Source organism: Crocodylus siamensis, chromosome 4, assembly GCF_052110815.1.
Source record: "Crocodylus siamensis isolate JL-2025a chromosome 4, ASM5211081v1, whole genome shotgun sequence".
Classification (NCBI taxonomy): Eukaryota; Metazoa; Chordata; order Crocodylia; family Crocodylidae; genus Crocodylus; species Crocodylus siamensis.
This window is the reverse complement of record NC_143398.1, coordinates 164,218,652-164,730,848: the sequence shown is the minus strand read 5'-3', so window position 1 is coordinate 164,730,848 and position 512,197 is coordinate 164,218,652. Positions and strand designations below refer to the sequence as shown.

Here is a 512,197-nt window from a genome sequence, read left to right as displayed (position 1 = left end):
ACCCTATCCACAAACAGTTTTGCAGATGTGTAACTGTTTATGGACAAGCTTGATCTTTGTCCAGTTTGCCCAATGTGTCTACATGAGGGAGCAGAGTGTTGCCTTACCAGCCTACACAGCTTACCTAGATCTCACAGCACAGGGGGTAAAACATTTACAGTTGCTGATCCCCCAGTTTCTGTGACTGGGGAGTGGGTAGACAAGTCCAAGGGCCAGCATAGAGTGAGCCTTGTTTCTGCCACATGGACATGCTGACCAGTAGAAAGGGACCAGCTGTTCTGTTGGCAGCTCTCTCTCCAGGGGGGAAGGACAGGGAGGAAGACGACCAGGGTCCACATAGAAATTCTCAGAATCATAGTTCTTTGTCTGCTATGTTTCTTGAGCAGCATAGCTTTGCAACTTCCCTTATTTTAATTAGATTTGAGGTTACAAACTTGCCTGAAGTTTTTACTGCATATTCTTTATAAAAAATATTTTCCATTCTATGCCCTAGTGATAATTAATGAATGCACCCACTCTACTTCCTACATCAGCTGCAGCCCATGTTCATACACAAGCAGATGGCAGGAGCGACTCAAAGGTTGACCAGGGGAAGGGTATAGAGGTGAGGAGGCACAGTAGACTAGAGATTCATTGTTGTAAGATCCCTCTGACCTCAAGCCAGAAATGTGAATTAGGGGTACCCTTGTGCCCTTTAATTTGTCCTTGGGTTGGGCAGCTTTGGGTCAGGACCATAGCTGTGGGTGCCCTCTGCACTACATGCATGCACAGATTGGACACTACAAAAATCAAGGTTGGTGTAGATCCCTAAATCTACTGTCATCAAGTGATGCTGATGCATGCACACACAAATGCCTTGATATTAGAATAAGACAAGACCATAGATAAATTCAATTGGCTAAAGATACCCTTAGTAGTACCAGCTACACCAAACAGGGAGATTTTTTTAAAAAAGGAAGATTACCAGACATATGAGGGAAACATGATGCTCAAGTTTCCAAGACAGTATTATAAGCAATGGAATGCAAAAAGCAACGCAACATACATATAAAAATAAAAATGGAATATTTAAACATACAGTTTATTAAGAACACAATTTCCATTAATTTTCAAAAGGTTTCCAGATCAGTATATTGTTTTTGAACATTTCCTTAGTGCTGAAACCATATTATAGTTGCCCTTGTTAAGAGTCTGAAGAACTCCCTTTATAAAAGGGCTTTCGTGATATTGACAAATCACTTTTAGCTATGCAGCCACCCATCTGCTCCGTCAAAGTGTTCTTACAGTGTTGTCATAGATACTGTTGAAACAGGGAACAGCAAGGCCCAATGTTTACTGTATTGTTTTCTAATTTAAAAAACGTACCTTTAAAATTGGCTTGAATGCATAAACATATATTAAGCCAATAATAACCCAGATAAAAATCATCTTAAGACAAAGACTAAAATATAAGCAAGCTCCATCTTCCTTTTCACACTGGCAAAAGCTTTAGTAAATGACTGGCCTTCAATCATACCCTGAAGTCTCAATTTAGGCTGTATATGATTATTTTGGGCAGTGATTCTCAACCAGGGTGCCCTGAGATCCTTTCAAGGGTACCACTGGATGCTGTACAATAATATACTGTTAGGTATACAAAGATGATTCACAAGATAAAGCCAGAGATTTTAAACAATGTTTAAACCATTTCCCTGTTGTGGTCTTTCTGAGCTCTTTGCAACAAAATAATTACTTTTTTTTTCCTGGAGTCAAAAAGATTTAAAATGATGAGCCAGTATTTCTGAGGGGTGCCGTGAATCTAATGATGTGTGCCCTTGCATCTAAAAAGGTTGAGAACTACTGCTTTAGGGGAAGTAATTTGTAGAGTTGAGCCCTCTACTGAAAATGTCCTAGGGTGTAAGACCTGTTGGCAAGATCAGCTCAGCAGATCATAACTACTGTAATTGTGCACTGAGAGAGAGGTGGCAAAGATTCAAATCTCATAGAGGTTTTATAGATCATTAGCATCTTGAATGGCAGCCAGAATGAGCTGAAAGGCACTAGGGTCTACAGTGTAAAGTACTCCTTACAGCCAACTGCTGAGCTAGCAGATGGAAGCTTCAGCTGAAGCAAAGTGCAGTGAAGCCAGTAGTTTCATGTAGAGGTCATTTCGATTTTATTTATTTCATTTGATTATGCAGGCTTTCTTATGGGACCCATCAGTATAATATCTAAGGCATTACACACATTAATAAAATGATCCTCACAGAATCCCTGTGAGATAGTTGATGGTCACAAAGGCTGGGACAGTCCATGTTTAAGAGAAATGGTCACAAGCATCATATTAAATACAAAGGGGGAAAAAGAAGAATTATCTTGGACTTGAAGAACCAGAAGTAACTCTCAACTATGAATCTCGAAGAGCAGTAGGCACATTTCCACAATAATAAGGACAGGCATCTCAGATCACCATACTCTTTAGAGGCCTTCCTCAAATCAAGAAGCACAACACCCACTTTATCTGAATATAGCATCTGCCTGTTCTTATTTTTCCTTATCTCCCAAAAACCCAACATCAGGAAGTTAACACTGCACAAACCTGATCCAATGAGAGAAACACAAAGCAGTCATGTCATGGTCAGAACGATGGCGCCACAACCCAAACTGCTATAGCATTTCTCGAAGGACTCTGTAAACTGATTGAACAGACTGTAAACTGATTCCTTCAGACTAGAACTCCGAAGGAAACCTATAACATGGATAGGCAAATACTCTGCAGTCTTTTTGACAGGAAGGAGCCAAACCATTCAAAGCAAACCTCTCTTCTCTGATGTCAACAAAATCTCATGGTACAGGCATACTTGAGCAGGCTCTCTCTTTCAGAAATCTACCACCAAGTTTAAGGAAGTGATAGATTGATTGCATCTGAAGGAGTTAACTTCTCTGTTATTACAGTTAAATTATCTGTGCCAAAGGTTACTTTTGGCCCTTGGACTCAGAAATACTTCAGAAGAGTTGTTTTGTACTGTTTTGATTTGGTTTGGCTTTGGGGGGAGATTATTTTTTTTGCCTTTGAAATGCACCAAGGTGCAAAAATTCATTAAAAAATACATTTTGGAATACACCAGAATGCAGAGTGCATTTTCAAAAAGAGATCTCTTGTGAGTATGAATTAATAAGTCTTTTTAAACGTGGACTCTTGCAATCTGTACCACATGGTACATACAATAAAAGCCTTGTGCAATTTTCAGCAAGCTGAACCTTAACTCTGCAAAACGTTCCTAAATTTTGTGGCATTCTACTATAGCAAAGTTTGTGACAGCTTTGCTCTAATTTAAACAGTAGGCTTGAGTACATTCAGCATAAAGCTGCATTGTACTTTCTTGGGTTTGTTTTTTTTTAATATTAAATACAACTTTGTGCTAACACCATATTTTCAGTTTCCAATATGTCAAAGGTTTTTGCATTGACAGCAAGCAACTGTTTTAGAGAAATTATCAGAATTAACTGGCGGTATTAGTAGCTGCATAGGAGAAAAGAGAACTAGGACCCTTCAGTATCTAAGGAGGCAGAAGGGAAAGAAGGAACTATCCCAGGGGTCAGCAATATTTTTGGGCAGAGTGCCAAAAACACCTACAACTTTGATTTGTAAGATGTTGGCGTGCCAGGGGCCGATGGCAAGGAAGCCAATCCTTGTTGTGGCAGCACAGCTACAGCCCCTTTCCTGCCATCCACCCCAAGGTGTGGATGCCAAACAAAATGCCTTCACTTACCACACAGTGGCACCTATGCCAGGGGTTACCTACCCTTGCGTTATCCGGTCTGAGGGAGTACACAGTTTAAGCCTCAGAAACATTAGCCCTGCTTATTTATTTCATTGTTGTTCTTTCATAAAAAAGAACCATCGCAAGGCAGACAAATCGGAGAGCGGGCTTGAAGTTTTGGACTTAAAAAATGCAAACTTCAACAACCTTAGGTCGTTAGGAGGGAATGTGCTGAGGAGCCAGGGACAAAATGTGAAAGGTGTGCATGAAGAGTGGTCCTTCCTAAAGGACATGATCCTTGAAGCACAAAGGAAGTCCATTCCCATGTGGAGAAAATGTAGCAAAAGGGCTGGGAATATACTCAGTGGAAGCTAGGGACAGCCCCCAAAGAGGACTATATAACTATGGCCCACACTTGTAGGGATCAGATTAGAAAAGCTAAGGCAGTGACTGAATTAAAATGAGCAACAGGAATCAAGGACAAGAAGTCTTTCTTTAGGTATGTAGGGAATTGGAGGAAAGTGAATGGGAGTGGGACCATTGCTCAACAACTCAGGACAGCTAGTCACTGCCACTCAGGAGAAAACTTAAATCCTGAACGACTGCTTTGCCTTGGTTTTCCGCTGGGCCAAGGACCTTGCTGGGGTCACCTAACCCCAGTTGTCTTTCCTGCTTGGTGCAGGGGGCTGGACCTGATGATCTTCCAAGGTCCCTTCCAGCCTTACAATCTATGAATCTATAATACCTCTGAGAAATATCTCCCATCATGTACTGAGTCTGGTAGGAAAGGCCTCTAAATTTTTCCATGGATCTCTTTGCTTCGGCATCATAATATTAAGTGGGAAATTTACTCTTGGGTATCTGTTGAAATATCACTTACCTGTTCATACAGTTCAGAGATGACCTAGTCAGAAGTAGAGCTACAGTAGTATATCATTGGTTAACCTGAGCCTCAGTTAACCAAATGACATGGTATTTTTCTTACTAGCTTGTAATTGCTGATGCTACGTAACAAGCTGTTTTCCTTGAGTTATATTTAATACAGTACCACATTTAACTTCTTAAGACTGATAGATTACTGTACCTTGTAACAGTTTCCTAGTTTCATAGTTTGTAGGGTCGGAAGGGACCTGAGCAGATCATCAAGCCCGACCCCCTGCCATGGCAGGAAAGAGTACTGGAGTCAATGACCCCAGCAAAGTGATTGTCAAGCCTTGTCTTGAAGACCCCCAGGGTAGGAGCCAGCACCACTTCTCTTGGAAGTTGGTTCCAGATCCTAGCCACCCTGACAGTGAAGTAGCGCCTCCTGATGTCTAATCTGAATTTACCCTCTGCCAGCTTGTGACTGTTATTCCTAGTCACTCCTGGTAGTGCTCGGGGGAACAGGGACTTCCCCAATGCTTGCTGGTCCCCTCTGCCTAGTTAGTAACAGGCCACTAGATCCCCCCTCAGCCTTTTCTTGTGGAGGCTGAACAGGTTCAGGTCCTGTAGCCTCTCCTCATAGGGCCTGCCCTGCTGACCCCTGATCATGTGGGTGGCCCTCCTCGGGACCCTCTCCATGTTGTCCACATCCCTCCTGAAGTGCGGCACCCAGAACTGGACACAGTACTCCAGCTGCGGCCTGACCGGTGCCGCATAGAGGGGGAGGATTACCTCTTTGGACCTGCTTAAGATGCATCTGTGGATGCATGACAAGGTACGGTTGACCTTCCTGACCGCATCCCCACACTGCTGGCCCATGTTCATCTTGGCACCAGTGGTAATTCCAAGATCCTTTTCTGCCTCTGCACTGACGAGAAGGGAGTTCCCCAACCTGTAGGTATGCTGCTGGTTCTTCCTCCCCAGGTGCATCACCTTGCACTTCTCAGTGTTGAATCCAGTCCTATTCTCATCTGTCCACTCCTGTAACCTGTCTAGGTCTGATTACAGCCTATTCCTCCCTTCTAGCGTGCCCACATCCCCCCACATCTTAATGTCATAAGCAAATATGAACAGGGTGCTATTTACCCCCTCGTCCAAGTCACTGATGATGTTGAACAGTGCAGGCCCAAGAACTGAGCCCTGAGGAACCCCACAGCCCACATCCCTCCAGGTTGAAAATGACCCATCCACCACCACTCTCTGGGTGCGACCCTCCAGCCAGTTGGTGACCCATTTGACTATGTAGTTGTTGACACCACAGTCCCCCAGTTTCTTGATGAGAACAGGGTGAGAGTGTTGAAGGCCTTTCAAAAGTCCAGAAAGACTATGTCCACTGCTACCCCTGCATCTAAGGATTTGGTGACCTGGTCGTAGAAGGCCACCAGGTTGGTCTGACAGGACCTGCCACTAATGAACCCATGTTCGTTGCCTCTAAGCATAATCTCCCCTACTGGCCCCTCATGGACGTGCCAGAATAATTCTCTCAAAAAGCTTACCCAGGATCGAGGTAAGACTAATTGGCCAATAGATCCCCGGGTCCTCCTTCCTCCCCTTTTTGAAGATGGGAACCACATTGGCCCTCTTCCAGTCTTCTGGCACCACACCAGAGCACCACAAGTGCTCGTACAACCGTACCAGGGGCCCCGTAAGGCCTCAGCTAATTCCCTCAGCACTCTAGGGTGGAGATTGTCTGGACCAGCTGATTTAAATACATCCAGTCCCTCCAGAAGTTCCTTGACTAGATCCTCCCTGACCCTTGGCCTAGATGCGCCTCCCCTGGGGCCTGAGGGGGGCCGAGTGGGGGGCTGATCTGGTCCCTGCTTAGGAAAATTGAGGCAAAGAAGTCGTTAAATATGTTGGCATTGTCATCTGGTGTGACAATCAAATTTCCTAGCGTGTGCTGCAGGGGCTCCACATTACCCAGTACCTTCTTTTTGCCCCTATGTATTTAAAAAAGGACTTCTTTTTGTCCTTGATCTGGGAAGCTAGTCCCAGTTCCATCTCCGCCTTGGCCTTCCTGACTGCCCCCCTGCAGCCCCGAGCAACCGCAGTATAGTCCTCCCTGGTGATGGCGCCTCCCTGCCATTGGGTGTGCGCCTCCCTTTTAGCTAGGAGACATTCCTGCATGCTTCTGGTGAGCCATGGGGGCTTTTGCGCCCTCCTGCCCCCTTTGATCCGTGTTGGGATTGCCTCCCTTTGGGCTTGGAGGATCGTCTCCTTATGGAGCGATCACTCTTCCTGGACACCTGGCTCCCCTCCCCTCTGGGACCTCAGTGCTTCCCCGACTATTCTCCTTAGCTCATTGAAGTCCTCCCTCCTGAAATCTAGGGCTGCTGCCTTGCTGCAGGCCTTTGCCACCTTGCGCTGGATAGTGAATTCCAGCAGGCGATGATCACTGTCACCCAGGTGGTCGAGCACCCTCAGCCCCTCACCAGGTCCAACAAGGCATCTCCCGTGGTGGGGTTGTGCACCTCCTGGGTTAGATGGAGGTCCTGCATTTGGGCTAAGAACCTACGTGAGCAGTCAGACCTGGCTGACTGCTCTTCCCAGCAGATGTCTGGAAAGTTCAGGTCACCCATGATGACCGCATCCTTTGACCTAACTACCTCCATGAGCTGACCTAAGAATTCCCGGTCTAGCTCTTCCCCTTGGTTGGCTGGTCGGTAGTAGACCCCCACCATTAAGTCTCTTTCCTCTTGACTGCCTTGTATTCTAACCCAGAGCACTTCAGAGTGCCCCTCCTCTGCCTCTGCGCTACTTGATGAGGATGTGTATTCCTCCCTAAGGTAAAGCGTCACACCCCCGCCTTTCCTCCCTGTCCCTCCTGTACAGCCTATAGCCCTTGATATTCACTGTCCAGTCATGCGTTGGGTCCCACCACGTTTTAGTGAGTCCCACTATGTCTGGGTTGGTGTCGGCTAGCAGGAGGGTAAGTTCCTCCTGCTTGTTTCCCATACTACGAGCATTTGTGTAGAGGCATTTGAGGCCTCTTGTGGATGTGTGCACTGGCCCCCTAATCTCAGCATTGCCCTGGTCCCTGTTGCTTACCTGTGTACATGTTCCGCTTGTCAGTCTAGGCTGGGATGTACTTGCGAGTGCTGCTTGGTTTAGCGGTCCAAGGCTTCCTCCTCCCTTGTCTTCCCCTTCCCCCGATGAGCCTAGTTTAAAGCCCGCTGGAGGAGATCCGCCAACCTAGAAGAGAGCACAGGCTTACCTTTAGTTGAAAAGTGAAGCCCATCCCATCTGAGCACGTCTCTCGTCATGATGTGTGGGTCATTGTCAAGGAAGCCAAAGCCCGCCTCAGGACACCATTCCCGAAGCTGCCAGTTGGTCTCTGTGATGCACATCTCATGCCACCTTCCACGTCTGCTCACTGGTAGGACAGAAGAGAAAACCACCTGTGCGCCTACCTCCTTCAGCACATCCCCCAGAGCGCGGTAGTCTGCCATCAGGCGATCAGGGCTTCTACTGGCCGCATCTTTAGTACCCACATGGATTAGGACCATGGGGTAGTAATCGGTGGGCTGGATCATGGCCTGGATCATCCCCATCACGTCTTGAATCTTTGCTCTGGGTAGGTAGTAGATCTCGTGTGTCGAGCGGCCCTGGCAACAGATGGGGCCCTCTGTACCTTGCAGGATGGAGTCGCCTATGATGATCACTCAATACTTTCTGCTCCGGGACTGCTTAGCTCCTTCGGCCTGTTCAGAGTGTGGAGAGTGCAGAGTTGCCTCCTCTCCGGTTGCCTCCTCTCCTTCCTTCTCCTCCAGTGTTGCCAGGGCCTCGTACCTGTTCTCTAGCCAGACTGGAGAAACTAGTGCTGCTGTGTTGCGAGCAGCCCTGGCTCTGGAGGTGACTGTCTGCCACTCTGCAGTGGAGGGCACCTCCCGAGGTGCTTCTTCCTTGGGTGTGTGGCCCTGCAGGGAAAGGAAATAGCCATCAATTTCAGCCTGCCTCCCTGATTCCCCTCAGCCTGCTAACCTCCTCCTGGAGCTCCCTCACCTCCGCCTCCAGGGCCCTAAGCCGGGCGCCTGCAGGACAGGTGTGGGGGTCCCCACTCCCTGTCCCCCCAGAGCCTTGCTGGGCAACCCCCGCAGGCCAGGGGGTGGGGAGACACCAGCTCCCCCATGGGCTCTGTCTGGGTGGAGGCCTCAGACAAGCCCTGGGTAGGCTGCACCCCCCAGGCAGGGGACCTGGCAACACACCGCGTCGACACCATAGTAGGAGTTGCTGTTTGTTTATACCTTAGTGCAGTGCCTTCGCCCTGCCCTAGCAGGAGTCTCCCTCCTGGCCCTTCCTGCTCACCTGCTGGCATGCAAACACCAACGCTGTCTTGTAGAGCGCGCCTGTTTGCGCAGCACAGCTTGGGAGTGTGGCTCCCTACCAGCTCAGCTAAGAGGGATCCGGGGGGCTTCCCCTCTGGATCCAGCTCAGCTGTGTCTGGTCCCTCTGCCCACTTACCTTAGGGGGATCAGCTGATGCTGCCCCCACTGCTGGCTCCGCTGCTGCTGCATCCGCCTCGGGTAGGGTAAGGGGGCACACGTGCGTGCAGGACACATGTGTGCCTGGATCCCTCTTCTCCTCGCTGCTCCTGGCTCTTGAGTTGGTATAGAGTTCTCTTTCAAGCTTATTCAATGCAATATTGTACCTCTACTCTTAAGTAATTTGTAATCATTTCACTTATCCCAACAAATTCAGCTAATCAAACAGCTTTTCAACAGGTAGTTTACAGAGCAGTTTAGATAACTAATTATGCAGTATACCCTTATGTCAGAATTCACTCTCTCATTCTTAACAAAAGGGGTTTGCACTATCACAGGCACCTTTCAGATTTTCATTCTTGCCAACTATTATAATATTTTCACATTTGCTGTGGACTGTTGGGAACTAAAGCTATGGTTATCATCAACAGGATCTCCTGTAATTGTTACTTTACTTTTTTAATCTCTCTTCATACAAACTAGTTCACAGTGAAAGGGCATGTTTATTTTCCAGTGCTACCCTTTCTTTTTGTTCTTTAATTCCTCTTGGACAATTAGACATAAAACTACTGATATAATCAAAATGAGCTGTAGAAGAAAGCTAATAAAATAGCTAAGGAAAAAATTACCCTTAGAGAACAAAACCAAACTGCATGATTTAACCTTCACAGAAATTCTCTCAACTTGAGACTGAGAAAGAAGTAGGTCAGTAAGAAGAAACATGCATACATGTTCAATCGTCCTGCGCTATCAGCTTGACAAGGAGTTTGGGGATTGCCATTCGTATGTCTACTGGAGCTATTTTCCCTTGAGAGGAATGAGGCTTACGCCTGTCACAGCACAAAACGCAATGGTTGCTTATTATTTTAAATAACATATTTTCAAGCTAAACAAGAATTTCCTTCAAAAATGTCCCCAAATATCTGAGGTGTCACTAGTCCCCATGTGCCCCAGATGCTAACTTTATTTCAGTGTCACTCAAAGAATACTGTATTTTTCAAGGAGTAGCTTCAGGCTCTGTACTGGGGAACACATTTCTCAGCCCTTCCCAGAAACATCCCATATATGACAGCTGATGCTGATAGTTCCTGCCTTCTGATGTAACATAAAATGTAAACAGATATTTATCCATATTTGCTTTAATGAAAAAGTCCCAAGGGGCTTCATTGCTAGGTGCATTAAAAGTACCACATTTCACCACTGGAATGTCTCCAATTACTAGGGCTCTAAAATGATCAAAGACATTGGGGCTCAACAAGGACGACCTCTGCAACTCCAAGTAGGCTCAGCCCTGAGAAGGGTGGGGTGAAGCTGCTCTGACTCAGAGGGAGTACCAGGTGATGATATTCTGCCTCAGCTTCCCCATCACACTAGTGGCGAAGTCAATTTGCTGCATTTCACTAAAGTGTGTAGTATAGTCCCAACTGTGCGGCCAGGAGGAGAGCTGTAGGAGTAGAGCTCTGCCCTTGTTTACTCCCTGCTTCTTTCCACTGCTGTGTTGGGAAGCTGTTCACAAGGAAAGAAAAATCAGCAGCTGCTGCTACTATCTTCCACAAAGTGACAGCCTGTTAATGTAGGCAGCTCTCACCTGGACCAAACAAGAATGGGGTTATCCTTATCTTGTCTGTATGCATGTATAAAGAGCAGCCACAATTTAGCCCTTATATTTTGGGGTTTCCCTAACATCACTGGTATTTGTACCATCACATTCAAAAAAGGGTGGGGGGAATCTAAACGTAATAGAAAAAAAAATCTGAACATAACATGTTGACATGTTTCAGGTAGGTCATCTTTTAACTAGGAAAGGATATATAATCCTTTAGCTGAAAAGGACATTTTTCAAGAAGACAAAAACAAATATAAAAAAGGAGAGGCTAGAATAACTCTCTGACCCCACAAACACTACAGTAAAGGGTTGTCCTTGGCTGCAGAACATTCCTTTCAAAGACACAGCTTTGAAACTAGTCTGTTTTTTGTTTCTAGCTTGAATATAGTAAGAGAGGCTCCTAACTCCCATCGAGATAAAAAGTGAAATATTTTGTTTTGTACTGTACCAGGCAAATTAGATTATCCATTCCCGATAACATAAGACCCTCAAGGTCTTCTGATTAGAAAGAAGAGGCTATATGAGTCCCTTAAATGTCTCTCTCACCCATCTCTCAGCTCTTCCAAGGGTCTTATCTCACTTGAATGTTTCCTCCTTCTGAGTTCACACTGGGGGTTCTGTTTAGTGATAATATAAAATGGACTATTCATGCCCAAAAGGATGTGTGTATGGTCCCATATTTGCCCTCTCTAAGCCAGGCTGTGGTGGATTTTAAAGGTCTAAAGTGGAATGTAGAAGCTTGTTGTAGAAAGAAATTATGTAATTCCTGAATCTTTGCTCTGAAAACTGCAAAGAATCCAACAAAAAATAACCCTCTCAAGCAAGGTCATTTTGACGACCTGCAAGTGCTTTCTGAGGTGTAGCTGCAGGAAGGATGGTATTGTGTAGACTTGGTCCTATGGCTTTCTACTTGACTCATGAAATCTGTTGTGTAACATTTTCAGACTTTCCTTTTTTATATGGACAAGAGCCTCCTAGCCTATAAAAAAAAACCTCTATTGGCAAATACAAATTCATCATCACAGCCTTATCTAGCCTCTACAGAAATATGAATTATAATTGTAACATGAATCCCAAGCAAACACTGTCTTCAACCAAACACCCCTAAATGCATCTTTTATCATACTTAGCACAGAAAAGTTATTTTACCAGCAAAGATGGCTGTTGGTTGGAAAGGTACACAATCAGCTTAACTGAAACAATCACTCCCACATTTTCTAATGGCATTCTGCATTTCAGAGGTCTAAAAGCTCTAATTCACCAAAAAGAAACATTGAACAGCAAAGGCCACTTTCAGATCAAAGCAAATTGACCTAAGTCTAAGATACATAATTCATAAAATATCATCCTTTGAATTCCTGAAGCCACCTTCCTTCTCTTCTTGTTATTCAAAGTAAATGTTTATGTTAAACTGGACATTTTTTTGTTTAAAGACTAAGCTGAGCTCATCTATGGTTTCTAGGTCAACAGCAGACTCTTTACTTGCCCACTCACTAGTTATTTGCCCTTACCCATTTTTGCAGTGGGAAACAACTTGAGAGTGTCTGAAAATACATGCAGGAAAAATTCAATGCTTAGTTTTCTTAGTATAATCTCTCCAAATGTAAAAATTATCTTTGTAACTACAGAACAGGTTAGAGCTGGTAAAAAATAAATAAATAAAATTTATAAAAGCTTTGCAGTCCTAACAAAATTACAGAATGACAAAAGCAAATATGAAAAAGGAAATTAAAAAAACCCTGTCATCCATCATTCTCTTACAGAACATGGCAAAGGAAAGTAAAACAAACAAACCCAACAATTTAAAAAAATTTTTTTCTCTCTAAAATTATTTTGAAGAAAAGATTTTGATCAGCTCAATAACAGGCATCACATATTAAGACAAGGTTGCTTCTTCTATTGTGAGACAATTAGAAGTTCTGATTATGATCCTTGCAAACCTTCACAAAAACTATCAGAACTCTAGGGCTAACATGTAATAAATACTGAGTCTTTCTTTGGCTTAATTCTTTGTTTTAAGGTAGTTATATCTGTGGTAGGAAGATCACAAGTGACAAAAATATAAACACAGTAGTGTTTATATTTTTCATATATATTTACTATCATTGCAGCTAATATATCTGAAGGAAAAGGAAAGCTTGTAAGTTACATTCTTAAGTCCCTCTGATATTTTGACATGTATCCCATTCTGGTCTGTCCAAAACATAGATTACTAGAGTCCAGAACAGCTGGTGGGAGATTTTGTCTTGCTTTTGAGAGTACCTCATTCCAAGATTTTTCTTCCCTAGTTTCTGCAAAAATAATCTTATGGTACCCTATTCCCTACTCCCTTGCACCTACTACTACATCTGATGGTAACATTTGGACAAGAAAAAAACTTTTAATGCAGAACTAAAAGGACCCTATGGTTCCCTTCTAGAGTATTGGGTTAAGTGACACTCAAAGCTCTAAAAACCAGGAAATGAAGAGTTAAGGAACATGCATACACAACCTTAACTCTGCCCTCCCGCCAGAGCTGGCAATAGCCACTAGGAATTATCTGCATACACTCCAGCTGTCCTAGGTGTAGCTGTATTGAACCATCTGAAGCAGTAGCAAAGCTGGAACAGTAGCAAAGCTTGGAGAAGTTTGTTCAAAGCTGGAATTGTGTTATGAAAAGATTTGGGGATTAGTTTGAGGAGTGTGGCAGAGATCTAAATGTGATGCGTGGAAATCTGGAGGTCCTGCCCCTTTGGCTGGGTCTCAGACCTCCTACTCTGCCCCCTGCCCCCAGCTGGGTCTCAGACCTTTCTCCCCCATGCCGGTGATCAATACAAAGAGGCGGGTATGTACCTTGAAGGATCCTGTGTGTCTCATTTCAGCAGGGGGTTCTATAAAACTGTATCAGTAATAGGAAAATGAAATGGGATATGAGAGTGGTCAGGATTTTAATGATGGGTAAATTAAAGTATGATGTTAGATGGCAGTCCGTTGGTGAATGTGAATGAGTTTTAAAAGGAGATAAGGAGTTTGTAAAATGTAAGAAGTCTAGGGCTGTTTCTGTGGAGTGGGCTCTTCCGTGAGTATAGGGCAGGTATAAGTACCTTCTCTTCAGTACAGTTCAGCTAAATATTAATTTTGCTGTAGCAAAGTGAAGGTATTAGACTCTGTCCCATGGCTATTATGTGCCCTGTTCCCTGACTCTTCTTTATTACCTGCAAAGCAGAGTGTGATTGTATGTTATGGTTGTATTGAGGTAATATTCAGAGGGCAGTTACAGCTTCATTAGCATATATGTTAGCTCTCCCTTTCCTGATTTTCAGGTTTTTGAATGTCACCGAAAATGAAGTTCTAGAAAGAGACAAGACATCCCAAGCAACCTTAATTGTGTATTAGTGAAGATTTTTCTCAGTAAATATCCAAGTATTTTTAGCAAAAGGAGAAATATTTTTTGCAGGACTCTTCTGGTCATTTACATACTTACAGTTATCACATAATTTGTAACTGACATACTACTATGGCTAGATAACACTTTGCACCTGTAGACTTCAAAGCACTTTCAAGGGAGAGCTCTATTACAGCCATTTTGCAGATGGAAAAAGACAGGCACATAAAGATAAAGTGATTTGCCCATAGCCAGTGGCAGAGTTAGGAACAAGAAGTGGTATCTTTTATCCTAGAATGTATTCTCTCCACCAAAACACACAGTTAATATCTGATGTCTATAGACTTCTTCCTCACTTCCCCTGCCAGTTGGTAGTAATGGAATACAGAGAATGGCCATACTCTGAAATGTTCGGATGGTGTAGTTGCTGATAGGGCAGATGAGACAAATCATGGATGTGGTCTACATCTCAAAATCCTGGCAACATTATTTTGTGGCAATTATAACAACTTTGGGCACATCTACATCATGGTGGCAGAGTGCTTCTGATGGGGTAGTACCCCCTCCCTTAAAGCCATGGGTGACTGGTGCCTCTTGAGTCAGGGAGGCACATGCCCCCCACCCCCAACACCAGTCAGTGACCAGGGTGGGGTCTCCCATGGGCGATCTCACTGACTGGGGGAGGGGTCCCCAGTGGCCGATGATACTGACCAGGGATCCCCCCCCATGGCCTATCGTGCTGACCTGGGGTGGAGGGGGTCCCCCTGCAGCCAATCTCACTCACCAAAAAGCGGTTATGCCGCTTGTGGAAATCCTGCAGCCACTTCCAGAAGAGGCACGGCCATTTTTGCTGGTGGCCCTGCTCCGTGGCCAGCACTCGCAGTGGGAGCACTGGTGCTCCTGCCTGCCCCCCTGCCCATCACCTACACAGGGAGTGCAGCAGCAGTCTCAGGGGGTGCATGTGCACCCCCTGTGCATCACCACTGCTTGGAGCTACACATCCCCATACCCACTGCTCTGCAGCCCCACTCTCCTCTAGGAATTGTGCACCACTCCCGCTCTCCCACAGGGTTTGCCTCAGGTGCCAGCTCTGCTTGTTGTGCTACTGGTAATATTCATGCCCTCAGTCTTAGGCCAGAGGCTTTCTGCTTTCACAGATTAGTAGAATGAACTCCCCCTTATAGCCTTGCACTGAGTAATTCAAGGGTGGAGCACACTTCCTGCTCCTCTATTTCCTCTCAACTGCAGAGATTTCAAATGATGTTAAGCCCAGATACACCTGGGGGAGGTGCCCTGTCCTCCGATGACAGTGGTGGTGGTCAGGCAGGGTGCTGAGGAAGGGGTCAGCTACTAGAGCAGCTTCTTCCCCTCTCTATAGGAGCTAGGCCAAAATCAAATACTTAACTATGGACAGTTTATTACAAGAATAAATACAGATGCTTAATATAAAACATAGAATATTTACAAGGCCTAACACATAATACTAAATATAATATTCCACAATTCATATATAATAAGAAATATGAATCAAAAACTTACAACCTATACAACACAATTAACACATAGGGATATTAACTTATATATCCCAAGTAACTTAACCATAATATTTCTTTAAACCTTCACAAATAATACCAATATACACACTGAGACATTAAAACACATAAACCATATAAGGTGCCTTAAAGAATACCTCTAGCCATATAGCTCTTAACACGACAACCTCAAAATAGGGAGTGCACTCAGCACCTCCCCAAGGGGTTTCCCTGAAGTCCCTTCCCTTTAGGGCCCTGGGATGTGGACACACCCCTCCTGCAATGGAGGGGCGAGGCAGCAGACCCTTCTTACCCATGTCAGCCTCCCCTGCAGGGCCTGCTTTCCCAGTAACTCATGTTTCCTCTCTAGAAAAGTCAAGGCTTGTCTGCTAGTGACTGATCCCGCAAGAGCCTCTCCCCAGGGGTGCCTTCAACTCTCCTCGATGGCCTGGCACCCTGCTCTCTCTCTTGCAGGAGCCAAGCCCTTGCAGATTCTGACTCCCCAGTCTCACACTGGGAATTCTCCCCTTTCCCAGGCCCTGTTCTGGGCATTGCGGCTCTTTTAGTTGAAAGTGAAGCCCCACTGTGTGGCTCTGGTCACTCAGCCTAGGGCCAGGGCTAATGTGAGCAGCCACGAGCTGCTTCCAAGGTGGTTCTCCATGTGCCGACCTGCGAACTGGGCGAGGCCCAAGCAGCTGTGAGCTGCTCCCAGAGGCAGCTCTCAGTGTGCTAATCTACACACCAACTGCCCAGCTTCTTGCTGGGTTCACAGGCTCAAGTTCCCTTAAGCGGCTCCTAGAGCCTGAACCTGATTTGCACTCTGCTGAAGCTCAAGCTGGGTCCCAAGGATGACCATCTCTGGAGGCCATCCCTCCTCATCTCTCCCCACCCTGCTGAGCACACTCCCCTTTTATACTCTTCAGGGGCTCCACCCCCAAAGTTCTCTGGACCTGGCTGGTGCAGTTCTGATTCAGGTCCAGATGCTCCTTGCCCCCTCCCTTTGGAAAAGGGCAGGGCATTGCTTCCCTTGTGCTGCCTCTGGATTGGTGGGCAGGTTCCACCAATCAAACAGGAGACTCGCGATCCTGGGACTTGACCCAAGCTCCTAAAAGGTAAGCTTGCTACAGTAACTTACTTTTCTCCTTCAAATAGTTGTCCACATGCAAATTCTGATTAATGGGTGACCCCCAAACAGTGTCCACACAGAGTTGGGTTCCATAAGTGAATAGCAACTGGAGAACCATCCTGTCAAATGAACCATGTGTCTGGGAGACTTCCAAAATCACTTCGGGCTTAAGGACTAAACTCCAAAGGGGCTGTTTAACAATGGGTGGCAATAGGGTGGCCTGAACTGTGGTGAAGTTGGCACATATCACAGAGGATGAGTCCACTTTGGTAGCCTCAACCAGGGATCCTGGTTTTCTTCATTTAAAAAAAAAAAATTAAAAAAAATTCACACATTTCCCTGATTAAAAACCTCAAAATCCACAATTAAAATGAAATGCCACTATATATATATAGGTACCAATTGAACACAATGTTTTATTGATATATTTGGAATTTTAAACCAATTTGGAAGCTTACCAGTGCCTCAATCACTATAATAAAATAAATTCTAAGTACCTGTAAATGTTGGTATTTGATTTTGGGCTTTTTATCACTTCTCTCCCCCATGGGCAGCAGTTAGAGCAGAGCCCATTAGGGGGGCAAGTGTGGGCTGGTCGCTGCAGGCTCAGGCTCCCTGCCTGCCCTGCTGCCAGACTTACCTGCAGGAGCTGCTCTCCAGGCTGCCTGGTGGCCATGGCCACATGCATGTGTAAGCATGCACATGCACATGGTGCCTCCTGCCTGACTGCCCTTCTCCCACTCCCCCCACACCCTTGCAGGATGAAATTCTACCAGGCTGCAGAGAGCTCCTTGCAAAAGTGGAAAATCCGCATGTCTCTCTGCCAAAATTAAAAATCTGCATTTTCTTCGTTAAAAGGGGAAATCAGTGTTTTTTCTGTTTTCCCATGGGAAGCGGAAAACCCAGATCCCTGCTCATAACATAGTCTGACACAGCCTGAAACCTAGCTGTACAGTTTCTGAGATTAAATTGGTGTGCCTTTTGATCACTCAGCTATGGAAATATATAGCTGAGTTATGTACTTTGAAAAGGCTTGGCCCATATAATTAGTGAGCCAGTGCCCCATTAACATCGAATAATTGCAGGGATTCTCTTAATTTAAGAAGGATGGCACTTTGGAAAAACAGCAGAGAGACTTGCTGACTTAAAACTGGAAATCAATTTGGGAAGAAACTTAGGGTATGTTTGTAAAGTCACTTTTACTGAGTAGAAAGTAGTGCAAGAGGAATCTGCCATCAAGGGTTTGGACTTCATCCACTCACCTTGCTAAAATGATGTGATAGCAACCAGAATGACTTTTCATGAACAGTTGAAGCAAGGAGTACAAGGCCATATCAATGAAATACGGATAAAATTGAGGTCCCACTGAGAAATAAGTGTCTTTTACATAGAAAAATACCTTGGCTAGATCATTAAGGAAGCTACATGGGATCAGAATTGAATAAACAGCAGTGTTAACTAAGGCAGGGTGACTGGGGCAGTCACCTTGGGTGCCAGTTTGGAGGGGAGGGCCACAAAAATAGGCTGTTGCTGCAGCCATACAAATCACACCAGCAGCAGTGGCACCAATCAGAAGTCCCTGCTTCCACTCTGTATGGCAGCTGCTCCCGGCACCTGGACCTATTACACCACTGGAAGAAATACTGGTTTGACTGTCAATTTGAAGATAATGTGCCAAGATAGCTGCAAGGTGCTCTTTGCCTGAGTTCATGGATCAGTTGGACTGCTCAAGCTCTAACAAGCAGTTGAAGATATGAGGAATGTTAGGATTATGAGAATAAATCATGATTTATACCACTTAGAAAATATTTTCTCCTTAAAAAATAGGCACACTTAATGGAATCTTTTCTGCTGTAGATAAGGATATTTTGTAACTGGACAGAACCTGTATCTGTAAAATTACTTGAAATAAAAAAAGACAATATCTACATTCCTTTAAAGGTAGGCTGAAAGCTGCAATTGAACTGATACCTTTTGCCTTCTTCTAGAACTGAGACTTCCACTGTGCTCTTTCTTTCTTATCCTAATAATAAAAAAAAATAAACACGCACTTTCTGCTAAACATACATTGCCTTTCTACCAGGAAAACCTATGACCTTGTCCTCTCCTTTTTGGAATTTGGTGAATCCTTATCAGCTCTCAGAATGACCTCCAACCAGCTGCACTGCAATCTCTGAAGCCAAACATGTGTACAAATAATTTCAGGGGCAGCTGTTGCTACTGTATTATCTCCTCTAGCAATTTCCACAAATATAAGCAATTAATATATGTGGTTACTGTCTCAACCCTTAACCTCCTCATGCACTAATACATGTCTTCCTTTCTAAATTGCATTTGTTAGGATCAAATATATCTCAACAAAGTTTCCAATTCAGCATTAGTCCTTGCTGTCAAATCTATTTGATAAACTCTTGTTTGCAAATTTGGAATGAATTGGGAGTCTAAACCAATTTCTTTCAAAAGCAAAGAAAGAAATACAAAAACATAGATTCAAGGGTTTTCTTCAGTTTAGAAAGTCAAAACTTGATCATAATGCCAGACAGTTGAATCCAAATCAAATCAAGTACAAAAAGGTCTTAAACTTGTTCAATAGCCTTGCCTCTTCTTCCAGCCTGGTGTAATACTATGAGTGGCTGAGTTTGTTACTTGCAAAACAAGCAATTAAAAATGCAAGCCTATCCAGAGCTCATTCAATCCAAAGAGCTGCAATAACTTGCTTTCAGAAATAGGGAAAGTATTAAAAATGCTGTAGTAAAACTAAACCCAGACTGTACAGCTCTCTCCAACTGGTACTTAGTGCCAATCCCCTGTTTAGAAAAACAAAGGATTTGCAGGATTTAGGTCTTATCTATATAGGAAAGCTTTTTTTTTCTTTCCCCCACCAACACAATTCACAGGTAAAACTACACTGAAAAAGTACATTCACCTACTTGGTTTCAACTGTTTTTTTTATGAGCAACCACGTCTCACAAAGCTGTGCTTACATGCTCTCATGCTTTAAGCAAAATGGTGGTTGACCTTTGGCAAAGAAATGCCTTCTTCAAAAAACACAGTTCATAACTGAAGTTGAATGAGGAAAATAAAATGTTTTAACTAGCCTGAGTAAAAATTACATTTCACTCTTCCTTTTGCTCTTTTTAATCAGTTCTCAAATCATCAGATCTTTCAGCCTACAGAGAACCTTGATTTCTAAAGCAGAAAAAATCCTTAAAAGTAATTCCCTACACACTTACGATAATTGTATACATCATGAAGAAGCAAAAACAGCACAACTCCAATTTTGTTACTCTGTGCAGGTTATTTTTTAATCAGCCAACTGTAAAAGAATTAGTAACCTGGAGCACACCAGATGGGGAGAGAATGGAACCAAATCTTCTTCTGACATTATTGGTATTACAAAGGTGGCTTGAAAACAAACACAGTTCACCACTTGCAACGTTACAATGCTATATTTAAACATCCTTACCTCCTGCTTCAGATAACACACTAAGCAAAATTTGTTGTCAGGTTTTCTGAGAGTTACATACTAATAGCAGCCATTTTAGCACTGAAATAAAGATGGCTAAAAAGCTAAGACATCAATTAAAGCCTGGCATTAATTTTTATTGAGGAAGCACCTGCATTCCTTGATGAGACAATATATTCAGTGCCAGGCTTATTTGAATCTTTTTAAAAAGATGTCCTCTAAAGCTATCATTCAAATCTATACCACAATTAGAGCAGCCAGCAATGATTAAATTGATAGCTAACTACATGGTCCCACTGACACTGAGCCAAGACATGTGCTGGTGATTACAGAAGCTCTCAGTGCTGCCTTTCTAGGAACAGACTGTTGATCAAAATACAGGAGACGCTGAGAGAGACAATACTAGTGAATGTGGTCACTGTCTCATGAAGTTCTGCTCTAAGAATCATCCTGTTCTTGGAAACACTTTTTGTAAGTATCTCAGTAGGAAACTGCAAATGCAGCTTTCCAGACCAGCTCCTCAAGAATCAAGTTGATTGCATTACTACACTAGAACCTTGCAGTAATATACATACAGCTTTCCAACCAAAAAGTGATTTAGAAATAATACCACCCTCAAACTCACACCAACCTCAGGAGGTGAGCAAGAGATGGAGTTCATCACCTAAAAACACTAAGCAACAGTATAAATACTTTAAGAAAAGAAAATAGGAAGAATATTTATCCACTTGAAATTGAAAAGTGCATTTGTAATTAGGCAGTAACGGGCAGTTGGAAAGCAGCCAGAGTACTGAAATTAACTGCACAGGATGACATGGTAATTCTAGTGACACAGTCAAAAACTCATTTAAAGATCACCTCTGACAAGTGGTGCTTCCTCTCCTAAAAATCAAGCTGGAGCATTTCTTCTGGACTGACTCAGAAATGAGTATCACCTGTAATTAACACTTCCTGCAGCAAAACAGTAATGTGTGTAGGTTTGTCTCCATTTACTGATCTTCTTTGTTTCCTGAAGTCTGGTGGGATTACAGCAGAAAATGATCTGGATTAAGACTAGTCTATAATATAATATAATATAATATAATATAATATAGATATTGGACAAATGGAAATGGTGGATCTAAGATAATGTTTTAAGTGCTGGAAAAGTGTAGTAAGATTATGTGAACAAACACCGCAGTGAGGACCCTAGAAGGAAATGTCCTAACAAGCATGCACTTGCAAAATCTGGAGTCTTATGATAAAGAGGTATGAGACATTGAACAATAATTGAAACTCATACTGATGTAACCACTGGAAGACCTATGTTTTTTTCCATTATAGTGAAAAGTCAAGAAAGGATTGCATTAAATTGAGCAACAATAAAGGACTGAAAGAAGCAAAGAAAATCCAAAGCAAGTACTAGTAACTATTAATCTTCATTACTGTAAACTCTAACATGGAGCTTGATGGGATACTTGTCTACACAATCCAGTAAAAAGTTCTAGTTTCCATCAAACCAAAACTGAAAGGGTCAAGGAAGACACTGATTTTATAACAGGATTCAAATTTGCAGGAATGTCCAGGTATGTCTATGGGACTACAGCGGCTCCAGTTAAGTTAACCCGGTGGAAGACCACTGGTTCTTGCCTAGACCAACATATCATCTGTTGATGTCCTTCCTTCTTTTCTTTTACTCCCATCAATCAGCTCAGCAGTGAAAATGTGATTTATTTGATTTCTCTTTTAGTATTTGCCAAGTGTTCACACATGACTCTGAAACTCTGTGGGCACATCCACACACGCAAGCACATGCGCTTGCAGCAGCTCAAATAGAATCGGTGCAAATTTGAGCTGGGACTTTTTGCCTCAGTGCACATGCTGGATCATGCACTTTGTTGTGGAGCAAATTGTGCCACCAGGGGCAAAATAATCCTGCCAGGCTCCTTCCGGATCTGCAGCCAAGGGGAGCTAAAGCAGGGAACATTTTTTCATTCCTGCACGTGCCTCTTGCCCCTCCTCAAAGGAGTTTGAGATGGGACAAGAGGCACATGCATGCTCATCTGAACATGCCCTATGGCATTAGTGCAGTCTCCATCCCCAAGTACTAAGCAGGCCTTGGATTGCTTCGCAACCAAGATACAGTCTGGCTGCACATCCGCTGATATGTTCAGCAGGAGGAAGTGTGTCGGTGGAGAAACCCTTTTTTTTTTTTTAAATGGTAGTAAAGGTAAGATCAGGCAGTTCTTACCACAGATATATAGGAAGAGAGATATCCCACAATTCCCTCCTCCTAGTCACTGGACTGGGGTTGAGGAGTTGGAGAACTATTGTGTGTAGGGAAAGGAGATCTGAAATCATTTAGTGGAAGCTGGAGTGGAATTCTTTGGAGTGGTAAAAAACTAAGGAACGATAAGTGGAAAATTGTTATGCCCTACCCTGAAGAGGCTGTGTCTAGGAATGAGCAATGGCTGCATAGCTAGTAAAAAATAGCACTCAATCCACTACTGTAAGCAACAGAGCTGAAGGAGTGTGAAAATAATAGAATGATATCAGCCATTTCTCATGCATTGCCGCTGGTCACCATGAGACAAGTGGAGATGAGAAACTTTAAAGTGGTGCCAGAAAAAACAGGCTACAGCCTGGGTTGAGGAACATGGGATCAGACTCCTTGTTGTCAGCAGTCTTAGTATATACATTGCTAAAAACAGATGCAGTGCCAGGAAAATCCAACTCCCAGCATGAAAAAAATAACTCAAGAATGATAATGAGGGAAGTAACAGAGTACAACCAGCAACTGCAAACGTGAATGTGAGTTACATAAAAGCTTTATTTTAAAGTTAAATGAAGCAAATTCTGAAGTCCTTATTCAGCCAAACTTTTTTGTTAAGGCTGCCTGGTCTAGCCTGGGACTTTCTAACTTCTTAGTGGCCAGGGGCCAAATACCCCATGGACTGCATCAGTGTGAGCCACAGGCTCCCCCAGGCCACATGCCATCCTGACACTACCACCCATAGCTGCATCACACACTGGACTACCCCTGTACAGGCCCTCCTGCCAATGGCTACATTTCACATATGTATTCCCCATCCATGTTACACAATGTACCTGTGTCTCTGCTCAGAACTGTACCATGCATCCACATTCCTTTCCCTCCAATACTGCACCATATGCTTACTTGGCCCCAGACTTACCTTCAGCTCACTTGGCCATCCTGTGCTGCACTGCTCTCCCAGGGCAGGGTAAGCTGTGAAAGCTGTAGGAAGAAGGGGGAACCTGGAGACTCCAGCTACTATTGCAGCTGGAGCAATGGGGGAGCACAATGGCTGGGCAGGAGCCTGGAGCCCATAATTTAGCTTCTCATAGGCCACATATGGCCCACTGCTGCTTGTTGGACAGCTCTAATCTAGGCCAAAAAAACCAAACAAAAAACAATAAAAGGTTTTCTTGTGCAGCAGCTAAACCACTAGATGATGGCCAGTAACCCGGATTCTCATCAGGCTTCTCCTGGGTAGCAAAGATCCTTAATGTTTGAACTCTATCCTCTATACTCTGTGTAACCTAAATACTGCATATTGCCATTGAGATTTGATCAATGGTATGGTTAATCTACAATTAAGGCTTAGTCTATACTACACAGTTTTGCTGGAATAGTTTTGAGGGTTAGAATGTGAAACGATTGCAACCCCTAGCAAACAGCCATGCCAGCAAAACCTCTAATGTTGACATAGCTATGTCAACAGAAGAATACTTTTGTCAGCTTTGCTTGGGTTGTTCTGTAAGCAGGTATTGTTAGACTGGCAGAAAGCCTCCTTTTGATGTTTTTTTCACCTACACTAGAAGACTCTGCCATCATAGCTATGCTAGCAAAGGCTCTGTAGTGTACATTAGTCCCAATGATAAACAGGAGATTGAACTGATATGCAACTGGACTATATGAATAATCTTAAAGCAAGTAAGGCACTATAGCTATTGCAGTAGCTTCTACCTGGACACAGCTAGTTGTATTACTATCCTATACCTGTATAATAGAAGCCATAAGGATTTGGGGTGTCACTATAAATAAGTAATTAAACACTTACATATAATACATTACATGCTCCAAGGACTCTAGACATATCAGTCAATCCTCCCAGAACCCTTGGGAGGTATGTATTAGCAACTGAGGCCCTGATACAGCATACAGTAGAACCCCATTTTATGCGTATTCTACTTACCCGAGTCTCACATTTATGCAAATTAATATTAGCATCCAAGCAGAAAAATACACCCTGAGATACGTGTCATTTGTGTATATATGCGAGACATGTAGATCAAGTCAAGTGGAGTCATGTGCAGGTTGGTTTCCCAAGCAGGATTTGGGATTTGGGATTCAGCCTCAGTGTCACCATTGTGTTCAAGATAAGTGCTTCTGATACTGATTCTACAAGTGCTTCTGCCTCTACAAGGAAAAGGAAAGTTATAACTTTGGAAAAAAAACTTGAAGTTGTCGAGAGATACGAAAGAGGTGAAAAGACAAAGGAAATTAGATGTGTTACAGGGTTCAGTGAGTCAACTCTCCATACAATTAGGGACAATAAGGAGAAAAATTAAGGAGTCCTGCAAGGACTCTTATCTACTGCTTGTGTTTCATTAACAAGGTCGGCCATCATGGAGAAAATGGAACACATGTTGACAACGTGGATTGAGCACCAGAAGCAAGAACACATGCCACTTTCGACCCAGGTGATTCAAGCAAAAGCACTCAGCATTTATGAAGTGTTAAAGTGTGATGATCCTGAAGCCAAGCCATTTAATGCAAGTGCTGGATGGTTTGATAGATTTAAAGCACGCCACGGATTTCATCATCTGAAACTGATGGGTGAAGCAGCATCTTCTGATTAAAGTGCTGCAGATAAATTTCCTTCGATCCTGCAGGCTGCCATTGAGGAGGGAAGCTATGAACTGAGGCAAGTTTTCAACTTGGACGAAACCGGATTCTTCTGGAAATGGATACCAAGTTGCATGTTTATCTTAGTTGAGGAGAGAACCGCTCCAGGGTTCAGGGCCGTGAAGAATCACTGCACACTGCTGCTCAGAGCGAATACAGCTGGTGACTTCAAGCTCAAACCATTGATGGTTTACCATGCCAAAAACCCTCAGGCACTTAAGGCTTATGCAAAGGGGCACCTGCCTGTTTATTGGAGAGCCAACTGGAAAGGATGGGTTACTGGATCATTGTTTGAAGATTATTTTTCCAGTCTGCTGCATTTGGAATTGAGGGCTTATTGTGATGGGCAAAATCTGCCTTTCAAAGTTCTACTGCTTCTTGATAATGCTCCAGGAAACCCCACAAGCCTTGGCAACCTCAGTGAGAATATTAAAGTGCTGTTCTTGCCACCAAACACAACATCGCTTATCCTGCCCATGGATCAGGGTGTTATTTGAGCTTTCGAGACCTATTATCTATGAAGGACCTTCAAGAAGCTTATCAATGAGACAGAGTCAAAAGAAAAGGCAAACATCAAAGAATTTTGGAAGGCATTTAACATCAAGATGGCCATAGACATCTTTGGAGATGCCTGGAATGATGTTACACAGCAGTGCCTTAACGGTGCCTGGAAAAACATCTGGCCTGATGTTGTGAATGATTTCCAAGGCTTGCTGCTGATGAATTTATCGGTGATGCAAGGCGTGAGATAATTGAGATGGCTAAGAGTGTGGGCTTTGAGCAGGTCGACAAGGAAAACGTGGCTGAGCTGCTTAATTACCATATGGAGGAACTCTCAAACAAGGATCTTCTTGAGCTGGATAGGAAGGTCCATGAAGAGGAAGAGCCCATGGAAGAAAATGGGCTCCCCCCATGTTCTCATGATGAAAGGCATGGCCAATGTGTTCAAACTTTTGGATGGTTACCTAGCCTTCTTTGATGAAAACAACCACGATTGTGAAAGACGTGCTAAGGTTGCCAGCCTGATGGAGAAAGCCAATGCCTGCTACACGGAGCTTTACAGGGAGAAGCAGCACTGCTCAATGCAGTCTTCCTTGGACACGTTCTTCAGGAAGCAGGACAGCACTGTCTCGACTCAGTCAACTGACTCTCAGCCCTCCACTTGTGGGGGGGGGAGGTAGCCACTTCTGTGGGAGAGATATCACTGCCATCTTTTGATGTGTTCAACCTGGATGAAGACTCGATTCCCCCTTGATGGATGGATTGAAGATTGTTGCATGTCTATTTCATATTTTTTTATTATTTTACTTATAAAGTAAATGAATAAATGTGTTTACAATATATTTTTGTAACATAATAAATAAAGTATTGTTTGAAAAAGGTTGCATTTGGTGGCTTTGGTGTCATAAATGTGAGGTCCAAGGAACGCAGCCCCTAACTTTTCCATTATTTCCTATGGGAAAAGTCACCTCGAGTTGCGCGAATTCACGATATGTGAAGTTTCTCAGGAATGCAATATACATGTAAGTCGGGGTTCTAGTGTACATTTATATGTTGTCAACGAAATACTCAAGACCCATCCCCCTGAATTTAACATCTCTATTTCTTGTAAAATTATATGTTTAAATCTCTGAAGAATTAGAATTTTATATTATGTTATGTTTTAGCTTAGCAGACACAAGAGCACATTTTAAAGTTATTTTATCTAATTTAGAACCAGTATATTGATAATGGGCATGTTAAAATAGCCTAAAACAATGATGGTCCAATGAAATTTCTTCTTTTTATCTTGTCTTCTGTTAAAATGCACCACCTGTAAATGGCAGAATTTCAGTGCTCTGTGCACTTTCAAATTAAGCATCTGCCAATTACAAGATCCACTTAGTCTAAGTCAAATTTAGCATTTGTGTGCAAATGAATTCCATGCAAAAGTGCTTTGGAATTTGTTACTTTTCAAGGACAACTCTCTTCTTTCTTGTTTGAAGGATATTAAGCACATTAAAATTCCCATCCAGCCTGTTTGCTCATGGTACCATTAGTATTGCACTGCCAAGCCTATAGTTTTTAAAGGGGTATCAAAAGTAACTTGACAAAATAATTAATGTTTTGACCATAAAATATTCATTGTTAAGAAAAGATGAAGCCCTCTAATAGCCCAGCTCAAACCAAGAGAATGTATCCAAATGCCTGTTATAAAATAGAAACCTAGAATGTTTTCTAGCCAAAAACACTGGACATAGCTCTTTAAGGATATGTAAATACTTAGATTCATAGATTGTAGGGCCCAAAGGGACCTCAGACGATCATCGGGTCCAGCCCCCTGCACCAAGCAGGAAAGATAACTGGGGGTCAGGTGACCACAGCAAGGTGCCTGTCTAGTCTTCTTTTGAAGATTTCCAGGGTAGGTGATTGCTAGGGCTGTGCAAGGCTTTGGACAGAGCTTTGGATCTGGAGAAGCTTTGGACATTTTGGGGTCCGAAGCAGCACATCCGGGTCAACGCACTGCCTCGTTTGGCTTCCTGAAGTGCTTTGGAGCCACCTCAAAGATCTGGCCATAGGGTATAATGGGGAAACAATAAAATATCTATAACTTGTTTTTTGTCCGATTTGGATTAAATTTTCAGGAGTGATAGACTCTGCAGAGAGAATGAATCCTGCCAACTTTCAAGAAGATTGGTGCAGGGGTTTGGGGGGAGTGGTTGTCACGTCTAGGTGTTACAACATAGTGGGATGAAAACTGCAGAGGTGGTAGCTCTTACTGAGGCCACAAAGCCTGCCAAGTTTCAAGAAGATTGGTGCAGGAGTTTTGGGGCAACTGTACCCCAAATTCTTGAAAGCAAAACTCTTGTCACAGCTGTGTGTTACACCGTGGGGTGTTAAAACTGCAGGGGTGGTAGCTCTCACTGAGAGGGGGTTCTGCAATGACTTCGGCCAGCTCCTTCAGCACTCTCGGATGAAGATCATTTAGTCCTACTGACTTGTATACATCTAATTTTATTAATTGGTCATACACCATTTCTATAGCAATAGTAGGAAGGTGATTATTCCTACTGTGTTCATCCTCTACTCTACCTGGCATGGTTTTCCCCTTGGTCTGGTGAAAGACCAAGGCGAAGTAAACATTCAGGAGTTCAGCTTTCTCCTGGATACTGGTAACCAGCTCTCCTGAGTTGTTGAGCAATGGCCCCACACTCCTATTTGTTTTCCTCCTGTTCCCTGTGTACCTAAAGAAGGACTTCTTGTTGTCTTCGATTCCCATTCCTAACCTAAGTTTGGTTGCCGCTTTAGCCTTTCTTATCTGTTCCCTGCAAATATGGGCCATCATGGAATAGTTCTGCTTGGGGCCTGCCCCGAGCTTCCATTGTTTATAAGCCTCTTTCTCTATTCTTAAAAAAGAAGGTTTCTGAATGGAGAAATAAGTGGAGATGGCTTCAGATAAAATAATATTTTACACCAGCTGGCAGAGATAAAATAGATTGCTTAGGTAGAAGGACAGACAGGGTTTAAGGCCAATTCTGTCTCCCCCCCTCACTATGCCTCCAAGTGGCACATGACAACATCACCCTCAGTATGTTAGTTATGTGGAATATCTCATCAGATTAAACCACAGCATTCAAAAGGCACTTACATGAACCTTGCAGAAATGGTCTTTAGTTCTCAGTGAACTATTATAAATGCAGAGTAAAACTACTGAAGTTTCTCTGCATTTACTAGGGTAGAGCAAAGAAAATTTTGTCCTTAAATTGTGGGCTTAAGCCAGTTTAATTGAAGACTAAGTGGAGAAAAACTATCTACTGACACATCAAGGTTCAAGTGGTGCCAGTTTCGCAAATCTGACAACAAACATTCTCTTTGTGGAATTAATAAAACACTTCAATGACAAGCTAATTTATAAGAAAGCACTAGTATCACATCTACAAAGACTATGTTAAATGGGAAATTTGCATAACAATTTCTATTACCAAATTTTATTCTGTGGCTTTTGATTTAGATCTACTAAAACAATTGATGCAAACAAAACTATAATTAAAAAGTGTTGCCAGATTTTCAGAAAAACTTGAAGACTACATATAGGAATGTGTTTTTTCCCCTTAACTGTCACCTTGGATATGGCTGTCCCGGGGAGACAATTAGTAAGCTGAGCTTACCTGCAGAACCCGATGAGGAGCACACAATGCTGCAGAGAGGACCCGCGCAGCACGTCAGCTGCCTTTTTGTACAGGTGTGTCCAGCCGGTGACGTCACGGAAGGACGCCAGCTGGTGAAGTTAAAAGCGGCAGCTGCGGCTGCAGAAGGGGCGGACAGCCCCAGGGCAGAGCAATTACCGGCTCTGCCGGCAAGAGGGGCAGATAGCCCCAGGGAGGGGCAGCTAGCAGCTCTGCCAGTGAGAAAGGTGGCGGCTGCATCGGCCGGCGGCGTGGCTCCAAAGGAGCGAAGGCGGACAGCGTGGCTGGAGGCTGCTCATAACGGAGAAGGAGCAGAAAGCGTGGCCACGGGGGGCACGAATGGAGCACAAGCCCGAAGACAGCGTGACCCACAGGTGGAGTGCTGGGGTGACAGTGCACAGACTCTGCCACAGAAGGAGGGAGAAGATCTGGGAGAGCCCTGAGATGGTGCAGCCGGGGTGGGAATCGCTGCCGAGCCACAGTGCTGTGAATCGGTAGAGGCACTAGGGAGACTAGGGGCCAAGATGGCCCAGAAGGACCGGGGAGGTCCGGATAGGATGCTCAACATGTTGAGGGGCTGAGTAGCGGGCCTTTAGGTTTGTTTTGTTATGTTGGATGCCCCGGCTGGGGAGGGATAGCTAAGGTAGCATCTCTGTAGAAAGGGGGTTGATGGTGCCTTGGTGAGGCCAAACCTGTGCTGAGACCCCGTCCAGGGTCAAACAGGGAGAAGGCAAGGGGGACCATGGGCCAAGCTCATCGTCGAGCACCACGACAGAGGCAGGTCAGGTGGGGAAGGGAATATTACTCTACCACCAAGGAACCAGACCCGCAGAAGAATGCACTAGAGGTGGCATGAGGCCAGGGTGCAGGGGTGTTGGAGCCCCGTGATGTGACCGCTGAGGGATCCTGGGCCACGGAGTGTACCACGAACTGGCCTTGACACTGAAGAACATCAAGTCGTGGCAGGAGAGAACGAGGTTGGGGACTTGGGCGAGAAAGAACTGCTTCGATACCAAAGCGGTCCCAAGAGCGGAGTGTCATCTACCTACAGAACTAAAACCACCCGAGAACAGGGAATCGAAACCCGGTGGTCACAATGGCAAATTAATATTAGTACAAAAAATATTCAGAATCATAGAAAAGTAGGGCTGAAAGGAGCCTCAGGAGGTCATCTAGTCCAACTTTTGCCTAAGGCAGGATAAATTCACTCATGATTTATTCACCCTGGGTTAATTCTACCAACTTTTGTTGATGATAATGGATTTATACCAGGAGTTAATTTGGCCCATATGTCTTCACGATTTTTTAAGCTAATGTGGAGGCAGGCACAAATTAGGAAACCCATTTTTTAACTTATTAACTCAACAGATCTACCAAAATTCTGTTTGAATGTTTTATAGCTGTTAATGCTAACAAACTTTTGCTATAGTCTGTATGGACTCCCTCTGGTGGCTAATTCAAACAAGATTTATCTTGTCATTGCAGGCCCCAAAATTAAATTATTCTAAACATGGAAGGGTACATATTTTTCACACCATGTATGTCTTTGATTATAGGTACTTTTATTTTAATCGAATCTTTGGACCACGGACTACACAAACATACAGAGAGCAATGACCCAACTTCTTGTTATATCTTTTATTTACAATATTTTTTAGTGTTTCTTGACTGGATTTTAAACATGGTCCTCTCCTGAATGTATAATCACAGTCATTAAAGGCTTATCTCTAATTTCACTGAAATTCAATGGCAATTTAAAAAAAAATTAAGTCAATGGAAGCAGAAGCCTTTTCTTGCTCTGTAATACAGCTAGGATAAACAGAAATTGCTACAGCTGAGGGTTTGGCTTGTTAATCTATACCATGGGCAGGCAATTATTTCAGGCGGAGGGCCACTTACTGAGGTTTAGCAAGCCATCAAGGGCTTCATGACAGCCAGCCAGGGGCAGATAAACATTAATTTTCTAAATTTTTTAGGGGCCCCGCTTGCTAGACAGAATGGTTTGGCAGACTGCATCCAGCACGCGGAACACATTTTGCCCACTCCTGATCTATACTGTCTTAAATGAATGAGAGAGAGAAAGAGAAGGACAAAAATACAAGCAATTTAATTTTTGTTTAGACATGCCAGCTACTTTGTTAGGACTATGAATCATCTGAGGTTTCATGCCGAAATTTCATTGTTTACATGAATATTTATTCTAATGTTTTAATTTAACAGCAAAAAAAAAAAAGATTTTCTACCTTTTTTCTTTAAAACATAAAAGTTAATCTTGAAAAATATTTATATTTTTGATAACATTCCTGCTTCATTTTAATCAACATAAATGGAAACATTTTTTACTCTGGTTTGCGAGAGTCCTTGGATGACCAGAGTAGTAGTGGGAATATGCAGTAGAGTAATGAGGGGTGGACAACTGGGCACCAGCCCCCAGTGCACTTAGAAGGGACACAAGAACAGCCAGCCTGCCCTGTGGGAGCCTGCTGATGCCTTGGTAGGCATGCCTCTGGGATTATGACATCACAAATGCAAAGACAGCAAAACATGAACAACTGAGAGGGGTAGAAATTATTAGTCTGAACTGTTTAAAACTCTTTGGGCAGGTCTACACATGCATTTACATTTCTTAAATTTACTGCACAGTAAATTACTGAGCAGTAAGTGGGAATAGGCCAGCATCTACAAGTGCAGGTGTTAAAGCATCTTAATGCTGTTTGTGGTCTGATTTGGGACTAAGGTTAGTCCCAAATCAGTCCACACATACAGTGTTACTGCACAGTAAGGCGTCTACACGTGCATTACTGCATGGTAGCTAATCAGGCATAAATTTGATACCTGCATAATGCAGGTATCAAATTTATATGCAAGTCCATGTAAGTTGTTATATTTACTGCACAGTACAGGCATGCACTACTGTACAGTAATTTTGGTTACTGCACAGTAAATACACGTGTGTAGACGTGCCCACCCTTTGAGTCTGGGTGTCTTGTCTCAGGTACCGGTTTTGTCTTGATACAATGCAATTAATATTAATTGAATTACTTTTGATTTACATTAGTGGATGTAACAGAAGAAGTGAACTTTTTGTTTCTTAATGTTTGTTAACATATTTGACTCATTTATCTGAAAATATGAGAAAAAACCTCCTTGTCACAATTACAATACCCATTTCAATTAAATGCAGAAAAAAGTCATATAACAGTTCCCTGGAGTCTTCTAAGCTTGGGGAAAAAAAATCGGACTAAGTAGTCTTTTGAAAATGATTTGAAGACTCATTTTACCATATTGAAGTTGGGAGGGAGGGGCACTTCCTTTGCACATCATCACTTCTTCCAAGCTAGTGCATTTTGAAATGCTCACATCCCATTGAGCAATGGCCCAGTATCAAATCATACACGGAAGTTATAGTTTCCAAGGTACATTTTTGTTATGCAGCTTACTTCATGGAAATATGTATTGAGGATCAAATCCCTGAGCATACACAACCAGTAGCTGGTCCACACTATGTTCTAGCCATTTCCATAATGACTGGGATGGGAAAGAATCACCCTTCCAGACTGCTCTGCAGCTGCACTATGCCCAGAGTGGCCAATGAATCTATATCTGTATCTATATCTATATCCCATGGTTCTTCCTAGCCTAGCTGTCATACACACAGTGGCAGTGGGACTTGTAAGTGGTATCCTACCCCGAGTCTAGGGTTCAGAAACACCAGTGGTTCACGACATTTTACAGTTACCCATTTTCCAAATGGTTGCAATTCACTTCTGCAGACCAGAATAATCCATCTGGGGGATTCTCACAGAAGTCTGCTCCCATAGAGAACCTTCCACAAGAGGGAACAATATGGGCCACACTGCATGGGTACTATCATGGGAAATATTTCATGTGCACTCAGTTTACTGTGAGTGCAGCAGCAAAATCCATACACTCATAAAAAGCCATACTTAAAAAGAGCTCAATGCTTTTTGGAATCCTAAATATACACATTTTTAATTATGATTATACCAACAACATTAACTGCACTTATTTTTTAAGACTGCATCAACATGGGATCATTGTCAAGGCCTGGCAGAAAAAAGAAAAGTCCAAATGTTATTACAGTACTTGCAAACTGAGCAAATGGGATTGAGAAATCACTGACTCATAATAAACATTAATATGCCATTTTCAGTCCATTTTCAACAGAAAACAATGTTTCTAGCTTTTTTTTTGTTTTGTTATTACTATGTTCTTTCTTCACCACATAGTGGTTGCAGCCTACTCATTACTTATTCTGACTTTCATTGTATTCTGTTTTCCTCAGACTCTACTTCCATTTAAACAGTTCCCAATCCCCATGGTTAAAGAGAAAAGCCTGAAAAATAAACACTACAGTCATACATGTAGAAAACCAATTCAAAAGAATCTCACTTTTTAAATTCTTGTGATTTATATTTTAATCTAATCTTAATCTTTTGGGGTATGATGTCTGATTTTTCAACTCCTGGCTAGGACAGTACAGCAGTATACATTTCATATTGAATTTTTATATTGTTAAAATGTCCAGAGATTTAACTCCCACACCAGTTTTATGCCTACAACTTTGTATTCTAAATATCCAAACATCATAATGCAAAAAGGTCCAAAGATCCACTGTTTAGTTTTGCTGTTTTATACCTACAATTATGGATTTTATACATCCAACCTGCTGTCTTGTGCAATCCCTAGAAATTGTAAGGCTAGCCCTGATCAAGGGAAAGATAAAATATTTTTTAACATTTCTGGTATGGAAATAGGTGAACAGCTCCCTGCTGTTACCTTTTATGCCATTCTATTTAAAATAGCATAAAAGGCAACATGAACATAAAAAACAAATTAATTCTTAGAGTGCCTTCACTCATATTTAGCCAAAAAGCACATTTATGGACCTATTGTATATTTTAAACCAGGCTCTAAAGGGCTTAGTTTGGGTAATGTCATATAAGCAGTTCCTTGGCCCCTTTCACCGGTAAAACAACATGTATAAATTGGACTAAGGAAACAAAAGCAAACAATGTACTACCATGGGTTGATTTTTATTCAGTAACTAGAAAGCAAGAAAACACACGCTGTTGCAAAACAAGCTATCTATCACTCTTAATTATTTCTCAAGTGCCTATTGCCATAGTATCTAGAATGTTGATCCAGCTAGCATTAAATACAACTGAATGATTACTATTGATTTTTATAGTAGGTGGATAAGGTCCAAAATGCTGAAATTAGTCATTTTTAATTTCCCAAAGCAGGTATTCAAAAGCATTAACATTGTTGTTAGGTGCATGGGCCACTATAGTTTCCATAGAAGCTTTGCTAAACTCATTGCATTGAAACAGCAGCATTTATATAACATTAAACATACCCTTGACTAAAAATCCTAGCCAGTTCAGGATATTGCCACTATCTCTTTCTGATCATTGCACCATATGGAGTGTTTCTTGTCTTGCAAGATGGAATCAACTATGGGGAAGAGCTGTTTAAAAAAATTATAATAGTGTTATCCTCTTCTATCTGTACTTTAATAGTTTTAAGTTAATTAATATTTATTTAAATGTACATGAAAAAAGCTCTCCGTCTACCTTCCCTTGTGGGCTTTGAAATTTGGCTCTTCTTTTGAAACATATGCAAGGCCTTTTCCCACAGAAACTAGAAAAAAAGAGCCTTTTTTTTTTTTTATTGTTGTAATACTCAAAACTGAAGCCTTAGAAAGAAAGCACTAAAAAGAAAAATGTTCATATTGTCTTCCCCTCCTCCTACATAGTAGCACCAGTACAAAGGCCAACAGGCTTTAAATTTAAATGAATAAGCCAAAGCAAACAAGACTCATGCAATTAATCATATTAGCTTCCAAATATGACTGACAGTGAAAACCACCTGGTGTACTTTTGAAAAAGCACAGTTGTGTTTCTCAGACATCTTTTATTCCTGCATTAAATGCTGGTTTGTTACATTAGTAAATGTATTCATGAAGACACAACTGCTCAAGTTACTGAAGAAAGTGCCTCATATGCTCGTTCTTAATTGGAATATTCTTAGGGATAACAGAAAAGACGCACCAAACACAGGTTCCTATCCATCCAGATATGTAACTACAAGAGGTCCCATTGAACTGAATGAACAGCTCATCCTTGAAGAGAGGTAGTTAGCCATGTAGTCTTAAGTCAGGCAGACGGGAGGGTAGAGGCACTTTATACACCAAGTAGCCAACTGCCCATCAAGAATGACAGGGAGGACAGAGGGCGGGGATGGAGCACCGCCACCCACTGTACCGCGCTGCCGCTGCTCTGCCTCCAGCCCTGTGCACCCGCCCCCGCTGCTCCAACTCCCGGTGCCATCACCTCCCAGGCACAGGGGAGGGGGAGAAGCTTGCGTGCGGCGGCCACAGCCGCCACGCAGCACTCCAGCCACCACTGCGCGTCTGGCTGCACACAACCCCTCCCCGCGGCTTCCCTCCTTCACGGCTGTTCTCAGGGCCTGGCAGCGATGGCAGGGCACCACAACTGTGCCCCTCCTCCCCTTACCACCTCACTCCCCACCTCCCCCTCTCTGCTGGCTTTTGTCAAGGCCTGGCAGTGGTGAGGCTGGGGGGGGGAGGGGGGCAAGGCCATCATCTCCCTGCTCTGTCCCCTCCATCCCACCCATCATGGTGGCACTCTGCTAGCCCAATCTGTCCCCGCTGTTGCCCATTGTGACTAAAAGTGGGGGGTAGGCAGGGATGGAGTGCCACCATGCAGGGTCCCACAGTGCTGCTGCTCCATCTCTGGCTGCATGCATCGTCCCCATGCCCCACATCTGGCCCTGTGCGCCAGTGCGTGTGTGTGCGTGTGTGATGGGGGGGCGAGGTCAGCACTGCGCCGCCAGCACCCCACGCTGGTGCTGCCTCCAAGGAGCAGGGCTGTGGGGGGCGGGGGGGGAAGAAGGCCTCACCCCCCCCCGTCCAGCCCCTCAGTTCCTGCTGTCATGGTGGCGCTCCGCTTTGTGTGTCTGTCTGTGCAGAGCACTCTGATGAGTTGTTTCAGTTAGCATTGTGATTGGTTGCCGAGACAACCAATCAGAGTGTGATTAATGCATTACGGGCAGATGGACAGACAACGGCTTTCATTGTATTAGACCTAGCCAATTGCCCATCAAGAATGATGGGGAGGGGAGGGCTGGGATGGAGTGCTGTCACCTAATGCCCCATGTCTCATTGTTCTGCCTCTTACAGGGAGCAGGGTGGAGGATCCACGGCCTCAGCTCCACCACCCACTGTCCAGTCCTTGGCGCGGCTTCGGAATCATGGCGGTGCTCCCCCATGCTTGGAGCGCTCTGATTGGCCGTTTCTGTCAGCCAGTCAGAGTGCAAATAAAGCATTATGGACAGACAGACAGACTTAGCCTTTTATAATATTAGGATTCAGAGGCATACACTTTCATAAGCAGCAGCTTACTTTGTCAGATGCTATGCTCATGCTTGAAGTTAGGCAGATATATAAATTCATAATTCAATTTATATATACACATGTGTTAGATGGGGGCTCCACACAGATAAAAAAACAACAGAATGTAAGGATGGTGGTAAAAGGAAGATATTACAGGTTTCTCTCACTTTATGCTGTATATAAGTTCCTGAAAAATGGCGTATAACTCAAATTTGCATAAAGGGAACCCATTTTCAATGGAACATATAGGGATACATCCCAAGAACTCACCTGTACTGACCCCCAGACCCATTTCTACTGCTTTTACAAGACAATTTTGATACTGACCAACAGCAGACAGTACATACAAGCACAGGCACTAACATAATGGGGTTGGCAACTACAGAAGTGCGTGTCACAGACAATGAGTGAGGAGCACAGATCCACACAGACTACATTTTTCTGCACATCACTCCCACAATGCACCACACAAAGCAGCTGACTGTGGGCTTCCACCACACTGATCACATAAGAGTGAATTTACCTTGCATATAACAAATTTTTGGTATAAAAAGGGTCATTGCATAAGAGCAAATTTGCACATACAGAACCTGCATAAAGCAAGGGAAACCTGTATCTTGATATCAGAAAAGCTGGAGATCTCCTTGTTAGAGCTTAAGGAACATTAAGGCAGCCACAAAGGCTTATAAAAAAGACACTCTACCAGGCTTCTTTTTTGCAGTCTACAGTGTTCAATAAAGTCTGAGCAAGAATCACATTGCACTTAGTAACAAATTATCATCATATCAGGTGGCCTAATTGCTCACTTTCAGGAAGTACTGAGAAAACAACTTGGTGAGAGATACCATTTAGTGAGAGATGCTAAAGCTCCTGGAGAAGAGAAGGATGGGGAGTGAGGGAATCTGGGGAACAGGCTGGGAAGATAGGTGGGCACCTCTCCTGGGTCCCTCATCTTGTGCTGCTGCTTCCACCAGCATTACCAGCTCCTGGAAATGGAAATTTGCCTGAAAAACCTCACACTATTACTGGATGTTGACAGACAGACCTCTAAAATTGTCAAAAACACCCTCAAATAGTTTTCCAAGTATTATGTCAGAATATAGCTGGTACCTTTACTAAGGGCCACTTCCCTTTTGCATGCTGATAGGCAGTAGGCCCTATAGGGCACAGTGACCCGCTGAGTGGCTTAAGCTAACATTTTCTTAGTCAGGAGGTAGGTAACCTCCCCCATTCTCAAATGGTTGTACCCACACCCAAAAAATGAATGTGACCCAAGGAAGTTGTCAACTTGTTTTAAAAAAAAAAAGATATTCTAAATTAATCCACTTGTGCTTCTCCTCCCCTCCTCCTGCCCCTCCCCTGACTGCCATTTTCCCTTCAGGTATTTGAAGCTTTAGGGGAGTGAGTGCTTCTAGGTCCCTTGCTGGTCCTCATTCTCCCAATGCCCATTTCACAGGGGCTAAGCTGTTCCTTGAGATCCCCATGGTCATGAAATGGCAACTGCATTTGTTGAGGGAAAACTTGGAGCTATGTGCAGCTAGATTGGAGGGGAAATAGAATGCATCTCACATGCTTTAGTCCTATCAATAAAAATGCGGGATTGCAGCCATTTTAAATAAAGGTAAAATGAACCCCACAATTCAGCGAAGTATCTCTGAAAGTTGCTGTGATCTCCTATGAAAATCATTGGATTTTTTGCTAGTCATTTTGTCACTGGGGATCCTGAACAAAAGGCCAGACAGAGCAACAAAATCAACAGGTTGGCAGCACTGACTTCAAATCTGTAAACATCTGGGATGTAGGAGAAGGGTGCAAAGGGTGAGGGCAGTAGTGCTCGACTGCCTGCTTATCAACAGGCTATTGGCTCTACAGGTCAAAAGACAAAATTGCAGCAGCCTTCCCGTAGCCCAGCCAAAATCAGAAGTGCTGCCAGCACTTCTAAGGGGGGGCATCAGCTGGTGCTCCATACTCCCTGGCCACCAAGGGCCAATCTCAGGGGGGTACATGCCCCCCATAGCTTCCCTACCCATTGCCTATGCGAGACTCTTTAAAGAAACAGTTAGATGCTTATCTTGCTGGGATCCTTTGACCCTAGCTGACTTCCTGTCCCTTGTGAAGGGGGCTGAACCTGAAGATCTTACGAGGTCCCTTCCAGCCCTAATGCCTATGAAATCTGTGAAAGCATTCTGGTTAAAACTGAGGTTTCAGTATAGGACATTGATTGCCCAAGACAAAGCATGAATCTATGGTGATTATAAAATGAGTCATTAGAAGGGACCATGACAGCAGAAAACACAAATCATTCCCACTGACTATTTTATAAGAATGAAAAGAAACCAGATGTCTAGGAATGCTGGAGCACCAGTAACGACACAATAATAGGAAGAACCGCAGAGAGGGAAGGTAACACTATTTTCTCTTTCATGGAAGATTTCTTACAAAACTTCTTTTCTATAGATTTGATTGCAGCTTATGTAATTATAGCACGGGGAATACCCAGCTGATGCCCACCCTAGACACTGAGGCTAGAGATATGACATGACTTTCCTCCCTGACTCACAGTATTGAAACAGTTTGGATAAAAATCAGACTGTTTGGGAAGGTGCCAGACTATTATATTGTCTAAATTAAAGCCTTGAACTGCTGGAAGTTAAAAAGGATTTCCTCTGGGAAGAGAATGTAAGCACAAGAATACTCCAGCCAGCTAGTCTCCAGGTTTCGTATGGTGGGAAGACAACTTCTGGCAGTGGGTCATTAATGTCTAGACTAGACCAAAGGTGGTGGTATGGAGGAAGAAGGGAGAGATGCTAGAGAACAAGTACACGAACACATTTTCTTTTCTTTTCAGCCAGCAAAATCATTTATCTTAAACTTGTGACATATTGTTTTTTCACCCTATTATACCCTCACTGATATTACATCTTCTAAGGTTAAAATAGGTGGACATTAATTACTTGCAGAGTCATTGCTGCTGTAAAGTTATAGAAGCAGATAGGAAACAAAGACTACAATTCTTCCTGGTTTCCACTGACTTCCTATAAGGGAAAGCTACCTCTGTAGAAAGGGCAGCCCAAGACGTGTGTGTTCTCTATAGTCTATGTAAATCCTATTTTCAAAGCATATGTAGAACTTAAACAGTGCACAGGCTTTGACCTGGCTTTCTGCACAGAAATCACCACCCTGAGACCTGGGACACAGCTTGTGGTATCTTCAACTAAATTGGCCTAATAATCAAGGTGCTGTGAGACTTGTGAAGCATGTTGATGTTCTTGGATAAAACTGTGCATGGATAAGAGATGGTTATTATGTGCTCCATTTGGTGAGGTGTGCTTTCCTCTTCCTTGCTTTAGCTGCCTGCTGAGTTTAATAACAAATGCAGAAAATGGTCACAAAGGCCAGATATTGTTTCTACATTCTCCAGTTCTTCCCCTCTCTCCAGAAATGACGCAGATGTAATGCTAGAGGAAACATGTTCAGTTGCCACATTGTGGTCCATTATTGCCTCAGCCTGTTGCAAAATATTTATTGGGTAACAAGTAACTATTTTTTTTTCTCATCTTCCATGTTGTGATGTCGCATTCATAACTGTATGAATAATAGCTTGCCTTAGTGCTTACAATTTGTTATGAGCTCTCTCATAACTGAGTGAGAACACTGATAGAATGGGAGTTATATTTCACTAAACATCTGCCCCACTAGCCAAATGCAGAAATATGTTAAATAAATGACACTTTAAAAAGTAAATTCCAGCCCATGATTGGAACAAGCCTCCTTTTCTTAATACTCTACCACTTATTCCGGACAAAAAGAAACATTACAAATTCCAAAACAGCTGTTTGAATTCCCTTTTCTGTGAGAAGGAACCCGAGACGACTAGCCTGACAGACTCTGGCAGGAAATTTGTAATAGAAACAGCTTTATCACACATTGTGAATTCTCAGACTTCCTCTTCCCCCCCATAACACTTCTACAGCATGTGCTGTTTAAGGGTCTTAAAGTGTCTTACAAATACTAATGAAGTAAACCTTGTACCCTTCTATAAGCTGGGAAGCATTATCTCAGTTTTAAAGGTGGGTAAGTAGACATGAAGTGGTTTGCACACAAGATCGTCAATGAATTAAAGCAAAACCAGATGGGCCTGATCAGTAGTATAACAATGGGTGGGCAAGCAAGGCATGAGTCCTGGAAGTGAGGGAGGGTACCTCACATGTTCATCTCCTGCCTATCCTCCATCCCCATCTCCCCTGCAATGGCTCTAGCCCAAACAGCACGGAGGGCAGAACAGCAATGGTGTCTGGTGTAGGAACAGTGGTCAGAGGTTCACTGGGGGAAGAGGGAAGGAGTGAGATGTCACCTCCTTTTTTGCTGCCAAAATCAGTGTTGAAATGACTGCTTAATACACATCAGTAGCAAAAGGATGTGACATCCTCCCACTGTAGCAACCACCCTTTGGCTGCAGCCCCTCCACCATGTGCTGCATCTATCCTAGGTATAGTACTAGCCAGATACCCCTCTGTACTCAGTCCAAATAACAGGATCTGAACAGCTCATAACCTTTTGTATCCAACTGGCCCAACTTTACTCCTTTGAACCCCTCTCCACCCCTTAATTCTCCCAAATCCCAGGGCTATACTTAATGATTCCTAACCAGGGTGCTGGAGGGTGCTACATAATGTTAGCACTGTTGGATTTGGGTCAGAGGAAAAAGTTGGAAACCATACAGCACTCATTCCAACATTATGGTAGCTATGGAATTGATTCATTTACTATGGGAAGGGAAAATGAACAATGGAGCAGCCTTTGAGATAAGGGAAGTATAGGACAGTTACCTACTCATTTCAAAGTTTATAGCCACCAGGATTATGGAGCAAGAGATGCCTATACAGAACAAGTTGTGCTTTCCAACTATGGCTAATTTAAGTGAAAGAAAATGTAAACATGGATAGGATTTTTGAAAGTGCTCAGCACTGACCCCCATGGAAGTCAATTTACTATCAATTTAAATGGGAGTAGAATTAGGCCAACACCGCATGCTGCTAAAAAATCCTAGAAGCAAATAGTTTGACAGAAAGATGCCCTTTTAATATATATATAAGGTGCATATGAAACAAAATGCATGAGAATAAAATTGCTATTTGAATGTTAAAATCATCTAAGAATGGATACGTTACATTTTCCAAGGAAGCTTCTGAGGCTGCTACCAAATAGTCTATTGGTTGTATGAAGACAACTCTAATAAAAATTCAAGAGCCTCTCTTCATGTTCAAGTTTCACTTAAAGATAATCAAATGCAGCAGAGTCAGAAGCAGAGTCCTGATTTTTTTTCACTTTATGAACAACACATCTATTATGCAGTTGTATATTCTTGTATCTACATATTTTTAAGAATTCTAAGATCTACAGTTTCTTTTTCACATAAGTATATTTTTTGTGACTGAAGGCACCACTGGTATTTGAAGCAATATCCATTAATGTATCACAGAGCAAGTCTAGACCGGGGTGGGCAATTATTTGGGCTGGAGGGCTACTTAGAGGGAGTTTAGATGAGCTGTTGTGGACCGGGTCAGGATCCCCCCTCCCCCCCCAAAACAGTGCACCCAAAATCCCTAAGTGGCCCTCCAGCCCAAATAATTGCCCACCCCTGATCTAAGGGCAGAGAGAACAAAGGTTAGGGGAACCTAACCTTTGTTCCACACTTCCCCCTGCACCCTCTTCCCTACCACAAGTCCCTGGCACGCAGCTGGGCCAGTGCTATGTTGTATTCCTGCATACTGCCTTAGGTTACATGGGCGCAACTGGCACAGCTTCTGCCTAACCCAGGGACTTGGGATGGGGGAGAAGGGGTGCAGGAAAAGTAGGGAAACAGAGCATGCCACTTGCAGCTGTTGCGGCCCCTTCCTCCACCTTGAGTCCCTGGTATGCGGCTGGGTCAGACAGGAGCCATGCCAGCTGTGCCCACATGGCACAAATGGTGCACAGGGACAGTGTGGCACCAGCTCATCTGTGCGCCAGGGACTCAGGGCAGGGGAGGGGGTGCAGGGAGAAGGGGGCTGGGAGCTGCAGGTTACCTGGGCCTGACCAGGCTGGTGCCATGCTGTGTTCCTCCCCACTCCTCAATCTCCTTGCACCTGCTCCCCAACCCCAAGTCCCCCCCACTCAGTCTCACATGGTTGAGTGAGAGGGGCAGAGATGGCTCCTATGTGGCCTGAGGCAAAGTGCAGGAACATGGCATGGCAGCATGTTAGCAGCACCCACAAGCCTATCATGTCCCAGACTGGCACAGCTGGGATAACCCGTGGCTCCTGGCATTCTTCCCCCTGCACCCTCTCCCTTACTAGTAGGGGGAACCTTACCTGAGCTCTGACTTGCCAGGGGCCTGCTGTCTGGTCTGCGAATGGCCACAGGATTGGAGCAGTGCAGACAGTCTTGCCAGGCAGACACCTGGCCAACAGCTCAGCCCCCCGCCACCCTAGAGGTACAATGGGGGCAGGACAAGGCTGGTTGGCTCGGGAAGGGAGCGAGTGGCTGCTGCTACTGCAGCTGCTTGGCATGAGGAAGGGAGAAGGGTGAGAGGCATCAAAAGCAAGGGCAGCTGTGGGCCAGATACAACTTTTCCTTCTGAGGAGCAGCCGCAGGCTGGGTAGAATCATTTGGCAGGCCAGATTTGGCTCACGGGCTGTATTTTGCCCACCCCCGGTCTACAGTACTGTAAGGCATGGTGAAAATGGTTATGCAGTACCTAGCACGCCAGCTTGCTAGCACCATTTCCCTTGCTTTTCACTTCCACCAAAGACAACACTAATAGAAAAAGTCCCAAAAGATACTACACTGTACAAAGTGAAGATGCATTGGGATAAAAAATTGCTCTAGATAAGATGAAGCAAGGACCTGAACACAAGTGGACCTCTTTCTAGGCCAGCCCACACAGTATGAGTGACACATGCACCCAGACACGCATTTCCCAGAACGATTTGAAAGGTTGTTTTCATTCCATTTTGTGATAGAACAAAGACTTCTACAAGTCATCACAAAATGGAACTAATGCTCTTCGGTCAGCTCAGATTGGTCTTCTCCAGAGCTTCCAGATTAGTTTAACTGAAAACTAAGTTGTCTTTCTTCTATCAGTTTAACTTTATATGACGCTTGATAAAGTTACACAGCTAAACTTCATAGACAATAGCCCCATCAGCAAAATCAAGTTGACACTTCCTTAAGCTATAATGGATCTACAGTGCTAACAGGGTATGGGGGTAGAGGGGAGAACCTTGTTTACAACCTTATGGGCCAATTATCTCAAGGAAAGGGGGGTGGGAATAAAAGGACCAAGCAAATGTTTAGTAAAATCAGTTCTATTTTTCTGGAGTTGTAATTGTATCTTAACTCTTTCCTTATGCCTGATACTAAAGACCAAGTAATGATGTTATTCTCAGGATACTGAAAGAGGAGGACAGAGCCACATAATCCCAAGTTTCTTTTCTGTGTTTTCCCCTCTCTCAACTTTTACAAACTAAATTTGAAAAAAACTTCCTGTAAACTGAGTCATTCTAATTTAAAGCAAAACATCTTGGATTAATTTTGGACGAGTTCTAGTGCTCATGAAATTTGCCATAACAATTCTCTATTAGAGAGGAACAATGTATTAATTTTCAAGAGATATGACATGACAGAGGCATCAGCAGTGCAAGCAGGAAAGAGGATCATTGGTTCATGTCAATGTAGCCCATTGGCATCAGAAAATGATGAGAATTTGCTGCAAGCCCCATGTGATTGCTTATGCTTTCATATAAAATATAAAGGGGGATATTACAGTTCTCCAGACTTTAGGAAAGACAAAGCAGGAAATCCAACAGAACATACTGTGGATATTGCCATGAAGTTGTACATGTACATACCACAATACTGGTGCTGTACTTTTTTTTTTTTAAATGTCCTCTTGAGCTAAGAGGAAAAGAGGGCTATTGCTAGCCTATACATAGCATATATCAGGCCCCTGCCACACATTACACTTAAGGCATGATTAACCAGTTAATCACATCTTAAGTTACAAACTAGACACAGGACAAAATATGGCCTGTAGGCAGATCTAGTCCACCAACTAATTGGATTTAGCTTGTGGATGGTGCATGCCAGTTGATTGGATGTGGCCTGTGGCTGCCCCAAGGGCAGCCTGCGCTGTACTGCCACCCATGCAGATGGCCCCAGCCTATGTGGACAGTTTCCCTGCAGGGCTGCTCCTGGTGCAGGTGCAGCCACCCAGCTGCTGATCAGCTCTCCCTGCTTCCAGCAACTCCTCTTCCTCCTGCCCCTGCTGCACTACTCCAGGGAGGGGGGAAACTGCAGCTGAGTGGCTCCTGCCCCCGTGCATGGTGCTCCAGCTCCAGGCTGCCTGTCACCTGCTAAACTGCCTGCAGGGGGCTGCTCATCATGCTGGGCAGGCAGAATGGGTAGAAGGCAGCCAGGAGCTGGAGCTGGAACCAGAACCCTGTGTGCTAGGACAGGAGCTGCCAGGCTACAACTTCCCACTGTCTGGAGCGGCGCAGCACGGGTAGGAGGAGGAGGATCCATTGGAGGTGGTGGGGAGCAAAGCAGTACCCAGGTGGCTGGAGTCCTACCAGGAGCAGCCCCACTAGGAAGCTGTGTGTACTGAACAGGGCTAGGACCAACTGGCAGAAGCACAGCACGGGCTGTCGCAGGTGGGATCAGCCCCATGCAGAGCACCATGAACCACTTGGAGGAGGAGGACGCAGAACACACCTGCACTGCACTGCCGCAGCAAGCTCTGTTGCACCTGCCCTCCCTCCACAGCCAGGTCCTGAGATCCTAGCATGCAGGCAGCACCCCCACATAACACAACATACAAGAGTTAGACATTATTTTGAGTACTGAAATTGACTCTATATATATTACTCAAAAAAAAAAAAAAAAAAAGAATCAATCAAGATGAAAGATTTTTTGAAATCAAATTAAAATGTTAGAGTAGATGTTTGATTTTTAGTATGATTTTATCTATAATTTGTTAAAATGGTATCTTCTAAAAATTGTGCATGTATGGTCCTTGATAGTTCACTAAAACTCATTAAGTGGCCCTCCAGCTGAAATAACTTCCCATCCCTGCATTAAAGCATAAATAGCATCACAAAATAAGGAATAAAAGTCACAAAGTTATTCCACAAAAAATGTGTAATAACTTTGTGGCTGATTCCTAGGATGCCATTAACTGAATGTGTAGCCACATGTACCCTCATGACTGGGAGCCCAGCTCAGCTGACAGGGCTTCCAGCTACAGGAGCTTAGTACTTGCCAGTGCAGGGGGAGCCCAGGATCCTGATTCCAGGCTCCCCCTGCACCAACAGTAAGACATGCTAGAATCTGATGCATGATTCCACAATCATGCCTCCTGTGATTGACTGCGTCACACATCAGATCCCATCATGCCTCAATGGGGGGGAGGGGGGGCTCATTCTGACACCTAAATAGGCAATTACCCATACCTAAAATATATATATATTGCCTATTTATTTCCTGTTTCATTTCCCATGTCAATGCTAGAGTAACAAATCCATCAGGAAGGAGCAGGCCTTACATTTGTCAGATTTGTGGTGCTGATTCTAAACCAGTGATTTTCAACCAGGGTGCTGCAGCACCCAGAGGTGCCTTGAGATCTTAGCAAGGGTGATAAAGGATGCTATGCAACATTAGCACTGTTACATGTGCAGACATGGGTCACAAGATAAACCCAGGATTTCAAATGGGAATTCATAGAGTTAAAAACATCCTGACCTGTTGCGGTCTTCCCAAGTTCTTTATAGCAAAATAATTGCTCTATTATTCTTCCATAGACAAAAAAACAAGTGAAAATTAAGAGCTGGAATTTTCCAAAGGATATCTAAAGTCTTTTGAACAACTGAAGAAAGATGCAAGTCATTTTGGGTGCTTTAGTTATTTGAGGAAATTAATAGCAGATATGCAAAAAAAAGGCATTTCCAGCAGGTAGAGACAATATATTTTCCATGTTGGCTAGATAGATAAAGGATTGTCATGTGAAGAAGTTGGCCACCAAAATTTGAATAAATTGAGTTTTAAAGGGTTTGCCTCAACTTATTTTAAATCCTAGGACAGGGCCATATATGGACAAGAGAAGCTAGCAAATCTCCCCTAAGTCATAAGATTTCATTTGGTTGCAAGGCAACAGCATGTTCGGGTACAGAAATCAGCTGGTCTAACCTAAATCAGAGTTAACTTTCAAGGTTGCTTGCAATCGCATTGAAAACTGCTCTCCTCTCTGGGGTGGCTGATGCTTTTGGGTCAGTAACTTTTACTCATACAATTTCTTGTTGCGATGATACCCTTAGATGAGAAGCAGCAGGTCACTCACAACACTTTCAAAAGTAAATAATTTAACGTGGTCCTTCATCCAACATAGAATAGTCTGCATAGCAATTATGATTGAATAGGCTAGTGGGATCCATGCAAATTGTTATCAATTTAGACAGGTAGAGATGCAGATTCTGTACTGAGGTGTACCTAATCCATGTTGTTAGTTTAGTTTCTTTTTACTTTATACACATAGACAAGCTGAGTGGCCCATTTTCCTACAAGAGAAGTGGCTCAAATCCCTTCCCAGAGACTATATAATTTTGTTTAATTATCTATAATATGGGCCCTCTATATAATGTGATTACCCTGCTGCATAATTCCTCTTAAAATTCCTGCAGAATTAAAGCTTGAGGATTTGATCTTTCACTGTAAAAAAACTGTACGGTTCAGTTCTTCACTGCCTTGCACCTTGAATAGTTACCAACACCCCTATGAATGCTATACACACAGTATTACCAAACTACAGAAATAAACCATTCTACCAGGTGCTAGACTGTGTCAATTCAAGTCTTCAGTCCCCCACACTTCTGCAATTATAAATACAATCTTAAAAAACAAACCTTCAGGAAACAGGTCAGTTATCTGTCTGTACTGATGAACACTATTCAGGTATGCCAACTCTGGAATATAATGATTATAGGTTTGGCATCACTATTAGTTTTCACTGACCATTACAGAAGACCTATCAAGCTAATGTACTTATCCAAATATAAAAAAAAATTAAACAGAATCCTGTTTTATATGGTTACATAAAAACCTGCAGCATTTTAAGATTTAGGGCACTGGTTCTCAACCTTTTTAGATGCAAGGCATCCCCTGCATACCTTTTGTGAAGTGAATGACACATCATTTAAAAAACTGATTTACTAGTGTTTATCCTTGCAAAGGAGCCTGGGTGATGCAGGCAGGGGAAAGGCCAGAAAGGGAAGCTTGTATCTGTGCTTCTTCCCTAAAACCTGCTCATTTCTTGTGGTTATATCCTCACATCTCAGGGCACCCTTCAAAGAATCTGGAGGCACCCTGGTTGAAACATGGCTTCAGGGACAGATTAAGGTAAATTCTATTTAATTTGATTTACTGTCCTAGCAGGAAGGCAGAGCCAAACAATTCCAAGATTTTCTGCATGACTTGGCAGTAATGTGTTGTCTTGGATGGTGAAGCCTGGCTTGGAACGGTTCACTGAAATATATTAAATAAAAGAGAACAGATAAATCACATTTTTTCTTATTATAAAAGTAATAAGATTTAAGGAAAACAAAACAAAACAAAAATGTAGCAGCGTAGGATAATCTTTGTAAAAATCCTGATCTTTAGACTTTTATTTAGCCACTGAGATGTTCATAGCATTTTTCTGATTCAGATGAATTATCTAAGACAGTTCCTGAGCAGCACATACATAATTTATCTCAGACTTTTGGGGAAGTGATTACATTAATAGTGAAGAGGATATTGAAATCTCATGCCTGTAACGATTTGTATTTGAAAAGACATTTTAAATAAAAAGAGACTAAGGGCATCATAACCAAGATTTTTATCTTGTCATGGATAATTGTACCTGTCTGCTGATTCAGGTTTACTATACAATTTTACTAGGCCAGCAAGAGAACAAATGGCCTGTAAATTCTCAGTATTTGTATTGGCCTAGAGTTCCATTTGCATTGAGGTCTTGACAGTGAAAAAACAGTATGGGCTACTGCAGCTTTACAACACACCCACCAATCCTGATCTACAAAGGAAAAGCAGCAAGTGTCACACAGGAATATGGCCAAAAATAGGAATGTGATATACTGAATCAGAGCATGTCTTGAGCAGCTCTGTCTAGTAGGGACTCCATAGCTCTTCCCCTAGTGGAACCTTAAAAGGTGACTATGGCATTCTCCAGACTGTGAGGGGGAAGGGAAAGGAATACATTTTACCTCTTCTATACCAACATGGTGAACTACAGCAATTGTTTAAGATTTTCATTATAGAGAGTCAACATATCTGTTTACATTGAACCAATTAAAATACATGAATGTAGTTAAATGGGAGAAGCTGGACAGTAAGTTATCCAACACAGAAAATCATCATTATAAAAACCTACAGCTATCATAAGTTAAAGATAACAAATGTTTTCCAAGCCAGACAGAGCACCTGTCATTTTGGTTAAGAAGAATATAAAATGGCTGATAGAAATAAGAAAAAAGAATGCATCAGGTTATAAGCAAAGGTAATCTGTACTACATGGTAGGAAAAAAGATTACGTCTACTTATCCATTGTAAACTCTGTATTTCAAGGTCTACTGTTAGTTTTCTGAAATCTCATGCAAATATATCTACTACCCAGGAACAATTACATTTAATAGTAGAAATAACTCAAGTAATAATTCTATAATAGGAAAAAGCTTTCCTTTTTAGCTTATTCATTAGGCTGTTGATGAAATGATCCTTTGTATTTAAGTGGCAAAAAACTGAGTTACTCTAAGGCTTGGTCATGACAACAGTGACAATCTGGAAGATAACTCCTGTTACTTCAAAACACATGCATCTCAATCTTGTCAGTCATTCTGTAATCATCACTTCCAAATGCCAAAGGTTTATCATGACCATTGCACTGTACATTCATTCTATACATGCATTTTCCCAAAATTATTATACACAACTATTTACAATGTTAGAGCAGGAGGAGCAGTATGACAGGTTTTGAACCCATCTTTATAGACAATCACTATAAGAACATTTAAGCTTAAAAAAGGTTAAGAATACCAGATTTTTTTTTCTTTTACTGGTTATAAACCGAACACATTCAATTAATGTAGAAATGTTACAGAAATGAGTTATGTGCCAACAAACTGGAACAAGGTAAAACAAAACTTGGCTCAAAAGTCTATACAAAAGGCAAGTTTTTTTATTATCACAAAAAATGACTATGTGTAAAGGATATATTGTGACCTCATCAATTAGAGGAATTATAAAAGGTTAGTGGCCTTCCTAGGAGCAGAGACAACTGACATACTCTGTTCTAGGAAGACACAGGAGATGGTTGTCAAATTCATCTTCCACTCGCCCTCCCTCAGTATAGGAGGGTTTTGAAGAAGAATGCAAGGGAAACTGTTCCAGAGAATAGTATGAGAAGCAGAGACCAAAAGGGTTCAATTTCCCTCTTAGTCGTCTTGCTCTTTGATTTTCTTCTTCTTCTTCTTCTTCTTCTCTGAACTCTGAAAATTAAAACAGAAATATTGATATGAGCAAACAATAATACAACAGATAACACAGCACAGCAGTGTGCACAAGCAGGAAGAAGGCTCATGTTTGAAAGGGGCTTGGTAGGCATTAACAGTCATTAGGGACACACGCCACATTCATTTCCTTCCTTAAGACTCCAAAAAGAGTGCTCACAAAACAGGGTTCCTGTAAATGCAAGATGAAGCCTGGAAGTATAGAACCAACTCAGGGCATTTAACACTTGCAAAACAAGACACTCTCCTCTTAAATCCACATGGAAATAAATTGCCAGCTGTAACATCAATCTGCCATTTAGGTTTTGCCACATATTTCAGCATCTGACAGAACCAGAACTGGTTTGTAACTCAGGCTACACCCACAGCAACATTCTGACAGGTACCATTTACAATTCTAGCCTACACTGTGCATTACATGTATTTACATTTAGGTGGCTGTATCATCAACATTCTCAAGCTTTCTGATCCACAAAACACACAATTATTTAAAAAAAGTCATCTTTTCTCCAGCTGCTGTTCCTCCATTCACTGAAGTACTAGAGAGCCGTGGGATTTAGGCCACGGAAAGAAAGGTAAAGAACGCTGGGATTCAGGGTTCCATTGGGGGCTGCAGTGGAGCTGGAGTTGCAGCCCCAGTGATGTTTCTCTTGGCTCTGCCCCTGCTTGACACTGGGATTCAAGAGAGTGCTGCGAAAATGGTTATGGATGCTCAGCCAGGACTGCAAAATGGAGGCAACCTCCATGATTTAGGTAGGTCCCTATTTATAGTTCTCAAAAATGTCTTATCCCCCATGGTGGGAGAAACTGCTAGCACAGAGGTAGGCAACCACCAGCATGCATGCCATAGCACGGCACACAAAGGCATTTTGCTTAGCATGTGTGCATCAGGGTGAACAGTGGAGGGACCTGCAAGGGGCCTGATCCTTGTTGTGGCAGTGCAACCCCAGCCCCACTGGTGATGCATAGGGGTGCACCCAGGTGCATGTGCACCCCCCTGAGCATGGTGACACTGCCAACAGTGCCTGCGGGCTGTCGCTGCTTGCCACCCCCTGCTCCCTCACTACTGACACCACCTGTTGGGGGTGGGGGGGTGTCCGTGATTGCCACTGGCTGACTCTGCTGACAGCATCAGTAGGTGGTCGCCAACGCTAGTCAGTGCTCGCCACCCCCAACAGTGCTGTGGCCACCTGAGGGAGCTTACTGTGCCCCCCCAGCCTCCAGGGGCACTCGGCACTCATGCCTAGCCCCTTCCATGACACGAGGTACGTGCGCACTCACCACCAGCAACAAGTGCACCTCAGGGCAGACAGTGGGCAAGCGGTCAGAGCTGTGCTGCCACAACAAGGATTTGGCCCCTCCCAGCTCCCCCCACTGTCCGCTCCTGGCATGCCAACATCTTACAAGTTGAAGATGTGGATGTTTTTGGCACTCTGCCCAAAAATGCTGCCGACCCCTGTACTAGCAGTTCACAACTGTAGCTAGCATGGCTGCCCGAAACAGATGGAAGGAAAATCCCCTTTTAAAGAACATCATCCACTTAGTATTTCAAAATTCTGCAGCTAAATCCCTTCAGTGGCTTTACACATCTACCATTTAGGAGACTAAAGGATTCACAGCACCATGTACTTGCACTCCAGCTTGAGGGGTGCAGGAATCCCGACTAATTTAGAGATGCCTCATTTGTTCTGGAGGATGCCCTGCCCAGTCATCTCAAAGAAAGGTGACCATTACACCAGGCTTAGAAGGTGGAGTTATAAATCTGGGAATGGGATTTCATTGTATGGAAGAAGAGGAAGAGATGTACTTGGAGACAATCTTGAATTTCCTAGATTCTATTTTCTAACTTGAGCCTTCTAGTATGCTACAACACCGAACATTACAAAATTTAACTAACAAAGGAACAAACAAACAGTCCTCTCCACAGAGCTATGGGTATTCCCCCTCTTCCCCATGTTTTTGGAAGAATATCTTCCTGAAGTGTACCACAGTAAGCATTTAGAGTAATTCCCATCTCACCTCAACTTCTGTACTAGTACATGGCTCCTCAGCCAAAGTGGCCTCTTCCTCAGCTCTATGTTTTTTCTCTTTTTTCTTTTTCTTCTTTTTCACAACTTCGCCTTCTTCTGCATTTGCCTGTTCTGTACCTGGGAAAAAAGGAAAAGGAGATGCTATCAGTGCTCATGAAAATTTACAGCAGAAGGACAGCTTGCATTCTCTGCTTAAGGCTCAAACATCCCAAACAGATCCACATGCCTTTACCACTTATCAAAGTACTTTAACTTGTTTTTGCATTATCCTAGGGGCACAGTCCTTAACAGGAGAGGTCTTCCCCAGCATTAGGAGTTTAAGAATATTTTGACCACAGCTATAATCAGCTGAAGGACACCAGAATCCAAACACAAATTCACTGAGTCAGTAGCAGATTTCAACTGAGTCCAGCATCAAGATATAAGAAATATACCAATGCCTACACATTAAAGACAAACAGGAATACTTTAATAACAGGTGGACTTACACAGACTGAAGTATTTGCAACTAACATTTCAACATTTTGCTAATGTGCAAGACTGAGCAAACCTAGAGATACTTCCCCTGTTCAGACAGAATAAAGACAGGGACATATATTGGATATATGGTGAAAATTCTATTTACTAAAAATGACTTATAGTATGCTGGTTAGGTCAGGTACACTCTTACCTCTCTAATATAACCTTTCACAGTTCATGACACCAGACTCTGGAATAGACTCCGTGTGTGTGTGTGTGTGCGTGCGTGTGCAAGCACCTACCCTGAAGATCTTCAAAAGGAGACTGCTGGGTTATTTGATCCCAGCAGTCTTTCCTGCCCAGAGCAGGGGGCTGGACCTGATGATCTCACAAGGTCCATTCCAGCCCTAAACTTCTGTGAACCTTATTTTTCAGACCCATCTTCCAACAGTTATCTTATCAGAATACATGGGCAAGTACAGTATAAGTTACTACTAGTGACAACAGAACTTCAGGAACCTGCAGATAAGCAGAAATTATTGCTGATCTGACACCTTATGTGGCATTTGTGCTCCAATTGGCACCTTACCAAATCACATCTGCTTAACTAAATCAGACTTGAATACTGGGTTCCATAGTGTTACGCCTTGCTATGCATAAGTTCAGGATGCATCAATCAATTCTTCATCATCCACAGAACTGGCATGCTGACACCAGCAGCATCTGTGATGCTGTACAGATGCTACCAGATATGCAACTTGAGGAAGCAACACTTCTTACAACACTCCCCAAAAAGCAAAAAGAGAATCTATTTTGAAAGCATAGGAGAGCTAACACATTAACACCAGCAAAAGATAAAAGAAAAGCTTCACACACAAAAAACCAAAGTGATACTACATGACCTTCCTATTAGCTCTGCTGCAATTTCACACATTTAGATCCTCAAAGTAACAAACAAGACACAGAACTCAAAAGACTGCATCAATATCTACTTCAAGTCCAATCTTAAGACAAAAATAGCATGGGTAAATAAAATTTCTGCCTTTGTCTACAACAGAATACAGCTAATATCTGCACTTTTCCAACATAAAAAATGTTTAAAGCCACATTAGTTTTAGAGGGTTCCAGGTTAAGGAATTAGTATGTACAATATATTATTATATTGCGTGTCAGTCATGTAAGTTCAGCATGCAAATACACTGCTTCTAATACATGCAAAGACATAATTATAGGATCACTTGTGACGGTTCATAACATGTACAAAGAAAAACCTGAAACAAATGGCATGTGTACAATTATTCAGGTATACATTGGGGGCATAAATTATTTTCTGAGTCACCATTGCTGTACTGCAAGTTTTCATTCATCTGGACTACTAAGTGAAAGAGCATATTTTCAGACAGTGCTGGGTGTTACCTTGGAAAATGAGCCTGTACTATTACTGTGTGCATCATCAGCCTGACATACTAGGCAAAGGGAACCTGTCTCGCAGATTACTATGGGAGCTAATGTATTCAGCACTCGTGAGCCGTGTCAAGTTGCTGGCAGAAGGCTGCCTTCATAAAGGTTTAAACTGCTTGTTTCCCGCAGAGCTCATCACAGGATTTCAAATGTTTGTACCAGGACAGAGTAAAGATAAAGGCTCCTGGGACTCTGTTCTTTCCCCCCAGTCCAGCACTTAAGTCATTCAGCTCAGTGGGGTTTCTTTGCAATACACAGTAGTTGACAAGAACGCCAAGCACCTTTCCCATCAGGCACTGAAACTCAACAGCACTGTGATAACTGAGCTTGACTAATGTCCTTACACTGTGCTGGGACTGTACCCCAAATTCTATTCATGCACGTCCACTGTTCAGTCTTTTAATAATATCCATTTACATACCAAGCTTTTGTATATAGATCATTTCATTTCTTCCAGCATGCATATGACAGGTTGAATGGTATATGGCTAAGTACACAACACCATGATATACAACCCTGTCATTTAAAGCTGCATACCCTGCAGGGTTCACCCCATTAATTTCTTTAGGATGACAGTTCTGTCTTAAAAGTCCTGTCTTGCAAGGAGAAGTCATACCAGTGTACTATATGAGCTTTAATGAAAGCAAAATGCTTTACTGGAAGTGCTGGCTAGCGCTAGTGCTAGCAACAGCTTCAATTATTCTGTCTAACCGTGTAAGCTTCTATGGATTCATACCATTTCCCCCCCCACTGGTTTAAAACAGGCTGGTGTTAAAGGGACAATTAACAACTAAAAACTATTAGAATTTAGTTCAGGTATTGCCCCTGCCTCTGAATATCCCTGCCATCCTTGGGGAATTTAAGAGCCTTTTAAAAAAGGCTCTTCCCAGTGTGGGTTATTAAGAGACAAGGATTCAAGTTGGTATCTGTATAATGCTGGAAGACAAGAGAAAAAGAATTAGACTATTGCATTTAAAAAAATAAAAAGACTTGAAAGCTTAGATAAACCTAAATGAGCTTCCTGAATGTGCTCCAGTTTTGTATACTTTACAACACACAACTATTTGCCAAAATTGTGAAACTGTTCTCTACTGGAAGACAGTGATGTCAAAGTCTGTCTAGCACATGCCAGAGAACACCAAAATTACATTTTAGTGGATGGTCAGACTGTAAAGTGGAGAGAATTTACAGTGGATATCTAGTTGAACAGACTGTTGAAAGGAGTAGGATGTACACTGAGAAAGCAAGTATACACGTACTTTTCAAAGTAAAAATCTATTCTGTAATTCCACACACAGAGAAGACAGTGGTTCTTAGTTCCTAATAGTTCAACAGTGACTTGGAAGTGTACATTGTAAGAAACATCTGCAAGGCAATACATTTTTGGAGGAAGTCTTGGGGAAGAGATATAAGGATGTATAAGACAGGTTTTTATATTATAGCATTATTTCCATAATCTGCCTTTATATGGAAATAAGACTATAAATCAGGAGAGTTGATTTGACACTGGCAATACATTCAGAAGGGTCTTAGAAACAGCAGTGAGCAGCAGAAGACTCATGTACTTCAAAAGCAAAATCAGAGTTAAAATAAAGAACATTCTTGTGAATCCTTATTCTATCACAGGGGTCAGCATCAGCATCTGTGCCTCAGTGCGGGTGGAGGGGGAGGGCCTGAGGTAGCACAGCCCTGGTCTCTCCCCTGCTCCTGGCACCGAGGTGATGGCAGGGTTCCAGAGCCTGACAGCTGTTTGTAGCCAGCCCAGGCTCTGGGCAGCTGCAGCAAGCAGGGGGCAGGCTGTAAACAGCTGGTACAGAGCTGATGCCAGAGCCCTGCACAGCCGTTTGGAGACTCCTGGCTGCAGCCAGCCCCAGCTCTGGGTAGCTGCTGCTAGCTGGGGCCTGGGCTGGGGGACAGGGGTTTTGGCTGGAGGGGCAAGGGGCAGCAGGACATCCTGCCGTGTACCCCTTGCCCTCATTTTGTTTTTCTCGCACGCTGGCACTTTGGCACCTTCCAAAGTAGGCACTGTGGTGTTTTTTGACACTCTGGCCAAAAAACGTTGCCTACCCCTGTTCTATCATCTTGTTGTCCAGTATCAGAACAGAAGTTGTAACCCAGACCAGGACCTACCAGGACCTTAAAGTTTATCTGTCCAGAGTGGCAAGACGGTGGCTCCAGTCCTTGCCACTGCACCAGAACAAAAAGGGCCATAAAATCAGAAAGCCCAAAACAGAGAGAAAGACCGCCTCAGCATAAAACTATCTTGAAGTGGTGCAGAACCAGTATAATTGCTCTGATATTACACCTCTGCCACTGCTGGAGTTGGGAGTATGAGGGATACAGAGAAGCAACTCTGTGCTCTGGTAACACTTACCTGGGGCGAGCACTGCAGTTGCTAACTTAACTTGAAGCAGCTCACAGCTAACCCTACCTCAAACGCATGCAAAAGTAAGTGGGGTTAAAGAGATCTCTTTCCCCTTTTGAGTTACTGTGTTCTCCTTTGCCACAGAGAGGATTAAAACATTTATTTTGAGGCTTTATATGCACATGTGCACAGCTGCATGCATGCACACCTGGGGAAAATGAGACAACTTTTTAGTGGCACCCTGTGACAGGGAGCCTGGGGCTCTTGTCACTTTAAGAGGAGAGAAAGCTGTAGTTAGGACCCACGGCAGCTGAACAGAGTCTAGCTGCAAGAGGGTAGGCAGCCAGGAATGCCAGGAGCTGCATTAAGGGGAGGGAAACACCTGCAGCCAGTCAAGAGACCATTGCCTAGAACAGGCTGACTGCAGCTGGGAGACCACCCAACTGTTAAATGAACTGGCCACCAGCAAACACATAGGTGGCAAGCTGCAGGCAGACCTGCCTTGAGAGGGTAACTTCCTTGGGTAGAGGAAGCAGAGTAACAAATTGTACCCAGACAGACAGGTAGCGCCCAGAAGCAAGGGACTGCTGGCTATTGAGCTAAGCCCTCGCTGAGAAAGCAGGCAGGTCAGACACAAGAAAGGAATGCACCTTTTGGGAGCTGCAGAGTCGCATGACTGGTCAGGGCAGGGCTCAGCAGCAGGTGCATAAAGCCAGTGCTTGAGAACAGGCAAACAGTCTGGCCCTCCAAGCTACTATGTATGGAAGAAGCTGTGGACCAGGAAGTCTGCAAGGGAGTGCATGGCTGGCCACTTTCTTGCTTTGGAACCATCAGTAATGCTCTGAGGACTTGCAGGGAGGGGAAGCTGCCCAGAGTAAGGGAAGCTTTGTTCATATAGCCAGCAAGCTAGGGGTTATGCTAAGAGTCAGTGAGGGGGGCTGTTCTGGGTTACAGCCAGAGGGCTTTTAGTTTAGTTACAGCTGGAAGGCTTGCCTTTTGAATATAGTTTAGATGTTGGTTTGGGTTTGAAACTATTGGGGAGGTAGAGATCCCCCAGCTGTGCCTGAGGGGCACATCACTACTTTTGCTGGCTGGGCTCACAACAGTCAAGAAAGGGACAAGGGCCCAGTGGCCATATAGGGTGAGAACTACGGTCAGGGACCTGTAGCCCAAAAGGCATGAAAACCAGGGATCAGGGACCTGCAGCTCAAGAAGAGCAAAACAAGTGCCCAACAGGGGTGAGAACTACGGTCAGGGACCTGTAGCCCAAGAGGGGCAAACTCATAGCCCAGGAAGGAAGAGATTAGTTCAGAGGGGCAGAGACCAGGCACCCAACTGCTCAGGAGGGCAAATTCTGGGGCCAGGGGCTCAGAGCTAGAGAAAAGAGGTAGATGCCCAAAGATCCCACCAACTGACAGGGCTGAAACCAAGAAGGCTGGACCTGAATCACTGGGCCAGGGCTGAAGGGTTGCAGCCAGAAAAAAGGTGGAGGCCTCTAGAAGGGACAGAATGGTATTGAGTAAAACCTACAAGGCTTGGGCACAGCTGTAGGGGAGGCTGGAGGCCCCAAATAGCCATTAAGGCAACAGGTACTCTGAGGCATGTATGGGCCAGGACAGCTGATCTAGTGAAGGGTTGAATTTGGGCTAGCAGGGTCCAGGAGAGGAGTTGCTAACTAAGGTAGGACAAGGGCATACAGTATGGTCACATCTTATATGGGGGTTAGGTTCTAGAATCAGCATGCAAGGCAAAAATCACATATGGTCAAAATTACCCTTGAAAATCAGCTGGCCTGCACCAAACTCCTGCCCGGCCAGCATGTACAGCTTCCCAGCAGGGCTGCTCCCAATGTAGCTGCTTGGCCCTGTGTACAGCCCCGCGGGGGGCAGCTGCATGCTAGGTCCCAGGAGCTGGCTGGGGGTAGAGGAGAGTCAGGGGGCTTGCCCAGTGGTACAGTCCACTCCCTCCCCCAAGGCAGCCTCCCACAGTGCCCAGGGCAGCCTGCACCAAACTCCCACCCAGCCAGCGTGCATAGCTTCCTAGTAGGGCTGCTGGCCCCATGGACAGCACTGCAGGGGGCAGCTGCAGGCTGAATCCAAACAACTAGCACTCCAGGGCATACACGTATGATGAAGTCGCATAAGTTAAATGAACGTATGACACGACTCCATTGTACTCTAGGACTCTGTGGGAGCTTCTCTTTGAAAGAAATCAATGTTACATCAAGGTGTGGCAAGAAAGTGTAATGGGAGAGTATCTAGAGCTAGAACAGAGCAGTAGCCTTTGGGACACCAGGGGCATTATGGCTTTGGGACACTGGGGGCACCTTTATTATAGAAACTAATGGTTCTACAAAAATTAGAATCCAAGGTCTTTTACCTGTTAACTCACGACAGAATGAACTGGTAACTGTGTTTAGATTTATCACTGTACAGTAGAACGTTTGTATTTGTTCATTTTAAAACACATGTCCAAGTGCAAAATCTCCTTATAACACTTCTGTAGGTCCTCTATTTTATTTGAAATGCTAATTTTCCTAATTTGGTCACAATTCCCTGGCCATTGGATAATATTTTTATCCATATTTGTAAAAAAAAAAACAAACAAACAACAACAAACAAACACACCAAAAACAAACCTCCCACATTAAAATCTATAAAAAGTTGGCACACTGATGTAATTCTGTAACTTACAGTGAAGGCCAGAGTTTTAAATCCTCCACACAACAACACCTCAATGTTACAAAGACAGTACAGTTTTGTATGAGCACACAAACTACAGTCCAATTTTAGACCATATTTTGGTTTTTCTTTTTCTTAAATGTAATGTCTATAGACTTTGGAAAACAAATGCAAATACTGACAGGCCAAACGTCACCCTAAATCCCATCATAAAATGCATACAGCAAAGTGCGGAAGAGAGATGCAGACACCAACCTTTGAGTTCCAATTTGATTTTTTTTGCTTTTATTTTAACCTCTGTCTCCTCTTCTACCACCTCCTCAATTTTCCGCTTCTTTGCAACAGTAGGAAGCGTAGAGTCACCAGATGGGTCAAATGTTTTCACTTCACTGGAATGGAGAGAACAAAGCCAGTTGTTAAATTAAAAAGGAAGGAAGAAAGTGACAGCGTGACAGATGAGATCAAAGAGGTGATATGCTCACTTTCTACTGTCTATCAACATTATCTCACTGGAAAAGTCTCAATGAAAATGGCATAACTAAAAGAGTAAGAAGGACTAGTGGTAGCCAGATCTGTTTGCAGACAGGACAGCTACTGGGATTATATTCTACAGAAAACGACTTTCATTTACAAGGAAAGGCCCAGTTCAAATGAAAGTCATTTTTCCTTGCATTAGAAGGGTTAAAGCTTTTCAATTCTACTCTGATCAAAGAGTTCAAATGACCCATTCAGTTGATTTCTTAGTAGTTAAGGCCTCTCCCCTCTCATAGATTTCTATAGACAGAAGGGACCTGGAAGATCAGGTCCACTGCTTGGTAGTATGCACAAGCATTCCCAGAAATACAGAAAGGATGTCCTGTTGTTTAGACAAGGGAGAGATTTGCAAAGTACAATTAGATAAGCCATTCCAATCAGAGCCCAAAACTATCCTTCCAAATACTGCAGGTCCCCCTCTGACAGCCTTTGCTTAGTTCCAGCTTCTTTTAGAACTGTTCAAAATACAGCAATCCTCATTAGCATATGTCCACAACTCTCTACCCATCCCACTCCTGTTGTCAGACATCTTCTATCTTGCAACACCTTTTCCAACCCTCGGAACAGTCAAAGGGTTATCTTAACTAATGGCAGGTACTTGCTAAGGTGCCTTGTCTGCAGACAAATCAGTTAGCAGTAATTTCTACCGACTGACCTGTGGTTTAAACACAGAATCCCAAGTTACATAAAAGGAGCTATGTTAAGAAAGCATAATGCTTACAAAAGTAAAACATTTCAAAGTAAGGAAACACTGGAATTAAGATACAGTCATAATTCAGGCTCCTCAGGCATACACATTACACATGCTGCAGAAGTAAAAGACTATTTTTTCAACCTGTTCTGGAGACCAATAAAAGCTGCATACTGAGGAAGCTGTGGCCTCAATAACTGCAGAACACAGAATGCATGCAGCAAATATTACATGGGTTGCAGGTACTGAAAGGCAGTCTCATGATTAAGGCAGATGGGGTAGAATCCATTTCTCTAGTGCACCTTCATCACAGAGCACATGCTACTTAACTGAAACTTTTCCAAGGCAGTTATGAATTGCACAGCAATTACTGTCTGGCTGTCCATGCTGAAACCCTAAGGAAACATTTGCAGAAGTGCTGAGCACTCACAGCTGCAAATGAAGTCAATGGAAGCTGTGCTCTGGCAATCAAAGTGCTACAAAACAGCTTCATATCTGGAAAAAACTATGGCCCCAGGTATTTCAAACTAAACACCCAAAATTAATACTTCATGCCTTAATCTCTGTATCTCAATTTCATCACTGTAAAGTGGGAATAAACACTTTTCTCAAAAAGGAGTTGTGTAAGAGATTAAGTGCTTCACATATATCGATTAAGACACTGGTATAAATTAAGGCAGTTCATGAGGAAAACTAACAACCATTTTCAGAGTGTGGTTTTAACACAACGAGCAGCAGAGTACACGTTTTTTCCTCCTCTGTTCAATTTGCTTATTAACTGATGACTCAATGCGTCTTGGGTCCTGCTGACATAACAGCATGGTCCTGTGATTAAGGACTACATGTAATGAACACACAAAGGGGACCAAATACAAGTGGCATAGGAAACCTTGATTCTGGCATTTCCCAACCTCTGAATGCTTGACTTGACAACCATAATTCCCTTGTAGCACTTCTACATCTACATTATCCTAGACTTTTAAAAATGAGAAAAGAAGTGTTATCAAAAAGCATGATACTGACAAACCAGCAGGTCAGAGGGCTGGGTTCCCCAGTTGGATCTTCTAACCTTAGTGCCATTCCTTATCTCACCTCCATCCATCTTTTCAGAGTTCTCTCTCAATGACTCAAATACTTGGCATCTTCATCTCTCATGGGAAAGGGAAGACCTCCCTCATCTGTCACCACCCCCAGCCCTCCTCTGTGATGGTCTCAATTTGGCAAGATAAATGTTTCCTTTAGCTTTATCCCACCAGTTAAAATACTTTGGCTGAAATTCCACCCCCCCGCCCAAAAAAAAAAAAAAAATCCCACAGCAGACACCCCAGCATGCAGAATTTCAGCCAAAAAAGCAGAAGTGTGACAAAACAGTAAGCAACTGAAATCAGTGTCTTATGCTGGGAAGTGTCTGGCAATCTTGTTGTGGAGCATGTAGTGCTGCCTATTATGTATATCCAGTATATATTTTTTAAATATGTACACCACTTCTGCCTAATACAACCTATGCTTCACTTTGTGATAACAGGAAGAAAACGTATTAAAGTAACCCACTTGGTCATCAGTGCTATTTACAAATCAATGAGCTTTAACCTGCTATTACAGATGGTCAAATTTAACCCCTTGTAAGACTCCCTCTCTCCTTTAGAAGGGCATGTTTGGATGCTTCATCTGAAACCCATTTCAACTAAGTACATTAGGACTGATTTTAAGATTCACTGTATGCACATGGGTGCCACAAGAAACAATTATTGATCCACTCTCAAAAGAAACTGTACTCCTGCTGCTTATAGATAGCTTTGTGTAGTGGCAGTATTGTAGACCACGAGGCTTGACCGAGGCACGATTATTGCTAGTTGAACTTTCATATAGCAGAAATTCCTGTCATCCTAAATGAAGTATGAAAAGGGTATTTCTGAGCAGACTAGCAGTAGCCACCTTGCTCAGGAATTAGCTGAGCACAACTGGCAAGACAGGGACTCTGTCAGATTATAACAGATGCTCACATCCTGCTTCAACATCAGCTCAGTTGTGATAAGAACTATCACTTAACACTCCCAACACCCAGTATCAAAGATTCTTTCTGCCAAACCCAGATTACTGCAGGGCAGAAGCTGATTTGCAGTTTATGGGCCTTGAGTTCCTGCCATGAGAAATGCTGTTACTTTTCAGGAACATGGCCACCTCTGAAGAAAAAATTAAGGAACACTGTATTTCACAGTTTATTCACTCACGAGATATGCTTCTTACAAGTTTGAGATGGAGAGACTGAAGCACAGCTGGAAATTATTTTGAGCTCCTCCATCCTGTCTTGCAGTCCCTTGCCTAGTGTAGACAAGTTCTGCAAACATATCATGACAGAACTTTGAGAGACGCTTTTTCAGTAGGCTCTGGATATACCAGGATCATATGATAGGTATCTTCCCCCTTTAAAATCCACCGATGTTTCACCAGCTGCTACGGCTGCATTTTCAAAGGCTTCTCTATACTTCGAGTCCTACCATAAATCACAATATGAAAGCCATCACCGTCATTAGATATGCTACTGGTGGGGTTTTGGAGGGCAATGGGAGCCTTTTGCCTTGAGTTTTGTTTTTCTGAAGATCTGTAGCTTTAGCAGACAGGATTAGGGCAGCTGCTTGGTGACTGCACATGGATGTAGCATCATTAGTTAATTCCTAATGGAACTACTCATGCATTCATGCTTCTGCTACACATATGGCTAATGGCCACCTGCAACAGATGATCCAACAGAATAAAAAGGTAAAGTTTCACATTAGTTCTATTACTTTTCCTTAGCCCACATGCAAAAATCTATCTAATGTAAACCCTCTTTTTCAATATCATTTCCTATATTTAGATGTTCAGCCTCCTGAGCTACAATTTGCCAACATCACCACAGATACCAGAAACTGAATGTTTAAACAGTATCATGTCCAGCTTCCCACCATTTACTGCCAAGGATACAGTAATGTTAATTGCAGAGTAACTCAAAAGAGAAGACAATGATAAGGGTTCTTTGGAAGTGGTGCCCTGAAAGTAGGTTTCATACAGTACTTTCAAAAGTGGCATGAAGTACAAAACCAAGCATTTTTAAAAGTTTAACTCATTCCAACTTCCATTAAATAAAAGAATAATGCATTACTTCCCAGAGCTACATGACTTTCAGAGCAAAGGCTGATAAACCTTAAGCGTGCTGTTTGTTCTCTGAGAATGTGAGCAACCTGCACATGAGAATATAAAGCAGTTACCATAACCCAGCTGTTTTATGATAATTACATTATATATACACACAAAAATGTACATGCACATGCACACACACTAGATGTCACTTAACAATGGGAACAAAGTCAGTATTTGGAGGATGGAAAATGTTTCCTGCAACTGAAGTCTACTCAGCGAAAAACCTTAGTCTGTGTAATAAAAATAAAGATTTATACTAAGCCAAGCTGAGCAGAAAACTACTCACCTCTTGTGCTGATATCTGTCTGCCCTGGCCAAGGCCTTTCCTGTGCCACTTATTCTTCTTATCTGAGACAAAAATTTAGAAAAGAAAAACAAATTACTCATAATGAAAACAACTGAGAACACAAACTCCACAGCCCTTGAAAGGAATTAAAACTGGGAAGATAGGCATGCAATGCCTGGCAAGAAACTAGATGCTGTCAGCTACAAATAAAGCTTAACACCACTTACTTTTGGGACAAAGGTAAGAAAAAGCATATAATCTGGGTTTCAAAAAGCAGATACCAAGTGCACTTTGTTTCCACAGGGACTAGCAATAATCCAGGACATACTCCTGGAGTGCAGAGGCCTATTTTGCACTTTACTGGTGCCTTTACAGTAGAACTTCTGACCTCTAGTTGCTGTACCAATAAAGTTTAACATGGCCACCACCTTGGGGCAGCATGCAACGTTCCACCCAGAAGACAGTGATCTCTGCATGAGTACAATGCTTTGTACAGATATTTCATAGATTTCACAGACATTAGGGCTGGAAGGGACCTCAGAAGATCACTGAGTCCAGCCCCCCACCCAAAGGGCAGGAAGTCAGCTGGGGTCATAGGATCCCAGCAAGATAAGCATCCAATTTACTCCTGAAGGTGTTCAATGTAGATGCTTGAACCACCTCCGATGGCAGGCTGTTCCAGACCTTGGGGGCTCGGACAGTAAAGAAATTCTTCCTTATGTCCAGCCTGAAACTGTCTTGTAATAGTTTATGACTGTTTGACCTCATCATCCCTTGGGGCGCTCTGGTGAACAAACGTTCCCCCCAGATCCTGGTGGTCACCCCTGATAAACTTATAGGTGGCCATCAGGTCACCCCTGAGCCTTGCACTTTTCCAGGCTAAACAGCCCCGTGGCTCTCAGCCTGTTGTCATAAGGTCTGTTTTCCTGACCTCTGATCATGCACGTGGCTCTCCTCTGGACTCTCTCAAGCTTCTCCACATCCTTTTTGAATTGTGGAGTACTCCAGCTGCAGCCTCACCAAGGCCGAGTACAAGGGGAGAATGGCGTCTCAGGATTTGCTTGAGAAGCATCTATGGATGCAAGCCAGCGTTTTGGTTGCTTTAGTAGCTGCAGCATCACATTGCAAGCTCATGTTCATCTTGTGGTCAATGATGATCCCCAAGTCTCTTTCTTCCATAGTGCTAGCCAGCATAGCACTGCCAAGCCTATAAGGATGCTGCAGGTTTTTCTTCCCAAGGTGCAATAATAATGTGAAGCAAGGTGATTAGTGCTCAGTGGTGGAAGATTACTGCTCAGAAGAAAGGTGATTAGTACTCAGTAGAGGACTGCATGTCTTCTTTGGGCAAGAGCTGCACTGTTTATTGGCTCCAGAGGTATGAAGACTAAGTATGGCTGAGCACAATGGAAGATGCTTAGAGATAGGAGAAGCCAAGTGGGAAACACTTGATGAAAATGTCCTCAAGCTCCAACGAGCTTCCTTGCTTGCAATAAAAGATGCCACAGACCATCAAGCTGCCCTTTGCAGTTTCTTAATAGAGGAGTGATGCAGTGTAATGTAAGGGCGTGTCACTTCCTCTCTTGCTAAGAAATAAAGCCTTCTAATGCATCTAAGTATAGATAAAGAAAAGCTAAAACAAAGACAAGAATGGGGCCAATTTGAAATTCCCCACCTGCTCCAGCCAGTACTTCAGGGTAAAACTTTACAAAGCAATATACTAGTCTTACACAGGGAACACATTTGGAGTTTATCTGAAGAACCACACTCTGCACACAGGCAGCTTTAATGTAGTTTTCCTTACAATCCTGGCATCCCAGACTCACCCCCTTCTCTTCTAGCTGTCTCATTCTGGTCTCTACTTTTAATCTGTTCTCAGCTCCCAGTTCAGCACTGCTGTCCTCTCCAAGGGCATCATACCGAATAGACAAGGCTGTTTTGGCTGCTAGCATTCGAGAGATCTGGGGGGGAAAAAAGAGAATGTTAAATGCTGAGACTGAACACTAGGTGATAATTCACTCTGAACACAGATCTGGAAATCTTGCCAGCAAATAGAAGACTAGACTGCCCCTTAAGCAGCAGTGCTTTGTCCAAGAAAACACATGATACATCCCATGTGACCTTTACTTGTGTGCTGAGATCCCCGATAAGGTAATTGTGCATTTAAATGCTAAGTTAGGACATACTGAATGCGGTAAACTGTTTCTAGTCAGGTTGCCTTGATCTGAATGAGGTGGATGATGACCAATCTGCCTTTCAAATATGATACTGAATAACTTTTTCCACTATGTGAACACATCCTTCTCACTACTGTATTATTAAAAACACCTTCAAATTCCTTGTGTCCTATAAATATAAGCAGCGAGCTCCAGTAAGAGTAGGGGTCTGATTTCAAGGATTTCCTCTGAAATCAAGGAAGCCAAATGCTTTCATCAGCTTATTTTATATTAAATTTCTTCGGTATTGTTTGTTACTCAGTTCTGATTATGACAGTGGGCGTATCTACATATGCCCCTGCACAGCTGTTGTTACTGCACTGTCATTTAGTACTAAATGATGGTGCAGCAACATCCCATACTGACCTGTGTGTATGGTGTGTGGTTATTTTTAGCTGTTACATCAGCCTAGTGAGGCACTATACTGAGGGACGGCATCATTATGGTAATGTAGCTCCAGCATCATGGTTTTTCCCCATGGATGCTACGTCACATAGACGCACCTACTGAGGGTAGGATCAAGGAGGGGGTACAGTGGTGTAGCTGCACCCTCCTTTGATTCTTGCTTCACCCAAACTTTAAACCAATTGCCTGGGAGGGGTAGTGGCATTTTTATTCAGGCAGCAATGAAGTCAACTGAATTATTGGCTCATTATACTCTCTCCAATTCCTGCCCTTGGCTCTTCATTCCAGAGCTGTTGTTAATGACCCTCTATTCTTTTTAATGGTCTTAATGTTCCACTAATCAAACTATCCTTTCATCTGCAATTTTGCTGCTTGTAATGTCACTATTCTATTTCACAGCCCTGTAGACCGTTTTGAGTACTAGCTAAAAACCTTAATTCATGTGTAGAAATCACAGTCAGTGAAGTATTGGAAGTGCAGTCAAGATGTTCAAGAAGACTAGATTTTGTTTTACAAATTTGAATATGAGATGTACATTTGAATCATGACTACAGGACTAATTAACTCTTGACTTTTGACCATTTTTGCCTAGTTTCCTGTATTTTTAAACTTAATACATAATCTAAGAACTTAGTGAACATTCCAATAAAAAAAGTTGTATTTATTTTTGCTTTGATCCTAAAAAAAAAAAATACAGAGCTACGCCCACAGCTCTCATTAGTAAAGCTTCTAGTTTCTCTAACTGGAGAAAAATGTGTGCTGTTCATATATGATGATGCACCATATCATTTATACCCTTTTCAAAATCCTAGATTCACCCATGGACATCCCTACCAGTAATATATCCATCACCATCATTACTCAGTCTTCCACATTGACAACCTAATTCCCTTTATTCCCACAAAAGAGGAGTGAATGGCAGCTGACTGAACAACCTGATCTGCAGGGAATGGTCTACTCATGAAAGAAGCTATAGCTAACCATGGAAAAATCCTCCTTAGAATTCTTAAAAAGTTGATCCTTAATCTTCAGAGATATTCATCTGTTCAGGGAAAAAAAAAGCCAATTAACAAGATGGAACATCCCAGCAACTCACCTTTCCTTTGTTCTTGGGTGTTGTTTGACCCACAAGGGAAGCATGATAGATGAGGCCAAACTTGGGTGTGTCTCGTTTAGACTTCAAGGCTCGGAAGAGTGCTTTCTCAGCACCCAGAATCTGAACAGTGGAAGCTGGGTGTTTCGCCAGATTCAAAAGGGAACCTAGGGCAGAAAAAGTTACAGCATATACTGGAATACAACCAGTCTAAAGAGGGGGACACACATAACAGATACTAAAATATAACTGAAAAGGAGACAAATTTCAAGCTTTGATGGCCATGGTTTTCTGGGCTGATTTACAAGTCTCCTGAGAGGAGAAAATTCCACTGATCCTCTGTTCCTTAAACAAATTCTGTATTTCTTAGCTTGATGGGGGAGGAAAGATTGTCTCAACACAAACCAGTCCACAGGATTAATGTTTTGTACTGACAACACTCTGCAGTAAGAATGCTCACACTAGCACTTTAGAAACATGGGAGAAGGATAACTCAAGTCAATCTGTCTGACCACACAAACTTATACCCAACCTTCTAATATAATATTTTAACTCTGACATGACTGAAATGTTGGCAACAGGCTCAGAAAGCGTCTCAGAAGAGGTAGTGACTGAAGTTGCCCCTCATGTTTTCAAAAAAGATTCAGGCCAACTGAAACAGATATCATCACTGACACCTTCTGTGCTCATGCCAACATCTTCTGCCTTTTCTTAAGAGACTTAACAGCCAAGTCCTACAGTGCTTTCCACTGACCAGATCCTTAGCAAGAGCGGTTGCTGGACTCCTTTCTTGAAGCTAATTCATACCTAACTTACAAATTTACCTAAATCAACATGTACCAACCTACCTGCATGTGCAATAAGCCTTGCTCCAACCAATTCCCCAACCATGACAGTGAGGTTAGGTGCGATGGCCATCATTCTGTTCTTCAGATAGTCATACAGCTGTGTACGGTACTCTGAGATTTCAATCACCTGGCACAGACACACGGGAAAATCAGCAACAGGAAATAATAACAAGGAACTCCAAGAGCATTAGGACAGCAGTGTCAAACCTACCTGATCCCGTGGGCTGGTTGAATTGTGTAGGGCCGGACTGGGCCCATAGACCCCTCCCTGTCCTCTTCCCCAGAAATAGCTAATCTAGGGGCTTTCCCAGCCAGTCTGGAACCTGCACTGCAAACCCTGGAGCAGCTGGAAAGGGTGCTGCATGCAGCAGTTTGGCCAGAGCAGCAGCAACATTACATGCAGTAGCAACCCCAGCCAGATTGCTCTGCAACTGGTGCCTGCTCTGGCAGCTGCAGGACTGTGCTGCATGTAGCGCCTGCTCCAGTCAGTCTGGGACTCACATGTGCTTGCAAGTGCTGTGCTCAGCACAGGTTCTAGACTGGCTGGGGCAGGCACCACATGCAGAATGCATCCCAAAGCAGGCACCATGTGCAGTACAGTCTGACCACTCCACAATCCATACTGCACGCAGCATGGCTCCCAGACCAGCTGGAACAGTCACTGGATCAAGTATGCTGGGGGAGAGGGAGGGAGCCCATGGACCACATTTGGCCTGTGGACTAGTCCTGTGCCATGAGCATATGCTGTGCCCTGGATGGGTCTGATAAGAACCAGGGGGAGCATCAGGGGCCAGATGGTAGGGCTCCGCAAGCTATGTATGTTTGACACCCCTGCATTACGAACTCTGTCAAAAGCAAAAGAATGGAGGATTCTGATAAAAGAGGCTCTAGATAACTAAATAACAGGTTGGGCCACACAACAGGGTATGAAATGCCCAGCAATTCAGGAAGAAGAGTTAGTGGAAAGATTTATAGAAGCAACTTTGCAAAAAGATAGACATGAATGACAGGCTGAAATCCTACACACAAGGTTCTTTACGACTCATTTTCTCATTAAAACTCCTGCTAAAGGACTGACAGAGGGCCAAGGACAGTAATGAAAGCTTAATGAAGAGAATTTTCTGTAGTACAAAACCCAAATTATTCAGTTTTAAAGGGAAATGTCTCTTGATGCTAGATAAATGCTCTTCACTCCAAATATGGTCCACTCACACACACCTACTCACACCCCCAAAAAGAGCGTAAGGAACATGACCACGAGGAATTTAGAAAGAAGAAAAGAGAAAGCATGTTTCTATATGAATGTTCCTGAATCTTGTCTTTTCACATTCCCTCTCTTCTTTCTCACTTACTTGCTCATCTATTCTCCCTAATATCAAATCTCACCCTGAAGAATGATTTGATTAAAAAAATTAAAACAGCAGGTAGTATTGTCCAGAGAACCACAAACACGACTACGAGCAAAGAACTTACTATTAGTCTTCTCAACCTTTTGATTCCTTGAATTGACTTTGATAAAGTAGTAAAAACACATATTAAACTTATTCCAGCGTATACTCAAATAATTCTGGAGGAATGTGGAACAGAACATAAAACACAACAATTTCTCCAGGGGAAATGCTGTTTCACCTTTCACCCTAGTTATGCTAAAGTAGAGGATAAATTACTCCAGAATAATTCCGTCATGCAACAGCACCCTAGACTATGAAGGGGGACTTAGCAATACTCAACTGAATTTTACATCTGACCTGAATTTGAGCAAGACTGGGCCGTTGGCCTCTATTTTCATCCTACAAAAATGGAACTACCATTACACTTTTGCAATACATGATACTGTCAGTTGAAAAGCTATGTATAACTAAAAATGTGGTAGTTTTTTCTATGGATCTTAAAGCACTTTAAGAATAAATGTTTTCGATCCCAATACTTCTGACCAAAAATCATACCCAACGGACTCCAATTCATTTAGAAACATCAGCAATCTAAGATGGCATCAGATGAGGTAGTGACTGTGCACCCTCATATCTGTACATCAGGATAGCAACAGTATAGGTATCATCACTGCCATCAAAAAAGTGTACTGAAATTGTTATACAAAAATCTACAGAAGAGGGGCCCCCAGTATCACACACTTTAGATTCAAACTACAAATACGATGCTAAATACTGTCCATGCCTATGTACCTGCTCACAGAGATGCAGTATATTGCTTATGTCTTCTTCTGATACTTCTGTCCCCATGGAGATCTCTGCAGCGGCCTTCACATCCACCTCAATCTCCTCAGGCAAGATGTCAGAGAGGTCAGAGGAAGAAAAGTTTTTTCTGTCTCCTGCAGGGTGAGATTGATACCAGGCAAAGAAGACGAACAAGTAAATAACAAAAGAGAGGGAGTGTAAAAAGCCAAGATTCAAGAGCACCAATATGGAACCAAGCCTACCATATTTTTTCTAAATTCATTGTGTTTAAATCAGCAGGTAGAGCAATGAAACTAGTTCAAATTGAAATGCCTATCTGTAACGATTTAATATACCCATTAACTTTGTAACTACCTTAAAAAGCTAGCAGATAGTGAAAGGCTAAATTATCTTTCTGCCACAGAATTATTTTCATAGATTTCATAGACATCAGGGCTGGAAGGGACCTTGGGAGATCATCGAGTCCAGCCCCCCGCCCAAAGGGCAGGAAGTCAGCTGGGGTCATAGGATCCCAGCAAGATAAGCATCCAATTTACTCTTGAAGGTGTTCAATGTAAGTGCTTGAACCACCTCCGCTGGCAGACTGTTCCAGACCTTGGGGGCTCGGACAGTAAAGAAATTCTTCCTTATGTCCAGCTTGAAATGGTCTTGCATGAGTTTATGACCGTTCGACCTTGTCATCCCTTGGGGCGCTCTGGTGAACAAACGTTCCCCCAGATCCTGGTGGTCACCTCTGATAAACTTATAGGTGGCCATCAGATCACCCCTGAGCCTACGCTTTTCCAGGCTAAAGAGTCCCATGGCTCTCAGCCTGTCTTCGTAAGATCTGTTTTCCTGACCTCTGAAGGTATCCAGCTTCTCAAGATGTTCCTTCATGAGGTCAGCATTTATGGAGGGTAGGGGATCCCCATCACCCGGATCTCCCTGTCCCGTAGCAGGCATGGGCGTCCCATGGGACTGATGAAAGACTGACGCAAAGTACCTATTTAATAGGTTGGCTTTTTCCTGGGCGTCAGTTGTCAGTTGCCCCATCTGGTTTAGCAGGGGTCCAACATTGCCCTTGCTTTTCCTCCGGCTCCCCACATATCTGAAAAAGGACTTTTTGTTGTCCTTGATGCTTGAAGCTACTTGGAGTTCAGTTGCAGCCTTGGCTTTCCTGGTTTGCTCCCTGCAGGACCGGACCAGGGCAGAATAATCCTCCTTGGAGGTGAATCCCGTCCTCCATCCTTTGTAGGCTTTCCTTTTTAGCCGCAGGAGGTCCGCTAGGTCCCTAGAGAGCCAGGGGGGCTGCTGTGCCTTCTTGCTGCCTTTCCTCCGTGTTAGAATAGATTTAGCTTGTGCATTGAGGATCGCTTCCTTGAGAAGCAACCACTCTTCTTGAACTCCCCTCTCCCTGGGGTCACGGTCCCTGAGGGCCTGACCGACAAGCCTCTTGAGCTTGTCAAAGTCGGCTTTTCTGAAGTCAAGGACTTCTGTGTTGCTGACTGACTTGCCAGCTTTACGGCGGATGGTGAAGGTGATCAGCTCGTGGTCGCTGTCACCCAGCTTCCCATCGATCACTAGGTCGCCGATTAGGTCGTCCCCCATAGCCAGTACCAGGTCGAGCAGTGCTTTGCCTCTTGTTGGCCCATAGACTTCTTGAGTCAGGTAGAGGTCATCCACGCATGAGAGAAAGCTTTGCGACCGCTCGGATTTTGCTGAGTGATCTTCCCATGAGATGTCCGGGTAATTGAAGTCACCCATGACAACCAAGGTCCTGGAGCAAGCGGCTTCAGTCAGTTCCCGGGCGAACTCCTGGTCAAGCTCAGGACTTTGAGTGGGAGGTCTGTAGTAGACTCCCACCGTTGTGTCCCCTGTGCCGTTTTCCCCAAGAAATTTTACCCAGAGGGTCTCTAGCTGTCCATGCCGGTCGCCAACATCAGCTTGCAGGGACATGTAGCTTTCCTTCACATAGAGAGCTACACCCCCGCCCCTTTTGTCAACACGATCCCTCCTGTACAGGGTATAGCCCTCTATACCCGTGGTCCAGTCATGGGTGGAGTCCCACCAGGTCTCTGTTATCCCAATGACGTCATAGTTCTTTGCACTGAGCAGGAGGACAAGCTCCTCCTGCTTGTTACTCAGGCTCCTAGCATTAGTGTACAGGGCTGGGGCAGGGGTGGGCTCTCTTAAGTGCCTTGGTCTGCTGGCTTTGCAAGGGTCGCTCAGTGGGCCAGCAGTGGCAGTAGTCTCCCCATCCCCCAGCGGGCTTAGTTTAAAGCCTGGTGGAGCAGGTCAGCCAGCCTGGCTGAGAAGAGCCTCCTCCCCAGGGGGGAGAGGTGGAGGCCATCTCTTCCCAGCAGCTCGCTGCCTCTCTCACCAAAGAGCGGGCTGTGGTCATGGAAGCCAAAGCCTTCCCAATGACACCAGCTCCGCAGTCTTTGGTTCACCGCATGGATCCTCCTCTCCCTCCTCAGCCCATAGCCCGAGACTGGGAGGATCGACGAAAACACCACCTGAGCTCCCAGACCCCTAAGCCCCGCTCCCAACTCCCTGTAGCACCTCATGACCTGGCTGGGGGTGCTCCGAGCTGTGTCATTGGTGCCCACGTGAATAAGGAGCATGGGGTAGCGGTCTGTGGGCCGGAGGAGCTGCGGGATCCTCTCTGCAATGTCTTGGATGCGGGCCCCCAGGAAGCAGCAGACTTCCCGGGCTAAGGGGTTGGGGCGGCAGATTGCCCCCTCAGTGCCCCGCAGGATGGAGTCTCCCACAACAAACACCTTTCGCTTTGACTTGGGGAGAGTGGGGCCAGTAGCTGTGGTTGAGCCTGGGTTGCCTGCGGGAGCCAGCAACTGAGCAGGCTCTGCTGGGGCTGCAAGAGGTGCGAACCTGTTGCTAAGCTCTGGCGAGGGAGGGGCCTTGGTGCGGCAGGCCTTGGGGCCCTTGACCACCTTGGTCCATGCCCCTGACTGGGCAGAGCGGGAGGTCCCAGAGTCCTCCTTAGTCCTGGAGGGAGACGGTGCTCTACCCTGCGGCTCCTGGGGGAGAAGGGCCTGGCAGTAGGAGTCTATCTCCTGCTCGCAGTCCCTGATGGCACGCAGTCTCTGGAGCTCCTCCAGCCGGCGCGCCAGAGACCCCAGTAGGGAGCAGACGCCGCAAGGGGAGGTGGCCATGCTCCCGGGCCCCAGTGCCTGAAAAAGGGACAGGTAGCCCCCGCAGCCAAGAGCCAGGGGCTCCATCTGCGTGGAGCCCAGAACCATGGGCTCCATCTGGGTGGCCGTCTCTGAGGTGCCCGATGGGGGGGCCGCAGAGCCCGAGGGGACTCTCAAGGTGCAGCGCGTGCCCATCCGTGTCATGCCTCTGGTAGGCTGGCTACGGCTGGGGCTGACTACTCTGGGGGGTTCGCAGGCAGGGTCTCGTGCCCTCCCACGCCCTCTCCTGCGCGAACTACGCGCTAACTCAAGCGCCTGTTTATGCAGCCTGTTCGCGCGGCTCTGGTCGCGGGGGTCCCTAGGGGGCTGGGCCAAGTAGGGGCCTGGGCGGGGGCTTGACCCGGCCGGCACCAGGCAGCGGCCTCCCCCCAGGGAGCGAGGAGTTAACCCCTTCCCACCATGAGCCCGCTTACCTCTGGCTGTGCTGGGGGTCGGCAGGGGGCTCTGCAGCTGCTGAGGGGGTGTCTGGGGGGCTTCGGGGGAGCGGGGGCGCAGCGGGCTTCACCCGTGTCTCACCGCTCCAGAGCCTAACTGAGCCTTCCCCCCCCCCCCCCCCCGTTTGGTGGGCCCTTTTAAACTGCATGCATGCGCAGTGGGCCTGCCGTCGGGGAACACTGGTTTCTCAGGCCAGGGGGGCCCTGCCTGGGATTTGGGGGGCCCTGCCCTACAGGAGGGGGACTGGTGAGTACCCCACTCTTTCTCTTGTCACTCCCTGGGGGGCTGGGCCAAGTAGGGGCCTGGGCAGGGGCTTGACCCGGCCGGCACCAGGCAGCGGCCTCCCCCCAGGGAGCAAGGAGTTAACCCCTTCCCACCACGAGCCCGCTTACCTCTGGCTGTGCTGGGGGTCGGCAGGGGGCTCTGCAGCTGCTGAGGGGGTGTCTGGGGGGCTTCGGGGGAGCGGGGGCGCAGCAGGCTTCACCCGTGCGTCTCTCACCGCTCCGGAGCCTAACTGAACCCTTTTTTTTTTTTTTTTTTTTTTTAATTAAATGATTAGGAAGTATAATCAAGTGAACAAATTGGCACCAGGATTAAAGATCACCCAAAATGACATACTTCAGCATTTTAAGATATGGGCTCAAGCTCAAAACAAGGGGCAAGCAAAACATCACTCATGGACGACATCTGGCCCCCCAGGAGATTTCACCCAGCCTGTGGGCAGGTGCCCACCAATTAATTGTATCCTGCCTGGCTGGCAGCTGCCCCTGCTGCACTCACATGGGGCCCAAGCCCCACCCACTCCCGCTGGGGAAGAGCACTGCGCTCCCACCCTTGTGCAGGGGAGAGCCCCGGCCAGCACACAGCTTTCTGATGGGGCCACTACTGCGAGTGGGGGCAGGGGATGGACTACTTCAGCTTCCCTGTTTCCTCATCACAGCCCTGCTGCAGCACTCTGGGCAGCAAGTAGGGAATCACTGGCAGCGGGCACCGGGGGGGGGAAGCCCCATGCGATGAAGCTGGTGGCCTTTGCTGCTCCCTGCTTCCATGTACAGGTTCTGGGACTCTGCTGGAAGTTGTGCGGAGCCCCATGCAACCGAGCTAGGCCAGGCCACTAGCTCCACTACACGGGGCTCCCCCCGTGTGGCACCTCTGGCCAGGTCCTGGGAGCTGCATGTGAGATACAGGGAGCCTTGTGCAATGGAGGCGGGGTAGCCTGGCCCCACTCCCTGCCACCACGTGCAGTTCCTGCAAGAGGCCAGAGCTGTGTGCTGCCACCTGCGTGGCCCATGAGCGCACCGACGGCCTGGTGATTCCTCCTGCCGCTGGCAGCAGGGGCTGCGCACCATGCAGGGGGGGATGTGTATGTGTGCACACCCTTCACAACCACACCTGTCCACACACCACATTTGCTCATGCCCCCCTCCACCCTCCCATATATGCAGCCACACACATACATACCCCACCACACACAATAAAATCTTACTCTTGTATATTTTTGAGCTAGTAGGCAATCAAAATTCCTCTATCTACACTATGCAAATACATGTTAATTGGGACAAAAATATTTTCTGAAATTAAATTAAAACGTTATAGTAGAAATTTGATTTTTTGCATATGATTTGTTGTTTTTTCCAGTTCCAAGATGGGAACCCTTCCCCACTTCCCAAAAGGGGTACTTCTGGGTAAGGCGAGGGACTTCTGGTGGCAGGGGTCAGGGGGTGGGACTTCTGGTCCCAAGATAGGAACCAGGAGCAGGGCATGTCAAGTGGTGAGGCTACCTTTGCGGCCCCTGTCAACTCACCAAAACTTAGTAAGCAGCCCTTCAGCTGAAATAATTGCCCACCCCTGCTCTAGACCCACCAGACAAAAGGAAAATTCCAGGGAGAGTGAAGTCAGTTTACCACTAACCCATTCTACTTTATTTTACTCAAATACACTACATAAAAGTCTCCTGAAGCCACAAGTTTTTCTCTGTACTACAAACCTGCCATACTGCCGTAAAAAAATCAATAAAAAATTATTACAAGTTGCAAAGCAAGTGCCCACAAGAGTAAAGCAACCATTACTTCTGCTCCAAGGAATAAATATAACTAGCTGTGGTCTCAGTGAACACTCACAAAGAGCCAGCTCAGCTTTTATCTTGACATCAGTTTTAGCCAGTTCATTCCCAAAGTGTGGTCTGTCAACTTATGGTGATCTAAAGGGGACTTGCTGGTAGTCTGTGGAAAGCTGGCAAGTCATGCGGTATTCTCTGCAAAAGACGGTTGAAAGGCGACCTTGTGGCTGCCTATAAATTCATCATTGGGGCGCAGAAGGGAATTGGTGAGGCTGTACTCACCAAGGCACCCCTGAGGGGTCACAAGAAATAATGGCCATAAGCTAGCAGAGAGCAGATTTAGACTGGACATTAGGAGGAACTTCACAGCTAAGGTGGCCAAGGTATGGAACGGGCTCCCATGGGAGGTGGTGCTCTTCCCTACCCTGGGTGTCTTCAAGAGGAGGTTGGATGGGCATCTGGCTAGGGTAGTCTGAACCCAGCATTCTTTCCTGTCTATGCAGGGGGTCAGACACAATGATCTATTGAGGTCCCTTCCAACCCTAACATCTATGAATCTATTAGTCCTTTCTTGTTTCTGTACCACTAAATTGCATCAAAATGGGAGGGGGGGAGGAGGAAGGGAAGGAAAACCATATAAAAACCATTGCTTAAGTTGTCACTGGAGCAGATGTGATCAAGAACAGTAGGACTGGTGTACATAAGCAGTGAATAACAGGTTAGCTGATCCACATGGCACTATTACGTTGTGGTCTGTACTAATGCTCAGCGTTCAACCACACAAGGTCATCATTACTCACCGACTTTCTGCACACATTTACAGTATGTTAAGTTATCTGTAATGATCTTGCCCAGTTCAGGGAAGTGCCAGCCATACCATTCCCTACACCGCATAATATAGTTATTCAGCTCTTTATCCAGATCATCAAGAAGGGCTGCAGAAGACAAAAGAACAGACATGGTTTAAAAAAAACAAAACAAAACAAAAAAAAACAGTTAAAGGAACATGGCAATTCAAGTCAATAGCTCTGAAGCTGCAAAGGAAATAAAGGAGTTTCACAGCACTTCTCTGATATGAAAAACTGCAATTTTAAGATTGGTCAACACTACTTAACAATTTTTAAATCAGTTCAGAATCTTCCAGTAGAAACGTATTTTAACCAGTCAAACTGCATGCAAAGAGCTATGCTAAAAGAACATTACTCAGGTTGCACTCAAATGTTTGGAAATGATGGATTTGAAGCTGGACAGGCATATGCATGATAAAACTCTCCTTCGTGACATGATCTCACACTATTTCCACAGGACCCTTGCCTTATTCTGCACAGAAGATGGGTGGTACTCCCTTCAACAAACCAATAGTCAGTATTTTGTTTTCTTCTCATTCTTTGGTGTTTCCCCATATCTTAGCAGTATTCAATTCAAACCCTGCTCTGAAAACAGCGTATTTTCTATCTTTAAATGGCAGCGTGCCACAGAACAGCTGAGTGCTTCACAAGTAGTGCCTTAATTTCCAAGCAAATCTATGACATGAGAGCAGACTACTACCCATTTTACAGATAGGTAAATTTAATTTATGGTCAATTAATTTATGGCCAAAAACCAAGATCTGCCAATTTTGGGATCCAATTTTGGAAGTATATAGCGCCTGATCTTTCTAAGCATATACAGCACTATACAGTATTTTACACAGTCCAAATAAAGCTTTAGTTGCAGTCAAGAGCACACCAGTGTTCTGCCAATGAGAAGTTAAGGTCTCGAACCAGAGGACAGAAAATAAGAAAGACCCAACCCTGATAGATAAAGAGTTTGGTTAAGGATCTTGACTAGCAACACAAAGCTTAAGCTGGTTGCAGTAAAATCCAGTTTTCGAAGGAAGCATTTCACTGCTTTAACCATGACACCATTTTTTTTTCTGCTTCATTCACTGCATACCTTCCATCTTCTGCAACCAATGAGACAGTATGGGTTCTTTGGCCTCCTTACTACACAGCTCTAGGTCAAAGCTGGGCACTGTGCATCACAAAACACATGGATCCCATGGAATGAAACAGTGGTGGCTGTTAAGACTGCACTGACAGCTGTAAATCTGTCCTGTCCTAACTCCTTACCGCTTGTTTCTCCAACTTGAATAACGTTGATTTAATGTAATTTTTGTATTTAATTTACTAGATTTTCAAATAGCACACTGAAAGTACAGGAATCATGTGACAAATATTCCAACCTGCTGGCCATCCAGTACAAATATCTTAGCCAATTGAGAGAGCAGAGCAACCAAATTTGCATGCTGCCAACAGCAAAGGGAAGTGGGGCACGCTTAACCAGAGTTTCAATTAGATCGTTCCTTTGATGTCAACAAGGATTTGAAACATAGGATCTATTCTGTGCGCTAGAGACGAAAGAGAGCTCTACTGAATCAAGTGTTTATTGCCTGCAACAGCTCTACCAAGTACATGGAAAATGCATTTTCCAAAGTCTTAAAACTGGCAACATTTGGTGATTTTCTTTGGTATAGCAGAAGTTATCAGTGACATAAAGAATCATCTTCCTGCCAAATTCTGCATGCCAAGTCCAACCCAAAAAGCAGTAAACTACTCAAACAGAAACAAAAAAAAGACTACCAGAACCTTCTCAAGTGAGGGAAGGGAAAAAAACCACAATATTTTTCACTGGCCTCATCTCAGGAAGGACCAATGTTTCATCCTAAGTAGCATGTTTGGCAAAATTTTAAGCAACTGAAAACAACCAAGCACATTTAAAGGTAGGGCTGCCATGCCAGCCAAGGTAAGATGTCAGTTTGTGAAAACGAAGCTGCAATGGTAGGAACAAGGAAAAATTCCCAAGAATTACTTCATTTGCCTTTCATCTTCAGATAAATTATACTGCTGGAACCAGGTATTTTTTTCTAAGATTAATTTTATTGGGCAATGTGCACTACACTGTTACACACAAAGCTACTCTGAAAGACATTTTGAAAAGTTTAACTAGTGTTAATGGGCTTGGCACACCTCACCTAGAAAGAGTTCTATTTAAATGTGCAAATGGGAATTCAGAATTATGAACTGCATTCTATTCTCAGCCTGTCCTGCTGTGCTTTGGTTTTATACTTCTGAGGACAAATGATCACGAAGATAATTTTTATTACTTTTTAATCACAAGGACTTGGTGGTGGTAGAGTAATGTTGTAGTTGTGATAATCAAAAGAATTATGTAAGAGGCAAGGATTTTTGTGGAAAGACAAACTTTTGAATAGAAGGCAGGTAGGTGACCCAATGAAGAATGCCTTGCATTTGAAAGCTTGTCTAATTATCCCAACTGTGCAGTTGGTCCAATATCACTCACAAAAATCCTTGCCTATCGCAGGGACATGTCATGCAAATGATACGTTTTTTCTATGTAGCCTACGATGCATCTCCCCAATGGTGGCGGCAGCAGCAGCCACACTGAAAATTTTGCTCCTCCTTTCCTTATCTGGAAACATTAAGTCAGGCATTCAGGAGGATAGACTAAAACGGCCTCAGGTGTAAACCGTAATGATCTGCTTTGGAAAAAAAAAAAGGATACAACTGCCAACAGCTATCCTCTTCCACTACTTGATATATAAATTATAGTGGCACCTTGAGGCTCAGAGGAGGACTTGGGCCCCTCTTATGTAATATACTGTACTGTATCTGTAGAGATAGATACAAAACAGTGGAGGGGTAACATACAATGTTCAAGTCACTATAAATCAGGGGAGGGAAAAGTTTGGCCTGCCAGCCAGATCTAGCCAGTAGCAGACTCTATTTCCCAGCAGCCCCTGCCCACATCACTGGGGCAGGCTTCCATGAAGACCCCAGCAGTAGCCACTCTGCTATAGTGCAGGGCCAGGGTTTCCACGGAGACCAACCCCAGCAGTACTAGCAGGCAGCAGCAGGGCCAGCTGTGCTGTGAGCAGAAGCAGGGTGGGCAGTAGTGGCGCCACTGGGAGAGGTGGCTACGGGGAATTTTGGGGCAACTATAGCCCCCCTAAACTCCTCCTCCAATGCTGACCCTACCGGAAGAGTGCAAAGCTATTCTGCAGCCGGGCTGGGATCTTGGAGTGGTGACAGTGTGGTCCAGAGCTGGGGCAGAGTTGTGATCTGCAGCCTGTATGCCCCAGGCAGAAGTGCACAGGCTGAAAAATCACAGCTCTGTCCCAGGTTTGGACCACGCTGTCACCGCTGCAAGATCACAGTCCAGCTGCAGAGGAGCTCCACACCCTGGCCAGCACGGCTGGGGCCAGTCTCCATGGAAACCTTGGCCCCACACTATCACAGCGCAGCTGCTGGTGAGGCTTTCATGGAAACTAGCCCCAGCCATGTAGGCAAGGGCTGCTGGGAAACGGAATCTGGCCACCAGCCAGATTTACCATTTTGCCTACCCCTTCTATAAATGAACAGTAAACTATTTCCAGGCATTTGCTTCGCTTCGATGTGAGCTGTGTTCCAGATTAAATTCAAGTCTCAATTTGTGTCCAAGGTCAGCAAGAAAAGATCACAAAAGTTTCAAAAATGTAATTATGAAAGTGAGAGCCAATAAAATTCTGAGCTGTCAAGATGCCAGGTTTAAGTCCATAGGGGGAAAACAAGTTTTTAGCTGTGATGACTGAGTCATGTGAACTGATTTAAAACGGTAAACAAGAACGGAAGCAAGAGGCTCTCTTCTTCATGTAGTGTCTCTTCAGTTAGCAGATGAGCTATATTCTTATTTACATTACAACAAGGTAAAACACCTACTATATATAGTCCACTTAACCCCCAAGGCTACAGCATTTTCTTTTAATTCAACACCAGCATTCCCATGTGTTGTCTCAGTGGTAGTGACGAAAGGCTGAATAACATCATTACTTTCAGTTGAACAAGATTCCATCATTGACAACAGTATGGGTTTGAAAGTGCCAAACAGTTTCATTCAACACTGCTTGACAATGGATACTTGTTTTGTGGATAAAGGACCATGGCTCCCAATGCTACCCAACTTGCACCTTTGCAAGCAAAAACCTTAGCTTAGTTGAGGCAAATTGCCCAGATGTACTATAATGTTAGTAGAAATTTTAAGACGTTAACATATGTAGCTGTCCTCCACAGAATCCAGAAACATTTAAAACCCAAATGTACTCACAGATTGCCTGGACAATCATTGTATCCACTTTGTCTGGACTGAACTTCAACTTGTATCGGGAGAGGCTGAGAACAAAACAACATTTATTAATTGTATCCTTTACTGCCCTGGCATTCCACTAAGAAGACCATGTATTTTCCACCTGTTTCATTTTGAATGAATCAGTTTACAGCTAGACTCATTCACACTTGCTTAATTTTATACCTTGGATTGACCTCTGCTGTGCAGTGCAAGAAGCTTGGAGAAGAACTGCTGCTATCTGCTCCCACAACAGCTGCTGCATACACACAACAGCCACTGTGAATGGCAGAACCAAGCCATGCTCTGCCATGCTCTGGGAGGCGTGCTGAGGGAGATGGGCGCACAGGCGGTCTTCTCTTCCATCCTGCCAGTGAGCGGACGCGGCAGACGTCACGAGATGTGCATTGCGGAGACCAACTGGAGGCTACAGGAATGGTGCTTCGAGGCGGGCTTTGGCTTCCTCAGCCATGACCGGCACATCGTGATGAGAGACATGCTGGGATGGGATGGGCTCCACCTTTCCCCTAAAGGTAAGCGTGTGTTCTCTTCCAGGTTGGTGAACCTCCTTCGGCGGGCTTTAAACTAGGCTCGTCGGGGGAGGGGGAAGATGAGGGCGGAGGAGACGATGAGATACCAGGCCCAGCAACAGCCAGCGTGCCCAGACCAATGGTCAAAAGGGAGAAACAGGTAAGCGATGGGGGACGGGGCATTGCTGAGACTAGGGGGTCAGTGGGCACAACCGCTGAAGGCCTCAAATGCCTCTACACGAATGCTCGAAGTATGGGGAAGAAGCAGGAGGAACTCGCCCTCCTCCTAGCTGTCACCAGCCCTGACATAGTAGGGATCACAGAAACGTGGTGGGACTCATCGCATGACTGGGCGGTGAGTGTCAAGGGCTATAGGCTATACAGGAAGGACAGGATAGGAAGGAAAGGTGGAGGAGTAGCACTCTACATCAAGGAGGAATATACTTCCTCGTTAATTAGCATGGGGGTAGAGGGGGGGCACTCTGAGGTGCTCTGGGTTAGAGTAAAAGGCAGTCCAGGGGAGAGAGACTTAACGGTGGGAGTCTACTATAGACCTCCCAACCAGGGAGAAGAGCTCGACCTGGAATTCTTAGGTCAGCTTACAGAGGCAGTGAGGGCTAAGGATGTGGTCATCATGGGGGACCTGAACTTCCCAGACATCTGCTGGGAGGAGCAGTCAGCCAAGTCTGATCGCTCACGTCGGTTCTTAGCCAGAGTGCAGGACCTCCATCTAACCCAGGAGGTGCACAGTCCCACCAGGGGAGACGCCTTGTTGGACCTAGTGCTGGCCACGGGTGATGACCTGGTGAGGGGGCTGCGGGTGATGGGCCACCTGGGAGACAGTGATCATCGCTTGCTGGAATTCACCATCCAGCGTAAGGTGGCAAAGGGCTGCAGCAAGGCAACAGCCCTAGACTTTAGGAGGGCTGACTTCAACAAGCTAAGGAGGATAGTTGGGGAAGCGCTGAGGACCCAGAGGGGAAGGGAATCGGATGTCGAAGGTGAGTGGTTGCTCCTTAAGGAGACGATCCTCCATGCCCAAAGGGAGGTAATCCCAACAAGGGTCAAAGGGAGCAGGAGGGCACATAAACCCCCATGGCTCACTAAGAGCATCCGGGAATGTCTCCTTGCTAAAAGGGAGGCATATACCCAATGGAGAGATGGGGTCATCGCCAAGAAGGACTATGTTATAGTCGCCCGAGGATGTAGGGGGGCAGTCAGGAGGGCCAAGGCAGAGTTGGAGATAGGACTAGCTTCCCGGATTAAGGACAATAAGAAGTCCTTCTTCAAATACATAGGGGGTAAAAAGAGGGTCCCGGGTAATGTGGGGCCCCTGCAGGACACGATGGGCAACTTAGTCATCACGCCAGATGACAAAGCTAACATATTTAACGATTTCTTTGCCTCTGTCTTCCTAAGTAGGGACCAGTTCAGCCACCTCCCTGCTGGGCCCCCCTCGGGCCCCGAGAGAGACACGCCTGGGCCAAGGGTTAGCGAGGAGTTAGTTAGGGTACTTCTGGAGAGGCTGGACGTGTTCAAGTCCGCTGGTCCGGACGATCTTCACCCTAGGGTTCTACAGGAACTGGCTGAGGTCATTGCGGGACCCCTGGCACGGCTCTATGAGCACTCGTGGTGCTCTGGCGAGGTGCCGGAGGACTGGAAGAGGGCCAATGTGGTCCCTATCTTCAAAAAGGGAAAAAAAGAGGACCCGGGAAATTACAGGCCAGTTAGTCTGACCTCAATCCCGGGTAAGCTCTTTGAAAAAATTATCCTGGCACACATCCAGGAGGGCCTTGCGGGGGAATGCATGCTCAGGGGCAACCAACATGGGTTTATCAGTGGCAGGTCTTGTCAGACCAACCTGGTGGCCTTTTACGATCAGGTCACCAAATCATTAGACGCAGGGGTTGCTGTGGATGTAGTCTTTTTGGACTTCCGGAAGGCTTTCGACACTGTCTCTCACCCTGTCCTCATCAAAAAGCTGGGAGACTGTGGTGTCGATGCCCACACGGTCAAATGGGTCGCCAACTGGTTGGAGGGCCGCACCCAGAGGGTGGTAGTGGATGGGTTCTTCTCGACCTGGAAGGATGTGGGCAGTGGGGTTCCGCAGGGCTCGGTCCTCGGGCCTGCACTGTTCAACATCTTCATCAGTGACTTGGATGAGGGGGTAGAAAGCACCCTGTTCAAGTTTGCTGATGACACTAAGATGTGGGGGGATGTGGGTGCACTAGAAGGGTGCAATAGGCTACAAGCTGACCTTGACAGGTTGCAACGGTGGGCGGATGAGAATAGGATGGGGTTTAACACTGATAAGTGCAAGGTGTTGCACATGGGGAGGAAGAACCGGCACCACACTTACAGGTTGGGGAACTCCCCTCTTGCCAGCACGGAGACGGAAAAGGATCTTGGAGTCGTCATTGACTCCACGATGAACGTGGGCCGGCAGTGTGGGGAGGCAGTCAAGAAGGCCAATCGTACCCTGTCATGCATCCACAGATGCATCTCGAGCAGGTCCAGGGAGGTGATCCTCCCCCTCTATGCGGCACTGGTCAGGCCGCAGCTGGAGTACTGCGTCCAGTTCTGGGCGCCACACTTCAAGAGGGACGTGGACGATATGGAAAGAGTTCAGAGGAGGGCCACTCGTATGATCAGGGGTCAGCAGGGCAGGCCTTATGAGGATAGGCTACGGGACCTGAACCTGTTTAGCCTCCACAAGAGAAGGTTAAGGGGGGACCTTGTGGCCTGCTACAAACTGGTCAGGGGGGATCAGCAGGTATTGGGGGAGTCCCTGTTCCCCCGTGCGCTGCCAGGAGTGACCAGGAATAACGGTCACAAACTGGCGGAGGGTAAGTTTAGATTAGATATTAGGAGGCGCTACTTCACAGTCAGGGTGGCTAGGGCCTGGAACCAGCTTCCAGGGGAAGTGGTGCAGGCTCCTAGCCTGGGGATTTTTAAAAGGAAGTTAGATGAGCACCTTGCCGGGGTCATCTGACCCCGGTGCTCTTTCCTGCTAAGGCAGGGGGTCGGACTAGATGATCTGCCTAGGTCCCTTCCGACTCTAGCTACTATGAAACTATGAAGCCTGCCTGTACTATGCATGACAGTGGCAACAAATTTGTTGGCTATTTGTTCCTGAAAGTTTTGTCACAAAAATTAACTGACAGCACTATATCCTACTCTGCAACAGGTTGACTCTATCCTGAGGCATTTTAAAACAAAATCAACTTGTGAGTTACTCTGTAAAAGCCCTCTCCCACCACTAATCGTGGTTTTCTCTGTTAAAAATCCAAAATTCTGATAAACACCCCCAAATCTGTGTTTTTCTGTGATTAAAATGAAACGCCACTATATAGAGAGGTATCAGTTGAACACAATGGTTTTACTGATATATTCACAATTTTAAAGGGATTTGGAAGTCTACCAGTGCCTCCTCAATCATTATGATACAATAAATTCTAAATACCTATATTTTGGCACTTGATTTTCCATTTTTTAATCATGAAAAAAAAATAATCAAGCTCTGCCTCCCCCCTTCATTCACTGGGACATGGGCCTAGCTGCGACTGTCTCCCTCACTGTTTTGTGGTGCTGAGCAGCCCTGGTATGATGTTGCCCCTCACTCCAGACTCAGAGTCCTCCACCCTCTCCAGCCTAACCTGCTGTCCCCAGCATGGGAGGGTGGAATGGGATGGGGAAGCTCAAAGCTGCCACTGCCACTGAGAGCACCTTGCCTGACAGGGTGAGGTGCCCCTGCCCCACACACCAACAGCAGAGTGGGGTAGCGCACAACTTTAAAAGAGGATTAAGGCATTAAAGGCAGAATTCTTGCAGAGCTGTAGTTTTGTAGAGAATTATACGTGACACAGGGTATCTGCTTCAGTTTAAATTCTTAAATGAAGCTAATTACCCCTTTCACTGAACCATGGATTTCCCCTCAAAAGAAGAAAACCCACATTTTTCTCCCCTAAAGGAGAAAACTCATATTTTTCCAGAGGTAATGTGCAATAGGCTGGCTTTTTAGGGTTGGGTCTCAGTGCTGGCTGCCTGCCTGTTCAGGTCTAAACCTCCGCCTCACTCGCCTGCCATGCCTTGATGAAAAATAGGATTACTGTTTCTAAGGCAGGAGGCTGCCCATTGCTCACCCTTGATGCCAAGGGCCCTGTACATGCTCTGACCTCCCCTTACACATCCCATGCCCTGCTGATATTGATTCTCACATCCAGTCTTTCCCTATTATTAGTGATCACATCCAGTATTTCCCTATTTCACAATTCAGTAATTCTGCCCCTCACTAAGGCCATTCACATCTTTACTGCCCTCAACTGGGCCACTTCACTATCACTTGGCCCCACTTTGGACCTTCTGCCCCTTCTTAGGGCCACACAGCCTCACTCCAGGCCGCTTCTGTCGCTTAGCCCCTCTGGGCTGCTTCATTGTTACCCTCCTCACTGGGGCCACTTGGGTCTTGCACCCTGTGAGGATCAGGTGGCCTGCGCTGTGCCTGACCCCTAACACTGGGGTCTTCCACCCTGTGGGCTCAGGTGGCTTCTGCTGTGCCTGGCCTCACTACTCTGGGCTCAGGTGTACCCCTCTGGGTTTACCTGGTCCAGGTCTCTTCCCTTGTCAGTAACCCGCCTATAGGCAGGAGCTGGGGTTTTCAGGGGCCCCCCCTTGCCTTTCACCAGGGAGGTAACTGGCCTGGCATTTCCTGGGGACTCTCCCACCACAGGGAGTCCCACCAGGCCACCCTTCCCCAGCAGGGTGCAGTTTCAGGTCATGCCCAGGACCAGGAGCCTCCAAACAATCCCCAGAGCTCCTGCCTTTATCTCCAAGGTCTTCCAGGAGTAGCTCAGCCTGATGTTGCCTCCTTGCCTGCTCAGCTCAGACTGCTGCTTCTCTCTCTGAGGGCCTGGGTTAAAATGGAGACTGCTCCACGCCCCCCCCAGCCAATCTCAGGGTCATGTGCTAACCTTGATGAGGCTAGCACCCACTTGCCAGCTGCTTCACTGCCAACTACAAACCTTCAAGTGGCAGGGACTGCAGGTGCCCTGCCACAAAATGGAAAACCCAGATCTCTACTTATCACACATTTGGGTTATGTGAAAAAAAACCCCAAACAACTAAAGCAGATTAGATACCCTGTGCCACCTGTAATACTCTGTGTAAAACTACAGCTCTGCAAGAACTCTGGAGAAAATCATACAAATTAAAACAAAACACTCTGGGTTAAGCCTAAACAAATATGTATGGGCCATATATACACCCATGGGCACCAATCACCATTAATGGCACAAGCACTTGCTTCCAGTGCACGACCTTACATATCAATGGGCTTATATTTAGGACCAAATCCCATGCTCATCCCATACCCAAGATTCACTAATATTTAAAGGAAGCTTTGGGTGCACAAAAATGTAAAAATGGGGCAAAGATGGTGGAAGGAAACAAAAATTGCCATCACTGGTAACTCACCTGTGCGCCAATCCTAGGCACATTGCTGCCATTTCCCGTGAAGGAAGGCCTGTGATAAGCCCCTCAACTTGTGAACGTATGCCCCTCATCAGCTCTGTAACCATTGGACTATGGATACAACTTAAGTTCAGTTTGTCCTAAAGAATGAAGATTATTAGGAATTAACCAAATTAAATCCTCTTAAAATATTTTCCCTTTGAGTAACATTAGACTCTTACAGTTGTTCCCCTACTGGAGTCCACTGGTTAACCAACTACACAAAAATTTCTCTGACATCAGAGACAACGAATAAAAAACAAACATTAACATTCCCAGCCCTGTATGTGCCCATGCCCCAGTAGTTCCCAAATTTTCTGGACAAATGATGGCCCCTTAAATTATCTGGGGATCATCAGGTGCCCTTCTCAAACTTCACTGAAAACACTAGAAAGGGAAACAGGGCCCATTGCAATCACAGACTAATTACCATGGCCTTGGAGACCATCAGCAGTTGTGGAGCAGTTTAAAATTAATTTCCCTTCCTCACCTCAAGATCAGATTCCAGGAACAAGATTTATGACTGAGGTCTTTGGTATTCTGCAGATACCCAGAATACTATAGCCAATTAGAAATTATCTGGCAAGTTACAAAAGAAATCAAAGGGATTTAATTTGTAATGGATTATGAACACTTTATTTCAGTATTCCTTGTGTCAGTTGATTCACTGCCTACAATGCAAGCTAATTTTCAGTTTCTACAGATTTCTGTTTTGACAATTTGTGAAACTGCTGCAGACCAGAATAGATCAGATAGCAAGCACAAGGCTTGGGCATCAGGGTTTGCTGCTCAGTAAAGCATGAGATAGTCTGAGGATCCAACACCAAGGATTTTAGAACCAGGAAACTAGTGCATCTCCCTTTTCTTCCATTTTGTGGCCAAGAATTGGAGAACATATGATACATTTAGCAGCTTGGTAAGGATGTGAACTCCCAGTAGACCTTGCCATAGCGATCAACAATGAACGGTGTAAATATCCAGGCTAATGTTCTTAAAGGATAAACACAAAAATAGTTCATACTGACATTTGCTAGATTAATGAGCTGAAACCATAATACAACAATGGCAAGTTCACTCACATCTGTCCATTTCCAGGCTACTCATTCATGCACAAGAAAACAATGTTTTATCTGTCTACACTCAGTTCATACCTGGAAGTTTCTTTCTCCAAACAGGCTAGAATTTTCTTTAAACCAAAACCTAGCATCTGTAGCACATTACATGGCTACATTATTGCCAAACACAAGGGTCCTGTTCATAAGATCTCAGCAGCACAAAAAAAGGAATAGTACAGTAAAGCCAATTTTCACCTTTATGACACCTCCAAGTTTGGCATCTGCTATAGCCAGTTGCTCATGGGCATCTTTTGCTACTATCTTCTTCAGAATTTTCTTCAAGTTCTTGCTGAGTTTTCCCTCTACCAGAGCTGTAGATGCTGTAGAAGGGGAAAAGAGTATAAAGATACAACAACAACAACAAAAGCTTTCTAAAATCTGTTCAGAATAAGTAATGAAAAAAAATTCTCAGATACAACTTGACACATTCCCATTCACCCTACTGCAAAACACAGCAATCAAAATCTCAGCTGTAACTATTTTTCCCCTGTGGTGGCTTAAATGGAATAAAGAAAAATAAAGTAAGATACTTGCACAGCTGTACTTGAATTCAAGAATAGTTCTCTCCCACGTCCTTATACTATCTATATAAAGAATCATGCTTACATTCCAATTCTGCTGAAAGTTTGTTAAAGGGATTCTACAAACACTCCCATATAATTTAGATAGATTACGAATATTCAGCGAAACCCGTCTGGGGCATCAGCACGTAATTTAATTGTCCAAATCCTTTCCTGCTCTTTAAAGTCATGGTCATAAACTCCCATTACATAACATCTCAGTTAAAAATTTTGCTGCTTAATGTTACATCCTCCATGAGAGTTTACTGAAGCATGAATTTTAATTGTGGTGGGGCAGGAAACAATCAGATATAGACCTTCTTAATGTATGTTGTGTGGATTTGAAAATGAAAGGCTTTTTTTAAACTCCACAAATATTAATAAAACCGTAAAAGCTTGACAATCCCACACTCTATACTTTAAGAAGGCACTTACACAACTCCCTTGACAGGTGACCTCCATGCTCCAGTGAAGTTATTTGGTTGATGTCACAGCTCCAACATAACTCATAGAAAAGTTAATGATCTGATTTCAAAAAATGTTAAAGGAACAGAATAAAATCAAAATGCTTTGATCAATATTCCTCTGACCAGTGCTACCTGAGATGCTTACAATGAAGCTTTTAAGCTGACAAGCAATTCTTAATGCACTTAATAATATTTAAGCAGTGCTTAAATGCATATATAATATACCTAAAAAGCAATTTACAAACTGAATGCTAAGAATATTTCTGTGAGATAGGCAAAACAAGTATCCTTTATTTCACAAAAGTAAAGAACTGGAAAAGAAGAAGTGGATAAATTGTCCAAGTCAGTCTGTAACAGACTAAATGATCTGAACCCTAGGACTGCTGGTACCATTCTGGATTAGGTACGTCCAGCTTACCCCATCCCATGGGGGGCTGGATCCAGATGCAATGGTGACTGTGGAGGTTAATGCAGCTATCATCCAACACACTCCCCAGGTCCCCACCCCACAGCACAGCCTCCTGACTGGCTTCTATGCCTTGTCCCAAATTCCAGACCTGCCTGAGCTACATGCATGGCAAGTTCAACACCTCTGCTCTAGATAGTCTGCAGAAGGATACGCAGGAAAAAAGAGCAATTTGAGCTTCTTATTTCCTTGCATCCCAAGTGTAAAGGCTTTTTAACATACTTTCCTTGGTGGGTTTTTTTTAAACTTACCCCAACTACTCCAGGGCAGTGAGACTCACTGTCAGATATGCCATTTATCACCAAAACGTTTATCAACCGAGTTTACATAGCACCACATACTATTCAAACAGAAGTCAGGCCACAACTAAATGATCGTTTAGCCTGTGTTCTTTTAGGATTTGATTATTCAGTGTCTGTAATATTAAATTTCCCAATTACTAGGAAACAATGAAGTGCCAGAATTTGCACATGGCTACAAATAATTTCAGAATGCGACTACCTAAAGAGAATTAAGCATTTTATACACTAGCCTAAACCATACAAAATGTACTTCCCTAACACAATGACAATAGCAGTCCCATTATATTTAGGACAGTATTTATCTGTTGTCTCAGTGGTAGTGACGAAATGTTGGACCAAATCATTTAGAATCAGTTGCAACAATAATGCATCATTAACAACAGAGTATAGAGCACATAAGAATATAAAGTTATCAAAATGTTCTTTCTGTCTGTATGCTGCCTGGGCAATTGACATTGGAGCAAAAACTAGACTTCAGTATTGTTTAGCTAGCTCCCAGAGGCTTGAGATTGGCCTCATACGACACAAAAAGAAGAAACAGTCTATTTTCTGAAAAGCTGTAACTTAAAATTAAACCTACACAACATAAGGGGATAAGAGGAAGAATACCGGATGAGCATTTATTTAAAAAGTACCCATTGAAAAGATCACAGTCAATTCTCTTATCTGTACTTACCAGCAAGTGCTTCTGTTGTATCCTGAAACTTTTCAAAATGTTTCAGCTTCACTCTAGATAAAAAAAAGAAGATATTTTAATATTATGGTTGACAGACTAATCTCTATTTAAACAAGCTGCATCATCTTTCTTATCCTACGCATCATAAAAGAAATGGATGAGGTATTAGCTTCCCTGATTCCCATCAAATATGTGGGATCCTACATCCTTCTAAAAGCACAGGAGGTAGAGTCTGAGTTTTGCCATCTCCTAACCACCAATTAAGGTGGAAGGGGTGTTCAGTCTTGAACTTCCTGATCAAGCTTCAGACTTGTATGTTTTCATCACCCAGGTCTCTCCAAACAACATCCTCAGATCTCCAAATAATAAGAGACCTGTGATCAAATATTTTTACTGGAAAAAAATCACAAGGAAGCAAGGGGGGAGGGGGAAACAAACACCTGAATCTGTGCTTTCTATATGACAGTTCACATCAAAAGACAGGCACCAACCATTCAATTGCAACACTGGTCCTTTGATTAACTTGCACCCTCAATGTTGACTGACAAGTGACATTTCCTATCTCCCTAACTTTGAAACCGAATACTCTGCCTCTAGAACAATTTAAGTATCAGGTGGCAAAGACACAATGTAAATTCTGACTGCGTTTATTTTCACCAAAAGATTTTAAGTATGAACTACATTTTCACACACAGATGTCCCAACTCTTCCCAGCAAAATAGATGTTTGAATGCATTTTTAGCTAAAAACTGGGGAAACACTTTGAGCTCATGTATGGAAAAGATTTCCTATCTTCTCATCAGTTTACTCAACCCAAGCAATATATGAACAACAGTTCTTGGCTAAATTACCTCTTGTTAACTCCCCAGATTCAACCTCCTCCCCCTGCTCCTATAATCATCTTCCTCTTCAGTATCTAGAGAATTGCAGTTAAGAAGCCATCTCGACCCAGAACAATTTTATCAGGGCTCTAAGCCACTTGTGATTAAATACTGTTCTTTCTGAGGCAGATATCCACAACAGAAGCAAGGTCATATCCTCTAGAGTTACACTTGCATCAGCTCAAGGCTTATGCTAATGCTCTCTCAGGAACATAAGACAGACTGAAATCCTTAGTGGATCAGACCTAAGGGCCAGCTAAGGCAGCAAGGGATGTGGTGATAGCTCAGTGGATAAAACTGCTCTCTGACTTCAGAGTATCTCCTAGCTGGAAATATGGCAGATCTGACTAATGAATGGGCACCTGGAGACCTGGTAGGTCTGTTCTGGGCTGAAAACCCCGGAACTCCCAGCACCTGCTCTGTTAAATTGATATTCACTATTGGTATTAGCAATGACGCTTTGGGGAGCTTTCAGTTCACTGCAAGTGTGATAGGATCTAAAACCAAACAACTAAAGAAAATTTATTGAGAAGCAGAAACCTGGCTTTTTGTTCAGCTCCAATTATAATGTTGGATATTTTTATCTGTATAAATATCTGCTCCCTTTTGGAACACTGTTAAGTCCTAGGCCTCAGCTCCTCCAAGTGGCAGCAAGTTCCACAGTTTATTATGTGTTGTTGGGAAAAGTATTTCTTTTTACGGGTTTTTAATTTTTTACACTTATTTTCTCTGTACACCCACATGGTCTTATTTCAGATCATTTCTCTCACACTGAAGAACTTCAAACAGTACTGGAGAATATAATATCTGCCCCACAAATCTCAGATGTGCAGACTTGTTTTTCCAAAGCCAGGACACTACTACTGCCTCATGGAAGTGCTTACATCTTGTTTGCTTTTTCAGGAGTTTCAAATTCTTTCCATAAGCTGTCAACTTCTTGGAGCTTCTTCTCATCTAGGACCTGCAAATAAAACAATTCTATTATTAAACTGATTTTTTTTTCAGAGTTTGGGATCAGCATTCATTATAGAAGCCCTTTTCTAGTGCCTAATGGAGTAAATAATAATTTTCATTGCTGATAAAGGTTAGGCCCCCCTCTCAACTTGAATGTTACAGTAATCTGATTTTCTTTTAAAAAAAACTAGACTCATTTCAGTCTCTTCTTGGCAAAGCCTTCTACCCAATGTCCTGGAAACAAACTGTCTACACATTCATGAATACTGGAACTCAAAACAAGCTGTCTTATAAAAAGAGAGGCCATTTTTAATAACACAAATCTTTCTCTTAACAGCATAATACAGATGGTAACACAACACCCAATCTGAATTCTGAAAACACTCAATTTAGGTAACCAATACCTTAGTTTAGTTTTGAACAAAAAAAGAATTCCTCTCCCCTTTTACTACAAAAAAACTGCATTAAATATCTGTAAGCATGCTTAATTTGTAGCATGCTGTCAATTCCTACACCACTACTACAGATAACAGCACTAAGTTTATTTTTTCAAAATTTATCAGAATACAACTCCTTAACATACTGTTTAAAGCCCCCTGAGGTTTGACCCCACAGCTAAAATACAGAATAACTACAACTCTGTCAACTACAACTTGATTAATCAAGTCTACCTGAGCGTGTCAATTAGCACGCTTCAGCAGTCTTGCCGTCATGTGTATTCAGTGTCCCCGTGCTTCAAAGTGGCGGCAGGGGTGCTTTAAACTAAAACTCATTGAACGAACTTGTTTAAGTGCCCCCACCACCATTTTGAAATACAGGATGCTGAATACACAGGATGCTGCAGGAGTTTTAGAGTGCTCCCAAGAGTCACTTCAATTAAAGTACCCACTCCTCCCACCCTGAGCATGTGTGAAGATGCCCAGGGTCCATGATCTTTCTTACAGACATATAAAGAAGTAGCAATAACAAAATTTGACAACCTGAAAAAGGAAGCAGCAGCCACCAGGGGAAAATTCAATAAAATCCAAATTAGATGCAACTCAGGGATTAGTTGGAGTAGCTACAATTGCGATGCAGGGTGAACTGGATGCTTCTCTACCTGACCCCTGTGAGATCCCATAGGAAAGCAATGAATAACCCTGAGCCCAGCTTCACTTCACAGCTGCACTCTCTGGAGTGACTCATTGGATACCAAGGGGTTTTCTTGCCACAGGAGGTGTCAGCAGTCAGGTGGAAAATGAATGTGATCTGTTGATTTAATGGAAGCTAGGTAAAAGTACAGGAGTAGGTGGTGTCATGTGTGTAAGTCACCAATCCTACATTGCCTTACTTTCAGAAGTTTCAGTTTTGCCAAACACTTGAGCTATCACAAGGGACCATACTTCTGCATTAACAGCTGTTTTAGTAACTAATTTTTCTACAGTTATTTTTAATGATATATATTTATTAAAGGAACTGTCATTTATTGAGATGCAAGTATCACACAAGTTTGCAGTTAATGCACTAACACAACCAGGTAAAGGATACTTCGCAGTTAAAGTCCTCCTGCCCATCCTAACGCTTTGTTCTGACAATGTGGGCATTGTAGTCATGCACTGGGATGCCTGAACTGTGCCACTAACTAACAGAGTCAAGAAGAGAAACTATTCTGTCATATAAAACAAATTTTGACCAGTACCACTATGCCATACGTCTCAAGCCATAAGTCTTCAACTTATTGCTCGCAGTTCTTTGTAGAACATGTAGGCATTTTTTTCTAAACTACATTCATTGTATTCCGTAAAGTACATGAATAAGAACATACATCAGGGCTCCTCTGTTATAACTTTGTCCAACAACCTTGTAGGGTTGCATTTCAGGACGTGAAGGGGATGATCCAGGCCGTGATCCAGCCCATCGATTACTACCCCATGGTCCTAATCCATGTGGGTACTAAAGATGCGGCCAGGAGAAGCCCTGATCACCTGATGGCAGACTACCACGCTCTGGGGGGCGTGCTGAAGGAGGTAGGTGCACAGGTGGTTTTCTCTTCTGTCCTACCAGTGAGCGGATGTGGAAGACGCTATGCGACGTGCACCGCAGAGACCAACTGGCGGCTTTGGGAACGGTGTCTTGAGGCAGGCTTTGGCTTCCTCAACAACAACCCGCAAATCACGACAAGAGACATGCTCAGATGGGATGGGCTCCACCTTTCCCCTAAAGGTGGGCACGTGTTCTCTTCTAGGTTGTCGGATCTCCTCCGGCGGGCTTTAAACTAGGCTCATCAGGAGAAAGGGGAAGACGAGAATGGAGGAAGCACTGGACTGCCAAACCAAGCAACACCCACAAGTACAGCCCAGCCTAGACCGATGAGTGGAACATATACACAGGTAAGCAACAGGGGCCAGGGTAATGCTGAAAGTAGGGGGCCAGTGCACACATCCACAGGAGGCCTCAAATGCCTCTACACAAACACTCGTAGTATGGGAAACAAGCAAGAGGAACTTACCATCCTGCCAGCTGACACCAACCCAGACATAGTGGGACTCGCTGAAACGTGGTGGGACCCAACGCATGACTGGACGGTGAATATCAAGGGCTATAGGCTGTAGAGGAGGGACAGGACAGGGAGGAAAGGTAGGGGTGTGACGCTTTACATTAGGGAGGAATACACATCTTCATCAAGTAGCGCAGAATCAGAGGAGGGGCAATCTGAAGTGCTCTGGGTTAGAATACAAGGCACTCAAGAGGAAAGACACTTAATGGTGGGGGTCTACTATAGACCACCCAACCAAGGGGAAGAGCGAGACTGGGAATTCTTAAGTCAGCTCATGGAGTAGTTAGGTCAAAGGATGTGGTCATCATGGGTGACATGAACTTTCCAGACTTATGCTGGAAAGAGCAATCAGCCAGGTCTGACCCCTCACATAGGTTCCTAGCCCAACTGCAAGACCTCCATCTAACCCAGGAGGTACACAGCCCCACCATGGGAGACGCCTTGTTGCACCTGGTGCTGGCCACGGGTGATGACTTGGTGAGGGGGCTGCGGGTGCTCGACTACCTGGGCGACAGTGATCATCGCCTGCTGGAATTCACCATCCAGCACAAGGTGGCAAAGCCCTGCAGCAAGGCAGCAGCCCTAGATTTCATCAGGAGGGCAAATTTCAATGAGCTAAGGAGAATAGTCAGGGAAGCACTGAGGTCCCGGAGGGGAGGGGAGCCAGGTGTCCAAGAAGAGTGGTCGCTCCATAAGGAGACAATCCTCCAAGCCCAAAGGGAGGCAATCCCAACACGGATCAAAGGGGGCAGGAGGGCGCAAAAGCCCCCATGGGTCACCAAAAGCATCCTGGAATGTCTCCTAGCTAAAAGGGAGGTGCACACCCAATGGCAGGGAGGGGCTATCACCAGGGAGGACAATATTGCGGTTGCTCAGGGCTGCAGGGGGGCAGTCAGGGAGGCCAAGGCAGAGATGGAACTGGGACTAGCTTCCCGGATCAAGGACAACAAGAAGTCCTTTTTTAAATACATAGGGGGCAAAAAGAAGGTTCCAGGTAATGTGGGGCCCCTGCAAGACACGCTAGGAAATTTGGTCGTTACACCAGACGACAAAGCCAACATATTAAACGATTTCTTTGCCTCCACTTTCCTGAGGAGGGACCAAAACAGTCACTCCTCCTCTGGGCCCCCCTCAGGCCCCAGGGGAGGTGCACCTAGGCCAAGGGTTAGTGAGGATCTAGTCAGGGAACTTCTGGAGGAACTGGATGTATTCATATCAGCTGCTCCGGACGATCTCCAACCTAGAGTACTGAGGGAATTGGCTGAGGTCATTGCGGGACCCCTGGCACGGCTTTACGAGCACTTATAGTGCTCTGGTGTGGTGCCAGAGGACTGCAGGAGGGCCAATGTGGTTCCCATCTTCAAAAATGGGAGGAAGGAGGACCTGGGGAACTATTGGCCAATCAGTCTTACCTCGATTCTGGGAAAGCTTTTTGAGAGAATTTTTTTGGCACATGTCCACGAGGGGCCAGCAAGGGAGATTATGCTTAGGGGCAACCAACATGGGTTCATTAGCAGCAGGTCCTGTCAGACCAACCTGGTGGCCTTCTATGACCAGGTCACCAAATCCTTAGATGCAGGGGTAGCAGTGGACAGTCTTCCTGGACTTTCGAAAGGCCTTTGACACTGTCCCTCACCCCGTTCTCATTAAAACCTGAGGGACTGCGGTGTCGACACCCACACAGTCAAATGGGTCACCAACTGGCTGGAGGGCTGCCCCCAGAGAGTGGTAGCGGATGGGTCATTTTCAACCTGGAGGGATGTGGGCAGCGGGGTCCCCCAGGGCTCGGTCCTCGGGCCCGCACTGTTCAACATCTTCATCAGTGACTTGGACGAGGGGGTAAAAAGCACCCTGTTCAAATTTGCTGACGACACTAAGATGTGGGGTGATATGGACACACTAGATGGGAGGAATAGGCTAGAATCAGACCTAGAAAGGTTACAAGGTGGGCGGATGAGAATAGGATGGTATTCAACACTGACAAGTGCAAGGTGATGCACCTGGGGAGGAACAACCGGCACCATACCTACAGGTTGGGGAACTCCTTTCTCATCAGTGCAGAGGCAGAAAAGGATCTTGGAGTCATCATTGATGCGAAGATGAACATGGGCCGGCAGTGTGAGGATGCAGTCAGGAAGGCCAACCGCACCTTGGCATGCATCCACAGATGCATCTGTAGCAGGTCCAGGGAGGTGATACTCCCCCTCTATGAAGCACCTGTCAGGCTACAGTTGAAGTGCGGCGCCCAGAACTGGTGCAGTACTCCAAGAGGGATGTGGACAACATGGAGAGAGGGTCCAGAGAAGGGCCACTCACATGATCGGGGGCAGCAGGGCAGGCCTTTTGAGGAGAGGCTACGGGACCTGATCCTGTTCAGCCTCCACAAGAGAAGGCTGAGGGGGGGATCTAGTGGCCTGTTACAAACTAGGCAGAGGGGACCAGCAAGTATTGGGGGAGTCCCTGTTCCCTTGGGCTCTACCAGGAGTGACTAGGAATAACGGTCACAAGTTGGCAGAAGGTAGATTTATGCTAGATATCAGGAGGCGCTACTCTGCTGTCAGGGCGGCTAGGGTCTGGAACCAACTTCCAAGAGAAGCTGGTGCTGGCTCCTACCCTGGGGGTCTTTAAGACGAGGCTAGATGTATACCTTGCTGAGGTTGCTTGACCCCAGTAATCTTTCCTGCCATGGCCAGGAGATTGGACTCGATGATCTCCTCAGGTCCCTTCCAACCCTAGAAACTATGAAAGTAAAAAATCTGGCGCCCTCTGCTGCCTCCTATCAAAGGCAACATCTTACTGGAAGGGCACACATACATACACTTCCTTGGTTACACGGTTCTAGCATAAAACCAAGCCTTGAATCTCCACCAGGCATCTTAAGATGAACTCTATTGCTGGTTCCAGTTTCAAAAAGCCTTTTCACCCTCTCCTGAGAATTTGCCCCGCTATATGCCAGCATGACAGTACAGTTAAATGGTTTGTGTCTCGTAAACAGAAATTTATTTCTGAGCCAAGACACCGTGGATACTGGCACTCATGAGGGAGGATGGAGTAGGGGTGGAAAAAGAGAGGCTACCTCTTAAACATCAGGCTTGCAACAATTTGTTGAACTCAACTCTTTGCTGAAAACAGTCAAATATGTCGTAGCAGGTGCTATGAACTGGCTAGGCTAAGTGTTGAATAATCAAGACTCCCAAGGTCCCAATCACAGCCACTGTCCAGTTTCCTAGGTGCGCGCACAACTCCCCATAACAGGACAAAACAAAACACGCCCCTCCCCAAAAATGTCAACTTGAAAAAAGTGTGCTTTTTCTAGGGGTGCACCAATAGAGATTTTTGGGGCTAATACTGATGGCCAATATTTAAGTAGGCATATTGACCAATACCAATCCAACTTCCAATACAGCTGCCTTCAGCTGGTCAGCCCAGTGAGGTGGAAGAGGGGGAGGGAGGGGGCAGGGGCACACTAGAACTTCAGCCTGGGGGGCAAGGGGGTGCAGCTCCTGCTTGCATCCTGGGAGTGCGCGGCATGGGCCCCCCGGATCTAGGTGGGACGGGGTAGGCTGCAGCCGGGGCCGCACAGGGGCTGGGCTCTGAGTAGGCATTGGCAGTTCTGGGAGGATGCTGCATCTATTCCAAATTTTGCTGCTGCTCCACTTTCAGTGCCACTGCCACCAGCTGTAGCCCCGGCTCTTCCCTGCACATGGGTGGAGGCAAGGCATTGGGATGGGGCTGTGCTAGGCAGCTGGCACAATTTGGGGTGGATGTAGCATCCTCCCAGTGCTGCCCGCACCTGCTCTGAGCCCAGCCCCCACTGAGAAGAGCCCTGCACAGCTCCAGCTGCAGCCTGCCCCACCCTGCCCCAATCCAGGGTGGGTGCAAGTAGCAGTGGAAGCTGCCTTTCCCTGACAAGCCGTGGTCCTGGCCCCACCCCACCTGGGCAGCACCTGCCCTCTCCCTTACCATGGGGGGTGTTGATCTGCCTCTCCTTCCACCACATTGGACTTTCCAGCTGGAGGCAGCTCACTACCCTCATTGCCTAAGTGCTGTTCTGCAGCTGTGACCAGCACGGGCATTTATCGGCCAAGTTACTGTCCCCATCAGGCCGATATCAGATAAAGCCAGTTTTATTTCTGTTGGTATGAATCCGATATCAGACCGACGTATCAGTGCACCTCTAGTTTTTTCCTCTGAGAACACTTCATCTTATTCAAATGGCCTATAGTTTGGACCAGCATGGGCATATATCTACACTACCTCTGAGACAAACCTGGGAGTCCTGCTAAAAAGGATTACCTTATCCACTTGCTCTCACTCACCATGCACCAAAGACCAGAAATTATGACAAGCATAGCTGGCTTAACAGAGCCCTGAGAATAAGCCCAGAGCTGCTTTCAGGTTCTGTCTTGGAGGAGCTTCTTGGCTTGTGCTCATGCAAAAGGCAGAGCAGAGCTGCACCTTGTAGGTTAGCTAAACCAGAGATGCATAAGCTTTCTTAAACAAAGAATTTCCTTCATCAGCTAATATGAACAGACTGCAACTTCTAAATAGAAAGCAATGATTTGAATACAACAGATATGAAAAAGAGGAAAAGGGAGGGAGCGCTGCTGATAAAAAGTCTCAGAATAAAGAATAACACAAAGCAGTTAACTCATTATAGGACACAGGGTTTTAAAAGCTAATCCAGGTAATAGGACCATAGTCCCCATTTATGCTACCCAATCTCTGGGCACTGGTGCTTTCTGAGCAGGTTGTAGTGGGAAGGATTTGATGGACCAAAAAAAGGTGGTTGAAGAAAAATTGAGTTTTCTTTCTCTTTCAAGGAAGAGGAGAAAAAACCTGTTCTTTAAACAGAAATAAGTTTCTCATTTCAACTCTAGCAGAAAACCAGCCCTGCTCTGGAGGGGTGAAGTCAGTTACCAAGTTCCACATGAGATTAGCTCAGGAAGACCCCAATGCAGGTCTGAATGCCTACCCATGATCACAACACAAATAAAGATCCAGCCACCCAGGAACCTTGGTTATCCACTTAAGAGCAAGTCTCCCATCTTCACTGACCCTTCTACAAAGGACATCATTTGTCTCATCATCTCCTCAACCTGTTTTTGCTTTTTTACTTTTTGTACCTGTCAGCAATGTCAGAGAGCCTTGCAGGCTCCCACGAGGTACGGGTTAGGGCCCACTGCTCTTATACACCCAGATACAGAGGAGGCCACATGCCAAATAAAATATAAAAGGGAAATACAATCTTTCCTTGCGGTGACAAAGTCTGCTGTCACACTCTACCCCAGTTTGTGTGTACCATTTTAACAGGTACAGATACTTCTCTGGAGCCAAAAGCCTTTTATAGACCATTCATATTCAATCCACTCTAAAAGTCAATGTGTCTTGTAAACTTGTGTTTTGATACCACACGTGCCTTCCACTTAAAATACACCTCCAGGCTAAAAACACTGCAGAAACGTGCACTGCACAGACTTGGGGGACCCTGCAACCAGGAGAAAGAAAGGGAGAGGAAAGAGAGGGACGACAATGACCCGCACTGGTTTTGTAAGCACTGCGAGTTGGGGTGGCGGGCCCGGCCGAGGAAGAGAGCGGCTGCGTGGAGCGGCGCTGCCCAGCGGGAGGCAAAGACACCCCCAAACGGCGCCGCCTGCTGGCCAGCACCCTGCCGGCAGAGCCCAGGCCTGGCACAGAAGCCGCGGCCACGTGCGCCCGGGCCTGGGCCCGCGCCAGGCCGATAGGAGTGGGGCCGACGCGGCAGACGGAGAGCGGGAAGGGGACACCGGCGCCCCGGCCTCCGCCCACACGCGGCGCAGGAAGAACTTGCCACGCCGGGACACCAGTCAGTGCGGAGCCGCCCGCACCCCACGGCAGAGGCCCCGGCCCGCCCGCCACTGACCTTGAAGATAGCGTAGCCGGCCGCGGTCTCGAACAGCACCAGCATGGTGCGGCCACGTGCCGACCTACCGCGAGCTCGGCTACACGCACGCACCACAGGCCGGAAGAGCGACGGCCGGAAGTGAGCAGCGCGCGAAGCTGGGGGGGGCGGGGCTGGGTGTAAAGTGGGCAGGGGGAGGGGCGGGAAAAGTGCATTTCCGCTTCTTCCGCCAGGGCCTAGGCTTTTCCCAGCTTACGTGGCGGGAGGCGGAAGATAGTGCTGACGTCACGGCGCTCTGAGCGTCGTTAGCCTACTTCCTGTGAGAGCGGGTCGTCTGTTGGGTGGTGGAGGCAGGGCGGGGTTTCGGCGCCGCCTCTGCAGCCGGAGGGCAAGGCGTTGTCTTTGCTTATCCTCGTGGCCCTGCTGCTGTGCGTGCGTCCCGAGGGCCCCGCGCAGCTCTCGCCCTTGTCCTGTCGGTGGGAGTTGGGTTTGGGTCTCCCCTCAGGGCTGTCCTAGCCCACGCGCCCGCTGTTTGTAGCTGAGACCAGGGCAGCCCAACTCGCCCGCCCCCTGCTCCCCGCGGGTGGTTTGCTTTAACGGGTTCAGATAAAAGTGGTTCATTTTGGCTAGGATCAAGTGTACTCTTGGCTTTTTATAGGCTAAGAGCACACGTAGTCCATGAAGGCTCAGGACAAATCTAGCGGCTTCTTAACCTGACAGGGGAAATACCATGTATCTCTGTTCAAGAAGGCAGCTTTCCTAAACTACTCCCCGGGAGAACTGCTCTTCTGGCGTAGTCCAGTCCCTGCCGAGCTGCAGCGGCTTTATGGAAATAAGAGCCTCCTCCCTTGTTTGCTCTGAGGGGCTGAGAGCAAGTGAAACTTGGGGGCATCTGAACCCCAAGCCTCCAGGCTTGGCCTGCAAATAGGATGCCCACCACAGGGTTTGGAAATGTCTGAAGCCCCAGATGGGGATGGAGGATATTTGCTAGTAGTAGGGCCACTTACGGTTTTGGACTCTTGGATTTCAAATTAGTTTTGACTGATTTGGCCTTGGATGCAAATGAAATAAAAAAATAATTAAAAAAAAAAAATTCTCACCTAACAGCAGAAATATCACAATCACCAGGCCTCTTGTGGGCTAGCAAGTGGTTTTCTGAGGCCTGTCCCTTGTTGTGCTGCAGGGAAACACCCCTGCAAGTTTCCCTAAATGCAGGAGACTTGACTGCACAATCTTGTGGTAAAGGGGAACTGCTTTTTTGCTTCCTCTGGCTTGGTCCTTGACCTTTTGGCTAAGAGCAAGCAAAACTAGGATGCATCTGAACCCCAGGGTCCCTGGTTTGGCACATACCATGTTGGCTACAGATTTGGGTAGTATATGAAGCCCAAGGTGGGTGATGTGAGGCTGGGAAGGAGGATACTTGCCCAGTGGTAGAGCCACATGGATTTAAATAATTGAGCTTTGCTCAGTTGAAACTTGGAACTTGACTCTTGGGTTTTGTCCAATAGAATTTGGAACTGCTTCGGCCCTTCTTTCATATGGCTTTAGGAGCAAGAGTTATCATCACCATTTTAATTCCACGTTCCCCAACCAGACAAGTGCCCTGCTGGAAAGTAAGTGCAACTCCAAGGTGTCTTCCTCAAACTTGTATCTGGGGCAGGATGTTATTATGTGCTCCATGGTTTGGTCAGGGTTTCCAGGTGCAGCTAGGAGAGGTTTTTAGGTGCCGCTTGTACTTCAGGTGGCCACACTGGCCAAGTTTAGTGCATATCCTATTAAGGGTTGTCCGCGTGCTCTATGGAAGGTTGAAGGCTGGTTGTCGCATTGTTGGGTTGGAAACGAGTTGTTTGTTTGGAAAATGTTTTCTGCCCAAGCTTTCCTCCAAGATTCTTCAGTGTTGTGGTATAGGAGGTGCTTGGTTAGCGTCCAAAAGGGTTTTCGTGAAATCATGTGACAAGCTGGGGGATCTTGAAGGTCTCTGTGGATGGGAAGCTCCAGATTACTATTGATGCACATTATTTCCCTGTATAGTGATGCATCCCATTGATAGAGGGAGGAGTAATGTTTGAAAGTACTGGTAGCCACTGCACTGGAGTTGATATCAAAATTCCAGAGATGGTCCTCATTACTGAGTAGAGTTGTGTGTCGATGAGTTTGGTATGTCCACTTGAGGCCCAAATGGGTGCACAGTACTCAGCTGTTTAGAAGACCAGGGCTTTGGCAGAAGTGCAGAGGATAGTGGCTTTTGCTTTTTTTTTTTTTTTTCCTGTTTTTTTGCACCCCAGCTTGTGCCTTTGTTTTCATGGCAGTCATTCAGAGGTGATATTGGTAGGTTAGAGAGCAGTCAAGGGCCACTCCAACGTAGGTAGGAGTTAGGTTGTGATACACTTTTTCTCTACAAAAGATGATGTTGAGGGTGTTATGTGCCTTGTGATTGTCAAGAAGGAATGTGGAGACAATGGACTTGGTTGGATTTGGTTGTAATATGCACTTATGGAAGTATTCGGCCATTATTGATAAATCAGAGTTCAGTGTGGCTTCAGTATCCTGAAAAGATTTTGCTTGTGTCGTCAAAGCGATATAGTCGGTGTAGATACATTTCTGCAATGATGTGTAGGGCATATCACTTATATAGATGTTACAAACTATCGGTGCCAGAACATTTTCCTGTGGGAGGCTGTTGTTGAATATTCTTGGAGTGCTGACCTTATAGGTAGATCTTCATCCTTCTGTTGCTTATCAAAGCCCACAGCAGCTTAAGTAATTTGGCACATGGTAGTAGCAGGGACAGTTGAGCATCATTCCGTGTTCCCACACAGTATCGTAAGCCGAGGAAAGATTTGTGAAGGTGGCCCTGGTCTTCAGCTTGTGGCGAAAACCAGCCTCAATGTTTGTAATGATAGCAAGGACTTGTTCGCAGCAGCTACAGTGGGGTCTAAAGTCAGACTGCCTGTTCTTGGAGATGATGGGGCTGATTCTTAGAAGGATGAGATGCTCCAGGAGCTTATAGGTTGTGCAGACCAAAGAGATGGGCCTGTAGCTCCCAGGGTTACATACCGGCTTTTCTAGTTTTGGCAGGGCTATCATCATTGCCTCATGCCGGATTTGTGAAGTATGGCCGTTCTCCATCACAGTTGAAAAGAGAGCCAGAAGCCATTGTTTTGCCAGTGGGTTAAGATGGTGGAGGAATTTTGGTGGAATACCATTTTTCCTAGCAGCTTTGCCCTTCTTTGTGGATGCTAGGCCAGCACCCAGTTCCGCAGCAGTGAAACAGGGTGGATAGTGACAGCCTTGTCATGGCCCACCCTATTAAGCGATTTCTTGACTTCTTTAATTTCTTGAATCCTTGAATTCCTGAGTCTACAACTAATGTCACTGAAACCTCAACTGAATGCTTTTAACTGGCCTCCTGGTCAATGAAGCAAAACTAAAAAATAGAAGTGATTACAACAATGCCTTTCAAGACTAAGCACCCTCAAGATCTGGCCCTTGATCAAAAAAAAAAAAAGTGGCCCATTTTCTTTTTTAATTGAATGCTTCTGTCATGCAGCTGTTTAGTTTCTTAATTATGTCTCCTTTTAAAATGTTCGAATCGGCCTTCAGTGTTGATACATTGCTCTTAGGCCCCTGCACGATGTTATATTTGTTGCACAATAAGCTGGTGAGTTGTGCCATAAATTTATACCAGACACATGGGCAATATAATTCTCACACCAGAAAAACGACTGTCCCATTATAAAAATAGCTGACCAGCTGCAAAGCTAGTGCTTGAAAATGTCTAGCAAGTCGATAGCTGGTTTCTATCCAGAAATAATTTGAAGGTGTAGCAGGGCCCTCAGTGCCCGTGTGTGTGTGTATTAGACTGCAGCAGTCTTGTTCAGCTTCATTGGATGACCAGATTGGCATGTCCTGAGTTGACCTTTTGGCTTAGCAGGTTACTGATATGGAGTTGCATTTCTCTTGTTAACAGGCAATCCAGGTGGACTAGAAATACTTTTCCTAGTTTTTTTTTTCTTTGGACATTGTTATATTTATCCATATTCAGATCTTGAGTGTTTATAAAAGCTTAAGTTATATATGCATGTATGGTTGCTCTTCCTGCATAACCTATAAAATCGACATGCTTTCTCAGTACAGGGGAATGTGGCCAAATTGGATTGCTTTCAAAGGTTCATTTGTTCCACCTAATGGTTCACTGTGAAAGTGCATCCTCACTATGTATGATAGTACTTGACCTACTTTCCTATATGTGCTGAATAATTTAAAGGCTGAGTATTAAACGATAAAATAGAAGGGGCCTAAGTTAGTCCTTGCTTTAGATTACCTCCCTTGACTTCATCTTCAGTATTACCTGAATAAAGGAAACTATTGGGTTCCCAATACAAGGGGAAAATGAAGGAAAATCCTAGGTAAGCTGTTTGAGAAAATTATGCTGGCATACATCCATGAGGGGCCAGGAGGGGATTTCATGCTTAGGGGCAACCAACATGGGTTCATCAGTGGCAGCTCCTGTCAGACCAACCTGGTGGCCTTCTATGATCAGATCATCAAATCATTAGATGCAGGGGTAGCAGTGGACATAGTCTTCCTGGACTTTCGGAAGGCCTTCGACACTGTCTCTTACCCCGTTCTCATTAAGAAACTGCGGGACTGTGATGTCGACATGCACACAGTCAATTGGGTCACCAACTGGCTGGAGGGCCACACCCAGAGAGTGGTAGTGGATGGGTCATTTTCGACCTGGAGGGATGTGGGCAGTGCGGTTCCACAGGGCTTGGTCCTCGGGCCCGCACTGTTCAACATCTGCACCAGCGACTTGGACAAGGGGGTAAAAAGCACCCTGTTCAAATTTGCTGATGACAGTAAGATGAGGGATGTGGGCACGCTAGAAGGGAGGAATAGGCTGTAATTGGACCTAGACAGGTTACAAGGGTGGGCGGATGAGAATAGGATGGGATTCAACACTGACAAGTGGAAAGTGATGCACCTGGGGAGGAACAACTGGCACTATACCTACAGGTTGGGGAACTCCCTTCTTGTCAGTACAGAGGCAGAAAAGGATCTTGGAGTCATCATTGACTCCAAGATGAACATGGGCCAGCAGTGTGGGGATGCGGTCAGGAAGGCCAACCACACCTTGTCCTGCATCCACAGATGCATCTCGTGCAGGTCCAAGGAGGTGATCCTCCCCCTCTATGCGGCACTGGTCAGGCTGCAGCTGGAGTACTGCGTCCAGTTCTGGGTGCCGCACTTCAAGAGGGATGTGGACAACATGGAGAGGGTCCAGCGGAGGGCCACTTGTATGATCAGGGGGTAGCAGGGCAGGCCTTATGAGGAGAGGCTACGGAACCTGAACCTGTTCAGCCACCACAACAGAAGGCTGAGGGGGGATCTAGTAGCCTGTTACAAACTAGTCAGGGGGGATCAGTAGGCACTGGGGAAGTCCCTGTTCCCCTGAGCACTGCCAGGAGTGACCAGGAATAACGGTCACAAGCTGGTAGAGGGAAGATTTAGGCTTGATATCAGGAGGCGCTACTTTGCTGTCAGGGCGGCTAGGATCTGGAACCAACTTCCAAGAGAAGTGGTGCTGGCTCCTACCCTGGGGGTCTTTAAGAGGAGGTTAGATGAACACCTTGCTGGGGTTGTTTGACCCCAGTAATCTTTCCTGCCATGGCAGGGGGTTGGACTAGATGATCTACTCAGGTACCTTCCGACCCTAGTAAGTATGAAAGTATGAAAATGGGTTGGGGAGGGGGAAGAAGTTAAGGATCTTAAGAATTGGGTCATACTAAAGGTTGTGTAGCTCAGTGGTCTGACTATGGTGAATACTGGATACATTAGAGGAAGAGTATAATAAGCAGCATAGAGCAATCCCTCCACTTTCATACCTTCCAGCCACCTTAAATAGGTTGTGTCCTTGACTGTTGTATTTAATAGACTCCAATGAAGCTATCATCCCTAAACTTACCTGTTCCTTTTTTTGTTGCACTATTGCCCCCCCCCCATTGTGTGGGAATGAGTTTCACATGTTAATTATGCAGTGTTTTTTAAAACCTGTTGCCTGATTTCATATGCAGCGAGGCATAGTAAATAACAATTCCCTCTTTACTTCTTCCATACTGTTCATATTTTTATATACCTCTTTCATTTCTCTCCTTGGTCATCTTTTTTCCAAGCTGAAGAATTGCAGCTTTTCAGCCTCTCTTCATATCCTGTTAATCTTTGTTCTCATTCTTTTTTACTTTTTCCTGTTCTAGGATGACCTGTCTGAGATGAATACTTCATGCAGTTCTTGTCACATCAAGAGATGGGTGCACCATGGATTTAGACAATGGCATAATGGTTTTCTGTTTTGTCTACAATTCCTTTCTTAATGATTCCTAACACTTTATTTGCCTTTTGGTTCAACACTGCACACTGAGTCAATATTTTTAGAGCACTCTCCACAATGATGAAGAGTTCTCTCTGATTCTGTGATAACTTAGTTTCTTTGCCTTTAGTTAGTGGTCCTTGTCAAAAAAATATGAAAATCCAGTACATTATATAAACTAAGTGATAGTGCTCACAATTCCGACTGTCTCTGCTGTGAAGGTAAGTTAATGGAAGTTTGCACTTCTTTAGCAGCTTCCATATCTGAATTTCAAAGTGCCTTAATAAACTACTGCTGTTTTTGTATGCATATGTGATAAGGATAAGAAATTTCTGGCGGTGTTAATGTTTTAACCATGACCTGTCCATTTTACTCATACAGGTAATGTTGCTGGAGGTAGAGCTCTCTAATTATTCAAGCGGCCACAATTTGTCTCCTCATCAAAGGGGTTTTAATCACTCCAGGTACGTTAATTACTCATAATCCAGAAGTATGAATCTGAGTGAAAGAAAAATAGCTAAGTATGTGAAAATAGTCTGAAACAGTGCATCTAGAAAAGATTAATCCCGAGGTTTTAAAGCCAAATATCTGATAGTTCTCTAGGTCTAGGAAGAGAGAGGTAGTTAGCCATGTTAATTTCTTATGTGCCACCCTGCCGTGCCTTCTTAGGTCTAGGAATAGGGTTTCATTCAGTTGCAAAGAGGATTCACCATCCTCCACAGGTATAAAAGGTGTTTATATCCCTGATGATTCAGAAACTTATTAGTGTAGCCCTGCCAATAGGTTAGATTTGAATACTCCTCATCTCTGTCACCTAGTTTTGTGCTGCTACCCATCACTGTAGTGTTTAAGCTCCTCATTGGTTAATAGGGTGATATGGTAGCTACCACTTGCATAAATGATGCTGAATCATATGGCATCAGACAGTTTATTTGAATTGAAGGTGAGGAAGGAAAGGTGATATGAAATGCCTTAGAATGAAATGGAAGAAGGGTCATAGGTCATTGGAGAAAAGATGCTGTCTTCTTTGGAGGGTTATTTTGCTCTTGCCTGAAAGAAACCCTCAATAGGTATACTTGGGTCTTGAAAAACAGACTATTTCTGTTGTATTTTAGTTGTATTTTATATTACTGAAGGTACTTGAGCTCTAGCTGAAGTTTGTACTGATTTATCTGCTCTGTTTTATTTGTATCATTGTAGTTCCCAGGGACCCAACTGATATCCAGACCCCATTGTATTAGGAATGATAAATATATGGAAAAGGGCAATTTCTGCTCTAAAATACTTACTTTGTGCAAGCAAGATGAACAAACATGAAGCAAAAGAGAGGTGGTATTATCACTAATTAAAGGAGAGCAATTTGAGATACAGAAAGACTGAGCAACTCACTCAAGGTTATATGGATGGTAAATCTGAAATTAATTTAGATAATCTCAGTCCCGATCTGGTCCCAAAATAATAATAATCACCCCATAATAATAACCATGATAACCTTGCCTCCACAAGGAAGAAAAACTGAGTATACAGGGCCACACTGAACTTTTCTTCAGACTTTCCGTTGCAACGGTCAGGGCCACAATTAAATAGTCTTTCCTTCCCTTTTAAGTTTTCATCATATAAGCAATTTTTGGGAACTGACATACTGCACCCTCTGCTTGACTGATGGATGTCTGTCCCTTGGTGCAGTTATTTATAGCAGACATGATTAGTGAAACCTAGCACTGCAGATGTAGAAACAGTTTCTCTGTTGCCCTTCAATTTTTGTGTTGCACCAAGGTAAAGAAAGGATTATACAAAGGTATGCTGCATTGAACTTCTTGTCCATGGTATTTGCCTGTTCAGTAGATAGTTGTATCAATACAGTTAAAAGTCTAGCCAAATAGATATCAAATCTTTTCTTATTAAAAAGATAAGAATAGATCTCTATTTTATTCTAAAATGTTTTCAGGGTCCCTTCCCAATCAGTTCTTCCTACATGTAGGCAGGACACAGTAGCATCTTAGAGACAAACTGCTTCAGAGATGCACAGATTTTTGTAGGCGGTAGCCTACTTTTATCAGATGCATCTGACAGTGTAGGCCAGTGGTGCTCAGTCTCTGGCGTGCAGGCCAGATCTGGCCCATGGTGTTGTCATCTAGCTCATGTCCTCACCATGGTTCTGGAAATTTGGTGGCAGGGGAGCAGTAGCAACATTAAGTACTGTGGTTCTGGAATGAGGGACTAGCTTATGTTGCTCTGCCACTGCTCCCATGCTGCTAAATTTCAGACACGTGGAGAGCCCTGCAGGCTAGATGATACAGCCCCTTGCACTGATGTGTGGAGTTGTTTCATGTCTCATGGACACACCCTGCCTGTGGGATCAAGCCTGCAGACTGGCCCATGCCACTCATTTGGCCTACACGGCCAAAAGTTGAGCATTGCTGATATAGGCTTTTGTTCACCAAAGCTTGTGTCCACCTACCTTGTTTTCTGCCTGACTTTGGACTAACAGGGCTAACTACCTCTCTCACAGATGTGTCTTTTTAATATGCAAGGACTATTTGAAAGAGAGAATATTTGACAACATGGTCACCCTTGCAGTGAGTGCAGGTTAGTATTTTCATAAGGCAAAATAGGACAGAACTTCTGTGCAAGCCAGATTTTTTCTGTAAGGAAAAGTGGTTGAATCTGATTTCCTCCACCCCCATAAAGCTCGTGTGCCTTTAAACAAATGCACCAGATGCCAAGGCACATACCTAACTTATAGCTGCACTGCACAAATGCAGAGCCAGACTTCCATGGCACTAGGTATCCTGGTACCAGTACAGGGTTCTCTAGTAGTGGAGACATCCTAGTGTCTGAGTCCTAGAGAAGCAGTGCTGCAAAGAGACCCCCAGAGGCATAGACGACTAGTGCAACCTTAGTTGGGAGTGTGTGTGTGGGGGGCGACCAGTCAGTGACCCTGTGGCAAAACTCACTGACCAGGAAGCAGCCATGGCACTTCTTGAAGTTGGCACGGTGCTACAGGGGGGTACCAGTGCTCCTGCCTGCCCATTGGCTAAGCGGGGAGCACAGCCAGTCAGGCATGGCATCTTGTGGCAGTCCAGCGCTCTCAGGGGATGCACATGTACCCCCTGGGCATTGCCACTGCCCAAAGATCATCTAATCTGGTGGCTCTCAAGCTTTTTTTGGTCAGGACCAATTTGTAAACATGAATGGCCAGTCCTGACCCAGTGCCCCTCACTCCTGACTTGCTGCCCCTCCCCTCCCCCCCCCAGTGTGGGGTGGTGGGGCCCTAAGCAGCCCCTGGCAGGCTGGACTGCTGTGGTTTTATACATTTTTCTCCTTTATAGGTGATTCAATTTTTAAAGTTGATTTGCAACCCTTTCATATATTCTTGTGACCCACAGGTTGAGAAACGCTGATCTAATCTAACCCTGTGCCTGAGGCAGGACCTTCCCTATCCAAACCACCCCAGACAGCCCTCATCTGCACTGTAGGGAGGGCTGCCGTCGGCCCTGGGAGGTTTCCAAGGCATGGCGTCTTGTGGCAGTCCAGGGCACTGTTAAGCCTCCTCTGGGAAGCCCGGTGCCAGGCCCAGCTCTGCGCTCGCTCTGGCGGGCTGCCGGCTTTGCAATGCATTTCACCATCACCACTACTGTTGTTGTTTATTATGGCAGCCGCGTGGCCCTTGGGACAAAGTATTCGCAGTTCTGGCAGGCGTTGCGCGTGGGCCAGGCCCCCCCCACTCTGCCGGCGGCGCGGGCAGGGCTCTCCCCGGCCCCAGGCGGGCTTCCTGGGCCCCCCTGCAGCCGCGAGGGCGGTGACTGCAGGGCGTGGGGCGGCAGGAAGGCCCCACTCGGCGTGCGAAGTCGCGCAGGGAGGAGGGGGTTAACCCGCGCGGGGGGGATGCTGCAGGGGCCGGCGGACGTGACGTCAGCCGCGCCGGAAGTCCCGGTCCTGGCCTGTGTTGTGCTGTGGGGGAGAGAAAAGAGCCGCGATTCCCGGGGCCGCCCGAGCTGCCGCGACCAGGGGCGAAGCCATGTCTGACCAGGTGCGCGGGGGGCCGGCGGGGTGGAGGAGCTGAGCGAGGAGGCCTGGGCCAGGCCCGCGCCCCAGCCTCGGCGGCAACCGGAGCCTCGGTTGTTCCGGGCCGGCCGGGGAGGCGCGGGCTGCGACTCGAGCCGGCCTCCGGGCCGCCTTCCCGGTCTGCGGCTGGGCGCGGCGCTGCGGACTGGCCGCGGGGGCGCAAGGCCCCCCAGCGCGGGGGGCAAAGCCCGGCGGCGTTGGGGACGCGTCGGCGCCTTCCTCCTAAGCGGATCAGGGAGACGGGGGCGGTGGGTCTTGACCTTTTTACACTGTGGGTTCCCCATATGAAGCCCTTGTCAGTGGACTTATTCCCTCACAACTTCCCCCCCATCCCTCCCTGCGCGACGTCCTTTTCCCTCTTCAGTCTTTTTCTTGCAGCCAAAAAATAAAATGACACAAAAGTCGTTTTCTTGCAAAGAACTGAGAGAGCCCACAGCAAGGCAGGGTGGTATTAATGCTGTAGATTCCTATTTGAAATCTGTGGGTTCATCTCGGCCATCCTGTTAGTGCAGCATGCCAGGCCAACATGGCATGGTCCCCCACCCTCTGAGAGGGTCTCAAGGCATCCTAGGATGCTGCAGTCCCTGGTTGGGAACCACTGCCTTGGAGCCTAACTTGTGTGGAGAGGCCTGAGCCTTCACCCACAAAAAACCTATAAAAACTCAGGCCTCTGAACAAGCTAGTCTATATGGTGCCATCCTATCCTGCCTGTCTTCCAAAAATTTGAGAAAAGTAGGGAAGGAAAGGACCTCAGGACATCACCTAGTTCCCTGCTCTAGGCATAGTCATCTCTGTCTAAACCAGAGATGTCAAGATGCAGCCCATGGTGAGCCCACCACTGAACTATGGCATGTGGAGCTCCTTTCAGGATGAGTGACAGCTGTGTTAATCCCTGTGTCTCTCTGGGTGACACAGCAGCTGAGGAACATGTGCCAGTTAACACTGCTGTTGCTCACTGGACTGCCAGAGTTGGGTCTGAATCCGGTTTGCAAGGCTCTTCACAGCCCAGATCAGACCAGAGGACCAAGAGAGTTTGACACCCCTGGTCTAAACCATCCCAGATAAATGTGCAGCTAATCTGTGCTTAAAAACTTGTAGTAAAAGAAATTCCACAACCTGCCTAGGTAATCCGTTCTGGGGTTTTGCCACTCTCATAGGTACAGCCCTTCCTAATATCTAACCTACATCTTCCTTCTTTAAATTTGAGTTTGTTATTTTTCTGTCCTGTTTTTTGTGGCTGAAGATTTGATCATCATAATAGCTTTTAAATAATAATAATAAAAAAGGATGTTATAATGAAATACAAAGAAGTGTTATAAAGAGGATGGTGAGTGAAATGAAAAAGCTTAGAAATTCTGTTAGCTCGACTGCCAGAAAATTAAAAATAGTCAGAAATTAAAAGTGAATTTACCAGGCACCATTTTCTGGATTGAGAACTTGTCCCACTTACTGACACTGCTACCGATAGTGTAATGTTCCTGTTGTGGATAGGGAAAATGACTATTTATATAAGTTGACTTTTTCTTCAGCTTGAAAGTAAGGTAACTCATCTAGTACAAATAATGGCATTCCTTGTCTTTGTTAAATGTTTGTGCTGGTACAGCTGTGTTAGGTGGCTGTCTATCAGTGGTGGTGGTGAGAACAAGTTCCCTATCCAGATCAGGCTCAAAGAAAATGCAGGAATTATAAGATAGCGTTATAAAGGAGCAAGAGGGGGAAAGGGCCAAATTTTGTAAACTTGTTTTCTCATTTTCTTTACCTCTGTAAATCGTTCCACTGATGCTGATGCCACTGCTTTCATGAATGAGAGCTATTCAGGTTGTTAATAGTTCCAGGATTCAGCCTTATTTTAAAGATCTGTTTTTTCATTTTTAATTTGAGGCTAATAAAAACATGGATAACTTGCCGGTGGTCTTAGCATCTCAGAAAATCACTATGCTTCATTCATTAGATTCCAGCTGTATCTGCTCTGAATAAAGCTTTTGTTGTCTTACAAACAGCAGCCTTCAGTAGGTATTCATTTCTAAGGCACAGGTCTTGCAAAGACTCACGTGTGTGCTTAATGAGTAGAAGTACTTACAGTGCATAACATTTTAGATTGCATGTAATATTCTACAATTTAGGGTATGTATGCCTTTTCTACATGGTAAACTTGCTGTATTTGGGATCAGTGTTCTCAAGCACGCTGTTTTGCTCCTGTTGGGGTGTCTCCAAATAAAAGTAGTGAGCTGTGCCCACATGGTACATAAAGTTTACTCTTTAGAAGAGCCAGTTAATCTTCTCTCACACTAAGTAACTTGTAACTGGTACCTCAGAGATGTGGCAGCCCTACTTCTGGTCCGGAACAGAATAGTGTGCTTGAAGAACCTGCTGCTGGGCACAGTAAGTTTACTATGCAGGCATGGTTTAGGGCCTAAAGCCTACAGACATTTAAGCCTATGCTTAATTTTACTGTTTTTTGGTTACTGTCATTTAAACCAGTGACCATGTGGCCAGAGTAAAGTCTGTTCTTGATGACAGCAGAAATATGGTTAAGTTGTATTACATTTTCTTGGAATTAGCTATGTTGCTTGAAAACCTACAGTTATTCCCCTCATTTTGGGAGTGTGTGCACGTTAGAAATATTAAAATGAAAACTGACCCCTCCCCCCCAAAATGCTGACTTGTATTTTTGAATATGCAATAAAAATATGAAGTACAAAAGTTTAGCATGTTGGGAACTAAGTTACAGTTTGATTCTGCATGTAAGTTGAGTTCATTTTTTACAGTTCATTTTGAGGGGAAAAATGTAGGCTTAGAATAATAGTAGTTAGTGTTTTATGGCCTGCCTTAGTGTAAACAATAGGATATAGTTGGCTTAAAGTTATTTTTGTTTTGCTTTTATTTTTGGTTGGGGAGAGGTATTGTGTGTGGATTGTTTTTTGTACTGGGGAAAGAAAATGCCTCTTTCCTAAGAAAAAAGGTCAAGAGCAGACAAAAAGTAATAAATATATGAATCTTAGTTGTGATCCCAGAATAGTGAAAATAAAGTTCTAGGGGATAGGTATGGAGACCAGTGGTTCCTAGCCTTTCCAGGCCCATGAGCAACAATACTGAGCAAGGTCTAGTTTACTCAGCAAAGTTTTGTCACTATAGTTATGTTGGCTATGGGGTACAGAAAGATCAAATCTTCCTGTGAGGTATGCTGTACTTCTTTCTGTGGGATGGGGGTGGGAGCTTTGTAAAACGGGGAAAGAAACCCTTCTGGGCCTCCACTAGGGGGCTCTGCTGACATAGCTATGCCAGCATTGTTATAGTGGCAGTAGCTCCATAATGTAGACTAGGGGTGGTTAACTTGTGGCATGTGTGCCATAAGTGGCACAAGCAGCCTCTGTGTGGCACCTGGTTCAAATCAGGGAGGGGATAGGCAGCAGCAGGTATGACAGGGAGGAGAAAGCAGAGCAAGAAATTGGGCAGGGATCACAGGAGAAGGGAACAGAAAGCAGAGCAACAGTTTGGGCAGGGGAAGGGGACTGGAGTGGCATTTGGGGAGGGTGTGGGGCAAAAAAAGATTGACCTTCTGTGATGTAGACGGGCATCAGGTAACACTACATCCCTGTCAACCTTAGTTTTAACTTCGCTCACAATCACAGGAATCTGTTCTCAAGGGCTCTACAGGTTTTACTGTCTGAGTTGTGGATTGGGGATTACTTGGGCACAGGTAATTAACAAAGGGAAAATAAGGATTTCAGAGGATCAACAAAAGCAGCTTTATTTCTAAGGTGGAAATGGATGAATCGGCAAAACGCTAGCTTCAGGGAGCATCTTCTTACCTGTAATATAGCAGACTGCTAGGAGTACAAGTAAAATGCATAAATTAAAACACGTGAGCTAGTTTAAGTGTCAGCAGTTACAGTGTGGCAGTCTATTATAGTTAAAGAAGACAGTCTTTGTTGCATATGTTAATTTTTAAAAATAGAAATTGAACCTCAAATATCTTTAAAAATAAACCAACAAACCCAACATCCCCTTACCAGTTGAATACTTATTGTTACTGGCAAATTTAAATTACAGCATCTGATAATGTGTTTGTGGTTTTATTAGGTGCAATAATAAATAATTGGCACTTTAAAGCCTTTCATCCAATGACCTTAAAGTGATTTGCAAGCACTAATTAATTAAGCTTCAAGGTCTAAGTCTAAGGTAGGTACTGGACTACTTGTTCTTGTAGCCATTATTTTACAGCAGCATAAAACTTTATGACCTTATTAAGAGGTAGGAGTTTGATTCAGAGGGTTGTATTTTTGGGGTCTCTGTTGCCACTTTAAAGTCTAATATTTAAACATAAACTTTTTTTTCAATAATACAGTGGAGAACACTGGTTTTCTAACCTTTCAATTTGAAGTGATGTGGACTTGGATATATGCCATTGATTGTATGTACAGCGGAGTCGCGTCTTACACGGGGGTTAGGTTCTAAAGTTAGCACATAAGGCGAAAATCACGTATAGTCAAAATTACCCTTGGGCTTGCCCAGTGGTACAGTCCCCCTTCCCCCATCCAGTGGTACAGTCCCTCCTTCCCGCCCAGGGCAGCCTGCACCAAACTCCCGCCCGGCCAGCATGCACAGCTTCCCAGCAGAGCTGCTCCCAATGTAGCTGCTTGGCCCTGTGCACAACGCTGTGGTGGGGAGCTGCAGGCTGAATCCAAACAATTGGCACTCTGGGGCATATGCATATGATGAATTCACGTAAGTTAAATGCATGTATGATGTGACTCCACTATATGAACAAAGATTTAACTGGGTGGGGATAACATGGAACAGTTGAAGCACTTGTAACTATTCATGCACCTGGAAGGATCTGTGACAAGTAAAAGTAAACTGGGTTGGCTTCATCCTAAGTGAAACACTGGTAAGTTTCCCAAGTTCAGCAGTTACCATATTGTGATTGCAGGGGACACGAAGAGTTATCCCACTTCATTCATTTGGCAGTAAGTCATGGTCCATATTAACTCACTTGTTTATATTAATTGTATGCATCTTGTGAGATGTTAATATGCAAATGAAGCATATTATAATATTTTGGTTACCCTCAGTTCTAAATGACATCATGTCCTCTACCCTCAGCTTTTCTACCCTTATAATTCATGACAGGTAAATGTCGTCCAGATTTTCCTGCTCTTGTTTGAAGTATTTAATGCCATTATTGACTACCCAAAATTTTCATCTATGCTAAGGCTCTAATTTGATGGATTGTGTGGTTGCCTAAGACTTGAATCTTCCATTCTTTGTGTCAAGCTGGTTTAACACTCAGTTTCCAATTCTTACCGATTCAAAGATGCGAATTTTCTGGAAAATTTTTCAGTGTCCTAAATAGTGTATGATCTGATTTAGCATATTTATTTGACTTGTATTTGGTTAAAAAAAAAAAAAAAAACCCTAAAAAAATACCCCCATGTTAGTTTTGTCCTAATAGCCACAAGTATTTGAACTGAAATATTTGATTGGGAAAAAATTAAATATAGCACACTTAATGTGGTTTAAATGTTATATTCAAACTAATTCAAAGATTTATGTGGAAAGAATTATTTTTATTGGAATACTTGTAAAAATGTAAGGACAATATACTATAGCATGTACTTTTCTTATATTGTTTGCTTAAATCTAAGGAAAAAAACCCCAAAAGCACTGAAAACTGTTGACACACTAATTTTAGCACACCCAAAGAACTGTGCATGATATGCCATGGTTGCCCACTCATCTACTACTCCACTGAGGTCATTGCAGCACCTCCAGTTTCACTGTCCCTATCTAGAGAATCACTTGCACTACTTATTAGTTCCATTTCAGAATCAGGTTGAGGCAAATCTGATTCAGAACTACTTGAACCGCATTGTCTTTTGCTAAAGGATGTTTTTACCAATGAGTCTATGAGCAAGGGCAACATATCTTCACACTGCATCTTTTTCACTAATTGTGCTTCTGACTGATTCTTCGGAAGCGAGACATTTTGAGACTTAGAAACAAGTTTAGCCGTATGTTCATTTGTTAGTCTATCCCTCTTTTTTGTCTTGATTGAGCTGAAAGCCCTCCAGTTCTGTTCACAAGAAGCTGCTGTTGGTGGAATGCTTAAAGATCCTTAAAGCAACCCTGGACAACAGTTGGATGTTACAGTTTCCCTTCTGCCATGTGAGAGGAGACATATTCTCTGCTGCAAATGTCTTTGCTCCAAAGTTTTTCTTTTGTGCAGTACTCGGCAATGTCTGTCATCACAGCTACTGGTATCCATTCATTGTTACTAATGAATTTTATGAAACAGTGAATTTTTAGAAATGGAAAATTTCCCACAGAAAAATAAAGCACTGGAAAATTTTCTGGAAATCTCTGCTCTGCTTGCATTTTGATTTACGTCACTTTACTTTACTGTAGCTGTGGCCAGGTATTGAGTCTCTAAAGATCATTGCTTTCCACTTGTATCATCCAGAGATGGCTGTCATGGTGACAACAATGCTCTATGATACTTCATGCAAGAGCTCAGACACTCTGAGGAGAGCTAAATCAGTAGGCTTGTTATAAGAGTTAACATATTTTGATCCTCTGATCAAGTCCTATGTTACTAGGACAGAAATCTGATTTGTCATTAAGTTTTCCTCGGTAGTAAACAGAGGTGGTATTATACGCAGCCTGTTAAATGTGATGAGCAGTTAGATATAAATACATTTCTTATGTTTTTGTTAGAGTAAATGACAAATAGGCATGAAGACCTGGGCTTTAAACATTACTTAGAACAGAACAAGGGAGGGTGCAGGAGTCAAACTATCTTGTATCTCCTATAAGTAGTTCCTTGAAATGAGAGTTGATGCACATTTCCAGTGTGCACAGAGGTGGGGGACATGTTAAAGAGGACAAAGGAGGCTTTATTTTTGAAGAGGAAAAATCTGGGATGGATCTTATAGATGTTTTACTTGTTTTTCCTACACTGCTGAGTAGCACCAGACTGAAGGAAAGGGTTTGAAATATGATCTACAGTCTGAGATTTTCTTCTCAGGACACTTTTTGAGGCATTTCTCCATTTGGCATCTGATTGAACTTATTAGGCATTGAGTAAGGGTGTAATTGTTTTCAGTACCATGTTAAATTGCAGTGACCAGAATGTGCAGAATTACAAGCATCATTCAGTGTATGCAGCGATGTACAGGATGGGACTAGATGTAAGGAATTTTTTCACTTGTATCTACCCTGTCAGTAATTAATGTGAAAACTTCTGCTTAACACACTTGGTAGTGTTATTTACCGTTTCCCTTTTGTTGAAGAGCTTATTGCTTGAGTTAATTCATCAGACTTGTCTGTAAAATGTCACACTTTAAGCCAAAGAAATTAAAAATATTTCATGGTTAAGAATGATGAGTCTGTTTTTAAAATATATAAAAATTACTTAGAACAAAAAGTCCTAGGCAAGGTTACATGATTAGCTTATAATGAGCATGCTATGACATGAGTTAGTTGGGGAGAAGGCAAGTATTCTTAGTGCCACAAGTTTTAAACAGAATTGGTGTTGGTCTTACACTGCTGTTACTGCATTCAACATTTTTTTGTTTGTTTGTTTTACTGCTTGCTTAGTTCCCTTTTTTTGTCGAACAACAGAGGTCTTCTAATACTTTCTCCACACTTCTGTTTTCAGAGTCTTTCTTCTATGGGAGTTATACTTAGCTAAAATCACACTTTTTTTTCTCTCTTGGATTTCTCCTTTCCCCCCCAACCTTTTTCCTTTTCTCTTGTTCATTCAAAGTTGATATTGCTGTTGTCACTGTGGTGTTTCCCCACTCTCTGAGTTAATATATCAGAGTGAAGACAAGCGTATTTTCATGATATTTTTGCTGCCAATTTCATGCATAGAAGGAAATTTTTTTGTGTCTTTTTGTAATTTTGATTTATTGTAGTAAGAGAGGTGGTTGGGCTTCTGTCCAATGAATATAATGAAGACCTAGAATTTATCACTATCTTTGGGGAATGTTTTGTTTGTTTGTTTGTTTGTTTGTTTGTTTTACAGGAAGCAAAACCTTCCGCTGAGGACTTGGGGGATAAGAAAGAAGGAGAATATATTAAACTCAAAGTCATTGGACAGGTGAGTTTTTACATAGTTACTGCTGGTATTTGGTAGTTTGAGAATGTGTAGTTAAATGATTTCCTTGTTTTACACATGAACACACATTCTGACACCTACAGTATTTTAATTTGCATTTTTTCCCCAAAATTACCTTCCTTAATTTACCAGTGATAGCTGTCATCTGAGGGCATCTCAGACTAATGAATTTATCCTTGCAACTTCCTGGTTGGTTTAGTATTAGCCTTGTCATACAGATAGGGGCACTAATGCACATGGCCGTTTGAGTGGTTGACTCAAATAGGCCTTGTGCATTAGGACAGGAATAAGATGCAAAAATGGTCTTGACAAATTGGAAAAAATAAACTTATGTGCAAAATATAGCATAAAGGAGGAATGTAGAAATGGAAAACGGAGAACGGTTGACTAGGCTGTAATACTACGAAGAAGATTATAGTGCACAGCATGAGTCAGTGGCAGTATAGCTTAAAAACACTACTATCATACTGGGATATGTTAACAGGAGTCTTTTAGGCAAGACATTTGAAAGTGTTTGTGTTCTTCTGTTGAGCATTGGTGAAGCACCTAGTACTGTGTCCAGTTTGGGGCTATTGCACTTCAAGGAAAATGTGTAAAAACGTGGAGAGTCTCTTGAGCGTAAGTGAGCAAGGTCAGAAGCCCAACAAACTTACAAGGACAGGTTGAAGAAATTAGTATTATTCTAGAGAGCAGTAGTTATGTCTAGAGGACATGACCTTCAAATAAAAATGGGGATGTTACAAAAATGAAGTTGATCAATTGTTATTAGTACCCACAGGAGAAAGGAGGAAGCAAAACTTGGAGATATGTGTTAAATACTAGCAAGTATTTTTCTAACTGTGAGGGTGGTTAAGCATTGGAATTAGACTTCCTAGAGAGGTTGTGAAATCTCCATCACTGGAACTCTTTAAATACAAGTTAGGTAAACATTTTGTCTGGATGTTTTAGACAGCTATTCCTGCCTGGGGTAGGGGGTTAGAATAGATGACCTTCTGCAGTTTCTTTGCTTTTTATGATGTGCCCAGTCACTTCCTCTTTTTGTCCTTGTGACAAAATATATAGTAGAATTTGCAAACTTGTTGGTATCTGACAGGGCTGCACTCTGAGCATTTCTGCTATGGCCTCGAGTTTTCAGCCTCTGGGTTGTCAACCATGTGCCTTAGCACCTGTGTCACCCCTCCACCCCCCCCCCCAGTCATTTAGGAAGACCAAAGACAGTAACTCAGTTTCAGATTTCTTCACTCTGTGTGGGATGTTTAACCAGAACATCTTCCTGTATGTGGATAGAGAGAAGCAGCTGTTTGTTGATTACCAGTTTTGGGGAGAAGAGTCTGTAGGTGACTATTCTTTCCTCTTGAAGTAAAGCCTATAACTTTAAGTAGTTCGGGTAACGAGAGTCTTGGGATCCTTGAACTGAAGTAATTCTGCACAAAGCCACAAAGTGCTGCTTCATCTGCTAATTCATTTAAGATCTCTTAATATCGTCTGTGTTAAGACTTGTTAGCTGGATAGCTTTGTGGGCTGGAATCTGGGAACCAAATTTAGTTCTGGCATAAGCTGTCTTAACTCCTATTAATATAGTTGGAAATTACAATTGCATATCCAGCAGCTGAATGTGGCCTGTTGACCATAAGAGCAAAAGGTTTTTTAGATGTTTGCCTTTATAGGCATTTTTTTTTTTCAATCCTTCAACTTTTCAGTGAGGGTTTCTAGATTTGTGGAATAACAAATCCTTTCAAGCTTCCCTTTAAATTACTGTTGTATTACTGAGTCGGCTGGTATCTTGACTTACTCTAAATAAGCAGGGCTTTATTTACATATTTTGGAGTGCGAGCTTTAATTTCTCTCTTGGAACCTGAGACCAGAGATCATTTGTGCCTCTTTCTTCTTTAGTAGGTGCATTGGCTGATAAATCTGGAAATAAAGACTAATGAACTCAAGTATGGTGATATTTAATATTTTAAATTCAGAATGTCTGCTGAACCCCAGGCCATATGACACTATCTGTTTTTAAAATAGGACTCCAGGTGAATGGAGAGTTTCATTTACATGTGTCATAATATAATCCTGTAATAGGACAACTTGCTGTGGGTTAAGATAAATGCATCAAACTGTCAAGCTGTGTAATAAAGTTAGTGTTTGGCAGATTTTGTAATAGTAGGTAAGTGTAAAAATTAACACTGATTTCAAGCAAATAAGTTATTAAAAAGGGGGATAACTTCTTTCTGCTCTGTTCTTAGGACAGCAGTGAAATTCACTTCAAGGTGAAAATGACGACGCATCTCAAGAAACTCAAAGAATCATACTGTCAAAGACAGGTTTGTGGAAGAAATGGCTAAATGTCATTAAAAAAATAATTTGCTTCCCATGCCTTTTTCCTAAAGTAAAAGCATTTTGGCAGACTAGGAAGACTCTTAGGAGCATGCATGCATACAATAGCCCAAGTGTGGTGGTTTGCCTAAGTAAATTAACTTACTGGTATTTACACTGGACAGCAAGATATGATCTTGTCCAAACTAACATTTATTAGTTAAAATGATTTGGCAGCTTTTAGAAAAAAACAAATATTACCTTTTTAATATACTGTTAAGGTAAAATTTTCTTACAGTTGTGAAATACTTAAATGGCCATGTAGGGGTAGAGTTGGATATGTACCTACTATCATTAATAACTTGGTAATAAACTAATACTATGTAATTTGATGTGCGACTCCTCTAAGTCTGTTGCATTAAATGCTTACTTTTGTTAAATAGGAACTGCTGCATAGTACATGATCAGATTTTGTTGAAATTACTATTGGACCACTGGAAAAGTATCTTGTCTCATTTGTGGTTAGCTTTTGGATTAGCTGCTCTTCCACTGATAGTGTTCTTCAGGCTTACTTTACCAGCTTTGACCTTAATGAAAACTTAATTTGTTTCAACAGTGAATAGAAAAAGGTAAGCGTGGAATAGCTTTTCTTCACCTCAGTTATGTAATGTTTTCATTTCTTTGTACATTTGGGGTCAGTATGATGTACTGTACATCTATGATGTACTGCTACACAAGCTAAAAAGAGTATTCTTAGTTTGCTGCATATCTCGTATCAAAAGTATTCTAAGTAATTTACAGGCTAATGTGAAAATCCTGCCAGGAGGAGCTTAACTGCAAGGCACGCTTGGGTAAATCCTTTCCGTGAAATAATCCCACTGAATCTGTAGTACACATACACAAATAATGTAAAGTCGTAAAGCAACTTTTTGTTTTTCGTACCACCTGAGCTAAAACTTGGCCCCATAACTGGGGTCATTTTCAAGTTTCTTTATTCAGCTGCAGTTGCAGGCCCATGTCACCATTCCATTTCTATGGCAAGAAGATTTTAAATATGGCTTCAGCTAGGCCAGAGGTGCTTTGGCCCTTGGAGCTATGTTATCCAGCCCAAGGGGCTTCCCACAGGTCCTGAAATTTGGCAGCAAGTGAGCAGTGCTGGGGGTCTGACGCCCGATCCTGTCACATGGCTCTGGGACTCAATCTCAGTGTGCTGGGTTGAAACATTGAACACCACTGCTCAAAGCAGTTTAGAAGGAATTTTACTGTACAATGACTGTAACCTCTTTTGAAGATAACATTTCAAATTTTATAATCAGAAACTACTTAATATTTTGTTGATGGCCTAAAACAGAATATTGGAATGTGTGTTTGGTTATTCGGTAGCTGTACTGGCATAGTTACAGACGAGTAATAATACAGGGAAGGTTGGGTTCAATTTTGTCGTTACTGTTTGGCCCACATGGAAAAGCACAGTGCATCTGCCCTCAGTTTTCAGCATACGTTCTCCATAGAAAGCTGGGATTTTTGAAGATTTTGAGTTAATTCTGCTAATTTGATATGTCCCAGTAGTTAAAATTTACCTTAAAAAATTTATAATCTAGTCTATGATGTTTGGTTTTTTTGTCCTTTTCCAGCTTAAAGACGACAAACTAGAGTAAAACTGAAAAAATATAGATAGTATAGGTTTTTTTGTCTGGACCTATGTTGTTTTTTCTCTTAATTTAGTGGTATGCACTGTAACCAGTCCATTATGCTTCAGGTAGCAGATTAAAGCACACCATTTGTCGGCTCTTGTTCTTTAGTATGATGTGACAAAGCCTTTTTTGAACAATTGAGGAAATGCATATATAGTTGCATCCATAACTAGTACAAATAAGTGAACAAAACTAGATTTTAGTACTTTTAGGGCAGTGGTTGGCAGCATTTTTGAGTGGTGGGCTGGAACAACCCAGCTTGGGTCCAGGGCAAGCCAGCACTTCTGACCCTGTAGTTGCTGCTGTTGCTGCTTTTATGCCATGGCCAGGCAGCAGATAGAGAGAGCCCCCAGCTGCTAAAGCCTCCCAGTTCTGTGGGCTGGATCCACTGGGTTTGAGATCTGGACCCAGCCTACAGGTAGAAGTTTGGTGCCCCACCCTCCTTCTAGAGCATTTCATTACTGAACTTTCTCGCTTTGAGAAGGCGGTGGCTTCTCTGAATAATGGGGTGTCACAGTGGGTGTGTCTACATGAGGCACTTTTCTGTGCATTAATTTAGTGTGCACAATAAAAGTGTCACTGTCTACTTATGTGCAGCAATTACTGTGCAGTAAATTAGCCTAACGCACCATTTGCTAGTACCTGTAGATACAGGTACTAGATTAACTGTGTGTAAACAGCTGACTGGCAGCAAATTGCTCCTGGTTAACCCAGGCAGCATGGGATGGGGGGCTGTCTGGGCTCCTGGGGAGCTGCTTCCCAGCCCCATGTCCTGATCTGCAGAGGGACTGTACCAACAAGAAAAGTTCCCTGCCCCATGCAGATTGGGTTGTGGGTCTGGCAGGCAGCTCACTGGGAGCCTGGGTAGCTCCCTATCCCCTGCCTCATGCAGGTGGGGGTGTGGGGCTGGCAGGCAGCTGCCTGGGAGACTGGACAGCTCCTTCCTCCCCTGGGAGCCCAGGCCTGATCCCTGTGTCCCCTGATCCCTCTGGCTGCTGTAGGGGGCAGAGCAGAGCAGGGCATAAGCAGACCTGCACAGAACTGCCACTCGCATGATCAGGGGGCAGCAGGGCAGGCCCTACGAGGAGAGGCTAAGGGATCTAGTGGCCTGTTACAAACTAGTCAGAGGGGGCCAGCATGCATTGGGGGAGTCCCTGTTCCCCCGAGCACTACCAGGAGTGACTAGAAATAAGTCACAAGATGGCAGAGGGTAGATCTAGGCTGGATATCAGGAGGCGCTACTTCACTTTCAGGGTGGCTAGGATCTGGAACCAACTTCCGAGCAAGGTGGTGCTGGCTCCTACCCTGGGGTCTTTAAGAGGAGGCTGGACAAACACCTTGCTGGGGTCGTTTGACCCCAATACTTTTTTCTGCCATGGCAGGGTTTCGGACTTGATGATCTGCTCAGGTCGCTTCCAACCCTACTAAGTATGAAACTGCTCCCACAAAAGCTCAAAATTTCATAGATTTCATAGACATTTGGGCTGGAAGGGACCCCGGAGGATCATTGAGTCCAGCCCCCTTCCCCAGAGGCAGGAAGTCAGCAGGGATCATAGGATCCCAGCAAGATAAGCATCCAAATGTGTCTTGAAGGCGTTCAAAGTAGGAGTTTGAACCGCCTCCAGTGGCAGTCTGTTCCAAACCTTGGGAGCTTGGACAGTGAAGAAGTTCTTTCTTATGTCCAGCCTGAATCGGTCACAGTGGAGTTTGTGACCATTCGATCTTGTCATCCCTTGGTGGGCTCTGGTGAACAGACGTTCCCCCAGATCCTGATGAGCACCCCAGATAAACTTATAGGTGGCCACCAGATCACCCCTGAGCCTGCGCTTTTCCGGGCTAAAGAGCCCCATTGTTCTCAGCCTCTCATCATAATGTCTGTTTTCCTGACCTCTGATCATGCGTGTGGCTCTCCTCTGCACCCTCTCAAGCTTCTCCACATCCCTTTTGAATTGTGGAGCCCAAAACTGGACACAGTACTCCAGCTGTGGCCTCACCAAGGCCAACTGTAGTGGGAGAATGACGCCCCAGGATCTGCTTGAGAAGCATCTATGGATGCAAGCCAGTGTTTTGGTCACTTTATTAGCTGCAGCATCACGCTGAAGGCTCATGTTCATCTTATGGTCAATGATGATCCTCAAGTCCCTTTTATCTGTAGTGCTAACCAGCATAGCACTAACTAGCCTATAAGCATGGTGCAGGTTTTTCCTCCCAAGGTGAAGAACCTCGCATTTTTCGGTGTTGAACATCATCAGGTTCTCGTCCGCCCATAAGTCTGTTCAGATCCGCCTCCTATCATCAGGTGTGGATACTTTACCCCAGAGTTTGGTGTCGTTGGCAGACTTGGCCAGTCTGCTTCTGACACCAATGTCCACATCATTGATGAAGGTGTTAAACAGTATAGGCCCTAGGAAGGAGCCTTGTGGGACCCCACTGGTCACAGCGCACCAAGACGATTGGCTCCCATCAACCACCACCCTCTGGGTCCTACCACAGAGCCAGTTCCCCAGCCAGCAGTGATGTCAAGGCCACAGTTAACCAGTTTAGCCAAGAGGTGATTGTGGGATACTAGATCAAAGGCTTTTTTTAAAGTCGAGGTATACAAAATCGATCTCTTCCCCTTTGTCCAGGTGATAAGTCACCTGATCATAAAAGGAAATGAGATTGGTCAAGCAAGACCTACCTGCAACAAACCCATGCTTGGTATCCCTCAGGATATTGCCTTCAGCTAGTCTGTTAAGGATGTCCTCCTTGATAGTCTTTTCAGATAGAAGTCAGGCTGATGGGGCTGTAGTTTGCTGGATCTACTTTCCTTCATTTCTTGAAGATAGGTACGACATTGGCCTTCTTCCAATCATTGGGCACTTCACCAGAGCACCCAGAACTCTCAAAGATCCATGCCAGGGGCTGACCTCTAAATAAGTGACCTCTAAATAGAACAAGCCCAAAAAAGCGCAAGCCGTAACACTCAAAAAATTAAAGTGACTTTTTAAAAAAACAAGCCCACTTCCACTTATAATAAGCAGACTTGGCAACCTTGGTTGTGCTGTTTCTAGCTGATGTCAAAAACTTGACTTAGCTTTCCAGAGCAAACAGATGTCAATTTTTGAACCCTTTAGGAAAGATGCTGCCTATGCTTTTTTTTAATGCCCCACTGATGCCATGAATCATTCTAATAGAAGTGTGTCAGGTTTTCCAGTGCAGGGAGTATTTATATTTTGTTTTAGGTGAAGACTTCTGACCAAGACATGAAGACCTCTTTCTGATACAGGGTCTCTTGGGGTGCTTGGAGAGTTCTTCTGTGAAAGTGCATAGCTTGCTGCAGAACAGAGGTCCTGAACTAATTAGACACTTACACAAAGATCAGGCTTTATGAAGCTGCCAGCTGCTTTGTTGGAGGTTTTGATTTAATCCTGGGGGTGATTAGGAAACTCATGCAGACAACTGTTTTGTATTTCATCTAAGGTTGGTCTGTGCATAACGTATCAAAATCACAAAAGGAAAAGAAAAAATAACATCTTTAACCATTCATACCTTCTGCTCCTACACTCATGCACTTAACCACTACCACAACCACATTGATTGGATGACTTAACTCGAATGGCCTCCAGCGCTGTTTTCTACCAAAACTGTGTGCAACTTCCCCCTCTAGGGGAAGGCAGAGGGATATGTCTAGTCTACTTGTGCTGATATCGAGCTGGGAATGGGAGGAGTGCAGGAAAGCACATCATTCACATAAAAATCCTGCTCTCATTTCTTATGGGTGATATGCAGGTCAGAAGGAACCCAATCTGACCGTCAAATCCTAGGCTGAATTTGGTGGGGGAGGGTGGAAGGCTTTAAAAAAGCCAACTTGTAAACTGAAAAAAACATCATCTGGTAATGGAGATGAATTCAGAGGTCTAGTTTGATTTCAGAGTAAAGCTGTAATTTTAAAGGTAACATTCAGCTTAACTTAACCAGTGTAGTTGGTGTGCAGTTAAATACAAATATTTGAGACCCTTACACATCCAGGGGTTGAGGTCTCATCTTCAACTTTCGTTAGAAGCAAGGACTTGGAAAACTTATTTATGTACCAGATGGGTTTTACTAAGGCTTATTTGTTTGTGTTTTGTGCGTGTGTTGTTTTTTAGGGAGTTCCAATGAATTCACTCAGGTTCCTCTTTGAGGGTCAGAGAATTACCGATAATCATACCCCCAAAGAGGTGAGTTCCTTTTCTTTCTGGAAAATGACAGGGGACACTTCAAAAAAAAAAAAAAAAAAAAAAAAATGCTCCCCGGGCATAACTAGAAATAAAAAAGGGTAGTACTTATCTCTAGGGGTTTTGCTTTAGCCAGTGCCTTCATTCTTTTGTTTGTTTTTTATTTTTAAAACAAACAGATGAGTCATTTTTATCATAAAGAAATGTATACAAACTCCAGCTCTATTCCTTATTCATATGATTTGTATCTTAATTGTTGCAAATGTTGTTTCTGTTTCAGTGTTTATACCATAACAGTGACCTTTGGGGATCAGAAATAGGATTATATATTGTCAATATAGTCATTTTAAACTTTGTTTGCTTGGGGGAAGAATTGGAAGCAAGCTATTAATTGAAAACTTTAGATTTCAGCTGAGGCCCTAGAGGTGAAAATGCTTTGTTACACAAGTTAGCCAAATGGCTCCGAAACTTAATGGTTTATGTATACAGTTACGCAAGAAGAATAAAATTAAAAAAGTAAATACCTATATATTGCATTAATAGGTAGCAAATGTATGCATATAGCAAATGTGCTCTTGGATAATGCTGTTTACTGCTCCGGAAATAGACTTGATCTCCCTAGACAATGTTGCTGACTTTGACCTAGATGTACCGCAAAGATGAAACATGGGACTTAGGGAAGAGGACTAAATAAACTCATTAGTTTTGGCTAATGAGATACTGATTCAGGATTATATATTTTTTCACCCTTTTGTCCTTTGAGGAAATGTTTTCTTCCCCCATCCAATCATTTAACACTCTTACCTTGGTTCAGATTGTCTGTAGCTCCTTGACATATATGACTGGTAACCATTTTTGTGTTGTTTTTTTTCCCCCCCCCCACCCTCCTTATTCTTACAGCTGGGGATGGAGGAGGAAGATGTGATTGAAGTCTATCAGGAACAGACAGGAGGTCATTCAGCAGTTTAGATCCTTCTGTTTGTTTTTTCTTTCCCCTTAATCCTTTTTTATTTTTAAATAATAGTTCTTTTGTAATGTGGCGTTCAACACTGAATTGAAACTGGCATCCCATCTCTGGGAGTTTATTTGCAAAGTCTGGTATTTTGAATTCTCGTGCTCCATTATACACTATCATTTCTGTTTCTCATTGTGTTGAACTCTTGTGATCCGACTGCAGCCCTGCCTCCCCCCGCCCCCAATCTGCCCACCCTTTTAAAAATATGCATACACACATGCATTTGTATATTCACTGGGAGCGTGCGTTTCGGGCACGATGGTTGTAACATCTACCAGATGTGCAAGTGTTCTTAATGACTTCTGTATCGGCTCTGAAGTTTTGATATGTGACTGTTTCACTCCTGGACTATAACTTTCAGTGGGAGATGAAGTTTTTCAGAAAATCAAATGGCGAAGAAATTGTTTCCATAATTCAGCACTGTTTTCCTTAAATTGTGCTGATGGCCCAGGAAAGAAGACTGTTCAGTTGGAAATGGATAAGTAAGAACTGGTGTCATCTACCTTATTCCAGAGATGGCTTCACTGAAGACAAAATTGAAAATCCTTAACGTTGACAGAGGAGCCCAAGAAAGTTCTAACTTCCATATAGCAACTAATACACAGGCATTCTGCAAGAATGTACACAGCAGACAACTGGTATTATTTTAGATGCTCGTGTTTGTACTTTTGGCCTGGGACATGGGTTTTGAATGGACATTGTCTGTACCAGCTTCATTAAAATAAACAAGAAAAAACAATTTTATAAACAGCAACAATTTGCATTTTCTTTTCAAATATTTGGAGATAAGAGAGCAAGAAACTAAGTGGAAAACAATAAAAAGTGGAACATGGCTGTCTAGTAAATGAGACCAGAACCAGAAAATATTACAACCAGAAAAATTTACCCTGTAAACTAATAGTCTTTTGTTCCCTGCTCTCTCCAAGTATTAACTTTTCACTAATTGTTTTAAACAGTAATCAGCATTCCTTTTTCTTGAAACTAACTGTTTCTATACTGCTCTGATGATGTTAAAAACATATGTAAATATACACACTGCAGCTTCATGTTAAATTTTAAATTCTAAAGTTTAGAGGTTAGCTTGTATCCTGTAACTTGGGAAGGGACTATTAAACACGTCATTAATATCTTATCTCTAGGTAATTGCATCTCATGGCACAAGTCAGTAGTGTCCTAAATTAATTACTGTCAGATGAGTGAACGTCTCATCTAAAATGAGATGTGAGCTTACAGCAATTTCTAACCAGGTATCCATATTTGAAGAGGTACCACCATAGTGGTTACTCCTATTGGTACTCAACAGCTAGACAAAATCATGACAAGGCATAGCCTGAATTGACTCATACCAGAATGGGTCCTAAAATTCAGGAACGTGGGTTGGCTTGGCAGTACAGGAAAAAGTGCACTGCTGTCCTTCTGCTTAATATATCCCACAAATAAATGGGATTTATTTCGTTTAAAAAACAAACAAACTTATTAATAGAATTCTAAACACACTTTAAAACATGTATTTTAGCATATATTACTCATATATTAGAAGTGGGTTTTGAATCAAGTTTCTTACAGTGCTCATTGTAAAATTATAAATGGACTTCCTTTCATGCTTGTGGTTTCAGTGTCCCATTTCTTATCTAGTATTACACTTCTTTTGTACACATAGTCGCACTAAATCATTTTTTTTAAAGATTAAAATTTTTGTTTACAAAACTTCAGAGAATATGGGATTTTTTAAGTGTTATGTTTTAACCAAAGCATTCTTACAAAGGAAAAAGTATGTATTGGCAACAATTGACCACCAATATTACACATGATGGGGCAAAATACCATTTCCTTGGAGCATTCAGTGTTTTACAGAACACCTAAAATAGATACATTTGTCACATACACAGTCATCGTTGCCTTGGTATCTGAACACCTCTGTTTGCTTAGTGAATGTATCCTCACAACAGTCCTCTGAAATGGGGTGGTGTTGAGATCCCTGTGTAGATGGGCAACTGAAGCACTGAGAGGATAACTTAGTCTGTTACAGGACTGGGGATTAGACTTGTGTCTCAAGTCCCCGGCTGGCTCCATCATTACTAGACCATCATACTTGGTTTCTCCAGCTCCTCCCTTCTCTTTTGTTTTACATGGTGATTTATATTTTCCACTTGAAAAAGGATGGCATAGAAAACTCTCAGTATGGTGGCTGGTGGGCTTACTGTTGAGGTGTTTATGGAATTGCAACTTCAGTGGGATGCTTGTGAGAATGCCAAGGTCCTTTCTTTACTAGAATTTTTTCCTAAAAACTTGACTGTTCCAGACATGCTGGTGACTAACCATAATTTATCCACTCAACTTGCTCTGAACTGTTAGATAGCCTACTGCTTAGATCTCTGCTTGCTCTGTAGTAGTGCATCTATGAGGATTAGTCAAAGTAACTCATCCTTTTTTTTCCCCCCCCCCCACCCCTCTTAGCCAGGTATTACTGAAAACATTTAAGCTTGCATGGAATGTTTTTTACATCATCAGCCAGGGGCCTATTGAATTCGCAGCAGAAGTGGGGTGCTCTGTGGCTCCTTTAATCTTGCTGGTTCCATTATGCTCCCCCAAGGCTAAAACTGTGGTTTTAAATATGACACCGTTTTTGCTTCGTGCCACTGATAGGCACCATATGGCACTGCTGTTTGTTGTTAACTGGCAGGGAGGCAGAAACAATGCCATGTTTAAAGCCACAGTTTTAGCTTCCCTGATGAACAGGAGGGAGTGGTGGGGCCCTCCATTAATCAGCAAGAGGGGAAAGGACGAAATGCATGTGGGGGAACATACAAGATTAAAGGAGCTGCCATGCACTCTACTTCTGCTGTGAATTTAGTAGGTCACTGGATTCATCACTGACCATACTGCTGTTTTTCAATGCAGTCTTCTTAAATTACCATTTTTCCACAAGTGAACAAGGGCTTATAAAGACCTTGTCCTTATTGTGTAGCCACCATCCCATTGCTCAGTCACCTCCAAAATATTGCCTCTCAGTCTGTCCTTTGTTCTCCAGGTTGTACAAAAGATGGGGTAGTACAGTCTATCCAGACAAGGGTATTACCTCTGTTGTATGCAAACTGCTGTGGGCAAGTGGGCAGAAGCAACACCTCACTGTTGGAGCAGGTTCTTTGAATATGATATTTTAGCTCCTTCAGAAACTGATGGAACTTCATAGATCCCTGGGTTTACTGTGGCCTCAGGCAAGAAATGAAGAAAAACTCACTCCCTGTTTATGCCTGGCTCTGGAGATAAAAATTAGTAGGCATTACTTTCTTACTGTCAGACAATGTCAGATACATGCCCTGGTTTGCTGGGGAGGGGGGGCAGAAAAAGGCCACTGAGGGAGGAGACTAAGTTGAAAAACAGATGTGGGCTTGGTAATGATGTACAAAGAAGGCTCAGATAAGTGTTTTCTCAGTAATATTGGTTGAGGCATTACTTTCTGACTGACGGTGTAACAGCGGGAAACTTTAGGTAGAAGACATACCTGGAAACTGAACTCATGTTTCTTGTAGAATAATAGGTTGCACAGACCAATGACTAACTTTAATGGAGATTACCCTTCGAATTTTAAATATAGTGACAAAATCTGCATTTCCAACAGACCTATTACATACGGTATGCAGACATTTGAAATCTCTCTGGAAGGAGTTAGTGTCTGGATAGGAGCATTTTTCATCTGAAAATGTGATTCGGGCAGTCCTATTAGCTGAAAAGAGGGGTTGGCCTTTGCAAATGCATTCTGTGGGCAGGAATAGAGGATGGGGGGGAGGAACAATTGTAATCTGACTTTTCAAAAAGGTATGCATTTTTCTTGTAAGTCTGTAACATTGCATCCATAGTAGAATATGTGAATGGTGCCTGTGTATTAGCAGAACTGCCAGTGAATCTGATGGAATAGCTTGCAGTTGTAGATGTTCTTTTTCATTATAATTTAGTTGAATTGAAAATGAGACCAGAGAGCTATCCCTACTGAGTTTACTCCACAAAGGAAGGAAGCTAATTTTTCTTCACTGCCATCTGTTAAGTTCTATTAATAATTACTATAGTAGCACCTAAATGCCACATCTTTCAGATTGAATTGCATTGTTAGGTTCTGTACAAAAATAATATATCAGCTGGTGCTCAAAAGAACTTATGGTGTTAAAGGATCTGTAAGTTTTTATCATTTTGTGCTTAAAGTTTGACCTTAAATGCGTCTCCTCAAAGTAGTGAAGTTAAGCACATGTGAAAATTTGCAAGGTCTGAACCACTGTTAGAACAACATCCAACACCAACTCTTGGATGCTTGAAGTAAGATCTCTACCAGTTGTTTATCTTTTGGAAATGCTCTGTGTAGTTGCTGCACTTCTCAACTTTGCCTCAAACATTTTAAAAAAGAGGGTTTTTGTGTATGTCTATCTGTGCCAACCTTTGTGTCCACTGCCCCTGTACTCTGAGTTACCTGTATACCATCAAGCACATGTTAATGAGAAGAGGTTCAGCTGCAGGCACTCCATGCACAGAGTTGAAGGAATTATGTAAATTAGGACAAGTCCTATAAATCCATTTATTTTGCTTGTAGCACCACTAATTAGTGCATATTTAATTTGAATTAAAATGAAGTCTGTCTCTAGTTCGATAACAGCATAAAAGACTCAATGATTATATATGTAGGTTTTTTCTAAATTTGTTGAAATTGTGCAATATGGTTTGCATTTAATGTAATACTCTCTGACAGCATGTAACAAGAAAAATAGTACAGAAGAAGACATGACAAATGTGATTGTGGGAGCAAGAACTTGTCTCTTGCCACCTTTCCAATCTTTATTTGGAGTCTTTGTTGGCTTCTTAAGCATTGCGTGGTGCTGATGGGGATAAATATTTAAACTTTTGAATCAGTAACAGCACAGGTAAATCTGCAGGCTGGGGATCCTTCAGAAAGTAAATCCTGAGGTTCTTGTGCTTCCACAATTCCTATGTGGAAAGTTTCCACACCTTCCTTCCACTGATCGTGGGAAAGATGAAATAGCACAGGGTAAAAGAGGCCCACATGTGGGCCTCACATAATTGTATGGCAAGTTTCGACTGCCAGAGATTTTCTACTGGCTGATGGAACATCTTGTTTAAGGTTGAATGTTTGTTTATTTTTCTGTTTGTAGTAAAGTGGCTTTATGAGAGAAAAGAGCATCTCCCACGTAAAGGAATAGGGATCCACTAGGTTCTGTTTTGGACTTCTTAGGTTACATTAACTAAAGAGAATTTCTAACTGGATTGAGGAATTGCAGCGGACTCTTCCTAGTACTCTCCTTCCCCCATGTATCCAAGTATTATTTGTTCTCTTCTGCTGTCTCCAAGCCTAGTATTTGGAGCAGCTGAAAATAAGAATAAACCCATGGCCGTGATATATCCTGTGTATGTTCTAGTCCAGTGGCTTCCATTAGCAGTTTCCGCTGGAACTGTAGGTGCTTCTCCAGAGCTGTTCTTTGCCTACAAATCAACAGTGATAATTCAGATATTTAAAAATGAAAAGCCATTACAAAGGCAGATAGTATTCCTTGTCAAGGCGTAGATAAGGAACACTATCTGCCAAGAAGTTTGACAAGCAGTAGGTGAATACACTGCAGTCTAAAACCACTATGAAGTAAATAGGATGAAGTCATCTAAGCTGCAATTTCTTTGATATCTTATTATGGAAACCTGTAGTTTCTAGGGTCAGAAGGGACCTGAGCAGATCATCGAGTCCAACCCCCTGCCATTGCAGGAAAGAGTACAGGGGTCAAACGACCCCAGCAAGGTGTATATCTAGCCTCCTCTTAAAGACCCCCAGGGTAGGAGCCAGCACCACTTCTCTTGGAAGTTGGTTCCAGATCCTAGCCGCCCTGACAGCGAAGTAGCGCCTCCTGATATCTAGCCTAAATCTACCTTCTGCCAGCTTGTGACTGTTATTCCTGGTCACTCCTGGCAGTGCTCGGGGGAACAGGGACTCCCCCAATGCCTGCTGGTCACCTCTGACTAGTTTGTAGCAGGCCACTAGATCCCCCCTCAGCCTTCTCCTGTGGAGGCTGAACAGGTTCAGGTCCTGTAGCCTCTCCTTGTAGGGCCTGCCCTGCTGCCCCCTGATCATGCGAGTGGCCTTCCTCTGGACCCTCTCCACATTGTCCACATCCCTCCTGAAGTGCGGCGCCCAGAACTGGACGCAGTACTCCAACTGCGGCCTGACCAGTGCTGCACAGAGGGGGAAGATCACCTTCTTGAACCTGCTTGAGATGCATCTGCGGATGCATGACAAGGTGCAGTTGGTCTTCCTGACTGCATCCCCACACTGCCGGCCCATGTTCATCTTGGCATCAATGATGACTCCAAGATGCTTTTCTGCCTCTGCGCTAATGAGAAGGGAGTTCCCCAGCCTGTAGGTATGGTGCTGGTTCTTCCTCCCCAGGTGCATCACCTTGCACTTCTCAGTGTTGAATCCCATCCTGTTCTCATCCGCCCTCCCCTGTAACCTGTCTAGGTCCAATTGCAGCCTATTCCTCCCTTCTAGCATGCCCACATCCCCCCACATCTTACTGTCATCAGCAAATTTGAACAGGGTGCTATTTACCCCCTCGTCCAAGTCACTGATGAAGATGTTGAACAGTGTGGATCCAAGGACCGAGCCCTGGCGAACCCCACTGCCCGCATCCCCGCAGCTCGAAAATGACCCATCCACCACCACTCTCTGGGTGCGACCCTCCAGCCAGTTGGTGACCCATTTCACTGTGTAGGTGTCAACACCACAGTCCCCCAGTTTCTTAAGGAGAACAGGGTGAGAGACGGTGTCGAAGTCCTTCCGAAAGTCCAGGAAGACTATGTCCACTGCTACCCCTGCATCTAAGAATTTGGTGATCTGGTCATAGAAGGCCACCAGGTTGGTCTGACAGGACCTGCTGCTAATGAACCCGTGTTGGTTGCCCCTAAGCATAATCTCCCCTGCTGGCCCCTCGTGGACATGTGCCAGAATAATTCTCTCAAAAAGCTTTCCCAGGATCGAGGTAAGACTAACCAGCCTATAGTTCCCTGGGTCCTTCTTCCTCCCGTTTTTGAAGATGGGAACCACATTGGGCCTCTTCCAGTCCTCTGGCATCACACCAGAGCACCACGAGTGCTCATAAAGCTGTGCCAGGGGTCCCGCAATGACTTCAGCCAACTCCCTCAGTACTCTAGGGTGGAGATCATCCGGACCAGCTGATATAAATACATCCAGTCCCTCCAGAAGTTCCCTGACTAGATCCTCACTGACCCTTGGCCTAGGTGCGCCTCCCCTGGGGCCTGAGGGGAGCCCAGAAGTGGGGTGGCTGTTCTGGTCCCTGCTCAGAAAAATGGAGGCAAAGAAATCGTTAAATATGTTAGCTTTGTCATCTGGTGTAATGACCAAATTTCCTAGCGTGTCCTGCAGGGGCCCACATTACCCGGAACCTTCTTTTTGCCCCCTATATATTTAAAAAAGGACTTCTTGTCCTTGATCTGGGAAGCTAGTCCCAGTTCCCTCTCTGCCTTGGCCTCCCTGATTGGCCCCCTGCAGCCCTGAGCAACCACAGTATTGTCCTCCCTGGTGATGGGCCCTGCCTGCCATTGGATGTGCGCCTCCCTTTTAGATAGGAGACATTCCCATATGCTTTTGGTGAGCCATGAGGGCTTTTGCGCCCTCCTGCCCCCTTTGATCCATGTTGGGATTACCTCCCTTTGGGCTTGGAGGATTGTCTCCTTAAGGAGCAACCACTCTTCTTGGACACCTGGCTCCCCTCTCCTCTGGGACCTCAGTGCTTCCCTAACTATTCTCCTTAGTTCATTGAAGTTTGCCCTCCTGAAATCTAGGGCTGCTGCCTTGCTGCAGCCCTTTGCCACCTTGCGCTGGATGGTGAATTCCAGCAGGTGATGATCACTGTTGCCCAGGTGGTCAAGCACCCGCAGCCCCCTCACCAGGTTGTCACCCATGGCCAGCACCAGGTCCAACATGGCGTCTCCCGTGGTGGGGCTGTGCACCTCCTGGGTTAGATGGAGGTCCTGCATTTGGGCTAGGAACCTACGTGAGCAGTCAGACCTGGTTATGACGTTCTACTCTGTAGTCGGTGGGATGTTAATTGTGTTCTTGAGGTGTTGTAAAGTCTTGGATATAAAGCTTGTGGAGCTTTAGTATAAGTTGGAGATGCAAGAAAAGATGGTTGAATCTTGTTTATACCACGAAGAACTGTGTTATAACTTGGAGTTGTTAGGAAGATCTTCCAATCAGTAGTGTGAATCACTGAAGGCAACTCATGCAGAATAAAATGGATAGGAAATGAGTTGCAGCCTTAGAAATATTTTTTGTTTGCATTGGCACCATGTGACTAGTATTAACTATTAACCTGTTGTGTTCAACAAGAATAGTTTCCTTTTCTGAATAAGTCTGTGTACCTGGCTAGAAGTTGTGCTTGCTTCTTGGCCTCCTCCAAAGCTAATTTAGCTTCTTCCTCTGCTTTCCTCCTCTTCTCCTCAGCATCATGCCTTGCCTGCTCTTCCTCCTCACGTTTTCTTCTTTCATACTCCAGGCGTTCCTCTTCTGCCATCTCTGCCAGTCGTTGGCGTTCTCCTTCAAGCCACATTTCTATTTCTTTCTGTCTACGTTTTTCTGCCTCTAGGGAACAAGTAACCAGACAATTATTATCTACTAACATTTCCTAATTGAGAAATGAATTGCTAATGTGCTAAAACTTGAGATATCACTATCGTAGTAATGTTGCTCTAAATGTTTTAATGTCCTAAAAAAACAACCAACCTCACCATGCATACCAATTTAAAAAATGTTTTGGTGTCTTTAGCTGTCTCAGTGTTTGGGTTTTATGTTTTACAAATTTTTTCTGCAAACACTGGGGCTAGAAAGTCCCTGCTGCAGCCCCCTCTCCTTTTCCCAAAACAGATTCTTGAATAGTTATCACGGAGTAGAGAGAGCTTGTTAGCTATGTTAGTGTGAAGTAAGGTAAGAGTCAGAGCAGGGTGACAAATTATAGACAAGTTCAGGGAAGTGAACTGCAGTGAAATCACAAGACTTAAGACTGCTATTATCATTGGCATATTAAATGACTGCCACTATGCAATTTTGAAAGTTACACCTCCTGCAGCAACTTCTGTGGAGACAAATAACAGAATAGAGCAGGGGTGGGCAAAATGTGGCCTGGGGGCCAGATGCAGCCCACCAGGCCTTCTGTCTGGCCCATAGGGCCCCTAAAAAATTTAGAAAATTAATATTAACCTACCCTGGGCTGCCTGTCATGCGGCCCTCAATGGCTTGCTGAAACTCAGTAAGCGGTCCTCTGCCCAAAATAATTGCCCGCCCCTGGGATATAGCCTTTATTCTTTTTGGCTGTTTCCTTGTTGTTTAGCTTGTAATGGTGGTTCTAGGTTTTTCTGATGCTTTATAAAATCTGGGATCAAACCCAAATTCTCTGTATTTCTACATTGTCTTTCTTCCAAGCATCTTAATATTTTACACACTTTAATTAACATATTACTCTTTATAAAATTTTGTGTAGCAAAATATTAATTTTCTTCTATTTGTCTAATAGGGATGAGGAGACATGGCTTAAGTGACTTGTCTAAGATTGTAGCAAGTGAGTGGCAAACCCAGGAATAGAATCCACACATTTTGATTAAGCTCTAGAATAATTTCTTCTCATTGTAGTGATAAGACCAGAGCAATGGGCTCAAGGGCATAATCAATAGAACTGAACATATGTCCAGTTCTTAGTATGTTTCTACAAGAAACTTCACCGTAAAAAGGGAAGGCCTATGTGGCAAAGTTTCTTTCTTTACCATTTGTGATCCAGGAGTCACTATTAGCTACATATAGTCCTCTCAAAAGTCATCACTTCCCTTTTTGTAGGAAAAGCTGAAGTACAAACAGAAGGCAGGGCTTTTTTTGTGTCTCACCTTTATGCTGTTGGCAATTTCTCCCACCATCAGAACAGAGACAAGGGAGCATTTCCTTGGAATGCAATATTCCTAGAGGGAGTTTGTACCATGTTGTCAGGTAACACTCCACAGTCTTTATTTTTCTGGGGCAAACTTGCCCCATGGGAATCAACATAAAGTATGAAACAACAACTATGTAAGCAATAAATGGCTAAACCAAACTTTGCAGTCTTTCCCCAGACCCTGAGTAGTTGGCTTAGTGCTACAGCCTCTGCTTTCCCTCTCTTCCCTGGGAGCTTTTAGCTTCCTCTGGGCCAGCCAATTATCCTCATCAGCTGGCCCAGTTCTAGACAGGGTTGGCGCCTTATTGTTGGCAGTTGGGCTGCAACCCCTGAGGTGTACAGCCTGCTATGAAGTTAAACTTCGGATCCTAACTGGTGGCTGAAATAATTGTATTGAACCAATGTGGGATTTTACGTCTCAGCAGTCTTTACTTTATACTTACTAAGTGGGACTGCATAAGAAAGCTCCCTGCAATGAGACTAAGCTATCCCTGCTGTGGTTCATTCATTACAATAACTACAAAGATATTTAAAGAAGCTTCTAAGTATTTGCCTTCCATGGTTCCTAATACCATAGGATCTCAAGGTCTGAGAGGAATTAATTTATTCACTCTCACTATGTCTGTGTGAAGAAGGGGATTATTATCATCATCATCATCCCCATTTTACAGATTGGGATGTGAGGCACAGATATATTAAGAACTTTGTCTGAGGTGTCAAGAATTCTATGACAGAACAAGGAACTTTGGAGTCTGAATTGAGTGTCTTATTCTGGGTAAGTTATCTGTAAATACAGTAAGCACCTGCCCGCTCTTTCTCCTCTTGCTGCTTTTTCTTCTGTAGTTCCAGGAGTTTTCTACGATATTCCTCTTGCTGCTGCCGAACATGTTCCTGGGCTGCCTTCTCCTCCTGTAACTTCCTTGCTGCTGCCTCCTGCTGGCGCTGGTGCTCTTCTTCTAGCTGTTGTTTCAGTAAACTAAGAAAAAAATAATTAACCACAATAGCATTGAAAGCAACTCTGTTGAGTGCTTTATAGACCAGATGAAGAGTTGGTTCCCAGCCCAAAGATCTAAATAGCCTGCACAAATGAAGATGGGATGGAATTAAGAAATAGCAGATTGGGTGTTTAGTGATGCTTAATTTGTATCTAGTGTGGTTTGAAAATTTTATTTTATTTTGAAAATATATTTTATTGTGCAATTTTATCCTTCCTTGAGAGGTTGCAGGACAAGGGTTTTAAGTCTTCTGGACATAAGTGTTTTTAAGGGAGGGATAGGAAGCAGAGAGGGCTAAGGAGGTAGTTGCAGATGCATGGGCAGTGTGGAATGCAAGGCACAGAGGTATGTGTGAGGAAGACACTTGGGGCAGGTCCCCACGTTCAGAGGTGTGTGCTTGTAGGGGCACAGATTTGTGCCACTTTGTGTCCTATCCCACACCCCTGCACATGCCCTTTGGAATGCAACAAATTGTCCCAGATAGAAATAGGGCAGGCTGGGCCCAGCACCTGTGCTGGTCCCAGCAGTACTACCTGGTGTCCTGGTACAGCAGGCGTGTAGATATGGTAGCATGGAGCCTGGCCAGCAGCCAGAGCATTACAGCCAGCCCTCCATTTGTTCCGGTGCATGCTACTGATGTGTGTTCTGCCACTTTTTTCCCTGAGTTGTTTGCTCCTGGGATTTCCTGGTAGCAAATTTTGCCACCACACTGCAAATTTGAATGTCATTTGTGGTATCATAAACTGCACACCCTTGTATGTGGGGACCTGCCCTAGGAATCAGTTAGGTATATATCACAGAAATCTCAGTGGAGGCAACAATTATGGAAATAGATGGAGCAAACAGAGACACAAACAGATTGAGGTGTGTAGGTGCCTGAAGGAAACTAAATTAGGGCTTTAAATGTGGTGCAGAAGGCAAAAGGATGACAGTGAAAGGATTTGAAGAAGATTTGGGTCCAGTTAAAGCAACAGACAAGATAAGCATTTTCTGCAGCAGGATTTGGATGAATGTGGGAGGAGTTAGATAGAAGTCCAGAAGTAAGCTTCACAAGTCAAGGTAAAAGGTAGAGCTTGGACAAGGGCTTGGACTGTGCAGAAGGAGAAATGGCTAATGGACAAAAAAAGCAAACAAAAAAAAAATCACTGTTAGGGAAGAGACCAGTGGGGTTTGTTCAATATTTTCATCAGTGATCTGGAAGTTCGGATGGAGTGTGCCCTCAGCAAGCTTGCAGATGACACTAAACTGGGGGGAGTAGTAGATGCGCTGGAAAGTAGGACTAGGATTCAGAGATGCATAGACAAATTGGAGGATTAGACCAAAATAAATCTCATGAAGTTCAACAAGACAAGTGCAAAGTTGTGCACTTAGGACACAACAATCCCATGCACTGGTACAGGCTGGGGACCAACTAGCTGAGCAACAGTTCTGCAGAAAGGGACCTGGGGTTTATAGTGGACAATACACTGAATATGAACCAACAGTGTGCCCTTGTTATGAAGAAGGCTAACAACATACTGAGCTTCATCAGCAGGACTTGCCAGAAGACTGAGGGAAATGATTATTCCTCTATTTGGCATTGATGAGGCCACATCTAGAGTACTGTGTCCAGTTTTGGGCCCCCACTACAGAAAGGGTTTGGTCAGATTGGAGAGTCCAGTGGACAGCAACAAAAATGGTTAAGGGACTGGGGCACATGACCTCGGAGGAGTGGCAGAGGGAACTGGGCTTACTTTGTCTGGAGAAGAGAAGATTAAGAGAGGATTTAATAGCGGCCCCCAACTATCCAAAGAGGATGGAGCTGAACTGTTCTCAGTGGTGGCAGATGACAGAATAAGGATCAATGGTCTCAAGTTGCAGCAAGGGAAGTTTAGGTTAGATATAAGGAAAAACTCTCATGAGCAGGGTAGTAAAGCACCAGAGCAGGTTACCCAGGGAGGCTGTGGAATCACCATCTGTTTAAGACCCAAGTACACAAAGCCTTGGCTGAGATAATATAGTTAGGGGTAGTCCTGCTTTGAGCAGGGAGTTGGACTAGATGAACTCCTAAGTTCTCTTCCAACCCTAGTTTTCTATGATTCTATGATATTGTACCTATTTATTTCTGATAGAGGTCAGTTCTACCTAACTGAAGAAAATATAAAACCTATATGAAACCCCCTAGCTAGCTATGCAGTACCATGATGGTTGCTTGGGAAGAGGAAAGAAAAAACAGTTGGTAATATGTACTGATGTTTAGACATTCATAGACTTAATCTGCATTTTGAGTTCTTATAATTGCAGATGATATTCAGATTCAAGTTTCTAATAATTTTTTGAAGCATATTACACTATTTGTCTCAACTTCCTACCACAGTGAGTTCCACAGGTAATCATATATTGAATTTAAACATGTTCCCTTTCCCTTTTTTTTAAGGTACCTGTGTTCTCTTGTTTTTGCATTATAACGATTTGCATTATAACAATAACCATTTGTGGGGAGAGGGGAATGAGTAATAAGAACAAAGCCAAGGGTAAAGATCTTTCTTGCTCCCATATGGTGATACTTTCATTGCCCCATTATTTGGCAATCTGGAGTAAAAATCAGTTTGTTGGTTCCCTAGCAGTGGGCTAACTAATTATTTTCCTGATGTCATCAGGAAGACACTGGTTTATCCCCAACCTACCTCTGTTTCAACATGAGAAAACATACAAGTGCTGGATGTAATGTTTCTTACACAGTAAATAAGCAAAGCAAAAAACAGGGCATTCTGTGTTTTCGTTTCAGCCAAACATTCCCCTGTCTAGCTGGACTCTTGTTTCCTACCGCATCTCCTCAATTCTTCTCTGTTGTTCCTGTTCCAGTTCTTCCTTCATTTTTTCCATTCGCTCCTGCTGCTCTTGCTGTTTCCGTTTCTGTTCCTCTTGTTCCCTTCTTTTCCGCTCTACCTCTAGCCGTCTTCTTTCTGCCTTCTCTGCTCGCATTCTTTCCCGTGATGATTTCTCATGGTGGTTTCCAGGCAGATTCTGACCATATATAAAGAAAAGATGGTTACTTAATGAAGTCTGGAGTCTTCTAATAATTTATGGCTTGATCTGGTCCATTGTTGTCAATGAGATTCACAATCCTTGAAATGGAGGCACTCACAGAGGTGTAAAATGGATGCATCACTGTCAAAAGTGATGGACTTTACCTATGCTCTTTTTACCGTAAATATAGTTGTCATTCTCTTTTGAGCAGATGCTTGCCCTTGGGACATTGGAGCATTGCAATGTTCTCTCTGGATGCATTCAGGCAAGTACGGTCCTGCCGTATGTGGCACTGCAAACATATTTGCAGTGCCACATACCATGTTCTCTGTGTTGGATATCCAGGGATTAGAAAAACCCGTGGAAAAAAAAAACAGCACAGTGCATGCTTGGGCAGCAAGCACTGCTGAAAAGCAGAGCCAGGCTGCCCAGAGCCACGCTCTGCTGCCAGCCAGGCTCTGTGCAGCAGAATCGCCGTGACTGCAGACCCAGGAGCCCCCCCGGGACTCCAGGTAAGGCTGCTGGGGCCAGCCCAGTGCTGCTGAAGCCCCACCCAGGGCAACTTATCCTGATTTTTTTTTTTTCTGCACTGTTGTATACTGAATCCTATGATGTTTTTCTCAAGTTCAGATATGATGGCTGCCCCCTCTTTAGTACCTTCTGAATGCTTTACCTGTTTAATATGTTGAGAAGGAGCAAAAGAGATAGTAAAAGTTTACTCTGAGACTGACATTGTCTTGCAATGTGGAGAAACTGGTAGGAATGGTGTTTCATTTGCAAGGCAAAAAATGTTAATAAAAGAGAGCAAATGTAGCAGCTAAATACAGTCATTGTAATAAAAGTAGAAGGACATAAATCTTTTCTGTATAGAAACTCTTCCTGCTTATGCTTCTAAATTACAGGATCTAGATGGATTAAGCACTCAGCAACAACATGGAATTCGAGGAGTCACAGTAGTAGATGGGACCATTGTCTTAATCTGCTAGCCTATTTCTGGCAGGAGCCAACATCTAATGCTCCCTCTTTTTACATAACACACTTCCCTTTGTGCATTTCTGTACATGCTCAGGGAGAAAGAAGGATTTCCTGAGCCTGTGATGATGTGATGTGAGCATGGTATCTATTAGCCTGAGATGGAGCGGTACTGTTGTGGGCTTGAGGTTCAGAGTTGGCTTGTCTAGGGGCCGTGTGCAAGTGCTTCAGAGGAGATGGAGAGGCCATCCGAATCTTGAAAGGAGAACCACTGAGCCTGCTTGACTCTGCAGGAGGGGATTAAGGGATTTGGCTTGAGGGCCAATTTACCTTTCTAGCCTTAGGAAAGTACTCTTGAAGCAGCAACTGCAGCAGCAGACCCTGCTGTGGCTAAAGTGTGACTGATAATTTACTGCTTTGCTAACAGACCTATGCGTGTTGCAGCTGGCCACAAGCACCCAGACATTTTAAGATCTCATCTTACACAATTGAACACCCTGGCCCCACGTGACCGTAAGGGCCACAGGCTGACTATACTGCTGCAATCTTCTCTACTTGTTTATATCAACCATATAACTGCTTGTGCTATTAGACTGGGATTGCTACCAGGCAAATGACCTGCTGAATTCACGGTAAATTAAACATTCTTGTCAGAGGATTTGGGATCAGCTGCACCAGTGCCAAGCAGTGTGAGGAGCGGGGATGAGAACTGTGGGTTTGGAGGGAATGAGTAAATTCACGTGAGAGGGGTCAGTGGCTGTGAGGAGGCCCACGGAGGCAGAGCAGGGCAACTGGCACTTCGGTCAGAGGGGGGACTATTTAGAAAGAGGCCCTGGGAGGGAAAGTCAAGGTTGCTGAGTCTACAGCAGGGCAGCAACCCAGTTGTCCCATGTGCAGGACTCCACTGACAGCTGAGCCCTTCCTGGGAGGGCTGGGAAACTGCTTATGCTGCCGCCTAGTGAGGTGCTGCAATGAGCACAGCTGAGGAGGGAAACATGGAGCCCGTGGTTAGGACCCAAAAGAGCTGAAGCTGAGCTGAGAGCTGGGTGACGGGGGCGCACAGACAGCCCAGGTCCTCAGGAAGGAAGGGCTGGGACTGTTTGACCAAAGAGCACTCATTCTGATCCCTTGCTCTGGGCTTTGCCACCTCAGAAGAAGCCAACTTGTGGCATGGCTGGAGGGCTAAGTCAGCTGACCTGCGAGAGCTGAGGCAAGGGCCGGACACACAGCCAGACCAGTTATGTCTCTTCGTTAGTCCTACAACATAAAAGGCAGTTCAGTATGTGTCCCTCTCTCTGGCCATAAAGGAGGACTCCAGTTCTTACCTCGAAGACCTCCCTGCTTTGGCCCCCCGTAGATTCAGTGTCACACACTTTGGTGATCAGAGGCGGGGTTGGAGTAAATCTCTTGTCAGCAGGAGTTGAACCAAAGGCAGGAGGATAGCTGCAATCCTCAGAAAGCTGGTGGCCATCAGGAGGGTGTTCCTGGTCTTTAACAGAAGAGTTGGAAGGAGAAAGGCTGCTGTCATCTCCAGCAGTAGCAGCACTGCTGTCATCTGTTTGCCCTCCCGCTTCCTGATGCGACTCTTGGGTGGTTTTTGGTCTTTTGATTCTTGTAGCCTTTTTCTTGAGAGAGACTTTTCTTTTCTCATCAGCTTTTTTCTCTTTTGGTTTTCCTGTAAAAACACAGTCCTTTACAACTCTAGATGTGTTTTTGCTGACATAGCCAAACCACTGCCACCTGATTATCACTAGTCATAGGGTGTGCCTACACAGGAAGCTTGACTGTGAAGCAGTGTTGTTTATGGCACAGTAACCATGCAGTAAGCAGGTGTGTCTACACATGCACATGCTTACTGTGCAGTAAACCTCGCTAACCATGAGTAAATTTGCTACCTGCAAATGCAAGTAGCAAATTTACTTGTGATTAGTTCCTGTGCAGTAGAGCTCATATAGATGCCTGACCAGGAGTGAATCTGCTCCTGGTCAGACAACCGTCAGTGGGTGAGAGATTGCTCTCTGCCCCCAGGAGCTGTCTGCTGCTGGGGCGGGCTCTGCCACTGGAGCCCAGGCAGGGACTATGTCCCCCTGCCCCAGCAGCAGGGAGCACCAAGTCCCCTCTCTGAGATCGTGATCAGGGAGTGGGGGCTGGGAGATCCTTATCTCCCAGTCCCCACTTTGTGACACTGGGGCTGGCACTGGGAAATCCTTATCTCCTAGCCTGAGCCCTGTGACCATGATCTCAGAGCCAGGGACTTGGTGCTCCCTGCTGTCAGGTTAGGGGGACATTATATCTGCCCAGGCTCCAGTGGTGGCAGCAGGCAGCTCCCTAGGGGCACAGAGAAATGTCCCAGCCCTGGTCAGGAGGCAGCTATCTCCTGACCCAGTGCTCCCTGCCAGTCCCTGGGCCAGCACCTGGGGGAAGCCTAAAGCTCCCCCTGGTGGTGGCAGAGGCCCATTGCAGGGCCCCAGGAAGCAGGAGCAGTTTGCTGCCACTATTAGCAGCAAATCTGTTTCCACTTCTTGACATGTGTAGGTGCCTGCCCAGGAGTGTTTTTCATGAATAGTTTACTCATGAGTAAACTGCTCCCAGATCTAACATAGAGAAGCAGAGCTGGAAGAGACCTCTAGAGGTAATTTAGTTCAACTCCCTGCCTGAGCCAGCATCATTCCTATCAAAAATGTCCCATACAACCATTATCTAAACTCTACATGAGACTACCATCAACCCTGACACAACATAGACTTAACACCCTAACCTGCCACAGGTAAAGCTGGGGAACCATGGCAGCCACGGTCCTGCTTTTATAAAACGTTGTCAATATATGCTCAAGAGGTCCCTGGTAGAGGGCCATGTCCCACATTACAGGGGAAAGCAAAACCTTCCACAGTCCACATGAACCTGACTATGGGGTAAAATTCCTTCCTGACCTCAAATATTGTGATCAGTTTAACCCTGAGTGGAAGGGAAAGGCCCTCTAGCCTGAAACCTCTTTGTTTCTAACAGAAGAATCTGCACATCCCAGTTGAAGTCCCTGGCTTGCTGTAACCAACACCTAATGCCTCTGGGAAGGCTCAAAAACACCTGACACATTGGCAGTGGTACATCGCTAACACCGTAGGTAGCTGTATAGACTTATACAACAACATCTATCACCCACTGTCTGAGTACCTAAATACAGAGGTAAATCTGTTCCTTCTATTGATACCCTAATTGTGGTAGTTACAGCATATTTGTGATTGGTAATAAACATTGAAGTTGGAGAACATAGTAGAAATATTAGGTATAATAATTTTATCAAATAATGCTTATTCTAAACATGAAAATAAAATTGCTTATCCAGAGAATTTGGTGAATCCAAAAATAAGAGTTTGGTGCTTTTGCCCTTTTTTTGGGTCTGTCTTGGTTCCTGCTTAGCTTAAGTTAAACACTAGGGCTGTGAAACGCTTCAGTCGCTGATTTAATTTGGCAGTGATTTGGCCTAATTTGGTGGCCAAATCTCTGAATCCAAATCAAATCAGGAGACCCTTTAATCTCTCCGAATCGAATCGAAAACCTCCGAATTGATTCGGAGAGATTCGGCGATTTGGCCATAGACACAGATTTAAATGTTTTTTCTACATACCTCAAAGTAGCAGATGGCTCGTGATTGCTGTGATGCTGGGGTGCATAGAGCATCCCACAGGAGTGCAGGGGTTTCTCCAGTGTGGTTAGTAGCAGACCCGGAAGTGGAACAGAAGGACTTCTGGGTCTGCTGGAAAGCGCTCTGGGGGGCCCCACCACACCCACTTGTCTTGGTGACTAGTGTCTCTTGGGTCTGGGGGACACCCGGTGTCCCCCCCCATGGCTGATTGACAAGCCGGGGGGCATGCAAGCAAGGGGCCCTGCGTGCTCCCCAGTGGACCTGGAAGTGGACTGGAAGCACTTTCAGTCCACTTGTGGGTTCATCACTGAGCATGCAGGCCCCCCCCTTGCTCCTGTGGGGTATGCTCCAACCCCCCCACCATTTTAGCATTCATGAGCTGTGCCTGGTACCTTGAGGTATGTAGAAAAAACATTTAAAGCTGTGTCTATGGCCAAATTGCTGCTTCCCCGAATAAGCATCAAATCTCCAGATTCAGCCAAATATAATTAAGGACAGTGATCTGAATCAATGAATTGAATCACTGCCCCTGATTTGGGCTAAATTTGAATCGAATAGGGCCCATTTTGCACACCCCTATTAAACACCCCAAACATGATACCTTTCTTTAACCAATACAATTCCTTTAAAAATTAAGCTAGCTCTGGCAATGATTAGGTGAATGTCCACAAAGTCTTCTAGATTTTGAGACCGCCAGCTGTAACTTAATACTTAATGACAATCTTCATACAAAACACAGAGATGGATTTAGGTTTCTCCCTCCTCGCCTCTCCCTCTTCTTCTCAGGATAAATTTGTGGCCCTGCTTCTCTAGGTAAAGTCTTACAGGAGGTGTTGTTTTTCAGGTGTGTTCTCTTTTGATGTGGATAGATGTCAGAAAGCAGTGTGATCTGGTGGATAGGGACATTGGACAGAAACTCTGGGATCCTGAGTTCTATGTCCAGCTCTGCCAATGACCTGCCGGGGTGCGCGCACACATACTAAGTCAACTTAAAATAAGGTGACTTTAAGTCAACTTAACTAAATTGACTTAAGTTAAGCTTCTCGGAACATACACACATACAGCTCCTTGACATGATGGCAGCCGTCTTGTGAGTTATGTCAACTTAACTAATATGACTCAATATACCTCAGAGGTGCATTATCTTGCATCACATTTAAGTGCTTCACATGTGTGTGTATGCTCTGACAGTTAAGTTGTCTTAAACAAGTTGGCTTAGCTGTCAGAAAGTTAGCATGCATGTACGCACCCCTGGTTAGCTTTAGACAAATCAGTTCATCAAATTGACTTGAATTGTGCTGTGTTACGTCTGTTAAGGTGCAAGGTCAATTTCTAAATGAGTTCAAATGGTCCCAGGAAAAATAGGGCCCTTGGCTTTTAAGTGGTACTGGAAAACAAGCAAGCAATAAAACAAAATCAAAACAAAATGCCTGTTGCTATATGTGTTTTCTGCTTCACCCAAATTATTTTTAGAGGAAAAAACTTAGTTACAAACCCTGCCTATTCATATAACTACATATAATTTTTACTTACTGGCAAAAGGACAGATTTTCCTTCTAGGCAAGCATAAGTACAATGTATCCATGTACTACTACACTAACTACTGCCCATATTTGATTGCAGGCTAAATAACAAAGTAAATTAATACAAGCCAATCATACATATAAAACTAAAAACTGAATGCCAGAATTTCTCTTGGACTTTTGATCTTCTGATACTCTCCTGGTAATACTTCTATTACATCTCCCATTGATATAACTGTTAATCTGTGGGTGTGAGGAAAGCAAATTAAAGAAGAGTGTTGTGTATCAATGTTAGTGTGTTCATACATACTTACCTACAACAAATTCTTCTCTGATGTAGTGTTTACTTTTGTTACTACTCTCTTTCTGTGTAGTGGATTCTGGATTCACCTTCAGGAACTTATTTCTCTCTGTTTTCATGAGTTTGTTCTGTGAAACTTCTGTATCCTGGAAACAATTTAAGGTAAGAATTTACTGTTTATGAACTAAATAAAACATGAAAGTTCTTATACCTAGGAGCTTATATTAGTTACCTGGGAAATCCTGTTTAAAAAGCAACTTCATAGAAAAATGCCCTTTCCTTAATTTTGGTGGGGATACTGGTACTTCACTACATCTGCAACAATAACATATGTTGTTCTTGGAGCATCCCAAATAAAGGGATTTCCTATATCACTATTTTAAAAAAAAAATCACACTTTAACCAATTTAGAAATGGCTTTACCCTGTAAGTTTTACCTGTGTGCTGCTGACAGTCACCCAGTAGGATCTAGGGGAAAATCAGTTCCACCACAAGTTGTTTCTTGCTAGTGCTATAAGCAAAGCCATATACTTATTATTTGGGTGAAAACTCTGTCAGAAAAAATGAATTTACTCTCTCAATAGTCTCATCCAGAGGTGACACTGGCTAGAACTGTGCCCTAGGTGGCAGCAGCACATGCTGCAGTAGCCAAAGTTACGCTGCTGCTGGGGGAGATGTCACCTCCTTTTTTGCTCCTGAGATGCATGTTGAGACACTGTTTTTGGGTGTCAAAAAAGGAGGTGCCATCATCACCAGCAGCAAAAAATCTCCATCTGGGTGCCATTGTCGCTTCTCTGCTTTCCTTGCTGTTGGAGCTGCTGCAGGAAGGTGCAGGGCATTGGGAAGGAGAAGAGGGGAGAGGGTGAGTGAGGTGCACCACTAACTTCATTCTGGTTCTGCGCCCCCCCCCCGCCAAAACGCTTAAGTAGTGCTGAGGGCTTGTGCCCTGCTTGCCCACCCATCATTACACTAGTAGCCTCCTCATGGGTGATTTCCACTAGTATCAGTAACTTTCATCATTCCTGGTACTCTGTCCCTGATGTTTTACATCTTCATACAAAACACAGAGCTGGATTTAGGTTTTTCCCTCCTCTCCTCTCCCTCTTCTTCTCAGGATAAATTTGTGGCCCTGCTTCTCTAGGTAAAGTCTTACAGGAGGTGTTGTTTTTCAGGTGTATTCTCTTTTGATGTGGATAGATGTCAGAAAGCAGTGTGATCTGGTGGATAGGGACATTGGACAGAAACTCTGGGATCCTGAGTTCTATGTCCAGCTCTGCCAATGACCTGCCGGGGTGCGCGCACACATACTAAGTCAACTTAACTAAATTGACTTAAGTTAGGCTTCTCGGAACATACACACATACAGCTCCTTACATCACTCTGCCCTCTTTCAACAGCTTCCTAAATCAACTGGAGACAGCATGGGAAAAATGGAATTTTTTTTTTGAAATGTTGGTTCATAGCACTCACTTGTTTCTCTTTGTAGTATTTTAACCAGGCTGCTTGGCCTCACGCAGTGCACCTAGACATAAGCGTTGGGTTATAGGGCTGGAAGAGGGATTCCATGATGTCCTCTAGTCCAGTGGTTCTCAACTTTTTGTACCAGGACCCATTTGTAAACATCAATGGCCAGTCCTGACCCAGTGCCTCTCACTCTTGACCCATACCCTCCACTCCCAGCCCCCTCAGTATGTGGGGCAGAGGGTGGGTGTGTAGGGCAGGGAATGTGTGTGTGGAGTATGGGGGAACCCAAGCAGCCCCTGCCCATTTTTAAAGTTTGTTCACGACCCTTTCATATATTCTTGCAATCCACTTTTTCGTCACAACCCACAGGTTGAGAAATGCTGCTCTAGTCCACCCCCTGCTCAAGGCAGGATCATCCCTGACTGGAAGCCAGCCCAACCAAGAGTGCGTCTAACATTCTCTTGAAAATTTCCAGAAACAGGAAATGCCACATCCTATCTAGGTAGCCTATTCCAATGCTCAATCACCCTCACAGTGAGAAAATTCTTCCTAATCTCTAGTCTAAATTTCCTTTGCCGCAGTTTAACGCCTTTGCTCCTAGTCCTGTCCCCTATGGCCACAGAGAATAGTTTACCTCCATCCTCTTTCATAATCACCCTTCAGGTATTTGAAGATTGTTATCAAATCCCCCCTCAGTCTAGGTCTGAGTTCTTCTTGTGTGTCCTTTGTTTACAGTGGAGATAATCTGGAAGTGGGCTAGGTTGGCTTTCCTGATTCCATTCTGCAGGGTGTAAATCAGGGTCTTACTTGGTGACACCAGTCAGAGACCACTTCTTATCATACTACAGTCTGTTTCTCAGCTATGTTGAGAGCGGTGAAATCAGCATGTCTAATTTAGTTCTCATATAATTAACTACAGTTAACCACATTAACTCTCTTAAACCCATTCCAGGAGGATGGTGCGATGAGTTCTGCTACTGGAACAGTGGCCTGTGATACTTACAGCACTGAAGCTGGCAGCGGTTTGCTCACCAGGCTCCTCTGGCAGGGTTGTCTCTTCTATCTCTGTTAGAAGTTGCTTTTCAGAATGACTCTCACTTGCTCCAGCCTTCTCTTCTAGCATCAACCCATGGCTGGGAGGTCCCACAATTTGGTTTCCATATTCAGAGGCTCTACCCCTCTTAGAGGTGCTGGTGGGGAAGCATTAAAATAAACTGGACCAAAAGGCTTCAGAATCTCAGTGATAAGATCTCTCTTTAGACCGGAGTAGGAAAAGCTGGAGGTTTTTCTCTTTTGTTCCTCTGTAAGCCCTGAAATCCTTTATAGCAATTTGTCAGTGCCATATAATGAAGAACAGCTCATGTAATTGTAATGGCCCCAGCAGGTAGCTGCTTTTCTCCTTGGAGGTCTCATCTCCTCATTACTGAGGAAAGCAAGTACTATTTTCTCTCATGCTGCAACAAAGATCCCAGAACTCACTGGCAGGTGTCTTGCATATTTAATAATAAAATCATAATTATTAAATTATTCTGTGTTTCTGTAACACTTATCATCAAAGGTTCTCAGAGCATTTTACAATCATTAATGGCCTGACATTTTTAGAAGTGCCATGCACCCATAACTTCCACTGAAGTCAGTGGTAGTTGTAAGTATTCAGCCCCTCTGATAAATAGGACACACAAAACCTCACAGTATTTGTGTGACAGAGGTTTTTGTATATATTTTCTGAATACTTAATTTTGTTTGTAAAACCTTATTGTATTTGATGCATTTGGCTACCCTGCAGATAGGTAATGCTGCACGTATCTGAATTAACAAATTAAGGGAGAGTTAAAACTTTGCCTAGAGTCTCATAGATAAGATTCTCCGCGCTTACACTGGTTCACCCAAGACACGTGAATCCAGTCCATTTTCTGAGCAAGACTTACCTAATTCCACATTTCAGTCACAGAAATTACTAATGACCATTTCTAACAGATGTAACAGTTACAGCTCAGCATAGATGTTCCATGTTTAAAAAATATTTTTTTACAAAGGTGAGGGGGCAGGGCGGGGATGAAAATACATAGCAGAAAAATGACAAGCCATAATGTTGCATTGACATACATGCAGTGCAATTTTCTTGAGGTTTTTTTCTCTGAGCAGTGAAATACTGCCCCTTCTCTGCACTTTTATGTATCTAGATTCTTGGCAAAAGGCTAAGTAAGTATCTCTAGCCTTTTCTTTTTACACCAGATTTATTGTTGGCTTCATGTGCTTTTCACTACTTAAGTGATGCAAAACAGCCCTAAACCTGGTTTAACTGATCTGCTAAGACTGCTAATATAGCCACTTTGTGTTACCAGAGCTGTATGATTCAGACAGAATGTACTGAAGAATTTAGCTTTTAAACTAAGCTTTTTATAGCACTACTCAAAGTTTTTGGTTAGGTTCCAGTGACATATTTTCTGCACAATCCCTCATTGTTCTTATGTGCTCCCTCTTACTTGTGAGGTTTGTCTAGAATCTGTGGTTCTGTCTTAAGTCAATCAAGTGACTGCATCTAGACAAAGACTCTGACTTTAGCTGCAGCATATTGTGTGGACTGGAGAGAGGAAACTGGATACCAAAGAAGGGGAGGCAGCAGCAGTCTACCTCAATGCTTGTAATTTACACTACAGTAGGGGAACAGTCATTTAGCCAGGGAGTCTCAAAATTCTCAGACAGCTCCTCTTAAGATAGTTCACTGCAAAAGCTTTAGAAACACATTTCCAAAGCATATTCATTATGCAAAGATCTGCTTGTACCTTGCTTACTTGGTAAGAGTGAACCAAAGCTCCAAAAATCTATGAGGAACCCTTTTTTTCAGTCTGAGAGCAAGAGTAACTTTGGATGATATATTAGTGTCACAGAGGCAAAGGGTTAAGAGCAAGAGAAGAGTAAGGGATGTTGGTGTCTTAGGCAACTCTATAATCAGGTAGGGAGGGGACAGACAGGGGCAGCAGCCCTGGGCACTGCCTTTGTGGCGGGGTGGGGGCACTAAAAAAATAGTTACCACTGGCTGGTGCTTCCTGGTGTATCGCAACTGCCCTGCCATGCCTCTGGCTCTAATATAGTTGGTCAGGAACCTATCAGCACAATGTGTTGCACTTGAAAATGTTCATCTGTTAAAACTGAAATTTTTGTGGAAATCAACAGATTTTCACAAAGCTTTAATTGGAAAGGTTTCTAAGGTATAGGATGGAATTTCTGGTCAAAACAGAAAAGGGACCTACCTAAGAACAGCCAAAAACCTAGTAGCTAGCTGGGCCATTTCTCTGAGATGTAGGAGATGCAGGTTTATGTCCCTGCTCTGAGTCAAAGGCACAATAGCCTGGAAGAGCCATTAAACATTACCATCTACTCCAGGTAGAGTAGAGGCTATTTCTGTATTTCCCATATTCAGGTAAGCACATGAACTATTTTGGGACAAATGTCTCTCCTCTATCCTCTTCTCCTTTTCATGAAAAAAGTTTCAAAGGTCTGGCATTTTTTCCATCGCAGCTTGAAAGCCAATGTTGAAAAGTTTGTTTTTTTTCACAGTTAAATTTTTGTTTTCTGGAAGCACTAATTTCTAAGACTCCTATTACTTTAGTATCGAACTGCCTGAACTTTAATATTATCTGTCTATATGGGGCTGACAGGTGCCTAGAATACCCAGTAACTGTTATCTAAACTGTTATCTGAGTTAAATTAAATCTGCATATGAGGTAAACTTAATGGAGTCTCCTACTTTTCTCCCAGTACTAGTTATGGGACAGTCATAGAGCATGCCCTAAAACTTGTCAAACCCTGCAGCAATCTAATAGTCTCTGAGTGTGTCTACACACGCATTAGATCTGAAAGTAGTTTACTTGCGAGTAAACACTCCCAAGCAGTTGTCAACACATGCAGGGAAGCAAGGGCAGATTTGCTGCCAACGGCAGCAAACTGCTCCCACTTCTTGGGGTCCTTCAGTGGGCCCCTGCCACCACCAGAGGAAGCTCTACCCTCCCCCCGAGTGCTAGTCCATGGGCTGGTAGGGAGCAGTGGGTCAGGAGACCGCAGTCTCCTGCCCAGGGCTGGGACATTGCACCCTGTCCCTGTGGGGGGGGCTGCCGGCTGCTCGAGCATGGACAATGTCCCTCTGCCATGGAAGCTCCTGGTCCTGGCTCCCCAGTCAGAAGCAGGGAACTTGGAAAGAGTTGTTGGGGAGGGTCAGGTCTTAGCCCCCTGCCCTGATCTGCTGGTGGGGCAACTAGCTTGCTGCTAGCTGCCCCACCAGCAGATCAGGGCAGAGGACTGGGATCTACCCCGTCCCTGCAGGACTTTCCAAGCCCCATTCCTTGAACCTGCCCCGACCAAGATAGTTTCCAGACCCTGCTCTGTGATTGTGAGGTGGCAGCTGGAAAATAGGCCTGTGCAAAGCGGCAAGTATTTGCTTCAGATTCAGATTTGGCCAACTCAGAGGGACAGTGATTTGATTCAGAGATTTGAATCACTGTCCTGATTCAATTCAGCCAAACTGGATCCAAAGATTCAGTGCCACTTTGGAGATTTGGCTATAAACTAAACAGGCAGCAGTTCTCACCACACACAGCTCCCTCCAGCTGGTAAGTCTGTTGTGGTGGGCAGAGGGGGAACGAAGGGGTGGGGAGGGAGGGATTGGGCCTGGGGCTGGGACAAGCTGCCCAGCCAGGGGTGGGGGGGTGTGGGATGCAGGCATGGCAGTGCTGGGAGCGGAGGCTATGCCCTGCTGCCACTTGCCCCCTTCTGCCTGGAGTGAGCCATGCCTGCATCACACCCCCCTACCTTGTCTGGGCAAGCGACAGCAGGGCAGAGCCCCCACACCCAGCCCTGCCATGCACACATCCCGTGCCCCCCTGCCCCAGCTGGGCAAGTGAAAGTAGGGCATAGCCTGCTGCTTGCCCAGTTGAGGAAGGGGTGTGTGTGGGATGCAGGTGCTGCCATTTGTTGCCCAGCGAGGGTGTAGGATGCAGACACGACAGTGGTCAGAGTGGGGGCTATACCCCGCTGCTGCTTGCCTCCTTCCGCCTGGAGCAAGCCGTACCTTCATCGTGCCCCCCACCCCATCTGGGCAAGTGGCAGCAGGATATAGCCACCGCTCCCAGCACTGCCACGCCTGCATCCCACACTCTGCCCCACCCTGGCTGGGCAAGTGGCAGCATGGCATAGCCCCCACTCCCAGTGCTGCCGTGCCTGCATCCTGTGACCCCCACTCCCTGAGTCCCACGCCCCCCTGCCCCAGCTGGACAGTTTATCCCAGCCCCAATCCCTCCCTCCCCCACACCTCTTCCTTCCTCACTCTGCCCACCACAAAACGCTTACCAGCTGGAGGTAGCTGTGTGGTGAGGACTGCTGCCTGTTTAGTCTATAGCCAAATCTCTAAAGCAGCACTGAATCTTTTCTGAATTGATTCAGAGGCTTCCAATTTGATTCGGACCTTTTAAAGGTCTCCCAATTCAATTCAGATTCTGAGATTTGGTCACCAAATTGGGCCAAATCTCCTCCAAATTGAAATGGCTTTGCTCAGCCCTACTGGAAAGCCTGTTTCCCCACTCAGCTCTGTGATCACAGAGCAGAGTAGGCCAGGGAACAGGTTCCCCAGCCCTTACCAACAGGAATCTCCTAGCACCAGCTACATGGTCATGGGGCTGGTGCTGGGAGATAAGGATCTCCCAGCCCCCACTTCTCAAATGTGATGGTGAAGTGGGGGTTGGGAGATAGGAATCTCCTAACCCCCAGTCCTTGGTTGTGATCTCAGAGCAGAGGGATTGAAGCTCTCTGCTGCCAGGGCAGGCAGACATAGTCCCCGGCCGGGCTCCAGTGGCAGAGCCCACCCCAGCAGCAGGCAGCTCCAAGGGCAGGAAGCAATCTCCTGCTACCTGGTGGCCAGCTGACAAGAAGCAGATTTGCTCTCAGTCATGTGTCTACACAAGCACTACTGCACAGTAAGTAGTCGCAAGTAAATTTGCTATTTGTATTTGCAGGTAGCAATTTTAGTTGCAATTAGTGAGATTTACTGCGCATTAAGAGTGTGCATGTGTATATGCACATACTTACTGTGTAGTAAATTATGCTACTGCACAGTAAAGCATCTTGTGTAGACATACCCTCTGAGTTCTGCAATCATATCTCATCTCAGGAGAGCTTGCTATACCAGGGATAGGGTGTGTCCCTTATTGCTTTCAGCACAGGTTTCACTAACTAATATGTTAAAGTCACAACTGTAGAAAAATTCTACCTTCACATTACATTGCTGAAAAGTAACGTAATCATAAATGTCCAACTATAGATAGTTTTTAGCTTCTTGCATTTCTTTTCTCAGAATAATGGAAAGGAAACTTCGATGAAATCAAATTTAAGATGCAGAAAGAGGAAACTTAAAAAAAAAATCTCTTATCTTATGAACTTACATCTCTTCCACAGAGTTCACTGCATAGGCAAAATCTGACCCCAAGTGTAAAGCACTGTTGGATGCAAGTTCTCCATCCATCTGCTTATCTGGATCTGTGAAAATAAAGAGCATTTCTTTTGTGCATGCTGGGCTGGAATCAGGCTTACACTGGCTAGTTTCCTCATCACCATTATCCCTGCCTCTTGTTTTCAAACTAAGCATTAGCATGGCTTAAAGTACCAGTCATAGTATCAGATGAGTTCCCAGTGGACAAGTGTCCTAAAAGCACTGTGGAGAACTAACTTTGCCAGACTTAGAACCTGCTTTAAAATAAGGGAACACACATTTAGAAGAGGACTATGAAATGTCTCTCCCTGCTCCCTCCCCCCATCCTCACCATCCCCCCTACCCTTACCTCCCATTTTCAGAACAGAGTGGGATCTTGATCTCAAAGAGTTCTGGTCTGTTTCCTCCCTTCTCAAATGTTGTTCCCTTTGCAATTCTAGAAACAGAAAAAAATTCTTTCAAATGACAGTTATTACTGTTTAATAGTAAATAACTGAACACATCCTATTTAGTTAAAAATGGGAAGATCAAGCCTGCTTTCACACAGCAGCGTAAAATTTTAGAGTAATTGCACTAACTGTGGTTTGGATCAGAGGTTTTAGACTTGACCAGATGAAAAAGTCATACCAATACTCTGAATTCCCCCAGAGCTTGGAATTGTTTGTGTGCAGTAGTTGGAGGAGAGCTTAGATCCAAAGGCCTAAATTCAGACAACTCTCCAGGTTTGAGTCTTGAAAGTCTTAATACTTTGGTGAAATCTAGAAGCCAACACCAAACCTGGCATCTGCCCTTTAGCTACATATTGTTTTAAAACATACAGAAGTGTAAGAGCGATGTAGTCATAACCGTCCAAAAATTATGAAGTATGAAAACATCAGAATCCATGGTTCCTGCACATGCCCTTTCCAAAACGTGATATACCTGATCCAATGTACCAATTGCTTTCATGACAACTGTGTGAGTGAAACTAAACTGCAACTATGCACTAGAATGACCTCTCACAGAAAAAATACAAAGGACAGAGACATACACCCACCATTAGGAGCATGTTTCTCACAGAACAACCACTCCCTCTCTATCCTTGCTACTCTCATGCTCAAGGGAATCTACCTAACCTTTAGAAGGTGACTGGGAAACAAAAGTTCATAAACTGGCTGGACCTAAGAACAAAGGTCTAAACATTGATATTGGGTATATGGCACATCATAATTTATCCAACTCCTGAATTCTTTTCACACAAGGAAGGTGAGATTGATCTTCCTTCCTTCTGATAGGTCTTGATCTCCCAGGAATCAGCTTCTTTTCTTCTGCTGGTTGTGTCTGCTTTCCTGAGAATTTCTCAGTCCCTTCTCTCTGCTGTGTTTCAGTATCCTGTGCCTTGCTTCCTGTGATCAGAGTTACCTGAGGAACAATGCTTTGCATTCAAAATCTTGCCCAGCTTTATCCCAAATACATAGTTGGTTCAGTACAAGATATCACATTACAAGATTCTTGCCTCACAAAAAATACAGAAGCATTTTGCAGCTGACCGATTTCTCTCGGTCTCTTTCCTTCCCCCTTCCCCTCCTCTCAGGAGCGGAAACTAAATTATTGTATCCACATTTTGAATTCTGTCCCTAAACCTAATGAAATCCAAAATCTTATATATGTAAACACTGCTGGCAGTTTTGTTGGTAGTATCAGCAGGCAGCCTAAGGACAGAATGGCTAACCAAACCTTCCTTTCCACTGTGACAGCTAGTCTCTCAACTCAGGGTTAAGGCAGCTGAACAGGGTAGTCTTGGGAACCATATGGTTCTGCCTGTACTACAAGAGGACTCTCATGTCTGCAGAGGAAGGGACAGGATTTTTTCTGAAAAGAATAAGCTGGTGTCGCAAAGATCCACAGCACATTTCTCTGTAGAGCTGGCCCTCGCTACAGGCTGCTAAGGCACCAGTAGAGAGAGCCCTTGTTTCAAACATGCATGAAAAGTCAGACACTTGCACTTGCAGTGACTTACAGCATTCTAGGAGGCTGCAAAAGGTTATTTGTTTGAAAAAGAAATAAAAGTTATTCTAGAAAAGAACCTTCCTTCCCTCAGGTATCGTTCACAGAAATATCTGTGCAAATTTGATCCAGGAGCTCAGGAAGCAGATATGGATGCCTGTGATACAGTAAATCCATTCCCTTGTTTTTCTGTGCACACTGCTGCAATTGTAGCCTGTAGTGACTTACTGCTTCATATAAACAGAAGGGAGACCAGACAGTGCCCAGTTAGTCTGAAAACAGTCCAGTGGGCCAATCTCTCATCTCAAACAATTCACAGTGTGTCAAAAGTGGTATGTTCATCAGGAAAAGCTTGTAAGCAGTCTAATGTTTTAGTCTTTTACTAATTTATGTTCAATGGATGTGTAGCTTACATAACTTATGAGTGCTGAAGGAAGCACATTCAGCCCCAGCACTGAAGGTTGCAGTTTCAGATTAAGTCAACACACACAGACCAAACAGATGCTGGGAGGACCCCTGGATAAGGTACAGCCTTCAAGGAAGGGTGTTGGCCTGATTTCATTTTCAGCTTTCTGTTTCTGTTTCAGTTAAACCTTCCTTTTACAGCATCTGAGTTGGGCTCATTTTGCACATCCACTAAATACCAATTACTTCTCTCTGCCAGTGGATCTTGTGACCAATTTATATTTGAAATCTAACTGGTTCCATCCTGCCACTGCTGCATGTGGGCCAGTGATTTCCTTGAGTTGCACCATTTACCTCAAGCTACACTGGGCTGACATTATCTTCAAGTCTGCTAAAGATTAAAGTCTCCAGTCCCAGTTCTCATGTTCCTTGTGACCTTTTTCAAGACTGAGAAATGTAGTGTTCTGGATGAATGCATTTTTTTGGCTTTGTATAATAGGGAATGATCAAAACTTCGAGGCTTTCAGAGCTTGAAGAAATTTAAAAAATTCAAATGAAATCTCAAAGCTGAAAAGTCTTTCCTTACTTCATGAAGAAAACACACTTAAAGTTTAATTTAATGCAACTGATACAAATCCATAAACTGGGACAAGTTGTCTTTCACCTTAGGAAACCTCTTGATGAGTTTGTTGTTAATGAAATCTGAAACCGAGTGAGTTTACACAGTTCTGAATTTCACCAGAAAAAGTTCACTCAGTTCTCATTCAGTGCCTTGGGGAACTGAGCTCTGATGGCTTTGTCTGTAAAGAAATGCAGTGTCTGCTAAACTCCCTTATGCTGGCTAATCTGCTATTGGCTGATATTTTGACTTAATCATATATGATTAAATCTCTACAGCATGTGAGTGGTATGTAGAGTACATGGCAATCCCAGTGGTAGTACTTGAAGGGTATGAGGGCTGCTTGTTTGTAAAACTAGTGCTAGATTGCGGTCAGTGGGGGATATACAATGGTTACATCTACACTCAAGTTTTTGGGAGAAGTCTCCCACCATTGTAGCTCTGCTGTAGTGATAAAACAATAGGAGCCCCAGTAGAGATTAGCAACCTTCTTAATAGTGTCTTCTAAACCTGGATATAGCATAGTGGATATAACAATGGTAGCCCCTGTTAGCTGCTACTCCTGCTGTTGCTAAGAATGGTGAAGCAGCTGCAATGATGGAAAGCTTCTTCCAAGTTGTGCAATCTGGTTAAGACCACTGGATCATAAAACATCTTGTAAAAACACCACTCTTTTACTTAAAAAAAAAAAAAAAGAAAAGAAAGAAAGAAAAAAGAAAAAAAGATGCTCTAATTTCATTACAAAGATTCTGTAACATATTGGGGATTGCTAGCCCTGAGATATAACCCATCTTCCTCTGTCTCTTCTTGGTAGCCTCTGAGACTTTTCACCCCTTATGCAACCTTATTGATTTATGAGTTAAAACCTTGAGGAAATTCAGCTCCTTCCACAGCATCTGCACTGCTGGAAGCAGCACTGTGCATTGAAAGATCTAGGGATTTTTGGTGGGTGGTTGTAAGGAAACGAAAAGAAAAAGAAACTAACATAAAAATGAGCTCTATGGATTCATCTCTAGGGGGAGTTTTCACAACTGGGATCGTATAGTCGTTATAGGCTTACTAACAAGAAATTCCATGTGTGTGGAGTTCAGAAGGAGAAATCAACGAAGAGATAAAACCCATGCTGAGTGAAAAGGTGTGCTTTAGGAACTTCCCTGGTGTGAGCAATGGGTAGCTGGGGGAGTTAAGAGGTTTAGCTAACAGATGCTGGAGAATCACAGATAAGAGAGTGGAACTCCCCTACTAATGCACTGCTCTGTTTTCTTTAGTGTTACAAACAGCAGGAGAGAGCTGGTATTGCTCAGTTGTAGCAGTTATAGTTTGGTATGCACATGGAGGTCCTGTACTTGTAAAATGCAGAAGAGAAAGAAATCAATGCCTCCTATCATTTCCCTTTCTTAAACTTAATCTATTTTTTTCAGAGAACTTCCATCTACTTGATGCCAGGTCTACATTACAACATTGCCAACTTCTAGGAGTGCCTGTATAGGAGAAAGGTTTGGTCATAGTGTGTTCTCCTGAGTGTGGGGGACTGTGCCTGTAAGGCTTGGGCATAAGCCAGATAGAACTGACTGGCATATTATGTAGAGGGTCATGTTAAGCAATGCCAGTCAGAAAAATTCAGACACTGAATAAAGTTACCTTGTCAAATTCCTTGGCTCTGAATAACCTAGCAAAATCCATCCCATAGACCTAGCTTGTGCCAGGAAAAGACATAGTTTTGTTAGTATAATGTTTGTGTTTAGAGAAAAAACAGTTTACTTATACTAGCAACAAAATTGTTTTTGCTGGCATAAACTGTGTTTCCATTGGGTGTTTTTTTGCAGGTATAGTGATACCAGCAAAGCTAGTCTAGGGCAGTTTCTGCAGTCAGTAATCCTGATCGTGGCTGGCCTCTTCCAATTGGGAATGCTCGTTGTGCTCTTTGCTCTCTTGTGCACCCATATGCACCCTGTCATAATCTGGTACTTTATTTTAACTGAATTAAATTGATTAAGGTCATTACTTTTCTACCTGATTTTTCCCTGACCTCTAAGGCCCTGGTAACTTATGTTATCAGCCCTGATTCTTCATTGACATACAGTTCTGTAATCCTTTAAACCTGTGCAAATTTATAAAGCCTGACCAGATCCAAATGGTAGTTCTTTATACCCAACTGTCATAAGATTAAAGGGCTGCACAAACTGGAGGGCAGTGAAAAATCAGAGCCAGATTTTCTTGCCATAAATTGCACTGAGGAACTGTGAACACATGAGAAGTCACTGAGTGTCTTTGCCATCCGTGTTCTGTGAGCATCCACGCTGGAATGTTGACCTGACCTTGCAAGAAGTAACGGTGACTGATCATTACTTGAAGTTCCGGACTGGGAGATAGTGAGAGGAAAGTTAGGAAGATGTTTCCCACTTTTCAGGTCATTGATGCACATGCTCAACTGAAAGCAGCTGGCAGTCTAACAGTCCCTATTTGTGCACTTGAATGACATCTAGTGAAAGCATAGCTCCAGGAAGAGAAGCCAATGTAACGTTAGCTCCATCTACTAACTGTTTACCCCAGCCAACCATTCTTATCCAGACTAAGCTTTCAAAAGCTTGTTATCACCTGATCTCTAGCACAGACACTCAAAGCATACTCGGAGTTGGATAAAATGGAGATATAAAGCTGTCACAGTCAGTTCATTTAGTAAGGATCAAGATAGGACATAACCTAATGTTTGTTATTGAAGCATTTGATGGGGTTTATTCAGACAGGTGGTGTTAACTGCAATGGCTGCATTCATTCTTACTACTGATAATACAGTAATAATGCACAATACTTCTTGTGCTTGCTTTTCAATCTGTTCTGCTGGCTGCCTTTTGGAGAGGAGGGATTCTTAATGCTCTGTTGCTCTAGGCTCAGTCGGCTAGCAAGGATGTTAAAGAGCTCCTCACTGTATCAATCAAAACATGTTGCCTGATGAGGCTGCTCCCAACCTTGAGAAGATGAAGTAGGAATAGTGGGTCAGTGTTCTCACTCTTGCATTATACCTACTGCTTTTACATGATGGTTTTTCCCTGTTGTTATACTGTTGTTATACTGCCTGCTGCCTCATTTTCACAGCTAGCTAGAACTGCTCCCTGGGGTTTGGATGCTATCTACTCTTCCTACCTCAGGGGATGCTACCCCCAGGGCCTCTTCTGGCACTTTCACCACCCACTCACTGCACGTGGGGAAATTCCAGGGCTATGTGGCCCGGTTTTGGATGCTATTGGATGCTACTATCTTTTCTTCTTTCTTCTCAGTGGGCACGTCTACATGTGCACACTAGTAATGCACTAAATATGGTGACTTACGCTGACTTGAGCATAAATTTGATACCTGCATCATGCAGGTATCAAATTTATGCCTCATTAGTTACTATGCAGTAATGCACATGTAGATGCCTTACAATGCGGTAACACTGTGTGTGTGGACTGACTTGGAACTAACTTGAATCCCAAGTCACTCCACACACAGCATTAATGCACTATAATGCCTGCATGTATAGAGAGCGGCTTATTCCTGCTTACTGTGCAGTACATTTAAGCCAGCATAAATGCATGTGTAGACATGCCCAGTATGACTGTGTACTGCTCACACTGGTAATGGAATTTTGGTCTCATATGAATAGGTCTAAAAGGCTTGAACCAATATTCACTGATTTTTGTTCTGTTACTTCTGTGGTGCCGTGAATCCGACTTTGCCAAGTTAATCCATTTTGGACAGTGAACACCTCAGAAAACTATGTGTACTGAAAATTGTGGAATACTTGTAACTTTGATCCTGTCTCTGAGGATATGTAGCAGGAGGATGGACAGACATAAGTGAGCAGAATTCTAGGCAGAAGCACTAGAAATAAAGGAGTTAGAGAAAATAGTAGCTTACAGTTTAATAATGTATTCCTTATTTCTACTAAAGCTCTTTCTTAGAAGAAAGTGACTCTTTCTGGTGTTCTTTATCACTATCACCTGCCAGAGCTTTTATTCAGTCAGGTTGTATAGTCATGACACTCAGGTTTGTGGCAGTGAACAGTTAATAATATAGCACTGCATGGCATCTTAGGCAAGTGGAGCTCCCTCCCCCCTTCAAGTGAATAAGACTTAAATTTCTCTGCAACAAGAAAGAAGTCTGCCTGAAGAGTTTTCAGTCTTATCCAGAACAGCACTGAAATAGTCATATTGTAGCAACTTTCTTTGGCTTTTCTATAAAACTTCTATAAAAGGACTCTGGGGGCCAAAAACAGCTTTGGGGTAAGAGACTGCTAATCTATTGATGAAAGAAGAACTGCACCTATTTCCTCCTGGTCTAAATTTTGCTCTCAGCAGGGCCTTAGAAATTCAAGGAATCTGGGAAGAGGGATGAGAAAGAATTGTATATATGAAAAGGGGATAATGTACACTCTATTATGATCCAAGAATCTGGGAAATGAATTGAGTGTTAAAATAGACCTGTAATGTCAGGCTCTCCAGACATACATGAGTGCTACGAGGTTTGACAAGAAAAAGCACAGGAGCAGAATGACAGTTTCTCACTGATTCAACAAGAGCTATAAAGCTATTTCTACGCTGCTTTCACTTGCTCATTAATGACCTCTTGCACTATAAAAAGAACTTCCCAAACATTCTAAGCCCTTGAGAGAATATTTTATATGGTCTTTTAGAGATTAAATACTCTGTTTGCAGAAAAGCAACAATTTTTTGAAATACTAATCAGCAGTTCTGCCTCACCCACATGCCTAGACAAGAAGATATGCATGGTTAAATTGTCCACTTCCAGATAAACAACTGCAGGTGATACACTGAGCCCCAATCATTCACATCTGCACTTGATGCCAGACTGAATCCAAATCAGTTTCAAAGTAATGAAGTCACAGCTGTAAGTAGCTCAGAAAGAAGATAAAGCTGTCAAGTTCTCTACAAACGCCACCATAAGTAAGTGAACTGTCTGGGAGGAAAATGTGTTTGTCGTTGGCCCGTGGTTTTGAATAAGAAACTAAAACTCTGCTGGAAGAAAGTTAAACAAAGTAAAACGGATCAAGCAATTCTTTTCTTTATTTCCAGGCTAGAAACCCTGAGGGGGGAAATGGATACCCCGAGTTAGAATCTGAATTATTTTGTACATACACAACCAGTTTGCTAACTTGGTGCTTAGTTCTGCAAATATCACAATGACCAGTACTTACTCTAACAGTAAGCCCAAGTAGTAACCATAGGGTTACTCACATTACCGCTGCTCAACATGAGTAGGGGGACTGCAGAACTGGAGCCTAAACTTTTTACAATAGGTTACAGGTATCTCTACTGTAACTTTTCTGAGTTCAATGCAGTAATGTGAGCCTCACTACCATTCAGGAGAAATGAATTCAAAAGTGACTTTAGCACTGGAGTTGTGTGCAATGACTGTAATCAAATCCCAAATCACGTGTCTTTTTCTTTTTAATTTTTTTGATTTGGTGTGTCATTACAAATTTAAACCTTGACAAACTGTCAATAAATGGTACATCAAGACTCTCGAACTTCTTGGTGGTTCTCAGCTCTGCCCCTAATGATCCAGAGTAGGGTTGCCAACCCTCCAGGATTGTCCTGGAGTCTCCAGGAATTAGATATTATCTCCCAGGAGACTGCTGAGAGTCATGTGGGAGATAAATGATAGATCATTCATTAAAATAAATATTAAATATTGAATCTAATTTATACAGTAGTCCAGTGGGTTTTTAAAATGTAATAGTAATGTACATTTGCCTGCCTGAGTGCAATACCGTAGATCAGTCATTAATGTCATTACATCACGTGATGAAACCTCCTGGAATAGATTCAAACAGAGTTGGCAACCCTAACTGAGAGCCAGTTTATGATTTTGTATCAAAACAGTAGAAGTTTTGAATTTTAATTGCACTTTGCTTTGAGCATTTGGTTTGTCTGAATTGGGAACTCAGGGAGCCAAATGTTGCTCTTATACCTGTACATATCCGTTGGACCAAATGGTGTAAACACACGCAGAATGAAACCAAAATAAATGTCCATACAACACCCCCATTGAACAGAAGCAAATGGTTTGGCCTAACTCAGATCTCTTATCTTCTAAAATGGAAAGTTTGCAGGTACAAAAGAAACAGAACGTCATAATAGACCAAAACCTGATTTTGATGGGAGAGCTCAGTAAGGGCTGAGTTAGGACATCAGGGCTTGGTTCCAGAGCAGCAATAAAAGAAATCAAACTTTTTATTTATTGGGCACTCAGACTTGAAGACTCCCAGGTGCCTATGAGTCTAAGGGCTTGTCTGCACAGGAAAGTTACAGCACAGTAAGCAAGGGTGTGATTATCAGCACACTAACTACACTGAACTAACTCCCTGTGTGGATGCTGTCCATGCCCACTAAAAAGTCCCTTTGTGTGTGGTAGCTTACTCTTCTTTTAGAGTTAGCTGCCTTGCACTGTGTGTGCAGTAAAAGTCTCCACATGGGCAATAATGGCTCTGTAAATTCACACACTTGTTTCTTGTGCATTAATATTCCTGTGTAGCTGAGGCCTGAGGATTGATAATGATTGGTAATGTGCCAAATTACTGTCAGTAAAGGGGAAGATTAAGTTCTTTCTTATTTTAAAATGGAAAAAGACAGAGGGCAATCTTTTCAAAAGCTCCTATGTCTCATTTTCAAAACTCTCACAGTCTTAGGCAGTTTGGAGCATGTCTAATGCACTTGGGCTCTTTTAAGAATTTTACCCAAAATTCCTATCATGTACCATCTTCTCACAGAGACCTGCCAGTCTGAGGAGCTTTAACCTATGGATTCTTTTACATTTGTAACCCTGGAAGAAAGTAACTCTGCAATGATCTTTAAGCTAGCACATATGCTACATAAACTTTTAGTATTTCGTCTAACTCTTACTCAAGCTGCCAACTGTAAAAAAAATCCTGACAACATACTGCTCTAAACAAGAGCCAGTTGTGGACCTCAGACCTTTCACAAACTCACCGTCATCCTGTTGCTTTGCTCCAGATGTCTGTGTTATGATACTGGAATACAGCAGTGAGCTAGTAGGTTTATCCTGTGTTACCCTGGGATGCCCAGAGAGAATTTCTTGTCTTTGTTCCTCCTGGAATTCAGGCACCAGAGTCCTGCGTCCTAAAAGAAAAATGGAGGAGGGATTACCAACAGTTTTTACTAACACAGCAAATGGCAAATCAAAAATTCAAGTGAGTCAAAAACTAACTTTACCTTGATCATTTCGTATGCAGAGTCTGTCTTCTTGCTCTGCTCTAATTTCCTGTTTTTTAAAATGAGAAACATCTTTTAATACAAATACTAATGACTATAGCCTTTGTATACATATTATAGTTAGTATAATACAGCTAATTATATTGACAGGTGTGTAACTTTCTTCTTAGTATCTTCATGGGAAAATCAAGGCAGAGAGTCTTGTAGATATATACTGCTTCCATTTGTGGCAATCATACTAAAATTCTCCTGCTTAGTGGGGAAGGCAGGTTTTCTGGAGACATGTATGAGATCCATACATCATTCTTATTCTAGAAAGCAGTTCTCCAGGAGCTCCCTCTTTGTCTCAGTGGAATGAGGCTGTGGGGTAGAGAACAGGAGACTGCGAGAGAAGCATGGTTCACTGTGACCCTGCCTTCATTAGATAATTTCATCAGGTCATTCTGCATTATTTCTTAAGGCTGTGTTATAACATATAGGGTGTGTCTACACAAGACAGGGTCTACACATGTGCACCTTTAATGTGCACTAAAAATGGTGAAATTAGGCTAATCATGCCTACATTTCATACCTGCAAATAAAGGTGCAATTATTTAAAGTGCATTAATGCATGCGTAGATGTGACCCAGCAATAACTTTAGTTCCTGGTCTGCCCAGCCACTAGGGGCACATAGCAGGGTTGCACGGACTTGTCACTAAAATTAGTGCCAAGTTCACTAACTTTAGTGCCAAGTACCTGCATGTGTAGACACTTGCCAAACATTGTTTAACATGTATTAGTTTAATGCATATTATATTTAGTCATGCTTAAATGCACGTGTAGATGTGCCCATCGTGAACTCTGATTAATTCACCCTTTCAAGGGGAATATAAATAATGGCAAATTATTCAGCAGTGAGCAATTATTAGGCATTGATCGCTGGGAAGAAGTTCTGTCAGAACATCAGAACAATGGTGAAATAAACAATAGTAGTGAATTTTTCCACAGGCAAATTAACCAGAGTTTGCTGTGGTGTTGACAGCCACTTTGCAATCAGTGCAGAGACACACAAGTCAAGTCCAGCACTGACAACTGGCTATAGGTAAACCTTAGTCCATTAAGATTTACCCAAAACTAGCTGACAGTGAATGTGGCTTGTCTTGTCTATGGGGACAGCAAGATGGTACTTTTTACTGTGTTGATTAACAAATGCTCAGGCTTGTGTTTTAACTTACTGTAACTGGTTTGTGAAGATCAGCCCAAACTGACCTTTGTTCTCTGCACAAATGTGGCATAGCTGAAGAACAGGATGCTATGCAGTGTTCGTAGAGCAGTATGGGAAATTTCCTTCTACCCTCATGGAACGTTCCCTATGCTAAGCCTAACTACTTGGGATTTGGGATGGAGAAAGAGAAGAAGAATTTGACCTTAAGTGATTTGTGCAAAGGCAGAGAAAGACAGATTGTCAGGTTATGTCTTGAGTTTCTGGCTCCCAATTCTGTGTTAAATCAGCAGACATTAAGTCTCTCCATTTCATGTTGAATGAATTCTCAGATAGTACCAAATTTCCTTCCTTGAATAATAACCTTTAATGAAAAGGAAAAATGAGCAAACAAGGTAGTGATAGACATTGCAGAGAGACATTGGAAGGTGAAGAAAGAAATGTCTGGGAGCAACATCAGTACTGGTATTCCTACCTAATGATTCAAGAGCTTTCTGACATCTACAAATGCACATAAGGGTGGTGCTTGCAGCCAACAGAGATTGAAGCAATGCATAAAACCAAAAACTAAACAATAATGGGAGGTTTATTGTTCAATATGGCACACAGAGCTCCTTCCTGCAAGGTGCGGGTAGTCTGTGGGGTGCCAGCTGCTCTCAATTTCCACCTTGCAGGTTTGAGCCTCTGGGTAATTAATCTGAAATTGATGGTTAAAGGGGTCTTAACAATAGCCAAAGCCCCTGATCCTGCAAACAACAGAAAGGCAAAATGTCTATTAATTTCAGCAAGTTTGAAATTAAGTGCCAGGACTTCAGGATCAGGTCCTAGGCTTTAATGCACCTCAGATTCTGCTGCTGTTTACACACAGGCAAGTGAGATAAAATCTATTGCATTAACTACCCCCATATTCTTTGGCTGTGTGCTAGCTATTTTCACCTTGGCTGCTCTTCCTCACTCATGAGATCAGCAGGAATCTATTGCCCACACTGTGTTCTACCTGGGATGAGCCACTGAGGGCTGCTGATTGGTACACAGGGTTAATTGGCTTGCTTCCTTCCCTCCAGTTGCTGAAGGAATCTAGCCTCAGGTAGAATTACATAGTCATCACACCACTGCTGATATTTATTGTGTAAGGCAGAGTTCTAGTTTTGTCATGGTAAATTGGAGAGAAAAAATTGCTATTTATTGTGGCAAAATTCATGGGAATGTGGTTACAACTAGTAAAAAGTCACATGGACAAGTACTTTTTACACATGTGCAATATACAGGCATATCCTAAAAAAGAGAAGTTGGGAGTCTTTTCTAGGTTTCTCTGAGTTAATTAAATTATTTCAGCTTTTTGTGACAGGGTGTCATCTCATTTTACCTCCCTTCTGATTTGCTTAGGAATTCACACATACGCTATCATCCCAAGTTTCCCATAAGATCCTTTATATTTTTGTTTTTTCTTGTATCAATTTATGTACATTTAAACAGGGATGTGACAAAGCAGGCAGTTGTGAAGGGAAAGAAGTGGTACAATGGGGAGATGCTGTTTAAGACTGTTAAGAGCCCAAGGCTGGAGAAGGGAAAATTGGACTTTCCTTTTCCCACTATTAGCTATCATGATTTTTATTTGATTTGATTAAACAAAAAATTAAAAGCTAGAACCATGAAACAGTAGAGAGGAAGCCAATCTGCTCATTTCCCTTTAGTGGTGCATACTAGGAAGCACAGAAGCTTGGGGTCCTTTATAACATAGGCACTTTGATGTATCACTCGGTGCTAGAGAAAGCAGTATTGTAAAAGGAGTTGTCCCAAAAGCTTGGGTAGCTGCAACCTACTGGAGATGTACATACAATTGCAGTCTTATTACTAGGCATTTTTGGGGGGGTGGCTTATATGTAAATTTGTGGCTAGGGACAGAAATTACACATAAACCAGTATATGTGATTGGAAACTAATTCATATCTGTAATACAATACAAGTTCAGTTCACTTTCTGAAACTGGTTTAAGATAAACCTGGATGGATGTAGTATCTGACTTAACTGATTTAGGTTAAATCGGTTTATTGAACTTCTGTCCCAGATCTCCTCCAGACTCCAGATTCAAGTTAACTCACAGCCACCCAGCATCCCAGGATGTTTTGCACCTCCCCTGCAACCCTTCTTGCCCCCCCCCCCCCGCCTTGTAGGCTGGGCAGGCTAGCCTTGGCTCAAGCTGGCTGCTCCAGCTGAGCAGGGAGGTGTGCTTTAGTGCTCCCCAGCTTCTGGCCTGGGCCAGTGCAGGCATGTGGCTGCATTTCCAGAATCAAAAATGAATGTCTGTTTACTTGCTTATCAGTTCAGTCTAAGCAGCTTAGACTAACCTGCGAAGATTGAAGTGGTTCAGCCTCAGGCTTGTTGACTGTACTTAGCCACATGTCTGCTGATTCTATTCAATGCTGTCTGCAGTGGTCTATGCTGTACCCTGCTCTCATGCTGTGACCAGTTCAGCACAGTCTTTTTACAATGTAGTGGACACTCTAACCATGTTTGTATAGTATAACTGGTTTGACTAGTCCTCCTCCTCCTCCTTCTGCCCTGGAGGAGAATTCATTGTGTAAGTTTGTGAGTAGCCAATGAATTAATTCACAGCTAAATCCATTGCTGAGTGGAGCAGGGCACAGCAAGTCATAACCTTATTCCTCTCCAAAATTCTTATGTCAATCTGTGGAGCCATCTCTCACATATTTTTGCGTGCTGAGGTTGAAGACCATGTTCCTTATTTCCACATGTATTTTCCTAAGCGCACAGCCCATTTACTTGGTTTGTGTGACTTGCTCAAGGCCTTGTTCCAAAGCCTTTAAATACATTGTGGCAAAAAATCATTCCAGTTTAAATTTACCAGCCTTCTATCTGTACGTGCTCCAGAATCTCCTTTTTTGGGGGTTGCTGCTTCCTGCAACTGGCTGGCCTCCTGTGGAAATAAATCTCATCAAGCACTGCATTTATACTTAGCGCTACAATAAGTATTTAAGCTATTTGACTCCATATCTCATGATATCAGCCACTGAAATAAGAACTACACTAAAGAAAGGAAAAGCTGTCAGACGCTGTGTGAGATTAGGGATATCATAGTTTATGAAACAATGTAAATGTACCTGTTATCTTAGGAGCAAGTTCTATTCCAAAGAAGTTAAGAGAAAAAAATCATAATGCTACAAATCTCGTTTGGGAAGTTCTTGTCACCCAGATAGTGCACCAGGGAAAAAATGGGGATATGGTTACTTGACAATTTGCTGTTATAAATGCTGAGGGCTTGCAAGGAAAGTAGACTGAGGGTAACAGTAATAAAACTGTGAGACTGTTTTGTCTGGAAATACAAGTCATAGAGGTTTTGAAAACTCTTTAAATTGTATGCATGTGCAACACTTCTTTTTTGGGAGAACATTAGGGCTTGTAGATTTCATGGAACAGGGATTATTTTTATTAGAGGAGAGGGTAGAGCCATGGGGTTGGACTAGATGACCTCCTGAGGTCCCTTCCAATCCTAATTTTCTATAATTCTATGATAGATCAATTTAGGAAGGTAGGCTCAGAGTCTATTATCAGGGCTAGCTAAACTACAAAAAGAAAACAATATTATTAGTTATGGTCTAACTCAAAGGGTAATAATGTGTGTAACGTCTTGTAGAAAAGTACAGTAACTTTTATGTCCGTGGCTCCATGAACTTTATGTTTGAAGAATTCACCCCATGCCATGGAATTCTGGCTCAGAATCACAGACTTTGCTTTTCAAAACTGTTTTTAAATGTAATTATTTTTACAAAAATATTAAAAATGTGAACTATTATAAAATAGTCCAGAGATACCTACTTGAGCCTACAAACAGCCTGAAACCATAAGCTGCCCCACTCATGAAATGGTGAGTTAGCTCAAATTTATTTATTGACCAATTCAAATCTCAATTTTCATCACTTTAGCAGAAGCATCCAATAGTCTGGGACTCCCAGGTGGTACAAAGAAGACATGGATTCCCTTCTGCTTGATGCTGTTTCCCCCCTTGTAAAACAGGGATACTAATAAAATGGTCAGACAAGCTGATCTACTCGTCCCCTGTAGCTCTGAAATCTAATACCCTTTGCAAAACACTTTTTTGAAATTAAAAACAAAGCAGCACTTAGACAAGTGCTAAATATCATTATCTCTTGGGAGTTTCTATACTGTTTAGGCTATCATATTCAGTCTCAATTTTGCAATGAGCTCTGTGCTCACACAAGGTTCACTGCAGAGTTGAACTCCCTTAAGCCATAAAATCTGCTTAGGTCAGGATGTCATTCCTCTGGTTTTCAGTGTTGAAGACATGCTGGGTGTTTAACAGATAATAATCTAGCTACAGTAGGTCACCAAGTTGCCTCAAATTAGCAAAAAATTAGTTTGGAAATGAAACAATGGGATCGTTGCCTGTCCCACTTCACCCATTTTTGTCAGTCAGCATTCTATATCTTTATAGAAAGATTTTTTTGTTTCATGACTTACATAAAGGGTTTGGTCACTATGAGGATGCATCAATGGTGGCATATCATCAGGAACCTGGTTGCAACACAAATATGCAGTCAGATTGGTTAAATGCATAGTGAGCTTTTGATATCTTTTGAATATGTCAATCATGGATGTTTATGAGTACAAAGTTTCATAAGCATCCAGGTTTCCTTTCCTTTATGCTGTACGTGTGTTCCTGGAAAACAGCACATAACTTGAATTCACATAAAACCCACTTTATAATGTAACAAATACGGATACATTCCAAGACCTTGACTGTACTGACCCCCAGATCTATTTCTACCACTTTTACAAGACAGTTTTGGTACTCAGTAACAGCAGACAGTACACACAAGGAAAGAGTGATGATGAATGTTTAGTTGGTGTGAAGAGAGGGTGGTGAAGTGTCAGACTCCACATCACTGGAGGTACAGGCAGGGTAACATCCATAGGATAATCAACAGGCACAGGACCCTTATCACCCTCCAACATCAGTGGGGTGGGGCTGGGAGTAGCTGAGTGAGGCTTCAAGAATTGGAACCTGATGCACTGCCTTGCCAGTCATTGGGTCCGGGCATACATCTCCTTGTAGAGACCAAAGAGAGAGTTCAAATCATGCTTGAACTACAGGCTCCTGTCCAGGCTAGGGTGTATATCCAGAGCAAACTGAGCAAGTCTCTCAGCCTGTGCAAAAAACTCTGCCAGTATCTTCATAGTCATGTCCTTGACCTTGATGACCATCTCTTGCTCCTGTTCCTCCTCTTCCTCATCAGTAGCTGCAATCTCTATCAGTTAATCAACACTTAATTCCTCATTGTGGGAATTGATGAGCCCCATGACATCTGCCTCCTCAAGGTCTGAAAAGCCATCTCCCTCCACCTTCCGTCCAAGATCAATAACCTCTTGGACAGCTGAGCACAGTTTGCGGGGAGCCCATGGTGTCCATACCACATTCCTTCCAGAGAGGCTTCCAAGCACTATTTGTGGTGCTGGGTTTCACTTCATCCCATGAAGACTTAATGTTGTCAATGACATCCCTCACATTGTATGCCTTCCACCACTCATGGATTGTTGGGTCTGTCAGTATCGTCCAGCAGCTGGGAGATGCTCCTTAGGTAGTACGCCTTGAATGTTGATATCATGCCCTGATCAAGAGGCTGGATTAGTGAGGTCATGTTAGGGGGGAGGAACATGATTCTTACATTGGGGTTGATAGTTTCCATGTGTTTAGGGTGTCTAGGGGCATTGTCAAGGATAAGCAATACCTTAAACGCAAGGTTAGCCTCCCTGCAATAGTGCTCTGCCTCCACGATAAAATGTTGAGCAAACCAGTCCTCAAAAACTTGGCCTGTCAACCATGCCTTCTTGTTTGCAGGCCAGTGTACAGGCAACATGTTCCTACTCAGTCCTTTTAATGCACGTGGGTTTAGAGAGTGGTAGACTATCAGTGGCTTGCACTTAAAATCTTCAGCAGCACTGCCACACAGTAGGACAGTCAGCCCGTCCTTCGCTGCCTTGAACCCACTTGCAACCTTCTCTTCCTTGAGAAGGCCCCTACTTGGCCCAGCTCCCCAGGGAGCCATGCGACTGGAGCCGCGCGACCAGGCTGCGTAAACAGGCGCTCAAATTAGCGCCGAGTTCACGCAGGAGAGGGTGTGGGAGGGCACGAGACCCTGCCTGCGAACCCCCCAGAGTAGTCAGTCCCAGCCGTAGCCAGCCTATCAGAGGCATGACAAGGATGGGCACGCGCCGCACTCCGAGGGTCCCCTCGGGCTCTGCGGCCCCCCCATCGGGCACCTCAGAGACGGCCACGCAGACGGAGCCCATGGTTCCAGGCTCCACGCAGACGGAGCCCCTGGCTCTTGACTGCGGGGGCTGCCTGTCCCTTTTTCAGGCACTGGGGCCCGGGAGCATGGCCACCTCCCCTTGTGGGGTCTGCTCCCTACTGGGGTCTCTGGCGCGCCAGCTGGAGGAGCTCCAGAGACTGCGTGCCATCAGGGACTGCAAGCAGGAGATAGACTCCTACTGCCAGGCCCTTCTCCCCCGGGAGCCGCAGGGTAGAGCACCGTCTCCCTCCAGGACTAAGGAGGACTCTGGGACCTCCCGCTCTGCCCAGTCAGGGGCATGGACCAAGGTGGTCAAGGGCCCTAAGGCCCGCCGCACCAAAGCCCCTCCCTCGCCGGAGCTTAGCAACAGGTTCGCACCTCTTGCAGCCCCAGCAGAGCCTGCTCAGTTGCCGGCTCCCGCAGGCAACCCAGGCTCAACCACAGCTACTGCCCCTGCTCTCCCCAAGACGAAATGAAAGGTGTTTGTTGTGGGAGACTCCATCCTGCGGGGCACTGAGGGGGCAATCTGCCGCCCCGACCCCTTAGCCCGGGAAGTCTGCTGCTTCCCGGGGGCCCGCATCCAAGACATTGCGGAGAGGATCCCAGAGCTCCTCCGGCCCACAGACCACTATCCCATGCTCCTTATTCATGTGGGCACCAATGACATGGCTTGGAGCACCCCCAGCCAGGTCATGAGGCACTACAGGCATTTGGGAGCAGGGCTTAGGGGTCTGGGAGCTCAGGTGGTGTTTTTGTCGATCCTCCCAGTCTCGGGCTATGGGCTGAGGAGGGAGAGGAGGATCCACGTAGTGAACCAAAGACTGTAGAGCTGGTGTCATCGGGAAGGCTTTGGCTTCCATGACCACAGCCCGCTCTTTGGCGTGCGAGGCAGCGAGCTGCTGGGAAGAGATGGCCTCCACCTCTCCCCCCCTGGGGAGGAGGCTCTTCTCAGCCAGGCTGGCTGACCTGCTCTACCGGGCTTTAAACTAAGCCCGCTGGGGGATGGGGGGACTACTGCCACTGCTGGCCCTTCAAGTCAGCCGGCCCTGACAATCTGCACCCCAGGGTACTCAAGGAGCTGGCGAGCGTCATAGCCCAGCCTCTGGCACGGATCTTTGAAAACTCCTGGCGCTCTGGTGTAGTGCCCGAAGACTGGAAGAAGGCCAATGTGGTGCCGATCTTCAAGAAAGGGAGGAGAGTGGATCCGGCTAACTACAGGCCCATTAGCCTGACTTCTATCCTGGGGAAGATCTTAGAAAAGTTTATTAAGGAGGCCATCCTTGATGGATTGGCCCAGGCTAACATCCTAAGGGATAGCCAGCACGGGTTTGTTGCGGGTAGGTCTTATTTGACCAATCTCATTTCCTTCTGTGACCAGGTGACCTATCACCTGGACGAGGGAGAAGAGATTGATGTCATATATCTTGACTTCAGAAAAGCTTTTGATCTGGTATCCCATGATCACCTCTTGGCAAAACTACCCAGTTGTGGCCTTGGCTCCACCACAATCCACTGACTGGGAAATTGGCTCCGTGGTCAGACCCAGAGGGTTGTAATTGATGGTAGTCACTCATCGTGGTGCCCTGTGACCAGTGGGGTCCCTCAAGGCTCTGTCCTTGGACCCATACTGTTCAACATCTTCATTAACGATGTGGACATTGGAGTCAGGACTGGACTGGCCAAGTTCACCGATGACACCAAACTTTGGGGCAAAGCATCCACGCCAGAAGATAGGCAGGTGATCCAGGCTGACCTGGACAAGCTCAGCAAATGGGCAGACGAGAACCTCATGGTGTTTAACACCGAAAAATGCAAGGTTCTCCACCTGGGGAGGAAAAACCTGCAGCATCCTTATAGGCTCGGCAGTGCTACATTGGATAGCACTACAGAAGAAAGAGACTTGGGGGTCATCATTGACCACAAGATGAACATGAGCCTTCAGTGCGATGCTGCGGCTAATAAAGCGACCAAAACGCTGGCTTGCATCCGTAGATGCTTCTTGAGCAAATCCCGGGACGTCATTCTCCCTTTGTACTCGGCCTTGGTGAGGCCGCAGCTGGAGTACTGCGTCCAGTTTTGGGCTCCACAATTCAAAAAGGATGTGGAGAAGCTTGAGAGAGTCCAGAGGAGAGCCATGCGCATGATCAGAGGTCAGGAAAACAGATCTTACAATGATAGGCTGAGAGACATGGGACTCTTTAGCCTGGAAAAGCGTAGGCTCAGGGGTGATCTGATGGCCACCTATAAGTTTATCAGGGGTGACCACCAGGATTTGGGGGAACGTTTGTTCACCAGAGCGCCCCAAGGGATGACTAGGTCGAACGGTCACAAACTCCTGCAAGACCGTTTCAGGCTGGACATAAGGAAGAATTTCTTTACTGTCCGAGCCCCCAACGTCTGGAACAGTCTGCCAGCGGAGGTGGTTCAAGCGACTACATTGAACACCTTCAAGAGTAAACTGGATGCTTATCTTGCTGGGATCCTATGACCCCAGCTGACTTCCTGCCCTTTGGGCAGGGGGCTGGACTCGATGATCTCCTGAGGTCCCTTCCAGCCCTGATGTCTATGAAATCTATGAAATCTATGAGATAGTATCTGTGCTCCATCTCATCTGCAATGAAAACTTGCTTAGGACTGTGACCCACAGCAGCTATGATTGCTTGAAGCACCTCAGGAAGCTTTGCAACAGCTTCATGATCAGCACTTGCAATTTCCCCAATCATCTTAACATTGTGCATGGTCTTATGCTGAAGGGACTTGTCAAACCAGCCCTTACTAGCCATGAAGGGCTCTTCAGGGCCACCATCCTCTTGAAGCAGACAGCTGTAAATTTGGAAGACCTTACACCTTATTGCAGCAGAGGAAAGATTCATCTTCCTCTGGGTCTGATCTTCCACCCACACCCCCAACATCTTCTCCAGCAGTGGGTTTCTTATTTTCATTGCTATCTTGGCAGCAAGTGGTGTAGAATGCATCACAGAACTCCTTATGTTGTCAGCATTCTCCTTGATGGCACGTATGGTTGACTCACCCAGGTTGAATGCATGACCCAGTGCAGAGGGCTGCTCACCATCTTCTGCATGGTTCAAAATCTCCACTTTTGTGTCAAAGTTCTCTTGTGCTTCATTAATGGACCAGGGAGAGGGGTAGGAGATAAGCTAGTGGGATGGAAACTACAGAAACACATGTTATAGACAATGAGCAAGGAGCACAGGTCTGCACAGGAGATTATATTTTGGTGTGCATCACTCCTACAGTGCACTGCACAAAGCAACTGACTGCGGGCTTCCACCACACCGATCACATAAAAGTAAATTTACCTCACATATAATGAATTTTTGGTATAAAAGGGTCATTGCATAAGAGCAAATTTGCACATACAGAACCCAAATAAAGCGAGGGGAACCTGTACTATCCCTTTACAAATGGTAACTGTTAGAATCATCCCCTCCCTTCTTCCATAAGCATGTACATATTAAAATGTAGATGGCTCTAAAGTTTTCTATTAAAACTGAGGGACTGTCCTGTCTTGTCAATTAGACATCACAGCAAACTATTACTATTGGGTGTTCTACTTAAAATATAAAACAATGGGCCAAATTAACCCTGGTGTAAAAGCTTGCAATTCTGACTACTATTAGCTGTGACTAGTAACTTAGGATGCCCAACAGGAAGTGTTTTTAGATGTCAGTCTTCTGAGGAAAACAAAGCTTATAGGGAACCTAATTTGTGTTGCTGAGTGACCGAACCATTAGATCATCCACAGTACAGCACAGACTTGGTCACACTCCTTTCAGTTGGAGAGCTGGTTCATGTAAAGCAACATGGTGTATTTGAGGGTGCCACTTCTGGGCATGGGAAGTTTGCAGTCTGGACATGGCCCAAGAGTTCTGTGACCTAAAATCTCTGAGTAGTTTTGTCCAACAAAAGGCAATGGTTGGCAACATTTTGAGGTTATTTGACAGAGCTTATCTTGGAGCATAGGCCACTTCCAACCTGGCTCATGCTGCCACTGATGCAGCTATAATCACTGCTCCCCCCTCCAGTGCTATTGCCACTGCTCCTCACGGCTTCCTGGCCACTCCTGTGGGTGAAGCCCTCCACTACTGAAATGCCATGCAAGCCCTCAACTGCCAAAATGTAGCAGAGGACCCCTTGCTCTGCAGGCCAGATAAAATGGCTCCAGGACTGAGTTTGGCCCATGGACCGTAGGTTGCTGAACCCTGGGTGTTGTAACTTGGTTAATCAGTTGATCTACTCCAGTGGTGCCCAACCTTTTTGCCCAAACAAGATAGCTCCGTGGACCACATTTCACCTTCAGACCAGTGGTTGAGTGCCCCTGATTTACACTAATTCTCATCAACTAAGCCTCTTACTTTCTGGATTACAAAGCTCAGGCATGATTTACAATTAGGGTTTCTGGTAACCACCCCACAAACTCCCTTAAATATGTAAATATTTTCAGTAAGGTCTGAAAAATTATTTTGAAAAGTCAAATTTGTTTGTATTCCTCTGTTGGATTCTGCCCTTGAACTTTTTACCAAGAAGTTAAATAGCCTAGAAGATTTTTTTGCACAACTGTACAACTAAAATATTATTTTTTTTAATACCATGTTAAGTAATATCAGTAATAGCATATCAGACATTAGACATGGAAACCTTTTTCCTGTTTTAACATACCAGCTTTTTGTTTATAAAACTCTGAGGCTCTCTGTTCTTCAGGATAGCTGCCTCCAAGGACTGTGCAGTTTTCTACGTAGATAAAATGAAGAATTTCAGAGGTATGCCCTACAACAAATATGATCTGATATTGCAAATATTCCAAAAATAGTTTTCATAAGTGAAAATATTAAATGTAAACTCCTGAGTGTAGTTTTAAAATAGCTAAAACTGCTTTTTGCTGCGTTTTGGAGCAGAGGTAGCTATGTTTCAGTCATGGGTAAGGGAATCCCCATATGTTCTTATCACTGGTGATGTCATAAGCAATCTTTGTAAATCACTTTTAGACTTTTGAATGATAATTCCCAGGACTGCAAATTATACTCTACATGTTAACCTCTGAAGGGGATGCATAGCTTGTTTATGCTGGAGAATTGGATGGGCAGAGTTGCATAATTGTAAACCAGAGGTGCAATGTGTCTACTTTAAACAATGCATGAATAGAAAAACCCAGTTACTATTTTGTCTTACCTTCATGTCACAGACCCAACCATGGGGTATCCCCTGGACCCCAAGTTTTTCCCTGCTGTCCTGCTGCTTGTCCCAAGGGACAGACCAATATTTGCCCTTACACCAGGCCCCACAGCTGCAGCAAGGAAATCTTTGCCAGCTCCTGGGTGAGATAAGAATTCCCTTGGGTTGTGAAAAAAATGTACTTCCCCCACTTCTGTAGAAGGGACTAGCCTTCACTTCCCCCAAGATCACACTTTACCATAGGTAATCATTAAGGTAACAGAATAAGAAAAGGAATCATTGCATAGAAAATAATTGTATATGAAAAGTTGACCACATTGCTTGAAGACAGAGCAAAAAGACAATTACTTGCCCTTTCATTTGATTACAACCTAATTCTTCTGGGAGTCCTGCCAGTATTTCTAGAGATCAGACTTTCTGTTGATCCTGCCAGCCCTGATTGCTGAGGATCTGGAATCATTCTAAGGCCTGGAATCATCCAAAGACAACCACTAGCTCACTGAAAGCTCCTAAACACCTCCCAGATAGCTTCCTTTCTCCCCTATCCCCCAGCAAACCTTGTTCACTTTTTTGGAAAGTCTCAGAATTCTCTAAAAAGCCCTTTCCTTCCTGGAGCACCTGGAGTTTCCCTAGCAAATGGCCTGTTTTCCTGACATGCCTTTGTTACTGTGAGACTGTTTTCCCATTATAGGCAGACAATACCTTGGGCACCCATACCAATAAAAGCCCTTCCATCCAGTGATAAGAATTATATGAATGAATATAACTTATTACCAGCTTTTAAATGGGACCAACATGAAATCAATCAAATCAAACTTGGGACAGATGTCTTTATGGAAGACACTTTAAGCTCCCAATTCATTCCTACTTTTGGGGTGTGTTTGGGACAGTCCACTCAAGCTCTACATTGCAAAACTGTTCTGAAGTTAATAGGTATCCAGGTTGTAGCTGTATTGGTCTCCAAAGTGGGGTACGCGCACCCCAGGGGGTGTGCAAGATGATCCATTGGGGTGCGGGAAGAAAATGTTACAACGTCTATTTATATTTATATAAATATACATATATTGGGGGTGCATGCTCAAAAATTTTTTACTGATAGGGGTGTAGGATCAAAAAAAGTTTGGAGACCACTGGTCTAAAGGATAGGATGTTTATCCCACGGATCCTGGCATAGCTTCCAGAAGTAGTAGATTCTGGGAATTTTGAAAGCCTTTGTGTGATACTTCAGGCAGTCTGTTATAACTGGGCTGAAGGACACACTCAGTGTGCTGAATTTCTCTAATGTAGAAAAAGACAGAAAAAGGTTCAGGCCTCTTCATAGCCACACTTTTTGTTATGGACATACTTTTGTTTATCCATACTTTTGTTACTCTTCACCATTGTTATATGCACACTTTTTCAATCCTGAATTGATGTTTTTTATTTTGTGTTTTATGAAGTGCTGTGAATGTAGCATGGGTACTAACTTGCAGAAAAGTAATTTCTTTGCCAAGTGATGCTTCACATAACAATCAACACTATTTATCACAGTGTTTTTAAAAGCATTTAAATATAAAACTACCACACAATCTGGATGCACTGTTTATTCAAGCTGACTGGCAGCCTTTAGTCAAAACAGGGCCAGAACTGTTGCACATTAGAATTGAGTTGGATTGGCATAGACTTATGAGAACTTGTTTAATACAAGTTCTAGCTGGTGGTACCAGCAACTCATTTTCAGGAGCACACAGCTTAATTTCTCTGTTATCATGGAAACTTTCCATTGTGTTACTTGAATAAAGTAGATCTGTGAGATTGCTTTAGATTTAGCCATGCAATTGTTCTTTCCCATACCTTTTATTAGTTTATCTCTTGTATTTACCTGTCCAGTCAATGAACTTTTTAACACTGCCTTTGTCTTTAAGAGACAGTAAGGGCTTGGCCTTTGATAGAATTTATGGAGTCAATACCTTCCCGTGGAAAAAAATGTTTTCCAGCTGTAGAATTAACTGCTTATTTGAGACTTTCAAGAATTGATTTTTGGTTTTATATATCACATCCAGATGCCTCTGAATCAATGAGACTAAATAATAGTTGTCTAATCTTAGCTGACTACTAAAAAGATAGATTCAAAATTTTCAGAAATGACTAACTGTTTGGGAAGTCCAGCATAATTTCCCTTCTGGTTGCCAAACTATCCTAAAACATCTTGATCACCTGGCCTCTGAAAACAAAGTTTCTTCGAGGTGCATTAAAAGGGCATGCAGCCTTTAAAAAAAAATTGTGGCGATCAGAACTGAAGGACTAGATTGTCCTGTTTCTGAAGAACAAGGTATAACCTCTGGACCTCAGTTTCACCTAGTCAGTTGTTTTGTTTTTTTTTTAGATGGCATACTTTCCAACAAAGGCCCTGGACAGCTTACTATGAGAGACAAACTAATTTATATAAACAAGCAGATAAGGTATGAAACAAAAACTCTTTAAATGATATTACAGCTTAGCTTGCTAAATGCTGCCCAAATTGAAAGGTCTTGCAGCATTTCCAGAAGATGGGGGGTCTCAAGAAGAAGGGAGTTCCAAAGCTGAGGACTGACTGCTGAAAACAGTCTCTCACATGTTTTCACCAATGATTTCCCAAGTTTTGGTGGACTCTTGGTACTTACAGGAAGTTGTTCTTGGCTGACCTTAGGGATTTGGATGGGGCACAATAAGACAACAGGATTGACAGGATTGGCTACACAACAATTTCTTCAATGAACTAAAACTCAAAAAAGGTATCCTACAAAAAAGTGGAAACTTAATCATAGTACTAAGGAAGAGTATAAGAGCATCACAAGGGTGTACAAAGAGAAAATTAGAAAGGCCAAGGCATGATTTGAAAGGCTACTAGCAAGGGACACAACAGGCAATAAAAAGGAATTCTACAAGTATGCCAGAAGGAAGAGGAAGGCCAAAGAAACCATAGGTCCCTTATGGAATGCAGAAGGTAATCTAATTATGCATAATGCAGAGAAAGCTGAAGTGTTTAAAGTCTTTCTTACTTCAGACTTCATGAATAAAGTCAGCTACCATATGACAAGTGCCATTTGCAGCAAAGAAAGGGAAGGAGATAAATAGTCTAGAGTAATGGAAGAACACATTAGAGATAACTTAGATGCTTTCAAGTCAACAGATCCTGAGTTACTGAAAGAATTGACTGAGGTCATTTCTGAGCCATTGGCTATCCTGGCTATCCTCTTTGAGAACTCATGGAAGTTGGGTGAGGTCTCAGATTATTGGAAAAGGGCAGATATAGTGCCCATCATTAAGAAAGGGAAGAAGAAAGATCCAGGGAATAAAAGCGCAGTCAGCCTGAACTCAATATCTGGAAAGATTATGTAGCAGATCCTCAAAGAATCTATTGTGAAGCACCTAGAGGACAATAAGGTGATTAGGAACAGCCAGCATGGATTCATCAAGGGCAAGTCAGGCCTGACCAACATGATTTTCTTCTATGATAAGGGTCTGTGAATGGTGTAAGAGCAGTAAATGTGATATACCTTGATTTTTGCAAGGCTTTAACACTGTCTGCCACAATATTCTCATTAACAAGCCAAGGAAATACAGACAAGATGAAAGTATTGTGAGGTGGATAAACAACTGGTTATTTTATTATGCTCAATGAGTAATCATCAGTGGCACTATGTCCAGCTGGGAGGAGGTATCAAGTGAGGTTCCCCAGGGGTTTGTCTTAGGTCTGGTATTGTTTAATAATATCTTCATTAATGATTTGGACAAAAGAATTGAATGCATGCTTAACAACTTTACAGATGACACCACATTGGGTGGAGTTGCAGATGCTCTGGAAGGTAGGGCTAGGATCCAGAATGACCTGAACAGATAGGACAAACGGTTCACAATCAACCAGATTAGATTCAACAAGGACAAGTCCAAAGTCCTGAATTTGGGATGGAATAACTGCATGCACAAATACAGAGTAGGGAATGATTGGCTAGGCTGCAATACTACAAAGACCTAGGAGTTACAGTGGACCATAAACTGAATAAGAGCCAACCATGTGCTCTTGTGGCAAAAAAGGCCAACAGCATACTGGGTTATATTAATAGGATTGTCACTTGCAAATCAAGGGAAATGATCCTTCTCTATTCAGAACTGATTAGGCTTCACCTGGAGTACTCTGTCAAATTTTGGGCCCCACATTTCAAGACAGATGTGGATAGACTGGAAAGAGTCCAGTGGGGAGTAACAAAAATAATTAAAGGTCTTGGGAACAAGCTTTGTGAGGAGAGTTTGGAAGAACTAGGGTTATTTAGTTTGGAGAAGAGAAGACTGAGAGGGGATTTGATAACAGTCTTCAAAAACCAGAAGGGCAATTATTAAGAGGATGGAGATACCCTTTTCTCTATGGCCATAGGGACCAGACTGGTAACCATGGGCTCAAACTGCAGGAGAAGAAATTTAGATTGGAAGAACTTTGTGATCGTGAGGGTGCTCAAGCATTAGAACAGGCTACCTAGAGAAGATGTGGAATATGCATCTTTGGAAGTTTTCAAAAGCAGGTTAAACAGACACTTGACTGGGCTGGTTTAGCCAGGGATGATCCTGCCTTGAGCAGGAGGCTGGTTTAGATAACTTTGTGAGGTCCCTTCCAACCCTACTTTCCTATGATCCTATTAGGGAGAAGGCAGTCCCTTAGGTATTTAGGGCCTTATATATCAAAACCAACTTTGTGAATTGCATCTGAAAAACTACTGGAACCTAGTGCAGACTTTGGAGCATGAGAGTTAGGTGCTCCTGGTGACCTATCCCTGTCAGAAGGTAGGTTTCTGCATTCTGCATGACCTACAGATTCCAGAAGGACATCAGGAGCAGCCCCACATCAAACGCATTGCAGGAGCTAGACTTGAGGTTATGAAAGCACGGATGATGGTAACCAGATCCAAATCTAAAGGTTAAGGTAATAGCTGTCTCACCACATAATACTGGTGAAAGGTACTCCACTACCACCTGAAGATCCAGATGCATCAGAGGATTCAGGAACACTGCAAAGCTGTGAACCTGAGTGCCAAGTGGAGGCTAAACTATGTCACCAATAGGTATCTCAATCCCCTTCTCTAGGTCAAGTGATCTGCTCACCACCATCACCTTTGTCTTGTCTGGATTTAGCTTCAGTCGGTTCACCCACATCCAATCCTTAACTGCAGCAGGCACTGAGAAAGGACTGGGATTGTGTGGCCCAGGTCAGAGCAGAAAGAAGGACAGAGACGAGTGTCATTAGCCTACTGATAACATCTCAATCCAATCTCTGCATGACCTTACCTAGTGGCCTCACATAAATGTTGAACATTAGTGGTGACAAGATGGAGCCCTTGGGGATTCCACAGGAGAAGACCTAAGGGGGAGACAAGCACTCAGTCATCAATACCTTCTAGCATCTCCCTGATAGGAAAGAGTAGAAACAATTTAGAGCAGTTCCACAAATCCTTACCAGGTCAGGTAAATACTTTTATCGACATCTCATGATCAACTGTAAACAAAGATGCTGAAACATCTAGTAAAATCAACAGGGCAAACTTTCTTCTGTTTATCTCCAAGTGAAGATTGTTGATCAAAGCCAAAAGTGCTGTCTCCATGCTATGCCTATGATGAAAGCCAGATGGACAGGGGTCCAGGTATCCAATAGCATCCAGGTGTCCAGGAGCTGTTGGATGACCACTCATTCAGTGATCTTGCCCAAGAAAGGGAAGAGGTTGGAAATAGAGTGATAGTTGGTTGGGGATTCAGCATCAAGAGGAGGATCCAGACAGTTCCTAATTTAACATCTGCTCCCCTGACAACCTCCACCATCAGGGACCCATCTCCCCTGGCTGGCCTTTGCAAATGAGGATGAGCATGGATCCAGTTCACAACTGGTTGTTTGCATACCCCAAACATCCCATACCCCAAACATCCTCTGCATCAGAGGATGTGTTTAGGGGAATCTGGTAGCTCAATTATGAACTGGATCTGTGTCAATTGGTTGTATAACCAGTTGTTATACTTCTAGTATTATAAGAACCTAAGTCTGTCTGTCTGTAGCACTTCAGTTGTACTCTGACTGGCTGACGGAAACAGCCAATCAGAGTGCTCCAAGCTTGGGGGAGCACCGCCATGATTTTGAAGCTACGCCAAGGGCTGGACAGAGGGTGGGGGAGACGAGATCAGCAGTGCTGGCCTTGACTCCCCCACCCCGCTCCCTGAAAGAGGCAAAACAGCAGCAGCATGGGGTGTTAGGTGGCGGCACTCCATTCCAGTCCCCTCCCCCCTTTGCCCTCCCGTCATTCTTGATGGGCAATTGGCTAGTGGAATATAAAAGCAGTGCTGTAATTATTGTGTTGGTTAAGGTAGAATATGACCTATTTGTACCTTGTGAATGATACTTTAAAGAAAAAAGGGCTCAATTTCTTCTTTCCCCACCCAGCTCCATATGCTTCTATGATTCTATCTGATTTCTTTTATTCATCTTCCTTTCCATTCTACTTTCTCTAGGTTCCCCAGCTTTCTCTGACTTTAACTCATGGCAATACATTTAACGTACCACAGATCATAAAGGTTGATATAATTGAAGAATGTAACAGTGACTCATATATTATGCTGTAGTTGTTGGTTTGCGGTCAAATATTTTCTCTGGCTTTTGTAATTTTCCTTTTCCTTCTTAATCTAACCCTTTTCTAGAGAACAAACATTTCACATATCCTAAAAAAACCTCCAGATAAATAATTACTTCTTACTCACAAGGTTTTTGTTGGATGGAAGTGATGATTTGGTTTGTGTCCCAGGACCTTTCTTTAATAAGAATCCTATATTCCTGTTGTCAACCAATTATTTGCTTTCTCATGGCAAGTTCTGAAAACCTGTAATCCCTGCCAGGGATATAACTTATTTTGGACAAAGAAGCCTGTTCTGCTAAAACATTTTGCACAAAACGCTGCTTTTAAATGTACCAGAGGTGAGGGGTTTATTGTTGTTGTGTGTTTGTTTTGGTTTAAGTTTTTAGTATCTCTTGTGGGACCAACTGTATAGTTGTGAGAGAGGTCTGACAAGCTTTTGGATGCACAATGCCCTTTTTCTGTCAAGACCTGTTTTGGTTTTCTGTACAGTAAAGATAGTTGAACCCAGGCTCTAGATTCTAATATGTTCACCCTTTGGACCCAAATTCTGTACCTCTCAACCAGTTCTGTATTATTCAAGGCTTGAACTGATAGGAATGCACTTTCCTGTGTGAAGCAACATCCTTCGGTTTAATAAGTAGTTAAGAGGAGGAAAAGTGAATTCCTACAAGGGAGTGGTATTAATACTAAGAATGAAAAGCTTCCCTTTTTTAAAATGTGTATTACTGATAACCTCCATGTTTCAGGGGTATAGGTTGTAGCTGTGTTGGTATAAGGACATAGACAAACAAGGTTCTTTGGGCAAGTCTGATATCTTCTAATCATATCAACTCAAATAGTTGGAAAAAATCTTCTTTGCGAGCTTTTGGGTACAAATACTCTTTGTCAGGCTACGGAAGCATCTGCAGTTGCTCTATGCTCTTCCTGGATAGCAAGAATAGTAAAGAAGCCAGAGGCTGGTGTGCATGCAAGATCTTCCCAGAACTACCCATCCTACTAGCCTTCAAACAACTACCAAATCTCGCTAACTTCATCACCATAAGCAAACTTCCCATGGCCCAAAACAGACTGGATGGATCCAGTCCCTGCCCTGACAAGAAATGTTAAACTTGCCAACATATCTCCTCCCCCAAACCCCACCAATTACTACACCCCATAACAGAACCACCCCATTCCTGGATCTTACAGCTGCACCTCCAGAAATGTTATATATCTCATCCAGTGCACTAAATGCCCTGATGGAAAATATGTAAGAGACCAAACAACAACTGCGTATCAGAATGAATACACACCAGAAATCCATCAAAGACAAGAATATCTAATTACCAGTGGGGGCACATTTCTTACAAGAAAACCACTCTCTCTCCAATCTCTCGGTTCCAATCCTCAAAGGGAATTTACAAAACACCTTTCACAGATGAGCCTACAAACGTCACTTCATCAACCTACTGGATACAAAAAATAATGGACTAAATAAAGACATTGGATTTATGACACATTACAACCTGCCTAACATCTGACTCTCCAGGTACCTCTTCACTATTTACCAGCTACATTCATTCTCCTTCCACACCCCACACCCCAACCAGTCTTTTACCCACTGACTCCTCAATTTACATCTTCACTGACTGGCTTTCTTGCATGCTTATCAGCCTCTGGCTTCTTTACTATTCATTCCATCCAGGAAGAGCACACACCAACTGCAGATGCTTCATCAGCCTGATGAAGAGTATTTTGTACCTGAAAGCTTGCAAAGAAGAATTTTTCCAACTTTTTGAATAGTTCTAATAAAAGATATCAGATTTACCCAGAGAACCTTGTCAGCCCTACTAGTGATAGCCTACCTTTACATGATAATTCAGATGACTGATGGATCAGAAAAAGCCTACAGTAACAATGAGGTACATCTGATGATTGTTTAAAACTTAATATATAAAAATGTTTTTTTTTTTCTGTTGAAATGGAAAGGGAAACTAATGCAAAGTGAGCAAGTACTCTTACTGGAATGATCTAGAGTTCCCTATCATCCCCTATGGTCTCTATAGTTTTTTTAACTTGCCTAAGGCAATGGGAATTTCATTACCTTTAAATACCTACTTAAAACACCAAGCGAATCTTACTGTGTTTCCATTTTTTCTTATGACATTTACAGCTTTTCTAATTAATATATTTTTCCCAAATAATTGATCTTAAATATAATTCCTCAAATTTATTAAGAAAAAAATGTTTCATTAGATAAGACAATTGGTTCAGCATAGTCCTGGTCCCAGTGGTGGCCGGTGTAGGGTATGTCAAAAGAAGGTGAACCGTTTGATAAATTGTACAGTACCTTCAATAGGAAAGCTGTACAAATCATAAAGAAAAATCACTAAGAGATTCTAGGAAAATATAATCTAATACTCTACTCTCTGAATGAGCTTATGTTTAGCCAAAACAAATATTTTGTGTACTTCATCCTGCCTTGGTATAAATTTGTATAACAGTATCATGGATCGCACCTTATCACTCCTCTCTTGAGTCAAGGAGGTTTCATGGGGATTTGTGTAAAGATTGGTTCCTGCTTCAAGGGATAATCCACAGTCCCCTGCAATGAAAATGACAGAATCTTGGTCAGGATATATTTGTCTTTCAGTTTTTAGAGTGTATTTATTGTCCTAGATTGACAGCTCTGAAGTCCAGTTTCCTCACTATGAAAACGGTACAACATGAGCAGCCCACATCTCATCATATGCTGCAACTGTATATCAGCCTGAACCATTTAGTGATGTAAAGATGATGTGGGGCCCATACATATTCAGTCCTGTAGTCCTTTTTTAAAAACTATTTCTAATAGAGTCAATTGTAAAGGTGATCCAATGGCACAAATATCTAGATACTGGAAAGCTAATCCAGCACCGGTAGATTAAAAGCTACATATCAGAAGTCCGTGGAGTCTGTAATTTTGATCTCTTGCTCTCCTTTGTGTATTTGTTTGAGCAACATAATGCGGTGGCATTTTTATCCTTTGTTGGGTCAGTGTCATTTGGGAGGCAGATTCAAAGCATCTGATTATCAGGTAAGAGAAAGCAGCTGTCTCCTGTTCTGACTCCTGTCAGTTCCTGGGTACAGGTACTTAGATAGGTAGAGTCTACTGTTAAAAGACTGCTGCACAAATGGTAGCATCACAATCATAGTATCTTGCAGAAATGTCCTAGAAATGTAGAGGACTAAATTTGCATGTGGCATTCCATTGTCAGGAGCTGACCCTCTTTCCTTTTCTGCTGAGAACTCCTCACTTCTCATCTTCTTGTTTAACCTCATCTATGGCATCTGGTGTGGTGATCTTGAAGGGCCATTTTGAAATTCCAGAAATAACGTGTAAAACACATATAAAGTTACCTACAGTGTTTGCTGTTTTACTAGTAAATAGTTTGCATAGACATGTAGCTCTTCAAGTAACATACTGAAACTGTCTGTCTTTTTTCTACCTGAATTCTAAACAAGAAGGTGGAGGGTTTTTTAATAGTAATAAATGCAAATAACTTCATGTATAGTTTTGTTCCTTTTCAAGTGTTTATACTTTCCACAATGTCCCAACATAAATGATCATCATACAAAAAGTACCCTCTGTTCTCATTATAAACATTTTACCAGTTCGAAGGACTATTCTAGTAACCTTGACATCTCCCTCCAGAGGATAAATGCTAAAAATACTGCACACAGTTTTGCTGTAATACCCAATATGACTATATACGTGCTTGTCCTGTAACAGTAAATATCAAGAGTTTCTATTTTATGGGAGGGAAATCCTTGATATTCTTATAGATCAATAATGTGTATATTTTTGTGTCATGGGAGCCAACTGGTTCTTCCACGACTTCAGGTATTCTGCTTGTTTTTAAAACTTCTCATCCTAAATCTGTGGGCGTGAATGGAAGAAAGCTGCAGCAAGATGCAATGAAGTCTTCTTGAAATTCAAAAAATTATTGCGTAAAGATTTTTCTATCCCAACTTGGAATAAGAAGACTTGTACCTGGATTATGACTAGTCTGCAGCCCAGCTAATCTTAAACCATCCGATCATGACAATCTGTCACAAAACTTGTGTTATATATATAAACAAATCCCTATTTTTCCTGACTAAATACTGACACATTTAATGTATCAGGCTCCTGATCTCCACATGGGCAGAAAGGGTATAATAATGCCTGGCAGCCACGTGGAGATTCATTCATAGATTGTAGTTGGAAGGGACCACAAAGGATCATCATGTCTGACACCCTGCCCCTGGCAGGAAAGAGGACCGAGGTCAGATGACCCCAGCTAGGTATCTATCAAGCCTCCTCTTGAAGACCTCCAAGTTAGATGATAGTACCACCTCTCTTGGAAGCCCATTCCAGATTCTGGCCACCCTTACTGTAAAAAATGTCTTCCTAATGTCTAACCTGAATTTAATCTCCACTAGTTTGCACCCATTATTCCTAGTTACTCCTAGGGGTGCTCTGGTAAATAGCATATCTCCAATTCCCTGTTGTCCTCATTGATAAACTTATAGGCAGCTACAAGGTCTCCCCTCAGCCATCTCTTGTGAAGGCTGAAGAGATCCAGATCCCTCAACCTCCCCTTGCAGGGTCTTTCACGGAAGCCACTAATCATGTGAGTGGCCCTCCTCTGAACCCTCTCCAGGTTCTCTGAGTCCCTCTTGAAGTGCGGCGCCCAAAACTGGACGCAGTATTCCAACTGTGGCCTGACCAACGCTGCATAAAGCGGGAGCATCACCTCCCTCAATCTGTTGGTCATGCATCTGCTAATGCACGACAAGGTGCAATTGGCCTTGTTGATAGCTTTGTTACACTGCCGGTTTATGTTCATTTTGGAGTCAACTATGACTCCAAGATCCCCCTCAGCCGCTGAGTTGCTAAGGAGATCGTGCCGAACCAGTAAGGTCCTGATCCCCATATGGTGTGGAGAGGCATCCCCACCTGTCGGGAATAGCTACATGGGGACTGGGAGGGATACCCACATGGCTGACAGGCAGTGACCCCACCAGGCAGGGATGCCTGTCCCAGCCACGTGGGGATGAGACACTCCCAGTCCCCATATGGCTGTCCCCATCAGGTGGGAATGTCTCTCCACACCATATGGGGATTGGGTCTGATCCCCACATGGTTGGGATGCAGCAGTTCCAGCTGCTGGGACAGGTCTTTCCCCACGTGGGGACTGGGACAAACCTCCTCTCCCCTGCCAGCCCTGGGTTGGCACCTGGGGGAGCCTGGAGATCCCCCTGGTTGCTGCAATTGGACAGAGCAGGGCAGCAGAGCAGAAACATCCCTGGTGTCAATTGCTCCAGTTGGGAGCAAATTTGCTTTCAAGCATATGCCTTTTGCCCAGAAATCAGCCCTCCAAAATTGGGTTTGTGTCTTAATCTGGAAAGCTGAAAGGGATAACACTGGACTCTGCCCCTGCTTGCTTGCTGTCCAGAGAAAGGGCAGCCATACAGCATAGCCTCTTCATGAAAGAGTCATATTTAGGCCATAACTTTAGAAAAATCTTTCCCCCCTATATTCTGCCTTCCACAAACAAAGTGTGTGTCCTATAGGGCACGTAGTATGCAAGAAAATATGGTACAAATCTGTATGAGTCCTCTGTAGTGGTAGGGCAAGCAGTCTTTATAGAGAAATGCATGTGGGCAGGAATGTGACTTAAGACGTGAGGTTTCATAGTTTCATAGTTGGTAGGGTCAGAAGGGACCCGAGCAGATCATCAAGTCCGATCCCCTTCCATGGCAGGAAAAAGTACTGGGGTCAAACGACCCCAGCAAGGTGTACATCGAGACTCCTCTTCAAGACCCCTAGGATAGGAGCCAGCACCATTTTGCTTGGAAGTTGGTTCCGGATCCTAGCTGCCCTGACAGAGAAGTAGCACCTCCTGATGTCTAATCTGAATTTACCCTCTGCCAGCTTGTGACCGTTATTCCTGGTCACTCCTGGTAGTACTTGGGGAAACAGGGACTTCCCCAATGCCTGCTGGTCCCCTCTGACTAGTTTGTAACAGGCCACTAGATCCTCCCTCAGCCTTCTCTTGTGGAGGCTCAACAGGTTCAGGTCCCTTAGCCTCTCCTCGTAGGGTCTGCCCTGCTGCCCCCAATCATGCGAGTGGCCCTCTTCTGGACTGTCTCCATGTTGTCCACATCCCTCCTGGAGTGCAGTGCCCAGAACTGGACACCATACATCAGCTACAGCCTGACCAGTGCCACAGAGAGGGGGAGGGTCACCTCCTTGGACCTGCTTGAGATGCATCTGTGGATGCATGACAAGGTGCGGTTGGCCTTCCTAACCGTGTCCCCACACTGCCGGCCCATGTTCATTTTGTCATGAATAGTGATTCCAAGATCCTTTTCTGCCTCTGCACTGATGAGAAGGGAATGCCCCAGCCTGTAGGTATGGTGCTGGTTCTTCCTCCCCCCGGAGCATCACCTTGTACTAGTCAGTGTTGAAACCCATCCTGTTCTCATCCGCCCACCCCTGTAACCTGTCTAGGTCCGATTGCAGCCTATTCCTCCTGTCTAGCATGCCCACATCCCCCCACATCTTAGCGTCGTCAGCAAATTTGAACAGGGTGCTTTTTACCTCCTTGTCCAAGTCACTGGTGAAGATGTTGAACAGTGTAGGCCCAAGGACCGAGCCCTGGGGGACACCACTGCCCACATCCCTCCAAGTCAAAAATGACCCATCCACCACCACTCTCTGGGTGTGGACCTCCAGCCTGTTGGCGACCCATTTGACTATGTAGATGTTGACACCACATTCCCCCAGTTTCTTAATGAGAATGGGATGAGAGACAGTGTCGAAGGTCTTCCTAAAGTCCAGAAAGACTACGTCCACTGCTACCCCTGCATCTAAGCATTTTGTGACCTGGTCATAGAAGGCTTTTTAATAGTTTCTAGTGACAGTGACTATGACATCTTGGAATGGGAGTGGTGCCCCTCAGGCTTGGGATAAATAGTTGCAGAGTAAGAAACAAATCTTATCATGACTAAGAGAGACACATGTGCGTGCGCACACACACAGACTCTCCTCCCTTAAAGTCACTGCAATTATCACACAAAGTTAAACACTAAGTAATCTGATGAGAAAACAAATATTTACACATTAACTTTGTCTATTTTATCTGATTTTGGCTTTATATTGTTTAACTAACTTGTGTGAGTTTGAATGGCAATATTTGTCATTCTTGGAATATGAACAAAGATAATCATGCTTAAATAGCAAGGGACACAAGAAAGAAAGAGAATCTGAATAAACATGTTAATTTAGGATTCTGAGAACAAACACCATGGAATGAAAACTTCATTAATGTTAATTGTTGCTTGTAGAGTTCAAGGGTGAAAGCTTTAGAGAATGAAAAAAATGAGAACGGACATTAATTATTAAATATGGTGCTTGAAGACATTTTCTAGACCAAAAAGTGAGATAAATTGCATAATAAGTGTTAATTTTCTCTCTCAGAATGAAGATAATCCTTTAAGAAAAACTATGATAATGAAGAGGTAAATACATATATCTATTTTATATATATATATATACACCCCCCCCCAATAATCCCTGTAAAGAGTATTACAGTTGTACATATGCCTAGCGCAGTATTGTCAACTTAAGTCTTGCCATTTTATATGTTTCTGTTAAAACTCCAGCTCATGGTTTCCAGTGAACATCAGAATTTTGGCTTTTATATTACAAGAAAAAAAACCTAGCTTTCATGACTCTGCAGAAAACTTTAAAACACACAACCTGTGATAATTCCAAACACAACCAGGCAAATAAAAAGAGGCCAAATGTATTTTTATTTATAATGCTTCATAATCTAAACTAGGGCTGTATAGCTGAGAGGCCATGGGTCACATGTAGCCTGTGAGTGGTTTAAGTGCAGGGGGCTGGTCAGTGCAGTTGTCAGAGCCACTGTGTTGGTGCAGCTCTGGAGCCCATGAAATAAATGCCGCTGCCACTCAAACTATACCCTTTTGCCTGCCACTGAATTTGGGGTCTTTGGTCGCTGTTGGTGACTACAATTGGCAGTAAGGGAAAAGGGAGGGCAAGTGGCAGTAGCGTTCACCCCTGGGATTCTGGAGGCACAACAACAGCACACAGCACCGTACCTAGACTCCTGGTGGTACTGGGTGAACTTTTAGTGTTAAGCCCCCCTTTGCCATAGATAATGATAATAATAATTCTTATTTTCAACATTTTAGGCTCCTTTCCAGCTGGGCCCCGGGTGGCCACCTGGTTCGCCCATATCTATGTCTGGCCCCAACAGCACAGTAGCTCCAGCAGCCATACCAATAAGCTGCCCCACTCTAGCCTGCGAGAAGACCCATGGTCTACATCTAATGTGCAGAGTCAAATGAGTTGGACACCCCTCATCTAAACTCTGGAGGTTTTCTGGAGGTCTCATGTTTTTTTGGTTGCTTATAGGTATTGCATTTTTTTAGGAATTACTTCTCCAAAGTTACTTTCCTTAATTGTCCCCCACCCTGCTATGTACATGTAAGGTGATTGTTTTAAATTAAATGAAGCAATAAGCCACTGCAGTGTATCTGCAAACAAGCAGTGAGGATATTCTGCTTCTTCCTCTGTGCCTGACAATACACCTAGTATTTGGTCGTATATCCAGTGAAGTCCATAGCAGTCCTATCCTGAGGGACCATATCACTGTAGTTTCACATTTGCACACCCTCTTGTGGCTTATGGCTCTGATTTTAAAAAAATGAGCTTGAACCTTTAATTTTATAGGCTCTAGTAAAGCTAAGTTGGTTTGAGACAGGACCTCTGGCAAAGATTCAACAATAGCCTTATTTAGTATCTTCAAGCAACACCACATTCACTGGCTATAAAATGAAATTAGTAAACAAATGAATACAATGGGACCAAGCTTTTTGGCAAGTGCCACTAATTAGCCCTGTATCCTCCTCAAGTGCCATTCCAACCCCCTTCCCCTGTCCAGTCTGCTCCTCTGCTTTCTGCTCCACGTCCTGTGCTCCTTCTCTGATCTGCTGTTCTGCTTTCTGCTTCCTGCCCTATCTCCAACTGTGCTGCCTGTCCCCTACCTGATCTACCATGTGCCATGCACAGAGGATGCCTGGCCACCCCTGAACTAACAGGCTGGACACTCAATCATACACCATTCTTAAGCATGGTTTAAAGTCAGGATAGATGGGGCCTTGGGAAAGTAACTATCCTTGAAACAATTTTCAAATCTTTTTTTTCCTCTCTTTTTTAAGTAGTCTGGTTTATATAGTTCACATACATGTGATATGATTACACAATGCATTACGTCAACTATGTGCCTTTTAAAGGGGATACTCTCTAGTTCTAGCACACACTAGCATTTTAAGCTATCATTTATGAGGCTTTTTCTTCATAACAAAAGAGACCAAATGAATCTTGATCTAGGCTAAAACCCTTTCCTCTAATATAATCATAGAACTTCATTAACTTACCCTATGCCCAAAGGAATGCTTGCTGGTCTATAACATGATAGAACAGCACTCCAAGCTTCTTTCCCAGTTATGTGTTAGGCTTCTTCTACATAAGAGAAATGACTCTCTGGTGTGATACCCTCAGCATAACAAGGTATAGATAAGAACAGCATCTCATCCTTTGTTCTTTGCTATACCAGGCTTGCAAATTCAGGGCTGAACACTAAAGGCAAGTTGTGCACATCCTTCCTTCTACCACAAAGATTCTAGAATCAAACCTAAAACTGCAACTCTGACCTCAAAAGAGGTTAAGTAAAAATGGCAGCTTTGGAATCAGCAATTCTGGTTTCTATCCATATTCACAGCCACATTTGCTTTGTTAAGTGACGTATTTGTGCTGCCGCTTGAAGCCCTAAAGAGCTAATATAGCTAAGAGAGTATGACCTGCATTCCATTCCTTCTTGTATAGCAACTTGACTGTTTAACTGCAACCTGTTACACCTGTGCAGACGTACTGGTGACTAGAGCTAGATGCATGTAACTGAAGGCCTAACTTGCCCTTCAGGTTTCTATATTATTTATGATGATGTAAACCCAGCTTGACTTTCGGATGACAGTGAATTTGCAGGATGGGCAATCAAAGGAAGCATCCTTTTACTTAGAAGAGTGGTTCTCAACTTTTTTAGACTCGAGGCACCCCTTGGAAAATGCTAGCTCATAGCTTTTGTTTGTTTTTTGATTACAGAAAAGTAATAGACCAGTTCTTCTGTTGCAAGGAATTCAGAAAAAACACAACAGGGTGGAATGGTTAACACTATGAATTTCTATTTGAAATTTCTGGTTTTATCTTGTGAATTATGTTTACACACCTAACAGTGCTGACACTGCATGGCACCCTGTGGCACCCTTGAAAAGGTTTTAAGGGACCCCAGGTTGCTGCAGCATCAGGGTTGAGAATCACTGACTTAGAAATATGCAGCTGGCTTTTGCTGTATTGTGGACTTGACTGCAATACTGTTAGGGAAAAAAAATCATTTCTTCCAGTAAATGAAGTAGATGACACAATGAAAGCACACTGATGCATTAACAAGCAAGTACCAAGGGGAAGAGGAGAAAGAAACAGGAAGTTCAGCACCACCTTTGATGTTGCCTTCATTTAAGATAACTAAAAATGACTTTGGCACTCTGTAAGCTAAGAGCATCCTGCCAAGTCCCCAACTGCCTGTGGCTCCTGGGGAGAATAGCTGAAGCACAGCAGAAGAAGGTGTCCTATGGCAGGGAGATTTTCAGTATATGGACCCTCTACGCCAAAGAAGGGAGCACAAATAAGTCAGCAGTGAATCAGGCCACTGAGGTAAGAAGCTGTAGTACTTTCATTGTGAGAAATAAGAGATAATGTCTTAACTGGGCAAGGTATGGAGCCCTTCCCCTAGGACAGGATCTGGGTTTTAAGATAAAGATTAAGCAGGGGACCAAAGGCTAATGTATGGTATTTACTGGTCAAATGACTTGGGTCCTTTCTTTACTGATATGGGCCAGCTGCTTCTGTAGTAACCTTCAATTTAACACCCCCTCAACTCTCCCTTCAACAGATTGTATCACTTTTTTTTCATTAAATACTTCTTTGTTGCTGTACATTTTGCAGTGGTTGTTGGTTTGGCAATACCATCTTTGGACATTTTCTTTTCCTTCCTTTTTTTCTTTTCTGTGAGATGGCCCTTTCCCAAAACAAGCCATTCTCCTTTTCCACAAGCTAGCATGCCAGGCAGTTTTTCAAGATTGCATAACATGTCTGTCAGAAGATGATTCACTTCGGCTGTCTGAAGCACATAGCACAAATACCTGAGCAGATTATAAATTAGCTGCCTCCTCCTTTTGAGACTCACTGTAAAGGACAGAAATATATTGTTTACATTGGGCAAATTCCAAAGCAGCTTTGAAAACCTTTAAAAAATGCATTTGCACCACACAGTACCCCCCACTCATAATACACATTTCATGATCTCTTCTATTGTACAGCACAAGTAAACTTGCTGTGCAAATATTAGCTATCCTGTCTGAATGAAGAAAAATGATACTGTGTCAATAAGAAGAGAGAGGCAGTGATCTGGGTCTATTTTTTTTATTTGGGTTGTCTGAACCTTTGAAAGTTATAGATGCAATTCCTCTGTCTTAGAAAGAAAACTACATCAGATAATGTATTCTTACCTTCACCTGGACTGAAGTTCAACTGGTTAGGAACATCAGCATTTTGGACAGATTCCAAGAGAGACAGACAAATGATTTCTCCATCCGGACCCATTATGAGGCTGTCTAGTGAAGTGCCATTATGACACTCTGGAAAGCATAAAAATGAGCAACATTACTGACACACTAATTCACCTTGAAATCCACTGAAATAGAGACAATAAGAGTTATGATATTTCTATGAAAATATATGTACAAAGCTACCGAAAACTGTGACCACATTGTCATAGTATGATTCAGGGTAGGCTGATGGTAATGAATCATATTCCATTATAGGGGATGGGACAGAGCATAAAATTAGATCTAGATTTTGAAAGTTATCCCCACAGTTCATATGTGTTATTTCAGGATTTTGGTTGTGCTCTACATAAAGACAGTCCTCAGCTGTGAAATTCAGATTGATGTCAGGAGTTGGGTTCTGAACTCCATTCCCACAAAGCCTGGGGGTGATCTGATCAAGGGTTATTATTACACAGTATTCATATTTTCTGGACATGACTATTTATACTGAAGTGAAAAATAATCTTCAAATAAAAATCGCTAAGAGTATTTTCCTTTTCCCCTTGCTGCTCTATTCTATACTCTGTAAATGGAATTGTACTTTGGTGACAACCCATTATCTTTACTCTTTCTGATATAGTGGTAACTTTAGAACCTTCTGCTAGTTGGTCATTGCTTTTGGATGCTATCATTAGCTGGCATATAGACAAAACAGTGGATTAGTAAAAGTACATGTTTAATTGGCATGGGATCAACTACCTCTGGTATACATGAGTATTTTTTCATTGGCTTCAACTGAATTGCTCTTTCTTACAATAGGTCTTTGGAGATTAGTGACTTCTCTCTGTGAATTATTAACTTCATATTTAGCCAGCATGCCTGTGAACAAGCAGATGGTCTATGCTGGCTTTTTGTCATGTATATTTGTTGCTGAGGGTAGCTAACTCCTTCCCACTGGATACATCATCTATATGATTTGTTGTCTCTTCCTTTTTTGTGTCTTAATAATCCATGTTATCGTGCATGCTTTTCTAACGGCATTTTATAATGGAACCTTTCTTTTCTCAGAAACATGCCCATCAAATATTAAACAACTCCTGAAATGCACAGTGCTGCTGCTAAAAGCAGCATGTTTATTTCTGGCTTTAAAAAAGGAGAAAAGATCCATTGTGCCTCTCCAGCATGTGCCGTGTGAACAGAAGAACATATCTGCAGATTCCATGCATAGTACAAACATATACAGTTGTAACTGTTACCTCTCAGCTCTTCTGGTAGAGCACCGTGAGTGGTTCCCATGGGGAGAGCCTGAGAAGTGCTGTTTGTGAATATGCTGCTGCTAGAAGTTTTCAAATTCTCTCTGCCACTCTGGGTCACTGGAATCTTCTTCCTATGTATGCAGGACAGCAGACCTAATGTTGGGGCTGCATTTTGGATAACTGAATCATCATCTAGGAAGAAGCATGTAAAAAGTACAATAATAAAGGCCTGCATAAAATAAAATAATATATTCTGCAGAGAAACAGACACACACACACACACACACACACACACACACACACACACAAATAGAAGGGGTGGATCCAGATGAGCATGCATATGTGGTATGCGCCGCAGACCTGTCCGTGATGCCGCACACTGCATGCGTTGCACATGCAAGTGTTCCCCATGCTGCTAATTTGCAGTGCAGTGGTGGTGGTGGTGGTGGTGGGGGTCTGACACCAGGAGACCCCAGTGTCAAAAAAGCCTGGGCAGTGCATGTGGCAGCAGCATGCACTGCCTGAAACCAGAGCGTGGCTGGCCGGAGCCATGCTCCAGCTGCTGGCCAGGCTCCCTGCTGCTGGATTGCATGGCTGCAGCCCTCAGAGGCTCTCAGGACTCCAGGTAAGGTTGCTAGTGGGGATGTGCCCAAGCAGGGCAGATAAGTACAGAGCGGTCCAAGATTAAATCGTGACATTTCTTTTGCCTATACTGTCAAGTTATTCTTTCTAATCTTTATCTTCACTGTCAGGATTTATAAAATGCTACATATGCTGCAACATGTTGATTGAAACAGATAAGCATTTGTATCAATGTAAATAAAGCTTCATTAAATGTTTCTCAGCCCATTGGTGCTGAACCAGAGAGTCTGCTACAGAACTTAAGTGAAGGGTCCGATACTGGAGGGCACGTCTACTTGTGTGCTTCAATGTATATTAGCCTATTTTAATACACATTAAAGCTTCACAAAGAAGCGTGCTCTTTAGTTAATGTGCATTAACATAGGCTATAATGCACATTTTCTAGTACCTCACAACGGAGGTACTAGATTTAATGTCCACTACCTGAAGCGCATTAATGAACATGTAGACATGCTCAGAATTACAGTGATTATGACTAAAAAGGTCCCATATGGCATTATAATTGGGAAACCCTGTCTGAGAGATGTTTTCCTTTCTGCACCTAGCATAGGAAATAACTCTTGTATTTAAGATTCCACTGGACATCACTGCATAGTGTACAAATGTTGAGTTGTTGATGAAGAGCACTGTAAACTGTAGTATATATTTTTAGCCCAAATGGTTTTAATAATATTAAGATATAAAGTTCATAACTATGTTTTCTATTGCTACTTGATTATTTCCAGTTAGCATTTGGGTTTGATGAGTTCCAAAAAAAGGCCCCAAAAAACACAGCTGCTGCAGAAAGGCAGCACTGATTATTCATTAAGGAGCACTCTTTCCACTTAGGTTATGCGTACTCTGGACTCCCAGGAGTGGCTGCAGCTTAGGGTAGACATAGCCAAGCTCTCTCAGGTAACTGGGAGCAATTTAGCTGTAGCAGTACTAAGCTCAACCTGAGCCAATTTACCTATCCTCAGTGTCACAAATCATGTTGTATCATGATGCTAAAGGAATGATGCATTTTTGAAGGTGCCATCTTTCACATATATAAGGTATAGTTGATGAAGATCCCACTTTGCTCAATTTTCTTTCCCGGAGGAGTGAAACTGGTGGAGTTCCAGTTATATAAGTGCATTGTGTATACCCAAAAGTGCCCCTGAAGTTTCTGTAGGTACAGATATACTTTTGTCTCACTCCTAAATTGTGTAGCAGTACTATACACTGTTTAAAAGCTGTGATGTTTTCCATCTCACAGAGGCCAGGCTTCAGTCAAAGATTAAATGAATTCTGTTAGAAAAAATTTAAAATCTTTCAAAACTCTTGGGATCCTTGAGTGAAAAGTGTTGAAAAATGTTAGTGGTTGTGAATTAACAAAATTCCACTATAGCAGGTCTCTTACAGTGTCTTCCAATGCTATCAAACCAATGACAATCAGATAGGTTTATGATCATATTTTGTTTCCAGAAAGACCTTCAGTAGGCAAATAGCTAGGAATAGAATTAGGGTTATAGCAGAGATTATGTTAAGGCAGTTAAAGTATATGTAAAAACTATACGCGTTTGATTTGTATTAACTGACCTCTCTTACAGTGGCCTTCCTTTCCAGCATTAACCCTGCTTATTCCTGCCTTTCTCCCTTCCAGGATGAATTTCTGGTTGCTTATTGGAGGCTGGGAACAGCTACCTTGATGTGTCTGTGCTTTTCCTTCAATGATCACCTGGTCCCGCTCAGTTGCATCTTCTGTCCCAGAAACAAGGTTATTCAGTGAAGTGGCCAACAAAGTCTCGCAGCTAGCTTCTGATTTGGGTGTATAACAAGAAGCTCCTGAAATGAGAGCGGTAAATGAAATGGAGATATCAGTCAGTTTTTGCATGACTTTTTTTTTTACCAGTTTCTTTGAAAAAGTTTCCAAATGGCTTTATGTCTACCTGTTCCTCTTTTGTATTTTCAGACCAGGCGTGGCAAAGGCTGGACACACAACTGCCGTGAACAGCATTTTTAAACTCTTTTATTAATGTCAAGAAAGTGATAAACTGACAAAGGTAACCTGTTGCCTTAGCCAAGAGTCTGGTACAATCCCAGAAGGGGAGAAAGTACACTACTGGGATGGGTAAAAAAATAGGGGCATGCTGTATTGTGGAGACGAATAATTTCTTCCACTGCTGTCTGATCTACATTTGCCCATAAAGTAATGTAAGGTACCTACAGATGTGCTCCAACACTTTTTAATTAGAACACATTAGAGCAGACTCAATTAATCAGATCTGTTTCTCATTCTAATTAGAACGTTCCAGTATCGCTTCACCTTTCATATGTATTAAGCCCCTGTGCATTTCACAATGGCCATGGGGGTCCTTTATCTAAACCTTGTCAAATGAACTTTAGGTAAAGTGTCCTGTGGCCATTTTGAAATGTGTGCAGGGCCAGATTAACCCTTTAATGGGCCTTAGGCAAACAAACTTGTGGGCTCCATGCTGGCCGAGACCCCCCTTCCCACCATAGCGCTGCTGCCTGCAGGGAGCAGGGCTCAGAGCTGCTGCTAGGGGGTGGCCACCACCAGTGGTGGCATTAGGGTTGTTGGGCCCTTGGGCAAGAGAGTCATTTGGGACCCCTTAGAGGCTTCATTTTGATGACCTATAAGCAAGTAGGCCATTTTTAATTTCACTTTCACTTTACCTTATCTATGAAACGGCAATGAAAGTATCTTAATACAATATTGATGATACAAAGAAAGAGTTTTTTTAATATTGAGCTATATTCTAGATTCATTCTAGGTTCATAATTTCACCCCCTTTAAAGTGTGGGGCCCTGGGCGGTCACATGGTTTGCCCTCCCCTAAGGCTGCTACTGTCACGATGGCAGCAAGGCCAGCAGAGGGAAGGGAAGGGAAGTGAAGGGAAGGAGATAGAGCCATTTGCACCACTGCAGGAGGGAAGGACCAGGCCCCTCACATCCCACAGCTCAGGACCCTAGGCATGTGCCTAGTTTGCCTACACATTAATCCAGCCCTAAATACACGGGAGCTTAATACACGTGATGGTGATCTGTTTTAATTCGAGTGGCTATCTAGGAACTGCTCTAATTAAAACAACCCTGTCCCCCCACAAGCCTTGAGCACATGTATAGACAGGCATAGAGTCTATCTGCATGATATGAATGTTTTAATTTAATTTAACTTCTAGACTCTCTACATAAATTATTTTCACATCCCTCAGGTATCTCCAACTAGCGCACAGTAAAAGAGTATCTCACTTAAACTAAGATTCTAGGCCAAGGTTGGGCAATTATTTGGGCTGGAGAGCCACTTAGGGAGTTTTGGTAAACTGTCATGGGCTAGGTCAGCAGTCCTTCTCCCCACAACAGCTCACCAAAACTCTCTAAGTGCTCTGCCCTGTGCTTAGCCGGGTGGATGGGATGGAGCTATGGGCGGGTGGGGAGTGGCATCCTGAGTAAGGTGGGTGGCCGGAATTGAGATTATGGGGCTGTGACAGCATGAGGTTGGGACTCGGGGCAGAGCTGTGATCCACTCCCCACATGCCCACTCACAGTGATGCGAGGGGAACAGATCGTGGCTCTGACCCAGGTCCTGGCCCTGCGATCCTGATCCCAGCCCAGGCCCCAGCTCCACTCCCACCCCCGCCCACCCATTCAAGCTGGTCCCTGCCCGGCCATGGCCCTGTCCATCCACCCAGCTGAACGCACCTTGCCCGTGGGGGTCCTAGGCCCTGCTCGCCTGCTCCATCCAGTGTCCCTGGTGGTGGGTGCAGAGCAGACGGGCCAGAGGGCCCAGACAGTAGGGCTGGGGCTGGTAGTGGCAACAGAGACTGCCAGCAGTAGCTGGAAAGAGCTACCACTGAGGGGCACATTAGGAAGTGAGTCTGGTTACTGTGCCACCCCAGACCTGCTGTGTGCTTGGGGGTGGCAGGAACGGCTGCACGCACCATGGCCCAGGCTGTCCCCCACACCTGGGCTGGGGTGGGACTGAGGGACCCACCATGGGCATCCTGCTAAAATCCTTTAGCAGGTTAGATTTGGCCTACAGGCCATATTTTGCCCTGGCTAGAATCTAGGTTTACGGGACTGACATTTATCCTCAGATACTGGTATGTAACTCCAAGAAACTTAATTGGGATTAATGGGCATGTATACAATGCCCCAGGAGAGGGGGAAGGGAGGGAGTGTTTTAATTAGTGCAGCTCCAAGAGCCACTTTAATAAAAAGTGCCCAGAGTGTCTTATGTATCAGCATCCCTGTGCTGAAAAATGGTGGTGGGTGTGCTTTAACTAAAGCTCATCAAATGTGCCCCTGCCACCATTTTTCAGCATGGGGACGCTGAACATGAGATGCTGCAGTCTAATTATTAGTGTTGATTGCACTTCAGCAGACTTGATTAATCAATAACTCAATTAAGCCTTGCTGCTTGTGTATAGGTGCCCTATACATTTGCAAAATTTGGCCTTAAATAGCTAATAATAATACTTATTTTTTAATGAGAAAAAATAACGTACCTCTGCTGTCCTGAAATGCAGTTTAGTTTTTGTCTCCTAGGTTTTCCAATTTGCACAGGAAAATTATTTGACTGCAGTAGCAATGATATTTTTATATGCACTACTACAATGATTTTTTTAACCATGATTCATATGAGGGTGTTAAAATCAATAGACAGATAGAAAGCAGTTACTGCTTTTTGCAGTGCTGAGTCAGTCTGAGCAGACCTCCTGGTGACAGAAGAAACCTTGTGAAAGGCACAAGAAAGGAGGATGACCAAAATACTATGGATTGTGTTACACAGGTCAGATTGGGACTAGGTTCTGAAATCTATTAAAGCAAACTCATGGAAAAGAAGAATTGAAAAGGAGGTAGAAAAAGGGTGAAGTGTGGTACCAGGAAGGGAAGTTGAGAGCTAATATAAATGGAGTGGTAGAAATATATGGAAATATCATCCTTCTGCTTAAGTTTTGCAGAGTCTTTAGATTTTGCCAAGGTTTGACATCTATGCCTCAAGAGTCACTGTGGTGAAAGATGAGCAGTGCTGAAAGCTGCTGCCTTTTCAAATTCTTGATAAATGGAAACGTTTCTGAACGTTCTTCCTTCCCGTTTAAAATGTATTTAAACATTGAAATGGATTCAGACAAATCTTTTAACATATTTCTATTATTCTCTGACTTTTAAAATACTTTCCATATGGGATAATAATTTCCAAAGCCTGTTTCATACTAACCACTTGAAATTCAGGTTAAGGGACTAGCTGTTACTGTTGAAGTCAGTGGGACCAGAGGAAGTAAGAACTGCAGGAGTTGCTGATGTTAACCAGGATACTTGTGCTATCTACATCTACAGACCATATCTTATTTAGTTAGTCTGTAATATAAATGTGCATATATACCCTGACTTCTAACCAGCATGCTGCCAGCTGACAGTATTTTCGGATGCTGTGATAAGTCGTGCTGAAGATTGTTGTGGATCACAGTGACAAAGGATGGTCACATGCTCATGTTTTTCTAAGGGGCAGAGGAGAAATTCTGGGAACACTTTCATCCCACATTTCCCATTTCTCTCCCCAACATTGTGATAATCCTCTTTTCAGACAAACATGGTGACTATTTCTGTATCTCACTGTATGCATCTGCCATTGGGCCTTATTCCATACATCTGCCAGAGAGCCTAGGTATTTATATTGGGTATTTCTTTCTCTGTTGCCTCTATACCGTTGAATCATAGAAAGTTAGGGTTGGAAGGGACCTAAGGAAGTCATCTAGTCCAACCCCCTGCTCAAAGCAGGACCAGCCCCAACTAGATCATCCAGCCAAAGCTTTGTCTAGCCAGGTTTTGAAAACTGTCTAGGATGGAGCTTCCACCACCTGTCTGGGTAACCTATTCCAGTGTTTTACTAGCTTCCTAGTGAGAAAATTCTTTCTAATATCTAACCTAAACTTCCCTTACTGCAAATTGAGACCATCGCTCTTTGTTCTGTCATCTGCCACCGCTGAGAATACCTTGACACCATCCTCTTTCGAACCCTCCTTCAGGTAGTTGAAGACTGCTATTAAGTCTCTTCTTGGTCTCCTCTTCTTTTGACTAAATAAGCCCAGTTCTCACCAAGTCTTTTCTTGTAAGTCATGTCCCCCAACCCCCTCACCATTTTTGTTGCCCTCCACTGGGCTCGCTCCAATTTGTCCACATTCTTTTTGTAGTGGGGGGCCCAAAATTGAACACAGTACTCTAGATATGGCCTCACCAGTGCTGAATAGAGGGGAATAATCACTTCCTTTGACCTACTGGCAACATACCTACCAGTGCAGCCCAGTACGCCATTAGTCTTCTTGGCAACAGGGGCACACTGCTGGCTCATATTCAGCTTATTGTCCACTGTAACCCCCAGATCCTTTTTTGCAGAGGTGCTGTCCAGCCAGTCAGCTCCCAGCCTGTACTTGTGCATGGGATTGTTCTATCCTAAGTGCAGGACTTTGCACTTGTCCTTGTTGTGCCTCATGAGATTTCTTTTGGACCAATCCTCCAATTTGTCTAGGTCACTCTGAATCCTAGCCCTACCCTCCAGCGTATATACTGTTCCCCCCAGCTTGGTGTCATCTGCAAACTTGCTGAGGGTGCACTCTATGCCATGTTCCAGGTCGTTGATGAAGACATTGAACAAAACCAGCCCCAGGACCAACCCTGGGGGCTCTTCACTTGGTACCGGCTACCAACTAGACATTGAGCCATTGATTACTACTCTTGGAGCTCGATGTTCCAACCAGTTTTCTATCCACCTTACAGTCCATTCATTCAGCCCATACTTCCTTAGTTTGCTTCTGAAAGTGCTGTGGGAGACTGTATCAAAAGCTAAAAACAAGGTATACCACATCCACCAATCTCCCACATCCACATCTAGTCAGTCACCTCATCATAGAAGGCAATTATGTCGGTCAGTCATGACTTGCCCTTGGTGAATCCATGCTGACTCTACCTAATGAACTTTTTCTCCTCCAAGTATTTAGAACTGAATTCCTTGAGGATCTGTTCCATTATTTTTCCAGGAACTGAGGTGAGGCTGACTGGTCTGTAGTTCCCTGGATCCTCTTTTTTTCCCTTTCTTATATATGTACACTATATTTGCCCTTTTACAATCATTTGGGACCTCTCCTCACCTTAACATTCATTTTGAAAATGAAGCTTTGTATTGTTTTCTGGGTGCCCTCAAACATGCTTTATTTACATTTACTAAGTTAGCCACTCTAACAGGCTGAGCAGGAATGAACCTTGTAGAACTGGCAAAATATTGTAAAGTCTGCTTTTGTGAGATGCCCAGCCTTGTTTTCCCATATCAAAGTGGCTGGCTAATTCATATGACTTTGGGTAAGCAGTTTGAATACTGGGGTGTTTATCTGATCCAAATCTGTTGACATTTAGAATCATAGAAAATTAGGGTTGGAAGGGACCGCAGGAAGTCATCTAGTCCAACCCAAGTAGATCACTCTAGTCAGGACTTTGTCAAGCTGGAACTTAAAACCTCCAAGGATGCAAAGTACTACTTCTCTTTGTTAGGTACTACTAGACATTCTGGCTAGCTCTGATGTTGTACTGAAATACAGGGCTCTGACTCATCACTGGGGCATGAACGTTGTGGAATCCAAAAGGAACCTGTCCCAAATTCCTTCAGTGAGAATACAAGAATCCAGGAATGGAAAATTCCTTTTCTCTGCAATCCTCATTTAGTTCTTGTATAGTTCTTAGTTATTGTACAAGTACCTTGAATTACACAGATCAAAGTATCTTCCAGCTACAGCTAATAATACCTCTTTGTTTCTTTGTTTTGCTCTTGGAGTGGTTTTGCAACTGAACAAGCAAAGGAAGGATTAAAAGTTCTTCTGGAGGTTTTCCATGGGTCCTCTGGGTTCTGGGTGTTTCTTCTGAAATTGAAGGTAACTTCAGCATCTCTGACACAAGCTGTAAAATATAAATCTAAGATAAAAAATAATGGAAAATACTTGGGTACTTCCATTTTTATTCCATTCCAGAAGACTACCTTCAGGTGGCTTGGTGGTACAGTAATGTATTATAATCTCCAAATCCAAATCGAATCAAGGGACCAATTAAAAGGTCTGAATCGAGTCGAAGCTCTCCGAATCAATTCAGAAAAGATTTGGACAGCTTCAGTGATTTGGGCAGTCCCCGCCCACTGCAGCAGGGAGCTGGACCCAGACTCTATGCTGATAAGTAGGTGGCAGGGGAAAGGGGGGCTGGAGGAGCAGGGAGGTGACCATGGAGGGACCCCTGCCAGGCCCCATCCCCTGCCTGCTCCCCCAGCCCCACCAAGTGCCTCTTGACCCCCACCTGCTCTCCCAGGCCCACCATGGCTCCCCCCTCCCCCAGCTGTTGTTTAAAAAAAAAGCCCCTACTCACTGAGTGCTGCCCAGCTGCCCCCGCCCACTGCCACAGATCCCTGCTGCCCCCCCACTGCCCCATGATGCATGGGGGGTTCTGCCACAAACCTCTCAACTCACCCCCCGCTCCCCTAGCCCCCCCCCCCCATGGCTGCCCCACTTGCCCCAGCTCTGGCCTTTTAAGAAAACAAAACAAAACAAAAAAAACTTCTGGACTCACTGGCTGCTGCAGTGGCCTCAGGGCTTCTAGGGGCTTATGCAGAGCCCCTGAAGCAATGCAGGGAAGTGGAGGGCAGCAAGGATCGTTCCCTGCTGGGAGGAGCCAGTGAGTTTGGGTTTTGTTTTGTTTTTTAAAGGGCTGAAGCTGGGGCAGGCTGGGCAGCTGGGTGAGCATGCAGGGGGGTCATGGCAGAGCCCTCCATGTAGTGTAGGGCAACAGGGGACAGTGGCGATTGCACCCTCCCCCCCCCGGGCAGCACCGGGTGAGTGTGGGCTTTCTTTTCCCCAAAGAGCCCGAAAATGGGGCAGGCAGGGCACCCATTGAGAGCGATGAGGGATGGGGCTTGTGTGATTTGGAGAGTCGACTGATTTGGCAGCAGACAAATCTCTGAATCAGATTCGGCCAAATCGATTCGGAACAGTGATTCAAATCACCGAATCGAATCACTGTCCCCCGAATCACCTGAATCCAAAACGAATACTAGCCGCTTCGCACAGGCCTACCATCCAAACCCAGCAGGATGTAGTTTTAGATCATTCCTTAGGACTGGGAACCTTCTCCATCCCCATAGTTCCTACCCTTGACCTCCAGGTGTTCTGAGAACAGCAGTACTCTGGCTGGGAGATGTTCACTCTTCAGCTCCCCAGTTGCAACTGGCTGGCCCTGCTCCCTGGGCCTGATCCTATACCCAGGGTTCCCAGCCCTCCACTAATCAGGTGGCCTCTGGACTATCATTTGACTTCCTGATTGGACCTGCTCCCACCTGCAGGCTCCTCTACAGCCTGCTTCAGCCCTTAAAGTGGCAAGCACCCAAAGGTGATCCACTACAGCCACCCACCAGGCAATATTTCCTGTTGTGGAGAAGCCTAGTGTTTTGATAGCAAGGGTTTTTCTGGCCAGGATTGAGGCAGTAAAGAGAAAGTCAAAACATCTCTTGCTTTATGTTAAGCCTGGCTCTAAATGGTGGTGTAAGTTTGTTATTTTTACAAATCATGCTTTAGTGGTACATTCTGTTTTCCACTGAAGTCAAGACCAGAAGCAGAAACTGTTTTTACTGTATCTCTTCACATACAATGTAAACTTCAATTTCCAGCAGCTGTTTTTTTAAAAGGTGGCTGCATCTCCACTAGACACTTACTGCACAGCAGCTCATTACTACTGTGTAGTGGCATCGTGTGACACGAACCGTGACAGCGCAGTCAGCATTACTAGGAAGCTGTGATGCATTAATTTCTATGTATCAATCACTGACTAAATTCATATTATGACCCAAGAAGTGAGACCACTTTATATACTATCTCAGCAACTGCTGTATTTTTCTAAAAAACTGACCTTTTTATGCTCTTCCCTGGCTGTATCTTGTCCTGAGTCCATGGCATGTGGGAGAGGAGGAAAAATGCTAGTTTGAAGAAGGGATTCTTGTTCTTGGCCATCCTGATTCTTCAGATGTCCTCCTTTTACTATGAAAAATGAGAGACAATAGAAAAAGAATATGAAATAACACATATATTAGTAGCATCTGATAAGGAACAGCACTTACTCTGTCACTGAATCTGCAATGGGGGAGAAAGGGATTATATTCAATGACTGAAGCACCCATGTTTCATAGGAGAAAAAATATTTCCTCATGCATTTTGTAAGTGCTGCATTGCTTTATGGTTTTCTTTCCAATTAAATTAAAATGTGGCTTAAGTGATAATTTTTTGTTCCATTTGTCCAGAGGTGACCATGTTAACCATGGTCATCAGTGTAACATTAGCTTATAGCAGCTCCAGCACTCAGGCCAGATCCAGCTGCTGCTACCACTACCCTGCTGCCAAATTTCTAAGCCCCATGGCCAGATGACATAGCCCTGTGCACTGGATCAGACCAGATCTGGGCAGTGGGCCTGACCCAGCAAATGTAGGGCTGGGGTGGCAGCCCTGATCTGGCACATGCAGGGCCAGGGCTGGGGCCTGATCCAGCGTGTATAGGGCCAAGACTGGTGCTGGGGTGGCAGGCCTGATCTAGCCTGCAGAGTTGGGGCCCCATCTGGCAGGGCTGGGGCCATGCACAGGACTGCAGCCATGCTGGATCGGGCCTATGGACTCACCCTGTCCCACTCATCTGACCCACAGCCCAGAAAGGTTGGGCAATAGTGATTCATACAATAAACTTCCTAGGTACCCTGTCATTGCTGAAGCATTTAAGAAACTCAGTAAAATCATTCCTATGACTTGTCAGCATTTAAAGTTAATGTCAATTCTTACCATTGTAGGACTTCTTTCTTCTAGGGAAATAGCCTCCATAGAAAGTCATGTGGGATTTCTCACTTAGAAGCTGAGAAGAATCAATAGCAGCTTTCCTAGAAGAGTTATCTGCAGTGTGGTTTATCTTTATACTGTCCCCATGACGGCATGTATGGTTTGCCTTTTCCCTGTGCCACTGGCCCTCCACTGTGGAGATGCTACTTTGCTGACCTTCTGCCCCTGTGCTCTAGGAGACAGCAAATTAAAACATTTATGGCAGAACGGGACTGAGAACTTATTTTCCCCATCCTGTTGCTCATGTCAACAAAATGGTGGGAAATTAATGGAAAAATTAATGATTTTGTCCAAAAAAACCTAAAAGCAGGATTATTTGTTTGTTTTGGGGTATTTGTTTTTGACAAAACTTTCACTTTGACTGAAAACTGGAATTTTGTCTAAACTGTTTTTCAGCAAGAAGTTTTTCAACCATCTGTTCTTCACAGGTGCATACTTATGAAGAGCTTTTTCAATCTATCTTCTAAAATGAAACACCGAAGTCCAGATTCGTAAAGGCAAGTAGGAAACTAACTCTTACTTTGAAATCAAGGCATGTAGGGCACCCTTGTGGATTTGGTCCTCAGTCCTGCTCTTTGTACTTATATTTCAATGTAGTATCTAAATGCTTAAATATATGCTCTTTTCTTTTCTTCTTTTTTTCATTTATATTTTATTTTTTCCTGTAGTCCAAGGACCTGCCCTTGCTCCCATTGGCCGCATCCAGACTAGTGTGGCCATGAGGTATGTGGTGCTGCAAACATGTTTGCGGCACCACACCGCACATCTAGATTTGTGCTCCAAGGGCGCCCTGCCGATGTGTGTGCTGCTCTGCTTTTTGTCCCCCCAGGTTTTTTTCACCCCGGATATCCTGTGGGGAAAAAATCGCAGAGCAACACACGCAGAGGCAGCATGCGTGCTGCTCAAAGGTGGAGCTGGGCTGCCCAGAGCCAGGCTGTGGCTGCTGGCCAGGCTCCGTGTGGCAGAATCACCATTGCTGCAGCCCCAGGAGGCCCCCAGGACCCCAGATAAGGCTGCTGGGGCCAGCCCAGTGTTGACTCCAGCCTCCCATACCAAGCAGGGGTAACTTGCCACATGCCAAAGTTCATGTAGCATGGGTGTTTCCTGGGGGCAAGTAGCTGCGTTGGAAAGGTGCCACTGCTACTTGTCCCTGGGAAATCAAATGTCCACACTCATCTGGACATGACTGTTGAGATCAGTGGTAAAACTTTCACTGATCTTGGTGATGCAAAATGAAACCTTAAAGAGACTGAGACCCTTTAACATGCACAACTCTTTTGGCTACTTCTCTTCAATTGTGTCTTTGTATCTGCATTTTTACATAGTTTTCATGATACTCAACAATTTTTATGTAACATAAATGGGTATACTTTTTATTATTATTAATTTTATTCCACAAAACTATCTTACGCTTGTTCATAAATTTTAAGAAAAAGACATATTGCCAAAAGGGTCATGCCTTCACTTGCATTCTTGCATCAGTTCAGTACAATACACATTTTGTTCTGTTTTGTAGAGGCTTGTATAGCAGGCTTATCGCAATAGAGCCTGAGCATCTTCCAAAAGTATGTTAAGCAATATAAATTGTAAGGCTGGAAGGGACCTCAGAAGATCACTGGGTCCAGCCCCCTGCACCAAGCAGAAAAGTCAGCTGGGGCCAGGTGACCCAGACAAGGTGACCTCCTAGTCTCCTCTTGAAGATTTCCAGGGTAGGCGATTGCACTACCTCTGGAGGCAGCTTATTCCACAGTCTGAACACCCTAGTTGCAAAGTAGTTTTTCTTAATGTTGAGCCTGAAATGATCTTCCTGGAGTTTGTTACCATTACTCCTAGTTTTCCCCAAGTGTGCTCTGGGGAACAGCTGTTCACTGAACCCTTGATGTATGCCTCTGATGTAGCAGTAAGCTGCTACCAAGTCCCCTCTCAGCCTTCTTTTTTCTAGGCTGAAGAGTCCCAGATCCCTCAGCCTTTCTTTGTATGGCTTGCATAGACTGGTTTAAAAATGGCAGAACTCAGTCTAAGATGCCCCCACCCCCACTCCCCACCACAAGGGCAAATGTGTATTCTGTTCAGTACCAATTTAAACTACACCACTTACAGAAAACTGTGCAACTCAGATTGGTTCTGCCTCATGCTTGTTCAATGTCTGTACCTGCTGGGGGAAAACTGTTCTGAAGATAAAGTGAAATGTGGCAATAAAGAGTTGGTACCTGTGGGACCCATGTGCATGCTGCATGCTGGCTCCAGGTGGTGTCCTTTGCAGGCTGAGGTCTCAGTTTCACACCTAGCTTTCTTACTGAAACCTGAATGGGTGCTTGAGCTCTCCTCCTGCCATGTATTTCTACTTCATAGTCTTCTGCCAGCTTTCTTCCCTTCTCAGGATCCTTTTGAAACAGGTAATTCGACCCTACAAAACAGGCTAGTGTGTCAGAACTGGAGCATTCTGTTAAATGACTTTCACTTCGGGGGGGTTCTACCTTATTTAGTGCCAAATTGTGACGATGAACCACTAAGCCATGTTGGGAGCTGTTCCACCCCAGCAGAAGTATGTTTTTTTTGACAGGCTCCCATGCTCTCACTGAATGGTCTCATGACATTTGAATAACACAGACCGAACCATCCTTTGGGAGCAGACTGATGTGGAGGAGAGCAGTGGAGGATTAAGATTTCTCAAGGCCTTGGGCAAACAGAAAATAGGAGGCCCTCCCCCCGTGCCCCATTATAAACGTGAATGTGTCAAGCCATTCCTCCCCTGCAGCTGGGCCCCATGTCCTGGGAGCTGGACTCCAGCTGGGGAAGGGTCCCCTTCACCTACTGGTGCTGCCACTGTGAAGGCCTAGGTGGGCCTCCATGCCCTGCCGGGGGTGCTGAATGGACCAGTTGGGCTGGGAGTGGAGTGGCACATGCCTTTCTCTCCTCCCTGCTCTCCACTGTCCTCCTCCCCACCACAGTTGGAGCAGAGCCAAGTGTGGTGAGGTGGACATAGCCTGCTGGCCATGGGCTTGGGGCTCTCTGCTCTGCTGCCTTTGCCCTGGTAGCCCCATGCTAGCCATGCTCTCCCTGCCTGCCTGGCAGGAGGGGGCACAACTCACTACCCCCAAGGCTGCTGGGTGGGCAGGGAGCATGCAGCCAGCATGGGGCTCCTGAAGGAAAGGAAACAGAGTGGAGAGCCCCAACCCACAGTGGGCAGCTCACATTCACTAAACATACAAATATGGGCGGAGAGACACATCGTCTCCCCATGCCTCCCTTGGCAGGTGTGCGCAGCAGTAGGGAGCCACCTTCCCCCCCACATATCCCCTGGATAAGCTGCCTGTGGCTCCGTCCCACTCCCTGCCCCAGCCTCAGGACTCATGCACTGCCCTGGTTGGGCAGTGTCCCCAGCCCCTGCCTCACTCCCTCCCTCATTGTGGGGGCCTCAATCTGTGCCCCCATGCCCCTTCTGCCCCATCAACTTCCCTGTAGGGAGCTGCTTTCCATGCTGCCTGGTTGTTTTCCTGACCACATACAAGTGTGCACATATATGTGGTGCCCCCTGCATTTCACTCCCGGCAGTGCCAAGCAGGACCCTTTGCAGGCTATAATGCTGCCTGCCTGCAAGGGGAAACCTGTCATTTTCTGAGGGAACCCAGGCATTGGGGGGGCCCCTGATTGGCAGAGACCCATGGGCCCATACATTAATCTGCTTCTGGAGGAGAGTGAGGCCTTGACCACCTGCATGCTGGGATAGTGATTGTGAAAGGTCTTTGTGCACTGCACAGAAAGGGGAAAACTGCCTTGTATGCTCTTTATGTGTCTGGGCCTGTGCCTGTGATTCAAAATTACCATATGTACTAGCATACTATAAGCAACTTTTCCCAAAAATCAGCCCTCCAAAATTGGGGTTTCTTTCTCAAGGGGAGAAGCTGATTTTCTTTGCCAGAACTTCACTATACGGAGGCACAGAAGGACAGACACTGTGCAACCAGATGGCTGCTGGCTTCTCTGTCCATTCCCAGAAGCAGAATGGGGTACAGTCAAGTGTTAACCCTTTCATAGCCACTCTCAAATTGCCACCAGTTTTTGGCAAATTTTATTCCATAACAAAGGTATGGGGAATATCTAGTACTAAGGTGGCAATTAAGCCCCAGTAGTCCTAGAATAGTCTTGACAGAATAGCAATCACTGTCAGGGCAAAGGAGAGACAGCTATGGATTGCTTCAGTATGTTAAAAGAGTATTCAGAAGGTCAATAATGGGATATAGAACTTTTTTTCTCTAAACCACTGATCTGAATCCAGACTGGGAAGTAATGTGTAAAAAGTCCCTATCATATGAGGGCTTTTGTGTGAAATGGCTTGTTAGGACATTTATTCAAAACTACCGAGCATGCCTGACAACAAATATTGACCTTGCTGATATGAATACAGAGGCCAATAACAATAAGGAAACAAGCATGAACCATGACTGCTAAACCAAGCAGCACTCACAAGTACAGCCCAGCCTAGACCGACGAGTGGAACATATACACAGGTAAGCAACAGGGGCCAGGGCAATGCTGTGATTAGGGGGCCAGTGCACACATCCACATGAGGCCTCAAATGCCTCTACACAAACGCTCGTAGTATGGGAAACAAGCAAGAGGAACTTACCGTCCTGCTAGCTGACACCAACCCAGACATAGTGGGGCTTACTGAAACATGGTGGGACCCAACGCATGACTGGGCGGTGACTATCAAGGGCTATAGGTTGTACAGGAGGGACAGGACAGGGAGGAAAGGTGGGGGTGTGACGCTCTACATTAGGGAGGCAGTCGAGGGGAAAGAGACTTAACGATGGGGGTCTACTACAGACCACCCAACCAAGGGGAAGAGCTAGACCAGGAATTCTTAAGTCAGTTCATGGAGTAGTTAGGTCAGAGGACGTGGTCATTATGGGTGACCTGAACTTTCCAGACATCTGCTGGGAAGAGCAGTCAGCCAGGTCTGACCACTCACATAGGTTCCTAGCCCAAATGCAGGACTTCCATCTAACCCAGGAGGTGCACAGCCCCACCAAGGGAGATGCCTTGTGGCCAGCACCAGGTCCAACGGGCGACGACCTGGTGAGGGGGCTGCGGGTGCTCGACCACCTGGGTGACTGATCATCGCCTGCTGGAATTCACCATCCAGCACAAGCTGGCAAAGGCCTGCAGCAAGGCAGCAGCCCTAGATTTCAGGAGGGCAGACTTCAATGAGCTAAGGAGAATAGTCAGGGAAGCACTGAGGTCCCGGAGGGGAGGGGAGCCAGGTGTCCAAGAAGAGTGGTCGTTCCTTAAGGAGACGATCCTCCAAGCCCAAAGGGAGGTAATCCCAACACAGATCAAAGGGGGCAGGAGGGTGCAAAAGCCCTCATGGCTCACCAAAAGCATCTGGGAATGTCTTCTAGCTAAAAGGGAGGTGTACACCCAATGGCAGGGAGGGGCCATCACCAGGGAGGACTATACTGCGGTTGCTCAGGGCAGTCAGGGAGGCCAAGGCGGAGGTGGAACTGGGACTAGCTTCCCGGATCAAGGACAACAAGAAGTCCTTTTTCAAATACATAGGGGACAAAAAGAAGGTTCCAGGTAACGTGGGGCCCCTGCAAGACATACTAGGAAATTTGGTCGTCACACCAGATGGCAAAGCTAATCTATTTAATGACTTCTTTACCTCCATTTTCCTGAGCAGGGACCAGATCAGCCCCCACACCAGGCCCCCCTCAGGCCCCAGGGGAGGTGCACCTACGTCATGGGTCAGGGAGGATCTAGTCAGGGAACTTCTGGAGGGACTGGATGTATTCAAATCAGCGGGTCTGGACGATCTCCACCTCATAGTGCTGAGGGAATTAGCTGACCTCATTGCGGGACCCCTGGGACGGCTGTACGAGCACTCGTGCTCTGGTGTGGTGCCAGAGGACTGGAAGAGGGCCAATGTGGTTCCCATCTTCAAAAAAGGGAGGAAGGAGAACCCAGGGAACTATAGGCCAATTAGTTTTACCTTGATCCTGGGTAAGCTTTTTAAGAGAATTATTCTGGCACGTGTCCCCGAGGGGCCAGCAGCTGAGATTATGCTGAGGGGCAACCAACATGGGTTCATTAGAGGTAGGTCCTGTCAGACTAACCTGGTGGCCTTCTATGACTAGGTCACCAAATCCTTAGATGCAGGGTTAGCAGTGGACCTAGTCTTTCTGGACTTTCGGAAGGCTTTCGACACTTTCTCTCACCCTATTCTCATTAAAAAACTGGGGGACTGTGGTATCGACACCTACAGTCAAATGGGTCACCAACTGGCTGGAGGGCCGCTCCCAGAGAGTGGTGGTGGATGGGTCATTTTCAACCTGGAGGGATGTGGGCAGTGGGGTCCCCCAGGGCTCGGTCCTTGGGCCTGCACTGTTCAACATCTTCATCAGTGACTTGGACGAGGGGGTAAAAAGCACCCTGTTCAAATTTGCTGACGACACTAAGATGTGGGGGGGATGTGGGCACACTAGATGGGAGGAATAGGCTGCAATCAGACCTAGACAGGTTCAGGGGTGGGCGGATGAGAACAGGATGGGTTTCAACACTGACTAGTACAAGGTGATGCACCTTGGGAGGAACAACCGGCACCATACCTGCAGGCTGGGGAACTCCCTTCTCATCAGTGCAGAGGCAGAAAAGGATCTTGGAGCTATTATTGATGACAAAATGAACATGGGCCGGCAGTGTGGGGATGCAGTCAGGAAGGCCAACCGCACCTTGTCATGCATCCACAGATGCATCTCAAGCAGGTCCAAGGAGGTGATCCTCCCCCTCTATGCAGCACTGGTCAGGCCGCAGTTGGAGTACTGCATCCAGTTCTGGGCACTGCACTTCAAGAGGGAGGTGGACAACATGGAGAGGGTCCAGAGGAGGGCCACTTGCATGATCGGGGGCAGCAGGGCAGGCCTTTTGAGGAGAGGCTACGGGACCTGATCCTGTTCAGCCTCCACAAGAGAAGGCTGAGGGGGGGATCTAGTGGCCTGTTACAAACTAGGCAGAGGGGACCAGCAAGTATTGGGGGAGTCCCTGTTCCCTTGGGCTCTACTAGGAGTGACTAGGAATAACAGTCACAAGCTGGCAGAAGGTAGATTTAGGCTAGATATCAGGAGGCGCTACTTTGCTGTCAGGGCAGCTAGGATCTGGAACCAACTTCCAAGAGAAGTGGTGGTGGCTCCTACCCTGGGGGTCTTTAAGGCAAGGCTTGACAATCACCTTGCTGGGGTCGTTTGATCCCAGTACTTTTTCCTGCCATGGCAGGCAGTTGGACTTGATGATCTGCTCAGGTTCCTTCCGACCCTACCAACCATGAAACTATGAAGAATGCCCTACTCTCTCATTCCTACATCTGGCTCCTCATGGGCAGGGTTGAGCCATGTTTTTGCAGTTGCTTGTGCTGTAGCTGCTCATGCTTTGGATAAAGGCAGCTCCCTTCTCTTGAGACTCCCAGTCCATGCCTCTCTCAAGAAGCACTAACTTTAATTAAAAAAGTGAACATTTTAAAGAAGAGCTTCACATTTTCTGGGCTATATCCAGTTGTGGCTCCACAATTAAAATTGACCATTGAACAAAAATCAGTTCAGGGGCTGACAGAACAAGGGTACTGACCCTGACATATTACAGTCTTTACTAATTTCAGTGAGACTTCAAGGTATTTAGTACCTATTTGGATCAGGCTTTAAATGAGTTTTGGAACCATTAGGGCAGGATTCAGAAACGGGTCACCAGAACCACAGAATATCATGGAAGCAATGTTACATATGTCACAGTAATAACATGGTGCTTCTTCCTTCTTTTTATGTAGTGAAATAAACATTAGAGACATGGGTTCTTGTAGTTGCAAAAGTGTTATGACTGTCTTGGCACAAAAAAGAAGACTAAAGAAGTGAACTTTCAATGTATAGTCCCTTAATTGTAAGCAAAGGGTGTGCATTTAAGTCCTTCTTTCTCACTTCTGGTAGTACTGCTTAATCATTCCTTTATTTTATCTATGGATCTCACTGAAGGATTCAGCAGGTTTTGGTTCTAATCTCAAACTTCCCATTATTAATCTTTGAAGTATATTTTTTCTATGAAAGTTCCTAGAAAAGAAGTCTATCTCAAAGATGATCATTTTAAGAAAAACATATTTCTTAAAAAAAGACTTAAATATTTACCTGATCTGCCTGGAGGCATACATTGGTGCATAGAACCTAATATCTTACACAAAGTAGTTAAAAAAATAAATTACCTTCTACTATATCTGGATGGGTATTTTGGTCCAGTTCTGCCCAGAAAGATGGAAACACAGGCAGCAGGTGATATTCTTCAGGTATAGCTGACAAGTTCTGCCGTCTTTTTCGGCAATCTGGGAAATTCTCCTGAAGAAACAAAGGGTCCCTGATGTAGCCTGAAATGTAAAAATTACAGAGAAAAGATATCACCTGGCAGAGGACAAGAAATTATTTTAACTATAGTGGGTAGAACTAATTAAAAAAATTTGAATGTAAGTTTTGTTTAATAGATTTTGAAAATGAGTTTTTCATCAATTTTTTTCACAAAAGGTGTTGGGTTTTTAATGTTTCTATTTCAGTTTGACTTGTTTTCTCTTTTTTCCTCTCCTGCTTTTCCTTTTCTCTTCTGCTTGTGAGAAAGGGGAAGAGGACAATAGAAGGGAGAGAAATCCTAATGAAGCAAAAACTGAAAAAAGTAAATTTTTCCATGTATTGTAAAATAGAATTTCATAGTTTTCATAGACATTAGGGCTGGAAGGGACCTCAGAAGATCATCGAGTCCAGCCCCCCGCCCAAAGGGCAGGAAGTCAGCTGGGGTCATAGGATCCCAGCAAGATAAGCATCCAATTTACTCTTGAAGGTGTTCAGTGTAGGTGCTTGAACCACCTCCGGCGGCAGGCTGTTCCAGACCTTGGGGGCTTGGACAGTAAAGAAATTCTTCCTTATGTCCAGCCTGAAACGGTCTTGCAGGAGTTTGTGACCGTTCGACCTCGTCATCCCTTGGGGCGCTCTGGTGAACAAACGTTCCCCCAGATCCTGGTGGTCACCCCTGATAAACTTATAGGTGGCCATCAGATCACCCCTGAGCCTGCGCTTTTCCAGGCTAAAGAGCCCCATGGCTCTCAGCCTGTCATCGTAAGGTCTGCTTTCCTGACCTCTGATCATGTGCGTGGGTCTTCTCTGCACTCTCTCAAGCTTCTCCACATCCTTTTTGAATTGTGGAGCCCAAAACTGGTCACAGTACTCCAGCTGCAGCCTCACCAAGGCCGAGTACAAGGGGAGAATGACGTCCTGGGATTTGCTTGAGAAGCATCTATGGATGCAAGCCAGCGTTTTGGTCACTTTACTAGCCGCAGCATCACATTGCAGGCTCACGATCATCTTGTGGTCAATGATGACCCCCAAGTCTCTTTCTTCTGTAGCGCTAGCCAGCGTAGCACTGCCGAGCCTATAAGGATGCTGCAGGTTTTTCCTCCCAAGGTGGAGAACCTTGTATTTTTTGGTATTAAACACCATCAGGTTTTCATCTTCCCATTTGCTGAGCCTGTCCAGGTCAGCCTGGATCACCCTGGTCTTCAGTACTCCAGCCTGTCTTATGCTTTGCCCCATAGTTTGGTGTCATCGGCAAACTTGGCCAGTCAGCTTCTGACTCCAATATCCACATCATTAATGAAGATGTTGAACAATATGGGCCCAAGGACAGAGCCTTGGGGGACCCCACTGGACACAGGACACCATGATGAGTGACTGCCATTAATTACTACCCTCTGGGTCTGACCACGGAGCCAATTTCCCAGCCAGCGGATTGTGATGGACCCAAGGCCACAATTGGCCAGTTTTGCCAAGAGGTGATCATGGGATACCAGATCGAAGGCTTTTTTGATGTCAAGATATATGACATCAATCTCTTCTCCCTTGTCCAGGTTATAGGTCACCTGGTCGTAAAAGAAAATGAGATTGGTCAAGCACGACCTACCCGCAACCAACCTGTGCTGATTATCCCTTAGGATGTTGGCATTGGCCTCTTTAATAAACTTTTTTTAAGATCTTCCCCAGGATAGAAGTCAGGCTGATGGGCCTATAGTTTGCCGGATCCACGTTCCTCCCTTTCTTGAAGATAGGCACCACATTGGCCTTCTTCCAGTCTCCTGGCACTACACCAGAGCACCAGAAGTTCTCAAAGAGCCGTGCCAGGGGCTGGGCTATGATGCTCGCCAGCTCCTTGAGTACCTTGGGGTGTAGATTGTCAGGGCTGGCTGACTTGAAGGTATCCAGCCTCTCAAGTTGTTCCTTCACAAGATCAGCATTGATGGAGAGCAGGGGATCTCCCTCACCCAGACCTCCCTGTCCCATAGTAGGCATGGGCGTCCCATGGGACTGATGAAAGACCGAAGCAAAGTACCCATTTAATAGGTTGGCTTTTTCCTGGGCATCAGTTGTCAGTTGCCCCATCTGGTTCAGCAGGGGTCTAATGTTGCCCTTGCTTTTCCTCCAGCTCCCCACGTATCTCCCCACTTTTTATTGTCCTTGATGCTCAAAGCTAGTTAGAGTTCAGTTGCAGCCTTGGCTTTCCTGTTTTGCTCTCTGCAGGACCGGACCAGTGCAGAATAATCCTCCTTGGAGGTGAATCCCATCCTCCATCCAGGCCTTTCTTTTTAGCCTCAGGAGGTCTGCTAGATCCCTGGAGAGCCAGGGGGACTGCTGTGCCCTCTTGCTGCCTTTCCTGTGAGATGGAATAGAATTAGCTTGTGCATTGAGGGTCGCTCCCTTGAGGAGCAACCTCTCATCCTGAACTCCCCTGCCCCTGGGGTCATGGTCCCTTAGGGCCTCACTGATGAGCCTCCTGAGCTTGTCAAAGTTGGCTTTCCTGAAGTCAAGGACTTCAGTGTTGCTGACTGACTTGCCAGCTTTACGGTGTATGGTGAAGGTGATCAGCTCATTGTCACTGTCACCCAGCTTCCCATCGATCACTAGGTCACTGATTAGGTCATCCCCAGTAGCCAGTACCAATTCGATAAAATGAAAACTGCTAATAAAAATGTTCTTTTAAACAAAACCCCATTCTACTATAAATACTTTCATTTACACTCTCCTAGAGCACATGGGCATAAGATCACTTTTTTTTTTTAGAAAAAAGTATCTGAAACAGTTTGATTTACAGGAATATTTAGCATCATATACAGTCTAGTTCACCTTCCAAGTTGATATATCGTATATCAGCTATATATTAGATTATTCAAATATGTTTGGACTGAAGTGTTAAAAATACATATGGGGCTTGGATCTCTATCTATGGAAGGTAACATAAAATAAAGTCTAGATTAGAGTTTAGCCTAGACCAAGCTTGCAGATCTGTATCACCCAGCAGTGGTAACATTTAATCTGGAAACTTCTGGATCCTGATCCAAACCTGTAGGTGTACTTTTTAGGACCAAACCGACAGCCCCTAATTTGGCGGAAGCTGAGACTTGAATCAAGATATAAATGTTGTAGTTTGGGTCTGGCTCAATTTTGACAGGTTTGTCAAGCAAGGGGGAAGAGCAGTGAATTTTACAAGTCAGAACAAGAACATATGTTATTTTCTCATGTTACATATTATGTGTTTTGAAGTTATAAGCACATCAGACCTTATTATTTAGTGCACAGCACAGGAGTTTGGACCTGATCCAACTCCTGTTGTCAATGTATTTCCTTCCATCATTTTCCAAGGAAGTTGAATTTGGCACTTAAAAGTGAAGTCCTTGATTTTAAAATAAGGTATATTCAAGACCTTATTTTATATGTTTATGCTATTTTTCTTTTGTTTATCATTTAGGAAGATATTTTCCTCTTCCTTCCAGGAGTAACACAATGAACTGAATCTGTTCAATCTCTGAATGGTTACTTTAGAAATATTATAGTATTCTTGCTTAACTTTAGGCACTACTGACCTGCACACTGGAGCCTGTATATTATGCTAGGATCCCAGGTTTCAGAGAGTTTGAAGAGGTACCTCTTGGCCGAATAGCCTGGGCGAATCTGTCGCTCAATCTGGTTATCTGGTTTGTTCAGGAAATGGAGGTATGGCTGGCAAGCTGTCCCTCTGCGATCCTTCTGCAGTGATAACATGCAGGGCAAGACATGAGTTGCTTTAATTTTTATATCTTCCTGAGGCTGATGAGTTGGAGTCAACAGATTCTAATCAAAACTTGAAAACTCCCCTGAAGATGCCTGAAGGCACAGTAGAACAGGCATCTCAAGTCAGTAGATTACATGGGGAAATCTTATTGTGGTGAATTTAAAGCAGTCAGGAGGCAGGGAGTGGGAGAAAATCTGGAAATCACTGCCTCCCTACCCCCCAAATCTTGAAACAAAATTATTCAGAACAGTTTTTGCTAGTTAAAATTGAATAGGCTAAAAAGAATCTGTTCAACAAATAAGTGTTGCTCACTGGGCACATCTACATGGGATGCTAACTGCGTTGTAGCCTAATAACACTGTGCAATAGTGTCTCACAGCATGAACGTTGCTAATACGCAGTTGCACAGTATTATTAGGCTACTGTGCAGTAGTGTCACAAAATGTTTGCCAAGATTACTGTGCAGTAAATCTGGTTACTGTGCATTTATTTAGTACTTGATTATACAAGTACTAAATTAAATGTGCAGTAACCACTGCATATTATTGACTGAGTAGACGCACCCCTTGGAAATGGGTAAACTAATCCTGATTTTTTATATTCATAGATAGATTCCTGTTGATTTCATAGATAGCAGGACCAGGCTTTGGATTTTTTTTCAAATCTCTCACTAGCTACTGGATGAAAAAAGATTGCATCAAATACAAGAGAAACAAAAAGGACCTGAACCTTAACCCAGGTGCTCAACCAAACTCAAGCTTTGATGGTATTTTGGAACTTGAAAAAATGTAACTAACTTTTTAGTCCTTTCTAATTTTAGCACTCCTTTCTACTGCTTGATTTTCTCTGAGGCTATGTCAGTATGCATAATGTAGCATAGTATAGAGCTACCTGAGCTGGCTCTAAATGAACCAGCTGAGCTACTGAAAGAGCCCAGCCACTCTGGAGCTCTGCCTGGACTTATTTATCCTGCTGAGAAGAATAATTTACCCTGAAAGCCTTAGGCTAATACAGTTAGAGCCTTTTCAGTACCCAAACATGCTCATTTAGAGTTAGCTTGGGTATCTCTGTACTGAGCTGTGTATACATACCCTCATGATGGAAGCATAACTGCCACAGTGTAATATACTGTAAGAAATGCAGTTATTCACATATTTCCAATTTACACAAACTTACAAACTACCTGAAACTTCAGGAGAAAAGTGTGTTTTCATGGGACTTCCAACCCAACTTATATTTGTTAGTGTTTGTTGGGACATCTAATGCTATAGGGAGCCATGCATGGGTCTGAATGAATGAGAAATTTGGTCTTATGGTATTTCAGTTATTAGAAAGTGGAAATACTAAGAGGAGATTCTAACTTAGATTATTTTAGCCCAATAAATGGCTTTCCGAGCAGATAAAAGACCACTAAAACCTTAAATGCAAGTACAAAGCTATTTCGGCTTGTTGAGTTCACTTAAAGACCCCAACATTTTGTTTTATTCGGCTTCCTGTAGAAACAGTCACAGCTGCATTCCCTTTTAAAGGTGATTAATCAAGTAGCTTGTCCTTTCTCCCTTCTACCATAATGCAAAGCTTACAGAGAAACTTCAGTGACTCTAACCTAAAAAATATGTAAGAAAAAGCACATTTTGCAATAATCAATCTGGTTAAGTCAAAATGAAAGGGTATTTAAAAATACTCTTGTTAATTAAAGTCCCTATGTGGCATTTAGATTAAATATAATGAAACTATTGTTTACTATCAGATAGATACTGATTGTTTAAAACATCTCAATATATGCAGGCCAGCCATAATACTGAGCTGTCCTGTCATTTGCAAAATCCATGTTTAATCTTTAACTCCATTTCTGTTTTTCTAGAAAAAATGCCATAATCCCAAAGTTGCTAAACTTATGTTCTTACTGACATCCTGTCACACTTTTAGCTTCTCTCATTCTTGTTTTCCTGGTCTCCTACTACTGTATTTCCTTTTTCACAGACCGCCTCTTTTTTTACCTTGTATTCTACCACTGTGAATTGTAGAATACACCTTTGGCCTTTTTTCCCCCTGCTTTCTTTCCCCTCCCTTCCCTACTTTACCTTTTGTCTTTCTAACTTCTACCTATTTACATTTTCACTGACATCCTGCCACATTTTTTAGCTTCTTTCATTTCTCGGAGTCTCAGAACAGCATTTATTTCTTGGAGTCTCCCTATGCCGGAAGAAGGGTGACTGCACCCAAAAGCTTGCTAAGAACTGTTTTTCCAACTACTCAGTTGGTCTAACAAAAGATATCACATCTACCTAAAGAACCTTGCCCGTCTATACTCCCTAAATCTATTTTAAGACAGAGGGATTTGGCTTCAGTGTGTTATAGTTTGGTGTCGTGAGGTTGTCAAATATCATGGTATCAAAATACCACAGTCCAATATCACTTTATTTTAGGATGCTGCAGCAACCCTGAAAACAATTTTGTGATCTCTTTATGCCATGCTTAGTCTCTGATTAGTGATTAGGCAGGGAAGATGCTCTTCCTTTGTCTACCTTAATCACTCTGACAAGCTAAGAAGCACCACCATGAGCCCTATCGTTCTTCCTGAGGTGGAAAGATCTGGTTACTCCACATCACATCAGGAAGGAGTGCAAAGTGGAAGAACTGAAAATGGGAGCAGCTCTGCAATAGCAGCTCTGTAGCAGATAGTCATCTCGTAATATAAACACTAAGGATAACATTCTGGTCCTTTGAAGTCAATGGCAAAAATTGAATAATTAAGAAGGAATTGTAAACAAAACAAAAAGTAGCATTATGACCCTTTATAAATCTATGGATACCTTGACTACTGTGCCAGTTTTGGTCCCTATACCTCAAAAAGAATATAGAAGAATTAGAAAATGTACAAAGTAGGGCAACAAAGATGATCAGGGCACCCACATGAAGACAGCCTAAGGAGGTTAGGACTTTTTGCTTAGAAAAGAGAACCTTGAGGGAGGACATCATAGAGGTTTACAAAATATTAAATAGTTCAGAAAAAGTAAATAAGGATTCATTATTTATTCTCTCTTGCGATACTAGAACTAAGGGACATATAATGAAACTATTACTTATAGGTTTAAAATGACAAAAGGAAGTTTTTTTCACACAGCATGTAATTAAACTGTAAAACTCGTTGCCACAAAATGTTGTGGAGACTGGTAGCTTCACCCGTCTCAAAAGCAGATGAGACCAATTCTTGGAGGGAAAGTCTATCTATATATATTGAATATGGTAGATAGAGGTGCAACCTTTGGATCAGAATTGCCCCAACTTCTGAATTCTGGACATGCACTTTTCACTCTCTCCCTCAGCATCCATTCCCTACCTCCGTGTGAGACAGGATACCAGCTGGATGTAGCAGTGATCTTTTCTAATATGCTTATGTTCTATTCTTTTGGCTTCAGAAAAGCTGAGATTCTATTTACGTTGATATTTTAGGATAAATAATTTAATTGATTTATCATTCATTTTAAGGTAAATTAAATGGAAGTTAGGGATCTTAATTTAAGGTATAAACATGGATACCATAACAATTAGCACATTAAAATGCCTATGTACATAGCTATCAATTTAGCAGTCAGAGGGCGCATCTACAGATGCTATTAATGCACTATGAACCTACTGCACAGTAAAATAAGGCACGGTAAGCTTTCCCCTGCAGCTTGTCTACACATGGGCCTGTTGGGAGCAAATCTGCTCCCAACCAGAGATGTTCAGTGCAGGGCTACTCCTGCTTTGTTCTGCCCCCCTACAGCAGCCAGGGGGAGCTCCAGGCTCCCTCAGGTGCCAGACCTGAGCCAGTGGGGGGCACCAGGGTCAGGCATAGGCTCCAGAGGGTGGGGGGAGATGTCCCACTTCCAGGGCAATTTCCTCCTAACCCAGTACCCTGATTAACTGATTGAGGGACAGGGCTGGGAAACTGTCCTCTCCCCCAGCAGCTGTTCCAAGCCCTGTGCTCTGATCGTAGGATGGTTACAAAGAGGATGGAGCTAGACTGTTCTCAGTAGTGGCAGATGACAAAACAAGGAGCAATGGTCTCAAGTTGCAGGAAGGGAGGTTTAGTTTGGATATTAAGAAAACCTCTCACTAGGAGGGTGGAATGCGCTACCTAGAGAGACTGTGGAATCTCTGTTCTTGAAGGTTTTTAAGGCCCAGATCAACAAAGCCCTGGCTGGAATGATCTAGCTGGAGACGGTCCTGCTTTGAGAAGGGGGGTTGGAACAGATTACCTCCTGAAGTCCCTTCCAACCCCAATTGTCTATGATTCTATGAAAATAATAAGCAAGTAAATATAGTTCTTTGTAATATGCTCAGAGGAAAAGTGAAAATATGGAGGAGAAAAGGGGGAATATGTTAATAAATGAATGAAAACACAGATATTTGGTGAGATGAGAACACAACATACTATTGCTTTCCTAGGTATAGTCATTGCAATTTAACTAGAGTATATCAGAAACTCCATTTTCCTTCAAAGCCCTGCTTTAGGCTGAAAGGCTTTTTTTTTTTGGAAAGCTAGGATGGCATTAACTTTGTCCATGAACTCAGCAGAGCCTTGGGTCCCCAGGTACTCCTGAACTGCAAAGAACCAATCCGTCAGATTTGAGACACTATAAACACTGTGATAGAAGCTGAAAAAGGAGATATCCACAACTAAGACCTCTGTCCTTCTCTCTTTTGAAGGCAATGGTTAAACTCCCATTGACTTCAGAGGGCAAGATTGGCTTTTAATTCAGAAGAACTGGCAAATCTAATAGTGTGATAGTAAAACATGCTAGTTAGTCAAAGTTGATAGTTGACTTCATTTTTTCATTTTCACCTTACCAAGTTATTGGCACATAGAGTGGTCTGTTAAGAAAGCTGCCAAATGCTTCATATAATTGTAGGCAGGTTGAGACCTGTCTGTTCTTTGGCACCATAGTTAGTTCCAATATGTAATCACTCTGTTCCTAGGTCCATGCGCACACACTTCTCCTAAAGACTGCTTGTGCAGGCATTTCTGCTACCAATAGTAATGAAGCCAGGAAAAGGAACAGCATCACTTTTTTTTCTTCTTCTTCTGTAGGTTACTTCCACTTAGTGCCATAGCAATGAAGTTTGGCACCCAGGGCAAAGCCTGCAGTGGCAGCCCGCCCCTGCCCTGTGCACAGATCTGAGGGGCAGATGCCCCCGCCCCCCATGCTTGCCTGGGAGCGCACACAGTGGTGGGAGCCACCCCCCGCTGTCCCCACAGCTCCCCAGTGAGCCACTCATGGCTCTGTCCCATGTCCTACCCCAACTGGACAGTGCCTGTTGGCACCCCTTCACTTTGACGCCCAGGGCGGTCACCTTGCTCACCACCTCTTGCTACGGCACTGCTTCCACTCCTACTTAAACTTGAGGTTTTACTATTATTATGAAGTTGTCACAAGAATTCTTCATGTGCTTCTGGCCCTTTAGAGGTCCTCCTCATATTCCTTCCTGTATTATGTATCAGCTACTAATGCTGCTTTCCAACTGTATTTTTGTAGTGGCATGGTTTCTGAACAAAGAGAATAACAGGCATTCCTTTGAGGCCCCTCAGTGCTGTGTCCTTCAATGCCACCCCTAAATTGCACAGAAGGATCGATGTAATGTTACACGAGGAACTCCTTTCCTCAGAGAAACTGAGCATAGGACCTCCGTGCTATCAGTGTCCTTTGCTGGCCTGGTGAGCAAAAGCTCTCATGTAGGTCTCCTAGGTTGAGCATTAAACACAAGTTGCTGGCTATCTGTACCTTTCATATTCCTCTTCAACTCAGAGCAGAAAAAACTTTATATTGTTGGAGGGTCACAACTGAACATTTTTCACTAATAGAATGTTGCTATAGCTGAGGATGGCACAAAGAGTTAATCACAGCCCAATTTCCTGGACTCTCCTGCAGCCACATGATTTGTGAGTGCCTGAGCATACCCCTGCTCAATTCTAATTTTTTGTGGCAGTCAGTACACGATTTTGTGTTCTTGGTCACAGCAGTGTTCATTTTCTGCTCTTTTAATCTTTGATGGATGTTGCACCTGGTTTCACTGATGTGGTTCATGTCACAGTAGGCAGTGATTTCCTATAAGATGTTTTGTCTTGACTCTAGAGGTGTGGAGTCATTATGGGGTGGCCAGTATTTATTAGTGGCATCCCAGGGCTTTGTAAAGAGAAAGCTGTATCATAGACTATTAGATTCAATTTAATCTATTCCAAAATGCCAGATGCATTAGGTAACAGCAACCTAGAGTGTACCGATGTTTTCCTCATTAGTTCAGACTTGTTTAGAAGCTTTACTGAGGGTTATTTCACTTTTTTATCCCTAAAAGATATCTTCACTCAGTATACACAAGGGATCTGGATTATGGCTCATCTTCTCACATTAATGCTACTACTGAAGTAGTGTTTATACACAGGGCCATAATCGGAAGTGAGCAAAATGTTCATTTCTTAATATGAATGGATTAAATTTCCTGGGAATTTTCTAAATATCTAATGGGGCTTATCAATATCTTGTATCTAAGGCTATGCTTTCATACTACATGCAAAGCAGCAGGATTAATGTTTTAACTGTAATTTTGGGGCTAGGGATCACAAGGGCTTTGAAAGTTCTTTGTAGAGAATACTTTATATCTGAAATAATTTTAAGCAGACAAATTGTTTCAGATTCTTTAAATCATCACTCTTACTATGTATTCTGTGCTCTGTTAAGTATAGCAGAGTTGCAACATTTGAGGTTTCTCCTCAGCTTTTATCTACTAAAGTTATTAAGCAATGGCATGTGTCTTCTGGTTTTTTGTGTTGTGTATACAATTCACATGGCAGTTTTATAAATAATTGTGCAATAAGACTATAGGCTTTGGGGTGTATTTTCATTGTGTTTGTACAGCTCCCAATAGTTTGAAGATGATGCCTCTAGATGCTAATGTAATCCAAATAGTTAATAAGCAGGATTTATTAAAAATAAACTGTAGACATCCATGAAACAGCTACTGGAGCTTCTAACATTTTTTCAAAATATAATTAATAATGATTTGACACTTTTTTCCTCACCAGCGTACTTGTAGTTAAGTAAGTATGAATGGCTGTATACATTTGTTGTATAACTATAGTAGTTATCAACTAAAACAGCATGTAATAGAGGACTGGATGGCAATCAAGACACTAGCAAATGGGATCTAAAATGTTTTACCTGTAGGTTGCTGTTTCAAATTATGATTAGATTAATAATTACTGGGAGTTTCCATACGTTGATGGTTGTTCAGATATGTGTGTGTGAAATAAACTGGTGATCTTGGTCCAGTCCCTCCTAGGAGCTGACTTGCACGATTAGTAACAGACACAGAGTGGCCACGCCTTGAATGGGAGTAAGCTCTACACTACTTTTTCCAAAGTTGTCCTTCATGTCCCATGGGTTTCTTGGATCTTTTGATATGCTGAGAATAATTTCAGGTTTATTTTTTAAACAACAACAACAGAAGTTTTAGGTTTATTACAAACTTAGCCATGCAGATCTGAGCTGGTTGCATGGCTGAAAGGTTGGTGATAGTGACTTTTTCTGGCCATGGCTGTTCCCACCACAACTACCTTGAATTGCCCTTTGCAGTCCACAGAGTGAGTGGCCAAGGGTTCTCCAGGGGGAGCTCCTGGGCTCGTGCAGAGTTGGAGACTGGGCCAGCTGGGTTGTCATGAAGGATACTAAAACTTCTGTGAGCTCCCTTTTGCTTCCTTCACTTAGCTGCATGTGAGCTCCAATCATAAGGAAGGGGGAAGATTGCTTTTTTTCTGGTTAAGACACTGAATCAGGAATCAGGAAGTCTAGCTGTAATACTCAACTCTGCCAGTGACTCCTCATGTGTCCTTGAGCTAGTCACTTCCTCTTTCCATGCCTCAATTCCTCATCTCTGGAAATGGAATAATCCTGGAATCATAGGGCTGTGGGGAATATCAAGGGACATCAAGCTCAACCCCCTGCACAGATTCAGGATTGGCTGTTCTTCAACTTTTTTAGGTAGGTGGCCATCTGGCCTCTTCTCGACAAGCTTCAGTGAAGGAGATTCTACAACTTCCCTAAGCAATTATATTTCCTGCCTGGCACCCATTACTGGGTTTTTTTTTCTACTTATCCTGTACTAAGCTCTTTGGAAGAAGAACAGTATGTGTGTATAGTGACTAGCACAAAGAAGCCCTGATCTTTTTCAGGCTTCTACATGCCATTTAAATAATAATAAACTCTAAAGGCAGGTAGGCAGAATATGAAGGATGACATAAAGATCCTGGCCCTTCATGCATATGCCCTCAGTATCCCTATATATACAAACAGTGTCAGTTTGTAAGATGCCCAAGGACTCTTGTCATTCTTCTTTTCCAAAGCTCAAAGCCTATCCTCACACTTAGAGTTGATTGTTTGACAACAGTGTTGAGGCATACTAATAGTAAGGGAAGGGAGTTTCAACTACTGGGGTGCATCCAGATGAGCACTCATGTGTTTCCCCATGTGCCACTACTACTTGTTCCTGGGGAATGCCTGTGCATGCATACTCTGGCATGTGGCAAGTTACCCCAAATGGAGTAAAGGAGGCAGTACCTGGGCTGGCCCCAACAGCTTTATCTGGAGTCCTGGGGGCCTCCCAGGGCTCTGGCAGTGGTGATCTATAGGGCTGTGCAAAATGGCATTCTTCTGTTTTGACTTGCGTTTCGACGGAACAGCGTTTCATTTTGAATTTTGTTTCGATTCAAAACTGCTGTTCTGTTTTGTTTCATCGAAATGGTTTCATTGTTTTGATGCTGTTTTGACATTTTGCCCATAGGCTATAATGGGGAAGCTCAAAACAGCCTAAAATGTTGTCACTTCTGGCCTGATTTGGATGAAACTTGCAAAAAATGGTAACTCCTTCTGAGGGCCTGAAGCCTGCCAAGTTTCAAGGAGATAGGTGCAGGGGTTTCAGGGAAATGGCACCTCAAAGTCTTGAAAGCAAAAAATTCATGTCACGTGTATGTGTTAAGCCACAGTGGGGTCAAAACTGCAGGTCTGCTAGCCCCTGCTGAGGCCATGAAGCCTGTCAGCTTTCAAGGAGACAGATGCGGGGCTTCTGGGTTCTGGGGCCCTGCACCTCTGGCTGCTGACAGGCAAAACCCGTGACATGGGTGCTTGTGGGACTGTTTCTGTCTTGAGGCACAGGGGGGTGAAAACTGCAGGCCTGCTAGGCCCTGCTGTGGCCATGAATCCTGCCAGGTATCAAGGAGATCTGTGCAGGGGGAGTCTGGGTTCTGGGGCCCTGAACCTCTAGCTGCTGACAGGCAAAAGTCATGACATGGGTGGGTGACACTCTGTGTATGTTAAGGTGCACCCTCACTCAACTGACACCAAGGCAGAAAGCAGGGCAGTTCAAAAAATGTTGCCTTTTATACAGTTTTTCCATCTTACCCCCAGAGCACTGGGATTGGAAGGGACCTCAGGAAAGGATGACAGTCACTTATCCTGTCAATTATGAGAGCACTCCTTCCCCCACCCCCTCCTTACTTTAGTTTCTGTTTCCCTGCAGGCAACTTCAAGCTTCCCTGCTTGAGCTTCAAAACTCGAAACGTTTTGAAATTTTTGAAATGTTTTGACTTGCTTCATTTCGTTTCAAGGCTATTTCAAAGCTCTCTGTTTCACTTCAATTTCACTGGTTCAAGCTTGAAACAAGTTGAAACAGCATCAAAATGAAACTGCTGGCGAAATTTCACACAGCCTTAGTGATCCAGTGATGCACAGCCTGGCCGGCAGCTGGAATGTAGTTCTGGATGGCCAGGCTTTGGTTTTGGGTGGTGCATGTTGCCACCATGTGTGCCATCCCACTTTTTTCTGCTGCAAGTTTTTCTGACACTGGGATCTCCTGATCAAAAATCTTGCAGTACTGCAAATTAGCAGTGTGGTGAATGCCTGCATGTGCGGCACATACAGTTTGCAGTGCCACAGATGGGTCTGCAGTGCCACAAACCGCAGGTGTGCACTTGTCTGGATGTGCCCCGGATGGCTAAGATATACTTGTATGGTGGATAAGCAGAAGGTTTAAAAGTTTCCAGTGCTGTGTATTTGCTACTTCTCTGTGGGCAAGAAATTTGTATTGTTAGAAACACAATTTATTGTAAAATGAAAAAAAACAAAATAAGTCTGTGAAAAAGTAGAGGTTGGGGCAAAAAGGGCTCATGTGAAGGACTTGTGAATATGGGATCCAAACCACATATTGTGACAACGCCTTAGGCTCTATGAAGTGGGTTTATCTGAAGTGTTTTATTTCTCAGTTAAGTGTCATATTCTGCCTTCTGAGACAAATTTTCAAGAATTAATTGTTTTTCAAAGCTTGATTTTCAAAAGTACTGGAAACCAGCATGTGCCGTTGACTTTAGCTGGAAATGTGACTGTTCAGCACTTCTGAACATCAGGCCTGAACGGGACCTGAATAGTAACAGATGTGACAGCTGGATCTTTTGTGGTTGTCACTGCACTCCTGGCATGGAGAGACATAGACTATTAATCTATTATATGGATGCTGAATTTGTAACATATTGGGCTTGATCTTCAACTGTACCAAAGCAGCATCCAGTGCAGCAGAAATGAAGTATTTGGTAGCAGATAGAAAGTGTGCAGGAGGCTGTACAAAGTGGTGTCTCTACTCATTCCTTCACACCATCCCTGACTCTATTCAGCAAGTTTTCATCCACACGTTATGTACTTGTCTCTACAGATGTACTCCTATAGCATTACCTGCAGAAAATAAACATGTTTGCCACTTAGTGAACTGAAAACTTTGGTGTATCAAGACACTGAATCAAACCTTTGGCTCCACTTTGCCCTTTTTTGCATTGCTCCAGAGCCACAGGGAGTTGGCCTCCTGATGATTTCCTCCTGATGTTCTCTCTGGTGCACAGGAGTTGCCAGGAGCTATAGAGCCTGGATAGAAGTTCTATGTCCATGCAGGCCTTCTCCTCCAAGTTTAAAGAGGATTAGCCTAGTAAAGAGGACATGACTAGGAAGTCCCTTCACTACAGTAGTCCTCAGGTGATAGAATAGCTTCCTGAGGTGACAGATAACCACATGAAACCTACAGTGACCTCAGACAGTTCTAAGTCATGTCAGGGGCTGAACCAGCCTCTGACTAGCCTAGGATCAGGGAACCACAAAGGTGGAATAGTCAGACTTAAACACAGTTCTCTCTGCTGTCCTGGATACTGCTCTGGTATAGCTGACAATCAAATTCACTATGGATCAACTCAGCATCCACAGAATAGATCCATGATCCACAACTCCCCATGCTAGGAGAGCAATGACTGGATTGTGACTAATCCAGGAGCCGAAGGGCAGAGCCGAGGAGGAAAAGCTTCCCCCCTTAACTACATATACCTTGGAAACCTGCCTATACACAACCATGGAGGCTGCTCCAATGAGCTGTAATTACATTGGAGCAGACTCGATTAATCGAATTATGTTGGAGTATGCTTGAACGAGCTGGTCAAATAACATTAGTTCAAGTGCCCCTGCAGCCATTTTGAAGTGCAGGGACGCTGATACATGAGACATTGTGTCACTTTAATTAAAGTGGATGTTGGAGCAGCTCTGATTAAAGCACTTCCCCCCAGAGCATGTGTAAAAGTGGTGCTAGCTGCATAATTGAGGCCTCTGTATAAATCATTCAGTTTCCAATATTTAGCATTATAGCAGAGTACATGGAAAGCACATACTCAACCACTTGGTTTGGCTTTTAAAATGTTTGGTCAGGTCTGACTTCTTTTCCAAGGAAAATATAAGTGGTATTTATATCTTCATCAGAGAGCATGAAAATATACATTGGATGATGATCTCTGCTATTTGATCTTCATCTTCACTTATTAATAAGCTGCGTCATGAACAAAGTATGGTAATACAGCAGGCGGGTGTTAAATTTGAAAACCTTGTCCATACATACAGCAATACATATTGCTGTATACTTAGAATTTGTGCTATGAAAAATTTTATTTCCACAAGTTTGGGATGAGCTCACTACTTCATGAGCAGTGGAGTCTAGAGTGAGTTACATAGGTTTTCCCAGACAAGTGGTAGTAGCAACTACCTGGTACATTATAGCACTCTGGCACTCTGTGTTTTTTTTACTGCCAGCTACTTGAAGTGTTTGTTCTGTTAAAAACATCTGTCTGTTTTTAACTCTTGAAGTAGCCTGTGTCAGTTACTGCAACATAGAAATGTGTCATTGGCATGGGTATACCTTAGTGGTGTTTATAAACAAGATTATAAAAAGTTGAACTATACCATATCTTGGGAAATACGAGTTTATATAATGTGGGATGAGAATGGCTAAGCTGATGCTTTCTTTTCCAGTTCAAAGATGAAAAATGCCATCACTTTAGCATGGCACTGGAGTATTTTTTCCACATAATATTAATAGTGAACGTTTGCTCCTTGCTGAGGCTCTTAGACACCAACTTCCTGGATGAAATCCTGATTTCACTGAAATCAGTGACAAAAACCTATTGATTTAATGGAACCAGGATTTCACTCTAGGCTGGCTTTAGGGAAAAGCCTGCCTCCTGTCCTGAGTTACAGATGTACCCAGTAGTTGACCCTCTATGATTTGCCCAGACAGAACTTAGGAACACTTCAGCCCCATTTAATCCTCAAACCATGCACAAGTAAAATTATAAACCAATAGTTACATACATCAGTGATAGTTTAAGGGGAAGTGCAAGAGAATAAGATAGGAATGTTGCTTGTAATATTGCCTGAATACAGAACCTGGTTTAATTCTACTGGCAGCTTTGTTTACTTCAGCCAAAAAACAGAAGTTACAAATTCATTACCAGGACTCCTGGAGTCTAGAAGAACAGAATTAACTTTTTAAGGGACCTCATATAACTGAAACTCTGGGAGTGAAAGCATCATCTTTTATTCTCTTACCTGGTTGCCTCCATATGCCAAGATGGCTCTTGTCAGATCTTGGAGAGTGTGCAATTCTATCTGTAGTTTCTTTCTTCTCTGCCTGTGGCCTTGTGGGCCCTTCCTCCCTCCTCTCTGTTTCCATGAGGGTTCAGCCAGGTCTTCAGAATAGAGCACCAGTGCACCTGTTCTCGTGCTATAGGTTTTTGGAAGATACAGACTCCAACCATCCTTCATGACACTCCTCTCAGTCAGTGATTTGCTAACATGGTGATAACTTTCACAAGCCTTCCAGTTCAAATAATCCTAGCAAAAATAAAAAAAAATAAAAATGTAGTATGGACTCTGGAAGCGGGGGAAAAAATCACATATCTGGAGTTTAGAGTTTGTGGTATACCAAATACGCAGGAAATTATTCTTTGCTTACTGGCTTTCACTGCTGTGGCTGTATCTGATGTCATCAGAAAATGTATCAAATGTAGCTTTGTCTTCTGTACCTAAGAATTACTGCACTGCACAGCTAGGTTCTGAACTAATTACATTCTCAAATAATCCACTGATGTCAGGAAATTCTCCTGAAAACTTAGTGTTCACGCTGAGCCAAACCTTGAATGGCTTACAAAGGTTTTACTGAATTCTTACTCAGACAGAACTTTCTTTGATTTCATTGAGAATGCTCACTGGCTTCTCATTTCCTTTATGGGGATTTAAGAATGAGGCTCAGAGTCTTTCTTGATTCAGGTTAAAGGAGGTTCTCCTTCAGAAAAGTGTGGGGACATTTTAGGATATTTTTCTTTAGGCTAGCAGATCTATTGGGCTGTAGATTATGCTCAAATGATGGAAAACCTCACTTAGGACTGCTCAGATAGGAATTGACAAACACACTGCCAAATGTCCTGGATGAACTGTTAAGACCTTTCCATCTCTAACTTTTTGATTCACCACAAGACATTTTTCTTAGTATTTATACAATGTAAATAATGAAAGTGACAGTACAGTACAGGTTTCCCTCACTTTATGCGGGTTCTGTATGTGTGAATTCGTTCTTATGCAATGACTCTTTTTATACCAAAAATTCATTATATGCGAGGTAAATTCACTCTTGGGCGATCAGTGTGGTGGAAGCCTGCAGTCAGCTGTTTTGTGCGGTGCATTGTGGGAGTGATGCGCACCAAAAATATAGTCTCCTGTGTGGATCTGTGCTCCTTGCTCATTGTCTGTGACATGTGTTTCTGTAGTTGCCATCCCCATTATGACAGTGCCCTGTGCTTGTGTGTACTATGAGCTGTTGGTGAGTACCAAAATTATCTTGTAAAAGTGGTAGAAATGGGTCTGGGGGTCAGTACAGTCGAGGTCTTGGAACATATTCCTATTTGTTACATTCTAAAGTGGGTTCCCTTTATGTGAATTTGCGTTATGTGTTGTTTTCCAGGAATGTATGTACAGCATAAAGAGAGGGAAACTTGTATGTAGTGTACTGAGAAAAGTAACAGGTGTCTGATGATAAATTATGAAGCCTAAATTTTATTTATAAACTAATGGTGTTGCAATGTGAAAGGTACTTGTTTGTTTCTTTCCTTCTTTCCTTTCTTCTTGGCATATCTGCACATATATTAATGAGATTTTCCTAATGCACATTAAATTTAGTACCTCCAATATGAGGGCATCTATACATGAGTATGGAGACTGATCTGACACAATGGAATTCCAGTGTGTCTGAGCATGTCACGGCGCGGGGCCCTAGGAGCGGCCGTGATCTCTCCTGGCACCCCTACCGTGCCAAGTTGGCGATCAAGCACCCTCGTCTCTCCCGCCACGTCTTTGATGTTATCTAATTTTATAATGAAGGCTGCCTTTTGTCCCCTTGGACATGGTGTTCTGTTTATCCTGGCCCCTATTCTGTATGGAGTGACTTGGTGCACCCCAGCCTTATGGGCTATGCGTGGCTCTAACCTCCCCTGTACCACACCCCAAGCTTTGCAGCTGTCCCAGATGTTATTTGGTTGGTTTTCCTTTCTGCGCCCACACTGGCGCCCCCTCCCCTGGGCTTGTCATGCAGCTGGCGCCCACTCGCTGGCGCCCCCCCCGGGCTTGTCACGCAGCCAGCGCCCACTTGCTGGCGCCCCCGGGCTTGTCACACAGCTGGTGCCCACTCGCTGGTGCCCCCCGGGCTTGTCATGCAGCTGGCGCCCACTCGCTGGTGCCCCCCCGGGCTGGGGTCAATGCCCCCTAAATGTCGTGCCCTCTCTGGGCTTCTTGCCTGTGTGCCCCTCCCTGAGGCTCCTCGCCTCTGAGTGTACACTCTCCCTGGGCTCCTCACCTATGCGCCCCCTCTGGGTTTCCACCCACACTGGGGCTTCTCCCACACGCGCCCTCCCTGGGGCTTCACCTCGCAATTGGGCTTCTCTTCCTGTGTGCCCTCCCTGGGGCTTCTATTCCTATATGCCCTCTGGGCTTCTTGCCGGTGCCCACTCTGGTGCTCCTCACAACTGGGGCTCAGGTGGCCTTGGCCGTACCTGGCCCCCAGATCCCTCCTTAGGTCTATGATCCTTATCCGGCTCAGGCAGCCTCAGCCTTACCTGGCCCTTAATCCAACTGTTGTGCCCTCTCTGGCACCTGACTGCTGTGCCCTCTCTGGCACCAGGAAACCCCACGCTACTGGGGCGCTCCTATGAGACCTCCTCCAACCCCTTATAGCCTCACCCAGTCCTCTGGCGTAATAACAAACAAAACCATCGGCCGTTCAGCCCCAGCTCAAACTCAGGCCTCCTGGCCAAAACATAAACCCTAAACCATCATGTTCTTTATCTTTCCCAAATCCCTACCAGGGGCTCCTCTGCCTGGTATCCTTGCTCATAATGTGCTCAGGCCATCAGGCTCCTAAACTCAGCCTGCTCCCACAGAGCTCCATCTTCCACAACTGCCAGAGGGGAACTGCCTGCTAGGCTTCAGCCTGGGCTCTTTATACTCCAGACCCTGCCCCCTCCTGGTCAGCTGACCCCTGTGGTTGCCCCGGCAACCAACACCTGTCCTTCTGTAGGAGCAGGCACTTCAGTGCCCCTGCGACAGAGCACACTTGATTAATTAAGTCTGCTGGAGCATGGTACTTACCATGGTAGTGGGGGGCACTTTAACTAAAGGTCCCCCCAGAAATGTCTTCCTCTCTGTTACTGCAAGTAAGTCTTTACTGGTGGAATAGTAAAGCAAGAGTTAGTTCCCTATACATACTGTAGTAACTAGGCTAGGGACAGAAATTACACATAAACTGGCATAATCTGTAATACAACAGAAGTTCAGTGCATGTAAACCACTTTCAAAATGGCTGAAACCGGTTTAAGATAAACCTGGATGGATATAGTATCAGACTTAACCGATTTAGGTTAAATCAGTTTATTGAACTGCTGTCCCAGATCCCCTCCAGATTCAAGTTAACTCACAGTCCCCCAGCATGCTTTGCATGTCCCCGCTGCCCCCATAGGGTGGGTGGACTAGCCTTGGCCCATACTGTCTGCTCCAGCTGAGCAGGGAGGCATGCTCTGGCCTGAGCCATTACAGGCATGTGGCTGGATTTTCAGAATCAAAAGTGAATGTCTGTTCACTTGATTCCTGGTTCAATCTACACAGTTTAGATTAATCTGTGAAGACTGAATTGATTCAGCCTCAGGCTTTTTGACTACCTGTACTTAGCCTAGACAATGGTCTAATTTGGGGATTTTTTCAAGAATGGGTATCTCTCTTAAAAACATCCGTTGGCTGCATGGCAATGCAGACCAGCATTACAGAACAAAAATTATGACCATCTTCTCTGGAGGAATGTGTGAACGTTGTGAACACTGGATGTGTTTCAGTCAGCAGGCCCAGATGATCTTCATCCAAGAGTACTGAAGGAATTGGCCAGTGTCATAGCAGAGCCACTGTCATGGCTGTTTGAGCACTCTTGGTGCTTAGGTCAGGTCCCAGAGGACTGAAAAAGGATCAATGTGGTCACTATTTTCAAGAAGGGGAGGAAGGAGGATCTGGGTAACTATAGACTGATTAGTCTCACCTCTATCCTTGGGAAAACCTTTGAAAAATTATTAAGGATCACATTTGTGGGAGTCCAGCAGGAAAAACAATGCTGAAGGGCAACCAGCACAGATTCATAGCAGGTACATTCTGCCTTACTAACCTTGTTTCTTTTTATGACCAGGTCACAAAATGCTTAGATGCAGGAATCAAGGTAGTTGTCATCTACTTGGATTTTAAGAAGGCCTTTGATATGATATCTAATCCTATTCTCACAGATTAACTGAGCAGCTGTGACGTAGATGATTACACAGTTAGGTGCATGGCAAATTGGCTTAGGGGTTGCACCCAGAGAGTTGTGGTGGATGGGTTGGTATTGACCTAGAAAGATGTGGGCAGTGGAGTCCCACAAGGCTCAGTCCTTGGACCTGTGCTGTTCAATGTCTTCATCAGTGACTTGGATGAGGGTGTGGAAAGCACTCTGTCCAAATTCACAGATGATACCAAATTATGGCATAAAGTTAACATACTAGAGGGTAGGAAACAAATCTAGGTGCATCTGGACTGGTTGGAAAAGTGGGTGAAACAGAATAGGATGCAGTTCAACAAGGACAAGTGCAAGGTGCTGCACCTAGGAAGAAGGAATCACCAGCATGCTTACAGGCTGGGGGAGGACCTGCTCAGCAGCATGGCAGTGGAAAGGGATCTTGGAGTCATTGTTGACACCAAGATGAACACGAGTCGTCAGTGTGATGAAGCAATTGGTAAAGCTAACCACACTTCATCACGCATTAGCAGGTGCATGACAAACAGGTCCAGGGAGGTGATACTTCCCCTTTATGCGGTTGCAGCTGGAGTCAGGTGGCAGCTGGAGCGCCTCCCTGAGCTCCCTACCCTGCACGAGCTGCCCCTGCCCTTGCCCTCCTGGCTCCCACACTAAGTGCAGCCCCGGGGCAGCCCATGCCTCGCTGTGTCTCAGGCCAGAGTTGGAGTACTGCATCCAGTCTTGGGCACCACACTTAAGGAGGAATATGGACAACGTCAAGATGGTTCAGAGGAAGGCCACTCATATGGTTAGGGGCCTGCAGGCAAAGCCTTATGAGGAGAGATTCAGGGCCCTGGATCTCTTCAGCCTTTGCAAGAGAAAGCTGAGAGGTAATCTTGTGGCCACCTGCAAATTCATAAGGAAGGTAGGGAATAGGAGATGCTCTGTTTACCAGGGCATCCCTTGGAGTAACTAGAAACAGTGGCCACAAACTGACAGAGAGCAGATTTAGGTTAGACATCAGGAAGAACTTCTTTACAGTAAGAGTTGCCAGAATCTGAAATGGGCTTCCAAGGGAGGTGGTGCTCTCCCCCACTTTGGGGGTCTTTAAGAGGAGGCTGGACATGCACCTGGTTGGGATCTTATGACCCCAGTGCTCTTTCCTGCCCAGGGCAGGGGGTTATATTTGAAGATCTGTAAGGTCCCTTGTGGCCCAAACATCTTTAAATATCCAGGAAGTCTATGCTTTTTATTCTGAGATACTTCCCCAAGCATTCCGATCCTGCTGTGATGGATGCCCTTGAAAGCACAGGTAAGTTAGATAACAGGCTCAAGACTTCTATCCCTTAGCCTGCCACATATGGAAAACACTGATTTATCAGCAGTCACAGGTCATTCAAGGAGACCTGGAACACAACCATGTAGCCATTTATCCAGGAAAAACTCTGACTGGGGTAAAGCAAGGGTTTCCAAATTCTTCTCATAAGAACAGCATTCACATGATATTGTTGATGTAAAGCTACAGCTCCTTGCTTTGGCTCCAACTACAAACATTTTCATCAGTCAGTAACTACACTGAACACCTTACTGAAAAAATAGGAGTTTTTGATTTCCCTGGATTGTACAATAGCAATTTGAAATAGCAAGATCAAGTTATTTTATGCAAATAGTCTTATATAAATCACAGATAAGGTAATTTAACCAGACTCTATTCTGAGTGTCTCTGGTCCCAACTCTGCTGACAAAAAAAAATGAACTGGTATAACTTAGAGGGGAGTTTGGGACAAATGTTGAGCCCCATCATACAGGTAGAAATCTAGAGTAACTCCACTCTACCGTGTGATATCAGAATATAGCCCCCACTCTTTAAAAATAATTATCCAGTTGCAGTTGGTCATGCCCAATTAATTCTGAAGTCCTGGAGCCATTTTGTTCACTACTACTGAAATATACAGGCTTCCCGTTACAAAAAGAGTGGTGCTCCTTATTAGCCTGTCTAAGTGCTCCTCATTGCTCTGGAATTGGTTTGGAATGTGCTATTTGTATATGCTACATAAAATATTATCTCAAATCAGTGTAGAAAAATTCAGCAATTATGATTTAAGCTCATAACTGTTCCATGCAGATGCCAGAACTGTGTATAGCCAGGAAACAACTCTTCTAAGAACTAAGAAACAAAGAAAATGAACAATAAGTATTTCCCATCCAGAATCTATTTCCCTGTTGGATTCTTTACAGAATCAAGAATCCTGGTTCAAGATTCTCCACTTTTAATTACAGCACACATGTGCTTCTTATATTACTAAGGCAAATTTAATTTTAACTACTAATGAGCTCCTGAAAACAAAGGTGACTGAACAGTTACTTTTATAACAGTTAAAAAGACAGAACAAAAAACAACTGTGCTGTAGAATCCTTAATAGTTTGTTTGCCACATATCTGTAAATGTGACTCACCTCTGGTTCAAAATGCACCTCCAGTTTCTCCTGGGTTTTTTTGACCACCTGCCCAATACCACGGCTTAACAGCGAGAGATTAGGCATTTTTTGTTTGTGACTGAGCAACTTCAGTGACCTATCATCTTGCCTCTGAAACTGTAAATTTGTTTTCAGAGCAGTCAACCAGACAGTTTTGTAGACATGATCTTTGTTATGAAATATATTAAATCATAAATCAGCTCCTTATCAATGCACAACTCCAAATAGCAGAAGAGCCAGGTTAGGGTCCTGGAGTCCTGAATCTCCTTCACAGTTTGTGGAAACAGTTACTTTTTCTCCTGCTTGTCCTGCGCACTTGTTCTTTCTACTGATATGTGAAACACCACCATCCTTTTTACTGTGATCAGAGGTTGTTTCTCTGTTACTATGGCAGCAAAGGAAAGTTGCTTAAACCAGCAAGAGGGAGATAGTGTGTGAGAGAGCAGAGATTCAAAGGGCCAGGCTCAGGTTTCATTATTTGTTAACCCAGTCTGACAGAGACAGACTGGTTAGTGCTGGAAGGGACCATTACCTGGGCCATTTTATATAATACTCATCATTCACATATTTGTATATGTGTCCATGTACAACTCCGCTAACTTCATTTTTGTGGTTCTCAGCTTTTTATTTATATAATGATGTAATGTTAGAATAGGAAAAAATTCACCTCTACATTAAGCCATAAAAGAGGGAGGGACCCGCAATGTGAAAATTTGTTCTCTAGACTAGAGCCTATACTTGTGATCTGCCTGCTTCTTCTGTGTGTACACACACAAATTCATAAATTCTTTGTCCTTCATTCTGGTGCAGGTTTCTGTTTCTTTGACTTCTTTGTTAAGGTACTCAACTTACATTAGGAATTTAACAGGAACCAGAGGGCAGGGAACAATCACTGGGTAAAACTAAATTCTACTTGTAAGAGTTGGACAGTGTACATATTGAACCCTCCAACAAGGGACTAGGGCATAGGAAAGGGAAATGAAATAGGTACCTGGAGCCAGTAAGTGAGGTAAAGATCAAGATCAGAGGAGGGGCCTGAGGGGCGATTTGGACTGGCTGGAGTGACAAAGAAACACAGGGTAAAGGGAAAGGACTGAGGGTTGAGGAGCGATCTAAAGAGGATCTGATGAGGTTCTGGGGGAGAACTGGGAGTGACTTGTTAAAGAAAAGAATCAGATAGAGATACTGGTATGGAATAAGGAGTCTGAGGAGGAAGATTGGAACTGGGAGCTCTGGAGCAGAGGCAATGATAAAATTCAATTCCTCAGGTCATCTGTCTCAACCATGAGATCATCCTTTCAATTCTGCACACCCCTGCCTTATTCACATCACTACTTCTATTCTCTTCTATTATCAGCAACAGTGGGTGCATCTACACATGCATTAATGTGCTTTTTCTAATGTGCATTAAATTTTGTACCTCCAGTGTGAGGTACCAAATAAATTCGCATTAGGTTGCCCTAATGCACACTACCAAAAGCGCACTTTTTAAAGTGATGCTTCAGGAACAGTAGCCTATTTTACTGTGCAGTAGCCTATTTGCACAGTTTTTATGTGACACTTTAATGTACAGTAAAATAGGCTACTGTGCATTAACGTGCACATACAGATGCACGCAGTCTCTTTCACTATACCATCCTGTTTCATTTCCAGAGAACGTTTGCTCTGTGTCCTGAATGAGGTCTATGGAAAAAGCAACATGTGCTTATATAATTAAAGATGGTATCATAATGCTGCCATACAAAGGGAATCAAAATAATATTAGAGAGATTACTATAATTCTGACATTGTCTATCACTTGATTTTGCAACTTTAACAGTGTTCTTTTAATTTGGTTTTTATGCAAAATAATTTATACACTATTAGGTATGTGCTTGAAGTCTTTGACCAAGGGCAAAATAGAATATTCTGGGAAGCTGATAGGGCCAACTCTTACCTCACTCTTCAGTCAGACAAGTATAGCATAATTTGTGGCACTGAGGCTAGATAATTGGTGTGTAGGATAATCTAACCCACTGAACAGGATCGTGTCTGTTCAATACCCTAAACACAAAATCATTCTGAGGTCACCTGAAGTGTTATTCATTCAATAAGTGGCACTTTCCCACTGAGATCCCCCTAAACTGAGATCTTGTGGTCATTAAGGGTTGTGTGGGATCTATGACAAGGCTGGGCTGTAGTTCTGATATGCTGCCAAATTCTGCTGATTGAAATTCCTTCTGTAGATGCAAGTTAGGGTAGTCCTCACTGCTTAATCTTAGCTGTTTTGCAGCATTTAGTGTCCACTGTTTTTTTGGAATCACATAATGACATTCAGCTGTGGAAAACAGTTCTTACGCTCCACTTTTGAGATGATCATGCAATAGGGCTAGGTGCAGCAATCTGCACATGTGCATATGTGTATTCACCTGAAGGAACTAATCCTGTGGTTAGACCTTAATCAGGCCACTCCAATTGACTGCAATAAAAGTTTTCTTAAATTGGAACTGAGTAACAACTCAGTATAAACCATAAGAGTTTGGTCAAGCAGTGGGAACTATACAGGACAGAAGGTGCTCAATTTTAAAGGGTGTGTTGTTTAGTACTAAAGTATGCTGTATGTATTTTGTTAACTAAAAGGTTGTTCTAGAGATGCACAATATGGCCATGAATAATTATTAACAGGAATTCAAGAGGAGTCTGACAAATGACAATGAATATTATAGGCCTCACTAAATTCAGAAGCACTCCACTTAGAATGTTGAATGGAAACACTGGGCTTGATTTTCTGTTCTGTTTTTGTGCAGGAATGACACAGGGCTTTAAATTCTTACTGTTCTGTTCCTCTTTTGAGGTCAATGCAAGCCATGCTGAATCCCCAGAGTTGGTTAAGATGGCCCAAAGGGTGCTATAGGTCCAGATTGCTATAGTCACATGGGGATTTCTGACAGCTGGACCACAGCTGTGATCTACATGTGCCCTATAGTCTTTTGACCACAACCTCCACATTTACCGACTGTAAGTACAGCTGTTTTTCTGGCTTCTTGTATTGAAGACTCCCTGCAGTGTTAGATATCTCTAGTGGCCAGATACCCTGGAGCAGAACAAAGGAGCAGTAATGGAATAAGGAACCTCGTGTTGGTCCTTTGGGAATTCTGCTGTTTTCACCTAGGCTACCAAATGGGAGCAGCTAACAACCTGTACTGGCTTTGAACTGGCAAGCTGGGGGTGAAAGTGTCTATGTTCCATCCTTGCCCCTCCCAGAACTCACCAGACTGCCAAACTTTACTACTTCAAAAGAGGACAGGCTCCTGGATCTGAAAAAGGTTTGATTGTAGACCCATGATGCTTATTTAATATTAATCCTTATGAACTGACATATGGTAGACATGATTTTTAATCAAGACATTTAGCTGTTTTACTGCAGAGCACTATGGAATTTACATTAAGAAAAAAATGTGCTGTCAGTATAGTACACGGCTGCCTAGAAATCAGAGTGGAAAGTCAAGTTTGAAACAAATTGGCATCTGATCAGATAAAAATTCAAATTGGTAACATTTGTGCTGGAAAACAAGTCAGATCTGGGATAAATGGGATCCAAGTTATTCTATTTTATTCCTTTTGCAAAGGAATTAAATTTGAACAGAGTATTGGACTTAATCTAGGCCACCTTTGCATGAAGGTTTATCTGCACACTTATCTGATCGATCATCCTCATAGCTGTATCGGTTTAAAATAAAGAGTTACTTGGAAGAGAGGTTGCATAATGTACATTTTTAAAAAAATTGCTTTGCAAATCAAATACTGGAGGTTAAAATGTTTTCTGTTGTTGTTCTCCTGGCTCAGTATGGTTTAATATTAGTAGGTGCTTTGATCCTCAGATGTTTTTGTAATAGATTACCCCCTTTCTGACTCATTGTGTGAGCTCTATCAGGTACTGAAAGAGTTAACAATATGTTTCAGGCCTCAGCCACCACATGCACTTAATGCTCCGTCCAGCTCTCACATGGTTTGTATTCTTGCGCTGCTGGAGCAGTGTGTTCATGGCATCTGGTTCCCTGGCAACAGCTTTCATTGGCTCAATCAAAGCCTTTTCTTCTTAAGAAAGCTCCCACTGTGACACCCTACTACCACCACTAATCACCATCTTAACCAAGTGTTTAAGGTGCAGCTGGTACAAAAAGTAGTGCTTGTACATGTGAGATGATTAAGAAGCTACCTTAGAATACATCTGCCCCAAACAGCGCACACACTGGTTTGTCTGTACGCACTGGAAGATATTTGCCTTTCTGCTGGAAGTGATGTGGGGCAGGACACAGAGTCTCTTTAGACATGATCTGAGGCACAAATCCATAAGCCTTTGTGTTTAGTGAATGGCTGTTTCCTGTTTTAGTTGGGTGGGGTTTGGGCTTCTGCGGACTGGTTTGGACCAGTTCTGATCAGTTTGAACTGATTTTGACTGGGTGTGAACCAGTTTCGACCTGGTTCCAACCCGATCTGAACCAGTTCTGACCTGACTTGAACCAGTTCCGACGGGTTCTGAATGCTTTGAACCAGTTCTGAATGGTTCCGGCTGGAACCCGTCTTTACTGGTCGGAACTGGTTCGAAGTGGTCGGAACCGGTTCAATTAGGTTGGAACCAGGAAGAAATCTCCTAATGTGTGAACCAGAGGACAATGATAGTAAAGATTTCTTGAGCCTTTCACTTTTTAAAGAGGTTGGAAAAGCTTTTATTGGAGGCACAAACAAATACCCCATCCCCTTTGTATAGAACTTGGGGTTTGGATTGGAGGCCCAATTAATAAACAAAGAAATTAACAGTCCCTTTAGCATGCTTCCCTCAGAAAAGTTTTCTCTGTCTAATGGGATAGATGCTTAAAAGTGATAATTCCACTTTTTTTTTCCAGCCGTTGACTGGCAGTCTTGGAAAGTGACTCATCTTCTGTGACCCCAAACAGAGTTGCACTTTACAGGACTGACCTGCTGGAGAGACCTGGCCTCACACTGAAGAGGCGGGCAGGGAGCATTTCCAGCAGGATGGCTCCAGGTCTGAGACTCTCTGCCAGAAGCAATTAGACCGTGCCTATATGTGCTTTGACTGTTTCTAAACATAAACCATGCCTTCTTGAGAACCCTTCTGCCTAGGACCATCCACCACTTCAAAAAGTAAAATGAATCCACGCGCTCCTTTAAACCTAGGGAAAGAAAGGAAGAAAACTAATTTTAGAGTGTTGTATGCTTTGTTTCCCCTAGTTCTGCTTGGCCTTGGGGTGTTAAAATGATCGGTCCCCGAGAGAAGAGAGGAAGACCAGTTTTGAGGTTACATTACTAGATTGAGGCTTAGGAATTTTGGGTTAATTTCTCATACCTGCCACAGGCATTCTGTATGACCCCGGAGAACTCCCTTAATTTGTCAGTTCCCCATTTATCCAGAATACCTTTGGTTAAAGAAGATCTGTTTTTTTCCCTCTTTGCTCTACCAGCACCTAGAACAGCAAGACCCTACTCCGTAACTGGGGGTCTCTAGATATAATAATATTACCAAACTAATTTCTCAGTGAATAGATTTTTGAGAAGTTTGAAGAGACATAATTTACAAAGTTATAAATGATTGAAAAAATATATTTATCATATGCAGTATTTAATTTATTACTGCTGTCATTCCCAATTTATAACTTTTTACTTTCTTCTCCTGAAATATCTGTTTGGCAGCCATTGATCCTTCTGGATCATAGTATATATGAGAGGTCACCCAGACCTTTGATGTATATGCTTAGGAAGGAGATTTTTTTGGATGAACAGAGGCTGCCCAGACTTTCCACCCCTGCTTTAGGCCACTGAGACAGTATCCAAAGGCCAGACTGAGTCCAGATGTTTGGTGCTTCCATGGCTGTATTTGTATATATATTAACCTAATAGGATATTTCAGGGAAGCGCCCTGTGATTCAGTGGTAGAATCCTTGCCTGTCACAAAGGAGACACTGGTTCACAGTCCCAGATGCTAATACAAATACATACACACATACATATATTATGGAGAAGAGATTAACAAGTTATACATTGGGAAGAACAGCAGTAATGAATGAAACACTGCATATGACAAATGTATTATTTCCAGTCATTTATAACTTTGTAAATTATGTTTCTTCAAACTTATACATTACAATGTTGAATTTGATATACCTGCTTTTGAGGCTTGGAACAATTTTTTTCTGAAGGTGTAACTGCTATACTTTTTTTCATCACTTCCCAAAGCTTCTGCCCTGTGGGAACCCTGTGAACATTTTGCTGAATATATCCTTAATACATCAGGTACTCAACAAATTAACAAACTTCCTAGGAAGGAGGCAATTACCATCCCTACTTCTAAAAGTGCTAGCAAGTATCTTTATATGATTAGTGAAATTTATGCACAGCAGCACTGATGGAGAAGCAAAATCAATTTTCTCTCCTGTCCTTAGGCAAGGCAAGAATTTGTAAATTAAATTTAGTTTTATAAAAAAAGTTGTATTTCTTTTTTGAAAGATTTTTGGAGTACATAAAACTCCTATTTCCAGAGACTTTAGTTGTCTAATTTTCTTTTCAAACCATTTCCTGTTCAAAACATCCAATCTGTTCTTTTTGCTGCAGAAAAAAATGCATTTCAAACCTACCAACGTTATTTATGAGTATATCTTCAGTTCTCCATTGGAATACTTAATAAGCCCACTAGCACTCTGAACTGGCTAAGCCTCGGCATGACACTATGCTGCCTGCAGCCAAACCGTGAGAACTGCTAGGACTGAAATCAAGCCTACATCACAGATGGAGGCTGCATAGGGAAATGGCCTCCATGAGTTGCCTCCAGTATCTGAGTTCCTATTGGAACTTTTCCACCCGTCATTTTATAAAACAGCAGGAATTGAGTCTTTCACACTAGGAGTCAATTAAAGAAACCCAAATTATTGCCATTTGAATAAACAATTATTTCTTTTTCACTCTCACAGAAGCTCGGTACAATAAACTAAAAACCAGAACTAATTAAATGATCAGATAGTATAAATCCTATTAGAAGTGTTTCATCTGGCTTAATTAATTCTTGCCTGAAATCATAGCTACTTTTAGTAAATGCTAGATGATTTTTTTAAAAATGGATCCAATTTATATCTGTTTCCAAGACCATTAATTTACTCACTCTTGGCAGATAATATGGAACTATTTACAGAATTGTTTACTCCTAGAGAGAATTTCTACCCTACAGAGGGCCCAAATCCCAATGCATGAAAAATATCTCACAGGTCAGAAAAGTAGATTAAAAAAAAAAAAAAGAGTTCAGCAGTAAGATAAACCAAAGCCAGAAAATGCATTGCAGCCAATTAATTCATGGTAGAGTCACGGTAGGCTGACCCTTCTCGTTAACAGTTACACTGCTGGTCATGAATGCATTTATGTGCCTCATGTCAACTGGAACAGAAAATTGGTCCGGGGGGGGCGGGTTGGCCAAAACTTCATCCAAAACTGCAAGTGTATCTGGATTAAGAGATTTGAAAGTGAACCTATAAAATTGGAAGAGATTTAGAAACAAGATCCTATCTTTTAGTCCATCCCTTAACATCACATTATAGTAGAAGTGGTACTTAATCACTTCTGTATATTCAGAGACTAGAATAACAGTAAATCCTGGACTGAGGCTTATGACCTTTTTGTAATTAGGTCACTGAAAGAACATAAATCATTTAGGACCTATTTTTTATTTCTTGCTTACCAAAGATTCCCACTCAAGTTGAGAGGAGCTGTAAGTGCTCCAGGAATTAAGATATAATACACGATTATACATGTACTGTAATGGTAAAGCTAAAAGTAGCTGTGTGCAGCTGAACAAAGACAGTGAATTCCTACCAAGAGACCTTGGGTTTGCTTGAGGGCTTGCTGCTGCTTTGGGAGTTAAAACTGAAATAAAAAGATTGTTATTTTCAATCTTACAACAAGAAACTGGTTTCAAAGTCTGTAGCATTATTAAAGTAGTATAAAATATACCATTAAAATAATAGAGGGTTGTTGAAAAGAATCTCAGGAGTCCTCTAGTGTGACCTCCTGCACTGACATAGGATGTACTGTTCATAGATGTTAGGGGGTAGAAGGGACCTCTTGAGATCATCAGGTCCAGTCCCCCTGTGCTTGGGCAGGAAAGACTGCTGGAGTTAGATGACCCCAGCAAAGTGAGCATCCAGGTATTTTCTGAAGATCTTAAAATGTACACATATTATTTATGTCAGCAAGATGACACTGCCACAGAATAATGGTTGACAGCTACTCATTATTGAAAGCTGAGGGAAAAAATATGGAGATATCAATATAGTCCTCAATTTCTCAGGCAGTAGAAAATGGGTGGGCATATACTAAGAGGGGCATGTGATTTACAAGAGAACATCTCTGGGTACACTGTTACATTACCTTTTTGCTCAAGTGAGCCTTGTTTTTTGTACACAGTGCTGTCCTGCTTGGGCTGAAACTAACTCATTATTCATTAGTTTACAAAGGTTTGAGTTTTTCTGAAATCATTGTACTGGACAGACAACAATAACTGCATTAATGAAGTTCTTTGTCAGTGAATTTACTAGTTTTGAATTTTGATCAGAAAGATTTATTGTAGCAGTTAGTGTGCACTTAGGCAGTTCTTGTTACCAAGTAACTTTGCAGTTGAAATGCTACTGTGACCAGGTACAGGCAAAGTATTCCTCCTGCACACTTCGTTTTTGTGAAATGGGATAATTGTTGTACTTTGAAATGTTTGGAGGGTGGATTTTCTGACAGGGCAGGGAGAGAAATCACAGATATGGTCTATGTCACCAAATATTGGCAACTTATTAAATAGTATATACAATAGTAATTTTCAGCATATGAAAAAAGATTGGTATCTCTCTCCTTCTCAGCTCTTCTTCCCCATCCATCCAGCTGCAATTTAGTTTTACCAGTATTTCCACCTAACCTTTCACTTCCAGTGCTATTGAGCTATTGGCACATTGAAAATGTTGCCTTGCTATGGAACACACTGACACTCTGCACATGTACCATAGGTAGCATGTTACTGGATGGCTGCACACACTTTCCCTGCCTGACACCTGTCAATCCCTCTGCTCAGCTAAGCCCAATATCCCTGTTCCCTCTCCATCCATGTCCTTGGCCAATCCAGTCTGTTCTTCCTCCAAGCTGGACCTCTGTACTACACCCCACAAAAATCATTTTCCATTTTCAGGTTTTTATGGGTTTTTTTTAACTTTTTAAAATTAATTTTAGGTACATTTCAAAAAATATTTACAAATATCAAAACAAAATTCTCTCATACTTTCCATTCCCCACCCCCCTGTATTTTTTCAGCTGAAACAATTGAATATGAACTTTTCAATTTTGCAGTTGCCATGAATAGGCATTTTATTAATAAAAGGAAAAAACTGCCCAAAAACTTTTCCCAGCTCTACTGTTTAACCTTACCTCAGGTAGAATTGGTGCTCTCCCACAGTTATAAATAACAATTTAAATGTCACTGTTGATCACTTAGAAATATCCAGTGAACTGTTTTCTCCTTGTTGAGAAACATATTCCTGTCATGAGCAAGCTTTCTAATTGCCTGTTTCTTTTGCTGAATGGTAGGCCAGCCAACAGTCTGTCCCACCTCTCTGCACTGCAGGTATTTTTCAATACCTAGGATCACTCAGCCCATGTACATTTTTTTTACAGCCAAAAGAAACAGTTACAGGAGGTCATGCGATTCCAACACTCATCATGTGAAGAGGCGCACAGAGTGCATTGCAGTGCAGTCCTTAGAAATGGTACACAAAAGCCTAGGTGGAGAGAAGAAACACCTCTGCCCAGAGGCATAACACTGCAGCTGGGCACTTAGGCAAGAAGCAACTGCCATTTGCAACTTTGCCACTGGCATAATCATATAGCTGTGAGAGGAGATTTTTTTCTGCCCCTCACCCTACTCCCCAACCCTGTAAGCACCTGAGGCAGGTGCTGAGTTGTGGTCACTCCGTCCTAGTTCCATCTCTGTCTTTGCCATAGGTGGCAGGAGAAATTATTGTTTGGGAGGGGCTGAGGAGCATGCAGTGGTGGTGAGGCATGGCAGTGGCACTGGAGCAGTGGAACCATGCTGGGCACTGTGGTGCTGCTGCTGTCACCAACTGCTCTGAAATTAGCTGGAGGGGGGGCTAAGCCCCATTAGCCCCAGCCTTCTACCACCTTTGACCTTTGCCCCTTCCTTTGCCCCTGCCCCTGCCCTGGGAGGAGGATGACGGGAAACACTCCATAACCATGTCTCCATTTAGCCATTAGCATTTAGTAAGTTCTACAAACAAATTAAATTATTTGTCACCCAGGCCTGTCCTTTGTCTCAAAACTGAGACACTATTGAGCTGGGAACTGCAAATGTATACACAGAAGAGACAGTAGAGGCAGTCTCTGTCCCAAAAGGTATGCATCCTAAATAGACAGGCAGGAAGGGACAGAGAAGCACAGATAACTGGAGTAATGTACAGATCAAGAGAAGAGATGGCAATAAAATCTAGGTCTCTAGACTCCCAGTTCAGTGTTCCATCTACAGGACCATACTTCATCTCAGCTACTAATATTATTATTTATGCAAAGCTAAATTTAAGGACAAACTAAATTGACTAGTTACTGTTCAGTGAGTTTATGGGGGTAAGACTTAACATAGCCTGGGATAAGAGTGAGGGAAGGCATGGGACAGGTCTTCAATTTCAAGGGTTCTAACAAAACCATCATCCCCTATACTTGGTTTTATATGTTCATCTTGTTAGCTCCTCTTAATAGTTTTAACAGATTAAAAATATTAAAACTTGAGGATAGTTGGCCAAATGCAGGACAGATCAGTTTTGTTAAGGCAGTTATGAATTTGATATAAATTGGAAGATGCTAGACAGAAGCAGGAAAATGGAACTTAAGTATCCTGAGATTGTTCTGTAAGAATATGTTGAATTTTTTTATCATTTGTTTAACTCCATACCTAAGATCTTTAAATGAAACAAATTAATAGAAATAATGTTAAAATAAATACAATGGCAAAAACTTCAAGGTGCACTGAAGACAGAAAAAAAAAACGTTTCTTAGCACAGATATAAACCTTTGCATCTTCAAAGCATAGCACAAATATTCACCCATTAATCCACCTGTACAAAGGGGTGACTTCTTACTGAAAAAAGGAAAAGTTTTCTTAGAAAGAATAAATGCAAAATATAGATCTAGATTAGGGCTTCAAATTTTCTAAAGTTCGGATCCAGGATTTTGGTTTAGCCCACCATAGAAGTAGAAATGACCTGTGGAATTTGGATCTGGATTATGAAAATCCTGCCTACTTTCCTTTTCCACCACCACCTCCCAATTAGAAGAAGACCATTTAGATCAGGGCACTGCTTAATGTCTTCTATTAGTAGCCAGATTATGAACCAAATTTTGCCTTCAGCTACTTTGTACACAAGCTTAATTAAAGTTGTTTCTTCATATCCAATGGTTCTGTTATTATCTTTAGGTAAGAGAGTATGTAAGGAAAAACAATATGAGTAAATTCACTTTCTAGAATGGCTTTCTATCCACTCACATAATACCACTCAGTTTCTGACTGGTATGTGTAATTGTGTAATGGTATCAAATGACATCTATTTTACTGGCTGTTGGGTCCAGTGGAATGTTGTTTTGTACATCTCATACAGTAAGTACAGGAAATGCAGCCTGAAATTTTACAATTTGCTGTTAATTAAAATGAATTGAGAGAAAGGGGGAGAGAGACAAAAGACCATTACAAGAAAGAAATGCTCTTTTCATCACGGTTAAAATAAAAAAGATTCTATCTTTACATTTAGTTTTCACCGTTTCTAAAGTCTGACTCTTGCTTTAGATAATCAAAGCTGGCTTTGAACTAGCACACACAAAAAATCTTTTTTTCTTTAAAAATAGCCCTATAGATGTATATACATATCACAGCCTTTCATTCCTTTTATAGATCACTTCATTTTCTGCAAGAATGTGGAAGTTCTGAGCAAACCAAAGCTCACACAGGCGCCACAACAAACACAGGGAATGGGATCCAGACACATTACTGCAATTAACACCAATGTTTAATTAGCAGCCAGCTGCACTGGGTAAGAGCCTTTTGATTTTCATCTCTTTGCTGTGTTTTTGAAGTTAGATTTACCTACTACTGTAGCTCTCTTAGTTGTTATACTAATGCACATACAAAAAAAAAACCTCTCTTGGAAATTTTTGGAAGGGGGCCATAACAGACACTTGATCTGGTTCATAGCTTAGGTAAATATTTAGGAAGCAGTTTGCTCTGACTATTCATTGGAAAAAAAATAAAGGCTTTATGGCCAGGAAAATTCTTTGATATATTTGAAAAGAAAAGAAAAGAAAAGAAAAGAAAAGAAAAGAAAGCTATTCAAGGATAATTAAAGAAAGTGAGTGCTATAGGTGTCTCAGTGCAAAGAGCCATCAAGGTAACATGCAAAACCTTTACCTAAAACAGCTTTGATTTCTCTGTTTAATGTCACAAGCAAAAGGAATTCTGCATGGTTTTGCTTGTTGCCAAGGCAGGAAAATGCGCGAACACACACCTAATTCTCCTGCTTAGCCATTTCTGCAAAGGAGAAACCAAGAGGGGACATTAACAGTGTTGCTGTAAGTCATGGTGATATCTGTATTACAAAATAAAGTGTTCTGTGAGACCCTGGTAAAACAGCAGTAGCACAGAAGTGTAAACAACATGTATAAGAATTGTGCTAAAACCCTGGACACCCCTAGGGCTTCCTGACAGAATATAATCACACAAACCATAGCTAGGCTCCTTCTAAACTACAAGTTAGAAGTCTTAAGACATTTTATAGGACAAGAGAAGTGTAATCAGATCCTTTGGTAGTAGTTCATTCTGTAACAGAACGGACCTAAGACTGAGGCATACAGGAAGTACTGTGTACCTCCAAATTAACACTGGCCCACACAAGTCTGAATCCTTATCTCAGTTGCACATATACAAAAGTGTAATTGAAGACAGAAATTAGCATATTATGCTTGACTGTAACCAAGTGATATATGCCTCTCATAATGCATGCTTCAGTTCAGCTGACTTTTGAAATTACCTAGCTCAATTTCTCATTTTTATTTTTTACCTTCTAGCACCTTTTATTTGAGTCCTGACTTCCCTGTGCTCAACTTGCCTAATTTAGATAACTTAATGGAAAAGGAAAAGCTGGAAGTCTTAATTTGACTGTCTCTAGAATGGGACCTATTCACAAAATGTGTAGCCTTTGAGCAGACAGCTACCTGAGGTGCTTATGGGTCCACTACTCTTTTCTCTAGATGTCTTTCTAGCCCTGTAATCCATCTTTCATAATAATTACTCTCCTAGATAGTGTACACTGATTTTCCAGCTATAAGAATAACATGCTTACACAAAGCTAAAGCTTCACTGCAACCCAACCAAGTTCTGACATGGCTTGGCCAGCCAGCATGAACGTGTTGTTGCTAGTAGAATTTCCTGACTAATATATAAAGGGATTTTAAAAAAACCTATTGTTATTAAAAACATGCTGCAGGCCCTGCATATATATAAACAGGCAAGCTCTGTTGTTTCTTGGCTTAGTTTGGCTGGTGTCAGATAGAGGACCAATCTATGTTCAAATAGTATGGACTCACAACATAGTTTGCCTGTCTGATTGGGCCAGCCATAATTAATTAGAATCCTGTGAAATTGTGCATAAGCAGTCTTTCAACAGAGTTGAAAAACTAGTATAGAATGTACCCATACAGCAGACTGACTCTAAAACATATGCGATCTTTCCATCCTAGACAAGGAATCCCTACTTCTACTAATCATGTTTAAAAAGGGTTGGAGTCCTCTCAGTTCTGTCCCATTATGAAGCAGTAAATATCTGAGGATACCTAAAAACTGACAAACATGGTTTACTTTCAGAGCTTTTACATTTTGTGTACAACTTTAGTTGAAGTGTATCAGTTTTGAGTGGGACATTTGGGATCTTCTCCCATTCTATATGTTTTCCCGATCCTATATTATCTTATACAGCATCAGAGCTAGCAAAACCACATACACATATAAGCAAGAAACATTATCCTCATTTATCCAGAGCACGATCTTGGCAATAATTTCTGTCAGTGAAGAGTCATAATACTGCAAGATTGCCTTAAAACCTTCCCTTCAGATTCTTACCTCTTCAAGCAACAGACTGAATTTTCATCAGTGCGGTTGACAGCCCAGAGGTCGCAATCTCAAGGCCCTGCCAGATTCCGACAAATCTGTGAATTCTGCTAAATATCTTCTCTCAAGGACATGGAAAAAGGAAAGGAAAGCTAGATGCCTGGTTTTCAATAACAGGAATAGGTAGCAAGTGTGAAAAGTATGCTGTATACAAGGTCCATACAGGGGACTGAAATGGAAAGAAAATGAGATGCAGAAAGGAGAGACTTCCAGGGTACAACCAAGTGACTTTGTTTCTAAGCCCATGAGAAATTCAAAGAACGTTTACTGTTGCCAGTTGTGTGGGTTTTACTTGCATGCATAGCTCTTGGTTGCGGATGGAACACTTTGAGAACCCCCGCTTCTTCCCGGCCCCCCCCAACAAAACAAAACAAAAAAGAAGCAATCACTGGTATGGTAATTTACTAACAAAGCTGGCACATTATAAAAGCACATTTTTACATGTAAACAGAGATACTCTGTTGCTCCTGCTGTGTTTAGGATTAAAAAATGTGGAAGGTCTTCCACTTTACTAGTGCTTCAGGCATATTCTTATTTTTAGTAGAGCAATTCTGAGAAGTCAGGGGAAAAAAAGAAAATATTTTGCATGTCATAAAAAAGCAGTATTTTGTACTTCGGGATCTTTATCAATGATAATCATTACTTGCTAAGGTCTTAAAGGAGGCATGAAATCCAACCTACGTGAAAACTGAAGAGGATGAAATAACTAAAATTTCTACTGAAAGAGAAACTAGGAGATGAAAAGTGAAATTGCAGGTCAAACACATTGACAATGACTAGCAAAGGACTCCCCCACTGCTCCCCTCCCCTGCTGCTTTCCAGGTCACTTCACAAAATATCCAAGTTATTTTTAAAACCCCTTTGTTTCCATTACAGAAGCTACTGATGCTTCACTATCCCAAAGCTGAGAATGTGTTACTGTTTAACAACATCCTCACTGCAAGATTACAAGGTAACGTTGTAACACTTTTTCCCCCTCCAGCATTCAAGGTACCTTTTATTGCCTGATGTGTTCATGGTTATTTCCATTATGAACCAAATTCAGTCTTGATGCAAGTCGCATCTATTTAAAAGTTAACGGGAGCTGTCATACAATAGTGTTAAATTTCAGTTTAAAAAATCTCTAAATTTAGGGATCAAATTAAAACCAAGGGAATGATTGATTAGAGGGTTATATGGCTTGCTGTAAGTGGATTCAAAGCGGAAAAGTGCTTAATAAGAAATAAACAACTGCTTTATTTGTAATGGTTTCTAGAGATTCTCTTCTGACAAAGAGCTAAAAAAAACCCAACCTGTTACCTGATGCTTGTGTCTGTTTATTAAATTTTCCATCCAGTTTCTGGACAAAGAAAATGTTTGCTTCTGACTGCAGTTTCACATGTCTGAGTAACAACTTAAAGGTTGGTCAGTCCTCTTGAGATCTTAGTTGGAAGAGAGGAGTCTAGGTATTGGGCCTGTTGAAAGTGAGTCGTTAGCTGTTTGATATATTAAGAATTAATTGCATATTTTGCACCAGAACTATGAAAAAGCATGCCATAGGTGTCAGTTCTAACACAACTAAAACATTCCCAGTTTTTCAAAGTCCTGACTGCTGCAACCATTACATCAGACAGTAAGTAATGATGGATTAATGGGAGGAAAAATGTTTATAGAAAGCTTCAGGTTTCCCTTAGTGAGCAGAGTGAAACCACCTTCAGCAATTATCAGTGAGTTCCTGTCATAGGAAGAGTTTGAAGAGGCCTGACTGAGCTATGAAGCAAAGGTCTTTTAAAAGTAAATCTGACAGAAGTGAATGATTTTGGTGAGCAGTTAGTGATGTCTAAAAATGATAAAGGTGGCCATTGTAGAAAAAAACAGCATAAATGAAGGCTGCTCTGAAAATGATTTGAAATCAATATTCTGTGCAGAAGACTTTAAAACTGTCTGAGAGTACAGTGTTCGCTTAAAAAAAAGTTTTTAAAAAAACCCCACACCTGATTCTATCATGGGACAGTCAGTAAATAAAAGATCTATCCTGTAGGGCTATGGGGCCTACAGTATGAAGTTAGAAGATGAACTCCCATGATGGGATGCATTCAGCCATGAACAAATTGGCTTGTATTAAGAAAAATCAAAAGTCTAATTTAAGAATAACTGGCACTGCTAAAATTTCATCTTTGATCATGGACAGAATGAATCAAAAGGCAGAATAATCCAGGTTGGCTGAAATTCTCTACTTTGTTTAGGAAAAAAAATTTGATTTAATAATTAGTGACAAAGTTGTGGCTGCAAAATCAGTGTCAAATCAACTTGCTTTATCAATTTCCAGACAAAGGCCATACAGCTAGGGTTCTGAAGTGTTCAATTTAGTTTAAAAAAAAGTTTAGATAGCACATGCTTAATCTTATAAATTTTCATATCACTGTGAAAAAAGAAAGCAGAACAGAAGCCTGATCAGAGTATTAAATAATTAATTAAACTCCTGCCCCAAGAGTTTTGAAAAACTCAGAACTGAATACAGGGAAAGATGTGGGGAGAAAAGGCAATTCAAAACATTTCCTTTATGAAAGGTATTAAAAAGAAATCTCTTTTCAGCCATAGGTTTCAGAGTGCTACATGGCTGGCAAAGTATCCTCCTCATCATCCCTATTTTACATATAGGGAAACTGGTTAATCAGCTTGCCCATAGACAGGAGCAGAGCCAGGAATAAGATCTGGTTGGGATACAAGGAAGCACTTCAAGGAGTTCAGGGACAGCAAAGATGCTTTTAATCAGCTGAACAGGTGATATAAGATGCTAATGCTTCAGAAATACTACTTTCTGAGCCATGTTCAGTTTCTGATTAATTTTGTATATATTTGCCCAGCTAAACTCCCTTCTATTTGTAAAACCAAAGCCTAATTTGAGTCATGAGAGAAAAAGTAGAAGATAAAAAGAGCTGTATTCCTCTACACATAACATTAAGAATATACAAAACAGAATCTATAAATAAATATATATACATGCAGAATATACAAATAAATCATTTTTGGAATAAATACTTTTGAATAAAAAATCATTTATTTACGATCTGTACATGGGATAAAGTGGGGTCTCATACAGACCTTCAAAACAAACAAAAAAGTAAAAACATAAATATGTATTTTCTTACAAAATGAGACATTTACAATATATACATACTGCATTGCCTTACTTTTCCATGTGCACATTGTGAAAGACAAGACACAAACCCTGTGTACATTTGAGATCAGGAGAACTGAAAGATTTGACTCATGGGATGTTCTTTCCCCTGCTCTCTTCCCCCCCCACCCCATTGCTGCATACTCTTTAGACAGCAAGCTGGCTATCCTCACTCTGAACACTGTTTTTTAAAGTTTCCTTCTAGTTTACTGTTCTTCATTCAGGGAGGCAAGAGGTGAGAGGGGAAGAACAATTTATGGCAGGGGGTGGGAAATCTTATAAAAAATCCAGAACATTATTTATCTTTAGGGAAGAAACAGAATCAAACCCTTTAGATCATATCAAGCTAAAAAGTAGTAATTTCAGAAATAAAAATATGTAAAAAGTCACGTTATAAAATTTAACATGATTTAAGAACAAAAAAAATCAATCACAATTCAGAAGAAATATGGCACTTAGAAGTTTAGTTTTTTAATCAGTTAAATCAGTCTGAAAATGTGTCACTTGTGATCGCTGGGAACTTCAGTGTTTGCACTTTTATTTAGAAAGTACAAAACTCTTCACACCCACAATAAATTGACCAGATCAATTTAAAAAAGGGCGGGGGGACGTGGAGGGGGGTGGTGGAAATCACTGTACCATGATTCACTAATGTGCCCTCTAGGGAAATAAGAGGATAAGGCAAAGGAGCAGTTCCCGATCTGAACTCCTGTCCTCCAAATCCAGCTGCTCTTTTACTGGACCCAGAGCATCTCAAGAAAGTGGGCTTGTAGGGAGACCAAGTGGTATGAGACTATCTCAGCACAGCCTGGCCTGTCAGGTGTTTTGAATTACGATTTCTTTTTAAGTCTGGCATTTCCCTCCGCTAGAAAAAAGCAACCCGGACTGAGGAGCGTGGAAACACCCCGCCACCTCCCTCTCTCATGAAAGGAGCCTTCATCTGCAGGAGCTAGTCCCCACCCCCCTCTCCAGGCTGCACCCCAACGACTTCTTTTTGTTAGCTTGCCTATAAAAACCGATCTCCTGCCCAGGCCTTTCCACGGAGAAAACACTTTTGTTTCCCCCTTTGTCTCCTGTAACAAAGGCAGGGGGTGGAGGGCGGGCTGAAAAGCAACAAGTCATTTCTTTTCAGGGTGTTAAACAGCAGCCCGCTCCCCCCTCCCCCCCAGCAGCACGGACACCCCACGCGAGTGTGATCTCCGAAGCAAAGGCACCCCCGTCCCGAGCGGGCCCCCAGCTGCCCGGGGATCGCTCGGCCGGGCTGGGGATCGGCCGGGAGAGGGAAGCCGGCCCGGCCGCCGCCCCCTCGGGAGATCCGGCTTCATCTCCCGCCCCGGCAGGGTTGCCCGGGAATAAAACAATGCCGGGAGCCTGGAAGGGCACTTACTCCGCGAGGCCGGGCCTGAGGCCCCGCGCCGGGCGCCACCAGGGCTCCCCGGGACGCCCGCAGGGCAGGGGGCAAGGGAGGGAGGCAGGCTCGCCCTCATACCGCCGTCTCCCCTTGACTGCCGCTGCTGAGCCGGTGGTAGAAGCGCCGCCAGGACTGCAGGGTTTTGCCGGACCAGATCCAGAAGCCGGTGGTGATGCCCACGATCATGGTCATGAGGTACTTGATCATGAAGACGGTGAAGTCGGGGCTGGCGGGCGCCACGTGGCTGGGGCAGGGCACGGCGTAGGTCTTGCAGGTCTGCAGCAGCCAGGTGCGCTCCCAGGCGGGGCGGAAAGCCTGCTCGTAGAAGTAGCAGGCCAGCACGATGGTGGCGGGCACGGTGTAGAGCACGCTGAAGACGCCGATGCGCACCATGAGCTTCTCCAGCTTCTCGGTCTTGGTGCCGCCGTGCTTCATGATGGTGCGGATGCGGAAGAGCGACACGAAGCCCGCCAGCAGGAAGGACGTGCCGATGAAGAGGTAGACGAAGAGCGGCGCCAGCACGAAGCCGCGCAGCGAGTCCACGCTGTAGAGCCCCACGTAGCACACGCCGCTCAGCAGGTCGCCGTCCACCTGCCCCATGGCCAGGATGGTGATGGTCTTGACGGCCGGCACGGCCCAGGCCGCCAGGTGGAAGTACTGCGAGTTGGCCTCGATGGCCTCGTGGCCCCACTTCATGCCGGCCGCCAGGAACCAGGTGAGCGACAGCACGACCCACCAGATGGAGCTGGCCATGCCGAAGAAGTAGAGGATCATGAAGAGGATGGTGCAGCCCTCCTTCTTGGTGCCCTGCGCCACGGTGCGGTAGGCGTCCTCGGCGAAGCGCTCCGCGCAGGCCGCGCGCTCCTGCAGCACGAAGCCGGCCACGTGCGCCACGGCCACCATGAAGTAGCAGCCGGCCAGGAAGATGATGGGCCGCTCGGGGTAGCTGAAGCGCCGCATGTCCACCAGGTAGGTGAGCACGGTGAAGAGCGTGGAGGCGCAGCACAGCACGGACCACACGCCTACCCAGAGGCGGGCGAAGCGCACCTCGGCCTCCTTGAAGTACATCAGCCCGTCGGGCCGGCCCGGCTCGCACGGCGCCCCGCAGTCGCGCTCGCCCAGGAAGCGGTAGCCCAGGTAGGGCGGCACCTTGAGCTGCCGCGGGCACGAGAAGGCGAAGCCGGCGGCCGGCGGCGGCGTGGCGGGGGCCGGCGGGGAGCCGGCGGCGGCGGGCGGGAGCCCCGTGGCGCCCGCCCGGCCGCCGCCGGCCTCCGACGTGTTCTGGCCCACGCAGATCTCGCCCGCGCCGTGCACCGGGAAGTGCTCGCAGCGCAGCCGCTCGGGCCACTGGAAGCCGAACTTGTTCATGAGCGCCTCGCAGCCCTGGCGCGCCCGCTCGCACAGGCTGCGGCACGGCGGGATGGCCTGCTCCAGCACCGTGCACACGGGCGCGTACATGGAGCACAGGAAGAACTTGAGCTCGGGCGAGCACTGCACCTTGACCAGCGGGTAGAACTGGTGCACCTCCAGCCCCGCGTCCTCCTGGCTCGTGTGGCCCAGCAGGTTGGGCAGGATGGTCTGGTTGTAGGCGATGTCCGTGCACAGCGGGATGGAGATGGGCTGGCAGAACCCGTGGTCCGGCACCGAGATGCCCTTCTCGCCGTGGTACTGCTGCGCCGCCGGCACGGCCAGCAGGGCGCCCAGCAGGGCGGCCAGGCCCCGCCACATCCTCAGCGTCGCGGCGGGGCCGGGGTCGGGGCCGGGGCGGGCGCGGCCTCGGCTCCTTCCGCCGCCAGCGCGGGGCGCGGGGCCGGGGCGCTGCGGGGCAGCGCTCACGCCCTCCCGCCCCGGGCAGGGGGGGGCAGCAAAAGTTCCCGGGGACGTCGCCGCCGCGGGGAGGAAAGGCACGAACCCGGGCAGAGTCTCCGCGCCCCCGAGCCCGGCCTGCGGGCGGCCGCCTCTTCCACCGGCGGCTCCAGTAACTTTTACAATCCGGCGGCGGCGCGGCGAGGAGCGGGCGGCCGCCGCGTGTCTGCCTCTCTCCCGGCGATAGCGACAGCTCCGGCCCGAGCGGGGCGCACAAAAGATACACAGGGCTCCGTCTGCCGCCCCGCCCCGCCCCGGCCCCATTCACAAACCGCGCGGCGGGCGGGGCCCCGCGGCCCTGCCGCCGCCAATCGCGCCCCGTGTTGTCCCAGCAGTGCGGCCGCGGATTGGTGGTCGCAGGGGTGAGGGGAGGGAGGGCAGGGCTAGAGGACGGGGTGGGTTGCGATCAGAGGAAAAGTTGAGGAAAAGTTTTCCCCGGGTCTGAGAAGCTGCGGCGCGGAACTGCGCACCGGCTGCCGGGGGGCTTGCGCGGAAAGATTTCCCTCTCCGCTCCCCGGAAACACCCTTCCTGTGAACGCCGGGGGTGTGGGGCTTGCCGCTGTGGAGCTGCGGAATGAAATGGGAAGTGAAATCCTGGGAGCAGGATTCCCAGAGGGCGTCTCTGGCGTCTCCGGGAATCCTGCTCTCAGCGACGTCCTCTGGGAGCAGGATTCCGAGGCTGCCCTCAGAGTAAAGTACCATTCATTGGACAATTTATTATATATATAAATGCTGCTGGATAAATTATCCTGCCACAGAAGAACTGAACTTCAGGCTGTAACAGCAACTCCAATCCACACTCACAAAACACAAGGTGCCTTTTTAAATTGTAGCAAAGATTACTCCGTAAATGAGCAGGAAGTGTTGATTTCTATTTTAATGATCCTGGGTGAATCTATCTATCTATCTATCTATCTATCTATCTATCTATCTATCAAGGGATAGCTAGCTAGCTAGATATAAACACCCAGGATCATTAAAATAGAAATCAACCCCCTGCTCATTTGCAGAGTAATCTTTGCTGGGATTTTAAAAGCCACCTTGTGTTTCATAGGTGTGGGATTGAAGTTGCTGTTCCAGCATGAAGTTCAGTTCTTCTGTGGTGTGGCAGAAGAACTGAATTTATCCAGCAGCTTCAATTTTAAGACAGATGAAGTTGGTTTCTAAATGCTTTGCTCTTGTTATGTATCACTCAAAAATGGAAAAGCCCACTCAGTCCTGACAAAGTCTTCCCCACGCCTGCCTTGTATGGTGAGAACAGCATATAAAGCCCCAGGATCTTTAAGGAAAGTAAATGTTACTCTATGGAGAAGTATAGCTTGTCCTTCAGAAAAAGGGTCCAGTGGCTTAGAGCAGTGGTCTCCAAACTTTTTTGATTGTGCACCCCTACCAGTAAAATTTTTTTGAGCATGCACCCCCAATATATGTATATTTTATAAATAGAAATAGAAAAAGAAGTTCTAATATTTTCTTCCCACACCCCAATGGATCGTCTTGCGCGCACTGGGGTGCGTGCACCCCACTTTGGAGACCACTGACTTAGAGCATGGGTATTATTAGAGCGCCGGGGAAGCTGAATACTTGCAAAATTAGTCTCAATGTGTGGACATCAAGGGATAGCTTATCACTTCTGCATCCATACTTGTGTTTTGGGGTGTGCTGCCTTAGTAACAGTTGCTGGAGATACCTTGCCCCTAATGGGCCCAAGAACAGTCTTGTCTTTGCACTTTGAGCATCATTGTAGGAATAAAGGGGAGGAAGAGTGCTGAAAATGATCTAGCCATACTCTGGTAGGATTTGAATGTTCCTCAGACCCTGCTGTTCAACCTATCACTTATTTTCCTAAAGGGAATGTGTCTGGTGTAAATCCATTGACCTTGATTATTTTATTCTGGATTTATATATGATTACGGTAGCAGAATTTGTCTCAAGTAGCTCAGATAATAACAATATTTTGACTGCCACTGGGTGGACAGGATGCACTTTTTTGGGAGCAGTGGTACTTTGCCTTTTCCCTCACCTTCTAGGCACACTTAAGAGAAGTTACAATATAGCCCAGCATTGGTGAGGTAATAAGGAGTCTACCTTTGTTACATTATATAAGAAGATTAGATACTGTAATAGATGGACATTCAAATAGGGATTTGTTTCTCAAAAAATGTGGATTTTTTTAAATATGGTGCTGTCAAAAACACATATGTGGCAAAATTCAATTTGTTTCATTATTGTAAGAACTATTTCTGGAAAAGAAAACTTTTTCCTGTGTTATAGAACTTTGGGATCATCCCAAATAACTTGAATTCTTTAATTTGGTATAGTTACTTTCCTGGATTACTTATTTTCATACAATCAGTGACCAAGCATGGTATTTCAGTATCCTTAATTTAAATTTATTCCCATAACAAAACTTTTCTACAGACTTTCCTATGGCATCATTTGCTCCTTGACTATAACTATTTTTTTTCTTCTGTCCCATCTTTATCTAGCAATCCATGAGCTACTCAATCACTTTAAAAAAAAACTTTCCCTAAAACCTTCTTTTTCTCTGGCTTATTTGACTGACTTCCCTTGCAAAGCATTTGATGACAGTCACTGTGAAGAATGCTGTGTAAAAAGAAATGTTTCACTACTAATCAATGACAATGCACAGAAAGAAGCTAACTGCAGACTTCCTGCCCCCTGCTTTGCCCACTCTGATTTTTGGACATGAGAAATCGGGGATTCACAGCTGGTGAAATCATTTTGCAAAAGATCCTCTTTTTGTAAAGAAAATGGTTTCAGGCTTTATGGAAAATGTGACAGAAACCAACGATAGTGAGCAGCTTCAGAACAGAAATGGACACTTGGTGCTTGAGTGTTAGCATTCTGCGTAGATATGCAAGTCATATGGCAGGTGATATCATGGACTAATGTGAAGGTCCTGCTGCACCTTCAAACACTGGGACAATTTGAAGATCTGGGGTCCATGAATCACTTAGGGCAGGAAGCTGTAGAATCCACTGAATTCAATGAAACACCATGCATTGACACCAGAGCTGAATTTCATCCGAAGTATTTCTTTTCACATTGAATTCTTGTCAGTTTGCTTGTGACATAAATTTACAGTTTAAAAAAGAAATATTTTAACACTTTTATCAACTTAAAGGTGGTTTTGGAGGGGTGAGAGAAATGGAAAAGGAAAACAGGAGGCTTAAACCATGACTTGCTGATTGGACTCTTAGATCCTCTTTGCTTAACAGATGTACTTATTAGGCCACTGCTCCTCACCATCATGAACTTTGAGAGTTGATGAGGCAACTGATGTTTTGCATAGGAGTCATACAACATTACTGTTTTACATGTAGGTGCAGACATACCATATTGAAAACCACTTCAGAATTCAGTACTAAAGTGCCAGAGATAAGAGAGAAGGAAGGAAAAACTGGGGTATAAGTCAGGAAGACAAGATATCTAAATGATTCCATGAGAAGATATGAAAAAAGAGCAAGCTTATCATGTGGAAAGATACTGAAAGGCTGTTCAAGAATGTGTGACAGGATATCCTGTGTCCTTAAGACTGAGGAGGGAAGTCTTGAAGGCATGCTACCCCTTTCAAAGCCCCCCCGCCCCCGCAAACACAGATCTTCAGAATGAAGGAAACTACTATTGAGGGAGAAGAATTGGTCTCAGGATGGCAATTTTATTTAAGGAGAAGCCAGGCTGACAGCTGTGTCTGAGGCTCAGTACCAGAGTTTGGAAGTATGGGCAGTTTGAGGCTAGCTGGCCTCACAACCCCACCGCTCAGCTAGAGAGAATCTTATATAGCATAGTCCTAGAGGTAACTGTGATCTGTCCTACAAGAATCCTCAGGACAGAAATTAATTACCCAACACTACCTTCTGAGAGGTCTCTGGAGAAACAGAACAAAGCTACCAAAGGAAAGAGCCTTCTCCACCCCCACCATCGACATATATCAACAGCACTCATGATTCATAGCATCAAAGGCAGATGATTGATCCAGCTCCTTTAACCAGGGCATCTAATCATTTTCCAGAACCAGGAGGACTGGTCAATCAATGTGACAAATACCATTTTGCTTCATTCTCAACAAGTCAGATTTCAAGGAACCCATTATACAATTCCTTCCCCATCCTGTTAGCTTTCGCCATCCATGAAAAACGGAGATCTAGAACAGATGGTGGTATGTGGTTATCCCAGCACATTTAGAACCTTATTAAGTGATGTTGGCTAAAATTCAAGTGAGGAAGAGTTAGTATTTGCCCTGCCAGACAGTCTACTTTCAGTGATACAGATAGCTCAATCCAAATTCACTAGTTTTAATTTGCAAAATAGCTAACATTGCTTCACAAATGGAGATATTCTCATTAGCAGCTGAGCACAGGCAGCTAGTATTAGCCAAATAACCAACTGCTGAGAACATGTTGCTGAAAAAACTTTACAGATGCTGAGAAACTGGCCCTTGCTTGACACAAAAATACAGAAAATCTTTTGGTACAATCATTCGCTCAGTGCTCTGTCTTCCCTCTCTGATTTTATGTGCTGTTGTTCAGCCATAAAACCTCAAATCAAAGAAAGTATTGATTGGCCCACAACACAAGAATAATTTTCAGTCATCTAATTTCTAACATTAGTGCAGATACAAAATGCGGCCAGTACTGCAATGTGCTGTCTTTTTATTGTGTGCTAAGGCCTCTGTAAACACTGTAGTTTCCCTTTTGTTGTCTCCTATCTCCTCTGATGCAAAACTCTTCATGCAGGAAAAAACCCCCAACTTGTCTCTCAGAATTTACTTTGGATGCCTCAGGGTGAATGTTCTTAGATTATCTGCTTCAGGATTTTCAGTCATCATTGCCATTTAAGATAACAAAGACCTCTATTTCCTCACTCTCCATTCACAGTTTGGCAGAAACTTGCTACTATTCAGTGGCTCCCATTGTTCTTATTGCTATTTGTCTTTCCAAAACCTCAGATTTATCTAACTGAATTAAATACTGATTTGGTAAAATAAAATAAATTCCACAACATTTTAACCGTAACATTTCTGAAGCATTTTTGTGCATTTATGCATGGTCTTTCATACTATAGAGCAGGGACAACTTGCAATACCCAAATGTAAAACCTGCCAACACATCTCCACCACCCCCACAATTACTACACCTCACAACAGAACCATAAACATTTCTGGATCTTACAGCTGCACCTCCAGAAATGTAATATATCTCATCCAATGCACCAAATTCCCAGATGGAAAATATGTAGGAGAGACCAAACCACAACTTTGCACCAGAATGAATGCACACTGGAAGTCTATCAAAGACAAAAATATCCAGTTACCTATGTGATCACATTTCTCACAAGAAAACCACTCTCTCTCCAATATCTCAGTTCTAATCCTGGAAGGGAATTTACAAAACACTTTTCACAGATGAGCCTATGAACTTCACTTCATCAACCTACTGGATTCAAAAAATAATGGACTAAATATAGACATTGAATTTATGAGACATTACAACCTGCCTAACATCTGACTCCCCAGGTATCTTTTCACTATTTACCAGCTACATTTCTTCTCCCCCCTACCCCAACCCATCTCTCACTCACTGACTCCTCAATTTACATCTTCACTGACTGGCTTTTTTGCATGCATATCAACCTCTGGCTTCTTTATTATTCATTCCATCCAGGAAGAGTACACACCAAAGGACCTCATCCGCCAAAGCTTTTTTTTGATAAGATGCCTTGAGCATGTGGTGATGGTAGGTATGCCTACTTTGTATAACACTTTACATAAATAAAGTATGCATGACTATAATATTTATTTCCATGTTTATTAGTCTTGATATATTAATCCAAGTCAGTTACTGTTTGTGGTCCCAGTGAGGCCTAGCTTTCACATAGTGATCCAGGATAGCATGCTGCTTCATAGAGGGGAAAAAAAGATGAAGAAAAGGCCATATCCCTACTCCTGCCTGCCTCCCAAGGAGCTTGATTTTAAATTAGATTAAGGACATGACAAACTGATTGATAAAGAACATATGGGGAAGACACAGGTGACAAAAGGATGGGGATGCTTGTAGAGTGGATGTGATTTCTTGTAGTGAAATAGTTCAGTGCTGCCTGCATCATGGATTAATAAAATAAGTTTTAGTCCATGGAATAATACCTTGAAGGATGCAGGGAAAGCTCCATTGCCTCAAAGTTCACAATGAAAGTGGACAAAAACATAGCAGGGGAACAGCTCTGTGCTAGGGAAGAGATGGATTAGCTGGCTTCATATTTCATTCATCCTTGCAATCTGGGCATAAAAATCCCTGAATTTGTTACACCTATTCTCATTCAGTAGTTCAGTGAAAAAGTAAACACAAACTGCATTTAACACTAGAGCAACATTTTGGGTGCCTCTAGTTTTAACATACATTTAATCTGTTTAATCATTTTTTAAGCTACAATGCCTTTGATATCAAATAACATATAGAAGGTGTGGTCTGTTTCCTTATCTGTGTGCCTTATTGACCACAATATGTAGGTTCTCTATTGTCTATGGCCTCAGTGAGCATGCTGTTTAGGTCTAGCTAGGCCATGACGTGATGCAGGAATGGCATCCAGAGCCTGTGTAAAAAATGGTGTTCATGACTGCAATTTCCTTTTCATCCAAAAGGAACCTTTCTGTCTGAAAATCCTAATGCTACTTGGTCACGCACAGCTTTCCATCTGCCTCTTTCAGTCACAGGAGGTGTCACAGGCATGGTAATGCTTCCTTGTGGTAATGCTTCCTTGGCTGGACAGGCACCAGCCTCTCTCGTACACTCCCTTGGTGCAGACACAGATGCTCTCCCTTCCCAGAATTGGAACCTCATGATCTGGCTTCTGCAGGCTCCAAGGCCAGTGCCCCCCAACCCCCGACCCTGATCCACTGAAATTGCTTATGCAGATGTTTTACTGGAGCTCTAGCTGGACTTGTGGCTCCTCTGATCTCCCAATCACTTTTTCAGCAACACTTAATAACATGTATTTTACAAAGATTTCTAGTACAATTACTTTTTACTTCAGATTACCCAAAAATGCACAGTTCCAGATAAAAACAACAAAGCACTTAGGTATCATTTCCCTGCCTCCCTTCCCTCAATTCTCAGAATGTTTTTCAGAAATCAAGTCAGTGTGTTTTTGGGGTTCAAGTGTCTGTTTCTAGGACTCCACTCTTCTGTTGTATTTTTGGGGTTCCAGGTCCCCTTTCTAAGACATCACTCCTCCAAGTTTCCTTTCTAAATTATGAACTCTCAATTTTTCTCTTCCATTCAATTTTCTTTGACCTTGGTTGGTCCTGCTGTCATATATGTCCCTCTGCCTTCAAAAGCTGAGCCTTTGTTCCACCTGTGGCTCCTTCCTCCACATTTCTCAGGCTTTGTGGCTGAAGACTTAGTGCCAACACCTGATTTCTTCATTCTTCTTTGGAATAAATTCTGTTCCTTCAAACCCCCGTTTCCTGCAGTGAATTTGGAAACAGCTAGGTCATGATGCTTACAGACTTGAAAAAAAATTAAGCGCTTTACTTTCAGCTCAGTGTGCCCTGTCACCAAGTGCAGCGTATGCCCAATAGAGGAATTGCATCAGTTTGACCCAATTTGCCAGCGTATGTATAGCTCACGCACTTCAGCAGGGCTTTTTGGTGCTTTTATCTAAGAGCTGATTCAGTTATTAGATAAAAGTGCCAGAAAGCCCCACTGTAGCACATAAGCTATACAGACACTGGGGAGCCAAGTCAAACAGATGCAGTTCCTCCTCCAGTGAAGTGTTTTGTTTTTTCCCCCGGTCTATCAGTGCCCATGATGTGATTGTCCTAAGGTATTTCCATTGAATGGGCAGATCATCAATGCTTAATTACCCTCCAGCATTCCTCATGTAGGAGGTAGGCGACATGTCACTAACAATATTGTGAATTCTTCATGTAGTGGTATTGTAATTTCATAAATCAATCAGGATTTATAAGTGTAAATAGATTCCCCAAACCATCACAGCAGTTCAAAGATGTTAAAGTATCTCTTGCTTTGCATGGCAAGCTAATGAAAACTTGAGTGATTGACTGATTTATATCATTCATCACATACCTGTTGGACTTTCATCTTATTCCTTGTTACTGTCAGTGACAGAAAAGAAGGTGTATTTTCTTTCTCATTTGCTGAGATAAGTAGACTATGTAAGTACTAGATTGCAAAGGCTTTAGCAAGAGGATAGATGAAATGATATGATGTTGGTATTGGGGGGGTGGTGGAAATAGCACCAACTTTATTGTGCACTAGTATTGGCAGATGCTACAGTGACCAGTGCACTAGAAATCTCTAGATACATATGTCAGGAAGTAGAAAGTAGTTTAGATTTTATTAATAAAGGGCACTAGACATTTTTTTGTTCATCGTTTATATATACTTCCAGTCTCAGTGAACATTATTTTTCAGCTTTTATTGTTCTCATTTGTTTGGTAGTCTATTTTAAATCCTAGGAATAAGGTCCTTTTTAATGTGCAGAATAAAGGCATCAACCTGTTCCTTTTTAGTCAGACACTTATTACAATGGGAGCAGGACTGGACTTGTCATGAATCCTAGAATCCCTCTTCCCTTAAGAGTAGAATTGCATTTGAGTTCAGTGCTCCTATCTGCAAGGGCAAAATAAGCAGGATTTGATCCTAATAAAAAGATAGGAAAGATCATCTAGTCCCCCACTTTACTTTTTCCACTGCTTTATCTTGTCCAGTTTTAGAAGCCCTCAGCAGTGGGGCTGCTACCATTTCCACCAAGATGTTATTCTACAGTCTAAATAAAGATCACCCTGTTAGAGGGCTCTGCCTGATAGTCAAACAAACGATTTCCCTTCGCTTGATTAAAATTTACCAGAAACGCTTGGTTTCCAAAGCCTAGAAAAGTAGCATATATTGTTATTTGATACACAATTGGCCAGATGTTTTTTAAGGAACTAAGACATTCTTAAGCTTTTGTTTACTAAATAATCTCTTTCCTCTCCTCAATGCTTAAATTACGAATTGTTGCTACCCTTCCCTGGTTGAGATTAAAACATCCTTAAACAACTATAGTTCCAAAAATTGCAGTAGAAAGAAAACAAATATTTTAATTGCTTTTATTTTCCCTCTTCCTGATCAGCTTATCTTTATTTTGGGAAATTAACCTTTGAACTTCACAATCAAGAATAATTAAAATATTTACTAAATAAACAGATGTCTCACCCTTACATTGATGTATGTTATGCCCCAAAGATCTAACTGAAAAGAGGATCTTCTGTGTTATGGATCTCCCTTCTTCTGTGCAAATGGGGAAGAGGATTGTCTACCACTTCAGGTGCAGTTTTTTTATTTATGTTTTTTGTATCTTTCTATCCTGGGATTTTTCTTCTTTAATAGAAGTTTAAGAACAATTGTGATAAGGGGTCCTTTGCAATAGGGTTTCAAGGGAATCATTTTGCCATGGACATGAAGGCTGTTGGAGCACAGTACTGACCCAAGAAATATGTAGGTTCCATGCAGAAGCTCACCGCTTCTTTGTGGATTCTCCTGGGACTGTGTCTATAGGATCTGTGGCTAGCAGGGGAGGATCCTGTTTCCTAGAATGATTGAGGAAAAACTCCACAAAAGCTTGCATTTTCATGGGGATTCCATCCTTTAGACCCTTTCCATGGGATTTGCTGCAGGCCAAAGATCCTGGTCCTTTGTGATCAATTTTCAAGAGTCCTTATCTGCAATGTAGAATACTGGGATTATGTTAAGGAGACACCTGTCTAATCAAAAAATGGAATTTGACACAGATGATGAATCATTGGGATGAGTTAAAGACAGAAGGAGAAAATTATTATTTTCTCCTGGTAGAACAATGGAACTGGCGGAACAATGGAAAATGTCTTTTCTTTAATAAGTCATTGCTTAGACATCACTCATCTCAAGAGTCAGCCTATGTTGACTTCACTCCTTTAGAACTGCCAATGATGAGACTTGAAGTCATTAAACTGAATTCCCTGGGAGGGACCAAAAGCAACATCTTAAGTAATCTTTTTCCTCTACATTGACTCTGGTGGGAATGAGGGCCCATTTTCTTAATTACATGTTCACTAATATATTTAGTGCTCTCCTCCCTCTCTTTCCCCAGCTTAGTCACCAGAGAGTTTCTAATATGTTACTGGAAAGCTGCAGAGGATTATTTAAATGCCACATACTCTGCTTGGAATGGAGAGCCATGCAGCTTTTCCTGTTTAATACTTTTTGAAATTATTTATGGGCTACATTTCTTGCCTATATAGAAGGTACCTTTCAAGGCTCCTGTGAGTGGTTACAGAAATAGATTTTTGAACTGAGCAATAATTAGAAGCATATGGAGCAATGGAGTGCATCAGAGAACAAGAAAGAAATCCCATTTTGGTATGGAAACACTGCTATCTGAAATAGATTTCAGCTGCATGTAAAATTCACTCACGCAGACTAAAATGAAATAACATGTCTGTTTTGCACCTATTAAAGCCAGAACATTTGGAGTCATAGCAGAAATTCTGTTCTTGACTCAACCTAATAGGGCTTGGCATTTACAATCTGTAATCTTTGAGATACCCTGGCTCTACTGTACCTTGAAGTAGAGCCACAATCCTTACTATACTTGAAAACAATGGGTTGAGAAATTACAAAGGAATTCAGACTTGGCAGTAATGTGTGCATATGTGTATGTGTGAGAGAGAGGGCGCATGTGAGAGTGAGTGTGTGTGTTTAATCAGTTTCTCTCTATCTATCTATCTATATATCTATATATATATTAGAATTAGTATACAAAGTCTGCAAGAAGAAGTATATGATTTAGGACTTTTCAGGTCCTTATGATCTACTGTCCAAGGGCTCAATCCAGTAAAGTGCCACCTACATGCCCTCAGTTTCCTGTTATTCATGGAGGTGTTAAATGTGATAAACTGTTATGTTATTGACTTTTAAAAGTTCTTGCACCATCTCCCGGTCATTGTATTCACCACAGTAGTCCCTTTGAATTCAAAGACAACTGAGAATTCTTAGCATCTCAAAGGAGCTTCTCAAGATCTTATAAAATCAAATCTTAAATCTGCATTTCTGGCTTCTTTTATTCACACAAGTAGAGCAGTATCATTGTAATGGGTTTGCTGTGGAAATTCTATACAAATGTCTTGGACCATGTCTGCGGGTAAATAACAGAGATATGGCCTCTGGACTTTTAAATATAATTCACTGACTTGACATTTACTTCAGTTCATCATAGGAAGCTGTACTTGGCAATTTTTCAAGCCACAGTTTGTTTAGCTGCTGTATAGTTAGTGTGGTAAAGCTATGGATTTAATAAATTCATTGATTTTTCCTTTTCTAAGCATACAAATCTATGTTATCAAATAGTGGGGCTTCAATTTTCAGTTCACATGAAGAGAACATGTTTTAAAATTATAGGTGTATATTGTATAACATATATTTGAAAACACTAACCTTTCAACAGTGTCTAAAATGTTCAAAACTTGCACTTCTCAGTATTTTTTACAAAATTACTTGATTTTTTGTCCACAGCAAAGGTAATATGTGCCAGAAAAAACAGATTATGATGATTCAATGCAGGGAATATTAGTGGCTTTATACTGATGTGCAACTGCAAACCCTTATAAAATGTGCAGCTGTTTTGCTTTCAAAACATACTGCTTGCAACCACGCTGTCTCTGGCTGTTATCTCATAGGAATATTGCAAGCTAAGATGAGATTGGTCTAGTCAGTGCTTTTGAGTAGAGGGCTCCCAGGAAAGTCCAGGGTGGCATAGGAATTAGTGTGATAAACCGGTAGGTAGCACACTTCTTTCTGACCACGTAACCCAGCATATTTTTATGGGTACAGGATCTTTCAATAGTCGGGCTTACAGCAGATCACGCTTTGCGATGTTATAGGTGGTCAGGCTCAACTTTATTAATGAGGTGCAAAACAAAACAATATCAATGGTGCTGTGTCCACCAGTGAGCACACACTCACCACATCTCACGCGCCCTAGCGACACGTGAGACTGCTGCTGTTTTCTGGCGAGGTGTTTCCGGGGTTGGTCGCCGGGATCAGGCGGGTCTGGTGTCCTCCCCTCCGGCTGGCCAGTCCGAAGGTCGCTCCGTGTTCGAACTGCTCCGTGGGTACGTTCCGTCGGGTGCGCAAAGACCCCAAAGTTCATAGTGCAATGTCTTTTATACGCTCAGTGATGCAGGGCGGTCTAATCGCGTGTGGCACTTCTTCATTGGCTCGGAGCGGTGACTGTCACATTACTGACAGACCCTGGACTTCCCCTTGAGAAACCCTGTGTGGAAAATCCCAACCTCATGTTTTTCCTATACTGCCGCCCTAGAGTCTCTTATTCACTTAGCAAACCTCTAGCTGACGTATGCAAACATGGCCACCTATTACAAAAGGTTATAACGCATAACAAGTGCAAAATAATTACAACATGCCCCCCTGGCCATGTGAGCCAAGTGGCTTACAACAAATAAGTAAATGAGCTGCTACAATAATGAGAGTTAACACACTCTAAACCCTAGAGGAAAAATGGGGCTAAAGCCCAAACACTCAAAGTACAGTTAAACAGGAATCTTAACATGTCTAGTTCATTTCAAGGTAAGTATTACCATTAAATTTAACTAGTCAAACAAAAACGGAACTTGGCTTTTGAACTAGCTTTATAATGCGCTTCGCCTCATTTCTTGGGAGTTAGTATTCGTCTGGGGAATGGTGCTTGTGATGTGTAATGAGCATAATAGATGTAACCTGACGTCGGATACAATGGACAACTAGGCCAATACAGCAAGACCCAACTAAAATAACAATCAAGATTGTAAACAGGGGGGTTAACAGATTTTCAATAGGATGAACCTGAAGCAGGGGGGTTGGGACAAAGTTGGGCGCTGACGGAGGAGGCGCTGGAGGAGGAGGATGAGTCTTGCCCCGCCCTTCAAGGAGTGGCAGATACAGTGGCGTCACTGGTGGAGGCGGTGCCTTGTCTCCCAAATATGGTGGTGGGACAGTCGGCGGAGCAGGGGGCGGGGGCTCCAGTTTGTCTCCGCTGCTCGGCTGTTGTTGAAAGGCACCATCTTTGCTAGCGTGGCTCATGGTAACAACCGCCACTTCATAATCATTCAAGCGGTTAAGGGTGGGCACGAGGGTTTCGAGACAAGCATGCAAGCATGCGACTTTCTTTCCCTTCTTTTTCCCTTCTTTCAATACCCCGAGGTCTTCAGCTATGGTGTGCAGCTGCCGGTGACTAACGCTGCCGGGGATCGTGGACGGAGAGGGGGGGGCGATTCCTTGCAAGCACCCCTTGTCACCTGCAAGCGCCGCGATTGCCTCCACACAACCGTCCCACTCTTGGGAGGGGGTGGCATCCCATTCGGGAGGGGGGAACTTGCTGGCTGCGGCAACCTGCTCCCCTCCGGCTGACAGGATAGAGAAAGCAACTGCGGGATCTCTTAATATGCAGCCGAGAGCACGGCCCATAAGACGGGCTTCCCAAGGTCTCCTGGGGTCTTCCCCAAGCCACACACAGAATACTTGGGTCCTGTCATTACCGGTGTGGCCGGGAGCCTGATGAAATTGCAGATGGCGCCAAAGTTCATCAGCGTCCACAAGCTGCCTGCAGCTGGACACCCAAGGACATGCCTGACAGCGGGACTGATCATCCCTGTCATGATCTGCAGCCGACCATCCTGTTCGTGACGCCATGTTACAGGATCTTTCAATAGTCGGGCTTACAGCAGGTCACGCTTTGCGATGTTATAGGTGGTCAGGCTCAACTTTATTAATGAGGTGCAAAACAAAACAATATCAATGGTGCTGTGTCCACCAGTGAGCACACACTCACCACGTCTTACGTGCCCTAGCGACACGTGAGACTGCTGCTGTTTTCTGGCGAGGTGTTTCCGGGGTTGGTCGCCGGGATCAGGCGGGTCTGGTGTCCTCCCCTCCGGCTGGCCAGGCTGAAGGTCGCTCCGTGTTTGAACTGCTCCATGGGTACGTTCTATTGGGTGCGCAAAGACCCCAAAGTTCATAGTGCAATGTCTTTTATACCCTCAGTGATGCAGGGCGGTCTAATCGTGTGTGGCACTTCTTCATTGGCTCGGAGCGGTGACTGTCACATTACTGACAGACCCTGGACTTCCCCTTGAGAAACCCTGTGTGGAAAATCCCAACCTGCATGTTTCTCCTATACTGCCGCCCTAGAGTCTCTTATTCACTTAGCAAACCTCTAGCTGACGTATGCGAACATAGCCACCTATTACAAAAGGTTATAACGCATAACAAGTGCAAAATGATTACAACAGGTACGTGAGGTGAAATGTCTTTTAGAGATGTAAAATGGACATCACAACAGCTGGTGGCAGTTTTTGCAAAAGCAGGAACATTAACCATAGTGTCTTGGCAAAATTTTACTTATTTTTTTGTGAAAGGTAAGGCAGAGTTGTATCTTAAAGACTAATTTTTTCTATGGTGCCTGTTTCAGGGGCAGGCAGATGTTGCAGTGGTAAAGATAAAGATTGTAATTAGATATAAGGAAACTAGAAAAAGCAAGAATAAAGAATAAACAGTAGCATTATATACAAGGTAAATGTTTCTTAGATTGCATCTATATCTACAGCTAGAAGGGGTAAATCCAGAGGGGATACAGTGGTGTGGTCCAACCTTCCTGTTGGATCACACCACTGGAGCAGCAGCCAGGGACTTTTTAAAGTCCCCAGAGCAGGTAAGATTCCTCCCCTACTCTTCCCTGCATGCCCAGTGGCACATCCCTTCCTTTCTCATTACCCCACTCACTGTTGCTTCTGTCCCCAGTGTCCCTGGTTGACCTAGGGACAGGGGATGCTCCAGAGCTGCTCCTGTCCTGTTCTAGCCATGTTTGTGGAAGGGCTGGGCTTAACTAGGGACAGTGGCAGCAGCAAGCAGGTTCCCCCTCCCTGCCTGATCCCCCAGGGGGTTTTCTACCAGCCCAGGAGCAGGCACTGGGAGGGGGAATCCTCCCACTCCCATTGCTACAGTCCCCAACTAAGCCTGCTTCCCTACTCAGCCCTGCTAGCCTGAAGCAGGATCAGCTCTGAAGTCACCCCCCCTTCCCTCCCCCAAACAGCTGGAAGTAGCAGGGACAGTAGAAGCAGTGGGTGGGGGAAGGGTGGAATGCAGGGGGAATGGAGGAGGTAAGGGGGGGGTAGGCAGGGTTCTTACCTGCCTCAGGGGGACTTAAAAAAGTCCCCAGCTGACACTCCTGTGGCACAGTCTGTCTGCCCCTGGGAGCAGGGGTACAGCCACCCCACAGAATTGTTTGGTGATCCTACAGCCCCCTTTACAAAATCCTGGGTCCACCCATGATGGCAAGTGCTAATTCTATATATCTTCTTGTTTCTGTCAGATATGGACTTTCCTCAGTCACTGACTTCATTGCCACATCAGGTTGTTGACAGTAGTCCATTATGTATTTCAATCTGGTTTTAGTTTAAAATGAACCAGAAAGCCTGACCTTATGTTGTATATCAATATAGCACTATTCGCTCCAGCACACAGAGTCAATAAGCATCTTATGGATGCATTATAGATTCATAGATTGTAAGGCTGGAAGGGACCTTGGAAGATCATCGGGTCCAGCCCCCTGCATCAAGCAGCAAAGACAACTGGGGTCAGGTGACCCCAGCAAGATCCAGTCTCCTCTTGAAGATTTCCAGGGTAGGCAATTTTACCACCTCTGGAGGGAGCTTATTCCACAGTCTGGACACCCTAGTTGTGAAGTAGTTTTTCCTAATGTTGAGCCTGAAATGGTCTTCCAGGAGTTTGTGACCATTACTCCTAGTTTTCCCCAAGGATGCCCTGGTGAACAGTTGTTCACTGAGCCCTTGATGTATGTCTCTGATGTAGCAGTAAGTTGCTACCAAGTCCCCTCTCAGCCTCATTTTTTTCAGGCTGAAAAGTCCCAGATCCCTCAGCCTTTCTTCGTGTGGCTTGCCGCACAAGTCTCTGATCAGGTGGCCCTTCTCTGGACTCTCTCAAGCTTTACCATGTCCTTGTTGAAGTGCAGCACCCAGAACTGGATGCAGTAGTCCAGCTGCAGTCTCACCAATGCCGAGTAGAGTGAGAGAATCACTTCTTTGGTTTTGCTGGAGATGCATTGATTGATGCATGCCAGGGTATTGTTAGCTCTGCTGGCTATAGTGTTGCACTGCCGGCTTATGTTCATACTGTGGTCTGTTATTACCCACACATCCCTTTCATTCATGGTGCTCGTCAGGTTGACGTTGCCAAGCCTGTAGGTGTTCAGGGGATTGTTTGTCCCCACGTGGAGCACTTTACATTTCTCAACGTTGAACTTCATCTGGTTCCAGTCTGCCCAACTTGCAAGCCTCTCTAGATCTGCCTGTATCTGCAGCCTATCTTCAAGCATCATCACGCTTCCCCATAACTTGGTGTTGTCCGTGAACTTGGTCAGTGACCTCTTCCCCCTCACATCCAAATCATTGATGAAGATGTTGAATAGCACTAGACCAAGCACCAACCCCTGTGGGACACCACTGGGCACTTCCCACCGAGATGACACAGATCTGTTCATTAGAACTCTCTGGGTCCTGCCCTGCAGCCAGTTTCCTACCCACCTGACTGTCCCACAATTAAGCCTACAGTCTTCCAATTTTCTCGCGAGAACATCATGGGATAGCAGATAGAAAGCTTTTTGGAAGTCAAGGTATATAATGTCAACCTCTCCTCTCTCTTATCCAGGTGGCGAGCCACCTGATCATAAAAGGAGATGAGGTTGGTAAGACAAGACCTGCCCACAACAAAGCCGTGCTGGGTATCATTCAGAATCCTGCCTTCCACAAGCCTATCACACATAGACTCCTTAATGATTTTTTCCAGGATTTTCCCTGGGATAGAAATTAGGCTAATTGGCCTTTAGTTACCCAGGTCCTCCCTCCTCCTCTTCTTGAAGATGGGCACAGCATTGGCCCTCTTCCAGTCCTCAGGGATTTCCCCAGAGCACCACCAGTTTTGGAAAAGCTTTGCTTGGGGTTCCACAATGACTTTGGCCAGCTCCTTCAGCACTCTCAGATGAAGTTCATCCAGTCCTGCTGACTTATATACGTCCAATTTCTTTAACTGATCACACACCAGTTCTATGGCAATTGTAGGAAGGTGGTCATTTGAACCTTGCTCATTCTCTACTCTACCTGGTGTGATTTTCCCCTTGGCCTGGTGAAAGACCAAAGCAAAGTAGTCATTCAGGAGTTAAGTTTTCTCCTGAGTGCCAATAACTAGCTGTCCTGAGTGGTTGAGCAATGGCCCCACCCTCCCATTCATTTTCCTCCCATTCGCTACATACCTAAAGAAGGACTTGGTGTTGTCCTTGATTCCCATTGCTAATTTTAGTTCAGTTACCACCTTAGCTTTTCTAATCTGATCCCTACAAGTACAGGCCATTGCTATATAGCCCTCCTTGGGGGCTGTCCTTAGCTTCCACTGAGTATACAACTTTTTCTTCCTTCTTAAGAGGACCTTGATTTCCCTGTTTAGCCAAGAGGGCTCCCCAGCCCTTTTGCTACATTTCCTCCATATGGGAACGAACCTCCTTTGTGTTTCAAGGATTGTGTCCTTTAGGAATGACCACTCTTCATACATTCCTTTTACCTTGGGTCCCTGGTCCCTCAGCACATTCCCTACTAGTGACCTGAGCTTGTTGAAATTTTAATTTTTGAAATCCAAAACTTCAAGCCTGCTGTCCGATTTGTCTTGTTATGGACCATGAACATAATGGTTTCATGGTTGCTATCGCCCAGGCTGCCCTCTATGTTTAAGTTGCTCACCAGGTCATCTCCTTTGGCAAAAGACCAAGTCTGGAAGAGCATTACCTCTGGTTGGACCATGCACCTCCTGAGTCAGAACAGGCTCTTTAATGCAGGTCAGGAAGGAATGCGACTGATCCGACTTGGCCGAGCGTTCCTCCCAAGAGATCTCTGGATAATTGAAGTTGTCCATGATGACCGTGTTCCAAGCCTGCACAGCCTCTGTTAGTTCTCAGGTGAACTGCAGATCAAGTTCCTTGCCCTGGTTTGGTGGTCTGTAGTATAGGCCTACAGTTAGATCTCTCTTGCTGCATGCCCCCCGCTCCCCCTTAGCAGCTTGACCCAGAGGGTTTCAAGCCATTCATCTTTGGAGCCAATGTTGGCCTCCAAGGAGGTGTACCACTCCTTCACATAGAGAACTAACTCTCCACCTTTTTTCCCTGCTTGGTCCCTTCTCTGCATGGCGTAGCTCTTTATGGCTATGCTCCAATTGTGTAAGGAGTCCCACCAGGTCTCTGTAATCCTTATTAAATTGTAATTAATTTTACTTAGGTGCCAGTATGGTACTTGCCTGCTTGGTGCTTTCCTAGACATAGCAATAAAGACATTTACTGCCCAGCAGATCTTGTTCATGCACGAGGCCTTATTCATTCATTCATGGCCTATTGAGGTCAGTAAGTTTTGCATGAGTAATGTCTTGAGGATTCAGTCCTAAGGTATTACACAGGCACCAAGAGTTATTGCTTTATAACTAATCCAAGCAACTGAGTAATAATTTATTACTAATAACTAGTCATTAGCCTTCACATTTATTCAACAAACTTTCAGAGTAAGGATCTTTTAAGTATTTTCCAAAGCCATTATTGTTATAGCATCTAAATGCCAAAGATGCAAAGAGGAAAATATATGTTCAGAAGAGACAGGGCCTGATTCTTTAAGCAGTTCTCAGATACCAGGTACATGAAGAGCAGGGTGATGGGAATGGTGGAGACACTGAGCCGTATTCTGAATGTAGACTGGTTTTACTAAGTGAAATTCAACTGACTTCAATGGAGTTATTCCAGATTTTGCACCAGTGCAAGTCAACTGAGCATCAAGACAGATGATATAAAATATAATGCTAATGTTACTCTTTTGTTATCAGTGGTGTTCCTTTTCACATGGGGAAATATCTATGTAAAATATCCAAGGGATTTCATTTTTACCACATTTGACATGGACCCAGTTATTCCCTCTTCAGTCTGTTTTTATCATAATCAGTTCTAAAACATGTTGTTTATTGAAAACCCATTGGGGGAATTCCATTTTCAACAAATAACATTTTTCAAATATTACATCAAAGGCCATTTTGATAATTTCTGTAAAGTTTTTTGTAAAATGTCATAGAAAAAGCTAACACTGAAAATGCAGGTAGCATCTACAATGTTTAATGCAAAATATTTTTTGGAAAACTTTTTCATGAAAAATGCAGGCCAATTCTGTTCCAATTTGTGCTAGTGTGATTAAGAGGAGAATCAGATTTATTTTTAAAACAAAATAAACAAATGAAACAAGTGCCTTTCTTCACAAGTCAGAAACTGGACCAAAGCAGGGTGAATCTAAATTGAACAATCATGGCACATATCAAGCTTTGCTTGCCTTTAGTATGAGTTAGTTGCCTGCAGTAATATCACAGCTGCACAATCAGGCCTATGGAGATCATTTTGTCAGAGCGGCAGTGGTGCAGCAGTGGGGGGATTCTGTAAGCCCCAACAATGAATTCCCTTCACTTTTCCAGTGGAGGGCCTGAGTAGAGGAAATGCAAAGCCTTTTTTTCCTCCCCTCTCTATTGAGGTTTTTAAGGAGGAGATGAAAAGCAATCCGCAGCAAAGGAGCCAGGTTGACACCTGTATCTGTGACAGCTCGGGCAAGGGAAATAGTGGGAAAGACTCTCCTGGCAGCAATTTGAAACTATACCCCTTCCTGACTTGGAAGCTTTGACTGATGGTTTAGCTTTGCGCAGCCATATGGTCGAACATCTTGAAGGGGCAACAAAGAGGTGCTGGTGCCAAAGCTGGGAACGGAAATCAAGTCATTATCAGAAACCAGATCTGTGACAGGGAGAAGCTATTAATTCATGGTTTTCCTTTGTGTTTTAATGTCCTACCTTTCTATGATCAGAACCCAGAGGGACACTGGAGAGAAGGTTAAATTCTTCCTTGCAGTTAGAAAGAGTCCTCGTTGAACAGTGGTTAAAAGGAATAATTTCCTTGGTACTTACTGGACTGCAAGGTGTGTTCTATTCAGATGGGCCACTAAATAATGCAAAAAGGGAATGAAGGGCTCCAGCATTCACAGGGGCTTTTTACCATCCTGTTTTCATTCACTAAGAGGCAACATTTGGCTTTGTCACAAACCTGGACATTGTTCTTGCCTAATGAGAGAGACCATGTAATACCAAACAATGTCTATAACATCTGCTTTTCCTGGAATTCAAAGCCAGAGAGAGCAGAGAATTGTCTTCTTTAGGCCTCTGTCAGCGTCGCTGAATGATTAACATAATACAACATCAGGCCCATCAAGATAAGAATTCTAACTGCCACAATGGATTCTCTCTTACCCTTTCATTACTTGGTATGTTACAATTGTTTCCAGCAGAGAAGAGTTTGTATGTGAGTGGATATTCTAGTAGTGTTGGATTCAGCTCCCTGCATGGTTACGTGGATGGGCTCCAGGGACAGAGATACACTTGCCTTTAATAAGCTCCTCATACCACATTAAAGATAAAAGGAGAAGGAAAATATTTATATTCTGACAAAGCAGCTCTTCCCTTCAGGCTCTTGTTTTATTTATTAGCTTGCTCTGTCCCTCTTTTGTGGTTTTTCTCTCAGTTACAGTGTCTGTAACTTCCCTGTCTTTCTCTTTAATTCACCAATTTTGTCCCTGAGTGACAATGGCAGTGAAACTTAACAATTGTTGTCAAAGGGATATCATTCAGATTGTGTGTATAATTCCCAGTTGATAAAAACAAACCTTTCTCCCATCTGTGTTTTTAACATATAACACTGATTTATAGCATTTAAATAACTGAATATATCACAACTGGCTTATCCTGATCACTTCAAATGAAGCTGTAGGAATATAGTAAGCTATTTTTTAAAGAGTACACTGCAAGTCAGATGCCTGGATATCCTCCCACATCTGTAAACGCAACAGTAACCACCATCATTCTTCTCTGAGGAAGCCCTTACTGAGGCATGACACAGCTACACTGAGACCTTTCTAACCCCATTCATCAAACACTTCCTTTCCTCTGAGAAACTATCTCAGGGGATCATTCATTTCTTCCAACTGGTATGCCCAAGTGAAAGGAATCGTGAGCACATTTTTGTGTCTGAAACCAACTCCTTGTAATTGACACAAAGATTAAATAAGATATAAGAAATATAGAAATATATGCTATTTTATTTCTATTCTGTTTGTTTTATACACTTGTATATTCATAATTTGTATATTATGTAGAAGTGTGTACATGCAGTCTAGCTGGTCAGAATTCCCACAGTAGAATGCTGATTGGTTTCAATATCCATGTTATCAACATTATATTCAAAATTAAGAGCAATACTAATATGTCTTCCAGCACCTATGCTTGAAATAACTGCCTTTTTGACCATATTAAAAACGCTGCATAAAAATTCAAAAGGATTGCCCAGAAATGTAGTTCACAAATATTACTATTGCTACTGAATTGCAAAATGTCTGTAGAAAAATAATGTTTGTATTGCCATTTAAGTGCATGTAGTACAAAGGGACGAACGAATTCAGTTTGGCTCTCACACAGAGGATCCCATTTTGTCATTCATCTTCCCAAATAAAAAAGCCATTGCTCTGTTTCTGCCCTTTGATCAGGAAGCCAAGCAAATATTTTAATTGATTATTCTCCCTCCCACCAGTAGCATAACTAAGTGGGGTGACCAGGACAGCAGCTCCAGGTGCTGCCTTTGTAAGGGGTGGGGGGCACAGAAATATCCATGACCGCAGCAATGGCTAACCATGCCACTATGATCAGCACCGTGCCAGCATGGCTGCCCAGGCACACCTCTGCCTCCCAGATCATTTAATGAAGCCAATTTAGAGAAATGCATATCTTCTTTTTTAGTTCATTATTCCTTTTGCTTTATCTTCACAAATCATGGCTTCATTTACAGATTTGCAGAGGTATGGAACAGCCACAAATTCCATTGCCTTACCTGGAGCTTAAACAGTCAGTCCTTACTTAAACAGAATGGGGTCCTCCTTCCTTTGTGACACAGGTGATAAAAGCCCTTCCCCTTCAGAATACTAAATACACAGATCTCTTCCCCAAAGCACAATTTATGAGTTAACATGACTTTTGCTGCTGCTTGCCATGATTCAGTGGAGCCTCACTGGAGAAAAAATAAAGTTCCAGGATGGGAGAGGTGCGAATTCTATTGTGACAAGTGCTGGCCTCCAGTGCAAGCCTGCTGCTCTCCCAGCAGGTGACTATGGCACCTTTGGCAGAAAACTAAGAGCTCATCTACATTATGGGTTGTTGCCTGGCATGGCAACAGTGCTGCAAACTCCCTATTGAGATTAACTGCAGCTGTGTGAAGTGCGACTTAATCCTAGTGTGAGGATGCAGCACATCTGCATGAGACATTTAGGCCAGGACAGTAGAGACATTACATTTTACCAATATAATGGAACCAGTTTATACCTGTTAACAGAACAGATGTTTGGCACATACAGCCTGATTTAAAAATGCCAGAACCTGGTCTAAGATTTACCATCCCTCCCCCACCAAAGGGTGGGTGTGTGCTGTATTCAGTACCAATCTAAACTACACCAGAAAACAATGTAACTTAGATTGATTCCAACTAGGGCTTTTTGAATTCCTGTATCTAGTCTTATAAGTAGCACAGCTACACAGGCAGAGGGGCCCACTACAGATAAGCCATACTGGCAGTGTGCAATCTGTCATTGTTATCAGTGGCTCCATGCCAGCTTGACCCCAACAGTATTTCACTGCCTTTCAGGGTTGTAGTTGCACAATCATTTCCTGTACTTCATGCATATGAGCATCCCATCAGTTTTCCCACTACCGTTTAGTTTTGCTGTAACTTCAGAACTACTGGCAGAAGTACAGTAAAGACTAAGGGTACTCAATCCCTAGCCCCCAGACAGAGTCACTTGTCCTGCAAGCATCCCCAAGGGTCCAAAAATTTGGCAGCAAGGGAATGGTAGCTATTCCCTGCATGCTAGATAGAGGGTCCAGGGGCCAGCTGAAGTGGTATTGTGCCCAACTGAGGTGTGCACAAGCCAGCCAAGGTGGCATGGGCAGGATCTGGCCTGCAGACCAGCTCTGCACCACTCATCCTGCCCAGATTTGAGCTTAAAGTAAGCAGTAGGAAAACACTTACAGTAACAACTGATTTATATTAATATTCTTTTCTAATAGAACTGAGTCAAAGTGAACAGGGAGTTTTCTCCAGCCCTCTGTATGTCTACCCACTTTGGTTGCTCTCAGCTCTATGCAAGGGTATCCTTGGAAAAAAAATATCCTTCTGATCCAAAACAGAAATAGCAGAAGCTCTTCTGCTCTACTCCTGGTAAGTGCCCTGTAGCAAGGCTTGGAGGCCCAAGAAAATGCATGTGAACTCTGCCTTGGAGCAATGCCTGAGAATGAGACACCTGGCCATTGATAAAACTAGGAAACTGCCTGTGCACAAAACAAGTCTGGTAGATAAAAGGCTTCAAATAGAAGTATGTCCAGTGTCCCTTTAACTGTTTCATTTTATTATAATGAAGGTGTGTGACTGTACCTTGCACATATTCAGGTTACTTCTAGCCTCCTGCTACAGATCAAAGGTTGCTTGGGTTAGGGTCCACACAAAAACCTCAGCACTCAAAGGTCCAGATTCTACTCTATCTATGAAGTGCCTAAATGTGATCCTATTTCACCTGGCTCAAATCCTGGAAAAACTGTTAATGCAGAAGGTTGGTGAGTCCTCCTCCTCATTGTTTTTTTGTGACTTAGTGTTAAAGTTAAGTTGACAGCCTGTTATAAAAATAGATTCATTGGCAGTTTTTCAGACTTGAGGTGGGTAGAATAGGATCATATTCAGGCACCTAGTAGAAGGTGTTTTGAAAGGGATGGTTTTCCAAGTCAGCAAGGCGAAAGGGAGCTACAAGACCCAGTGTATTCTGGTAAATTTTTGCTCTCATATAGTGCTATATAAACACTTGTGGCAATGCTGACTTCTCAACAGGCTTTGGATAGCTGGCTTATGAGTGCTTATGTTAACAGCCTGGGTAACACTGGGCATGTCTACACATGCATTAATGTGCTGTAATTATGGCATTTTAATTTTAGTACCTGTAATAATAAGTACTAACTTAATGCACTGGAATTGGTGCTACTGAGCAGTAGCACTGGCACACATCTTTTACTAATTCTACTGTGCATTAGCGCATTAGCACAGCTTTCACCGTGACATGTTAATGCGCAGTAGATTAATTCTGCGCTTTTAGTGTCTCATGTAGATGTACCCACTGACTATTACATGTGTGAGCTGTCTGGGCCTTTCTCAAAAACATTTTTTAAAAATGGGTATATCATATAGTTACATACTCAACAGGTGACAGGTCTCATTGGGTGCATCTACACGTGTTGCTATGGCAACATTGTTACTTTGCTGTGATTTAGTACTTCCTTTTGGAACTACTAAATCATGGTGCAGTAACAGTCTGTGCTGTGCCATACACACAGCACATTGTTATTTTTAACAGCTACTTTACTATTGCAGTGCACTATGCCAGGGGAGCGTGTTGCTACAACGAAGTAGCTGCTGGTCATGTGCAGATGCCTGCCGGTGTGATGTTGCCATAGCACTTTGCTACATCACTGTAGCATCACATGTAGATGTGCCTATTGTACAGTATAAGAATCTTTATGTAATATTTGGAATGAAAAGCATCAAAATACACTTGAAATGTTAATGGTGATAGGAAGTGTCCAGAAATCTGAAGCTCAGCATGGAGTATGTGAATGGAGATCATATTGCTAAGTGTTACCAATGGATAATCATACATATTTTCCTCCAAAAAATATTCTGAGATGCTTTTCAGATTTTTCCTGATAGAGCTGCCAAAGTGCTGATTGATACATTTTCTTGCACAGGTCAGCAAGATTGGAAAATATGTCTGAAGTGTTGTGGGACTCATCACTTCATCAGATCATCTTCTCCAGTACTAATAAGGTATATCCTTTTGATACACTGAACATAATAATTTTAACTACACAGCTGCTGAATATGTCTGACTTGGGTCAGTCCTTGTTTAGAACTGCGTTTTCCCCTCTGTTCTTCCTTTTATTTTTGCCTAATTACTTGTTCTTCTCCTATTATGCTTAGGGGCAACCACCACGAGTTCATTAGAGGCAGGTCCTGTCAGATGAACCTGGTTGCCTTCTACAACCAAGTTACAAAATCATTGGATGCAGGTGATGCGGTGGATGTAGTCTTTCTGGACTTTAGGAAGGCCTTCGACACTATCTCTTACCTTATTCTCATTGAAAATTTAGGCGACTATGGTGTCAGTGCCTGCACAAGAGAAGGCTCAGAGGGGATCTGGTGGCCGTCTATAAACTTACCAAGGGGGACCAGCAGGGAAAGGGAGAGACCTTGTTCCCTTGAGCACTACCAGGAGTAACTAGGAATAATGGCCACAAGTTGACTGAGAGTAGGTTCAGGCTAGACATCAGGAAACACTACTTCACAGTCAGGGCGGCTAGGATCTGGAACCAACTTCCAAGGGAAGTGGTGTTCACGCCTACCCTGGGGGTCTTCAAAAGGAGGCTAGATGAACACCTTGCTGGGGTCATTTGACCCCAGCATTCTTTCCAGCCCATGGCAGGGGGTTGGTCTTGATGACCTGCTCAGGTCCCGTCCAACCCTACCAACTATGAACTATTGCTGCCCCATTTTTGTTTAAAATATAAGCGTGATGTGCCTTTATGAAGTGACAATGAGGGAATATGTATGTTCAGCGTGACAGCATGTATGTAGTAGATGCATATATGTGCATATTCTTGAGGAAGGAGCCATCCTGAGACCAAAGATGATGACCTTTAGTCTGCCTCAAATTTTTAAAACCCTTGCCTTCTTCTGAGGTTAAACCACTAATGGTGATGAATAAAAGTCTGCCATTTCTTCCTTAATAAATAAATTCTGAGTTAGCTTTTAAAGGATGGGAAGGCTCAGGTTTGTCTTCAGGTTCCTTTCACTTGGGTGATCATGTGGTGTCTACAAAAAACAAACAACACCCCCAAGCCCCCAGCCTAGATGCTGCAGCATTTTACTTTATAGCAAAAGATGAACATTTAAAAAAACATTATTTCTGTTCCTGTCCAGTTAATAATAATTTAAAAAACAAAAAACAGAACAGGGTTTAGAAGAGTGAATTTTTGCCCACTTTGTAATGATATTTCATTAAAAAAATGCCGTGAGTGAAATTATATTTAGTGCTGGTGAAAAACACTAAATTTGCAACACTACGAAGTAAAGCCCCAAGACAAGAGTATGGCAGCAGTGTCAACTATGGTACTGCCTGCCGCATGACATCTCACTCCTGACTTCAAGGGACCATCTCAGAGGCCAAGAAGATGTTCATTTAGCAGAGGTATGGGAAGTGGCTGGAGGAAATCTGATCAAGACATCAGGGTCCTATTGAAAGTACTATTGAAAATATGGAGACCTTGGACGGAATTAAAAATCAGTGGGTCTAATTCACCCTATTGGCAGAATTCAGCCAGAAGGTTCCCGGCAATGACCGGATTGCCTAGAGCTGGGTTGTATGAACAGCAATGAAGCCATATGGAACAGTAACTTTTCCTTCAGTGGGGTTGAGTACCTTCACTGTGTTAGTTGCTCTGCTGACAAATTACACCCTATAGACTGTGTGTCCCCTGGATTTAGAACTCAATAACAGGAAATATACCAAAGGTTTTCCTGTTACTGTAAATGACTGTGTAACGAATAGGCTATAGAATTTATTATTGCAAGAACTTAGAGGCTCTTACCAGTATTTGGGAAGACCAGGGAATTCTGCAGTCACTAATTCATGTGTGGCTGCTGTGTGAGACAAGGGGAAGCATGGTCTTACATCTAAAGCACAGAATAGCAAGTAAAGTGATATGGGTTCTGCTCCCAGCTCCATACCTGTGAAACTACTACTGCTGCCTCAGTGTGCAATGTGGTTGCAAATTCTTATGCACTTGGAGTCCTTTGAGATCCTTGTATGGCTGAAACTGGTTTGAGATAAACCCGGTTGAATGTATATCAGACTTAACTGATTTGGATGAAACTGGTTTATGCAATGTTTGTCCCAGACCCCTTCCTGGTTTAACTTAAACCAGAGTCCCCCAGCATCCCAGATGCTTTGCAGCCCTGGGCTGCACTCTCTGCTCCAGAGCAGGGCTGGCCCCTACCCTCTGCTTCCTAGCTGGAGCTCCTGCAGAGACTGCAGGCACAGCAGCATCTGCTTCGCTTCCTCCAGCCCCCACCCGCCATGCTTACTACTCCCTACTCAAGCAGGGATTCCCCACTTCCTTCTCCCACAGCATGGACCACAGTCAGCATGTGGTATGAAAGCTAATGCTGAGAGGTGTCTGTGTAAGGCAGATAGGACAAAGGCAGACAGGCCAGTGTCCACTTAGGGCTTTTTGGAGCTAATTAACAGGTAGCTGGTAACATCCCTCTGTTCCTTCCTTGGAAAAAGATGTTTAAGAAGAGTTTGAACTGATGAGAGAGGCTTTTGTTTTCTTGATGGGTTGCTAAATGCTGTGTTATCAACTCCCTGTGGCTCCCTCACTGATCAGGAGCAGTGAGGGAGGAGAACCCCTCCCGAATCCTGCTGGGGCCTGGCCATGCCTCCCCTCAGCTCAGTACTGTAGAAAGGAAGAGAGGGCTGCTGTAGCACCCCTTGGCTTCTAGCTTGAGCCACTGCAGGCATGTGCCTGCATTTTCTCAGCCCAGAGGGATTGTCTTTATGCTTGCAAACTAGTATAGCCTAGCCAGGTTAGACTAACCTACCAAGATTGAATCAATAAGGCTCAGGCTTTTTGAATGTCTGTCCCTAGCCTGAAGGGACCAGAACTACGGTAGTCAACTTGGGGAAGAGGCAGGAATAGGAGGCAGGAATTAAGACTGGCATCACTAGCCAATGAAGTACAGAGGAGACCAGCTATAACTGTCCAGGACAAGGATATGGGCAATTTCCAAGCCAAACTACAAGGCAGAAGCTGGCCATCAGAGGACAGGAGTCTGGAATAGATTCTGGAAGTAGAAGTAGTCAAGGAGTCAGCAAGGCAGTCTGAAAGTGCCAGGGGTCAAGGTTTGCATCTGGAACTAGGAACAGACAGGCAGGAACCAGTATAAAGCTAGGAAGCCAACAAGCAGGATCTAAGGGATAGGAAACTAGCAGACATGCAGGACTAGCCCAGAGGCATCTGTTCTATTGGGTAGCCAACTAGCTACCGAAAGGGCTGCTGTGTAAAGCTGGCAACGGGAGTCAGCTGTGGGTAGTTAAGCCACTGGCAACCAAGCCCACTCAGGTAACCAGGGCCAGCTGGTGGTACTTTAGTTAGCCTGCTGACCTGGTTCCTGCCAGTGGTAGAGAAGTGCAACATATTAGCATCATAAAATACATTTGAAGGCATAAATAAGTCAATAGTTTGGGAGAAAAGAATTCTGCCTTCATGTAACAAAGGTCCCCAACCAGAATACAGTGCTCAGTTTCACACATGCATTATTGTTTAGTCTCTCTCTCTTTCCATAATATTTCTTTTTCTTGCAACTGATCCCTCTCAGCTCTTGAATCTGCCTAATAATTGCCTTTAGGTGCAATGGCTATGGAAATAGGGCCTTTGGTTATCAGATTTTCCTCTGTGCAAACTGGAGAAAGAAGTAATTGTGGACCCACATAACAGAATAATATGGAATGGTGGTGATGAAATCATTTATTGAAAAATCCTCTCCAGTCAAAAAATCAAAGTAGGTAGTTTGATCCCCATGTTCCTGTTAAACTATTATTTTTATAATGCATTGGGAGAAGGCAAGATACTATTCTTTTCTCTAAACTTTGGGTAAAAAAGGTATTAATAATTTACCTCCCATATTGAATCATAAGTTTTAGAGTTCTATTTTCAAAGTCCTCATTTGTTACTCATTTGTTGATCCTAATAGGTGTTAAGTCTTCACAGCATAGATAAAAGTCAGTTGGATTTGTGAACGTCCAGTGCCAGTTGGAATCAGACTGTATGGTATAAGGACATATTTATGCATTTCACCTCTTTTAAGTGATTGTATGTAGCTTAATACAATGGTGTCACCAATTCTCTAACACGAATGCGAAAGGGAAGATTTTCCCTGTGATGCCCCCAGATAGTGGTGCGAGTATCTCCTGCTTCCTGGGCCAGGCACCCTGAATCGCCTGCCATGACTTGATGGAAATATACTTGAAGGAGGGGTTCAGTGGTGTTCCTGCACTGTCTTGGGGCGGTAATACTTATGGGGGTCGGTGCTGCTGGTTCTGGGGCTCTGCCTCCCCTACACCCTAGTCCACTCGCCAACTGTGCGGGCTATCGGACCTCCATTCTTAATTATGGGTTCTGGCTCCTTATGGCCTCTCATCGGGCCTCACCCTGTCAGTCTCAGGGGAGAGTGCAGGCTTGTGGTCTCAGCCTGGCACTCGTCCGTTTCTTGCCCCTGTTCTGTCCCTTCATCAGGTCTGGCACAGCCATTCCCTCTGCTGGGTTGAGGATGGCTGCAGTGACTCCAAGCTCCCCATGCTGGAATAGCCCAGAGCCCCCCCAGGTGCTCTGTTGGGGGAAGTGCAGTCTATCTTCCCCACACCGGTTCTGCTCTACTCTGGCAGGTCAGTGTCGAGGGGAGCCTGCGCTGGCCGGGGTCCACCCCAATGAGCTGGGCATCTCCCAAGATGGTTTGCCCCCTACCTGGCTTCTAACGGGGTTTTTAAATCTCCCATGGTTGTGGGCATGGCCACCACCCAGCCTGATTGCCAGCTGCTTGAAAAGCTGGTGCAGCGCCAGCTCGCACAGCTCCAGCCATGGTTCCAGTTCCCTCCTGGGTAGGTTCCCTGCAGTGTCAGGGTCCCCAGGGCTGCCTTTGGGAGCACTGGGGTCTATATCCGGCACCTCTGACCCCTGTGAGCAGCTCCAGCCACCACTTCCCCCCCCACCAAGTAAATCACTTCAATAGGAGTGTCATGGTGCTGTGACTCTAATGACCTCTGTCATGGAAATGAAGCTACTGAAATGTGTGATAGAAACCAAGAGTAAAACAGACAGTCATATATAACAGTGGTACCTGACCTTTTTGGCTAGTGGGCCAGATGAATGGTGCCAAGTCCATCTGTGGGTCTGTGGGCCTGGTCCAGCATGTGATGTTGTTCCAGCTGTGGCCTGATCCAGCTGCATGGAAATGGTCTGGCAGGGGGTTATGTAGCCACGTGATAATGGCTGCATTGGGCTCTGACTAGGCTGCTCTCACATGGCTGTATCAGGCCCTGACTTGATTCATCTCCATGGGAATGAGACCCAAACCCTCTGTGCAGGCCTGGCCCAGTCAGGGCTGATCCAGTTGCATGGGTCTTGAAAATTTGGTGGTAGGGGAATATTAACTACAATCACTCCCCCACTGCAAGATTTCTAGACCCATGGGGAGGCTTGTGGGCTGGATTACATGGCTCTGCAGGCCAGATCTGGCCCAGAGGCCAGGAGTTGAGCACCCTGATATACAGTGTTCTTGTTCCCAGAGAACAACCTGCCAAAGAAGTTACATTACAATAATGTGGTAAATACAGGGCACCCTGAGAAGGGTTTAGCTCTTAGCAATGTTTCTATAATGAGACCAGGAAAGACAACCCCTAGGGAACAGTTTTATTCTTGTGGTGGGCATGGGTGCTTGTATTATATAAACATATCATACATGCCCATGGAAGATGTATCATATGCAAAAAATATTTGTGGGCATGCTTTAGTGCTTTTTTATTTAAAGGAGGTTATTTATTTATTTTATTTACATAATTATCCCATATCTTTCAAAACCCCTTTAATATGAGATATATATATAATAGAAATTACATGGGGGTGGAGGAAGGGGAATGATGATCCTTTCTGCCAGTCAGCAAACCATACCACATATCACAGCTCTGATGTGGAGTTACATTTTTGGGGATCATAATCCCAAAATGGGATTTTTTTAAAATGCGCGGGGCACAGAAGAGAGGTAAGTTAGTCACATTCACAGCATTTTAAGTTACAGGAGTACAGAATGCCCACAGGAGTAGAGAATGTAAATTAACTGAAGATAGCCATTATGATGATTGGCTAAATTACTTTTGATGGCCCTGCATTCAGCAATGAGCTGTTCATACATGCTTTAAAAAATCAAGTTTTTAAAGGTTAAAAAAAAATCCCTGTGCATCTCTCTAAGGCAAGGTGATAATCATCAACTACATAAAAAGCCTAAAATATATAAAAACAACATTCTAGAACACAGGAAAATCCATGAAACAATAAAATTATTCTAACCTAACTGGGTGTTGAAGGAAACACAGGCTGCACTGATTGTGATTATTGTACAGTGATCAGACCCCCTTGGGTGCATGTGAGGCATTGACTGTATAAGTGACAATCATCTGCATCTAATCTAGTTGTTTTTCATTTTGTTCCATAGTCCAAACATGAAAACTTCCATATAATAGCTTATCTTCACTACTTTTACCCACATCATGATATAAAATTGATTTATCTATTATAACTTGGCTGTCAACATTTATTTTGGACTGAAACAACAGTGCCTTAGCTCTGAGCCAGGGAGCAGTATTTGCCTGGCTGCTTTTGAGTCAAAAGGGAACAAAACTAAAATAAAGAGGGTCAGTTTTTCAGACACTTCTCTTTACTTCTATTACTTAACAGTTGACTTGCCAGCATTGGAAGTGATTTGCTTGTCACAGTTTTGATTTTTGAACACAGCTGCTTTTTTAATATATAAGGATCTGTTTTTTCAGTAAATTGTACACATGCAAACACTCACTCACTTAGGGCCAGATTTTTAAATTAGCTCAAGGCCATATTTTTAAGCCCTCAACATTTCCAAATGGGATCAGATATTCAAGAGCTCAATTCCCATTTAGGTATCCAACATGCTGAGATTTTTTGAAACACTGGCACAGAGTGCATGTCCACGGGGTTTTTGTCCAGATAAGAACCTGTCAGGCCATGTGCTTGCACAAATCTCGCTGCTGTATCTGCATGCATAATAAAGGACCAATCAAACCTTGACTGCAGGGGGAGCTGAATCAGACCCTAAGCACCTGCCCCACTGGAGTGGCCATATTAACCACACAGTCTTGTCCAGGTGCCTACTCAGTAGTCATCTGTGTTGTGAGGGGAACAAAAAAGCCTGTCTGTAGCATAAGTACGACAGTTCTCTGCACTTCATCCTATATTCAGGGACTTGCCCAGGGCCCATGAGCTCTCAAACTAGAGCTTGAGGGGAGCATGGGAATAGAAATCTATTCTAAGAACTGTCAGTCCCAAAACACGATTTGCCCTCTTCTCCATCTGTCTCTTCGTAAAGTCTGTGTAATTCTTGGTGTGTAATATGCACCCCAAAACTTTAAAAAAATCCCTTAACTGCCAGAAGCCCAGCCCCTATGAGCAATCAAGCAGTCTGCATGCATGATGGAAGAAAGAGTATTTTGTTGAAGAGGCAGATTTCAGTTTCAGGTCCTCAAGGGGTTATTCTAAAGCAGCATGAAAATCTTGTACTATCAGAGGGGATAGTACTATCATGTACTATCAGGGGGGATTTCTTACCAACAGGCATGGAAGTAGCCCATTCAGCCTCTGTGATCTAAAAACAAAACCATCCTCTTCCATCAATGGATGTATTTCTTTCTTTATAAAGAGCACATGATAGAACTTATGGGCCAAATCCCACAGCCTTTCTTCAGTATTTTTTCAGGCAAAGCTCCTATCAGTTTCAGATTTTGCAGGAGCAGACACAAGAAGATTGGTTTGAGCTCATCTCTTTCTTTTCTTAAAAATATACCTATTTCCCCACCACCTACTACGCTCAGTTTGTGTGTTAAATCTTTTCAGACATGTACCTCATTATATGGACATTTGGTTTTGGAAATCCAGAATTTTTATACAAGTGAGATTTTCATTGTGATTTTTGTACAAGAGTAAAGTTAATTAGGTTGAATCCTTACTCCTCCAGGAAAAAGAGAAAGACCTTTCTATTCATCCCCTTAAAAACAAAGTAATGTTCTTTAGGATTCTAAAGGCATTTGTGACAAATGCCAATACCAGGCTCTAGTAAGCAGCTTCTTTTGTTCATCTCAACATCTGGCTTGCTGTTACACCTGAAGAGGTAATTAGAAAAATAAGTCAGAACACTAATTTGCAACATACAGGGCTTCCATGGGAAGGTATTGCCATTACAAAGAGAAATAATGGAACACATAGTCCAAGCACAGGGGCAGTAGCCACCATTTTTCACTCTTCCTGGCAGCTCACTGTGACCTTTAACCTCTTCCCACCAGCCTCCTCAAAGAAGCTACAAGATTTAGAAGAGGAAAGGAAAAGCGTTTGCTCTTAGTGTGCAAAATGCCCGGTGCATTTATACTTAGAATAAGTATCTTTTAGTCTGATTCCCACGTCCTACATTTTACCCAGATGTTCCAACAATAAAACTGCCCCACAGAAACAAACCAACCACACACACACACACGTGGGGTGGGTTCCTCTATAATAATCAAATAATCAAACATGCTTCTTTGCAGCAAGAAGTCTCAAACATCCTTGACTGGTTTTTTATTATTCTGGTATAATAATTTCTGGCATATCTAGAGCTAGTCTCTCAGTCCACTCAATAACCATCAATTAATTTAATTTTGCTACACTTGGTGATGTATTTAAGTGACACTATCTGTGAGTGCCAATACATTTTGGATGCAGAGCATCCAAGCTACTTACACCTGGATAAAAACAGATGTGACAAATTTTGGATGTAATTATAGAAGCTGTTGTTCAAATGTTGCCTTGTTATAAAATGGGGTTCTTCTGTCAATCATTTAATGTCAGTGATCAAAAAAAGTTTGGCTGTGAACTCTTTTAGGCCTAGTATTGGTTGCACTGAAGTCAGTTATTTTGGAGGAAGCAAAACCAGGACTATAGAAAGGGTAACTTTGTCAATAAGCTGGTATTAGTTGGTACAAAATTCCTTCTTATCTGGAGCTCGGTTCTTGAGCAAAACATTTTTAGTCGTCATGTGTTAATTGGCAGGAAATTGTTTGCCCTGAGCTCCTTTAACAGAGGGCCTTTTGCCTTCCTTTCAGAGAACTCCACATTTTCGTAGTGTGCAACCCTCAACTTTCGTTGGTGGTGAAAGGATAGATTAATTCCATGAACAGTAAAAACATAACTTTCCACAGAAGCACAAGGAGCCAGAACATGGATATTATTTTCAAAGAGCTCTTTGTCTATAAGAGCATTTGAATTAGAAACTTGTTCAGCCAGAATCTCTTGTTACAATTTACTGATTTGTCGGGTGGAGATTTGGGGGGAAGGGGAGAGAGTATAGAGACAGACAGTTTCAATTATTATTTAGTATTTTAATTCAGATTCAGGAACAAATGCATTTTGACTCAAAATATCTCCAGAGACAGAGAGGAGGCAAGTCCTACCATTTTTAACCTATTTGTTATAGGGGAATAAGCTTTTTTTAAAATTAATATTCTCTCCATGGGAAGTTACACAGCTCTCAGAAATGAAATCTGTTGAAGTCAGTGCTGGAATTGGTAATGTTTGTGTGGGAAGGATATATGTGATCCTGCTACATACCTATTTCTTGCTGCTGGCTGAGAAATCAGAGAAAAAGATGTCAAAAACTGGCCTGACATTCCAGTTAGAGCATAGCACATCTAAACTAGCTAGATACAAGAGAATAATTTGTTACAATCTTAGAAAAACCGAGTGTCCAATTCTGTTTTCACTTCTGTTTTTCACAGATGTGAAATCTTTGAATCAGAATCAGTTACTTCTGATTTAAATCAAAGTACATGTGATCAGCATCAGGCCTCCCCCCAATAAATAAAACAATAAATAGACAAACAAATAAACAGGGTATTCTTTTTGTTTTCTTCAGCCTCTGGCCCTAATTATACCAGGAGAATGACCTTTGGCTGAAAGTGGCTTTCAACCCAGATTTCCCCAGTGTCTCTTCCACTAGTGCAAAACAGTTTGTATGCTGAATTTATAAGGTCCTGAACACACTTTTTTAGATGCTGAACACCATTGTTTCTCACAATTTCCATTTTCATGTATTGTTTCCCAGAAATCTGTTTTGCTCCAAAGATGTCAAATCATTGGAACTGAGAGGGAAAAAGGTCTTGACTGGTCATTGCGTGACCTCAGGCATTTAATTTGTCTGTCATTACTTTGTGGGTGTAGGTTACAAAGAACATAATTCCCAACTCTTGCTGACAAAATGAGGCCTACGGTATTATTTTCTTTCCCTTTTTGCTTTACAAAAGAAGAGTCCCTTGGTAGCCTCATTTTTATTCTTTTCATGTTTTAATACATATAGATGTGTGTCCGCATTGTCATTAGAAATATAACACACACAAAAATCCAATTTTTCCAGAATTTAAGTTGCTGGAAATATTGCATCCCAAAAGAATATATTAGTGATATAAATAATATATACTTTTATGAAGTCCATTTTCATATCACAGGTTTCTTTAGATAAATTTTTCAACTTTCAAGTTTCCTTTTTTCCCCCCCATCTCAAGGCAGCTTTCAAAATAGCTATTTCAGTGTGGAAAGGGAAGCTTCTGAGTGAACTTTAGTCAATTTAATAAAACTATAACAAATCAATAAGCCACCCAGGCATCTAATGCTCTCAATACTTCCACTGATGGTTCCATAACATCAAAAAGTATGGAAAATGTGTTCAAGGTAAGTCCTCTGTATTCTGAAACAGGTCCCTAAAGGCAGAAAGATGCAGGTTTCTTGGCCTACCTGTTTAATACAGGTCATGCTGTGCATTCAGAATAGAATCAGAATTAGGTATGATTCTTCAAAGCAGGAGTGCTACAGAAGTAGTCCGTTCTGTCTTGGAGCAGGAGTTGAGAGAGCTCTCTGCTGTTCCACAGTAGGTGTTAAGTGGGGTGAAGGAGTTCACTATGGCTCCCCCTTCTCTTCTCCCTCTTCTCCTTGGGGGAGTGCAGTCACCCCCACAGCTCCAAATCCACTTTGACTCATACAGTTAGAACCCCCGCTCTGGTTTAAATGCATTTGAATTGTGGTGCACACTTGACCTAGTCTAGAAGAGAAAATCCTGACCCCACTATTCCAAATGTACTGCAGTAACATGTCTGTGGGCCAGTTGGGGTCCATACCCAGGGAATGATGAGCAAATTCTGGAAGACAGGGCCCACCTGGACAGCAGCTGCAGCAGTGATTCTTAACCAGTGCCTTGTGATCCTTTCAAGGACATTGCAAGGTGTCAAGCACTGTTAGGTGTGCAAACATGATTCACATGATAACCCAGAAATGTCAAATAAGAATCCATAGCATTAAAAACACTCTGACCTGTTGTGGTCTTTCTGAGTTATTTGCTACAGAAAAACTGCTCTATTGTTTTTCTGTTGCAAGAGCTGGCATTTGCCAAGGGGTGCTTCGAATCTGAAAAGGTTGAGACCCACTGGTCTTCAGAGATGCTTTGTGACCACCTAGACTGCCGAGGAGACGTTATGACAGCTGAACAGTCGTCCTGTGCGTTTTCTCATCTCAGAACCAAAGCTGGCTCTGTAAGCAGGTACAGGTATCTGCAAGCCTGCAGATCCTTTTCCTGCCCCACATGCCAAACCGGAGGAAAGGAAATGTTTTGGGCAATACAAGTCACCAGTAATCCTTCCAATTTTTCCTATTGTGCCCCTGTTTTTGGAGTACTGTGTTGAAGTGCCAAATATCTGGACACTGCCACTGTTTCTCAGATAAGCTGCTCCACTCCTCTCAGCAGCTCCTGCATTTTTTGATGTGGGGCAGAGCAGGAGCAGGAACTTCAGAGTTCTTTCTTCCTTGGCTACGAAGTTTCAGAGAAGAACCTCCCTCATAAGTCAGGTTGACTGGATGTCTGGATTGGCCAAATTACTACACAGTTCTCTTCTGTATGAGAAAGGGCTCCTTGGGATTTGGCCTCAGGTGTTTGATAAGGAGCATTTCTACATTCTGGAGAAACTTCTGAATGAGGGAAGCTTGGGGTTCTGGCAGGAACTCTATGGCCCAGAATGCAGAAAATAAACTGTTTACCCTACACTTCTTCCATGTGCAGTGAAATCCCCCTAAGGCCTAATATACCTTTAAAAGCTTGACTGACATAGCTAGGGTGTTTAGAGGTCTGGTTCTTTCCCCATCATAGCTGTACCAGTGAAAACACTAATGTAGCCACAGGTAGCATTGATTCAACCATGCTTACACCAGTATAGTTTGTCAGGTCTCTGAACAGGCAGTCATATTTACACTACAAAGTTTTGCTGCCATAATTTGGTTTGCTGGTATAACTCTTTTGGTCTGAAGAATCGCCTTCTTAACCACTTAACCACAGGAAACTAATAAACTCCACAGCAGGTTAGTACTTGTAAATACAAGTACTGTCCTGCTGTGGAGTTTTTTTCATGTGCAGCAATGCACGTGTAGATACTGACCCCGCTGGCCAGGGCACAAGGGTGCTTCAGTGTGGGGGCTGCCTGCCAGCTAGCCCTGCACTGTAGCTCCCTTGTGCCCCAGCCAGACCATCTGCAGCAAGTTGAGCCAGATCAGAGCAGCCCTGGGCTGATAGGCTGACACCAGGGACCCTCTGCCAGCCAGGGCTGCTCTGACCTGGCTCAGTATGCTGCAGTCTCAGGTGCATGTGTAAATGCAGCACCCGGGAGCAATAAACTCTGGTGTGGTATGTGATGGAGTTTACTGCTGCACATTTATATGCACACGTAGATGCTCCTACTGTAGAAGCTCAGAATCAAGACACCCTTTGCTTTTCTCTAGTCTGGAAGACTTTCTATCATGTGTATAGCTTTCAAAAGTGATCACTGATTTTGAAGTGCCCAGGTTGAGGTCCTGGCCTATTTTTTTTAAGGACATAGGTCATGAAGTTAAAGGAAGATTCAGGTGCTTAATACCTCTGCCAGTCAAACCCAAGGTTTCTCAAACTGGGTTTTTTAAATGCTGAAAATCCAAGCTGCTTTTGAAAAATGTTGTAGGATGATGCTTCTCTGAGACACCATCTTTACACTGTTATAAATTCATCCATTTCAGTGATTTCCCTGGTGCAAGTGAGAAGACAATTGGTGCCTATGCTCACTCTGTCTCAGCAAATGGAAGTAAGAGATTTCCCAGCTACAAAAAGAATGCTTGCAGTGACTTTAAAAACCAAGCAAACAAAGCAAAACATTGAATTGTGTTTGCGGTGGGAGGGATTTATAGGCATGTGTGTGAACTATCCACTTAGGCCCAGAACGTCAATGGGGATGGTGATCTTGGGGAAACACAGTTCCCCTTGTTAAAATGAAATAATGAGTTTAATATATACAGGGAAAGAGAGGACAGAATAGGAGGTAAGTTCTCTCCCTGTTAAATATTTACCATTTGAGCTCTGCTTAGTCTCCTGCCTTTCTATATCTCTAAAGGTGGTGGTAGTTGTGATAGTCCGATATGTTTCTTAATGTATTCCTCCCTCTAAACCTACCTTGCATGGGAAACGGCAATGGTAACAAAAAGCAGACTGTTCCCTCCTCATGAATATTAATCAGTAAACTCCCCCTGCTATTTTAAATCTGAGGCTGGCGCTAAAACCCTTTTTTTCCCCCCACTCAAACAGCCCCTGAGGAAAACCCTGAAAGTCCTGGGAAAGCCTTGCACAGAGGCTGCCGTGACTAGAGGCCTTCTAGGCAGTGACATATAAAACTCTGGGGTCAGGGGTCATGCCAAGAGGAGGAATCAGCTTTGTTTCCGCTATGTGTTGCTGAAAGCTAAACCTTTATGGAACTTTTCTAGCTGCATTTTCGCTATTTAGCTTTGAAAACAAAAGATTTATTTATTTTTTCCCATTCATCTCAGTTTTTGTCCTAAATTGACAGCGGTGACATATGAAGGATCCTACTTGTTCAGTCCCAGAGCTGTGTATGCTATGTCAGCTGTTATTGCTTTGGAACAAATATTATATTATTTTTAAGGGGGTGGGATTAACTATTCCAGAGAGGCAATGTAAAGATGCTTAAAATCAACCCACAGCATTTCCTCCTTTTTTAAATAAGAAAATTAAACCTGTCTGTGCTAAGAAAAACACATTGATAGGAGTATGTAAAGTGTCATGTGATGTCCAAGAATCCAGCTGTGTATCTTGGTGATACAAACAGTTTCAGACCAACCCACAGGAATATTCCCAAGGACACTGGGTGATGCATTCTAATGTTAGATTGCCTGCCAAATAACCCTGACCAATGCTGAATAATTCTTTGAACTAAATATACTTTCTGATTGTATTCAGAACTAACATGAAGGCTTGTCAAACATCCAGTAGTGTATCCAAAACAGAAGTGTATTTTTCTAGTACATGATAAAGTTAATGCATATTATTATTGTTTTTCTCTCCAGATCATGTTAGCACTTGCAGTGTGCAAAATGATTTTCAAACCTCAAAGACACAATCAATGACCTGAAAAGCGTGCAATCTAAAAACAAATCTTATCTTTTATTCCACAATCTCACTAGGTTTACAAACTGGTCTTGTTCTTATTATATACATTAGGAAAAACTAAAGGTGATGAGATTTAGTTCAGGTCACACAGCAAATCAGTGGCAGAGCCAAGAATTGGAACCCAACTCTCCTGGCATCCCTGCTGGTGCTGAGAAGGTTAGTGTTAGGTGCTTTATGAACAGATTTGATTCACTGGTTAAAATAAAATGTGTGAGAGAAGGTGGATAGCAGAGGGGATTGTTAATGGAATATGAATCTGCCTCAGTTTGGTAACAGCAGTATTCTAATGGCTACAGGAAACCTGAAGCAGTTGAAATGAGGTGGTGGTGTCAGTTCGATTCATTTAATAGATTTCATAGATTCATAGACATTAGGGCTGGAAGGGACCTCGGGAGATCATCGAGTCCAGCCCCCTGCCCAAAGGGCAGGAAGTCAGCTGGGGTCATAGGATCCCAGCAAGATAAGCATCCAATTTACTCTTGAAGGTGTTCAATGTAGGTGCTTGAACCACCTCCGCTGGCAGACTGTTCCAGACGTTGGGGGCTCGGACAGTAAAGAAATTCTTCCTTATGTCCAGCCTGAAATGGTCTTGCAGGAGTTTGTGACCGTTCGACCTCGTCATCCCTTGGGGCGCTCTGGTGAACAGACGTTCCCCCAGATCCTGGTGGTCACCCCTGATAAACTTATAGGTGGCCATCAGATCACCCCTGAGCCTGTGCTTTTCCAGGCTAAAGAGTCCCATGGCTCTCAGCCTGTCATCGTAAGATCTGTTTTCCTGACATAGCAGAAAGATACTCATATCAAAGTGACAGCAGCATGCAATCTTTGCCGAGAGGGTAAAAACTCCTCTCCTCTGTCAGCCCTCAATAATTGCTTGAGGGGGTAGTGTGAGGAAGCTTGTATCACTGCTGTTATACCCACTCTTGGCTTTAGCAACAGAGGCCATTCTTCAAGTCTGCCAAGCCAGTGACTTTCACCCACACTAATTTGCTTCTTTCTTACTGATCTGGAATTTCCTTCTCCATGCACCCAAAACAAGGAGCTTTTTAACCAAATTTGTATCTGTATTGCCTGGATAACAGCATGAATGTAGTTACAAGATGGAGAGCTTACTATACAGTTAAGAAGAGATTGGGCAGAATCCTGACTTTACACTCACTATCTCCATGCAACTAAAAAAGTATAGAAATTCTCTCCCTATGCCTAAAGAAGGGTATTTGTGCCCAAAAGCCTGCAAAGAACAATTTTTCCAACTATTTAGTTGGTCTAATAAAAGATATCACATTTACCCAAAGAACCTTGTCTGCCTAGAAATTCTAAGACCAGGAAGAGCACGTACCAGCTGCAGATGCTTCCTCAGCCTGATGAAGGATATTACTCAAAAGCTTGCAAAGAAGAGTTTTTCCAACTATTTGAGTTGGTCTAATAAAAGATATCAGATTTAACCAAAGAACCTTGTCTGCCTGTGTCCTTAGACCAACATGGCTACAACCTATACCCCTAGAAATTCTAAGGGGGTTACAGAACTAGAGCAATACTTAATCATAGAAGAAACTTCCCTAGTGACAAAATAGCTTTTGAAAAACATACCAGACTACTGCACATCAAATAGGAGCCTGAAAGCAAACTTTGGATCAGATTCTGACAGGTGCTGAACTTAGCAGGTGCTGAATTTAGCTGAGGTCTCACAAGAGCTGTAAGAGCTCAACAGCAAGTCTTGGGTCTGTGTATCCCCTTTCCAGTTGAGCAGTGGCAGCACATTTCATTAATCCTATTAACTTCAGGCCAAGAGGCCGAACCTAATCCATTAACAAATGCAGACACTCTCGTATGTTGCCAGCTGTGCACTGGGGGGACAATGGGAGATCTACAGCGGAGATGATCAGGACTGAAAATGAGACAACCTCAAGTATTTCTGTTCCTAACTTTTGATATTTGCTGAATAATCTTACTCATCCCATCCAACCCAACCTGTACTTTGTGTAAAGTGTCTGCTTACTACACTTTACTTCACCAATACTTTTGAAGAAATAATGAGGAGACACTGGTATACCAGCAGTTAAGGACTGGTATGGGCCATGGATGCAACTCTCTTTCTCCTTCAACTGAGGATGTTTCTTCTTCAATCTGGATGTTGATTTGGGTGCCAAGGCCAGGATTTGGCTGTGTTTGAGAAAGGTAGGGTCCACAGAAGGTCCAGTTGTGACAACTGCAAGGCCAGGCTTAACCCTGTACCTCTGCTGACAGCAGTGGGGTTCTACCAACTTGTAGCAGGACTTGCTTTGGAGAGCATCCTTATTTCTGTCTGATTTCTTTCTCTTTCCATCTGCCCTTATGGCCTCTCCACTGCAAGGACTAATCAGGTTGACATCTTGTCTGTGACATTCTCTCTTTCCTTATCTTTGGTTTTGAATAACTTCCAATTAGTGATGTGTTGTAGAACAATACTTGCCATTCATAGCTGGTGGGCAGTATGTACCCATATCTAGTTTGTCTTTCACTTTCCTGATTGACCTTTTTAACTTTGTTATTTCACACATATTCAGTTTTGAAATTTTACATGTTTAAGGTACCTCCACAAGTACAGTAGTCTAAACAAACTAGCCAAGCCTTGAAATGACTTAATTTCCCTTGAAAGGACAGACATCTTTCAGAACATGTGATTTCTTTTTTGGATGCTTACATTGAATTAAGTTTGTACCATAAATATGTATGATTCTCAGTGATTCTTTTACCATTAGAATAAGGCCTTCCATTGCTCCTTAAATTAATATCCACATGCTATATGACTGTCAAATTCTAACAGAATACTTGCAATTTGCCTAGACCTGCCTGATAATAATGAATGTTATCCAAGAGATAAATAGTTTATTGACATTGATATAATTCCATTTCTAAAATCCTTGATTCCATGATTTACATAAGAGTCCTGGGATGATGTGAAATACTTGTTTTATTATTTAAGTTCTTTGTAAAAAAATATATGCATACAGTGTGGATTTAAAGTAGTTCTGCACATAACTTGAATTTACATGTATATTGCAATTAATTTTTGCATTTATTTAGCATCATTCACTATGAAGATTTCCAAAATGGTTAACTTGGTGTTTATATAATCACTTTCACTGAAAGGTAGTCTCCTTTGGGACAGCATTAAACCATTGTTTGCTACTGCACACAATCATACAGAACATTTTAGGGTAGGTCCTGATGAAGAACAAGGCATCCAAACAGGAATTTCAGGTAGGCAGAATGCAATTACTGACACTAGAATAGCACTTTGTGATTTGCATTTCTATTTGTGAAAGAGCCCTGGGATGATATCTTTTGATTGTAAGTGTGCATTTTCTAATCTCATACTTTATAGCAGCATGACACCCATAAACAGCTAAACAGCTGCTAGCATTGGTCAAATATTTATATATAGAGAAAAGTACTACTCACTGAATTACAAACACCACTCAATACAGTAGAATTATAGAATCATAGAAAATTAAGGTTGGTTAGTCCAACCTTTGCTTAAAGCAGGACCAACTATATCATCCCAGCCAAGCCTTTGTCTAGCCATAGCCAGGTCTTAAAATTGTCCAAGTGTGGAGATTCCACAGCATCTCTGGGCAGCCTGCTCCAGTGCTTTACTACCCTCCTTATGAGAAAGTTTTCCTAATACCTATTCTAAACTTCCCTTGCTGCAATGTGAGACCATTGCTCCTTGTTCTGTTATCTGACACCACTGAGAATAGTCTAGCTCAGGGGTAGGCAACATTTTTTGGCTACAGTGCCAAAAAACACCACAATGCCTACCTCAGAAGGTGCCGGAGTGCCGGCATGGCAGAAAAACAAAATGAGGGCCCTGCTTGTACCCTTTGCCCCCCAACCCAAAGCCCCTGCCCCCCAGCCCTACTGCCCCTTGCCCCCCACCCAAAGCCCCTGCCCAGGCTCTGTGGCAGCCAGCAGCTACCCCGGCTCTGGGTAGCTGCTGGAGCCTGGGCTGCTCCCAGCAGGGATTGCAGTATCCCAGCTGCCTGCTGGGAGCATCCTGGGATCCCGGCAGGCAGCAGCTCCCCAGACCCAGGGCCGGCTGCAGCCAGGAGGCTCCAAGCAGCTGTGCCAGGCTCTGGCATTAGTTCCACACCAGTGCATGCAGGTGCACCTTGGAGAGGGCAGTGAGGGAGGGATCTGAGGCAGTGCAGCCCAGGTCCCTCCTCTGCTCCCGGCATGGAGGTGATGAGCCTGATGCAGCTGTTTGTAGCCAGCCTGGACTCTGGGCAGCTGCAGCAAGCAGGCTGCAAACAGCTGCGCGGGACTGCACAGCTCCACCATCATCTCTGTGCTGGCAGCGATTGCACAAGCACCTCAAGGCAGGCTGTGCTGCCCTGCTGTCTGTCTCAAGGTGCACATGCACTCACCACTAGCATGGAGCTGATGCCGGAGCTGTGCAGCCCGGCACAGCTGTTTGCATTCTGCCCGCTACTTGCTGCAGCTACCCAGAGCCCAGGATGGCTACAAACAGCTGTGCCAGGCTTATCACCTCTGTGCCAGGAGCAGGGGAGAGACCGGGGCTGCGCTGCCTCAGGTCCCTCCCTCGCTGCCCACTCCAAGGCGCACCTGTATGCGCCGGTGCGGAGATGATGCTGGAGCCTGGAGCCTGACCCAGCTGTTTGGAGCCTCCTGGCTGGAGCCAGCCTCGGCTCTGGGGAGCTGCCATCAGCTGGGATCCCAGGCTGCTCCCAGCAGAAGCTGTGATGCTGCAAGCCCTGCTGGGAGCAGCCCGGGATCCATTGCTGGCAGCAGCTACTCAGAGCCGAGGCTGGCCGCCGGGTGCCAAGCAAAATGGCCTCGCATGCCACGCTCAGCACACGTGCCAGGGGTTGCCGACCCCTAGTCTAGCTCCATCCTCTTTATAACTACCCTTCAGATAGTTGAAGGCTGCTATTAAATCCCCTCTCACTCTTCTCTTCTCCAGACAAAGTAAGCCCAATTCCCTCAGCCTCTCCTTATAAGTCATTTGCCCCAATCCCCTAACCATTTTTGGTGCCCTCCACTGGATTCTCTCCAGTTTTTCCACATGCTTTCTGTATTGGGGGGCCCAAAACTGAACACAGTACTCCAGATACAGCCTCACCAGTGCTGAATAGAGGGGAAGAATCACTTCCCTCAATCTGCTGGCAACACTTCTACTAATGCAGGAGTACCTTTCATTAACATTTATTTTCTAATACAACATATTTTAGGATCCTAATAGGGAGCAGCTTGGAAGCTTAGCAATTACATATTAGGTCTGTTCAAAGCAGCTAGTATTCGCTTGGGATTCAGCCAATTCAATGGACAGTGATTTGATTCGGTGATTTGAATCACTGTCATGAATTGATTTGGCCAAATCTGATTCAAGGATTCGGCTACCACTGAATTGGCCGAACCTCTGAATCTGCTGTACCCCCTGCCTGCTCTCAATGGCTTTCTTGCCCACTCTCCCAGCACACGGCTCTTTAAAAAAAAAAAAAAGCCCCCGCTCACTGGCTGCTGTCAGGCAGGGGGGCGAGCTCTGCTGCTCCCAGTGCATCACGCTACATGGGGGGCTCTGCTACGAGCTTTCCCAACCCCCGCCTGCTGTCCCAGCGCCCCCATGGCTTCCCCACTCTCCCCAGCTCCTGGCCCTTCAAAAAAAAAAAAAAGCACCCCCACTTACCAGCTGCTGCCAGGTGGGGGCAGCAGGGGTGATCCCCACTGACCTGCACTGTGTGGGGGGCTCTTCCATGAGCCCCCAGAAGCCCTGAGGCCACTGCAGCAGCTGATGAGTGTGGGGCTTTTTTTTTTAAAGGACCAGGAGCTGGGGTAGGCAGGGCAGCCATCTGGGGGAGGGGTGCTGGGGAGCAGGCCGGGGTTGGGTGGCACTCAGGGGGCTGGGGGAGCAGGCAGGAGATGGGGCCTGGCAGGGGTCCCCCCCATAGTCCCTTTCTCTCTCTTCTAGCCTCCCCTCCCTGACCCCCTACTTACCAGCGTGGAGTCCGGGTTCAGTTCCCTGCTTCAGCTAGCAAGGACTACCCAAATTGCCAAAGCTCTCTGAATCTTTTCCAAATCAATTTGGAGAGCTTCAGATCAATTTGGACCTTTTAATTGGTCTCCTGATTCAATCTGGGCCAAATCTCCTCTGAATCGAATCAGCACCCAGAGCTTAGCACAGCCCTATTACTATTTCATTTTCCAGAGCATGCTTGGTGCTGGGGTGGACTGGAAAAGGGGACCGCAGTTCTGAAAACATAATTCTTCAGCCCTCCTAACTAGGCAAGTGTAGAAGTATTGGAGGACTTGTTTTCCATCTTCACAAAGTCATGTATAACCATAATTTTTATATTAATATTTTCTAATAATATTTTAAACCTTTGGACAACCATTACTGTGAGTATTAAGACTATGCAGCCTTCCCACTGTTCTTCCTTCTTGCATGTTAGCATCTGGCAGTATGGACTGCAAGGGGAAGTGTGTGACTTGGACAAAATGATCAGAATTAAGTCTCCAGTAATCAAACTAAATTATAGTTTGTTAAAACACAACAATTTAAGTAAATACAATTATACTGATTCTCTTACATTCTGTCAGGACTGGCATTAATATTTAATTCAGAGATACATTTCTGTGCATAAAGTTTGTATCCTCTCTCAGCCAAAATCTTCAAATCCACCGTTACAAACACACATACAGGAAACTGGCCAACCATTTTAAGGGAAAATTAGGCATAGCTGATAAGACCAATCCATGTCAAGCCCTTCCAGTAACTTCTTTGTACTATTACCCTATCTTCCCTGCCCTGTTTTATTTATTCTGCTCTTTTCTTTCATCTTGCTTAGGCTATAAGCACATTGGGGCAGGGACCATGTCTTTCCTGCATTTTGTGTAGCACTAGCTGAAATAGGCTCTGATCCTGCTTCAGCCTTGGGGGACAACATCAGTGTTAATCATCGTGATCCCAGTACCTGCCTGTGAAACTGAGTAGTTTGTTCCTTAAAAGAAAGCATCATGGTCTGGACAGTAGTGGCTCTTGGAGAGGTATGTTGGGTATGGAAGGACAGGGGCCTTTCCTTTTGTACTTTTCCAGAGGGAGCAGATAGACTGCTGGTGCTTCTACTTTGTGAGCTTCACTCACAGGAGTCATAGCAACATTTGTGCTCAGCATGCTAAAAAGAGCAGGCAGTCCCTGTTATAGCCACCCCCTTAAATTTGGTCCTGGGGAGGAGCATGTACTGTGCCTTTATAAGGAGTATGGCTCTTATGGCTCCTTTGTGTGCCTTTTTGGACTGAGACTCCACAAAAGACAAATATGAGAAAGTCAAAAGATGAAAGGATGTTTAGAATCAAATTCTTAGCTAAGATGCAAGGCAGGATTACTTTGTTACTGAACTGGATTGGACTTTCAAAGGCTCAAAATTTGGAAATATCTGGAAGTACAATAATGCAGCAACCATAGAGCCATATCACATGAGGGAGCTGCACCACAGAGGGAGAGAAAGTGTAGAGGCTTGTTTGCCCAGCAGCTGGTACCTGCAGGCTAATGTACAATTTACTCTGTGTCTGCTGGTGACCAGCTTCTTATCTGGAGGGGGCATTTGGCATTTTGCTAAATCTAATCCTCTCCATTCTTTGCCAGTTGTAATGCTTCATAATCCACTATAAGCCCCAAGAAAGCAGTGAGCAAGCAAGCAACCATTTTTTTATGCAAAAGCCAGGATTTTTAGTCTTGCCTAGACTAACAAATTGCTAAACTAGTGCAAAAAATGGTACTAAGCCATATTAGCAAAATGGCTTTTACAACAGATTTTACATTACACTAAACTCCCAAGAAACATATTGGATATTTGGCCCTAATTTAATGCTTTGTCTTGGGGCCTTGCCCAGTTCATACTGAATTCAAAAAGGGCCTTTCTGCTGAGTTTAGGAAGCATTATGGTCAATTCCTGAGTGAAGTGTGTAACTCATAAGCATGTTTGAGACTAGCAACATTCTGAAATTCAAATGTCTGTGTAGTACGTGGAATATGACTGTAAATAGATGTGAAACTTTATTTTAAAAACGTTGTGTACACAAACCTTTACAAGGCTGACTGCCTAGTTCTCTTGTTGGCTGAAATATTTCAGGGACGTTTATGTAAGCCTTTGCTAAATACTTTTTTATCATTTTATATATTTGTTCTGTATATATATACAGAACTTTGCATTAGTAACTAAATTGTCTGTATAACTTGAATTTTTCAGTGATTTGTTCATGATATATAGATTATGGCTGAGGTTTTTCAAAGCACTCTAGGGGATTAAGAGACATGGAGCTACCAGTTTTAATGGAGGCGGTATCTAAATCCTAAAGCTGCTTTGAAAATCACAACCTAAATTGTTATTTTGCATTCACAGTGTCTTTGGTGTAGGAACTCAGTACTGTTCTAACTAGAGACTGAATAGATGTCACAGACAACATTTCTTGTGGTATTTTTCTGTACTCTTAAGGCCTGATTCTTTGGTGTAACTTCATAGCCTCAGGGTTGCTCTAAGTCAGGGCTGTCCAACTGGTGTCCCACAAGCCACAGGCAGCCTCTCAGTGACACCATTAGAGTTCTCCATTAGGCATAATAACCAAGATACCCATTAGGACACAGCCCACATAATACACTCCCTGCAACTTCTGTGTGTATAGGCATGGTAGTGCAGAAAGGGTGTTCAAGAGGCATCCACCTTCACTTCCACTGCTTCTATATTTCTATTTTTGGGAAAGCCGATGGTATTATCATTTATGAGCCATATATTTCAGGGAGGATTTTCTGCATTAATTGCCCTGCTGTTTCCTGCCAAACAGATGACAGGTTTATTATTGTGTGCATTCTAAAAGGGGTGGTGGGCGCTACTGTTTATGTTTTAATCTTTAACAAGTGACTCTCTCAATGTGGGGGAGGGGAAGTGAAATGTTGCTGTTGTCTGTTCAAAGGTGGAATGATGCTTTTGTACTAGAACCTAACTAACTGCATCTCAGAAACTGCTGATACAATCACACACACAAACTGGATGAGATGCGACGCATTTCTCCCAGTTTCTGCTGCTCACAGTGGAAGCTGCTGGTATTTGATGAACAGTAACAAGCTGCCCTACTGTGAAACCCTGCCAGTGCCAATTGTTTATGCCAAGTATGCTAAATAACGCACAAGCTGAAGAGGCAGAGTCATATTTGGCACAATGAAATCAATGAAATCCAGAAACTCAGATACGTTGTAATGGTAATTCATGATCTCTGTGGGTGATGAGAACTCCTCTGTAACTTTATGCAAGGAGACTTACTTCTAAAACTAAGGAACTGCAGAGAGAGAAAAGGAAGTTAAATGCATGTGGGTATATTTATGTGTATGTGAGTGGGTAAGCTGATGGTAGAAATGATATCTGAAATCTGCACTTTTTCTCCTTATCTAAAATAACTCTGCAGTTCAGTCCAAAACGTACATCAGTAGGAAAAATCTTTTTTGGGGTGTGTAAAATAAAGGGGACTTTGGAAGTATATTATCTAACATTAACTAACTTCACATGTTACCAGGTAGCAAAGGTAAGAAGTTGATGTTGCATAAAATTAATTTTAAACTAACTCCAAACCCCCAAGGTGTGAAGATTCAGGATGTTGGTTAAGCCCACTTCAGTTTTAAACTTAACTCTATATTTCGTGTCTCTCCTAACCCCCAAGTCATGAGTTAGCTCTTGCTCACTAAAGTATACCTGTACACACTGCCCTAATTAATCTTTGCCAAGACTCTCTCTGTATGTTTGGAAAACTCACTTGTTCTGTACTATGCACAACCCTGGACAATTCATGTTCTGTATTACATTGCATTGCCATGCACCTTAATCTCTTGAACATAATTACAGAAATTTAGGAATGCTCACTTCAGTGCTATTTTGGTGCTCTATGAATCATCCTGGCTCTGAACATACATACTGCTTGTTGCATGTCCTTTCACAGCATCTGATGAAGTGAGCTTCAGCTCATGGAAGCTTGTGCTAACTCTACCCCCTACCACCCCATACACACACTCTCTTAGTTAGGTGAAAATCTACCCTGCCTTGTTTCTGAACATACACTTCTGCCTTGAACTCTCTCATAACGGAAAATGGAGCCTTTTTTTCTGTTTCAGTTTGAACCTTTTCTTACCTACAGATCTCCTTTTCCTGGAGATCTGTAGGTATGTATAAAGGGGAGAGTCTATATTTATATAGTCCATGCCCCCACCCCTTGTAATTACCAGTTTGTGCTAGTTGTAGTGCAGTTTTTTTTCTAATGCAGATGTTTGTCTACTGGGAACTGGAATAAGACCATCACTTAGCGTGCATACAGACATTCAGAGAGGTTGGGGGAGGGGTGTTAGATCAATCTAAGGTAAGTTGGGATGGGAGAGGCTAGCAAGGGAGGCTTGGAAGGTTCAGGAGGGCAAACAGGCTCACAGGAGGGATCAGGGAGGCAGGTGGGGTCCACGGGAGATGGAGATCGGGGGGCATGTAGAGTCCATGGAGAGGTTTGGGGGTACAGGTGGGGTCTGCAGGGGGTTTGATGGGGCCTAAGAGGCTCACAGGGTCCACAAGGGGCATGGGTAAGTTATTTCCTCCACCATTCAGAACCAGGGGGTATTTTTAGCACCCCACTGCAGTGAACCAACCCTCCCCATCCCACCCACCCTGACTTACTTGCCTAGCAACTAGCACTAGCAAATGCTGGTAAAACCAGCACCAGCAGTGGCTTGCAGGATGCAGGGTTTGATGGACTTGTGGGGGGAGGGGACTGGCTGGTCCATGGTGAGGGGGAGGGGTGTTGTCTGTCTGGGGGTGGGCAAGGGCCTGCAGGGCTAAAAATAGCCTGGTACCAGAGATGGGAAAGCTCAGATCCAGAGCTGGGGCCAGCATCTGAGTTTCCGTAGTCCTGGGACTGTGCTGGGAACTGTACAGAAGTTCAGGACATATAGATCAGTCTAAAAATGGCCCACCTGAGCTAGGTTAACTTTACCTCCAAGGTACACTTAACTTTTATGTTGGAGCAATTTGATTCACTAACTTGCTTTCCTGCCCCCCTTAAAATAGAAACAATCCAAAACAAATAAATACATTATTTTATTCAGTATTTTAGCACATATGATAATCTAGGCACGGTGCTTCATTGGAAAAAGTCATGTGCTCTTTTCATGTATCCACCCAGTTGGTTAATATTATACCCAAACTGTAGTGACAAGGTACTTGTTAATGAGCTGTGTGAGCACCATGCACAAAAAAGACAGCAACAGAAATTGATCCTATAAGACCTAAGTACCACTTGTGACATGCAAGGAGGAGGCAGTTTTATCTTCAATCTAGAAAACAACAAATGCCCAATGATAGCATCATAGTATTCATCCTATCTTCCGCAAATGAAGATTATTTACTTAATAGAATCATAGAAAATTAGGGTTGGAAGGAACCTTAGGAGCAGGACCAGCCCCAAGTATATCATCCCAGCTAAGGCTTTGTCTAACCAGATCTTAATAACCTCCAATAATCAAGATTCCACAACCTTTCTGGGTTAACTGTTCCAGTGTTTTACTAACCTCCTCATGAGTGAGTTTTCCCTAATATCTAACCTAAACCATTGCTTCTACTTGAGACCATTGCTTCTTGTTATCTGCCACAAGATGTGTTGATCCCTAAAAGAAACTCAGTACTATACAAGACAAAGAAGATAGGGTCCCTGCCCTCAAGAATTTACAGACTTAACTAAAAACAGGCTAGCACTCAGAGATGGGACACAGATGCTATTCTAATTGGTATAAATAACTGATACTTCTTAACTTTAACTTGAGTAGAACAGACCATTCTCTGTGAAAGCTGGTAAACCCCCCCCCCAAAAAACAAAAAACAAAAAACAAAAAACAGGAGCTGATGTTAATTTTGAATGTTGTTCCCTGCCCCCCTATAGCAGAAAGCCAGCTGTTGCTTCTGGATGACATTTTATAGAAAGACTCTAGAGAATAACAAAATAAGGACAAAAAGAGAGGGAACGAGGAGGAGCAGTGAAGCTCTTAGCAAAAGAATGTGCTTTTTCACTCAAGCAAGCAACAGATTCACTTTACTATGGAATTTAAAATTGAGTTAGAAGCTAGCTGGCACCCCACTATTAGCACAGTGACTCCTACTTTGCATACCACAGAAAAAGTTCCCACATCATATGTGACCCCTGGGGATTCTCTGTGGGTGAGCCTCACAAGTGTACAAACAGAGCACAGTGGGGTGCTGATGAGTTTAATTTGGCTTACTCTCCTTCGTAGATTAAACATACTTTGTAATGTCACCTTTAGGCTAAGTACAGACAGTCAAAAAGCCCAAGACTGAATTGATTCAGTCTTTGCAGGTTAGTCTAAACTGCAAAGATTGAACCAATAAACATGCGAACATACATTCACTTGTGGTTCAGGAAATGCAACCATATGCTTGCCGTGGCTCAAGCCAGAAGCCAAGCGGCACTACAGCATGGCTCTCTGGCATGTAGCCAGCATGGGCTGTGTATCACTTCCTCTTCCTGCTGCCCCTGAGGTCTCTGGAATTTGCAGTCCACAATCACAACAGCAGGACTCTGCAGGGTTGCTCATTACTTCCTCTCCCTGCTTCCAGGTGCCTTTAGGATTTGTAGTCTATTGTTGCAGCCAGCACTAAGTAAGCCAGCAGGGCAGGGCATCTGTGTACCCAGGTGAAGGTGAGTTTAACTCCCCTCCCTGGCCCCAGGCCCCAGGGCCCAGCCAAGGTTTGACTTCAGGGGTCAGTGAGCCAGCCCTCACTACTCCAGCTAGGGAGTAGAGGGAAAGGGCCAGCCCTGCTCTCTAGAGCAAATAGTATAGCTCAGCCCAGGGCTGAAAAGCATGCTGGGATGTTGGTGGACTCTGATTTAACTTGACCCAGGAAGGGGTCTGGGACAGAACCTTCATAAACTGATTTGACCTAAATCAGTTAACCAGTTTTATCCATTTTGAAACTGGTTTATGTGCGCTGAACTTTTCTTCTGTTACAGGTTTAAACCAGTTTGTGATTACTTAAATCGGCTGATGTGTAACTTCTGTGCCTAGTCTTGAACATCAGCAGAATCACCTCAGTGTCCCACTGTCAGTGACATGAGCCAGACTTTCTCCTGCATGGAAGCTGCCTAGTTCTTTAAGTCACATTTTAGCCAGGGCTGGATTAAGCCTTTAGTGGGCCCTAGGCAAACAAACTTGTGGGCCCCTGCTTTTTTTCCTTTCAATAATTATAACATGTAAAATAGGCACAACTGGACCCCTTTTTCATTTAGGGCCCTAGGCAGGTACCTATTTTGCCTACGCATTAATCCAGCCCTGAGTTCCCACTCCAGAGTTTGTCCCAACATTAACAAAGAGACAAAAAATCAGCACAATTACTCTCTTGCTGTTACGTGCATAATATTTGACTGAAGGAAGCTAGTGACCCTGCCTGAGCAGTGGATGAAGAAAAACTTATTCACTTGCAAATTTCACACAGTTTCATTCTGGCTGAACTCCCCTTATCTGCACTTAGAAACACTCTGTAGATTTCACTACAGTAATTTCTGCTCCTAACATCATAACACAGGGCCAGATCTTGACATCCTTCGGCAAAATGTTCACTGACTTCCATTAGAAAATGTAACTGAATAAGAGCTTTGACATTTGACCCAGGATGTAATGAAGAGGAACAGGAATAAGAAGGGAAAGTTTGTTTCTGTAAGAAAAGAGTACTTGGAGCAGGAAGCTGGAATAAATTCAGTTTGATTCCTATTAAATTCCACATTTTCTTGATTCCGGAGGTTGACACGGCTTCTTTCCCTTAGCACTGCCTAGTTTCATTAGGTATATTGTGTCCATGGTGACCTAATGATATTTAATAAGGTAAAATAGTGGGGGATTTTTGTGATATGTTTTAATGGACTAATTATATGGTTGGAAGAGATGTTAGTGAAAACTGAGGGAGAAGTACCCCTTTTCAGGAAGAAGCAAGTGCAGCCTAAGCTGAAAAGCAGATATAGCACCCACTAAAGCACCCGATCTATACAGACGCTGTGGAGCCGGGTCAAAGTAACATGCTGCTGCTTCTAGTAGAGTGCATTTTTCCATGTCTGTCAGCATTCTGTATGTATTAACATACAGTTAAGGGTATAACAGTACATAAACTATGCAAGTCACACAATTCAGTAATCACAATCAATATAACTAAAGCTACATCATGTATGAACATACTTGTTATAGTATTTTGTTGTTCACCAGGAGTCTGTTACTAATTAAACCTTAGGCTAAGGCTTTCTAATAAGCCATTTCCTGGTATGCCTTTCTTGCTTAATCTTTTACCATTTGCTTAGCTAAGTATGTGAATTACCTAGCACTCTGTTGGACATAGCATTTGTAACACTTGAGAAATTTACTTCATGGTCACATAAGGTGAGCTTTAGACTTTCTGTTTCTGTGGCATTCTTGCCAACACCCTTAAAAATGGGCAACATAGGCAACAGCTCCATCACCACCGTAGCTGTAAGTAATTTAATTACCCTACAAGCAGGATTATTCTCCCCTATATTGGAATCCCTTAATAATGGTGAGGTGCTCATAAAGCATAGTTATGTGTGCTGTTTAAATACTGGCATGTTGTTGGGCATTTGAACAGGCATTAAATTGGATCTGGAACCAACTTCCAAGAGAAGTGGTGCTGGTTCCTACCCTGGGGGTCTTTAAGAGGAGGCTAGATGAATACCTTGCTGGGGTCATTTGACCCCAGTACTCTTTCCTGCCATGGCAGGGGGTCGGACTCAATGATCTGCTCAGGTCCCTTCCGACCCTAGAAACTATGAAACTATGAAATTATTCACCAGTGTCCACATTGGGCACCATGTTGCGGTGTTCCATTAAGCAGTGATGACAATGTAATGAGAGTTGACTTTGTTCTGTAGACCCGAAGAAGAGTAGAAACCCTGCCACTAGAAATAATTATCTCATTTCAGTTCAGCTATTTGTCTCTCTAAAAGACTGAACAAATGCATGGTTTGGTTTGGTTTTTTTTTTAAAGTGGGGGCCTGCATTAACCTCATCCTCTTGTGCCCTACAGCTTTTAATTAGTCAGGCCCATATATTCAACCTGCACCCATTTGATGGATAATACTGGAAAGAATTCAGTTTCAAGGGGATTTATGGCTCCTTTCACTTAAGTAATTTTCAAATAAAATATTGTAATAGTTATGGGGTCTGCACAGATCAGTGTGATCAAACAACAGTAATTTAGTGCTGTTAATATTGGGAGATATTTATTCAGACGAAAACTAGAAAACAGGAGAAGAGTAGGCACTTAGTCTTTCCATTTGCTGGAAAACAATCACTTATAATTATTTTGACTTTATAGAACAAACACAGCTGTAGTTTAAGTACCTTAATCTGGTTACAAAAGTGCAAACCTTTTAGAACAAAGTGGGCAGGGGAAAGGTGCTAGCCAGTGGATGATTTTTTTCTTTTGTCTACTTCCTTGCTTGGTAGAGTGGTGGCAATTTGAGTTACTGCTGTGGAGTAAATGTGGCTGTGGTGATGTGGTTCTTTCCACCTCCTGCTTTATACATGATTACAATTTCCTGCTTTGGCTCATGTGGTCAGAGAACGAGCCAGTTGTGTTTTAAGGCCGAGCATTTCACACTGTGCTGCGGGAGTTCCCCGAGTTTCCTTCCATCTTTATCCCTAAAGCTTTACAGTCATTAGGAATAACAAGGTGAGTGGGTCCCAGATAGTATCTATTTCCTATTTTCTTGTCTGCTAGTATTGCTTATATTACCTATACTGAGGCTCCAAACAAAATCATCCCCCCATTTTCCCACTGCTGTTTGCAAGAAAAAACTTATCCTAAATTAAAATCTTAAATTGAGATGAATAAAATGGACACAGATATTGGAGGGGGGGAAGGGGAGCAGATAAGCATTATCATCAAGAGCTACAAGTGCTTCACTTGGAGTGTTATCCTTTCTTTTGGGTGGAGATGTGGCCCATACAAAACTTCTGGATTTGGGTTTGCCTTTGGAGTTTAGAATCCAAATGTTGTGGCTCAGGCCCCTTTCCAGCTCTGAGAAACAGAGTAGAATTGGTTGGTAAAGGGTTTTAAAAAGATAACTGCCTTTCTGAAATGCAGAATTAACATATTCTCCTTTACTTCTCTAAGATAAATATTACTGACTGATCGGTTCAAATGAACTTCACTCTGCTGTGGAAAAATGCAGCCTAATTCTCTAGGAACCCAAAGCACGTGTTGATTTGTAGATGAGTAGATATGCCCAGATTTTCTTTCCTCTCCCTTTAAGTTCCTTGGGATTCAGCTATTTTCTGCCATCCCTCATCCATTTGACTAGACACTAATGGGGCAATGTTTTTGCATAATGGTGATAATCTGCAAGGCACATAGGTGAAGAGCAGAAAATAAGAGTGATGAAAACAGAATATAGGAAGAAAATAAGAGTGTATGTCAGACTTTTCCAGCAAGGCCCTTCTGCTTAAAGCAAACCCTAGCTTTTGGATGGAGCATTGTTCTAGTCTCTGTGCTTAGTCATCAAAGGCAGAGATGGCTCAGGTTTCAGCCTCTCTGTAATTAGAAATAACAGCTTAAATCCCAACTTCAAAAGAGAAGCCACCAATCTGCTGTGTAAACAGAGATTGAATGAGCTTCCCAAGAGGGTCTTTAAAATATGTTCTCCAAACCCACTGCAGGGCACAAGCAGAAACATGGAATGAATGAAGCCCCTCAATGATCTTAAGCAAGCAATCAAGCTTGTAGGGGTGGTGAGGAAAAAGAACACACATCTGTGCAATATGCACACACACTAGGTCACGTCACTTAATCAAGCACAAGTTTTATATTGCTCCTGAGATAACATTATGCCAAAGTGTGGAGACTCTACTTGACTTCTAGCAAGCAAAGAGTTAACACACTAATCAGTCTTAACACAGATGTTTAAGGGAAAGTAATGGGGTAGAACCCAGCCCTGAAAATCTAAGCAGTCTTGTATGGGTTGTAAAGGAAAACTTTTGCGCTGGCCCCTTGAATTGCTCCAGTGTTGCAAAGGTACATTAATGGGTGGGATAAAAAGCTACTCAAATTTTTCCCTGGTGTCTGCAGAAGAGCTGGTGTCTTCAGCGAACCAAGTATGCCTGTGGCATTGCTTAGCTCCTATGAGCTCTGTTTGCCAGTTGGCCTCATGTGGGACTTTGTAGCCAAGCTCAAGTCAGAGCAGGCCTATTGCTTTTTTTAACTCAGTAGTTTGGACCTACTGTGGCTAAAAAGGAAAGCCTACAAAGGATGGAGGACAGGATTCACCTCCAAGGAGGATTACTCCGCGCTAGTCCAGTCCTGCAGGGACCAAACCAGGAAAGCCAAGGCTGCAACTGAACTCCAACTAGCTTCAGGCATCAAGGACAACAAAAAGTCCTTTTTCAGATATGTGGGGAGCCGGAGGAAAAGCAAGGGCAATGTTGGACCCCTGCTAAACCAGATGGGGCAACTGACAACTGACGCCCAGGAAAAAGCCAACCTATTAAATAGGTACTTTGCATCAGTCTTTCATCAGTCCCATGGGACGCCCATGCCTGCTATGGGACAGGGAAATCTGGGTGAGGGGGATCCCCTACCCTCCATCAATGCTGACCTCGTGAAGGAACACCTTGAGAAGCTGGATACCTTCAAGTCAGCTGGCCCTGACAACCTGCACCCCAGGGTACTCAAGGAGCTGGTGAGCGTCATAGCCCAGCCCCTGGCACAGATCTTTGAAAACTCCTGGTGCTCTGGTGTAGTGCCCGAAGACTGGAAGAAGGCCAATGTGGTGCCGATCTTCAAGAAAGGGAGGAGAGTGGATCCGGCTAACTACAGGCCCATTAGCCTGACTTCTATCCTGGGGAAGATCTTAGAAAAGTTTATTAAGGAGGCCATCCTTGAGGGACTGGCCCAGGCTAACATTCTAAGGGACAGCCAGCACGGGTTTGTTGCGGGTAGGTCTTGTTTGACCAATCTCATTTCCTTCTATGACCAGGTGACCTATCACCTGGACAAGAGAGAAGAGATTGATGTCATATATCTTGACTTCAAAAAAGCTTTTGATCTGGTATCCCATGATCACCTCTTGGCCAAACTGGCTGGTTGTGGCTTTGGCTCCACCACGATCCGCTGGCTGGGAAATTGGCTTTGTGGTCGGACCCAGAGGGTTGTGATTGATGGCAGTCACTCATCGTGGTGCCCTGTGACCAGTGGGGTCCCTCAAGGCTCTGTCCTGGGACCCATACTGTTCAACATCTTCATTAACGATGTGGACATTGGAGTCAGGAGTGGACTGGCCAAGTTCGCCGATGACACCAAACTTTGGGGCAAAGCATCCACGCCAGAAGATAGGCGGGTGATCCAGGCTGACCTGGACAAGCTCAGCAAATGGGCAGACGAGAACCTCATGGTGTTTAACACCGAAAAATGCAGGGTTCTCCACCTTGGGAGGAAAAACCTGCAGCACCCTTATAGGCTCGGCAGTGCTACGTTGGTTAGCACTACAGAAGAAAAAGACTTGGGGGTCATCATTGACCACAAGATGAACATGAGCCTCCAATGCGATGCTGCGGCTAGTAAAGTGACCAAAATGCTGGCGTGCATCCATAGATGCTTCTCGAACAAATCCCGGGACGTCATTCTCCCCTTGTACTCGGCCTTGGTGAGGCCGCAGCTGGAGTACTGCGTCCAGTTTTGGGCTCCACAATTCAAAAAGGATGTGGAGAAGCTTGAGAGAGTCCAGAGGAGAGCCACGCGTATGATCAGAGGTCAGGAAAACAGATCTTACAATGACAGGCTGAGTGCCATGGGACTCTTTAGCCTGGAAAAGCGCAGGCTCAGGGGTGATCTGATGGCCACCTACAAGTTTATCAGGGGTGACCACCAGGATCTGGGGGAACATCTGTTCACCAGAGCGCCCCATGGGATGACGAGGTCGAACGGTCACAAACTCCTGCAAGACCATTTCAGGCTGGACATAAGGAAGAATTTCTTTACTGTCCGAGCCAGCGGAGGTGGTTCAAGCACCTACATTGAACACCTTCAAGAGTAAATTGAATGCTTATCTCGCTGGGATCCTATGACCCCAGCTGACTTCCTGCCCTCTGGGCAGGGGGCTGGACTCGATGATCTCCCGAGGTCCCTTCCAGCCCTAATGTCTATGAAATCTATGAAATCTATGAAATTAGTTTTAGGGACAGGTAGCCTCATCATTGGGAAGGCAACATGAGAAACACCTCTGGTATTAGGGAATTTATAAACTCCCCTACACAGATTTAATATTACAGATTTAGTCCTCTGAAATCAGAGGGAGGATTTATGTATGTAACATCTAAATCAGCATGCATTTGACTGATTTTGAAGCACTGGAGAGAACTCTTCTCCATCAATAATAGTAGCAAGGGTGGCTGGATGGTTGTGCTAAAATTGGTCTTTCCTACATTCTTTTTTACTTGCCATTTCATCCCCCAACTATTCCCCTGGCATACTGCTTTGTGCCTAAAATGCCCATAACAAATCTTTCCGTACCCAAATTCTTTGAACAGCCAGCAGAATGCATTTATATGTCCATCACAATATGAAGAGGCTCTTTGGTTCATGATAGCTTTAGTGTGGTGCATCACTCATACTTGAGAATACACAGGTCAAAACTATTTTTATTAGCCTAGTCTAGACCCTGACAAATCTCTGTTTTCAGCTGGGCAGATGGTAAAATGATGGCTCAAAAACTCACGTTACCTGTATTATGTGTCAGTTATTAAATTATATGGTACTGCAGGAAAGAGTTAGTTCTGGAAAAGTTTCATAGGAGTTGGTTTCTCTGTTTTGGATAGCCTACCTGTAATGTATTGCTAGGATCATCCTTGACTTAAGGGCTGGATCCAGATGCTCAGGCATGTTTAATTTGTGTTGCCCCAAACCTCTTTGAGGTGCCACAAACCGCATGTCTGGCATGTTAAACGATGTTCAGTGCTGCTAATTTGCAGCACTGGGGCAAAAAATTGCTACCAGGATTTCCCAGTAGCAAAAAATCCCCCTGAATAAAAAAGTAGTGCAAAGCACACCAAAATGGTGTGTGCCAAGCCAAATGTAGAGGGGAGCAGGCAGCCCTGGGCTGCCTGCTCCCCCATCTTTGCATAATGCAGAACCCCCACACAGAGGCACTCTGCGCCCCAGCCAGCCTCCCCAGCTGGCCGGGGCAGTGTCCCTTTAAGGGGGCATGCAACCATGGTCTGGCTGCTCCCCTGTCTTCATGTGTCTTGGTGCAGGGGCTCAGCCCCTCACCAAGGCACATGGAACCCCTGTTGTGAGGTACCTTGTGCCCCAGCCAGCTGTGGCATGGCTGGCTGGGATGCAGTGTGCCTCAAGACAGGAGAGCAGGTAGCCCAGGGAGCAGCTGGCTGGGCCATAAGGTGCCTTAGTGCAAGGGTTTCACAGCAGCGAGCACCCATGCTGAGGCACGCAGAGATGGGAGCAGGCAGCTTAAGGCTCCCTCATCTCAAGGCACATTGTGCCCCAGCTCCCCCATTTCCACATGCTGCTTGCTGGAGCACATTGTGCTTCAGCACAGGGGCTGCCTGCCCACTAGCCCTGCACTGAGGGACCCTGTGTCCCAGCCAGCCCCCTGCAACACATGGAGCAGCAACACAATGTGTCCTGCTGCTTTAAAGTGCATGGGCAGGGGCATGCACTGTGGCATAGTGTTTGTGCATACTATTTGTGCAACTGCAAACACCCACCCCTGCTCATGTAGATGTGGCCAGGATGGCCTACTGGTGCACTTCTGAGCTCTCTCAACTGGAGTCATTCAAGTGCCATTTAGATAAAACTGGATTAAGGCAATAGAAAACAAGTGTTTTGTTTGAATAAGTACATTGCAATTGCTCTGAAAGGTGGACACTGTCACTTCAACTTGTGTCTGGCATAAAGATAAATGGTAATGTTGCATGCTACAGGAATTGGTGCTAGGTTCATCCTATTTAACATGATCAATTATTTAATAAGAGTGAGGGAATAACATGCTTGTAGGGAGACTTGCAGGAGATCCCAGATAGCAAGAAGTTGTCAAGAGAGAATCATTCACAAGTACAGAGGTTATCCCTACAGGCAGAAAATAATGAGATTTAACCTGGACTAAGCAAATTAGTGCATCTGGAAAAAACTATTCAAAATGGAAGGCTGTATCAACAACTGGTGGAAATTAACATGACTCCATTTATATCATCTGAAGATCTCCCTCCTAGCAGTATATCAGTTGAAAGACTCCAAAAGCACTAATGTTGAAACAGACATGAGGATGATTGCGGAGAGCAATTTAGTCTGAGACCACAGTGTCATATGACAGCAAGATAAAATGGCTAATGGGGTTGTGGACTGCCTGTAGAATGGCATTAAACCATGGATCAGGGAGAAAATGGTTTCTCTCTACATCTGAAAGCACATGTAGGATCTGCTGCATTCAGTTCTGGACAAGTTTACAGTAGAAAGTTCTGGATAATTTGGAGGAAATTCAGAGTTGGCCACTAAGATTTACTAAAGAGATTGGGAATGTAGACTTAACATTTGGGTGTGCATTCCTGAAGGTGCCATGTGGAGAAATCTCCAGTGGGAAGAAACACCCCCTCCCTGCTTGGGACACGTAAAACCAGGCTGGAGAAAACATGCTTCAGCGCTGGTCTCTTAGGGAAATGGCTGATATAGCCCATAGCCCAGGCTATGTCGTCGCTTCTTCAAACAAGCAGTTTGATTGAGCTTGTTGCTGAAATGTCTACTGCCCAAGGCAGTCTTCTTGTTACCTTCTAGCTGTACTTGAATCCTTAGTGCTCTGAGTTGGTATAATGGAGCTTTGGGGGCAGTTGATCTCTCAGATCTGCTTGGGAGCAGCATTGACGTGGAAAGGGTCAGGATGGAGGAAGCTGGGGTGAGGGTAGAACTTTCTGTAGCAAGTTTTCATGAGTATGCTGCATCACTCAGCTGTGATGCTCTGGCTCGCCAAACAGTAGAAGGGTGGTGGTACTCACGGATAACTTATGGTTAACAGCAGGAGGAAAAAACTCTTGCAGTTAGCATCATCAGCAATCTAGAGAACCCCACAGTGCCAAGAGGATCAAACTGACATTGTGTCCCACCCAACAAGATGTTAGATCAGCTTAGATCCACATTCCAAAAGAGGCCAATATCAGGCACTCCAATATTTGCTAGGCTAGCCTATAGAAGGGGTAAATGTTAAAGAACAAAAGATGAATTTCTAACTAGAAACTCTTGAGGGGAGAAGAGGGTGTCCTTCAAAGTAGAAGCCGCGAGGAACCACAAAAATCTACATTTTATTGCATGTATGGTACAAAAAAGTTATCCCTACAGCAGAATCTAAAATAAAACCTGGGATGAGAAACTCTCCTGAATGTGAGAATAGTTCATTTCTCAGATTTGTGCCCTGCTCTGTAGTTGGCTGACCCCAAAGCTTTGAATTCAAACATTTTGGAAGTTTGGCTGCAGATCTCGAGACCATAGCCGGGCCCATGTCTGGTTTTTACCTCGGCACTCTTGCAAAGGCTTTGTGTTCAGCTATAGACTAAAGCTGGACCATAGGCTGTGGAGCAGCCAGAGCAAGGAGCGCTTCTTCTCTTCCTTGTCTGTAAGTGGACTATGTTAGGAAGGCTTAATTTGAGTGGCATAACGAGTGCAGAGTAACTAAGGCAACTGCCCTGGTTCCTGACTTGGCTGTTGTCAGTGGCACAGTAGCAACTGAAATTTGCTGCTGCCCCTGTGTCCCAGGTGCCTAACTGCAAAGCTAAGCTGCTGTTTCATTCTACTTGATATGGAGAGCTGTGTACTGTGCTGAAGAGTGCACTGTTCTGAGCCGCTATATGGGAGCCCTGGGTTCAGTTAATCTCTCTGTATGTGGGAGCAGCAATGACATGGAAAAGGTCAGGATGGCGGAAGCTTGATGCAGGTGAAACTGCCTCCTTTTCTGGTTTCTGAAGACCTTTTCACCTTTCCTTGCTTTCAGGAAAAACAGAAGAGTTGGGGCAATGGATTTAAAGATCTGTCATAGGATAGTTATGCAGTGGTTCCTGTTTGGTTTGTGTTTTTGAGCAGAAATAAATTAATATCTCTATAAACACATGCTTCCTCCCCTCTCCCAAAACCTGAACACAATGAGAAACTGCTGGGAAACAACTTCGACAATTAGCTATGAGGTTGCATTTAGTTCAGCACCATGGGCTGGTTAATTGGCTGGCTCTATTACAGTTCTCCTTATCTGCCGACTGACATAGCTTCTAACAAGCTGCTTGCTGGGTAATTAATCCTGACCAAGGTTTAGATTCCTGAAGCTGGGTCTGTTTTAAGGACCTGCACCATTATATAGTATTTTCTCTGTGAAATTAGGTCTGCCTCATCCAAAGCTCCTTGAAGAATCCTATTGTGGGTCTGGATGGTGGAAGTGACATGCAGAGACACCAATCTCCTGGAGGAAAGCTAGGCTTTAGTCTTGTGAAAGATTCCAGACCCTGTATTCAATTTCTTCCTCATGCTTAATGCTACTTGACAGATCAGTGGCAAGTGAGTACCATGAGATGTCAAAAAACCCCACTGTGCACATACAAATTGTTATAATGAAATAAACCCTAATGAGATGTAATGATTTCAGCTAGAAAATGGAAATAATAAGCTTAAAAACAAACTGTGCAAGGGAAACAGACCTTGATTAACAGAAGGAAAGAGAGGAGTGGAGCCCCAGAAGCTTCTACTGCAGGGGCATAGGCTGGACTGGAAGGGATAGGTTGGAGGATTCATGCACTGCAGAGAGCAGATACTAGTAGGTGCCGTGTACAGGTGCCTACTGGAAAACCCTGGGCCAGCAGTGTGTGGTATGGAAACATCCGCCTCTATCATGGCTTTTGGCAGGAAGCACATGGAGTGGCTGCCAACAGGCTCTTTGTGACGAGATCCAGTCAAGCATTCATGGGCCAAGACTAGGGGCTGGTGAAAGGTGCAAATACTAGGTGTGCATATCCTCTGATCTGAAAATGACCTCATGTGGATTTATTGTGCCCCCAGGAAGCATACTTCTCAACTTGCCAGGCCTCACATGTGGGACGTAGTAATGTCAAAGACCTAAAGCGGGAGGCATAAAATGACTAATGTAGTGAACTTAAAGGAGACAATTCCACAGTGTTTTCATAAAGACAGCAATTTGTCACCTCACCCTCTAGACCTTTAACATAAAAAAAAAATTAGCAATCTTTGTATTGAATACAGGTAACTTTGGAACCAAAACGGACAAAACCCTTGGAAAGAAGGGCCCTGGGGGTTACAATACAAGAAGAAATAACTGGCAGATATGGACAAGACTGGAGGGCATAGCTGCTTTGAGCCTGAAAACATACATGGATTTACAGCTATTGGTACTTTTTTCTAGCCAGCTCTGCTTGCTGGGGGAAGATTGCCTCTACTTTCAGTTGTTCCATTCTTTCTTCTGGCAGACTTTCCACTGCCAGGAGCTAAATGCTATTTATTTGTTTCTTGTTTTTTGTCAGTGGAAGCCAGCATAAATAAACAGTGAAGGTAGCCCAGCCACACTTAAAACAGCCCAGTTGATCTCATCTGGCAAGAAAGTGAATAAGAGCGCACATGGTCTCAATGTAGCCAGAACCCAAACCAAACAGGACTCCATGGATTAAATTCTGAATTGGACCTCGAAGCAAAGCTAACAAGCAATGCAATTTGCCTAGTACAAAGGGAATGAGTTCCAGGTGAAAAGCTCTGATAAGCAAACAGGCATCCAACATTTGCAGTAGCTGAAGCTTTCAATAAGCTTCAAGGATAGACCTGTATAGGTTGCCATGAAGGCTACAAACATGGATAGTCATGGTTGTAGCCTATAGCTGGGGATGAAGTGGCAAAAGGCTGTGTTTTCATCTCAGAAAGAAAAGCCATCAGTCTTTTAGCTAAACACAGACTGAAGGCATGCTTTCATGACTTATTAGTCCTACTACTGTAAAATCTCTGTTATCCGGCATGACCAGGGAATGGAGGGTGCCAGTTATCTGAGAGTATACCTAGCAAGGAAGACCGTGCCATACTTGTAGTGCTAATTTTCAAAGAATTAGTGTACAATACATTACAGTATAACAGACTATATAAAGAATAAAATAGTATGCAGGTACTCACCAATGTAGTGGTAGTAAAGCACCACTGGAGTGAAGAGAAATCCTGAGGCAGTGATATACAGTACACTAAGGTTACATGTAGTACACTATTGGTAGTGCATGGTGTATACCTAGATCACTTAAAAGTACAGTACTCTTAACACTACAGTGTGCATCCTGCTGCTGAAAGTGGTGCAGCAGGGAGCAAAGCGGCACAAGGCTGCGTGTGTCCCACCACTGAAGTTCTGGCTAATAGAGTATTCTGGTTAGTTGAATGCTGGATAACAGAGATTTTACTGTATGTGGAATTCTGGGAGCTGCAAAGGGTCTAAAAGGGCTTCCTGACTGTGAACGTCAGTCACAATGGGCAGACATCCAAACTGTTAATACAGCCAGTACATATATTCCTTCATTATTAATCATTTCTCTATCACTGTAAATTTTACATGGGGTCTAACAAACAGTGAAACAAGCTCTCTGCTTACGCTGCCTATATACCAAGACAGATAAGCCACGTGTACAAAAGATGTGTGATGGAGGAGAGAGATTGTTGGTGTGGAGAAGATGGAAGGATTGCTTTAAAAGGTAGTGCATAAGGGGAGATATGGCCTTATGTATAGAAAATGGGAGCTACTCAATAGCTATTTGGCGTGTTTTTTGCTTATTTTAGTTAGTTCCTTTCATGGTTAATAGCCTGTAAAATCATAGAATCATAGAAAGTTAGGGTTGGAAGGGACCTCAGGAGGTCATTTAGTCCAGCCCCCTGCTCAAAGCAGGATCATCCAAAACTAGATCATCCCAGCCAGAGCTTTGTCTAGCCAGGTTTTGAAAACCTCCAAAGATGGAGCTTCCACCACCTCTCTGGGTAACTTATTTCAGTATTTTACTACTCTCCTAGTAAGAAAATTCTTCCTAATATCTAACCTAAACTTCCTTTGTTGCAACTTGAGACCATTGCTCCTTGTTCTGTCATCTGCCAACACTGAGAACAGTCTAGCTCCATGCTCCACAGTACTCAGATGTAGCCTTGCCAGTGCTGAATAGAGGTGAGAATTACTTCCCTTGACCTACTGGCAACACACCTACCAATGCAGCCCAGGGTGCCATTAGCCATCTTGGCAATAAGGGCACACTGCTGGCTCATATTCAGCTTATTTTCCACTGTAACTCCCGTGTCCTTTTCTGCAGAGCTGCTGCCCAGACAGTCAGCCTGCAGTGGTGCATGGGATTGTTCTGTCCTAAGCGCAGGACTTTGCACTTGTCCTTGTTGAGCCTCATGAGATTTCTTTTGGCCCAAGCTTCCAATTTGTCTAGGTTACTCTGAATCCTTGCCCTAACCTCTGACATATCTATTGCTTCCCCCAGCTTGGTGTCATCTGCAGACTTGCTGAGGGTGCACTCTATGCCATGTTCCAGGCTTTTGATGAAGACATTGAACAAAACCGACCCCAGGACTGACCCCTGGGGGACTCCACTTGATACTGGCTGCCAACTAGACTTCAGCCTATTGATTACTACTCTCTGAGCCTGATGCTCCAGCCAGTTTTCTATCCGCCTTACAATCCCATTCATCCACTCCATAACTTCTTTAGCTTGCCTGCAAGAATGCTGTAGGAGACTGTATCAAAAGCCTTGCTAAAATCAAGGTACACCACATCCACCAGTCTCCCCACATCCACAGAGCCAGTCACCTCGTCACAGAAGGCAATCAGGTTGGTTAGACCCTGGTAACTTGCCCCGATGAATCCATGCTGACTGTTCCTAATCACCTTTTTCTCCTCCAAGTGCTTAGAAATGGATTCCTTGAGGATCTGCTCCATGATTTTCCAGGGATTGAGTTGAGGCTGACTGGTCTGTTTATCCCTGGATCTTCCTTTTTCCCTTTCTTAAGTATGGGCACTATATTTGCCCTTGTCCAATCATCTGGGACCTCTCTTGATTGCCATGAGTTTTCAAAGATGATGGCCAATGGCTCTGCAATCACATCAGCCAAGTCCCTCAGCACTCTTGGGTGCATCCGGCCCCATGGACTTGTACTTGTCCAGAGTTTCTAAGTAGTCCCTAACCTGTTCTTTGACCAGTGAGGGCTGCTCACCTCCTTCCCAACCTGTGTTGCCCAATGCAGTAGTCTCGGAGCTGCCCTTGGCTGTGAAGACTGAGACAAAAAAGGCATTGAGCACTTCAGCCTTTTCTGCATCCTCTGTCACTAGGTTGCCATTCAGTAAGGGACCCACACTTTCCCTGATCCTCCTCTTGCTACTGGCATACTTGTAGAAATCCTTCTTGTTACTCTTCATATCCCTTACTAGCTGCAGCTCCAGTTGTGTGTTGGCCTGCCTGACTTCATCCTTGTATGCCCAAGCAATGATTTTATACTCTTGCCTAGTTATTTGTTCAAGTTTCCACTTCTTTCTTGTGATTTAGTTTACGGAAGAGTTTTCTACTAAGCCAAGCTGGTCTTCTGTTATACTTGCTAGTCTTCGTGCACAAGGGGATGGTTTGTTCCTGCACTCTCAGTAAGGTTTCTTTGAAGTACAGCCAGCTCTCCTGGACTCCTCTCTCTTTCACTCTATCATCTCTTAAAGAATCCCCTATTTACAAAACAATCAGTCTCTCAAAAAAGAAAGATGCCCCTTGATACCTCTGATAGAAGGAAATGGTGCCATCAACAACATTGTCAGACTGTATAAATTCCTTCCTCCTGTGGATGTAATGCGTGGCTTGACATTTGCTCAAATTGTATGATTGATGGATTCCCTATATGATATATGAAGATAGATATAAGCAAAGAGGCTAGAAACTAACTGGGCAAAGTCATATTGATTTCTTATTTTACTTACGTTTTACAATTACCAGTATTTAATCTCTTGTTCTATGTACAATGAGAGGCCTTGTCAACACTAGAAAGGGTTTGCTGCCTTAGTGTAGCCTTACCAGCAATTCCTTGTGCTGAACACTCTTGTTTACATGAGAGTTTGATACATGTATACCAGTTTCCTGAATGAAAGGTATGCTGGCATAATGGTCCAAGGTAGGTTTGGGGTGGGAGGTGACAAAGTCAGTATATCTATCTCACACAGAGGTGTGATTCTTTTGAGTGTAGCCTTTGCCTGAGTTACAGGTAAGCATCTTTTAGTGCTTCTGTGTTCTGGGTCTGTCTTTTTCACAGGTGTTTTGGTGCTGAGAACTTACATAGTTGAACAAATTTGAAGAAAATTATTTTTAAAAGAGAAGAGACACTTCCAATATAGACTGGGGCTACTGATGTATTTGCTGTGTTTTCAAATTGCTGCCTGCTGGGAGCCTAGCCCATTTGTCTCTTGTTTGTTTGGTTGTTTGTTTTTTCCTTCCTCTGGAAGCAAATATTATCTGATTTATTAAAAAGAATTAAGCAACCACTATTCAAGGGAAAACAGAATGCAATTCAGGCCATTCTAACTTTGGTGGATAAGACACCTGAATACCTTGATATTAGTACTGAGAATTAGGAATATTAGGAACTTTAAACAGAGCATCAAGAAAACAATTTGGTTGGGGTAGTAATAAGGTTGGTGTATGTGCCTGACTATCCAGAGAGAAGTTTGGTTGTGTTTTGTTTCCCCCACTCTCCTATGTCACCGTCCCAGCTAGAATTCATGTTAGGAGGCCTATCAAGCAGAGTGCTTTTCCTCGTTAGCCAGGCTGTCCAGATATTGTCTGGTATGCTAAATGTAATCTGTGGAGATCTAAAATGTAGATTCACCAAGACCCCTTTAAAATGTTTTGGGATAGGAATATTATTTATTTATTTATTTATTTATTTCAGAAGCTCAGTGTTTTTTGAATGGAATCCAGTTTACCAAGCGCAAAGTCCTCAGAAAGGACAAGAGGAATTTTAAGACACGAGGAGTGCATATTTCTGGTACTTTCCATGGTAATTAGTGAATTCCAAGAAGCCGGTGCTGATGTCTACTTCTCTTTGCTCTAGGTTTTGTAAATACCTTGTTGCTTTTGTTTTCAGTTTTGGTGAACTAAACCAATGTGCAATCTATATTATATTATATTACATTATATTAGTGAGGAGGATTGGAATTCTGTAGGGCTTGATTATTTTCAATAAATGAATACCTGTTTTTACCAGACACTCTGGTTCCTAGTGTGTACTATCAAATTTGAGCACTGGCATCCTGCAGAGCGTTCTACATCCATCATGCAATCAGTTAAAGCTGCTCCCTCCTCTATGTGCAGATCTGGCCCACATGCTTTTAACAGAATAGCTATGTCCGTTAGGAGTGTGGATTTTTGAGGTTTTTTGCAGTACAGTACATTCAGAAGAGGCACCCATAAGGATGCTTTAAATTGGCATAACTTAATTCCCTTCCTCGAATATGTCCACACTGTTTTAACTACAGTATTTCCCAGCAGGCAAGTCCATAAGAAGAGTATAGACCTTGGCATAAGGTTCAGGGCTTTGAAGCAATCACTGATGTCTGAGGTCAGTTTTCAAGGCCAAAGAATATTACTTTATTTAGGTTTCCAAACCTTACTTCAGGAGTGCACTGACATTGTTTATAAAGCAAACATGGATTCAAAAGGCTGGTTTTCTGTTTGACTGGGTCTTGCCAGACTCTAAGGAACACACGTGGGTTTTCTCTCCTCTTCATCATGCTGCCAGGCATATTCTTGTATAATATAGGCTTATTTTTGAGGATGTATACAGACTATTTTCCATTGGTGGCAAAAATTTCCTTGAAGGACTTGCACTTAGGAGACTTTAGCTGAAAAATATTTTCTGCCAGGGTTCGTTCTGGATATTGCTATGAATGGGCTAAAACTCATTATCTTTATGCAGGGTTGTTGGTTGTAGCCTTGTAGGTCTAAGGACATAGGCAGGCAAGGTTCTTTGCCTTATCCTTATGCAGATTTTATTCAGACTTTTCCAATTCAGTGGCAATATTGCCTGAGTAAGGACTGAGAAGGGGCTTAAAGATCTTGCCTTCAGAAAGTTTTGCTTCAGTAAGGACTTTCAGATTCAGCCCGTAATTATTATTTTTTTCTTGTAAAAGTGAAAAGTCACCCCCTGCCTGCTCAGTTTGGGGACAAAAAGAGCACAAGGAGCAGCAGGACACCTTTCCCTTAATTTGCTATTCTGATGGGACTCATCTCTGATCTTGTACCTAGCAACAGCCTTTGCAGAAAAGAGCTCATTTTTCATTTACCTTTTATTAATCACTAATCTCTGCTATGCCTGCTAACAAGAAGCTTCAGTTACAGCAGCAGATTCTGGGATGCTTCTTTACCAAAAAATAAACTGAAAGAATCAACTTGTTTCATATCTGGCTCCAAACAGCCACTGGATGGCCAAAGATTATTTACCTCATTTGAACTAATGACCCAGAGCTGCCAGCACAAAATCCCTTGAGCTATCCCTGTTCTTCCCAATGCTCTGCTTTTTTTTTTGGCTTTTTTTTAACCAAATAGGGTGGTACCAGAGCAGCTCATTGGCTTAAAATGGAAAACATTTATTTACTAAAATGGAAAACAACAACATCTGAAATAGGATGGGACTGTTTCATTTTATGATGTAATTCAGAGGAATCTGTTCTTCATTTGGGGCATTAATGGTTGTAACAGAAGCTGTAATATTTTTAACAACAGTGGTGATTAAGAACATAAGGAGCAAAGTGGCAGCAAATCTCCATCTAAAAGAGCTAACTAGCCCATCCCTTAGTCCCCACCACACTGTCATGTTTAAATACCATGAATATTCACTGCCTGGCACCCAGCTGGCTGCTGAGCTGTTTTGCCACAAAAACCTTCAAACTCAAAAGAGTTTTTAATCAGTCTGCAAGAGAGAGAAGAAGAAAGTGAAAGAAAGCAATAGGAACAGAGAAAATGAATCAATGAGTTTAACAGAAAGAATGTCAGAATCCAGTTAACCCCTTCCTTGCTCTGCGGTCAGGACCACTACCTTTCCGCTGATGTGCTGCCCTCTTTCTAAGTCAGAGGAGGGCTGAAAGATGCAAAGGGGCTACCTCTCCCTATTATTTATGACATGGGCAATGGTTTCTCTCCATGCTAGGTGCTTTACTGACACAATAAACAGTCTTTGGCTGAAGAGCTACAGTCTTAAAAAGGTACAACACACAACTTTGTACCTCTCAGATGTTCTTCATTTCAGTTCCAAACCTGTCAACCTTCCACACACATTTGGTGGCTTCCTCCCTTCACTTGTTTGATTTATTTACACCAGAAAACCATCACAGCACTGAGGTTACAGAATGGATTATTTATACCAAAAGAATTAAACCCTCAGCATTTGAAGTCTTTGTGAGACTTCAAGTTTTTGTGCACCTCAGCCTGAATCTTTGTCACATGTTACATCCGACAAAAGAGCCCCAGCAGGCTGAGGGATTAGGGTAGTGCTAGGGATATGCCCTATTAGTTACATGCTTGTTACGGGTCCAGGTTTTCACGGATATGTCCTCTTTTTTGGATCCCTGTGCTGTGTCCAGGCAGGTTTTTTAAATAAGAGCAGTCTGGGTTTTCTGCTCTCCTGGGCTGGCTGCTTTGGGCTGGGAGCAGCGGGCAAGGTGATTGGCTGTCAGGGGTCATGTGGTCTCCACACGGGCTCCCACAAGCCAGGTAGCGTGAGTGTGAGTGGGTGCGCATGCAGTGGAGGAGCTGCTTGGGCAGCAGGGCTCAGGGGGGCGGGGGTCTGCAGGTTGGGAGTGAGGGGCAGCGGCAGGGCTCGGGGGACAGAGGCTGCAGGTCCAGAGTGCAGGACACTGGCAGCGCTGGGAGGGATGCTGGGGCTGCGGGTCTGGAGTGAGGGTCACTGGCAGGGCTGGGAGGGCAGGGGGCTGCAGGTCAGGAGTGAGGGGCACCACGAGGGCTGGCAGTGGGGTAAGGGGCTGCAGATCAGGAGCGAGAGGGATGGGATGGGTGACTGTGGGTTGGGTGTGCAGAGCACTGGCAGTGCAGGGGGCTGGAGGTCAGGAGTGAGGGGCACCAGCAAGGAGTGGGGGGCAGGGTACTACTGTTTGGGAGTGAGGGGCACTGGCAGGCCTGGGGTCAGTGGATCTGGGGTGAGGGGCAGCATCAGGGCTGGGAGGGGTGGCTTGTCACATAGAGGCAACAGAATGGGCGGGGCGGGGCACAGCATGTCACTGCCCCCCCCCCAATCATATTCCCTCCCCTCCCCCTGCACCAGTGACAGGTGTCCTCTTTTTTCGATCTGGAAATATGGTAACCCTAGTTTAGTGGTGTGTATAAATTACACACTAAATCCTTCCTGCCACAATCAGTCTGCTCTACACTTTATTCCAGTGTCCCTGTTATTCAACTGCCTAAAACATCTAACTCCCTCCATATTGACAAACAGCTCGCTTGTTAGATAAATAAGTGAACTGGATAAGTAAGGAGTTTGGTTACCTAGTTTCTGGGGCCATTAGAGAAGATGTGCACCCAGGAAGAATTTAAATCTGAGGGTGGCAGTGGCTTTGCAGACCTAACCCGGAAGGACATTGCATATGTGGGGGTCAGGTGGAAGAAAGGAAGGATACTATTGTGGGGAATGCTGACAAATAATGCAGCTAAGCAGTCCTCATTGGTGGAATGAACGAGAGCACTGCATCCAATTGGCAAGGTAACAAAAGACATGGTGAACAAATTGGAAGAGGCAGCATTACACAGGAACTTGAAGGCAGTGACAGAGTGGAGAGCCATAAAGTTAGATTGTTGAGCAAAGATGATCTCAGTAATTTTGGCTGGCATGGCCTGGAGGTACAGCATTATGGATATTGGGGAAAACAGTTAGGAGGAAGCTGGAATAACTAAGCAAATAAGTGCTTGGATGAGAGTTTAGTGGTGGGTACAGGCAGGAAACATTAGGTCTGAGAAAGATGGAGCCAGATCCTTGAGTGATGTAGCTTTGCTGAAGCTGTAGGGACTTTCACCATCTGAGAATTTGGCTTCTCATGCAGAGAAACAGCAAGCTTTGGACATAGTCTTTTATTTGTCACAGATGGTCTCCTGCCACATAGATCTCCCCAGTGATTTAAATTTCCATGCATCTACATTTAGCTAAATTTGTTTTGCAGTCTGTTCCCACAGAGCAGCCAGAGAGGCTTTAGCATAGCAACACTTATGCCACTCAAGTAGATAATTATTTTTGAATAGTGTATTTCCTATGAAGAATGTCTGGAAAAGCATCAAGCTCTACAACCTGTGAGAGGAACTCTTTGTATTTGCCCTGTTTCTGGGATGCATACTAGAAAGGCTCACAGCTGGATTATGGGACCCATTTCCCTAGGTGCTTAAACAACACAATGGTATGCACTTTTTGCTCATTTTTCTCTTGCCAGTTTCTGGCTGTTACTTGTAATGAAACTGATAATGAAATAAAGAAAACATAAATGAGCACCTGAAAAAAATCTCATCTCCCAGCTTGAAATCAAGGTGTTCCAACTGATAGCAATGTCTGAGGATATACAAAACTTCCCTTATATTTGGCATATCTTGAAGGGTCCAGATCAGGAAGGACTTACCTTGGCATTCACCCTTAGGGTTTCAGACAGCCTGACGCTACTGCATTTACATGCAGTCAATAGCTAAGTTCTTTATTAGATAAGAGAACTCAAGAAAAACCCAGACAGAGCAGAAAACAGCACTGGTAGTTGAGCAGGTGGACCTGTTTCCTCTGAGACGATAGTTAGCATGAGGTTGGGGGAGAGGATATTACTGGTTAATTTTAAACAGAAGCTCTGGCCACCTCTGCTCATTAAAATTCCCTGACACCCCTTGATACTGAAAACCATTGGATCCAAAATTAGCCAGCTCAGGATATTGCAGGAGCTATAGTACAACTTGATAAGTCGCCTGTTGTGACTTACACTAGTGCCTAAAAAAACAATTGCTGTCTGAAAAGTCTTTTCAGCCTTACCGTATGAAACCTCTAGAGAGCTATAGGCATAAGTGAGTCAGGGCTGGAAGAGCCCACAGTTAATCATTACATCTTAACCACTGCTTAGGAACTGAGTATCATCATTACCCCTTAGCCTTCTTTGGGAGTTAAGGTTGCTCTGCAACTTTTCAGTGAACATATTTGTTACCTCCAAGCGTTATTTGGAAGACCTTCATGGAGTTGACAGGCCAATTTCCAGTTGAACATAAGTCTCTAAATAATTAGGTGAAAATGTCCTGATGCACTGCTCTTGAAACATGGTATTAGTGCGTGAAGGTGCTGCATCTTTGTAATTCATGTACTGACGTAGCCGCGTGATGAGAAACTATAAAGCACTGGTTTCCAACCTGGCGGTGCACAGACTGTCTAAAATGTCCATGAAAGGTGGCTATGATTAATCAAAAGTATGTAAATATATACAATTACAATTCAAAGGGGTCCACACCGCTATTCAAAATTTTTTAGGGGTCTGCAAATGAAAAAAAGGTTGAAACCCACTGCTATAAAGCAATAATGGGCTATTACACCTGAAAGCCTTTGTGATTTCCTGAGACTCCTTTCAGTGTCCTTTCTTCCTTCTTCTCTAATTACCTGGAGGAAGGGTAGGCAGATCCTAGTGAATACTTTTTCCCATTTCATGATAAGATCTTATGCAGCAGCCTGCTTGTTCAGCGCTCCTGGCTTTGCCTTCTCTCTCTGAGGAAAGGTAAGGAGTGCTTCTGCAGTTGCCATTGTCTCTGGTTTTGTGAGTAAGTCAGGGGAAAAATTACCTGTTTGGTCTGTTACAAGCTGTGAAACCTATGTTTATATAGCCTGAGATAGCATTTGCTCACTCTTACTGCACCATATTTGTAAGAGCTCTTTCTCTTTGGGCCCTTTCTTTACACTCAGTGCTGCTCTCCAACCTGGATGTCTCACTAATGCACTCTCTGACTTTCTGAAGCGAAAGGGTTAAAATAGTACGCTGGTCCTTTTAAGAGACCTCTTGGCAGCAGAAACACTCCCACTGCCAGGGCATTCCTTTTATCCAGCCATTCCCCCCCCGCCCAGAAAGTGACCTATTTTATCCAGTTTTTTCTCTAGAAAAGTGCTTCAGATTGAGATTAGTTGGTGTCCTTTAAACTGCAAAATTCTGCTCTGTAATAGATTTGTCCAAGGGAACTGAAGTGTATACTGCTGTGATTCTGCTTGCTGTGGGAGCTCCTTGAAAGCCAGATGTCACATTCAGACAGTCATCTCTGTTTACAAACACAAGTAAAGGTTTCAGCAGCTCCCAGTACACATATCAAATCCTGAAGTTTTCATCCTTTATCCCATGCCCACCGTCCCCTTCTTTGTACCCAGCCAGAGCATCAAAATTACGTTTTCAGAACTTGTGGATACTCCTCTCTCTTTTTTCTGAGGGGGGAGCCACTGCTGTTTCAACCGGCTGAATTTAACTTGCCATCTGGGGCCTCTCATCTGTAGGTTCTTGAGACAAAAAAACACCAATTGCTAGCAAATAATCCAGTTTCTTTTCTTTTTCACTCTGAGAGAGGTTGCCTGACCCTGCCATGGTGGGTTTTAGTCTGGCTAGAACTTCTTCCCTTCCACTTTTTCCTTTCCCTTCCCTTCTACCATACCCTCAGCAAGATCCATATCAAAGCTTCAACACCCCCAGGGTTCATTAGAAGGCATTTATTTCTGCATGTTCTTGGGGGGCAGAAGACTTTATTCACAATGCAAATAGGCTGGCCTTAATTTCAACCCTCCTTTCAAACTGAGAGGGATTTAAAAAACATGAGTGCCTCTAAAATAATAAATACATAAATTCTTCTGCATGCTATAACCCTGCTACCTCTGGATAAAGCATCCTGGTATCAATAGGGGCCAGGGAAATTTGTTAACTGTGCTGTTGCCCTGATCTCTGTTCCCTAAAATAGAGTTAAAAGTTCAGCAGAGCAGGTTGCCCCCAGCTTGGAGATCTGAGATTGCTTAATAAATATATGCAGGTAGTTTTATGCAGCAGAACTAAGATGCTTCAAGAGGGTGGGGAGTGGAGAGAACCAACCCAATTCCCTCCATGAATGCAAAGTGCTAGTCTGTGATTTACTAATGGGGAACAGTGAGTTATTAAAGCTTATTCTACTCCCCCCTAGTCCAGGGGGAACCACCTATTAATAAATCAAAACCCAGTGGCAAGCTACAAGGATAAAAGGATCTACATTAATATGAAAATATTAATATCTGGAGGAGTAAATTATCATCTAAATAGCTTAGAATGAGATTGTACAATCGTTAGAATAAATGACTTGGCTTCAGTTCTCATTAGCACTGTAATAATAAAAAGGTATATCCAACCTCTTGAATATGGTTTTGGGTATTTGGTAAATCTGGGTACCATGCTGGGAGCTCAAAGATCTGCCTAGGCCAAGGAAGGCTTCTTTTCCTTGTGTGAGTGCCAGCTGGAGGATTAGTTTGAACAAAGGAGAGACAATAGAAATAACTATACATTATGGTATGAGTGTCTCCTCTGTAGAGTATGAGCTAGCACCTCACTTATTAATCTGTGCATTGCCCACAGAGACACCAGTGAACAGTGATGAACTTCTCTGATCCACTTCTCTCTGAAACTTTAGCAGGGACCATGGCAGAGGCAGATAGAAATCTGTGCGGTGAGGATGAGAGTTAAACTTAGCAGAGCTGGCTGTGAAACAAGGAGACAGATGCAGGGAGTGTCAGATGCCTCCTACCTGTACTCCAGAATCCTATGCATTGGGCTCCCCAGCTGTTTGGGACTAGTATTAATGGTGGAGCAGTTGAGCAGTTGCTCTTCACACCAGTTTCCTCCAGTTTGTCACTCTTTTTTCTATTTCCATTCATTCCCACAGAATTCTAACCCCCCTCTCTCCCCCAATGGTTGTATTTGTGGCACAGACTGAAATGCACCTGGCTTATAACAGCAATATATGGCAAAATATAGAAAACTGTTTCTACTCACCAGCCAAGCCTGAAGCACAGAGTTCCTTTGATTCAGTCCAGTCAGCGAAAGTGCTAAGTTTCTTGCGGCTGAGACACTGTCTTTGTTGTCATCTGTGCAAGACCTGTGGTGACCTTCTGTAAGTATAATAAGGCTCTTCTATTGAAATATCCTGTTGTCAGACACTGGAATCATGTGTGAAAGTTCTGCTTGGTACATTTATTTAGCTACAACAAATATACAAGATGGACTGAGGTCTCACTCGTAGACAGAAGAAGTAAGGGACAGCAGTAGAAATGGTTCTGCAGAGAAAGCCTTGGAATAGCCAAATCTGAGGCAGAAGTTTAAGCTGCAGCTTATGTTGAATTGTTAGAAGCTGTTGTTTTTAATGAGATGTGGGTATGTAATTCTCTCGGGCACTTCTAAAGATTGCATTCCTAGTTACCAGTACAACTAAACCCTACGGAAAGCAAATACTTTAGGGAGTGTGTATGGTCATGTCAGTGTTATGGATTGTTAATATCTGCTTTGCTACAAATACTAGCAGATCTATAAAACCTAGACTAAATGGGTATAGACATATGACCACCCTGCTGTCTAGGGGAGGCTGTTGAGTAGTACTTGATACACTCAAAGTATAGAATGTCTTTCATAACGCATGGATTTGATTTTTCACAAGTTTTGAGATGGTATAATCTGTATTAATGATGCAGTGGATTAAATATGCCTCATACTAACTTATGGAGTTCCATGGGGGCCAGAGCAGATCTGGTATTCAAGCTATTGAAATCCTTATGTGGAGCACAGGGGTGGGACCAGCAGATTCTCCCTATGCCTGAAGAAGGATGTTTGTGCACCAAAGCTTGTAAAGAACAAGTTTTCCAACTATTTAGTTGGCTTAATAAAAGACATCACATTTACCCAAAGAACTCTGTCTGCTTATGTGGAGCACAGAACTCTTGGGAGAACCCACAGTTCTGCATTACAGCTGGGAGATAACTCATCTTCTCTGTTGCTTATCTGAGATCTGTTCTTCAGACTGTCCCCTGGGAAGGCTTTGCCCAAAGGAACCAGCCCTTGACAAACTGCAACTGGATTTTGTTTATTTTGCTTTTTAAGTATCTGACACCAACACACATTTAAAAATGCTCTAAAGCGATCAAGCTGAGTTAAGCCCTTAAAATAAAATAAACGTAAATGATTCTTGAGCTGCCAGCATGTAGTCAAAGTTTTAGTCTGAAATGGATTAAAATGACTCAATTCTAAACCCCTGAAAAATGTGGAGTTTGACGAAAACAAAAGCAGTGCTTTTTTCTTGGTACTGCATGTGTTGCTATGATTAAGTCTCCTAGAGCCTAATTCAGCTCCATATTTTGTAATCATTTGTGCCGCTGCTAAATGTGCATGAAATGCTATGATGATATAAGAGAGTTGTAACCATGATGGTCCAGAAATTATGTGAGACAAAGATTTGTTAGTGTGAATGTTTTAATGGACCAACTATAGTGTTGGGACAGAGTTAGACAAACTTTTGAACACAAGACATTCTTCATCGGGTCTGACCAGAACAAGCTAAGTACAGCGTATGACAGATGACTGACTATGTTGTGCTTGGCTTGTTCTGCTCAGACCTGATGAAGAATGTCTTGCATTTAAAAGTCTGTCTAACTCTATCCCAACTTTACAGTTGGCCCAATAAAAGACATCACCCTATGGAATCCTTGTTTCTATGAAATGCTGCTATTCTGATTTTTGCAGCCAGTTTGCACCAGGTCACCTTCTGCTGCTCTCATCTGCACAAAGATCACTACTAAGGCCATTGCTAAATGGGTAGTTTTTCCACATCTGCACTCCCCTCTTCCTTTCTGTCTATACAAACTTACTGTATATCATGCTATAAACTAGAAGAAGGGCCTGAACCAAGAAAATTGGGTTCTAGATTTGGCTTCAAAATTGCAGTGTGTTTGGAGGCAGAGTTTTGTTATGACCCACTACAGACCCTAGAGCCAGGTCTGACTTTTGGTTACAAATGCACATACAGACTTCCTGCTTATTCTAAGCAAGTCTTTTGGTTTGGGTTCAGTACATAATTGAAAGGAGCTGGAAAGTGAGTTTTCTAGTACAAGGGCTGAATGGATAGCACACCTGAAATGTACAAATCTGAGCTTCAGTTTACATAGAGAGACTAATTATGGTTTCATACAGAATTCACAATTACAATCTGTTTGGCTAAGTACAAACAGAGGCTGAATTGATTTGGTCTTTGCAGTTTAGTCTAGGCTGCAGAGTTTGAACAGATAAGCAAATGAACACACATTCACTTTTGATTCAAGAAAAGCAGCCACATGCCTGCTGTGGCTCAGACGAGAAGCTGGGGGGAGGTGCCAGAGCATGCCTGCCAGCCACTCCAAGGCTTTCCACTCCCCTCCTCTGCTGGAGCAGAGGGGGCATGGCCAGGCCCCAGCCCCTGCTCTGCCTGGGGGAGTGGGGAGGTAGTAGCACTGAATTCATAAAAGCTTGAGCAAGAATAGTTCTTTTTCTGAAAAACTATAAACTGAAGATTATAAACACAGCCTAGGAGGTGTGTTCACCTACTCTTCCTGCTGCCTCCATGGTCTTTGGGATTTGCAGTCCAGCATCAGAGCAGCAGAACTCTGCAGGGTTCCTTGTCACTTCCTCTTCCTTCTTCCAGGTGCCTCTGGGATTTGTAGTCCACAGTCACAAGCAACACTAAGTTATCCAGCAGGGCAGGGCAGCTCTGTACTCTGGGCAAGGTGAGTTTAACTCCCCTCCCTGGCCCCAGACCCCAGCTGGAGTTTGCCTCGGGGAGGGAGAGGGGTGGTCAGTGAGCTGGCCAATGAGCCAGTCCTCACTGCTCCAGTTAGGGTGCAGAGGGGCAGAGCCAGCCCTACTCTCTGGAGCAGACAGGACAGCTCAACCCAGCCCAGGGCTAGAAAGCATGCTGTGATGCTGGGGGACTCTGATATAACTTGAACCAGGAACTGGTCCTGGACAGAAGTTTCATAAACTGGTTTGACCTCAATCAGTTAAATCAAATACTACATTCAACCAGGTTTATCTTAAACCAGTTTCAGCCATTTTAAAACTGGTTTATGTGCATTAAACTTCTGTTCTGTTACAGGTTTAAACCAGTTTCCAATGACTTAAATTGGTTTATGTGTAACTTCTGTCCCTAGCAGGAGGTTGTTAATGTTATGCGAACCAAAGGGAACAGCTGTCTTTTACTTGAGGATCCTCCATTGTTTGAAATATCAACACAATAGGTTGGTTTCTTGTTGCAGTTTCAGGACAGCCTAGACATTAAAGGTAGGAATGACCTTTTAGTTCAGGGCTGTCTGATTTACCACCCCTTCCTCATATCTGGCCTATGTATATTTGTTCATTTTGGTGAAAGTTAATCTACTAATTGGAACAGGCTGCACCAGAAGGTGCTATATGCTATGGAACCACACCAGCATTCTGGCCACTAGCCTTCTCCCTCTCTGCTGCACCAGGCATGCGGGCATAGGTGACCCTGCCCCGTCTTTAGCTCCCTGGACATGAGCTCCTCTGCTGCATCTTGCTGCACCAATGTCCCATGCCATGGGTTTTCCTGGCATTGCAGACTGTGTAGCACTGCTCTACTACACCCCCTGTGGCAGGGCAGGCAGTAGAAGCCAGAGGGAGAGGAGCCCAGAGTCAAGGTTGTCCCTAGGGTATGGCAAATCGGGGTGACTGCCCCAGACCCCAAACTTTGGGGGGCCCCGTGCTTTGACATCATGGCAAAGAAAGTTTTGGAGAAAGTCAGAAAGCTGGAGTTGGAGCCAGCTGTCGGTGTTTCACCCATGTGATGCCACACAAACTCCCTGCTCCAGAGCCCCCCACAGGGTGCAGGAGACACTGACCTGGCCCCTGGCAGGGGCTGGCAGTGCCCCATGGAATGGGCTGGTGGCAGGTGGATCTGAGAGCTGATGCAGAGGTGCTACCTAGCGTCCATCACGCAGCACAGCCTGGCCCAGAGCCCCTGTGAGGCTACTGAGCACCATGGCTCAGCTAGGCTTGGGGCACCCTGCTGCAAGAGCATCCTTGACCCAGCCTGGCCCACCCAACACAGCCCTCACCTCAGCTGCCCCACACTGCAGGTGGCCCCTCAAAGTGACTGCACCACTGGCAGCACCTTCAGTGCCAGCACCAGGGCCAGGGCTGCCACTTCTATCCTGTTCTGCAGCCTGTGCCACCCAGGTCTCCAGGCCCCATAGCCAGTGAGTACCAAGCCAGGAACTGCAGCCCTGCCCCTGCACTCCCAGTGGATTTCAGAATGTAGGCAGTGCAACACTGATCATGATCAGTGAGTTTTTAAAAATTTTGTGAACTTCTTTTTAATTTATATAGCCCAGCCCTGCCCAGAGTCTTCAGCTGTTGCTACAGCTGGAGTGATGGCAGGAGTGGTGGCCAGGTGGGAGTCTCGGGGCTACAAATAACCACGGGCTGCCAGTTGGATAGCCCTGTTTTAGTGCATTCAGTGGTACTGTGGATTTGTTTTCCCCAGCATGGGAATACATATAAGCAGTTTTCCAAGAATATAGGATTTATACACAAGTGTTGCACTTAAAGCACCTGGATATCAAGCATTAGAATAAAGTCCACAAATTTTACAAATGAAAATGTTATAATTAAAATAATTAATTCTAGCAAGACCTAGCTTCATAGAAAAGACTTCTACTGACTTTTCTGTGGGCCCTGGATTGAGAGCCTTATCGACCGTATATAATTTCTTGCATCCTACACGCTCCCTGACTAAGAGAGACACCTTGTTCTGGGCATGCAGAATGAAGAAAAAAAAAGATTTTCCCAGAGTCATGGCTTACCACAGAAGCAGAGCTTTAACCCTTTCACAGCTGCTGTCCAGTTGCTACTGCCAATTCAACAGTGGCTGTAAAAGGGTTAATATTGTGGCTAGGGAAAGACATTACATATGAACTGGTTTAAGTGATCAGAAACTGGTTTAAGCCTGTAACAGAACATAAGTTCAGTGCACATAAACCAGTTCCAAAATGGCTGAAACTGGTTTAAAATAAACCTGGTTAATGTAGTATCAGGCTTAACTGATTTGGGTCAAACTGGCTTATGCAATGTCTGTCCCAGACCCCTTTCTGGTTTAAGTTAAACCAGACTCCCCTGGCATGCTCTCTGTGCTGGGCTTTCTGTTTTAGACAGCAGAGCTGGCCCTGCCCCTCTGCTCCCTGGCCAGAGCTCTGGCAGAGACTGCAGGTACAGTAGGATCTTCCTGGCTTCCCCCTGCCCCATCCTCCTTGATGCTCAAGCAGGGATCCCCCCACACCCCTCCCCCACATCTCCCACAGCACTTACCTCAGCCCCATGGACCCTAGGAATGTGGTATACTAGCTAATGCTGAGAGGTGTCTGTGTCTCTAATTTCACTGGGACAGCCAAACAGAACAGGGCTTTTTGGGGCTAATCAACAGGCCAGCTGGTAATTCCTTCCTTGGAAAAAGGTTGTTTAAGAAGAGCTTGAACTAATGGAGAGAAACTTGTTTTGCTGATAGTGTGATAAACACTGTTATTAGCCCCCTGTTGGCTTGCTTGCCTGTCAGTTTGCTGCAGACAGTATAAAGAAGCAGGAAGGGAGATTGACAAGCTCTGTATCATCAACAGGTCCTACAGGGAGACACTGGGCGTCCCCAGGTCTTAACAGGCAATGCTCAGACTGCTGAGCTTATCCTACCTTGTCCGAGGGACCGGTTCCACACCGTCACCCATGATCACTTCTCCACTATTTGAGTGCATTGCACCATTGTGCCCTCCGGGGTCAATCAAACCACATCTCTGCTGAGGCCCCCGATAAAACCACTGGTGCGCGCTGGGCGTCGGTTGTTGCCGCAAGTCGTCGACCCCAGGAGGGATCCGGGCCAGGCGAAATGTTAGCCTCGAGTCCCACATTGGGCGCCAAAAACTGTTGCTGGCACAAGGTGCCCAAGGGAGGCAACAATTGGGTTCGTTGCCCGGTGTGCATTGCGCCAAATAAACACAGTGGGGGGAGAAGTAGACAGAGTTTATTTGAGCTCAAGTAAAAGGCCCAGGGAGACTGTATTGTTTCAAATCCTGTGCGCCTAGCCCTGCAACAGTGTATTTTTATACCCTGGTCAATTTTCTGCAGTGGTTTTCCACTAGTTGGCCCCCCTCTTCCTCCCCTTTCCCTCCTCCCTTCTCTCTCCGAGCGGTGCCCTTGTATTCCACAGATAACAGTTTTAGCTCACCTGTTTTCCAGAAGGACAGGAGATTACAGGCGCCAAAGAAAGGGTTACAAAGGTTGGGCAAGGGGGGGGCCCTGGCTCGCCTGGGCCCAGAGCAGAGGGGCTTCATTGACACTCGTGGTCTTCCATCCCTCTGAGTTACCTAGGGTTATGCCCAGTGACACCAACACCCCCCTTGCCTCAGAGTGCTATCAGGGGGATGGGGTCTGGCAACACTCCTGCCCCTTGAGCAGCGAGTGGGCAAAAGCCTAGGACTGGAGGCAAGATGGGGGTTTAAAACCTCACCCTAATCAGAGCATCCTGCTGGGGCTTGGCCATATCACCCCACCCTGCTCAGCATTGTGGAAAGGAAGGAAGGGGTGCTTTAGTACCCTTGGCTTCTAGCCTGAGCCACTGCAGGCATGTGCCTGAATTTCCTCAGTCCAGAGAGAATGTCTGTCTGGTTACAAACTGATTTAACCTACCCAGGTTAGACTACCTGCAAAGGTTGAATCAATTAAGGCTCAGGCTTTTTTAAAGTGTGTCCCTAGCCTGTAGCTCTGATCCTGAACGATGAACTCAGTTCTTGGCTGTTATAGCTGCCACCTATGCTTCCATTTCTCCACTCTGGTGTAAAAAAGAAAATGATCAGCATGCTTAAAACACACATCCCAGTTTTGGAGGGCTGATTTTGGGGAGGGAAAGGATGCATACAGTATGTGAGTAAATTGTTGCTTCACACAAATAGGATAGTTTCAATTGGATACTTTGAATTAAATCTCTCAAATTCTCACATAGTTAGTAGTTAGCAGCTGCAGGTTCAAGCCCTGTACCAGGATTTGGGATCCTATTTACTGCTGACATCAGCAGAGCAGCACTAGTCCTGCGTGTAGATCTGTTTATACTTTTTCACTGTTGATGAAAATTCTTTGGCCTCTGCCTCTCCCCAGTAGCTATCCAGGCGAGAGCTTCCTAATCCATGTGACTCTTGAAAAAGATTACTAGATGGGAATGACATGACCTGACAACACAGCTGGTTGTAATGCCCAAATCTGTGGATAAGATATTGCTGAAGATCCAGCTTCTATAATGTTTAGTGTCTGTGCTGGTAGTTTTATTGCTCTGGAAAGGGTCTGGGTGATCTCTGGTATAAAGCAACCTGTCCTTTTAATAGGCACTTCTATCAAATAATGGAATATGATTTATTAAGTCATTTAAATTGGTGATAACAAAGGTGACTCATTAATGGGATCAAATCCCAAGCAGGATAGTGCTGCTTATCATATTTGAAGTGCTTGCAGAACACTTGAGTCTGGGGCCACCAAGGGAGCAAGGTAGTCCTCTGTGGGACTCAAGGGGCATATCCAGATGAGCATGGTCATGTGGTATGTGGTGCTGGTGTTCTCCGCGTGGCAAGAGCACACTGCCAGAGCATGCACTGCACCAGGTTTTTTTAATGCAGGTTTTTCTTGACCCCTGGATATCCTGCAGCTGCCAGCCAGGCTCCGCACGGCAGAAGTGACTCTCCTGCAGCCAGGGAGGCCCCTGAACCCTAAATAAGGCTGCTGGGGCCAGCCCAGTGCTGGCCCCAGCCTCTCCTACCCCAGCCAGGGCAACCTGCCTCACACCAAAGTGCATGTGGCACAGGCGTTCCCTGGGGACAAGTAGCAGTGGCGCAAGGTGCACCACCGCTACTTGTCCTCAGGGAACCAAACATCCACACATCTGGACGTGCCCAAGGTGTCAGAATTTGACCCAAAAGGAAGAGTGCTGCATACAAGATATGCATTGAAGATCAGCAGGCCTCTTCTACAATATGCCACATATATTGCAAGCTGTATCATCAACACATGAGCCCAAACCGCTGTCACCTCCCGCCAAAGAGCAGAGTTCTTCAGTCCCAGGCTACTGGATTTGCCTATTTCAGAATCAGGGTACAAAGGCAACATTCAGATGTAGATCCAAGCTGAGATTCCCCAGTACCACACCTGGGAAGTGCCTGAATCCAGGACCGCAGCCCTCTAATTTATTAAAACTATGAATGAATGAGAATTGTTTTCCAGATCAATCCTACTAAAACTTCTTTGACTCATTAATACTTACTCTTGGCTATTCTCTTTTTTTCATCTTCCAGTTGTATACCAGTGTGACACAGGCTTGCAAGGGTCTTTTTCCCCCCTGGTTTTGTTTATTGTCTGTCTGTCCTCTGTCCCCCTAAAGGATTGTTCAGAGCTGAGGGGAGAGGGAGAAATCAACCTCTTGTCCTGCTTTGCACTTCACCATCTCTGCCTGCAGAGGTGGGGAAGGGTGTCAAGCAGTGTAAAAGAGAAAACTGTGAAAAGGGAGAAAATGGGGGGTGGGGTGAACAAAAATGAGAAACAAAACAGGACAGTGAGGCTGCTAGAGACAAACTTCAAGTTGCAGATTATTTCTCAGGGAGGGTCTAATTAGGAAGCCTCCTCTGGAACTGCAAAGCTGTCAGGCTGCCAAATGTCAGGGTGTTTATCAGAGATCAGGGGAGTCTTCTAAGGCAGTTACAGTTTGGTGCCATGATCTTCTGGCTTCTTTCCAACATTTGTGGCTAACACTCTGAGTTGTCACCTTTAGGGGGCTTTAAGACAAAGTAAGGACTTTATTTCCCACATAACCACAAGCAAGCCCTTCCTCATATCTGCCCCATGTGTGCCTGTTCAGTTTGGAGACAGTTAATCTAATCAGAGCTCTTTCACCCTGAGGTGCAGTTACACCTCATGCAGGCACAGGAAGATGCTCAATATCACTACTGCAGCCATAAGTCTGCTAATAAATAAGCATATGTATATATTTAATGACTGCTGACAAAGGCCCAGGTTCTTGTCTTGGTTATGTAAACCTGCAGTGTGTTAGCTTCACTGAAGTCAGTGACATTGGCTGTATCAGCATAAAACCCAAATGCAGGATATCACCCTCATTCAAGATAGCACTTCAGCATGTATTTAAAGTTAAGTGCATATTTAAGTGCTTTTCTGAATCAGCGCCTGCCTCTGAATTGGTATATTTCAATACCACCTGGAATGTACCATAAATTATTTTTGTATAAATGAGATTCAAATTTGATGCTCAGTCTTTTTTTTTTTTTAACAAACCCAAACTTCGCATAATGCGAAACAGTGATTCCTGAATGTGGACATTTATCAGTAGAAAAGACACAGTGTCATTCTGTCCTTTGAACATTACAATGTAGCCATCAAATGAAGATATTTGTTGGAGAGAATGCTAAGGTTTTGTATATAGCATATTTTTTCTCCCATCTACAGCCAAAATAGAAGTGATCAGTATGGTGCAGGTCATATAGCTGTCTTCTACAGGGGCATGGCTGAACCTTCTCAAAAATGAAAAATTGCTAATTCATAAGTTAGAATGCTTCTTAAATTTGAAGTCTGTGGAAACCTCTCTTATATAATTGTTCCTAAGCAAAGAGTTGCAATTGGCTTACTGAATAGTGAAATCAGGTTTGTTTTTTTCTGGCTCTCCTGTTTGCATCAAAAATGCTGTATACATCCCTGCATATGTACATTTGAACATTCATTTTTAAATTAAATGCATTATGCATACATCTCTATTTTTATGAGAATTTATATTTAAAAGATATTTGCCCAATTGAAAAAAGAGAGAATGTGTATATTATATTTAAGGTTATTCTCAGTTTGATTCCAAGCCAGTTATAAACCATATTACGGTATAATGGACCTGACTTTTGACCAGCCATATAAATGGGGTTATTTGCACACTATAATCCTTGGATGTCAACTTACATTGTTATACTGTTATGCTCAAAACTGCTATTGATTTGTGCAGATCTTCATTTCCCATAAGGTGTTTGAGAGCTTTCTTTTTAATTTTTTCTCTGACTTGTGAAAAGTGCACATATTGCTGCTGTGACATCATGCTTAAAAATATACCCAAGTAGTGCTGTGAGGTATGACTTTTGGGGGTTTTCTTTTTCCTTTTTAACTAGCAATAAGATTTGCCCCTACTTGAGGTCCTCATCAGCTAATAACTGAGTAGCTACCCTGCTTTTTGTGCCTCTTTCATTTTCCCCAGATGAAAGGCATTTTCTATTAAAACACATTGGCTTCAGCTAGCAGAAGGTCCCAGGTGTCTACCCTGAGGCTGAGCCACTGCTTTAAAAGTTTTATACACAATCCTTAAGTGATTTTTGAGCACAATAACAATAGTGAAATATCAAAAATCTCAGACTCTCATTATCAGAAGCACAGCATAAAAGGCATTTTTCAGTCTGCTTGCTATTCCCCATTCCCAAATCATCAGATGCTGTGACAGGGCTCCATCACTCCAAGGCTAACAGTCCCAACAAACAGAAAATTATTTCCAACTGGCAAACATGCTGTTTACTTTCCAGAAAAATTGCACTTTCCAATCTGACAGCTGATCAAGGGATCTCCCGCTGCTGTCAGCTTGAAGAAGTGTTTAAACACAGGGAAGGGAGTTTAAACATTTTCTCATTATCACAGAATAAAAAAAATTAAAATAAATAAATAAATAAAGGCATTGAGTCTTGCAGACCACCTGCTGTGAGAGTAATGAAGCTGTGTCACATGACCAGACTGTGAGGACTTTTATCTCTGCCCCCAATATCATTACTGAAGTGACACCTGTCACATGACCCTATGTCAGATCTTTTATCTGTATTCCCCAAATGCAGTTCTGGGTTGTATGTGCTTTTTTTGTAAAGAGCATTGCCCGCTTGTGCCATTGTAAATGCATGGAGTTTTGTGAGCACCCTCTGTTTTGTTTTTCTTGGAGATTTACAAATTGACCATAATAATTTGCTCTGGGCTGAGGCAAAACAGAATCTTGGCCTTGGAAAAGTGTTATTTGATTGACTTAAGGCTTTTTAAAAGCAAGTATTCATTAAAAAAAAACCTGCTGTTAAATTCTACATATGTGTGTGTTCTAAACTGAGGTTCCCTTTGAACTAAAAAAATCTTTAAAATATATATTTTTGGTGTGTCCTTTTTTTGTCTTTTTTTATTATCAGCCTGGAGTTATTCATGCCCACTGAGCAGGACCCTGCCCAACCTTGCCAACATACTTTATTTTTTTGGGAGGGGAAGGGGAGTAGGAGTGAGGTTATCCTTTTCAGTTCTCTGTTGACACTACCTTTTTAGGATGCCTCTGAATGCCCTTTACAAAAGAGGGTTTATACGATGCTCACCAGCAAATACATAACTTTTTACACTGGCCACCATACAATGATAATAATGTTTAGCTTGTCAATGATGGGAAGCATGTTCAAAGTGCTAATTATTAATTTGGAACAGAGACAAGCACCTGATAATCACTTCTGATGAAGGCTAGATTTGAACGGGAAACCTGGAGGTGAAAGATCCAGATTGCATTGTCATTCCCCAGAGTAGGTCCCCTTCCCAGGTGTAAAAGCCCTATTAGGACCATGCGGTCTGCTTTCCAGTTGTCTTTGTGCTGTTTTGTAGCAGAGGGGGTAGGGAGTTCCTTCCATGCTCCCTTCCCCACTGCCCTCCCCCTTCAGCTGAGTAGGACCTTGGCCCACAAACTGTGCATTCAGCCTGGATCTTAGGAAATCTGCTAGCAGCTGGAGCCTTTGGGATCCCCTCTGTACCACCTCCTTCCCAGTTTCCATGGCAACACCAGTTCAGGCCTTTTTTTCTTTTTCTTCTTCTTCTGCTCACAGTTGCCCCCTAAATCACTCCAGGGTGGGTTGGGGACAGTGACTTCACAAAGCTAAACATTTTTATATTAGTTCTGTCCCAGTTGTCATTAGCTTAGGAGGTACATCCCTATAGTGTTGGGAAGGGGATGGAAGTGATATGGTGGAGAGGAAATTCTCCATGCCAAAATCCCACCTACAAACTCTCTAGGGCAGAGGTTCTCAAACTGTGGTCCGTGGTGGTCCATGAGCTCCATTCAGGTGGGCCGCAGAAAGGCTGTGGAACAAGCGAGAATATCTGTACTTTAATATCTACTGATATTAAAATATGAGTTGTGGGCTTTGATTTGTAGAACAAAAAAAAGTTCATTAAGTGGTCTGCCAAGACCCTCAGCAATTTTCAAGTGGTCCACGAAAAAGAAAGTTTGAGAACCACTGCTCTAGGGCACTCACATTAGGCTTTCCTGATAGGATAAGAAGAGTGCTGATGACTAGTACATCCCTTTGCTAGGGTTGTCTTGGTTTTCCACCTTCACAGAGACAGAAGATGCAATTTAGCCCTCAGGCAATTTACTAGAAATGCCTTTTCTCATTGTGGGGTAGGGCAATGGAAAACAAAATAGATTTAGTTTGAAAATAGGTGGCTGTGCAAGTGCTAAAACTACTTTCCATAAGCATTTGTATGGTCTGTCTCCCTGTCTATGCATTACAAAGCCTTTACTTCAACGTCTTAGGTGCTTAGTAGCCCTCAGTTAGAAGGAGACTTCAGACTAATCAGTGTGAAGCTACATGATATGCCTCCTCTCATGTCCCTATACTTTGCGTAGTAATTGCCAGCGGGGCAAAGGAAATGTAAAGCAGTGCCTTTCTAATTGGGCAGCTGCATACATCTGTTTTGCAGTTGCAACTGACTACACAAGATGCATGATAATGGAGAGCTAGGTCCTATTGTCTGGATGGTCAGTAGTTTAGTTAGAAATGCATCATATTCATCTGAGAATATGCAGTGGCAGAGGTGGTATCTTTTACTAGACCAATTAAACAGTTGCAAAAAAAGTTTTTAATTGCAAGCTTTTGGGCTCACTCGCCCTTCCTCAGGCAAAGAAGAATACATAGATTGTAACACTTCTCCCAGGTAGAAATGAAACTTCATATTGCACAGGAGAATAACAAGATGTTTTAGGTTCCCTTGGGTGGAAAAGTTCATTTTATGTAAATTGGGCTCACATAAAAGTTTGAGCAGTCTGTTCATATTCATGCATATTCCTCTGTGCTCTTGCCTGTACTATATGCAGTTCTGCTAGCAAAACTGCATCTACTAGGGCTGTAAAAATATCGCATCCAGTAGTTGACATGGCTGTGCTGGCAAACCCCATCCTCCTGTGCATGTAGCTCGGAAAGCAGAAGGTGGCTTCTGCAAGCCAAGCTTCTGCTGTTCAGGGAACTGGCACAGCTCAGAAAATAGAAAAACTCTTGCTGGCAGAGCTGTGCCTACATGAAGGGAGCCCAGCTGCCTTTGTGCTGCTGCTGTAGTTAGTGGCAGCAGGCCCCACACTATAGACAGTGACTATCTGTTGGAAGTTATTTCCAGCTACTAGCTGACTACTAGGTGAGTGAGAGACTTCGTTGTTGATGATAATAACCAACCCTTACCCCAACCAGCATTAAAAACAGGAAATTACCAGAGAGGTGCATGTGCAAGTCCAATTTTATAAGGTCTGGTCTGAATTCTGTTTATACCACAGCTAAACTGTTGGAAATATGTGGACTAGGGACTGTCTCTACTGTCAGTTTTTATCATGACCTAGGGTGTGCTTGAACCCTGACCCACTTACCTTACATCTGAGGTTTCCCACTTTTTTCTTATTGCGTACTCCCTTCCAGATTTACCATCTGCCTGCGTACCCTTACCAGCATACATTTTACATTTTAACCCCTTAAATTATTATTATATTGAAAATTAAACCTGCTGTTACACAATTTTTCCCATGTACCCTCCAGGGGTACACATACCACAGTTTGGGAACCCCTGTCTTACATGCTTATATTCTTTTATCTCATGCCCCAGCATGCCTGGATGTTTGCTAGGAAAGAAGACCCAGGGCCTTACAGCATGCTGGGCCTTCCCAACACCCTTATCAGAGGTGGAATTGGTTTGTGACTGAGACTACTTTGCACCAACAGCAGTCCCAGGACCCCCTTATTGGAGGGCTGTCTCTGACCTTCCTCTGACTCCCTCCCCCTGTGCAAGCCTTGGCTGATGTAATAAAACCCTTGTGCATCAACTGATCCAACACCCTGCCTTTTCTCCTTCCCCAGACAAATTGCATCCATGGGAATTCTTTGTCAGCCATCTTTGCTCAGTCAAAGATGTCAACTGATAGGGCAGCTAGCTGTATCACACAATATCACAGAATAAAGCAGCATATGAAAGGGCAATCGCAACCGTGTGGAAAAAATGTTTGCATATGTCAGACCTTTTAGGCACTTGCTGCAGCTGAGATACACTGACCATGGAAGCAGTGTCATGAGAAAGCTAAGGAAATGAAGCAAACTTATACAACAACAAAAAATTAACAGTGCAAGGTCTGTTGCTGCCCTAGAAGCATGGCTTTGTTACAGGAAATTCAAGGAGGTAATGGGTGAAGCCCCCAGCACTGAACTTCTAGGCTAGGCACAGACATTCAAAAACCCTGAGCCTGAATTAATTCAATCTTTGCAGGTTAGTCTAAACTAGCTAGGCTGAACCAGTTTGTAACTGGACAGGCACTCTCTCTGGCCTGAGGATATTCAGGCGCATGCCTGCAGTGGCTCAGGCTAGAAGTACTAGAGCAGCCTTCTCTTCCCTTGTACAGTGCTGAGCTGAGGGGTGGCGGGGGAGGGGGAGGGGGAGGGGTCTATCTAGGCCCCTGGCAGGACATTCTTGAGTGATTAGGGAAGTCTGCCTGTACCACCCCAGGCTTTTCCGTGCCCACTGGTCAAGGGGCAGGAGTGTTGCCAGCCCCCAGCCCCCTGCTAGCACTCTGAGGCAAGGGGCGTGGGGGTGCAGTGAATGTATCTGTTGATGATATGGAGCTTTTCAATCTCCCTCCCTGCTTCTTTATGCTGTCTGCAGCAAACTGACAGGTGAGTAAGCCAGCAGGGGGCTCACAACAGCGTGTATCGCCCGACCAGCAAAACAGCAGCCTTTCTCCATTAGTTCAAACTTTTCTTAAACAGCTTACCAGCTGGCCTGTTGATTAGCTCCAAACAGCCTTAAGCAGTCACTGTTCTGTCTGCCTGGCCCAGTGATATTGCAGACACACATGCATCTGCATTAGCTATCATACCACATGCCAAGGGTCTGCAGGGCTGGGATCTGTGCTGTGGGAGATGAGAGGGAAGGGGGATTTCCTGCTTGAGCAGCGAGGGTGGGGTAGGCAGGGGGAAGTCAGGCAGACCCTGCCTTGCCTACAAGTCTCTGCTGAGTTCTAGTGAGGGAGAGGAGGGTAGGGGCCAGCCCTGTTGTGGAGCAGAGAGCCGTACCCAGCCCAGGGAGCATGCCAGGATGCTGGGGGAGTCTGGTTTATCTTAAACCAGCAAGGGGTCTGGGACAGACATTGCATAAACAGGTTTGAGCCAAATCAGTTAAGTTTGATACTACATTCAACCAGGTTTATCTCAGACTGATTTCAGCCATTTTCAAACTGGTTTATTTACACTGAACGTCTGTCCTGTTACAGGTTTAAACCAATTACTGATCATTTAAAGCCGTTTATGTGTAATGTCTGTCCCTAGCCCTAGTGACACAATCCATCTCTTCACCCAGTTTCAGTTCAGGACAGTTTGGTGGAGGAAGAGAAAGACTCACAGAACCTGCAATCCCTGCAAACAGGCACAACTGGGAATGTAAATGAGACCATTATATTGGAACGAAACAGGAACCTGTTCTCTGAATTATTCCTTGTGAAGACAGGCATCCAAGATCAGGAGCCCAAGCCAGGCAAGTACTTTCCCCCTGTGTAACCATGGGAGTCACTGAGGTATTTTTAACAGTTTTGACAGATGGTTTGTGATAAGAACATGAACTTCTGCAATGGGTGAACTGGCATGCCTCAGAAATGAGGGGTGGTAAGTGAGGTGATGGAATCTGCACACCATAACATCCCCCCTTGACCTTGCACTTACCTACGTGGACCCAGTGGATAGGGGCAGGACACAGTGCATGCACTTGCCATCCTATCACAGTGCCTCTAGAGTCAGATGACACTGTGGATGGGAAAACAGGGAGCCTACATGTGTCTTACAAAAATTAGTAAGGCCCAGCCCAACCCAGGATTTACCCCTTCATTCACTCCTTTTGTTCAAATTTTTCTTTCACATGCATTAGTGACTTCTCCCTGCTGTTGCTGCTGTGGCCTCAGTTTTTCTCTGCACCTGTTTCTACCCACCATTCAACTGCATGCACTTGGCCCCACCACAGCTCCGTGATTCCCAGCTCTGGGGTGAGTGCTCGTGAAGCGCGCCACCACCAGAATACTGCCAAAGCCCTTTGGATTCAAGGGCTGGATCCACTGGTTCCACGGGCTGGATTTGGCCTGAATGCCATATGTTGCTGAACAAGAGCACCAGTATTGAAGTACTTTTCCCCTAACTTTCAGAAGAGCCCCTCTAAGAAATGCTGTAGGAGTTTTGGTTGGGTGAGATCTCTCAGATACTCCCGCTAGCCTTTCCCCCACCAGGAGTACTTTTCCTATTCATAGTCTGTCAGCAGCTCAGAGATCAAGAAGATTAAAAGAGGCTTATAACTCATTCATACACCCATGCTCAGTGCAATAATTATACCAAAAACAATCTTTGTTTGGCTCTCCTTAATTCCTCGCCTCCCCCATGCTCATAAACACCTACACTTATTTTGGACATAAGAAGACCTCTCAATTCAGCTCTAGGCAACCAGCCCACAATATGCATTTCTAATGCTCCGCTGGTGTGGAACCAGTATACTGATAATCCTGTTAGTAATGGCAGAAGCTCCCTCTAGGAAATTATAACAAGTAGTCTTAAACAATTCCTTTTGTTGACAACTTTATCTAAGAAACCATCTTCCCTTGAGACTCCACTCAACTTTATAGACTAATCCCCTCCTTCCCTCAGGAGCTCCCTTTGTTGGAGGGGATGGTAGGCAAACCGCAGGAGTGACAGGTCTCTGTAAGCCTTGGATCAGTCTTGACAATCTTTCAATTGTCAGCTCCCATCTGTCCTGTTTGAACATCCATCTTCTGGTCCAGGGATCTCTCTATTAAGCGACACATGGTTGGATTTATTCTGAAGGTCCAGACTGCACTGTTATATCTTGGTTGGCAAGACAGTCTGTTCTTGGGGGGTAGGAAGCAATGTCAAAAACAAACAAAAAAGCCAAACAAAAGAGAAACCAGGATATCTATATCAGATCCTTTCTTTTCTCTGAAAGATGATTTTTTAAAAAGTGAACCTCCCTGGACCAGGTTCTTCCCTCAGTTATACCAGTGTGAATGGTCCTGTAGCTTCTCTGACTTCAGAGGAGCAATTCCAGAAGCAGGCTGGGATAACTGGCAGCAGAATCTGCCCCTATAACCACAGGACACTATCAGAGTAAGAACTGAGATTTCTTGATAAAATACATTTATAAATTAAAATTTAAAAAATGGATCATAATTCCAAATATTTCCCTTGGGTTATTACCTTTTAGTTATTTTGATTATTACAAATGAATGCTAACCTAACTATGGGCTAGGTAGCATAGCAGCACACAGTGCTAACAGGGCCCCTGCAATATCTATCCACATTCCAAAATACCAGTGTGAAGCCCCAGGGAGTCCCTAAACTCCCACTCAGAAAAGTAGATTGGAGGAAGTATAAAAAGGTGGAGATTCATGGAGCTTTGGCCTCGAACCAATATTTCCTTGGGCACAGATCTAGTAGAGCCGATTTCCTTTCTGGATCACTGGGAGAAAGGGAAGGTGATAGTGACAATTTGCTGCCCCTTATGGTGAGTTCACAGCAAAGCCACCATTCAGCCTTGTATGCTTAATATTTTACTTTTAATTATCTTTGCACTTACATCATATTGAGCAATGAAAGTAGGCTGGTCATTTATGTTGTTTGTCAAGTTAATTTTCTCATGTATCAGCACAATACTTATCTATTAGATGCCTAGTTAGTAGTGTTTAGATTCCTTTAAAAATGTTTTATCATTGTCATAAAGATGTTTCCATTATTTTAAAAAGTTACCACTGAAATCTTACAGCTTGTTGTTCCAAGAAAGTCTAAAAACCTAAGTATTGGATTCCATCGCTGGGGCTCAACATTTTTACAAGGAGGCCAAAAATTAATATCAGAAATGGGCCAAGGCTTAGAAAGGACTGCTGGAGTGTTGGGTGCTCAGTGGCATGTCAGTTCAGGCTCTGACCTGGGGCTTTACTTTCACATGGCTTCAGAGCTCCCAGGCTTAATGCTGCCGCTATCTGCACCCTCTACTTTCCCTGCCAGTGGCAGCATTCACCCCCTGGGCTCAGGAACCTTGTGAAAGCAGTGGCTCTGGCCAGAGTCCACACTGACATGCTGATGAGCTCGGAGAACTCGCTGCATGTGCAGAGCCCCATAGGTGGCAGGCCTGTTGCTCAGGCTTCATGGGCTACATACAGCCTGCAGGCCATGGGTTGAGCATCACTGGATTACATCTTTCAGATAGGGTGACCACCCGTCCTTAATTGGGCATGACAATCCCAAAATGGGAACATCACGTCCCAGTCCTGGGCTGCATGACTAAGGGACAGCATTCATCCCAGATTCGCAGTATCATGCAGGGATCTGTTTTCTGTTCACCACAGAAAAACGTGGGAAGTGGCAGGTTTCTCCTTGCAGGCTGGCAGAATTCCAGCCTACAAAGGGCTGGGGAGAGCAGGACGCAGGGGCCTCTATGTGCATGTGTATGGCCCTGGGAGTCCTGCACTGGTCGTGTCCCCACGGCAAGGTGCTTCATGCCCGCCTGATGGCAGGGGTGCAGCATCGTGCCCCTCGATATTGCTGGGCAGGCAGGGGGTGCCTTGCCATGGTGGTGCAGCTGGTATGAGGCTTCTAGGGGCGGCAGGACAGTAGGGTGGAGAGCCCTGAGCCTGCAGCAGGCAGCCTGTTCCCAGCTCCCATGGGCTCGGTTCAGCTCTGCTCCAGCCATGCTGCGTGGGCGGGGGCAGGTGGATATGTGTCCCTCCTTCCAATTTGGAAAAGGTGGTCACTCTACTTACATATTAACCTGTGGAAGAGGGTATGAGTTGACCTTTAAGTTTGTTAAATATGTAAGGCAAGTGAGGAAGAAAAAGGAACATCAACAAGAAATCTAGTCTGTATTTTCAAAATCCATTAAGAGTAGTTTAAGGTTCTATACACATCCCTGAATCACCCTGAGGGCCAGTCTCTGCTGATTTTTGTAGGGCTTGGTATTTAACAATGTTGGTGTGGTAGCCTTAGAGCAGGGGTGGGCAATTATTTTGGGTGGAGGGCTGCTTACTGAGTTTTGGCAAGCCATTGAGGTCCACATGACAGGCAGCCAGGGGCAGATAAATATTTATTTTCTAAATTTTGTAAGGGTCCTGTGGACCGGATAGAGTGGCCTGGCTGCATCTGGCCCGTGGGCTGCATTTTGCCCACACCTGCCTTAGTTATGTTGTAGCCATAATGGTCCAGGAATCATGCAAGAGGCTAGGATTGTTGTGGTGTGATATGTTTTATTGGACCAACAGCATAGTTGGGATGAAGTTAGACAAGCTTTCAAATGCATTAGACAGAAGCTTTAGCAGAAAAATGCATTGCATTGATTCTGCCAACACTAAAGCATGAGCATTATTTTACTCAACTGACTATGCCTACAGACTTCAGTGGAATTGAATGTTACATGTATTTATGGATCCAGGACCCCTCTGACTATGCCAAGAAACCTGTGAAACTGGCCAGACCAGTGGTGCCCAAGCTTTTCCCCCAGCCGGCTGGATAGGCAGTGCCTGGTCTACCTGTGAGCCAAATCCAGCTGGTGGTCTCAGTTTAGTACCCAGGTGGGCATGTTGAGGCCCCATCTAGCCATGCGGAGGTACAGGGTACAGCCTGGTCCCTATTTGGCCATGTGGGGGGAGGGGACGTGTCCCAGTCCTGACCAGCCCTGCAGGGGAGGGAAGGAGCCTGGTTGGGTCCCATGCTGGGGAGGGAGCATGGCCCCATTGGTGGGGGACAACAGGGTGTGACCTGGATGCATGGGGGGAAGGTGGTGTGGCCCAACCCCAATCTGGCCATGCAGGGGGGAGGGGGCATGGCCCACCTCTGACCTCCCATGCGGGGCGTGGGAATTTGGAAACAGTACTTCCACTGCTTCTCTACCACCAAATTTTATAACCTGTGGGGAGTTCTTGCAGGCCTGACGTTATGGCTCTGTGGGCTGCAGGGTGAGCATTCCTGGACTAGGCACAAACTGCTCTCAAATGCTAAATGTAAGCAAACTGGATAAAATGGATGTTTCTGTAGTTATTTCTGGGAAGCCCCATGATCTTTCAGCAACAGGTGTTACTTGTAACCCAAGCAAGTTAAAAAAAAAGGTTTTCATGTTGAAGCATCACTTTCTGTTAGCCATTTGCCTTTAAAACTGAAACAAGCAAATAAAAACAAGGATGTGTCAGCTTTAGCATTTTTACCTAGCACCATTCAGGCACTGGAGAATACATAGTGGGGCAGTTTCTGATGCTTATTTAAAACCAAAATAAATAGATCTACTGAAGTTATCCTGGTGTTATGCAGAAAGTAGAATCTGACATAAAGCATGCAAAACGGCAGTGTGTTACAAAAATATCAGTGGTAGCAGAGTCAAGTCAGTCCCGAGGCTTTGGGGCACCTTAGATGCTGTAATAACCTTAGCTGAGTTGCTTTGCATCACTGGTGATTCATCAGGCAGAGTGACCTGGTGGTGTCCACCTCCACTCCAGAAGAGAGTATAGTTGGGTATATGGAATACATCCCCTTATTGGCATTTTGAGAATTAAAGTGTAAAAGCTTGAATGACGAATTCCAGTCTTCAGATCTCTGGCTGGTTAGAGCAGATTAGTGCTGAGGACCACAGAATAGAAGCCATCCATTGGGAGAACATGGGCTCACAAACTCCAGTGTAGGGAATTCCCACCCTTGACAGAATGCATGTGCTGCCAAATCTAGGCATGCACCAAACCCAGACATATATTGGTAAATCTGCTCTGGGGGCACTTCTTGTGCCTACCCTCAAGCACAGGGGAGATAAGAGAACTTTGCTGCATTTCTGGGTGTGGTGCATGGGAGCCAGTGTAGATAGATGTAACAATTAAAATGTTTCAAATGCCTTTGAAATGTTTCAAAGGACAAGTTGCACAAACTCCCAGGAATACCTCTTGAAATGAGGTACTATTTTGGAGTGTTTCACTTTTGCTTACATCTGTCTGCACAGGGGAAGGAGGGAGAATGGGATGGACAATCCCAGGGCACTGCCAGATCCCCACTGAGACCCTTGCAACTGCTGCTGGGTCTCCCACCCCTGCCAGCCCCAGAGCTGGGCTTGCCTTCCTGGGACATCCTTGCTCACTCCTGAAGGGTTGGGGGGGAGAGCTCCTTGTTGTCAGCAGAGCCAGATACTTTTTGGAGCCATGTCAATCCATGTGGGAGGCAGGGTCTCCGAATGGCCCGGATTGATGAAGCTGCAGCTTAAAACTCTCTTCTTTTAGCTCCTCACCCAAAAGGAAGTTGATCATTCTGATATTTCACCAGAACTTGCTGGAACTGGCTTGGGGATGATGCTTCTGGTGAGGATCAAATAGGTCACAGATTTCTGGTTGCAGCCTCACTCCTGGGACTGTAAACAGTGATTGTGCTGTGAAGAAAAAGTGAACGAGAGATCCACAGAAAGAATATATTTCTCATCACTCCTGCTCAGTTGTGGCTACCCTTATTGCAGTTGGGAGTACAGAACACCATTGCAATTTACTGTGCTTCCAAAGCTCGGCTTGTGGGGAGGGAGACAAAGCGATTCAGCAACAGTAGTTGGGCCTTCAGTGAAGTTCTGATCTGCATAACGTTCCTCAAAGCCACTCTTCAGAGAAACACAGGTTTGTGTGCCAACAGAATTCATCTAGAAAAATCCTTTCGGCTGAATTGCTGTTTTTGCAGCTAAATCCCTGATCTCCATCAATTTGTGACTGTCCCTAGTTCCTGACTTAGAAAAATGTGCTACTTAAGTAGCAGGCACTCCAAATCAGTGGCTCCAAAGCTGTGGATTTTATATACTACTGGTGGTCTGCCATGGTTGTACAAGACTAGGACTTTATCTTGCCTTTGTACAGCATTTTCAAATACAAGTTGTATCATCTGGGTGCTTGGTGGTATAGATTAAATTTTGAGATTTGACAGTGCTCCATTATTCCCCAAAATTTGGGAACTGATGATCTAGAAAACAAAGTCTAGGATGCTGTATAAACATATTTCCCAAGGCCTTGCCTCTACAAGCACATCAACTGGTAAGTGGTCTCAGTACAGATTCTCCAAACAGAGTTAGATGAGTGTCAAGACGCTTTTTGAAGATCACCAAATGTTTGCAGGGTTAAGCCCTTTTAATTCAAGATTTATTTGGCCAATGGAAAGAGGAAGTTTTTTTTAACGCTAGACACCCATGTAACTTTTATTTGGGTTTTGGTAGCAGTGAGCTAGTAGTTACCCTTCCTTGGTTTACAGTGCCTTCACTTCTAAAGACTGAGTAAGGGAAATCTTATGTTATTGCTTTTCTAGGATCCTTGTTCACATCATCTGGCATTTGAAGTATCTTGGAAATGTGTTTCTCTCAGCTCACTTCCTTGTGCATTTTTGGAGGAGGAAGGAAAGAATGGAGGAGGGATTGTTTAATTCAGTCTTCCTTTTCCCTAAAAATCTCATCATGCCTGTTTTTTAATCCCCCCAAAAAGGAACAACAGCAAAAACATTATTTGGCAGAACAGGAGTGGGAATGTAACCCACTAATCAAAAGGATTCAAATAGATCCGTGTGCTGCCAAGCTCTCTCCTTCCCACCCAGTGGAGGGGGGAAAAAAAAAAGAAAAAGAAAAAAGAGATAGAGCGAAGGCACAGAGCTTCTCTCCTTCAGCAATCTCACAAATGCAAAACCTTCCACTCCAGTGACTCCTCATTAACTTTCTGAATCTGACAGTCTAATTATTGCAGCTGCTTCGCGCTTAGAATAAATAAATACTAAAGTGGGTGTTTAAAGAAATTGAGAAGGGAAATTCAGTCATCTAGACAGTCAATAGAGAGAGTTTATTTTAAATTTTTATATTCTTATGTATTTATATCATTTTGGGAAAGATAATGAGATAGTTGTCTTTCAGACTAATTGAGTTCCTAGGCTCAGAGCTGCTTGCTGTCACCCTCTCAAACTTAGCTTTAACTTTTGTGCTTAGAAATCTGATCACTCCATTTACTCTTTTCTGCTAATAACTGGGGAAGGCAGAAGTGCACCCAAGTGTGAAGAGTGACTAAATGGTATCACAGGTCTCGGTACCTTTCATGGCAAGCAAGACAACTCAATCTCTTTTTTGATTTGCCTTGAAGTGCTTTAAAGGGAAAGTGTGAGATAAAACTTAGTTTTGCAATTAAACAAAATAAACATAAATGCTCTGAATCTGTGGTGCCCACATTATTCAAGGGGATTAGAAGCACTCACCAGTCACAGATATGTAGCTCCCAGCACATTAACTGAGGGCCATTTTACAGTTCTTCTGGATTTCGATCTGTGTGACTGAGAGCAGCGTTTGGTTCATTGTCTATGACATTTTTTTTTTCCCAAAACTCTGATGGGCCAAACTCCACAGTTCTCGCTCAAGGGCTGCTCTCCTTGTGTTTAGAAAGTTTTCTGCTCTCCTTGTGTTTTGAAAGCACAGTGTCTGCTCCAGGCAAACACTTCTGGCACTTTTCAACCGCTTTAGCAGGGGTTATGTTCCTAGAAACCTGTACTTCCGGCATATGGGGCATGTCTGTGCTGCCCAAGAGCTGCAGCTTAAGGCCACAAAGTTAACCTGCAATTCTTAATGTCTTTATATAGGCAAATCTGCCATAAAAACCGGTGTCTGAAAGTCAAGCCACTTGAGGTCAGTGGGAGCTCTACTTGCATAAACAGTGAATGAGTGAGTAGGGATTTAAAAAACAATCCATCCATGACTTCACTCGAAGGACTGTTTTGGTTTGTGTATCACAATATACTAACTCACAAGTTACCCCGCTCCCTCCCGTAAGGCATAGTAAAAACAGGATGTGTTGGTCTAATGCATCCTTACTTATCCAAGTATAATTTTCAACATAGGATTTCTAATCTTGAGACCTGAGGATTCCCACATCAAGGACACAGAGGTGTGGATATACTTTTCAACTATGATTCAGAACCCAGTGAAAGCAGTAACATTCCTCAAAAGACTGTTTCAGACAATTACCTTCTCAAGGCTGCCTACTGTTCACACTGTGCTCCAGTATCATTTCCCACCAGTGCAGCCTCACCAGCGGCAGCAGTGGAAACTCTGGGCTAGGCAAGATGGTGGCACCTTATCCAATGCTGCCTAGGCCTTCTCTGTCCCAAGTTAGGAATTAGTTAAAAAGTCAGTGCCCTGTCAACCCCAGTGTTCCTTCCTTTCTGCCAAGCTGAAGCAACAATGAGAATTCTGGGAAGCTTAGGGAGGATCGGCATAGTGTAGATGCAGCCTATGTGCCAGAAGCTGGTTGGGAAGCATTCTCGTATGTCTTGAAAACAGTGGAATTCAATACAAACACTGGTTTTGAATTGATTGTTATATTCTCAAGCCATCAGTTCCCAAAGAGCAGACTTCCTCATTTGGCAAAGCAACAGCCCCATGTACCACTTACAGTCCTAAAATAGGTCATAAATTGGACTTGCTGGTGCACAGACAATATGCTGGGCTTTTGGCTAGGGTTCCATGTCACCCAAGCTGTGAAAAAACTCACTGCTCAGTTGGCCATTCAAGTCCTGTGGGGAGCCTGTACTTAGGCTCTTTCCTTCCTTAATCAATGCAGTCAGAAGCACTGCAGGCTTCTTGAGCAAAGCTGCTCTCTGGTTTTAAAGTGCTTGCTGTGGGAATGTACCGATGCCATCTCTCATGTTCTGCTGTCCACCTTCTAGGCAGAAAGACTGCTCTAAAACCTCTGAGGGCAGGACCAATCAAAAATAATTTAAAATTACCACTAAGAATAAGCAGCAGCAAACATTACTCTGCCTTAGGTTTGACAATGCGGAGGGGGCAACTTGGGGGCTACTTTGACAGGAAACCCGTGCAGTCTGAGATGAAAATTGAGGCAGGAGGCTCTCAGCCTCTTGTGCTTTTGGCTCAGTGAACTCCATTTTCTTGCATGAATTGTTCAGTTGTCAGCAAACATTGAGCCAGAACAGTGGAAGGATGCCCAAGGTTAGCATGGGGTTTAACTGGTACCGCTGTGGGATGGGGCTGGACCAGAGACAGCGAGAACTCCACTAGTTTGGCTGAGAGCAGGAAGGACCTGCAAAAGCTTGTCCTTTTAAAATAATAACTGCAGATGCTTCCTCTACCTGAAGAAGGGTGTTTGTACTTGAAAGCTTGCAAAGAAGAATTTTTCCAACTATTTTAATTGGTCTACTAAAAGATACCAGATTTACCCAAAGAAACGTTCTTTTAAAACTGCCATTCCAGACTATAAGACAGGCTAGAAGGAAGCCGGATGATCATGTGAATGCCCTCTCCTGACACTTCACACGTCTCACCAAACTTGCAGTGCTTCCATAATCAACCCCACCTGGACTACTGGTGGAATTTGAAGCAAGGGCTTACAATATCAAAAACTTGAATCTCTACCACTAGAGATGAAAGAGCTGCTCCATTAACTGGCTGCTGTGGTAGATTCTCATCTCTTTCCCATCCTGCATAATATGCCTATCAGACTGGCCATTTCTCAGAGTCTCTTGGGCACTCATTTTTCTCTTTAGATATAAGTAATTAAGAGGGAACCTACTTGGAGCAAGTTGTCAAGTTATTTGAAAACTTCATTTATGGCTTTTCTAACATACCCCAAGCAGAGGAGCTGCCAGCTAGAATCTCTCCCAAACTGCCACCCTTAGAAAGGTGTTGTATGTGTGCAAGTGAGTGCAAGATCTGCATTCCTTTTCTGTTCACCCAGCCACAGAGCACAAATCTCCCATTGGCACCAGCCACTAGAGAGGAATCAACATGGATTACCCTTATTTTCTAGCACTTTACATCCAGGAAAAACAAAGTATGTACCAGTATTTTAGATCCCCTCTGCTCAAGTTCACCAAGAGGAAACTAAGAGCTCCCTGCACACCTCTCTAGCTCCCTGCCTCATGTGACAGCAGTCTCTATCTTCTCATTAGTATTCATTTCAATAGCACAAAATTGTTATTTAGAAGGGCTCTCACCTCTGAGACAGAAGTTCCCCAATTATTTTTACAGAAAGTGGCCTTTGGGAGGTATTCTCTAGCTACAAACTTGTTAAGGCAACTTACAGAAAAGAAAGTTCAGGCTACAGATATTTCAGAAAAGGGAAAAGGACTTCTGGCTGGAACATGTTTTTTTTTAATTTTGTTTCTCCCCCCTACCCCCCACCCCCACCTTCCCCACACCTTTGGAAATTTAAGCCCCTTTTTACTTTCTACCTCCAGCTTGTTTCCTGCCCCCTGGACTGAACTTTCTTGTTCAGAACATTGAAAGTAATAGCCAGCATACTCCAGAACAAAGTAGGAACAAAATATATGTAAAATCTGCACTGTTATCATAGCACCCAGGATTCTAAAATGATGCAATTAAATTTGAAAACGATGCGATTCCAACATGACACAGAGAACAAATGCTTTGTATAGGATTATGGCAACGGGGATGGATGCATTGGGAATTATTCAGCATTGCCTAATTTTTATAGTCGTAATGAGTCACTCATGAATATGATCTTGCATAATCATATTGTACTTGTTTCAGTCCAATAGACTTTGATTTTGTTCTCAACACACTGGTTGCTATGATAACGCCATGTAGTTTCCTGTTCACCAAGGTACCTCTCACTGCTGTTTGGATGAAGTATCAGAGATGATAAATATGGGGTGGTATATAAACCCAGGTTAAAGGAAATCATCTCCTACATGGCAATACACCCTAGATAATAAACCTTGTTCTAGAAATTGACACATTGTGCCAATCTGTTGTGTCATTCCTTCTATTTCTTCTCTCTCTCCCTTCCTCTCATTCTGTCTGTCTCTGTACCTATTTTTTCCACACTTTCTCTTTCTCTGTCTCTTGGCACTGGCACTTTCATCTCCTCCCTTGGGGATTTGAGATGTCACTGCAGGAAGTGCTTGTCCGCCTCTCCGGCAGCAGCAGAGCCCTGTGGCTTTGACAAACCTCATTTAATTGGGAGGAAGCCAGGAGGGTTTGAAAGAACTGAAACATCCACGAAACTCCTTTTATCAGGCATAATTTAAACTCTGCATGGAAAAAACCCTATATGTATAAAGAAAAGTCAACTTCCCTCCTGCTGTGAGCGCTCCCCTCTTCTCCCCCTCCCCCCCCCCGGCACAGGCAGGTTCCTGTGAGATTCCATCTTTTCATTTTTCTAGAAGTGTCAAAGTAGATTTGTGCTCTGTGGCTGGGTGAACAGAAAAGGAATGCAGATCTTGCACTCACTTGCACACATACAACACCTTTCTAAGGGTGGCAGTTTGGGAGAGATTCTAGCTGGCAGCTCCTCTGCTTGGGGTATGTTAGAAAAGCCATAAATGAAGTTTTCAAATAACTTGACAACTTGCTCCAAGTAGGTTCCCTCTTAATTACTTATATCTAAAGAGAAAAATGAGTGCCCAAGAGACTCTGAGAAATGGCCAGTCTGATAGGCATATTATGCAGGATGGGAAAGAGATTTTCCAGTTTAGGAAGAAGGTTTGTAACTCAGTAGGTTCTCCGTCTGTTGAGTGGTGGGGACATGTGCCTGATAGATGTTTGTGAATATGTTCATGAGTGAGCAACAGAAGGCAGGAGAAGAAAAGGCAGGTAATTTCAAGGGAGATCTAGTATACAGGGTATAAGGGACAGCTGGTTTTTCAGAACATCAAAAGGGAGCAGAAGGTGCATTTTGGGGAGTGGGACTAACACATCACATGAAGCAGCTGGGAATTCAGGATATTGGAGCAAACTGTCACCTGAATTAAGCATAAAATATGGTTTTAGGAAGGAGCTTCAGGCATCTATAGGTACAGAATCAGGAAGGGGTGGCCTTATACTGAGGCATTTATAATCACAGCTTTCTAAATAAGCCACTAATACTGAGGTCTCATCCGAGTTCCTTTCTAGCATTGATGCCATGCTGACAGAGGAAAAAATGGCTAAAAGTTGCTCAAGCAGCAACTTGGCTACATTGCAGCTTATGGGTTTTTTAAAGTTGTTGACCAGCAGTGTAGCAATGTGACTGGGTGCCTGGGGCACAGGTAGCAGTGACTTCCCGTTGCAGCTATGCCACTGGTTCAATCACAATCATGATTGTGATTTTTTTGCACAACCTCCCCCCAACCCCCTAACCCCAAGTTGGCATCCAGGGCAGTTGCTTCTTTTGCCCTGCTGTAATTATGGCACTGCTTTGACAAACTACAAATGAAGCATCCCTCTTCTTGCTGAGTTAGGAGCAGGGGTTAACATACCATCTGGAAGCTGATGCAGCTGAGCAGGCAGAGGGCTGAAAAAGTTATGGACAAGCGCATCTTGTGCAGAGACCCGCTCTCTAGGAAATGTTTTCAGCATTCTTGATGCCAGGTCTTCAGCTCCTGGCACCCTGTCCAGTCTAGAAAAGCAAGAAAAAACAAAATAGCACCAGAATGGGACCTAGGACTTAAAGCAGGAACCAGATCTAGGCTCAAGTTTTGTCAAGGCCAGGAGGTATTATATCTGGGAGATCTGGTTAAACTTGTGATGGGATACAGGTCCTGTATGGCTCCCCATTGGGAACTTCAGTGAAGTTTGAAAGCGTGTGCCTCCGGGGTGTTGGTTCAGACCATCCTCCAGTAACACTTTTGGATCCCTCATACTTTCTTTTGAAGAAAAATTGTTACTTTTTGAAGAAGGAGCTTGGAATAAAAATAGATACTAGCAGTAGGCAAGGGTGTATGTTTACATGTATCATAGCTAAAATTTTGTAAGTTATTTTTATAGTCATACTCTGAGCCATAGATGCCAACGTTATTTTTTGCTGGTGGGTGCTTGCAGACATACCCCGGCCTCCCCCCCACCCCAAACCCCCCCCCCAGTGCTTTACTTTTAACTTGGTGTGTTCCTGTGCCAAGCCCCACACATGCACAGAAGAGGCAGCATGTTACTTCAACCTTGCTCTACAGCATCTGTAAAGATAGAATGCTTTAGTAGGGCTTTTTTGGTACTTTTATCTAATAGCTTGATTGAATCAGCTTTAACTTTAGCCTTAGCTTTAGCTAAAATCACCAAAAAGCTCTGCTGAAGTGCCCGATCTATACAGATGATGCAGAGCCAGGTTGAAGTAATGTGCTGCTTCTTCCGGTTAAGTGTGGGGTTTTTTTTTCAATGTCTGCAAGCATGGATCCATGGGCTGAGCACCCGGTAATTTTTTTCGGTGGGTGCTTGAGCCCTGGAGCACCCATGGAGTCAGCACCTATGTTCTGAGCCATGACAATATGAAAATATCTCTGTGTAACCTGCCAATGGCCACTACAGATTTGTGTTCAGAATTGAGAGATTAATGGAAATGCCCTGTCTGTCTCCTGACCCCGGTTTAGCAGTGTAGTTAGGCTGTAATCATTTTGGGGATTCACCAGTATGAATCCTTCCCAAAATGAATGTTTTGTTTTCTTTTGTTTTTTTCAAATGACCAGCAAATGCCAATGCCAAGTGGTGTCTCCTGGAGAAGAGTGCAGCTGGGGACTAGGAAGTGAAAGAGAGAAAACAAACAAGCAAGCAAGCAAATAAAAACAGTGCTTTAGTTTTACAGCTTTTACTTTGTTTGTTTTGATCATGTTTCAGCATCAAGTGGCCCATCAGAGAGCCTGTTGTGCTCCTACTTACCACCCCAGCTGCTGCTGCTTCCCCTCCAAACAACAGCTCAGTGCTGGCATGCTCCTGTTCCTACCCTTTTCCAGTCCTCTGATGCTAGAATCAAAAACTGAAGGTTGGGAGGGACCTCTGGAGGTCATCCAATCCAAAGGTTTTCAACCTTTTTTCATTTTCTGGCCCCTAAAAAATTTCAAATGGAGGTGTGGACCCCCTTGGAAATTTCATATGGAGGTATGGATGAACCCCTTTGAATTTTAAGTGTGGGTATTCATATACTTTTGATTGACTGTAGTCATCCTTTGCGGAGTCCTTAGACATAATCTGCAGGCCCTCGGGGGTTCACAGACCACAGACTGAAAACCACTGATCTAGTCCAACCCCATAATCAAAGTAGGACCACCCCCAACTATCTCATCCCAGCCAAAGCTTTGTCTAGCCAGGTCTTAAAGACCTCCAGGGATGGACATACCACAACCTTTCTGGGTAACCTGTTCCAGTGCTTTACTACCCTCCTCACACAAAAGATTTTCCTGATATCTAACCTAAACTTTCCTTGCTGCAACTTAAGACCCTTGCTCCTTGTTCTGTCATCTGCCACCACTGAAAAGAGTTTAGCTCCATCTTCTCTGGAACTCCCCTTCAGGTGGTTGAAGACTACTATTAAACCCCTGTCAGTCTTCTCTTCTCCAGACTAAATAAGCCCACTTCCCTCAGCCTCTCTTCATCATAAGTCATGTGCCCCAACCCCCATTTTCACTGCCCCCCCGCTAGAATCTCTCCAATTTGTCCCCATCCTTTCCGTAGTGGGGGGCCCAAAACTGGACACAGTACTCCAGATGTGGTCTTACCAGTGCTGAATAGAGTGGAATAACCACTTCCCTCAATCCGCTAGCAATGCCCCTACTAATGCAACCTAGTGTGCCATTAGCCTTCTTGGCTTACTGTCTACTGTAACTGCATAGAGCACCTGATGCTCTGGATGGTTTTGTTTTTGTAAATATGGTTTTGTTTTTGTAAAAATTTGATTTTGTAAAAATTTAGGTCTTAGTGACTATGATAGAAAAATACTCAGTTCTCCCATCCGCCAAATTATACAAGCCTCCCCGCTGGCTTGGGGAGGAAGATACAGGGACTAGGAATCAAAAACTGGGTGTTACCTTATAGTGCCAACACTTAGAACAAGCCTGCACAGGGCTTGCTTTCAGAGGTCATGATATTGGTGGAGCCTGGAAGATCCCCTTTACCCTGCTTAGCAACCCCTTCCTTAAGGCTCTTTGCCATGTCACTGGGCTTTCTAGTACCCCCATCTTCCAGGCTCCACAATGGCAACTAGCTCCACACAGAATTCCCATTTGTTTCCATAACTTGCTAAGCAGGGCCATAGTTGAGCTGTCTGAAGCACTCCTTCACTTCTCAAGAAATGAATATTCCTTGTCCAGTTAACCAAGGAAGGCAGAAACAGAGTCAATCCTGGACCAGTACACAATACAGAACTCTGCTACCACAGCACAGGACCAGTCTATCGGCACTGGCTTTAAAGAGCTTTTCCAGCTTTAGTCTTTTAAACAAGGAGCTGTGGCCAGTGAGCAGGAAGCTGTTCCATCCCAGGTGATTACTAGGAATATATTCATTTCCCTGCTGTGGATGAGAGTGGGAATTATTTTTAGATGGGAGTGTGTTATCTAAGCTTGAGAAATTAGAGAGTAATATATATATTTCTGAAAGTTTCTGACAACATTTATTAAAATTATTTGTATTTCCAAACCTAGCATGGTGCTAAAGACATTAGTATCTCATTTAAGAAATTCAGTGCAATTCCTGAGAAAGCCAGCTGTAAAGGACAGTGTGTTATCACTCAGAGTGAGGCTGAATGCAACAGTGAGGTACTGGATTCACCCTAAACCTGCATTAGCTTAAGGTCTTCGAGGCCAAAATAGTCTTTTTATCTTGACACAGTGGGGCTTTGATCCTAGGTTGTAGTTTTCTCTGGCATTGTTCTGTACTGTACTGACTGTAGTGATCACTGGGTTCAATAAACACAGGCATAAGTGAATGGGAAGAATTAAGCAACCGGTTTTATTCTGGAGCAGCAAGCAACTCCTGCAGACTGTATGTCTGTCTAACTGGCTAGCTGCCCCCCCGAGGAATCATATCCCAATTCCCAACCCCCTCAGTCTCAGTTAGGGAGCACCTCTTAAATTTAGAGACCAGGCCCCAGGGGGCTAAAATAGGGCACTTAGTCAAAATCAGTTTTCCAGATTATATCTTTCATTGATATGCATGTGGTTGGGGATGCAGAGGCTACTTCTGATTCTGCAGCACTGTTGTGGGTGATTGAGAAAAGTTGTACATGCACTGTCTGAAGTGTCATCTTTAGGATGAGCTCTTAAATCAAGTACATCCCCAGTTGGTACTGATCATAGAAGAATATGAATTTTCCAGTCCTTGCTAATCCTGCAATCTTTTTTGGCCACATATAGACAAGTATCTCTGTATAGTTTAGCTATTTTTTTCTAGCAATATTTGCACCTTTATTTCTATGCACAAAGCTGGGAAAGTGCAAAGTTGGTAGTACAAGCTGCACTGGGGCTGTGCAAGAGGGCCTGGAAAGCATGATTCATAAATCAAATTGTACCTTTCAAACAGTCATGCATAATGTTGAATTGTTGCTTGTCTGAGAACAGTAAACCCACTGAAGTCTTTCAGAATCCTCTACTTAACTTATTGTTGCTTGTTACTACAGAAGTGTCTCTTACTCATTCTAGACTTGCCAGAAGAGCTCATTTAAAGTTAAATGGTTGCATATAAAAACAAACCCACAGGCCGCTTTGACGCTACTGTTATAAGTAGTTTACCTGTCACAGATCATTCGGAGCCTCTGAGGTCTGCTGGAGACAACCCTCTCTAGAAAGTGAATATGCAGTCACAAGATTAAACAGAAATCAATCCAACAACCATTCTTTGAGCCCTTACAAAAATATGTGCTTAGAATTTCAAAGGACCCTATAGAATCTGTCATCTTGGTATTTATAAATATACATTATACCTATAGGACTTGAATATCAACATTGATGTTAATAAGGCTATTACAGTTCTATAACCCTCTCATTTTACCTACCTACAAATATAGGCCTTGGGCCTGATTCAATTTCTACTTAAGTCAGTGGGTGTTTTTCTTTGACTTCAGTGGAAGCAAGATCAATTCCCAACATCTAAGATTTAGAAATCGGAGTTAGTTTTTCCTAAGAGCTAAGACCTTAATCCAGTGAATGGATCTGGGTAAGTGGCCCCTTATGCCTACAGAGATGATGTTGAGGTCCTTCTGGTCCCACATAAATATTAGGGGGTTCATCTGCATGGAGGTGACTGCAAGACTGGGGCCTGAGTAAGGGCTTTAGGATCTGGCCCTGTATGTATGCAATGTTTTCTCTCTACAGCTAAGGTTTGTTTTTTGGGGTTCCTACTCTCGTGTTTGCTTCATGGCCACTCATTTAAACATTTCTATCAAACTGAAATCTTGCAAACTTTGCAGTTTAGAGCACATTTGGTTGCTTTTTGGTATTTTTAAGTTTTCAAGACAAGTGGAAACAAGGGTACTTTTGGATGATATATTTTATTGGACCAACCACATGGTTGGGATAAGTCAAACAAGATTTTGAATGTTAGGCATTCTCCCTCAAGTGACCTCAACTGGATCATCACAGCTAAAACATCACTTTAACACTACCAAAACAACTGGAAACTTTTTCTGTTATACACTGAAAAGGTAATGATAGGTTTTTCAGATGTTCTTTTGCTTGTTTCTAGATGAAAAAAAATAATCTAATGTCACAGGTCTGGAATAATGACAGCTATTTAAACGAAGACATTTTTATTAGCAAACGGTGTAGAGGCTACCTGTCACAAGAACTGCTATGTATTTACTGCAGAGCATTGGTACAGTTCAGGGCTTTCCTTCCACTTCACTGTACAGTGAAGTTTAGTTCTACAAAATTATATGCAGGATTTATTGTATTCCATTCTTAAATACAAAGAAAAAGAAATATTGCACCTACACAACCATTAAGTCCCAAAGTCTTAATGATAATTTTAATGTGAGATTTCCTGCAGCTGGAGGGTGCTCAGCAGGCAGTAATGGCTCCAAAGGAGCCATTATTTTCTATAGTGCAGTTTTCTGTGGTTTGTAATTTCAGTGAGCCAGATTCACCACTGATGAAAATTGATGTAGGATTGCTTTGATCAGCAGTATGACCGTGATTTATACCACGTGAGGATGTAGTCCGTTGAGTTCGATAGGACTATGCCAGCTTACATCAGATAATTTGTTGGTTCAGTGTAGCCATATTTAGAGCCATCAGGCTGCGCGTGGGCCTTTGATGAGCATAATGAGGTGGAAAAATGCAAGCAGCCTCCTCCACTGCCCCTTATGTCCTTCAGGAAGTTTGCAGAGATTCAGGGATTGCTGAGGCACAACACGACTGTGTTTGGTAGGATGCCCCCTGTCAGCCAGTGGTGCTTGCAGAATGCTGTGCAGATCCCCCACCTTTACCCTGTGCATCATGTGAAACTCAAAACATCACTTATTTGGGGTTTAAGTGGTATCCGGGGCTCAGCAGGCTCCAGGGTGGATAACATCCATAGTGTGCAGGGATAGCAGGCTTAAGGGTGGTTAGAACAGCCTGAATCAAGTGTCTGTTGAGAAGGGACTTGTGCCAAATTTCAGATAAGTCAAGCCTCCCTTGGCTTATCACTGGGGGGGGAAACAGTACAAACATACCTGAAGCATAGCTGCCCACACAAACCGCAGGGCTAGTTCTGTGTATGAAAGCTAAAGATAAGGCAGAACTATACCAGAACTTTAATTTTAGGCCCATTCCTGGAGTCTCCTTTCAAGCCAAATTGCCACTGACGTATTTGAGGACTGGTTCCACCAGAAAACTCTTTTAAGTGTAGCACAATTTCTCACTGTCAGCACTACAGTCTTACTAATATTAAACATGTTGATTCAGAGCCTGGGATTACCAGCTGGATAGTTACCATACCTTTCCTACAGTGCTGCTAGATTCCTCTGCAGTACTTAATGTAACTGTAGCAGCAGTCCCATAACCACCAGACTGCTGCAATTGAACTAAGATAATAAGTGATAGAACTATTACTACACCAACTTAGCTGCCATAAAATGTAACTGCACATTGATTTATAAGAAAAATACAATCAGAATTGAGCTTCCTTCAAACTAGTGGTCACTCTTACAGGGAAATATAATATTTAGTAGGTTGTCAGAAAGGTCAAAGAGAAGAATAAATAGCAGCTTAAGAAAGATGTGCTTTTTAAATACGAATAGCATATACCACAGGTTTATTCTAAGAACATCCTGAGAATTCTCACCTAATAAATAACGTATGAATTGACAGACCAGTAGTTCTCTCATACCCTCCTCACTGTCTTGGGAATGCTCCAGTCTGCTTACTGGCTTTTCAAATGCTGGTGTTTGAAGAAATCACAGGCACATAGAATATGCACAGAGGAGATCTACATAGCTCCAACTCAAATACTTCACCTCTTTTCCAAAAAACACAAAAGAAAGAAGGAAACTCAAAGATGCACAATTCAGGAAGTGATTAATCACTATAGGAGAGCCACATCTCCATGCTCTGCAGGCAAGATATCATCCTTTCTACTGTAGCACTGTCCCACCCACCCTTTGCTTTCAGGTCTCTGACCAGATTTTTACAGGAACCTTTCAGGAGAAAGCAATACAGGTAGAGGGAATGGCTGTTCATTGTTCCACCACTACACGTAACAGGATTTACAGAAAAGTTCATGCCTCTTGAAGGCTCAGGACAAGTGTAGTGACTTCTTAACCTGGCAGGGGAAATACCATGTATCTGTGTCCAAGAAGGCAGTTTTCCTGAACCGCAGCCCGGGAGAACTGCTCTTCGGAGTGGTTCAGTACCCACTGAGGTGCAGCAGCTTAAAGCCCACTTTATGGAAATGGGAGTCTCCTCCCCTTGCTTGATCTGAGGGCAAGCAAAATTCAGGGGTATCTGAACCCCAAGCCTCTGGGCTTGGGCCTGCAAGTAGGATGCCCGCCAAAGGTTTTGGAAACTTCTGAAGCCCCGGTGTGGGTGGAGGACGTTTGCTGGTAGTAAGGCTACTTATGGTTCTGGACACTTGGATTTGGAATACGTTTTGGTTAATTTGGCCGTGGATACAAATTAAATTAAAAAAAAAAAAAGTTCATGCAGTCTGACACTACATTGTATTTTTTTTGGCTGCCCCTCACTGTCTTAGAAATCTGCTTCTGGTTGGTGCGGTGATAGGCACACCCTGCCAGCACCAGGCCTCTGTAACATCCTCTTTGAAGTTAGGGGAGGTGGCAGGGGTAATGTTGGGTTGGGAAAATGCTGGCCATGTGATTGCAATAGAATCATGCTATCAGGAAGCTGGAAGGAAACTGCATGCAATCATTATGACCTGATACTGTGACTGGATTTGGGGTGGTTCAGGTTCCAGTACAAATCAGAGCAGTGTCAAGGATGCTCTAGTTTGTGCTTCTCTGCCACTGGAAAGATACAAAACAGTCCCAGAACTAGGACGTGGCTCAAATTACAAAGTACTACAGAATCAGGTCTCTCCCTGTTCAAGTATCTATCTATTTTTTTTGCAACTATCTAGTTGGTCTAATAAAAGATATCATCTCTACCACACTAACTACTTCAGAAAGTGCTACCTCCAAGTGCTAATGAAGCCATTATTAGTAAATGCCAATGCGAGTTTATTATACAAACTTTCCCATCCAGATCTGGAGAATTTTCTTGCTTTCTGCAAAGAAAATTCAGGCTCATTAAAGAGCTCCTGTGCATACGCCTACACATGCAACCCTATCTGGAGCAAATTTGCTAACAATGGGCACATCCCCACGAACACGGCCATGTGGTTTGTGGTGCCACAAAGCCATTTAAGGTGTCACAAACTGCACATGGTGCATGTGCATCTGTTTACCATGCTACTAATTTGCAGTGCAGTGCCCTTATTTTTTTTTACACCGAGAGATCCCAGTGTAAAAAAAATGCCACTACAAAAAGTGGCGTAGCACATGTGGCATCAGTGTGCACCACCAGAAACCAGAGCCTGGCTGGTCAGAGCCACACTAGCTGCTGGCCAGGCTCCCAGTGGCTGGCTTGGTGCCCCTGCTACCCCAGGAGGTCCCCAGGACCCCAGGTAAGGCTGCTGGGACCAGCACACTTACTGGCGTCATCCTCCCTTACTCTACCCAGGTCACTTTGCCACATGCCAGAGTACGCATGCAGAGGCATGCCTGGGGGACAGACTGCAGTGGCACAAATATGTGCCGCTGCTATTTGTCTTGTGGGAAAGTCATACCCCAATGGGAGCAGTTTAGTCCAGGGCTGCTCCTGCCTCCCTGCCCTGCTGTGCCCCCCTGCAGCAGCCAGGGGGAGCTCCAGGCTCTCCTGAGTGCCAGCTCTGGGTTGGCAGGGGGGCACGGGGATCAGGCCTGTGCTCTGGGGAACAAGGGGTGGCTGTCCGGAGTGGAGGACAGCTCCTACCCGTAAAGAGCATGGGATCAAGGCTCAGTAGGACTGGCTTGGAGCAGTGCACCGTACCCTAAGCAGCACTAGGACTGGGGGGAGATAGGGAAGGGGGAAGCAGTGCTGGGACTGGGGGGATGTGGGGAGGGAACCAGTAGCGCCAGGGACCGGGAAGCTGGAGCTGCGAGGGGGAAGCAGTGCCAACTGATGCTGCTTCCCCTTCCCCTTCCCCTCCCCCTCCCCCACCACCACTTCCCCCTCATGTCTCTGCCTGGTCCCAGTGCTGCTTCGCTCCTGACTCCCCCTGGGAACGGGTGGGGAGTGGGAGACAACTAGAGTGTGCGCTCCATGGGAACAGGTGAGCTCTCTGTCCCCTCAGTCCTGTGCAGTACATGCCACAGTCAGCTCCCGCTCTCCGCCTGTGTTTGGGGGAGCCAGGAGCTGACAAGAGCTGGGACTGTGGATAGAGAGCTCAGCTACCTAGGCTGACCAGAAGGAAGTTGCTCCCGGTCAGTGTCTACATGTGTGCTACTGCGCAGTAGCCAATGCACCGTTAATCTAGTACCTGTATTTGTTGGTACTAGTTAACGGTGCATTAGCTTAATTTACTGCGCAGTAATTCCCAAGCATGTGTAGACACTGACACTTTACTGTGTGGTAGATTAGTCTAAGAAGCAGTAAAGAGTTTTGTGTAGATGCACCTTTTGTGTTCAAAAGCTTGTCTAACATCTCTTCCAACTATAGAGCTGATCCAATAAAAGATATCACCAAAATAACCCCTGGCTTCTTGCATATGTTCTAGACCATCACGGTTGCCAAGCTCCAACCTTAATGCAAGTTTTGACAGGATTTATTACTGTTTTAGTACCAGCATGCTGGAAATATCTTCATAGGAGTGAGCATTTTTAAAATGCACTGGTTGGATCTGGTGTGCAAGGACAGTCTGTGGGGCTGGTTTAGCATGGATGCTGCATGCAGCATGCACCCATGACCAGGTCCCTGTACTGCATGTAGTGCCTATGGCACTGGTCCAACCCTGCATACTGCACACGGCATGTGCCAGACTGGTTCCATGCACTGCCAGGCTGCCACATGCTGCATGTGGTGCACAGCGTTGGTATGAGACCCATGAACTGGATTTTAGACCCCTAGTCTACTCAATAAAGTGCCAGTCTGCCCTGCACTCTGCCCAAGTTTAGACTCACACAGGCTAACTACTTCTCACTATTGTTAGTTCCTAGTGTCCTCAGGGCTCGTGTCCACAGGGATAATCAGGAATATTTATCCAAATTAGACAAACCAACATAAACTACTGATACCCTGTTGTTTAGAGCACAGTACAAACACCCAGGTAAATATGTTCTCAGAGCTGAAGACTAAGACAGATCTAAAAATGTAAACCAATGCAGACAGACACTGATTGAAGGTGAAAGATTAAAAAATGCAAAGATATTTGGACCCCCATTATCAACAAATTAGATAAAATACTGATCAAATAATATATGATGAAGAGCTATCTAAACTATAATGGTACCCTGTATGGTTGATTGATTTATTTAACGATGGGGGCAGATCTTACACACTAGAGATTTGATTATTTTCTGTGATGGTACAATATATTGAATGCTAATTAGAAAATATCTCCCTATTCGAAAACTAAGGTGGGGGTGGCTTCTGAACGGACAATGAGGCAGGCAAATGGAAAGGACAAATGTAAAATGAGTAAACATTCCCAATTTATATCATGTGAAAATCATACCAGTACTGCTACATGAAGGTGATATGTCTGCAGATGTCCACAAGGAAACATTTCCCTCTGATCAGTGAAACAGCTTGTGCAGCAGGACAAAATTGGGACTCTGTCTGTGTGACCTCCATTAGATTACAGTACATAACCAATACCAGACAGAAAGGAAGCCTCCCTGGAGGTTGGCCATACTGCATCGTAGGGCTGTTTGTTATATGTTTGGGACCAAAGCCACCTATAGTTTATTATGACAATAAAGATTTCCATCATTTCAGGATTCAGTTTCTTTCTATTCCATAGAGATCTCTTGTTAAATGAAGCATCAGCATAAAAAAGTGAAATAAAGAAAAAAAATAAACATGCTGAGAGCTCAGACTTCATATGTACTCTGAAAAATGTCATTTGACATCAGTGTTTCAATGCTTGTTGCTTCTTGCTTCCATCTGCTGGTGGAAACTTGAAAAGCAAGACATGCTAAAAGCCTCTATATTTGGAGGAGGAAAGGCTCATTTCTGGAAGCTTTTCTAAGGCCTGCAGACAATTGAGAAATTACGCCATTGTGCTCTTTTAACTTAAAGTTAATTGTTACATGTAAAGAACTCTCTTGTAAAGTTCTGCCCTCATAAACAAAGTTACACAAACTAATGAAGACAACACTATATTTTCTGGCAGCCCATGCAATAAATCAAGGAGGATTTAAGACATATAGAGTTACAGCCAAGTTGTAAGAATTTATAAACCACTCTCTTTCCTTTGGAATTCAGGTGTCAAAGGGAAGAGATGTGAAAAACTCAGTGCATCATGCACTCTCTTCCAATTTGGCAAAATCTTTGGCTAATGCTATGTGCTCTGACTCGTAATCCTTTCCTGCCCTTGACCCCTGCTGTCTAGATTGAAACTTGTAACCATTAGTGGAGCAGGATCAAGACGCTGGCTTTCCGATGCCACAACTGAGGTTTAGAAGGGATTTAAACTCTCTGCTTTTCAGCCTGGTAAAATGAACACAGCAGTAGATTAATGCAAGGATTTGTGCTTACACAGCATGAGAGCTTTCAAAAATAATGTTAACAGAGCTACAAGTACCTCTCAGAGAGTAATCAAAACAAGAGAGGTCAGAATCAACAAACGGATGAGTGCAGGGCAAAGTCTGGCCAGTGCTATTGTAGGTACAGGGGCTCCTATGTGGAGGGGGCCTGGGCCCCAGTGTAGCCAAGAAGGAGCTTTATACACCTTCTGCGTGCTGCAGGGACCAGTTCTGTACCAGTGCAAGTATAGTCAGAATAAAGACATAGCTGCTAGATCCACTGCTGTGTGTATTCACTAGCTAATGTCCCTGGGAAGGGAGAATACAAGACTGTGGACATTGCTGCTGTCTAGGGACAGTTGTGCAGCCTGAAGGAGGATCCCTTGCCCAGCCTTTCTGCTTACTTGTGTTTGGACAGGGATTGAGGTTTTGGTGCACAAGACAGTTGTGTTGAATTTATGCAGGAAAAGAACATGGTTTTCTTTAAGAGAGGGTCCAGTTTAGAATTGCTTTGAAAGGAGCGCATTTCTCCCTTGCAAAGGATACTGCATTGAAGGCAGGGTGCTGTCTTTGTGGTGAAGCCATTTCTGCTCTGCCTATGGGCAGGAACCTTATCTCCTGGGCCCCCATGCAACTTGCCTCCCCCTTGTTCAAGGCCGGCAGCAAAACACATTTAAGTCCAGAGCAGTCAGACAAACCTCTAAAGTTTTAGAACTGCTGTTTCAAAAGATTTCTACAGACATGCCAATCCATAAGCCCTTCCAGGGCTGATCCTAGACTACTGAATCCAGTGGGAGTTCTGTCATTAACTTCAGTGAAAGTCGGGTTGCACTCTTGGTGCTTTGTTTATTGCTGCATTTCTTCTTTGCCTTAGGCAAGAACCTATTTGTTTGTTACCTGTGCTTATTGTGCAGTGCTGGGAACATTCCTGGGCTAGCTAAAACCATTTTGCCATTTAGATTTGGGCAATCACTCAGAACTTTGTTTGGTTATTTAAACGATCCCAGCACAACTAGGCTGGAAAAAATCTCAAGAGAAAAGGTTCTTTGGTAGGATCTCCCCATAGGATGAGCATATCGCACGGACAGCAGTACTTCTGCTTCAGGCAGGAAATTTGAAGTGCAGAGGAGCATGAAAATGGAAAATACACTTAAACAATGAGATGTTTTCATACCACTTCCTCCCCTCTCCCCAACCTCATCCGAAACAGTTTGATTCAGTTCTGGGTAGGGCAAATGCCTGGCTTTATTCTTATTTTATCCAAACCAATTCATATATTCCTGATTTTGAGGCAAACGCTATCTCTGGTTTACAGCTAGAGCAGCTGGGGTGGTTGCTAGAGCCATTCTAGTGACCTCTAAGGAGAGGGAAGGAATGCTTCTCCCCAGTTCACATCACAGTGGCTTCAGCATCTCACCCTGGACTGAAGCAGCACTCCTCCTTTCCTCCTTCAAGGACACTTTTATGGGGATATGCCCACCAGCCCCTGTTCCCCTCATCTGCCTCACCCACAAAAGCACTCAACTTTGTAGGCTCCTATGGAGCTATGCTTTATGGCACAGTAGAGCTCAACTCTGCCCACATGGATTTCTAGAGCATGCCTACCTAATGAAATTTTCTAATTGATTAAAACCAATCCAGTGACTGTGGTCATACAACCAAGTACAACTACTTAAGGTGGCTTGGTTCGTTCTTTACCAAACAAACTCCAAGATCACTCAGAATCGTGTCATCCCTTCCTCTCCTACAGTGGAGCCGTATCAGTTCTGCTGCCATTAGTGTCCTCTATAACTACAGAAGGCATCATTTGAGCGCATCAGTTTGGTCAGGGTGGAGTCCAAGCTAGTGCTAAATCTTAGAAGTACTTTTACTTGCAAGTAGGTCTAAATATACCAGCCTGTGGCCACCTCCACACAAGTGTGGACGTTTGGTTCCTCATGGACAACTAGCAGTGGCACACCTGTGCCATGCACCCTCTGGTATGCAGCAGGTTACCCTGGGTGGGGAAGTGGGCTGGCCCCAGCAGCCTTATTTGGGATCCTGGTGGCCTCCTGGAGTTGCAGCAGCAGCAATCCTGTTGCTTGGAGCCTGGCTGGCAACCAGAGCATGGCTCCAGCTGGCCAGGCTCTGGTTTTGGGTGGCATGTAATGTCCCCATGTGCGCCACCCTGCTTTTTTATTGTGCAGGAACTCTTGGGGTCAAAAACCTCCAGTGTGAACAACTGACTGCGTGGTATGTGGTACTACAGATATGTCTGCAGTGCCACATATCACACAGCCATGCTCATCTGGATGTGGCCTGTTTGTTGCATTTTCATCAGAAAATTCTTTGGGATTAGACTGGGCCATCTGTATTTATTTGAATATTTCCCTACTCCACAAGTAGTCTGGGACAATCACCCCAAGCCAACCCTTGATGAGGAAAACAGCTCTTTTCCTCCCCCAGTGTGCTCTGCTCTGCTCCCTCTTTATCCAAACTAATTTACTGCTGATGGCAGGATGGCGGCACATTCCCATTTCACGCCAGCTTGATTAATGTGTCTCAGTTATTTGTGTGAAAGATTCCAAGCCTTCAGAATGTGAGACCAAGTTATTGTTCAGCCAATCACAGTTAGCATGTGAAAATGGGGGATGTTTAGTGTTCATGCACCAGATTCAAAGGAGGGGCATCTTGGAATGGGTCACACAGCAACACCCACTTCTTTGAACGGGTGTTACTATGCTCTACTAAACCTGTAAAACTCTAATTCGAACCTCTTCTTTTCTCTCCCCCTCTTATTTTTTCTAGATAGATTCCCCCTCCCACCTTTCAGGGTGAGAATGAGAAAGACTGGCTAAGTCTGTAGATGGATGGATTTCACGTTTCAGGGTTTTTAATATTTCACTTTTATATTTCTCTTAGAGAATGATCCTGCTGAGAGGCTAAGAATTGGTGCTCATCATTTCCCCCTCACTGACACTTGGATATATTGCTCTGAAAGATATCCCAGGAGAAAACATTAAACAAAAAAAAAAAAAAAAAAAAAGCAAGTGAGAGAGCCTGCTTTTCAAAGCATATTTCTCAACCTGCCCACATCAAAATAAGAGACAACTGGCCCTTTGAAGTTCAGGACACAGACTTCTCAACCAGCCTGCATTAAAATAAAAGAAACTAGCTTTATAAATCACACAGACTCCTCACCTTGCTCACTTCAAAATATGGGGCAATGACCTTTAAAAATTGGGCTTAAAGGCCTCATAGGTCATCTGTAAAAAAATAAATAGGGCAGATAAATCATACCTCCAGGTACCTCTCAACTTCTCCAGGGAAAAATAGGAGATGCTGGCCCTTTAAGCTGAAGGGCTGAGACTGACTTACCACTTCAGACAACAAAATGCTAATCAATCTAATGTATATCTATTTTTAGGGATTCCCTAGAGCCTAGAACAAGGTCCCCTGGTATTTGTATAGCACAGCATTTTTAAATGAAGAGTATAACTGATTCAGGAGTAACACTTAATGAGATCATACCTGGCTTATAGTTGGGAAGCTTGGAAAGTCCTGGCCATGTGCCCTCACTTGGGACCCCCAATACCTGTGCAAAACAAGAGAGGGAGAGAGAGAGAGAGAGAGAGAGAACAGAAATAAATGTTGTTTGCAAGTACCTCCATACAGTAGGTGCATCCGATTTAGACTTCAGTTAACTGGTTGTGAATCCAGAGCAATGTCTTGAAAATCAGTCACAACACCTGGATATGCACCAACATTAAAACACTGGAACCTGGTTCTGTGTGTAAAGGACAGAGATTCTTTAGCATTGCTGATTTTCTAATGAAAAGGGACCTTCCAAACCTTAATGTCACTGCTGCTGGGAATGTCAGCATACATATGCAGCTGCACTGACAGATGTCATTTGCACTGTATTTCCAATAACAGGGTCACATTGTACAGACTTGTTTACAGCTAAAGGTGTCCCCCTAGGCCCTGGATTGCATTGATGAGTGATTGTCTCCAGTTGTACTCGCACCACATGATATGCACTCAGTGGCTGCACACTGTCACTGGGATAGAGACCCCTGCTGTTTTGAGATGAAAAAGAAAAGATGGTAAAGAGAGCAACTGACAGGTGCTAAAAATAATTCAGGGCCCAGTTCTGAGAGTGGCTGAGCCTCAATTACACCTCTTGCCTTGAATTATGAATCTTTATGTGGCTTAGTACCCTTCAGGAAAGTGTCCCTAAAGTTTGCTTTTGCTGCTGAGGACTATGGATTTGAGCACATCTATGTACATATTCTATTTGAAATAGCAGCTGTTTAGTGTGAAGATTATTATTTGTTACATGCAAAAAGTACTGTGTCTAATTCTGTTAATGTGCTATGCTAAACAAGTAAAGTCCATGCCCAGGAGCATTTAGAATATGACATAAAATAATAAAACAATACTGCCAACCCCCAGGGTTAAAAAAATTAGGATTCATGCCCCCAAAGAATCATGAGATTGCCATAAAGATCACGAGGCCATAATCTTTAAATTATATTTGCATTAGGTTTTATTTTTTCCCCTATAACTATATGATCTAGAAATGTACTTTTTTTTTAATGAAAGTTGCTATTCTCATGTAATAATTAGACAACAGGAGCTAGAGCTTTAAGAAAAATATAAGTGTTGCAAGATTTGGAGTAAAATTGTGATGGTTGGAAATTTTGTGAAATACAACACAGGCAGAAAAAGTCCAGAATATGATTGATACAGGTAGCAGATCTCTGGTAAGCTGATTTGCATTTTTCATTTGTATTTTGGGAGCCCTAAAAGAGCAATGATGACAGTTACTATAATCTGCAAGTTGGAAAGAGCAGCTAGAATAATAGATTTGCGTGAGGCTATTTCAATTCATGGATAGTGTGCTTGTAACACAGATAGCACCCATAATTATAGTTTGTCACAGAACAAATCACAGAAGTGCAAACCCCTACATTCATTCCCTTGTGGGAACAGAACACTTGGAATTTGAATCTAGAATTACGTGGTAGTCTTTTATCTCTGTAACAGGTTGCATCAAAACACTGGATCTGAAATCCCCCAAATATGGAGTGTTTAAAATCTAGCTGGATATTTTGAAGCATGGTTGCTGCTGTAAATGCTGTTTGAGAGTATTTAGAACCTGGCTGAACTGGACTCAACGATGTGAATATACCTTTAAGCACCTTGCTGTGTATGGATTGATTGGGTGTAAGCACATGTTTAGCTGAATTTCTGCCTAATTTGGAGCCCAGAATATCCACGTATAATACCAACTGGCATAGCTGGTTCCAAGCCATGAAATTTGGGTCCAGTTTCTAGTATGGGGATCTACAATGGTAGGGGCTGCATTTAGTTAATTAAACAAATACACTCTGGCGATTACTGTCTACATGTCCTCTCTACAAACTTCAAACCCAGTTTTAACAAATCCCTGGGTCAAATCAAGACACTGCATTGTGCCTTACAGATATAGCCTATATGTCATGTGGGAATAGCAGCACTTCAATTTTGACCAACAACAGGTAGAATTATGGGACTCAGCTAAACAGAATTCTTCATTCTTTCACCTGCTCTCCCAAATAGGAACCACCCATGTGTCCTAAAACCAGTCTGACTGACATCTAGTTCCTGTCACAGAGCTACAGAATCTGAAACCCTTTTTTAATTTCTACACCTGTTGTATGTTTAATTCAACTCCAACCTAAAAAACAGTAATGGAAAGTGAAGCCCTAGGCTAATAAAGGGAGGTATAACTAGGGACCTACCTAAATTGTGGCAAGAGGAAGGTATTCTTGCAGGTTGCTGATTTCATCATCTTTTTGCGGTGAGCTCCCCCTTGCTGCTGATTGGCCAAGGGCTCCAGTGGCCCTACCCCTCACTACTGATTGGCCAAGAGCCCAATCGCTTATCTTCAGACTGCAGCATTGTGGCAGCATTGCCTCTCACTTCATAAAAGATGGTGTCAAAACCTTTTCACTTTCCTGACTGGTGCATTTGATTGGTCTTCATCATTATTAACTAAGTCTCTCTGTAGTTCTCCCTCTCGCCATGTGCTGTATGGCTGCAGGAGTTGCCGCACTTTCTTTGTATTCTGGTAAGCTTTATTTGGTTGGGGAGGCAATTCTATGCAAAGTTGTGGGAAATACTATGTCTTGTGGTGATTGCAGAAACTGCCATTTTTTGTAGTTTCTGCAAAAATTGTGAAACCACAATTTAAGAAGTTTTCTAATTCTAAGTCTGAATCCTACGTTTTTTGGTTACAATATATATATATAAAAAATGATTGTGTGTGTGTGTGTGTGTATATATACTAGTTAGAGACTATATTCAGAACTAAATCCTGTTCTCTGACACTAGTTTGCGCAACAAACATCTGTGTACAAATAATCTTCTGCGTACAAATTAATTTTAATTTCGAAACAGTATACAAACCTGCTAAATATTATGGGTGAAAAATATCCTTCTGCACCACAGTCTTGGAAAAAGCCAGGGTACAGAAAAGTCAAAGGTTGACTAGGCCAGAGCTCTCACTTAATGTGACTAACTCCTGAAATTTCTAGGACAGTTCTGATTTTCAGAGAGCTGTCCTGGGGTCCCTGAGAAACTCCCTGAAATGAAAATGTTGTTATAATTTTGAAAAATTGTTTCGGAACTAGTTCCAGGCAACATTCTGCTGTGTCTACTGCACCTGTTGCTTGGTACTGTAAGAGCACATCTGCACATGATGCTGTGTCGCCATAGCAACATGCTATGGTGATGACTAATATCCATGGGGGTCTACATGTATCCAGCAGCTACTTCACTGTAGCAGCACGCTCCCCCATTATAGTGTGTCATTATGGCGAAGCATGCTAAAAATAACCATGCATCACACTGCACTTCTTCCAAAAAGAAGTACTAAAGCACAGCGCAGTAACAACATCGCCGTAGGGCAACATGTGGATACGCCCTAAGAGTATGACCATACTGCATCTGGGTTAACTTCTGGCTACCTTCAGAACTGGAAATACTATAACCACATTTAAAAGGTGCTGCACCTAGGATAATTGCTCTGCCTCTTAGCACCAATTACTTGTAGTACAAACAAATCTAATTAGCCTTAGCACAGTGCAATGTAAATGCAGCTAAACTGCTTCCATTTCAGAAAATAGCTGTGGGAAACTTCCTGACTGAGAAGCAGCGCAGATGTTTTCTAACTCTTAGCAGAGGTAATTAGTAGGGCTGTGCAAAGCTTCGGATTATGATTCAGATTCGGAGATGATTCAGATGATTTGGAAGCAGAATCTACAAATCCGAATCAAATCGCAGGAAGCTTTAGGCTTTCCGAATCAATTTGGAGCTTCCAAATTGATTTGGAAAAGATTCGGAGATTTGCCCATAGGATATAATGGGGAATCAATGAACTATCTATAACTTTGTTGCCTTTTGGCTGATTCAGATTAAACTTGCAGGGATGGTAGCCTCTGCTGAGAGCATGAGGTGTGCCAGGTTTCACGATGATAGGTACAGGTGTTCAGGGGAAACTGCACCACAAAGTTCTGAAAGCAAAACCTGTGTCACATGTGTGTAGTAAGCCACATTGGGGTGAAAACTTCAGGGATGGTAGCCCCTGGTGATACCACAAAATCTGCCAAGTTTCAAGGAGATAGGTGCAAGGGTTTGGGGGAAACTGCACCTTAAGCTGCGGACAAGCAAAACTTGTGACATGGGTGACACTGCGTGTTAAGGCGTAGCAGGGTGAAAGCTTCAGGCCTGCTAGCCCCTGCTAAGGCCACAAAGCCTGGCAGCTGTCAAGGAGGTAGGTGCATGGGCTTCTGGGTTCTGGGGCCCTGCACCTCTGGCTGCTGACAGGCAAAACTCGTGACATGGGTGCTTGTGCAACTGTGTCTGTCTTTGGGTACCGGGGGGAAGGTGGAAAGGGGGGTGGGGGGGTACTACTGTAGGCCTGACTGCTAAGCTACTGTGTTACCAACTAATCATGATTCACTCAGGGACCAGCTCAATAAGCAGTAGCTAGCTACTAGTAGCTACTAGATGACAAGTTAATTAGCAAGGATTAACACCTACAAACCCACAGACTAAGGAGAGGAAATAATCAATACAGACAATCAAGTGCCCCAAGACAGAGACAGTCAGTTACACAAGCACTCATTAAACAAGTTTTGTCTGTCCACAGCTAGGAGAGCAGGGCCCCAGAACCCTGCTGCACCTATTTCCTTAACAGCTGCTAGGCTTTGTGGCTGCAGCAGGGCCTAGCAGCCAGGCCTTCAGTAGTTTTCCCTCCCCTGTGCCCCAAGACGGACACAGTTGCACAAGTACCCATGTCACGAATTTTGCTTGTCAGCAGTTAGAGGTGCAGGGCCCCAGAATCCAGAAGTCTCACACCTATCTCCTTGGCAGCTGGCAGGCTTTGTGGCCTCAGCAGGGGCTAACAGACCTTCAGCTTTCACCCTGCTGTGCCTTAACACACACAGTGTCACCCATGTCATGAGTTTCGTTTGTCCGCAGCTTGCAGCGCAGTTTCCCCCAAACCCCTGCACCTATCTCCTTGAAACCTGGCAGGTTTTGTGGCCTCACCGGGGGCTATCATCCCTGCAGTTTTGATCCTGCTGTGGCTTAATACACACACATGACATGAGTTTTGCTTGCAAGAATTTAGGGTGCAGTTTCTCCCAAACCCCTACACCTATCTCCTTGAAACGGGGTAGACTTCATGCCCTCAGCAGAGGCTACCACCCTGCAAGTTTCATCTAAATCGGACAAAAAACAACAAAATTATAGATATTTAATTGATTCCCCATTATACCCTATGGTCAAATCTCTGAATCAGCTCTGAAGCTTTGGAGCCGATTCGGCCAAACGGAAGTGGGAAACTGATTCGGAGCTCTGAATTGAATCGCTGGCATCCGAATCAGCTGAATCTGAACCCAAATTGAATAGTTCTCTATTCGCACAGGCCTAGTAATTAGCCTGCCCTCAGTACCATAGTGTAATGGCTACATGAACCAGAACTGGTAGGTAGTAGTGCATACTTTGTCCAGTTCTGGGAGTCTGTGGTGCCCTAGATTTTGTTTCCTGAGAGTAGGTTGCAATACCTTCATCAAAATTCATTTAAAAAAATGGTTTATTATGAATTCACACAAATGCTAATAACATACATAGGAGGCCTTTCTCTTCCCCTGTGCTACAGCTGCTTTGAGAAAGCAGTCTGCTGAGGTATCCTCCATATGTGCCTTAGCTGAGAAGCATTTTTAACAACAGTTTGGAGCCAGCCAATCTTAGAAGCAGAGTGGTAGATTCCTGTATCCACTTTAATGAAGCCTCACTGAAATCAGTAGCAGCAAAAAAGCAGATCATAAATACATAGCTATCTGATGCAAAATCCATATATGACACCTGGAAACTTGGACTAATTATCTTAAGCTCAACCCACTTACTATCCACAAGAAAGTACAACAGAAGGTTTTTGTAAAATATATTTCACTTACAGTCTCAGCCCCAGTGATACAATTGGATCAATGCATATTTTATAGAATATTTTATAGGGCCAGGACTGCCCACTATAGTGCTAGAAGTTATTATTGAGAGACACTCCCTTACTTAGAATACTACAGAAGTTGAGAACTGGGAGATTTTCCCTCAGTTAAGATAGTCAGTTAGTCAGAGCTAGATTAAGTGTCTGCAGAAATTATGTACTGCTCCAAAATAAAGCTCATTGTTTGGTTCATCTCACTGATATATACCTACATTCATTGAATCTAGTTATCATTACACCTACCAGCCAGCTAAATACCTTGGTGGTGTTTATTCAGTCAGCCCTAGAAGAAGAAACTAATCAGACACAAAGGCTGAACACTGAGGTTTTCTAAAGTGATTTGAGTGCCTTATTTTTTTTAAAACAAAACTGGGTATTTTAAAGGAACTGACTTTTTAGAAGATGCAAAACATTTCTAAAATTCATGCACCCAAGCTGTTTCAAGGGGGACACTCCAAATCAACGTTGAAAATCTAAGTTAAATGCACTCTTATTCCAGATGTGAAAGTATAACAACTTGAATCCATCTTTGTCATATATTTACTATTTCATGGCACTCAGAACTTCCTTCCTTATTCTTAAATATTATTTCTGTGCTTTACAGAATAAAGTATATTAAACCACACAGGTAGTTATAATATTGTATATATGAAACTGGTCCAATCATCCTTCAACTATAGGACATTTGTCAAGCTGCTTTCCCTCTAGCAATGGGAGGACATCTTTTTTCATACTAAAGAATCTTGAACCTTGTCCTTGCTTTGAGCCTTTTTTTGGCCAACTATGGATTGTTTTTGTTTGTTTAGTAGTTCATTGCTCCATTTCTCTTGTTTGGGAAAGAAACGTCAAACATTTTGTTACAAACACTGAACTCTTATCTTATTGCCTTAAGCCCCTGGATCACCAATCTGTCTTTGGTTGACATGTTCTAGCTGGACACCCAGAACGCTGTCTGGCAGAACGCTCATAAAAGTAATTAAAAAGGGAAAACTAGATGGTAATTCACAAAGGCTGGAGGCCAAAGGACCATCTTTCTACTGTGGCAGTGCCAGAGTTCTGGCATTTGGATTCTCTACTTGTAGGAAGGTACTACACGTAGAGAACCCTTGCAGAGGGTTAAGTCCACAGAAAGGAAGGTAAAGATTTTCCCAGAGGCTGGAAGGACTGGCCACCAAATATAACCAAAACCAAAGGGTTAATTTTTCTGAAGTCAGTAACAAACAGTAATATACAGCAGTGAAAAAATAGTCACATCCACATTGATTTAGTCTAAGTGGGAAGAGCTGCAGGTCATTCAACAAGACAAACAAAGGCTAGGAGACAGTGGGTCACAGAAATGAATTTTCATTTAGAAATTCTGTAGCCCATAGGGAAATCCCTGGTAGGCATCATTAGAATCCTCTTACTAGTCTCTATTTGTTCTTGCTGGCTTTGTTTGCTTTTACTGGAGTACCAGATATCCCAGAAACCAGGAGACCCAGATTCTTTGCCATTACCCATGGAGATCAATAGACCCATGATTTTGTTCCAAAGTCTAGCTGCCAACTGGAAGCAGATGAAAAACCCAAATTAGAATTCCTAATAGGGTCTACTATACAGAATGATGGCAGACCTTGTTTATTTTGTCTAATTTTCATAAATGTCCAGCAGCATATGTTTCCACAAAGAATTAACTTTTACCATCTCTAGTCTGAATTTACTCCCACAGCTTATGTTAACAGTAATGTCAATCAGTGGGAAGGAAGAGGTATGTGTCTTTAGAGTTTGTTATTTTCAGTGCTGCAATCACAAATTAGCAAAGTAAACTGATATGGAAATTACTAGCATCTCTTTGTAAAAACAAAAAATATACTATATACTATGGACAAGGAAGCATACAAAAAGAGGGAACAAGATCTGCAGTAACTGTACACCTTCTTCAATCTGATGTCAGTTTAATTGGGTTTAAATTTTTGATGAGACGACAAGCATCAAAGGAAAGTCATTTTGATTTACCTCTGTAAGAAAGTTGCCAGATATAAAATGGTTTATAAAACACAGCTAAAAACTTAGCACACTGGTTGGAAGTTTAAAACCAAATTATTTCCTCTGGGTAAAGGACCTATGCTGAGAACATAACTTTTTGCAAAACGTTTGAGTTACTGACATTTTCTCTCAGTTTTTGGGATGTTTTTGTACTCACTGTCCAGATCTTCTGCAGTTGTTCAAGAGCACCAGAAACTCCTGGAAACAACGGCTGACCTTGCAACATTTCCACAAATATACAGCCAGCACTCCTACAAAAATGGAATATTAAAATGAACAGCATCTGTAGTACATACTTGGGCAAAAAAAAGTCTATCATCTAATGTGTTGATTTGTGTGTAGAAATGAAGTCTAATAAAATACTAGGATACAGTGGTAGGCAGTATTGTAGTTGTGGCTTCAGCACTTACCCAGGGGTAGATATTTTAAAATAAATTCAGAGGGGCTCAGTTGTGGCTCTGGGACACAGACCAGTCACATCATTCCAGAAGCAGGTCAGGAGGTGTTGTGGCAGAGAGGGTTTTTTTTCAGAGGCAATTAAATTCACTACTGCAAAACTCAGTATGACAATTATAAAGGTACAATTTTCCAAGAATCATTCAACTTATTTTATTTGAAAGTATACCATGTATTTTCTCTAACCTGACACTACCAGATAAAAGTATTGTAAAATTCCAGTTCTGATGCAGAGAAGCAGTATTTTCCTCTCAGTGCTATCTCTGAGTAGGAAGATCTCCTACCCAATTAATTTTAGTGTAGGCTAAATTACAGTTGTTCTGTAACTTTGGGTATCTTTACACATGCTCCAGGGCTCTTGGGAGCCACTCTAATTCAAGTACATGCAGCATCTTGTATATTCAGCGTCCTGCACTTCAAAATTGGCAGCGGGGGCGCTTTAACTAAAGTTTGTTCAATGAATACATGTGATGCTGAGGCTCCTGGAATATGCTAATTAGGTGCAGTAGACAGGATTCATGAGTCTACTATGACACATGCTAATTAGCATGCATCAGAGCAGACGTTGGGCACATGTATAGGTCCCCTTTATGAATAAGTAGAAGTATTGCTTCTGTAACAGATCATAGTGCAATGAAGTCCTCTATTGCTTTTCTATGTCTCTCATGTTTCCTTCCGAGGACAATATTATCTAGCTGTTTTTGTTTTTATCTGACACATATTGGATTGTAACATAAAAGGATTTATGCTTGTAAAATTAAACTGATCCTTTATTAAGAGAACTGTTTACAGAGATGTTGCAACAATAGTTTATATTCATGCCATGTACAGACACACTGACCTTGTGGTGCATCCTCCAAACTCTTCCCTCCTGCACTGCAGTCAGTGCTTCTCCTCATAACAAGGTCCGTGTGGGTTGCTATAGTTTGTTCTTTCTGTAATGCTATCCACCTTCATTTCTGATATTTCATTTTTAGCTACCCTTACCAGTCACCTCAACTCTTTTTCCTCTCTCTATATATTAATTCTCAGTTTTGGTCTGACCTGTGAAGAATCTTATGTCAACTTTCCTTCCCTTCCTCTACAGAAGCAGTTTTCTCCCTTCTAGATACCCATCTCTGGGGACAGAACTGGAAAAGTTCAGAAGCTCTCCCATTAGTATGCTAACTGCTTTACTTCCATCCATCAAATCACAAACTTGGCATTAGATGGGCCATCACTTTTTCCTAAAGCCAAACTATTTTTGTTTGAGTAAGAGTTCAGCCACTCTCCTACTCCTCCCATCCAAGATGCATCCCAATATTTTAGTTCCCTGTGACACTAACTTGGTCTCAATTATTTGGATGGTTCCCTTTGTACATATGGGGACAAAGATAGATTTGTGCCAATATTCAGGAATTCTTTTGTCTTGCCATGCAGCTTTAACTATTTGGCTGATCCATGCCTCTCACCCAAAGCTTTTACCATGTCTGCCATCACTGCATCAAGTCCCACTGTCTTGTCATTCTAGACTGTATCTCTAACCTCATCCTCTGTTATTTCAGACCCAGGTTCCACATCAGAATGACAGCTTGGCCAAAAGGGATTTTCATCAGTCACCAGATTTAAAATACTGTTCCTGCCTCTTGTTCATGTGGCCTTGATTTGCTTTAGCTGTCTCCCACAGACATCATCAGGGATCCTGGTTTTCCATTCACCACAGACAAACTTGGTAAAACCTGGATTTTCCCATTTTCAGGAGAAAAACCTGGATGTTCTTATTTTCAGGAGAAAAACCCCAGATTTTCTTCTCTGAATTACAGAAATGGAGGAAATGGTGGGTTTCCCTTTGCAGGCTGACAGAATTCCAGCCTGCAAGGTGCTGGGGAAAGCTGGAGAAGAACGATCAGCGGGGGGTGCCATGAACATGGCTGCCAAGCAACCTGGAGAGCAGCTCCTGCAGGTAAGTCTGGCAAGTGGGGGTGGGGGTGGGAATTGAGGCCACCATAGTGAGGGAGGGAAGGAAGGAGGGAGTTGGGCAGGGCTAGGGCTACTGCCCAGTTTGGGTGGTGCGTGGGGCGTGGGATCTGGGGCTGGAATACATGGCCACAGGGACTGGGAGGAGAGCAGGACAGGGCCATAGGCAGCTTGCTCAGGAGGGCTGCAGGGTGGTGCTGGCTTCCCACTACTGTGTACACTCCTGGGAGGGGCATTGGAGCCCAAGCCCTCAGAGCCAGCCCACACCCCATCCCCCGACAGGCTCCACTCTGCATTAGTTTATTTTAATGCACATTAAAGCATCACTGAAAAACTGTGCTATTTAGTTAATGCACATTAAAATAGGCTAATGTGCATTAAATGTCACTTAAAAACTGGGTGTTTATACACATGCTCTGGGGGCATGTGTGTGTCTATGGGGAGGGGGCTAATTAAAATGGCTCCAAGAGCTACTCTGATTAAAGCTCCCAGAGTATCTCATGTATCAGAGTCCCCATGCTTCAAAATGGTGGTGCTTATCTAAAGCTTGTTGAATGAATTTTAGATAAAGTGTCCCTACCACTGTTTTGAAGTCTGGGGATGCTGGCGCATGAGACTCAGGAGGCTGCTGGAGTGCGGTAATTGCCATGCTGCAGCAGACTGAATTAACTGAGTCTGCTCTAATGTGCTTGAATTACAGTGCGTCGGAGCAGCCTCTCTACTTGTGTATAGGCACCCCATGTTCTTTAGTTTATGTGCAGTAAGACAGACTAATGTGCATTTTCCTGGTACCCCACAATGGAGATAGAACATGTAATGCACATTAAGTAAAGCATGTTAATGGATGTGTAGACATGCTCTGTTAGGCATGTATCCCTAATAGGATACATATAAACTAGGACGGTCTCTCTTCTTTGCTTCAAGTTTGGCAGCACCCTTCCCATCTTTGTATTCACTTTAATTTTTTTACATGTATTTTTTTTCTAGATTTGCACTTGCACTTCCATTTAAATGATCTACTAGCCTTCTTTTCTTACTTCTTTTCACCATCTGCATCAATCATATATTTTCTTCTGCCTCCATCCACCTTCTTTTTAGGTGGTACAACCCCTTTCATGCCAGCACCAAGCCTATTTCTAAATACTTATCCAATACTGTCGTCACAGTTTCTCTATTGCATTCCCCCTTACCTTTCTATATTTTAATCTTGTTTCTTTTGATCTTTACTCCCTTTCAAGGAGTGTCATCTTTGCAACAAGATGCTTGTGCACCAACAACATATCAATGAGCTTGGTTTCCACTGCCAGCGTAACACAACAACGTGGCTTATCCTCTTTTGGAACTGTATATTAGTTATACTGATATAATCCACTGATTTTGTTGTGCTAGTGTAATTCTATACAGTTCAATAAAGTTACTTCTGATTTACAGAAGGATGATGGGATAATCAATCCAATGTTTTTGGAGCAGAAGGGCTTGAGTTTCATCCTTAGTTTGTGTGTCTACATGAGATGCTACAGTGCAGTTGTTACTGCACATTTATTTAGTACTTGTATTAGCAAATACAAAATAAATACACAATAACTGGAGTTACTGTGCAGTAGTGCTGTTGAACATCTTTTAGGTGACACTACTGTGCAGTAGCCTCGTAATACTGTGCAGCAGTGTATTAGCACTTTTTGTGCTGTGACATGCTACTGTGCAGTATTTTTTGGCTGTTGCACAGTCAGTGTCTCCTGCAGATGCACCCTTAAAATCTAATGGAAATGGACTTTAGATTTAATAGCAGTGCCATAGTGGGCGTGAGATACCTTAGGCCTATGCTGCACTATACAATTTTGCTGGCTGAACTTGATTAGGGCCTCCGATTCTTCCACAAAAACTCTGTGTTGATTCTCAAAGCCCCTCTGTGGTGGAAGAACTATCCATTCTGCAGGCAGAGCTACATCACCTCTGCCAGGCAAAGCAATGCTTTTGCCACTCTCTAGAAGCTGGCAGAAGGCAAACACTGCCCTGCCTTCTGCCAGCTGCTCTGGGCCTTTTAGTAACTGGTGCCTTGCAAGGTGCACTTCACACTCTGGCAGAACAACTACTGAGTGAAGATGTGTGGAGCTGCCAGAAGCACATAGATCAGGAATGGGCAAAATGGCAAATTTGGCTGGCAGCTGGACTCCATTTCCCAGCAGCCCCTGCCTGCATCCCTGTGACCGGTTTCCATGGAAACCCCAGTAGTAGTAGTGCTGTGACAGCGCAGGGCCAAGGTTTTCATGGAGACCGGCCCAGCAGCATGGGCAGGGAGCTGCTTCAGGGCCTAGTCTCAGATCTTGCAGTGGTGACAACGTGGTTTGGAGCCACAGCAGAGCTGCAATCCACTGCCTGCACACCCCTGCCCAGGGCAGGTGGACAGTGGGTTGCAGCTCTACCCCAGCTCCAAACCACGCTGTCACTGCGGCAAGATCCCAGTTCTGGAGCAGCTCCCCACCCAGCTGTGGGGCTGGTCTCCATGGAAACCCTGGCTGCCTGCTGTCATAGCCCTGCTGCTCCTGGGTGTCTCCATGAAAACCAGCCACAGAGACACAGGCAGGGGCTGCTGGGAAATGGAGTCTATCACAGGCCTAACCCAGCCTGTGGGCTGGACTTTGCCTGCCCCTGACATGGATGTACACATCTGGTGTCTGAGTGGCAGCAGCTCCCTGGCTGCTGCAGATTCATGGATTCATAGATTGTAAGGCTGGAAGGGACCTTGGAAGATCATCGGGTCCAGCCCCCTGCACCAAGCAGGAAAGATAACTGGGAGTCAGGTGACTCCAGCAAGATGACTGTCCATTCTCCTCTTGAAGATTTCCAGGGTAGGTGATTGCACCACCTCTGGAGAGAGCTTATTCCACAGTCTGGACACCCTGACTGTGAAGAAGTTTTTCCTAATGTTGAGCCTGAATTGATCTTCCAGGAGTTTGTGGCCATTATTCTTGGTTTTCCCCTCAGGTGTGCTGGTGAACAGTTGCTCACTGAGCCCTTGATGTACTCCCCTAGTGCAGTGGTAAGCTGCTACCAGGTTTTTCTTCAGGCTGAAGAGTCCCAGATCCCTCAGCCGTTCCTTATATGGCTTGCCTTTTAAGACTCTGAACGTATGGGTGGCTCTTCTTTGGACTCTCTCAAGCCTGTCCACGTCCTTGTTAAAGTGCAGTGCCCAGAACTGGAGGCAGTACTTCAGCTGCGGTTTCACCAGGGCTGAGCAGAGTGGAAGAATCACCTTGTTTTCACTGGAGATGCATTGATTGATGTATGCCAGAGTATTATTTGCCCCACTGGCTACAGCATCGCACTGCCGGCTCATATTCATTCTGTGGTTTATAACTACCCCCAGGACTCTTTTACTGTGGTGCTAGATAGTTTGGTGCCACCAAGCCTGTAGGTGTGTTGGGGCTGCTCATCTCTAGGTGGAGCACTTTACATTTCTCAACATAGAACTTCATCAGGTTCCGATTTACCTAATTTGCTAGCCTGTCTAGGTCTGCGTGTAACTGTAGCCTATCTTCAAGCATGACCACACTTTCCCATTACTTGGTGTCATCCACAAACTTGGCTAGTAAGTTCTTCACCCCCACATCCAAATCATTAATAAAGATGTTGAAAAGTACTGGACTGAGCACTGACCCCGTGGGACATCGCTGCCCACTTCTTGCCAGGAGGACACAGATCCATTCAATATGACTCTCTGGGTCCTATCCTGCAACCAGTTTCTTACCCCCCTGACTGTCTTGGAGTTAAGCCCACAATCCTCCAATTTTCTTGTGAAGACATCGTGGGATACTAGATCAAAGGCCTTTTGAAGTCTAGGTATACAATGTCAACCTACTGTCTCATGTCCAGGTGGTGAGTTACCTGGTCATAGAAGGAGATGAGGTTGGTAAGGAGGGATCACCCCGCAATGAAGCCATGCTGGCTGTCATTCAGAATCTTACCTACTGCAATTTTATTGCAGATAGACTCCTTGATGAACTTTTCTAGGGTTTTCCGTAGGATGCAAGTTAGGCTGATTGGCCTATAGTTACCTAGGTCCTCCTTCCTGACTTTCTTGTGGATGGACACAACATTGGCCCTCTTCCAGTCCTCAGGGGCTTCTCCAGAACTCCATGAGTTGTAGAAGAGTTTTGCCAGGGGTTCTGCAATGATTTCGGCCAGCTCCTTCAGCAATCTCAGATAAAGATAATCCGATCCTGCTGACTTGTATATGTCTAATTTTATTAATTGATCATACACCAATTCTATAGCAATAGTAGGAAGGTGATTATTCCTACTATGCTCATCCTCTACTCTACCTGGCATGGTTTTCCCCATGGTCCGGTGAAAGACTGCGGTGAAGTAGTCATTCAGGAGTTCAGCTTTCCCCTGGGTGCCAGTAACCTGCTCTCCTGAGTTGTTGAGCAATGGCCCCACACTCCCATTTCTTTTCCTCCTGTTCCCTATGTACCTAAAGAAGGACTTCTTGTTGTCCTTGATTCTGTTGCTAATCTAAGTTCAGTCACTGCTTTAGCCTTTCTTATCTGTTCCCTGCAAATGCGGGCTGTCATGGAATAGTCCTCCTTGGGGCCCGCCCCGAGCTTCCATTGTTTATAAGCCTCTTTGTTCTTTCTTAAGAGGACCATGATTTCACTGTTTAACCAAGAGGGCTTCCCAGCTCTTCTGTTACCTTTTCTTCTCATGGAAATGGACTTCCTTTGTGCTTCAAGGATCGTGTCCTTAAGGAACAATCACTCTTCATGCATACCTTTCGCCTTCGGTCCCTGGTCCCACAGCACTTGCCCTACTAGTGACCTAAGCTTGTTGAAATTTGCATTTTTGAAGTCCAAGACTTCAATCCAGCTATCTGACTTGTCTGCCTTACATTGGACAGTGAACATGATGGTTTCATGGTTGCTATCGCCCAGACTTCCCTCTGTATATAAGTCAGTCACCAGGTCATCTCCTTTGGCCAGGACCAAGTGTAGCAGAGCATCATCTCTGGTTGGCCCATACACCTCCTGCGTCAGGAAGAGGTCTTCGACACAGGTCAAGAAGGATTGCAACCAATCCATCTTGTCCGAGTGTTCCTCCCAGGAGATGTCTGGATAATTAAAATGCCCGTGACGACCATGTCAAGTGCATATACAGCCTCAGTTAATTCTCAGGTGAATTCCAGATCGAGTTCTTCCCCTGGTTTGGTGGTCTGTAGTATACACTTACAGTTAGGTCTTTTGCAACTTGACCCAAAGGGTTTCAAGCTGTCTATTTTTGGAGCTGATGTCAGCCTCCAAGAAGGTTTATTATTCTTTCACATAGAAAGCAATGCTTTCACCTTTCTTCCTCACCCAGTCCTTTCTATGCAGGGTGTAGCCCTCTATAGCTACGCTCCAGTCATGTGAGGAGTCCCACCAGGTCTCTGTAATCCTTACTAGATCATAATGCACACTGGAGAGTAGGAGGGCTAGCTCCTCCTGCTTGTTCCCCATGCTCCTGGCATTAGTATATAGGCACTAGAGTCTGCCTACTGAGGCTCTCGTCTTCCTGTCTTGCTAATGGAGAACTGTTCCCTCAGCTCCTGCAACAGTGGCTCTCCCCATGTCCCTATCTATAGGGCTTACTTGTATGTTGGTTCCTGGACATGTTTGAATTTGTGTATTCTCATCCCCCAGCAATCTAAGTTTAAAGCCCTCCTCTGATCTTCTGGCAGTGGAGCAAGATGAGTAGAGACAAGACTTTATATGGATTCATTTCACACATTACAGGTGCAAAAAATTTAGGAAGGCTCTCTGCAGAGTCTAATTTGTTTAATGTAAGTCAGAATACTTCTGTCCATGCTGCTCTTCTGTTCTAACCTGAGATTCCAAAGGGTTTTGAGGTGCGTATTTTCTCTTTAAGACTGAAGTTTCTGTCCTGCTATGAACTTTGGACATGTAAGTAATGTGAAAGGCTAGTGGAAAACTGAACTTTTGTTACCTAACCTGTTATCTGATGCAGAAAGCTAGGGCAGGAGAGTTCCACTTTGATAGAAGAAAATCTAGCAAACAGAAACCCAGAGTTCCTGCAACTTTCCTTACTGCAGAGAAAGAACAAGATCCAGATGGTGTCAATGGCAGAACTAGACATTTTTCCCCTGACTCTATTAACATATGCTATGAATTACTCAAGGGCAAAAGGTTCAAATATCTAAATCTAATAAAATAGACTCTCTTTCACTAATAGATAAGCTGTCAGTTCAGAGAAACTTTTGGTTTTATACAAATTTACCTTCTGATATGTCCTGTTTTGAATTCAAGGTTTATTCCCATTATCTCTGGAAACCATTAAAACTCTGCATCCTTAATAAAAATAAAATTATCAGAGGACAAACAACGTCTGCTGGGAAATGAGTACTTGAAGATTTTTTAAATTTCTTTTGCTCTGTTAGGCTGACAAGCCCCCTGAATGCCTGCTTGATTTTATATTGATTCATTAGTGGCAATTATGATTGCTTCCTTTTCCGTGTTCTTCCAGAGAGAAATAGAATCTTCTTCACAAAAATGACCAGGCACCTTTGATGTAACTGAGGCATGGACATTCTGGCATATAGCACCAAAAAGGCTCTTATCTCATGTCTGCTTATTGGAGGGATAAGGATATTGGAAATCAAGCTTCCAGGATTTTAGTCATAATTCTGCCATTAACTTTTCTGTGCCCCAGTTTCTCCGTCTATGAAATGGGAGTAATAATTGTTAACCAAGGGGTATTGCGAGTTTTCATCCACCACTTGTATACAAATGTTTTGTAGTTTATAGTTTAGCCTTCCTCCAGACTTGGGCAATTTTAATTTTAATTTTTATTTCAAGTTTGGAAAGTCAGTGAAGAATAGATTGATAACCAGAACCCCTGGTTCAATCCTGATGCTATCATTATGTCTACTAACTGCTTACTGGTGTAATTTTCTAGAAATATTCTGTTAATCTGGAAGGATCTGCAAAACTATAGGCCGGTCAGTTTGACCTCGATACTGGGTAAAATTTTGAAAAAAATGATCAAGAAGTCCATTTGTGAGAGACTGGCAGAAGGCACAATGCTGAAAAATAGCCAGCATGGTTTCGTTGTGGTCAGGTCATATCTGATCAACCTCATCTCCTTCTGTGATCAAGTAATAAACCACTTAGATGTGGGAGACATGGTTGATACTTGGATTTTAAAAAGGCCTTTGATATGGTCTCCCCTGACGCTCTTACAAAAAAACTGGTGGATTGTGGGCTGGCAGAATCCATGGTTAGGTGGGTTGGGAACTGGCTAAGGGATCGAATCCAAAGACTGTTAGTGGACAGGTCTGTATCATCTTGGTGGGAGGTGTCCCTCAGGGTTCAGTTCTTGGCCCTACGCTGTTCAACATCTGTATCAATGATTCAGATGAGCATGTGGAAAGCAGGCTGGCCAAGTTTGCAGATGATACTAAGTTATGGGGAAAAGTGGTCATGACAGGGGATAGGATGCAGATCCAAGTGGACATTGACAAGCTGGAATGGTAGGCAGAGTGGAACTGGATGTAGTTCAATAAGGGTAAATGCAGAGTGCTTCATCTGGGGAGAAGTAACCAGCAACATGAATATAGGTTAGGAACAGATGTCCTGGTCAGCATGATAGCTGAAAGGGACTTTGGGGTTATGGTTGATCACAGGATGAACATGAGCCATCAGTGCAACACTGTAGTCAACAGAGCTAATAGCATACTGGGATGCATTAGCCAATGCGTCATAAGCAAGGCTAAGGAAGTGATAATTGGCGCTGGTGAGACTCCAGCTGGAGTACTGTGTCCTCTCTACTTTGTGCTGGTGAGACTCCAGCTGGAGTACTGTGTCCAGTTCTGGGTGCCACACGTCAGAAAAGACATGGAGAATCTTGAAAGGGTCCAGAGACTAAGGGATCTGGGCTGTTCAGCCTGAGGAAGAGAAGACTGAGGCAGGACTTGGTGACCATCTATAAGTATGTAAGGGGTGAGTATTGGGAGCTGGGAGAAAAACTGTTCACTAGGGTGCCCCAGGGGAGAAAAAGGAGCAATGGCCATAAACTGTTAGAGGATGGTTTCAGGTTGGATGTAAGGAAGAACTTCTTCACAGTAAGGGTGACCAGAATCTGAAATAGACTTCCCAAGGAGGTGGTGCAGTCCCCAACCTTGGAAATCTTCGAGAGGAGACTGGACAGACACTTTGCTGGGATCATTTGATCTCAGCAGTATTTCTGCCCAGAGTTGGAGGGGTTGGATTCAATGGTCTTTCAAGGTCTCCTCCAGCCCTTATTTTCTATGATTCTATGAATCCTTGAAATTCTTTAATTGAATCTTCTAAGGCTTTGCATCATGGCAAGGAAGAAAAAGAGAGAGAATAGGAACTAAAATTAAAGAAACTTTGCTAGTTAGTCCAGAATTATTGAATCAGCCTTCTTTCTCTCTCTGGGCACATCAACAGGTGCAATTAATGTGCAGCAATAAACTCCAGTACATATCATGCTGAAGTCTGTTGCTCCCAGGCACTGAACCTTCACAAATGCCTGGGACCACAGCACATTGAGCCAGGTTGGAGCAGCCCTGACTGGCAGGGGGCCCAGGGAGTCAGCCTGCCAACCTGACGCTGCTCCAACCCAGGTCAGTGTGCTGTGGAGGGACGGCTGGGGCACAAAGGTGCTTCAGTGCAGGGTTAGCTGGCAGGCAGTCCCCACACTGAAGCACCCTTGTACCTCTGACCGTGTCCACACCTATATGTGCATTGCTGAGAAGTAAAAAACTCCATTGTAGGATAGCAAGTACTAACCTACAGCAAAGTTAATTAGTTTTACTGTGTCCTAATAGCACCGCATGTGTAGATGCTGAGATGTTTACTGACGAGTTAATTAGCAACTGTGCAATAAATGTCTTGTGTAGACATGCTATCTGTCTCTAAATCTATTCAAAACCCTATTACAAAGGCAGGAAAAGTCCAGCCATGGGCCAGATCCGGCCAGCCGTGGACTCCATTTCCCAGCAGCCCCTGCCCACATGGAAAGCCCTTGGGGTCTGTGATAGCATAAGGCTAGAGTTGCCATGGAGACTGGCCTCAGCTGTTCTGGCAGGGTGAGCAGTAGGGCAGGGCAGGGTAGGGCTGCTCCAGAGCCCTGGGATTTTGTGGCAGGGGCAGCTTGGGCCAGGGCCAGGGCATAGCCATGATTTGCAGCCTGCATGCTCAGGGAAGGGGTGTGCAGGAAGTGGATTGCTGCCTTACCCCAGCTTGAGACCATGCTGTCACCGCTGCAAGGAGCCAAGGCAGAGCTGCAAACTGCAGCCTGCACACTCTGGGCAGCGACATGCAGGCAGTGGATCACAGCTCTACCCCGGCTCCTTGCAGTGGTGACAGTGTGGTCCCCAGCCGGGGCAGAGCCGTGATCTGCTGCCTGCATGCCCCTCCCCAGGCACGCAGCCTGCAGATCATGGCTGTACCCTGGCCTTGGACCAAGCTGCCCCAGCACAAGATCCCAGGATTCCGGAGCAACCCCCTGCCCTGCACTCCCCACACCCTGCCAGCATGGTTGAGGCTGGTCTCCATGGCAACCCCAGCCTTGCACTATCACAGTACAGCTGCAGCTGGGGCCTCCATGGAGACTGGCCCCAGCCACCAGGTCTGCTGGGAAATGGAGTCAGGCTGCTGGCTGGATCCACCATTTTGCCCACCCCTGCCATATTCCCTTTGCATGGGTTTCCCATGGACAGTATTGCTGCTCACATACGTTATGCAAGAATTGCCACAATGTCGTATTTTGTTTATAACTGGTTTCTTTAAACCAAGGCTTTAACATCCACTGTCACATGCCATTGCCCAGGGCATTCTAACCCAACATCATGTAAACTGCAGCATCCAAAAGAAAAGGATCTTTTTTTTTTTGCTTTTTTCCCAATAGGCAAGGAACTTCTTTGTGAAGTCACAGTATTTTCTAACAGATAAAGATTGAACTTAAATGCAGCATACATCAAGGTAATAACTGACTCTTGTGACAAGCCAGTGAATAGGGCTCACTAAAGTACTCTTCTTTCCCTCAGCCTGAGAGCTTTACTGATGGCAAACACTTTTAGTATTGTTGTAATACAAAAATGTTCTAACAAAGGTGCTTATAGTCTATACCAGGAATGTAGTTCAGTAGGGCGCAAAGCACCTTTTCAGTGCTGTTAGTGACAGGGAGAGTGCTGCATGAAATCCTGATTGACAAGGCCCTCTGTTTTACATGGTACACTGGAGCATTTATGCAGCATAGATCCCAGCTTTATGCAGCAAACTCCCCAGGTTTCCATGTTTACAGGGGCATGGTGGTGGCTGTGTGGACTAGGCCCGAGTGTCAGTGAAGATGAGAAGCACAGGCCGGTATGTGTTTGCCTAGTATTGCCTTTATGTTCCTCTAGGCAGGCACATTTTTTTCAGTAGGCAGACAGGGGCTGAAGGGTGGCATAGGTTGTGGAGGAGACACAGCAGGGATTAGTGGGAGAGAGGAGATAAAACAATTTAGACTGGCTTAGAGCTGAGAGCCATTATAATTTAATCAGGTTTGAAAACTTTAGGCAATTAAAGCAGCAGTAGCCCTAGAAGGGAATAGGAGACCTCTTGCTCCCCTCTTGACCCAGGCCGCCACAGGCTCCTAGGCTGCAGCCTGCTGGAGGTGCCCACCTTATGGAGGTTGGACCCCCGAGGGCAAGTCTCCCTCTCCTTCTTGCATACTCTTCAGCCTTTTAAATTCCTGCTCAGTCCTCCAGTTGTCAGCCCTGCAGAGCTGTTCATCTATGAAGACAGGCAAAATGCTAGGCATAGAAACAGCAAAATGCTGAAGTTGAGGTACATATAATTGGCCTCTGAGAAAAAAGTGAAACAGCAGTCGCTGACCCGGCCATAGAACTGCATGAACCATGGGACTCTTAGTTCCTTTCCCATGACTGAGTTGAAGTGTCATAGAAAAAAAATTCCAATCATTCTTCCACTTCGAGGCCTATCCAGGAGTATTTTGATGGTTAGAGCTGTGTTTTGTTATGAGGGGCCAAATTCATCTTTGTTGTAATTCTACTGGCTTCTATTTATACCTCCAGAAAGGAGTAGTTCCAAGAGGATATTGACTGCCTTAGCTAATAAGGTATATCCCAAAGTATAAGTATTACCATAGCTCTTCTATTCAGATATTTTAAAGTGCTTTATGAAGATTAAGGAACTGAGACTTATTATATCCCTATGCAAGATGTGGTGAAAAAATTCCTGAAAATATATCTACTGATTTTTCCTGGTAGTTCCAGAAACCTACCAGTAATAATTGTGCAGCATTTTCACTGCTCACAGACTTTAATACACCCCAACTCAATCTGTTTTTACCATAATTTGGTGATCTGTTATCCATTATCTCAGGAGGGAAAAGATCGTTCATTTTCCTGACATGCACTGAACACTTCAGTGTTGACTCTTACCAGATATCCAACTCAGAGGAATAATCAGTGGCTCCAAGTAGCACATCAGGAGGACGATACCAGAGTGTCACCACCTCACAAGAATATGTGTGACTAGGGATAGATTTGGCACGGGCCAGACCTGCCAACATACAAAAAACATGGCTCGTTACATTTCTTGACCCTTTAAAACTAATTGTGACTCCACTAACGCACTGTGGGGTTTTTTTTTTACAGACAATCTACAAACTTTTTACTGACAATCAAAGTTTGTTACTATGGTTGATGTTAAACCCCTAAATTTGAACACAGCCCTTGTTAATGCTGTGCAGGTCCTGGCAGAAGGGTTGCATTTACATTATATAAAAAAGTTATCAGTAAAAAATAAAAAAGTTTGGTTATCAGTTAAAAGTTTGTAGATTGTTAGTAAAAAATGTTCTTGGGTTACCAACCCTGGATGGGAACATGATAATCCAGGAGTTACGGAGGGACTAGAGGGATGCAGGAGGGTGCAACAAGCTTGGTGTACAGAAGCTATGACCGGTTAGGGCCTCTGGGCTGTATAAATGCTACTTATATTTCTAAAGTTAAATGTTGAGTTTTTTTGTACAAGGCCTGTACCATCAGATATTCAACACTAAAATAAACCAGTCTCATGACAACACAGATAGAGAATAGGTCCAAGAAAAAGTAAATAATCAGTAAAACCCTCTTATGATAGAGGTTGGTAGCCTATAGCCTACAGGCCACATGAGGACTGCAGAGAGGTCTGATCTGGCCTGTAAAAGTCTGATCCAGCACTGGGGATCAATGGTAGAGTTGCATCATACCACCCATCTCCCTCTGCTGGACTCCCCTTGGCTGGGAGCCTACTGCTCTGACAATACATATGTGCTTCTCTCACTGCAGCAAGGGTGAGTGCAAGCAGCTGCCTATTTTTGGGGTGAAGTCTTCTGGCCTGCAGTCACAGCCCTGCAGCAAGCTCCAGCTTATTCCAGCAGGAGGCTGCCAACCCTTGCACAATTCATGCTGGTGTGGAATTATTAGCACACATTTGGGATGATTTACTTAATTCAGTCTCTGCTTTGCCACTTGTGAATAATGCAGCTATCCCAAACCCCTGACAATAAATGTTTTATACTGCACCAAACCATCATGTATCCTGTATGTCAGGGGTGGGCAATTATTTCAGGGGGAGCACTGCTTAATGAATTTTGGCAAGTCATTGAGGGCTGCATGGGTAGCCCTGACCCTTGATAGGTGCCCTGCCCCCTGATCGCCATCTTGGGGCCAGGAGTCCTGCCCCCTAATCCCTGACCTTTGACACCAGAAGCCCTTCCCCTTGCCCCCTGAAAGCACTCCTTTTAGCAAAGGCGTTTGCTATCTTGAAACCAGAAAAATACCAAATGATATTCTAAAAATCAAACATGTACTATAACATTCAATAATTTCATTTCAAACAATAATTTTGTCCTGATTTACATGTGTTTGTGTAGTGTACATAGAGGTGATAGTATAATAGCTTAAAATGAAGGCTTATTCTTGTATATTGTGGGAGGGTGTGGGTGGGAGGGTGGGTACAGGTTTGTGGGTATGTGGGGTGTGGGGGAAGGTATGTGTGTGGAACTGTGTGGGGTGTGGGTGTTTGCGACTTGGGTGGGTATGAGTTTTGTGGGGGCTGTGAGTGTGCTTGGGGAGAGTGGCCAGGGAGGGTTGTGGCTTGCATGGAGGAGGAGGGTTTGCCCACAGCCCACCACCCCCATGGCAGGCAGAGCCCCTGCCAGTGCTCCTGCAAACCCAGGCTCCATGCTCCTGCTGCTCCTGGCCCCAGGCCTCATGCTCCCGCTCACTGCCACCTCCCCCCATTTGCCATAGCTGTCCTTCTTCTGCCACTTCCACATCCCACCCCACCTGCTCACTGCTCCAGCACCATGTCCCAGCTCCTTCTGCAGTCCCGGCAATGCAGCCAGGAACCAGGTGGTGCTGGAGCCACCAGCAGGTGAGCAGGCGGGGAGTGGGGAAATGGCTGTGGCAGGTGGGGGGGAAGGGGTATCGAGCAGGTGCATGGAGTGCAGCAACAGCTGGGCAGGAGCACAGGGCCCGTGCTGGTGGCCCAGAGCAGGACAGCAGGAGTGCAGGGTCTGGACTGGCAGGGGTCTAGGCTGCAGTGCAGCTCCTTCACCACTGCCTCTGTGCGGCTCAGCATGGCAGCAGTAGCCATGTGGAAAAGCCACAGGGCAGCTCACAAGCAGCAGTGAAGGAGCCATACTGCAGCCTAGTGCGGTGCAGGCTCCCAGAGGCTGCACCAAAAACCAGTGGCGGCAAGGGAGAGGGGCTGCTTCCCCCCACACTGAGCAGCAGTTTTTGCCCAGCCACTGCTGCCGCTACCACTCAGCCCTGATGGGGAGCCTGGAGCCAGTGTGAGGCCCAGGCTGAGCAGCAGCAGCGTGGGACAAACTGCTGCTCAGTGTAGGAGAAAAGTGGCTCTGCCTCTCCCACTGCTGGTACTCCCTGGTTCAGCCACTCAGAGCCCATGTGTGGCTGCCTGTGCCTGCTCTGCACTGCCAGCGCTACCCCACAGGGCGGCCCAGAGATGGCAGTGATGTGGCATAAACAGAGGACAGCCCTGCGTAGGATCCCGGCAGCTGCACCAGGAAGTGCCAGTGTTGCGCGGAGGGGCTACTTTTCTCCTATGCTGAGTAGCAGTTTGTTCTGTGCTGCTGCTGCTAAGCCCAGACGAGCAAGCACAGGGCAAGTGGGGTAGGGACTGTGTGCACTGGTCCCTGCCTGTATCGCGGGACTGGGGCATGGGGGACTGGAGGTAAGTGGGCACGTGGGAGCCAGCTACAGCTGGACAGGAGCACTGGGCCTGCATTGGTGTTCCGGGGCCAGTGCTGGCAGGACCCGGAGTGGGGCACCAGGAGCACAGGGTCCCAGCCAGTTGGGGCTCTATGGAGCTGGGCCAGCTCCCCCTTCTCCCTGCTGGCACAGCCCAACCCAGCTCCAGAGACCCCTGCCAGTACAGGCCCCATGCTCCCACATGCCGCTTGCTTCCACTCCCCCCGCCCCCTGGCCACTTTCCCAACTTTCCTGCCCTCCTGCTGGCCACTCTGTACCATGTGGCTCCCGGCTGCATGGCTAAACCGTGGGACTCAGCAGGAGCCAGCCCAGCCTGGCCCCAAAGACTGGGGTGGTTCCTGTCATTTTTGATGGGCAGCTGGGGGCAGATAAATAATAATTTTCTAAATTTTTTAGGAGCCCTGTGGGCCAGACAGAATGGCTTGGCAGGCTGGATCTAGTCCATGGGCTGTATTTTGCCTACCCCTGCTATATGTACTATTTCATGTAGAGTGGCTCTGATTCTCATCTCTATTGAACAGATTTAGTGCTGTGACAGTAGCATAATCAGGGGCTGGAGGGCAGTGATTGGAGCAGCAGCCCTGGGAGCCACCTTCGGTGGGTGGTGCAAAAACAGTCAATGTCACAATTGGCATAGCAGGAGCTAGCACTGCCCCGTTAATTAGCAGCTGCCTTGAACATGGATCTGCTCTGCTACGCCTCTGCACTATGGTGATTGCATTGACTTAAATGCAGTTATTCCCAATGTCTACCAGGATGAGGGAGAGAAAAACTAGGTCTACAGATTAACCACAGTAATACTTCTGTAAAAGTGCAGTGGAAAGGCTATGCTCACATGCCTTAGGTGGCTTTGGATGTATTAATGTGTGAAAGTCTGGCTCTTAGCAGGTGCACTAACCAGGCAGTGACTCACCAAAGTCAGCTAATTTGAGCTCACCAAGGCAACTGATGAGCAAGTTTGGAGGTTTCAGATCACGGTGAAGAATGAGTTGGTTGTGGATGTAAGCCAGGCCTCGTAAAAGCTGGAACATAAAAATCTAGAAAAAACCCCCCAAAAATAAACTGAAAGAGATTTGTATGATTTTGCATTGTTGTATTAACTTTGAGTGCTAGAGAAGCAGAGCTAAAATGAGGGAGAAAACAGTAAAAATTGTGGAAACTAGTTGAGCAACTGCATGGACTGAGGGGAGAATTGTAATAATATTCAGCTCCCCCATTCTCCATGTCTCTTTCAGCATATTATGCTTTAACGATGAAGGAGCCATCATTTCAGATCTTTAGATCCTAAATGACCATTTCAAAAGCCTCACTTCCTTTTTGAACTTAACCATTCATTTCACGAGCAAAGTTAGCACACTGTAAAGCACAGGCTCAGGACCCAGGATGTCAAACATCCAGACCCTAGTGTTAGTCAACAGGGGATTAAAAGAGGAGGAAAGAATGCAGACCCTGGGCTAGTCTACCCCAGGAAGGCTGTGCCAGTATAGCTAGCTATAGGAATAAATCTCTTAGGGGAAATACAGCTCAAATTGGAGGAGGGAATTCATTTGCTGGAATAAAATCAACTCAGCAAAAAGGACTTTTGCTAGTCAAAGTTAAAGATTTGCGGGGAACAACATCATTTTGTTAAGGTAGAGGTGTGGTTTTTCTTTCACACTCATAACTAGAGCTTGGTTTAAACTGCAGGCCCAGCTTGCTAATATCACGGCCTGATCATGGTGGGGGCCACCATTTTCATACCCAGATCAAGGAGCTGTTTGCTCAGATGGCTGCTGCAGGCTGGAAGCATTCCCTAGCCAGCAGCAAAAGCCTAGGAGCCCAGGGGAGAGGGAAAGGGGTTGAAAAAGAGACAGGGGAAGAGAGAGCTTGGGGATGGGTAGCAGAGGGGTTGTTTGCGCCTCGGGTAGAAAAACTGGAGGGGTGGGGTGGGAGCTCCTGGGGGCTGCCTTGGCAGACAGCCTTGTCACTGGGTATGGGAGGGGCTGTTTGTTCTCTCCCTCAACTCCCAGCCTGTGTGTTCTCTCCCTCAACCCAGTTTTCCAACCCAGAGGACCAGCCTATCTCCTTCCTGGTGCCTTTAATTGAAAGATGGATTGAATCTTGACAAAACAAATTGTTTGTCAGAAGTTTGGGTTAAATACACATTAGTAAAATGCTTAAGACATTTTGAGCATTGCAACGATTTACCATGATCTGACATTATGAAATATAAATATATATTTTGGGGCTTTAAGGTATATTAGTTGTTTTTTTTTTTAATTTACCATAACATTGTGAGGATGAAGTCCTCCTGGATGTTGGGCCATGTATTGTGCCAGGTTTGTGTGCTAAATAAAGAGAATAAAGAGAAAGGCCTTAAAGCTGTGCAAGTATCTATGGAAGACTAACCACAAACAACATCATTTTGAATCGAGAGACATCTTAGTTACTGGTGACTCGTGTGTAGTATTCAATACAAGCTGGAAAATTCATATTTAATTTTATCCTGGTAAGAAATGTATTGTTAAAGCCCTATTAGTATATAGGCTCACCACCCTTCAATGCAAATGTGACAGGTGGCTGGGACCAGAAGTCCCACCCCCTTCACCCTGCCCTTTTCCCCTTATATGGTGTGACGTCACTAGCCCCACCCCAACCCATCACGTGGTGTGTGACATAAGCAACTCTGCCCACACTCCCAGTACCATGGTGTGTGACATCAGCAACTCCACCCCCACGCCCAGTCACATGGTGTGTGACATCAGCAACTCCACCTCCACCCCCAGTCACGTGGTGTGTGACGCCACCACCACATGGTCCATGACATCAGAAGGACAGCTCATGCAGACCCCAAAGCCCAACCCCACATGCTGCAAGACCCGCCCTAGACCATGTGGTACAGTTATGACCTATCAGGTCCCAGACTGCTGTAGCCTGCGGAGTACAGGCATGGCCTATGGGGTGGCAGTGGGGTGGTGTGACCCCTCTAACAACCTGCCCCACAACTCCCGACCAATTGCTGGGGGTTTCAGAGGCCTTGGACCTCCCAAGAATGATGCTGAACCAATTGGAACAAGTAGAGGGGGTGGGATTTAGGCTGCAACCCAACCAGATCTATCTGCTTTCCCAAACGACCCCTCTGTTTATCTGAGATAATGCTAAGGCAACCAGGGGCAGATATGGATTCTTTCACAATGCCTGTAGGCCCACTCACTGCAACCCCAAGACGGCCTCATAGAAAGCATTACCGTAGAAATAGTTTTGAGGAAGAGGCCAGGCTCCTAGCCCAAAGACTCTTTGAGATGCCTGAACCTGTTCAGGAAGACCCAATGAACAGGCAAATGGAGGAGGCCCATGCCCCCGAAGCAGATGTTGAGAATTTGGAAGATGGTATCTTTGTGCCAGAGCCTGCATGTGAAGTAGAGGTCATCACAGAGGAGAGACCGGTAAAAGACTTGGGGCATGGTTGTGGGGGCACTTAGATTTTGAGGGTAGTGGTGTGGGTTCACTTCATGGTACGTGTGTGTTTGGAAGTAGCTAAGGACTGATTAAACAGCAGCTAACTAAGTCCTTTATTTGTAGTCCTTTGCAGTTAGATGAAGCCTTTTTAATGACTCCAGACAGCCTACTCACCAGTACACCAGAAGGAAGCGTGTGCTTCTGCAGAGAACAGAGATCAGATGAGGCTGAAGAGTTCTGAAGACAAGTAGGCATTGAATCATCAGGTCCTGTTTCAAGTCAAGAACGTAAAATCTTCATGAAGTCTCTTGTGCGCATTTCCTTTTATGGCATAATGAAATACTGTTTGAGGAAGAGACTTTCTGATCAATGCTGGGGGTGCACATATGATCAAGGGGGTAAAGAAGTACACAATTGTGTTACTTGGTTAGATGAAGACATAAATCAGACAATTCAGGAACTTTGCCAGGAAATGTATCTTGATAGCATTTTCAGTGCTGGTATAGACATTCGATTTGCCAGGAACATTCTCAGAATTACTGGGAAACATTTAATTCAGGTTAGAGAGCTTCTAAATGCTGTGCATTCTGAAGAAGATCCTAATGCTGCCCTTCATGATTTGATCACTAAGGAAGATAAAACGGTCATACCCCATACTGAATGCTTAATTGGTACTAGAGATTATAAAACCCTGCTTAAGAGAAGGGTTTAGTAAAAACAGTTTAAAATGGAAGGTTTTACATATTTTGCTGATCTTGGTGGGAGGCTGGGGGTGTTGGGTTGTACAACACATCAACAGTTTTCTATATCTAATGTAGGTTAGCATTTGCTTGAGTGTCTTGGATCTCTAATCACATACATATAGGGTTTTTTGTAAAGACAAAACCAATGAGATTAATGGTCACTAGAAATGATAAAAAAAACCCTTTTTAGGAGAAGGTTTAACAAAATAAACCCATAAATATTGTAAAGGTTTTTGATGGAAATAAAGACAGATTAAAATATATATATTTTACAGGGCTTTTATGCTATGGGAGGGGCTGTGAATTTTCCAAGAACCAGGGGTGTGTTGTAAAGATAAACCAGACCACAAAAAAGCTGACCTGTGTGTCCAGATCTCTACATATTTTAAGACTAAAAGGGTGGAGTTATCTTTTAGTCATGACTCTGTTTTAAAAGTTATATTTTACTTTATACATACACTATTTTCCTTACTGTATTATTTAATTTTTAATACAGAGGACTTACTTATTGTATCATTTCATTTATATTACAGAGAGTTTATCTAGTGGGGAACCCTAACCCTGTTACTAGGAGGCAGGATGACCCCCCTAAGTACAGACCTTTCCAGTCATAGCCAGCCCATCAGGTGACAGGAAGAGGAAGGTCAAGGCCTTATAAAGGGAGAGGAGAAAAAGATAGACAGGCGTCGGAGAGGCGGACCCCCATGGCTACGATACAGCGTTTGCCATCTCGGCCGGAAGGATATACCAAGCCCAGGGCCATACAGGCCTAAATGAGACCCTACCATGGCTGGCTAATGTGGGGGAGACTACCTGTGGTGGGGTGAAGCCCAACAAATTCCACATGGTGCGACCTTGGGGAAAAGGCGAGTAGGAGGCACCTGAAAACCTCCGCCTCCCATTCCTGAGTTGTCAGGCAACTGAAGAAGGGCCAAGAGAAGTCCAGAACGGCGGCAGTACCTGAAAATGTGGAGACTCATCCTGGTGAGTCTGAGTCTTAAGGGGGGGAGGTGTGTCACAGAGCACTTACGTGCCCTGCTCCTTTTAAAGAGGGGAAACTGCTAGGGAAGAGTCCTAGCAGTGAGTGAGGAGCCCCAGCTGCTAGTTGCTAGGGGAACCAGAATTAGCTGGTGACCCACACCTGCCAGTGGTCAGCTGACTGGAAGGGACAGGGCCTGGCTCACATTTAAAGCCCAGAGCTTAGGCCAGGCTGGCAGTTCTCTGCTAGCAGCCAAGGGAGAAGGAGCTCTGCCAGAGCAAGCAAAGGGGAGAAGTCTGACTCCACAAGCAGCTCCTGATTGATGTTATGAGACGGAGAACTTCCTGGTAGGGACTGAATGATGTTTTAACCTGGCGGCTTAGATCTTATGGTATAGCACAGGGGTTTGTGTTTTGTGTTTGCTGTTTAAAACCAGAGGTCTGGGTGAGACTATCAGGGGTTGGAGGAGGCCTCGTAGGGGACCAACGGCAACGTGGAGACCCCTAGCCCTAGAGGAGAGGCAGTGAGAGTCCCTAGAGAGGGGGGTCAGTGAGAAGCCCCAGAAAGGGGGGAGCATTGATGAACACCCAGTAGGGCACAGAGTGAGACAGGGCTACAGAGAACCCGAGTGCCAATGGCGGTGTGGAGTGAGACAGGGCCACGGAGAGCCCAAGGAGGACAAGGGGGCCACAGCAGAATAAGGCCCAGACCAAAAGATGTGAGTACCATCTGCGAGGCTTGGGGTGTGGTGTAGGGGAGGAAGGGAGCCGCAGATAGCGCTCCCTTACATCGGGGCAGTAAAAGGGCAGCCTCCCGCTTAATTAACATCTTCTAATTAATCAATTAACAACAAGGCATGGCAGGCAAGAAGGCGGGTGGTTGGCCCATAACAGGTGGGCGGGGTCACCAGTAGACGGACTTCAAAGGGGCGCACCTGTCACAGTTACAAACTTGGGAGGCTTCCACCCAGATGTTAAATGTAGCTGGCCACCCCAACCATTTCACCAAGAACCACTTCTTTCTTCCCTTTCCTTTCGTTGCTAGAACTTTTTCAGCCATGTAAACTCTGTCTGTTTGGGGTTCACTTTTTGTAGCTCTTCAGGGTAAAAAGAACCCTCATTAGGTTCATCTTCATAATCTTTCAGTTGTTATACAGGCGTCTGTCTGCATGTGTCTAAGGACTTCATCCACTATGAAAATCTCATCAGTGAATGTTTGTTCATAACCTTTTTCAAACCTCACTTTGGTCCTAGACACCCTTACGTGGTCTCCTTTTCTAAATACGGGTGCTGCTGGTTTTATTTTGAAATTGTCCCTGTACATAGTTTTCCACACCTGTGGAGAGTTTGAGAAGTTCACGTCAACAGGCCTGGTGTGGGTAGTTCTGTGAAAACTGTGGTTGTAGCTCTTTATAAACTCTGGTAACACATCAATGTAGCGAAAGGTGTTGCGGGCTGTAAAATACCTCCACATCTTTGATTTTAATGTTCTGTTAAGCCGCTCTACTACTGCCGCTTTCACTTCACTGTTTGTCACAAAACGGTGAATATTATACTGTTTTAACAGTTTGCTTAAAGACTTATTTAAAAATTCTTTCCCTCGATCAGTCTGTAATTTTCAAGGTACGTGGCCCTCTGTAAAAACGGTTTTAAAGGCCTGAGCTATTTCACTGCCTGACTTTTAGACCCATGGCCCAGGCATACTTTGATAATATGGCTATCGCTGTAAGATTAACTTAACCTCATGATTGTGCTTGGAAAACTGCTGCATATCCACCAAATCTGCCTGCTGTTGCACATCAGTATCTGAAACAACTGTCTTGTTTCTTTTAAAACATCTTCTCACCGGTTTGTGTAGGGTGTAAATGTCCTGATCTGAAAGCCAGGCGGCCAACCTGGTTCTGTTCAGAACCTTATTCTGCCTTTTGGCAGCTTCAAAAAGCGTGTTCACCCTGCCAAAACTGCCAGCTTCACTAGGAGAGTAATAAACTTCCTTTAACGTAGCCTCCTGTGTAGACATGTCTGGTAACCGCTGCCCCACACCCACCCCATGCTTACACCTGTGTGGTGCATTCAAACGCTTGAGGACAAATTTAAACCATGGTAAAACAAGGTTTATTAAGCAGGTAAGAAATACAGCATTAATGAGATCTTCAGCCTTGTCTTGAACAGTTGTTCAAAACCAGGTCACGCAAGAAACCTTCTGAACAGGGGGGTGGGATACTTTTTTATTTGAAAATAGCCCCCAAGTACACCCCTGCTCTGTGACTTCCTTGGGCTTGTAGCCCTGCTCGGTAATCTCCACAGGCTCAAAGCTGGGTTAACGGTTTTTCATAGAATCATAGAAGTAGGGTCAGAAGGGACCTTGTAGATATTCAAGTCCGACCCCCTGCCTGGGCAGGAGAAAAAGAAACTGGGCTCAAATAATTCCAGCTAGGTAGGTATCAAGCCTCCTCTTAAAGACCCCCAGGGTAGGAGCCAGCACCACTTCCCTTGGAAGTTGGTTCCAGATCCTAGCCGCCCTGACTGTGAAGTAGTTCTTATGGATGTCTAATCTAAACCTACTCTCCAACAACTTGTGGCCATTATTCCTTGTTATGCCAGGGGGCGCTAGGGGAAACAAGGTCTCTCGCAAACCCTTCTCATCCCCCCTAGTGAGTTTTTTTTGTCTTTGGACAAAAATGTTGCATCAGTCTTTGGTCTCAAACTGCTCTTTTGGACATGAACAAAAGCAGTTCACGCAAAAGACCTTTACTTTCGGTGGGGTGCCACTGTGCATGTTTTGAAAGCTCTCTACAAAGGCGTCATCTACCTGCAAAAACATTGTTATTAACACAGGCCCAGATAGTTACAAGAAAATCACCCCCACAAAAATCATCTAAATTAGTTACCTCAGCAGAGTCCCTTGAGACAGAGTTGTCCACACTCTCCATAGGCGGTTCTTATACAGACTGTTCAAGTTCTGTCACAGTCCCTGCTCTTGTTTTGGTAGACTTGGCATCCATCTCATGCTCCTGAATCTCCTCCATGTCTGCCCCCCATGTCTGAGCACAGTCTCAGACAAACAGAGGGATCGCTTGGGAAAGCAGATAGACCTGGTGGGCTTGCAGCCTAAATCCCCACCCCCCCTCCTTGTTCCAATTGGTTCAGCATAGTTCTTAGGGGGCCTGAGGCCTCTGAAATCCCTGCCAATTGGTCAGGGGTGGTGGGGGCGGGTTGTTAGAAGGGTCACACCACTGCCACTGCCACCCCACAGAACTACCTGGGGGTAGAGCAGTTTGGGACCTGATAGGTCTTAAATGTACCATGTGATCTAGGGTGGGTCTTGCAGCATGAGGGGCTGGGTTTTGGGGGTCTGCACGGGCTATCCTTCTGATGTCATGGACCATGTGGTGGTGGCATCACACACCGTGTGACTGGGGGTGGGGACAGAGTTGCTGATGTCACACACCATGTGACTGGGGTGGGGTTGGTGATGTCACATACCATGCGACTGGGGAGGGGGCGAGGTTGGTGATGTCATGTGCCACGTGACTGGGATCAAGGGGTGGGGTTGGTGATGCCACGCACGACATGACTGGGGTTAGGGGGTGGGGCTGGTGACATCAAGCACTATGTGACTGGCGCTAGGGGTGGGGCTAGTGACATCACACACCATATATGTGATGGGGGCATGTGGGGCAAAGGGGTGGGACTTCCGGTTCCGCCCACCTGTCACATTTGCATTGAAGGGCGGTGAGCCTATATACTACTAGCCTTGATCCATGCAGCTCTTAAAACATGCTTAAATTTTAGCATGTGCTCAAGTATTAAGTATTAAGCTAAATCTGGGCTCTTGTCTGCTTGCTGACTCATCCCAGTTGCTCAGAATGTTGAGCCATTAGTTGCCAAAATTAAAAATTTTTGGATTTCAAACTTTTTCAAAACATTGCAGAAGAAAACCATATTTTCATTTATTTTCCTCCTTGATTGTTTGATGGATTGATTTTTTACTCCCATAGGCTGACATTAGAAGGACCAGCAATAAGAGGAATTTATGGCTCAACAACAGGTTTCTCATCACATTGTGATGATAGCAGTGAAGGAAATCAATTTTTGCCAGAGTAAAATAGATAAGGCATAGTCTTGACTGTCACTAAGGGGATAGAAAAGTGGGAGGAACAAAGCTATAGAGCGGAAGGCAGGAGATTCAGAGAAAAACCCATACCAGTACCAGTCATTGTACTGAAATTGTTCATGACACCTTCCTCCATTATAAAAGCTTTATAATGCTAAAACAATTAACAGAATTGATCCCCAAGTCTCTACCTAACTTTTTGTGACAGGCTAGAGAAAGAACAACTCACCATATATTCAAAGACAAATGTCAGAGTCTCTGTTGTCTGGAAAATGTCATGCAGGACCACAATGTTGGCATGTTTCAAATGCTTGAGAAGGGAAGCTAAGAAAATATAAAGGAGGCAATCAACTTAAGAGCTACCAGGGGAATGGAAGCAGCATGTTAATGTCCTGGGATGCGCATGACTCCATCAATCCAGCTGTCTGAAAACACTGTTGGGCTAGATCTGCTAAAGCTGGATCAGTGAATTGGAAACAATACCATCCTGCACCAGTCCGACCCCTGGTACTGCAAGGAAGATTTCACTCTAAGCATTGTCACCTCTGGACCTTACTTGTGATATTTTTCAGGGAGACAAAATATTTAGAAACCATCGCAACTAGCAGGAAGTGACAAGATGGCACTGATTCTGCACATTCTGTCCCTTCCCAGCCAACACCTGCAAGTTACTGCACAAGTTCTGGGTTTGGTTGGCCCTTGGCAACAATCCCACAGAAGGGAGTTTGTAGTCACTTTCCATCCTACCAATGTCAATGGGACTGTACATGGGATTTCTGCCAGCATAAGATGGTGTGGACACAACACTGAGTTTAGCCCTCTGCTATTATTGTTGAAAAATATATGCATATGTATATATGTAAGTATATGTATAAGTATATATACAGCTCAGGGCTCTAGAGCAGGGGTGGGCAAAATATGGCCTGCAGGTCGCATCCAGCCTGCCAGGCACTTTCATCCAGCCCACCAAGGAACTGTACCCCACCCAGCCCTTCTGCCCATGAGGATGCGAGTGAGGTGCCCATGCATACACTCTCCCCAACATATCCTATTAAGCCTCACTCCCACCCTCACGGGCGGAAGGGCCTGGCCCAGCAAGCAGCAGCTTCCAGGAGGGGCTACTGTTGCCCCTGCTGCAGCTGCCCCCATGGGAACCTACTTGCCTTCCCAGGTGTCCAACTCATTCTAGGCAATAGGTAGGGAAGCGGCAGGGGCAGGGGCAGTGGAACTGCAGCTGGGTGGAAGCACGGAGAGCAACGCGGAGCCTGCACCCAGGAGGGTGATGGGAGCACGGAGCTCGGCTGGGCAGGGTTTGGATGTGAGGGAGGGTGGTGGCTGTGGGGACACACCACACACTTCCCCACATGGCACGCAGCCCCCACTGCCAGTACCAACAGCAGGTGGGAGTGCTTGGGGTACTTGTGCCTGGCGCAGGTGCTGGCAGCTGGCAGGGCACGGCTCTTGCCAGTGCTGCACGCATAGGCAAGGAGCTCAACCTCTACCGCACCTCTATTGCAGGGTCTCCAGGCTGCATGCCTGCAGCTCCCACACTTGCACTGGGGGAAGCCCCGTGCTGGAGCCAGCTGCCTTACCTGCCCCCTCCTGCCCAGGTCCCTGGACTCTTAGCCTTTCAATATATTTGCTTCACTATTGGGCAGAATTACTGCAGTTGTCCAGTCCCTGGACTCAACTGCTCTTCCTTTTGGCATGCTTCAGCCTTTCTCACGTTAGGGCAGGATCCATCTAGCACTAACAGAAAGGCAATTTCCCAGGAAGAAAGTTGAGCTCAAAGCAGCTGATACTTATTAGTAGTATTATAGCAGTGTCCAGTTCTGCAATCAAGATCAGAATTCCGTTTTGCAAGACACTTTACCAACACACCCTAAAAGATAAGTTCTGACCTAAAAAGTGAAGTGACTGAGTCACCAGAATCATAACGCACATTTGGCTTTTTATAGAACGCTCTGCATTCCAGTTTGGGAGAGGCATTGGATGGAAGTGGGGGGGAAATAGCTATTTAAAACCAACAACATATGGGCAAAGAAGTTAACTCTGTATGCTGGTAGCCAGGTAAAGTAAGTGAAAATGCCTGGCTTATGGCCGTAGTTCCTTGTGTAACTTACTTTGAGATGTTCTGATGAAGGCAGTAATTACCCCTATAAAATAAGCTTGTTATGTTTTTATATTTTAAGATCTAGGTTGTGCCTGGCCTGTAAAGGCAGAGTAGGGAAGAAAATGCATAAAAATTCAACAGCTTGGGCAGAATCCTATTTCATTTTCTGTACTTGAATGGCAGTTGTGCAGCCACTTAAATTCCATTTTTGGCACTTGCACACAGTTTGTGATCCTATTGCATGAGCAGTATAGATATATAACATGGCTACAGAGCATATGCAGTTGGTTACACTCTGGCCAGACAAGTGCAAGTTCCAGAGTAGTAGCCAGGCAAAAATCTGTGACAGGGGGTACTGGATGCCAGAGAAGGCGATCCCTCTCATCTATTGGCCCGGTAGTTGAATGGGAGGTGTGGGGGGTGTACTCACCTGGGTTCTAGGTCCCACTTACACAGAGGGAATTTGAACCTATGTATCTCTCTGACTTCCCAGCACAGTGTTCAAGTCACCATGCGTTATCTGGTCACATCGCTAGCTTACCCCTTCATACTTGCCCATTGGACAGGAAACAGAAGGAGGTATGTGGTGCCAGGAAGAAGAGAACAAGCTAGGAGGTATGTGGGTCACTGAGAGAGCTACTGTATTGGAAAGGAGGGGGCCATGCATTTGAACCTAGACTCCTGATCTGTCTAGGGCAAAAAATCTCCCACTTCTGTTTATTAAGTAAATATTAGAGTGTTGGGGAGGGGCCTGAAAAATGCCTAATAAGGCCTAGTTAATAGAGTACTGAGCTAGGAAGTTGAAAGGATGTAGATTGCTTTGGGTGAGGGGAGCCTAAAACCTAAGCTGCCTGCTTCCTGAACAGGCACTCTACCCACTAGATTATTGGATCAAAACATTGTCTTCATCCCCTTGGTTTTTGTCTGACCACAATTTCAGGACTTACACTCACATATGCATGTAAAGAGCTGCGTACCTGCTCTGCTGGAGTGCATCCTACTGCACATGATCGGCAGCCATGTGCACACTGCAAATGAAATAGGATCACAACCTGTGTGTAAGTGCCAAAAATGACAACCAATTGGACGGTGCTCAATGTGGAAGTCCAGGAGGTCAGTAAATGTGGCCTTCAGGCATCAGAGGTTTCTTCTATCAACTGGTATAACAGAACAGCACAGATCTTCTCTAAATGATAACTGTCTGCCTATGGATCCAGTAGAAATGCTCTGGCCATGTCCTTTATGCTTTGAAGGTGGATCTGGGGTGAGAGAAAGTGATAGTGCAGTTGCAACCTTCCTTCCACTATATAGCACAGTGAGGTCCCCCTTTGCCCGGCTGGCAGAGGACAGCTGAGTGGACCAGACAGGAAGCAGGTGCAGGAAGGTGGGGATTCAGCCACCACCACTAACCCTGGCTGAGCCACTCCTCACAGCTTGAGCCTCCATATTGGCAGGAACATCTAGGAAGCCAGGCAGGGAATCAGTGTAGGAAGGGGAAGGGAGGAATCAATCCACCACTGCTGCTGTCCCAGTCTGAACCAGAGGTGGGGGGAGTTCCAGGGCTACTCCCACCCCACTCTTGAGGGAGTAACTTGAGGGAGAAGCTGCACAGGGTGCTGGGATTAGCTGGGGACAGTAGCGACCGCAGGTGGATTCCCCACTTCTAGGCCCTTCTCCAGGGCCTGCCCACCCCTGCAGTGACTCTATGTTATCCAGAAATTCCCATACCATGGAGGAATTTCCAGCTGGCCAGATCCAGTAAGTAAAAGCTATCTTGTAGTAAGGGAGGAGCACAAAGGGTCCTTAGTAAAGAAGAAAGTCAGATGTATTGTATCTCAGTTAGACACTGTGCTTCTGAGAGTTGCCCCTCTAATGATGTATCCTTGCCTCCCCCTACTGGGACTGGCCTTAAACCTTTTTAATTCTTTTCAGGCTCTCCAGGATGAAGGGGCTCTAGGTTGATGGTCACTGGCCACTCCCCCAAGGTAACAGAATGCAACATTCCAATAAATTTACAGTTTCGTTCAATGATACTTGTGCTATTGACTTACTTTGTAAATTTAAGCTGTCAGCTGTCACAAAGCTCAGCTGACAGCTGAGGAGCACCCCCAGTTTCTACTAAAGTAAATGAAAGTTATGGCTGTCAGTGCTTTTATTAGGGTGCCTCAATTAGGTGCTCACCTTCAATTAGTGTGACCTGATCTTTTGAGCATAAAATTAGCACCAGAGATTTAAATAAGTACAAGTTGGAGGATCCCCTTCTTAAGCTTATTGTACTGATGGGTTTTGGGGGTAACTGTCTAGCAAAAACCCCACAGGATTTGAGCATCTGCACCCCCATATAATACAGGATATTTAAATACCATTCTCTGCTTTCCCTCATAATAAGGATAAAGTCTCCATGCTGATTCTTATCTTATTTACACAGTGTAAATCAGAGGCTGCCCCACTGACTTCTGCAAAGTTACTCTGGATTTAGCCATGGTAAACAGACCTCCTTCCGTCTTCTAGGTCTGTTCTATGAGTTCTGGGATGTCTGGTCCCTGATTGCATTCCACTGACCTGAGTGCTGACAAAATCAACCTCAGCTTTGAAATTCAATACTAAGTGGAAAATATAGATGTGGGAAGTCCTGACCCCTTTCATTTATAGATGTTTCTCATACTAGACAAGAGACAGGCACAAAGGTTGCATATTTCCCCCTCCATTGTTTTCAGCATAAGAAAGAAACTGGATTATGGCTCCTTGGGATATCAAAGCAGGCTAAAGTAACAGCCAAATGGCAGATTAAACAGACAGTTTTGGAAGTTATGCCTGCAGGGGCATGTAAACCTGTAAAAGAGAAAATCAGGAACTTAAGCACAGACACAAAGCTAAGAAATTAAAAAAGCTGTAGACATTTTGCTCAGTGCTGTGTGAGTTCTCAGGAAAAGCATCTCATCCCATGTTGAAATAGTAAACTTAACTAAATGCCAGTTGTGTCTGAAGACCGTGGTCACCATGCCCAAATTTCTGAGGATACTGATATCAGCCATGATATGGAAAAGTAGCACTCTGGGACACCCATATCATGAGGTCCCAAAGGAAGAGCCTATGAAAGACAGCTCTAGTTTGCATTTGCAGATTACTGTGGCAGATTTCTGTACAGAGCTGAGCACTATGGTGTCCTTGTTAACTGGCGACCAACATTTTTGGCAGGTGTGCCACAAAATAAGCCCCACACCCACTCCAAAGTGCCAGTCTGATCCTTCTCCTCTATTTACTTGCTTTGCTTTCTGCCCCCCGCCTGCTCTGTTGTTCTGTTTCCTGCTCTATCTGTTGCTGTGTCTCCCTGTTCTCTCCCAAGTCTGCTTTGTGACTCACACAGAGGTTGTCCATGTCAGTTGTGGCACACACGTCATGGGTTGGCTGCCTTCTCCTATTCCATGGCTGTTGCTTATAGGTGTTATGGTAATAATAGTGTTACTGTACCAACACTGAATAGAAAACAAATGTTTGAAATAGTTAAATCTTAGCTAAATTGTGACTTTGCCTGCTTGTCAACACAGGTCAAGTTAGGAGGAGCTATGAGATAACACTTCCAAAGTGCTTGGGGAACTACACACAGTCCCACCTACTGCTGTACCCTTTCATTAACAGGGTATAACATGTGTGTTTTTTTGTTCCAATGAATGTGCAACATTTGGCTCAACTCTGCTCTCTCTTCTGGGGAGAAGGGTAGCACATGGCTCCGTCTTCAACACTGTCAACCAGCTGCCCATAGCACTTCAAGTGGGATCATGCCTAATATATAATTTATTACACATATTACAAAAACTACAGAGGATCTACTTCATCTTCTGGAAGGGCTGGGTGTTTTTGAATCTGCGGGCCCTGATGCCCTCCACCCACAGGTGTTGAGGGAGCTGGTGGGGGTCATTGCTGTGCCCTTGGCCCGGCTATACGAGTAATCATGGTTCACGGGCCAGGTGCCCGGAGATTGGAAACTAGCTAATGTGGTCCCCATTTATGAGAAAGGGAGAAAGGAGGACCCAGGAAACTATAGGCCCGTAAGCCTCACATCAGTTTTGGGGAAAATCCTTGAAAAAATTATCAAGGATCGCATCTGTGAGGGGCCAGCAGGGGAGATCATGCCCGGGGAAAACAACATGGGTTCATCAAAGGCAGGTTCTGCCAAACCAACCTGATGGCCTTTTAGGACCAGGTAACTAAATTCCTGGATGATGGTGTAGCCATGGATGTAGTCTTTCTGAACTTTAAGAAGGCCTTTGACACTGTCTCTCACCCCGTTCTCATTAATAAATTGAGCAACTGTGGCATTGATGCCTACATGGTTGGATGGGTCAAAATTGGCTGATGGGGCACACCCAGAGGGTGGTGGTGGTGGACGGGTTGTACTCGACCTGACAGGATGTGAACAGTGGGGTCCCCCAGGGCTCGGTCCTGGGGTCTACACTGTTCAGCATCTTCATCAGTGACTTGGACAAGGGGATGGAAAACATGTTGTCCAAGTTTGCTGATGACACCAAGATGTGGGGAGAGGTAGGCAGGCTTGAAGGGAAAGAGAGGCTGCAATTAGATTTAGACAGACTATGGAAGTGGGCAGATGGTAACGGGATGGGGTTCAATGTAGATAAATGCAGGGTGCTGCACCTGGGGAGAAGGAATCCACAGCATACATACAAGCTGGGGAGCTCCCCCCTTGTGAGCACAGAGGTGGAAAGGGATCTTGGAGTCATTACTGACAGACTCCAAGATGAACATGAGCTGCCGATGCCAGACCGCAGCCAGCAAAGCCAACCGCACCTTGTTGTGCATCCAAAGATGCATCTCAAGCTGGTCCAGAGGGGTGATACTCCCCCTCTACGCGACATTGGTTCAGCCACAATTGGAATACTGTGTCCAGTTCTGGGCACCACACTTTAAGAAGGATGTGGCCTGCCTTGAAAGGGTTCAGAGAAGGGCCACCTGCTTGGTTGGAGGGCAACAGGGCAGGCCCTATGAGGAGAGGCTGAGGGACCTGAACCTGTTCAGCCCCAGCAAGCGGAGGCTAGGGGGGGATTTGGTGACTGCCTACAAACTCATTAGGGAAGATCAGCAGCAAATAGGAAGGGTCCTGGGGTGACAAGTAACAATGGCCAGAAGCTGCTGGAGAACAGGTTCAGGTTAGAGATTAGGAGGCACTATTTCACTGTTAGGATCCGGAACCAACTTCCTAGGGAAGTTTACCTTGGGTAAATTCAAAAAGAGGTTGGATGAACACCTGTCTGGGGTCATGTGATCCCAGTGTGTGCTCCTGCCAGTGGTGGGGGGCTAGACTAGATGATCTATTCAGGTCCCTTCTGACCCCCAACTACTATGAAGCTATGAAACTATGAAACTACAGTGCATGAACACTGCACTTGCAAAACTACCTGCCTTGTTCACATGCATTGTGATATATGCTTTCATTACATGATCACATATTATTTTCCCCATAGGCAATGTGATTCAGTGCTTACAGCATATGGTTTTCACCTCAGCCCTGCCACTAACTTTAGTATGTAGCTTTGGAGAAAACACTCAGTCTGCCTGTACCTTAGTTTCCCACATGGGAAATGGCTAGTAATAGTATCGCCCTTGTTAAGATCAACCTAGCTTCATTCAAAATACTAGGTATTATTGTTACAGTATTCTTATTACAGATTTATTGTCTCATCATGTATTTTATGTCAATAGAAGTTTCAAATTATCTACATGTATTATTATTTATGATTTGTATTTCTGTAGCATCTGGAGCCCTTAACTGAGACTGGGGCTCCCCTCTTACTTGACATTGTACAAAAACCTAGCAAGGAACTCCTGCTGCCTTAGAAAGCTTTAAGTCTAAGTAGACAAGCTAGTTTAAGATGTTTTAAAGCCACTGGTGTTATCTCCATTACAGAGAACTGAGGGGAACTGAGATACAGAAAGATTAAACATTTTGCTTAAGATCAAATAGAAAATTTATGGCAGAGACAGGAATGAAACTCTGTTTCCCTGAGTCTTCATCCAATGCTAGTCACAAGACCAAACTTTTCATCCTACAACCATCAGTTCCAAACAGATTTACAAAAATGATCATTTTAAAGTGTAGCCATGAGAATCTGACAGGCAAGAATACATGCTTCCCTAATGTTTGTATTAGGTGTATCTTTCTTACCTTCCCGAATGGCTGTAACAGGCACTCCCTCCTCTGTTTCCAGACTGATAACTTTCAGAGCCACCAGTTGGCCATTGATTCTACAGGGACAGAATTAAATGACATAAACTGACTCAAAAGATGCTTATCAGTGTCTAAGAATAAGTCTACATGACACAGTGCTGTGCAGAGATAAGTTTAGTACCTGTAATAACAGGTAATTAACTTCATGCATGGTAATCAAGTTACCCAAGTTAGTTGTGAATGTGTTTGTTCAATTATCAGAGTCAATGGCAGAAGGCATTTTGTGCAAAGGTACCTAACCTGGCTCTACACACACTTGTTCTTGGGATTATTCAGCACTTTCTGATAAGGTTTTTAGGGCTTGTTCTAAACTCCATCAAATTTAAGCTTAGAAGAGGTTTCTAACCCTAGTTAGATTTCTGACTAAATGAGCCCTGGCATAAAACAGACTAGCAATATAACTGCTTTAACTAGTGTAGAATAGACCGCTAAGAACAATTCTGCTGGTTGGGTATCAGTAGAATGCACTGTATTTCCACTCTGTTTTCCCTACAGGCCAAAACCCAGGCAACCTCAAGATGCCCTCATACAAAGGACTCAACCAGGTTTACACCACGCAAGCACTTCCTCATGCCAAGAGAATCCACAGCTACTCCTTTGGAACAGTTTTACGGTTACTTTGCATAGGACTGGCAGTACAAAGAGACCTTCTGAGGACTTAATCCTAGTAAAAAAATTCTGTGAGTGTTTTTGGGGGTAACAGAATCTTTAAAAATATCTGCCATATAACTCAGTAAAGAGAGAACAAAACTTTTATTTGCTCCTCTCCTATTTTGGATATTTAGTGCATCTACGCATGCTGTTAAGGTGCACAATAAACTCTGGCACAGTTCATGCCAGAGTTATCTGCTCCTGGGCGCAATGTCTACATGTGCTCCTGGGGCCGTAACAATTAGAGCCGGGGTAGAGCAGCCCCAGGCTGGCGGTGTCAGCCCCAGGCTCTAGAGGGGGCATTGGGCAGCAGAGGAGCTGACAGGAGCTGGGGGCCTGGCCCTGGCTGGCTGGGCTGACTGGGTGCAATTTGTACCCAGTGGTCACTGTCCACACAAGCATTTGATCACAGTTAATTACTCTGTCATAAGATAATAGTAGGCAAATCTACATGAAACGCTAAAAATGCAGTAGGTTAATTCTACTGCGCACTAGTGTATCACAGCTAAAGCCCTGCTAATGTGCTAATGTGCAACAGAATTGGTCTACTGCACATTATAGTCAAAGATATACACTGATGCTACTACACAGTAGCACTGATTACCACACATGAAGTTAAGTACCTATTATTACAGGTACTAAACTTAATGCACTGTAATTATGGTGCATTAATGCATGTGTAGATATGCCCACTGTCCCCAACAGTACCATCTTATGGCAGAGTTAATTAATTTACATATTAATTAACTCTGCATTAAATTAAATTAATTTACAGCATATGTGGAGCTAATTAGTTAACTCCACAGTAAAGCACATGTGTAGATGCACCCACTCAGAATTTAATTTTGAATTCCTTGCATTCTGGTAACTGGACAAAATTAATGAGGAAGTAGAGGGAAGCTCCCTGTGGAATTTGCTTACCTGCTGATCCCCTTGTAAACTGTAGAATAAGAACTGTTACAGAGCTGCTCAAGATGCAGATAGGATGTGGCAGTTCCAAATGGGAGGCCTCGTCTCTGCTTAGATGAGGAAAATGTATATTTTTTAGATGTTTGTTTTTTCAGCTAAAATAGAGGCTGATGCATAACATCCATTCTGTACATAACTCTTAGTAATCAGATCATGATTCATGGGAACATTGAGCTCAGGATAAATATCTTCCCTTTGGCTCCATGTATACTGTGCACTCACCCATTGGTGTCTCTTCATGAACTTTCTCTCCTGGAAAGGATCACTGTTACTTCGCCGACTCTTTTTCCGAGACTTCTGTACCTGGAGTGTGTGGAACCATGGTGATGGGAATGTAGTCACAGAATGTGGCACTTTGTTTAGACCTGTTAGCTGTGGGAAAAAAGCAAACTAAATCAAGAATAAAATAAGGGCAACCTCTCTCTTACTATTGATGCTATTTTTGCCTTTCATCTTGATTTCTGTGATTCTCAGCTCTTGGTTATATTTCCATCTCCTCTTCTGTATTCATGGCTCTCTGTATAGGCATAATGGGAGCAACTGCTACAACCTTTGTACATACTATAGATGATATTTTAGAATACAGGAACTCAGCTGCCTTCAACACTTTCAATCAATATTACATGTTTTTGGTGACATCCATATTAGACTATCTTCCCCATGATTTCATCTTCTTTCTAGCTTGTAATCTGTGTGGAACAGGGACTGAGGTAAAATCAGAGGTGAGACTGAAAGGAGTCCCAATTTTCACTTTCTGCTCCTTGTTTCCCCTTTAATTCCCCTTCATACTGAAACAGTCTTATCACAATGCCTATATTTGGCCCACTATTCTTCTATTGCTATAAAACACCACAAGAAGTTATAGAGCCCTACAAATATTAAATGACAATAAGAGTTATCAGTGAAATTCAGCCTCATAGCATGTCCTGCCTATATTACTATTTAATCCAGATGTAACAGAATTTCTAATCCATGTCATAATGCCTCCTGCAGCAAACTGTAAATCTTTTGCCCCCACCCCGCTTCCTGTTTTTCAGTTTTCTTATAACAGAAATTGCTGGTGTGGGACCTGTCTTCTCAGATCATCACGCTGATGAAATTTGCTGTATCCTTAAACAAGGGGTGATTATAATTCTTCTCTCAGTAGGGTATCCGCAAGCCTAACGGTGAGATAGCTGGAAGCTTTCTCTGTTTTCAGTGGAACGTTTCACTGAAAACTCTGAGATGCTTAATTGACCTAAGTGCTGAAATGCTGTTTGGGATACTGAATACCTCCAATGTAGACTCCACTTCCACATGCTGGGGCTTCTGGTGGTGTCGACGGCCCTCTCTCTCTGAGCAGCAACCACAGCATCCTGGTTTCCGAGCTTTTATACACAAGATTTCCCCCATGTTCTCCTAAGTTCAGTTGAAAAAATAGTAGATTGTATGTCTCTCTTGCCTCCGCTGCTTTTTCACCAGAGGTCTGTAATAACAGTGTTCATGTGACTCGCATGAGATCTGTCTCAAGCAGTCTCATGATTTCAGCAGTTTTTCTCCATAAATCCAAAACCCAATGACCCAAATTCGTCCCTGGTGTAAATCCACTGACTACAATGAATTTGGCTTAGTATCTTCTAAAAACTGCCAATATTTTATGTACAAACCAAGGAGAAAAAAATACCCACACCAAGCCCCTCAAAAATCTTCTGGTCACACAATGTTTTTTTAACTCAGTGTTATTTACCAACAAATAGGAAGTTATATTTCTTACTCAACAGTTCTTGGCCTCCCTTCACATATGTATTGGTTTGTATTGCCTCATATATCAGTAGGTTTTATTCTAAGGTATATGAGTGAGGTGGCGAATTATGGTTGTAGCAAAAACCCTTAGCTTGAATTTCTTCCCTTCTGCATATTTACATTTTTTAGCCATAGTAAGCAGAAAGCTTTGGGAGCTGTATGTCTTTGTTTAGTTGTTTCTGAAGGACAGAGAAAGGCTGTGATTCATGGAATATATTCTGGACAACGATGCAAAGCAGTGCTAACAAATCAATGAATCCAGCTCAGAATAGATTCAAACAATTATATATTACAAAGGCAGTGTATGCTAGCCTTACATTGGCCAGAGATCAGTGTCTGTGATGGCTGTGTCAACACCAATGCTGCTTCCTGTGCCAATCATCCTCTTTGATCCACTATAAGAGGAAGAAATATGGGTATGTCATAAGTGTTTTGGGGCCAAAAAAGGAAGGGAGGGAAATGGTAGAGCAAGACTCTGCTACATGTATTCTTCACTGGAATTAGATCCCTACAACTTTCTCTGTGACTGTAGGACACAGGACTAGGAGCAATGGCTTCAAACTGCAGCAGAGGAAATTTAGGTTGAAGGTTAGGAACAACTTTGTCATTATGAGGGAGGTCAAACACTGGAACAGGTTACCTAGGAAAGTTTTGGAACCTCTGTCCCTGGAAATATTCAAGAATAGGTTAGGCAGACACTTGGCTGGGCTGGTTTTAATCAGTGATGATCCTCCTCTATGCAGGGGGCAGAAATAGATGATCTCAAGAGGTCACTTCCTGCCCTACTTTCTTATAATTCTATGATCCTATCCTATGATTTCTGACTGAAGCTTCAAAATTATTATGTTTATTTGAATTCATTCTATGAAATCTTCCTTTGACTTCAGCATCCGTGGAGTCGAAGTAACCCTCTTCCCCTAATTCAGTGTCGAAAAGGATTTGTTAATTAGAAAGAAGCACAAGAGTTATTCCTTTGTCCCATTGATCAGGGAGTTGTAGTAGCTCTAATTCTGTTATAACTCCCCTGGAGTACATGGCCCCAACAAGGGAAAAGATACAGCATAAGAAATTACAGTGCATGGAAGACAGGGAGGTACTTCCCAGCCAAACCCAAACAGGTCTCCAGTGAGCAATTTATTGCTAATACCTCTGTCGCAGAGCTCTCAGATGCCCTGTGACTAAGAGCAGAAACGGCTTGGGAGAGACCCCTAGTGGCGGGAAGGGTGAAGCGCAGCTGCCAGTCACCAGGACTGTGCAGGTGCCGGTTGCCCTAGCAACCAGGGAAACCTAGAGACAGGAAGGGGCAGAGCTTAGCCCTTCTTAAGCCCAGGCAGAAGGCCAGGAGGGCAGTTCCCCTCCCGCGGCCAAGGGAGGAGGAACTCAGCCAGAACAAAGGGGAGAACTCTGACGGTCGGAACATCCCCTGGTTCCTGCTGGGGGTTGATGCGCTCCCTCTCTCTCTCTCTGGTAAGGAGAGATTCGTATTCTTGACCAGAACGGTCTAGCTTTTATGTTGTAGCCCAGGGGCTTTGCGTTTTGTGTTTCCTGTTTTACTGGAGGACCAGATGAGGCTATAAGGGGTTGGAGGAGGCCTCATAGGGACTCCACAGTAGCATGGAGGTTCCTGGCGCTAGAGAGGGTGCAGCATTGTTTGGGGTGCATAGGCCCGAGCCCCAGAGTTAGGGGGCAGTGAGGAGCCCCGGAGTTAGGGGGTGGCGAGGAGCCCAGGAGTGAGGAGGGGCAGCAAGGAGCCCCGGGAGTGAGGAGGGGCAGCGAGGAGCCCTGGGAGCAACACGAAGGGCCGAGACATAACAACAGGGCTCAAGTCAGATCACACCAGCACCATCTGCGAGGCTTGGGCTGCGGCGTAGGGGAGGAAAAGGAGCCGCAGGCAGCGCCCCCTGTCATCGGGGCGCATAAAAAATGGGCAGCCTCCTGCTGATTCCAATCATCTATTAATCAAAAGTAAAATCAAGGCGTGGCAGGAGAGTAAGCAGGCAGTTGGCCCATTGCAGGAGGGCAGAGCCACACTTCCAGAAGGGCTCCGAGAGTAGGACACCTGTTACAATGGTGCACTGGCCGGGAAGCTTTCATGCGGCCATTTGCACCCTAAAAGGCTGGTTGGTCCGTGTGAAGAGACAAGCCCTTGGGTCCATCCAGAGTGTGCGACGGGAATGGATACCAACGCCAGACACCAAGCCGCAACGGCAAGTCGAGGGTCAGCCCTACCGGACAACACTAAGCCTACGGAACCATGACATTGGACGAAGGGCACTAGTAGCCAACACGAAGGGGGACACCCACCCGTGATCAACGACTTGGGTAGGGATGTGTGGCTACGAGACCCAAGTCAACACTGAGGCAAGAAATGAACTTCCCGCACTCACGGTGGAGGTGATAGTCGAGGAGAGGAAGGTACAACCTATGTTAGATTCCAGCTCACTACAGACTGTGGTACCAACAAAAGAAAAGGGGTTAGCCAATCAGATGACAGTGCAGTGTTGGTGTGGACAGGGTGAGGGCCACCCTGCAAGTGGGCAAGAAGACAAGAAATGGACATCTCACACCTATGGGAAGATGAGCATTTCCAGCTGGAGCAAAGTTGAGAGCCTGATTTTTCAGCCAGCATTACGAGAATATCTGGCCCAAAGAAATGGAGCGATCTTACAGCCTGCGCTGATGAACACAACGCCAAGGTTCAAAATCAGGAATGACCTCCTGTATCGAGTGGAGTTGGGGAAGCCAGAAGGGGAGGAGGTTGCACAGTTGCTGGTACCTCGGCGCTATTGATGAGCTTTATGGAAGGTGGCTCACTAGCTCCCTGTGGGGGGACATCTGGGCAGGGATAAGACTGAAGCCTGTGTTCGGGCAAGGTTTTTTTGGCCAGGACTGTTGCAAGAAGTGGCGAAGTATTGCGCTTCATGTCCTGTATGCCAAAAAGTGAATCCAAGACCACCCCCAACGGCTCCTTTAGTTCCAATACCTTTGGTGGAAGTTCCTTTTGAGCGAGTGGCGTTGGACATCGTCAGGCCACTTCCCCGAAGTAGCACCGGGAACCAGTATATTTTAGTGCTACTGGATTATGCTACAAGATATCCAGAAGCCGTGCCGATGCAAACTGTAACTGCCCCAAAAGTGGCAAATGAGCTGGTGAAGGTATTTTCCCGCATCGGACTCCCTAAAGAAATGCTAACAGATCAGGGAATGAATTTCACATCGCGGGTGTTTGAGGGAGTGAGCAAGGCCTTAGGAATTAAACATCTGAGAACAGCAGTATACCACCCCCAAACGGACGGGCTTGTAGAACGATTCAATCAGACGCTGAAGCAAATGTTAAAGAAATTCGTGGTCGAGAGACCCCACGAATGGGACAAAATGATACCACCGTTGTTGTTTGCGGTAAGGGAGGCACTGCAAGCCTCGACGGGGTTTTCACCCTTTGAATTATTATACGGCCGCCAACCAATAGGGATCCTGGATCTGATTAAGGAAAGTTGGGAGGAACAGCAGAGTAGAGATCAGAATGTCATACATTCAATATGTCATACATCTGCAGGAACATCTGGAAGCAGCCGGAAGTGCAGCCCTAGAAAATCTCAAGGAGGCGCAACAGCGTCAAATGAGACATTATAACCGAAGCGCGTGGGCAAGGAAATTGGAGGTGGGAGACCGCATCTTGGTTCTATTGCCCGACCAAGAAAGTAAGCTGCTTGCGCAGTGGCAAGAACCCTACGAAGTGGTACGCCAAGTAGGGCCTGTAGACTACGAGGTGTACCAGATAGATAAACAGAAGAAAAAGCAAATATACCACATTAACATGCTAAAGAAGTGGGAGGACCAGGAATGCACGTACCTATCCATCCATCCCAAGGAATTGGAATTGGGACCTTCATTGACTGAGGAGAGTGGACTGGGGGACGTGGAACTGGCCCCACGATTATCAAAAGCGCAGAGAAGACAGGCCACTGAGCTAATCAAGGAGTATAGAGATGTATTCCAGGAAACACCTGGGGAAGCTCGGGGTGTGGTGCATCGAATAAGAACTCCTCCGGGCCAGGTGGTCCGTGAGCACTGGCAGCAGATTCCCCAATGACTGCAGAGCCAAATAAAAACGGAAATCACAATAATGCTGGAGAGAGGCATTATATGCGATTCACACAGCGACTGGCGGAGCCCTATTGTGGCAGTACCTAAGCCCGATGGGAAAATTCGCCTCTGCATTGATTTCTGGAAGGTGAATGCAGTAGCTAGGTTTGATACATACCCAATGCCAAGAATAGATGAGCTGACAGAGAACATCAGGCAGGCTCGCTATATCTCCACCCTAGACCTGACAAAAGGGTACTGGCAGATCCCAGTGGCTCCCAAGGATCAAGAAAAGACGGCGTTTGCCACCCCTGGGGTCTTTCCCAATTCCGTCGTATGCCGTTTGGATTTCATGGAGCTGCAGCTACATTTCAATGTCTGATGGACACAGTCTTGGCTCCACACAGGGGCTATGCGGCAGCTTATATTGATGATATTGTAATCTACAGCGCAAGCTGGGCAGAACACCTCACGGCACTGAGAGCGGTAGTGCAGGACCTGAGAAGGGTTGGGTTGACAGCCAACCCGAAGAAATGCACAATAGGGAAAGAAGAAACCCAATATTTGGGATTCCTAGTAGGAAGCAGATGGGTAAGACCATTGTTGAGCAAGGTGGAGGCATTACAGAGGTATCAAGCTCCTCATACTAAAAGGCAAGTGAGAGCCTTTTTGGGGTTAGCCAGTTATTATAGGAGGTTTGTACCTCATTTTGCGGAGGTAGTGGAACCTTTGACCGAGATGACAAAGGCAGAAGCTCCAACCAAGGTGAGATGGACACCGGCTGAGGAAGAAGCTTTCCGAGCAGTAAAGGATGCACTGTGCTTGCAACCCCTTTTATATACACTGGACTTTAATAAATCCTTCCAAGTACAGACAGATGCCTCAAAGGTAGCTATTGGAGCGGTGTTGATGCACAGAGAGGGTGAAAAAGAACGACCCATAGCCTACGTAAGTAGGAAGTTGCATCCTCCACAACAAAATTATGCCGCGATAGAAAAGGAATGTTTGGCAATTAAATGGGCTATCGAAACATTCCAGTATTATCTATTAGGACGTCAGTTCACCTTGATTACTGATCATGCACCCTTACGCTGGTTACAAAATATGAAGATGGACAATGCTAGACTGATGAGGTGGGCCCTGAGTCTACAACCATATTGTTTTGAGATAAAACATTGCTCGGGGGCCCTGAATACAAATGCTGACTTCTTCTCAAGACAGTATGAGGAAGAAGAGGGTCCTGGAGAGTCAAGAGGACCCCAGACAAGAAAGAAGAAGGGGGAGTTGGATGCAAGGGAAAGCCTGAGAGCAGAAACGGCTCGGGAGAGACCCCTAGTGGCGGGAAGGGGGAGGCGCAGCTGCCGGTCACCAGGACTGTGCAGGTACCGGTTGCCCTAGCAACCAGGGAAACCTAGAGACAGGAAGGGGCAGAGCTTAGCCCCTCTTAAGCCCAGGCAGAAGGCCAGGAGACCAGTTCCCCTCTGGCGACCGAGGGAGGAGGAACTCAGCCAGAACAAAGGGGAGAACTCTGACGGTGGGAACATCCCCTGGTTCCTGCTGGGGGTTGATGCGTTCCCTCTCTCTCTCTCTGGTAAGGAGAGATTTGTATTCTTGACCAGAACGGTTTAGCTTTTATGTTGTAGCCCGGGGGCTTTGCATTTTGTGTTTACTGTTTTACCGGAGGACCAGGTGAGGCTATAAGGGGTTGGAGGAGGCCTCATAGGGACTCCACAGTAGCGTGGAGGTTCCTGGCACTGGAGAGGGTGCAGCATTGTTTGGGGTGCGTGGACCCCAGCCCCGGAGTTAGGGGGGCAGTGAGGAGCCCCGGAGTTAGGGGGCGGCGAGGAGCCCCGGGAGTGAGGAGGGGCAGCGAGGAGCCCTGGGAGCAACACAAAGGGCCGAGACATAACAACAGGGCTCAAGTCAGATCACACCAGCACCATCTGCGAGGCTTGGGCGGAGGTGTAGGGGAGGAAAAGGAGCCGCAGGCAGCACCTCCTGTCATTGGGGCGCATAAAAAATGGGCAGCCTCCCGCTGATTCCAATCATCTATTAATCAAAAGTAAGATCAAGGCATGGCAGGCGAGTAAGCAAGCGGTTGGCCCATTGCAGGAGGGCAGAGCCACACTTCCAGAGGGGCTCTGAGAGTAGGACACCTGCTACAACCTCCCATCCCATTTTTGATCATTTCCTTCTTTTGTTTGGAGTAGGTTTGTAGTGTTGCTGTAACTTCAGTGGTCCAGGAAATGTATGAAAGGCAAGGATTATTTGGCTGATATTATTATTAGCCTAGTTCAGTAGTGTAACCGGGGGGGGGGGGGGCAGAGGGAATCAGGGCTGCAGCCCCAGGCACCCTCTTTGTAAGGGGATGCAAAAGCAGCAACTGATTGTGCTGCTGCTATTGGCATGGCAGCAGCCGGTGCTATTCCAGGTGCCATGCAGCTTCCCTGGGCACAGAGCTGTGCTGTTGAGCCTCTGGCACAATTATATACTTGGGAGAGATGTTAAACAAAACAATTATACTGCTTTAAGAGGATGGGGCAGACCGTTGTTCATCTGAATCTACTCTAAGTGTTATATGTGTTCTCTCTGTGGGTAAAGTTAAGCTACTGTAATTGATCACATGCTTAATTCTGGGGTGAATTGCTGAGGTTTCCCTTCTCTTACTGTGGTATATAAGTGACAGACAAAACAATCACAATGGATCAGCTGATCTGCACTCTTGGGTGGTAAATCCTCCCTTCCTCCCCATTCCCGTAGGTCCCATTTGTCCACAGCCTTGGCATGCAGATGGTCTGGAAGTGTTAGCACAGCTCTTGTTTTTTCTTTCATGGTTGTGTAATTCTGTACTTTCTTAGCTTTGGCATAGCACCAGCATGTATCCCTGGAGCATACCAATCTTGATAGGACTATGCAAAAAGCATGAAAGATTTTGGATGTAATTGTATTGTGAGCTGGTGTCAGGTATCTACTTAAGTGGATCCACTTTTAAACACAGTGGACCTCTGATCCAGATGATGCTGGAGCAGAGGAGAATACACATGTAAGCAGCCAGGCCAATTTAGATGTGAAAAAATTCCATATGCCATAGCAGTAGGAGGACCAGGGATGAAGTTGGGATGCATGATATGAACCTTAGCGATTTACCTAGATTGTGCCGGAAGTGCACTGTGCAGTGGCTCCTTTAATCTTAGTCTTTTCACTATGCACCCTCACCCTGCCACTAATTGGCAGAGGAGCCCTGGCAGCCCGTTGCTCACTCACTCCTGATTGGTTGGGGGCCAAAAACCACAGTTTTAAATATGCTGCAGTGTCTGCCTCCTGCCCAATCAGCAGCAAGTGGTGGGGTCTCTGGGGCCCCTTGGCCAATCAGCAGCAGAGGGAATGGGGGTGGGAGGTGGGGAAAGGAAAAGGACACATTGTGAAAAGACAAAGATTAAAGAACCTGCTGCACAGTACATGTCTGGCACAGTAAACCCCTTCTTATAGTGGTATAAAAATTGTATATTTTGGATTATTTTTATTTCCCTTTGGGTTTTTGAGCCTTTATGAACTCTTCCCATCTTGAGTTCTTCTCTGCCAGCCTGAGGGCTAGAAACATACTTTTTTTTATTTTAAAGAACGTTCTAGTATTTGTATGATCATATGACCCCAGGAGCTGGGGCTTTAAGAATCAAATCAAAGATTGTGAGTTTTCCCATCAAGTAGTGAAAGTAGGTAAGATTGAAACCACAACTATCTGAACCTTGCAACACACACCTAATCTTAAAAATATGGGCACTGAGAGATTCAGGTTTCAATAATAGGAAGGAAAAGGTTTTGTTCTTGACTGCTTTTTAGTATTTGTTATATGTTGTGACACACCCAATATTAAGTTTTCCTTTTTTTTTAATTTTGTGGTTTATATTTTATCTGTTTTTATCATTTATCTTGCCTTTTATTGTAAACTGCCTTGAGCCTTTCCTGGGTGCTAGGACAGGCAGTATATAAATCTAATAAATAAAGACATTAGATAATGAAGTGGCAAGTGTACATATGTAACACTGCCCCTCTACTGGGTGGGAATTAGACATGTTCAATTTATGTGCTCACACCACCCTGATTTTGATTGCAGCCGGGGTCAAGCACAGGGTGGCCATCATAGAGGACAGTCTGGTTGTCCTCTATTCATATGAAACCAGACACAACTTTGTCATCTATTTTTTTTCTTGAAGGGGAGGACATAAAGGCATTGGGTTTTGTATCAATAGAGGACAGAGTAGCAGAAACTGGAATGTCCTCTATGATGCCCATCCTAGTTAAGCAGCCTGTGACCCACAGGCCATATTTGGCCTGCAGAGACATTGGATCCAGCTCACACAGCTGGGGCTTTGGTGATGTTTGGTGGTGGTGGCCAGGCACTGTCCTGTGCCATGTTGCAACTGGTCAGCTGGGTGCTTTCCCATGCCATGCTGCAGCTGGGCAGCGGGGAGAGGCAGTGTCAGGAAGAAGCAGGGGTGGCAGTAGCACCAGGCAGGTCTGTTTGCACCTGAGCTGGGCCAATCCAGCCTGCCACTGTAAAACATTTCATAGATTTAATAGACATTTGGGCTAGAAGGGACCTCAGAAGATCATCGAGTCCAGCCCCCTGCCCCAGGGGCAGGAAGTCAGCAGGGATCATAGGATCCCACATTGATGACCACTGGTTGAAACAGAGGTTTAAATGGAAACAAATGCCAACATCGAGAGCTAGGAGGAGGTGGCTGCCAAACGACTCCAACGGTGCCACAACCTCAACCAAACAGCAGCCCGTTTCGAGGTAAAGCCACTCGCCTTCAAAGCAGAGAAGAGAGCAGAGGAAGGAAAAGGAGGAGTCGCTTCCTCGCGGAAAGACCTGCGACTTCTGCGGACGGATCCGTGGCTCGAGGATTGGGCTCTTCACCCACCTCAAGACCCGTCCACGAGCCGGGGGTAGGGCTCATCCTCCAATCGAGGGGTTGCCCGTGCCACCAACAGGGCCGGGCCGGGCCCAGCTACCTTGTACAGCACTGCTGCCTGAGGCAGGGCAGGGAGCCCCTGCGGAGCCCGGGCCTCCTCCTTGTCTTTGCCTCAGTCTCCCGCGCTCGCTCAAGCGAAGACGCGGCTGGGCCACGCCGGGGGCTTCCGGCTCCGTGCTCTGAATCTGCTAAGTGCCAGAGCTCCTCAGCGGCGCTGCGGGGCGCGGAGCTAGGGGAGCCCACGTGGGGGAGATGGGGTGGAGCCGGGCGAGGAGGGGGGCCATGCAGGAGTCCCGGGTGTGCCTGACACCCTACTGGCAGGAAGGGGTGGCTTGTTGCCGCTTTGCAGCGGGCGGCCTGGGGACGCCGCTCTGCACCCGCGGGGCTGGCAGCGGGGGACGCGCCTAATGGTCGACCCCTCCCTCCCCCGTTGCCCTGACACCCTAGTTCGGCTCCGCGCCTCGCACTAGTTTGTCCTCCGCGGGACCCCGTCAGCCGGCTCAGCCCAACCCTCGTATTGTGGCCTCTTTAAATCAAGCCCGCCCGGCAGGCCTGGCGCTTGGTTCCACCCCTTCACCTTGTAGGCCCCGCCCCCACCGTGAATCAGCTGATCGGAGTCCCAGGACCCGCGGGCGGCGGTGAGAGCGAGCGCGGCCGCAGGTGGGGCCGCTTCCGCCCGGGGGGGCGCGGAGCGGGCGGGGGTAACGCGGGTCACGTGACTGTGAGCCTGTGCCGGGCTGTCTCCCCCCCCCCCCCCCAATCCCCCCTGCCCGCATCCCCCGGCGTGTTCCCCCTCCCCCCAGGTTGCTTTCCCGCCTTGCGCAGGACTGGCAGCGTGGCTGGCGGGCGGGCGGGTGCGCGCGTCGTGGGATCCTCGTTCCCTGCCCTGGCGCTTTTCTACGGGCCCTGTCCCTTCATGACCCGCCTGGGGCCAGTTTGAGCTCCCTGCCCCCCCTCAGCTCCATGCAGGGCCGGGAAGGAGGGAGCCTCGTCCGCCTCCCTGCTGGCCTCTCCTTGCTGCTCTGCTTCCTGTGGGGCTGGCTGTGTCCCCCACCTCGTCCCCACTTTTGCCTGTGCGTGCTGATAAAGGTGTGCTGGGGTTAGTGAGGTGTTCGAAGAGCTCTCGGTGCTTTGTTGGCCCCCTGGTGTCTGGGCATTGTTGCCTTAATGTCTCTCACCCCACTGCCCCTTCAGGGTAAGGATCCTTAAGCCAGCTGTGATGTGTACGCACCCAACCTAGTCATCTCCAAGGGAGCTACTGCTGTTTTTGCTACTGTGGTGGCATGGATGACATCATCCCTCTTAGGTAACTTCCTTTGCCTTTTTGAGGTGTGAAGCGTATTTTTTTTTTTTTAAAGACGAAATGCTTTTCTAGCATACTTTTTAAAAAATGGAAATTGAATTTGGCTTATTTGGTGGTTCAAGGAGGGTTGTTATCTGAGGCCTGTTTAACTACCTGGGTTAAATAAACTTAGGCTTATAGGAAAGCAGGGCTGGAAGGGACCTCACAAGACCATCTCTAGCTCTCCTACTGAAGACAGGATGGCTGAGCTGGTTTCATCAGGGATCAAGTGTCCATCTAATCTGCTTTTGAAAACTCCCAAGCATGGAGATTCCCCAGTGTCTCTAGGTAGCCTGTTCTAGTGCTTGCCCACCCTCATAATCACAAAGGTCCTCTTGATTTCCAGCCTAAATTTTCCCTGCTGCAGCTTGAAGCCGTTGCTACTAGTCCTGTCCTGTATGGCCACAGGAAAAGGCTTATCTCTATCCTCTCTGTAATTGCTGTTCAGGTATTTGTAGATTTATCAAATCCTCCTTCAGTCTTCTCTTCTCCAGACTAAACAATCCTCATTCTTTCAATCCTTCCTTGTAAGTGTTGTTTCCCAGGCCCCTAATCTCTCTTTTTTTTGCTCTGAACTAGACTCTTTCCCAACTGTCTACATCGTTCTTGAAGCATGGGGCCTAAAATTGGACACGTTACTCCAGGTGAGGCCTCACCAGTGTTGAAAAGGGTGGAAGAATCACTTCCCTTGATTTTTCAAGTGACAGTCCTGTTAGTGTAACCCAGTAAGCTGTTGGCTTTTTTTTTTGGCCATAGGAGCAAACTGTTGGTTTGTATTCACCTTGTGGTCTACTTTAACCCCCCAAGTCTTTCTCTACAGTACAGCAGCCTAACCAACCATTCCACTGTTTGTATTTGTGCACACAATTATTCTGTCCCAAGTGCAGGACTTTGCACTTGTCCTTGCTGGTTTCATTTAATTGATCATGGACCACTTTTCCAGTTTGTTCAGGTCATTTTGGATCCCAGCCCTAGTCTCTGGAATATCTGCATCTCCACCCAATTTAGTGGAATCTGCCATTTTCCTAAGCATGCACTCAATCCAATCTCTTAAATCATTAAGATATTAAACAATACCAGACCTAGGACAGACTTCTAGGGAACCCCATTTGGTACCTCATCTCAACTGGATATTGATGCATTGATGATTACTTGTTGAGTCCCACCATTTATGCATCCATCTTGCAGTATTCTAGTCTGGTCTGTATTTTGTTACCTTGTTAATGTAAGAGATGGTGTCAAAAACCCTATTGAAGTCAAGGCGTATCGCATCCATTGCTCTCCCCATCCACAGAGCCTATCCCCTTGAAGCAGATCAGGTTGGTCAGGCATGACTTGAATCTATGCTGATGGTTCCTGATTACCTTGTTCTTCCCTAGGTGCTTCACAGTACATTCTTTGAGGGCCTGCTTCATGACCTTCCCAGGTATAAGGTCAGGCTGAGTGGTCTGTAGTTGCTCGAATCCTAAGTCTTCCCTCTTAAAGATGGACAATATGTTTTCCTTTTTCCATTTATCTGGGGCCTCACCCAACCTTTGAGTTCTCAAAGAGGATAGCCAATGGCTCTGAAAATACATTCAGCAAATTCTTTTACCGTGTTTCCCCGAAAATAAGACACTGTCTTATATTTATTTTTCCTCAAAAAGACACACTATGGCTTATTTTCGGGGGATGTCTTATTTTTAAAACAGCATTTTTTTATTTTTTTTTCTGTTTTTTTGCACTGGTCCTGGAAGCACTGTAATACCAGGTCAATGCATGGAGTGGATGGAGCACGCTCCGGTTCCACCACCCAATACCAAAACTATGTATGATGTTAATCCAAAGCCGCAGCCACAGCTTTATTCTTCCCCCTGAGGACACACAATACCTAAAGCAGAACTTCCTGCTCCTCACTTCACTGAGGAGACTTTTACTTTCACTTTCTATTTCTCCCTCTCTGGTCACCTCCGAGATAGCAGCTGTCACGATGGGGCAAATGAGAAGGGCTGCCCGGCTTATTTACCGCTTCGCGCCGGTACGCTTAGCCACGCCTATCACTATGTCTTATTTTCGGGGTATGGCTTATATTGCGCAAATACGTAGAAATCCTGCTACGGCTTATTTTATGGGTATGTCTTATTTTCGGGGAAACGCGGTAGTACACTAGTGTGCATCCATCCTGTCTGGCCTTGCTGACTTGAAAGTTTGATGTTCTCAGTCCCATTCCCAGAGGCTTAATATGTTTGTTTGTGTAGAATCCAACATGATTGGAGCTACATGATACACTTGTTGGTAGTTTTAGAATAAAAGTCACAAATTGCAAAGTAATGGCTTTTCTTATCAGAGGTGGATCTCCCAGAGGTAAGTTCAGTGCACTTGTGGGAAAGCAGGTGATGCTTTTAGCAGTGTTATAAGGGTGTGTGTGTGTGGGGGGGTGTTATTTTTGTCTCTTTAAACTAAGGCTGCTTGCAGACGCTTAAACGAACAAACAAAAACCCCAACCCAGCCCCACTGGTTAAAAACATGCTTTACTGGAAGAAGTGGCATGTTCCTTTGACCCAGCTCTGCAGTGTCTATATAGATCAGGTGCTTTAAGTAGGGCTTTTTGGTGCTTTTATCTGAAGCTGTCAATCAGTTTTTAGATAAGTGCCAAAAAACACCCACTAAAGCACCCAATCTATATAGACATTGGGTGAGCAGGGTCCAAATAATGCAGTGCTTCTTCCGGGCATGTGCTGGGTTTAAATAAAGCACTGGGGTTTTTTTGGTTTCTTATTTGTCTGTTTTTATTTTTAATGTCTACAAGCCTAGATAACTTCTGTTTCCAGATACAGTTAGTATGCCCAAATTGAAATATTTTTCCTTTTAAAGATAAGGAATACAGCAAGGCTAGTTAGATTTTTGTTTGTCAGAATCTCATGGACATATTGTCAGAGGTGGAGATGAGAAAATTTAGTCTGGGTTTACCCTTGCTTTTCAACTACAGGTTTACTGCTAATATTAAACCGTTCACATGGCTGTTTGTTTTTTCCCTCCCCTCTTCATAGCATCTTCAGTTGTGTTAGATTTCCAAAGGCCCTGTTTCAACCATGTCTATCATTACTACTGTTTGTTCTGCCACTGGTCTTGGCAATCTTGGGAACCTGAACATGGTGGGACCACTGACTACTGCGTTTTTGACATGCCATCTTTTAACCTTGCTTGGAACAGGTCTAAGTAGCCCAGAGTTATCACATTGCTGGCCACTGGTGATTCATGTAAATGAGGGCTACTTGCATTGAAGTGCTAGAGCTGAACTATTGTTAGCAGTAATGGGGCATTTATTTAATATTGCCTTAGACTGTACCATTGTGGTCAACTTCCTTCTGACTAAGGAGGCCTGGATGTAGCTTCCTTCAGAGCCATGGCTGTTGTTGCTGTTCTTTCATTCGGTTTGAGGGAACATAAGCCTATAATATAAATTGACAGCATGTGCTATGACTTTATGGCTTTATGACTACTACAGTGAGCAGAGCAGTTCTTTGTGACTGTTTTATCTTAAGGAGTCACAGAAATGTGTAGTCCCGTTTCTAAATGGATATAGCAAATAAATGAAAGTGAAACAACCAATTCATGATGCTAATATCTTAGATTGGGTTAGATATTTGTTTTGCTCTAGATGAGATTTTTGAGTATAAAAAAATTATAATGTAGCATAAAAATTAGGACTTCACATTCTCTGTTGCCTACTCAATATCACCGTAAGAACCAACATAATATTGTACTGTAGCACCCATTGTCTTTCTTTTAGAGTAGTGATGCTTAAACCCTGGCCCTCAGATCTATGTCATCAGGCCTACAGGTCTAGAAATTTGGTGACGGGAATGGCAGCATTAATTGCTGTGGCTTGCAGAGCTGGTGCATAGTTGGATCTTATGCATGGGACCAGACTGGCACACTGGTTTGCATCCCCAAATTGACCCTATGCACCAACCTTGCCAATGGGATCTGATCTGTGGATTAGCCCTGCACCCCCTCATTGGGCCCACAAGGGCAGAAGTTTGAGCACTGCTGTTCTAACGCGTTTAGACAAGTGGTTCTCACCCTTGTTGGACTAAAGGCACATTGCATTAAACGCTAGGCATCCCTTGGAAAATGCCAGTTCTTAGTTTTCACTTGTTTTTTGATTACAGGAGAATAATAGGGCAATTCTTTTGTTGCAAAGAACTGAAAGACTGCAATGGATCAGAATGCTTTTAATGCTGTGGATCCCTATTTGAAGCCTCTGGGTTTACCTTGTGACTATGTCTGCACATTGAACAGTGTTAACGTTGCATGGCACCCTTGAAAGGATCTCAAGGCACCCCAAAGTGCAGCACCTTGGCTGAGAATCACTGGTTTAGATTAAAATCCTAGTTTGTTTATAAATGGAAGTATGAGTTTGGTCACATGCTGACTACCATCTGCTTGTGACACATGGCCATCCTGTAATCCAACGCTAGTTGGCATTAGTTGCAGTTTTAGTTGGAGTGCCACTTCAGTTTGGAATAGCAAAGATGTTCGAGTCAAGGTGCTGGAACAGGGATGTGTGGGTAGCGTTATGTGGGTGGTCTTGTGCAAAGATTACATGTGATGCGATTGGTTTTTTTTTTTTTTAAAGTTAACAGTGGTCAGGAAAGAGTTGGAAACCTTCAGACCTGAATTAGAATCAAAAGTTACTTGTAGCCTTGAGCAAGTAACTTAACTTCTGTGTCTTTTTATTATTCATCTATAAAATGTGAACAACATTAATCTACATCACAGAAATGAATTTTTGAAGTGGCTTGTAAAGGCAAGCTGTTGTATGAGGGTAACTTATAAAACAGTTGACATGCAACTTTATCTTTCTTCCTTACTAGTAAGGATCTGCTCATTTTAATTTTAGTATGAGGAATTTATTAATTTAGAAAACCATGCTATCTCTTCAGTTCTGACTAGTCTCACTCTTTGTGTAGTTCTTCCTTGTTTTGCTGCTCTTCAAATGAGTCTTGAGAGAGTTTGTCAGAAATATAAAACAAATCAGATGCCCAGTGGCTTTTAGCTCTGTCCTCTATGATTTGAGAATTTAAAATAGTAAATCCATAATGTGTTCAGGGCTTATGTCTCAAAGTCTCACAACATCTTAACAAAAATAAAACTAAATTGTGGAAGCTGAGGCTACAAAATACATCTCCTTTTTTGCTTCTTACCAAAGTAATCTAATCATTGGTGTTCACACGTCCTTTGTCAGACTCCTATGGCTATCAATATGCCTTTATCTTTGAATCCTGGGTGGTTCACTAGTGATAGGGCTCCAGTAAATGAAAGTATATATGAATCAAGGTTAGTGAATTTTTAGTCAGCTACAAAGAATACGTTCTTTTTAGGTGTTTGTATTTTTCCACTGGCTAAGACTAGTTTGTATGGTTAGAGGATCCAGAGGGTTTTTTGATCTTTTAACATTTCATCTCTACTTCTCATCCTGAAATATGGCATTTTGTGCTTTCAGTATTTCGAGCTTCATTGCTATGACACTTTCAAAGATTTTAAAATACCTTTCTTTTTTCAAAAGGACATAACTAAATGCAACTGAGGCAGTTATCTTGTTGTTGAAGGTGGCTTTGAAGTATGCCACAGTATTAAATCAAGGGTGTATAACTTAATTATTTTAAATTCATATCCTACATAAGTAATTTGAGTATCTTATTCCTTGACTTTTTATCTTTCTTAAATCTAATATTATGAGGAAAGGCTAAGGTATCTGGGACTGTTCAGCCTGGGGAAGAGAAGACTGAGGGGGGACTTGGTGGCTACCTAAAAGTTATGTAAGGGGTGAATTTTGGGAACTGAGGCTAAAACTGTTCACTAGGGTACCCCAGGGGAGAACAAGGAGCAATGATATAAACTGTTAGAGGATGGTTTCCGGTTGGAAGCAAAGAAGAACTTCTTTACAATAAGGGTGACCAGAATCTGGAATCGACTTCCGGAGGAGGTGGTGCAGTCCCCAACCTTGGAAGTCTTCAAGAGGAGACTGGACAGACACCTTGCTGTATTCCTGCCCAGGGCAGGAGTGTTGGACTTTCTGATCTTTCGAAGTTGCTTCCAGCCCTTAATTTATGTGATTATCTTATTCTATCTTTAATAGAATAACCAGTTTGGATTACATTCATATGAGCAACCCAGCTAACTGGGATTTTGTTACAGGCTCACCCAGCAAATATCATAATTTGGACTATTTATCAGAATGACTTTAATAAAGAAAGCACTTCAGCATATTGTATTTGGATAACTAAGCTTTTTAGCTATTGCTACTCCTTATTTACATGGCTGAAATTTTACCTCTTGCCACAGTGGGTTTTGGGGGTTTTTTTGTTTTGTTTTTTCTTGGGGTAGGAAGAAGAGGAGGGGAAAATCTTAATAAAAATATTGAAATTTTATTTTTGTTCTAATAGTGTTCCTCAGTTGGATTAAATCCAGGAGTTAGTTTAAACTCTGTTTGGGTCAATTAATACTCATCAACTCGGTGCTTATTTCTCATGTTAATTTTGTGTTTAAACCATAGATGTCACTTCCACATACAAGGATTATCTAGATTTAATTGTACTTTATGCTGGAAGAAATTTAGTTTTGATCTTTCTTCTGGTTCTGGATCTTCTCTCTGAAGCCCACTTCCTTTAATAAACTAAAAATGCATTCAGTCAAACCTGAATTAATACTTCTGCTGAATCCTCTGCTTAATATTGTAAAATTGTTTGAAGATGAATGTGTATACATGAAAGCAAATTGATTTGAATGGATAGATTTAGCAATGCGTACGGTTTGAGCAAGGATTTTTTTAGTCCTATGTTTGGCAAGACAATTGGCTGGAAAGAATTAGTTTTCAATCTGTGGATGTTGGTATCAAATTTAGAAGATCTCTCTGCAACTTTGTTTCTTATTTAAAAAAAATCTAAAATTTATTTCAAGGGGGATCTATGAGGATTTATAAGGCCCTATAAAAATTCTTGTTGTGCCTTTATGTTTTCAGTTATGAGAACTTCTTAATCACATTGACTTCCGCTTGTGTGATACATTCATAAAGGAGAGGCTAAATGGTAGTCTAGGTATTCTGGCTTCAACCAGTGATACAAATCTTGAATTTGCTGTTCTGGATTTAGTGCAGAATAAAAAGCATATAACCTTTTAAATCCATCTTTCATTCCCAAAGGATGGCCTGGTTTCCTTTCTGCTGAATTATAATCTGCTGGAGTACAGGTTTTGAAATAGTTTTTATTTATTTAGTAGCCAATTGCCCATCAAGAATGGGGGAGCAGGCTGGGATGGAGTACTGCCACCCAGTGCCCCCAAGCTGCTGCTGTTCTGCCTCTTGCAGGGAGTGGGGTGCACCCTCTATCTGGTCCTTGGTGCAACTTCGGAATCATGGCGGCTCTCCCCCATGCCTGGAGCACTCTGATTTGGCTGTTTCCATCAGCCAGTCAGAGTGTGAATAAAGTGTTACAGACAGATGTAGGCTTTTATAATATTAGAATTTTTAAAGTAAAAATGTGAAGATGTTCTTGAGTTGGGGGAGGAGGGAGCATGGTAGAAGTAAGGTAGGGATAGAGGAGGGAAGAGAAAACACTATTTTTAAAAGCTGGAAGAGCAAAAAAGGTTAGAAAGTGATCATGTCAGACCGTCCCCTTCATTCATAGACTAGGCTGCTTTTAGTTAGTGGCTTTCACAGTGAAGTGTATTGAATCCCTGTTTTAATTTCTGGACTTATACTATGGTATAGATACTTTAATGCAAATAGAAATTTGCACTGTAAAAGCTGCATATACTTTGCAGTGCTTTGAATTCTGAGCTCATGGTAGTCTCTTTGCTACATTATAAAGTTTGTGTAGAAGTTTAAGCCACAGGAGAATCAATGCAGCAACATGCTATTATTACACATCTTTGAATACCAAGACTCTGAGAATTACAGATCTGGTGGTATCGACTACCTTTTTACCAGGAAACCATTGCTCTTAAAGCAACACAACAGTGTCTAAGCAATGATGCATCCTCATAATGATAGTGTTTCCTGAGAACTCAAACAGCCTGTTTGTAGCCTAATTCTTTCCTTTGTAATTAGGTTTTGTTCAATCTGTGCACAGTCCTGTTTCAGGATGAATGGACAGGATAAGTTTGACTACTTGGCTTTTCATTGTGAGCTAAATGTGAAGTAATCTAAATGCTTTTAAACCTTATGCTGCATAGATGTTCATTTACTGGGTCTGTGGTATGTGTCTGTGCACTTATTTCTTGTGCCCACACGTGATGTTTGGTTGACTAGCCAGTTCATCTTGTGCCCTCTTCTTTACAGTTTGCAGAACTGCCCTATTCCTTCTGTAAAGAAGAATGATTTGGTGATGGAGTACTTCCACTAACTGATGGACTCACAAAACGGAAGGTAAGGACGTGCAAACCATCTGAAATTATATGGACTCTACAAAATTGACTTCTTTGCATGAAAGACTTATTGACAGTATTTTAGGCCTATTTCATGCCGCCCCCCACCTTGCTATTTGAGGTACTTTATTTTTACTTCCAGGCTGATGGGATGCTACAGCTGTCGGTAAGCTGCTACAGCTCTAAATTTTCAGTGTTGTCTTGAAATTGGTTGCTGAAACTTTAGACTGCTTAGTCAAAGAATGAAAACTTACTTTTGCCAGAAGTAATTAATATTGCTTGTATGAAGTAGAAATCGCATTTAAAATTGATTGGATAAACTTCAGTGCATGTGGATGTTTTTAAATTGACAGCTGTGGGGACTGAAGTATAAATTATTCAAAGAAATGTATACAGCAGTGACTGCAAATTTTGTTGTGCTGCCAACCCTGTACACTTGGAAAGACCAAAGTTAAATGAGAGAGAATACAGAGACCAAAATATATCTTGTCTTTTTATTGAGGCACTTGCTGACACTTGATGTCAAATGTACTCGGTGAATACAGGTGGGGTGGAATAGTTTCCACTGAGTGTTCCTGTTGAACTTGAGGACCTATTCTTACCCTACCAGTGAATTTTTTGGGTCTATTCTGGTTGCATGGTAGTTTTCCTAAAATGGACATTTATGGACTTGGACCCAAATTTACCAAAATCATTTCATAAGCCTACCAAGAGTTTGTATGTGCTGAACACCCATTCACTAGTACCTTGGGCTGAATTTTCAAGTACAGCTTGGTGTTGAAAATCTGTGTATTGTGTAGCCTACCCCCCTTCCCTATCTTGTCTCTCTCAACATGGTGTATTACAACTGTAGTGAAATTATGGTGGGCACTGACATCCCCAGAATGCAGGACAGCCCCTTGGTGAAGGGCAAGTGTACCTTAGCCAATCGGTGGTGCTTGGTTGAGACAGTGGCCCCACCCATCAGCAGCGAGGAATGGGGCCACTGGCCCTCTTTGCCAATCAGGAGCAAGAGGAGGGGCCACCACCTCCCTCCCCTGGCTGGCTCCCTCCTGCCCCCTCCTCCTGTGCACTGCCTTACCTCTAGGTACAGCCAGTAGAATCATGAGGACAAATGATTGACATGTATTTCCACCAATTACCTGAAAAACAGGATTTTTTGCTCTATTCTTCATTCAGAAATGGATTGGGAACAGAGGGTTTAGAAATAGGACAGTCTGTTATAAAATGGGGCCAATGGCCACCCTAAGTGAAGTATCCAAAATCTGATGCCACATTAACAACAGCTTTTCTGTTATGCTTTAGCAACTTTATTTTATACAATGTTCTCTGTCTGCCTCTATTTTAGACTGCATGCTGTATAATGCTGGTTACAGTAGGTGGACTAAATTATGTATTTGAATTTTAGAGTACTTGACCACCTCCTCTTCCTTCACTTCCTGACATATCAACTCAAGAGGAAAATAATTAAAATAACTGACACCATTCTGTCTCAATAGCTTAAGTCTCACTTGATTCTTGGATGTTATGAGGTTGTTCAGAGATTGACTTCCTCATAGCAAGAAACCAATTGCTGAGACTACTTTTTTTTTAAGTTGCATTTACCTTGCAATGTTAAAGGGAGTAGCACACACAAGTGAGTTCCCTTCCCCTTCCAGGTTAACTATTTCCAGACTTGTTTTTAGGGTCAATTGGCATATATTAGTTTTATACTCTCTTCTACTTGGCCATTACTGTTGTTTTGGGGCACTTCACAATCTAATGTATTTAATCTCTCAACCATACAAAGGAAGCAAGGGCTGTGTTACAGATGGTGGAACATATGACTTTGTCAAGGTGCTATAAAAAGCCTGTTTCTAAATGGAAGTAAACACATGTTTACAGGCTAGATGAATACAGATGGATCTTTTTTTAAAGGATTGTATTTAAATTGGATTCCTTTTAATTTTTTTTGTGGAGTAATACCTATTTTAAAAATAAACGTGAAATTTATGAAAGCCTAGATGGAGACCTGAATTTACCATGATTCATTAAAATAATTCTAAATAAAAAATAAGTGTTGTGTTTTGCTGTTGAACTTAATAAAAGATAAAGCCACTGAACAGGGAGAAGTTGCTGGCAAAGCACCTACAGCCAGAATTTATTGAAATGATAAACCATCTGTTGCTTCACCTGCAGGTACAAAGAGAATGTTTTCTTCTTTTCAGTTTTGGTCAATGACTCTTGTTTCTGTTCATGATTAAATGGTAGATATGAGAAGGTGAAGCTTATCAGTACTAAAATCTTGAAGGGTGTGGTGACCGGAAACTATCGCTTCACTTTACTAAGTACAGATAACTTTATTTTGTTTTAATAAATTGGATAGTATCAAAAGAAAACACGTTCCAATATACTTTTTCTGGTACATTTGAAAAACGTAATGTCATTTTAGTTAACCAATGGAAAAAATAATATTTAAAAAATGTATTTTTGCATCATTAATCGAAGTTGAAACTCCTTGCCAAAGTAGCTTGACACAGATTGTGAGTTGGGGTTTTTTTTAAATCTAACAAATAAGAAACATTCATGTTTTTGAATGAATGTAATTGCCTAAATGTAAGAGATGTATCTTCTTTATTAGCAAAAAGAGGCACATTTTTAAAGTCGATATTTAGTTGTGAATTTGCATGTCTGGTCACCGAACAATGAAAAACAGCCTTTCTTTGGGTAATTAACTAGCAAGTACTATGGTAAAGCATGATTTTTAAAATTCATTATTTAAATTAGTCTTGTTGGGGGGTGGGATTGTGTTTAACTATGATTTTAAATTACTTGTCTTAATCAAAACTACTTAAATCAATCTGCTGTGGTTTCCTTAGGCACAGACTAGCATTATGATGACTGACCCATTCTTCTATTTTATGTTTATACTTGAAAAGCCAGCAAAATATCTCTGGATTGTATTTAAAAAAAAAAAAAAATACTAGCTGCCACTTTTTTTTCTCTACTTTCCCTTGTAGCTCAGCAGAGGCAGAGGGAGCCAAAGAGAGAGGCATAGTTTATGTTTGGAAGGCTGGTTCTTGCTGTGCAACACCTGAAAGAATTCTGGGCTGGGGCAGGAAGACAGTACTTCAAGCAGCCCTTGGAGCAAACCATGGCTTACTTCTGACAGAAGGTATTAATATATGGTTTGGACTTGAAGCTGATAATTTAAGTATCTGATGTTGGATTAAAATTATTACAGAATTCTATAACTAAATTTGAGGACCTAGTTCAATGTATTACATTGCAAATAATGTATTCACCATGAAAGCTGATTAAGAGTTAGTATTCTTGGTAAGAGTGCTGTTATACCATATTTAGTCAAATCCTGAGATGAAGTTTCTTGGGGCTGGGGCTGCAACTGATCAACAGTGGGTGGTGGTAGGAGGGCAGAGCAGAGCTGGTGGGGGTCTGGGGAAGGAAGGGGGACTAGTCCTAGTGCTAGGGGTGAGGAGAAGCTGTGGAAGGGGGTCAGAAGCAGTGGGTGGCAGGGGGAGGCAACAGTGGGCACAGATGCTGCAGGGTGTGCCGGCACCATGGGGGGCAGGCAGCAGGGGTCAGGAGCAGATGGCATGGGGTCAGGCACCACAGAGGGGGAAGTGCTGGGGGGGGTACAAGGTGAGTTGTTTTTTGGGGGCACAGACACCAAGGGAGGCTTGGGGTATAGGTGGGGAGGGGGGCTGGGGGGTCAGGCTGTCATCGTCCCCCCCATTTCCCTGCTGCTAATGTCACTAGTAATGTTGGGGGAGGGGGTGAACTTAATACAGGCAACCCTTGCTTAGCTGTCTTAATTGGTTCCTGAAAAACTGAGTGTTAAGCAAACCCAAAAGTATTTGACCCAGGATTGTGACTGTGAGCATTATAATGAAACTCACTGAGCGCAAAGTGAAATCCGGGTATCAATTTCAAATGAGTGTTATAGCGAAATACTGTAGCGCTAAGTGAAACAGTGTTAAGTAGGGGTTGCCTGTACAGGCCTCCAATAATTGGATTCTATACCTGGAAAATCAATATAAAGTTTGATTACTGAGGACTTGTCCTAATTTTGAAGTCATCTTGGATTCAGGTGAATGTGGTAATCTATGAATTTTAGAATGTATTGAGTTGAAACCTCAGATGTTGCTAACTCCTTTTTTACTTTTTAACAAAAATAGAAGTAGATTGGAGACCCTTTATTTATAATATGGCAGCATAATTTAAACCTTTTCCAGGCACTTTTCTGCTTCATTAATTCTTCCAAAATGTGTAGATTTGAAAAATACCAAGCTTAGATTTCTGCCCCCCATGTCATTTTGTTTTTTATTTTCTGAAAAATGACAAATAAGTAGATGGATTACAATCATACTTTATTTATGATTAGTTGATCTTGAAATTTTTAAAAACTCTTAGGTCTTGCTGTTTCTTTCCTTTTTGTGTTTTTTATCAATAGGCTATACTTGGCAGAGGTAGTTTGGAAGCTGCTCCCCCCTACTCCCCTTTTCAAAACAAATAGAACTTTGTACTGTTTTTTTGTTTTTTAATGTTACTAAACTTATAAGTAAACAATACTCCAACTTCGGGAAGGGTTGACTAAAGCTATGTGTAATCTACACTACCTACTGTGGCACTACGTTGCTGAAAAATCTTTGCTTCTGCATGCATATCACTCAAAGTGCACTGTTCTCTGAATGCAACTCTAATGATAATACTTTAACTGGCAAAATGAGTGTCACAAGTAAACCTTAGAATGGGACACTTTTTTTTTATTTGTGGTGTTGCTTGCTTTATTCATTTCAAGGCTACCAGGGCAATGTGAAACAGATGATCAGGTAGCCTTTCAGTTTTAAAGGAATACATATTAAAGCAATGTTTTAGTGTGTACTCTTGCTACAATACTGAAGTTAAAGGTTTGTGATTTTTACTGGTTAATCTTACTGTAACAATACATTTTTTCCAGGTGGTGAAGTCTACAGCTTTGGAAAACTTCCGTGGAGGACTAGGGTAGAAGAGAGATGTGCTAACAGTCCTATCTTAGAAAATGCTTTGACTGGACAGCATGTTGTTACTATAGCAGCTGGGAGCTTCCATAATGGAGCAGTGACTGAGAGTGGTGCGGTTTACATGTGGGGGAACAATTTGGCTGGGCAGTGTGCAGTGGCTAACCAGCCTTGTATTCCAGAACCACATCCTATCAATATTTCTGACTCTGAAACCAGTCCTCTGTTATCCATCAGGATTTTGCAGTTGGCATGTGGAGAGGAGCATACTCTGGCACTGTCAATAAGCAGAGAGATATGGGCGTGGGGGAGTGGCTGTCAGCTTGGCCTCATAACTACTACTTTCCCAGTGACCAAGCCACAAAAGGTGGAACATCTGGCAGGACGTGTTGTACTTCAGGTTGCCTGTGGAGCCCACCACAGCCTGGCACTTGTGCAATGTCTCCCTGTGCAAGATATGAAACCAATCCCAGAGAGGTGCAACCATTGCAGCCAACTCCTCATTACCATGACAGACAAAGAAGACCATGTAATCATCTCAGATAGTCACTGCTGTCCATTGGGTGTGGCTTTGGCTGACTCCCAACCAGAAAACCATGTCTCCTGTTCCTCATTGGAAACCCTTGAAGGGAAAAGTACAACTGGTAGTGAGGGCTGTCAGAAAACTCTTGACGACCAGTCACTTATTGCTTCGGAATCGGATGTGGCAAGTGTGTTTTCTCACAACGATGGGCAGGAGGACAGTGTTATTTCCAGTCCTGGAAATATCCTGTTTCCTGACAGAAAAGGAGTGAAAGAGGCCTTGAGGAATATGTCAGACCACTCATTTAATGAGAGCCTGGAGAAAAGCATCAGCACAGAACCTGAACAGGTACCAACCATTGTTGGGCTACCCCTTTTTTTTCTTGTGTACTCTGTGTTTGATACCCTGTAATGTGTTCATGATGGCTGAAGGACTCTCTCTTAGTGTGTGATATAAATTTGAAAATGTAGCAACAATTCTATACTTGTCACAGGATTTTCTTCTGTCTTGGGCATCAAGTTTTATATATGAAAAGGATTGTGGGCTGAGTAGAATTGTCACTCTGGTTATCCATTTCTGACACTTTTTTTAAATGGGCAACCTTTGCAGACAGTACTCTAGTCTTATGCTCTGGATTATGCAGAGGCAAAGACCCAGTAAACTTATTTCCAACTCATTTTAAATAAAATGTCATATGGATTTATATGCTGAGACTTCGTACATGCTATCTGCTGCTTTTAAGATCATTTCTGTACAGTTAGAATGATTTTTCTTCAACTCAAGGTTTTAGCTGGTTAATTAGAACTTTTTATGATCGTATTTTATTTTGGGTGCCCTTTTCAGTCAGCCATGAGTGGCATTAAATTGAAAGTGTGGAATCCATACTTTTTTTTCTTATTTACTTGCCCCTTATGCTTAGGAGATCCTGGCAATGATACAAAAGGTGGTACAGTTCTTTTCTATCTTGATGGCTGTGTAATAGAGTCTAGGAAACTTTAAACACTTTTTTGTATTTTTTAAGGAAAACACTTTCTTCCAGACTAGCTTTGTAATGTTGCTATTTGGTAGGTTGAGGGGACAGAAAAACGTAAGTTAACAAAACAATGGATTCCAACTTCGTTAAACATTGAATTATGAAATCTGTAGCTTCTGTATATGTGATATTATAGTGTAGACCAAGTAGAAAGCCATTTCAAAGTGTTAGCTACTCAGCAGTATACAAATCTCTCCATACCTACCCAAGTGTGTCCCACTCCCTAGTGTATGTTAGGGAAGTTGCTTTCTGCTAGGAAGAGCTCTGGCATCAATAGGGGGCTGCCCTACCTGTTTCAAAACTACATGATCAATCATGTCATGATTATGCAGGCTGGTCCAGTCCACTACATTTATGTGCAGTAAGGCACCTTGGGGCCATCTACTTACTGCCTCAGTGGCACATGTGCAGTGGAAACACTTAACTAGTTTGAATAGATGAAATAGCTACTTGTTTAAGTGGGCAGCAGGGAACCTGTACTGATGTCCCAATCATAGTAAAGAGCTGTTGGGAGGAGGGTGGAAGATGGGCAGGGCTGGGGGCATGTTCAATAAACAGAACAGAGACCATTCAGAACTACTGTTTGATTTCCAGAGGATTGAGGTCATCGTGTAGCGTTTGAAAGCAAACTAGTGAGTACCTTTTTGAACAGGTGTTTCAGCACTGTAGAATTTTTCAGAGTATTGAGCTTTATATGAGATTATCCTTTGTATATGTCATCCGTTATGATTTCTGTTGTTTTTTTTTTTTCCTCTTTAACTTTAGCCTTCCCAAGAAGAAGAATTTGGTTCTAGTCTCCCCAGCCCTCCAGGTGCTGGTACATCTGCACTGAACAGCTTGGTAGCCTCCTGTGCATCAGCAGTTGGTGTGAGAGTAGCTGCTACATATGAAGCTGGGGCTTTGTCTCTCAAGAAAGTAATAAACTTCTATGGTACAACTCCAGGTGAATTAGGATCTCAGTCTGGCAGTGCTTCTCCAGGCCTGGAGGGGCTGAAGGACAGTCGGGAAGAGCAGGTCAAATTGGAATCAATGCAAGGAAAGAAAAGTTCTAGCCTAGTGGATATTCGAGAGGAAGAATCTGAAGGAGTCAGTCGAAGACTGTCCCTGCCTGGATTATTATCCCAAGGTAAGAATGACTTGGAGAATAGCAGAGATGCTAGGGAGAGTTAATGTAGTAGGCTACATAAGGTGGTAAGGCCCTATATGAAGTAAATGCATTAATGAACATAAATTCAGGTGCCCTCTGGAAAGTAAATAGAAAGACTAGTCAGTCCTTCATATCTTGTTGAAGGTGAGGGATGTGGGCTCTATCGGCAAGTGTGTGCTTTTAAAAGGAAGTCAAAAGGTAAATGTAATTAGGAACGTTTTGGTTTTTCTTTGTCCTTTTTTTTAAAAAAAAACCACACTGTTCCCAAAGCCACCGTGGTACTGCGTTAATGGTGGTATTCTTGGCTGGCTATTATGAAATCAGATCATTATATATAGGCTGCACAAAAGATGTTGGTTGGTCTGACCTTTGGTTGCTACTGCCTTGGGTTCATTTTGAGCCATGGAAAAACTTCCATATACCATTTACTTTACTTCCGAGTTGGCAAATCTCTTTCTTGTTTTTAATGTTGTTGATTGCTCTGACTATGTACTGTTTACATACCCATGGTACCCATAGGACGCACAGATAGTACAATTATGGGAGACAATCATCTTCAACTGCCAGGGGTTGCCAGAGGAAGGCATAGTAAAGTTGATTTTGATGACATAATGTCCGAGCTGATTGGAAATTTCTTTGACTGGGTATAATGGGTACAGGGTACTTTAACTTTTATTAGCAATAAGATCATTATTCACATTAATGTAAATTCATAGCTTGCATTTGCTGCTATCAAAGAGGAAACAATGCATAGAACAAGTTTCAATCTGTCAGCTCGCATACTGCTGCTTTATACCGGTATCGAAACTTTTGTTAATTAAGACAGCTTTATCAATCAATTCTAATGTTTGTATTGCATGACACTAACTGTTCTAATATAAATGATGTATTTGATCTAGAATTAGAATTTAACTGACCTTTTTTTTTTACTCAAGTTTCTGTGTGGGAGGGGAGGATGGTAATGGAAGGTTTTGGTTTTTTTTAAAGAAAGATTTTGATTTGATTCTGGTTTTCCCCTGGGTTACTTCTAGTTTCTCCAAGGCTCCTAAGGAAGGTGGGACGAGCAAAAATGAGAACAGTGGCTCTTACCCCAACCTATAGTGGTGAGGCTGATGCACTTCTTCCGTCTTTAAGAACTGAGGTGTGGAGCTGGGGGAAAGGAAAGGAAGGACAGTTAGGACATGGTGATATTTTGCCAAGGTAAGATCTTGGTGACAAAAGTTTCTGTACCCCATATATCTACAGCAAATCTCCCACTGACTTTGAAATATGAATTTTGCCTAAGCTCTGTTATCAAGTTTCAGTTTTATATAAACACCTTCAATAACTTTTTTTTTACTGATAATTATTCTTGTTTGCTGCTGAAGAGCTGCAAATTGATATTTTGGTGTAACTTTAAAACAAAGCAAATGTAACATGCTGGGTTTTTTGGTTTTTTTGGCTTCTTGTTGAGAGTACCCTGATTTTCTGTTTTTTGTTTGTTTTTTTGTTTTTTTTGGGTTAACAGGCTTCAGCCACTATGTGTAAAAAGTCTAGATGGTAAAGAAGTGATCCAGCTGTCTGCTGGTGGCCATCATTCTTTGGCACTTACTGCCAAATCCCAGGTACAAGGGTAATGGTTGCTTAATGCACATTTGAAATTTAGCTGACTTGTTTGCTGTTTTCTGGGTTGGAAGGAGAGTGTCTAATAGCATGCATGATACTTGCTTCAAAAAGAAAAACATGCTCAACTCTTTGTTCATTTTTCTGTGAATATTTGCCCTCACTTTTTTCCTGTATGTAAGAGAACGTAAATTCAAGGAAAGAGTACAATTATGGAAGTATTTCTTAACCTGCTTCTCAAAACCTGTCTTCAGTTGCTCCCCAAATAGACCTCTAACTATCTTTCCCTACAGTAATACCATATGTATAGGTATGCATGCAACCACAACCATATACATGTTGTTTAGTAATATGGATTTAGTATGCAGAATTCTGTGTGCACTAGCTATTAATTCTTTTTTTTTCTCTTCCCCTGGTTTTGCACAGGTGTATTCATGGGGTAGCAACACTTCCTGCCAGCTTGGTCATTTGAATTCTCCAACCACAGTCCCTCGTCTTGCAAAGGTACTCCTTTCCTATTTTTGGTGTCCATTTGTTTACTCCCAGAGGATCCTCTGTAGTAATGACCCATACCTTTTTTTTTTTTTTTTCAAGATTGAGCTCTGTCCTTCAATTTTGGTAAAATAACCAAAAAAAAATGTGGTAGTAGGCATCTCCAACATAGCAAACTCTCCTCACGATTTTTAAGCTGACAGTTTACTTTAAATAAGTAATCAGTTACTGGAGGAAGTGTTAAATTATTAAAAATGAAGACTATATAAAAACAATTAATAAACAACATAATTAACTTCCCCTCTGTGTATTGTGTCCATCTGGAGAAGGATTCCCTTCTGCTTGTCACTGAGCTTCTTGATGCACAGGGGGATCTGTTTTGGGGTTGTTGGGTGGTTTGTTTTTTGCGTTTTTGTTTTTTACAAACAATTGTTTCCAACTTGCTTGGAAACTCCTTAAGGTTTGTTTTGTTTTTTGTAAAAATACTGGATTTAGAAACAAATCGGAGTCGGGTATCTCAGACTTTCCCTGCTCAAGTTCAGCTGCCATCCTTCTGCTTCTCCCTCCCCCAGCTTTACGGTTCATGGTCCTTGTATTTCCCAAAAAATAACCCTAATCAAAGCTTTTTTGCTTTTGTAAACGCTAGTTATCATGTTTGTCACTCCATGTATGCATTTCTTGAAACCTTAATCAAGACATTTAGGAAATGATTCTGTTTTGATTGGGTATAAATAACCTGTTCATCACAATATATTTTCCTTGGTAAGTTTCAGTTCCGTCAGTTTACTCCTGATGTTGAGCTTCCCTGGTGAACAGTTCTCATGCTAATTAAGACTTTCCTAAACAGCTATTATTTCCTAAACTTGTGGAATTCCAAGATAAATGGGTGGGTGCCAATAGTACAACTGTCTTCATGCATGTCTGGACTCTTTTTAAAAAAAAAAAAAAAATAGTTTGGAACAAAGCAGAAGATCAGCCCTTGAAGAGAGAGATTGAGACAGAAATAGTTTTACTTGCTGAGGAGCCAGACATCTGTTGACAGAATATCAGTCCACATAGTATGCTTACTGGTGGTCAGACCTCTCTTCTGGTATGAGCAGACTATGGGGGAGGGTCAAGAAAAATAATTTTTCACCTTTGGTTTATGACATTCTTCTTTCAAACTCCAGGTGTGTGATGCTGGAGTTTGGAGTATAGCAGCAGGAGCAGATTATTCCCTTTTCTTGGTGGATGGGGAGGACTTCCAGCCTGGATTATATTATAGTGGTCATGAGGAGATCATGGACAATAATTTGTCTGAAAACAGCTGCACTAAGAGTCCTACTCTGTTGCTAGGTTGCAGTAAGGTGAGCACTAGTTCTTTGTTTGATTGCTGGTACTTCCTAGAGATTTTTTGTGTCCCTAAGGAGACCTTCTCCTTACTGAAAATGGAATTAAAAGTAGACTTCTAAAATACTGTCTTGTAATGTGGTGTTTTTTGAATCTGACCTAGCACTGAGGTAGCTCCAAGGTGGGTTGTCGGTGACTAATCTTGCTTCTGATAGGTGTGAGATGGTAGTGTAGGAGTCATTTTTCAGTCTTCATAACAAGTTGGTGTAGATATTTCATTAAAGATGAGACTATTGCACTACTTTAGTAATAAACTTTGTCTTGCAGGCTGATTTGCTCCCTTAATTTATTCTTTCAGAGCACTTTTTTTAAGTGCTTCCTAAATATTGAATCTTAATCTTTCCTAGCCTGATAGGTGCCACACAAGCCAGCCAACCTATACATAAGAAAAAAGAAAGAAATGTTCTGATGCTGGTTAAATCCATGATTTATTCTTCTGTTTGAATTAAGGTTGCAACCTCATCTGAGAGGGTTTTTTAGCCACTCTTGTTACTAGGATACCAAAGGGTGGTTGACAATCAGTGTTTTGTACATATATTTCTCACTTCTTCCTCCCCATCATCCTTCTGCCAGCCAGTGTTAAAAATGGGTCAACTGCTAGGACGGATGAGTGGGGAGGAAGAAGAACACAGCTGACAGTGTTAAATAACAGGCCATTTCTCTGTTAGGTGTATTCCTGGCCATCAAGTCACTTGGTATTAATAAAGAATCTGCTCTGTCAGAGTAGCTTAGTTTATACTGTGCTAATCACCAGAGCATGCTAATACTTTCTTTGTGCTGTGAATTTTAAAGCTGCTTTTTCTTTTCCCCTCAGCTAGGGTACATAAGCAATGTGACCGCAGGGGAGAGCAACTGTTTGGTGTTGGTGGACAAAAACATTATGGGATACATCGCCAGCCTTCATGAATTGGCCTCTACAGAGAGAAGGTTCTATTTCAAACTGAGTGAAATCAAATCTCAAGTCCTCAGACCCCTTCTAGGTTTGGGTAAATAAATTCCTTATAACAGTTGCCATGTCCTTACTACCCCAGATTGCAGCAATGAAGGTTTTACAAGTCTTTAAAGATGCAATGCCTCACTAATTTTTGATAAGTTGGTGAATACAACTGCCTTTCAATGTCTTTTGCTGCTTCCAGTGTAAATATTACTATTTGAGCTGAAGTAATTACATGAATGGTAAACCTTAGTTAGTCTGATATTTGTTTACTGAGCAATTATATTCATTGAAATAGCTGATTAACTCATTTGGGTAATCAAATGGACTAGTACTTATTAATAACTGATCTTTTGTAAGTGTGATCTCTTGTCTGGTCTGTTACAGATAACTTGGGCAATGCAGCAACTATCCAGTTGTTGCAGAATATGGCAAGCAGGTTCAGTAAGCTGTGTTACCTAATCGGTCAACATGGAGCTTCTCTCAGTAGCTTCCTTCATGGGATAAAGGAAGCAAGGAACCTGGCTATCCTAAAGCATTCAAGTCTCTTCTTGGATAGTTACACAGAGCAAGTATCCGATTCTTTCTCATGGTTATTCTGCCAAGCAGTAGTGCTGTTCATTGAAAGAGAATAGCTCATGGGGAGACTGTCATAAGGAAATCTCAGTTGCCAAGTATCATGCTGATGTTAGGCAAATTACTATCTTGCACTACAACTCAAAACATCATATTTTATTAAAGTGTTCTACCCCTCTAAATGATGGTTCAAGCTGTTAGTTTATAGAGTGAATTGGGAACTTCTGATGTGTTGCATTATTTCTAGTGGTTGACTTCATACTAATCCCTGATTGCCTGCTGCACATAGCTGTAGAAAGAAAAAACACTTTAAAAAAATCCGTTAAAGAACAATTAATCTTTGACCACAGTATAATACAGATCATTATACTGCAGTGGCTCGTACAGTCTGATCTGAAAAGCTGCTTTTTGGAGTTAATTTGGTTTCAAGCATTTTGTACAACTGTATTTATAAGTTACCAGGTACGAGCATAATTTTATTATAACAGTGGTGCTCAACTTTCTGGCCCAGAGGCTGCATGTGTTGCAGAATTGGTCTGCGGGCCAGATCCAATGTAGGGTCAGTATACCAGCACTGCACAGTTTTTTCAGAGCTGTGGCAATTGTATTGCCACCATTGCTCCCCTGCCACCAAATTTCCCAATCCCTAGTCAGCCTCGCAAGCTGGATGATGCCTTTTTTGTGGGTTGGAGGTTGAGCACTATTGTATTAAATACTTGTACCCATTTATATCTGACAGCTAGAGCCCTTCTGATTTTTTTTTTTTTTTTAATCTCTCCCCAGAACTGAATGTACTTATCCTAACTTTCTTTTTATCAGTTACTATAGTATCCATATATGACTAAAGGTGGTTACAGGCCACATAGAAGTGGTTTCTACTGGGAGAATCTCTGCTCTTCTGGTAGAAATTGTGAGTGTACAGGTAGGGTTTCAGTTTCTTCCAGAGAGCCAGGAGAGTTTATCTTGTTAGAAGGAACATCCTGGTCTTAATGAAACTTCCAGTCTACGTACCAGTTGTGCCGGGGTCTGCCCCTGGAGAGAGGCCTACTAAAGAATATGAATTTTTGTACTGGTCAGAGGAGCTATACATTGTTGACACTTAGCTGATTTTTGTACTAAGTACATTTGTTTAATAACAGAAATACTTGAAACTCCCAGATAACCATGCCTTAATCAATTTTAGTTTGTTAGTAAAAGACAGATTAACTGTATGGAGTACCAATTCATACTGGTTATTCTCACGTGAGATCTGTAGTGAATGTTTACCAGTGCCCATATTAGTACAATCTAGTGGAAGTTGCTTTGCATTACCTTAAGGTAGTTTTGATCCCAGGATCCTAAACCCAGCAATCAAATAGTTTGACTTTTTATACTGGGAAGAAATTGGTATCCATTTGAATATCAGTAGTCCTCTCTTGAGTTATCACACTTATACTTTAATGTGCTGCAATTTCAACATATGCGTAACATAAGGGAAAACGTCATGGGATTATAGATTGCAGGTAAGTGTCCGGAAAATGCATCATCTACTAACACCATAGAATTATGGTGGTATTAGCCTGATTATCTGCTATTCTTAACTTGTGCACTGTAAAATAACATGAAGTTAGTACAGTTCCAGTCTGAACTTTTTAATTGCTTAGTGATTCTTATATTGCTTAAGGGAATGTGAACTCAAATCTGAAATAGTTCATAGACTTGTTACAAGTGTATTTACTCCAAATTTCAGTATGGGATACCATACCATTGTTGCAGTCTGCCTTACCAATTGACCTTGGCCTCTCTTTGGAATTGCCATGTAAAATTTGGTTTGGGTTTGTTTTGTTTACAGACGCTCTTCTCTCCCCCTCCACTTCCCATTTTGTCTGTAAGGCTGTCAGTTTGTCATCATTTTCATAAACTCTCTATTCATATGAGCAATTAATGCATTTTAAACAAACAAAAATTGGAAAACTAGCCTAGTATTTTATTTTTCTTGAAGGTTGCAGAGACATAAATGACATCGCCATCCTGGTAATTTAAAGACTTGCTTGGCCTCTAATGAACTGAACTGACAGTCCCCCTACAGTCCCTTTTACTTAGCAATAAATGTTTATTTACCCAATCCCCCACTCCCCAACATATAGGTACATAACAATAATTGTTCAGAGTTGCAGATGGATACAATCTTCCTTTTTTGCTATGTCTTACTGTTCCATGTTTCATTTTTCTTTGACTTGGCTCTGATTTTCTTGCTATTGGTTAGGGAAGGAAGGTGTTCTTGATTGGGTTAGTCTTGTTCTTATGTTATCCAGGCTGTGTTTTGTCCTGGTTCACCATATACCTATTGCTGCTTTAACAGCTTTCTTTATTCACCCCTTTTATTACTTTAAGGGTTTCTCCATCTCTGTACTTTCTCAACATAGTGTCTGAGTATTTTCTTGGATTTTTTTTAGTATTGTAGTAAGGAACATGACTAACAACATCCCTTGTGTTCCATTTAGGTGGGCTTTTGGTTGTAGCCATGTTGGTTTAAAGACATGGTTTAAAGGCAGGTAAGATTCTTTGAATAGATGCGATACCTTTTATTAGACTGACTGAGTAGTTGGAAAAAAGTTCTTGGCAAGCTTTCGAGCGCAGTCACCTCTTCTTCAGGCATAGAGTTTCCACTGTTCTGAGACTCCAAGAAATAAAAAGGTAAAAGTGTGGCAGGATACAAAAATGATGGACTTGATATCGACGTTGGTTTTATGACACGTTACAACCTGCCTGACATCATCTGATTCACCCAGGTACTTGCCTGACCTGACTCTCTCTTTCTTACATTCTTCTTCCCTACCTCCCTCCCTCTCCCCCTCCACTGTTTTGCCCTTGTGTCCCTGATTTCCTACTGTTTCCTTCTTCACTGAGAGCCTCTTTCTTACCTTGTATTATTACCACTGTAGTGTTTCCCTTTGACCTTTTCCCCCCTGCTTCCTTCCCCCTCCCTCCCCTGCTGTACCTCCTTGTTTGTTTTTTTTCCTTTTTACCTGTTTAATATTTTCACTACATCCTTTCACACTCTGAGCTTCTCTCATTCCTGTTTTCCTGATCTCCAACTATTTCCTTTTTCACTAACAGCCTTTTTTCTACCTTGTATTCTATTGCTCTGTCTCCCTTCTTAGCCTTTCCCCCCACTTTCTTCCCCCTCCCCTCTCTGCTCTACCTCTTTTGTCTTTCTAAATTTCTACCTATTCACATTCTCACTGACATCCTGCCACACCTCTTAAGTTCTGTCATTTGGTGGAGTCTCAGAGCAGCAAATGCTTCCTATGCCTGAAAAAGGGCTGCACCTGAAAGCTTGAACTTTTTTCCAACTACTTGGTATAATAAAAGAGAGATCACACTTACTCAAAGAGCCTTGCCTGTCCCTGTGTGCCATTACACTTCTTCTGGAGAGAGTACATATTTATACATCTCCCTATCCCCCTTTCCCTTCCACTCAGACCACCAGTATGTGCATCCACTAGTGTGTATGGACTTTTTAAAGTGCTCAAAGCATCATCAGATCAAGACTCTCTCCTTTTCTTATCTAGTCCAAACCCTGGAGTAAAAACTGAGTTCCCATTGGTCTTTCTCTGAGTATTAGTAAATTGGGTAGTTTGAAAGCTTTTGTACAGCTACAGAGCAAAGGTGCATCTTTGGCAAAATGTCTGATTACAAGCAATGCTTCTGTGGCCTGTCTTGCCTCTCCTGCAGCAGGTGGGGAAGAGAGTACTGGGTATGTTGCACTGAGCACTTTACCAAGGTAGGATAACGGTGAAGTATTCCTTGGTGTGTATGCAGCTATACTGCCAAAGTGTTTCATTTTGCCCAGGATGGAAAAGCTCAGACCCACACTGCAGAAAATATTCTTTGCTCAGCACTACTTTCACATGTTCCTCCTAAATCATAGTAGTTTTTCTGCAAGTTCATTGCCTTCAAATACAATGGGAAAGAGAATTTCTCTGCTTCAGGTTTTGGAAAATCGGTTTCCTTGGCAAGTAGTAGGTGGAGGAAGGCTTATTCATAAAACTTTGGTCAAGTTAGCAATTGAAATAACAAGGAAGAAGGATTCCTATGTCTCTTCCATAAGTAATGCATGAGAAATGAAAACAAACCATTTTTAGTACCAGATGACCATTTAATGCGTGCATAAACATTAGAAAGTTCAGATAACAAATTTCCAAATTGGTGCAGATGAGTTGCTTTTAAATAGCCATGGTATAGATGATGTCAACTTTGTTATGGGATCTTGATGTCCGTTTTGTATTAATATTAAGAATTTAAATGTGCAAGTAATAATGTATGTTAATCTGTTGGGAAACATTACGCTTCAACAACTGTAATGCTTATTAATAAGTACTAAAAATCTTATTTCTGTTTGGGAAACTTCTGAGAGATGTGCTGATTCTTCTTGTGAGTTTAGGAGGTGACTTTTTATTTGAAGTGAGCTTTTCTTTTCCCACCTCACCCCTTCTGCTTTAGGTATTGCACATCTGTAACAAACTTTGTGGTGATGGGAGGATTTGCCCTACTTGCAAAACCAGCCATGTAAGTAAATCTTTTTCCTAATACTTATGGATTTTTGCTGACTTAATTCAACTTTAGAGTTGAGAGAGAGAATACGTAGGTGCATGAAATGTGGAAAGGATTTTTCTTAACTCCACTCGGTGTGGGTATAATTTTTTTTTTTTTTTAATTTCATACATGATCTCAATACTAAAACCTTTTAAGTAGTGATAAAATTGCTTTAATAATTAATACTACATTGACTGGGAAACGAGAAAGTTCCCAAGCTTTTTGGCCTCCCAGTAGGGATGTGAAAGGTTAAACAATGAAATGATTAGTGTTTGTAATGCTAATGAATTATCAGTTAATGTTTAGCACAAGGCACAGTGCAGTGGCTAAAGGAAGTGGTGCAGTGCCTCAAGAACAGGAGGGAAGAGCAAGGGGACAGAAGAGGGACCTAGTACCCATAGCCTATGAGGTTAAAGAGGAAAACAGCAGGCAACCTACTGACTCATCAGTTAAGCAATTTAGCTGCTCATTCACAGGTGCTTCCTTCTAATGGAAAGCCCCTTGCCTGCAGCTGCCACCCCTGGCTTTATGGGTGCTGCATTTGGTGTTTGCCACCATTGCCTTCCCACCCCCTTTCAAAGGCCCAGGGAAACGGGCCCCTGGCAGCAGCCATATCGAAGCTACTGTGTTACTGGTTAACTGTTTAACTGATATAATTGCAGGAGGTTAAATAGCTATTTTTTAAAAAGATACTTACATCCCTACCTTCCAGGTCCTATGCACCACTGTACAGCTTTATCAAGGTTTAAATTGAAAAGGAGTATTTGTGTAATCCTGGGACCACCAGCAGCCTATAAATTACAGATTAGGATTCACTGATGCATTATGTTTTCCTGCATCTGCATTCTCGTAAATATTGCAATTTGGGAATTTATCAGCCAGTGTTGTTTTGCCTTGCAATGTGGGAGTTACTTTCCTGCAGTTGTTTGGCTTCTTTGAAGCATGTTATAAACCATGTCACTGTGTTGCATTGTTGGAAGTACTGTGGAACCAAGGTAAAGAATTTTGTGGGTGTAACTGAGGAAAGATGCTACTTGTTAAACATGAAGTCCAACTGTGGAAAAGGAACAGTTTTCCTCCTTGATTTAGGATGAAGAGCTGCAAGACTTAAAATTGGGAAACAGCTGTAGGTCCATAACAAACCCTGATAATTTTTAATATTGGAACTGCAGGTACTGAATTCTTCATATAGTGACAGCTTCTCATACTGTTGCTAGAGACTCTTTAAATTGCTAGCACTTTTTTTCAGGCTTTGAAATTTTCAAGGAGAAATGTTGGGTGTGTTTGTTTTTTCTGGAAGTTTCTCTCTAAGACTTGCAAGGAAAAGCAAAAATAACCTGATGTTTAGAATAAATCATTCTGTTAGAGTTTCTCTGTTGGATATTGTCTCAATTGATATTTAATAATGTAAGCCAGTCCATGAATATTTCCTGATACAGATGCATTAGATATAATCCAACCTTTCACAAAAGGAAATTCTCACTAGGAATCCCTATTGTTGGTAGGCTTTTGGGTATATCCTTTGAGAAAATAGGCAAGACCTGTGGTTATGATGGCTTTGTGCCATTTAATGTCTAGAAAGCTTTCTGTGTAAGGATCTCAAAGCACTTTAAAAATGTATACTATCCAGATGGTTAGTCTTGTGCTGAAGAAAAACAGCTTTCTCTCCCAAGAAGGCTTTTCCCCCTTTAATGCTTCTTAAATAAGAGGGCTCTTAAATCCCGTGGGCAGAACTAGGCCAGATATTCATTTGATATTTGTGAAGCAATATCTTATTAATTGTATTGAACCCAAGGGGTCTTGCTGTGCAGTTCTCCAGGCTGATTCTTTGTTCTCTGTAGCCTGCCTTCTAGGCTCCTCTTATTCCTGTCGGGCTCCCAGCTCAAATAGCTCCTAGATGGAAAACTACTTTGACGTGTCATACAAACATGGTTGTATATGGGTTTTTGGGGAGCTGTTTTTTGGTGAGGAAACCCTACTTTTGCTTTCAGTTACATTTTTCTCAATTCCCTTTTCTCAGAGGTAAATTAGTTTTTTCCTTTTGGAAATCAGACTAAAGATTAGACAGATTCCATATTTAATTTAGAAGTAGGATGCAACTTGCTTCAACGGTGGGGGGGAAAATTGTTTAACCTCCCTGGGCAAGGAGGTTTCAATGTTGTTGTAACCATGATGATCTCAAGGAAATGTGAGAAGCAAAGGGTTTTTCTTCAGGTCTGTTTGTGCCCAAAGGTGCCTCTCCCAGCTATACAGTAGGTCCAGTAAAAATACTGCCAATAAAACCTTGCTGCTTGGACAGCAAGGGGAGGCAAAATATTATCTACATATGCCCAGGTAACATAAGCACAAGTTGGGATTTTTTTTTATTTTTGTGTGACAACAGTGTTGTAGGCACACTGTTTGATAGGGGGTACAAAACCATTTACTGTCTCATATATATCAGCTGACTAGCTGGGAATCTAATGATAAGAGCAACAAATTACTCTCCAAGTAAGAAGCTAGGTTAACTTCCGTCGGCACTTTCACTTCATTGAAGAACGGGTTAAGAGTCAGAAAAGAAATTGCTTGCACATACTTAGTAAATTAACTAAGTCCAATATGTTTATAATGTTTTCTTAAGCCGTAATGGAAATAGATGCTTCATGCTGTTCTCTTTTTTGGTTTGTTTATTTGTTTTTAAATAGTTCCTGTTTTTGTTTTTTTAAGATTACCCAGAAGAGGACTCTGTAGTAAGACCTATATTCATATATGCAAAGTGTTACTAAGGCTTTTATCCTATCATTCTTTCCCCCTCTAGTGATTTCTTGAGTAAAAATGAGGAGCTGCTACAGAAGCTCTCTGAGACTAACGAAGAATGCATCCAGTTGGTAGAAGTGCTAAATGCCTTGTTTTTCTTGCCAGTCAGAAGGCTTCATAATTATGCTAGAGTTTTGCTAAAGCTTGCTACCTGTTTTGAAGTGGTAAGATGTCTTTATCTCTTCCCAGTATTACAGAGCTTCTGAAACTTAATAGAAGTGGCTTGTTTGTTGCATGTTACTCTTTGATTTATATGAAGAGCCTCAGGTAGTAAAATCATATAAATTTTATGAACACATTTACCACTCTGCTTTTAGTATTCCTTGAACTTCTTTCATTGAGAACTCCATTGCATCAACTCTGTATAAGTGACAGAAAGCAGACTTAGCTACCTTTTTGTGTTACTTTTAGTGACCAGATGGAGATGTTGTGATGGTGTAATGCAAGTAGTGGTATTGGACTCTGGTATCTCTCAATGTGTAGTGTTTTGTTTATTTTCCCCCATTAGACATCGTCAGAATACCAGAAGCTTCAGGATTCTAGTTCTTCCTATGAGACTCTTGCTATCCACCTTGGGCGGAAAAGGAAAGAAGCAGAATACACACTGAGCTTTTGGAGGACCTTCCCTGGGAAAATGACGGTATGCTCACAGCGGTCAGTTGACTTGCTACTAGTGTCATACTGCAGATTCCCATTAACCTGATTTCTGAAGTCACTGTTTTCTTTCTCCATTTTACTGGCTTGTTCTCATTGTCTACAGTATTTCTAATTTTAGAAAGACTTGGCTATTGCTGTAATCAACTTATGGTGAACTAACATCCTCAGTATCAAGAATGACTTGATCACTTTCTGATCTTAACTGTAGGATTCCCTGAGGAAACCAGAACGTCGGTTAATCTGTGAAAGCAGTAATCGGGGGCTGGTTTTACAGCATGCTGGAAGGTTCTCCGTGAACTGGTTCATCCTCTTTAATGATGCTTTGGTCCATGCACAGGTGAGAACCTGCTACAACACAATTGTTTCCACCCCAGCTTAATGACCTGCAACTTTTTGGATGCAATTAATTTCTATCTTTTATTTAGTTTTTTATGCTGTTCTTTACAATGGTATTGAATGCCAAAAAGGGAGAAATTTCCTGTTTTCCAAAGATTCAGTGGATTATTTCAACTGTCAAAAGTACTTGTACACCATGGTCTTTATTTGTGGCCTGGTTTGTTGTAGGTATTTGAAGCAGTAGTTTAAATATTACTGGTTCACTGAAATCCATCTCAATCTTGCCCTCAGATGGGGGGAGGGTATATTACAAGGAATTTGGGATGGGGCAAACTGGCATATGCTCAGTGAGGTTTCTTTTCTTTTTTTATTTTTGCCTTTTTTCCTGCTTACAGTTCTCAACGCACCATATTTTTCCCCTGTCCACAGTGTGGGTGGAGGCTGTCTCCGAAGAAGCTGGTAATGTGTGAGTATTTCTCTGTAATCCAAACTTATTTCTAATTATGTTTTTTTCTGAAGTATTTGGATGTTCTTCCTTTAAAAAAAAAAAAAAAAAATCCAATCAATTGGAGTAAACTGGGTAAATGAGATGCAAGATTTAGGTATATCTTTTGATGTGCATAATCATTCTAATTCAAACAATTTGGAATTTTTATTTAACAATGCCTTGTTACAATAGGATTTTACTTTTGTTGGTTTTTTGCGACCTGGAAATATGATTGCATGTCTGTTTTGTTTTTTTAAAGTTGGGGTTGAGCAAGATGGATGAACAGCCTTCTATGGATGTTACTATTCAAATTCTGAGTTGAAAAGAAAGTAATGCTAATCTTGAATATCCTCTCCTGTACAATACCAATCTTGCTACAATATCCCTACTTTGAGAAGAGAATGAAATTTCATCATATAATTCATGGATTCTTTCTAATTTGGGTTTATTCTTGTTTTGTGTTTTAGGAACGGTTTGAAGATCACTACACCAGAGGAACAACTTATTCTCCTTTCATCAACACCACAAGAAAAGGTATGCAGATGCACAGACTTTCCTGATTATCCTTGTGATGCTGCAAAACACTCTTTTTAGATCCTTTTAATAATGATATTGGGGGGTGGGGGGGTGCATCTCAGGGGTGGGCAGTCTGGCCTGTGGGCCAGATCCAGTCAGCAGTGGACTCAATTTTCCAGCAGCCCTTACCATGTGGCTGGGGCTGGTTTCAGTGGAGACCCCAGCAGCAGCTGCACCATGATGGCATGGGACTGGGGTTTCCATGAAGAGTAGCTCCAGCCAGGCTGGCAGGGTGGAAAGCTGCTCTGGCACCAGGCTGGGACCTTGCAACAGCGACGTTGTGGTCTGGAGCCAGGGCAGAGCTGTCACCTGGGCAGGGAGATGCAGGCAGCAGTTTGTGGCTTTATCCTGGCTCCAGACCACGCTTTCACGGGTGCAAGGAGCCAGGGCAGAGCTGTGCTCTGTCTGCACAGCCCTGCCTAGAGCATGCAGGCTGGAGATTGCTGCTCTGCCCTGGCTCTGGACCACGCTGTCACTGTTGCAAGATCATAGACCAGCTCCGGAGCTGTTCCCTGCCCAGCACTGCTGGGGCCAGTGTCCACAGAAACCCCAGCCATGCACTATTGCAGTGCAGCTGCTTCTGGGGTCTCCATAGAAACTTGCCCCAGCCACATGGGCAGGGGCTTCTGGGAAATGGAGACTGGCTGCCAGCTGGATCCACTGATTTGTCCACCCCTGATCTATCTAGTCTCGGGACTAACATAAGAAAAAACAGGTATCCAAGTAAGTACCTTTCTAACTCTTTTTCTTTCTGTATTCATATCTGGAGTAATGATAATGTGTATAGAGGAATATTGTGGGAAGGGAGCAGGGGGTGCTTAGAGAACAAATGCTAAAGGTAATTGATAGACAAGGGTTTGAATAATAAAATTCTTCTCTAATCTATTTCAGACAAAGTGGCTGAGGGCTATAAGCCAAGCTGTGGATCAAGCTCTTAGAGGAACTTCTGATTTGCCCCCTTATGGAGGTAGTGGGAATATCCAGAGACAAGAACCTCCCATCTCTCGTAGTGCCAAATACACTTTTTATAAGGATCCTCGGCTTAAGGATGCTACCTATGATGGAAGGTGGCTTTCTGGGAAACCCCATGGCAGGTAAAAGCATTCAAGACTTGAAAGGGATAGGAAGAGGGAGGTAGTTTGTGCCGTTACATGTTAGTTTGTTGTTTTTAATGAAGGTTTTTTTTTATTAGACCCATCTTCATCTGGTAACTGCTTTATTTCTGTGTGTATGTATTCCAGGGGTGTCCTAAAATGGGCGGATGGAAGGATGTACTCGGGAATGTTCAGGAGCGGTTTAGAAGATGGGTAAGAGTGGACATCACTAAGCAAAAGAACAGAAATATTTCTTTATGGGAAGTAGCACTCTTTAGTTTGAGATTTGTATGTAAAATATTGCATAGCTAACAAATAAGTGTGCTAGACATCTTGCAAAACATGTACAAAGCCTGTCCATGAACAGTTTAAGTTAAGTTTTCAAAGTGATGGAGGCCTCAGGGAAATGGCAAGAGATTTGACAATGGAAGTTGTGTGTGAACTTTTAGGTTGCTTTTTTTGCCTTAAAAAAAAATTTCAGTGTTGGTTTCTCATCTTCTGCCTGCTTTCTAGGGTTTCTCTTTGTCTCAAGATGCTCTTCTCCACCCCCAGATGAAATGGCTTCATTATTTCTTACTCTCTTTCAAAAAGCATGAAATCTCTTTATAAATTCAGTGGCATACTCTTGCTTCGGATATTAAAATTATGATTATTCAGTTTTCTGTGCCACTTTCCAAAGACAAGAAAAGAAGACGAACAGTTTATTCTTCTTAATATCTATTAAGGATACTAAGTATTTACCCCAAATTGTGAGCTCCATTTGCCATAACACTAAAAGTAAAATTTTATTTACCTTACCCAAGAATGCAGAGGGTAGCAAGCAATGGAGAGGGAGTTAATGTGGAACGAAACTTTTTTTTTTTTTTATAAGCTACTAGCCAGTCGTCCATCAAGAAGGATGTGGGTGGTGAGGATGGCGTGCTGCGACCCAACGCCCTGCACTGCCACTGTTCTGCCTCTCACCCCGTGGCTCCCCCCTGCCTCTGGCTGTGCTTCGGCCCTTCAGTCCCTGCTGTCATGAGTGAGGGGGACGAGGGACAGAGCCCCTTGTCTGGCCCCACTCCCCTGCTGCATCTGGTCTGGCCCCAAGACCAGACCAGAACTAAATGTGTTGCAGACAATGCAGGGTAACACCCCCTGGTGATTTATTTAAATTTGTTACTTTGGTACAAAATGTGCTAACTGCTGCTGTTGGCAAAATGCCAGTGAAATCATAACTTAATGTATTTTAATGCACTTTCTTTATTCAGTGGTAAAATAATAGATTTGTCTATATGTTTGTAATATGGCTGCTCATGGTTTGTTGTTTTTTTTGTTTTTTGATATTCATGTGTTGCCAGGTATGGTGAATACAGAGTGCCAAACAAAGCATTGAACAAAGATGACCATTATGTGGGGTACTGGAAGGAGGGCAAAATGTGTGGACAAGGGGTCTACAGGTAGGGACCACATATTACCTTTCTGACAGAAGGCAAGAGTTTTGTGGCTCAGGAAGGGGATGGGAGACACTGAACTTGATCTGATATTACAAATACTGTTTTCAGTTGCCATCCTCTTGTATTAGAGCACTGCTTTCTTTCTAGGAGGGAGGACTCTTCTATCAGGACTCTACACTCTATCATTGCATCTCCCAAGTTCCTGGCTGGAGTTAATTGGCTTTAATTTTAATATTTCTTTGGGAGCTTTCTGCTGTTAATGAATACACTGATGGCTATTATCTTGTTTCCATTTTAATGTTGCCACATCCTTTCAGTTTTTAAGGTGACTTTTTCCTTTCTTGAAATGTCATAGTATCTCCTCATCTTGCTTTAAAAAGGTTCTTAAAAGTAGTGGTCCTTTCTCATTTACGTCTTAAACATACTTGTTAATATGATTCCAGAGGTGGACATGATTTTAATGTGATTTGAAAGGAAAGATTCATTATCTATCCCTGAAAACCTGGATACAATATGGATCAATGTGGAACAACATGGATCACCAAAGCTGTACTCACTCTCTTTGCAATTGCAGCTATGCCACTGGAGAAGTGTATGAAGGCTGCTTTCAGGATAATGTGCGTCATGGACATGGCCTCCTGCGCAGTGGCAAACTGACATCTTCCTCGCCTAGTATGTTCATTGGCCAGTGGTCAATGGATAAGAAGATGGGATATGGAGTCTTCGATGATATTACAAGGTAATGTGTTTTATAATGGAAATCCTAAAAATATAATATGCTAGTTACATATGCTGTAGGAATTAAGTAAATTTTGGTTAAACTACAGTGGAGCCACTGACTTATTCTCAAAGCTAAGAGCAAATTACTTCACCTTCTCGTGAATGAGGGAAATGAGCTGAAAAAAAAAAATGCACTGAAAATGGATGCTGCCTCAGCCCAAATAAGTAGGTAACCACCTGTACACAAATCCCCTAACCTCCTTTGAATGAAGTGTTCCTTTTTAGTGAAAAAGCTCTTGGATTTCATAAAATCCAAGTAGTAGCTGCCAGTTTACTGACCTGAAAGCCCATCTGACAGAGGAGCGAGAAGCCTTGAAAAGTTTCCTGGTTTTTGACTGAAAACTGTTGTGTAATCAAGTTCCTTCCAGTCTGTTTCACACTTGGTTCTGTTGCATGTTTCCCTTGCACTCTTTTTTGAAGACTTCATATTTAGCTACTTACTGTTCCTGTTCTTGCCATCATTGTTTTTCACTAATTTATTTAGTCTTTCGCCGTGTGGAAAGTTGTAACTTCTGGAGGAGAGTGGAATTCAGAACCTAGCTTTTACTGCTACCTCCTTTGGATAAGTTGGATCAAAGGCCCTGTGCAATTTATTTCTTCACTATCATGTGGATACCTTTTTTTTTTATAACAGTGTTCCTTCCTTTCGGGTAGGAGGAATGTGTAGGTACCCACCTTTTTGGAGCCCAAAGGATTCCCTCTTTCACTAGTCACAGGGCCTAAAGGACTACAGAGAAAAGGTTGTATTTGCTCGTGTGTCATTTGGCAATAATGCACTTTGGGGAAACCAGGAGTTTTACTCTACCTTCCTCCATTCCAGAAGCTGAGCATGTTGCATCCTTCCTCCTCAAGTCATGTGGGCTCTAACTTTTTTTTTTTTCTATTGCAGTAATGCATTAGTTCCATTTAAAATGAACACACATGCTTGCTTTTATTCTTTGTCTTTATTAACCTATTAACCAAATGAATGTCTTAACCGCAGTGTTCTTTTTTTTCCATGTTCTGGTCCTGTGTTCTGTTTCTGACCATTTTTGTACTCTTGTGCTCCATCTTTTGTTCCAGTGTAGTTTGATATAAGTGGAACAGGAGGCCTTTCTTTCCTATTTGACCACCCCTCTGTAAAATGGGGACCCTGTAGGTTGTGACAGCTTAGCTTGTGTGTCAAGAAGTCTGAATAATAAAGCATAATCATAGTTCATATAACCTTGTATCCATTGTTTTATACATTTCTTTTTGCTATGGATCTTCTTTTATGTATGGGTCCTTCAAAGGTCAGTTAGTGTGGATTCAGGTCGTCTTCCCTTTTTCTCTTATAGCTACCGTTCACATCTAGTCACTTTAAACATTTGCTTTATCAGGGTCTCATTCCGTCTTCTTGAAAACTTGAAATGCTAGGTTTTGATGTGACGACGGGGCTGTGAATACATTAATGAAGGATATCTTTTGTTTGGTTTCTTGTCTTTCTGGTAGTTAACTGTCCTTTCATTGAACTGATGAAATCAGATTAGCAGTTGTCATACAGAATTCAAATGTACTGCTTCTGACTCCTCCTTCTAGAAGCTATTAATTCTGTGTCACATCAGAGAGACAGTAGGAGTGATTATGAATAAACTAGTCCATCTAAAAAACTATTTTAGTTGCATATTTTTTTTTTTTCTTTTCATCACCTATTTCTGCAGGGGTGAAAAATATATGGGAATGTGGCAAGATGACTTCTGCCAGGGGAATGGTGTTGTAGTTACTCAGTTTGGACTATATTATGAAGGAGCCTTTAATACCAACAAAATGATGGTGAGTTGGATTCTAGGCTGTCTAGTGTGTACACGTGCATGTGTGGTGTGTAGTTTTTGTCCCGCCAGCCCTTCCCCTACCTAGTAACAGTTGTTGTTCTATATGGGGTATTCCACGTACTGGACTGTTTAAAACCTGGAAGAACTTGTTCCTATTCTGTCCTCTAATGTTGGTGTTTTTGTGTTCTGTTATAGGCTTCTTCAGTGGCTATCACTTCAAAAACCATCATATACTACAATTTATCCCTAAATCTAGTATGCAGTCTTTTCAGTGATGTTTACTTTCTATATTTATTGGTCCATTATTATTTTAACTGTGATTTATTCTTTTTATGTAGGGGACTGGGATTCTGCTTTCTGAAGATGATACAGTCTATGAAGGAGAGTTTTCAGATAACTGGACTCTTAGTGGAAAGGTTGTAATTATGACTTGTGTACCCTTGCCTTTTTTTTTTAAACTCCTTTTAGTTCAGTCTCTGCTACGAATGGCTTTCAGCTTTAACTTTTTACTTTGTCTTCTCTGTTCTCTTCACTCTCCAAGGGAACACTCACCTTGCCAAATGGAGATTATATTGAAGGTCTCTTCAATGGAGAATGGGGATCTGGGATAAAAATCACTGGAACCTACTTTAAACCCAACTTGTATGACAATGAGAAAGACAAACCTAAAGTATTGTAAGTGCTGGCTAGGGCCCAATTGTTCTAATACAGTGGTGCTCTTGAGTGTCTCTGTATAACTACAGACCTGTTCTGAAGCTATTTAGATAACTTAAAGCATTTTGGCATCTGACACTAACTTTTTAAAGATTGTTTATTGTGATGCCTTTTGCTGTATATGATACTGTTAAGTAGGAGTTGCAGAATAATGAAAACAAGCTTCAGGATTGTGGAAGTACATGAGGGTCACTCTCCTTTCTCTTCAATGCTGCTTTGGGCATGAAGGTAATGAGTTTTGAAATTTTAAGTTAACTGACCACCTCAGCTGAAGCATGAGTTCAGCAAGGCTAGCATGGAGAATGAAATAGTAAAATTTGAGAGGGTACATTGGTTGCATACCTTCTAACTTGGCAATAGTTCTGTGGAGGAGTCTGTCATCAAAAAAATCCAGTATAGTATGGATGCATATCAGTAGAACAAGGAACGTGCATAGTTGATTGCTGGGAATATTATAGAGGAACCTCTTGGTTTTGCTAAAATGATTGAGTACCACCCTTTGCAAAGGTGATTCTAGAAATTTAATCTGGGGAATAGGCAGTACATTGGATTAGTCTAGTGATTTTTTTCTCTCTGAAGATCCTTGTTCTGATTCATTTTAAGTGATAATGAAGATAAATTTGATTTTAATTGTTCTTCACATCAGTCCAAAAATCAATTGGCAGACCTATAGATAATTTCAAAATATTTACTGACTCCATACCTGCTCATAAGTAGTGTTATTGAATCATTAGTTTCAGGATCATTAAACTTACTCTCAAATTTTAGAAATATATGAACATATAGCCCTCATGGTTTTTGAATGGCTGACTTCATTATGCTCCCTGCAGCACTTACTGGTAATTTATTTTGACAGTACTGACACTTGCAACTGGATGCCAAGTTAACCAGGCTTCCCTGCTGAACTGAACACTTGCAATCTTGGTAGAGGTCTGCTTTTCACCCCAGTAGGGAGTCTATATGAGTAAATATTTACATATTTGTGAAGATTGTCTGTGAAACGAGAGGCTTTAGCTACCTTATTTTAGCTGCCTCAAAAGCCTATGCTTATTGGTGTAGTGTTTTTAAAAACAACCCCCCCCCCGACAAATTAGTGCCCACTTTTATGATGATACAAAATGAGACAACTTTTCAATCAGTGTTGCCTGTTCTTAACTCAAGGCTGATAATATTATGAATGAGAAATTGTGAGTGTATCATGGCTTGTTGAGTTGGAACTATTAGTTACTTTCAACTTATTTGTAGTCTGTAATGCTGAGGAGTACTAATCATGGACTGATCCCACTGTTCTATGTGATGTCAAAAGAAAACCTTTTCTTTGTTATGTGGATCTGTAGGCCTTTCAGTCAGCATCAGTGGTGAAAACAGTTAGTTGGGTTGTACATTCTTTTGTTACTAATGACTTCTGAGCCAGCAAAGCAATGGACAGAGGAAGGCAGGGTAGCTTTGCACCTGGCAGACTAACCAAAGTAGACATACTGCTTAGTCTGTTGGAGCAAATCGACCTTGCCTTCTCTTTGACATCAGACTCATACTGCTGTCTCTTTTCACAAGAGTCATATATATTGGATTACATATGTTAAGACACTATTAAAACAGACTAATTTCACATTCTTCTAAAGGAAAGAATTGGGGAACTGTCCCTACTATAGGTCATGTATTTGTCTGAGAATTAAGAAGCAGAACAGCACTAGCCTTTTAAAGAAGGTAATCTTGGAAACCCTAGCAAGTCAAACTATTATAGATCTAAGTCTCTCTCTCTTTTTTTTCCTTTATTTTCAATGCTAATACTTGAACTGATGTATCAAAAATTCTTTATGGTAAACATAATGCAGCTCAATGTTTTGGATTAGTCTGACTTAGTTTTCCTAAGTATTGTGACTTGAAACACGACTGTTTTAAATCATGTTTGTTGTTATTGTAGGAGGAAGCTTGGAATCTTAGCAGTACCTGCTGATGAGAAATGGAAAGCAGTGTTTGACGAATGCTGGCAGCAGCTGGGTTGTGAGAGTCCAGGCCAAGGGGATAGATGGAAGGCTTGGGATAATATTGCTGTGGCCCTGACCACCAACCGGCGTCAACACAAAGACAGGTTAGTGCTCTTGAGATTGTGAGACTTTTTTTTTTTTAGTTCAAATATGAAAAATTCACCGATTCTACCTCCTGATGCAGAATATTGGTTCTGGAGTAGAGGGACTGGTTGGCATTTGTTTGATCCCTATAACTGGCTTTACCCCCATTTGGTGTGACGGTACCAGCTGATGCATATTGGAAGAGGTGTCTAATTCCAAGTGTGTATTTGCCTGTCTCTGTGTATTGTAGGTAAATGTTTAGAAACAGCAGTAATCTAACTATTTGGAATTCTGCATTCCAGGGAAGACTAATGGGGAGTTGGCTCATATAGAGAGAGGAGGGCTGTGCGAAGCTTTGCTGGCTATTTCTTTTCAAAACAATGAAATCAAAACAAAATGAAGGGCTTCAAAACTAAACGAGGCCAGTCAAAATGTTTCTAATTTTGAAGCAGCCAGCCAGGTGGTGGAAGGCACGGGAGAGCCAGGGCTGCCCTCTGAGCGGCTCCGCAGCACTACGTGGCTCAGCTTGGTGGAGAGTGCAGCCCTGGCTCTCCTTCTGCTGCCAGGCTGTGCTTCGATCGGGTCCACCAGCCCCATGGAGCTCAGCCTGGTGGTAGGAGATGGGCAGAGCCAGGGCTGTGCTCTGCCACTGGGCTAAGCTCTGTGGGGCTGGGAGCTGAGCCTGGTAGAGAGAAGCGCCTCCTGCCACTGAGTTCAGCTCCCAGTGGGGGAATAAGAAACCCTCGATGGCATCTCCGCCGGGGGATCGGGAGGCCACTCCTGCTTTCTCTCACCCTGCTCTGGGACAGTCTCTTCCAGCTCCTGTGTGAAGGCATCTCCCCCTGGCAGAGGGCTGGGGTGTTTGGGCAGGGACTAGGCTGGTGGCCAGGCTGACGGGGCTTGTGGGCAAACTTCAGCCTCTGCGGCTGCCTACAGCATCACCTGGCCTGGAAGCCCGTGTCAAGCTCCTGTGGCAGGCCAGGACCCACAGCACCAAATTCTCCCATGGAACCAAGGAACTGGGCCCCCTGCCTGCACTTCTGCTGCTGTCTAGCCTAGGGTGATTTTTGAAGTGCAGGCAGGGGGTCCATTTCCTGGCCTTGTAAACTCAACCCAGAAAGCATAGGCCAGGGCCACAGCCAGCCTTCCCGCCCCCCCCCCCCCCATCTGCCCCAGCACTGGGGAACTGAGCCTAGTGGCAGGAAGCGCGTCGCGCCACCAGGCTCAGCTCCCAGCGACGTGCAGCCCTGGGGAACTGAGCCCGTTGCGGGGAAGTTTATAGGCTGTTTCGTGCTTCCCCCATTATAGCCTGTGAGCGAAACATCAAAACAGTGAAACTGTTTCGACAAAATGTAACAGTGCTTTCTAAATGAAACACTGTTCCACTGAAATGGAAATCAAAGCAGAACACTGCTGTTTCGCACAGCTCTAAAAGAATTCTGTTAACACTATGTTTTTCAGCATGATTTGTAATGAATTTGAAAAGCTAAGAAATTAAGGCAGAGGCCTTTTTAGAGGAGAACGTGTTCAAATTTCATCTGAAAATGTAGAGAAGCTATTTAAGATACTGGGACCTGCAGGAAAGACTCACATAGCATTAGTGAGGACTCACTTTGGTGTGAGAGCAGGTATGGAGCAACAGGTGGCTGCTCCTTCCCTCCCTTACTGGTCTATGGGAGTAGGAGGAGCAACTGTTTCCCCTGCCTTCCCCAGACCAGGGTGATCCCAATCTTGGGAAGGTGTGGGGAGCTTTTCCTTGACTCTTCCTGGAAACCAGGAGTTGGGCAGCAAGTAGTGGGAAAGTATACAGGCATTCTTCCTCCCAGGAAGAACTCTCCCAGCAGCAACCTCTGCCAGGTTGGAGATTTGAGTTTGTGCCAAAACTGACAGGTTTGTTTTGTTTTGGGAGAAACTGGTACGAATTCCCATATATGTCTGGTTTCTGCTGGGAAATCTGAAGTTTTCCAGGTAGAAACAATGCTTGTGTATGGCCAGTGTCATCAACTTTGGAAAGTTTAGGAAGAGAACATAATGGATGGAATTTGTTTCCTTGTCCTCCATTTCTCATCCTTTGCCTCCTTTTTAAGAGACCATTTTGTGGGGGCAGGGGAACTCTATATCTACATTTTAGACTCTAAAAATCAGTAATTGGTTTATTTGTAGAGCATGTCTTGTATTGTTAGAATATAGACCGTCTCTGTCCTTTGTATTGCTACAGCCCAGAAGTATTGAGTCGTTCACACACTCAGACACTGGAGAGTTTGGAATTCATTCCACAACATGTTGGTGCCTTCACACTGGAGAAATATGAAAACATCAGGAAATATTTAATAAAGGTATCATGATCAACCACTTCTGGTTCTTGTGTGTAAAGTCTGGTTTTAAGGTTAACCTGCTAACTTTCAGTTATCCCACTGACTTCAATTGTTGTGCAGGTGTGGTATCTTTTTGGTTCTTTCTGTACTTGCAAATCATACTTACTCACAAACCACATGCAACTTTCCCCCAGTAATCAGCTCTCCAAAATTGGGATACACATCTCAAGCTGTAAAGGTGATTTCTGTGGTGGAATTGAAGTACAAAGATCTAATGGCTACTGGTGCTGTCCCTTCTTCCAGCCAGGAAGGGAGGGAAGAGCATGCTCTACAGTGTGATGGGCTTAACTGTTTCACAGTTGCTGCCCAACTGCCAGTAGCTTTTGGCTGAGTGCCTTAATGAAATGACTTGGTAAGCATAGCACACAGTAGCTTGTTTGAAGGTTAAATTATGGGATCTTTGAACAGTTAAACTAAGACTTATTTTCAGTTTTTGAACTTTTAGAAAATCTCTTGGATTTGTGTTGTAGCTGCATAACCATCTGATCATGTGATCTTAATACCTCTCCCTTCAGGCCTGTGACACCCCTCTCCATCCCTTGGGAAGGCTTGTGGAGACCCTAGTAGCTGTGTACAGAATGACTTATGTTGGAGTGGGAGCTAATCGGCGATTACTACAGGAAGCTGTGAGAGAAATTAAATCCTACCTCAAACGCATCTTCCAGTTGGTCAGGTAAAAAGAATCAGTTTTGAAGTTAGGCTTCTGTTGGATCAATAAAGACACCTTTCATTTTAACTGGCTAGAATTAATTTAGACCAAATGTGCCAGCATCTACTCTATTTAAAGAATTTTGCATTTAGGAACTGTCTTGAAAGAGTTTTTTGCTTTAGCTGACTTGACAAATTAGAACAGCAAACCTACTCCTCTAACCCCCATCCCATGGTACATTTACTTATTAAGGCCCTGCCTGTAGTAGAAGGCATTCTTCAGCATAGTCTAAAAGTAGTTGTTGCTAGCTTGTCTCAAAGGTGTTTCTAAACCAGTCCCCACAGATTGCAGACATGGAAATCAGGGGTAGAGGAGATGAGGTTCTTGGGGTAAATGTGATGTCTTTTTATTAGACTAACTAAATAGTTGGAAAAATTGCTCTTTGCAAGAGGAGTGCACTTCAGAACAGCCTTGGGAATATTCTCCTCTTGCACTGTTGTAGAGTTCTGCTTAATGCAAATAGTTTCTAGTTAGCATGCTTTCACCTGCAGCACAACCTAAATAAAAAAGGCTACTTCAGCATTTAGCTGGCCTTTAACTGTTTTATAAGGTGCTCTTAAAAGGTGTAAATTTTAAATAAATATAATCCATGCATAAATTTATAGTACTGTAAACTCTCCGTGGTAATCCTGGATGTCTTGGAGAATCCCTTCATTTATAGTATGTTAGCAAATGAATTGGTGTAATATGGTGGTTGTTTGTTTAGGTTTTTGTTTCCTGATCTCCCAGAAGAGGGCAGCACAATTCCACCCATTGTGACTGAAACAAAGGGAAGGACATCCTTCTGTGGTGGGAAAACTGACTCCAGATCAGAATCTCCTGAACCTGGGTGCGTAGGGAGATTTCTTCAAAAAGCTAGTAAAGAACTCTGTTTCACACAACATACCTTATTCTGAAAGCACTTAAACACCTATTTAAAGAGAGATGTGCATAAGTGGTGTCCTGAATTAGGTTGCACCTATATTGCACTTTCCAAAGGAAAAACCCTTAGCCTTTGCCTATGAAAATAGATACTGATGGCCAAATAGCCATGTAATATTTGCAATAAGTATTTTCTCCTAGGCACCCCAGAGTAGAGGCAAAAGGCAAATTTTCACACTGCAGGAATGTGGAATATGGAAATATAATGTAGCACTCAAGCTTTAGATTAGATTAAGAAAACCCAGGCTTTAACAGAGTCCAAGTGCAATAGTACAGTACTAATCAAAGTAGTAATCTTGCTCTTAAATATGACTTAATTTATATGTTAGTCCATTAGTTGGCATCCTTTTAATTATCTTTTCTCCCATAGAAATATGCATGTTAAAATAGCAGCATTCTTGTTCTTTTAGCTTAATTTGTTTTCTATAAATGTTTCTTTCTCGCCACTTTTAGCTATGCGGTTACCAGTTCTGGGCTGCTGCTTCCTGTGTTGTTACCACGACTCTACCCTCCTTTGTTTATGTTGTATGCCTTGGACAACGAACGTGAGGAAGATATTTACTGGGAATGTGTTCTGCGTCTAAACAAACAATCCGATACAGCTCTTTTGAGCTTTCTTGGTGTCCAAACGTGAGTGTGTTGTATAAAAATAATGGTTTCAGCATAATAAATATTAGGATGATACTAGCCAAGCTATCGAAATGTTTCGTGACACCATTACATCTTTCATGCACTGCTTCTGTATTTCTCTAACTTCTGTGATTTTATAATTCCATAAACACATTGATCTTCATCTAAGTAGCATGGATAAACAAATTGATTGCATATACTCTCTTTAAATGGTAGTAGTAGGTTGTGGTGGAAAAGGCGTGTTTTATGGGTGCATAAATAATATGTTTTTCCTTAAATGCATTTATCTTGCGGAAATGTTCCAAACTTTTTGCAAAGTATAGATTTATGGGGAAAGCCCTCACTTTTTTGTAGAAAAGCATGCATCATTATATGCATAGGATTGGAAACTGCTTTTTTTTTTTTTTAAGAACAATAAGTTGTATTTTCTTAACTGCAATATATGGGGTTTCTTCTAGGAAATTCTGGCCAGTGACTGTGTCCATCCTGGGAGAAAATAAAAAGGTATATCCACTTGGACTGTATTTAATGTATACTTTGCCCAAAGCTTACATCCAGAACCAAAATGTGCTGGCAGGAGGGAGTTCTCCTATTTCAGTAAGCTTGGTTTTCTTAGCACTTAACTTTGTCTGTTTCAAAGCTATATATTTACCACACTGGCAACTAGCAGCTGTCACACCAGAGGTGAAGCTTGTTGGTAACTGCTTTTATTCTTTTATAAAGATTTGGACATTATTAGCACTTAATATTTTTAAGTCTGACCCTATTTTCCTTGATCTACAATTGTGAAAGTATGAAGCTAGAGAGCGGGGCCCAGAGCTGTTTCTCTTGCTTCCACGGGACCTGATGGGCAGAGAGGGCATCTAGGGCACTGGCAACACGTAGGGGATACAAATACACCCCCTACAAAAAGGTGCTGCTGACACTGTCAGTGGCGCCTGTGGCGGTCGCTGCTCACCCCCAGCCACTGCCATTGGCAGCGTCTGCAGGTAATTGCCAACCCCTGTTCGGTGCTCGCCACCCCGCCTTCCCCCCCACTGCTAACACCAGCAGCATCTGCGGGAGCTCATTGCTTGCCACCACTGTGCCCCCCCCCAGCCGCTGGGGGCACGTGTTCATGTTGTGGGGAGTGACTATACAGAATGCCAGCTTTGGCCAAGGACAGTAGTGGCTGGGGGCAGGCTTCTCCTTCCTGTGCCTGTTACCCACTGCACTGGTAGGGAGCAGGCACTGAAAGAAGGAATTTGCCTGCCACTGCTGCCGCTGTCCCAAGCGAAGCCCAGCAACCCACACAGCTGCTACCTGCAGCCCTCAGTTGGTACTGGGCAGCTTCCCCATGCAGTCTGTCAGAGACAACAGTGGCAGTATGTGGGTTCCTTATTGTAGCACCTGCTCCCAGCCAGTGGGGGAGCATTATGAAGCAGAGCAGATGAAAGAAGGGGAAACTTACCTACACCCTGGGTGCTGTCCCCTGCTCAGCCTGACACCCCGTGCAGCTGCAGCCCACAGCTGGAGTGGCTCTGGGACTTGCTTTTCCTCTCTCTCCTTTTTTTGTTTTTCTTCCCCCCCCCTCGGGCCCCACCTGCCCAAGTTAGCTGGGGACAGTGGCAGCAGTGGACAGGCTTCCCTTCTCCCAGCAGCATTTGCCCCCACCCCACTTCCTGTGCCTGCTCTTTGGTGTTCCCTGCTGGCCCAGGGGCTTCAGATGCAGGGAAAAGTTATGCCAGGCTTAGCTGAAGCCAGTGGCAGTAAATTGGGGTGCAGCTACACTACTGAACTCCTCCTGGATCCATCCCTGATTTCATTCCAGTCTCCTCCTCCCTGCCCTTCAGCCCAGACTTTCCAGTATGTTAAATGCACTTTCCCAGAACTCTATCCTTGTGGACACTTCAGATTTAACAATTCAGTTCTTCAAGGACATGTGATGGAGCAAACATCTGCACAGCCTTAGGAAGGGTTTAAAAAACTACCTTGTTGCTTGTATTCGCATAAGCAATATGACAAACAGTAAAATTCCTCTCTGAATTTTTCCCTGTCTGCTTTATCACTGCCCCAGCATTCTTTTGGGTACAGGTCAGAGTCCTCAGTCCCAGTGTCATTTTCTTGTGTATGGAATCCTGCACTGTTTCTTTCTTTATGCAGCCAGTTCCATTTCTCATTTGGCTGTTACTGTAGTGAAGCTGGATTCCTTTTTGTATGAAAATTTGGCTTACTATGCTCTCTTCTGCCAGTCTAGAACTAGAAAGTTTTTCAAATCCTAAACAACTCTTTTTCCTGCTCCCCCACCCCTTTCCCTGACTACCTAGGTGATGCCAACTACAAAAGATTCTTGCTTTGCCTCAGCTGTTGAGTGTTTGCAGCAGATCAGGTAACCCTCTGACTGCCTGTTGAATTTGTGTTTTTAAATGCTGTCAGTCTGTTAATTTACTAGATTGCAGTTTTTTATTTTTCCTCATGATATTGATCTTCCCCCACTTTTTTTATAATAAAATGGTAGAGTTGTAAATGGCCAGTACTGTGCCTTGGAGAGCACCAGCTGGAGGTTCACTATTGCAGGGGAAAAGATGTCACTTGTATCATAACCAGCTGCTGCTCCAGAACTGCTGCTGCTGCTTCTCTGCCCTCCTCACTGCTAGACTTGGTACAGGAGGAACAGGGGACAGGAGAGAGGCACTCCCAACAACTTCCTCTGTGAAAAGGATTTCATAATTGCTGGATATGTGGTTTCACATAAAGTATTTGAAGGAGAGAGGAGGAAAACAAACTCCCAAATGACAAATGTGTTTAAGACCCTTAAACAAGAAATTTTATTCAATAGCATGTCTTGATCCGGCTCTTGCAGCTACTAATGTAACGTGCAACTAGTCTTTTCTTGGAATTAATGGTTGCTGCAATGTAAATGATCAGTGACTTGTAAAAGTTTGACTGGATTTTCTTTTGTAGAAAATAAATTTAAAATGGTAACTAACCTTCTGTCTTCCCATTGTGGTAAGTGAAACTTGCAATGCTTGTAATCTTGCTTGTTTCCTTTTCCCAAAGTACCACTTTTACTCCATCTGACAAACTGAAGGTAATCCAGCAGACTTTTGAGGAGATCTCTCAGAGTGTTCTTGAGACTCTTCAGGAGGACTTCCTCTGGTCCATGGATGACTTATTTCCTGTTTTTCTGTATGTGGTGCTACGAGCCAGGTGAGCAGCTGTTACTTTACAGCATCTTGTATCATAAACCCATACAGTAAAATCAGCAGTAGAACTGAATTTAATAAGGCAGAAGAACTCTGGGTTAGTCTCCTAGGATACTTAAAAGTAACTAACTTTAAGTCCTATAAAATATGGATACCGCCACCTACATATGCAGAGAATACGCTATTAACTACTTCTTTGAATATGAGCTTGCATAGCAAAGGTGGCCTCTTTACTAGCCTTTACGGTTTCTGAATCATACCAAGTTTTCATTTGCTTCTAACTTTTTTTGCAGATATTTCCATTTTGGGTGCTTAATTACGATTTTTTTTTTTCCGAAAGCTTCTGAAAAAAATTAGAGAAAAAGATGTTTTGCGTACTTGTCAGTCTTCATTTCTTCCTTTATTTTGGTAGCATACGTGGTCATTAAAAGGAATGCAATAGCATGTCTCTTTTCTCTCATTTGACAGGATAAGGAATTTGGGGTCTGAGGTACACTTAATCGAAGACCTGATGGACCCATTTCTCCAGCATGGGGAACAAGGCATCATGTTCACAACCCTGAAGGCAAGTGTTCAAGATAAATGGCATTGTCTAAAATAAAATATTGTTCTTTTCTCTGGTTAATATTCTTTGTACTGTGCCTATGGCAATGACCACAGCTAAAGCTGGTTGTGACTTTTTAATCTTTCCTCAGATCTTTTATCTGCTGTGAGGAACAATGATGTCAAAATTGAAGCATGTATTTTAAAAAAAAAAAAAAAAAAAGAAAAGAAAAAATGAATAGGTCATCTGAACAACAGTGTTTACTGGCTTTGATTCCTTGTATTGTGCTGCTCCTATGACTTCGACCACTGTAGTATATGTTGGAGTCTTGACATTTCTACTTTTTAAATGTGAGGTAGAACTGGTTGGTTTTGTGAACAAAAATCAAGTTTTCCAATGTGAAACAAAACCAGATGTAGAACAGAAGGCAAAGCATGTTAAACTGCTTTGTGAAAGAGCATGACACATCCCAGAACAGTCGAAAGCTTCAGTGGTTAGGATCTTCACCTGTGGAAAGCCCAGGTTCAAGACAGTTTGGATCAGGGACTTGAACCTAAGTAGTCCATCCCAGGTGATACCACTGCTTTGTTGCCTAATTTAAAAGAGCTCTGGAGGTCTGTGTCTGTCTCAAGGGAAGTTCTAATGAAAATCAAAATTCTATGGTATGAACCAAAACAAATACATTTCCATAATTGGTTTTGTTTTGACCAATTAAAATTTCCAACAAAATCTTCCATCAAAACTTAATCTCAACCAGCTCTAGTGCAGAAGGGTCAGTTACCTAACTCCAACAAAAGTTGGAAGTAGAGTTAGGTTTTTGTAACAGTGCATCAGATGTATGCTCTTAACAAAATTCTGGGTGAAAGATCAGTGTCCAAGTTGACTAATTTTACTAAAAGAATCTGTTTGACATCCCAAAGCTTTCTATTAAGTTTTCAGGTATTGTTCACCTGAGCTGCATTTGAAGCCACTCATTTAGAAATGAATTTATCTGGTCAAGCTAGGTTGAGCTTGAGACCGGAGATTGTCATGGCATTTATCTCTGTACTTTCTGACCCTTTTTCTTGATCTCAACCTCCTTGCAAATTAGGGGAACAGTGACCTGCAGCAGAGTGCGACTTCCATGTGGTTGTCATAGGACATCCTGACAAAAAAACATCACTTTTGGGGGAGCCAAAGTTTTGTTTGTTTGTTTTTTGTCTGTTTTGGTTTTTTGGGGGTTTTTTTCAAATGCCAAATACCTGGGTCCAGATGTAATGTGGAATTAAACTTAAAACATTTCACTTCTATTTAATGCCTCAGCTTGCCACATTTTAAGTGATTTTATTATTATTGTTAAAGGCCTTGCAGAAATTCTAGCCCTCATTGGTCCCCTCTTTCTTAGCTGGAGAAATAATTTGATATAATGTTTTTAGTAGCATAAAAATGGTACTGAAACTTAGTGGATTTTTGTTTTGTTTTTAATTTAGGCTTGTTACTACCAGATTCAACATGAAAAGCTTACATAGCTGATTTCCTGCAGCTGCTGCATATGGGAGCATCTTCTGAGTGAGCCTTTAGTAATCTCCAGAGTCTTTTTTTCTGGAGTGACACTTAGAACAGAGAATACCAAGATGATGATGTGCTTCTGAACCTTGTGCAAAGACTGAAAAACTGAAGCCTGGAGATGACGGAGGCAGAATAATCGTACCTGAATTTGGCCTGTGAAGCAGTCTCTGGGGAAAGGATCATTTGCTATGCTAAAGGAGGAATTGTTTACTCTTCCTGAGCTAATAGGCATGGCATCAACTTGGAATGCATTTGAGGAATCTGCACATATGGCTTTCAGGCTCTCTTCTTTGAGTCTGCCTGCAAGGACCATAAATTTATTTTAACGGAATTGAATGGCACCCTGGAACCATTTTGTCTTCTTGCATTAAGAATTTGTGTGCATCTTTTTAAAGGGGGAAAAAAAGTGGTCATATTTAGTATTTATAATGGGCAGCCTGCAGAACATCTGGCTGGAAGGGTTCTGATGCATCTTTTTAAAGCATGATTGCTGAAAGCAGCCCATAGGTGCTGTTGTGGAATTTCTCACTTTTTTTTTTTTATATAGGCACCCCTGCTTCCACAGTGGGAAGAACACAAGAAATCATGGTTTGTTTTTTGTTTATGAAGTAAATGAGCCACTGACCAGTTTAAATTTCAGCACTGATTTTTGGTATTTTTAGGTTTTAGGTTTGCACAAATTTTAGTTTAATTGTATTTAAGGCCCATCAAGTCCATGCCACTGGAGAATGGGGAACATGTTCTTGAACAAACTGACAGTAGGTTAGGGTTGATGCCCACCCTTAAGCTGTTATTTATTTAATAGGTGGGAAAGACTCTGCATTTTTTCCAAAAGTATTATAAAATAGAAAAATGACTGTGTTGGGTTGTGTTCTACTGTTTCATTATCTTGGCTTATACAAATAACACTAGTGGACACTTTGGATATCATAGGTGCTATTCCTTACTGTGTCTGACAAAAGTGTGAAGTGTATGGAATATTCTCATGGCTCAAGGCATCTTGAATTAGCACAGTAAATGCTAATCATAGATTTGAGAATCAGAATTGGGGGTTGCTTGTTGATGCTTTAAACAGTGGGCGTGGGAAGAAACTGTTCACTGAAATTTATTCTCTGAAACAGTGACTGTAAACTAGCAGTTTTCATAATAAATTTAAGAATATTTGTCTTTGAGGTTTTTTGTGGTTGTTTGAAGAATAGAATAAAAGTTTTAAAAAAAAAATAGTCCATTAAAACTACAACTTGACAGAACACCCTACTGCTCCAAAAGCATCTTCCTATAATGAGGAATTATCTTAAGTATCCCACTAAAGTAGATATTTCATATAACTTTTACACATCTATAGGAGAGTTTTACAAAGAAGATTGTGATTTCATGTAATAAAACTATTTCTGGTCTAAGCAAACTGTTTTTCTTGAACATCACTGTTTTAAAACCCTCTGGGGGCAAGAATGTTTGAAAAACAAACAACTGAAGTGATATGTTCTTAGAATTTTTGTGCCAGATCTCGTTGCTATTAAAACAGTTGCAAAGGTTGCCTTCAGTTGAAACTTTTTTTTAAAGTTGCTCCTCACCACCAGGGAGGAATTGATTGAGAAAACAGCTGGATGGTAACTTTGACAGTAACCATGAAATGAAAGAGTTTTAAGATCCTACGGGAAGGAAGTAAAGCAACAGAGTCAAGGCACTGGACTTCAAATAAGTAAACTCGGGGAACTGGTGGGCAGGATCTGCTGGGAAGCAAGTCTGAGGTGGAAAGGAACCCAGGAGAGCTGGCTGTATTTTATGGACATTGGTGACCGTGTAGATTTGAGATTGGTGCACCCCCTGACAGAAGTGGTGCCCGCAGGCTGTCGTTTGCCCCGCACCACTGTGGCTGCCTGCGGAGCTCCCCACTGCCATGCCCCCACCTCCTGCAGGTGGTCGCCATGCCCCACCCCAGCCTCTGTTGTTCATGGTTATGGAGGTGGTATTAAAGGTGCAGGGGCAAGCTCTCCAGGTGTGACAAGAATGTGAAGCACAGCAGGAGAGCAGTCTGCCTAGACCACATTCTCTTCAATGAGTTAAAACTCAAAGGAATACTACAAAAACTGGAAACTTGATCATTTACCAGAGGAGCATGAGGGTATTGCACAGAAATGCAGGGAGAAAATCAGGAAGACCCAGGCATGTTCTGAGATGAAACTGACCAGGGACATATTAAATGGTAATAGATTATAAAGGGAATCTATGAGTATGTCGGAAGTTAAGAGGAAAACCAAAGAAAGTGCAAGGCCTTTAATGTAGATGGCAATCTAGTTACGTATGATGCAGAGAAGGCAGAAGTATATAACCGCGTACACAAATACAGACTAGTGAATGATTAGCTAGACTGCAGTGAAGCACCTTTGGGCTACAGTAGACCAGAAGCTGAATACGAGTCAGCAACGTGGGTTGTTTTTATGGCAAAAAAGCTAACAGATACTAGGCTGTATTAACAGGAGTGTCCCTTACAAATCAAGGGAAGTAAGTGATCCTTCTGTAGTCAGCACTTAAGGCCTTGCCTGGAGTATTATGTCCATTCTTGGATCCCATACTTCAAGAAGGATGTAAACAGATTGAAAAGTGTTCAGCTGAGACTGACAAAAATGATTAAATGTCTTGGAAACATGACTTTTGAGGAAAGGTTGAAAAGAACTAAGGTGGTTTTAATCTGGAGAAGAAAAGACTGAGGGGAGATTTGGTAAGTCTTTAAATACCTGAAGAGCAATTATACAGTGGATAGAAATGGGCTTTTCTTTGTGGCTGTACAGGACAGGACAAAGAGCAAGGGACTCAAACTGCAGCAGAGGAAATTTAGTTCGGAGATTTAGGAGAAATTTTTTACTATGGAGGTGCTCGAGCACTGGAACAGGCTACTTATAGAAATTGGGGGATCTCCATACTTGGAAATGTTCGCATGCAGGTTTGGCAGACTTATTTGGGACTGATTAGTCAGTGACCCTCCTCTGAGCAGAGCTAACTGGCCTTGTGATGGTGGATTTAATTTGCATCAAATCAATTTAAATTAGCGGGCAGGAAGCCTTGACGCACTTTTTGTAGAAAACAATATTTTTTTTGTTGTTAGATATAACTGTAATACATATTATTCATAATTCTGAGAGAGATGTAGGTTTTGTTTCTAGAAGATATGCACTATACATTTATCAAGCAGCCATGTGTTTTGATATTTTTTTCAGATTAATTTTGCAGCTACATCAGAGAACTGAATTATGATTTGGTTATTTTATTTACCAAAGCTAACTGAAGCAGATACTTGAAGTCATTGGGAGGTGAACTATCTCCAATTCACTAAATTAATCATGGATATTTGGGGGATATTTTTTGCCACACTATTAGGAGCGCAACATCAACTGTCATATCCCCCCCCCGCCTCGACATTTAAACTTTTATTTAGCTAAAACAACAAACTTCTGTATTTCGGATATTTTTCTTCAACAACAAACATATAATTTGTAATGAGACAAGCACATGTATTTTTGAATGTTTAACTATTTTAGTTGAATGTTTTTTAACAAAAATTAAATGAATTATTTCAGCCAGATCAACATGAGAAACTTAAATTTACTGGGTTATGCAGCAAACTCAGTCTTTACCTTCCTCTTCCTGTTTGTTCATAGACTGGACAAAAAAGATGAGCTTTCCTGCTTTTTCAGTTTCTAAGTGATTTCTCATCTTAGAATGTATTAGCCCAAAAGAAGCTACTGCTATTAAAAGCTGGATTATCACTTCAGTAGTCTCTGGTTCCAGGTGCTTAAGTGACTTCTACCAGTTCACTGGTGTGACCTCATCAGCAAACGCACATTTCTTGAATGGTTCACCCTTAGGCCCCAAATTTATTATAGTTAGTACTGTGGAGAGATGACTACTGGATGTCCATGGCATAGCCAACTCCTCTTCAGTAGTTGAGGGTTTACCCTGGTACCAAGTATTGAGAATATTGAGCTGGGGATGGTACTTGATCTATCTGTTTGTTGGGGTGGGGGGGGGGGCGGGTTGGGTGTTTTAAATGCCTGTAACTTAACTCCGTATTGCGTATTGGTCTCAATTGGTTCCTGCCAAATGTCAACAACATCAGCAATAAAATTTTTCTTTGCATTTCATTCAAGGCTACAGAATTAGGCTTCAGGATAGTTAGCAACATGTTCTACATTTCTCTGTAGCCCAATGTTGAGAACTTTGGCTATGACAGTTCCATCTGCTTTGGTCACATATTGTCATCAAATTAGGCTGCTTCTCCATATATTGCTCAAAATGGACCACTGCTGAGTTCTCTCCCACCAGATGTGTGATAGTTAGCTTGGGTACTCCTGTTTTCTTTCGAGCAGCTGTTGCCGAGTGGTTGTTACAGAATTATTTTGCTATTTCAATATTGGCCTTTATTTCTAGACCACTGAAGTATTTGGTTAAGAGGTGCATCAAATGAGCACTGCAATCGTATGTTGTTAGCTTTGGGCTAATAATGTGCCTTACTGTGTCTACATATAGATGTATACCTCAATTGCCCTGATGCACCTTTAAAGGCACATTAAGGCACAATTTTCTTCACTTTCTTCTCTAGTTCTTCTCATCTTTACAGACAATGCTGCAACTGTATCAGACGCTTGAATTTTTTTCACAATTTGTTATAGCTTTTAAGTGTTCTGTGTGTGCATTTCCTGATGTATCAATTGTTTCTGTAAGGTGGACAGTTCCTTCTTCTGCTGTCACACAAGCACATATTACTGGATGATTGTGGACAATGCTCTACCCATCAAGACTCAGGTTAACAATTTCCCCCTCTAGACTTCTTGCACACTGTTCAGTTTCTCTGTCATATACTTTATCCAGCAATATGCCTGCTATGTCTGTTCTATTGGGTGGACTGTATCCTTGTTGTAATGACTGGACCATGTCAATGAAACGTGTATTCTCAACCATATGGAAAGGAGATTTTGTCACATAAACTGAGCAATTCTTCATCAATCACCTATTACTATAATCTGCTGGTTTTTATTATAAACTTTTATCTATGGTTGTTTCTGGATGATGGAGATGGTTTGTGTGTTTTTTGTGCTGCTTGTTTTTTCTTTCTTTTGTCTACAGGTGATATACCAGGGATGGGCAAAATATGGCCTATAGCATAGATCTGGCCCATGTGGCTGCCTCCCAATTCACTATATCCAGCCTGGCCCTGGACTGCCCCCACTCACTTCCCCTGGGGGCAGCCCTGTTACCAGACTTGCCCATCACTTTGGGGTGTGCTCATTTATTAGGGGTACATTTCTGGGGTCTCTGTAATTCTATCAATGTGCTGCTTGTGTTACTTATGTTTTTATATGGAGCTGTATCTCTCCCTTCTGCAAGTCCTCACCCCCAATGGAGCTATCTTGCAGGACAGTTTCAATGGGGCCGGGTTCCTTCAGCTATTGAATCAGTCAAACACCATGCCCACGCACACGCACATGCGCACACGACATGCCTTAGCCAGGCCAGGAGATGGGGGCACACGTGGTATTCTCCTGGTGGGTAGGCATGGACAGCGACACAAGGCCTGCATTGGTGAGGTCAGCCACCAGTTACGGAGTTGGTGCTGCCAGGTAGACCTTGGGTTCCTGGATAATGACCCATGCTTTCATGCAGGGGACTTGCTTGGGTGGGATAGGCTACACCACTCTCCAAAAGGCAAGTGTCTTCTCTTTCAGGTTGGCTGATCTCATGTGGCGAGCTTTAAACTAGCTTTCCCAGGGGATGGGGCAGCAGGAAGGCTTAAGGACACCTCCTGACCAAGACAGGTGACACATGCAAGGAGTACCCAGGTACATAACGGGGATCCAGGTAGTCTTGAAAATCAGGGGGTGGCACACGCAGCAATCCAAGGCTTTAAATGCTTCTGTACCAATGCTTGCAGTATGAAGAATAAGCCAGAGGAACTCACCCTCCAAATAGCCTGTTCAAACCCAGACGTAGTAGGACTTGCTGAAACCTGGTGGGATTCATCCCACAACCAAATGGTTAACGTTAGGGGCTATAGGATTTACAGGTGAGAGAGAACAGGAAGATCTTAGAAAAGTTTATTAAAGAGGCCATCCTTAATGGACTGGATGACGCCAACATCCTGAGGGATACCCAGCATGGGTTTGTTGTGGGTAGGTCTTGCTTGACCAATCTCATTTCCTTTTATGAGGAAGTGACCTATCACCTGGACAAGGGAGAAGAGATTGATGTCCTATATCTTGACTTCAAAAAAGCCTTTGATCTGGTATCCCATGATCACCTCTTGGTGAAACTGGCCAATTGTGGCCTTGGGTCCACCACAATCCGCTGGCTGGGAAATTGACTCCATGGTCAGACCCAGAGGGTAGTAATTGATGGAAGTCAATCATCATGGGGTCCTGTGACCAGTAGGGTCCCCCAAGGCTCTGTCCTTGGGCCCATATTGTTCAACATCTTCATTAATGATATAGACATTGGAGTCAGAAGCGGACTGGCCAAGTTTGCCAATGACATCAAACTTTGGGGCAAATCATCCACACCAGAAGACAGGAGGGCGATCCAGGCTGACCTGGACAGGCTCAGCAAATGGGTGGACAAGAACCTGATGGTGTTTAATGACAAAAAATGCAAGATTCTCCACCTTGGGAGGAAAAACCTGCAGCGTCCTTATAGGCCTGGCAGTGCTACGCTGGCTAGCGTGATGGAAGAAAGAGACTTGGGGGTCATCACTGACCACAAGATGAATGTGAGCCTGCAATGTGATGCTGTAGCTGCTAAAGCGACCAAAACGCTGGCTTGCATCCATAGATGCTTCTCAAGCAAATCCCAGGATGTCCTTCTCCCCTTGTACTTGGTCTTGGTGAGGCTGCAGCTGGAGTACTGCGTCCAGTTTTGGGCTCCACAATTCAGAAAAGATGTGGAGAAGCTTGAGGGAGTGCAGAGAAGAGTCACGCGCATGATCAGAGGTCAGGAAAAAAGACTATAGGATGACAGGCTGAGAGCCATGGGGCTCTTTAGCCTGGAAAAGTGCAGGCCCAGGGGTGATCTGATGGCCACCTATTAGTTTTATCAGGGGTGATCACCAGTATCTGGGGGAACATTTGTTCACCAGAGCTCCCCGAGGGATGATGAGGTCAAATAGTCATAAACTACTGCAATACCGTTTCAGGCTGGACATAAGGAAGAATTTCTTTACTGTCCGAGACCCCAAGGTCTGGAACAGCCTGCCATCAGAGGTGGTTCAAGTACCTACACTGAACACCTTCAAGAGCAAATTGGATGCTTATCTTGCTGAGATCCTATGACTCCAGCTGACTTCCTGCCCTTTGGGCGGGGGGCTGGACTCGATGATCTTCCAAGGTCCCTTCCAGCCCTAATGTCTATGAAATCTACGAAAAGGCAGGGGTGTGGTGTTCTACATCAAAGAGCAATACACATCCTCTACCAGCAGGATGGGGTTTGAGGAGGGGCAGGCTGAAGTGCTCTGGGTCAGGATACTGGGGGTCGTGGGGAAAGGGACTTAACGTTGGGGATCTACTACAGACCTCCCAACCAAGAGGAAAAGCTGGACCATGAATTCTCGGGTCAGCTTGCAGAGGCACTTAAAGCAAGGGATGTAGTTGTCTGGATAGTTTAGATAACCCATGACATCTGTTGGGAAGAGCAGTCAGCCAGGTTGGACTGCTCATGGAGGTTCCTGGCTGAGATACAGGACCTCCACTTAACCCAGGAGGTACATAGTCCTACCAGGGGGAATGCCCTGCTGGACCTAGTCCTGGCCACAGGCAAAGATCTGGTGAGGGGATTCCAGGTCCTCAACCATCTGGGCAATAGTGATCATCACTTGCTGGAATTCACCATCCAGCACAGGGTGTCAAGGGCCTGCAGCAAGGCAGTAGCCCTAGATTTTAAGAGGGCCAGCTTCAATGAGTTGAGATTAGTGGGAGAGGCACTGGGGTCCTCAAGAGTAGGGGAAATCAGTGCCCAAGATGAGTGGTCTTTCCTTTAAGGAGATGATACTCAGAGCCCAAGAGGTGACAATCCCAACAAGAAGCAAGGTGGGGCAAGAGTTCCCAAAAGCCCCCCTGGCTCACCAAGGGCATTTGTGAATGCCTGATTGCCAAAAAGGAGGCATATACCCAGTGGAAGGGAGGGGCTATCACCAAAGAGGAATATACCTCCACCGCTTGGGTCTGTAGGGAGGCTGTTAGAAAAGCTAAGGCAGATATGGAACTAGGGCTAGCATCAAAGATCAAAGATAATAAGTCCTTTTTAAATATATAGGGAAAATGAAGAAGGCACCCAATAATGTGGGGCCCCTGCAGGATATGCTTGGCAATCTGGTGGTTGCACCAGAAGAGAAAGCAGACCTCTTTAACAAATTCTTTGCCTCCATTTTTCTTGTGCAGGGACTGGGACTCTCCAACAAAGATTCCAGAAGGACTCAGGAGAAATGGCACCAGGCCTAAGGTCAGGGAAGACTGGGTTAGAGAGCTTCTGGAGGGGCTGGATGTGTTCAAATCAGCAGGTCCAGATGCTCTTCACCCCAGGGTGTTAAGGGAATTGGAGTTCTTGCAGGGCCCCTGGCACAGCTTTATCAGCACTTGTGGTGCTCTGGCCAAATGACTGGAAGAAAGCCAACATGGTCCCCATCTTTAAAAAAGGGAAGAGGGAGGACCCAGGCAACTATAGGTCCGTTAGTCTTACTTCAATCCTGGGGAAACTCTTTAAGAAGATTATCAAGGAGCACATCTGTGATGGGCCAGCAGCAGGGATGATGCTCAAGGGCAACCAGCACAGTTTCATTAGGGGCAGATCCTGTCAGACCAACCTGATTGTCTTCTATGATCAGGTCACAAAAGCATTGGATGTAGGTGTCGGTGGGGATTTAGTGTTTCTGGACTTCAGGAAGGCCTTTGACACCATCTCCTACCCCACACTCATTTAAAAAAAAAAACTAGGCGACTGTGGCATTGATGCCTACACAGTCAGATTGCAGATTGGCTGTAGGGTTGTACTCAGAGGGTAGTAGTGGACAGGTCTTTTTCAACCTGGAGGGAAGTGAGCAGTGGAGTCCCCTAGAGCTCGGTCCTTGGGCCCGCACTGTTCAATTTCTTTATTAGTGACTTGGACAAGGGGTGAAAAGCACCCTGTTTAAATTTGCTGATGATAGTAAGATTTGGGGTGAGGTGGGCATGCTTGTAGGGAAGGACGGATTGCATAGATTTCATAGACATTAGGGCTGGAAGGGACCTCGGAAGATCGAGTCCAGCCCCCCATCAAAATGGCAGGAAGTCAGCTGGGGTCATAGGATCCCAGCAAGATAAGCATCCAATTTACTCTTGAAGGTGTTCAATGTGGGTGCTTGAACCACCTTTGATGGCAGGCTGTTCCAGACCTTGGGGGCTCGGATAGTAAAGAAATTCTTCCTTATGTCTAGTCCAAAACAGTCTTGCAGTAGTTTATGACTATTCGACCTCATTATCCCTTGAGGCACTCTGGTGAACAAACGTTCCCCCAGATCCTGGTGGTCACCCCTGATAAACTTATAGGTGGCCATCAGACCACCCCAGAGCCTGTGCTTTTCCAGGCTAAAGAGCCCCATGGCTCTCAGCCTGTCATCGTAAGGTCTTTTTTCCTGACCTCTGATCATGTGCGTGGCTCTTCTCTGCACTCCCTCAAGCTTCTCCACATCCTTTCTGAATTGTGGAGCCCAAAACTGGACGCAGTACTCCAGCTGCAGCCTCACCAAGGCTGAGTACAAGGGGAGAAGGACATCCTGGGATTTGCTTGAGAAGCATCTATGGATGCAAGCCAGCGTTTTGGTCGCTTTAGCAGCTACAGCATCACATTGCAGGCTCACGTTCATCTTGTGGTCAATGATGACCCCCAAGACTCTTTCTTCCGTCACGCTAGCCAGCGTAGCACTGCCGAGCCTATAAGGATGCTGCAGATTTTTCCTCCCAAGGTGGAGAATCTTGCATTTTTTGTCATTAAACACCATCAGGTTCTTGTCCACCCATTTGCTGAGCCTGTCCAGGTCAGCCTGGATCGCCCTCCTGTCTTCTGGTGTTAATGATTTGCCCCAAAGTTTGGTGTCATTGGCAAACTTGGCCAGTCCGCTTCTGACTCCAATGTCTACATCATTAATGAAGATGTTGAACAATATGGGCCCAAGGACAGAGCCTTGGGGGACCCTACTGGTCACAGGACCCCATGATGATTGACTTCCATCAATTACTACCCTCTGGGTCCGACCATGGAGTCAATTTCCCAGCCAGCGGATTGTGGTGGACCCAAGGCCACAATTGGCCAGTTTCACCAAGAGGTGATCATGGGATACCAGATCAAAGGCTTTTTTGAAGTCAAGATATAGGACATCAATCTCTTCTCCCTTGTCCAGGTGATAGGTCGCTTCCTCATAAAAGGAAATGAGATTGGTCAAGCAAGACCTACCCACAACAAACCCGTGCTGGGTATCCCTCAGGATGTTGGTGTCATCCAGTCCATTAAGGATGGCCTCTTTAATAAACTTTTCTAAAATCTTCCCCGGGATAAAAGTCAGGCTGATGGGCATATGGATCCACTTTCCTCCCTTTCTTGAAGATAGGCTCTACATTGGCCTTCTGCCAGTCTTCGGGCACTACACCAGAGTGCTAGGAGTCCTCAAAGATCCATGCCAGGGGTTGGGCTATGATGCTTGCCAGCTCCTTCATTACCCTGGTGTGTAGATTGTCAGGGCCGGCTGACTTGAGGTGTTCCTTCGTGAGGTCAGCATTGATGGAGGGTAGGGGATCTCCCTCACCTGGATCTCCCTGGCCTGTAGCGAGCATGGGCATCCTATGGGACTGATGAAAGACTGATGCAAAGTACCCATTTAATAGGTTGGCTTTTGCCTGGGCGTCAGTTGTCAGTTGCCCCATCTGGTTCAGCAGGGGTCCAATGTTGCCCTTGCTTTTCCTCCAGCTCTCCACATATCGGAAAAAGGACTTTTTATTGGCCTTGATGCTCAAAGCTAGTTGGAATTCAGTTGCAGCCTTGGCTTTCCTGGTTTGCTCCCTGCAGGACCAGACCAGTGCAGAATATTCCTCTTTGGAGGTGAATCCCATCCTCCATCCCTTTGTAGGCCTTTCTTTTTAGCTCCAGGAGGTCTGCTAGATCCCTGGAGAGCCAGGGGGGCTGCTGTGCCCTCTTGCTGCCTTTCCTACGAGATGGAATAGAATTAGCTTGTGCATTGAGGATTGCTCCTTTGCGGAGCAACCACTCTTCCCGGACTCCTCTCACTGGAGTTGTGGTCCCTTAGGGCCTCACTGGCGAGCCTCCTGAGCTTGTCAAAGTCAGCTTTTCTGAAGTCAAGGACTTCAGTGTTGCTGACTGACTTGCCAGCTTTATGGCGGATAGCGAAAGTGATCAGCTCATGGTTGCTGTCACCCAGCTTCCCATCAATCACTAGGTTGCCAGTTAGGTCATCCCCAGTAGCCAGTACCAGGTCGAGCAGCACTTTGCCTCTTGTTGGCCCATAGACTTCTTGAGTCAGGTAGACGTCATCCACACACGAGAGGAAGCTTTGCAAGCACTCAGATTTTGCTGAGTGAGCCTCCCATGAGATGTCCAGGTAATTGAAGTCATCCATGACAACCATGGTCCTGGAGCATGCTGCCTCAGCCAGTTCCCAGGTAAACTCCTAGTCAAGCTCAGGACTTTGGGTGGGAAGTCTGTAGTAGACTCCCATCATTGTGTCCCCTGTGCCATGTTCCCCACAGATTTTAACCCAGAGGGTCTCCAGTCGTCCACCCTGGTCACTAACATCAGCTTGCAGGGACATGTAGCTTTCCTTGACAGAGAGAGCTACACTTCTGCCCCTTTTATCTACTCGATCACTCCTGTACAAGGTATAGTCATCTATGCCCATGGTCCAGTCATGGGTGGAGTCCCACCAGGTATCTGTTATCCCTATGACATCATAATTATTTGCATTGAGCAGGAGGATGAGCTCCTCCTGCTTATTCCCCAAGCTCCTGGCATTTGTGTACAAGCAGGCAAGTGTCCCCTTGGGGGCTCTTGCCTTGCCTCGCCCACAGATTGTACCAGGGCTGGGGCAGGGGTGGGCTTCCTTAAGTGCCTTGGCCTGCTGGCTTTGCAAGGGATGCTCAGCAGACCAGCAGTGGCGGTAGTCCCCCCATCCCCTGGCGGGCTTAGTTATAAAGCCCAGTGGAGCAGGTCAGCCAGTCTGGCTGAGAAGAGCCTCCTCCCCAGGGGAAAAGATGGCCTCCACCTCTCTCCTAGCAGCTTGCTGCCTCTCTTACCAAAGAGCAGACTGTGGTCATGGAAGCCAAAGCTTTCCTCATGAAACCAGTGCCACAGTATTTGGTTCACTACCTGGATCCTCCTGTCCCTCAGCCCATACCCTAAGACTGGGAGGATGGAAGAGAACACCACCTGTGCCCCCAGACCCTTTAGCCCCGCTCTCAAATCCCTGTAGTGCCTCATGACCCGGCTGGGAGCGCTCTGAGCCATGTCATTGGTGCCCACATGAATAAGGAGCATGGGATAGTGGTCTATGGGCTGGAGGAGCTTAGGGATCTTCTTTGCAATGTCTCAGATGTGGGCCCCCAGGAAGCAGCAGACTTCCTGGGCTAAGGGGTCGGGGCGGCAGATTACCCTCACAGTCCCCCTCAGGATGGAGTCTCCCACAATAAACACTTTATGTTTTGTCTTGGGGAGAGTGGGGGTGGTACCTGCAGTTAGGCCTGTGTTGCCTGTGGGAGCTGGCAACTCAGCAGGCTCTACCGGGGTTGCAAGTGGTTCATACCTGTTGTTAAGCTCTGGCAGGGCAGGGGCCTTGGTGTGGCAGGCCTTAGTGCCTTTGACTACCTTGGTCCATCCCCTTGACTGGACAGAATAGAGGTCCTGGAGTCCTCTTTTGTCCTGGAAGAAGACCGTGGTCTACCCTCTGACTCTCAGGGGAGAAGGGCCTGGCAGTAGGAGTCTATCTCCTGCTCGTAGTCCTTGATGGCACACAGTCTTTGGACTGTGGCCTGGACTTCCTCCAGCTGGTGCTCCAGAGACCCGAAAAGGGAGCAGACCCCACAAGGGAGGTAGCTATGCTCCTGGGCCCGAGTCTGAAAAAGTGACAGGCAGCCCCTGCAGCTGAGAGCCAGGGGCTCTGTGTGGAGCCCGGAACCATGGCTCCATTTGGGTGGTGGTCTCTGATGTGCCAGAGTGGGGGGGCTGCAGATCCCGTGGGACCCTTGGCATGCAGCATGTGCCCATCTGCATCATGCCGCTGGTAGGCTAGCTATGGCTGGACCTGTCTACCCTAGGGGGCTTGCAGGCAGGGCCTCAGCCCTCCCATGCACCTTCCTGCGCAAACTCACGTGCCAGCAGACAAGCGCACCTGTTTGTGCAGCCTGTTTGCACGGCTCTGGTCTCCCTGGGGGGCTGGGTGAAGTAGGGGCCGGGGCAGGGTGAGACCTGGCCCGGCTCCCGCTCAACCGTCTTCTCCCACTCTGTAGGGGTTAACCCCCTCCCACCATGGGCCCCGCTTACCTCCGGCTGTGCTGGGGGTTGGTGGGGGCTCCGTGGTTGCTGGCGGGTCTCTGGGAGGCTTTGGTGGAGTGGGGGCGCAGTGGGCTTTCACCCATGTGTCTCTCACTAGTCCTGGAGCTTAACTAAGGCTTTTTGCTGTTGGCGGGCTCTTTTAAACTATGCACATGCACAGTGGGCCTGTTGTTGGGGAAGCTGCTCTTGGGCTGGGGGGGGCCCTGGCTGGAATTTGAGGGGCCCTGCCCCACTGGAGAGGGACTGGTAAGTACCCTCCCCCTACCTCTCTCTCCCTGGGGGGCTGGGCCAAGTAGAGACATGGGTGGGGTTGAGGCCTGGCCTGGCTCCCACTCAACCACCTCCTCCCACTCTCTAGGGGTTAACCCCTCCCACCATGGGCCCTGCTTACGTCTGGCTGTGCTGCGGGTCAGTGGGGGGCTCCACGGCTGCCGCTGGGTGTCTGGGGGGCTTCAGGGGAGCAGGGGTGCAGCAGGACCTGGACAGGTTACAGGGGTGGGCTAATGAAAATAGGATGGGTTTCAATACTGACAAGTGCAGGGTGCTGCACTTGGGTGTAGGAACCAGCAGCACACTAGAAGCTGGGAAGCTCCCTTCTCGAAAGCACGGTGGCAGAAAGAGATCTTGGAGTCATTACTGATTCCAGGATGAACATGGGCTGACAACGCAAGGTCGCGGTCAGTAGGGCTAACTGTACCTTGTTGTGTGTTCGCAGATGCATCTCGAGCAGGCCAAGGAGGTGATTCTCCCCCTCTATGCGACACTGGTCAGGCTGCAGCTGGAGTACTGTGTTCAGTTCTGGGCACCACACTTCAGGAGGGATGTGGACAACATTGAGAGGGTCCAGAGGAGGGCAGCTTGCATGATCTGGGGACAGCAAGGCAGGCCCTATGAAGAGAAGCTATGGAACCTTAACCTGTTCAGTCTTAGCAAAAGAAGGCTGAAGAGGGACCTGATGGCCATCTATAAACTCACTAGGGGGGACCAGCAGGATTTGGGAGAGACCTTATTCACCCTAGTGCCCCGCGGGGTAACGAGGAATAACGGCCACAAGTTGTTAGAGAGTAGGTTTAGACTAGACATCCGAAGGCACTACCTCACAGGGCAGCTAGGATCTGGAACCAACTTCCAAGATAAGTGGTGATGGCAGCTCCTACCTTGGGGGTCTTTAAAAGGAGGCTTGATGTCTACCTGGGTAGGGTCATTTGAGCCCCATTTTCTCTCCTCCTAGGAGAGAATATCTACAAAGTCCCTTCCAACCCTACTTCTATGAATCTATTTAGCATTGACACCCTCCATATGCCTTGAGCTCAGTTCATAAGGGCAACAATAAACTGCAGTCGGACACAAACACACAGGTTAACTGAGTGCATCCGAGTCGGGCCAGACTATTCAGCTTTGACGGGCTGACACCTTCATGTGTCTTGAACTCAGTTCATCCCTTATTTCAGTAGGACAATAATAAACACAGTTAGACCCACATACGTACTCTGTTAGTGTGTGTCTGAGCAGGCTGTGTCAAATTAGCACTATCAGCTGATACCCTCATGTGCCTGAAAACTCAGCATGTCCCCCAATCTTTTGTCACAACGGTCCTAGTAGTAACTTCTTTGACAAGCAGAACCCACCATAGTTTTGGGCATTCCTGGGATCTTTGGCTTAGGTAAAAGTAGTGTTGCTGCAGAGCAAATGGAGAGGGTAAAGGGAAGGAAGAGTAAGTGAGGTTAAGAGAGATAGTATAGCAACCAGCTTGATCATAGAATTCATTTATTGCCAGGTATATGAACTTAGGATGACACCAGCACTAATAGCTATGCAAGAGAGACAAATAAAACAGTTATCTATTTGAAACTATGTAATATTGTATTTGGGGAAGTCTAGCTCAAGTTTGATTAGAAAAGTCAAGTTTAGAGGGCTGTGCCTGAAGTAAGAGAATAAAAGTCAGGTTTCTGGAGTTGGGGAGCGAGAGAGAGAGTTGGAGTCTCATCAGTCGGCGAAGCTTGAACCAGTCGAGGTTCCCAGGTGTTTGTTGGAGCTGGCAGATGGGCAGAGTTCTGAGCCGGACCAGTGAAGGGATTCCAGGCAGAGGAGGAGTGGAACTGCTGCAGCTTTTGGATCCAAGCACCAGGACAGAAACTTGAGCTTGGGTAGGGGTTTTTGTAGAGAACTAACAATGGCTCAAGGGAGAACACTAGGTTTGTTTATGGGTAAACAATGTCTCATGCTGGATAATAGGAACTGATCACTCCTGACTATAGGCGGCATTACTCTAAGATAGCTCACAATACAGACAGGCAGATTCAGTGTTTTGGGTACCAGTAGAGGAGTCATTACTAGAATTGGTCTGATAACTGCTGAGCTGGGTGTGTGTAGACATGGGTTGATTAGCATATGGCGCAGGGATCCCCCATCATGCAGTGCGCCCCTGGTTCTCTGATCCCAGAATTCAGTGTGGTCCTTGCCTTGAAATCTCTGTTCTCCATCTTGAATGCTAATGAAGATGTATTCCTGACCTATCTCCCATTTTAAATGAGTTGTCAGCCAGTTCCATCTTGGGTGCAAATGAGACCAGAGGAGTTGCTTCGCTCTTATCACCCTTGTCTGGAGGGCTTTAGATGACTCTCCCACTGTCTTTTGTAAGTCCTTCCTCTAATCAGTTCTTGTTCAGGCAGAGGTGGGGATGGGGTGAGTCCTTTGTGAGTCAGACAGGCTGCGTCCTGTGCCAGGGTTCCCCAAGAATGCAGAGATGAGAGGTAACGGCGCATGCTGTGTTCCCACCCTTGCCCCTCAAGACAGCCCTGATCCCTGCCCTGCAGGTTGGGAAGCAAGGGGGGTAGGGAGGGGAGTGGTGGTGCACAAGGGTGAGCTGCAGCAGGTGAGAAGGTGGGCAAGCAGCAGGGGAAGGATGCCAGCAGGCACGGGCGGGGGTGAGGGAAGTGGCGGCAGGCAGGAGCACAGCAGCAGTTGAAGGACCGTGGGGCCCACATGTGCAGCCCACCATACACATGCACCCCCCCAGCCACTGTCTCCCTCCACATACCCTACAACCCCCCCACATGCCACATCCCTCCACAAACCCCATACCCACCCCCCCCACAGACTCCCACATGCTCTCCCACCCTACATAGACTCATGCACTCACTCCTCCCATGATTTCATAGACATTAGAGCTGGAAGGGATCTCAGATCATTGAATCCAGGCCCCTGCTCAAAGGGCAGGAAGTCAGCTGAGGTCATAGGATCCCAGCAAAATAAACATCCAAATTTCTCTTGAAGGCATTGAAAGTAGATGCTTGAACCACCTCCAGTGGCAATCTATTCCAGACCTTGGAGGCTCAGACAATATACAAGAGTAAGACTTCATTTTCAGCTATTATGCAAACACATCTATGTATACTACACAAACACAAATGGGACAAAATTTTTTGAAATAAAATTAAAACGTGGTATTGTAGATGTTTGTTTGTTTAAGTATATAATTTAGTTTATTTTTTTGTGGTTCCAAGATGGCAGACCCCCCTTGTCAAAAAAGAGTACTTCTGGGGGCAAGGGGAGGGACTTATGGTGACAAAGGTCAAGGGTTAGAGGGTGGGACTTCTGGTCCTAAAATGGTGACCAGGGGGCAGGGTACCTGTAAAGGGGCGGGGCTACCCTTGCAGTGCTTGACCGCTCACCAAACCTCATTAAGCAGCCCTCCAGCTGAGATGACAGTATATCACAGGGGTAGGCAACGTGACATACATTTGACTGAAACGCTGGTATCATTAACAGATAACTCTGAAAGTATAGACAGTGGGCGTATCTTTATGTGTAGTTATGTGTACCTAAACTTAATGCGCCTTTGTTTAAGGTGCATTAGGGCAATTTGGGTGCCCATTAAGGCCCATTAAATTTAGGCTGGCATAGCTAAGTTGCATTAGCACACATGTAGCTGCTCTAATGCGTATTAACAGTGTGGGTCCATTGATGCACACCGTGTTAATGTGCATTAAGCTTCTACATGTGAGCTAATGGGACTTAGCTATGCCATCTTAAATTTTTGGTACTTGCTTTAGGCAGGTATCAAACTTAGGTGGGATTAGTTTAAGGTTGCCATTTTTAAGGTGCCTTAAGGGTGTGCATGTGCAGGCACTTGCCCTTCATGCACCTTAAAAATGGCTTTTAGGCTAATCCTGCTTAAAGCAGTCACATGAGGACAAGCCCAGTGATAACAATGACGATATTTAGATAGAATCCTGTACGTTGAGGATGGATAGTCCTGAATAAAAGTCAAAGCAGTCACTGCAGTACTGCTCATTTAGTATTATTCTTTGTACTCAGTACTACTTTAGATGTGAAACTGTAAAAGGAAGATCTGCTTATTTCAGCCATTTATTTATATCACAACTGCATTAAAAATATGACAGTTCCATAAAGTAACAACTATATTTTTGCTCAAACATTTCAATGAGAATTTGAATAGTCCAGAATTCCACCCAAAAGATATGTAGAAAGAAGATGGGCAGTCCTTAAGAAAGAAGTATGAAAGAAAGCTTACTAACTGAGATCCTGCATGTTCAGAAATGTTCTATTCATCATCTTCAAAGAAGCTTCTTCCTGAGGAGTGTTTCTCATGAGGTTGTTTCATTGGGCATCCAGGCCTTGCAGTTCTTTGTGCACTGTTTGCATTTTGCACACATGCCTGTCTTACCCATAGGGAGAAAAACTTCATAAAAATATTCCCAAACAGGGCTTCTCTTATGGCCTGACAAGCCTGCTGCCATAATAGGTTTTCCCTTCTACCATACCATTCCCTCCCTAGATCTCAAATCAGTGGAGAGGCTATACTCAAACTTATCCCTCAAGACTTCAGGAATATTCTGCTAAAAATGTTTCTCTTTTGTTTCTACTACCTCTCCCTCCTTGCATTTATCACCAGACTCCTCTTCCTCCTTGCCCAGATCTACTCCACCACCAACAGTCCTCTATTCATTTAACTTCTTAAAACTTTGGACTTTCAGGGAGAGGTAAGGGCTTGACTCTGTGTACACAAACTTGCAGTGAGACAATAGGGCTGATGGGTGTGTAATCAGGTCTGTTCTCTCTCGTCTCTGTATACTGCTGTTAACAAGGATGTTTTCTCTGGAGAGACAAATCCACAGCTTGAGACCTGAAACTAAGCATCACAGAGATGCTTAATGGAATCTTCTAGACTAAGCACTAAGTCCCATTGGGTAGAGTGGTTTTCTTTAATCTTTACTAATCTGTAGAGGAGCCTCTGGGAACCCTATAAGATTGGGCCCCTAATATAGTCCACGGCCTGTTGTGACCTATTTATAAAACTTTTCGAAAAAAGTTACATGAATATATTGTCTCAAATCGTATATAATTAGAAGTTATAATCCTTATTCCATGATGATGTCTTTGAGCTTTAACATATCTTAAACTTAAATTATCTTTATATAGGTTTTTCAAAAAGGATCTTAACAAAATAAGATTTAAATAAAAAATCCAATTTAAATTTAAAAAATCCAATTTTTTAAATTAAAAAACTTTGATTTTTTTTATCCACTCTGCCTTGTGAAGTCTCTTCCAGCCCTACTTTCCTATTACATTCTTACTTTCTTATTATAGTATAATTGGCTTCTGCTTTTCCATTTCTCTCCAAGATAGATTCACACCATGTTGTTATCATTCAATTAATATAGTCAAAGCTTTTTTTAGTCTAAAGTCAAAATTAGGTGTATGCATTAAAGAACAGAATTTGGCCTGAAATGTTTATAAAGGTATATTGGTTATGCACAGTAACTTCCTAACTCACCAGTAGTACTTCTCTGCCCCTCAACTTCTTTATCATGTTATTGTTGCCCCTCTATCTCCATTATTACATCTGCTTTTGGCTAACCTATTACAGGCAGTCCTCAGACTTATGACACAATTTGTTCCTGAAAACTGCATCTTAAGTCAAAACATTGTAACTTGGAACCAATTTTCCCATAGAAAACAATTTTATAAATGTGGGATTGGTTCCCAAACGAAGGCCTGATACCCTTTTTTCACCCAAAATAACCCAGAATTTTGTACAGTACTCAACTCAATTATATAAAATAAATAAATGTAGCTATATTACTTGTGTATATGTATTTATGTATTTACACAGTATTGTAAATAGCAATCATTTATTTGGAAGGACTTCAAGGTGACTTTGGACTTTTTGAAGGGTTGTTAGCTGGAGTCTTCTCAGGAGTCTTGTCTGCTTTCTTAAAGAAAGTGCGCAAGGAAGTTTGGACAGATGTTCTCTTCTTTTGCTTGTGAATTTCTCTGTAGCATCTGTACATGCTGGATATGCCCCTATTCACTGATACACCGAGTTCAATGTCAGGGTCATGTTCCTCAAGCAGGGTCATGGCAGCTTCCAAATGTTGAAATGCCTTGGCCAACACTTCTGTTGTCGAGACTTTACGAGGAGGAGTCTCTTCAACGTGGGTGCATCGTCTTCTTCTGCCACTTTTTGCTGTTCCAATTCAATGAGGTCTCATTGGTTAATTCTTCAAAATGGGATGCCAGCAACTCTTCTGATATCAACATCTTCTGATGTAATATCTAAGTTGAGTTCTTTGCCCATTTCAACAACATTTTTGGTCACCTCTTCTACAGTGTCTGTAAAGCCTTGGAAGTTGGACCCAAACTTAGGACACAATTTTCTCCAAACACCATTCAAATTTGATTGTTTTACTGTATTCCATGCCTCACCAATGTTCTTAACTGCATGGTAAATGTTGAAGCCATTCCAGAAGCCCTTCAGAGTTGGTTCACCTTCCTTCTCAATTGCCCTGATGGCCTGGCCAAATGTACACCTAAGATAGTGGCCCCTGAAGGATGCAATTACCCCCGGTCCATAGGTTGCAACAATGAGGTGGTGTTGGGGTGGAGAAACATCACTTTGATGTCACTATGCATGTCGTCAAGGATGGTTGGATGACCAGGAGCATTGTCAAAGATTAACAATGTTTTAAATGCAAGATTGTTTTTGCTGCAATAATTCCTGACACTTGGCACAAAATTATGATTAAACCAATCCTCAAAAATATTCTTATTGACCCATGCTTTAGGATTGGATTTCCATACTACTGGGAGAAATGCCTTGGAATGTCCCTTGAAAGCTCTGGGGTTTTCCAAATGGTAACAAGTAAAGATTTAAGTTTAAAGTCACCTGCAGCATTGGCACCAAGCAAAAGAGTGAGCCTTCCTTTAGCAACTTTGTACCCTGGCATAGATTTCTCTTCTTTGGCAATGTAGATTCTTGATGGCATTTTTTCCCAAAAGAGTCCAGTTTCGTCAACATTAAAAACTTGCTGAGCGCAATAGCCAATCTCTTTAATGATTTCAGCCAAAGGCTCAGAAAAAACATGAGCTGAGACCTTGAGACCTTGATGACTTTGATGTTATGGAAATTGGCCCTGGCTTTAAAATGCATAAACCACCCCTTACTTGTAGTAAAAGCCTCAGCATTAGAACTCTCCCCTATTGTTTCTTTAGATCATCATAAAGACTCCTAGCCTTTTTCCTGAATGATGCCTAAACTCACAGGAGCACAGCATTTATTTTGATCCTCCAGCCAAATGATTAACGGTTTCTCAACCTGAGTAATAAGTCCAACATGGTGCTTAGTTATCACAGTTAACTGCATAGGAGCCGAGTCCTTAACATGCTCCTCAGTTCTTGCCTTGTCTTTCAGGATGGTCACGATAGTCATTCCAGGGATATCCAAAGCTCTACCCATTTCAGTTGGGGTCTCACCTTTTTCAGACCTCTTAATTATTTCCATTTTTGTTTCCACAGTAATTTTCTATGTTTCTTAGAAGAAGAAACTTCATTTGCACTGGATTTATGCTTTTATGCCATTATTATGTGCAGTTTGGGAAAAGTATAGAAACAGAACAGCACATGGGCAGCATAGTGAACTTGTTGTAATGTACTGTACAGTACTAGGACTTACTTTTTTTTCAGTACAGGTACAGTATGGTACCATAGACCTGTAATTCTAGCAGCAGCAGCAGCAACAACTGAGCACCAGAGGAGCTGCCTAGCAAATAGCTCCCAGACGAGCGGCACACTGCTGCTCTGGCCACATGCCCAGAAGTGCAGGGAGTGGGGGGGGAGCATGTGCCCCTAGATCTGCCCCGAGTGTAGCCTACCCCTCCCCAACCAGACCAGATCTGGGGGTCACATGTCCCTCCTCCACCCCACCCCATGCCCTCCTGGATAAGAAACAGAAGCCACTGGACAGGCTGTGGCTTCTTCTGCAGCCATCTGACTCAGTCCCAGGGCTTCCTGCCTTGCCCCGGCAGGGGCAGCTGGGGAAGCAGGCAGATAAGCCACGGCTTCTCTTGTGGCCGCCCAGCGCAGCCCTGGCACTGCCTGCTTCACCCCGGGGAAACAGCTGGACAAGCTGCAGCTTCTCCCGCCACCCATAGCCCCCACTCCCAGAGCCTGGCACAGCCCCAGCTGGGCAGTGTTTGCCCCACCCCCTGTTACAGCCCCCGCCCTCCCACAGGGGCCCTGATCTGCCTCCCCACAGCCCTCTCCTACCCCCACCCCTTCCACCAACAGACTTGTATCCTACATTCAGTGTCATAAAGTTGAAACCCGTGCCCGAATTTTGAAACCCAGGTGTCAATTTACAAACGTTGTAACTGCGGGTCATCAGAACTTGAACTGTCATAAGTCGAGGACTGCCTGTACTTTACACTTGCTCTGAGACCTAATTACTAGGGCTGTGCAAAGCTTCGGGCACTGATTTGATTTGGAGGAGATTCAGTCTGATTCGGTAGCTGAATCTCCAAATCTGAATTGAATCAGGGGACCAATAAAGGAGAACTGGTTGAAAGAGTGAATCACGTTAAATAGTCATGCAGGTTTGATATGGGCAAAAGCAGGCCTCAGTATTTCTTCAGCAACAGTAGAGGGCGTTCCAATAGTGTTCTCCTCTATTTCTTATAGACAATCGGTGTTTGCAATGTCTAATATTAGTTGCAAAACAAACTGTAAACCTTTCACCTTCTCTATGGCACACTAACAGCCACAATACATATGTTAAATGGACAGGAATGTAAAAGAGCAAAATTAAGATGCAGCTAATGAAGATGGTAT

General features: G+C 43.9%; 6 protein-coding genes, 1 long non-coding RNA gene, 5 other non-coding genes and 1 pseudogene across 17 annotated transcripts; 4 read left to right on the top strand and 9 right to left on the bottom strand.

The window, feature by feature from the left end:
• Window positions 1–48,402: 48,402 nt before the first annotated feature.
• NOP58 (NOP58 ribonucleoprotein) lies at window positions 48,403–101,659 on the bottom strand. Its single transcript, XM_090044763.1, has 15 exons — window positions 101,531–101,659; window positions 93,023–93,099; window positions 91,258–91,310; window positions 88,982–89,106; window positions 87,636–87,772; window positions 81,616–81,680; window positions 77,274–77,408; window positions 70,777–70,922; window positions 68,594–68,720; window positions 67,749–67,912; window positions 65,858–65,992; window positions 64,035–64,096; window positions 59,599–59,732; window positions 52,367–52,494; window positions 48,403–50,326 (listed from the first exon to the last, which is right to left on the bottom strand). The coding sequence occupies exons 1-15, from the start codon at window positions 101,573–101,575 to the stop codon at window positions 50,273–50,275; spliced, it is 1,587 nt and encodes a 528-aa protein (XP_089900889.1). The 5' UTR covers window positions 101,576–101,659; the 3' UTR covers window positions 48,403–50,272.
• Window positions 62,361–62,500, top strand: LOC149867113 (U4 spliceosomal RNA). The gene has a single exon (XR_016442161.1). It is a non-coding gene; the product is annotated as a U4 spliceosomal RNA (small nuclear RNA).
• Window positions 68,336–68,422, bottom strand: LOC149867112 (small nucleolar RNA SNORD11). The gene has a single exon (XR_016442183.1). It is a non-coding gene; the product is annotated as a small nucleolar RNA SNORD11 (small nucleolar RNA).
• On the bottom strand, window positions 70,579–70,663 carry LOC149867111 (small nucleolar RNA SNORD11B). Its single transcript, XR_016442179.1, has one exon. It is a non-coding gene; the product is annotated as a small nucleolar RNA SNORD11B (small nucleolar RNA).
• On the bottom strand, window positions 81,293–81,380 carry LOC149867110 (small nucleolar RNA SNORD70). Its single transcript, XR_016442174.1, has one exon. It is a non-coding gene; the product is annotated as a small nucleolar RNA SNORD70 (small nucleolar RNA).
• Window positions 90,880–90,968, bottom strand: LOC149867109 (small nucleolar RNA SNORD70). The gene has a single exon (XR_016442173.1). It is a non-coding gene; the product is annotated as a small nucleolar RNA SNORD70 (small nucleolar RNA).
• Window positions 101,660–102,945: 1,286 nt separating the features above from the next.
• Window positions 102,946–130,035, top strand: SUMO1 (small ubiquitin like modifier 1). Of its 2 annotated transcripts, XM_090044764.1 has the most exons (6): window positions 102,946–103,122; window positions 108,261–108,343; window positions 119,977–120,051; window positions 122,315–122,387; window positions 128,204–128,275; window positions 129,173–130,035. In XM_090044764.1, the coding sequence occupies exons 1-6, from the start codon at window positions 103,048–103,050 to the stop codon at window positions 129,239–129,241; spliced, it is 447 nt and encodes a 148-aa protein (XP_089900890.1). In that variant the 5' UTR covers window positions 102,946–103,047; the 3' UTR covers window positions 129,242–130,035. The 2 variants fall into 2 exon arrangements, with proteins under 2 accessions (XP_089900890.1, XP_089900891.1); XM_090044765.1 differs by lacking the exons at window positions 102,946–103,122; window positions 108,261–108,343 and adding an exon at window positions 111,761–111,912 and having other exon boundaries at window positions 122,310–122,387.
• Window positions 130,036–133,868: 3,833 nt separating this feature from the next.
• On the bottom strand, window positions 133,869–243,640 carry KIAA2012 (KIAA2012 ortholog). Its single transcript, XM_090044766.1, has 26 exons — window positions 243,528–243,640; window positions 236,823–237,107; window positions 223,688–223,850; window positions 219,995–220,153; window positions 213,960–214,156; window positions 211,696–211,921; window positions 210,779–210,906; window positions 208,639–208,789; window positions 202,421–202,666; window positions 200,219–200,410; window positions 198,924–199,052; window positions 189,761–189,846; window positions 180,121–180,192; window positions 173,612–173,665; window positions 171,978–172,049; window positions 167,910–167,958; window positions 167,667–167,816; window positions 158,014–158,100; window positions 157,618–157,711; window positions 152,187–152,373; window positions 149,733–149,865; window positions 145,578–145,927; window positions 143,078–143,277; window positions 140,080–140,252; window positions 137,721–137,940; window positions 133,869–134,774 (listed from the first exon to the last, which is right to left on the bottom strand). The coding sequence occupies exons 1-26, from the start codon at window positions 243,612–243,614 to the stop codon at window positions 134,615–134,617; spliced, it is 4,050 nt and encodes a 1,349-aa protein (XP_089900892.1). The 5' UTR covers window positions 243,615–243,640; the 3' UTR covers window positions 133,869–134,614.
• An 11,885-nt stretch (window positions 243,641–255,525) lies between these two features.
• LOC149867104 (uncharacterized) lies at window positions 255,526–429,168 on the top strand. Of its 2 annotated transcripts, XR_016441985.1 has the most exons (6): window positions 255,526–255,664; window positions 258,670–258,745; window positions 289,250–289,328; window positions 395,298–395,405; window positions 423,043–423,095; window positions 427,850–429,168. It is a non-coding gene; the product is annotated as an uncharacterized LOC149867104 (long non-coding RNA). The 2 variants fall into 2 exon arrangements; XR_016441986.1 differs by lacking the exons at window positions 423,043–423,095; window positions 427,850–429,168 and adding an exon at window positions 413,283–414,155.
• Window positions 262,302–264,479, bottom strand: FZD7 (frizzled class receptor 7). The gene has a single exon (XM_090044756.1). It carries the CDS (start codon window positions 264,090–264,092, stop codon window positions 262,437–262,439), a length of 1,656 nt encoding a protein of 551 aa, XP_089900882.1. The 5' UTR covers window positions 264,093–264,479; the 3' UTR covers window positions 262,302–262,436.
• On the bottom strand, window positions 360,742–439,981 carry CDK15 (cyclin dependent kinase 15). Its single transcript, XM_090044762.1, has 14 exons — window positions 439,768–439,981; window positions 430,247–430,439; window positions 429,197–429,346; window positions 428,927–429,024; window positions 427,292–427,371; window positions 419,227–419,321; window positions 411,986–412,048; window positions 410,635–410,758; window positions 406,884–407,004; window positions 393,165–393,258; window positions 384,958–385,021; window positions 373,979–374,027; window positions 369,746–369,885; window positions 360,742–362,891 (listed from the first exon to the last, which is right to left on the bottom strand). Exons 2-14 carry the CDS (start codon window positions 430,364–430,366, stop codon window positions 362,782–362,784), a joined length of 1,308 nt encoding a protein of 435 aa, XP_089900888.1. The 5' UTR covers window positions 430,367–430,439; window positions 439,768–439,981; the 3' UTR covers window positions 360,742–362,781.
• Window positions 439,982–440,211: 230 nt separating this feature from the next.
• ALS2 (alsin Rho guanine nucleotide exchange factor ALS2) lies at window positions 440,212–490,657 on the top strand. 4 transcript variants are annotated; one of them, XM_090044758.1, is made up of 35 exons: window positions 440,212–440,478; window positions 441,013–441,124; window positions 449,484–449,570; window positions 452,569–452,723; window positions 454,527–455,437; window positions 456,888–457,248; window positions 458,301–458,469; window positions 458,777–458,873; window positions 459,298–459,375; window positions 460,533–460,709; window positions 461,567–461,738; window positions 462,074–462,254; window positions 466,748–466,813; window positions 469,638–469,800; window positions 470,145–470,276; window positions 470,502–470,630; window positions 471,025–471,095; window positions 471,584–471,650; window positions 472,584–472,786; window positions 472,934–472,999; window positions 474,127–474,225; window positions 474,797–474,961; window positions 476,682–476,793; window positions 477,131–477,208; window positions 477,334–477,467; window positions 479,431–479,598; window positions 481,797–481,914; window positions 482,469–482,626; window positions 483,369–483,491; window positions 484,037–484,213; window positions 484,672–484,717; window positions 486,520–486,581; window positions 487,253–487,402; window positions 487,867–487,963; window positions 489,412–490,657. In XM_090044758.1, the coding sequence occupies exons 3-35, from the start codon at window positions 449,551–449,553 to the stop codon at window positions 489,448–489,450; spliced, it is 4,944 nt and encodes a 1,647-aa protein (XP_089900884.1). In that variant the 5' UTR covers window positions 440,212–440,478; window positions 441,013–441,124; window positions 449,484–449,550; the 3' UTR covers window positions 489,451–490,657. The 4 variants fall into 4 exon arrangements, with proteins under 4 accessions (XP_089900884.1, XP_089900886.1, XP_089900883.1 ...); XM_090044759.1 differs by having other exon boundaries at window positions 440,439–440,456; XM_090044760.1 differs by lacking the exon at window positions 441,013–441,124 and having other exon boundaries at window positions 440,212–440,456.
• Window positions 442,874–443,003, bottom strand: LOC149867102 (U2 spliceosomal RNA; annotated as a pseudogene).
• Window positions 490,658–512,197: the final 21,540 nt, after the last annotated feature.

Bases quoted from the DNA above. Each gene is read 5' to 3' on its own strand.
- NOP58 (XM_090044763.1), bottom strand. From the start codon at position 101,575: ATGCTGGTGCTGTTCGAGACCGCGGCCGGCTACGCTATCTTCAAG. The intron at 93,100-101,530 runs GTCAGTGGCGGG...TTTTATTTGCAG, and splicing joins CCGGCTACGCTATCTTCAAG to GTCCTAGATGAGAAGAAGCT. The intron at 91,311-93,022 runs GTAAGCACTTCC...TTTTTTATCTAG, and splicing joins CCTGAAAAAGCAAACAAGAT to AGTGAAGCTGAAACATTTTG.
- SUMO1 (XM_090044764.1), top strand. From the start codon at position 103,048: ATGGCTTTAGGAGCAAGAGTTATCATCACCATTTTAATTCCACGTTCC. The intron at 103,123-108,260 runs GTAAGTGCAACT...TTACTCATACAG, and splicing joins GACAAGTGCCCTGCTGGAAA to GTAATGTTGCTGGAGGTAGA. The intron at 122,388-128,203 runs GTTTGTGGAAGA...GTTGTTTTTTAG, and splicing joins AATCATACTGTCAAAGACAG to GGAGTTCCAATGAATTCACT.
- KIAA2012 (XM_090044766.1), bottom strand. From the start codon at position 243,614: ATGCCTAATCTCTCGCTGTTAAGCCGTGGTATTGGGCAGGTGGTCAAA. The intron at 220,154-223,687 runs GTCAGTAGTGCC...TTTACATTTCAG, and splicing joins ATACAGGCTCCAGTGTGCAG to GCTACATCAGGGACCCTTTG. The intron at 152,374-157,617 runs GTAAGTTCATAA...CTTCCCCACCAG, and splicing joins GTGAACTCTGTGGAAGAGAT to CACCTCTAAGAGGGGTAGAG.
- FZD7 (XM_090044756.1), bottom strand. From the start codon at position 264,092: ATGTGGCGGGGCCTGGCCGCCCTGCTGGGCGCCCTGCTGGCCGTGCCG.
- CDK15 (XM_090044762.1), bottom strand. From the start codon at position 430,366: ATGGGGGAAATCTTGTGTATAAAAGCTCGGAAACCAGGATGCTGTGGT. The intron at 429,347-430,246 runs GTATTCAGTATC...TTTTTCCCACAG, and splicing joins AAGTGGAGTCTACATTGGAG to CTAACAGGTCTAAACAAAGT. The intron at 369,886-373,978 runs GTAAACTACTTA...TTGCTTTTCTAG, and splicing joins CTCCGAATGATCTGTGACAG to ACTGGACAGGGTGCCAGGAG.
- ALS2 (XM_090044760.1), top strand. From the start codon at position 449,551: ATGGACTCACAAAACGGAAG. The intron at 469,801-470,144 runs GTAAGATGTCTT...TTCCCCCATTAG, and splicing joins TTGCTACCTGTTTTGAAGTG to ACATCGTCAGAATACCAGAA. The intron at 474,226-474,796 runs GTAGGGACCACA...TTGCAATTGCAG, and splicing joins TGTGGACAAGGGGTCTACAG to CTATGCCACTGGAGAAGTGT.